Source organism: Somniosus microcephalus, chromosome 19 (genome assembly GCF_052327205.1).
Source record: "Somniosus microcephalus isolate GS21.2 chromosome 19, FLI_Smic_1.0, whole genome shotgun sequence".
In the NCBI taxonomy this organism is placed as follows: Eukaryota; Metazoa; Chordata; class Chondrichthyes; order Squaliformes; family Somniosidae; genus Somniosus; species Somniosus microcephalus.
The window spans coordinates 26,741,123-27,317,838 of record NC_141005.1 but is presented as its reverse complement, the minus strand read 5'-3'; the positions used below and the strand labels follow the sequence as shown (position 1 = coordinate 27,317,838).

The 576,716-nt window shown below is 46.7% G+C and overlaps 3 protein-coding genes and 1 long non-coding RNA gene across 4 annotated transcripts; 1 reads left to right on the top strand and 3 right to left on the bottom strand.

The window, feature by feature from the left end:
• Positions 1 to 13,198: 13,198 nt before the first annotated feature.
• On the bottom strand, positions 13,199 to 40,855 carry LOC147104263 (uncharacterized). Its single transcript, XR_015072388.1, has 3 exons — positions 40,827 to 40,855; positions 39,850 to 39,918; positions 13,199 to 13,258 (listed from the first exon to the last, which is right to left on the bottom strand). It is a non-coding gene; the product is annotated as an uncharacterized LOC147104263 (long non-coding RNA).
• Positions 40,856 to 95,802: 54,947 nt separating this feature from the next.
• LOC147104262 (uncharacterized) lies at positions 95,803 to 366,262 on the bottom strand. The gene is made up of 22 exons (XM_085962175.1): positions 365,757 to 366,262; positions 340,165 to 340,197; positions 316,242 to 316,274; positions 315,430 to 315,480; positions 312,057 to 312,127; positions 311,913 to 311,971; positions 311,612 to 311,832; positions 271,728 to 271,981; positions 271,518 to 271,637; positions 255,932 to 256,073; positions 240,851 to 240,892; positions 225,444 to 225,509; positions 223,816 to 224,052; positions 201,118 to 201,183; positions 200,182 to 200,247; positions 198,168 to 198,215; positions 174,925 to 174,990; positions 159,000 to 159,065; positions 117,591 to 117,650; positions 109,312 to 109,377; positions 104,628 to 104,648; positions 95,803 to 95,876 (listed from the first exon to the last, which is right to left on the bottom strand). Exons 1-22 carry the CDS (start codon positions 366,025 to 366,027, stop codon positions 95,803 to 95,805), a joined length of 2,133 nt encoding a protein of 710 aa, XP_085818301.1. The 5' UTR covers positions 366,028 to 366,262.
• Positions 366,263 to 409,987: 43,725 nt separating this feature from the next.
• Positions 409,988 to 446,874, bottom strand: pxmp2 (peroxisomal membrane protein 2). Its single transcript, XM_085961448.1, is given in 5 exon segments — positions 409,988 to 410,872; positions 415,041 to 415,160; positions 423,590 to 423,752; positions 427,768 to 427,884; positions 446,744 to 446,874. Coding segments are annotated over 5 exon segments (576 nt in total). The 5' UTR covers positions 446,851 to 446,874; the 3' UTR covers positions 409,988 to 410,803.
• Positions 446,875 to 456,278: 9,404 nt separating this feature from the next.
• Positions 456,279 to 576,488, top strand: pole (polymerase (DNA directed), epsilon). The gene is made up of 49 exons (XM_085961447.1): positions 456,279 to 456,415; positions 461,096 to 461,231; positions 461,487 to 461,567; positions 462,925 to 462,969; positions 463,363 to 463,455; positions 463,556 to 463,710; positions 465,900 to 466,038; positions 466,629 to 466,709; positions 467,145 to 467,252; positions 468,393 to 468,503; positions 468,771 to 468,856; positions 472,349 to 472,468; positions 474,508 to 474,640; positions 475,722 to 475,835; positions 478,943 to 479,155; positions 480,388 to 480,495; positions 481,289 to 481,417; positions 484,889 to 484,991; positions 488,701 to 488,847; positions 489,248 to 489,393; positions 489,878 to 490,026; positions 491,869 to 491,961; positions 492,753 to 492,897; positions 493,366 to 493,523; positions 500,793 to 500,988; positions 502,774 to 502,988; positions 503,699 to 503,801; positions 507,630 to 507,710; positions 509,608 to 509,730; positions 510,083 to 510,301; positions 513,239 to 513,445; positions 515,452 to 515,595; positions 515,973 to 516,113; positions 520,475 to 520,628; positions 524,313 to 524,419; positions 527,801 to 527,977; positions 529,296 to 529,519; positions 531,870 to 532,090; positions 533,168 to 533,372; positions 534,251 to 534,424; positions 542,518 to 542,643; positions 543,856 to 543,988; positions 547,626 to 547,815; positions 555,276 to 555,407; positions 564,718 to 564,911; positions 566,025 to 566,225; positions 569,882 to 570,007; positions 571,161 to 571,250; positions 571,613 to 576,488. Exons 1-49 carry the CDS (start codon positions 456,351 to 456,353, stop codon positions 571,724 to 571,726), a joined length of 6,855 nt encoding a protein of 2,284 aa, XP_085817573.1. The 5' UTR covers positions 456,279 to 456,350; the 3' UTR covers positions 571,727 to 576,488.
• The last annotated feature ends 228 nt before the right edge of the window (positions 576,489 to 576,716 follow it).

Genomic DNA, 576,716 nt, shown 5'->3' with positions numbered 1-576,716 from the left:
TCACAGGAACAAGCCAAACCCATACCATGAGCAGGTGCACCGGGTAATCAACCCGAAGTACAGATTGCGTCTACCTCAGAAGCAGTGGTATTGGAAGCTGACGAACCAACAATGACAATGAGCCAGAATCAACTCCACCGCAAGAACAGGATACTCGAGAAAGGCGCTATCCAGTCAGGATCAGGAAGCCTCCTCAAAGACTGAACTTATAAATGATTATTTCAGTTGATGTATATAGTACAGAGAAAATTGTAATTGTAATTAGTTATTATTTAGTTGTTAAATGAATGTTATGTACTGTTTATCTAAAAGGGGAGGAATTGTTGTGTATGTACCTTTAAGAGAAGAACTGATTCTATACTGCAGTACCAGCAGTGACCACCCCTGTGTGTAAAGCCATAGCAGGCTTCTGTATTTCAGTCTTAAGTTACCCTCTGTGCAGCTGCAAGCACGAGCAGAGGGAGCAGCCAGACTTTGGAGAGTGGATTAAAGTGGTGGTCCCCTGACCAGGAAGAGGAGAACGTTGGACCACCACCACCACCAACTCCACCATCATTACATCAACTGAGGTGCCTGGAGAGAGAGGACAGAGGAGGAGAAGGAGAAAGGAGGCCTACATCAACATCAACCAGGGGAGAGGCCTTTTCTATCACTGCCTCCCCAAATTGGCCTCCACTTCAGGAGAGGGAGAGAGGGGAGAGAAACCAACTGCTTGAAAGGAGGGAAGAAAACTTCATCCGGAACATCTACAGGTGGGTGTTATTTGGGGCACTCTCCCAAGACTTTGTATTTTAGGTGGGGGGAGAAAAGAAGAAGCAAGGCCGGATCATCAAGGGGTGTAGTGTGTGTCTCTTGTTAAAAGCTAGGCCACACACACCACTAATTAGCATCCCTTCTATTGCCTGCCCTGGGAGAGCTTGGAGCTGCCCAAGGTGAAGTCCTTAATTTAATTTAATTACATCGTTAAGACCTGTTGCAGGACTGAGCCTGGGCTTCTCCAGCTTTTCCAGGTGAAGACGTCTTCTCCCCCTGCCAGAAGACCACCACCACCAAAGACTTTTTCCATCGGAGAGTGCAACCCTGCCAACACCCACCCACCATCCTGAGTGGCAACACTGCCCTTTGCGGCCTCCCTCCTTCCCACCCCCCCACCTCTCTCTCTCTCTTTGTCTCTCTCTGCCTGTCTTTCTAAGGCACCTTAGTTTCATCTATTTTATTAATTGCCAATTGAGCAGAGGGGAGAGGGCCCCTCTCCCAATTTAAATCAATAAGGAGAGAGGTGTGTCCTCATTTTAATCAGCTCCCTCTGCTCAATAGAGGACAAAAAAAATATATATACACCGAGGCCATTAACACCTTCAGGCCTGTGACTTGGGGTGAGTGTAGCCCTTAAAAAAAGCACCCCAGAATGGCGACTGCGTCTTCGCCGGTGGCGGGGCCAGCCGGGACCTATGCGAGAGTGGTAGCCACAGCCACAGCTGCTCCCGCTGTTCCTGCTGCCCCGTCACCTTTTCGATGAATAACAAAAAAGCTTGGGGTGAAGAGCTACACTCACCCCACTATGACCATCGAGGCCTGCGTCAAGGCCATGGCTGGGGTTGTCGGCCCCTTAGCCATCGTCGCGGCCTCGAAAATGTATGGGAAGGCTGTGTTCTTCCTGGGGTCGGAGCGGGCGGTGTCCCTGGCTGTCGCCAAGGGGCTCACCGTGGGCGGGACCTTCCTGCCGGTGGATCCTCTCGAGGCCACCGCGCAGAGGATCATTATTTCCAACGTCCCGCCCTATGTTCCTGGTGAGCTCCTCCTTCCCCATTTGCGACAACTTGGGGAGGTGAGGTCGGGGATCACACCCATCCCGCTCGGCTTCCGGGAGGCCAGCCTTCGCCACGTCTTCTCCTTCCGGCGCCAGCTGTTTATCCAGCTGGCGCGGGAGGAGGACACTGACGGGGCGTTCGTCGTCCTCCACGAGGGGACCGCCTACCGCGCCTTTTGGACGTCGGACGGTGTGAGGTGCCATGCCTGCAGGGAGGTGGGGCACATCAGGAGGAACTGCCCTGCCTCCAAGGCCGCCGGATCATCTCGTGCGGCCGAGGCTGGCGCCGCCGCCGCCGCCCTTCCCCCCCGGATCTGCCCGCGCGTCAAGTACGTCTGATGCGCGGTTGACGTCGGGGGCCGATGCCACCAAGGCCTCCGGCGGGGGGGAGGGAGCGTGTCCGGCCGGAAAGAAGGCGCGGGGAAAAAAGAAGCACCTTAGGGCGGGTCCCCCCGTGGATGGCGAGCCCTTGCCCCTTGAGCCCCTTACACCCGCGCTCCTCGCGGAGTTGATCAGGGCAGATGTGAGCGGGAGGGGCCTCGTGCCCGAGCCTGTGGCCGCAACCGCCGCAGCGGTAATGCCAATACTTGCGGCCGGGCTCGGGCCCGAGGAACCCGACAAACCTGCTCCGCCGGAGGGAGTCGAGGAGGAGGCCTTTGCAGACATGGAGGTCTCCCTCGCTCCCTCCGTGCTAAAAAGAAGGCGCGACCCCCTGGATGAGGAGGAGGACCGGGAGGAGGAAGGTCCCTCCGAGCAGGGGGAGTCGTCGCCCGCCGCGGGTACTGCGCCCCCCCCAGCGCTGTCGTCATCACCAGCGATCGGCAGGGGTCGCCTGTCCCTCGGGAGGCTGAGGCAGATGTGTCTGTCCAGCACGTGCCTCCCGGGGATGGGGATGAGACCCTGCCCGTGGGGGGGGTTGCGGAACAACCCGCGGCAGTAATTGAAATTGACCTTTTATCGATGCCGTTACCCCTCGCCGGGTCGGGCAGCCTGGGGGCTGGGTCGGGCGAGCTCGAGGATAATGAGCTCGCCCAATGCGACCCGGACGTCTCCCAGGGGATGCTCGTCCTGGTAGAGCTTTTAATTCAAAACCCCCCGTCCGCTGGGTCGGAGGTTGGTGGAGGGGAGGAGGATGGCCCCCTGGCTGCGTCTCTGGTGCCGGACGTACTGGAGGAGCTGGAAATTGTTCTCTCCCCGGTTTCTCCGGTCATTCCGGCGTCTGAGGCGGAGGGGAGCTCTGAACCGCCGCCGTCTTCTGGCCCGGCACCCCTAGGGGAGCCCAGGGAGAAATCCTCTGCCGCCGATCCTGGGGGTGGGATCCGGGCGGAGGCGGGGCTGGCTGGCGCGGCCGAGTCGTTCGCTTCGCACTGCGCGGCGGATGGGTCGGCCGCTGGTGACGACCCCCTGGAGGAGGATGGGGACTCGGTGATGGGCACGGAGGACGATTCGGACTCCAGCGCCGACGTGGCGATGGATGACCTCGTGCCCCTTGCCGAGTCTCCCCTCATTTCCGTAAGGGAACTCCGGGATTTTATGGCCACGTGCCTGGGTCAGCGCAATAAGGTCCGGCTGGCCCTCGACAGGTGGTCGGAGCTGGCGCTGCTCATCGATTCCGTCCGCGCCGCCGTTAAGATCACGGGCGCGGACGAGGGTGTGAACCCGCTCGAGCTGCGTCGGCTCACAACGTTTCTCACTGGGCTGCTGAGGAAGTGGCGGCTGACCAACGGCTGCGCTTCCTCCCCCCGTTAGGTGTAGGTAGAGGCTGCACTATGCTTCTGACATGAAGATAACCATAGCCAGCCTCAACATCAACGGCAGCAGGGAGGCGCGCCGCAGATTCAATAACTTCTCGGTCCTTCGGGACGGGAAGTATGCGGTGTGCTTCCTGCAAGAAACCCACACCGTTCCGGGAGACGAAGCCACGTGGCTCCTGGAGTGGCAAGGAGGGGTCAGCATGAGTCACCTCTCCAACAATTCCAGCGGGGTGGCTATCTTGCTGGCCCCGCATTTTCAGCCGGAGATCTTGGGGGTCAAGGAGCACGTGCCGGGCCGCTTGCTCCAGGTCACTGTTCGCCTGGGGGGCGTGCCGCTCCATCTAGTGAACGTGTACGCCCCTCAGACCAGTGCGCAGCAAGTGCGCTTCTTCGAAGAAGTGTCCGCTCTCTTGGGCTCCATCGACGTGGGCGAGTGCGTCATCCTCGGGGGGGATTTTAACTGCACCCTCGAGGCGAGGGACCGTTCGGGTCCCCCGCGAAGCCCGGCGGCGATGGAGAAGTTGAGGGACCTGGTTGGGTCCTTCGACTTGGTGGACGTCTGGCGAAATCTCCACCCCGACTCCAGCGCCTTCACTAGCGTGAGGTCTGGGGGAGGAAGGTCCAGAATCGACCGCCTCTACATTTCCCGGGCGTACGTCTCCTGCGTTCCGGCAGCTTCCATGCGGCCGGTGCCGTGCACGGACCACCACCTGGTGTGGGCGGAGCTCGCTCCGCTGCGCGCGCGGGGGGGGTCCGTGTACTGGCATTTTAACAACCTGCTGCTGGAGGACGCACGGTTCCGGGATTCGTTTCGTCGATTCTGGGCCGACTGGAGAAGGAAGCAGGGGGGCTTCCCCTCCTTGAGGCTATGGTGGGATGTGGGCAAGGCTCACATCCGTCTCTTCTGTCAGGAGTACGCGAAGGGGTCGACCAAGAGGCGGGAGGCCCGGGTCGGGCGGTTGGAGAAGGAGGTGCTCGACCTGGAGTCCCGTCTCGGTCAGGTCGTCGAGGACCCGGCCCTGCGGAAGGTGTACGAAGAGAAGAAGGGCGCGCTGAAGGACCTGCAGCTCGTCGGGTCCCGAGGCGCGTACGTGAGGTCGCGGATCCAGCTCCTGCGGGACCTGGACCGCGGCTCCCCCTTCTTCTACTCGCTGGAAAAAAGACGGGGGGTCCGTAAGCAGCTCTTGGGGCTGCTGGCCAACGACGGATCTCTGGTCTCGGATCCGGAGGGAATCAGCGCGGAGACCCGCGCCTATTACAGGGCTCTGTTCTCTCCGGATCCGTCCAGCGAGGATGCGCGCAGAGTTTTGTGGGAGGACCTGACGAAGGTTGGCCCGGAGGGCGCCGAAAAATTGGACGCTCCGCTAAGTCTGGCGGAGCTGACCGGCGCCCTCCGCCAGCTCTCTAGGGGAAAGTCCCCGGGGCTGGACGGGCTGACCGTGGAGTTCCACAGGGCGTTCTGGGACGTCTTGGGGGGCGACTACGCGCGGGTCCTGGGGGAAAGTTTGGCGACCGGGGAGATGCCCCTATCTTGGCACAGGGCGGTCATTGTCCTGCTGCCTAAGAAGGGCGATCTCCGCCTCCTTAAGAACTGGCGCCCGGTCTCCCTCCTCAGCACGGACTATAAAATCTTTGCCAGGGCCATGTCTGCTCGCCTTGGCACCGTGCTGGCCCACATGATCCACCCCGACCAGTCCTACACGGTCCCGGGCCGGACCATCCACGATAACATCCATCTGGTCCGGGACCTGGTCCACCACTCCCAGAGGGCTGGTCTGTCGGTCGCCTTCCTTTCCCTGGATCAGGAGAAGGCGTTCGACAGGGTGGATCACGAGTATCTCTTCGGGACTCTGCGCGCATTCGGGTTCGGGACGCATTTCGTCGCCCGGATCCGACTTCTGTACGCCGCCGCGGAGTGTCTGATTAAAGTTAACGGGTCCTTGACGGCGCCCCTTCGCTTCAGGAGGGGGGTGCGTCAGGGATGCCCCATGTCCGGTCAGTTATATGCCATTTGCGTGGAGCCTTTCCTGCGCCTCTTGCGGAAGAGGTTGACGGGACTGGCTCTGCAAGGGCCGGGCGTGGAGGTGGTCCTCTCGGCTTACGCCGATGACGTGCTCCTCATGGTCACAGATCCCGCTGACTTGCGGAGGATGCGGGAATGCCAGCAGATTTACTCGGACGCATCCTCCGCCAAGATCAACTGGGAGAAATGTTCCGGACTCCTGGTGGGTCAGTGGCGGGTGGACTCCCTGCCGGAGGAGTTCAGGCCTTTCACCTGGAGCACCACGCACCTCCTCTATTTGGGAGTCTACCTTAGCCCTGCCGAGGACGCTTGGCCGGCGAACTGGCAAGAGCTGGAGGCCAAAGTCACCGCTCGCCTAGGACGCTGGACAGGACTGCTCCGAGTGTTGTCCTACAGGGGTCGAGTGCTGGTCATAAACCAGCTGGTGGCCGCCATGTTGTGGTACCGGTTGGTCACTTTGATCCCTCCCCCTGCGTTTGTCGCCAAGATTCAGAAGAAGCTCATCGACTTCTTCTGGGACAAAAGGAAGCACTGGGTCTCTGCCGCGGTTCTGTGTCTCCCGCTTAGGGAGGGCGGTCAGGCGCTGGTGTGCCTTCGCACCCAGGCTGCGACTTTCCGTCTTCAGACGCTGCAGAGATACCTGTACGTCGAGAATCCTCCGAGATGGTGTGCGCTGGCGACGTTTTTCTTCCGCCAGCTGCATGGCCTCAATTACGACACGCAGCTCCTGTTTGCGAAAGTGGGCAGCAGGCGTGCCGGCCTGCGGGAGCTGCCTGTCTTCTACCAGGAACTACTATGGGTTTGGAACTACGTCGCTTCCAGGCGGAGCTCTCCCCCGTCAGGAGCGGCGGCTCTCCTTCGGGAGCCGCTGCTCAGGAATCCGCACCTCCACGAACACGGGTTCGGGCGGCTGGCGGAGGGTAGGGCTGTGGCTGGCAAGGTGACCAGAGTCGGGGACCTGCTCGATGGCGGAGGAGCGGGCTGGATGGCGCCGGAGGAGCTGGCACGGCGCCTGTCCTGGGCCAACGTCCGGCTCGCGGTCGAAACCATCGAATCGGTAAAAGCGGCACTGGGCCCCGACTCCACTAGGTGTATCGAGGCGGCTCAAGCACGTGGGGCAATCCCGTCCGAACTTACCCCCGTTCGGACGGAATTCCTCATCGGCGCCCGGCCCCGAAACTCCCCTCGGGAACCGGCGCCTCACAACTTGAGCCGTCTCGAGGAAATACCCCTCCGTGCCTTTTCATTCCGCACGGAGGGGTTTCCTGTACGGGCTGCTCCTGCACACTCTCCACTTTGCCATCTTCGTCTACCGTCCGGACACGCCTTGGCGTGGCGTTTTGCCGACCGGCGGTAGCGGAGGTCCCCAATGGAGGGCTCTCTATGCGGGAGTCCTCCCTTGTTCCATTGGGGACTTGGCCTGGAGGGTGTTGCACGGAGCGGTCCCGTGCAATAAGGTTTTAAGTAGGTTCACGGACTCCCAGGCCGCCTGCATTTTTTGCGGCCTGGAGGAGTCCGTGTTTCACGTTTATATGGATTGTGAGAGGTTGCAGCCCCTCTTTCACTACTTGAAGGGGCTGCTCCTCGATTTTTGGTTGCACTTCAGTCCCACGCTCTTGATCTACGGTCACCCGGTGCGGAGGGGAGCGGACAGGTTGGAGGACCTCCTTGTGGGCCTGCTCCTGGGCCTGGCTAAAAGAGCCATCAATTGGTCCAGGCAGCGGGCGGTCGAGGGGGTCGTCCAGCCGGATTGCCTGCATCTCTTCCGCGGCCATGTTCGCGCCCGGGTGGCCCTGGAGATGGAGCACGCGGTGTCCGCCGGTGCGCTTGAGTATTTCCGCGACCGATGGGCGCCGCGGGGACTGGCGTGCATCATCAACACAGAAAACCAAATTTTAATTTGATTTGTTAAGCTTTAGTTGAACTTTTGTTTATTTACAGTTGAATTGGTTTTTTTTTTGGGTCCAATTAAGAGTACCCTCTGTTCAGTAAATACCTGTTATTATTGTTCTCCTGCAGTCCGTGTATTATTTATACTCGGGCACTACAATGACCATTCACTCCATGTTGGGCAGAATGGTTTCCATGCTCTGTGTGAAGCCCCAACACAGGTTGGAGCTGGACTCCTCCATGCTCTGAGCCATTGTAGCAAGCTTGCTGGCAGGCTGCCCAACATACTTAGTATTTCTTCGTGTATGCCCATCAGCCTTCTTCGGTAGACTGAACCATCAAAGTCAACATCCGAGTCCTCTACAGCGGAGCTAGTATGTGATGTTGCCCTTGGGGGAGCCGGCACCTGTGGCGTCCTATCCCCCACCCTAGCTCCTGCACACTTGTGGCAGGTGATTCACCACGTGAAAACCCCTCCTCTAACCGACCCTGTAAAGTATACATGGCGCCATTCTCTAAGCTGGTGCTTGTTAGGGTCAGCAACTCAGCACGAGTGACGGTGCATCTTTAGGAAGGCTAGCCTCCCCTTGCTGCACTGGCACAGGGCCCTCAACACTTTGAGCGCTTGAAATGAAAGGGTGAACAGAGAGCAGACAGAGATGAGTGGCAGTGAAAGCTGTTGCACTTTGTCATGCAGAGTGTATGTGATAGAAGAAAGGAAAAAGAGGATGGTATGAAGAAACCCTGTGTGACATCTGCTCCAACATTGTCATTCACCATGGCCATGATTATCCCACTAGCCATGATGGCCAGCTTATTCCAACAACAACAACAATAACTTCAGGATGGTATGTTGCCTTCCTGGTTCCAGGGTCACGGACGTCACTGAACGGCTGCAGGGCATTCTGAGGGAGGAGGGTGAACAGCCAGAGGTCGTGGTCCATATCGGTACCAACGACATAGGTAGGAAGACGGATGAGGTCCTGCAGGCAGAGGTTAGGGAGCTAGGAAAGAGGTTAAAAAGCAGGACCTCAAAGGTAGTAATCTCCGGATTACTACCAGTGCCACGTGCTGGTGAGTACAGAAATAGGAAGATAGAGCAGATGAATGTGTGGCTGGAGAGATGGTGTAGGAGGGAGGGCTTTAGATTCCTGAGGAATTGGAACTGTTTCTGGGGGAGGTGGGAGCTCTACAAGCCAGACGGGAATGGGACCAATATCCTTGTGGGAGGGTTTGCTAGTGCTGTTGGGGAGGGTTTAATCTAGCTTGGCAGGGGAATGGGAACCTAAGTATAGAGTCAATAAGAAGGGAAGAAAAACTGGAATTGGAAAACAAAAACATAGAAAGTAAATTGGAAGGACAGAGGAATCAAGGGCTAGATAGTAGTCAACAAGGAGGTTTGCCTGTACTCAATGGTATATACTTCAATGCAAGGAATATAGCGAACAAGGCAGAAGAGCTGAGGGCACAGGTAAATACTTGGGACTATGATATTATAGCTATTACAGAGACTTGGCTGAAAGAGGGGCATTCCTGGTTACAGGATTTTCAGATGGGATAGAGAGGGAGGTAAAAAGGGAGAGGGGGGTTGCGGTATTGATTAAAGAAACTATTACAGCTGTGAGGAGGGATGATATGTTGGAGAGCTCAGCAAACGAGGCCATATGGGTCGAATTTAAAAACAAAAAAGGGGCGATCACACTGCTGGGAGTGTATTACAGACCCACAAACAGTGAGAGGGAGATAGAAGAACAAATATGTAGACAAATTTCTGAGAAGTGCAGAAACTATAGGGCAGTAATAGTAGGCGATTTCAACTACCCCAATATTAACTGGGATAAAATTAGTGTGAAGGATATAGAGGGTGCGGAATTCCTAAAATGCATCCAGGAGAACTTTTTTAGCTAGTATGTAGCAAGCCCAACAAGGGAGGGGGCAGTTCTGGACAGTTTTAGTGAATGAAGCTGGGCAGGTGGAAGGCGTATCAGTGTGGGGAGCATTTTGGTGCTAGTGCCCATAATTCTGTTAGATTTAAGGTAGTTATGGAAAAAGACAAGGATAGACCAGGAATAAAAATTCTAAGTTGGGTAAAAGCAAATTTTGCTAAGCTCAGAGGGGAATTAGCCATAGTGGACTGGAAAGAGCTACTTGAAGGTAAATCAGTGTCAGAGCAGTGGGAGGCATTCAAGGAGGAGATCTGAAGGGTTCAGACCAAACATGTGCCCTTAAAGAAAAAAGGTGGGACTAACAAATCTAGAGCCCCCTGGATGTCTAGAGACATACAGGGTAGGATAAAGAAAAAAAGGGAGGCGTATGACAGATACCGAGTGCTAAATACTCCAGAATCTTTATAGGAGTACAGAAAGTGCAGGGGTGCAATTAAAAATGATATTAGGAAAGCAAAGAGAGAGCATGAAAAATTCTTGGCAAGTAAAATTAAGGAAAACCCAAAGATGTTTTATAAATATATTAAGAGTAAGAGGATAACTAAAGAAAGGGTAGGGCCTATTAGAAATCATGAGGGTAATCTGTGTGTGGAGGCGGGAGACATCGGTAGGATTCTTAATGAATACTTTGCATCTGTTTTCACAAAGAAGAGGGGCGAAGCAGACATTGCTATCAGGGTGGAGGAGTGTGAAATATTAGATGAAATAAACATAGTGAGAGAGGAAGTATTAAGGGGTTTAGCAGCTTTAAAAGTGGATAAATCCCCTGGCCCGGATGAAATGTATCCCAGGCTGTTAAGCGAAGCAAAAGAGGAAATAGCAGAGGCCCTGACCATCATTTTTCAATCCTCTCTGGCTTCAGGTGTGGTGCCGGAGGACTGGAGGACTGCTAATGTGGTACCCTTGTTTAAAAAGGGAGAAAAGGATAGACCGATGCATTACAGGCCAGTCAGCCTAACCTCGGTGGTGGGAAAATTATTGGAAAGAATTCTGAAGGACAGGATAAATGTTCATTTAGAAAGACACAGATTAATCAAGGATAGTCAGCACGGATTTGTTAAGGGAAGGTCGTGTCTGACAAACTTGATTGAATTTTTTGAGGAGGTAACAAGGAGGGTAGATGAGGTAGTGCGTTTGATGTAGTGTATATGGACTTCAGCAAGGCTTTTCATAAGGTTGCACTTGGCAGACTGGTCACAAAGTTAAAAGCCCATGGGATCCAAGGCAAAGTGTCAAGTTGGAATCAAAAATGGCTCGGAGACAGGAAGCAGAGGGTAATAGTTGATGGGAATTTTTGTGACTGGAAGGCTGTTTCCAGTGGGGTTCCGCAGGGCTCAGTACTAGGTCCCTTGCTTTTTGTGGTATATATCAATGATCTGGACTTGAATATAGCGGGTATGATTAAGAAGTTTGCAGATGATACTAAAATCGGCTGTGTGGTTGATACTGAAGAAGGAAGCTGTAGACTGCAGGAAGATATCAATAAATTGGTCAGATGGGCAGAACAGTGGCAAATGGAATTCAATCCGGAGAAGTGTGAGGTAATGCATTTGGGGAGGGCTAACAAGGAAAGGGAATACACATTAAATGGCAGGACACTGAGTAGTGTAGAGGAACAAAGGGACCTTGAAGTGCATGTCCACAGATCCCTGAAGGTAGCAGGCCAGATAGATAAGGTGGTTAAGAAGGCATACGGAATGCTTGCCTTTATTAGCTGTGGCATAGAATACAAGAGCAGGGGGGTTATGCTTCAACTGTATAAAACACTAGTTAGGCCTCAGCTAGAGTACTGCGTGCAGTTCTGGTCACCACATTACAGGAAAGATGTGATTGCATTACAGAGACTACAGAGGAGATTTACAAGGATGTTGCCGGGAGTACAGAATCTTAGCTATGAGGAAAGACTGGATAGGCTGGGTCTGTTTTCCTTGGAACAGAGGAGGCTGAGAGGAGAACTTATTGAGGTGTATAAAATTATGAGGGACATAGATAAAGTGCATAGAATGGACCTATTTCCCTTAGCAGAGGAGTCAAAAACCAGGGGGTACAGATTTAAAGTAATTGGTGGAAGGTTTAGAGGGGAAATTTCTTCACCCAGAGGGTTGTGGGGGTCTGGTACTCACTGCCTGAAAGGGTGGTAGAGGCAGGAACCCTAACCACATTTAAAAAGTACTTGAATGTGCACTTGGGATGCTGTAACCTGCAGGGCTACAGACCAAGAGCTGGGAAGTGGGATTAGGCTGGATAGCTCTTTGTTGGCCGGCGCAGATGCGATGGGCCGAAATGGTCTCCTTCCATGCTGTAACTTTCTATGATTCTATGATTCTAACTTGTATTTATATAGTGCCTATAATGTAGTAAAACATCCCAAGGCGCTCCACAGGAGTATTATAAGACAAAAAATTTGACACCGAGTCAAATAAGGAGAAATTAGGGCAGGTGACCAAAAGCTTGGTCAAAGGGGTAGGTTTTAAGGAGCGTCTTAAAGGAAGAAAGAGAGGTAGAGAGGCGGAGAGGTTTAGGCAGGGAATTCCAGAGCTTAGGGCCTAGGCAACAGAAGGCACGGCCACCAGTGGTTGAGCGATTATAATCACGGATGCTCAAGAGGGCAGAATTAGAGGAGCGCAGATATCTCGGGGGGTTGTGGGGCTGGAGGAGATTATAGAGGTAGGGAGGGGCGAGGCCATGCAGGGATTTGAAAACAAGGATGAGAATTTTGAAATCGAGGCGTTGCTTAATCGGGAGCCAATGTAGGTCAGCGAGCACAAGGTGTGCAGGCGGGCTCGGCCTCCACTGGTCATTGCCTCTTGCTGCATGTTGTGCGAGATCCTCTCTTGCAAGAAAGAAATGTGTTAGTGACAGACTTGTGAGGTATTTAGAGAATATGCTGGTCATGTTCAAATAGTTTGTATGTTGCATAGAAGATGTGATATGTGAGGCACTGAGGTTGCAATGTGAGAATAGGTGGTGCAGAGTGTGTGAGTAGGAGGAGAAGAAGGTGATTGTAGGAGAGTGAATGGAAGTGGGGGAGAGGAGTATTGTGAGTAGTGTGGCTGTAGGTGATACGGGTGTGAGGAGATATGATGTAATCGATGTGACAGGTAAGATTCTTACCTTAACAACTCTGTTGAGGACATTGAACTTTTTTCTGCATTGTAGCCATGTCCTCTGAACTAAGCTAAGCTCCTGGTATTGCCCTCCTCAGTGACCTCTTCCCACTGCCTTTGGAGGTGTTGCCTGGAGGGCTTTCAAAGATATTAATTACATAAAGAATTACATAGAATGTACAGCACAGAAACAGGCCATTCGGTCGAACTGGTCTGTGCCAGTATTTATGCTCCACAAGAGCTTCCCCCCACTCTATTTTGTTTTATTTATTCATGAGATGTGGGCAAGGGATCTTCCTCCTCCTCCTTCTCCTCTTCCTACATCCGAGAACCTGGGTGCCCTCTCTGTAACCTCTTCCAGCCACTTTATCCTTTTGAGAACATTTCCCTGCTGCCTGCAGTCAGAGTGCACCTCCCACTTCAGAGATGCTGGCTGCCTTTAAGTGGCATCAATCAAGTGCGATTTTTCATCTCCCTCCCAAACAGCCATGCAGCCAATAAGTAGTTCTAACGGCATGCTTGACTCATGATAACAAGCTGGCAGCATCATGTTCAAGAGTGATCAAATTTCTAGGCCATTAGGTTTGTTTAAAGAATATTTATGAAAATAATGCATAAAACAATGTAAGATCCACAGAAAGTGAGTTAGAAAAATATTGAAAACATACCTGAGGAGGAATCGGAAGGTTTAGCTTCCAAATTTCCAGCCTCCTGAGCAGGTTCCATTTCTGAAAGATATTATTATATATATAAATAAAATGTATGAGTCCAAAACATAGAAGTTTTATTTTATACTAAAAATGAAGGGCATGTCTTACTGAATGTATAGAAGACACTGCAACACAATAAGTAAATGGGATGATTTGATAAGTCATGAAAGAAAGCATAATCATTAGTATCAAACCACCTCAAACAATTTAATACATGTTGTTAAAGCTTCATTAAAATAGAAAAGTTAAATTAAAACTGTAATTATTGTTCCTCTAATGAGCAACTATGAAGTGATGTGGATGGTGGAGCAGTAAGAATGAAATAACTGATCATTTTACAAACTAAAACTTCCATGTTGGAATTGTGAGCTTGTGAAAAGAGAGGAAGCTTGTTAAGCAGTCAGCAATCACTACTCAATAGTTGACAGAACTCGGAGGTGGGGGTGGGGGTTGGGGGTGGGGTGCGTGGAGTATGATGTAAAAGATGTACCAGGACTCAAAATAGAAAAAGGATGAGAATCAGTAAGGGAGGCATATTGGAAATAACAATGGAAATAATAGAGAAAAAGGAGTAAAAAAACACTCTAAAATAGCATGAAAAACAATTTAAAACAATTTTAGAATCCAGCTATCTTTTGAAAGATCCAAAATGTATAAACCTGAAATTCAATTCGACACTTCAGGGATGATTTTAACTTGCGGTGGGAAGCAACAGAAGCAGACAGAATTCCTGTCCATGAGCTTCGCTCCAGGCCCCAGCAGATTTTAACTACCAAAACTCATTTGAATGCTGCCGGTCAGCTGCTTTTTTTAAGCAATTTCCTGCCTATTGTACCACTCCCATGAGGTACTTCCCCACTGGCTGCAGCATGGGTGGTGGAAGTTTGCTGATGCTCAAATGAAGGCCCTTGAGATGCTCGTGGTTGGCAACTGCCAGGGAAGACTGACTCAGCTGGTTTTCTGGAACCATGGTAAATATTGGTTGAGGGGTTGGCAGACATACTGTCATCCTCAGAGAGGCCACTCCTGTTGTGCCACTGTTAATCCCATGTGGCTGTGACTCATCACTTCCACTGAATTGCAGGAAAGCGGACTGTGAGAGCACTGTGACGCAATTGAAGCCCCTATCCAGGCGTACCCCAGCTTTTCAATGGTGAAGCCTAAAGCTTTAATGGCACCAGTTTGAGCTGCAAGAGCAGATACACAGACCTAGAAAATAGTTTGCCCCCGAACGGGCGTGTGGATCGCGATGTATGATCAACCCACGCACGTTCAAATGAATGCAGGCAGCACGCAAACTTTGTGCTGCCTGCTGATTAGTACAATTGCGGCGTTCAGCACAGTGCTGCTGAGTGGCTGAATGCTCAGCAGGAGGCCCAAAGGGGAGGTGCATTCTAAAGGGGAGGTGCATTCTAACTGCAGCAGCTCATTGAACTGGCTGGGGAAGAGAGGGAGAGGAGGAACAAAAAAGGCCTAGAAATTCACCATTGTAGCGCTGGCCATTAAGGCTGATTTTGTTGAAAAAATGGCGGCCGCCTCGCTTCGGGTACATTTTTGTGAGGGCCATAGCGTTGCTGTTGCCAGTGCTGGTCTCTCAAATTTAAATGAGCAGATCGTGCAATGCCTGATTTGACACCACGACGGCTATTTTGGTCATTGCCGCATGCCAGAACACCCTGTCCTAACTACGCACAGCAAAACATGCATGTAGGAGCCCAGCAGAGACGCTGTCAGTGCTTCTTAAAGAGACACACACATCTTTCAGATAAGTTTGAATTTCAGCTTTTGGACTTTAATTTTTTTTATTGACGTAGTCGCTTGGCGCAGTACATTAAAAAAGTTGTTAAAGTGTGCAGGGAGTGCTGCTGGATACTTGCAAGGCTTTGAATGGTAAATGGAGGTCTCTGAGAAGACACAAAATGCTGGAGATACTCAGCAGGTCAGGCAGCACCTGTGGAGAGAGAAACAGAGTTAACGTTTCAGGTTGAGATGCTGCCTGACCTGCTAAGTATTTCCAGCATTTTCTGCTCAGATTTCAGATTTCCAGCATCTGCAGTATTTTTCTTCTGAGAAGACCACTTGCTTACAGTCCTGGGGGGCACATGATGAAGTAAAGGCATAAAAGGGACAAGCTGCTTGCAGAGGAAAAAGGAAGAAGCAGAAGAGGAAGAAGGCGAAGAGGAGGAAGCAGAAGGAAGAATGCAAGCCGGACAACCTCTTTCTGGCCGGGATATCCAGGATGGAATCATCCGCCTGTGGTACCAGTGACCACAATCGCAAATCCACTTTCAACATTTGTCGCATACCTTACCTTCCCTCTGTTGCTGACCATCACAGCGTCCTCTTGGCCACAATGCTGAAATAAATGCCACCAATAAAACCAACCTTTCCAATCCAACTTTATCCATATATGCATCCAATATTACATCAAAAAATCAACTAATCACCCTTGTGCATTCCCTAAGTGTTTGTCTTGCATGTGCCTTTGCCTAACCTAGTGATGTTACACAGTGCTACCCCAGTGGCTGCAGCATGGCTGGTAGAAGGTTGCTGACTTTCAGTGGAGCACACGACCTTGCAAGACGACCTCAAGGAGCTGGTGGCTGGGAGTGTGAAATCGAGTGATGGTGTTTCTTCTTCTTCACTCTCCTCTCCCTCTTCTTGTTAACATACTGGCTGGGCAGGCTGGATTTCTTGGGTATCTGAAATGAGGAAAGCACAAGGGTAGGGTTGTGGTGAGGGGTGCGCGAGAAAGGGAGAGATGCATGCTTACACCATGCACAGCTTGTACACCAGAAGAGATTGTAGGATGAGGGGGAAGTGGGATGTGAGGAGGATAACGTATGAGGATACCGGCATCTTTTATTCATTCAGCTGCACCGCTGGCCAAGAGCTCAGCCATACCCCTGCTAAGAATGGCCAGCACTGTCTCCTCAAAGGGGGTGAGGTGAAACTACGAATGTGAGGTGTGCCTTGTGTTGGTAAGTGAGTGATGCGGGGGTGTTGTTCATGGAGCAGCGTGTGAGGCTAGTGGTGCAGTTGGTAGGAGACGGCTTTTGAAGATGCATTCACTGACCTTGACCACTGGTCTGAGGTCAAGAAACTTCTTTGGGCACTGGAGCCAGGTGGTGGGAGCGACACTGCTGGCAGTGATGGCCTCGGTGATATGGCCCCAGATCCTTCTTTCTGGAGGGCCTTCACCCCACTGTGGGTATAGGACCTCTCTTCTAGTGTTGATCCCCTGCACAAAGTTGGAGTGCTGCATGCGAGGCCCTGGGTGTCCTTTCACTGGCTTTTTGAGCCATTTATGTTAGCGCTGAAGCACTTTTACCGTTTTTTGACATGCAGAAGAGCTGAAGACTGCCATTTTGAAATTATTTTTAATGTTTTTCTTTTAGAAGGCAGTAGAACTCTAAGGGCTAAAGACTGCCTATTTTTAAATGATTTTTAAAAACTTTACAAGGCAGTTCCCCTTTAAGGGCTCGAGACATCTTTAAGAAAATGCTGCCTCGCTCCAGGAACGCTACAGCTACGCTACATTGGGCCTCCTGCTGAGCACACCACCTGAAACTGCGCGTTGCACAGTACGTTCTGCGCTCTGATCATTTAAATCAGCAGGCTCCTCCAAAATAACGGTGCTGCCTGCGCTATTTTTATGAGCATGAGTTAACCTTGCCCTACAGTGGCACCTCCTGTTTTTGTGCGTTATCAGATTTCTAGGCCAACAATTATGTCACGATAGGGGAGAACATAAGAACATAAGAAATAGGAGCAGGAGTAGGCCAATCGGCCCCTCGAGCCTGCTCCACCATTCAATAAGATCATGGCTGATCCGATCCGAACCTCAAATCTTCTATCACTCTGCATCCACCCGAACCCATGTGATCTCCCGGGAGAGGCGAAAAACCAGATAAAGAACCAATGGCCAATTTGGGAGAAAAAAATCTGGGAAATTCCTCTCCGACCCATCTAGGCGATCGAAATTCTTCCAGGAGATCACTCTGTCCCTATATTTTCTACAGTACTTAGCTTCTGTAAAGGCGATCTCCACCCCAGCCAGGAATAGGAATAAAACCATCTCCTGAAATCTAACACAGAATTAGAACACAGTAGGAGCAGAACCAGGCTACACGGCCCCTGGGCCCACTCCACTACCCACAGGGCCATAACCATTCCGAACCTAGACTCATGTCCAATTTCCTGCCCGCTCCCCGTAACCCTTAATTCCCTTTACTTCTAGGAAACTATCTATTTCTGTTTTAAATTTATTTAATGATGTAGCTTCCACAGCTTTCTGGGGCAGCAAATTCCACAAACCTACCACCCTCTGAGTGAAGAAGTTTCTCCTCATCTCAGTTTTGAAAGAGCAGCCCCTTATTTTAAGATTATGCCCCCGAGTTCTAGTTTCACCCATCATTGGGAACATCCTCACCGCATCCACCCGATCAAGCCCCTTCACAATCTTATATGTTTCAATAAGATCGCCTCTCATTCTTCTGAACTCCAATGAGTAGAGTCCCAATCTACTCAACCTCTCCTCGTATGACCACCCCCTCATCCCCGGGATTAACCGAGTGAACCTTCTTTGTACTGACTCGAGAGCAAGTATGTCTTTTCTTAAGTCTGGACACCAAAACTGTATGCAGTATTCCAGGTGCGGTCTCACCAATACCTTGTACAACTGCAGCAATACCTCCCTGTTTTTATATTCCATCCCCCTAGCAATAAAAGCCAACATTCCATTGGCCTTCTTGATCACTTGCTGCACCTGCATACTAACTTTTTGAGTTTCGTGCACCAGGACCCCCAGATCCCTTTGTACGACAGTACTTTCCAGTTTCTTGCCATTAAGATAATAACTTGCTCTACGATTTTTCCTGCCAAAGTGCATAACCTCACACTTTCCAGTATTGTATTCCATCTGCCAAATCTCTGCCCACTTACTTAGCCTGTCTATGTCCCTTTGCAGGTTTTTTATGTCCTCCTCACTCACTACTTTCCGTCCCATCTTTGTATCATCTGCAAACTTTGATATGTTACACTCGGTCCCCTCCTCCAAATCGTTAATATAGATTGTAAAGAGTTGGGGACCCAGCAGTGACCCCTGCGGAACACCACCAGTTACTGGTTGCCAATCTGAGAACGAACCATTTATCCCAACTCTCTGCTTTCTGTTAGAGAGCCAATCCTCCACCCACGCCAGAATATTACCCCCAATCCCGTGATTTTTTATCTTGAGCAATAATCTTTTGTGTGGCACCTTGTCAAATGCCTTTTGGAAGTCTAAATACACTACGTCCACTGGTTCCCCTTTATCCACCCTGTATGTTACTTCCTCAAAAAACTCAAGCAAATTTGTCAAACATGACTTCCCCTTCATGAAACCATGCTGAGTTTGTCCTATTAAATTATGTTTATCCAAATGTCCCGTTACTGTCTCCTTAATAATGGACTCTAACATTTTACCAACCACAGATGTTAGGCTAACTGGTCTATAGTTTCCAGCCTTCTGCCTAGTACCCTTTTTAAATAAGGGTGTTACATTAGCAGTTTTCCAATCTGCCGGGACCTTTGCTGAGTCCAGTGAGTTTTGGAAAATTATTACCAATGCATCCACAATCCCTACCGCTACTTCCCTCAAGACCCTAGGATGCAAGCCATCAGGTCCGGGGGATTTATCCGCCCTGAGTCCCATTATTTTACCAAGTACCACTTCCTTAGTGATTTTAATTGTATTTAGTTCCTCCCCCCCTAGAGCCCCCTGTTTGTCCAGTGTTGGGATATTCTTAGTGTCCTCTACTGTAAAGACTGATACAAAATAATTGTTCAGTGTTTTTGCCATCTCCATGTTTCCCACCATTAATTTCCCGGTCTCATCCTCTAAGGGACCAACATTTACTTTAGCCACCCTTTTTCTTTTTATATAACAATAGAAACTTTTGCTGTCTGTTTTTATATTTTTTGCTAATTTACTTTCAAAATCTATCTTCCCTTTCTTAATCAATCTTTTAGTTATTTTTTGCTGTCTTTTAAAGACTTCCCAATCTTCCATCCTCCCACTAGATTTGGCTACCTTATATGCCCTTGTTTTTAGTCAGATACTATCCTTAATTACTTTACTTAGCCACGGATGGCTATCTTTTCTTTTACACCCTTTTTTCCTCAGTGGAATATATATTTTTTGGAAGTTGTAAAATAACTCCTTAAATGTACACCACTGATCATGTACTGTCTTACCCTTTAATCTATTTTCCCAGTCCACTCTAATCAATTCCGCTCTCATACCTTCATAGTCTCCTTTATTCAAGCTCAGCACGCTTGTTTGAGATCCAACCTTCTCACCCTCTAATTGAATATGGAACTCAACCATGTTATGGTCACTCATTCCAAGGGGATCCTTTACTAGGACATTTTTAATTAATCCTGTCTCATTACACAGGACCAAATCTAAGGTTGCTTGCCCCCTGGTCGGTTCAGTTACATACTGCTCAAGAAACCCATCCCTAATACACTCAATGAACTCATCCTCAAGGCTGCTCTGCCCAATTTGATTTGTCCAGTTAATATGATAATTAAAATCCCCCATAATTATAGCTGTTCCCTTATTACAAGCCTCAACTATTTCCTGATTAATACTCCGTCCAACAGAGTTGCAACTGTTCGGAGGCCTATAGACTACACCCACTAGTGTTTTTTTTCCCCTTATTATTCCTTATCTCCACCCAAACTGTTTCACTATCCTGCTCCTTTGACCCAATATCCTTTCTCTGTATTATAGTGATTCCTTCCTTTATTAACATAGCCACCCCACCTCCTCTCCCTTCCTGCCTGTCCTTCCTGATTGTTAAATAACCTGGAATGTTTAATTCCCAGTCATGGTCACCCTGCAGCCATGTTTCTGTAATGGCCACAAGATCATACCCATATGTCGTTATTTGTGCCGTTAACTCATTCATTTTGTTACGAATGCTACGTGCATTCAGATAAAGAACTTTCAAATATGTTTTGTAACACTTATTTCCTGTTTTTTCCCTTTTTAGTACTTTACCTTTTACTCCATACCTTCTGTCCCTTCCTGACACGTTCTGTTTTTTAATTCCCCCACTGCTACCTAAGTCTATGACCTTCTCTGTTGCCATTTCTATTATTTGCTCTCTAGAAACCTCCCCCCCACTAATTAGTTTAAAGCCCTCTCTACAGCCCTAGTTATATGATTCGCCAGGACTCTAGTCCCAGCACTGGCCAAGTGGAGTCCGTCCCAACGGAATAGCTCCTTCCTGTCCCAGTACTGGTGCCAGTGTCCCAAGAAGCAAAACCCATTTCTCCCACACCAGTCTTTGAGCCACGCATTTAACTCTTTAATTTTATTTATCCTCGCCAAATTCGCTCGTGGCTCAGGTAATAACCCAGAGATTATTACCCTTGAGGTTCTGTTTTTTAATTTGACCCCTAGCTGCTCATACTCCTTTAACAGAACCGTCTTCCTTGTCCTATCTACGTCGTTTGTACCAACATGGACCACGACAACTGGATCCTCCCCCTCCCACTCCAAGTTTCTTTCCAGCCCAGAAGAGATGTCCTTAACCCTGGCACCGGGCAGGCAACACAGCCTTCGGGACTCCCGCTCTTGACTGCAGAGAACCCTATCTATCCCCCTAATGATACTATCCCCTACCACTACAACATTTCTTTTTACTCCCTCCACTTGAATGGCCCCCTGTACCACGGTGCTGTGGCCAGGTTGCTCATCCTCCCTGCAGTCCCCGCTCCCGCCCTCACAGGGAGTAAGAACCTCGATCCTGCTGGACAAGAGCAAGGGCTGCGTCTCCTTCAACACTACATCCTGGATCCCTGTACCTTCCTCACTCGTAGTCACTAAGAGAGCGTGCACCAAGTGTAATGTATATACCTTTAAGGGGGGAACTACTTTTTACAGTTCATGTATACTGTAGTACCGGCTGTGACCACACCTGTATATAGCACTGAGTAGTAATCTGTACAGTTCAGTTCCAGAGTGAGCCACGTTGAGTGAACACCTGTTGTACCGTTCTCATGCAGTCTTGTGTCTAACTCCTGACGGACACAACATTGGCGACGAGGCAAATTCGATCCTACCTGCAACTCTGCATCACCTCCCAGGGATTCGTTCCTGGAGACCAGTAGATTGGAGGTCAAGGCCAGAGACACGGGCGTTGACCACGGGCAACCGCCCAGTCATCCAGCAGAGACTCGAGAATTGCGGGGGAGGCTGTCGAGAGCCAGGCTTGGCTTTCCAGTCGTGGTGGTCCAGCGAAACGGGCTGGCAACAGGTAGTGCGCAGACCCTTCCCGGACAGCGGCGGGCTAGAGCCCGACCGAGCGGCACAGCAAAGGGCCGAGCAGCGTCGACGGGAGAGAGAGAGGGCAGAGCGCACAGGGCGCAGCCGGTGTTCAGGGGCCGAGCAGCGTCGAGGAGATGGAGAGAGACGCGCAGAAACCCACGAGGCGCCGCCATTGCCACGAGGACCGCCGAGAGCGGCGTTGGCAGCAGTGCAGGAGAAGCGCGCGAAACCTACAGGGCGCCGCCATTGCCACGAGGACCACCGAGAGCGGCGTTGGCAGCAGCGGGGGAGGAAGTAAAGCGCGGGAGACGCCATTTTAGGCCATTTTAAACCACACCCAAAATGCCGAAGAGTGGCAGTATCACCGCATTTGACAATGAAGTCGAAGATTGGACTACATATGTCGAACGAATAGAGGTATACTGCAAGGCAAATGAGGTGTCAGATGACAAGAAAGCGCCGGTATTGTTAAATTTAATGGGTGCAAAGACGTATGGCTTATTACGAAATCTAGTAACCCCAGCGAAGCCAGTGGAAAAGAGTTTTGGAGACATAGTGACGATACTACAGGAACATTTAAACCCCACACCGCTGCTGATAGCAGAAAGATTCAAGTTTCACAAACGGAACCAGCATAAGGATGAAAGCAATGCTGAATATTTAACAGAACTGCGCAAAATATCGAAACACTGCCAGTTTGGAGCGGGACTGGCAGATACCTTAAGGGACAAGTTTGTGTGTGGGCTTCAAAGTGAAGGAACCCAGAAACGGCTTTTATCTGAAAAGGGCCTTACGCTGGACAAGGCTTTCAGCATTGCGGTATCATATGAAGCAGCAGCACGGGGCGCTGCAGAGATACAACAGAGACCGCAAGAATATGGCACAAACGAAATGTCATACAGAACAGAGAAGTGCTATCGCTGCGGCAGAACAACACACGACCACAATGATTGCTGGTTCAAAGACAAAGGCCTAGAAATTCAGTCTGGACACTTTTGGGGCGCTAAAGTCGGGCGTTCGCTAAAGTTAGCGCCCGCCGGAAAGTGTAGGCCACATTGCCGAAATTCAGTAGAGTTGGCCAAGAGTTTGGCCGAGCGCTGAAACTGGCGTTGCAATGCTCTCTTCAGGCGCTAAGCCGGCGATGCGGCCTGATAACGCCGAGGCCGGGCGCAGCGCAGGTGCGGTCATGTTTTGATTGACAGCAGACACCCTGACGCCGGCCAGCTCTTAAAGGGGGAAGGGTCGACTTTGACTGCTGCCATGCCCTGCATACTGGAGCCCTGCAGCTAGGCCTCAACACTGCTGGTGGGCCAAAATAGCACCTGGAGCCATGGAGAGGGCCCGTGAACGAGCGCAGCACTTCTCAGAGCATGCTCTGAGGGTGCTGATTAATGGTGTCGAAAACAAAAGAGAGATCTTGTGCCCGGACAGTGGCAAGAAGGCTCCCAGGAGCCAGTACAGGAAAGCCTGGAGGAAAATCGCCTGCAGGGTGTTATCCACCTGCGATGTCCCCAGGAGTGCGGATCAATGCCGCAAGAAGTACAACGACCTCACTCGGATGGTGAAGGTGAGTACCCTTTCCAGTGTCCTCCTCATCCTTGCATGTGCACCTCACATTATGGGCAAAGGGACCTCAAAGGACTAATGGGCAGCCCTCCTCCCACAGCAATGGCACTGGCATGATCATCAATAGCACTTTCTGCACTTACCACACTGGCCAAGCTATTCGACCATGGGAGGCAGTGCACACAGCAACAGGGCACCACACTGGCCAAGCTATTCGACCATGGGAGGCAGTGCACACAGCAACAGGGCACCACACTGGCCAAGCTATTCGACCATGGGAGGCAGTGCACACAGCAACAGGGCACCACACTGTACTTAGAGGCCGTCCTTTCTCTTGCAGGCCAAGCTGGCGCGGAATTTGAGGAGCCAGTCTGCCACCGGGGGAGGCCGTCCCCAGTACCAGCCGCTCAGTGAGCTGGAGGAGAGCGTGGCTCGACTCATGCGTGCCCGGGTGACTGGCCCTGTTGCGATCGGAGATGCGGACCCTGTACAGGGACCCACTGGTAAGGACATGACCGGTTGGACCTCTGTCGTTGCCCTTGCGCTTCAGATCTACATCCTTTCGCACTGACCGACAAATGCGCATAATGCCACCACTCAGGCCTCCCTCGCTGACGCCCTGTCCTCACTCTAAAGCTACTCTTGTGCCTTCCTGCTTTCAGCTGGTGAGGAGGAGGTGGTCCCTGAAGCTCCGAGTGCCAGGCCCTTGGAGGAGGAGGACGACGAGGACCAGGAGGAAGGCGGCACATTGGGGGAACCCTCATCCGCGCCAGGGGATGGCAATGGAGGGGAGACGTCTGGCCTGCAGGAGAGCCAGGGGGAAGTGTTGCAGGGGAGGGCAGATCCTGGGCCCAGTGGGCTCGAGGCACGCGGGAAGGGTCCGGCAGCACGCCGGCCTTCTCCCCAGAGCGGGGAGGTGTTGCAGGGGAGGGCAGATCCTGGGTCCAGTGGGCTCGAGGCACGCGGGAAGGGTCGGCCAGCTCGGCAGCCTTCTCCCCAGAGGGAGAGTCCGCCCTCCAGTCCGGAGACGGTCCTCGCCCAGGAGGTGCGCCTCCTCGATGAGATGTCGGCGGCGTCTGAGTGGCGCCACCAGGAGTTCATGGGGGTTGTGCAACAGATGCCTCAGGCCATTGAGTCCCTGGCTCATAGTGTGGTCGCTTTCGGGGAATCACAAGCCAGGGGGGTCGAACAACTCGCGGCAGCGCACGACAGGGGTGTCTAGCAACTCGCAGCAGCCCAGGACGCGACTCACGAGATGAGTGGTGCCGTCCAGACACTGGCAGAGCTGATGCGGGCACATACCAGGGCAGTTCAGGCACTCACTTCTGCCACACTCGCTGTGGCGTGGAAGCATCGCCAGGGCACCCGCCGCCCTGCTGCAGCACAGCGGTCTGGCCTCCACCAGATTGCTGCACTGCCAGCCCGGCCGAGTGCCAGTGTCTCTGGCGAGCAGCGCGCGCCTGCCATCAGCCAGCTTGCCCCCATTGGTGCAGCCGACACTGCCACTCCCCCAGCCAAGGTGCGACGAGCTGCTGCTGAGACTGATGCTGGCCAGCCACAGCTGCAGCAGTCAGCAGCCGGCCCCTCCCGGGCCGGGCCTCGTCTAGGCCGACCCCCAAGGGCATCTGCCGACACGCATTGTGGCCCTCATGAGCCTTCCCCCAGCCTTGCCACACGCGCAGGGCCCAGGTTGAGGCGGAGCAGCAGGTCGGGCAGGGGCCAGAGAAGCCTGTCTAAGGACTCGCCCTCTCGGCACACCCATCAGAGTGTGGTGATAGCGGTTTTTTTTATATTGGGGGGCTTGTGTTCTGGGGGGGCATTATTTTGGTAAGGCCGAGGATCAAGGCATTTTTTGTTTTTAGGGGGGTGTTTGTGTTGTGGAGGAGGGGGCTTATTTTTGTAAGGCCGATGATGAAGGCCATTTGGATGGGCAAGTTTTGTTAGTCCTCCCCAGGTTTTGGGAGTGACAGATGTTTTTGACTTTTTTGGGGGTCTTGTCTGTTTTTCTGTTTCATGTGGGAAGGGCCCTGAGTTTGTGAAATAAAGCTTTTTATTTATTCAGCATGTCCACGTCTCAGGTTTCAAGTGGTTGTTGCGTTAACCGGCTGAGGGCTTGCGGTGCGGCTGCCTTCAGGTGCGTTCATTGCCACAGCCCATTCCCTGACAGGGGGCCTAGAAGTGTCGATCAATAAGCCCCCGGCGGACGGCCCTTGGACCTTGTGGCTCCCTCCTGGGCTGGTACTCCTCCTCCTCCTCCTCCTCCTCATGGTCCTCCTGCTCGTCCTCCTGAGGTGGTGGTGCAATGTCAGGTGGCAGTGCCTGAGTCCTGCGGATAGCCAGGTTGTGCAGCATGCAGCACACGACGACGAACTGGGAGACTCTATCCGGCGAATACTGTAGAGATCCGCCGGAACGATCCAGGCAGCGGAACCGTTGCTTGAGGACGCCTATCGTTTGCTCGATGATGTTCCTTGTGGCTTGATGGCTTTCGTTGTATGCCTCCTCCGCTGGGGTCCTGGGCGCGCGGAGCGGGGTAATGAGCCATGTACACAAAGGGTAGCCCTTGTCCCCGATAAGCCATCCCCTTGGTGGAGGCTGTGCCTCGAACATGTCAGCCACAGTAGTCTGGCGCAGGATAAATGCATCGTGGCTGCTTCCTGGGAAGCGGGCATTGACAGCTAGGATGCGCTGCCTGTGGTCACACACCAGCTGTACATTTAGGGAATGGTAGCCCTTCCGGTTGCGGTAATCCTCGGCATTGTGGATAGGTGCCCGCATAACCACATGCGTGCAGTCAATGGCGCCCTGCACCATGGGGAAGCGCGCGATCCTGGCAAATCCGACTGCACGCTGCTCCTGCCTCTGTCGGGTCATGGGGAAGGAGATGAATTGGTGTCTCCTCGCGAAAAGTGCATCGGTGACCTGCCGGATGCAGCGATGCGCGGCGAACTGGGAGATGTTCGCTATGTCCCCAGCAGCGGCTTGGAAGGAGCCGCTTGCATAAAAGTTCAGAGCCACCGTGACCTTCACTTCCACCGAGAGAGACGTCCTGCACATCAGCTGTGGACGCAGATCTCTGTGAAGCAGCTGGCAGATCTCTGCAACCACCTCCCTTCTGAAGCGCAGCCTCTTAACACAATGCGCCGCAGTCATGGTGAGATAGGGCACCTGCTGCCGGTATTGCCTGAGTGGGTAAGGCCTACGTTGCCGACGCCTGATGGCCCCTCTGCGTCTAGGCATGGCTGGCCCTCTCTCACAGCGTCTGCGAGCCCTTCGCACATAATGCTGCAACTGAGGGTTGGACCCCCATACAGCCCCCATAATAAAGTTGAAAACAGTGAAATCAAATGAATCAAATGTCAAAGCACTGGCCAGAAGCCAAAAATACCTCTCCTATGTTGTCCCAAATCAGTAAGCTCTGTCCCTTGGTCTCTGTCCAGAAATCCAAAGCAGTAAAGTCATTGCAGCAAAATGGCTGGGCTTTATAGGTCAGTGTAAGTGCCCTTTAATTAGCGCTCCCCGAGGCCCGCAGGGCCTCTGTTGCGTTCCACTTCACAGTTCTTAGCAGCGCCACGCCCACATTGGGCGGGCGCCACTGAATTTCCGGTTTGGGGCGCACAAACAGCGTTGCACGACGAAATGACGTCATAAGCTGCGCGCGCAGCTGAGCGGGCGCAAACACTTTGCGCCGGCGCTAAATGTCAACTGAATTTGGGCGTTGGTGCAGACCGGTCTGCGCCCGGGCGCTAAGTGCCTAGCGCTGGAAATATACCCCTCTTATGGCATTACCGGCTGGCGCAACCAACTGAATTTCTAGGCCAAAGTGTGCAGATAGTGTGGAAAAGTAGGACACATAGCACGAGTCTGCAGGTCGGGAAAGAAAACCAGCAATAAGAAATCTCCAAAAGAAAAGTACAAGAAGGTATATAAGGTGACGGAGAATAGTTCAGACGAACAAAAGAGTGATACCGGCTCCGAAAGCAGGGAGCTGAGTTGTCTGAAACGACATAATGTGATCAAAACGGAGGATCACCGAACCATTTGGGTCACTCTCAAGATAGCAGGAGTCCAGGTAAAAATGGAATTGGACACAGGATCAGCCCTAACAGTCATAAACCGACGGGACTACGAGCGGCTATTCTCACACATACCCTTGAGAGACACAAAAATTATTTTGAAGACGTACACGGGGCAAAAAGTCTACCCCAAAGGAAAAATAAGGGTGACCGTTATATATAACGGTAAGGAAACACCAAAACTAGACCTGTATGTATTGCAAGATGGAGGACCACCATTACTGGGACGTGAATGGATCCAGAAAATACAGCTGGATTGGCATTCCATACAGGCACTGACTGTGGCTGCCAAAAAGGATGACGACGTCACACCTGGGCGACTGTCAAAGATCCAAACCGACGCGCAAGAAGTGTTCCAGCAAGGACTCGGAACACTAAAAGGCATGACAGCAACAATTAAAATCGAAGAAAACACAAGCCCAAAATTTTTTAAGGCCAGACCGGTACCTTATGCGATCCGCCCAGCCGTTGAAGCAGAGCTGGAGAGTTTGGAACGTTCAGGAGTACTGTACAAGGTAGACTGGAGCGAGTGGGCTACACCCATCATCCCTGTGATGAAAAAGTCTTTGAGCAGCACGCCTGGGGAACCAAGGAAGGTTCGCATCTGTGGGGACTTTAAGGTAACAGTGAACCCAGTCCTTCACACCGTGCAATATCCACTTCTGCGGATTGAAGATATTTTCGCCTCGCTATCTGGAGGGAAACGCTTCACTAAGATTGATCTGGCCCAGGCGTATCTGCAAATGGAGGTAGAAGAAGCATCAAAAGAATACCTCACAATCAACACCCATAAAGGTCTCTACCAATACAACCGGCTGGTATTCGGGGTAGCATCAGCTCCGGCTATTTGGCAGAGGGCAATGGAACAAGTCCTGCAAGGGATCCCAGGGACCCAGTGTTATTTGGACGACATCCTGGTCACGGGCGAAAATGACACTGATCACCTCGCCAACCTGGAGCAGGTGCTCAATAGATTGAAGGAATATGGGCTCCGAGCTAACCGCCCCAACTGCGAGTTTTTTAAAAAACAGATCTCGTATTGTGGCCACGTTATCGATAAAGAGGGGTTACATAAGTCCCCAGAAAAGATTGAGGCAGTAGTCAAGGCTCCAGCACCGGAAAACGTGTCACAACTGAGGTCGTTCCTCGGGCTGGTAAACTACTACCATAAGTTCTTGCCAAATTTGTCTACAATACTACACCCACTGAACACCCTACTGCAAACTGGAGTGCCGTGGAAGTGGAGTGACGAATGTAAACGAGCTTACCAGAAGAGCAAAACACTAATCACATCGAAAGAGGTATTGGCCCATTTCAACCCAGCACTACCAGTTCGGTTGGCGTGTGATGCGTCACCCTACGGCATTGGAGCGGTGCTGTCGCACAAATTTTCGGACGGCTCAGAGAGGCCAATAGCCTTTGCGTCACGATCACTAACCTCAGCTGAGCGTAACTACGCACAGATTGACAGGGAGGCCCTCAGCCTAGTGTGGGGAGTGAAAAAGTTCAATCACTATCTGCACGGGCAGAAATTCACCTTGCTGACTGACCACCAGCCTCTTGTCTCCATTTTTAATCCGAAGAAGGGCGTTCCGGTGATGACTGCACAACGACTACAAAGATGGTCACTCTTTCTAGGGGCGCACCACTATGAGATTGAATATAAGGGCACGAAACAGCATGGAAATGCTGATGGGCTATCATGCCTGCCACTGCCTACTGCGGAAGAAGCACCAGCAGTGGATCCTGTCGAAATATTTAATTCGACTATTGTTGAATACCTACCGGTAACTAACGCTCGTATAGAAAAGGAGACCCGAAATGACCCAACACTGTCTCGGGTATATGATTTGACGGTGATGGGATGGCCAGCACATGGCGACTCACTGTTGCCAGCATTCTCGACAAGAAGAGAACAGCTGTCAGTGTGCCAGGGGACCTTGATATGTGGATCCCGAGTGGTAATTCCACCCAAGTTAAGGGATAGAGTGCTCAATGAGCTTCATGAGGGTCATCTGGGAGGGGTAAAAATGAAAAGCCTTGCCAGGGCTTATGTGTGGTGGCCGGGAATCAATAAACAAATCGAGGACCTGACCAAGAGCTGCTCAGGATGCCAGAAAGTCCAAAATGCACCACCACATGCCCCTGTACACCCATGGGAGTGGCCCTCATCTCCATGGCAATGGGTGCATATTGATTTTGCTGGTCCATTCATGGACTCAATGTTTTTAATAGCCGTGGATGCGCACTCGAAATGGCCTGAGGTCATCAAAATGTCCTCCACCACCACGGAGAAAACTACTGCAGTCCTACGGACCACTTTTGCCAGGAACGGCTTGCCAGAACAGATTTGCTCCGATAACGGACCACAGTTTGTGTCCGAAGAGTTCCGGAGGTTTATGAAGAAGAATGGGGTAAGGCATTACACATCCACCCCGTATCGTCCAGCCACAAATGGATTGGCTGAGAGGTTCGTACAAACCTCCGGTTTCCTCCCACAGTCCAAAGATGTGCAGGTTAGGTTGATTGGCTATGATAAATTGACCCTTAGTGTTAGGGGGATTAAATACGTGGGGTTACAGGATAGGGTGGGATATGTGTTGGTGTAGGGGTTACGGGGATCGGGTGGGATATGTGTCGGTGCAGGCTCGATGGGCCGAAATGGCCTCCATCTGCACTGTGGGGTTTCTGTGATTTCTGTGATTCTGTGAAGGCAATAAAGGCTATGTACAATGACAACATTCCGCTGCAGCATAAGGTGGACAATTTCCTGTTCGCCTACCGGAATGCGACACATGCAGTCACCAACCAGGCCCCGGCCATGATGTTCTTTAACCGAAGGTTAAGATCTCGCCTGGATTTGCTCAGACCAAACGTACGAAGAGATGTTGAGAGTAAGCAATTCCAGCACATCCATGAGAAGCCAACAAGGAGCTTCAATGTAGGGCAACCAGTCTTGGCCCGCGACTACCGAACAGAAAAATGGCAGCCAGGAACGATATGCACACGGCAGGGCCCACTAATGTACACAGTGGACGTTGGGGAGAACATCGTGAGACGCCATGCTGACTAGATCCTAGAGTCACAGGAACAAGTCAACCCCATGCCTCGCCCATACGTACCTGGTGAGGAACCCGACGTACAGGTCACATCTACCCCAGAAACAGTAGCATCGGAAGCTGATGACCCAACCGACGACAGGGTGCCAGAATCGCCTCCGCACCAAGAGCTAGACACTCGGGAAAAGCGCTATCCAGAAAGGATCAGGAAGCCTCCCCAAAGACTGAATATATAAATGGACTATTTTCAACTAACGCTGTATGTTAAAAGTGTTCATTGTAATTAGTTTGATATTTAATTGTTAAATGAGTGTTATGGTACTGTTAATCTAAAAGGGGAGGAATTGTAATGTATATACCTTTAAGGGGGGAACTACTTTTTACAGCTCATGTATACTGTAGTACCAGCAGTGACCACACCTGTATATAGCACTGAGTAATAATATGTACAGTTCAGTTCCAGAGTGAGCCATGTTGAGTAAACACCTGTTGTACCATTCTCCTGCAGTCTTGTGTCTTACTACTGATGGACACAACACCAAGGTTTTCTGATACAGCACTGGAGGCCTTGGTGCAGGAGGTCAACTCAAGGAGAGAGGTCCTGTTTCCACAGGGGGCCAGGAGGCCCACCGGGCAAATATGTAAAGTCCATTGGGAGCAGATAGCCACTGCGGTGAATGCCAGCAGCATAGCCCTGAGGACCTGGACACCATGCCAAGAGGACACTGTATTGGTCAGTGACAGAGGTAAGGTAAGGTGTAGGACTATTGTTGAATGGGGAATTTGGGTTGCGTGCACTGGTACTGCAGTCGGATGAGTCAATCACGGACAGCCCGGGCAGACAGTGGCTGTTTGGGTTGCCTACTCCTCTTCCGCTTTCTCCTCTTCTGCTTCCTTCTCTTCCGCTTCCTGCTCTTCTGCCTCCTCCTCAGCTGGTCGCCACATGCCTGGTGGCAAGGGCTGTGCCCTCATGATGGTGGGATTGTGGAGCATGCAGCAGGCCACGGCAAATCTTGAGACTCACTCTGGTGAGTACTGTAGGGCTGCTCCAGAGCGGTCCAGGCAGTGAAAGCGTTGTTTAAGGATTCCAATGGTCTGCTCTATCAGATTCCGTGTGGCAGCATAACTCTCATTGTACGCAAGCTGCCCACGTGTGGTTGGGTTCCACAGCGGAGTCATGAGCCAGGTGGTCAACGGATTGCCCTTGTCACCCATAGCCACCCTATGGTTTGTCTTGGAGGCTCAAAGACTGAGGGAACAGCAGACTTGTGCAGAATAAAAGCATCATGACTGCTGCCAGGATACCGGACATTCACCATCACAATGTGCTGAGCATAACCCCACTACGCCTGAGCAGCATGGGTAAAATAATAGCCATGGGACACCAGGGACACCATTGAACACACTACTGGCACCTTGAAGCTAAAGTTCTGGATTTAGAAATTAAATTCCCCAGCTGCCATGGTGGATTTGAACTCATGCTTCCAGATTATTAGTCCCGGCCTCTGGACTACTAGTCCAGTAACATAACCACTATGCTATCGTACTCTGTAATGATGCAAGAGGAAAATGATGATGAAGAAGAAACACCGTCACTCACTGACACTTGCAGTCACCAACTCAGATACTGACACTGCGTGGACTTTAAAGGGTAGCTTAGAGGCAGGATCTGCATGTGGTATGTTACCGGGCATGAGTGGGCTGCAGCCAGGGCGGGGGAAAGGGTAGCGCAGGTGCCAGCTCCCCGGAAGACGAGATCACATGCGAGTTCTGCTGCAGAGGACTCAGATGGGGGCGTCAATGGGGCAGCCTACAGAAGAAGGCTGATGGGTATGCACAATGAATTGGTTGGTGCATTGGCAGGCCTGCCAGAAAGCCTGAGTGCAATGTCAAGGAGGAGACCGGCACCAAGCTTGCACAGGGCTTTGCGCAGAGCTTGCAGCCCATGATTTTAGCATGGAAGTGACGACCAACTCCATTAGCGCACTTGTGAACCCAACCATGATGCAGACTCTGATGGCTGATATTTCAGCTTCCATTTTAGCACAATCAGAAGCCACTCAATGTCGGAGTGCTGCAGTGGAAGCTAAGACCTCTGTCATGCAAGCACAGACTGTTCTCATGCAGGCTCAGCCTGCTGCCACGCAGACTCAGACTGCTGCTATTATGGCTGCTTTACCAGTGTGGAAAGGGGCTTGTAGGGTGTCACAACAGTCCAGCAATCTGTCCTCCAACAGATGGCTAGGAATGGTGAGGCACCGCCCCGGGGGTGTGGCAGTGGCTCCGTGGAGGAAGAATCTGCTGTCCTCTCTCAGGATGACCGCATTCGTCCTCCCATCATTGTTACTCCGCCAGTGCCCTTGCTGTTGCCTGTCAGGATGGTTTGTGACTTGAAGGGGAACTTGTGAGTGGGACTTGGTACGGGTGAGCATACAGGCAGCAGATGTTTATTGAACTCAAGTTTATGGAAGGTGGAAGATGGGAGGTTGGCCAGGAAAGCATTGTGATAGTCGAGTCTGGAGTTGACAAAGGCATGGCTGAGGGTTTCAGCAGCAGATAAGTTGAGGCAGGGCGGACAGTACAATAGGTCAATCTGCAGATAACCTCAGATCTCATAGACTTCTCAAATCCAGTTGAACCAACTGCTCAATTTAATAATTTGAATGTTTGGTTGTCCATTTCCCGCTAAATGCTGAGCTGATAGAGAAACCCTGTGCTCCCTACACCAATGATGAATCAGAATCAGGCCTTGACCAAAGTGTAAGAATAAACTTCTCATGATTATTCATGAGCTCAGCCCTGTTTACTTATCATTTCCTTAAGTCTGTTTGTTCTCAGCACATGTGCAGACTTGGTTGGTTCCACGGGATTTGTTACTCTGTGTTATAGCAGGTGTTGGTGATTTGACCTGTAGTGTCCGTGTGTAGATAAAGACACTGAAGACAGGAGTTGGTTCATAGGTATTTACTAAGCAAGTCTGGGGGGGTTTTAAAGGATATACACAATACACAGGCTTATATAGCCCAAGTGGCAATTACCGGCATTACGCACACCTGGGGCTCTTAAAGGCACATACACCACAATTGCTCTTAAAGGCACATACACCACAATTCTTCCCCTTCTAGCTAACTAGTACATCATATTTTAAGTAATTATTAATTAAATGTTATATGCAAAATAATATACATTGCTGTATTAATTAATTATAAGTTAGTCTCTCAGGAGGCTTCCTGACTCGGTCCGGATAACGCCTCGGGGGTGTAGTAGTTTCTGGTGGTGTAGTAGGTTCTTCTGGCAAGGCTGATTCGGCTTGAAGGCCAGTGTCGGGTTCATCGGGTTCCAGTATCACCGGATCGGAGGTAGATATGGGTATCTCTACGTCATCGTTAGATGTATAGCGTGGTGGTGTAGGTTGTCCCTTTTCGGATGACTTGATGATTTGGTCAGCATGGCGCCTTATTATGCTTTCTCCGATGTCCACGGTATACATCAGTGGTCCTCGTCGTGTGCAGATAGTTCCAGGCTGCCATTTCTCGGTACGGTAGTCCCGGGCCAAAACCGGTTGGCCTATCTGGAAGGCCCTAGTTGGCCTTTCATTCATGCCCTGAAACTGCCGGTTCTCCACGTCCCTTCGGATGTTGGGCTTGACCAAATCCAGCCGGCATCTTAGGTTTCTATTGTAGAACATCATGGCGGGAGTTTGGTTTGTAACCATATGTGTTGCATTCCTATATGCAAATAAGAAGTTATCCACCTTGTGCTGAAGTTTTATGTCTTCATTACCCATGGCCTTTATGGCCTTCTTAAAGGTCTGGACAAACCTTTCAGCCAATCCATTGGTGGCGGGATGGTATGGGGCGGACGTGTAGTGCTTTACCCCATTGTTCTTTAAGAACTTTCTGAATTCTTCGGACACAAATTGCGGTCCATTATCAGAACATATTTGTTCCGGCAGCCCATTCCTGGCAAATATGGTCCTTAATACTGTGATGGTTTTTTCCGTGGTGGTGGAGGACATCTTTATTACCTCCGGCCACTTGGAGTGTGCATCAACTGCGATTAAGAACATTGAGTCCATAAATGGACCAGCAAAGTCGATGTGCACCCTTTGCCAGGGAGATGAGGGCCACTCCCATGGATGTAGAGGGGCCTGTGGCGGAGCATTTTGGACCTTCTGGCATCCTAGGCAGCTCTTGGTCATGTCTTCGATGTCTCCATCGATACCTGGCCACCATACAAACGCCCTAGCTAGGTTCTTCATTTTCACTCCACCCAGATGCCCCTCGTGAAGCTCCTTTAGCACTTTATCCTGGAGTTTGGGTGGAATCACCACTCTGGATCCACACATCAAGGTTCCTCGGCACACTGACAGCTGTTCTCTTCTTTGCGAGAATGCTGGCAACAGTGGTTCGCCATGTGCTGGCCATCCCTTTATTGTTAAATCGTAGACCCGTGAGAGAGTAGGGTCATTTCTTGTCTCCCTTTCAATGGCAGAATTTGTCACCGGTAGACATTCCACTATGGTAGAGTGGAATATCTCTACTGGGTCTACTGTAGGTGCCTCTTCTATCGTTGGCAACGGCAGGCGCGATAAACCGTCAGCATTCCCATGCTGTTTTGACCCTTTGTATTCAATGTTGTATTGGTGTGCCCCTAGAAAAAGGGACCACCTCTGTAGTCTTTGTGCCGTCATAATGGGGACACCTTTCTTAGGGTTGAATATGGAGATGAGGGGTTGATGGTCAGTCAGCAAGGTAAATTTTTGTCCGTGTAGGTAATGGTTGAATTTCTTCACTCCCCATACCAAGCTGAGTGCTTCCCTGTCTATCTGGGAATAGTTACGCTCAGCTGAGTTCAATGAGCGTGACGCAAAAGCTATCGGCCGTTCCGAGCCATCAGGGAATCTATGGGACAATACCGCTCCTATGCCGTAAGGGGATGCATCGCACGCCAGTCTGATTGGTAGTGATGGGTTGTAATGAGCCAAAACTTTCTCGGATGTGATTAAGTCTTTACATTTATGGAAGGCACGTTTACAGTCTTCGTTCCATTTCCAAATCACTCCTGTGTGTAGAAGATCATTAAGAGGGTGTAGAATAGTTGATAAGTTCGGTAAAAATTTATGATAGTAATTTATTAATCCCAGGAATGACCTCAATTGTGAAACATTTTCAGGTGCTGGGGCTTTTATAACTGCTTCAATTTTTTCAGGTGACTTATGCAACCCTTCCTTATTAATTATGTGGCCACAATATGATATCTGATTTTGGAAAAATTCGCACTTGGGGCGATTTGCTCGTAGGCCCCGTTCTTTCAGCCTAGTGAGCACCTGCTCCAAATTGGCAAGGTGCTCGTTGTCGTTTTCTCCTGTTATAAGGATGCCGTCTAAGTAGCACTGAGTCCCCGGAATCCCTTGCAGGACTTGCTCCATAGCTCTTTGCCAGATAGCTGGAGCTGATGCTACTCCAAAAACCAGTCGATTGTACTGGTACAGGCCTTTGTGTGTGTTTATTGTGAGATACTTTTTAGAGGTCTCCTCAACCTCCATCTGTAGATATGCCTGTGCCAAGTCAATTTTTGTGAAACGTTTTCCCTCCGGATAGTGAGGCGAAAATATCTTCTATCCTCGGAAGAGGATACTGTACCGTGTGAAGGACCGGGTTTACAGTCACCTTAAAGTCCCCACAGATGCGAATTTTTCTCTGTTCCTCAGAGTTATTTTTCAATGCTTTTTTCATGACTGGAACGATGGGTGTTGCCCATTCGCTCCAATCTATTTTGGATAATACGCCTGCCTTTTCCAAATTCTCCAGCTCTGCCTCGACTGCCGGACGTATTGCGTATGGCACCGGTCTTGCCTTAAAAAATTTTGGAATTGCTGCATCTTCCACTTTTATTGAGGCGGTGATGCCTTTCAAGGTTCCTAGTTTCTCTTGAAACACTTCTTTGGCGTTGGCCAAGGTGTCTTTTAATCGTTCAGGTATGATGTCATCATTGTTTTTTTCCTTACTGGTCACCGTCAGTGCCTGAATGGAGTGCCAGTCTAAACGTATCTTCCTTATCCATTCACGTCCCAACAACGGTGGACCACCATCTTGTAGAATGTATAAATACAACTTTTGTATTTCTTTGCTGTTGTATACCACAGGAACCTTTATTTTTCCTTTGGGGTATACTTTCTGCCCCGTATATGTTTTTAAGATAATGGATGTGTCTTTTAGAGGTATATGCGAAAATAGCCTCTCGTAATCTCGTCGATTTATTACGGTTAGAGCTGATCCTGTATCTAGCTCCATTTTAACTGGGGACCCTGCTATTATGAGGGTAACCCAAATGGTCTGGTAATCTTCATTGGCAATTACATTATGTAATTTGAGAGAGCTTAGTCTCTTGTTCCTGGAGTCGCTATCGCTCTTCTGGTCTTTGGAGCTACTGTCCATCATCATTTGTACCTTTCTGTGCTTTTCCTTATTGATTCTTTTCCCGTTAGTGGATTTTTTATTTTCAGATCGGCATACACGTGGAATGTGTCCCATCTTTCCGCATTGCCTGCATGCTTTTTCTTTGAACCAGCAATCCCTCTGGTCATGGTTGGATCTGCCGCAGCGATAACATCTCTCGAAACCCCGTGTCATTTCATGGGTGCCGAAGTCCTGTTGCCTTTGCTGTATCTTTGCCGCTCCTATTGCACTGAAAGCCTTGTCCAGTGTTAAATCTTTTCCAGAAGATATCTTTTTCTGTGTTTCTACACTTAGGGGATCGCAGATGAATTTGTCTTGCAGAGAATCTGCCAGTCCTGCCTCGAATTGGCAGTGTAGGGTATCAACAATCTCCTCAAAATTCTTGTCCATCGGTTCGGCTGGAGTGATTAAGTTGCGTAACAGCTTGTATGTTTCTGCGCCCATTAGATCCAGAAGCACTGAAGCTTTTTTTTCATCTTCTATTCCATTTGCGGTGCAAAACACCTCCACTCTTTCTACATATGTGGTCCAATCCTCTATCTTGTTATCAAAAGCATCAATATTGCCAGACTTAGGCATTTCAAAAAAAAAGATATGGCGCTTCCCGCGATTTTTTTTTCTCTGTAGCAACGATATGGCGCTTCCCGCGCTTTCCCGCCACTGCTACCGATAACAAGGCTGTTTTACTGTGGTTTCCGTTTATTCACTGTTGGAGACTCGTTCCCGACGGAGGTCTAAACGCTGACCTGGTTGCCGCGCCGGCCGTCTCCCGAGTGCACCCTCCCAGTCCGTTATTGCTTGCCTCCGATTTCGCTGCCTGTCTCAGCTGTCGAGCCCGCCGCTGGAGCCCCAGCCTGAAGCCCAGGAAGGATTAGCGCAGTACCTGCCACCAGCTTGGCCAGCTGGTGAAACCACAGTTTCTATTACTTCCTTGAGTCTTCTGGACGCTGGAGGAATCGATGTCCTTGAGGTGCTGCCGAATTGCAGGTAAGTCCGTTTCCACTTCGTCGCCACTGTAGTGTCCGTGTGTAGATAAAGACACTGAAGACAGGAGTTGGTTCATAGGTATTTACTAAGCAAGTCTGGGGGGGTTTTAAAGGATATACACAATACACAGGCTTATATAGCCCAAGTGGCAATTACCGGCATTACGCACACCTGGGGCTCTTAAAGGCACATACACCACAATTGCTCTTAAAGGCACATACACCACATGACCCACTACATATAAATTTCTATGCAGAAGGACTACAGTTAACATTATTCCGAGGAAAAAAAAGTGGAAAGAAAGTAATATTTAATCAAATAATCAATTTTAAGTCAATATTTAAAGTACAAACAATGAGGATATTATTCAATGTCTTGGGGAAGAATGTTATCAGTTGGCCAATGGCCCTTACAAGACATAATTCAGGCCCTTTACAATGCGATTAACTCCTCCCTGTGGGAAAGTACCTGATCTCTCTTGATGGTGCAGCTGAGATCAGGAACTTGGCATGCAAATGATCATAATTGCAAGTTTCCTTCCTACTGCTCTGTGTTTAATAAATTTGGAACCAAACCTGCTGCTCCACCACACCACTCAAGACAAAAAATATATAAATTTCCTGAGAAAGATATAATTATACTTTCATCTGTAAAAACAAAGTGAACATTATAAATTGCCTTTTACTGACTTAAAAAATAAAGGGCCCCTTTCATTTGATTCCTTTCAAAGTAGAAACATTTAAGATTTTCAGACCTTTCCTCAGGAAAAAAAGTAGACTGAAACATTCATATAAATGATCTATTCTGAATCAGAATTTACAGTGCTGACAATGTGAATATCATTCCACGTCCTTGCGTGGAATGTTGTCAGATGTCCATTGCATGTTCTTGAATATATTTCTGACCTTACTAAAGTGCAGTAATCTAAAATGCACATTGGATTCAACTGCTGGATAACTGCAGCACAGCACTAATAGCAGGAATAATGAACGCCGCAAGCTGAAAACTCCTCTAGTGCTGCAGAAATCATACAAGGATTGAGCACATAGGCCTAGAAATTCAGTTGCGTTTGCGCCCACTTAGGGGCGAAAGAGTGGGTTGCGCCGGAAGTTTTTTAGTGCCCGAAATTAAGTTGGGCCCTAACATCGGCGTTAGCCGGTAGCGCTGCGCCGGCACCGATGACGTCATCGGTGTGCGCAGCGCCCCGGTTCCAACGCGATTCTGTTCCGAAGGCCAAATACAGTTGCGGCCGCCTTGCCCGCAGCGGCCGCAAACAACGTTTGGAAAACGGGGCCTTGCAGCTCCGAGAGGCCGGCGCATAAAGGTGGAGGGGCGGCCGGCCGCTTTCCCGGCGGCCGCATGGCCGCACCTCCCTCCCCGGACTCCTGCACCACCCCCCCGCGGCATTGCTGTCTGACTCCCGCGAGCCCGGCACTTCTCCGTGGTGCCGGGCTAATTTGCCGGGGGAATCCAGCGGCGATCTCACGGCTGCAGGCAGCTCCTCCTTAAGAGAAGGAGGAGGCCTGCAGTACCCCAGCCTGCCGCACCGCATCGGGTGGCGCAGCGGCAGCTGGACGCCTGAAATAGACTTTCATCGCCCCAAGCGAGGCGGCCAAACCCTGCAGTAGCGCCCGCCTCCGTCTTGGCCCGTCGCAACTGAATTTCAGGCGGGTGCTGCGGGAATCCGGGTGAGCGCTAAATTTCGGGCGCTGAAGACCTGGCGGGGCCTTACTGAATTTCTAGGCCATAATCTCCTGAATGGTATTTTCTCTGAAAGACATTATACTAAGGAATAATGGAGGTAATGTTTATAATAGGATTACCCAGCATGCAATGTTAATTTTGTCTAAACTTTAAAAAAAAACTTATATTAAAATTGTTAACATTTAAAAATTAATAATAAATAAAAATATCTGGAACAAAATATGTGCCCCGTCTCAAACATGGCATGAAATATTTTAGCACAACTAGAGTTTTGTGTTAGTATAGGCTTTGAAAATAGATGACTTAAGAACATTAAGCCCTATAAAGACCCAAACGGGCAGACTATAATTGTGTAAACCAAACTTTTGAAAATATACCACCCAATATAGCGTTGTAAAGTTCACAGAAAATCATAAATATAATACTGAAAATATACCTGGAGATAAACGTACAGCATGCTGAGACTGTCTGTCATCTGCTATACCTTCGGAAATAAGCGCTGCATCTAAAATATATTTAAAACATTACATTGCAACACATTAGGGTAGATTTTAACCCTGCCTGCATTAATGTCCAGCTAATGTCCGATCACAGAAATAGAATCATGCAACTTTGTGCAAGATACCCAGGCAGCCGTCACAATGCTTTTATCCTGCGACACTCAACCATCGCCCCAATATTTGACCTTTCCACCAACATGATGGCTGCTGGGGGACAAATAATAACCCCTACACACGTGACTCATGACATTCCTCTGCAACCCCACCATGCCTGAGCTGCACAGATATAATCAAAGCCATAGGACCACCAGGATGATTACTGAGCACACCATAGGGCTATTCAAACAAAGGTTTAGGTGTGGGAGATTCCTACAATATGCTCCACAAAGACTCTCCCACATCATAGTGGTGTGCTGTATCCTGCCATTCAATCTTGCCATACAGAAGAACCAGCATTTGGAGGAAGCAGGGCAACTGCAGCAGTCCTCATTGGACGAGGAACACCAGGTTGAAGGTAAGGATGGAGCAGCAGAAGAAGGAGGACAACCTAAAAACCTTGCATCAGAGATGCAAGGGATGAGTTAATTGCTCAGCAATTCCAGTGTCCTGCTCATTCCCCTGCCCTGAAAACTTACACAAAGCCGCTCTGCATAAACAGTCCTTGCTATATCCTTCACTGCTCTTTTAATCCTGCGTTAAAGAACACTTAAACCATTCAGCCAACTTCTGTGTCAATGACATACTGATAATGTAGATTCAGACAATGCCTTAAAACCACACTGAAGGCCAAAATGTCAAATGTGATAAAGGTGGCGCATTTAATTCCCAACACAATAATTGCCTTCCATTCATTTCTCACAAAGTGTCAACCCATGCTGCCTTTCTTATAAGAAGGATTCATAACTATAATTACCTGAATAAGATTTAGGTAAACTTTCACCTGTTAAAAAAAGACAAGTATTTACAGATTATTGTTTATTTTTAATATCCCCCTCTCCCAGTCTCCTGAAAGTGCTGACTCATGGTGGAGTATGGTCCATCAAGCACCAGCAACCCTCTTGGCTAAGTGGTAGCACTCTTGCTTCTGAGTCAGGAGGCCTTGAGGTCAAGCTTAACTCCAGATACTTCAGTACATAATCTAGGCTGAGGTCTCAGTACAGGACTGAGGGAGTACTGCACTGTTGGAGGTGCTGTCTTTCAGATGAGACATTAAATTGGGGTCCTGTTTTCCATCTTGGGTGAATCTAAAAGATAACACAGTACTACCTGAAGACTAGCAGGTGAGTTTCTCTGGTGTCTTGGCCAATATTTATTCTTCAATCAACATCACTATAACAGATTATCCGGTTATTTGTCTCATTGCTGTTTCTGGTACCTTGCTGAAGAATTTTGGACTTTTGATATGGATTTTTTGGTGCCTACTCGTAAGGAGGACTAAGTAAGGCCTATGGAGCGGGAACTGTCAGGGCGACATACACCCAGGAAACATGAGATAGATAAAGGAATGGACTTGAAACCCTGGATTAGTAGTGTGAATACTTGGTAAAAGAGTATAATTTGTTAAAAGTATGAACAGCAAATGAAGGATAACTCATTTGTAATGAATACAATCGAAACAAAATTACAGGTCGACTAATTTGGGTTCTACTGGAGTACAGATCATTGTATCGAAACACCAATCGGAACAAAGGCCTCTGGGTAGTAATTTCCAGCTTGGCCATAATCAGAAAGCATGCTGGATCTTGTTATTGCTCAAAGCTGCATTGAGAGAGAATGTACAGTCTGTACTTTCCAAGGACACTTACTACAATGAGAGATAAAAAAGGGGGATAGTTGAGACAGTTATCTTGCTGGACCATGGGAAATGAGAGGAACAACAACTTTAGGGGGAAATATATAAAACATACAGGTTTGCAGAAATTTTCAGGAGACCACACCAACATTGAAGAAGTCATCGAAGAAATAACCCCCTCCACTCTCCCAGAAGGATTTGATCACTCTTGCTTCTGAGTTGTAGTTACCAGGGATAAGGGTGTATGACATCCATTACCTGGAAAATCTGTCATGTCTTAAATGCTTAAGACCATTCTAGAGTCAGTCTTGGTTGATTCTTGCTGTTCAAGCCTATAAAAGAGAGTACCCTATAGATTTGGTGCCTGAAAACACGGATGAAAGTGTTAAGATAAACCAAGAGCCTAATTGCAGTAAGAGACATTAGAATCTCATTAGTTAGTGAAAGTCTGGACCAAGTCCCAGACTGGCTAGAGACAGTAAGGGACTACCCCCTCAAAACAGCAAGCAAACTAGCAAAGGGGACAGACAAGTAGTGGGGCCAATTGCAAACTAATACAACTAGTGTAGGAGATTAAGTAAAGGTCTGGGAGCATTTAGCAGTTTTGGAAACCGAGACAAATCCCTGGGAACTTTTAGCAGAGAATAATGGAGTCCGCCATACATGGGTACATTAGTGCCAAACTCACAAGGTGGGAGGAACAATTTGAGAACCCAAAGCAGCACATTGTGGCGTGAGAAATTTAGCTTAGAAAGCTGAGACAGGAAAAGAAACTCAAGGATAGGCACACGAAAGGCAGTCTGGCTATTAGCAGGTTTGCATAAAGTATATAAGGAATTCTAGAACAGGAAACAAGATGAAGAAAAGAATGAGAGATTGATGCAGAAGCAGTCAGAGATGGAGATGAGGATAGTGGAGTTAGAGAAGGGCTTGGAATAGGAGAGGAACAAGGGAAAGAAAATGAGCAGGCAGGGAGACAGGAGAAATTATTATGGGGAATAAGGAAATGGCAGAAACGTTAAACAAATATTTTTTATCTGTCTTCACAGTAGAAGACACAAAAAAGCATACCAAAAATGGTGGGGAACCAAGGATCTAATGAGGGTGAGGAACTTAACATAATTAATATAAGTAGAGAAAAAGTATGAAAGAAACAAATGGGACTAAAAGCCGACAAATCCCCTGGACCTGACGGCCTACATCCTAGGGTTCTAAAAGAGGTGGCTGAAGAGATAGTGGATGCATTGGTTTTGATCTTCCAAAATTCCCTAGATTCAGGAATGGTCCCAGTGGATTGGAAGGGCGCAAATGTAACACCGCTATTCAAGAAAGGAAGGTGAGAAAAAATAGGGAACTACAGGCCAGTTAGCCTGATATCAGTCGTCGGGAAAATGCTGGAATCCATTGTTAAGGAAATGGTATCAAGTCACTTAGAAAATCATAACATGATTAGGCAGAGTCAACATGGTTTTATGAAAGGGAAATAGTGTTTGACAAATTTATTACAGTTTTTTGAGGATGTAACTAGCAGTGGATGTAGTATATTTGGATTTCCAAAAGGCATTCGATAAGGTGCCACATAAAAGATTATTACACAAGATTAGGGCTCATGGGGTTGGGGGTAATATAGTAGCATGGATAGAGGATTGGTTAACGGACAGAAAACAGAGAGTAGGGATAAACAAATCTTTTTCAGGTTGGCAGGCTGTAACTATTGGGGTGCCGCAAGGATCAGTTTTGGGGCCTCAGCTATTTACAATCTATGTTAATGACCTAGATGAAGGGACCGAGTGTAATGTATCCACGTTTGCTGATGATACAAAGCTAGGTGGGACAGTAAGCTGTGAGGAGAACACAAAGAGTCTGCAAAGAGATATAGATAGACTAAGTGAGTGGGCAGTAAGGTGGCAGATGGAGTATAATGTAGGGAAGTTATTCACTTTGGTAGGAAGAATAGAAAAACAGAATATTTTTTAAATGGTGAGAAACTTTCAAAGGTTGGTGTTCAGAGAGATTTGGGTGTCCTCGTGCAAGAAACACAGAAAGCTAGCATGCAGGTACAGCAAGCAATAAGGAAGGCAAATGGCATGTTGGCCTTTATTGCAAGGGGGTTGGAGTATAAGAGTAAGGAAGTCTTGCTACAATTGTACAGGGCCTTGGTGAGACCACACCTGGAGTACTGTGCACAATTTTGGTCTCCTTATCTAAGGAAGGATATACTTGCCTTGGAGGCGGTGCAACGAAGGTTCACTGATGAGAGATTGTGTAGAATGGGCCTATACTCTCTGGAGTTTAGAAGAATGAGAGGTGATCTCATTGAAACATACAAGATTCTGAAGGGGATTGACAGGGTAGATGCTGAGAGGTTGTTTCCCTAGGCTGGAGTGTCTAGAACTAGGGGGCATAGTCTCAGGATAAGGGGTAGGCCATTTAAGACTGAGATGAGGAGGAATTTCTTCACTCAGAGGATTGTGAATCTTTGGAATTCTCTGCCCCAGAGGGCTGTGAATGCTGAGTCTTTGCGTATATTCAAGGCTGAGATAGATAGATTTTTGGACTCTAGGTGAATCAAGGGATATGGAGATCGGGCAGGAAAGTGGAGTTGAGGTCGGTGATCAGCCATGATCTTATTGAATGGCAGAGCAGGCTCAAGGGGCCGGAATGGCCAACTCCTGCTCTTACTTCTTATATTCTTAACTTGCCAATGCTTCTTCGACAGCACCTCCCAAACCCGCGACCTCTACCACTTAGAAGGACAAGTTCAGCAGGCGCATAGGAACACCATCACCTCCAAGTTCCCCTCCAAGCCACACCATCCTGACTTGGAAACATATCGCCGATCCTTCATCGTCACTGGTCCAAAATGTTGGAACTCCCTCCCTAACAGCACTATGGGAGTACCTTCACCTCACGGACTGCAGTGGTTCAAGTAGGCGGCTCAGCAACACCTTCTGAAGGGTAATTTGGGATGAGCAATAAATGCTGGCCTTGCCAGTGACGCCCACATCCCAGGAACAAATTTTAAAAAAGCGAGGTCACTGAGGCTCTCTGCACAGAGAGATAGCTTCATCTCTTACCTGGTGTGCAGCCACAGGTAGTTCATCGTGCAGGTGAATGTCCGTTATACTGGCTGTAGTCACAATTCCTTCATTCTGCGGCAGTCCTCTGTGCATGGCTCATGACACGGGTCTGGAATCCACGCACATGTGCACAGCGGGGCTATAATGAGAGCCATGTTGCCGCAAGGAACATTATAGAGCACACCACCAGTGTCCTCAAGCATCCTTCCGCTTGGAGGAGCTCAAATGTGCATTCTAATCTAATTTTATAAATTCAATCATGATATAATGCATACAAAAATAAACTAATGACCCTTGTGCATTCCCTTCATGCTTATCTTCAGTGTGCCTTTGCCTCTTCTAGTGCTCCTGTGAGGTGCTTCCCAGTGGCTGCAGCAAGGGTGATGGAAGTCTGCTGGCATCCAATTGAGGAGACTGCAGAGGGCCTCGGAGGGTGACCTCAAGCAGCTCTGGGTTTAGAAGGCCGGGGTTCAGACTGCACCCTCTCAGCCTGGGCTGCAGCAGTCTAGGCTTGCTGGTTGACAGGCAACAGCAAGGGTACTGGCAGAGTGGCAAGGTTGGGAGCAGAAATGCTGTCATCTTGAGAGAGGACAGCAGGTTCGTGCTCCATGGAGCCACTGCCACTCTCCCGAGGTAGTGCTTCAGCAATCCTACTGATCTGTTAAAGATTGCTGTGACATCCTGGAAGACCCTTTGAATGGTGGTATCCAGAGCCATGATGGCTGCAGCCTGAGCTTCTACTGCAGCACTCAGACCTCAAATGGAAGCTCCTTGTGCTGCAATGGAAGCTGTGACATCCGTCATCAGATGCTGCATCATGGTGGGTTCCACAAGTGTGCTGATGCATGTTACCACCCGTAATTGGAGAGGCCATGACTGAGGCAGTGGCCTACGGCAGTGTTGAAAGCATTGAAGATGACAGTATGCTCATACCTAATCCTCCTTCCCACATCCCACTTCCCCCTCATTCCACAGTCTCTTCTGACTTACAAGCTGCACATGGCGTAAGCATGCACCTCTTGCTTCCATGTGCCCCCCTCCCCCTCACCACAACCCTACACTTGTGCCTTTCTCATTTCAGAAACCCAAGACCTGGCCAACCAGCGGTGCAACAAGAGGAAAAGGAGCGTGATGATGAAGAAGAAACACCGTCACTTGATCTGACACTTGCAGCCACCAGCTCAGAAAATGGCACTGCATGGAATTTAGAGGGTAGCTTAGAGGTGGGATCTGCGCGTGGTGAGTCACTGGGCATGGGTGGGCTGCAGCCTGGGCAGGGGGAAAGGGTAGTGCAGGTGCCAGCTACCCTGAGGGCAAGGTCACGCACACATTCTGCTACAGTACTCAGATGAGGAAATGATGGGGCGGCCAACAGAAGAATGCTGATGGATATGCACAGTGAAATGCTTGGTGCATTGGCAGGCTTGCCAGAAAGCTTGAATGCAATGTCAAAGAGCATGGACGGGTCTGACACCAACCTTGCACTGGGCTTTGCACAGAGTGTGGAGACCATCCTATCCAGTGTGGAAGGGGTGGGCAGATCGATTAGCGCACTTATGGACCCAAACATGATGCAGCATCTGATGGCCGATGTCTCAGCTTCTATTGCAGCACAAGCAGCAGCCACCAACTTCTGACTGCTGCAATGGAAGCTCAGACTGAAATCTTGCAAGCTCAGCTTGCTGCCATGCAAGCACAGACTGCTGCCACCATGGCTGGGTACACCAGTGTTGAAAGGGGCTTGCAAAGTGTCACAGCACTCCAGCAATCTGTCCTCCAGCAGATTACTAGGATTGCTGAGGCTCCGCCCCGAGGGAGTGGCAGTGGCTCCATGGAGGATGAACCTGCTGTCCTCTCACATGGTACGTTCACTGGTACTGCGGTTGGATGATTCTATCACCGACAGCCTGGGCAGAATGGTGCTGTCTGGGTTTCCTCCTCCCTTCTGCTTCCTCCTCCTCCTTTTCCTTCTCCTCCTCGTCTTCCACCTCCTCCTCAGCTGGTCATCATATGCCTGGTGGCAAGGACTGTGCCCTCATGATGGCGAGGTTGTGGAGCATACAGCAGACCATGACGAATCTTGAGACGTGCTCTGGTGAGTACTGCAGGGCTCATCCAAAGCAGCCCAGGCAGTGTGTACGAAAGACTGGTATTAGAGATTTTTAGGAGATGGGAATCATATATGTATAAATTCAAGTGTAGCCATTGACCAACTAATATTATTTAATTACTCCTGGGTAACTAAAAAGCTAAGACTTGTTCAAAACGCAGCTGCAAAGACAGTCAAAAGCAGTTTTGACTAAGTTTTGAAAACAAACAGGCAATTGCTAAAAAACATATGATGCTAAGTAGAAATTAGAATTCGCTTAACAAAACTAAATGCAAAGATATTTTAAAATAATTAGTATAAGGACATAAAATGAAAGAGATCATGGCGATAAGGTATTTATCTGGTAGATTAAAGTGAGATAGTCTGGATACCTCAAGACTAGTGAAACAGCGCTGATATTGGCCCTTGGTGTAGAAAGTCCTATTGGTGCCTTGTCCAAGAACTCAGAGATCATTAAGATCTTACAAGCGGAAGCATTGTTTAAGGATGCCAATGGTCTGGTGTATTAGATTCCATGTGCCAGCATGGCTTTTGTAATATGCATGCTGCCCACGTGTGGTTGGCTAGCGCAGCGGAGTCATGAGCTAGGTGGTCAACAGATAGACCTTGTCTCCCAGTAGCCACTCTTTGGTTTGTCTTGGTGGCTCAAATGTTGAAGGTCCAGCGGGCTGCCGCAGAATGAAGGCATCATGGCTGCTGCCAGGATACTGAGCTTTGACTTGCATGATGCGCATGGTCGCACACCAGGTGGATATTGAGGGAGTGGAATCCCTTCCTTGAGATGCGGTGCCCGCAAATTGACGTGTGTGCAGTCAATGGCACTCTGCACCATGGGAAAGCCTGTTATCCTGTTGAAGCCATATACTCACTCCGCCAGCTTCTCTCTGACGCAAAGAAGTTCAAGGCCACGGTTACCTTTACAGCCACTGGCAATGTCGTCCTCACTCTGGTCTGAGGCCTGAGGCAGATTTCTGTGAGCACCTTCTTAGTAAAACAAAGACATCACACACACTGTTGGTCGCTGAGGTTGAGGTCGGAGAATTGCTCCCTGAAGACCCTGGGTGGATATGGCCTCTGGCTGAGAGCCCTTCTTCCCCTTCCTCCTCCTGCCTCTTCTAGAAGCTTATCCTGCTCTGTGTCATCTCTGCTCATTCTCATTGTCATGCTGCTTGCCAAGGGGGATGGAAACTACTGCACTCATGTCTGGGAGCAACTGGTCTGAGCAGACCCCTTGCAAGTCAGTACCAAGTCCTTGAGCAAGTGCAACACCACTCTTTTTAGACATTAGGCAATTTTAAAGAAGTCTAAGAAGCACCAGACACTTTTACAAACTCAGCAATTGTTAGTAGAAATCAATCGCCAACTAACAATAGGTGATGATCCCTTTAAATAGCAGTGGTGTGGGGTCCTTCCTGCGCTGAAAAAAGAGGTGCTACGGAGCCAAATTCCTAGCCCTATAAGCCCACAAGGCTATTGCCCAGACCTTCACCACACCAGACTTGGGTGAAGACGTGGACAGTAAGACTGAGGTTTTAAATCCGTACAGTATCAACCATCAGAAATTGAAAAGTGTTTTGAGGGAAAAAGGATAAAAGTAAAAGGCTACAGGATTTCTTTTGTTTTCTGTCTAGTCTCTTTAAAAATGTGTGTGTGAATGTTCGGTTTTTAGTGCTGCTGGCTGCAGCTGACACCACCCTTTCAGTCTGCAGTGTTAACCTTTTGTTGTAGTCCTTAAGACTGTACAAGTATTTCAATCACTGTTTCAACTACAAAATCTAATTATTCCTCAGTTCTCTTCAGTAGTTTTACAGATTAATGTGGAAGTACAGTTTCTTACTTAGACATAAAATGGCTTCCTGGGCATAGAATAAAATTCATTTAAACTTTAAATGGCCAACAGCATGATTCACTAATCATGTTTCAAGGGAACGAGACAATTTAGGAATGCCACATACGTACTCCTTGTCTGTGATAAGCTTAACAAGGAGCCTCATTTACCAAACAAACAGCCAAGGACATGATAAGGTAAACATCGGCCCACAGGCCCAGTTGGTACAGTGAGAGAACAGAAGGAACAGAGAGATCCCATAATAAAGGATTAGTTAATCTTATCCCAAGGTATTTCCGTTCGTTATTCTAACGAAGCCCGGAATACGTTGTTTCAATAATTCGCAAGGTCTGTGCCTTTGTAATCAGTTATGATTCAATACTATGTCATGTGGCATAGAAAGCCTGTTTTGCTTCTGTACTGTATAAATATGTTACAAATTCTGTATTACTTTGAAGAGGTCTGATGTAGCCCTTGTCTACACAACTCTTCCCTTGCAAGCAAATAAAGCCTGTCTTTAACGATACTTTGTGTTTAAGAGTCTTACTCGGGAGTCGAGACTTCGACATTAACATCTGCAAAGGCATGCCAAAGAAACAAGAGGAAATTGACTTGTAATCTGCTGAGCATTTGTAAGCACGTGACGTCCTAACTTCATATATTTGTTGTATACTGTAGTATACAATTTATTAATTTAGTATACTGTATTTGCTGCTGACTTTACGGTCTCCTCTACATTGGGGAGACCAAACGCAGATTGGGTGATCGCTTTGCTGAACACCTCCATTCAATCTGCAAGTGTGATCCTGGGCTTCCGGTCGCTTGCCATTTTAATTCCCCATCTCACTTCCACTCTGACCTCTCTGTCCTTGGCCTCCTACACTGTTCCAATGAAGCTCAACGGAAGCTCATGGAACAGGACCTTATCTTTAAATTAGGCACTTTACAACCTTCCAGACTCAACATTGACTTCAATAACTTCAGGTCATAATCACTGCTCTTATTTTTTCAGATAGCAGGTGCTTATAATGGTTCTGCTGGTGCCATTTACAGCTCCTCTAGACCCATCTTTTGTTTCTTTACTTGTCCCACTTTTTCCTCGCACCATCATTCCTTTTGTCATTTAAGCACTCCATCCTTCCACCCTAACACAGACCTTCCCTTTTGTTCTTTCCTCCCCTCCTCCTTTCCTCCCCCGCTTTTCCTACCTCTGTACTTGCATAACAACTGTTACATCTCTAATTCTTCCTTCTTCCAGTTCAGATAAAAGGACATCAACCTGAAACGTTAACTCTGTTTCTTACTCCACAGATGCTGCCTGACCTGCTGAGTATTTCCAGCATTTTCTCATTTTATTTCAGATTTCCTGCATCTGCAATGTTTTGCTTTCATATATGCATTGTTTTGAGATATTGGGGGGAATTCTAACCCTCAAAAACAGATGTGTTTGAGTCGTGTGAGATGTGAAAATTATTAAAATCTCAAACCCGACCCAACCTGCCCACTTCTGGCTTTAACGGAGGTGGGATGGGGTTTGGTAATATTAATATTATAATAAGGCTGCGTTCCTCAGATTTAACTTCCAGGTTTAACCCTCCGGAAACCTGGCAGCTAAAGGGAGGCAAAGACTGCTTTGTGGAAGAGGTACGTGTCTTTACAGCACTGTTTGTGGGCCAAGAGAAGCAGCAGCGCTTCCTCCCAGCCCACTAAGCTGTCCTGCCCGCCATCAGAACCCCCTCCCAGAATCCAAAGCTCCACCTCATGATTAGACTGCCCTTGAGGATCGACGACCACCACCCTCCCCACTCAGGATAGGACCCCCCCCCACCCCACCCTGAGATCGGCGACCAATTCCCCACAAGATACGGACCCCCCCATGCTACCACTAACCCAGCTGCAAGCTCCCTACCTGCTCCTGGGAACAAAAGACGCATGCTGTGATGTTAAAACTACACAGCTTGCGGGCCTGACCAAATCTACCCCCCACCCCACCCCCTACCACTCACAAAACCTGCCCCAATGAAGATCGGGGCCATTTAAGATGGTCCTGAATTGTCTCAAAACCTTGTGTGTACATGAGACAAGACGAGGAAACACTACTTAATTCATTTTTAAATTAGATGAATGAACTAAAATTCTGTCTTCCCCAACAGGTTTGTGTTTCACAGAAATATGAAAGTTAACAATGATATTATCACAACTAATGGCTTTTGTTTGTTTTCACAGATTTTCAATTTCTAAAGCCACAAATTTTGAAATTTTTGGAAATCTTCTATTTGTACAGTTAAACAGTGTAGCTGTGGTACTGTTACTTAAGGTAGCAATGGTATAGATTGGGAAAACGTTTGTGCCTACATGGATAATGTTTGGAAATTCTCTCTTTCCATTAAAAATATCAAATCAGCGTAGACCCATTTAGGGTGAAATTTATTTGACAGAATTCATATGCATTTGATTGGGAAAATCATATCTATGACTTTAATTGTGTCATGGGCCTAGAAAATGGTCTGCCCATTGCCCGCTTTTAGGGTGCTACTCGTACTAAGGCCCGAATATGGCAGGCAGAAAGCGTGCGCACATTTCGGTCAAGGTGCACTCCCCGCCATGATTTTTTATTTGTTCCTGGGATGTGGGTGTCGCTGGGAAGGCCAGCATTTATTGCCCATCCCTAATTGCCCTTGAGAAGGTGGTGGTGATCCACCTTCTTGAACTGCTGCAGTCCTTGTGGTGAAGGTACTCCCACAGTGCTGTTAGGGAGTTCCAGGATTTTGATCCAGCGACGATGAGGGAATGGTGATATATTTCCAAGTCAGGATGGTGTGTAACTTGGAGCGGAACTTGCAGGTGATGCTGCTCCCATGCGCCTGCTGCCCTTGTCCTTCTAGGTGGTAGAGGTCGCAGGTTTGGGAGGTGCTGCCGAAAAAGCCTTGGTGAGTTGCTGCAGTGCATCTTGTAGATGGTAAACACTGCAGCCACAGTACGCTGGTGGTGGAGGGACTGAATGTTTAAGATGCTGGATGGGGTGCCAATCAAGCGGGCTGCTTTGTCCTGGATGATGTCGAGCTTCTTGAGTGTTATTGGAGCTGCACTCATCCAAGCAAGTGGAGAGTATTCCATTACACTTGTACCTTGTAGATGGTGGAAAGGCTTTGGGGAGTCAGGAGGTGAGTCACTCGCTGCAGAATACCCAGCCTCTGACCCGCTCTTGTTGCCACAATATTTATGTGGCTGGTCCAGTTAAGTTTCTGGTCAATGGTGACCCCCAGGATGTTGATGGTAGGGGATTCGGCGATGGTAATATCAAGGGGCGGTGGTTAGATTCTCGCTTGTTGGAGATAGTCATTGCCTGGCAATTGTGTGGTGCGAATGTTACTTGCCACTTATCAGCCCAAGCCTGAATGTTGTCCAGGTCTTGCTGCATGCGGGCATGGACTGCTTCATTATCTGAAGAGTTGCGAATAGAACTGAACACTGTGCAAACATCCCCACTCCTGACCTTATGATGGAGGAAAGGTCATTGATGAAGCAGCTGAAGATGGTTGGGCCTAGGACACTGCCCTGAGGAACTCCTGCAGTGATGTCCTCGGACTGAGATAATTGACCTCCAACAACCACAACCATCTTCCTTTGTGCTAGGTATGACTCCAGCCACAGTTTTCCCCCCTGTTTCCCATTGACTTCAATTTTACGAGGGCTCCTTGATGCCACACTCGGTCAAATGCTGCCTTGATGTCAAGGGCAGTCACTCACACCTCACCTCCGGAATTCAGCTCTTTTGTCCATGTTTGGACCAAGGCTGTAATGAGGTCTGGAGCTGAGTGGTCCTGGCAGAACCCAAACCGAGCATCGGTGAGCAGGTTATTGATGAGTAAATGCCACTTGATAGCACTGTCGACGACACCTTCCATTACTTTGCTGATGATTGAGAGTAGGCTGATGAGGCGGTAATTTGCCAGATTGGATTTGTCCTGCTTTTTGTGGACAGGACATACCTGGGCAGTTTTCCACATTGTCGGGTAGAGGCCAGCGTTGTAGCTGTACTGGAACAGCTTGGCTAGAGGCGCGGCTAGTTCTGGAGCACTCGTCTTCAGCACAACAGTCGGGATGTTGTCGGGGCCCATAGCCTTTGTATCCAGTGTGCTCAGCCGTTTCTTGATATCACGTGATGTGAATCGAATTGGCGAAGACTGGCTTCTGTGATGGTGGGAACCTCAGGAGGAGCCGATATGGATCATCCACTTGGAACTTCTGGCTGAAGATGGTTGCAAATGCTCCAGCCTTGTCTTTTGCACTCATAGGCTGGGCTCTGCCATCACTGAGGATGGGAAGTTTATGGAGCGTCCTCCTCCCATTAATTGTTTAATTGTTCATCACCAGTCATGACTGGATGTGGCAGGACTGCAGAGCTTTGATCTGATCCGTTGGTTGTGGGATCGTTTAGCTCTGTTTATAGCTTGTTGCTTCTGCTGTTTAGCATGCATGTAGTCCTGTGCTGCAGCTTCCCCAAGTTGGCACCTCATTTTTAGGTACGCCTGGAGCTGCTCCTGCTCTTCTGCACTCCTTATTAAACCAGAGTTGGTCCCCTGGCTTGATGGTAATGGTAGAGTGAGGGATATGCCAGGCATGAGGTTACAGATTGTGGTGGAATACAATTCTGCTGCTGCAGATGGCCCACAGCGCCTCATGGATGTCCACGATGGAGGGTGTCCTCTGTGTGAAGAGGGAACTTTGTCTCCACAGGACTGTGCGGTGGTCACTAATACCAATGCTGTCATGGACAGATGCATCTGGGGACAGGTAGATTGGTGAGGACGAGGTCAAGTAGATTTTTCCCTCGTGTTGGTTCTCTCACCACCTGCCGCAGGCCCAGCCTGGCAGCTAGGTCCTTCAGGACTCTACCAGCTCAGTCAGTAGTGGTGCTACTGAGCCACTCTTGGGAATGGACATTGAAGTCCCCCACCCAAAGTACATTCTGTAGCCTTGCTACCCTCAGTGCTTCTTCCAAGTGGTCTTCAACATGGAGTAGTACTGATTCATCAGCTGAGGGAGGGCGGTAGGTGGTAATCAGCCATGCTTGACTTGAAGCTGTAAGACTTCATGGGGTCCAGAGTCAATGTTGAGGACTCCCAGGGCCTCTCTCAGGACCACTGTGCTGCCACCCCTGGTGGGTCTGTCCTGCTGGTGGGACAGGACATACCCAGGGATGGTGATGAAGGAGTCTGAAAGCATTGGTTGAAAGGTAAGATTCTGTGAGTTAGGCTGTTGCTTGACCAGTCTGTGGGACAGCTCTCCAAATTTTAGCACAAGTCCCCAGATGTTAGTAAGGGGACTTTGCAGGCTCGACTGAGCTCGGTGTGCCATTGTCATGTCCTAAGCTGGTGCCTAGGTTGATGCCGGGTGGTTCGTCCGGTTTTATTCTTATTATTGTTTCTCGTAGCAGTTTGTTACAACAGAGTGGCTTGCTAGGCCATTTCAGAGGGCAGTTAAGAGTCAATGGGGGAGAAATTTGGTATCGCCCCGTTTGGGGCGCAATTATCGGCCGGGCACAAAGTTTAGCGCCTGGAGCTTATTATCGCCTCCGACTGCAAACTTGGCTTCTATCACCCCTGGAGGTGATTGGAGTGCTAAATCAGGCACTACACACCTCTCTTAAGGCTCTAGCGCTGAGGAGAGAGGCACTACCTCAGAGCACTGGCGAAGCTCATGTGATGTCAGTTAGCAATGGAACACAGACACACTGGCGCCGGCCAGTTCTTAAAGGGGAGGGTCGATCTTGCTCTCCATCCACAACCTGCTCATTGCAGCGTTGAATCTCAGCCTGGAGAGACCTGTACATTAATTCTGCTGGAAAGAACAATGGAGAGGCCCAAGGAAAGTGCTCAGAGTGCAGCCCCCATAGTCTCTTCTAAATCGATGCAAGGAAGGGCAAATCAAAATGAACCTGAAAAGTGCTGCTCAGTACCCAAAACTCCTTCACACAGCATTGAATCTCTCCAGAAGTCTCTCTCTCTCTCTCAGAATGCGTGGTGCAAAAATGTCGCCAACAAAAAAAGGCAGGAAGCGGCCGCCTTAAAAGTGCGCTCCCCCAGTCCCTTCTCAACTGCAAAACGTTCCCCTCAACCTGTCGTTGCTAGCGGCAGGCTGAAAGGCAGGGGGCGCCACTCAATATCCGGTCCGCACGCTCGACTGAAGTCACGATCTGCGGGCGCAGGAGATTGTGGCAGTAGTGTTTAGCGCCGCCGCAAAATGTCTGGTCAATTTCGCGAGCGGCGCAAACATCGCCGTGCCCGGGCGCTAGTTGCTTTATAAGATCATAAGAAGTAGGAGCAGGAGTAGGCCATACGGCCCCTCGGGCCTGCTCCGTCATTCAATAGGATCATTGCTGATCCGAACCTAGACTCACGTCCACTTCCCTGCCCTCTCCCCGTAACCCCTAATTTCCTTATCTGCTAGGAAACTGTCTATCTCCGTTTTAAATCTATTTAATGTTGCAGCTTCCACCATAGATTTACCACCCTCTGAGTAAAGAAGTTTCTCCTCATCTCAGTTTTGAAAGGGCAGCCCCTTATTCTAAGATTATGCCCCCTAGTTCTAGTCTCACCCATCAGTGGAAACATCCTCACCGCATCCACCCGATCAATCCCTCTCACAATCTTATATGTTTTGATAAGATCGCCTCTCATTCTTCTGAACTCCAATGAGTAGAGACCCAACCTACTCAACCTTTCCTCATACGTCAACCCCCTCATCTCCGGAATCAGGAGGCGCAAAGCAACCAAATTTTTCCCCCAATATATGTCTGGAGTTACATATAGGCCAGACGAGGTAAGAACAATAGATTTCCTTTCCTAAAGGACATTAGAGAACCAGATAGGTTTTTACAACAGTACGATAGTTTCATGGTCACCATTACTGATACAAGCTTTATATTCCAGATTTATTTATAAATTCCCCAGGTGCCAGGTTGGAATTTGAACTCATGTCTCCAGATCATTACTAGTCTTGTAATATAACCACTATGCCACCGTTGGGTAAGGACAAGCAAGAGTTGTCCTTTACCTTTGCCTGAAGAAGGCATTAGCTCTTTTGCATATGCTAATAAGGCCCAACACCTGTTTGAAGTACCCGCTGCAAGACTGGTTTGCCCTGAGGGTTAGGGTTAGGGTTAGCAGCCAGGGATATCACCATCTGCATTCAGGGAAACCAAGCGTAAGGGATCAATTGCAACAAAGAAGATAACTTACCTGAAGCAGAGCCAGGAGGAGCAGGAGTTCTCCTCCCAACACCACATTTAACCCTTATTCCGGAATGCTGCTGCTCCCAACCTCTGATCCTCCTCCCCCAGGCCTCCTCTCCTGACCTTCGATCGGTCTTACTGGCCTCCTCTGCTGAACCCCTCCAAATTGGCCCCTGCGATTCCTAGTTCCCTCAATTCCCAGACCCCCGACCCAATCCTGACACCTGGATTTGACCCGACCTTTCTATCAAAAGGGAATTGGATAAGTACCTAAAGGAAAAACAATTGCAGGGCTACGGGGATAGGGCGGGGAAGTAGAACTAACTGAAGTGCTCTTGCAGAGAGCCAGCATAGGCTCGATGGGCTGAATGGCCTCCTTCTGTGCTATAACCATTCTATGATTCTATGACCTGCGTCCTGACCCGCTGGTCTGATCCCAGATCCCAGACCGAGTTACCTGATGGACGCTGTGACACTAGCAGTGGCCCGATATTGCACAACACTTCTCTGGTGAGCTCCGATGCCACATCATGTCCATTATAACGAGGTCCGAGGCCCAATATGTGGGGAGCAATGTTCCCTTTAAGTTGCGCAGCCGCAAGGCCCACAGCGTTCCCGAGTTCCGCGCAGCTGGTGAACCGGCTTTTAAATTGAAAATACCGCGCATGCACGGAATTTTGAATGGGCCACGCAGCCCAAAAAAAATTACAGGGAACATTGCGGGGGAGCCTTGGGCCTCACAATTCTGGTACAGAGAATGTACCCTGTTCCCCTGCTGTATGACCACAAGTGGGCGCACCCGAATTTCTGGGCCATGATAAGAACGTAAGAATTAGGAGCAGGAGTAGGCCATTTGGCCCCTCGAGACTGCTCCACCATTCAAGAAGATCATGGCTGATCTGATCTTGGCCTCAACTCCACTTTCCCACCTGCTCCCCATAACCCTTGATTCCCCTGTAGCTCAAATATCTGTCTATCTCTGCCTTGAATATATTCAATGACTCCGCCTCCACAGCTCTGGGGTAGAGAATTCCAAAGATTCACAACCCTCTGATAGAAGAAATTCCTCCTCATCTCCGTTTTAAATGGGCAACCCCTTATTCTGAAACTATGCCCCTTATTTCTCGATTCCCCCACGGGGGAAACATCCTCCCTGCATCTACCCTGTCAAGCCCCCTCAGAATCTTACATGTTTCAATAAGATCACCTCTCATTCTTCTAAACTCCAATGAGTATAGGCCCAACCTGCTGAAACTTTCTTCATAAGACAACCCCTTCGTCTCAGGAATCAACCTAGTGAACCTTCTCTGAACTGCCTCCAATGCAAGTATAACCCTCCTTAAATGAGGAGACCAAAACTACACGCAGTACTCCAGATGTGGTCTCACCAGCGCCCTGTACAGTTGTAGCAAGACTTCCCTACCTTTATACTCCAACCCCCTTGCAATAAGGGCCAACATTCCATTTGCCTTCCTAATTACTTGCTGTACGGGCATGCTAACTTTTTTGTGTTTCATGTACGAGGACACCCAGATTCCTCTGTACCACAGCATTTTGTTGTCTCACTCCATTTAAATAATAATTTGTTTTTTTATTCTTCCTACCAAAGTGGATAACCTCACATTTTCCCACATTATACTCCATCTGCCAAATTTTTGCCCACTCACTTAACCTATCTATATCCCTTTGCAGACTCTTTGTGTCCTCCTCACAACATGCTTTCCCACCTATCTTTGTATCATCAGCAAATTTGGCTACAGTACACTCGGTCCCTTCATCCAAGTCATTAATATAGATTATCAGTAGTTGAGGCCCCAGCACTGATCCCTGTGGCACCCCACTAGTTACAGTTTGTCAACCTGAAAATTACCCAGCCAATCCTCTATCCATGCTAATATATTGCCCCCAACCCCGTGTGCTCTTATCCTGTGCAGTAACCTTTTATGTGGCATCTTGTCGAATGCCTTCTGGAAATCCAAATACACTACATCACTACATCTACTGGTTCCCTTTTATCCCCTAAAGTTTCATTTTGCACAAAGATGATTGCAGCAAGTTTTATAAATGCACAGGATCCGTTATACCACCATTAAATGTCATGTTTAAAAAAAGTACAATCTCAGCACAACCCCAGCCCGGTATGAGGTTGAAAAGGCCATCCGACAACTGAAGAACAACAAGGCCTCAGGAGCAGATGGAATCCCCGCCGAGGCACTAAAGCATGGCGGAGAAGCACTACTGGCGCGAATTCATGAACTCATTTCTCTTATCTGGAAGGAGGAGAGCATGCCAGGGGATCTCAGAGACACCGTAATTGTGACCATCTTCAAGAAAGGTGACGTCCGATTGCGGTAATTACAGAGGAGTTTCCCTGCTGTCTGTCACAGGGAAAGTCATTGCAAGAATCCCAGTGGCAGAAGAGCTCCTCCCTGTAGTGATCAATAGCATGTCATTCTATAGTGGACACTAGGTGGAGCCGTATATAGCTGTATGTATAAGACTACACTACCCAGCTATATATATATTAAGACTACATTACCCATGAGGCTAGGCTACCCACAAGGCAGCAGTCAAGATGGAAGCCTCTACAAGATGCTGTACAAGTCCACATGTGCTCAATAAAAGTGTCTAGCAAAAGCTAGCTGTGTTCATAATAAGAATGTCTATTTATTAATGAACATAAGATGGTACCAGGGTGGTGAAGATCTGCTGAAAATTGTGAAAAGCGACATGGAGAATTTGAAGCCACCAGAGCGTTTGAATCTCGAGGGAAATGTCGACTACAATTGGCGGATTTTTAAACAACAATTCGAACTCTACATTGCAGCCATCGAATTCGGTATGAAGCCAGACGCAAGGAAGATAGCGTTGCTGCTTACGGTTGCAGGCCCACAGGCGATAGAGGTATTTAATACATTTGTATTTAATCCAGCGGAGAACGGAGAAAAATTAGAAGATGTGCTAAAAAAAAATTGATGCACATTGCTCTCCCAAAAAGAATGAGACGTATGAAAGATACATCTTCCGTTCTCGGACACAGCAGCAAAATGAGACTTTTGATAGCTTTATAACTGATCTGAAACTGAAAGCACAGACATGTAATTTCTCTGAGCTCAAAGCATCCATGATTCGTGACCAGATTGTGTTTGGTATTCATGATAAAAAAGTCAGGGAATGTCTGTTGAGAGAAACCGAGCTAAATTTGGAAAATGCGGTGAAAATATGCCAAGCCAGCGAGCTAGCTCGAAAGCACGCGAAGACTTTCAGTGAAATCAATAATGATGCGATTGTAATGAGTGATAATGCTGCTGTCGGTGCTGTGTCCTATAAGGGGAAGAAACATGGGCAGAACAGAAATGAAAAGCAATCGGAGGATGAAATTTTTAATTGTAAACGCTGTGGTTACAAACACCAGTTAAGACAATGCCCAGCGTTTGGAAAAATGTGCACAAAGTGTAATGGAAAGAATCACTTTGCCAAACAATGCTTTTCAAAAGTACAAACTAAGAAAGGGCAACGAGTTAATGTAATTGAGGACACTGATTTAAGTGAGACATTTTTTGTAGGAATGGTGTCATGTGACAATATCAAAAAGGATACAGAAAATGTGCAGCCCTCAGAAATGGACAATGCTGAACATAAAGTTAATGCAGTAAAAGAGGACAAATGGATGATCCCACTGCAGATAAATGGAGCATTAGTTACATTGAAACCGGACACTGGGGCAAAAGCAAACTTAATCAGTATGAGTGACATAAAAAATATGAAAGAAAAGCCCAAAATACAGAAAAAGTCAGTACTACTGAAGGACTATAATGGACAGAAAATAGATAGCTTAGGTGTATGCAGACTTAAAGTGACAGTCAAAGACAAAGTGCATCATCTCATGTTTTCTGTTGTGGCTGAAAGACTTGATTCGATACTAGGTGACAAAGCTTGTGAAGACTTAAAACTGGTCAAGAGAGTCTACCGTATAAACTGTGCCATAAGCAGACCAGATGACTCAGGTGATGAAGCAGAGAGCCCATCAAGGATGAAAAGGCCAAAGGGTATCCATGTCTTCAAAAAGCCTAGTTTCTCCAAGAAGAAAGAAAAAGACTTTAAGCACAAAGAGAAAAAACACAAGGAGAAAAAGTCCAAAGATATAACCGCAGCAGATGTTGTTAAGCAGTGGAAAGAGAAAAAGAAAAAGAAGAAGCCTGTACCAGAGCAGGAAGCAGTTCCGGTGGATACTCCTTCTTCCCTCAGGCCAATCTTTGGTGTTCCATTAGCCGAGGCTGCTGAGAGGACTATGCTGTATGATGGGATCCAGCTGCCAGCAGTTTTTCGAGAGTGCATTGACTACATTGAGAGTTATGGCATGAAGAGTGAAGGAAACACTGAAACCCTCTCCAAGCAAAGATCGCAAGGAGACCTCGATCTATACAAGAGCAGATTGATGACAATGCCGCAACTGCATCTTGTCATTCACCACCAGAACAATCTCATGAAGACACATCAGACTTACCCGTGTTGAGAAGATCCACACGTGAAGTAAAAAAGCCTGATAGACTTAATCTTTGAGTACAATGTAAAGCTTTGAAAATGTGTTGACTGTTTTGAAAATGTTTATGTTTATAGAGCACTAACAAAAGTGTTACTGATATTATCTTTATTGTTTTCTTGAAAGTTGATTGATATTGATTTTGTTAAACCTCAAAGAAAGGGGGATGTAGTGATCAATAGCATGTCATTCTATAGTGTACACTAGGTGGAGCCGTAGAGCTGTATATAGCTGTATGTATAAGACTACACTACCCAGCTATATATATATTAAGACTACATTACCCATGAGGCAAGGCTACCCACAAGGCAGCAGTCAAGATGGAAGCCTCTACAAGATGCTGTACAAGTCCACATGTGCTCAATAAAAGTGTCTAGCAAAAGCTAGCTGTGTTCATAATAAGCATGTCTAGTTATTAATGAACATAAGACTCCCAGAGTCGCAATGCGGATTCCACCCACTAAGGGGCACAATGGACATGATCTTCAATGCACGTCAATTACAAGAGAAATGCAGGGAACAGCACCAACCACTGTACATGGCCTTCTTTGATCTCACAAAGGCCTTCGACACTGTCAACCGTGAGGAATTATGGAGTGTCCTCCTCAAATTTGGCTGGCCTCAAAAGTTTGTCACCATCCTCCGCCTGCTTCACGACGACATGCAAGCCGTGATCCTGACCAACGGTTCCACCACAGACCAAATTCACGTAAGAACCGGGGTCAAGCAAGGCTGTGTCATCGCACCAACGCTCTTCTCGATCTTTCTTGCTGCAGTGCTCCATCTCACCCTCAGTAAGCTCCCCACTGGAGTGGAGCTAATTTACAGAACAAACGAGAAACTGTTCAACCTCCATCGCCTCCAGTCCAGATCCAAGGTCGTCCCATCCTCTGTCGTCAAATTACAGTATGTAGATGACGCTTGCGTCTGCGCTCACTCGGAGGTCGAACTTCAAAACATCGTCAACACCTTCACCGAAGCGTACGAGAGCATGGGCCTTACACTAAACACCCGTAAGACAAAGGTCCTCTACCAACCTGCCTGCCCCCGCCACACAGTACTGCCCCCTGATTATCAAAATCCACGACAAGGCCTTGGACAACGTGGGCCACTTTCCATACCTCGGGAGCCTACTGTCAACAAGGGCAGACGTCGATGACAAAGTCCAACACCGCCTTCAGTGTGCCAGTGCAGCCTTCGGTCGCCTGAGGAAGAGAGTGTTTGAAGACCAGAACCTCAAACCCGGCACTAAGCTCATGGTCTACAGAGCAGCAGTGATACCTGACCTGCTGTATGCCTCAGAGACATGATCCATGTACAGCAGGCACCTCAAAGCACTGGAGAGCTACCATCAATGCTGCCTCTGCAAGATCCTACAAATCCATTGGCAGGATAGGCGCACCAACGTCAGTGTTCTCGCTCAGGCCAACATCCCCAGTATCGAAGGTTTGACCACGCTCGATCAGCTCCGATGGATGGGTTACATCGTCCGCATGCCCGATACGAGGCTCCCGAAACAAGCGCTCTACTCGGAGCTCCGGCACGTCAAGAGAGCCCCAGGTGGGCAGAGAAAACACTTCAAGGACACCCTCAAAGCCTCCTTGAAAAAGTGTAACATCCCCACCGACACCTGGGAATCCCTGGCCCAAGTCCGCACAAAGTGGAGGTGAAGCATCTGGGAAGGCGCCGAACACCTCGAGTCTCTTCGCCGGGAGCAAGCAGAAGCCAAGCGCAGGCAGCGCAAGAGCACACGTCAACCCAAGCACCCCACCCACCCGCCCCTTCAACCACCGTCTGCCCCACCTGTGACAGAGAATGTAGGTCCCGCATTGGACTCATCAGTCACCTGCGAACTCATTTGTACTGTGGAAGCAAGTCATCCTCAGTTCCGAGGGACTGCCTAAGAAGAGAGAAAAAAAAGTAAAAGGGAGTTTAGAGAATTACAAAGTGATCATGGGTGATAATGGTGAATTTTATGATTATCAGAACCAAAAGGTCAAGAAACGTACATGTGAGTGCACCCATGAGTAACATAAATCACCTGGTAACAACCCATCAAAGGCACGCAAAAAGGAAACAATGCACAATCTAGTGAAAGTCAGGAAAGAGTAGTTAATAGCTTTCTTTTGCAGATGGTTGTATCCTTGTCCATTATGAACAATGAGAAGAATGCATTTTAGAACTTGACCACTACCTAAAACATTACAACCATGCAGGGGGAGATTCTTATCAAAGACCTCCATGTTTGATAAGAAAGCCCGAAAGTACAGGAATGGCTTGTATTTGATGTCACGTGTGGCATTGTCTTGATATACCGTTGTGTGTACAGATGTGATATGTTGCACGTGGGACAACTAGTATGTGGAATGCATTATGAAGATGCACTGAAGAATTGGTCTCCGTCACATTGACAACATTACTACATGAAATGGTTATTGTGGCTCAGGAAAGTGTATACTGTATTACTGCTGATTTAAACTTTTTAATCAAGGCGCTGACACTTCCTCTATAGAGAAACTGATTTTTTTACATACAAATTAATGAAACAATTAGGATAGAGTTAAACACACTGATCCTATCAGAGGGAATAAAATTAAATTAAAGAGGGACATAGAATTTGGAATTCCAAAATTCAGTGTTGGGTTCCCTAGATTAACACTGAAATTGGGACAATTGAGAGCTAGGGAAAAATAGTGGGGGAGAAATTGAATGCTGTAGCACACGTTTCTTAGGCACTATGTGGCCTCCTAATGCTCGCAAATGGTGTCCAAGATGCGAGTACACACTTCCAGGAAGAAGCGCACCGGACGCCATCTAGGTAAAGGGGTGTGTGCACCTCACGACCATCGGCAGCATGCAGAGCAGGCAGATTATGATGTTAATTAGTGTGCAACACTGATTTGACGCCTACACTGCCATTTTTGAATGCCACACTCCAGCCTATGCCCTGTCTTAACCTCGCACAGCTGAACACGTTAAAAGGCATGATGGAACCCCACCAGCGCTACTTAAAGGGTTCATGAACTACTTGCAGGTTAGTTGCTGGATTTTTTCTTCTGGCGGCTGGTGCAATTGTATGCATTTTTGGAGACACTATAGTTGCCAAAAGTTTCAATAGTCTACAGGGAGTGGTCTGGCTGGTGCTGAAGTACTTTTATGTTAATTTAAAAGCTTGTGCTGAAACATGTTGCTTCCAGACATGGGTGGCCTGGTAGACCTGCCTCTTGTAATTGAGAATGACTGGGAGAATGAATACAGGCCACGCAGAGCAGGACAAGCTGCTAGAAGATGGAGGAGCAGTGGGGGAGAAGGACCCTCAACAGGAGGTCATATCCACCAAGGGTCTTTAGGGAGCAATTCTCTTACCTCAACTTCAGCAACGACCAATGCTTGAGACGTCTTCGCTTCACTAAAGTGGTCGTAACTGAAATCTGTCAACTCTTGCAGCCACAACTGCAGCCTGAAAGCAGGACAAGGACCGCATTGCCTGTGGCTGTCAAGGTGACCGTGGCTCTTAACTTTTATGCGTCTGGCTCCTTCCAGGCTACTGCTGGAGATATAAGCAACATCTTGCAGTCTGCAGTACACATACACAAAGAGACAGATTCATCACATTCCCTCTTGCCAGAGACAAGCAGGCAGAATGAGCACGAGGGTTTGTATGGATTGCACCCACATTGTCTTGCGTGTGGCTCTTGTAAGCTCTTCCAATTTCATGAACCAAAAGGGATTCCACTCCCTCAATGTGCAGCTGATGTGCAACCACAGGCAGCACATCATGCAGGTGAATGCCCATTATCCTGGCAGAGTCACTATTCCTTCATTCTGCAGCAGTCCTCTGTGCCAGCTATATTTGACCCACCATGGCAAGTCAAAGGCTGTCTACTGGGCCATAAGGGTTATCCACTCACGACATAGCTCATGACTCTGATCAGGAACCCATGCACACGTGCACAGCAGGCCTACAATGAGAGCTATGCTGCCACAAGGAACATTATAGGGCACACCATCATCATCCTCATGCAACGCTTCTGCTGCCTGGATCACTCTGGAGAAGCCCTGCAGTACTCAGCAGAGTAGGTGTCAGGATTTGTGGAAGTATGCTGCATGCTGATCAACCTGGCCATTATGAGGGAACGGCCCTTCCCACCACCTATCAGGTAAGAAACTGAGGAGCAGGAGCATGAGGAAGAGGAGGCGGATAAAGCAGAGGAAGTGGAGGAGGAGGAAGTGCAACAGGAAGTGGAGGAACACAAAGAAGAAGGGAGGATACAATGTAGACATCCCCTTTCTGCCGATTTCTACATAATCAAATAATTAATGTCAATACCAGTAACTTCAAACACATCTCCCCATTCACCAACAGTGCCACACTCCTCACCTTTCCTTTATCATTGATCATCACATCGTCCTCTTTCCGACAACAAAGAAAAACCAACAGAAAATATTCCAGCATTCCAATTCAAATTTATAAATTGAATAACATAATAGAAAAATAAACTAATCAGCCTTGTGCATTCTCTTAGTGTCTGTCTTCCGTGTGCCTTTGCCTCTCCTAGTGCTCCTACGAGGTGCTTCCCTAGTGGTTGCAGCATGGGTGGTGGAAGGCTGCTGACCTCCAATTGGGGAGACTGTAGATGGCCTTGGAGGGCGACCTCGAGCAGCCATGAGTTTAGAAGGCCCGGCTTCAGATTGCACTATCTTGGCCTGGACTGCAGCAGTCTGGGCTGGCTGGCTAACAGACAATAGCAAGGGCACTGGCGGAGTGGCAGGGTGAAAGCAGGAATGCTGTCATCACGAGAGAGGACAGCAGGTTCATGCTCCATGGAGCCACTGCCACTCTACCGGTGCGCACATCAGCAATGCTATTGATCTGTTGGAGAACAGATTGCTGGACTGCTGTGACACTCTGGATGCCCCTTTGAACAATGGTATCCAGAGCCATGATGGCAGCAGTCTGAGCTTACAATGCAGTTAGTTCTTAGTCTATTAATTAGAGGCATGGCAGGGCAGCTCAGTCCCATGGAGTGCACATCCTGTGCCATGTGGGAAGTCCTGGATGCTTCGCGTAGCCTGGACGGCCACATGTGCGGGAAGTGTCGTCAGCTACAGCAACTCGCGCTCCGGGTTTCGGAGCTTGAGCGGCGGCTGGAGTCACTGTGGTGCATCCGCGAGGCTCAGAGTTACGTGGATAGCATGTTTCTAGAGGTGGTCACCCCGCATCTTAAGAATATGCAGGCAGAGAGGGAATGGGTGACCGCCAGACAGAAGAGGAGGACCAGGCAGGTAGTGCAGGAGTCCCCAGAATGCATCGCACTCTCCAACCAGTATTCTATTCTGAGTACTGGTGACGGTGATGGTTCCTCTGGGGAGTGCAGCCAGAGTCAAGTCCACGGCACCACGGGTGGCTCAGCTGCACAGGTGGGGGAGGAAAAAGAGTGGAAGAGCAATCGTGGTCGGGGATTCGATAGTTAGGGGAGCAGACAGGTGTTTCTGCGGCCGTAGACGTGACACCAGGATGATATGTTGCCTCCCTGGTGCCAGGGTCAAGGATGTCACTGAGCGGCTGCAGGACACTCTGAGGGGGGAGGATGAACAGCCAGAGGTTGTTGTCCATATCGGTTCCAACGACATAGGCAGAAAGAGGGGTGAGGTCCTGCAGGCAGAGTTTACGGAGCTAGGAGAGAGATTAAAAAGCAGGACCACAAAGGTAGTAATCTTTGGATAACTGCCGGTGCCCACGTGCCAGTGAGTACAGGAATAGGAGGATAGAACAGATGAATGCGTGGCTGGAGAGATGGTGCAGGAGGGAAGGTTCCTGAGGCATTAGGACCATTTCTGGGACCTGTACAAGCTGGACGGGTTACACCTCAACAGAGCCAGGACCAATATTCTCACGGGGAGGTTTGGGGAGTGTTGTTGGGGAGGGTTTCAACTAACTTGGCAGGGGGATGGGCATCAGCATACAGGAGTAGAAAAGAGGAATAAGGTGCATAAAAGAGTGAGTGTGTTGGATAGTACTGGAGAAGATAGTACTAGAGGTGGTACTAGTACCATATAAGATAGGAGCAGACTAAGAAAGACTACGAAAAATTCAAAAATGGGTTTAGAATGCATATACGTAAACGTACAAAGTGTGGTGAATAAGGTTGGTGAGCTACAAGCACAATTAGCTGTGTGGCAATATGATATTGTGGCAATAACGGAAATGTGGCTTAAAAATGATGAGGACTGAGCACTTAATATTCAAGGGTACAAGGTGTTCAGAAATGATAGGGAAGGAAAAAAGGGAGGTGGGGTGGCAGTGCTGATTAAGGAAGACATTGTAGTGTTGGAAAGGGAGAATGTTCTTGAGGGAACAAGGACAGAATCTATTTGGTTAGAGTTGAGGAGCAAAAAGGGTATGATCACGCTATTGGGGGTATTCTATCGGCCTCCAAATAGTGAGAGGGAGGTAGAGGAGCAAATCTGCAGGGAAATCGCAGAGATATACAACAGTTATATAGTGGTGATATTGGGGGACTTTAATTACACAAATATCAATTGGGAAAATGCTAGGGTAAAGGGAAAGGAGGGGGAGGAATTTCTGAAATATGTTCAGGAGAAATTCCTTGACCAGTATGTTCTTGGCCCAACTAGGAAGGAGGCATTGCTGGATCTGGTGCTGGGGAATGAGCTGGGCCAGGTCAGCCAAGTGTCTGTGGGAGAACACGTGGGTACGAGTGATCATCGTATCATAAGATTTAGATTAGCAATGGAGAGGAGCAAGGAACAATCTAGAGTGGAGCTTCTAAACTGGAATAGGGCTAACTTCAATGGGATGTGAAAGGATCTAGCCAGGGTAAAATGGAACCAAAGACTGACAGGAAAAGCTGTAACAGAACAATGGGTGATCTTTAAGGAGGAGATGTTCCAAGTACAGGCTAGGAACATTCCAACAAGAGGGAAGGGTAAGGGAACCAAAGCATGGGCTCCTTGGACTACGAGGGAGATAGAGAAGATGATGAAACAAAAAAAAGGTGTATGATGCATGGCAGGTGAATTCTTCAAGGGAGAACCAGACCAAATACAATAAGTTGAGAGGGGACGTGAAGATGAAAATAAGATTGGCAAAGAGAGAATATGAGAGTAGAATGGCGGTTAACATAAAAGGGAACCCAAAAATCTTCTACCGGCATGTAAACAGTAAGCAGATAGTAAGAGGCGGGGTGGGGCCTATTAGAGACAAAGAAGATAATATATGCTTAGAGGCACAGGGCAAGGCTAGAATACTCAATGAATACTTTGTATCGGTGTTTACTAAGGAGGTGGATGCTGACAAAATATCGGTAGAAGTGGAAAAGGTAGAAGCAATGGAGGGGGTGAAAATTGATAGACAGGATGTACTAGAAAGGCTGGGTATGCTTAGCGTGGACAAGTCGCCTGGTCCAGATGGCTTGCATCCCAGGTTGCTAAGGGAATTGGGGGAGGAGATAGCGGAAGGGCTTGCTATAATTTTCCAATCTTCCGTAGGTGCGGAGGAGGTGCCTGAGGATTGGAAAGTGGCAAATGTGACACCATTGTTCAAAAAAGGGTGTAAGGACAACCCTAGTAACTACAGGCCAGTCAGTTTAACATCAGTGGTGGTTAAAGTTTTAGAAACAATAATCAAGGAAAAAATTAACAGGCATTTGGAGAGGTTTAAGCTAATTAAGGAGAGCCAACACGGGTTTGTAAAAGGAAGATCGTGTTTGACTAATCTAATTGAATTTTTTGATGAAGTAACAGAGAGGATTGATGGAGAGAATGCAATGGATGTTGTCTACATGGATTTTCGGAAGGCATTTGACAAAGTATCACATAGAAGGCTGCTTAACAAAATTGAGTCCAACACCGGCATCTCCACATCAAGGTAATTCAAGGCTTTGGTGCCAATACACATCCTCTACCATTAATACACTTTCTCTCACCTTCCTACCTATTATACTTTTTCACTCAGCACCTGAGTGTCAGGGAAACTCACTTCTGCAAGAGCCATCCCTCCAAACACTCAAGCACCTTCTTTACTCAAAACCACTTTCTCAACTCACTTTACCTACCACAAAGGCTTTTGCTAGTCTTCAAGTGGATAAGGCACATTCACCTTTCACCATTATGGCATGCATGACCTCACATGGGGCAAGTCTCCCTGACACTCACAGTCCTGTAACGTTTCTCTCCAAATGAAAAAATGGCATATAACCAGCACCACAGAAGGACAATCGAAGAGGATCACTATCACTGAAAACCCTATGGCCTAGAAATTCACTTGCTTGCGCCACCAGTTTGCGCCCAAAGAGGCCACTCAGAGGCTTTAGCGCCTCTGGCCACAACCACCGCGATATTTAGTGGGGCGCTAATGGCGGCGTTAGCCTGTAGCGCTGCGCCGCCACCGATGACGTCATCGGTGTGCGCAGCGCCCCGCTATCGCCCCGCTGGCCATATTTGGTCGCGCCCGCCTCCTCCGCGCCGGCCGCAAACAGCGACCGGTACACAGGGGCCTACCTGTGGCGGTAGTGGGGCGAGTTAAGGTGGAGGTGCGGCCGGCCGCTTTTTCGGCGGCCGCCTGCCCGCACCTCCGTCCCCGGCCTCCTACACCCCCCCCCCCCGCGGCATTGCTGGCTGTTTCCCGAGAGCCCGGCACTTCTCCTTGGTGCCGGGCTCATTTGCTGGCACTCGCGAGCGGGGATCGCGCTGTTGCAGGCACCTCCCCCTTAATAGTGGGAGGAAGGCCTGCAGTACCGCAGCCTGCCGTGCCGCAGCGGGTGGCGCTGCGGCACTTTGTGCGCTGATATTCAGTTTCAGCGCCCCAAGCGGGGCGCCAAAACCCTTGTTTAGCGGCCGGCTTCCACTTGGGGCGCTGAAACTGAATATCCCGATGGCGCAAGTGGCTCCGCGCGCAGCGGTAATTCCGGCGCCCTGAATTTTTAGCCCTATGTCTGTAGGAAGAGGTTTAATAAGCAAATGGACAGGACAGCTTGTAGAAGAGGGTGAGTTTGGAGTCGAGCTAGCAAGAGAAGGTTGGTAAACTCTGGGCAAAGCTCATCATATGTACTTTCAGCTTCATATGCTTTCTCAAATTATTGCAATGCCCTTACACTCATCTGCAATTTTCTCAAAGACAAATGTTACCACGTGTACAACTATACAACCATTTCTGTCTTTGACATCATGGGGGCATGGGGGAATGTCAGGGGAGTCTTGTAGAAAGTTACCAGCCACTCTAATGACCACCCAGGCACTTTCAGATCCACAGCTGTTGCCATTTTCTCACCAACTCCATCCTGGTATCTCACAACCTGCAGAACACCCCAGAGATGGTGACAGCCTAGATTGCTGCAGGACCAAGATGCCAGGAAGAGATTCTAAAAGCTCCAGTGTTCACTTGGTAACTTCCAGATTTGCAGCTAAAAGTGCTGCAACAACTTTTTTAAACATGATGGCCGTGATTTCGCCGACCGAGGTGGGTCCGGGGTGGCCGGGGTCGATGTCGCAGTCCCAGCCCGCTTCCTACTGCAGTCCGCACTGTCCAAGCGACTTAATGTTGATTGGGCTTGTTAAGCCCGCCCGGCGAGGTTCCCGGCCAATTAGTAGGAAGCAGGTATAGGATTACCTTGCACTCCCTCCATATAGGGAGTCACAGCACGCAGGGAGGTTCTCTTCCCTTCCCATGGACGGGAGAGACCTCCCCAGGAGGTCAACGCAGCCTGCTTGCACATTGCACAGGAGGGCACAAGCAGGGATGTCGTCAGGAAGACCAAGCTGAAGTGGCGCAAGCCTTTCAGTGATCTGAGCAGATCACGAAACGTTACTGCCAAGTCACAATCAACCTCATCCTGCTGTGCCACTCATCACATCCACATCACTCTGCCTTCCCTACCCTACTCCTGCACATCTTTACTCACACCAACTTACCTTGCACCTCCACCCATCCCTCTCTATCTACATTAACACTTCCCTATCTCACTAGCTACCCCTCACACTTACCCTCAACCTACTGCAAGCATACAAACTAACAACACATAAGGGTAGGCACTTGGATGGTTTAGCCAATGTTCATGTGAAGTTTCTGTTAATATGTTGTCAAACATTGAAATCTATATTTTCAACATTTTACCTTATTGGACAGATCTGTGCTCACCTTTGGAAGTGTTTTAGTGAGTTCCAGTGATTGTTGAGACATAACTCGCCCCCACCCTCACCCCACCAATTGTGATGAGTGTGAAAGGAATGGCTTGGACATTATAGGGATGCTTTATGGTGCTGGTGTGGGGTGGTGTCAACCTGGCGCATCATGTGGCAGCCAGGGTGTACAGCGTCAAGTGAAGCAAATCTGGCCATGGTGATGCCATCGCTGGCCTCCCGGGCAGCAATGTTATTGGGTGCTGATGCCCTGTGTCCTGTGCAGCATCAGGTGATTGCGGAGAAGGTTGGTATTGTTGTTGGTGATGTTGGTGTTGGGGCTGATCGTGGAGGGATTCAGAGGACCAAGGTGAGATTTTTTCAAGGGCACCGATGTTGCTGGAATAGATGGCAGCTGAAGTTGAGATGACAGAAGCGATCTGTCAATGGTGAGAGAGCTTGCTCCAAGGAGGTGACAGTGGAAAGAGAGTTTACTCCAAACACTTCCAAACTGCATACAGCTCAAAAGTGTCTTCCAAGTCCTGAAGGCTCAAGCTTCTGACATTGGAAAGTGAACAGCTGCAAAATGGTAGCTTTCATACCACTTTTGCAGCTGTCACCTATTCACAGCAATGGGGGGACATGGAGGGCCCAACCTACTTACCTGACGTGATCTCCGAACGACGTGAACCTTGTAAAAAAAGTGGTAAAATAGAAATAGGCTAGCAAAATAGTGTTTAACAAGCATTTAACTATCTTAAATGCCTCCCCCGCCACTTTTTTAAAAATTCATTGATGGGATGTGGGCGTTGCTGGCTAGGCCTGCATTTAGTGCCCATCCCTAATTGCCCTTGAGAAGATGGTGGTGAGCCGCCTTCTTGAACCGCTGCAGTCCATATGGTGTAGGTACACCCACAATGCTGTTAGGAAGGGAGTTCCAGGATTTTGACACTCGCCGCAGAATTCCCAGCCTCTGGCCTGCTCTTGTAGCCACAGTATTTATATGGCTGGTCCAGTTCAGTTTCTGATCAATGGTAACCCCCAGGATGTTGATAGTGGGGGATTCAGCGATGGTAATGCCATTGAATGTCAAGGGGAGATGGTTAGAGTCTCGCTTGTTGGAGATGGTCATTGCCTGGCACTTGTGTGGTGCGAGTGTTACTTGCCACTTGTCAGCCCAAGTCTGAATGTTGTCCAGGTCTTGCTGCATATGGACACAAACTGCATCAGTATCTGACGAGTCTCGAATGGTGCTGAACAGTGTGCAATCATCAGCGAACATCCCCACTTCTGACCTTATGATGGAGGGAAGGTCATTGATGAAACAGCTGAAGATGGTTGGGCCTAGGACACTGCCCTGAGGAACTCCTGCAGTGATGTCATGTGATTGAGATGAATGACCTCCAACAACCACAGCCAACTTCCTTTGTGCTAGGTATGATTCCAACCAATGGAGAGTTTTCCCCTTGATTCCCATTGACTTCAGTTTTGCTAGGGCTCCTTGATGCCACACTCGATCAAATGCTGCCTTGAAGTCAAGGGCAGTCACTCTCACCTCACCTCTTGAGTTCAGCTCTTTTGTCCATGTTTGGACCAAGGCTGTAATGAGGTCAGGAGCTGAGTGGCCCTGGCGGAACCCAAACTGGCCGTCAGTTAGCAGGTTATTGCTGAGTAAGTGCCGCTTGATAGCACTGTCGACGACACCTTCCATCACTTTGCTGATGATTGAGAGTAGACTGATGGGACGGTAATTGGCCGGGTCGGATTTGTCCTGCTTTTTGTAGACAGGACATACTTGGGCAATTTTCCACATTGCCGGGTAGATGCCAGTGTTGTAGCTGTACTGGAACAGCTTGGCTAGGGGCGCAGCTAGTTCTGGAGCACAAGTCTTCAGTACTATTGCCGGAATGTTGTCAGGGCCCATAGCCTTTGCAGTATCCAGTGTCTTCAGCCGTTTCTTGACATCACGTGGAGTGAATTGAATGGGCTGAAGACTGGCATCTGTGATGCTGGGGACCTCAGGAGGAGGCCGAGATGGATCATCCACTCGGCACTTCTGGCTGAAGATAGTTGCAAATGCTTCAGCCTTGTCTTTTGCACTCACGTGCTGGGCTCCACCATCATTGAGGATGGGGATATTTTTGGAGCCTCCTCCTCCTGTTAACTGTTTAATTGTCCACCACCACTCACGACTGGTTGTGGCAGGACTGCAGAGCTTTGATTTGATCCGATGGTTGTGAGATCGCTTAGCTCTGTCTATCGCATGTTGCTTCCGTTGTTTGGCATACAAGTAGTCCTGTGTTGTAGCCTCACCAGGTTGACACCTCATTTTTCGGTATGCCTGGTGCTGTTCCCGGCATGCTCTCCTGCACTCTTCGTTAAACCAGGGTTGATCTCCCGGCTTGATGGTAATGGTAGAGTGAGGGATATGCCAGGCCATGAGGTTACAGATTGTGGTTGAATACAATTCTGCTGCTGCTGATGGCCCACAGCGCCTCATGGATGCCCAGTTTTGAGTTGCCAGATCTGTTCGAAATCTGTCCCATTTAGCACGGTGGTAGTGCCACACAACACGGTGGAGGGTATCCTCAACATGAAGACGGGACTTCGTCTCCACAAGGACTGTGCGGTGGTCACTTCCACCAATGCTGTCATGGACAGATGTATCTGCAACAGGTAAGATTGGTGAGGACGAGATCAAGTAGGTTTTTCCCTCTTGTTGGTTCCCTCACCACCTGTCGCAGACCCAGTCTGGCAGCTATGTCCTTTAGGACTCGGCCAACTCGGTCAGTTGTGGTGCTACCGAGCCACTCTTGGTGATGGACATTGAAGTCCCCCACCCAGAGGACATTTGTGCCCTTGCTACTCTCAGTGCTTCTTCCAATTGGTGTTCAACATGAAGGAGTACTGATTCATCAGCTGGGGGAGGGCGGTAGGTGGTAATTAGCAGGAGGTTTCCTTGCCCATGTTTGACTTGATGCCATGAGACCTCATGGGGTCCTGAGTCAATGTTGAGGACTCCCAGGGCTACTCCCTCCCGACTATATACCACGGTGCCACCACCTCTGTTGGGTCTGTCCTGCCGGTGGGACAGGACATACCCAGGGATGGTGATGGTGGTGTCTGGGACATTGGTTGTAAGGTATGATTCGGTAATTATGACTATGTCAGGCTGTTCTGAAATCGCAGGCCTGACACTTTGGAAACTTACATGGAGGCGGGTTTGGAGCAGGCTCTCAACCCGCTGTCAATCATTTCAATTTTGATAGCGGACCCACCTCCAAATTCGCCCTCTGAGTGCTGGCAAAATCACGGCTGATAGTTTCACAGGGCTTTTAAAACCAAATGGGACTATTTGGTCTGTGATGGCACCAACTAGTAGCACCACAGAAACTGTGCCCACACCAGTGGGCTGTGAGCAGATGTTACTGTCTCTCCATAGAGAACCAGGTTCCTTAATGCCCTCTCCAATGTCTTCATATGAGAGGGCTTTGGACATGGGCCCGTTACCCCTTGTTACTGCAAATGCTAGGCTGCAAGAACATAAGAAATAAGAGCAGGAGTAGGCCATACGGCCCCTCAAGCCTGCTCCGCCATTCAATAAGATCATGGTTGATCATCGGCCTCAACTCCACTTTCCCGCCCGATCTCCATATCCCTTGATTCCCCTAGAGTCCAAAAATCTATCTATCTCAGCCTTGAATATACTCAAAGACTCAGCATTCACAGCCCTCTGGGGCAGAGAATTCCAAAGATTCACAACCGTCTGAGTGAAGAAATTCTTCCTCATCTCAGACTTAAATGGCCTACCCCTTATCCTGAGACTATGCCCCCTAGTTCTAGACACTCCAGCCAGGGGAAACAACCTCTCAGCATCTGCCATGTCAATCCCCTTCAGAATCTTGTATGTTTCAATGAGATCACCTCTCATTCTTCTAAACTCCAGAGAATATAGGCCCATTCTACACAATCTCTCCTCATAGGACAGCCCTCTCATCCCAGGAATCAATCTAGTGAACCTTCGTTGCACCACCTCCAAGGCAAGTAAATCCTTCCTTAGATAAGGAGACCAAAACTGTGCACAGTACTCCAGGTGTGATCTCAACAAGGCCCTGTACAATTGTAGCAAGACTTCCTTACTCTTATACTCCAACCCCCTTGCAGTAAAGGCCAACGTGCCATTTGCCTTCCTTATTGCTTACTGTACCTGCATGCTAGCTTTCTGTGTTTTTTGCACGAGGACACCCAAATCTCTCTGAACACCAACCTTTGAAAGTTTTTCACCATTTAAAAAATATTCTGTTTTTCTATTCCTCCTACCAAAGTGAATAACCTCTGACCTAGGACAGTGGTTTAAACTAGGTGCAGGAAACTATAACGTACTGTATTTTTCTATTCTTCCTACCAAAGTAAAGGTGGTCCCTCTGGGACAGCAGTTAACCTAAGACAAGGATCAACTGAGGTCTCTAAGGCTCCAGAGCCATACGAGCCACCCTCCACACAACCTCATCTCAGTCAGGGAGCACTTCATAGGAGTAGTAAATTAGGAACTAAAGTAAGCAAGCTGTCAGAAAAAGGTAGTCATAGTGTTAAGTAGTTGTAGAAACAGATTTGGTTTTGTTGGCACTTCCTAGTGAATGTTGTTGTTAAGTAAAGACTACTTGATCACATAGAGTTCAGAGTTCGTTTCTGTGCATGTTTTCAACCTTTGAGATTTGCATGATGGCAGGGGAAATGCAGACTTCTGTCTTATGAATAAAAGATCTTGGCAGAAGTTTTGGAAAGTGAGGGGCTTTGTGAAGGTGTAAGGGCAAATGGAGAACAGGCAGTTGTAAAGTGACTTTATTTGTTGAGTCAACCTTTATTGAAAGTTCTGGGCTATCAGTTGTGCCTTCTGCTCTAGCAGCTGTCTGCTGGCTCTCCTGTTCCACTGCCTCTCCTGCTTTTGCACCCTCCTCGTGCTGTGGGAATGCCTAAGACCTTCTTGGTATGTAGACCCTGGTGAGTGAATGTCTATGGGTTGGAGACACCAGCAGCGGCAGAGCATAAAACAGCAGGGGGAACAGCACCGACCTGATTGGAGACACCAGCGGCAGCCGAACTGTCGATGACTTGCAAAAAAAAAGAGTGACGTCACAGGACAGCAGATAGGTGATTGGTTGGTGAATATTAAGGTTTCTTTTCTCTCTAACCTAGGACAGTGGTTTAAACTAGGTGTGGGAAACTATAACGTACTGTATTAAATTTATAGCTTAACTAGCTAAACTATTTAATATAACTATAAATAATCACTGAATAAAGACGTTAACTAACTAAATAAATAAAATAAGGCTAGGCGAGTTGGAGACACTCCGACACATAAGGGAGGGGGAGGAATTTCTGGACAGTTTTATCCAGAATACAGTCACACCCCAGAGAAAAGCACAGGTTCAGGAATGGCGGGGGGGGGTGGGCGGTGGTGGTGTGACTGTTAGGGAGCCAAGTAGTGGGGATTTACGAGAGGTTGAGAAGGAGGTCCCGCAGACACTGGTCCTGTCCAACAGGTATGATGTACTCGCTACCTGTGAGGGCAAGGAGAAAGACTGCAGGGAGGATAGCCACAGTGCAGACCATGGCACCGTGGCTCATAAGGCTGTCCAAGGGGGTTGGGGGAAGAGCAGAATAGAAATGTGGTAGTAATAAGGAACTCTATAATTAGTGGGATAGATAGCATCCTCTACAGCCATGAACGAGAATCCCGAAGGGTGTGTTGCCTACCTGGTGCCAGGGTTAGGGATATCTCACGACGGCTGGAGAGGAACTTGGAAAGTTGGAAAGGGAGGGGGTAAATTGAGTTGTCATGGTCCATGTTGGAACAAATGACATAGGTAGGAACAGGGAACGTGTTGGACATGCTGCTGGGGGGACTTTGAGAAGATGAGAATGTCATCCAAATAAACAAACACGAACTGGTTCAGCAGGTCCCGGAGCACGTCATTGACCAGGGCTTGAAAGACAGCAGGAGCGTTAGTGAGACCAAAGGGCATGACGAGGTATTCCCAGTGACCGCTAGGGGTGATAAAGGCAGTCTTCCATTCATCCTCCTCCCTAATGCGGACCAGGTTGTACGCGTTGCGGAGGTCAAGTTTGGAGAAGATGGTAGCTCCCTGCAACTGCTCAAACGCTGAAGACATCAAAGGGAGAGGATAGCGGTTTTAATGGTAATTTTGTTAAGCCCTCGATAGTCTATGCAAGGCCTGAGACCACCATCCTTCTTCTTTACAAAAAAGAAGCCAGCACCCGCTGGGGAGGTGGAAGGGCGAATGAAACCTGTAGCGAGGGCTTCCTTGATGTATTCTTCCATGGAAACATTCTCAGGGCCAGAGAGAGAGTAGAGCCGACCCCGAGGGGGGCTAGTGCCAGGCAGGAGATCAATGGCACAGTCGTAGGACCGGTGTGGGGGGAATGCAGTGGACCGCCTCTTACTAAACACAGCATGGAGGTCCGAATATTCAGGGGGCACATGAGCAAGGTCCAGCTGATCAGCTGGCTCGGGAGAGGAAGGACGGGGGCAGACTAGGGAAGACCTTAAGACAGTTGGCTAGACATGAAGGACCCCACTCCAGCACAGTCCCGGTAGTCCAGTCAATGTGAGGGTTGTGAAGAGAGAGCCACGGATGTCCAAGAACGAGAGGGAGCTCAGGTGAATCGATAAGGTGAAACTGCAGCAACTCTTGATGTCTCTCCCCTACTTGGACATGTAATACTCCGGTGATATGATGAATACGCCCAGAACCAAGGGGCCTGCCATCGAGGGCGGTGACTTGTAAAGGCTTGTCAAGGCGGGAGAAAGGAATTTTCAGGCTGCGCACAAGGGTGGCATCGATAAAACAGCCAGCGGCCCTGGAGTCAACAAACGCCTGGAGGTTGTACTGTTGTCCCTCCCAAGAGAGACGAGCAGGAAGCAGGGTTTGGAAGACAGAAGGGGTAGGAGAAGGGATTTGATCTGTCAGTATGTTCCCAATCCTCCTGGCTTTTTCCTGAAGCTCAGGGCATGTGGCTCTGAGATGGCCAGACAGGCCACAGCAAAGACAACGCCCTTCTCTCAATCTCCTCTGTCTCTCAAACTGGGAGAGCCGAGTTCTGCCGAGTTGCATAGGTTCCTCTTCGGTGCTAACAGGTGGACTCGGGGGTACTTGGAAACTCTTGGTCAGATTCGAAACACCGGAAGATCTCACCTCTGTGGAAGTAATGAATATCCTCTCTCTACCATGCTCCCGGAGGCAGTTATCCACTCTGATGGCAAGGGAGATGAGCGTGTCAAGGTCCTCCGGAACCTCTCTGGACGCCAGTTCATCTTTGATAGATTCGGAAAGACCATGAAGAAACGTGGAGAGAAGGGCCTCGGTGTTCCAGCGGCTTTCCGCAGCGAGTGTGCGGAACTCAATGGCGAAGTCGGCTATGCTGCAGTTGCCCTGGCGGAGATTCAAAAGTCTCTTAGCTGCCTCCCGTCCACTCACAGGATGGTCAAAGACTTTGCTCATCTCTTCGGCGAAAAGGAGAATGTCCGAGCAGACGAAAGATTGCTGCTCCCAGATAGCGGTAGCCCAGCCGAGAGCTTTTCCCGAGAGTAGTGATATGATGAACGCTACCTTAGAGCGGGGTGATAGGAACATGGAGGGTTGGAGTTCAAAAACTAGGAAGCACTGGGTCAAGAAGCCGCGACACTTGCCCGGATGACCGTCATAGCTCTCTGGCGTGGGTAGGCGAGGCTCTCGGTGAGTCTGGAGGTCGGCGACCGGTGGGGTAGTACCCAAAGGAACTGACTGAGGAGGAACATCCTGAGCAGAAGCCACAGCGGCTGGGTGTTGAATGGTCTGAGTCCACATATTTACCTTGTCCGAAATGCTTTGGAGAAGTTGCTTAAGGCGGCTGAGGAAAGCACCTTGATGGGAGAGAATAGAACGAAATTCCTCCATCACTGCTGGGTCAATACTGGCTCAGTCTTGCTGTCAGGGCGAGGCTGGTTCTGGACCCAAGTGCAGACAGATGAGGCGAGAAGCAGGTATGCAGTCTTAAATAAAAGTACTTTACTAGAATCACACAGGTAAACAGTTACAAACATAGGAGCTCAAGGCAAGCTACCACTAAGCAAACGGCTTGTCAAGACTGAGCACAGAGGGAAGAAACCACAGAACTTAAATACAAGCAAAAACAGGTGAAACCAAGATAAAAGGCAGTTAAGTAATAAACACAGGAGAAACTAGTAACAATTAGCAAAGGGAAAAAAACAAGTGAAGGTGCCATCTAGGGGTTACTGAGGGAACTAAACGGCACCCTCACAGAGATAAAAGATAATAAAGGATCAATCACACTAATAGGTGTAGTCTACAGACCACCTAATAGTGGAAGGGAGGTGGAGGAAGAAATATACAGAAAAATTAGAGAAATGAGTAAAAAACATAGAATAATAACCATGAGGGATTTTAACCACCCCGATATTAATTGGACAGAAGAGGTAGGTAAAAGGGATAAGGGAATTGAGTTCCTACAATGTCTACAAGACTCCTTTCTAACCCAATATGTAAAAAGCCCAACAGGGGAGGATTCACTATTGGATCTAGTAATGGGGAATGAGCCAGAGCAGAGAAAAAAAAAGTAAAAGTCTGGGAACATATAGGCAATAGCAACCATAATATAATATGCTTTAAGATGATAATCGAGAAGGACACAAGTATGACAAAAAAGAGGTTAATAGATTGCAGAAAAGCTAACTTTGAGGAGCTGAGAATAGAACTTGGGAAGATAAAATGGGCAACAATATTGGCAAACAACGATGTAAAATGACAATGGGAAACATTTATAATGGTGTTCAACAGAGTGCAGGAAAAATATATTCCGCTAAAAGGAAAGAACAAACAAAACACTAATGAGACTCCATGGGTAAATAAAGACATAAGGAAAAATTGAGGGTAAGGAAAGAGGCATACATTAAGTACATAGACAGCAGAGGAGTGCATGATAAGAGAGAATACGAAGGGATTAGGAGAGAAGTAAAAAAAAAACAATTAGGAAGGCAAAGATGAACTATGACATTAAATTATCAAGGAACATAAAACAAAATAGTAAAATATTTTACAGGCACATCAATAAAAAAAGGAAAGTTGGGATGGGAATAGGGCCATTAAGGGATAGACAGGACAATACTACAGGTAACGTTAGGGAGATGGCAGAAATATTAAATTATTTCGCTTCAGTATTTACCAGGGAGATAGAACAGGTGGACATGGCATTGGATGATGAGATGAGTAATGAGATAAGTGCATTTAAAATAAAAAAGGGGCTATATTAAATAAACTAATCAAACTCAAAGAGGATAAAACACCTGGTCCGGATGGATTGCATCCACGCATTTTAAAATAATCTAGGGAAGAGATAGCAGAGGCATTACTGTACATATTTGATAATTAGATAGAAAAAGGTGTAGTGCCAGAGGACTGGTGGATAGCTAACGTAATACCGATATTTAAGAAGGGTGATAGAACATGTCCAGGGAATTATAGACCAGTCAGCTTAACATCGGTGGTAAGAAAAATAATGGAATCCCTACTAAAGGAGAAAATAGAAGAACATCTAGAAATGAAAAGTATAATAATGAATAGTCAACATGGATTTCAAAAGGGAAAATCTTGCTTGACCAACTTTATTAAATTTTTGGAGAGGTAACAGAGAAAGTAGTCAAGGGTACTGCAATAGATGTAATTTATCTAGATTTTCAAAAGGCCTGCGATAAGGTATCCATAATAGGCTGATGAACAAGATCAGAGAATGCAGATTCAGGCGATAAGTAGCAGATTGGATTGCTAGCTTGCTTCAAGACAGAAAAGCAGAGAGTAGGGGTAAAAGGTAGCTATTCACAGTGGCAAAAGGTGGGTAGTGGTGTTCCACAAGGATCAGTGATGGGCCCACTGCTGTTTACAATTTACATTAACAATTTAGACTTTGGAATCAAAAATACAATTTCTAAATTTGTGATACCAAATTGGGGGGGGGGGATAATCAATACTGAGGAGGACTGCAACACATTACAGGAGGACATTAATAAACTTGCAGAATGGGCAAATAATTGGCAAATGAAGTTCAACACAGATAAATGTGAGGTATTACATTTTGGTAGGAAGAATAGGGAGGTCACTTATTACTTGGAGGGTGCGAGTCTAGGTGGGGTAGAGGAACAAAGGGATCTTGGAGTACAAATACACAAATCACTAAAGGTTGCGACACAGGTTAGCAAGGCCATAAAAAAAACAAGCACTTGGGTTTATTTCTAGAGGGATAGAATTGAAAAGTAGGGAAGTTATGCTAAACCTGTATCGAACCTTGGTTAGACCACACTTAGTGTACTGCGTGCAGTTCTGGTCGCCATATTATAAAAAGGATATAGAGGCACTGGAGAGGGTGCAGAGAAGATTTACAAGGATGATACCAGAAATGCAAGGGTATACAAAGGATGAACAGGCTGGGTCTCTTTTCTCTTGAAAAAAGGCTGAGGGGTGACCTAATAGAGGTCTTTAAAATTATGAAAGGTTTTGATAGAGTGGATACAGGGCGAATGTTTCCATTTGTGTGAAGAGCATAACTAGAGGCCATCAATATAAAATAGTCACCAAGAAATCCAATAGGGAATTCAGAAGAAACTTCTTTACCCAGAGAATGGTAAGAATGTGGAACTCACTACCACAGGGAGTGGTTGCAGCAAATAGTATAGATGCATTTAAGGGGAGGTTGGACAAGCATGAGGGAGAAGGGAATAGAGGGTTACGCTGATAGATTTAGATGAGGGAAGACTGGAGGAGGCTCGAGTGGAGCATAAACGCCGGCATGGACTGGTTGGCCCGAATGGCCTGTTTCAGTGCCGTATATCCTATGTAATCCTATGTAAAGAGATCTGTCAATGATGCATGACTCTAAAGACTCCAACCTAGCCTCTTCCATGCCTTCATCCTCCATAACGTCAAAGTAAAGATATTCCCATTGAGAAATCCATGTGCAAAGCAGTCCTTTGTGCAGAGCTGAGTAAATGTAACAGGGGTCATCGTTTCATCATGCGCCAGTCCTCCATGCTGCATTTATTCCGACCAAGCCAACAAGTAAAAACTGGCTATTGGATGACAAGGGCTATCTCCTCCGGATATAGCTCATGGTACCTATCAGGAACCTATGCACAGCTGTAGAGCAGGCATAGAATGAGAGCTATGCTGTCACAAGGAACAATTGAGTGAACAATTGGCATGCTCAAGCAATGCTTCCACTGCCTGAACCATTCCAGAATAGCTTTGAGCACTCCTGAGCAGGTATCCAGTTTTGTGGTCGTCTATTGCATGCTGCACAACTTCCCCATCATCAGAGATGAGCCTTTAGCACCACCTGGGCAATAACAACTGTAAGAGAAGGAGCAGGAAGGGAAAGAGGAGGAGGAGAGGCAGTGACCACCTGTACCCCTAATTACCAGAGCTCTTAGAGACCATCTGCTTCCAAAATCTTGTGAATAACTCATCTACAAGAGATAACCAAGGGGTGGTGTAAAATATTTTTTCCTTCTAAGGAATAACACTGTTCAAGGTCAGTGCCTTAGGGATCATAAACCTGCAGCACAACATTAGAATTACGGTTGTCTTGGAAAATGAGGACATTTGTGAAAGAAGGCCTTTTATTTAAAGTTGAATCATGTAACTGCACCTGAACGACTATCAAGGATTTTGCTGATGAGTAGCTGAAATGGAACCAATCGGAAGGCTGAAATTTAGTACAGCTTACATAGGAGGGAGATTTTCATGTGTTGCTGCCCAGTTTCCCATACAGTTTTAGTTGTGACTGTGGGGATAGTCCATTCTCAATCACTATCTGTGAAGTGGCTTGGGCCATTTTCAACATTAAAGGTGATTTAGAAATTTAAGTTGTTGTTGACAGCAGAACAAAATCAGCAAATGTCCATGAGATCTAGAAAGGAGCCATACTGGAAATCAGTGTGGCTGAAGTAATTATTAAAACAAATGTGTTGTTTCTGAGATATGCCCTGGAACTTTGGCAAAGGCTTGGATACATTTGGGAAAGGTGAACTCCCTCAGCTCTGCACTGGCAGTCACAATAGTGAATACTACATGACGCAACTCTCTGCTTATAGTGCTCAGCAAACTGGAAAGGAGCACGAAGACAATCTCCTGAATGACCGTTGCCCAAAAATGGTGTGGTGAGTGGAGCACTAAAGTGACTGATGTCTGAGAAGCAGTATTTTCCACAGGGAATGCTATTTCAGAGGTTAATTAATTGTTTGTGGAATATTATTAAAATGCATTTATTTAAATAAAGTAAATTGTGAATCCATATGTATGCTACCTCAAATATGGCTTAAAATGTTTTGCCACAAATTAGAATTTTGTTGGTGAAACGTTTTAAAAATAGCTTATTGTAAATCTTTGTGCTTCAAGGCCCATTTTTGTCACTGCCTAAACTGTCAGCAACGCATAAAATGATTGTGTAGGAACAGGCAGTTACATTTAAAAGGAGTGATACTTAAGATTATTGGTTTTTAAATTTGTATACAACGGTTCAAACTCTTCAAAATAGCTTAATGGGATACATTTTTCCCTCAGGTTCCATTTTTATGTTGGAAATGCACTATGCTAGAATGGATCACATTCAAAATGATACACAATACATAAATTATTGGCCCGGATTTTCCAGGGCCTATGACCGTGTATGACTGCCGTAAGTGCCCCGCAATTTCCGGGTTTCTGCATGCGCTGCGGTTCGGAGGCATTCGCCCACGGGAAGCCTTCGGCCACAGATTCAGGCCCAATATAAAAGTCAGAGAATAAAATGTGCAATTGTGAAAATATACCTTCTGCGGCATGGTAAGTTTCATGGTGTATAGGCTGTATATTAGCTGCCATATTTCTAACTTCCTGAAGTGCTTCAACATCTGAAATATATTTAATACATGCTGCTGTTAGCAAAAATCGGGTATTATAACCTGTAAATTATTCTGAGCAATGTTATTGTACAAAGCTTTAGTCTATTCATATCTTAAATGGGTTAATGCCTCTGTTAAAGCAGGGGAGAATGAAATTTGATATGAATGTTAAGAATTTGTAAGATAACATTGACCATTGTCATTTTCAAGATTATATCAGGTAAAAATGAATAATTTGATTTACTGAAAGTGTAGAAAAGTCAATATTATAATTTGCATCAGACCAACAGTGGAATTATTTACACACTGAATATGAATATCTGTGTAAATATAACATCATAGTTTTAAATAAAGGGTTGTTCTTCTAAAAAAGAACCAAGGAATTATATGGCGACCACAGCAGTTAAACTCTGCCACACTAGATCAGAATGTAACAGGATATATGATATTGTAAATGCAGTAAATGAGGAAATGTGTTCATGATTTAGTTGGAAAAGAGTCAACAAATCATTGGGGCTGGATTAAGTAAAGACAGCAGAAAAAAAAGACTAAGGAACGGAACAAAAAAGTCAGCACAAAAAATAAGATCATGTAAAAATAAGTTAACCATCATACAAAAGATTTGGCCTTGTAAAATCTAAAGTGTGGCTGTGATAAATTAGGAAGGAGTGAGGCCTTAATGAATGTAGCAGGCTGAGGATATTTAACAAAACATTTTTGAGAACAGGGATGAGTAAATGGATATGATAGATGATGAGAGAATCTACACTGGGATCACACACAGAACATTAAAAGGGATAGGATAGAAAAGAAGAGAGTTTAGAAATTCTGCAAAACTTTTAGTGGAAATATGGCATATTTTCAGCAAGCAGGGGTGGGTGTCGGGATTTGGGGAGGGACTGAGAAATTGCCAGAATTCCACCCCTTCTAAGATGTCCACTAAATTCTGGCAAATGTGAGGACGGACAGAAGAAAAGTTAGCATCCAAAGTCAGAAATGTATGAAAATGACAGGATGACATCATCCATCTTGTCATTACCGCCAGTGCTGCACCTGACTTGACTCTCTCGCCTGTATTAAGCAGGTGTGAGTTGCCTGCATGATTTCTCAAATCAGGAAGTGTCAGGGACTGTCAGGAACTTTGTCTGATATCTCAACTTTGACTGAAGCAATCTAATTTTTCTTTTGTGCTGCACTGCTCAAAAAGCATTCTGCAAGCTAACTTTCAGAATCTTTTTTCTACCCTTACCATTGGGTTCCCTATGGGAATTCCCATATATGCCCTTATTTTGGAGGCAGACCAAGAGCAGAATGAAGAGTAAATGAGAAAGATACAGGATAATACTACACCAAAAGGGAAGATAATCAACTAAGAAAAACCTTTCAATCATAGTCTACAAATGCTTAAGACATTGTGTAGAGATGATGACGGGTGCCAGGGCCCCCAGGTTTGTGGATAGTGCCATGGAGGTGCTCGTAGAGCAGGTCAACATTAGGAAGGAGGTTCTCCCCCAGTGATGGATGCTGGGTGCCCTGGCAAATAGTGCAGCAGCAGTGAAGAGGAGATGGCAAACCATCTAAATGCCACAAGCATTTCTTCCCAGACCTGGCTGCAATAGCCTCACCATAGCTGATAAAGTAAGACTCCCATTCACATCTCTCTTAGTTTCTGCATAACCCTGCACCATCTACTTTAGCCCCAGCACAAAAATCCTTCCCTCATTTGCTACCCATGTGTCTCCTGCAATCACAACAGGACACTTCACTGTTTCCTGCTTCAGGACCTGCTGCTGCCCTCACAATTACTTTTCCCTCTTCACCATGCCTGCTGCTTCTTCCTTTCAGCATGCACACCCTGCTAAGCTGACTCACACATCTTCACAACCTTTCAACAGGGCATACACTAATCCACCCCTACTCTTCTTGCAGGACCAGCTAGTACATAAAAGGAGGGAGACCTCAAGATCAAGAGGAGGGCCGGCATCAATGGGGGAGGCTGCCATTGACATAATTGGCAGAGGGGGGGCACGCAGTGTTGCAGATGGCGAGGCTGGGGGACATTCGCAGCAAGGTATTTGGGTATCTTCCCTTCTTTCTCTCCTTATACTTAACTTACTCCCTTACACACTCTGCATGACGAGAGAGATTATTAGAAAAAATTGAAGTGCATGGAATTGGAGGCAACCTTGCGACATGGGTTGGAAGTTGGTTGGGAGGTAGCAGTCAGAGTAGGGAGCAGAGGCATTACTACACATATTTAATATTTCGTTAGAAAAAGGGGTAGTGCCAGAGGACTGCGAATAGCTGACGTGATACCTATATTTAAGAAGGGGGATAGAACATGTCCAGGGAATTATGGACCAGTCAGCCTAACATCGGTGGTAGGAAAAATAATAGAATCCCATCTAAAGGAGAAAATAGGAGAACATCTAGAAACCAAAAACATAGTAATGAATAGTCAGCATGGATTTCAAAAGGGAATGTCTTGCTTGACAAACCTCATTGAATTTTTTGAAGAGGTAACAGAGAGAGTAGACAATGCTAATGCAGTAGATGTAATTTATCTAGATTTTCAAAAGGCCTTCGATAATGTACTACATAGTAGACTAATGAATAAGGTCAGAGAATGTGGAGTCAGAGGATAAGTAGCCAAATGGATAGCTAGTTGGCTTCAAGACAGAAAGCAGAGAGTGGGAGTAAAGGGTAGCTATTCACAGTGGCAGATGGTGGGTAGTGGTGTTCCACAAGGATCAGTGCTGGGACCACTGCTGTTCACAATTTATATTAACAATTTAGACATTGGAATCAAAAGCACAATTTCTAAATTTGCGGATGATACCAAATTGGGGGGGATGGTCAATACTGAGGAGGACTGCAACAAATTACAGGAGGATATTTACAAACTTGCAGAATGGGCAAATAATTGGCAAATGAAGTTCAACACAGATAAATGTGAGGTATTACATTTTGGTAGGAAGAATAGGGAGGTCACTTATTACTTGGAGGGTGCGAGTCTAGGTGGGGTAGAGGAACAAAGGGATCTTGGAATATAAATACACAAATCACTAAACGTTGTGACACAGGTTAGCAAGGCCATAAAAAAACACAAGCACTTGGCTTTATTTCTAGAGGGATAGAATTAAAAAGTAGGGGAGTTATGCTAAACCTGTGTCGAACCTTGGTTGAGCACACTTAGCGTACTGCGTGCAGTTCTGGTCACCATATTGGGAACGGTAGCGTCGTGGTTAGTAATCCAGAGGCCTGAACTAATGATCCAGAGACTTGAGTTCAAATCCCACCATGGCAGCTGGGGAATTTAAATTCAGTTAATTAAATAAATCTGGAATAAAAAGCTAGTATCAGTAATGGTGACCATGAAACTATCGGATTGTCATTAAAAACCCATCTGGTTCACCAATGTCCTTTAGGGAATGAAAAACCTGGTCCAGACCCACAGCAATGTGGTTGACTCTTAACTGCCCTCTGAAATGGCCTAGCAAGCCACTCAGTTGTAACTAACCGCGACGAAACATAATAAGAATGAAACCGGACGGATCACCTGGCAGCGACCTTGGCACTGGCTACGGACGCGGCAACGGCACACCCAGCCCAGTGAACCTCACCAACATCTGGGGACTTGTGCCAAAATTGGGAGAGCTGTTGCACAGAGTAGTCAAGCAACAGCCTGACATAGGCATACTCACAGAATCATACCTTTCAGCCAATGTCCCAAACTCCTCCATCACCATCCCTGGGTATGTCCTGTCCCACCGGCAGGACAGACCCACTGAGGAGGCGGCACAGTGGTATACAGCCGGGAAGGAGTGGCCCTGGGAGTCTTCAACATTGACTCCGGACCCCATGAAGTCTCATGGCTTCAGGTCAAGCATGGGCAAGGAAACCTCCTGCTGATTACCACCTACCGCCCTCCCTCAGCTGATGAATCAGTACTCCTCCATGTTGAACACCACTTGGAAGAAACACTGAGAGTAGCAAGGGCACAGAATGTACTCTGGGTGGGGCACTTCAATGTCCATCACCAAGAGTGGCTCGGTAGCACCACTACTGACCGAGCTGGCTGCGTCCAGAAGGACATACCTTACAGTCTGGGCCTGCGACAGGTGGTGAGAGAACCAACACGAGGGAAAAACCTACTTGACCTCGTCCTCACCAATCTACCTGTCGCAGATGCATCTGTCCATGACAGTATTGGTAGCAGTCATTGTGGAGACGAAGTCCCATCTTCACACTGAGGACACCCTCCATCGTGTTGTATGGCACTACCACCGTGCTAAATGGGATAGATTCAGAACAGATCTAGCAGCTCCAAACTGGGCATCCATGAGGCGCTGTGGGCCATCAGCAGCAGCAGAATTATACCTCACCACAATCTGTAACCTCATGGCCCGGCATATCCCTCACTCTACCATTACCACCAAGCCAGGGGACCAACCCTGGTTCAATAAGGAGTGTAGAAGAGCATGCCAGGAGCAGCACCAGGTGTACCTAAAAATGAGGTGCCAACCTGGGGAAGCTGCAACACAGGACTACATGCATGCTAAAAAGCGGAAGCAGCATGCTATAGACAGGGCTAAGCGATCCCACAATCAACGGATCAGATCAAAGCTCTGCAGTCCTGCCACATCCAGTCGTGAATGGTGGTGGACCATTAAACTACTAACTGGAGGAGGAGGCTCCATGAATATCCCCATCCTCAATGATGGTGGAGCCCAGCTCGTGAGTGCAAAAGACAAAGCTGAAGCGTTTGCAACCATCTTCAGCCAGAAGTGCTGAGTGGATGATCCATATCGGCCTACTCCCGAGGTCCCCACCATCACAGAAGCCAGTCTTCGCCAATTCGATTCACATCACATGATATCAAGAAACGGCTGAGCGCACTGGATACAGCAAAGGCTTTGGGCCCCAACAACATCCCAGCTATCGTGCTGAAGACTTGCGCTCTAGAGCTAGCCGCGCCTCTAGCCAAGCTGTTCCAGTACACTGGCATCTATCCGACAATGTGGAAAACTGCCCAGATATGTCCTGTCCACAAAAAGCAGGACAAATCCAACCCGGCCAACTACTGCCCCATCAGTCTACTCTCAATCATCAGCAAAGTGATGAAAGGTGTCATCGACAGTGCTATCAAGCGGCACTTACGCACCAATAACCTGCTCACTGATGCCCAGTTTGGGTTCCACCAAGACCACTCGGCTCCCGATCTCATTACAGCCTTGGTCCAAACATGGACAAAGGAGCTAAATTCCAGAGGTGATGTGAGAGTGACTGCCCTTGACATCAAGGCAGCATTTGACCAACTGTGGCATCAAGGAGCCCTAGTAAAACTGAAGTCAATGGGAATCAGGGGGAAAACGCTCCACTGGCTGGAGTCATACCTAGCACAAAGGAAGATGGTGTTGGTGATTGAAGGTCAATCATGACAGCCCCAGGACATCGCTGCAGGAGTTCCTCAGGGCAGTGTCCTAGGCCCAACCAACTTCAGCTGCTTCATCAATGACCTTTCCTCCAACATAAGATCAGAAATGGGAATGTTCGCTAATGACTGCAGTGTTCAGCGCCATTCACAACTCCTCAGATAATGAAGCAGTCCATGCCCGCATTCAACATGACCTGGACGATGTTCAGCCTTGGGCTGATAAGTGGCAGGTAACATTCGCGCCACACAAGTGCCAGGCAATGACTATCTCCAACAAGCGAGAGTCTAAACACCTCCCCTTGACATTCAACGGTATTACCACCGCCGAATCCCCCACCATCAACATCCTGGGGGTCACCATAGACCATAAACTTAACTGGACCAGCCACATAAATACTGTGGCAACAAGAGCAGGTCAGAGGCTAGGTATTCTGTGATGAGTGTCTCACCTCCTGACTCCCCAAAGCCTTTCCACCATCTACAAGGCACAAGTAAGAATTGGAATGGAATACTCTCCACTTGCCTGGATGAGTGCAGCTGCAACAACATTCAAGAAGCTCGACACCATCCAGGACAAAGCAGCCCGTTTGATTGGCACCCCATCCACCACCATAAACATTCACTCCCTCCACCACCGGCGTACTGTGGCTGCAGTGTGTACCATCTACAAGATGCACTGCAGCAACTCGCCAAGACTTCTTCAGCAGCACCTCCCAAACCCGCGACCTCTTCCACCTAGAAGGACAAGGGCAGCAGGTGCATGGGAACACCACCACCTTCAAGTTCCCCTCCAAGTCACACACCATCCTGACTTAGAAGTATATCGCCGTTCCTTCATTGTCGCTGGGTCAAAATCCTGGAACTCCCTACCTAACAGCATTGTGGGAGTACCTTCACCACACAGACTGCAGCAGTTCAAGAAGGCGGCTCACCACCACCTTCTCAAGGGCAATTAGGGATGGGCAATAAATGCTGGCCTTGCCAGCGACGCCTGTAAAGTCTGTAGGTATTATGGCGAATTAATACACAGACTACAAGAGTAACTTTAACAGGACTTTACTATTCGAAGGTCAGGGCGAATCTGCCCAATAAATCCTGACACAGCACTTATATACCGGTGTGGTCACCGTCGGTATTACAGTATACAGCAGCCAAGATAAAGTAGTGCCACACCTAAAATAGTTCTCTTAAAGGTGGATGGTTACATACAATAGTTCTCTTAAAGGTAGAACAGTTACATACACTACAATCCTCCCTTTTTAGCTTACAACATACTTATTCCCCATTAACATAACATCATAATATATATACAACTTATGCAAAACAGTTCACAGATTCAGTCTCTCTGGAGGCTTCCTGACTCTGTCCGGATAACGCCTCGGTGGTGTAGTAGTTTTCGGCGGGGTAGTAGGTTCTTCTGGCAAGGTCGATTCGGCTTGACGGACAGTGTCAGGTTCATCTGATTCTAGTATTACCAGATCGGAGGTAGGTGCTCTGGGTATCTCTGCTTCAACATTAGCCGTGTAAGGTTGTGGAGTAGGTTGGTCCTTTGTGGATGACCCTATGATCTGGTCAACATGTCGCCTTATGATGCTGTCACCAATGTCCACGGTATACATCAGCGGCCCTAGCCTTTTCCCAATAGTTCCAGGCTGCCATTTCTCGGTACGGTAGTCCCGGGCCAAAACTTGTTGACCTATCTGAAAGGATCTAGTTGGCCTTTCATTCATGCCCTGAAATTGCCGGTTCTCTACGTCCCTTCTGACGTTTGGCTTAATCAAATCCAGCCGGCATCTTAGTCTTCTATTGAAAAACATCATGGCGGGAGTTTGGTTTGTGACCGCATATGTTGCATTCCTGTACGCCAACAAGAAGTTATCTACCTTATGTTGTAGGTTGATGTCTTCATTACCCATGGCCTTTATGGCCTTCTTGAAGGTCTGGACAAACCTTTCAGCTAATCCATTGGTGGCGGGATGGTATGGGGCTGACGTGTAGTGCTTGACCCCATTCCTTTTTAAGAACTTCCTGAATTCTTCGGACACAAATTGCGGTCCATTATCAGAACAGATCTGTTCCAGCAGGCCATTCCTAGCAAATATGGTCCGTAATACTGTGATGGTTTTTTCCGTGGTGGTGGAGGACATCTTTATTACCTCCGGCCACTTGGAGTGTGCATCCACCGCGATTAGAAACATTGAGTCCATAAATGGACCAGCAAAGTCGACGTGTACCCTTTGCCAAGAAGATGAGGGCCACTCCCATGGATGCAGAGGAGCTTGTGGTGGCGCGTTTTGGACCTTCTGGCATCCTAGACAGCTCTTGGTTATTTCTTCGATGTCTCCATCAATACCTGGCCACCACACAAACGCTCTTGCTAGGTTCTTCATTTTCACTCCACCCAGATGCCCCTCGTGAAGCTCCTTTAGCACCTTATGCTGAAGTTTGGGTGGAATCACCACTCTAGATCCACACATCAAGGTTCCTCGGCACACTGACAGCTGTTCTTTTCTTTGCGAAAATGCGGGCAGCGTTGGTTCGCCATGTGCTGGCCATCCCTCCACCGTTAAATCGTAGACTCGTGAGAGAGTCGGATCATTTCTTGTTTCATTTTCGATCATCGAATTTGTTACTGGTAGACATTCCACTATGGATGAGTGGAACATCTCTACCGGGTCCACTGTAGCCGCCTCTTCTACTACTGGCAACGGTAGGCGCGATAACCCATCAGCATTTCCATGCTGTTTGGACCTTTTGTATTCGATGTCATATTGGTGTGCCCCAAGTAACATGGACCACCTCTGTAGCCTTTGCGTTGTCATAGTGGAAACGGCCTTGTTAGGGTTGAATATGGACACCAACGGCTGGTGGTCTGTCAGTAATGTGAACTTCTTGCCCTGCAGGTAATGATTGAATTTCTTTACTCCCCACACAAGGCTGAGGGCCTCCCTATCTATCTGAGCATAATTTCGCTCAGCGGAGGTCAATGATCGGGATGCAAATGCGACTGGCCTTTCCGAGCCATTTGGTAACTTGTGTGAAAGTACTGCTCCAATTCCATAAGGGGAAGCATCACAAGCTAGACGAAGAGGTAACGTTGGGTTGAAATGAGCCAACACTTCCTCAGAGGTAATCAACGCCTTGCTTCTGCGAAAGGCCTTTTTACAGTCCTCGCTCCACTTCCATGGCACTTCTTTCCGCAACAGAGTATTCAGCGGATGCAGCACCGTGGATAGATTTGGCAGAAACTTGTGGTAATAATTAATCAACCCCAGAAACGATCTCAACTGTGATACATTTTCCGGAGCGGGGGCCTTCACGACAGCTTCTATCTTGTCAGGTGACTTGTGCAGCCCCTCTTGGTCAATGACATGACCGCAGTACGAGATCCGTTTCTGGAAGAACTCACATTTCTGGCGATTAACTCGAAGGCCATATTCCTTCAACCTGGTGAGCACCAGTTTCAAATTTGCGAGGTGTTCCTCCTCGTCCTCTCCTGTAATCAGGATATCGTCCAAGTAACACTGAGTGCTTGGGATCCCCTGTAAGACCTGCTCCATGGCCCTCTGCCAAATTGCTGGAGCCGAAGCTACTCCAAAAACCAGTCTATTATAACGATACAAGCCTCTGTGTGTGTTGATTATGAGATACTGGCGCGACTCTTCCTCGACTTCCATTTGTAAGTATGCTTGTGCCAGGTCTATCTTGGTGAAGTGTTTCCCGCCAGACAATGAAGCAAAGATATCCTCAATCCGCGGAAGCGGGTATTGTACCGTGTGAAGCACCGGATTAACTGTGATCTTGAAGTCTCCGCAGATGCGGACCTTTCCCGGTCCCCCTGGCTTGTTACTTGATGAAGACTTCATGACGGGAACAATGGGCGTGGCCCACTCACTCCAGTCCACCTTAGACAGTACCCCTGAACGTTCAAGCTCTTCCAGTGCTGCCTCCACAGCAGGTCGTATCGCGTAAGGTACCGATCTGGCTTTGAAAAATTTTGGGCTTGCATGTTCTGCAATCTTGATTTTTGCCTTAATTCCTCTCAGTGTTCCCAGTCCTTGCTGAAATACCTCTTTAGCTTCGTCCAATATTCTGGACAACCGTTCAGGTTTGACATCTTCCTTTCCGGAATCTACCGTCATTGTGTTTAGTGAGTGCCAGTCTATCTTTATTTTCCTGATCCACTCCCGTCCCAGAAGTGGTGGACCTCCCTCGGGTAGCACATACATGTCCATTCCTCGGTGATCTTTGCCCTTGTGTCTCACCTTGACTTTTATCTTTCCGATGGGGTATACTTTATGCCCCGTGTATGTCTGCAATACTATCTCCGTATCCCGTAGGGGAATATGTTTGAACAACTTTTTGTAATCTTGCTTATTCATGACCGTCAACGCCGATCCGGTGTCCACTTCCATTTTCACTTGGACTTTTGCAATCTGTAGTGTGACCCAGATAGTTTGTCGGTCAGCTTCTTTACTCACATTGTGAATCCTCAGACTACCCAGTTCCTTGCTGTTGGAGTCTGAATCCGAATTCTGTTCATCTGTACTCTTCCCAGTCACCTTATGTACCTTTCTGTACTTCTTCTGCGGTGACTTATTATTGCTGGTCTTCTTTCCTGACCGGCATACTTTAGCTATGTGACCAGGCTTGCCACGTTTCCTACATTCCTGGTTTTTAAACCAGCATTGGTTCTGATCGTGTGTTGTCTTCCCACAACGATAACATTTCGTTGTACCCGAAGTCATTTGATCCATACTGAGTACCGCTGTCTTCCGCTGCATTTCCGCCGTGCCTCTCGCTGCGGCTTCGTGCGATGCTGCAATAAGGACAGCCTTCTCAAGTGTAAGATCGTTCTCTTCGAGCAGTCGTTTTTGTATTCCTTCCTTCGACATTCCGCACACGAACTTGTCTCTCAGTGCCTCCGACAGATTTACCCCAAACTGGCAGTATTTTGCTAGTCTACGCAGTTCAACCAGGTACTCTGCGTTGCTTTCCTCTTTTAGTTGCGTTCTCACGTAAAATTTAGATCATTCCGCTAACATCAGCGGTGCGGGGTTCAAATGATCCTTCAGGACAGCAACAATATAAGCGAAAGACTGATCCGCCGGTTTAGCTGGTGATAGAAGATGCTTCAATAACCCGTATGTCTTCGCACCCATTGAGTTTAGTAAGGTTAGAGCTTTGTCATAATTTGCTATCTTATTGACCTTACAATATATCTCGATGCGTTCTACATACGTGGCCCAATCTTCCACATCGGAATCGAAACCGTTGATGTTACCACGCTTAGGCATCTTCACCCTCTTCCTGAGAAACAACAACGAAATATTTCTTTAACTTTTTTTTTCCAAAATGGCGGTTTCCCGCGCTTGTCTTCTTTCCCCGCCCACTTTCAAAATGGCGGTTTCCCACTTCTGTCTTCTTCCCCGCCTACTGGCGGCTTCCCGCGTTTCTTCCCCTGGCGGGAGGGGTAAGCTTTTCCCTCGGGCGACGACCGCTGGCTTTCGGGGTTCGCAGCCTGCGCGTCGGCTTCAGTGCGTTCCTTGTTCCCTTTTCTCGGCAGGGCAACCGGCGCTGGGTACAACCCGTTGACGGCGAACAGTTTCAGCTGCTGGGCTGGATCTCGCTCAGTCTCCCTCGCTCGGGCTCTGTCTCTCCCGCTCGCTCGGGCTCTGTCTCTCCCTCAGCGGCTTCCAATCGCGCCTCCCAGCCCGCTCGCAGTCCGGTGCTTTCCTCCCCGGCTGCGGCTGAGTTCTCCGCGATTTATTTATTTTTATATCTTCCCGCGCCTTACGATCCCGGTCGCAGCGCTTCGTGGCCTCGGTCGCTGCCCGGCCTTTTTCACTCCAATCGCGCCTCCCAGCCCTCTCGCAGTCCGGTGCTTTCCTCCCAGGCTGCGGCTGAGTTCACCGCGGTTTATTTATTTTTATATCTTCCCGCGCCTTACGATCCCGGTCGCAGCGCTTTGTGGCCTCGGTCGCTGCCCGGCCTTTTTCGCCGGTCGCGGTCTAGCTGTCTCACGACGCCGTTGCGTCTCCCAGCCCGCTTGTACCGCGGCTTCCGTGCTCCACGCTGCCCCAGTCTCAGCGCCTCTGGGCCCGACTTCTGTCCGGCTCCTTTCCCCCGACCGTGGTCGAGTTCACCGCCCTTATCCTCCGTTTATTTTTTTATTTTCCCTTTACTCACAGTCACCGTGGCCGACTTGCTTCTCGTGCTGATCGGCTCACTCACCACCGTGGCAGAAGGGACAATCAGTGCCTGTTGCTGATGGAAGGCTTCGTGTCTGAATTCTTCCTTCTTCCTTGCTCTGCAGACTCGAGTTTTCTCTCAGCAGAACGACGAGGGCGGGTGCCTCTTCTCGACGCTCGTTAACTGCTTCGGAAGTATTGTTGCCGCAGGGTAAGATCGAACTCGTCGCCACTGTAAAGTCTGTAGGTATTATGGCGAATTAATACACAGACTACAAGAGTAACTTTAACAGGACTTTACTATTCGAAGGTCAGGGCGAATCTGCCCAATAAATCCTGACACAGCACTTATATACCGGTGTGGTCACCGTCGGTATTACAGTATACAGCAGCCAAGATAAAGTAGTGCCACACCTAAAATAGTTCTCTTAAAGGTGGACGGTTACATACAATAGTTCTCTTAAAGGTAGAACAGTTACATACACTACAACGCCCACATCCCATGAACGAATAAGAAAAAAAATGTCTTAAATATAAGCAATAAACTTACTGGATGAAAATCTAGGCTAGCTTGTGTCATTATAAATTGTAAAAGGTAAAGAATTTAGACATTCCAAATATATTACCAGAAGAGGATTTATGCGCATTGCCATCTGAAAAATAAAATGAGAAATACCAATATGTTACAAATATTATCAGTATCAATTAAAAATGTGTAGAATGACAAATGAGGTATCATCCTTTTATTGATACAAGAAAATACAACTATTATACCTCTAAAAATTATAAATTTGGTCGAGCAGAGGAAAAATAATTGATAGTGAAGTAACTTGGAACAAAAATGCTCAAAAAAGATCACAGTAGAGTGAGCTGGAACAGAGTGAGGACTTTAAAACAGCAATTCGGTGAGAGTGAAAATTAGATGCAGAGGGGGGATGGACATGCTAAGAAAATTAATTGAGGTACAATAGCAGAAGAGAAAAAAGAGAGCGGGAATTCAAGGAATTTAATTGAAGAGGTTTTGCCTCTGGGTATATTTTTAAAAATCAAACAACATTCAAACTTTAAAGGTGCACATTCCTGGAATACTTTGTGCATTGTAGAGGTTGTGAAATATTTGTCTTCCAAGCCTATTTCCTGAAGGGTTTCATCTGCAACAACTGAAAGCTGGTCTATGCACTCAAGACTGAAATGGTCATGCATCAAAATATATGGGAGAGAGAAGTTTTTATAGATGGAGGTAGAGGTATTATAGAAGACCACACTGGGGGTCGGAGTAGGACAGGAGACACTGGTACCTAGAGGAGGAGGGTGGGACTCTGTTAGAAACAAGGCCAGAAGTCATTATCCAGTTGTGGGGCAGAAGCAGTCAGTCTGGTGCTCTCCAACAGTTTCTTTCCTCTGGAAAGAGATGATTTGAAGACTGAAGAGATGGTGGTGACAGGCAAGGAAGTGCTATGCACTGAGGCAATCCAGCAGCCTGTTAGGGAAGGAGGAGTAAAAAGAAAGAGTTGCAGACAAGCTGTGGTATTAGGGGATTCGATTATACAGTTTACAGATACAGTTGTGTGCAAATGAAGAAGATAATTAGGAAGGCAAAGAGGAACAACAAAAATAAATTATCAAGGAACATAAAACAAAATAGTAAAATATTCTACAGGCACAGAAATAAATAAAGGAAAGTTGGGATGGGAATAGGGCCACTAAGGGACGGACAGGACAAAATCACAGGCAGCGATAGCGAAATGACAGCAATATTAAATAATTATTTTGTTGCAGTATTTACCAGGGAGAGAGATCAGGTGGACATGACATTGGAAGATGAGATTAGAAATTATATAACCAGATTTAAAATAAAAAGAGGAGAAATATTAAATAAACTAATCAAACTCAAAGAGGATAAAACCCCCTGATCCAAACAGACAGCATCGCGCATTTTGAAAGAATCTAGGAAAGAGATAGCAGAGGCACTATTACACATATTTAATAATTCATTAGAAAAAAGTGTAGTGCCAGAGGACAGGCGGATAGCTAACATTATGTTTATATTTAAAAAGAGAGATAGAGCGTGTCCAAGGAACTATATGCCAGTCAGCTTAACATCGGTGGTAGGAAAGATAATAGAATTCCTACTAGAATCATAGAATAAGAATAATAGAATGGTTACAGCAAAAAGAAGGCAATTCGGCCCGTCGAGTCCGTGTCAGCTCTCTGCAAGAGCACTTCAGCTAGTCCCACTCCCTCGCCCTTTCCCTGTAGCCCAGCAAAAAATTTTCCTTCAGGTACTTATCCAACTCCCTTTTGAAAGTTTTGATTGAATCTGCCTCCACCACCCTTTCAGGCATTGTATTCCAGATCCTAACCACTCACTGAGTAAAAAAGTTTTTCTTCATGTCACCTTTGGTTCTTCTGCCAATGGGAACAGTTTCCCTCAATCTACTCTGTCCAGACCCCTCATGATTTTGAACACCTCTAGCAAGTGTCCTCTCAATCTTCTCTACTCTAAGGAGAACAACCCCAGCTTCTCCAAATAATCCACATAACTGAGGTCCCTCATTCCCGGAATCATTCTCGTAAATCTTTTCTGCACCCTCTATAGGCCTCCAAATAGTGAGAGGGAGGTAGAGGAGCAAATCTGCAGGGAAATCGCAGAGATATGCAAGAGCTATATAGTGGTGATATTGGGGAACTTTAATTACCCAAATATCAATTGGGAAAATGCTAGGGTAAAGGGAAAGGAGGGGGAGGAATTTCTGAAATATGTCCAGGAGAATTTCCTTGACCAGTATGTTCTTGGCCCAACTAGGAAGGAGGCATTGCTGGATCTGGTGCTGGGGAATGAGGTGGGTCAGGTCGACCAAGTGTCTGTGGGAGAACAGTTGGCTACGAGTGATCATCGTATCATAAGATTTAGATTAGCAATGGAGAGGAGCAAGGAACAATCTAGATTGGAACTTCTAAACTGGAATAGGGCTAACTTCAATGGGATGTAAAAGAATCTAGCCAGGGTAAAATGGAACCAAAGACTGACAGGAAAAAGTGTAATGGAACAATGGGTGATCTTTAAGGAGGAGATGTTCCAAGTACAGGCTAGGTACATTCCAACAAGAGGGAAGGGTAAGGGAACCAAAGCAATGTTCGGAAGGGAATTCAGCTTTAAGGGCTGAAGACGCCCATTTGAGAATTCTTTGCGTTGTTAATTTTTTTTTCTGAAGGCAGTTAAGCTGTAAGAGCTAAAAACTACATCTTTTTACATAATTTAAATTTTTTTAATTACAGAAGGCGACAATGCATTGCCCTTTTAAGAAAACGACAATTCTTTCTGAAATCACAGCCTTGCTTTCAGAAGGCTGTTCTAGCAGCAACGACGCTTGGGACACAGCACATTGGAGCCTCCTGCTGGGACCAACGCCACCAGGACGCGTTCCATGGTGAGTTAAGCGCTGGGCTAATGATAATTAGTCTCCAGTGCCAATTTTTTCGGTCGAGCCAGCGCCACCATTTTCAGTGGCCATTAACCTCCGGTCTCAGTTGCATCGGCAGCTTTTGTGGCGGCCACAAATTTCTAGGTCGATATAGAGGCACTGGGGAGGGTGCAAAAAAGATTTACAAGAGTGATACCAGAATGGTGAGGTTCTACCTATCAGGAAAGGATGAACAAGCTGGGTCTCTTTTCTCTTGAAAAGAGAAGGCTGAGGGGGGACCTAATAGAGGTCTTTAAAATTATGAAAGGTTTTGGTAGAGTAGACACAGAGGCCGCAAAATTTGGCACCCTAGCGCCGGCAGTTAAGGCCGGTCTGGAGAAAAAAATTGCAGCCGCCTCGCTTCCGCCCACTTCCAGTGCGGCTCGTGCTGGTTGCCATCTTGGTGAGGGTGATAGCACGGGCAGGATGTGGGTGTGCCGGCAGTATGCACAGTAGGCAGATCATGACGTCAGTCTATATGTAACGTTGATTTAACGCAAGACCTGCTATTTTTGACGTTGACATTCCAAACAACACCCTCTCCTAAACACGCACAGCTGAACTTGTGTTCAGCTGCATGAGGGATCCCCCATCAGTGCTACTTAAAGGGCTACAACCAAAATGCAGGTAAGTTGATTATTTCTCTTTTACTGGCTCTTGCAGAGTTTATATGAATATTGGCCTGCTGGAAAACATTTATAAAGTTAATAAAGTGAGCAGGGAGTGCTGCTGGACTGAACAGTAAGGAGAACAACAGAGAGCAGGAGCAGCTGGCACAATAGGGATAACGAGGAGGGCATACCTACAGCAGGTATTCAGGGAGTACTTCTCCTACATTAACTTTACTCAGCAGAAATGTCTCAAGCGCCTTCGTTTCTACAAGGAGGCTGTCACCGAGATATGTCACCTGTTGCAGCCCTTGAGTCAAAGCCACAGTGACCCTCAACTTTTGTGCCACGGGCTCTTTCCAGGCTGCATCAGCTGACATCAGCAACATATCCCAATTCACAATCTACCGATGTATCAAGGAGGTTACTGAGGCTCTCTACGCCTATGGACAGAGGGAAGCAAGACAAGAAAGCACTAGATTTTGCCCGCATGGCAGGCTTCCCCATCGTGCAAGTTGCCAAGCCATAGACTGCACACACATTGCCTTCTGTGCTCTCCACCACCAGCCTGGCAGCTTTATAAATCAGACGGATTCCACTAACTCAACGTACAGCTGGTTTGCAAGCACAAGAAGTGCATGATGCAGGTCTGTGCCCAGTATCCTGGCAGAAGTCATAATCCTTTGATCCTGTGCCAGTATTCTGTGCCGTCTCTAGTCCAACCATGCCATCAAATTAGAGGCTGGCTACTGGCTCAAGACATCTATCAGGAACCCGGGCACAGCTGTAGGTTCGCCTACATCGAGAGCCAAGCCACCATGAGAAACGGCATGCTGAAGCAACGATTTCCACTGCCTGTACCGTTTCAGAGCAGCATCGCAGTACACTCCTGAGCAGGTATCATGCTCTGAAACTTTGCCATAATGAGGAACCAGCCTTTACCACCACCTGGGAAGCAATGTGCAGGAGGATGAGCAAGAGCAACAGGAGGAGGATTAGAGAAGGAGGAGGAGCATGAAGAGGAGGAGGAGGAGGAGAGGGTCAGCCACCAGTGCCACAGCCTGCCAAAGATCTCACAGAGCGGCTCATCAAGGAGCACTTTACCTACATCAGTCCTCCCATTCCTAATAAACCAACAGTCCCACTATCCTTACCACCGCCCTTACTATCACTAGCCAATGCCATCCTTCAGTCCAGCCTTATTGCCCTTGAGAAGGTTGGTAGTGAGCTGTCTTCTTGAACCACTGCAGTCCGTGCGGTGAAGGTACTCCCATAGTGCTGTTAGGGAGGGAGTTCCAGGATTTTGACCCAACGACAATGAAGGAACGGCGTTATATTTCCAAGTCAGGATGGTGTGTGACTTGGAGGGGAACTTGGAGGTGATGGTGTTCCCATGCGCCTGCTGCTCTTGTCCTTCTAGATGGTAGAGGTCGCAGGTTTGGTTGCTGTGGAAGAAGCCTTGGCGAGTTGCTATAGTGCATCTTGTAGATGGTACACATTGCAGCCACTTTGCGCCGGTGGTGGAGGGAGTGGATGTTTAAGGTGGTTGATGGGGTGCCAATCAAGCAGGCTGCTTTGTCCTGGAGAGTGTCGAGCATCTTGAGTGTTGTTGGATCATCCAGACAAGTGGAGAGTATTCCATCACACTCCTGACTTGTGCCTTGGTAATGCCATTGAATGTCAAGGGGCAGTGGTTAGTCTATCACTTGTTGGAGATAGTCATTGCTTGACATTTGTGTGACGCAAATGTTACTTGCCACTTATCAGCCGAAGCCTGAATGTCGTTCAAGTCTTGTTGCATGCGGCCATGGACTGCTTCATTATCTGAGGAGTTGTGAATGGAAATGAACACTGTGCAAGCATCAGTGAACAACCCCTCTTCTGATCTTATAATGGAGGGAAACTCATTGATGAAGCAGCTGAAGATATTGGGCCTAGGGCACTGCCCTGAGGAACTCCTGCAATGATGTCCAGGGGCTGAGATGATTGACCTCCAACAACCACAACCATCTTCCTTTATGCTAGGTATGACTCCAGCCAGTGGAGAGTTTTCCCCCTGATTCCCATTGACTTCAATTTTACTGGGGCTCCTTGATGTCACACCCGTTCAAATGCTGCCTTGATGTCAAGGGCAGTCACTCTCACCTCACCTCTGGAATTCATCTCTTTTGTCCATGTTTGGACCAAGGTTGTAATGAGGTCTAGAGCTGAGAAGTCCTAGCGGAATCCAAATTGGGCACCGGTAAGCAGGTTATTGGTGAGTAAGTGCCGCTTGATTACACTCTCAACAACATCTTCCATCAATTTGCTGATGATTGAGAGTAAACTGATGGAGCGGTAATTGGCCGGATTGGATTTGTCCTGCTTTTTCAGGACAGGAGATACCTGGGCAGTTTTCCACATTGTCGGGTAGATGCCAGTGTTGTAGCTGTACTGGAACAGCTTGGCTAGAGGCACGGCTAGTTCTGGAGCACAAGTCTTAAGCACGACAGCTGGGATGTTGTCAGGGCCCATAGCCTTTGCTGTATCCAGTGCGCTCAGCTGTTTCTTGATATCACGTGGAGTGAATTGAATTGGCTGAAGACTGGCTTCTGTGATGGTGGGGACCTCAGGAGGAGGCCGAGATGGATCATCCACTTGACACTTCTGGCTGAAGATGGTTGCAAATACTTCCGCCTTGTCTTTTGCACTCGCGTGCTGGGCTCTGCCATCATTGCGGATGGGTATATTCATGGAGCCTGCTCCTCCCCATTAGTTGTTTAATTGTCCACCGCCATTCATGGCTGGATGTGGCAGGACTGCAGAGCTTTGATCTGATCCGCTGGTTGTGGGATCACTTAGCTCTGTCTATAGCATGCTGCTTCCGCTGTTTAGCATGTATGTAGTGCGGTGTTGCAGCTTCCCTAAGTTGGCACTTCACGATAAAGATAAACACTAACGCCAAATCCAGAACAAAAACAAATCTATCAAACAAATATTATCAAAGTATGTCATCATCAACAAAAAAGATTACGTGCACCCTTCTCTATCCTAGTACTCCTACAAGGTGTTTCTACAGTAGCTACAGTCTGGGTGGTGGAAGGCTGCTGAACTTCCATTGAGGACACTTCGGACGGCCGTGGTGGGTGACCTTGAGCTGCTTTGGACCTAGAGTGCCCAGCTGGAGACTGTAGCATCTCAGCGTGGGTCAAGGCAGTTTGACCAAGCTGGCTGTGTGGCACTATCAAGGGCACTGGCGGATTGGGTCGCAGGAGATCAGGCATACTGTCATCCTGAGAGGACAGCAGGTGCTTCTCCCATGCAACCAAGGTCTGTCTCCTGGGACTACGGCTTAGCACTTCTATGGCTCCCCTTGAGAACAGAGTGTAGGAGTCAGGTGACATAGTCAACACAGCCAAAATGGCAGCCTTCTGAGCTTCCATGGCAACTGTGAGAACTGTTAAGAGAGGCTCCTTGACAGGGGACACCACTGTGGTGTTGATAGAGCTTACTGCTCGGTCCATGTTGGACAGACTGTTCTGTGTGAATCCTTGACATAAGTTGGAGCTGGACTCCTCCGTTCTCTGCGATTTTGTGTGCAAGCTCGCTGGAAGGCTGCCCAGTTCACATAGCATTTCCTGGTGTAAGCCCATCAGCCTTCTTTGATCGAAGTCAACATGTAAGTCCTTTGCAGCAAAGCTAGTATGCTATTTCTCCTTCTGGCAAGCTGGCACCTATGGTGTCCTATTCTGCTGCTCTAGCTCCTGAGTACTTGTGCTTAGTGATTCAGCATGTGGAAACAGCTCCTTTACCTAGCCTCTTAGTGCATGTGGATCCCGTATCTGAGCTGGTGCTTGTGAGGGTGAGATCAAGTGACGGTGCATCTTATGGAAGGCTGGCCTCCGTTTCCTGCACTGGCACAGAGGCTGCCACATCTTCAGCACCTGAAATTAAAGAGAGGGACAGAAGTTAGTTTGTGGTGTTAAGGGAGAGCAATGAGAGAGAGAAGTGTGTGGTTATGCAGATTGTGTAGGGCGAGATAGAAGTAATAAGGGAAAAAGAGGATAAGGTGTAATACACCAGGCGGGAAATGGGCTGGTTCGAGTTCACCACCCATTTTATATAGATTCAATGGAGAATAAAAATGGGCAGGTGTAAAACAGGCGGCCGACCTGAACCCGCCCAGTGGGATAGGTTAAAATAACTTCCACTGTTACACAAAGGGACACTGTTTGATATTCAAACAGTGTGCAACTAGCACAGTCTCGTATATTTGAAATGGATGTTTTTCTCACAATCTCATACATGTACACACAAACATGCATAGTCTCTCTGTTTTAACAGAAATATGCGCATAAACATGGAAACATAGAAGACAGGAGCAGGAGTAGGCCATTCGGTTGCACACCAACTGCACATTAAGTGAGTGGTAGCCTTTGCGGTTGTAGTACATCTCAGGATATGCGGCACCCGCAAAGTCATGTGTGTGCAGTCGATGGCGCCCTGCACCATGGGGAAGCCCGATATCCTGGCAATGCCACATGTGCACTCCTCCTGCTTCTCTCTGTTCAGAGAGAAGACAATGAAGTCCCTTCTCCTGGAATACAGAGCCTTTGTGGCCTCCCGGATGCAGCGATGGACGGCGAACTGGGAGATGTTAGCTATGTCTCCTGCTCCAGACTGGAAGAATCCGGTGGCGAGAAAATTGGTCTGAGCAGAACCCTTGAATTCAGAAGCAAGGCCTTCTCTACTTGCAGTACCACTCCCTCTCACCTCACCAACGTTAAAAAACTCTAGAAAGCGCCAAACGGTTGTACAGAGCTAGTAGAAATCAAAAAGTAAGCCACCTGCAAATTGTTGATGATCCCTTTAAATACCACTGGTGGGCGGGCCCTCGTGCAGCTGTGCGTGATTTGGAGAGGGCGTACAGTTGAGCGGCGACGTCCAAAATAGCAGGTTGTGCATCAAATCAAATGTCACGATCTGACTCATTAGCATTCTTCTGGTGAACGCAGGCAATGGCCGTGCTACCGACCTGCCCAATATGGTGGCCGTTGCGACCGGAAGAGCGACCGGAAGTGGGCAGAATCGAGGTAGCCGCCATTTATTTGCCGAAACTGGACTTAATAGCCGGTGCTAAGGTGTTGAATTTCGTGGCCCTAATTCCTTATTTTTGTGTCATTGTGATGGAATGACCAGTGAAACTGTTTGTATGGTGCTGGATGATTTGCCAGATAGAACCTTTTCTGAAAACTCATAAAAGCCATCAAAATTCCTTACCTGCCACCAGGAATATTCTATTACTCTTTCCACCCCACCCAAACAACTGTAACTTGTAACAGGCATTAATTACCTGAGGCAGATAAACGAACTCCTGCAAAATATAGAAAAACATGAAATATCATCATTCTTGATCAATAATATTTAAGCGGCACATGTGGACTCATGGTAATCATTTAATTCTGTGTGGTTTATTTTTGAAACCAATACTTTCTTTGCCTCTCATAATCACATGCCTAATACACATTCATACCATTTGATAATTGCTTGTGACTTTTCTACTATTTGCAATCATTTAATATATTTATTACAACATCTATTTCTCAAAGATTATCACAATGAAAAAAATTGGTGGAGCAAAAACATGTGAATGAAATGGATGCAGATTCAATCCTTAAGCAGCCCAATTCCTGATCTCAGTCACTGAGTGATCAGGTTCTGCTCCATCGACCAAATAAGACAGAGGAGACTTATTGTTAAGGCTACCTTCATTTTTATAATGGAAATGTCCTGCATGTAACAACTTACATGTACTTAGTGTCCTGAATGTAGAAAATGGCCCAATGTGCTTCACAAAGGAGAAGTCACAAAATAGGCCCACAAACAATGCCATCCCTTTGGTGCATTTCTGATGTTGATGACACAAATTATGTTAAGATGTTGACTGCATGACCTTCCCTTCCGACATCACATAAGACCACCTGTTTGGGCTGACTCTCAAGATATGCCATATTTTGTAACCAGTGGATGCAGGATAGATTTACAACACAAAACACTCAAGTTGATATTTACAGCATAGGGCCAATTTTACAATTGCATGCTTCCAATAAGAAGCCTTGCCCAAATCGGAAAATCGCGGGTGCCACCCATAATTTTCTCTGTTATATAAACTAAAACTCATGGGGGATGTATCCATGATTTCTCAATTGGTAATCCCAAAGGGTGCGATTTCGCACCAAGAGCTCGCAATTTCAAATTCTGCTCTATACTGTAAATATGTGTTAGCATTTTATGCATGTCTAAGAGAGGGAATATGGGGCTGAAAGAGTGGGAATGTTTCCACTTAAATGCTTAATTGGAGGAAGGCCAATTTCAGTGGGTTGAGAATGGATCTGGCCCAGGTAAATTGGAATCAAAGATTGGCAGGCAAAACTGTAATCGAACAATGGGCTGCCTTTAAAGAGGAGATGGTTCGGGTACAGTTGAGGTACACTCCCGCGAGGGGGAAAGGTAGGGCAACTAAAGCCAGAGCTCCCTGGATGACGAAAGAGACAGAGAGTAAGATGAAGCAGTAAAATGACAGATGTCAGGTTGAGAATACAAGTGAGAATCAGGCTGAATATAGAAAGTTCAGAGGGGAAGTGGAAAAAGGAAATAAGAGGGGCAAAGAGAGAGTATGAGAATAGATTGGCAGCTAACATAAAAGGGAATCTAAAAGTCTTCTATAGGCATATAAATAGTAAACAGGTAGTAAGAGGAGGGGTGGGGCCGATTAGGAATCAAAATGGAGACCTATGCATGGAGGCAGAGGGCATGGCTGAGGTACTAAATGAGTACTTTGCATCTGTCTTTACCAAGGAAGAAGGTGCTGCCAAAGTCATAGTGAAAGAGGAGGTAGTTGAGATACTGGATGGGATAAAAATTGATAAAGAGGAGGTACTAGAAAGGCTGGCTGTACTTAAAGTAGATAAGTCACCAGGACCAGATGGGATGCATCCTAGGATGCTGAGGGAAGTAAAAGTGGAAATTGCAGAGGTACTGGCCATAATCTTCCAATCCTCCTTGGATACAGGGGTGGTGCCAGAGGGCTGGAGAACTGCAAGTATTACACCCTTGTTCAAAAAAGGGTGAAATGATAAACCCAGCAACTATAGGCCAGTCAGTTTAACCTCGGTAATGGGAAAGCTTTTAGAAATGATAATCTGGGACAAAATTAAAAACATATGAAATAGGAGAACATAAGAAATAGGAGCAGGAGTCGGCTATTTGGCCTTTCGAGCCTGCTCCACCATTAAATAACATCATGGCTGATCTCCTACCTCATCTCCACTTTCCTGCACTATCCCCATATCCCTTGATTCCCTTAATATTCAAAAATCTATCGATCTCTGTCTTGAATATACTCAACGACTGAGCCGCCACAGTCCTCTGGGGTAGAGAATTCCAAAGATTCACCACCCTCTGAGTGAAGAAATTTCTCCTCATCTCAGTCCTAAATGGCCGACCCATTATTCTGAGACTGTGACCCCTGGTTCTAGACTCCCTGGCCAGGGGAAACATCCTCCCTGCATCTACCCTGTCAAGCCCTGTAAGAATTTTGTATGTATCAATGAAATCATCTCTCATTCTTCTAAACTCTGGAGAATATAGGCCTAGTCTACTCAATCTATTCTCATAGGACAATCCCCCCATCCCAGGAACCAGTCTGGTGAACCTTCGCTGTACTCCCTCTATGGCATGTATATCTTTCCTTAGGTAAGGAGACCAACACTGTACACAATACTCCAGGTGTGGTCTCACCAGGGCCCTATATAATTGCAGTAAGACGTCTTTACCCTTATACTCAAATCCTCTTGTAATAAAGGCCAACATAACATTTGCTTTCCTAATTGCTTGCTGTACCTGCATGTTAACTTTCAGTGATTCGTGTACAAAAGCACCCAGGTCCCTCTGAACACCAACATTTCCCAATCTCTCACCATTTAAAAACTACCCTGCTTCGAAAAGGCATTTGATAAAGTGTCACATAATAGGCTTGCCAGCAAAGTTGAAGCCGATAGAATAAAAGGGACAGTGGCAGCAGGGATACAAAATTGGCTAAGTGACAGGAAACAGAGAGTAGTGGTGAACAGTTGTTTATTGGACTGGAGGAAGGTACACAGAGGGGTTCCCCAGGGGTCGGTACTAGGCCCACTGCTTTTCTTGATATATATTAATGACCTAGACTTGGGTGTACAGGGCACAATTTCAAAATTTGCAGATGACACAAAACTTGGAAGTATAGTGAACTGTGAGGAGGACAGTGATAGACTTCAATAGGACATAGACAGGCTGGTGGAATGGACGGACATGAGGCAGATGAAATTTAACACAGAAAAGTACGAAGTGATACATTTTAGTAGGAAGAACGAGGAGAGGAAATATAAACGAAAGGGTATAATTCTAAAGGGGGTGCATGAACAGAGAGACCTGGGGGTATATGTGCACAAATCGTTGAAGGTGGCGGAGCAGATTGAGAAAGTGGTTAAAAAAGCATACGGGATCCTGGGCTTCATAAATAGACGCATAGAGTACAAAAACAAGTAAGTTATGATGAACCTTTATAAAACACTGGTTCGGCCTCAACTGGAGTTTTGTGTCCAGTTCTGGGCACCGCACTTTAGGAAGGATGTGAAGGCCTTAGAGAGAGTGCAGAAAAGATTTACAAGAATAGTTCCAGGGATGAGGGACTTCAGTTACGTGGATAGACTGGAGAAGCTGGGGTTGTTCTCCTTAGAGCAGAGAAGGTTGAGAGGAGATATGATAGAATTGTTCAAAATCATGAGGGGTCTAGATAGAGTAGATAGAGAGAAACTGTTCCCATTGGCAGAAGGGTCGAGAACCAGAGGACACAGATTTAAGCTGATTGGTAGAAGAACCAAAGGCGACATGAGGAAAAACTTTTTTACGCAGCGAGTGGTTAGGATCTGGAATGCTCTGCCTGAAAGGGTGCTGGAGGCAGATTCAATCGTGGCTTTCAAAAGGGAATTGGATAAGTACCTGAAGGAAAATATTGTTACCAAGAAAGGGCAGAGGAGTGGGATTAGCTGAAGTGCTCTTGCAGAGAGCCAGCACGGGCTCAACAGGCCGAATGGCCTCCTTCTGTGCTGTAACCATTCTACGATTCTAAGAATAAAGTCAATCATACACCCCCACTTTTATATGTTAGACAGAAATGCTGGCACAATCCACAGGCCCATAGCACAGTGGATGGACCACACCAAATTTAGCAGCAGAGTGTCACTATGGTTCAGTGTTAACATTCTTGCCTCTGAGTCAATAGTCATGGGTTCAAGTTCCACTCAAAACTTTTTAGTCTTTTTCACGATTGTGGAACATCACTGTGGACAATTTGGCTGCTGCATTTTTCTACATAACAATGACCACACTTAACCGGATATGAGATGCTTTTGGATGTTTTTCACTATGTAATTCAAGTTCTTTCTCACTGTAAGGGCTACCCCCTATTATGAATAGACTACAGACTCAAGAGGGTAAATTTTCTGATGCCACCCCTGCTCTGGGCAGCAACAATGCACCGGAAGTGTATTGCTTTGTCCAGGCCTAGGATGCCTGGATGTCCCAGGTCACTAATATTGCCCAGTGGCATCACAGGACAGGCTCACCCTGTCAAGATCTAGCACCAGAAGAAGCGATGAGAAATTAAATCTCAACTACAGGCCTCTCCTGCGTGCAGCTCTATGTTGGGCCTCCAAGAACCTGACCTCAATGCCCCAATGTCCCCCTGGAAACCACCATACAGCTACCTCAGAAACTTTTGTCACTGAGGGAGCAAAAGAAGAGATGAAAGAACTTGCATGTATATAATGCCTTTCATGACCTCAGGATGTCGCAAAGCGCTTCACAGCCACTAAATTACTTTTTTGAAGTGTAGTCTTTGTTGCAATGCGGCAGCCAAATTACACACAAGCAGCAACAGATATATTACAAGATAATGACATTTTAATGAAATGAAATTAACAGTATTGATAACATACCTGATGCTAAAGGTGAAGTTTCTTGCTTTATAGGTACAGCTTCCTCTTCCAGAACAGCTTCCTCATCTGAAATATATTTAAATCATATTTAGAGGTCTACATTTTGTTTCTTTATTTTTGAAAAATTTTCCAATGTTTATCTTGAACTTTTTAAAAGTGTGTAAAAATTGGAACAAAAAATATAAAAGGCAACGGTTCATCTAAAATCAGAGAAAAAATATTAACTAATGCAGCGTCCATGTCATCAGTATTCATTCCCAGCGTATTCTTTTCCACCTTTTTCCATGGTGCTCTAGGTTTAGCAAAACTGACTGCGCTTCAAACTGACTGCGCTTCAGAATCAGAAGGAATTGAAATTCAGAGCTGGAAAACGAAGTACGGATTTTTGGGAAGTCAGTATTTTCAGTTCTAAAAAATCAATAGAAAACTGGGATGGGGAAGAATTTCAGGAGGGTTCTCCCAATCTTCGGCTGTAACTTCAGCGGAAACCCTAGATAAACGGTGCTAACGGCCATTTTTAGTTGTTCGTGCCATTTCTCCAGGGTTCCACTGATCTTCAGCTGAAGTTACTGCAGAAGATCGGGAACACCATCTCGGAAATTCCAGGCAATGGTCTTTAACCAGATGCTAATGAACACTAGCATCTAAAAAAAGTGACAACGAAATTAGATGGAAATTTGAAAAAAAAAGACCTGAGATGAAAAAAATGGGAGTTACGAATTTACGTACAATGAGACAGGAACAGACTGACCGGTCCATGCAGCCTGTCCCACACAATTGTGACACCTTCTGTATCACAAGATATACACTTTTCACCCCACCCAAAACCAGGTGATCTCCTGGGTGAGGTGGAAAACCAGATATTAACCCAGGCCAATTGGGGAAAGAAAATCTGGGAAATTCCTCTCCGACGCCCACCCCCCCGATCTATGTCGATCGAAACAAGTCCAGGAGATCACTCTGACCCTGATAACTCTTTGCAGTACCTACCTTTTGTAAGAGGTGATCTCTGCCCCAGCCAGAAAAAGGTCTGTTGTATCCGTGTGTTAATGGAGACACGGAATGCAGGAGTTAGTTTAACAGGTGTTTACTGAACAAAGTCTGGAGGTGAACTAAAAGATACAAGATACTATACAGGCTTATATACCCAAGTGGTCACTACCGGTATTACAGTACACAGGGGCTCTTAAAGGTACATACACTACAATTCCTCCCCTTTTAGATAATTGGTACATAACATTTTAAGTAATCATTAATTAACATGTTTACAAGAACAATAATCTACACATTTGCTGCAGTTAATCAATTATAAGTCAGTCTCTCTGGAGGCTTCCTGACTCGGTCCGGATAACACCTCGGTGGTGTAGTAGTTTTCGGTGGTGTAGTAGGTTCTTTTGGCAAGGTCGATTTGGCTTGAATGCCAGTGTCGGGTTCATCTGGTTCTAGTATCACCGGATCGGAGGTAAATACTATGGGTATCTCTGCTTCATCATTAGGCGTATAGAGTTGTGGTGTAGGTTGTCCTTTTTCGGATGACTCTATGATCTGGTCAGCATGGCACCTTATTATACTTTCTCCAATGTCCACGGTATACATCAGCGGTCCTAGTCGTGTGCAAATAGTTCCAGGCTGCCATTTCTCGGTACGGTAGTCCCGGGCCAAAACTTGTTGACCTATCTGGAAGGTTCTAGTTGGCCTTTCATTCATGCCTTGAAATTGTCGGTTCTCTACATCCCTTCTGATGTTTGGCTTGATCAAATCCAGCCGGCATCTTAGTCTTCTATTGAAAAACATCATGGCGGGAGTTTGGTTTGTAACCACATGTGTTGCATTCCTGTACGCAAACAAGAAGTTATCTACCTTATGTTGTAGATTTATGTCTTCATTACCCATGGCCTTTATGGCCTTCTTGAAGGTCTGGACAAACCTTTCAGCTAATCCATTGGTGGCGGGATGGTATGGGGCGGACGTGTAGTGCTTAACCCCATTGTTTTTTAAGAACTTCCTGAATTCTTCGGACACAAATTGCGGTCCATTATCAGAACAGATCTGTTCAGGCAGCCCATTCCTGGCAAATATGGTCCTTAATACTGTGATGGTTTTTTCCGTGGTGGTGGAGGACATCTTTATTACCTCCGGCCACTTGGAGTGTGCATCAACCGCGATTAAGAACATTGAGTCCATAAATGGACCAGCAAAGTCGATATGTACCCTTTGCCATGGAGATGAGGGCCACTCCCATGGATGTAGTCCTGTGGCTTTTGCTGTATCTCTGCAGCTCCTCTTGCTGCTGCTTCGTATGATACAGCCACACTGAAAGCCTTGTCCAGTGTCAAATCTTTCTCAGAAAGTAGCCTTTTCTGTGTTCCTTCACTTAGGAGACCGCAGACAAATTTGTCTCATAGAGAATCTGCCAGTCCTGCCCCGAATTGGCAGTGCTTTGACAGTTTTCTTAATTCGGTGAGGTAATCAGCTTTACTTTCATTCTTGTGCTGATTCCTCCTGAAGAATTTGAATCATTCCGCTATCAGCAGCAGTGTTGGGTTTAAGTGCTCCTGTAGGGTATCAACAATCTCCTTAAAATTCTTGTCCATCGGTTTGGCTGGAGTGATTAAGTTTCGTAACAGCCCGTATGTCCTTGCGCCCATCAGATTTAGAAGTACCGATGCCTTTTTATCATCCTCTACTTCATTCGCTGTGCAATATACCTCCACTCTTTCCACATATGTGGTCCAATCCTCTATATCACTATCGAAAGCAGTAATATTGCCAGTTTTAGGCATCCTGAAAATCAAAAATGGCACCTCCCGCGCTTTCCTTTCTTCCCTGCCGAGAAAAAAATGGCGCCTCCCGCGCTTTCCCGCCGCTGCCGCTGCTGACAACGCTGTTCTCCGTGGTTTTTATTTACACAGATATTTTTAATAGTTGGAGACTTGTTCCCGCCGGACTCTCTGGGACTTTTCCCTCCCTCTGCTTGGTCCGAACGCCGACCTGCTTTGCAGCGCCGGCCGTCTCCCGAGTGCTCCACCCTCCGTCTCTGTTTGCCTCCGCCTTCCGACTCGCTGCTCGGCCCCACTGCAGAGCCACCTGATCGAGCCCCAGCCCGCCGACCAGGAAGGATTAGTGCAGTACCTGCCACCAGCCCGGCTAGCTGGTGAAACCAGTTTTTCTTTTTTTTTTCTTTTTTTTTTCTTTGACCTTCGTCTGAGGAATCGATCTCCTTGAGGTGCTGCCGAATTGCAGGTAAGTCCGTTTCCAATTCGTCGCCACTGTTGTATCCGTGTGTTAATGGAGACACGGAATGCAGGAGTTGGTTTAACAGGTGTTTACTGAACAAAGTCTGGAGGTGAACTAAAAGATACAAGACACTATACAGGCTTATATACCCAAGTGGTCACTACCGGTATTACAGTACACAGGGGCTCTTAAAGGTACATACACTACAAGGTCCAGCTCTCGCTTGAAGGAATTCAGCAAATCGCCGTCCACCGCACGAGCCAGCACCCTGTTCCAGAGGTCCACTATTCTCTGAGAAAAGAACCACCTCCTGACATCTAACTTGGATCTGGCCTCATACAACTTAAAATTGTGACCACTGGTCCTCCCTATTCTATTTAATTGGAACAAACTGTCAATTCGAAAACAATCTACTCCCTTCATTATCTTCTAAACCTCGATCAGATCACCCCTATGTCTACGTTTCTCTAAAGTGTACAGTCCAAGTATTTTTAGCCTATCTTGATAACTAAGATGCTTTAAAGTGGAAATTAATCTTGTGGCCCTCCTCTGCACCCTTTCCAAAGTCTCAATATCACCCACCAAGTGATGAGACCAAAACTGGACACAGTATTACAACTGAGGCCTGACCAAGGTCTTGTACAAGAACAAAATACTATGCTTTATCTTATAATCAATTGCCCTATAATTACACCCCAACACCTTATTAACTCTATTCACAGCATTTCTCATGAACCTTTAGAGATCTGCACTAGAACACTCGGATCTCTTTCTTTCTCCACCTTCTTTAAAGCTTTTCCCTAAAGGGTGTATGTATGTTGAGCAGGTACCTTACCAACATGCATAACACCACGCTTTTCCAATTTAAATCATTTGCCAGTCACAAGCCTAATCCCCCAACACATCAAGATCCACCTGAAGCAGTCGAGTATCTAGTCTTAACATTTGCACAGATCTTGGTATCATCTGCAAATTTGCAAATCGTACCCACAACACCTACATCTAAAACATTAATAAAAATAGTAAAGAGCAATGGTCCCAAGACCAATCCCTTCAAAACACCACTGATAACCTGACTCTAAACAGATCTAAATCCATCTAAAAACTACTTTCTGCCTATGGCCTTCCAGCCAGTTCTCAATCCAGCTCAGTATATTACCACTAATATCAGATGCTTTGATCTTGTAGGGAAGCCTCTTTTTCGATACCTTGTCAAAAGCTTTTGGAAGTCTTCATAGACAATGTCTACTGGGCTTCCCTCAGCCACCATCTTGGTGACTTCAAGTACATAGATGCAGTGCAGCAAGAAGTTTAATTATCTCACATGAGTTGTCATGGTGTGTTCATCTTCAAATGACATATCCTACCAACTGCACCACTGCTCAATTCACTACACCTCCATCACCCACCTACCAACAATCTCCATCAATTAGTACTCAACCCTTCAATTCATATACTTTACCTTTATACAATGCATAGCATTGTTGTAAGTCTCGCACCCACAAATCTGAGCTCGCACATGCTGGTGACTATTCAACCATTACAGCCACATCACCCAAACATATTGCAGGACACTCACTGATATACTTCCCTCTTTCTTGCAGGAGGAAGTGGCGCATAACAGCAGGCAGCAGCAAAGAACTGGAGGAGGACAAGCACGTCTACATGTTTTAACCCCCATGGAGGGACAGTGCTGGCCATCATGGGAATGGGCATCACTGAGGCCGTGGCTACTGGCGGGGCTGAAGCGATCAATGCTGAGGGTATCTGCATACCTAATCTTCCTTCTCTCACCCCACTTCTCCCTCATCCCTCAATCTCTTCTGACTTAGAAGCTGCAGATGGTGTAAGCACACACTTCTTACTTTCTCCTCTTCCCTCGCCACAACCCAACCCGTGTCCCTTTTTAATTTCAGATACCCAAGAAATGGAACCTTCCCAGTCAGTGGAGGAAGAGTAAGAAGACAGTGAAGATGAAGAGACACCATCACTCGATCTTAATGTCACAGCCACCAGATACTGACACTGCACGTATTTTAGAGACTCGGATAGAGGAGGGATCTGCACATGGTGAGACACCGGGCACAAGTGCGCAGGAGCCAGGGCAGGAGGAAAGGATAGCGCAGGTGCCAGGCACCAGAGGGTGAGGTTGCACAGTAGTTTTGTTGCAGAGGATTCAGATGAGGACTTCAATGGGCCAAGCTACAGAAGAAGGCTGGCACGGGTGTACATAACCAAATGTTTGGTGCTGTGGAAAGACTGCCAGAAAGCCTGCGCTCAATGTCAAGGAGCATGGCGGAGTCCAGCACCAATTTGGCACTGGGCTTTGCGCAGACCTTGGAGCCCATCCTTTCCAAAATGGAACGGATGGTCACCTCCATCAACACACCTGCGGATGCAGTGTCTGATGGCCGATGTCACAGCTTCCATTTGTAGCACAGTGTCAGCCGTGGCTCAATGGGTAGTACTCTCGACTCTGAGGCAGAAGGTTGTGGATTCAAGTCCCACTCCAGAGACTTGAGCACAAAAATCTAGGCTGACACTCCAGTGCAGTGCTGAGGGAACACTGCACTGTCGGAGGTGCTGTCTTTCAGATGGGATGTTAAACCAAGTTTGCTCTCTCAAGTGGACATAAAAGATCCCATGGCACTATTTCGAAAAAGAGCAGGGGAGTTATTCTTGGTGTCTTGGCCAAATTTATCCCTCAATCAACATAACAAAAACAGATTATCTGGTCATTACAATGCTGTTTGTGGGAGCTTGTTGTGCGCAATTGGCTGCCACGTTTCCTACATTACAACAGTGACTACACTTCAAAAAGTACTTCATTGGCTTCAAAGTGCTTTGGGACATCCTGAGGTTGTGAAAGACGATATATAAATGCAAATCTTTTCTTCTTTCAAACAGCTTCCATCAATGGTTCGAGTGCTGCAGTGGAAACATAGAAGATAGGAGCAGGAGTAGGCCATTCGGCCTCTCGAGCCTGCTCCGCCATTCAATGCGATCATGGCTGATCATCCAAATTCAGTACCCGGTCCCTCCTTTCTCCCCATACCCCTTGATCCCTTTAGCCTTAAGAAATATATCCAACTCCTTCTTGAATATATTTAATGTATTGGCCTCTACTGCCTTCTGTGGTAGAGAATTCCACAGGTTCACCACTCTCTCTGGGTGAAGAAATTCCTCCTCATTTCTGTCCTAAATGGCCTACCCCTTATCCTTAGACTGTGACCCCTGGTTCTGGACTCCCCGACCATCGGGAACATCCTTCCTGCATCTAGTCTGTCCAGTCCTGTCAGAATTTTATAAGTTTCAATGAGATCCCCTCTCATTCTTCTAAAGCTCAGACTTCTGCCTTGCAAGCTTAGACTGTTGCCATCATGGCTCTGTATACCACTGTTCAAAGGGGCTTCCAGGGCCTCAAAGCAGTCTATCAATTTGTCCTCCAACAGATCAGTAGGATTGCTGAGGCGTTACCCCGGAGAGTGGCAGTGATTTCATGCAGCACAGGACTGCTTTCCTCTCTCAGGATGACAGCATTTCTGCTTCCAGCCCTGCCCCTCCGCTAGTGCCCTTGCTGTTGCCTGTCAGCCAGCCAGCCAGACTGCTGCAGCCCACGCTGAAATGGTGCAGTCTGAAACTGGGCCTTTTAGGCCCAGAGCTGCTCGAGGTCGTCCTCCAAGGCCATTTACAGTCTCCTCAATTGGAGGTCAGCAGCCTTCCACCACCCATGCTGCAACCAATGATTTCAGTTACGACCACTTTAGTGAAGCAAAAACGTCTCAAGCATTGGTTGTCGCTGAAGTTGAGGTAACAGAATTGTTCCCTAAAGACCCTCGGAGGATATGGCCTCCTGCTGAGAGCCCTCCTCCTCCATCTTCTGCGTGGCCTCTCTTCATTCTCCCAGACATGCTCAATTCCAAAGAGGAAGATCTACCAGGCGACCCATGGCTGAAAGAAACTTGTTTCAGCACAAGCTTTTAAATGAACAAAAAGTACTTCAGCACTAGCCAGACCACTCCCTATATACTAATGAAAATTTAGGCAGGTATAGGAAAGCTCCAAAAAGGCACACAATTGCACTAGCAGCCAGAATAAATAATCCAACAACTAACCTGTAAGTAGTTTATGATCCCTTAAAGTAGCACTGGTGGGGGGTCCTTCATGCTGTTTAATGTCATGTTCAGCTGTGAGACGTTAAGACAGGGCGTAGGCCGGAGTGTGGTGTTCGAAAATGGCAGTGCTCCAAATGCTGCCAGCAGTCGTTAGATGCGCGCGCGCAAACCCCTTTACCAAGTTTGCGTCTGGCGCACTTCTCATCGGAAGTGTGCGCGCGCATCTCAGACGCAATTTTCCACTGTTAGCAGGCCAAGTAGCGCCTAACAAATGAACAGAGCTCCATTTCTCCCTCACTATTTTCAGTTTAAAGCCAGATAAATAGAGTAGAAAACTGGGATGGGGTGAAGAATTTCTCCAAACCTTCTGCCAGAACTTCAGCGGAAACCCTGGAGAAACGGGGTCAATGGCAATTTTTAGCTATGAAGGAATTTCTGCTGAAGAGAGAGGTTGAGAGCATGCATGTGGCAGTGCATGGCGTTGAGCTTTTTTTGGCTGTTTATGCCAGTTCCCAAGGGGTTCCACTGATCTTCAGCTAAAGTTACTGCAGGAGATCGGGAGCACCGCCGCAGAAATTCCAGGCAATGGTCTTTAACCAGATGCTAATGAACACTAAAAAATGTGACAAAAAAATTAGTTGGAAATTGGAAAAAAAACATATGACCTGAGGTGAAAAAATGGGAGTGAAATGTGAAACTGAAGAACTCTACACATACTATACCGACGAACAGATACAAACAAGTATATGATTATATAGCGCCTTTCATGACCTGAGGAGGTCACAAAGCGCTTCACAGCCAATTCCTTACTTTTTTGAAGTGTAATCACTGTTGTAATGTGGCAGCCAAATTGCATAGAAACAACAAAAGATAGAAACCAGATAATGATATTTTAATGAAATGAAATTAACAATATTGTTAATATACCTGTTGTTGAAGCCAAAGATTTTTTCTGCAAAGAACCCTTTCTCTGACCTGCTTCCTTATCTGAAACATAAAGTACAACAACTTGCATTAATTGATATTTATAGGTTTACCTTTTGTTGTTTTATTTTTGAAAATTGTTCCCATTTTTATTTTGGACTTTTCAAAAGTGTGTAAAAATTGGAACAAAAAATATAAAAGGCAACGGTTGATTGAAAAGCAAAGAAAATTATGAAATAACAGCGTCCATGTCATCAGTATACATTCCTAGCGTATTCTCTTCCAATTTCTTTCCATGTGCTCTGGATTTAGTAAAATTGACAGCACTTTAGAATAAGAAGGAAATTAAATTCAGAGCTGGAAAACAAAGTACGAGTTTCTGGGAAGCCAGTATTTTCCGTTCTAATCCAGTGTAAATCCGTAGAAAACTGGGATGGGGAAGAATTTCAGTCGGGTTCTCTCAGTCTTCTGCTGTAACATCAGTGGAAACTCTGGAGAAACGGTGTCAACGTCTATTTTTAGCTGTTTATCCAATTCTCCAGGGGTTCCACTGATCTTCAACTGAAGCTACTACAGGAGATCGGGAACACCGCTGCAGAAATTCCAGACAATGATCTTTAACCAGATGTTAATGCACACTAAAAGAAGTGACAAAAAATTATTTGAAAATTGATAAAAAAAAGAATGACCTGAGGTGAAAAAAATGGGAGTTTTCTTGTGAAACTCAAGAACTCTACACATACTATACTGACCAACACATAAGAACAAGTACGATTATATAGCACCTTTCACAATCTCAGGATGTTGGAAAGAGCTTCACAGCCAAAGACTTACTTTTTTGAAGTACAATTACTGTTGCAATGTGGCAACCAAATTGCACACGAACATCAACAGATATATCATAGAATCAGAGAAACTTACAGCACAAAAGGAGGCCATTTAGCTCGTCGTGCCTATGCTGATTCTTTGAAAGAACAGTCATGCTTAGTCCCATATCCCTGCTTTTTTTCCGTAACCCTGTAAGTTCCTTATCCTCAAGTACATGTCCAAGTCCTTTTTAAAATTATTTATGGAAACAGCTTCCACCACTTTTCAGGTAGAGTGTTCCAGATCCCGACAACTCTCTATGAGTGAAAATAATTCTCCGCATCTCCCCTCTAGATTTTTTGCCAATGATTTTGAATCTATGACCTCTAGTTACTGACTCACTTGCCAGAGGGAATAATTTTTCTCCATCTACTCTATCAAAACCTCTCATCATCTTGATAACCTCTATTAGGTCACCTCTTAACCTTCTCTCTTCCAAGGAGAACACTTTTCTAACTTTTCCAACCTCCCCTCACAACTGAAGTCCCTGGTGAACCTTCTCTGTACGCTTTCCTGATATGTGGTGCTCAGAGTTGTTCACAATACTCCAGCTGAGACCTAACCAGTGAGTTATAAAGGGGGAAAATTGAGTGGCGCCCTCTTTGGGGCGCTAACTTCGCCGGGGCACTTCTTTCAGTGCCCCAAAAAAGTTAGCGCCTCCGCAACCAAAATTCATCGATCGCGCCCCAAGAGGGAAGCGGGGCACTGCTGGAAGCGCCCCGCCTCACTCTTGGGGCGCTGTGTAGGGGATTTTGGTTTGGGGTTTGTGTCTGGCCAGTCAGGCGTATCTGAGCTGCTCCAGCCCCGTGCGGTTCAAATCGCTTCCCCTCTGGTTCTGAACACCGGACTTATTACGAGTAGCGATATAGACAAAACGAGACCAGTGGTTTGGTGCAAAGAAAACCAATGTTTATTAAAAATAGAGAAAAATAAACACTATACAGAGAAAATCACTATGTATGTAACACAATTACACTTAGCGGGGGAGGAGAAAACAGACACATCGAGGGAAAATGACTGAAATGACAATTTTAGCAATCCCCTTAACTCCCACCCTTTACACCTATCTAAGTTGTCGTGCGATGGGCCAGAAACTTTATGCTCACCAGTCTCGGATGTTAGAACGCCTGCTCCGTGCCCCGTTGCCTGCCAATGTCTTTAGGGTTTTCACCGCCCAGAGCAGAGATACCCCAGTGATTTAAAGTGTAACTGCGGGTATCCTGCTTCCCTTGGACGGGCTCTTCATCATCGATCTTCTTGATGGTAAGGCAGGGCACCGGAGTCCAGGCGAGAGAGAGAGAGAAATAACAACAGAAAATGCTGGAAAAACTCAGCAGGCCAGGCAACATTCATGAAGAGAAATTAAAAGTCGACGTTTCGGGTGAACCATTTTTCAAAACTGGAAAGGAAATAAAATAGATCGAAGGCAGGGCTTCTATTTTATTTCCTTTCCAGTTTTGAAAAAGGGTTCACCTGAAACGTCGACTTTTAATTTCTCTCCACGGATGTTGGCTGGCCTGCTGAGTTTTTCCAGCATTTTCTGTTGTTATTTTGGATTTCCAGCATCTGCAGTATTTTGCTATCGAGAGAGAGAGAGATGGCTTCCCGAGGGACTACTTATACCCCTTTCTGGGAGCCCTTATCACTTGCCAGATCAGCTTGTTTCTTTGTCTGACCTGGACATGTTGAAGTCTATACAAAGGAAACTGTTCTGGGCCCATCCACCTGGATGGCCGGTTAATCGGTTTTTAAACGTCCCATAAGTGTTTTCCTTTGTGTAACTGGTCTTGTGATGGGGCCATTCCAGTTTTAATGCTCCGTTGATCGTTTCCAAAGTGTTGAAGTCAGCTAACGAAGGTCTGAATGCAGCTATTACCCGTTGATTATCTGTGCAAACGGCCTTGATGGGTTTTAATCAGAGGCCCGAATGCCACTGTTTGCTTCTCATACATAAATGCAGAAGGCCTGTCTGCCTTCTAATTTCTGGAACATTCCTTCTTTGTCAGTCCAAACCTGAACTTTGCAGGCCTTGGCCATGAAGTTGACCGTAGCCATCTTGTTGGGCCCTGAAGCCCTGGATTTTAAACTCAGTCCAGCCAGGGTTTCTCCAATAAGCCAGAAGTAAATCTTCAGGGGAGACATGAAATTTGCGAATCCTTTCAGTTGCGAGGGAATATCGCGGCGCTATGTGCCGCGGTACTGCAGACCCAACTCCCCTTCTTAAAGGGGAGGAGCCTTGCACAGCGCGACCTGGGGCCCAGCTGGGCCACCAGGGATCGGAGTGTCAGCAAAAAAGCTCGGCACTCAAGAGGAGTGCCAGGCTCACGGAGCACAGCTGGCAATCTGCGGGGGGGCTGCTCAGGAGGCTGGAGACGACAACAGGGGCAAGTTCTGGCAAGCGGCCAGCAACAAAAATGGCCACCCAGCACCTCGCCTTTAATTAGCACCGCCCTAACCGCAGGTACGCTCCCCTGGCCCCGTCGGACATAGCGTCTGGTGGTAAGTCAGGGGGCGCTACCGAAGATCGCGGCTGGGGAGTGAGCAGGGCACTGTGCACGGCACTGATGTAATCGCCAGCGGTGCAGCACCGCGGGGCGCTAATGGTTACTGCCACCGCTAACCTCCCGCTGAAATTCACAGGAGGCGTTGGCAGCACCACGCCCGGGCGCTAGTTGCTTTGCACCACGTTAGCGTCCTCTTAGGGCACTAATGGGAGGCGCAAAGCAACCAAATTTCCCCCCCAAAGTTCCAGTATGGTCTCTTTGCTTTTATATTCCATTCCTCTATTTTTAACCCCAAGTAACCCACATGCTTTTTTAATCACCTTATCAACTTGCCCTGCCACCTTTAAGGATTTGTGTATGTGGACACCAAGGTCTTTCTGCTCCTTTACACTTTTCAAAATCGTGGCATTTTAGTCTCCATATTAGCCCTCCCAAAGTGCATCACTTCACACTTTTCCACATTGCACTCCATCTGGCATTTTTCTGCCCATTTCACCACCTTGTCTGGCTGGAATCTTTACCTTGGAGTCAGGTTGCGTGTGTGCGTAGCGCGTCGGGAACCCAGTGCTGTGAGTAGCACGTTCTTCAGTGCGACTTTAACTTAATGGCCCCAATTAAACCAGTCATGCACGTTTCTCGGTCCAATTCAATGGAGCAGGTCTCATGACATTATCGATGACTCGTTTCCAACGCCGATAGTTAAAGCAGCCTTGCACACATCTCATTTGAAGGTTGATGAAGGAGTGTTCAAGGTCTGAGTAGCGTTACAAAGCAGATAAAAGTGTGGGTCATGGATGCACAAAGGCAAAGGGCCGCACCAAGATTTAACAATGCCTCCCTTGATGTTCTGGTGCAGGTAGTAAGAGCACGCAGGGAGGTCCTCTTCCCTGGTGATAGGCACAAAAGACCACCCAAAGACACAAAAAGGTCATGGTTGGAGATCGCAGAGGTCAGCAGCAGGGATGTCATCAGGAGGACGTGGATCCAGTGCAGCAAAAGATTCAGTGATCTCATGAGGTGAGGAAAGGTGAGTGCATTGCCTCACTCACCTACATCCTGATGTGCCTGTCATCACAACCCCATCATTCTGCCTTCCCAAGCCTACTCCTGCACATCATTACTCACACTAACCTACCTTGCAGGTCCACCCATTCCTGTCTATGTACATATACTTACATCCCCATCTGACTAACCAACCCTGACACTCACCCTCATCCTAATGCAATCATAGCAAGTAAGACAACTAAAGGAGGCCATTTGGCAATGTCACACCGCTCTCTCATAATCACCCTCCACAGATGTAGATCATCCATTCCTTACACTCATTCAATCACTCTCACTCAAAGTTCTCTTCTTTCCCTCCTTGCAGGAGAAGAGAGCCCACAATAATAGGGTGAGGCAGAGAACCGGAGTTGGCCCTCCAATATTCATTCAATTGACTTCAGCAGAGGAGGCGGCCCTGGAGATCTCTGGAGTCGCACAACTGCTGGCAGTGGGAGACGGAGAGAGGGGGGCATCCCAGCAACCTGGTGACAGAATTACATCTCATACAGCCACATGGCATACAGCATAATGGTAACATTACCCATTGTTAATATAACACTTTCAATTCACCTCTTTACTCTCCCACAGGTCCATCAAGTGCCCCCCCTACTGTCCAGCCAGAGGAGGAAGACAACTCCTCAGAGGAAGCTCCAGCCTCTGAGGGTGCACCGTCAGCAGACCCAAGCACACCCAGCACCAGCGCAGATACGCACACCTTGGTGGGTCCTGTGAGAAATAGAGTAGTGCTGTCACCTGGTGTCTTACACATCACAAGTGAGCAACAGCAGATGGTGTTGACAGGGACAGCAGTAGAGACTCGCCGGTGGAAGCAGGACACTCCAAGCTCCGCTCAACTGCATGCAGATGCTGTGCCTCGGACGCCATCGAGAAAGAGGGTGATCTTGGAGGAGCAGCAACAATTGCATGAGGCTGTGGCAGCTTTTGCAGCCGTGATGTATGCAAATGTGCAGAGAATGGCGGAGTCCATCTCGAACATGAGCAACACCATTTCGCAGGTGTTAAGTATGTGTATTGTATTGAACAATTAACACAAAGACTTAAACGTATAACTCAAACAGGTCTTTACTGGTTGGAGGTAGGGACTACACGTAGGTCTTTACTTCATGCCCACAGGCGGGAACTGAGGGGGATCAGTACCCACAGTACTATTTATACCCCTATGGCCAGGAGTGGTACTGCGTATCACTACGCCCAACAAGTAGTGCAGTCCTGTCCATAGGTTCAAAGTAGCACACATATTACATACACAACATTCCTCCCTTCCTAGCTTTACAGTCATCTCCCCATTTAACATAACGTAATAACATATATACATATATAACTTCAGGTTTACATAACAGAATAACATAGATACATAGATAACTTCATGTCAAAACAGATCACAGATTCAGTCTCTGCGGAAAACAGTTCACAGATTCAATCTCTGTGGTGTAGTCGGTTCACGTTGCTGGAGTGACTCATTCAATAGTCCTTCCATGGATTTAACAGTTTGAACTTCCGAACTGAATTGGCTCCGTTCGGAGGGACCACGTGTGTGATCTGGTAGAGGTGATAATGGTTCAGATGGGTCATCTTCTGTTTTTACTTTTCCTTTTCTGCTTCTTGGAGACTCTCTGGGCTCCATTGTCAGCTGCCACAGCTGCCAGCTGCATGCGCAGTTCCTCCTTCTCTTCCTCCTGTTTCCGTCGTAGAGCCAGCTTCTCCCGATGTTCCGTAGACTTTTGGTGCTCCTCCATGATTTCTGCACTTTGGGAGTCGAAGTTACAAGCTGGGCAGGACAGGACATCGTAATATGCGGTGTCGTCCTGAGCTAGACCAGTGAGAGGGTCGTCTATTTCCTCCATATCCAGCTGGACGTTAGCCAGCTCTTGTTCCAAATCCAGACATCTTTCCTGAAGAGACTTCTTCATGTGTACCTCTGCATCCAGCTTTTTCTGGGCTTTCAGCAAGTCGTTTACTAGTGACCTCATTTGTGATTTTAATACTTCAACTTCCTTTGGAGATTGATTGATCGGACTATGCAATCCCTCTACCGGAGCAGCTGTTTCAGCGGTCTGTTGTTCTACGTTGACGTGAGTCAGCGTACTTTTGGCATCCAAGGGCTGCTCTGTTGCAGTCATCTCAGTCTGTGTTGCCACCTCAGCTCTTCCAATAACCTTTGAGAGCTCCGAACCCCTTTCGTTTGAATATTGAAGTTCATGTTCAAGTTTTTCCCATTTCAGAGTCCTGTCCTTCAGCATATGCAGGAGTTGGCTGACCGTTAACTCCTCTGACATCAGACGTTTTGTGTGCTCCTGCTCCATTTTCTCCATCAGCTGCTTCTGTTGTCTTTCCAGATTCTCCAACTCTATATCAAAGAACTCTTTCGTTGCATTCAACTCTTGCTCAAAACGGCGAAGCATTTGTTCTAATTGCTGTTGTAGTTTGAAATGGAGTTGAGTTCGAGCCCGGTGTCCCTCAGAAATGGGCACATCAGTAGACTTGCCAGACTCAGAATCCACAGTTAAACTATGTTGTTGTTGCTCAGTGGAATTCTGTGCTGAAACTTTGTCTTTTGCACCTGAGTTGGGCTTACCATCATCCGTTCCAGAGTCTGGGCCGACTATCTTCACCGAGTTCTCACTCGTTATTGTTTGTAGGAAATGCCAGTCCATATTCATTTTCCTAATCCACTCCCGTCCTAGTAGTGGAGGACCTCCTTCAGATATCACATATAAGTCCATTATTTGACTGTCTTCGCCCTTGTGGACCACTGCAACCTCTATTTTCCCGATGGGGTACACTCTTTGCCCCGTGTATGTTTTCAATATAATCCCCGTATCCTGTAGGGGAATATGTTGGAATAACTTTCCGTAATCTTTCTTATTTATGACCGTCAATGCCGATCCAGTGTCCAATTCCAGTTTTACTTGGACTCCTTCTATCTGAAGAGTGACCCAAATTGTCTGGAGGTCTGCACCCTTACCAGCGTTGAGTACTCTTAAGCTAGCCAGTTCATTACAGCTTAAGCTAGCCAGTTCATTACTGCTAGCGTCTGAATCGGACTCCTGTTCGGTCACCTTGTGTACCTTTGCGTATTTTCCTTGCGGTGACTTCTTGTTGCTGGTCTTCTTCCCTGACCTGCATACTCTAGCTATATGTCCAAGCCTACCACAAGTTCTACATTCTTGGTTTTTAAACCAACACTGGTTCTGATCATGCGTTGTCTTTCCACAACGATAACATTTGCCAGAACTCACACCCAATTTGTGTGCACTGAGCTCCGGTGACCGTAGCTGCATTACTGCCGTGCCTCTCGCTGCGGCTTCGTGTGCTGCTGCCATAGTGACTGCCTTCTCAAGTGTCAGCTCATTCTCCTCGAGCAGTCGCTTTTGTGTATCCTGTTTAAATAAACCACACACAAATTTGTCTCGAAGTGCCTCTGTCAGTCCCGTTCCAAACTGGCAATATTTCGCTAATTTACGCAATTCCAGCAAATAATCAGCATTGCTTTCATGCTGTAGCTGCCTTCTGTCGTAAAATTTAAATCGTTCCGCTAGCATCAGCGGCGTGGGGTTTAGATGATCTTTCAGGACAGTAACAATCTCATCGAACGTCTTATCCGCCGGTTCATCTGGTGATAACAGGTGTTTCAATTGCCCGTATGTCTTCGCACCCATTAAATTTAATAATGTTAGTGCTTTATCAGCCTCACGAATTTTATTGGCCTTACAATAATTTTTAACTCGTTCAACATATATGGCCCAATCTTCGATGTCACTATCAAAGTTGCTAATATTCCCGTGTTTAGGCATTGTAGTACTTTATCAGATTTGCAATTTCTCAGATTTTTTTTTTACTGTTATCCAAGATGGCGGCTTCCCGCTCTTGCCGTCGTCCTCCGCCCACAAAATGGCGGTTTTCCCGCTTCTGCCTTCTTCCCCAGCGGTTTTCCCGCGAAAAATGGCGGCTTTCCCGCGCTTCTCGCTCTCCCCGCCCACTTCAATGGCGGTTTTCCCGCGCTTCTCATCGCTGACTTTCAGCCCGACTGCGGCTCTTATCTCCTGTGCGATCGCTGGTGCGCCGCCCGCCCGAAACGGTTCTCAGCCCTTATCACCGGTGCGATCGCTGGCCCGCTAAGCGCCTCCCGCTTGAAGCGGCTCCCGGCCTCTGGCTCACCCGCTCGGCGGCTCTTGCTCGCTCCCTCCCGGGCTCTGGCTTACCCGCTCGCGCCCTCAGTGTCTGCCGACGCTGCGCCTTCCAGCCCGAGTGCGGCCCTTATCAGGGATTTCGATCGATCGCCCTTCTACCTCCGACTTCCCCCAGCCCTGTCTTTGCAGCCAACGCTGCTTGGCTTACCCACCACCGAGGTTGAAAAAGCTGCAGGATGTCTTCTGTCCTCCCGTTTTCAGTCGTTGATGGAGGCTTCAGGGTCCTAATGCCTGTCGCTTCCAGTCGCTGGAAGCTGTCAGGATTTCTGCTGCCCTTCAGTTTTCAGTGGGGTGTTGAGGATTGGAACCTCTCTTCAACGTCCTGTCTTTGGATGAAGCCGCTGTGGAATAACTGCCGCAGGGTTCGAACCGACTCGTCGCCAGTGTTAAGTATGTGTATTGTATTGAACAATTAACACAAAGACTTAAACGTATAACTCAAACAGGTCTTTACTGGTTGGAGGTAGGGACTACACGTAGGTCTTTACTTCATGCCCACAGGCGGGAACTGAGGGGGATCAGTACCCACAGTACTATTTATACCCCTATGGCCAGGAGTGGTACTGCGTATCACTACGCCCAACAAGTAGTGCAGTCCTGTCCATAGGTTCAAAGTAGCACACATATTACATACACAACAGCAGGCAATGGCGACGATGTGCTGTTCCATGGAAAGGATGGTCACCTGCATGGAGCAGCAAATGCGCCAGTCACGAGCATATGCTTGGTGTGGACAACAGATGGCAGCCGCTCATAGACCTCATCTCTAGGAGGGATATAAATGTAGACTTGGGCGCTCATTGTCCCACTGCTGTGCAGCAAGGTGCTCTCCAGCTCCTTGCTACAGGAAACTTTCATTTAACCGGAGGTTAAAAGTCCGGAAAGCTCTATCTACTGGCAAAATTCAGGAGCCATTTTCTATAAGTTTTTTTACTTCTAGTTGCTTTTTTTTTCCCAGTCAGGCTCTGCAAGGTCTGTAGCTAAGCAACAGCTTCAGCTAGAGACGCTTGCAGCTGCAGCCGACTGTTTTGAAGCTGTTGCTAAGCAACAGGGTTTGTTGATTCACACGGGGCTGAAAAGCTCTGTATGTTTTAACATTAGGGCTGGATTATACGGCAGTTTTGATCTAACGGCACCAGCTCAGTCCCGTCAGTGCCGGATACAAGAAAGTTTCCTGTAGCAGGGAACTGCGGGTGGCCCATGAGAGGGGTGATGCTGAGATTGGACATGGAAATGGGGGCACCTCTCAAAGTGCTCCCACTTCTCCCTCGTTGCCTCCCCCTCAGTCAGAGCCTGACATGCTTCCTCGGATCCCGATGGCTGAGTCTGCCCCTGCACAATTGCAGGAGGAGCAGACTTTGGCGGGGTCCTCACAGGCTCCAAAATCCAGAGGACGTCCGCCAAAAGTGTTTAAACAGTCACAGCCTGCCTCTACTTCTGCTGAAGCCACAGGGGTTGCACCTCGTAGAAGCACTCGGGAAAGAAAAAAGACATAGGGGGAGAAATTCGGTTGATAGCACCACCGATTAACGCCTAAAGAGGCCGAGAAGTGAGTGGCTAGCCAATTTCCGGGCGGGCGCAAGGCGCCTAGCCCCATATTGAGCATACATTTAGCGCCAGTGCTAAATCTTAGCACCCGCTCATGGGTGCAGGCTCATTATGACGTCATTTGAGTGTGCAACGCCTTTTCGGTGCCCCGGACCGGAAATTCAGTGACCTCCCCCCTCCGTAGCGCCTGACGCTAATAGTGACAGCTTACCTGGGCCTTACCAAGTCACTCTCGGGCTGGAGGAGCGTTATTTAAAGGGGACTGGTGTGGTTTAAAAGCGGCAGCCATTTTTGGATCACAACTTCCTCGAGAGCTACAAAGAGTTGCTGAGCTGCACACTGAGAGCCATTTGACCACTGAGACAGCGCAGGCAGACGATCTTCAGCCTTCTGACCATCACCTTGCTGTTGGTGAGCCTTGACAACGGGGAACCTTCCTGTGGGCACTTATTATGGGGGCTGCATTGGAGGGGAATGTCCTGCTGCTGAATCATCTGGAAAGGGCACTGAGACGCAGGGAGAGGGGGGCGGGCATGGCCAGATGGAGGAGGGCCAACAGATGTCGCCACAACAGACCTTACGCTGGCAGGGTTATCCGACAGCAGTTTTCCTACATGACCATGCCGGAGGAGCAGTGTGTCAGAAGGCTGCGTTTTAGGAAGGAGGTGGTGACTGAGCTGTGCCAGTTGCTTCAGCCAGATCTGCAGCCTCAGATAAGGTGCAGGACATCTCTGTCGGCGGCTGAGAAGATGGCTGCTGGCCTGAACTTCTACGCGAGCGGCTCTTCTCAGGCTGCGCATCAGAGGCTGATCAGAAGTAGCTTCTAGGCCCCTCTCACGGAATGCTTGCTGCCATTCCAAGAATAGGAATGGAACCGGTCTGATACCCCAAAGCCTGTGAAGGGCAAGATGCATGTAAATAGCAGGCATGGCCATTGTAAATGAAGAAAGTGTTCCATTACACAAAATGTGGTTCCTTCAAACATGAGAAAGCTATGGCAACAGAAAGCAAAACTAATACACTGACACATAACTGCCGCTCACACCCGGGAGACTGTCCAAAACATAAATCACATTCCGACCATCTTCCTTGGTCTTGATTCCACTGCGCCAACCAAAGCATCCAATGCCCCATCAGTGAGGCGTTCCGCCCTCTGCCTCACCCTTTCCATGTCTTGCTAGGCTGGTGCGCCACAGGTAGACTCCCACCGCTTTGAAGGCCTACAAGGCAGTGAGTGTGTCTGGTGATGCCAATTGACCTGCCCCTTTAAGAGCTGGCCGGCGCCACTGTGTCTCAGGGAAAGTGATTATTGACAGCACCCTCGCTGTGCCCCGCCGCCGTGAAATTGGGTTGCGCCGCCGGGTTAGCGCCTTAAGAGTAGCGTGCAGTGCCTGATTTAGCGCCGCAATCACCTTTAGGGGCGCTGCAACCCAATATCGCGCTAGGTGGCGCTAAATTGCGCCTGGCGCCAAACTTTGCGCATCGCCAGGACTAGCGCCCCAAACGCGGCTATACCGAATTTCTAGGCCATAATCTTAGATGCACAAGGGTATGCATACGGGTGTATGAACAAATGTTAGTGATAAGTTTCAGTTATTTTTATGACACAGATAAATGTATTTCTTTGCACCACTTTCCGGACTTGTCCATTTTTGCCTGCTACCTGAGAAGTGACTTTGTCACTTGGAGTGAATGGTGAGACATTACTTAACCTCGAGCAATGGGGGTTTGGGTGACAGGAATGACTTGGTCATTGTTGGGAAGCTTTATGGTGTTGTTGTTGGGGGTGGGGGGTGGAACTAAGTACAGCATGTGGCAGCCATATGGTTGCATTGGAGCAAGTTAAGTAAATCTGGCCATGATGAGGCCATCTCCGGTCTCTCAGGCAGCAATGTGCGCCACTGCTGGTGCCATTTCCACGTCAGGTTCGTCCTCCTCCTCCTCGTCTTCCACCTGTTCCTTCTCCTCCTCCTCTGAAAAGGTTGTGCGCTCTGCGCCTTGCTTCTCCGGTAGCTCCAATCCTCGCTGCTACGCTATGTTGTGCAGCATGCAGCAAACAATGATGATTCTGGAAACCCTGGCTGGTGTGTACTCAAGGGCTCCTCCAGATCTGTCAAGACATCTGAAGCGCATCTTCAGCATGCCGACTGCTTGCTCTATGGTACATCTGGTGGACATGTGGCTCTCTTTATAACGCTCCTCGGCCTCAGTACTCGGCCTCCTCAAGGGTGTCATGAGCCAAGTCTTCAGTGGATAGCCATTGTCTCCAAGCAGCCAGCTGGTAAGTCTATTTGGAGGTGCAAAGAGCAGAGGAAGGATGGACTGGCACAGCATGAAAGAGTCATGACAGCTGCCAGGGAGTCTGGCGCACACATACATGATGATCTTTTTATGGTGGCAGACGAGCTGCACATTGAGAGAACGGAAACCCTTATGGTTCACAAACACTTCAATGTTGTGATAGTGACTAGCGATGTGGTGAGAGTGGCTTTCGAGGTTGCAGAAATGACCTGCAAACTGCTGACAGCTAAATCTCTGCAGAAAATGGAGTCAGCAAGAGCCTTTCCATTAGCCAAGTACTGAGGTGTAACGTGGGAGCATTTATGTGTTTTTCCCAGCTCCCGAATTAATGGACTCGCACAATGTCCACTGAGTTTCTGCCTCCCCTTCACAGGCAAGGTGCTCAAGGTGCGTGAATCCCGTGCTCCTGAAGTTAAAGCCAAAACCTGCTGTTATAAACCCTCTTAAGAGTCTCTCAACAAGCATTTAAGTACTTGAATGAGGTCACCTGCCCCTCCCGAACGGGACCATGGCGCGTCTCGAAACGCACCCGAGTAAAATTCGGAAGTCGGCGGGATGATGGAGGGTTCCTGACACGCTGTCAATTTCTGCGAATTTCACTGCCGACCAGCCCCAAACCCACCGCATGCTCAGCACTGGGAAAATTCCAGCCTCTCTATGTCATCCTGAAGCCTATTAACTATCCTCAACACTATCTATTATCTTGAAACTTTATAACGCTGCTCCCTACACCTGATTCTAGGTCATTTATAAAAATTGAAAAGAATAATAAACCCAAAACTGACCCTTGAGGAACACCACTGCAAACCTCCCAGTCTGAAAAGCATAAATTCATCACCACCCTTTGCTTCCTGTCACTGAGCCAATTTTGTATCCATACTGCCACTTTCCCTTTATTGCATGGGCTTCCAGCTTCTTAATAAGCCTCCTATGTGGCACTGTCAAATGTTTTCCAAAAGTCCATGTGCACAACATCTACTGCACTACCTTGATCAACCTTCTCTGTTACCTCATCAAAGAATTCAAGCAAGTTCTTCAAACACGATATGCCTTTAACAAATCCATGCTGGCTCTCCTTGATTAACCCATACTTTTCCAAATGGGCGTGGACTCTAGCGTAAACCAGTTGGGTCGAATGGCCGGTTTCTGTGCTGTAAATTCTATGTAACACTGGAGAAGAAATCTGGTAAATTCGATAGACTCTGGAACAGTACCCATGGATTGGCGGGTAGCTAATGTTACCCCATTGTTCAAAAAGGGTGGTAGAGAGAAAACGGGGAATTACAGACCGGTAAGCCTGACATCGGTAGTGGGGAAAATGCTAGAGTCCATTGTAAAGGATGTAATAGCAGAGCACATGGAAAAAAAGTGACCGGATTGGACAAAGTCAACATGGATTTACAAAAGGTAAATCGTGCTTGACTAATCCACTGGAATTTTTTGAGGATGTAACTGGTAAAATAGATAAGGGAGAACCAGTGGATGTGATGTATTTGGATTTTCAAAAGGCTTTCGATAAGGTCCCGCATAAGAGATTAGCATGTAAAATTAAGGCACATGGGATTGGGAGCAAGGTATTGAGTTGGATAGGGAACTGGTTGGCAGACAGGAAGCAAAGAGTTAGAATAAACGGCTCTTTTTCCGAGTGGCAGGGAGTGACTAGTGGGGTACCGCAGGGATCGGTCCTTGGACCCCAGCTATTCACAATATATATTAATGATCTGGATGAGGGAACTAGATGTAATATCTGCAAGCTTGCAGACGACACAAAGCTGGGTGGGCGTGTGTGCTGTGAGGAGGATGCCGAGAAACTCCAGTATGATTTGGGCAGGTTGGGTGATTGGGCAGAAGCATGGCAGATGCAATATAACGTGGATAAATGCGAGGTTATCCACTTTGGTGTCAAAAACAGGAAGGCAGATTATTATCTGAATGGCAATAGATTGGGAGAAGGGGAAGTGCAACGAGACCTGGGCATCTTTGTGCACCAGTCGCTGAAAGTAAGCATGCAGATGCAGCAGGCGGTTAAGAAGGCAAATGGTATGTTGGCCTTCATAGCGAGAGGGTTTGAGTACAGGAACAAGGATGTCTTGCTGCAGTTGTACAGGGCCTTGGTGAGACCACATCTTGAGTATTGTGTGCAGTTTTGGTCGCCTTATCTGAGGAAGGATGTTCTTGCCATGGAAGGGGTGCAGCGAAGATTCACCAGGCTGATACCTGGGATGGCAGGAATGACATATGAGGAGAGATTGGGTCGACTGGGCTTGTACTCGCTGGAGTTTAGAAGAATGAGAGGGGATCTCATCGATCAGCCATGATCTCATCGAATGGCGGAGCAGGCTCGAGGGGCCGAATGGCCTACTCCTGCTCCTATCTTCTATGTTTCTTATAAAATTCTAACAGGACTAGACAGACTAGATGCTGGAAGGATGTTCCCGATGGTCGGGGAGTCCAGAACCAGGGGTCACAGTCTAAGGATAAGGGGTAAGCCATTTAGGACAGAGATGAGGAGGAATTTCTTCACCCAGAGAGTGGTGAACCTGTGGAATTCTCTACCAAAGAAGGCAGTAGAGGCCAATTCATTAAATATATTCAAGAAGGAGTTGGATATATTTCTTAAGGCTAAAGGGATCAAGGGATATGGGGAGAAGGCAGGGACAGGATACTGAAATTGGATGATCAGCCATGATCTCATTGAATGGCGGAGCAGGCTCAAGGGGCTGAATGGCCAATCCTGCTCCTATCTTCTATGTTTCTATGGTAAAACTAGCAAAGAGAAATTCTGTAGCATGTGCTGAATTTGGCAATGATTTTTTTTTAATGGTGTCCTGGGAATGCTGGAGTACTGGGGGCCCAGACTGTGTGATGTGCAAACACTCAGTGTACAGGCTGTGTTTAACCAATCTCCCCAAGTCACGAGATAACAGTGCAGAGCGAGCCTGAGTGTGCCTTCTCGGGAATGAGAACATTCTGTGAGCACACAGGCTATAACAGCATGTCGTCCAACTCAAAAGAGGCACAAGGCAGTAAGTAGTATTGCCCTTCTCTTTCTCTTTGCCACCCTGTATGAACCAGTGAGGGGATGATGAACTGTTCCAAGGGAAGCAGAAGCGACTCCCGAGAACAACTGACTGTTCTCGATAGTCTGTGGGGTGGTAGATAACCTCCGAGGTGAGGGGGGCATTGCCCAGTCCGATATGGGGTGGACAGGTGTTTTCCGATTGCAGTGCGGGAGCCCCAAGTACCTGAAAGGAAAAAAATCTGCAGGGCTATGGGGCTAGAACAGGGGAGTGGGATTACTTCAATAGCTCGACCAAAGAGCCAGCACAGGCATGATGGGCCAAATGGCCTCCTTCTGTGCTATATCATTCTACTCTTTGAAAGTTTATTTTGTCCGATAATGATTTCCAATAACTTCCCCCCCTCAGATATTAGGCTGACTGGCCTGTAGTTTCCTGATTTATCCTTCTCGCTTTCTTGAATAGTGGTATAGCATTTACAAGCCTCGAGTCTTCCGGCACTACTCCTGTATCCAATGAGGACTGAAAGATTGTGACCAATGCTTCTGCTATTTCTACCTTTGTTCCTTTCAGCAACCTAAAATACATTCCATCTGGACCAGGTGACTTACCAACTTTCAGTAATGCTAATCTTTTTAGCACGTCTTCTCTATCTATTACTATCCTGTCCATAGCTTCCCTTTCTTCTTTTAATGTAACTTTCACATCATCCGCTTCCTTTGTGAAGACAGATGCAGAGAACTCATTTAATACTTTATCCATGTTCTCTGATTTTACATGAAGATTTTCCATTGGGTCCTTAATAAGGCCAACTTTTCCCCTAGCTAACTGCTTACACTTTATGGGCTAGAAGTTTGGCTCTGTAGCACCCGATTTTTCGGCACTACGTGTGCTCTTTTGTGACAGAAACGGCCTCCGTGCCACCTTGGTGAAGGTGGTAGGGCGGTTGTTAGGAGCGTGCGACAGATGTATGTTGAGTGGACGGATCATGACATCAGTGTGAAACACTGATTTGACGCCAGCGCTGCTATTTTTGCCTCAACACTGGAACTAATGCCCTGTCTTAACCTCGCACAGCTGAACATGCATTCAGCAGCCGCAAGGACCCCCTCACCATAATATTCAAAGGTTAGTTGCTGATTAATTTCTACTGGATCTGTGTAAGTTTGTGGAAGCGTTTGGAGCTTTCTAGAGTTAATATTGGTGAGCTGCTCACAGAGGGAGGAGGGGGAGTATGGCTCTCAGCAGGAGGCTTTCCCCACCTAGGGTCTTCCTAGAGCAATTCTCCTACCTCAACCTGAGCCAAGAGCAGTGTGTGAGGCGTCTGCGCTTTATGAAGGATGTGCACACACAACTCTGCCACCGATTGTAACCAGACCTGCAGCCTCACACCAGGGCAAGGACAGTGCTGCCAGTGGCTGTGGCCTTGAATTTCTTTGTGAGGGATCCTTCCAGGCTGGAGCAGGCGGCAGCTGTATCATCACCCAGTTTGCCGTCCATTGCTGTATAAGAGAGGTGGCAGAGGCTCTTTATGCCAGGAGAGGGGAGTTCATTGTCTTCTCTTCGACCAGAGAGAAGCAGTGGAGTGTGCCCAGGATAGTGGGCTTCCCCATGGTGCAGGGCGTCATCGACTGCATGCACGTGGCTTTGCGGGTGCCGCATCTAAATGCTGCGATGTACCGCAACCACAAAGGTTACTGCTCGCTGAATGTGCAGTTGGCGTGTGACAATGCTCAGCACATTATGATGGTCAATGCCTGGTATTCTGACAGCAGTCATGATGCTTTTATTCTGCGCCAGTCCACTGTTCCTTTAGTCTTTGAGCCACCACGACAAACCAGAGGGTGGCTACTGGGCAACAAGGGCTACTACCACTGACTACCTGGTTCATGACTTGTGGGCAGCATGCATATAATGAAAGCAGGTTGCAAATACATCTGAGGATCAGGCTATATATAGAAAGGTCAGAGGAGAAGTGAAAAAGAAAATAAGGGGCAAAGAGAGGGTATGACAATAGAATGGCAGCCAACATAAAAGGTAATTCAAATGTCTTCTATAGGCATATAAACGGTAAAAGTGTAGTAACAGATGGGGTGGGGCCGATTAGGGACCAAAAAGGAGACCTATGCATGGAGGCAGAGGGTATGGCTGAGGTACTACATAGAAACATAGAAGATAGGAGCAGGAGTAGGTCATTCGGCCCCTCGAGCCTGCTCCGCCATTCAATGAGATCATGGCTGATCATCCAAGTTCAGTACCCTGTCCCTGCCTTCTCCCCATATCCCTTCATCCCTTTAGCCTTAAGAAATATATCTAACTCCTTCTTGAATAATTTAATGAATTGGCCTCAACTGCCTTCTGTGGTAGAGAATTCCACAGGTTCACCACTCTTTGGGTGAAGAAATTCCTCCTCATCTCTGTCCTAAATGGCTTACCCCTTATCCTTAGACTGTGACCCCTGGTTCTGGACTCCCTCGCCATCGGGAACATCCTTCCTGCATCTAGTCTGTCTAGTCCTGATAGAATTTTATAAGTTTCAATGAGATCCCCTCTCATTCTTCTAAACTCTAGCGAATATAAGCCTAATCGACCCAATCTCTCTTCATACGTCATTCCTGCCATCCCAGGTATCAGTCTGGTGAATCTTCGCTGCACTCCCTCCATGGCAAGAACATCCTTCCTCAGATAAGGCGACCAAACCTGCACACAATACTCAAGGTGTGGTCTCTCCAAGGCCCTGTACAACTGCAGCAAGACATCCTTGTTCCTGTACTCGAATCCTCTCGCTATGAAGGCCAACATACCATTTGCCTTCTTAACCGCCTGCTGCACCTGCATGCTTACCTTCAGCGACTGGTGCACAAGGACACCCAGGTCTCGTTGCACTTCCCCTTTTCCCAATCTATTGCCGTTCAGATAATAGTCTATCTTCCTGTTTTTGCCACCAAAGTGGATAACCTCGCATTTATCCACATTATACTGCATCTGCCATGCATCTGCCCAATCACCCAACCTGTCCAAATCATACTGGAGTTTCTCGGCATTCTCCTCACAGCACACACGCCCACCCAGCTTTGTGTCGTCTGCAAACTTGGAGATATTACATCTAGTTCCCTCGTCTGGATCATTTATATATATGTTGTGAATAGCTGGGGTCCTAGCACCGATCCCTGCGGTACCCCACTTGTCACTGCCTGCCACTCAGAAAAAGACCCGTTTATTCTAACTCTTTGCTTCCTGTCTGCCAAACAGTTCTCTGTCCAAGTTAGTACCTTACCCTCAATCCCATGTGCTTTAACTTTGCACACCAATCTCTTATGCGGAACCTTATCGAAAGCCTTCTGAAAGTCCAAATACACCACATCCACTGGTTCTCCCTTATCTATTCTACCAGTTACATCCTCAAAAAATTCCAGTAGATTAGTCAAGCATGATTTACCTTTTGTAAATCCATGTTGACTTTGTCCGATCCTGTCACTGTTTTCCAAGTGCTCTGCTATTACATCTTTTATAATGGACTCTAGCATTTTCCCCACTACCGATGTCAGGCTTACCAATCTATAATTCCCCATTTTCTCTCTACCACTTTTTTTAAATAGTGGGGTTACATTAGCTACCCTCCAATCCATGGGAACTGTGCCAGAGTCTATAGAATTCTGGAAGATGACAAGCACTGCATCTACTATTTCTAGGGCCACTTCCTTAAGTACCCTAGCATGTAGATTATCAGGCCCTGAGGATTTATCGGCCTTCAATGCCGTCAATTTCCATTGAAAAGACTTACGGGATCCTGGGCTTCATGAATACAGGTATAGGCTGCGATTTTGCCATAGGTGGCGGGTTGGATCATCGGTGGGTTCCGGTCCTGCTGCCAGTTTCAGCCGCACTGCAATAACTAATTTGTCTTAACTGGGCTTATTAAGTCCGTCATGCGCGTTACCCGGCCCAATCAGTGGCTTCGGGTCTGCTGCTCGCCTCTGCTGACTTCTTTGAATCAGCTGCATTTAAGGATTCCATGCAGACTTGTGGTATTCCATTCAAATTCTGCTGCTTCTAACTGTTACTGATAGCTTCTCCAAGAGTCGATGATGACTCCCTCCATGCTCTTGTGGAGGGAGCGAGAGGGTGCAAGGAGGTTCTGTTCCCCTCCAATGGACGTAGGAAGCCTCCTCAGCAAACCAAGGCAGCCTGGCTGCAGGTTGCTGAGGAGGTTAGCGCCAGGTGTTTGTGCTCACGCACTTGGGTTCAGTGCAGGAAAAGGTTCAATTATCTGCTACGCTCAGCAAAATCTGCTCCCCATCTCTTCTCATCAGCAGCACTCTGCATTGTCAACCTACTCCTGCACATCCCAACTTACCCTTACATCCCTTGCACCATTAACCATCCCTCTCTCTCTATGTACAGACTCACTCCACCATTCTACTATGCACCCCTCACACTCACTATCACTGTAATGCAATGGCAACAACTAACAATGCACAGAGCGGGCCCTTGGTATTGGTACCTCACTCCATCTTTGTCTCCCTCTAAGCATCTATGCTATGTATTCTCTACACTCACACCAACATTCTCGCTCAACCTCCACTTGTGTCCCTCATTGCAGGAAAAGAGAGCCCACAATAAGAGGGAGAGAGGGAGGACAGGAGGGCCACCTTCCATGGTGCACTTAACCACCGCTGAGGAGGCTGTTATTGACATCATCAGAGGTGCTGAGGAGCTGGAAGTAGGGGACGGAGAGACGGGCACAGTAGAGCAAGCTGGTGACAAAATAGATTTGCAACTCTCTCATTTAGATTTCATGAGTGACTGATATGGCATTTGATGTTCATACAGATTGAGTTCTGATCATCTGCACAATGGGATGTGTCTACTACGTTAATATCACATGTCAAACTCATGCCTTTACACCCCCACAGGACCATTGAGAGCACCCCTCCCCACTGTCCAGGAGGAAGAGCCGGAACACTCCTTAGAGGAAGCTGCCGCCTCTGAGGGTGCAGTGTAAACAGAATTGAACGAACCCATCACCAGTACAGAGATGCACACCTCGGTGGGTCATTCGCGAGATAGATTAGTGTTGTCACCTGGCGTATCACAGCTCACAAGTGAGCATCAACAGATGGTGGAGATAGGGAAAGCAGTGGAGAGTCCTCATCGGAGGGCGCTGGACGCTCCTAGCTCTGCTCAGTTGCATGTGGACGCTGTGCCCCTGGGGCCATCCAGAAAGAGAGCGGTGCTGGAACTTCAGGAACAAGTGCAGGAGTCTCTGACAGGGTTTGCAACCACTGTAACTGCGAGTGTGCAGAGAATGGAGGAGTCCACCTCAAACATGAACAATGCCGTGGTGCACGCAATGGTGAATGTAGGTGCCGCCATGGAAAGGATGGCAACCTCCATGGAGGACATAAATCGCCAGACTCAAATGAACATGGTGACTCTTCTAAATATGGAGGATAGATGGGCATCTATTGAGGAGAAGAACCAGAGGTGCATGGACGTCCCCATTATGAGGACTGTCAGTACAGAGATTAATCCTCATGACCCCACTAATGTGCAGCAAGGTGCTCTCCAGCTACTTGCTAGCAGTGATGTGCGGGTGACCCATGAGAGGGATGTTGGTGGTCGACAACAAGGAAGTGTGGGCTCCTCTCCAAGCGCTCACACTCTCGTGCCACCGTGGAGCCCTCGGTCAGAGCTCCAGATTCCTCATCCAACTGAGATGGCCGTCTTAGCCCCTGCACAGCTGCAGGAGGAGCAGACTGTTGCCGAGCCCTCCTAGGCTCCCAAACCCAGAGGACTCCCACCAAAGGCGTCGAAGCAGGCGCAACATGAAAGTGAGCAAGGTGCCTCAACATCTGCTGAAGCCACAGGGGAAGCACCACGTGGAAGCACACGTAAGAGAAAGTTAACACACAAATAGTCACAAGGGTAGTCACTTGGGTGTTTTGATCTAATAAAAAGTGATGTTTCTCATCGTTATTTCAATTGTCATAAAGAAATGCAATTGCAAAGATTCAAAGAGTTGGCCTTTGTGTGCTCAGAAATGCAAGTTGCACAGTGAGGGGTCAGGGCGCCTTTCATTTGTAATGATGATGGTGAGAGTGATAGGAACCCACAGTTTATTGTACAGATGCTGTATGGTGTGTTAAGAAGGTCGGCCAGACACTAATTTCCATGTGCCAGCCACATGTGTTTGCTGCATAAACGTATGCGAATCTGGCATGGATTAGTGCATCCTTTGCTCGCGTGCTGGTGGAACTGGCACATTCGCTTCCGCAAGATCTTCCTCATCTGCCACCTTCTCTGAGGAGGAGGAGGAGGCTGTGCACTGAGTCACTTGTTCCTCAGGCAGCGGTAAGCCACACTGCTGTGCAATGTTGTGCAGGGCACAGCAGACCACGATGTTTCTGGACACCCTGGCTGGTGAGTACTGTAGGGCTCCACCAGATCTGCCGAGGCATCTGAATCGCATTTTGAGCAAGCCGATGGTTTGCTCTATGATTATTCTGGTGGAAATGTGGCTCACATTGTAGCGCACCTCAGCTTCGTTTGATGGCCTCCTCATTGGTGTCATTAGTCACATCTTCAGGGGATAGCCCTTGTCTCCAAGTAGCCTTCCGGAAAGTTGGGTTGGCGGATTGAACAGCTGAGCAGATTGCTGCAGGATGAATGAATCATGGCAACTGTCAGGGAACTTACCGCACATATGCATAATGTTCTTCCTGTGGCTACACACCAGCTGGGCGTTAAGGGAGTGGAAGCCCTTGCGGTTCACAAATAGAGCTGGGTTGTGATGGGGTACCCTAATGGTCACATGTGCAGTCTACAATGCCCTGTACCCTTGGGAAGCCTGCCATATTTGCAAAGCCAACCGCACGCGCGGTTACACTTGCTTCATCTGTGGAGAAGTGGATGTAATTGTGCGACTTTGCAAAGAGGGCATCAATAACCTGTGTGATGCAAGTGTGTGCGGCCGACTGGGAGATGCCGCTGATGTCTGCTGCTGATCCCTGGAAGGACCCTGAAGCAAAGAAGTTGAGTGCGGTGGTGACTTTGACAGCCACTGGTAAGGAGTGTCCACCCGCTCCTCTGGGCTCCAGGTGTTGGTGCAGCATTGTGCAGGTGTCAGCGACTACCTCTTGCGTAAGTCTCAGCCTCCTTTGGCACTGCTACTCACTCATGTTGAGGAAGCTCATCCTCGGCCTGTAAACCCTGTGTTGGGGGTATCTACTGTGGCACGGTGCAGCCCTGCGCTGATGTCCTCTGCCCTGTGCAGCATCAGGTGGCTGAGGAGAAGGTTGGTGCTCCTTTTGTTGCTGCTGCTGTTGTGCCTGGTTCTGCTGCAGCCGCGGCTGCTCTTCCTCCGATTCTGAGGACAGGATGAGAGGGTATAAATGGTTCCCATTCCGCTGGTGTATATCTCAGTTGAGGAACAGATGTTATAAGCGCTCAGTCAATGTGGGGAGAGGGTTTTCCAAGGAGGTCACAGTGCATATGTATCTCAGCTTAAACACTTACCAGCTCAATAGACCTGCAAAATGTGTTCCGAAACCTCTGGCATCTGAAAGTGAACCATGTTACAGGTCAGCTTTTCTGTTGCCAGTGCAGCTGTCAAGTATTCAGCTAGTTGCTGAACCCGGCACAATCAGCTGGTGTGTTTGTCACATGCTGAAAATGTAGTAAAATTGGAAGAGCCTCTTAAATTCGGATTATCTAGGCAGTTAACAAGCTGTTAACCAACCGCCTTAAGGTGTTGGGTCTGATTGGGACTCGCAGACACGAGACTTTGTAAAGTTATGTGGACGCAGGATGGCGGTGGTTTCGCAACCCGCCGTCAATCATTTTGATTTTAACTCCTGACCTGCCTCCAAACCCGCCCTCTGAGCGCCGGCAAAATTGTGGCCATAGAGTACAAAAGTGTGGAAATTATGATGAACCTGTATAAAACACTGGTTCGGCCCCAACTGGAGTACTGTGTCCAATTCTGGGCACCACACTTTAGGAAGGATGTGAAGGCCTTAGAGAGGGCGCAGAAAAGATTTACGAGACTGATTCCAGGAATGAGGGACTTCAGTTACGTTGATAGACTGGAGAAGCTGGCGTTGTTCTCCTTGGAGTAGAGAAGATTGAGAGGAGATTTGTTAGAGGTGTTCAAAATCAAGAGGGGTCTGGACAGAGTAGATAGAGGGAAACTGTTCCCATTGACAGAAGAGTCGAGAACCAGAGGACACAGATTTAAGGTGATTGGTAAAAGAAGCAAAGGTGACGTAAGAATTTTTTTTTTTAAGCAGTGAGAGTTTAAAATCTGGAATGAACTGCCTGAAAGGGTGGTGGAGGCAGATTCAATCATGGCTTTCAAAAGGGAGTTGGATAAGTATCTGAAGGAAAGAAATTTGCAGGGCTACGGGGAAAGGGCAGGGGAGTGGGACTAGCTGAAGTGCTCTTGCAGCGAGCCGGCATGGGCTCAACGGGCCGAATGGCCTTCTTCCGTGCTGTAACCATTCTATGATTCCAAAGCAGCCCCGTCTGCCCGGACTGTCCGTAGTCGACTCATCCGACTGTGGTACCAGTGAACACAACCCCAATTCGCCATTCAGCAATAGTCCCACACCTTAATTTCCCTCTGTTACTGACCATCCTCTTGGCCACAATGCTGAAATAAAATCCACCACAAAACAAACCATTCCAACCCAACTTTATACATCAATCCATCCAGTATTACGTAACAAAGTCAACTAATCACCCTTGTGCATTCCCTTAGTGCCTGTCTTCATTGTGCCTTTGCGTGTCCGAGTGCTCCTACGAAGTGCCACCCCAGTGGCTGCAGCATTGCTGGTGAGCGGCTGCTGACTTTCAGTGGGGGAATCTGCAGATGGCCTTGCAGGATGACCTCGAGCAGCTCTGGGCCTAGAAGGCCCGGCTGCGGACTGCACCACCTCAACATGGGCTGGCTGGCTGGCTAACAGGAACAGCAACGGCACTGGTGGAGTGGCAGTGGTGGGAGGACAAATACTGTCATCCTGAGAGAGGACAGCAAGTTTGTGCTCCATGGAACCTCTGCCACTCCCCTGGGGCGGCGTCCCAGCATTCCTCGTAATATGTTGGAGGACAGATTGCTTTATTGCCGTGACACCCTGTAAGCTCCTTTCCACAATGGTAGACGCAGCCACAATGGCAGCAGTCTGAGCTTGTGTGGCAGAAGACTGAACTTCAATTGCAGCACTCAGGTGGCTTCTGCATGTGCCGCAATGAAAGCTGAGATATCGGCCATCAGACACTGCATCATGGTTGGTCCACAAGTGTGCTAATGGCGTTGCCCATCACTTCCATGCTGGAAATCATGGGCTCCAAGCTCTGTGCAAAGTTGGTGCCGGACTCTTCCATGTTCCTTGACATTGCACACAGGCTTTCTGGCAGGCCTGCCAATGTACCAAGCATTTCATCGTGCATACGCAGAAGCATTCTTTTGTAAGCCACCTTATCGAAGTCCTCATCTGAGTTCTCTGCAGCAGAACTTGTGTGCGGCCTCGCCCTCTGGGGAGCTGGCACCTGTGCTACCCTTTCCCACTGCCCTGGCTGCAGGCCACTCATGCCTGGAGTCTCACCACCTGCAGATCCCATCTCTAAAACATCCTTCAAGCTACGCGGAGTGTCAGTATCTGAGCTGGTGGCTGAGAGTGTGAAATCGAATGATGGTACTGTGTCTTCATCATCAGTGCCTGGGTGTTCTTGTATTTCCTGCCTCCCTATCCTTGTCTGGCCAGGCGTCAGTTCTTGGCTAACAGAAATGAGAAAGGTACAAGAGTAAGGTTGTGGTGAGGGGAGGCGGGTGGGGGTGGGAAGCAAGAGGTGCATGCTTACACCATGTGCAGCTTATAAATCAGAAGAGATTGTGGGATGTGGGGGAAGTGGGATGTGAGAAGGAGGATTACGTATGAGAATACATGCATCTTGTATTCTTTCAGCCCCGCTGGTGGCCATGGGCTCAGCAATACCCCTCCTAATAAATGGCCAGCACCATCTCCTTCATGGGCGTCAGATTATGCAGGTGTGCCTGTCCCCCACCAGTTAAGTCCTGCTGGCGCGGTTGTGAGTGTGATGCAATGTATTTGACTGATATGCCTGTCATGGTTGACAGTGTGTGCAAGCTGTGAGATGTGGATGTGAGGCTTGCAGCAGTGGTAAGTGTGTGAGGGTGAGGTGAAGCTATGAATGTAAGACATGAGTCGTGTTTGGTAGAAATTGTTGGTAGGTGAGTGATGGGGGTGTGGTGCATTGAGCAGTGTGTGAGGCTAGTGGTGCAGATGGTGGGATTTAGCGTTTGAAGATGAATTCACAAAGGTCATTAAACTTCTTCCTGCACTGCGTCCAGGTCCAATACTAGACCTATACTGCTGGCATTCACCACAGTGGCTATCTGTCCCATTGGATTTTACGCATTTGCCTGGAGGGTCTCCTGGCCCCATGTGGAAACAGGACCTCTTTCCTCTTGTTGACCTACTGCACCAAGGCCTCCAGTGTTGCATTGGAGAACCTTGGCGCATACTCTCTCCCCTGTTGTGACATCATTGGTGTTTTTGCCTCCTTTCACTCTCTTCCCCAGCCAGTTGAATGAGCTGCTGCAGGCAGCATGCAGCTCCTCTTTAAGAGGTGCAGACTGCCTTTAAGAAGTGCAAGCTAGCTTTAAGTAGTCCTAGCCGCGCTTGAACTTGGGCTCCCTGCTGAGTGTTCAGTCACTCAGCAGCGTGTTCAGCGCAGGGCCGAATGCCACAATCATGCTCATCAGCAGGTAGCACGAAGTTCGCGCATCGCATCGGTGATCGCGCATCGCAATCCCCGCACCCATTTTCGGGGGCAAACGAATATTTAGCCCAAGATGTTTATAAAATGTTTTAGAGTTCAATTTAATGTGGCTTGCTAATCTTTTCTCGTAATCTCTCTTTGCCTCCCATATTAACTTTTTCAATTCCCTCCTGTACTTTGCATAATCTTCCTGGTTACTAACTGAATCATGTCAGAAGCATCTGTTTTATTTTAACTTTTATTTCCTTTGTTATCCAGGGCAAATTAGCTTTAGATGCTCTACTGTTTCCCTTCAAAGGAATATGCCTAGTTTGTACCTGAACTATCTCTACCCTGAATGCCCTCCATTGCTCTGTTATTGCTTTACCCTGCAATCGCATTTTCCAATCCACCCTCTTGAAATCACTGAAATTAGCTCTTCCCCACAGAGAATTTTAACTTCGATATTTTCTGTTTTTTTTTATTCGTTTGTGGGATGTAGGCGTCACTGGCAAAGCCAGCATTTATTGCCCATCCCTAATTGCCCTTGAGAAGGTGGTGGTGAGCCGCTTTCTTGAACCACAGCAGTCCATGTACTGAAGGTACACCCAGAGTGCTGTTAGGTACAGAGTTCCAGAATTTTGACCCAGCGATGATGAAGGATCGGCAATATACTTCTGCTGCCCTTGTCCTTCTAGGTGGAAGAGGTTGCGGGTTTGGGAGGTGCTGCCAAAGAAGCCTTGGCGAGTTGCTGCAGGGCATCTTGTAGATGGTACACACTGCAGCCACGGTATGCCGGTGATGGAGGGGGTGAATGTTTAAGATGGTGAATGGGGTGCCAATTAAGCGGGCTGCTTTGTTCTGGATGATGTCGAGCTTCTTGAGTGTTGTTGGAGCTGCACTCATCCAGGCAAGTGGAGAGTATTCCATCACACTCCTTACTTGTGCCTTGTAGATGGTGGAAGGGCTTTGGGGAGTTAGGAGGTGAGACACTCATCACAGAATACCTAGCCTCTAACCTGCTCTTGTTGCCACAGTAATTATGTGGCTGGTCCAGTTAAGTTTCTGGTCAATGGTGACCCCCAGGATGTTGATGGTGGGGGATTCGGCGATGGTAATACCGTTGACTGTCAAGGGGAGGTGGTTAGACTCTCGCTTGTTGTAGATAGTCATTGCCTGGCACTTCTGTGGCGCGAGTGTTACCTGCCACTTATTAGCCCCAGCCTGAACGTTGTCCAGCTCTTCTTGCATGCGGGCATGGACTGCTTCATTATCTGAGGAGTTGTGAATGATGCTGAACACTATGCAGTTATCAGTGAACATCTTCATTTCTGACATTATGTTGGGGGGAAGGTCATTGAGGAAGCAGCTGAAGATGGTTGGGGCTAGGACACTGCCCTGAGGAACTCCTGCAGCGATGTCCTGGGGCTGTGATGATTGACCTTCAACCACCACAACCTGCTCTTGTGCTAGGTATGACTCCAGCCAGTGGAGCATTTACCCACGCACCCCCCTCGATTCCCATTGACTTCAGTTTTACTAGGGCGCCTTCATGCCACACTCGGTCAAATGTTGCCTTGGGTCAAGGGCAGTCACTCTCACTTCACCTCTGGAATTCAGCTCCTTTGTGCATGTTTGGACCAAGGCTGTAATGAGGTCGGGAGCTGAGTGGTCTTAGCGGAACCCAAACTGGGCATCAGTGAGCAGGTTTTTGGTGAGTAAATGCTGCTTGATAGCACTGTCGATGACACTTTCCATCACTTTGCTGATGATTGAGAGTAGACTGATGGGGCAGTAATTGGCCGGGTTGGATTTGTCCTGCTTTTTGTGGACAGGACATACTTGGGTAGTTTTCCACATTGTCGGATTGATGCCAGTGTTGTAGCTGTACTGGAACAGCTTGGCTAGAGGCGTGGCTAGTTCTGGAGCACAAATCTTCAGCACATTAGCCGGGATGTTGTCGGGGCCCATAGCCTTTGCTGTATCCAGTGCGCTCAGCCGTTTCTTGACATCACGTGAAGTGAATCAAATTGGCTGAAGACTGGCTTTTGTGATGGTGAGGACCTCAGGAGTGGGCCGATATGGATCATCCACTCGGCACTTCTGGGTGAAGATGGTTGCAAATGCTTCAGCCTTGTCTTTTGCACTCACAGGCTGGGCTCCACCATCATTGAGGATGGGGATAGGCATGGAGCCTCCTCCTCCCGTTAGTTGTTTATTGGCCCACCACCATTCACGATTGGACTGCAGAGCTTTGATCTGATCCATTGATTATGGGGTCACTTAGCCCTGTCTAAAGCATGCTGCTTCCACTTTTTAGCATGCATGTAGTCCTATGTTGCAGCTTCCCCAGGTTGGCATCTCATTTTTAGGTACGCCTGGTGCTGCTCTTAGCATGCTCTTCTACACTCCTTATCGAACCAGGTTTGGTCCCCTGGCTTGATGGTAATGGTAGAGTGAGGGATATGCTGGGCCATGAGGTTACAGATTGTGGTGAAATACAATTCTGCTGCTGCTGATGGCCCACAGCACCTCATGGATGCCCAGTTTTGAGCTGCTAGCTCTGTTCTGAATCTATTCCATTTAGCATGGTGGTAGTGCCACACAACACGATGGAGGGTGTCCTCAGTGTGAAGACGGGACTTCGTCTCCATAATGACTGTGTGGTGGTCATTGCTACCAATGCTGTCATGGACAGATGCATTTGCGACAGGTAGATTGGTGAGGATGAGGTCAAGTATGTTTTTCCCTCGTGTTGGTTCTCTCACCACCTGATGCAGGCCCAGACTGGCAGTTATATCCATCATGACTTGACCAGCTCGGTCAGTAGTGGTGCTACCAAGCTACTCTTGGTGATGGACACCGAAGTCCCCCACCCAGAATACATTCTGTGCCCTTGCTACTCTCAGTGCTTCTTTCAAGTAGTGTTCAACATGGAGGAGTACTGATTCATCAGCTGAGGGAGGTGGTAATCAGCAGGAGGTTTCCTTGCCCATGCTTGACCTGAAGCCATTTGACTTCATGGGGTCCGGAGTCAATGTTGAGGACTCCCAGGGCCATTCCTTCCCAACTGTATACCACTGTGCCACCACCCTTGGTGGGTCTGGCCTACCGGTGGGACAGGACATACCCAGGAGGAGTTTGGGACATTGGCTGTAAGGTATGATTCTGTGAGTATGACTATGTCAGGCTGTTGCTTGACTAGTCTGTGAGACAGCTCTCCCAATTTTGGCATGTCCCCAGATGTTGGTGAGGAGGACTTTGCAGGGTCGATCGGGCTGGGTGTGCCGTTGTCGTGTCCGTAGCCGGTGCCAATGCCAGGTAGTCCGTCCGGTTTCATTCTTATTATTGTGTTTCGTAGCGGTTAGTTACAACTGGGTGACTTGCTAGGCCATTTCAGAGGGCAGTTAAGAGTCAACCACATTGCTGTTGGTCTGGAGTCACATATAGAAACATAGAAGATAGGAGCAGGAGTAGGCCATTCGGCCCCTCGAGCCTGCTCCGTGATTCAAAGAGATTATGGCTGATCAAACAGGGCCAGGTAAGGACGGCAGATTTCTTTCCCGAAAGGACATTAGTGAACCAGATGGGTTTTTATGATAATCCGATAGTTTCATGGTTACCATTTTTAACTATTTTAATTCCAGATTTATTTAACTGAATTCCCCAGCTGCCATGGTGGGATTTGAACTCACATCTCTGGATCATTCGTCCAGTGACATTACCACTACGCTGCCGTTCTCTTTCCATAATTACTTTAAACTGAATTATGTGTGGTCACTGTTAGCTAGATGATCTCCTACTGTAAAACATACTCCACTTCATAGAATCATAGAAAGTTACAGCACTTAGAATCATAGAAAGGAGGCCATTTTGGCCCATCGTGTCCGCGCCGGCCGACAAAGAGCTATCCAGCCTAATCCCACTTCCCAGCTCTTGGTCTGCAGCCCTGCAGGTTAGAGCATCCCAAGTGCACATCCAAGTACTTTTAAAATGTGGTTAGGGTTCCTGCCTCTACCACCCTTTCAGGCAGTGAGTTCCAGACACCCACAACCCTCTGGGTGAAGAAATTCCCCCTCAAATCCCCTCTAAATCTTCCACCAATTACTTTAAATCTGTGCCCCCTGGTTTTTGACCCATCTGCTAAGGGAAATAGGTCCATTCTATCCACTTTATCTAAGCCCCTCATAATTTTATACACCTCAATAAGGTCTCCCCTCAGCCCCCTCTGTTCCAAGGAAAACAGACCCAGCCTATCCAGTCTTTCCTCATAGCTAAGATTCTGTACTCCCGGCAACATCCTTGTAAATCTCCTCTGTACCCTCTCTAGTGCAATCACATCTTTCCTGTATTGTGGTGACCAGAACTGCACGCAGTACTCTAGCTGAGGCCTAACTAGTGTTTTATACAGTTGAGGCATAACCCCCTGCTCTTGTATTCTATGCCACGGCTAATAAAGGCAAGCATTCCGTATGCCTTCTTAACCACCTTATCTACCTGGCCTACTACCTTCAGGGATTTGTGGACATGCATTCCAAGGTCCCTTTGTTCCTCTACACTACTCAGTGTCCTACTATTTAATGTGTATTCCCTTTCCTTGTTAGCCTTCCCCAAATGCATTACCTCACACTTCTCCGGATTGAATTCCATTTGCCGCTGTTCTGCCCACCTGACCAATTTATTGATATCTTCCTGCAGTCTACAGCTTCCTTCTTCAGTATCAACCACACAGCTGATTTTAGTATCATCTGCAAACTTCTTAATCATTGATACGCTTATCAATTACTTCATAAAAGGTGATGAGTCGAAGAAGAGATGATGAGTCGAAAGAAGAGATGAATAAGGCTTTTATTAGCTAAGAAGAGACCATGCTTCTTCGTGAGTGACTGAACAAGTCTGAACGAAACCCACACAGTGGTGGGTGGAGTCAGCTGAAGCATGCCTCCATACACAGCGCCACCCAGAGGTGGCAATATACAATACAGTGGTTTACCACATTCACCCCTTGTTTAATGTGAAGTCCGGCGGGGTGAAGGGTACTACAAGTTAAGTCTATCAGGAGGCCTTGTCTGACGTCCTGATCGTCGTGGTGGCGGCGGTGGTGTTGCAGCATCCGACGTCGGGTCTGGTGTCTGGGTGGTTGGCGAAGATTCCTGGGGCTTTGGCATGCCGTCTGCAGGGGTTGGGTTGGGAGGGGTGGTGGGGGATAACAGTGGTAAGGGGGATAACGGTGGTAAGGGGGATAACGGTGGTAATTCAGGGGTACCCGAGGGTGCGAGATCTCGTATGGAGACCGTGTCCTCCCGCCCGTCTGGGTATGTCACCCAGGCATACTGGGGGTTGGCGTGTAGGAGGTGCACCCGCTCGACCAGGGGGTCCATTTTATGCGTCCTCACGTGCCTCCGCAGTAGGACGGGCCCAGGAGAAGTCAACCATGCCGGTAGCGAGGTACCCGATGTAGACTTCCGGGGGAAAACGAACATTTTCTCATGAGGGGTCGCATTAGTGGCAGTACAAAGCAGTGACCGAATGGAGTGAAGCGCTGCAGGGAGGACCTCCTGCCAGCGGGAGGTCGGAAGGCCCTTAGATTTTAGTGCTAAGAGGACTGCCTTCCAAACCGTCGCGTTCTCCCTTTCCACCTGGCCGTTCCCCCGGGGGTTGTAACTGGTGGTCCTGCTCGTGGCGATACCTCTTGTTAGCAGGTACTGCCGAAGTTCGTCGCTCATGAACGATGAGCCCCTGTCGCTATGTATATAGCTGGGGAACCCGAACAGAGCGAAGATGTCATTCAGACACTTGATGACCGTGGTACTGGTCATGTCTGGGCAAGGGATGGCAAAGGGGAAACGGGAGTACTCATCAACTATGTTGAGGAAGTACACATTGCGGTCAGCGGAGGGGAGGGGCCCTTTAAAATCGACGCTCAGGCGTTCGAAGGGGCGGGTGGCCTTGATCAGGCTTGCTCTGTCCGGCCTATAGAAGTGCGGTTTGCACTCGGCGCAGATTTGGCAGCTCTTGGTCATGGTCCTGACCTCCTCGATGGAGTAGGGCAGGTTACGGGATTTGATAAAATGGAAAAACCTGGTGACCCCCGGGTGGCAGAGGTCATTGTGGAGGGACTGCAGCCTATCACTCTGCGCGTTGGCGCATGTACCACGTGATAGGGCATCTGGGGGCTCATTGAGTTTCCCTGGCCGATACAAGATATCATAATTGTAGGTGGAGAGTTCGATTCTCCACCTCAAGATCTTGTCGTTCTTGATTTTACCCCTCTGCTTATTATTAAACATAAAAGCTACTGAACGCTGGTCAGTGAGCAGGGTAAATCGTTTCCCGGCCAGGTAATGCCTCCAGTGACGCACCGCTTCTACAATAGCCTGGGCCTCCTTTTCGACGGAGGAGTGTCTCGTCTCGGGGCCCTGGAGGGTCCTTGAGAAAAAGGCCACGGGTCTGCCCGCCTGGTTAAGGGTCGCGGCTAGGGCGAAGTCGGAGGCATCGCTCTCCACTTGGAAGGGGATGGACTCATCCACCGCGTGCATTGCGGCCTTCGCGATATCGTTCTTGATAAGAGTGAAGGCTGCACACGCCTCTGGTGTCAGGGGGAAGGAGGTGGCTTTGATGAGGGGCCTGGCTTTGTCTGCATAGAGGGGCACCCACTGGGCGTAATAGGAGAAAAACCCCAGGCATCTCTTCAGTGCTTTTTGGCAGTGGGGAAGGGGTAGCTCCATTAGGGGGCGCATTCTGTCGGGGTCGGGCCCGATGACTCCGTTCTCCACCACGCAGCCGAGGATGGCCAGGCGCTTGGTGTGAAACATACATTTTTCCTTATTGTACGTTAGGTTCAGCCGTTGGGCCGTACGGAGGAAATTTGCTAGATTAACGTCGTGGTCCTGCTGGTCGTGGCCGCAGATGGTGACGTTATCCAAATAGGGGAAGGTTGCCCGCAGCGCGTTCTGGTCAACCATTCGGTCCATCTCCCTTTGGAAGACCGAAACCCCGTTGGTGACGCCGAAGGGGACCCTAAGGAAGTGGTAGAGGCGGCCGTTTGCCTCGAAGGCAGTATACTGGCGGTCCTCATGGCGGATGGGCAGCTGGTGGTACGCTGACTTAAGGTCGATGGTGGAGAATACTTTGTATTGCGCAATCTGATTGACCATATCAGATATGCGAGGGAGGGGGTACGCGTCCAGCTGGGTGTACCGGTTTATGGTTTGGCTGTAGTCGATTACCATGCGGCGTTTTGCAGTGGTTTTAACGACTACAACCTGGGCTCGCCAGGGGCTAGTGCTACCTTCGATAATGCCCTCCTTCAAGAGCCGCTCCACCTCAGAGCTGATAAAAGCTCTGTCCCCGGCACTGTACCGCCTGCTTTTGGTAGCGATGGGTTTACAGTCGCGGGTGAGGTTAGCGAACAGGGGAGGGGGGGGGACTTTTAATGTGGAAAGGCTGCAGGTGGTTTGCAGCGGGCGATTTAAAAGTTGTTGGTTGCAGACTGTGAGTGGGGGGAGGGGTCCACCGTATGCTAGTGTGACACTCTTAAGGTGGCACTGAAAATCCAACCCTAGCAGGACGGCAGCGCAAAGACGGGGCAGGACTAGCAGTTTAAATTTTTGATATTCAGTGCCCCCTACTGACAGGGTCACCACACAGTAGCCGCTGATGTCCATTGACTGGGACTTGGACGCCATAGAAATGCGATGGTGCGTTGGCAGAATCGTGAGGGAGTGGCTACGTACCGTGTCGGGGTGGACGAAACTCTCTGTGCTCCCGCTGTCGATCAGGCAACTGGTGGCGCGGCCGTTTACCGCGATATCCATCATGGAGCTGGATAGATGGTGAGGGTGGCCTTGATCCAGCGTCACGGAGGCCAGTATGTGGCTTAGTGAGTCACTATAGTCATCCGCCGAGACGGTGGTCGGTTCCGGTGACGAAATGGCGGTTGAGTGCGTTGGATACGATGGCGGCGGATGCCATGCGGCCGGGGGTACACAAAATGGCGGATAAGATGGCTGCTCCCACGGCCCGCACGCTGCGCTGCTGGCTGGCTTCCCCTTGCAGGCGTTAGCGTAATGGCCTTTCTTCCCGCAGCCCGAGCAGGTAGCTGTCTTAGCTGGGCAGTGCGCTCTGGGATGTTTTAACTGGCCACAGAAATAGCATTTTTGGGCCTGGTTACTGGGCATCGAAGCAGTTCTTACCGGAGGCTGCTGTCTCGGTTGGGTCGCTGCAGCGGTTGGTGCCGGGGGCGGCGGTCCCGTGTCCCACGGTTTCGATTGCCATGTCTCGGCGCCGTTACGGGGGTATGCCTCGAGGTTTCGGTGGGCCTCCTCTAACGAGAGCGCAAGGGCAATTTAAGTCAAGATCATTGATATATACCACAAAAAGCAAGGGACCTAGTACTGAGCCCTGCGGAACCCTACTGGAAACAGCCTTCCAGTCACAAAAACACCCATCAAACATTACCCTCTGCTTCCTGTCTCCGAGCCAGTTTTGAATCCAACACTTTGCCCTGTATCCCATGGGCTTTTAACTTCGTGACCAGTCTGCCATGTGGAACCTTATCAAAAGCCTTGCTAAAGTCCATATACACTACATCAAATGCATTACCCTCATCTACCCTCCTTGTTACCTCCTCAAAAAATTCAGTCAAGTTTGTCAGACATGACCTTCCCTTAACAAATCCATGCTGACTATCCTTGATTAATCCGTGTCTTTCGAAATGAAGATTTATCCTGTCCTTCAGAATTCTTTCCAATAATTTTCCCACCACCGAGGTTAGGCTGACTGGCCTGTAATTACTCGGTCTATCCTTTTCTCCCTTTTTAAACAAGGGCACCACATTAGCAGTCCTCCAGTCCTCCGGCACCATGCCTGAAGCCAGAGAGGATTGAAAAATGATGGTCAGGGCCTCTGGTATTTCCTCTTTTGCTTCGCTTAACAGCCTGGGATTCATTTCATCCGGACCTGGGGATTTATCCACTTTTAAAGCTGCTAAACCCCTTAATACTTCCTCTCTCACTATGTTTATTTCATCTAATATTTCACACTCCTCCCCCGATAGCAATGTCTGCTTCGCCTCTCTCCTTTGTGAAAACAGACGCAAAGTATTCATTAAGAATCCTACCGACGTCTCCTGCCTCCACACACAGATAACCCCATGATCTCTAATAGGCCCTACCCTTTCTGTAGTTATCCTCTTACACTTAATATATTAATATATAACATCTTTGGATTTTCCTTGATTTTACTTGCCAAGAATTTTTCATGCTCTCTCTTTGCTTTCCTAATATCCATTTTAATTGCACCTCTGCACTTTCTGTACTCCTCTAAAGATTCTGGAGTATTTAGCCCTCGGTATCTGTCACAGGCCTCCTTTTTTTTCTTTATCTTACCCTGTATGTCTCTAGGGCATATATTTGGTCTGAACCCTCCGAATCTCCTCCTTGAATGCCTCCCACTGCTCTGACACTGATTTACCTTCAATATAGAAATATAGAACCAGAGAAGATAGCAGCAGGAGTGGGCCATTCGGCCCCTCGAGCCTGCTCCACCATTCAATGAGATCATGGCTGATCACCCAAATTCAGTACCCTGTCCCTGCCTTCTCCCCATATCCCTTGATCCCTTTAGCCTTAAGAAATATATCCAACTCCTTCTTGAATATATTTAATGAATTGGCCTCCACTGCCTTCTGTGGTAGAGAATTCCACAGGTTCACCACTCTCTGGGTGAAGAAATTCCTCCTCATCTCTGTCCTAAATGGCTTACCCCTTATCCTTAGACTGTGACCCCTGGTTCTGGACTCCCCGGCCATCGGGAACATCCTTCCTGCATCCAGTCTGTCCAGTCCTGTTAGAATTTTATAAGTTTCAATGAGATCCCCTCTCATTCTTCTAAACTCCAGCGAGTATAAGCCCAATCGACCCAATCTCTCCTCATACGTCATTCCTGCCATCCCAGGTATTAGTCTGGTGAATCTTCGCTGCACTCCCTCCATGGCAAGAACATCCTTCCTCAGATAAGGCGACCAAAACTGTACACAATACTCAAGATGTGGTCTCACCAAGGCCCTGTACAACTGCAGCAAGACATTTTTGTTCTTGTACTCGAACCCTCTAGCTACGAAGGCCAACATACCATTTGCCTTCTTAACCGCCTGTTACACCTGCATGATTACCTTCAGCGACTGGTGCACAAGGACACCCAGGTCTCGTTGCACTTCCCCTTCTCCCAATCTATTGCCGTTCAGATAATAATCTGCCTTCCTGTTTTTGCCACCAAAGTGGATAACCTCGCATTTATCCACATTATACTGCATCTGCCATGCTTCTGCCCAATCACCCAACCTGCCCAAATCATACTGGAGTTTCTCGGCATCCTCCTCACAGCACACACGCCCACCCAGCTTTGTGTCGTCTGCAAACTTGGAGATATTACATCTAGTTCCCTCGTCTAGATCATTTATATATATTGTGAATAGCTGGGGTCCTAGCACCGATCCCTGTGGTACCCCACTTGTCACTGCCTGCCACTCGGAAAAAGAGCCGTTTATTCCAACTCTTTGCTTCCCGTCTGCCAACCAGTTCTTTATCAAAGTCAGTACCTTGCCCCCAATCCCATGTGCCTTAACTTTACACGCTAATCTCTTATGCGGGACCTTATCGAAAGCCTTCTGAAAGTCCAAATACACCACATCCACTGGTTCTCCCTTATCTATTCTATCAGTTACATCCTCAAAAAATTCCAGTAAATTAGTCAAGCACGATTTACCTTTTGTAAATCCATGTTGACTTTGTCCGATCCTGTCACTGTTTTCCAAGTGCTCTGCTATTACATCTTTTATAATGGACTCTAGCATTTTCCCCACTACCGATGTCAGGCTTACCGTTCTATAATTCCCCGTTTTCTCTCTACCACCTTTTTTGAATAGTGGGTAACATTAGCTACTCTCCAATCCATGGGAACTGTTCCAGAGTCTATCGAATTTTGGAAGATGACCAGCAATGCATCTACTATTTCTAGGGCCACTTCCTTAAGTACCCTAGGATGTAGATTATCAGGCCCTGGAGATTTATCGGCCTTCAATCCCGTCAATTTCCCTAGCACCATTTCCCTACTAATACTGATTTCTTTCAGTTCCTCCCTCTTATTAGACCTTATGTTCCCCGACATCTCTGGGAGGTTATTTGTGTGCTCCTATGTGAAGACAGAACCAAAGTATGTATGTATTACTACCTTTGAAGTCCTGCTTTTTAACCTCTTTTCTAGCTCCCTAAAGTCTGCCTGCAGGACTGCATACCTCTTCCTACCTATGTCGTTGGTACCGATATGGACCACAACCTCTGGCTGCTCACCCTTCCCCCTCAGAATGCCCTACAGCCGTTCAGTGACATCCTTGACCCTGGAACCAGGGAGGCAACATACCATCCTGGAGTCACGTTTGCAGCCGCAGAAATCTCTGTCTGCTCCCCTAACTATTGAATCCCCTATCGCTATTGCTCCCCCTCTCCTCTTCCCTCCTTACCCTGCTTAATTTCCGGGAACCAGATCTAACACTGCTTCTTTCCATTTTGGACTGGAGACTTATCGATCGACACAGTTCTCCTGTACACGTATCAAGAATTCCTCTCCTTCCCTACCCTTAGCTCTACGTTTTTCCCAGTCTATATTAAAGTAATTAAAGTCTTCTAATATTACTAGGTTAGAAAAGTGGTTAAAAAGCATATGGGATCCTGGGCTTCATAAATAGAGGCATAGGGCTGGATTTTAATTCAGGGGCGGGTTGGGGTCGTGTAATCCGCATTTCGTATTATCCACACGAATCAAAATCGATGTGGGAGATTGATGCGAATTTAACTTAATTGGCCAATTGAGTTCCAGCATGTGGGAACCCAAGGCAAATTAGTTTTTCCAGTCTGAATGTCGCCTCCGATGACGTCATCATTGCTGCTGCATTTAAGGTCTGCAACAAGCCTTGCTTCTTCTGCAGACTGTCAACCTTTTGGCCTTTGCTGCTACAGGGACCTGGAGGCAGAATGGCCAGTGGAAGACCTAGGTCTGCTCCAGGATTTGACGACTTTGCCCTGCAGGCTTTAGTGGAGGGAGCAAGAGCTCATAAGGAGGTGCTCGTCCCTTCATCAGGGAGGAAGAAGCCTCCCCAGCAGACCAAGGATGTGTGGCTGCAAGAGGCAGAGGAGGTCAACTCCTTATCGGTAACCCGCAGAACCTAGATACAGTGCAGGAAGAGATTTCATGACCTTCTGCGCACTGGAAAAGTGAGTATGAATTTCCCATCACCCTCAATCTGATCCCCATTGCCTTTCCTCACCAGCACTCAGCTTTAGCAATCTCTTCATCCACATCCCACTTGACACTGACATAAATGCACCCTTACCCATTCCCTTTCTCTCTATGGTCACATTCACCTAACTATTCGACTATGCAGCCCTCACACTCCCTATCACTGTGATGCTATGAAAACAACTGACAACACACAGGAAGGGCCCTTGGTCTTGGCACCTCACTCCATCTTTGTCTCCTTCTAAGTATCTATGCTATGGAATCTCTACACTCACTCCTTCATTCTCACTCAACCTCCACTTGTCTCCCTCATTGCAGGAAAAGAGAGCTCACAATAAGCGAGAAAGAATGAGGACAGGAGGAGGGCCACCCTCAGTAGCCCACCTCACCCCCTGGGAGGAGGCGGTCCTGGAGATTGTAGGAGTGGAGGACGATGCGCAAGTGGGGGACGGACAGAGGGGTACAGCACAGCAAGCTGGTGACAGAATAGTTTTCCATTTCTCTCACTAACATTGCATGAGTCGCTGATAATGATTCTGAAGCTCTAACAGATGGACTAATGATCATCTGCAATATGCAATGTGCATGTAACCTTGGCATCACATCTCTAACTCTTCCCTTTACTCCCCCACAGGACCATCGCAACTACCCATCCCCACTAGCCAGGAGGAAGAGCCTGAACATCCAGACTCCTCAGAAGAAGCTGCAACCTCTGAGGGCACAGCGTCAGCAGAATTAAGCGCACCCAGCACCAGCGCAGACACTCACACCTCGGTGGGACCTTCGGGACATAGAGTAGTGTTGTCACCTGGTGTATCACAGCTCACAAGTGAGCATCAGCAGATCGTGGAGACAGGGACAGCAGTGGAGGGCGCAGGACTCTGCCAGCTCGGCTCAGCTGCATGTCAACCCTCTGCCTCTGGGTCCATCTATAAGATCAGCGGTGCTGGAACTCCAGGAACAGATGCAGGAGTCTCTGGCAGGTTTTGTCTCCAGGGTCGCTGTGAGTGTGGAGCGAATATAGGAGTCCATAGCGAACATGAGCAGAGCCTTTGTGGAGTCATTGGCGCATGAACGCATCACCATGGAAAGGATGGCAACCTCCATGGAGGTGATAAGTCGCCAGAGTGCAGAAAACATGGTGAGTGTTCAGAATAGAATGACATCTCTGGAGGAGCGATGGTCATCTATTGAACAGAGAAACCAGACCTTCATGGAAGTCAGTGCAGATACGGGTCCCCATGACCCCCCTAATGTGCAGCAAGGTGCTCTCAAGCCACTTGCAAGCGCTGAGGGGGACCTGACCCATGAGAGGGAAGTTGGTGGCAGACATCAAGGAAGTAGGGGCTCTTCTCCAAGCGCTCACACTTCCATGCCACTGCAGAGCCCTCGGTCAGAGCCCCACCAGAGTCCACACCCAGCTGAGATTGGCGTCTCAACCCCTGCACAGCCGCAGGAGCAGCAGACTGTTGACGAGCCCTCACAGGTTCGCCACCCCAGAGGACACCCGCCAAAGGTGTTGAGACAGGAGCAGCAGGAAAGTGAGCAAGGGGCCTTCCCTTGACCATCTTCCACAGCTGAAATATATTTAAATCATATTTAGAGGTCTACTTTTTGTTTTTTTTATTGATGAAAAATGTTTCCAGGCGCTAACGATTTCAAACTTATGAAAAATTTCCACTTTCTTCATGGAGCGCAATCGGCAGCAGGCGGGGTGGAGACTTCAGCAGCGCTGCACACTGGGCCGTGCAGCACTGCCACGTTCAAAGGCTCCTTCCCTCCCTTAAAGGGAAGGGCCATCGCCGCAGACTCTGCAATATAAAAAGTACCTACCTGGACCACCATGGCAGCTGCGATCAGCCTGGCACTCAAGCTTGGTGCCGGGCTGATCGATTGTGGGTAGGAACCCGCGAAAAAAACTGGAACAAGAAAAGTACGTTTTTTTTTTACTTAACTCAGCCACCTCGCCTTTAATCATCGCTCCCGAAGCGGCCAGCCTCCCGATGCATGCCTCCTGCAGTTGTCGGTGTTTTCGACCAGCACTGCTACGGGGACGGAAGTCAATTTCAGGTCCGGGGCACTACTGAGGCGATGCGCATGGCGATGACGTCACGATCTCCGGGCGAAGGAGGTCAGGGAGCAACGCCGTAGCATCGCTGCAAAACTCTCGCCGAATATGGCGGTAGTCAATGTCAGTGCCGTGCTTGGTCACAAAGCCATTTGCACCCCGTTAGCGCCCCTGGGGACGCTAATGGGAGGTGCAAATGCATACAATTTTGCCCCCTAATTTTAAGTTCCAGAGTAAATCAGTAGAAAACTCAGGTGGGGAAGAATTTTCGTAGGGTTCTCCCAATCTTCTGCCGTAATTTCAGCAGAAACTCTGGAGAAAAGGTGTCAACGGCTATTTTTAGGTGTTTATGTCAGTTCACCAGAGATTCCACTGATCTTCAGCTGAAGTTACTGCAGAGAACGGGAGCATCACCGCAGAAATTCCAGGCAATGGTCTTTAACCAGATGCTAATGAACACTAAAATATGTGACAAAAAATTACTTGGAAATTGGAAAACAGAATGACCTGAGGTGAAAAAAATGGGAGTTTTCCTGTGAATGTGAAGAAGTCGACACATACCATACTGACCAACTGATAAGAACAAGTACGATTATATAGTGCCTTTAATGGCCTCAGGATGTTGCAAGGCACTTCAGAGCCAATGAATTATTTTTGTGAAGTACAACCACTGTTGTAATGTGTCAGCCAAATTGCATGCAAACAGCAATAGATATATGACCAGCTAATGACATTTTAATTAAATTAAATTAACAATGTTGATAATATACCTGATGTTGAAGCCAAAGATTCATTCTTTATAGGCAGAGCTCCCTGTCCCTGATCATCTTCCTCATCTGAAATATATTTAAATCATATTTAGAGGTCTACTCTTTGTTTTTTTATTCATGAAAAATGTCCCAATGTTTATTTTGGACTTTCCAAAAGTGTGTAAAAATTGCAACATCGAGTATAAAAGGTAACGGTTCATTGAAAATCAGAAAAAAAAATTAAATAACGCAGCGCCCATGTCATCAGTATTCATTCCTATCATATTCTCTTCCACTTTATTTTACCGTGCTCTGGGTTTAGAAAAACTAACTACACTTCAGAAACAGAGAAATTGAAATTCAGAGCTGGAAAACAAAGTAAGGGTTTTTGGGATGCCAGTATTTTCAGTTCCAATCTCGAGAAACTCAGTAGAAAACTGGGATGGGGGAAAAAGTTCAATAGGGTTCTCCCAATCTTCTGCCATAACTTCAGCAGAAACTCTGGAAAAACGGTGTTAACGGCTATGGTGAGCTGTTTATGACAGTTCTCCAGGGGCTCCACTGAACTTCAATGAATTTAAAGTAACAATATTATTAATATACTTGTTGTTGAAGCTAAAGGTTTTTGCTTCGTACATACAGCCCTCTTTCCCTGACGATCTTCTTCATCTGAAATATATTTAAATCATATTTATAGGTCTTCGTTTTGATTTTTTATTCATTAAAAAATGTTCCAATGTTTATCTTGAACGTTTCTAAAGTGTGTAAAAATTGGAACAAAAAATATAAAAGGCAACAGTTCTTGAAAATCAGAGAAAAAATATATAACGCAGCGGTCTGCACAGAGCGGGATTAAACGGAGTGGACTTGAACAGAGTGCTTTATTTGGGAATTTGGAAAGAGTGGGAATTTCTGGTAAGTATTGGGTAAGTAGAAGCTGTAAAAAGTGAAATCTAGTTTAAGATTTTGATTTTAACATAGAACTTTAAAACTTTAAAAACTGTAGTTAACAGAAGCTGACTGCCAGTGGCAGTTAACTGTCAGTCAGGTGTATTCTTCTGGTTAAAACAATAAAAATATAGGTTAACAAAAAACATTAAAAGACCTTAACAACGTAAATTAAAATTGTATTCCCGGGCATGATGATGCACTCCAGTCCCTGCGGTGCCCACCGGTTGCGGAAGGCCTTGAGCGTGCCGGCAGACACCGCGTGCTCCATCTCCAGGGCTACCCGGGCACAAACGTGGCCGCGGAAGAGAGGCAGGCAGTCAGGCCGAATGATCGACTCGACCTCCCACTGCCTGGACCAGTTAATGGCCATTTTGGCCACGCTCAGAAGCAGTCACACGAGGAGGTCCCCCGACCTGCCCGCTCCCCTCTGCACCGGGTGACCGAAGATCAGGAGCGTGGGACTGAAGTGCAGCCAAAAATCAAGGAGCAGCCCCTTCAAATAATAGAAGAGGGGCTGCAACTTCTCATACTGTATATAAACATGGAACACGGACTCCTCCAGGCCGCAGAAAAGGCAGGCGGCCTGGGAGTCCGTGACCCGACTTAAAACCTTATTGCACGGACTGCTCCGTGCAACACTCTCCAGGCCAAGTCCCCAATAGATAAAGGGAGGACTCCCACATAGATAGCCCTCCATTGGGGGCCTCCGCCTCCGCCGAACGGCAAGATGGCATGCCAAGGTGTGTCCGGACAGCAGACGAAGATGGCAAAGTGGAGAGAGTGCAGGAGCAGCCCGTACAGGAAACCCCTCCGTGCGGAATGAAAAGGCACGGAGGGCATTTCCTCGAGACGGCTCAAGTTGTGAGGCGCCGGTTCCCGAGGGGAGTTTCGGGACTGCGCGCTGATGAGTAATTACGTCCGAACGGGGGGTCAGTTCGGACGGGATCGCCCCACGTGCTTGAGCCTCCTCGATACACCTAGTGGAGTCGGGGCCCAGTGCCACTTTCAGCGACTCGATGGCTTTGACCGCGAGCCAGACGTTGGCCCAAGACAGGCGCTGCGCCAGCTCTGCCGGCGCCATCCAGCCCGCTCCTCCGCCATCGAGCAGGTCCCCGACTCTGGTCACCTTGCCAGGGTCAGTCAGGTGTAAATGCTTGTCTTGAATAGGCGCTAATCACCAGGAGCAGGGGAGCTGAATCATCACTTGTAAATTGGGTGAGGCTCCAAGTATATAAAAGTAAACATTTCTGAAGAGCACAAAACGGGATGAAATGGAGTGGACTTGAACAGAGTGCTTTATTTGGGAATTTGGTAAGAGTGGGAATTTGGAGAAGAGAGGGAAGGAGTTGTTGCTTTTTGCCTACACTACTTGTAGTGCTTTGTGTTACAGGTAGATATTAAATTGCAGTACCCTTAACTTAATCTAGATCAAGTAAGTAGTCAGGAAACTACACTGTAAACTAAGTTATCTAAATACAAATTTAATTCAATTTAATTAAATAAATCAAGTTCATATAGGGGTGGCAGTGCAGGCGGTGTGCCGCAACTGCAGCATGTGGGAGTTTGTGGAGAGCATTGTGATCCCGGACAACCACATTTGCAGTAAGTGCCTGCATCTTGAGGAACTTCAGCTCAGAGTTTTTGAGCTGGAGTCTGAGGTGCAGACATTGCGGGGCATCAGGGATGGGGAGAGTTACCAGGACACTTTGATCCAGGAGGCAGTCACACCCCTTAGGATAGGTAGTGGTACAGGTCTGGGTAGTGGTCAGGGACAGGAGGGTGTGACTGCAAGTCAGGCAGGTAAGGGGACCCCAGGTGCAGTGCTGGAGGAGCATCGGCCTTTGCCCTTGTCCAACAGGTATGAGGTTCTTGCTGCCTGTGTGGATGAGGGAAAAGCCTGCAGAATGTATGAGCAGGCTGACCATGGCACCAGGGTGCAGGAGGCCATTCAAGTGGGGGGAGTGAAAGAGAATGTAGCTGTGATAGGGGACAGTATAGTCAGGGGGATAGATACTATACTCTGCAGCCGCGACCGAGAGTTCTGAAGGTTGTGTTGCCTGTCCGGTGCCAGGGTTAAAGACATCTCCTCGCGGCTGGAGAAGAACTTGGAGTGGGAGGGGGAGGATCCAGTTGTCGTGGTCCACGTAGGAAGCAACGACATAGGTGGAACTAGGAATGCGGTTCTGCTGAGGGAGTTTGAGGAGCTAGGATCCAAATTGAAAAGCAGAACCTCAAAGGTAATAATCTCTGGATCCCAGTGAAAGAGGGAGCTGTTCTATTGGGACGGGCTCCACTTTAACTGGGCTGGGACCAGTGTCCTGCTGAACAGAATAACTGGGGCAGTAGACAGGGCTTTAAACTAATGAAGGCGGGGTGGGAGAATTCAGGAAAGAGTAAATTTAAAAGCAGCAAGAGAAATATCAAGGCTCTAGAGCAGAGTAGAGTTTTGGGTAAAAATTAGCAGAGTGGGTCAGGAAGGGACAGAGAAAGTAACAAAGGTAATAAGGCATCAGGGACTAAGGTGACATCAGGGTAAAAGAGAAATAAGTCAAAGCAAAAGGCACCGTATCTGAATGCATGAAGCATTCGCAACAAAATAGATGAATTTATCGCGCAAATAGAAATGAATAGGTTTGATCTAATAACCAAAACAGAGACGTGGTTGCAAAATGGCCATGGTTGGGAACTAAATATTCCAGGACACATAACTTTTAGAAGGGATAGGCAAAATGGAAAAGGAGGAGGGGTAGCCCTGATAATAAAGGATGGGATAAAGACAGTAGAGAGAAAGGATCTTGGCTCTGAAAATCAAGAAGTAAAATCAGTTTGGGTGGAGCTAAAAAACAGCAAGGGGTAGGAAACATTGGTGGGAGTTGCTTATAGGCCCTCAAACAGTAGTTGTAATGTAGGGCAGAGTATAAATCAGGAAATTAGAAGCGCATGTAACAAGGGTAATGCAGTAATCATGGGGGACATTAATTTACATATAGACTGAGCAAACCAAACTTGCAGTAATAGTGTGGAGGATGAATTCATGGCATGTATGCAAGATAGTTTTCTAGATCAGTATGGTGAGAAACCAACTAGGGAGCAGGCTATTTTAGATCTAGTATTGTGCAATGAGAAAGGGTTAATTAATAACCTTGTAGTAAAGGGGCTTTGAGGGAAGAGTGACCATAATATGATAGAATTTTATATTGAGTTTGAAAGTGATTTTGTTAAATCCGAAACTAGGGTCTTAAACCTAAACAAAGCAAACTACATAGGTGTGAGGGGCGAGTTGGCTAATGTAGATTGGGAAATTACATTAAAAGGTATGACAGTGGACGAGCAATGGCAAGCATTTAAAGAATTAATACATAATTTACAACAAATATACATTCCTTTTAAGGCACAAAAACCCCGCAGGAAAAGTGGTCCAACCGTGGCTAACAAGAGAAGTTAAAGATAGTACTAGATCAAAGGGAAAGGCTTATAATGCTGCCAAAAAGAGTAGTAACCCTGAGGATTTGGGAGGATTTTAGAATTCAGCAAAGGAGGGCCAAGAAATTGATAAAGAAAGGGAAAATAGAATATGAGAGTAAACTAGCGAGAGACATAAAAACTGACTGTAAAAGCTTCTATAGAAACATAGAAGATAGGAGCAGGAGTAGGCCATTCGGCCCCTCAAGCCTGCTCCGCCATTCAATGCGATCATGGCTGATCATCCAAATTCAGTACCCTGTTCCTGCATTCTCTCCATATCCCTTGATCCCTTTAGCCTTAAGAAATATATCCAACTCCTTCTTGAATATATTTAATGAATTGGCCTCTACTGCCTTCTTTGGCAGAGAATTCCACAGGTTCACCACTCTCTGGGTGAAGAAATTCCTCCTCATCTCTGTCCTAAAAGGCTTACCCCTTATCCTTAGACTGTGACCCCTGGTTCTGGACTCCCCGACCATCGGGAACATCCTTCCAGCATTTAGTCTGTCTAGTCCTGTTAGAATTTTAAAAGTTTCGATGAGATCCCCTCTAATTCTTCAAAACTCCAGCGAGTACAAGCCCAATCGACCCAATCTCTCCTCATACGTCATTCCTGCCATCCCAGGTATCAGCCTGGTGAATCTTCGCTGCACTCCTTCCATGGCAAGAACATCCTTCCTCAGATAAGGCAACCAAAACTGCACACAATACTCAAGATGTGGCCTCACCAAGGCCCAGTATAACTGCAGCAAGACATCCTTGTTCCTGTACTCAAAACCTCTCGCTATGAAGGCCAACATACCATTTGCCTTCTTAACAGCCTGCTGCACCTGCATGCTTACTTTCAGCGACTGGTGCACAAGGACGCCCAGGACTCATTGCACTTCCCCTTCTCCCAATCTATTGCCATTCAGATAATAATCTGCCTTCCTGTTTTTGACACCAAAGTGGATAACCTCGCATTTATCCACGTTATATTGCATCTGCCATGCTTCTGCCCAATCACCCAAGCTGTCCAAATCATACTGGAGTTTCTCGGCATCCTCCTCACAGCACACACGCCCACCCAGCTTTGTGCCATCTGCAAACTTGGAGATATTACATCTAGTTCCCTCATCCAGATCATTAATATACATTATGAATAGCTGGGGTCCAAGGGCCAATCCCTGCGGTACCCCACTAGTCACTGCCTGCCACTCGGAAAAAGAGCCGTTTATTCCAACTCTTTGCTTTCTGTCTGCCAACCAGTTCTCTATCCAAGTCAATACCTTGCCCCCAATCCCATGTGCTTTAATTTTACATGCTAATCTCTTCTGCGGGACCTTATCGAAAGCCTTTTGAAAATCCAAATACGCCACATCCACTGGTTTTCCCTTATCTATTTTACCAGTTACATCCTCAAAAAATTCCAGTAGATTAGTCAAGCACGATTTACTTTTTGTAAAGCCATGTTGACTTTGTCCAATCCGGTCACTTTTTTCCAAGTGCTCTGCTATTACATCCTTTATAATGGATCTAGCATTTTCCCCACTACCGATGTCAGGCTTACCGGTCTGTAATTCCCTGTTTTCTCTCTACCACCCTTTTTGAACAGTGGGGTAACATTAGCTACCCGCCAATCCATGGGTACTGTTCCAGAGTCTATCGAATGTTGGAAGATGACCAGCAATGCATCTACTATTTCTAGGGCCACTTCCTTAAGTACCCTAGGATGTAGATTATCAGGCCCTGGGGATTTATCGGCCCTCAATCCCATCAATTTCCCGAACACCATTTGCCTACAAATACTGATTTCTCTCAGTTCCTCCCTTTCATTAGACCCTATGTTCCCCGACATCTTTGGGAGGTTATTTGTGTCCTCCTTTGTGAAGACAGAACCAAAGTATGTATTTAATTGGTCTGCCATTTCTTTGTTCCCCATTATAAATTCCCCTGATTCTGACTGCAAGGAACCTATGCTTGACTTCACCAATCTTTTTCTCTTCACATATCTATAAAAGCTTTTACAGTCAGTTTTTAGGTTCCCTGCAAGCTTACTCTCATACTCTAGTTTCCCCCTCTTAATTAATCCCTTTGTCCTCCTTTGTTGGATCCTAAACTGCTCCCAATCCTCAGGTTTACTGCTTTTTCTGGCCAATTTATATGTCCTCTCCTTGGATCTTATGCTATCCCTAATTTCCCTTGTTAGCCACGGTTGAGTCACCTTTTTTGTTTTATTTTTATGCCAAACAGGGATGAACAAATTCTGTAGTTCATCCATGCAATCTTTGAATGTTTGCCATTGCCCATCCACCGTCAACCCTTTGAGTGACATTCCCCAATCAATCCTACCCAACTCGCACCTCATACCATCATAGTCTCCTTTATTTAAATTCAGGACCCTAGTCTCTGAGTCAACTATTTCACTCTCCATCTTAATGAAGAATTCTATCATATTATGATCGCTCCAACCCAAGGGGCCTCGCACAACAAGATTGCTAAATAATCCTTTCTCATTACATAATACCCAGTCTAAGATGGCCTGATCTCTAGTTGGTTCCTCGACATATTGGTCCAGGAAACCATCCCGTATACACTCCAGGAATTCCTCCTCCACAGTATTGTTACTAATTTGGTTCGCCCAATCTATATGTAGATTAAAGTCACTCATGATAACTGCTGTGCCCTTATTGCACGCTTCTCTAATTTCCCATTTAATGCCATCCCCTACCTCCGCATTACTGTTTGGAGGTCTATATACCACTCCCACTAACGTTTTCTGCCCCTTGGTATTTCTCAGTTCTACCCATACAGATTCCACATCATCAGAGCTAATATCCTTCCTTTTAATTGTGTTAATCCCCTCTTTAACCAGCAATGCTACCCCACCTCCTTTTCCTTTCTGCCTATCTTTCCTAAATATTGAATACCCCTGGATGTTGAGTTCCCAGCCTTGGCCACCCTGGAGCCATGTTTCCGTAATCCCAATCATATCATATTCGTTTACGTCTATTTGCGCAGCTAATTCATCCACCTTATTATGAATGTTCCTCGCATTAAGACACAAAGGCCTAGAAATTCAGTTGGGCGCGCCAGCCGTTAGCGCCTTAGGAGGAGTAGATCTCGAGCGCTAGGCGCTTATCGCCCGGGCGCAGCACGATCTGCGCCTCTCCCCAACTTCAGGACACATTTAACGCCGGCGCAAAGTCTTAGCGCGCGCCCTGCTGCGCGCACAGGTCATGACGTCATTTAATAGTGCAACGCCCTTTGTGCGCCCCAAACCGGAACTTCACTCGCGCCGGCCCATTGTGTGCCGGGCGGCCCGAGCGACTGTGAAGTGGAACGGTACACAGGCCAGCCGGGCCGCGGGGAGCGCAAATTAAAGGGCACTTACCCAGCAGTATAAAGGCCAGCCATTTTGCAGCATTCACTCCTGTGCAACGGTTTTTTGGACAGAGACCAAGGAGGAGAGTTTACTGGTTTGGACCAACACTTGGACAGGTATTTTTGGCTCAGGCCAGAGCTTACCAATTATCTTTGCCTTCATTCAGAGCTCAGTGTTTGCCAGCATATAATGGGGGCTGCATTGGGTGGCAACGCTGAATTTCAGCCTTATGCCAGAAGGGCTTACAGACGCCGTGAGAGAGTGGCAGCCCTGGCTAGACGCAGAGGGGGCAACAGGCGTCGCCAACTGAGGCCTTACCCACGCAGGGTATACCGCCAGCAGACCTCCTATCTGACCATGTCTGTCGCGATGTGTGTTAGGAGGCTGCGATTCCGAAGGGAGGTGGTTGCAGACATCTGCCGGCTGCTTCAGAGAGATCTGCAGCCACAGCTGATGCGCAGGACGTCTCTGTCGGTGGCAGTGAAGGTGACGGTGGCTCTCAACTTCTATGCCTCCGGCTCCTTCCAATCCGCTACTGGGGACATCGCTAACATCTCCCAGTTCGCCGTGCATTGCTGCATCCGCCAGGTGACCGAAGCCCTTTTCAGAAGGAGACATCAATTCATCTCCTTCCCCATGACCCTGGACAAGCAGCAGCAGCGTGCAGTGGGGTTTGCAAGAATAGCGGGCTTCCCCATGGTGCAGGGCGCCATTGACTGCACGCATGTGGCTTTGCGGGCACCTCTTGAGCATGCCGAGGAGTACCGCAACCGGAAGGGCTACCATTCCCTCAATGTACAGCTGGTGTGTGACCACAGGCAGCGCATCCTAGCTGTCAATGCCCGCTTTCCAGGCAGCAGCCACGATGCCCTTATCCTGCGACAGACAACTGTGGCTGACATGTTCCAGGCACAGCCTCCCCCAAGAGGATGGCTTATCGGGGACAAAGGCAATCCTTTGTGTACCTGGCTCATGACCCCGCTCCGCGCGCCCACGACCCCTGCTGAAGAGGCATACAACGAGAGCCATCAAGCGACGAGGAATCTCATAGAACAAACAATCGGCGTGCTCAAGCAACGGTTCCGCTGTCTCGATCGCTCCAGGGGAGCCCTCCAGTATTCGCAGGATCGAGTCTCCCAATTCGTCGTCGTTTGCTGCATGCTGCACAACCTGGCTATCCGCAGGACTCAGGCACTGCCACCTCACGTTGGACCACCACCTCAGGAGGAGGAGCAGGAGGAGCATGAGGACGACGAGGACGAGGAGTACCAGCCCAGGAGGGACGCACAAGGTCCAAGGGCCGCCCGTCGGCGGCTTATTGAACGTCACTTCTAGGCCCCCTGTCAGGGAATGGCTTGTGCCAATGATAGAACATGATTGCAGCCGCTCCGCAAGCCCTCAGCCGGTTAAGGCAACAAACACTTCAAAGATCAAACATGGACAATGTGAATAAATAAAATGCTTTATTGTACAAACTCTGGGCCCTTCCCACATGAAAACCAAAAACAGACGAAACCCCCAAAAAACACTCAAACACATTACTCGCTCCCACAACCTGGAGAGGATTAACAAAATAGGGCAACTAAAATGGCCGTCATTCTCGGCCTTCGTCAAAAACAAACATCACATCATCGGCCTTCAAAAAACAAACATCCCATTCTCGGCCTCAAGAAACAAACACAAATGGCCACACATTCGACTATTTGGCCCGCTAGGGCGATGCCTTGGCCATCTTTGGGTGGCCCCTGCCCGCCCTGCTGCTCCGCCTCAAAGTAAGGCCATTGGCTGCTGCAAGGCTGGAGGCAGGCTCCTGAGGGGCACATGTCGTGACTGCAGATGCCCTTGGGGGTCGGCCTAGTCGAGGTCTGGCCGTCGAGCGGGCGGCTGTTGATTGCTGCAGCTGTGGCTGGCCAGCATCAGTCGCTGCAGCAGCTCCTGGCAGCTCCACTGGGGGAGTGGCAGTGGCGGCTGGAGGAATGGCGGCAAGCTGGCGGATGGCAGGCGCTCGCTGGTCGCCTGAGACACTGGCACTCGCCCGGGCCAGCACTGCAGCATGCGCACCAATCTGCCGAGGGACAGACCGCTGTGCTGCTGCAGCGCGCCGGGTGCCCTGGCGATGCCTGGCTGACACAGCGAGTGTGGCAGCAGTGAGTGCCCGTGTTGACCTGTTCACTGACCACAGCAGAGCAGCCAGTGACTGGACGGCACCACTGATCACCTGGCCAGTCGCTGACAGATCTGCCCGTTATTCCGCCCGACTGGTGGCCTCTAAGGGCCCGAACTCGGCCACACTCCGAGAGAGGGAATCGATGGACTCAGGCAACCGTGCCACTGCCGCCATGAGCTCCGTGTGCTGGCGCTCCGAGTCCGCGGACAAGTCTTCGAGGCGTTCCATCTCCTCGGCGAAGTGCATCTCCTGACTGGAGGCCGGACTCTCCCTCTGGGGAGAAGTCCGCCGAGCTGGCCGACCCTTCCTGCGTTGCTGGAGGCCGCTGGGCCCAGCAATTGGACTCCCCTCCGACGCATCCCCCCTCTGGGGAGAAGGCCGCCGAGCTTCCACCCCCCTCCCGCCTTTCTGCAGCACGCAGGTCCCAGGAGCTCCCCTCCCCTTCGACACTTCCGCCACGCTGCCCTCCAGGGAAGACGTGTCCCCTACATTGGCCTGGGTGGCCGCGGCTGAGGGTTCCCCTGATGGGCCGCCTTCCTCTTGCTCCTCCTCCTGCTCCTCCTTGGAGGGTCTGTCACTGGCAAGTTGAGGGACCTCCTCTTGACCATCTGAAAGCAGGAAGGCACAAGAGTAGCTTTAGAGTGAGGAGAGGGCGTCAGTGCGGGATGCATGAGTGGTGGCATTCAGCGCATTGGTCGGACAGTGGCAAAGGATGTAGATCTGATGCGCAAGTGGGACGAGAGAGGTGCAAAAGGTGATGTCCTTACCATTGCTGCCCAGAACAGGGTCGGCATCTCCACATGCAACGGGCCCAATCACCCGGCCACCCATGAGGCGCTCCACGCGATGTTGCAGGTCGGTGAGTGGCTGGATATGGGGTTGGCCTCCCCCGGTCGCAGTCCGGCTCTTGCGATTATTCGCCAGCTTGGCCTGCAAGAGAAAGGACGGCCTCTAAGTACAGTGTGTCGCCGTGATCTTGTGTGCACTGCCTCCCATGGTGGAATAGCCTGGCCAGTGTGTCGCCATGATCTGGTGTGCACTGCCTCCCATGGTGGAATAGCCTGGCCAGTGTGTCGCCATGATCTGGTGTGCACTGCCTCCCATGGTGGAATAGCCTGGCCAGTGTGTCGCCATGATCTGGTGTGCAATGCCTCCCATGGTGGAATAGCTTGGCCAGTGTGTTAAGTGCAGAATGTGCAATTGATGCTCATGCCTGTCCCATAGCTGCTGGATGAAGGCTGGCCATTAGAGCTTTCAGGTCCCTTTGCCCATAATGTGAGGTGCACATGCAAGGATGAGGAGGTCATTGGAAAGGGTACTCACCCTGACAATGCGTGTGAGGTCATTTAACTTTTTGCGGCATTGGGCACCGGTCCTGGGGACGTCGCTGTTGGCTGACAGCTTGCTGGCGACATGCCTCCAGGCTCTCCTGTAGACGCGGACCGTCGCCTTCTTGCCATTGTCCGGGTACAAAACATGGCGCCTCTTCTCCACAGCAGCAAGCAGCACACTCAGATCACGCTCTGAGAAGCGCTGCGCACGTTCACGGCCTTCTCCATGTCTTCAGGCGCTATTTGGGTCCAGCAGCAGTGTTCAGGCCTAGCTGGAGGGCTCCACTATCCAGGGCGTGGCAGCAGACACAGTCGACCCTTCCCCCTTAAGAGCTGGCCGGCGCCAGGGTGTCTGCTGTCAATCACGAGATGGCCGCACCTGCGCTGCGCCCGGTCTCGGCACTATCGATCACCACCTCCGGCTTAGCGCCCAAAGAGAGGCGTCCAGCAGCAGTTTTAGCGCTCGCCCGAACTAGTAGGGCAAAGCTAATGAATATCGGAGAAGTGGCACAGATTTGGCGGCGGCCGCAAACTTTAGCGGACGCCCCACTTTAGCGCCCCAAAAGAGGCGTCAATGAATTTCTAGGCCAAAGCCTTCAGGCTTTTTTCTTAACGCTCTTAGATCTTTAAGGATTATTATTTACTGTGGCCATGCTTGATTTAAACCCTTGATTTCTCTGCCTGTCACTTTTGTTTTTCTCTTTCCTGTCTTTTGCTTTTATCCTTGTTTCCCTTTCCTCTGTTTCCCCGCTCAGGTTCCCAACCCCCTGCCATTTTAGTTTAAACTCTCCCCCAGAGCACTAGCAAACACTCCCCCTAGGACATCGGTCCTGGCCCTGCCCAGGTGCAAACCGTCCGGTTTGAACTGGTCCCACCTCCCCCAGAACCGGTTCCAATATCCCAGGAATTTGAATCCCTCCCCCTGGCACCATTCCTCGAGCCACGTATTCATCTGAAATATCTTTCTATTTCTACTCTGACTAGCACGTGGCACTGGTAGCAATCCTGAGATTACTACCTTTGAGGTCCTGTTTTTTAATTTACCTCATAACTCCCTATATTCAGCTTTAGACCTCATCCCGTTTTTTACCTATATCGTTGGTACTTATATGCACCACGACAACTGGCTGTTCACCCTCCCCCTCCAGAATTCCCTGCAGCCGCACCGAGACATCCTTGACCCTTGCACCAGGGAGGCAACACACCATCCTGGAGTCTCGTTTGCGGCCGCAGAAACGCCTATCTATTCCCCTTACAATAGAATCCCCTATTACTATAGCTCTCCCCCTCTTTTTCCTCCCATCCTGTACAGCAGAGCCACCCCTGGTAAGCCATCCCCCCCATCAGTATCCAAAGCCGTATATCTGTTTGAAAGGGGGGTGGCCACAGGGGAACCCTGCACTACCTGCCTGTGCCTAGTACTCTGCCTGTTGGTCACCCGTTCCCTTTCTGCCTGTGCCACCTTTATCTGCGGTGTGACCAACTGATTAAACGTGCTATTCACGACGTCCTCAGCATCGCAAATGGTCCAGTATGTATCCAATCGCTGCTCCAGCACCGCAATGCGGTCTGCCAGCAGCTGCAGCTGGACACACTTCCTGCACACGTAGTTGTCAGGGACACAGGAAGTGTCCCTGAGTTCCCACATAGCGCAGGAGGAGCATACCACGGCACCGGGCTGTCCTGCCATGACTTACCCTTTAATTAATTGAAATTAAATTAAATCAAATCAATCCCACCAATTACACAACAGATAAATGATATATTTTAGAGCCCTGGTTTACCAACAGTCCCCGCTACACCACAGAGACCCTAGAAACTATAAACCACAGAGTTAGAGTTTAAAAAAGAAAGAAATACTCACCAACCTATCACTTACCTGCTTTCTGGTGACGTCACACTTCGATTACTTTTTACTTCTCTCCCTCTCTGAGATTGGAGATTAGTACGCCTACCTGGTCTCTGGGGGCCTTTCAAAGCCTTGCCGCTCGCATTTCCCGCCGTCGCTGCTGCCGCTGACGCTGTGAGGCCTACCTGGTCTCTGGGGGCCTTTTAAAGCCTCGCCGCTCGCGTTTCCCGCCGCCGCCGCTGTGAGGCCTACCTGGTCTCTGGGGGCCTTTTAAAGCCTCGCCGCTCGCGTTTCCCGCCACCGGTATGTAAAAAGGAAAAGAATAGCGAAAGTAAATGTGGGTCCCTTACAGGCTGAGACAGGAGAAATTGTAATGGAGATAAGGAAATGGCAGAGAAATTAAACAAATACTTGTGTCTGTCTTCACGGAAGAAGACGCAAAAAACTTCCTGGAAATAGTGAGAACCAAGGGTCTAGCGAGAATGAGGAACTGAAAAAAATTAGTATTATTAAAAAAGTAGTACTGGAGAAATTAATGGAATGAAAGCAGAAAAATCCCCATGACCTGGTGGCCTACATCCTAGGGTATTGAAAGAGTTAGCTATAGAGATCGTGGATGCATTGGTTGTCATGTTCCAAAATTCCATAGATTCTAGAACAGTTCCCGCGGATTGGAAGCTGGCAAATGTAACCCCACTATTTAAGAAAGGAGGGAGAGAGAAAACGGGGAACTACAGACCAGTTAGCCTGACACAGTAGTAGGGAAAATGCTAGAATCTATTATTAAGGACATGGTAACAGGGCACTTAGAAAATAATAATAGGATTGCGCAGAGTCAACACAGATTTATGAAAGCGAAATCTGGTTTGATGAATCTGATAGAGATTCTTGAGGTTGTAACTAGCAGAATAGATAAGGGGGCAACCAGTGGATGTGGTGTATCTGGATTTTCAGAAGGCATTCGATAAGGTGCCACACAAAAGGTTATTAAACAAAATTAGGGATCATGGGATTGGGGGTAATATACTAGCATGGATTGAGGATTGGTTAACGGACAGAAAACAGAGTGAAGGAATAAACGGGTCATTTTCGGGTTGGCCGGCTGTAACTCGTGGGGTACCGCAAGGATCAGTGCTTGGGCCTCAGTTATTCACAAACTACATCAATGATTTGGATGAGGGGACCAAATGTAATATATCCAAGTTTGCTGATGATACAAAGCTGGGTGGGAATGTAAGTTGTGAGGAGGATGCAAGGAGGCTTCAAGGGGATATAGACAGGCTAAATGAGTGGGCAAGAACATGGCAAATGGAATATAATGTGGAGAAATGTGAAGTTATCCACTTTGGTAGGAAAAATAGAAAAGCAGAGTACTTTTTAAATTGTGAGAGATTGGTAAATGTTGGTGCTCAAAGGGTCCAGGGTGTCCTTGTGCACGAATCACTGAAAGTTAACATGCAGGTACAGCAAGCAATTAGGAAAGCAAATGGTATGTTGGCCTTTATTACAAGAGGATTTGAGTATAAGAGTAAAGCCGTCTTACTGCAATTATATAGGGCCATGGTGAGACCACATCTGGAGTATTGTGTACAGTTTTGGTCTTCTTACTTAAGGAAGGATATACTTGCCATAGAGGGAGTGTAATGAAGGTTCACCAGACTGGTTCCTGGGATGGGGGGATTGTCCTATAAGGACTGATTGAGTAGACTAGGCCTATATTCTCAAGTTTAGAAGAATGAGAGGTGATCTCATTGAAACATACAAAATTCTGACAGGGCTTGACAGGGTAGATGCAGGGAGGATGTTTCCCCTGGCTGGGGAGTCTAGAACCAGGGGTCACAGTCTCAGAATAAGGGGTCGGCCATTTAGGACTGAGATGAGGAGAAATTTCTTCACTCAGAGGGTGGTGAATCTTTGGAATTCTCTACCCCAGAGGGCTGTGGTGGCTCAATTGTTGAGTATATTCAAGACAGTGTTTGATAGATTTTTGAATATTAAGGGAATCAAGGGATATGTGGATAGTTCAGGGAAGTGGAGATGAGGTAGAAGATCAGCCATGATCTTATTGAATGGTGGAGCATGCTCGAAGGGCCATATGGCCTACTCCAGCTCCTATTTGTTATGTTCTTATGTCCATGCCATCAGTATACATTCTGAGCATATTTCCTTCCACTTTCCTTCCAAGGTGCCCTAGGTTTAGCAAAACTGACTGCGCTTCAGAATTAGAAGTAATTAAAATTCAGAGCTGGAAAACAATGTATGGTTTCTCGGAAGCCAGTATTTTCAGTTCAAATTTAGAGAAACTCAGTAGAAAACTGGGATGGGGGCAAATTTCAGTCGGGTTTCCCAATAGTCGCCATAACTTCAAAGGAAACTCTGGAGAAACGATGTCAATGGCTACGTTTAGCTGTTTATGCCAGTTCTCCAGGGGATCCACTGAAGCTCAGCTGAAGTTTCTGCAGGAGACCGGGAACACTGCCGAGGAAATTCCAGGCAATGTTCTTTAACCAGATGCTAATGAACACTAAAAAACCTGTTGGAAAAAAATAGAATGACCTGAGGTGAAATAAATGGTAGATTTCCTGTGAAACTGAAGAACTCCACACATACCATACTGACTAACAGATAAGATCAAGTATGTTTATGTACCGCCTTTTATGATCTCAGGATAATGCAAAGCACTAAACAGCCAATGAATTACGTATTAGAAGTGCAACTATTGTTGTAATGTAGCAGCCAAATTGCACACACACAGCAATAGATATATGACCAGATCATTAAATTTTAATTAAATGAAATTAACAATATTGTTAATATACCTGTTGTTGAAGCCAAAGATTTTTGCTTTGGACGTACAGCCCTCTTTGCCTGAACATCTTTCTCATCTGAAATATATTTAAATCATATTTAGAGGTCTTCATTTTGCTTTTTTATTCATGAAAACATTTCCAATGTTTATCTTGGAATTTTCTAAAGTGTGTAAAAATTGAAACAAAAAATATAAAAGACAACAGCTATTAAAAATCAAAGAAAAAATATTAAATAACGCAGCGTCCATGTCAGCAGTATACATTCCGAGCATATTCTCTTCCACTTTCTTTCCACCATAGAATATAGGAGCAGGAGTAGGCCATTCGGCCCCTCGAGCCTGTTTTGCCATTTAATGAGATCATGGCTGATCATCCAAATTCAGTATGCTGTCCCTTCTTTCTCCCCATATCCCTTGATCCCTTTAGCCTTAAGAACTATTCTTGAATATATTTAATGATTTGGCCTCAGCTGCCTTCTGTGGTAGCGAATTCCATAGGTTCACCACTCTCTGGGTGAAGAAATTCCTCCTCATCTCAGTCCTAAATGGCTTACCCCTTATCCTTAGATTGTGACCCCTGGTTCTGGACTCCCCCGCCATCTGGAACATCCTTCCTGCATCTGGTCTGTCTAGTCCTGTTAGAATTTTATAAGTTTCAATGAGATCCCCTCTCACTCTTCTAAACTCTAGCGAATATAAGCTTAATCGACCAAATCTCTCCTCATACGTCGTTCCTGCCATCCCAGGTATCAGTCTGGTGAATCTTTGCTGCACTCTCTCCATGGCAAGAACATCCTTCCTCAGATAAGGTGACTGAAGCACACAATACTCAAGGTGTGGTCTCACCAAGGCCCTGCACAACTGCAGCAAGACATCCTTGCTCCTCTACTCAAATCCTCTTGCTATGAAGGCCAACATACTGTTAGGGAATATATATATATATTAATAAATTAGATTTTAATATGATTAAACAAATGACTGAAAGTGCTGATTATGCTTAAACTGAGAACAGTCAACCACGTGCTGCTGAACTGTAGAACAAAGGGATGATGGTGTGATGTACCAGAGATCCAATCACAGTGTGGTAACGTCAGATCGGCTGATTTAGCTTAACTTTAGAACAAAGGAATGAGTGATGCACCAAAGATCCAATCACAGTGTGATAATGTCAGGTTGGCCGATGTAGTTGAACCAACCATAGCTCTGCATGCATGCTGCTGAGTCAATGGTAATAAAGGGGACGGGTACATTTGCTGTGATCTGATGCTGTATAAGAACCAGCCATTTTGAACATGCTTTTTAGTTGAACAAAGGAAGTCAAACACTGTAAGTCAGTGCTGCAATAAATCGACTATTTAAAAACTACCACTGGACTCAAAATCTTTTATTTTAGAGCGTTGACCTCAGATTAGTGTGGTCCACTGAAATTAAGAGATCTAACAATTTGGCGTAGTCGGCAGGATCGCTGAAGGAAGAGATTGGATCTGAGGCACCGGATTTTCGGAGGTAAGGACTCCTCTTTATAAAAGTCCTCGGGCGGTTGTCTAGTCATCTCCCTCCACGCGATTCCGCAAACCTCCGGGTAGCAAACCCTCCGGTGGTAGTCGGATCAAGGTCCCATATAGAGCTCTAACTACGGCGGTGTTATTTAATTAATTACCGACCCGGCTGAAAAGCCTACGACTCGAGACCCCCAAGTAAAGAAATCGATATTATGGCATCACCCGATAAGCCTACGACTATTAAGGGTGGGCGGGCCCCACGTGAAATTTCGGAAAATGAAATTCTCCAGCAGTTGAAAGACTATATAGAATTACAGTTTGACTTACCTAAAACCTATTCTGAAATCAAACCAAAAGTACAGTACCTCCTCCGGACAGTGGTCTTTGGATGACATAAAGAGGGTCTGGGGAAAAATGACCCATATGAAAGATAAAAGACGGATCAGATGGTCCTTGGCAGTTATGGGCCAGATCCGACACCGAAATGAAATTAAGACACACTCCCAACATAACCACGATTTGACCAATGCAAAAGAGCAGAAAGATGCGATTTATGAACAATTGAAAAAGAAAACAACTGAGCTTGAAAAGTTAGAAGTGGAAGTTAAAAAACTTAAAGGTGAAGTTAAGGAATGTAAAAAACAATTGGATAAACAACCGGTAGTCCAAGAAAAGGGAAAATGTGTTGGGTCCTGGAAGGGATACCCAGATCTAAATGAAATAAAGAAGGAAGGTCGTGGAAGACAGAAACAAGAAGCAGGTCAAGAGACCGACTCGGAATCCTCTAGTAATGTTAGTGAAAGTGAAGACGAGAAAACAGGACCCCATTTGGCCCCGTTGAGAAAGAAATGGAAAAGAGTAGAAAAGGAGTATGAGAAGAAAGAAAATGGGGAAGAAAGGGCGAAGTACCAACTCCACCCGTGGGACGGAGTCCAAATTCTGACTGTAATGATACCCAGGAGAGAGGGAAATAAGTTACACAGCAAAGTAAAGACTGGCCTGGGAAATGATGAGCAAGATATAGATGCCGGATGGGATGCGATCCAACAGTGGTTACAAGTGTTTAGCCCTGCAAAAATGGATTGGGGAAAGATCATAGCCTGTCAACAGAAAGGGACGGAGGAAGTGTTAGGGTACGACGAGCGATTTAAAACTAACTGGTTGGAACACTCGGGGCTGAACACAGGAGAGATAACGAAGGAAAAAGATCTAATTTGCAGGCTAACCAATCTGAAAACTCAGCAAAGGAAGGAAAAAAACAGGCATTTAGAAAGCCAGGAAAAGCTACTGAGACACCGATGGAAAAAGAGGGGAAAAAAAGAGAAACTTAAAGTTTTACTGACATGGAAGTTATTAACATCTGTGCTGAGACAAATAAAACACAAGGGCCTAGAAATTCAGTCTGGACACTTTTGGGGCGCTAAAGTCGGGCGCTCGCTAAAGTTAGCGGCCGCCGGAAAGTGTAGGCCACATCGCCGAAATTCAGTAGAGATGGCCCTAAGTTTGGCCGAGCGCTGACACTGGCGTTGAAATGCTGTGTTCCGGCGCTAAGCCGGCGATGCGGCCTAATAACGCCGAAGCCGGGCGCAGCGCAGGTGCGCTCATGTTTTGATTGACAGCAGACACCCTGACGCCGGCCAGCTCTTAAAGGGGGAAGGGTCAACTTTGACTGCTGCCACGCCCTGCATACTGGAGCCCTGCAGCTAGGCCTCAGCACTACTGGTGTGCCAAAATAGCGCCTGGAGCAATGGAGAGGGCCCGTGAGCGAGCGCAGCGCTTCTCAGAGCATGCTCTGAGTGTGCTCATTCATGGTGTGGAGAAGAGAAGAGAGATCCTGTGCCCGGACAGTGGCAGGAAGGCTCCCAGGAGCCAGTACAGGAGAGCCTGGGGCAAAATCGCCCGCAGGGTGTCATCCACCTGTGATGTCCCCAGGAGTGCGGACCAATGCCGCAAGAAGTTCAACGACCTCACTCGGATGGTGAAGGTGAGTACCCTTTCCAGTGTCCCCCTCATCCTTGCATGTGCACCTCACATTATGGGCAAAGGGACCTCAAAGGCCTAATGGGCAGCCCTCCTCCCACAGCAATGGCACTTGCATGTTCATCAATAGCACTTTCTGCACTTAACACACTGGCCAAGCTATTCGACCATGGGAGGCAGTGCACCCAGCAACAGGGCACCACACTGGCCAAGCTATTCCACCATGGGAGGCAGTGCACCCAGCGACAGGGCACCACACTGGCCAAGCTATTCCACCATGGGAGGCAGTGCACACAGCGACAGAGCACCACACTGTACTTAGAGGCCGTCCTTTCTCTTGCAGGCCAAGCTGGCGAGCAATGTAAGGAGCCAGGCTGTCACTGGTGGAGGCCATCCCGAGTACCAGGCGCTCACTGATCTGGAGGAGAGCGTGGCACGACTCATGCGTGGCCGGGTGACTGGCCCTGTTGCGATCGGCGAGGCGGACCCTGTACTGGTACCCACTGGTAAGGACATGACCGGTTGCACCTCTCTCGTTGCCCTCGCGCTTCAGATCTACATCCTTTCCCACTGACCGACAAATGCGCATAATGCACCACTCAGGCCTCCCTCGCTGACGGCCTGTCCTCACTCTAAAGCTACTCTTGTGCCTTCCTGCTTTCAGCTGGGGAGGAGGAGGTGGTCCCTGAAGCGCAGAGAGCCAGGCCCTTGGAGGAGGAGGACGTCGAGGACCAGGAGGAAGGCGGCACATCGGGGGAACCCTCCTCCGCGCCAGGGGATGGCAATGGAGGGGAGACGTCTGGCCTGCAGGAGAGCCAGGGGGAGGTGTTGGAGGGGAGGGCCGAAGCTGGTCCCAGTAGGGTGGACGCACGCGGGAAGGGTCCGGCAGCACGCCAGCCTTCTCCCCAGAGCGGGGAGGTATTGGAGGGGAGGGCCGAAGCTGGTCCCAGTAGGGTGGACGCACGCGGGAAGGCTCCGGCAGCAAGCCGGCCTTCTGCCCAGAGGGGGGAGGTGTTGGAGGGGAGGGCAGAACCTGGCCCAAGTGGGGTCGACGCACGCGGGAAGGGTCGGCCAGCTCGGCGGCCTTCTCCCCAGAGGGAGAGTCCGCCCTCCAGTCCGGACACGGTCCTCGCCCAGGAGGTGCGCGTCCTCGATGAGATGTCGGCGGCGTCTGAGCGGCGCCACCAAGAGTTCATGGGGGTGGTCGAACAGATGCCTCACGCCATTGAGTCCCTGGCTCAGAGTGTGGTGGCTTTCGGGGAATCACAGGCCAGGGGGTTCGAACAACTCACGGCAGCGCATGACAGGGGTGTCCAGCAACTGGCCGCAGCGCACGACAGGGGTGTGCAGCAACTCGCGGCAGCGCAGGACGCGGGTGTGCAGCAACTGGCGGCAGCGCAGGACGCGACTCGCGAGATGAGTGGTGCCGTCCACACACTGGCAGAGCTGATGCGGGCACATACCAGGGCAGTTCAGGCACTCACTTCTGCCACACTCACTGTGGCACGGAGGCATCGCCATGGCACCCGCCGCCCTGCTGCAGCATAGCGGTCTGGCCTCCCCCAGATTGCTGCGCTTGCTACACTGCCAGCCCGGCCGAGTGCCAGTGTCTCTGGCGAGCAGCGCGCACCTGCCATCAGCCAGCTTGCCCCCAATGGTGCTACCGACACTGCCACTCCCCCAGCCAAGGTGCGACGAGCTGCTGCTAAGACTGATGCTGCCCAGCCACAGCTGCAGCAGTCAGCAGCCGGCCCCTCCCGGGCCAGGCCTCATCTAGGCCGACCCCCAAGGGCATCTGCCGACACGCTTTGTGGCCCTCATGAGCCTTCCCCCAGCCTCGCCACACCCGCAGGGCCCAGGTTGAGGCGGAGCAGCAGGTCGGCCAGGGGCTGGAGAAGCCTGTCTAAGGACTCGCCCTCTCGGCACACCCATTAGAGTGTGGTGAGAGCGGTTTCTTTTATATTGGGGGGCTTGTGTTGTGGGGGGCATTATTTTGTTAAGGCCGAGGATCAAGGCATTTTTTGTTTACATGGGGGTGTCTCTGTTGTGGGGGGGGGGCTTATTTTTGTAAGGCCGCTGTTGAAGGCCTTTTGGATGGGCAACTTTTGTTAGTCCTCCCCAGGTTTTGGGAGTGACAGATGTTTTTGACTGTTTTTTGGGGGTCTTGTCTGTTTTTCTGTTTCATGTGGGAAGGGCCCTGAGTTTGTGAAATAAAGCTTTTGATTTATTCAGCATGTCCAGGTGTCATGTTTGAAGTGGTTGTTGCGTTAACCGGCTGAGGGCTTGCGGAGCGGCTGCCTCAGGTGCGTTCATTGCCACAGGCCATTCCCTGACAGGGGGCCTAGAAGTGTCGATCAATAAGCCCCCGGCGGACGGCCCTTGGCCCTTGTCGCTCCCTCCTGGGCTGGTCCTCCTCCTCCTCCTCCTCCTCCTGCTCGTCCTCCTGAGGTGGTGGTGCAATGCCAGGTGGCAGTGCCTGAGTCCTGCGGATAGCCAGGTTGTGCAGCATGCAGCACACGACGACGAACTGGGAGACTCTATCCGGCGAATACTGAAGAGATCCTCCGGAACGATCCAGGCAGCGGAACCGTTGCTTGAGGACGCCTATCGTTTGCTCGATGATGTTCCTTGTGGCTTGATGGCTTTCGTTGTATGCCTCCTCCGCTGGGGTCCTGGGCGCGCGGAGCGGGGTCATGAGCCATGTACACAAAGGGTAGCCCTTGTCCCCGATAAGCCATCCCCTTAGTGGCGTCTGTGCCTCGAACATGTCAGCCACAGTAGTCTGGCGCAGGATAAATGCATCGTGGCTGCTTCCTGGGAAGCAGGCATTGACAGCTAGGATGCGCTGCCTGTGGTCACACACCAGCTGTACATTTAGGGAATGGTAGCCCTTCCGGTTGCGGTAATCCTCGGCATTGTGGGTAGGTGCCCGCATAGCCACATGCGTGCAGTCAATGGCGCCCTGCACCATGGGGAAGCCCGCGATCCTGCCAAATCCGACTGCACGCTGCTCCTGCCTCTGTCGGGTCATGGGGAAGGAGATGAATTGGTGTCTCCTCGCGTAAAGTGCATCGGTGACCTGCCGGATGCAGCGATGCGCGGCGAACTGGGAGATGTTCGCTATGTCCGCAGCAGCGGCTTGGAAGGAGCCGCTTGCATAAAAGTTCAGAGCCACCGTGACCTTCACTTCCACCGAGAGAGACGTCCTGCACATCAGCTGTGGACGCAGATCTGTGTGAAGCAGCTGGCAGATCTCTGCAACCACCTCCCTTCTGAAGCGCAGCCTCTTCACACAATGCGCCGCAGTCATGGTGAGATAGGACACCTGCTGCCGGTATTGCCTGAGTGGGTAAGGCCTACGTTGCCGACGCCTGATGGCCCCTCTGCGTCTAGGCATGGCTGGCCCTCTCTCACAGCGTCTGCAAGCCCTTCGCACATAATGCTGCAACTGAGGGTTGGCCCCCCATACAGCCCCCATAATAAAGTTGAGAACAGATAAATCACAATGAATCAAATGTCAAAGCACTGGCCAGAAGCCAAAAATACCTCTCCTATGTTGTCCCAAATCTGTAACCTCTGTCCCTTGGTCTCTGTCCAGAAATCCAAAGCAGTAAAGTCATTGCAGCAAAATGGCTGGGCTTTATAGGTCAGTGTAAGTGCCCTTTAATTTGCGCTCCCCGAGGCCCACAGGGCCTCTTTTGCGTTCCACCTCACAGTTCTTAGCAGCGCCACGCCCACATTGGGTGGGCGCCACTGAATTTCCGGTTTGGGGCGCACAAACAGCGTTGCGCAACGATATGACGTCATAAGCTGCGCGCGCACCTGAGCGGGCGCAAACACTTTGCGCCGGCGCTAAATGTCAACTGAATTTGGGCGTCGGCGCAGATCGGACTGCGTTCAGGCGCTAAGTGTCTAGCGCCGGAAATATAGCCCTTTTATGGCGTTAGCGGCTGGCGCAACCCACTGAATTTCTAGGCCAAGATTTGCTGAGTGAAAGGAACCTTAAAAAAATGCTGGAATTTCAGTTTGTGTGAAAGTTTTCCTGACTATGAATGTTTAAGAAGTTACAGTATTTCTTTTGTCTGATTAGATGTTCTTTAAAAGAAAGATTCTGTTATGTGTGTTTTAGCTCCACCCACTTCTCTGTGTTAAAAGCATTTAAATCTTTTGTTTTGTCTTGGATTTTGGAAGTTTTAAGAATATGTGAATAAGATTGTGCCCCAAGAATTGAAAAAAAAAACTTTGAAATAATTTAAGTTAAGCTGGTGTGTAAAAAAACTGAGAAGAGCAACAAAAAGTTTGTTTAACAAAAGATTAGGTTTCAGTCTAAGATTTAACCTTGGAGTCCCGGTTGCTATGGTGAAATCTTCTAAAGCAGTTTGATTTGATTTGTTTAAATGTGAAAAACTAATTTTTCTGCAGTTCTATTCAATGTTTTTACAGTATTTTGGAAAGACATCTGAAGAAAGGACAATAAGAAATATGACGTAATTTACTGTTTTCTGCAATAATGTGCTATTTTGTTTTGTTTTATCTGTTCTGTTCGTGTTTAGTTAAAGTGTGAAAACACAACTGTCTTTTTCGATCGGGGAAGTTTTTTTTTAATTTACGTGAAGTGACGCAATTGCGCCTGATAATGTTTCACTCCACCTTCTTAAAAACCTGCAAAGGAGTTAACCCTTCCCACTGACAGCTGTTTAAGTCCACCAAGCAACAACTTTAGTATGAAATTTAAAGATATTGGACATTATTAAATTTAAGTTTCTTAATTTTAAGTTAATATTTCCCAGTAGGAAAATTATGATTTGATAACTTAACCCCTTGGGCTCTAAGTAGAGTCACAATGGAGTCTCTTCTTTCTTTTGTTATATGGAAGTTACCTTGTAAACTAATTGCAGCACTTCTGTCTCTAATGTTAAAACACTGTGTAAGCCACCTAGCCTGAGAATCACTTGTTTCTGAAATTGTGAATGGAGATACGCCTCTCCCAGAAGGTTTATTATAACCTACAACAGAACAATAAAAACATTAAGCATGACATTGATCAAATTAAAGTCATCACTTGGTGGGATGACCTTTGGAGTTGGGGACTGAATATACAGATCCATCCTTGGATTAGATTAATTTCACATGTATTCGTAGTAGTACAGTTTGTTGTGATGTGCTTTTTGATTTTCATGGCCTGTAATAAATGTCGTAAGCAGAGGATGAAAAGGTTGGCCAAGGCAGTAAAGCAGGGATTGGGTGAGAATGTCCCCAGTGCCTCTTTGACCTCAACAAAGGACACGTCTGAGTGGTACCGGGAGTAGTATATACCGGGGTAAGGTGAAAAGGGGCGGTATAAAGGGGTCCTCAATATTTGACCAGTATAAAACTATCTGAAAGGTACCATTTAGTCTTGTTAGCTGGAAAACAAACGCAAAGCACCATGGGATACTTGGCTATATTAACCCTTTTAGACTGACATAAGTAGAAATTAGCTGACATTCTGAAATGTTGCTTGTAATTACAACCTGGTAACTATTTAGAAAGAGCCTGTTCTTGGAAGAGATAAGGATACAAAGGCACAATTAAGAAATAGCAGCAAGTAAGACCTTGAAGAAGTATTCAGCCAGCTGCACAATTCAATGTGGCTTTGTCCAGCTAGCCATGTCTCTGCTGGAAAATACTTTCCCACACCGATAACAAAAGTAAGAGATAGCTCATAATACTGCTGTTTGGATTTTGGGATAATTTTGAAATGACAAAATGGACTCAGGCACTATATATTTGGTTACTTTTGGGAAAATAAAAGATCCTCTAAAAATAATGATAATAAAATGTGTTAATAACTTGGATCAAGTGAGAACATTTGATCTATGTTTTCTATCTTAAATATTGTACTGGACAGTAAAGTTTCTCCAGGACTCATGAATGAGATATGAATAGTAATTAAAGGAAAGTGATTGAGAGTGTAAGATTTAACCGGAGAATTACACTACTGAATGGGAATTTTCAAAATTTTCTAGTGAAAGTCAGGAAAGTGTAGTTAAGAATAGTAAATTGATAGCCTGGCCATTACCCAAGACATCGGGACCATGCAGAGGAAGATGAGCAAAGATCTCCAGGTGACTACAATCTTTTGATAAGACACCTGAAAGCCCGAGAAAGGCTTGTATCGGATGGCATGATATGGAGATACCGGTAGCAGTGTGCAAATGTGATTCGGTACATATGAGGTAATTATCATCCAGGAATGTATGGTGAATTTGCACTGAAGAACGGGTCTCAGACATGATCAGTTACTTGACAACAGCAAAACATGGTTAATGTGGCTCAGGAGAGCGAGACAACTTTTAAAGCATTGGCACATACTCCATCGAGAAACTATCTAATTTATGAAACAATCAGAATAGAGTTAAACACACTGGTACCTGTTAGAGGGATTGAAATTGAAGTTGAAGTGGAGAGTTACATGGAATCTGAATTGGGACAATTGAGGGCCAAGGAGAAATCATGTTTAGTAAGAATTATCCACAAGATGGATATGAGTAAAAGAGATCTGGAGGATCTTTTAAATCCATGATTTGTTGATTAGATGTTAAACTGTAATGTATTTGATATGATTGTAAGACTGAATTTAACTGTGACTGTAATAATTGTGTTTTGTAGGTAACAGAGCGTGGGAAAAACCAATACGAATCCAGTATGAGGTGATTTTGGTGGTGCCTCCTGTGTCACTACTGTTGCAATTACCATGCTTTACGGGTCTAACAGGACCTGGCACAATTCGGATACTCGGATATGACATTCCCCTGTTGTTTGTGGGTTTCAGTGAGCTCATGATGTGACTGAACTCCTCCCTAAAGCATTTTTATGTTTTGGAGGAAGACAACTCGAGCATAGATATTGAAATTGACAGCATAGGGGACAACTCACATTGGTGGGATATTGGGCTTAATACATCAGCACACCCTTAGGTTTGTATTATTTCACATGCTCTGGTAGTTATCCAACTTGTAATGATAGCGTATTTGATATATGTAATGTGTGTAGTAAGACTTTGATGCATAAGCCAATTGGGTACTCATGCCCATGACTGACAAGCACTTACAAATTAATTGAACACACCGAAAGAGAAGATCCGAAGCAATGTAGAGGAGACCCCAGGTGGGGTAACATCAGGAAAGATAGAAGAAACAGAGGATTCCCCAGGCGGGGCAGAATTGGAACACCGGAACAGTAAATTGAATTTGAGTAAGAGGTCAGAGGTTGCTCCTCCCCCTCAAAGGAATGGACTGTAAGGAAGGAAGAAATCTTCAAGACTCCCTACTAACTAACGCCCAAGTTGAGAGAGCAATAAGAGCTAGCTAGATTAGTCAAGAGCCGAAATAACAACAGAAAATGCTGGAAATACTCAGCAGGTCAGGCAGCATCCGTGGAGAGAGAAACAGAGTTAACGTTTCAGGTCTGGGACCCTTCATCAGGACTGGAAAAAGCTGGAGATGTAACAGATATTAATTCAGATGGGGGCGTAAGGGGATGAGGCTCAGACCTTTGCTGAGGACTGATCGTTCGGGGTCAGAGAGGGGAAGGTCAGAGGGGATAGTGAAAACACGGCAGAGGGTGAGATTGGAAGAAGGGATCGGATCAGAGGAAAGTAACGGGGATCCGATCCCTTCTTCCAATCTCACCCTCTGCCGTGTTTTCACTATCCCCTCTGATCTTCCCCTCTCTGACCCCGAACGATCAGTCCTCAGCAAAGGTCTGAGCTTCATCCCCTTACGCCCCCATCTGAAAATCTCTTTCCTTTAGTCAAGAGCCGATTGTGAGAAGTCAATAAGGATATTTCCTTCTCAAAAAAGGGAATTGTAAGAAATAGCTGTTAGATTCAAAGATGGGTTTTAATTCTTAGACCAGGGACTGACAACAGGCAAGCGGAAAAAGATAGCATAAATGCCAGCAAGGTCGAATATCAAGCATCAAAAGACAAATAGAAATGATAAGGGAATGGTAAAATGCAAGGAAACAGGGAGGATAGCACCTGCGAGATAACAAGGAGCCACGAAGCCATAAACTGCCCTTGAAGAATCTTGACAAAACATTCCTCAGAAAGATAAGAGGGAGGCCTTGTACAATAGGATGGGGATCAAATTGTGTGTTTCTGTTGATTAAATGTGCTTGCCACCAGGCGGCTGCTGCCCCGCGGGCAAGGCGCCTTGCAGGTCGCCGCAGACCATTTTTACATCTTAAAGGGGCATGTTATATTTAGCTGCTAGATCGTTTTGTACCTTTTCTACTTTTTATAATTTTTCTACCTTTTTTACTTTTTAATTTTTCCTTTTAAGATGCACTAATTAATTTAAGATCATGAAATCAACTAACCTGTTAAAACTAGGCTTTTACTATGGCCACGGTAAAATCCTGGTTGGTGTAAATTTGTGCAGAGCCATTGATCCGGACAGTGGTGAAACACAGCAATGATTGATTATATTTTTACCTGACTTTTTATTTTTATGATTCAGTTTTTGAAAGAATCAAAGGAGGGATTGTTAGGGAATATATATATATATTTTAATAACATAGATTTTAATATGATTAAACGAATGACTGAAAGTGCTGATTATGCTTAAACTGAGAACAGTCAACCACGTGCTGCTGAACTGTAGAACAAAGGGATGATGGTATGATGTACCAGAGATCCAATCACAGTGTGGTAACGTCAGATCAGCTGATTTAGCTTAACTTTAGAACAAAGGAATGAGTGATGCACCAAAGATCCAATCACAGTGTGATAACGTCAGGTTGGCCGATGTAGTTGAACCAACCATAGCTCTGCATGCATGCTGCTGAGTCAATGGTAATAAAGGGGATGGGTACATTTGCTGTGATCTGATGCTGTATAAGAACCAGCCATTTTGAACATGCTTTTTAGTTGAACAAAGGGAGTCAAACACTGTAAGTCAGTGCTGCAATAAATCGATTATTTAAAAACTACCACCGGACTCAAAATCTTTTTCTTTTGAGCGCTGACCTCAGATTAGTGTGGTCCACTGAAATTAAGAGATCTAACACATACCATTTACCTTCTTAATCGCCTGCTGCACCTGCATGCTTACCTTCAGCGAATGGTGCACAAGGACACCCAGGTCTTGTTGCACTTCCCCTTTTCCCAATCTATTGCCATTCAGATAATAATCTGTCTTCCTGTTTTTGCCATCGAAGTGGATAACCTCGCATTTATCCACATTATACTGCATTTGCCATGCATCTGCCCAATCACCCAACCTGTCCATATCATTCTGGAGTTTCTCTGCATCCTCCTCACAGCACACACGCCCACCCAGCTTTGTGTCGTCTGCAAACTTGGAGTTATTATATCTAGTTCCCTCATCTAGATCATTTATATATATTGTGAATAGCTGGGGTCCTAGCACCGATTCCTGCGGTACCCCACTAGTCATTGCCTGCCACTTGGAAAAAGAGCCGTTTATTCCAACTCTTTGCTTCCTAAGTGCCAACCAGTTCTCTATCCAAGACAGTATCTTACCCCCAATCCCATGTGCTTTAACTTTGCACGCTAATCTCTTATGCGGGACCTTATCGAAAGCCTTCTGAAAGTCCAAATACACCACATCCACTAGTTCTCCCATATCTATTCTACCAGTTACATCCTCAAAAAATTCCAGTAGATTAGTCAAGCATGCTCTAGATTTAGCACAACTGATTGCACTTCAGAATCAGAAGGAATTGAAATTATGGCTATGAATTTAATAGCGTTGAGGAGGCAGGTCCGCTGTCAAAATAGCAAAGATTGACAGCGGGTAGTCAACCTGCTGTCAACCTGCCTCCACGCGGGTCTCCCAGGTGTCGGGTCTGTCAGCGGGGGATACAATTCAGCTAGTTAAATGGCTTGTTAAGAGCCAATTTAAGACTATTTTGAGGCTTACTTCTAGTTTTACGTTCTCCCCCACAGGCTACCCGCTGTCCGGGGAACACGCCAGCTCAACCTGGCGTGTTTTGAGTCTGCTCTGATGTTCGTGAAAAGCTGACAGCTGCAGAAGTGGTATAAAGGATGCCATGTTGCAGATGGTGAGTTTCAGAGCGCAGAAAATGTTGGTTACTGCATTTTTAATACATATAGAGATTACTTTAACTTACAACTTTTTAGATTTAACTGTGTGTCCAGTGCCACCTCATTGGGAGAACCTCTCTCACCATTGACAGATCGCTTCTGTCATCTCACTTGCAGCTGCCATCTATTGCAGCAACATCGGAGCCATTGAAACAATCAGACCTTGGTCCTCCGAATCCTTCCACAATCACACCCAACATTAACATCACCAGGCACACCAACAACATCACCAACCTTCTCTGCCATCACCTGATGTTACACTGGACACAGGGTGTGATAAAAATAATAACTTCCGGGAAGTTATGTCATCACTTCCTGTGAACTGTGAACTGTGTACATACCTCACTTCCTGTCATATGTCACTTCCTGTTGGACTGGTATAAATACTGGTCTGTTCAGTATTGTAAGAGGCTTCTACCAGAGGCATGGTAAAGACCTCTCTTGTATATAGTGTGTTTATAAGTTACTTAAAGCTTACTTTAAAGTTACTTGATGGTAAGTCTCCTTTTTCTTACATCAATTTAAGTAACTTAGTATTTACACTGACAAATACTAGACCTTCAGACAAACTCGGAAGTTAAGGATCCAGGGAACCACCCATCATGGAGAAAATCCTTAGACCTATTCGTCTGGACTTGGACCCGAATACACCAGCAACTGGCAGGGTATGGAAGCATTGGTATCGTACTTTTGAGAATTTTCTGGATGAATGTAAAGCGGATGCTCCTGCTAAATTGAAGATACTTGTCAATTATGTGACCCCAAAAGTGTTCGAATATGTTGATGAATGGGATAATTACGAAGAGGTGATTCGGGCACTTAAGAAACTGTATGCGAAGACCCCAAATGAGGTCTATGCTAGACATCTACTGGCCACAGCCCGACAAGGGCCAGGGGAATCAATTGACGAATTCCTGCAAGAACTTCGCAGGCTCAGCGTAGATTGTAACTTTCAGGCAGCCTCAGCTGAGCTGTACCGCCAAGAAATGATTCGTGATGCTTTCATCTGCGGGATTGCCTCTCCATTTATACGCCAGCGTCTACTAGAAAGTAAAACACTTGAGCTACAAAAAGCTTTTGACCTAGCTTGTTCACTGGATTTGGCAAAGAGAAATGCAGACCTCTATCAGCTGCCCAGATCTCGATCTGCTGCTGTAGCTGCAACCAGACAATTCAAGCGGTCTCAGGTGAACCCTATCATGGGGGAATCTAATTCTGATAATTCTGATGAAGAAGAGGAGGACGACCCCACTTTAGCAGCCTCTTGGCAATCTAGGAAGGAATGCTTCTTTTGTGGAGATGCTTTTCACCCTAGGAAAACCTGCCCTGCTCGCAATGCAATCTGCAGTTATTGCGGGAAAAAAGGACACTTTGCTAAAGTTTGCCTATCAAGGGCCTCTACGAGGGCCAATCCAGCTAAGGCCTACCGAACTGCCCCAATTAGGGCCTATCAAGATGCTCCAGCTAGGACCTATCAAGCTTCCTCTCGAGCTCTCTCCCGAAGAAGCACACCGAGAGTTTTAGCCACTCTCTGTGCAACGACACCAATTACAGCTGCTTGCCCACAGAACCTGTCTCATGCAGCCACAAAAATTTCAATTAAAGGGCATACCTTAGATGCCTTAATTGACTCAGGAAGTACTGATAGTTTCATTAAGGAACAGATTGTTGCGAAATTGAAACTACATGTCTTCCCATCGGACCAGGCAATTGCGATGGCCCAGTCATCACTTAATACCAGAATCTCCGGCTTTTGTGTTGTTGATATGACACTTCATGGTCGTATGTATCCCTCCACCCGACTTTCGGTGCTCAAGGACTTATGTAGTGATCTCCTCTTAGGGCTGGACTTCCAAAAACAGCATAAGAAACTCACCATTGAGTTTGGTGGATCCAAACCCGGACTTACTATTTCTAATATACCGTCTAAATTACCATTTTGTGCATTATCAGCAGCTTCACTTGATGAACCCTCATTATTTGTCAGTATTCCGCCTCAATGCGAACCGATAATAACGAAATCGCGGCGCTTTAATCAGGAAGACCAATCTTTTATTGCGGCTGAAATCTCTCGACTTCTAGCAGAGGATATCATTGAACCGTGTTCGCCGCCCTGGCGGGCTCAAGTCGTCATTGTCAAGAACCCTCTAAAACCTCACAAACAGCGACTATGCATCGATTATTCGCAAACCATCAATCAATATACCGACTTGGACGCCTACCCATTGCCACGCATTGATGATATGGTTAATAAACTGGCCGAATACAAAGTGTTCTCAACTTACGATTTTAAAAGTGCCTATCATCAGTTACCCTTGAAGGTCTCAGATAAGCAGTACACAGCCTTTGAGGCTAATGGACGGCTGTACCAATTTCGTCGCCTTCCATTCGGGGTTACTAATGGAGTGGCTGTCTTTCAACGGGCAATGGATGGCCTGGTTAAGCAGGAAAACCTAAGGGACACTTTTCCCTATCTTGATAACATTACCATTGCAGGTCACGATCAACAGGAACACGACTCCAACCTCCAAAAATTTCGGGATGCCATCCATCGCCGTAATTTGACCCTGAATGAATCCAAATCTGTTGAGTCGCAACCGACCATCAACATCCTTGGCTACTGCGTAGGCAATGGTATCATTAAGCCAGACCCAGAAAGACTTCGCCCGCTCCAAGAGCTCCCGTCACCTAAGAATCCGGCTTCTTTACGTCGGGCTCTCGGTCTGTTTGCATACTACGCTAAATGGATTCCTCATTTTTCGGACAAAATCCAACCCTTGCTGCATGCTAGATCATTTCCACTGGGAACAGCAGCTGTTGCAGCCTTTAACCTTCTCAAAAAACAGTTGGAGAAAGCGGCTCTTCACTCCATTGATGAGAATCTCCCTTTCGTGGTTGAATGTGATGCCTCGGAGGTGGCGATCTCGGCCTCTGAATCAGGAAGGTCGTCCTGTAGCATTTATGTCCAGGACCTTACAAGGTGCCGAGCTACATTATCCTCCGGTTGAGAAAGAAGCCACAGCCAACATAGAGGCAGTACGGAAGTGGAACCATTTTCTAGCTCACCAGCACTTTACATTGATCACGGACCAACGATCAGTCGCCTTCATGCTCGATAATCGAAAACGAACCAAAATTAAGAATAATAAAATACAACTTTGGAGGATGGAACTGGCCTCTTTTGGTTATACCATTCTCTATCGGCCTGGCAAGGAGAATGTGGCCCCGGACACCCTCACACGGGCATTCTGCTCCACTATGTCATCCTCCACTCTTATGGATGTCCACAATGGTTTGTGTCATCCTGGCGTTACGCGCATGCTACATTTCGTACGATCACGGAATCTCCCTTTTTCCACTGGAGATGTAAAGAAAATATGCTCAGAATGCCGGCTTTGTGCGGAATTAAAACCTCAGTTCTTCCGCCCCTCAGATGGTATACTCATACATGCAACCCAACCGATGCAACGACTTAGCATCGATTTTAAGGGCCCAGTGCCCTCTTCAACTCGGAACACATATTTGCTCACCATGATCGACGAATATTCACGTTTTCCGTTTGCCTTCCCCTGCTCCAATATGCTGGCGTCCACAGTAATCTGCTGCCTTGAGCAGGTATTTTCTCTCTGTGGCATGCCGGCTTATATTCACTCAGATCGGGGTCCATCCTTTATGTCAAGGGAACTCAAGGACTACCCCTCAGAACGGGGAATTGCTACAAGCAAAACAACACCATACCATCCCATCGGAAATGGGCAGGTAGAGAGGTATAACGGTATCATCTGGAATTCCGTACGTCTCGCTTTAAGATCTCGGGGCCTACCAGACCAGCAATGGGAAACAGTGCTTCCGGATGCATTGCACTCTATACGGTCCCTGCTTTCTACAGCCACAAATACTACACCTCATGAGCGGTTCTTTGGATTCCAGCGTCGCTCATCTCATGGGACATCACTCCCGTCATGGCTAACTACTCCTGGACCTGTATTACTCCGAAGATACGTTCGGACGTCTAAAAATGACCCTCTTGTAGACGAGGTCGAACTAACCGATGCCAACCCCACCTATGCAAACATACGATATTCCGACGGCCGAGAATCTACCGTATCATTACGGGATCTGGCTCCCTGCCCACCAGGACCTAGTGGGACATCGGGTGATGGCATTTCACCAGGAAACTCTTGGGACCTATCGGGTACCCCTCTCCAGGATCCTGATCGGACACCAACTAGCTTGGTGCCGGTAGAACCCCGTGCTCAAGGTTGCGACCCTCCCAGTACCGCGCATGAAAGTACTGATCCACCACAGACCAGCTCTGCACCTCCCTCTGAACAGAGGCAGTCCGACTTTGAACCTATTGGGGCTCGTACTCGAAGCCATGATCTCCCCGACCCTTCACAGGGCAATCCAGGCCACACAGACTCTGACCAATGGCCAACCGCATGTAAGCGGACCAGCGACCCTCTACGACGGGAATCCAAACGGGTGCGACTCTTCCTTGTTCGGCGGCTGCGGACCAAAAGGTAGACCACAGCCTCCTAATCCTGCAGGAGGGAAGAATGTGATAAAAATAATAACTTCCGGGAAGTTATGTCATCACTTCCTGTGAACTGTGAACTATGAACTGTGTACATACCTCACTTCCTGTCATATGTCACTTCCTGTTGGACTGGTATAAATACTGGTCTGTTCAGTATTGTAAGAGGCTTCTACCAGAGGCATGGTAAAGACCTCTCTTGTATATAGTGTGTTTATAAGTTACTTAAAGCTTACTTTAAAGTTACTTGATGGTAAGTCTCCTTTTTCTTACATCACAGGGCATCAGCCCCTGACAACATTGCTGCCGGGAGGCCAACGATGGCATCACCATGGCCAGATTTTCTTCACTTGACGCTGTAAATCCTGGCTGCCACTTGATGCGCCAGGTTGACACCATCCCACACCAGCACTGTGAAGCATCCATTTAATGTCCAAGCCATTCCATGCACACTCATCACTATAGCGGGGTGCGGGGGGAGGTGGGGTGAGTTATGACTGAACAATTACTGGAACTCAGTCAGACACTTCTCAAGGTGCGCTCATCTCTGTCCAATAAGGGGTACTTTTGGAAAAAGAGATTTCACTGTATGACAACACATTACCAGAAACTTCACATGGACATTGGCTAAACCTCTCAAGTGCCTACCCTTGTGTGTTGTTAGTTGGTATGCTTGCAGTAGGATGAGGGTGAGTGTGAGGGGTGGCTAGTGAGATGGGGAAGTGATAAAGTAGATAGAGAGGGTTGGGTGGAGGTGCAAGGTAAGTTGGTGTCCTGGGGAGGTCTCTTCTGTCCTTGGAAGGGAAGAGAACCTCCCTGTGTGCTGTGACTCCCTCCATAAGCATATGGAAGGAGTCATTGGAGAGCCTGGGTGCAAGCGTTCCCCTTTGTGCAGTGATTGTCAGTGTTTGCAGCACCTCAATGCTGTCAAACACTGACAGAACAACTGTCAAACTCCATAAGAACATAAGAAATAGGAGCAGGAGTAGGCCAATTGGCCCCTCGAGCCTGCTCCGCCATTCAATAAGATCATGGCTGATCTGATCCTAACCGACAATCCACTATCACAGAACCATCTCCTGAATCTAACAGAATTAGACACACGAAATAGGAGCAGTATCAGGCAACACGGCCCCTGGGCCCGCTCCGCTACCCACAGGGCCATGACCGATCCGGACCTAGACTCATGTCCAAATTCCTGCCCGCTCCCCGTAACCCTTAATTCCCTTTACTTCTAGGAAACTGTCTATTTCTGTTTTAAATTTATGTAATGATGTAGCTTCTACAGCTTTTTGAGGCAGCATATTCCATGGACCTACCGCCCTCTGAGTGAAGTAGTTCCTCCTCATCTCAGTTTTGAAAGAGCAGCCCCTTATTCTAAGACTATGCCCCCTAGTTCTAGTTTCACCCATCATCGGGAACATCCTTCCCGCATCCACCCGATCCAACCCCTTCACAATCTTATATGTTTCAATAAGATCGCCTCTCATTCTTCTGAACTCCAATGAGTAGAGTCCCAATCTACTCAACCTCTCCTCATATGTCCATCCCCTCATCCCCGGGATTAACCGAGTGAACCTTCTTTGTACTGACTCGAGAGCAAGTATGTCCTTTCTTAAGTATGGACACCAAAACTGTACGCAGTATTCCAGGTGCAGTCTCACCAATACCTTGTACAACTGAAGCAATACCTCCCTATTTTTATATTCTATCCCCCTAGCAATGAAAGCCAACATTCCACTGGCCTTCTTAATCACTTGCTGCACCTGCATACTAACCTTTTGAGTTTTGTGCACCAGGACCCCCAGATCCCTTTGTACTTCAGTACTTTCCAGTTTCTTGCCATTAAGATAATAGCTTGCTCTACGATTTTTCCTGCCAAAGTGCATAACCTCACACTTTCCAGTATTGTATTCCATCTGCCAAATCTCTGCCCACTTACTTAGCCTGTCTATGTCCCCTTGCAGGTTTTTTATGTCCTCCTCACTCACTACTTTCCCTCCCATCTTAGTATCATCTGCAAACTTTGATATGTTACACTCGGTCCCCTCCTCCAAATCGTTAATATAGATTGTAAAGAGTTGGGGACCCAGCACTGACCCCTGCGGAACACCACTAGTTACTGACTGCCAGTCTGAGAATGAACCATTTATCTGTTAGATAGCCAATCCTCTATCCATGCCAGAATATTACCCCCAATCCCGTGATTTTTTATCTTAAGCAATAATCTTTTGTGTGGCACCTTGTCAAATGCCTTTTGGAAGTCTAAATACACTACGTCCACTGGTTCCCCTTTATCCACCCTATATGTTACTTCCTCAAAGAACTCCAGCAAATTTGTCAAACATGACTTCCCCTTCATAAAACCATGCTGACTTTGTCCTATTAAATTATGATTATCCAAATGTCCTGTTACTGTCTCCTTAATAATGGACTCCAAAATTTTACCTACCACAGATGTTAGGCTAACCGGTCTATAGTTTCCAGCCTTCTGTCTACTGCCCTTTTTAAATAAGGGTGTTACATTAGCAGTTTTCCAGTCTGCCGGGACCATTGCCGAGTCCAGGGAGTTTTGGAAAATTATTACCAATGCATCCACAATCCCTACCGCCACTTCCCTCAAGACCCTAGGATGTAAGCCATCGGGTCCAGGTGATTTATCCGCCTTGAGTCCCATTATTTTACCGAGTACCACTTTCTTAGTGATTTTGATCGTGTTTAGCTCCTCCCCCCCTATAGCCCCCTGTTTGTCCAGTGTTGGGATATTCTTAGTGTCTTCTACTGTTAAGACTGATATAAAATATTCATTCAGTGTTTTTGCCATCTCCATATTTCCCACCATTAATTTCCCGGTCTCATCCTCTAAGGGACCAACATTTACTTTAGCCACCCTTTTTCTTTTTATATAACTATAAAAACTCTTACTATCTGTTTTTATATTTTTTGCTAATTTACTTTCATAATCTATCTTCCCTTTCTTAATCAATCTTTTTGTTATTTTTTGCTGTCTTTTAAAGTTTTCCCAATCCTCTATCCTCCCACTAGATTTGGCTACCTTATATGCCCTTGTTTTTAGTCGAATACTATCCTTAATTTCTTTACTTAGCCACGGATGGCTGTCTTTTCTTTTACAAAGAACAGGCATGGTCGGGGGATGGGCAGTGGGCTCAGGTAACTTTAACCTTGCAGCTTGAACTTGCAGTTAGGGATAAAATGCACTCAGTATTAACAGCCAGGGGAACTTAAGCAGCAAAAGAGAGGAGTCTGGGGGAGAAAGAGCAAAGGATGGCAACGGATGGCAAAGGGAGCTGCCAGCCCAGGAGCCATCTTGTCAGGACTGATAAGGGCAATGCGGTTGACGTGGTGTACATCGACTTCCAAAAGGCGTTTGATAAACAGCCACATAATCGGCTTGCCAGCAAAGTTGAAGCCCATGGAATAAAAAGGACAGCGGCAGCATGGGTACGAAATTGGCAAAGTGACAGGAAACAGAGTAGTGAACGGTTGTTTTTCGGACTGGAGGAAGGTATACAGTGCTGTTCCCCAGGGGTCAGTACTAGGACCACTGCTTTTCTTGATATATATTAATGACTTAGACTTGGGTGTACAGGGTACAATTTCAAAATTTGCAGATGACACAAAACTTGGACGTATAGTGAACAGTGAGGAGGCTAGTGATAGACTTCAATAAGACATAGATAGGCTGGTGAAATGACGGACACGTGGTAGATGAAATTTATCGCAGAAAACTGCGAAGTGATACATTTTGGTCGGAAGAACGAGGAGAGGACACACAAACTAAAGAGTACAATCCGAAAGGGGGTGCATGAACAGAGAGACCTGGGGGTGTTTGTGCACAAATCGTTGAAGGTGGCAGGGCAGGTTGAGAAAGTGCTTAAAAAAGCATACGGGATCCTGGGCTTCATAAAAAGAGGCATACAGTACAAAAGCAAGGAAGTTATGATGAACCTTTATAAAACACTGATCCAGCCTCAACTGGAGTATTCTGTCCAATTCTGGGCACCGTACTTTAGGAAGGATGTGAAAGCCTTAGAGAGAGTGCAGAAAAGATTTACCAGAATGATTCCAGGGATGAGGGACTTCAGTTACGTGGATAGACTAGAGAAGCTGGGGTTGTTCTCCTTAGAGCAGAGAAGGTTGAGAGGAGATTTGATAGAGGTGTTCAAAATCATGAGGGGTCTGGACAGCGTAGATAGAGAGAAACTGTTCCCATTGGCAGAAGGGTCGAGAACCAGAGGACACAGATTTAAGCTGATTGGCAGAAGAACCAAAGGTGACATGAGGGAAAACTTTTTTACGCAGTGAGTGGTTAGGATCTGGAATGCACTGCCTGAAAGGATGCTGGAGGAACACTCAATCGTGGCTTTCAAAAGGGAATTGGATAAGTATCTGAAGGAAAAAAATTTGCAGCGCTATGGGGAAAGGGCGGGGGAGTGGGACTAGCTGAAGTGCTCTTGCAGAGAGCCGGCACGGGCTTAACAGGCCGAATGGCCTCCTTCTGTGCTGTAACCATTCTAATGATTGTATAAGAGCTGGAAAACAAAGTACAGTTTTTGGGAAGCCAGTATTTTCAATTGAAATTTCGAGAAAATCAGTAGAAAACTGGAATGGCAGCACAATAGCAGTAAGGTTCTCCCAATCTTCAGCCGTAACTTCAATGGCTATTTTTAGCTGTTTATCCCAGTTCTTCAGTGGTTCCACTGAACCTCAGCTGAAGTTACAGCAGGAGATCGGGAACACCGCTGTGGAATTTCCAGGCAATGGTCTTTAACAAGATGCTAATGAACACTAAAAAACGTGACAAAAAAAATTGGAAATTGGAAAAGGAAAGAATGACCTGGGGTGAAAAAAATTAGAGTTTTCCAGTGAAACTGAAGAACTCTACACATACCTTACTGACCAACAGATGCGAACAAGTACGATTATATAGCATCTTTAATGACCTCAGGATGTTGCAAGGTGCTTCACAGCCAATGAATTACTTTTTGAAGTGCAACCACTTTTGTAACATGGCAGCAAAATTGCACACAAACAGCAATAGACATATGATCAGATAATGAAATTTTAATTAAATAAAATTAACAATATTGTTAATATACCTGGTGTTGAAGCGAGAGATGTTTGCTTTGTATGCTCACCTTCCTCATCTGAAATATATTTAAATCATATTTAGAGGTCTACTTTTTGGTTTTTTTAACCATTAAAAATTGTTCCCATGTTTATTTTGGACTTTTCAAAAGCGTGCAAAAATTGGAACAAAAAATATAAAAGGCAACGGTTCATGAAATACCGAGAAAAAATATTAAATAACAAAGTACGATAGCAAAATACTACGGATGCTGGAAATCCGAAATAACAACAGAAAATGCTGGAATAACTCAGCAGGCCAGGCAACATCTGTGGAGAGAGAAACAGAGTCAACGTTTCGGGTCAAACTCTTTGTCAAGACTGGACAAAGTCTTGACAAAGAGTTTGACTCGAAACGTTGCCTCTGTTTTCTCTCCACGGATGTTGCCTGGCCTGCTGAGTTATTCCAGCATTTTCTGTTGTTATTTTAAATAACACAGTGTCCATGTCATGAGTATATATTCCTATAATATTCTCTTCCACTTTCTTTCCACCGAAGCTCTTGGTTTAATGTCGTTAAATGCGAGGTTATCCACTTTGGTGGCAAAAACAGGAAGACAGATTATTATCTGAATGGCAATAGATTGGGAGAAGGGGAAGTGCAACGAGACCTGGGAGTCCTTGTGCACCAGTCACTGAAGGTAAGCATGCAGGTGCAGCAGGCGGTTAAGAAGGCAAATGGTATGTTGGCCTTCGTAGCGAGAGGGTTTGAGTACAGGAGCAAGGATGTCTTGCTGCAGTTGTACAGGGCCTTGGTGAGACCACACCTTGAGTACTGTGTGCAGTTTTCGTCGCCTTATCTGAGGAAGGATGTTCTTGCCATGGAGGGAGTGCAGCGAAGATTCACCAAACTGATACCTGGGATGGCAGGAATGACGTATGAAGAGAGATTGGGTCGATTAGGCTTTTATTCGCTAGAGTTTAGAAGAATGAGAGGGGATCTCATTGAAACTTATAAAATTCTAACAGGAATAGACAGACTAGATGCAGGAAGGATGTTCCCGATGGCAGGGGAGTCCAGAAGCAGGGGTCACAGTCTAAGGATAAGGGTAAGCCATTTAGGGAAAGCCATTTAGGACTGAGATGAGGAGGAATTTCTTCACCCAGAGAGTGGTGAACCTGTGGAATTCTCTACCATAGGAGGCAGTTGAGGCCAACTTATTAAATATATTCAAAAAGGAGTTAGATATATTTCTTAAGGCTAATGGGATCAAGGGATATGGAGAGAAAGCAGGGACAGGGTACTGAATTTGGATGATCAGCCATGATCTCATTAAATGGCGGAACAGGCTCGAGGGGCCGAATGGCCTACTCCTGTTCCTATCTTCTATGTTTCTATGTTTAGCAAAACTGACTGCGCTTCAGAATCAGAAGGAATTGAAATTCAGAGCTGGAAAACAAAGTACAGTACGATTTTTGGGAAGCCAGTATTTTAGTTCAACTCTAGATAAAATCAGTAGAAAACTGGGATGGGGAAGAATTTCAGTCGGGTTCTCCCAATCTTCTGCCGTAACTTTAGCGGAAACTCTGGAGAAATGGTGTCAATGGCTATTTTTAGTTGTTTATGTCAGTTCTCCAGGGGTTCCACGGAATTTCAGAGGTAGTTACAGCAGAAGATCGGGAACACTGCCGTGGAAATTCCAAGCAATGCCCTTTAACCAGATGCTAATGAACACTAAAAAACGTGACTAAAAAAATTTGGAAATTGGAAAAGAAAAGAATGACCTGAGGTGAAAAAAATGGGAGTTCTCCAGTGAAACTGAAGAACTCTACACATACCATACTGACCAACAGATGCGAACAAGTACGATTATATAGCGCCTTTAATGACCTCAGGATGTTGCAAGGTGCTTCACAGCCAATGAATCACTTTTTGAAGTACAACCACTTTTGTAATGTGGCAGCCAAAATACACACAAACACAATAGACATATGACCAGATAATGAAATTTTAATTAAATACAATTAACAATATTGTTGATATACCTGATGTTGAAGCGAGAGACTTTTGCTTCGTATGCTCAGCTCTCTTTCCCTGAACATCTTCCTCATCTGAAATATATTTATATCATATTTAGAGGTCTACTTTTTGGGTTTTTTAACCGTTAAAAATTGTTTCCATGTTTATTTTAGACTTTTCAAAAGTGTGCAAAAATTGGAACAAAAAATATAAAAGGCAACAGTTCATGAAAAACAAAGAAAAAATATTAAATAACACAGTGTCCATGTCATGAGTATATATTCCTATAATATTCTCTTCTACTTTCTTTCCACCGAAGCTCTTGGTTTAGCAAAACTGACTGCGCTTCAGAATCAGAAGTAATTGAAATTCAGAGCTGGAAAACAAACTACGATTTTTGGGAAGCCTGTATTTTAGTTCAACTCTAGATAAAATCAGTAGAAAACTGGGATGGGGGAAGAATTTCAGTCGGGTTCTCCCAATCTCCTGCCATAACTTCAGCGGAAACTCTGGAGAAATGGTGTCAACGGCTATTTTTAGTTGTTTATGTCAGTTCACCAGGGGTTCCACGGAACTTCAGCTGAAGTTACAGCAGGAGATCGGGGGCACCGCTGTAGAAATTCCAGGCAATGGTCTTTAACCAGATGCTAATGAACACTAAAAAACTTGACAAAAAAATTACTTGGAAATTGGAAATAAATAGAATGACCTGAAGTGAAAAAAATGGGAGTTTTCCTGTGAAACTGAAGATCTCTACACGTACTGTACTGACCAACTGATAAGTACGATTATATAGCGCCTTTCATGACCTCAGGATATTGCAAAGCACTTCACAGCCAATTAATTACATTTTAGAAGTGCAACCATTGTTGTACTGTGGCAGCCAAATTGTACACACACAGCGATATATGACCAGATAATGAAATTTTAATGAAAGGAAATCAACAATATTGTTTATATACCTGTTGTTGAAGCCAAAGAATATTGCATCCAATGCCTATCTCTCATTCCCTGAACATCTTCCTCATCTGAAATATATTTAAATTATAGTTAGCGGTCTACTTGATGTTTTTTTACCTTTCAAAACTGTTCCCATGTTTATTTTGAACTTTTCAAAAGTGTGCAAAAATTGGAACAAAAAATATAAAAGGCAACGGTTCATGAAAATCAGAGTGTTAGCACCCCAAAGGGGGCGCGACTCAATTTTTCCCCCAAGAACTCTACACATACCATACCACCTGGAGTACTGGAGAGATTGTGTCAATTGGGCTTATACTCACTGGAGTTTAGAAGATTGAGAGGGGATCTCATCGAAACCTATAAAATTCTGTCAGGCCTGGACAGACTAGATGCAGGAAGGATGTTTATGATGGCCGGGGAGTCCAGAACCAGGGGTCATAGTCTAAGGATAAGGGGTAAGCCATTTAGGACTGAAATGAGGAGGAATTTCTTCACCCAGAGAGTGGTGAACCTGTGGAATTCTCTGCCACAGAGGGCGGTGGAGACCAGTTCATTAAATATATTCAAGAAGGAGTTGGGTATATTTCTTCAGGCTAAAGGGATCAAGGGATATGGGGAGAAGGCAGGGACAGGGTACTGAATTTGGATAATCAGCCATGATCTCATTGAATGGCGGAGCAGGCTCGAAGGGCCGAATGGCCTACTCCTGTCCTATCTCTATGTATCTATGTAACGCACAGGGAGGGACCTTGACATTGGCACCTCGCTCAATCATTGTCTCCCTCTAAACATCTATGTTATTGTGGAAGTACAGTTTCTCACTTAGACACAAAATGGCTTCCTGGGCATAGAATAAAAACTTAAATGGCCGACAGCATGATTCACTAACCAGTCTCTAGGGAATTAGACAATTTAGGAATGCTACATACGTACTCCTTATCTGTAATAAGCTTACAAAGAGCCTCATTCACCAAACAAATAGCCAAGGACATGATAAGGTAAACACCGGCCCACAGGCCCAGTTGGTACAGTGAGAGAACAGAAGGAACAGAAGGATCCCATAATAAAGGATTAATTAATCTTATCTCAAGGTATTTCTGTTCGTTATTCTAACGAAGCCTGGAATACGTTGTTCCAATAATTCGCAAGGTCTGTGCCTTTGTAATCAGGTATGATTCAATACTATGTCATGTGGCATAGAAAGCCTGTTTTGTTTCTGTACTGTATAAATATGTTACAACTTCTGTATTACTTTGAAGAGGTCTGATGTAGCCTTTGACTACACAACCCTTCCCTTGCAAGCAAATAAAGCCTGTCTTTGACGATACTTTGTGTTTAAGAGTCTTACTCGGGAGTCGAGACTTCGACAGTATTACTTGGAGGTTCCACCGAGATCGCTTGCTGCCTTTCAGTAAGTCACGGACAAGGGCATCGTGAATCTCTAATGACAGATCCTGAATGGCCACAGTGATGTTTTATCACATAAAAGGATTTCTCATTAGATATTGAATTGGTGTGGTCTGTTTCTTCCGACGGGAGTACTGCGATCAAGTTAAGACTCGTGTTTCAGATTTGAGTTGAATCCTGTAACTTTGCTTCTTTTATTGTTGACCACTGAAAGGAGGGGAAGACTGACAACTCAGGTCTTTGAAAACGGAAAGTGTCGGGCAAAGAAGGCAAGAGGAAAGTCGACAGGGCTGAGTCCCAGACAGATAAGGTACCAAGTTAAAACTGCAGTATCAAGGGTGGGTCCCTTGAGCCGGGGCGGAGTCCCGCGGCAGAAAGTATCGTTTGAGAATTGTCACTGTAATTTTTTTAAGATCTGTATTATCAGGTCCAGGATTATTCTCCGTTGAGATACCTTCTACGAGGGTTCAAACCCCTCGCATTAAAGCATAAGGGTTTTATATGAACATAGAGGTTAAGAATTATCACAACCATTGTTTTACGTTTTGTTCGTTGATTATTGACAACATTAAGACAGAAGACTCTCACAAAGTATAAGTTAAAAGTTAAGGGCCTAGAAATTCAGTATAGCCACTTTTGGGGCGGTAAAGTCGGGCGGGCGCTAAAGTTTGCGCCCGCCAGAAAGTGGAGGCCACTTCGCCGATATTCAGTAGCTTTGGCCAAGGAGTTTGCTCGAGCGCTAAAACTGGCGTTGCACCCCTATCTTTAGGCGCTAAGCCGGCGGTGCAGACTGATACCGCCGAGGCCGGGCGCAGCGCAGGTGCGGCCTTTTTTTGATTGACAGCAGACACCCTGGCGCCGGCCAGCTCTTAAAGGGGGAAGGGTCGACTTGGTCTGCTGCCACGCCCTGGATACTGCAGCCCTCCAGCTAGGCCTTAACACTGCTGCTGGAGAGAAATAGCGCCAGCAACGATGCAGAGGGCCCGTGAGCGAGCGCAGCGCTTCTCTGCCCATGATTTAAAGGTGCTGGTTAGGGCTTTGGAGAGGAGAAGAGATATCTTGTTCCCGGACAGTGGCAAGAAGGCTCCCAAGAGGCTGTACAGGAGAGCCTGGAGGGAAATCAGCCAGAGGGTCACAGCCAACAGCGATGTCCCCAGGACTGGTGACCAATGCCGGAAAAAGTTTAACGACCTCACTCGGTTGGTCAGGGTGAGTACCCTTTCCAGTGTCCTCCTCATCCTTGCATGTGCACCTCACATTATGGGCAAAGGGACCTCAAAGGCCTAATGGCCAGACCTCCTCCAGCAGCTATGGCACTGGCATGAACATCAATAGCACTTTCTGCACTTTACACACTGGCCAAGCTATTCGACCATGGGAGGCAGTGCACACAACAACAGGGCACCACACTGGCCAAGCTATTCCACCATGGGAGGCAGTGCACACAACAACAGGGCACCACACTGGCCAAGCTATTCCACCATGGGAGGCAGTGCACACAACAACAGGGCACCACACTGTACTCAGAAGCCGTCCTTTCTCTTGCAGGCCAAGCTGGCCGAGAATCTGAAGAGCCGGACTGTCACCGGGGGAGGCCGTGCCCAGTTCCAGGAGCTCAGTGACCTGGAGGAGTGCGTGGGTCGACTCATGGGTGCCCGGGTGATTGGCCCCATTGCAATTGGAGATGCCGACCCTGTGCTGGGCCCCAATGGTAAGGACATGACCGTTTGGACCTCTCTCGTTCCCCTTGCGCTTCAGATCTACATCCTTTGCCACTGTCCGACCAATGCGCATAATGCCACCACTCATGCCTCCCTCGCTGACGCCCTGTCCTCACTCGAAAGCTACTCTTGTGCCTTCCTGCTTTCAGCTGGTGAGGAGGAGGTCCCTGAAGCTGCGAGTGTCAGTCCCTCGGAAGAGGAGGACGACGAGGAGCAAGAGGAAGGTGGCACATCGGGGGAACCCTCATCCGTGCCAGGGGATGGCAATGGAGGGGACACGTCTTGCCTGGAGGAGAGCCAGGGGGAAGTGTTGCAGGCGGGTGTAGCTCCTGTGCCCAGTGGCGTCCAGCCACGCGGGAAGGGTCGGGCAGCACGGCTGCCTTCTCCCCAGAGGGGGGAAGTGTTGCAGGGGAGTGCAGTTGCTGGGCCCAGTGGCGTCCAGCCACGCGGGAACGGTCGGACAGCTCGGCGGCCTTCTCCCCAGAGGGGGTAAGTGTTGCAGGGGAGTGCAGTTGCTGGGCCCAGTGGCGTCCAGCCACGCGGGAAGGGTCGGCCAGCTCGGCGGCCTTCTCCCCAGAGGGAGAGTCCGGCCTCCAGTCCGGAGACGGTCCTCGCCCAGGAGGTGCGCCTCCTTGATCAAATGTCCGCGGACTCGGATCGTCGCCACACCGAGTTCATGGGGGTTGTGGCACGGTTGCCTGAGGCCATTGAGTCCCTGGCTCATAGTGTGGCCGATTTCGGGGCCTCACAGGCCATGGGTTTCCAGCAACTCGCGGCAGCACAGGCCAGGGGTCTCGAACAATTCGGGGCATCACAGGACGCGAGTCGGGCAGAATTCAGGGCAGCACAGGCAGCGAGTGGAGAGTTGACGAGTGGTGCCGTGCAGTCACTGGCTGGTCTGATGCGGGCACAGACCAGGGCAGTACGGGCACTCACTGCTGCCACACTCGCTGTGTCACGCACGCATCGCCAGGGCACCCGCCGCGCTGCTGCAGCACAGCGGTCTGGCCTTCACCAGATTGCTGCGCTTGCTGCAGTGCCAGCCCGGCCGACTGCCAGTGTCTCTGGCGACCAGCGAGCGCCTGGCATCAGCCAGCTTGCCCCCATTGCTGCAGCCGCCACTGCCACTCCCCCAGCAAAGCTGCGACGAGCTGCTGGAGAGACTGATGCTGCCCAGCCACAGCAGTCAGCAGCCAGCCCCTCCAGGGCCGGAGCTCGTCTAGGCCGACCCCCAAGGGCATCTGCCGTCACGCATTGTGCCCCTCAGGAGCCTTCCCCCAGCCTTGCAACACCCACAGGGCCCAGGTTGAGGCGGAGCAGCAGGTCGGCCAGGGGCCGGAAAAGCCTGGACAAGGACTCGCCCTCTCGGCACACAAAGTAGAGTGTGTTGCCAAATGTTTTTTTATATGGGGGTGTTTGTGTTCTGTATGGGGGGGGTTTATTTTGGTAAGGCCGAAGATGAAGGCAAATGTTTTTTTATATGGGGGTGTTTGTGTTCTGTATGGGGGGGTTTGTCTTGGTAAGGCCGAGGATGAAGGCCATTTGGATGGACAAGTTTTGTTATTCCTCCCCAGGTTGTGGGAGTGAGATATGTTTTTGACTGTTTTTTGGGGGTCTTGTCTGTTTTTGGGTTTCATGTGGGAAGGGCCCTGAGTTTGTTCAATAAAGCTTTTTATTTATTCAGCTTGTCCATGTGTGATGTTTCAAGTGGTTGTTGCGTTAACTGGCTGAGGGCTTGCGGAGCGGCTGCATTCATGTGCCTTCATTGCCACGAGCCATTCCCTGACAGGGGGCCTAGAAGTGTCGTTCAATAAGCCGCCGACGGACGGCCCTTGGACCTTGTGGCTCCCTCCTGGGCTGGTACTCCTCCTCCTCCTCCTCATGGTCCTCCTGCTCGTCCTCCTGAGGTGGTGGTCCAACGTGAGGTGGCAGTGCCTGAGTCCTGCGGATAGCCAGGTTGTGCAGCATGCAGCAAACGACGACGAACTGGGAGACTCTATCCGGCGAATACTGCAGAGATCCGCCGGCGCGATCCAGGCAGCGGAACCATTGCTTGAGGATGCCAATCGTTTGCTCTATGATGTTCCTTGTGGCTTGATGGCTTTCGTTGTATGCCTCCTCAGCAGGGGTCCTGGACGCGCGGAGCGGGGTCATGAGCCATGTACACAAAGGATAGCCTTTGTCCCCGATAAGCCATCCTCTTGGGGGAGGCTGTGCCTGGAACATGTCAGCCACAGTAGTCTGGCGCAGGATAAATGCATCGTGGCTGCTGCCTGGAAAGCGGGCATTGACAGCTAGGATGCGCTGCCTGTGGTCACACACCAGCTGTACATTGAGGGAATGGTAGCCCTTCCGGTTGCGGTAATCCTCGGCATTGTCGATGGGTGCCCGCATAGCCACATGCGTGCAGTCAATGGCGCCCTGCACCATGGGGAAGTCGGCGATCCTCGCAAATCCGACTGCACGCTGCTCCTGCCTCTCTAGGGTCATGGGGAAGGAGATGAATTGGTGTCTCCTTGCGAAAAGGGCATCGGTGACCTGCCGGATGCAGCGATGCACGGCGAACTGGGAGATGTTCGCTATGTCCCCAGCAGCGGCTTGGAAGGAGCCGCTTGCATAAAAGTTCAGAGCCACCGTGACCTTCACTTCCACCGACAGAGACGTCCTGCACATCAGCTGTGGACGCAGATCTCTGTGAAGCAGCTGGCAGATCTCTGCAACCACCTCCCTTCTGAAGCGCAGCCTCTTAACACAATGCGCGGCAGTCATGGTGAGATAGGACACCTGCTGGCGGTATTCCCTGAGTGGGTAAGGCCTACGTTGCCGACGCCTGATGGCCCCTCTGCGTCTAGGCATGGCTGCCCCTCTCACACAGCGTCTGTGAGCCCTTCGCACATAATGCTGGAACTGAGGGTTGGAACCCCATGCAGCCCCCATAATATACTTGCAAACAGTGAAATCACAATGAGTCAAATTTCCAAGCTCTGACCAGAAGCCAAAAATACCTCTCCTATGTTGGCCCAAATCAGTAAGGTCTCTTCCTTGGTCTCTGTCCAGAAATCCGTAGCACTAAAGTCATTGCAGCAAAATGGCTGGCCTTTATAGTTCAGTCTAAGTGCCCTTTAATTAGCGTTCCCCGAGGCCCACAGGGCCTCTGCTGCGTTCCACTTCACAGTTCTTAACAGAGCCACGCCCACACTGGGCGGGTGCCACTGAAGTTCCGGTTTGGGGCGCACAAACGGCGTTGCACGACGAAATGACGTCATAAGCTGCACGCGCAGCTGAGCGCGCGCAAACACTTTGCGCTGGCGCTAAATGTCAACTGAAGTTGGGCGTAGGCGCAGATCGGTCTGCGCCCGGGCGCTAAGTGCCTAGCGCTCGAAATCTACTCCTCTTATGGCGCTAACGGCTGGCGAACGCAACTGAATTTCTAGGCCAAGGACTCAGCTTGTAGTGGCGTACAACGCAAACTGAGAATTGACTATTTGTTTAGTTTAGAGTATAAGATAAATGTCTGAATATTTGGTCTGTTTGCCTGTTTGGGCGGCTGCATTACTTGTCATTTCTTTGACTGTTGTTATTACTTGTTATTTTTCATCACTTATGGTCCTTTGGACAGTCAGTAATAGTCGTAAGGGGGTAAGGGGCGAAACTTGCGATCTAGAAGAAGAGAGCCTAGTTTAAAAAAAAACAAACAAAGATGGGAGCTGCACAGAGCAAGATCCCAGAAAAAGGAACTCCCGCTTCTTCTGTCTTTACCTACTATGGTCAGATATCCATAAATAATTTACCTAAGTGGGCTAGATGGACCAAGAAAGACAGACACCCTTTCCCCGTGGATGGTACATTTAATCTAGATAGAATCACGTGTCTAGAAAAATGCCTAGCAGGCAGAGACCCAAGGAGAAGGGGTGCAAAGTCAGTAAATTGGTCTGCCTTCTCAGATTGGAAAAGGGAAGCAGAAAAACGTAAGGAACGCAGCATATTAGCTGGTAAAATTGAGAACAAAAATAAGAAAAGAGATCTAATGAATAAATTGATTAAACAAGAAAAGGTTACGCTAATGCCTTTAAGACAAAACCCGAAGCCTACTGCTCCTCCCTGTGAATATCCTCCCATGCCCATGACTCATTCCAGTGATGACGAGGATCAGGGATGGTTCAGAAGACCAGCCCCGCCTCCTGAATACGAAGTGCAACAACAAGGCGCAGCGGGTGGTGAATCACCCAACCCCAGTGCTGTAAGTCAGGAGAATATAATCAACACTAGATAAGATAATTGAGACAACTCAGAAAAGGGATGAAGACGTTGAGGATTATATAGAAAGAATGGAAGCAGTTATGGGACAGCATTCGGGTATGACAAAAGAAAATTACCAAATCCCTTTAATTAACGCCCTTGTAAACAGCCTCAGAACAGAACTTAAGGAACCGTTGACTTTAGTTTGCCTTGACTGGAGACATAAAACCATTCCTGAATTGACACAAATCTTGAAAGGAATACAGGAAAGGAATAAAGATCAAAAGAATAAAGTTTCCTTGTTAATGGAGCAAGCAGCTTCTCCAGCCCCGACCGCCCAGACTACTATTTACTACCAGGGTCAAAACAGGGGACGAGGTAGAGGGTATAACAGAGGCGGATTTAGAGGAAATAGAAGAGGAGGGACTGGCAGAGGCCAGTGGAATGGAAGAGGCACAAACTCTCCGTGTTTTAACTGTGGTCAGATCGGACACTGGAAGTCCAATTGTCCGTTCCCCAAACAGCAAAATCAAGGCTGGGGAGGTGCCCCAGTAAATACAAATACCCAAGCCCAGGTTCACACTCGTCCACAAGCAGGCTTTACAACAGGGAACCCCTGGGAAACTCAAAATACAGGAGGACAATCCGGAATCCCAGTGCAAAATTATTCAACATGACACAGAGACGCAGCCCCAGACGTTACCCACCTCCTGCAGTTACCCTTAGCATCAGTAAATTCTATAGATGAGCCATACCTATTGTTGAGTCTGTGTGTTCCAGATATACTTATTTTAAATAACTGGACACAGACAACAGGAAAAACTTAAACAGGTCTTTACTACTTGAAGGTCAGGGCTGAACTGCTTTACAAATTACTACACAGAGCTTATATACCGGTGTGGTCACCACCGGTACTACAATATACAGTAGCAAGAGAAAGTAGTCCATCTTCTTAAGGTAGTTCTCTTAAGGTGGTACAGGTTACATACACCACAATTCCTCCCTTTTTAGCTTAACAGTGTACACCCCAATTTAAACATAACATGGATAACACATATACAACTTTCATGCAACTGTTCAAAGATTCAGTCTCTGAGGAGGCCTCCTGATCCGAGTTGGATAACGCCTTTCAGGGGTCTCTGATTCTGGTTGCTGGGGTGACTCCTCTAATTGATCTCTTATGGATTGAACATCCTCATGTACGTTCGCGTTTGAGGTAGATGCTACAGGTTCAATAATTTCTTCCACTGGTGTCTCTGCCGTAGCCATGGGTTCGACCCTTGTTCTCGATTCTACAAGTTGGTCAGCATGACGTCGTATTACGTTTTCACCAATCTCTACCGTGTACATCAGGGGTCCTTGTCTGGCACGAATTGTTCCAGATTGCCATTTCTCATTCTTATAGTCCCGGGCTAACACTGGTTGTCCTATTTCGAAACTCCGAGTGGTCTTGTTATTTACTTGCTGGAACTGTTTGTTTTCGACTTCCCTACGCACATTTGGTTTTAACAAATCCAACCTGGACCGCAACCTCCTGTTATAAAACATCATGGCAGGACTTTGATTTGTCACTGCATGTGTGGCGTTTCGATATGCCATTAGGAAATTGTCCACCTTGTGTTGTCGTGGAATATGGTCTTCGCTCATGGCCTTTATCGCCTTTTTGAACGTTTGTACAAATCTCTCGGCCAACCCATTTGTAGCCGGATGATATGGGGCAGATGTATAGTGTTTCACCCCATTCTTCTTCATGAATTTCTGGAATTCTTCTGACACGAACTGCGGTCCGTTGTCTGAACATATCTGTTCTGGCAATCCATTTCTTGCAAATATGGTTCTTCGAACTGTGATCGTCTTTTCCGAGGTAGTGGTCGCCATCTTAATCACTTCTGGCCATTTAGAATGTGCGTCTACCGCTATCAAAAACATGGAATCCATGAATGGACCTGCAAAGTCGATATGTACACGCTGCCATGGGGTTGAAGGCCATTCCCATGGACGCAGCAGTGCAATTGGAGGTGCATTTTGAACTTTTTGGCACCCTGAGCAGCTTTTAGTCAGATCCTCTATTTGTTTGTCGATACCTGGCCACCACACATAAGCCCTAGCAAGGCTTTTCATCTTGACTCCCCCCAGATGACCTTCATGCAGTTCCTTTAGAACTCTCTCCCTTAATTTAGGAGGAATAATCACCCTTGTTCCATACATCAATGTTCCTTGACAAACGGACAGCTGTTCTCGTCTGGCTGAGAATGCCGGTAACAGTGGTTCGCCATGTGCTGGCCATCCCTTCACTGTCAATTCGTAGACCCGAGACAGTGTCGGGTCGTTCCTGGTCTCTCTCTCAATACTCGCATTGGTGACTGGCAAACATTCGATGATGGTCGAGTGAAATAACTCAACAGGGTCAACTGTCGGTGCCTCTTCCGCTGTAGGTAGTGGCAGGCGCGACAGCCCATCAGCATTACCATGTTGCTTTGTACCTTTGAATTCGATCTGATATTGATGTGCCCCTAGGAAAAGGGACCATCTCTGGAGCCTCTGCGCTGTCATCACCGAAACACCCTTCTTAGGGTTAAAAATGGAAACCAACGGCTGGTGGTCTGTCAGCAGCGTAAACTTTTGGCCTTGCAGGTAATGATTAAATTTTTTTACTCCCCACACGAGGCTGAGAGCCTCCCTATCTATCTGAGCATAGTTGCGCTCAGCGGAGGTCAATGATCTGGATGCGAACGCGACTGGTCTTTCCAAGCCATTTGGCAACTTATGTGATAGCACTGCCCCAATACCATATGGAGAAGCATCACAAGCTAAACGAATAGGCAGCGTTGGGTTAAAGTGAGCCAACACTTCCTTAGAGGTGATCAATGCCTTGCTTTTGTGAAAAGCCCGCTTACAGTCCTCGCTCCACTTCTATGGCACTCCCTTTTGTAAAAGAGCGTTCAGCGGGTGTAGCACCGTGGATAAATTTGGCAGAAACTTATGGTAATAGTTAATCAACCCTAGGAACGACCTCAACTGGGATACATTTTCCGGAGCGGGAGCCTTCACAACAGCTTCGATCTTGTCAGGTGACTTGTGAAGCCCCTCCTGGTCAATGACGTGACCACAGTACGAGATTCGCTTCTGAAAGAACTCGCATTTCTGGCGATTAACTCGAAGTCCATACTCTTTCAATCTGGTGAGCACCTGTTCCAAATTAGCAAGGTGTTCCTCATCATCATCTCCTGTAATAAGAATGTCGTCCAGATAGCATTGTGTGCCAGGAATTCCCTGTAATACCTGCTTCATGGCCCTTTGCCAAATCGCTGGAGCTGATGCCACTCCAAAAACCAGTCTATTATACCGATATAAGCCCTTATGCGTGTTGATCGTGAGATACTGGCGTGACGCTTCATCAACTTCCATCTGTAAGTACGCCTGCGCCAGGTCTATCTTGGTGAAGTGTTTCCCGCCAGACAACGAAGCGAAGATATCCTCAATCCGCGGAAGCGGATATTGCACCGTGTGAAGAACCGGATTAACAGTGATCTTGAAATCGCCACAGATGCGAACCTTCCCCGGTTCCCCCGGCTTGTTGCTCAATGAACGCTTCATGACGGGAACAATGGGCGTGGCCCATTCGCTCCAGTCCACCTTTGACAGTACTCCTGAACGTTCTAGCCCTTCCAGCTCAGCTTCCACAGCAGGTCGTATCGCATAAGGTACCGGTCTGGCTTTGAAAAATTTCGGGTTTGCATGTTCTTCAACCTTGATGTTTGCCGTAATTCCTTTCAGTGTTCCCAGTCCCTGTTGGAACACCTCCTTAGCATCGTCCAATATTCTGGACAGTCGTTTAGGTTTGACATCGTCCTTTTTACCGGAATCTACAGTTAGTGCTTTTAAGGAATGCCAGTCCATATTTATTCTCCTGATCCATTCCCATCCCAGTAGTGGTGGACCTCCCTCAGGTAACACATACAAGTCCATTCCTTTGCTTTCTTTACCCTTGTGGACCACCTTTACTTTTATCTTTCCGATGGGGTACACTCTTTGCCCCGTGTATGTTTTTAATACAATCTCCGTATCCCTTAGGGGAATGTGTGAGAATAACCTTTTGTAATCTTGCTTATTCATGACCGTCAATGCCGATCCCGTGTCCAATTCCATCTTCACTTGGACTCCTGCTATCTGGAGTGTAACCCAAATAGTTTGGTGGTCTGCTGTGTTACCCACATTATGTATTCTTAGACAACCCAGTTCCTTACTGCTGGAGTCTGAATCCGTCTTCTGTTCATCCGAACTGTTCTCTGTCACCTTGTGTACTTTTTTGTACTTCTTCTGTGGTGACTTTTTGTTGCTGGTCTTCTTTCCTGACCGGCATACTTTCGCTATGTGACCGAGTCTGCCACATTTTCTGCATTCTTGATCTTTGAACCAGCACTGGTTCTGATCGTGCGTTGTCCTTCCGCAACGATAGCACTTTACTGCACCCAATGCCATTTGATTGGTGCTGAGTTCCAATGGCCTTAGCTGCATTTCCGCGGTGCCTCGTGCTGCCGCCTCGTGCGATGCTGCAATGGTGACAGCTTTATCTAGCGTAAGGTCCTTTTCCTCTAGCAGTCGCTTCTGAGTTCCTTCTTTTAATAGTCCACACACGAACTTATCTCTCAAGAGCATCTGCTAGTCCTGTACCAAACTGACAGTACTTTGATAGCTTGCGCAGTTCAATTAAGAATTCAGCGTTGCTTTCCTCTTTCAGCTGCGTTCTTCTGTAAAATTTAAATCGTTCCGCTATCGGCAGCGGCGTGGGGTTTAAATGCTCTTGCAGGATAGTAACAATATTCGCGAAAGTCTTATCCGCCGGTTTATCTGGTGTTACAAGGTGCCTTAATAACCCGTACGTCTTCGCACCCATCGAGTTTAATAGGGTTAGTGCTTTCTTTTCAGCCAGTATCTCATTTGCTGTACAATAAACTTCAATACGCTCCACATAAGTGGCCCAATCTTCGACATCGCTATCAAAAGCAGTGATGTTACCATTTTTAGGTATCCTTGTAAGTTTCTTTAAGTATTTTTTTTTTTTTTTCCAAAATGGCGGCTTCCCGCGCTTGGCGGCTTTTCCCGCGCTTGTCTTCTTCCTGCACCGACTAAAATGGCGGCTTCCCACGCTTGGCTTCTTCCCCCGCTGGCTACAATGGCGATTACCGCGCTGTTGCCGTTCTCGCCTCCCAGCGGTCCTTAATTTCCCCCGACGCTGCTGCTTTTACTCCCCGCTGTCCTCGTGGGTATTAGCGCTTCCTTTCTTGCTGCGCGTCTATTCCGATTGCAGCCCGGCCCTTTACACCGGCTGCAGTCGAGTTCTCCGCCCTTTTTCCTCCGGTCTCGCCCCCCTTCTCCACTGACAACGCGGCCGACTTTCTGCCCGTGTCGCTAGATCGGCTTACCCACCGCCGTGGAAGAAGGATGATCACTGCCTGTCGCTGATGGTGGACTTCGTGGTCAGCAATTCCAACCCGGGTTCTCGATGCCTCCCGTGCGAATGCGGTGCTCAGCAGGATGATGAGGGCGGATGCCTCTTCTCGACGCCCGTTCTGGGGACGAAGCTGCCTTGGATGCAATTGCTGCTGGGTAAGATCGACTCGTCGCCACTGTTGAGTCTGTGTGTTCCAGATATACTTATTTTAAATAACTGGACACAGACAACAGGAAAAACTTAAACAGGTCTTTACTACTTGAAGGTCAGGGCTGAACTGCTTTACAAATTACTACACAGAGCTTATATACCGGTGTGGTCACCACCGGTACTACAATATACAGTAGCAAGAGAAAGTAGTCCATCTTCTTAAGGTAGTTCTCTTAAGGTGGTACAGGTTACATACACCACACCTATCCATACAAATGCAGGGCAAGAGCGTCCCTTTTCTCGTCGACACAGGAGCCACAACCTCACTATTGACAAAACAATACGCTACAGGAATTCCATGCACTGACAAGGATGTTACCTGCATAGGACTTTCCGGCGTCTCACAGACTATGACGTGGTCACAACCATTAGAAATACAAGCAGACAATTTCTCTGGCCAGCATGCCTTTCTTCTATCAGATGAAGCCCCCATGAACCTTTTAGGGAGAGACTTGTTGTGCAAAATGCAGGCAACAATAATTTGTTCAGAAAAGGGACTGCAGATACACGTTCCGACCGATAGATGTACTATGTGCCTTTTACAAGAATGCTCCCCTCCCATTGTCTACCAGTGGGCAAATGAAAACCAAGAAATAAGCCATAAACTAATGATAATTGTAGGAGCACTACACCGTGCCTCAAGAACAGTCTCAGAGTACCAGAAGGATTTGAAATTAGACAGCTGGCACATGAATCTGCATTGCACTGCCTTTTATGAAGGCACGGGAAAAGACACAACTATAAAAGACAGTTACTCAATTGGATCCCGTTGCATGTGGCCTGCTTGGATGCCTGCCAATTCTAGCTGCTGCCTATTATGCTGTACAACAAGCTCAAGGTATCACGCTCAATCACCGGACTATTTTATTTGTGCCACATTCAGTTGAGGTGCTATTGACAAAATGCGCCACTCAACATCTGACGTCAACCCGCAGCAGTAAATATGAGGTTGAGTTATTATCCAACTCTAATCTCCTAATTCAAAGATGTTCGGCCTTGAATCCAGCCACGCTGCTACCCACAGAAGAAGACGGAACTCCACATTGCTGCGAAATGATCACCCAATTGGTGACTAAGCCCCGAACAGATTTATCAGAAACTCCTATCTCCAATAGTGACTTAGCGTACTACGTAGACGGGTCAGCCCTTAGGGATGACAAGGGATCACCTAGGGCTGGATATGCCATATCAGATGATCACTCGATTGTGGAGGCACTCTCACTACCTCAATCCTTTTCAGCGCAACAAGCAGAACTCTTCGCTCTTACCAGAGCTTGTATATTGGCTACTGATCAAACTGTTAACATTTATACCGACTCCAGGTATGCTTTTGGAGTTGCTCACGATTATGGACAGATCTGGAAATTAAGGGGATTTCTAACTTCCTCAGGATCAACTATTAAGAATGCTGAGCAAATCAATAATCTTTTAAAGGCTCTAGTGTGCCCCACTAAGATTTCAGTTATTAAATGTCAGGCTCATACAGACAGTCAGGATCACATATCCTTGGGTAACGAGCGATCAGATAGAGCTGCTAAATCAGCCGCTCTGTCAGATACAGGGCCACAGGTCTCAGCCTTTGTTTTGCGTCAACAAAAATCAGATAATGACCCACCTTCTATTAATGATGTTTTAGCCTTTCAGTCACAGGCTAACCCGGACGAAGTGTTAAGTTGGGCAAGGGATTTTTGCTTTGAAACGCCTGAGGGGGTATGGGTTCACCATGACGGCCGCATGGTGGCTCCAAAGTCTTTACTTCCATGGATTGCCCGATGCGTTCATGTTTTCACGCATGCGGGCAAAGGGGGGATGGCAGACTATATTAATCAAACATGGTATGCACCAGGTATTTTGGCAATTGCAAAACAAATTAGTGAAAGGTGCACCATTTGCCAGGAAATGAATCCAGGCAAGACAGAGAAAGTATAGGCTGCCTCCCACCCAAATCCATCAGGCCCTTTCGTACATTTAGAAATGGATTTTATTGAATTACCTCCATGTTTAGGATTTAAGTATGTGTTAGTAATTATAGATATGTTTTCAAGATGGGTCGAAGCTTTCCCATGTAAAAAGAATGATGCTGTAACAGTAGCAAAATGCTTGTTAAAAGAAATCATACCAAGGTTTGGAATACCTATGCAGCTTTCAAGCGACAGAGGATCGCACTTCACTGGAGCAATTATAAAAGAACTATGTAAAGCTTTGCAGATTAACCAGCATTTTCACTGCAGTTATCATCCACAATCCGCAGGACTGGTGGAAAGACATAACGGAGTACTGAAGAATAACATTTCTAAACTTTGCAGTGAAACTGGACTTAAATGGGTCGAACTATTACCCTTAGCATTGATGATAATGCGAGCAGCAACTAACAGGACAAATGGACTGTCTCCACATGAGGTTGTTATGGGACGACCCCTAAGACTGCCATTTTCGGCACCATTTACGGTGAAACAAATGGACATTCATAAAATGGACGCGGCTATGCTAAACTATTGCATCGCATTAACTAAATGTATTTCCAGCTTTCACCAACAGGTAAAGGAAGCTCAAACGAGTCCAGCAGAGGGAAAGTGCCATGACTTGGAACCTGGAGATGACGTCTACGTGAAGGTTTTTAAAAGGAAGAACGGTCTGCAACCACGCTTCGAAGGACCATATCAAGTGCTCCTAACAACAAGCACAGCCGTAAAAGTCAAGGAAAGATCTTCCTGGATTCACGCATCCCACTGCAAGAAGGCACCGAATAGAGACAACTGAATTTTGAAAGACTCTAACAATGAAGACGTTACTTATATTTTGTATACTAATCGGACTACTGAGTCTAATATGCCAAGGAGATGGGGAAAGATCCCGAAAGAAACGAGAATTACACGTGAATACTTTTTTGTACATGTCTTACGAATATGCTAGACGCAGTAAGTCAGTATGAAAACCCAAAGAACCAAGGCTGGGCTGACTGGATATTGTGAGGATGGCTGGGATCAGTAGGACAAATATTATTGCATGGACTGGTAGTAGTAATAGCCCTGATTGTATGCATTGCTCTGTTTGTCACAACGATTAAGTGTTGTTGCAATAGGTTAGGCAAGGCAGTCTTGCCTGCAATGAATATGATGATACAGAGAGAAGTAAAGTCAGTAGAGGAAAAGAATGGTCCCCTAGATGAGGAACTGAGACGATTGAATAAAATACAATTATAAGGATTAGAAGACTTAGACAAAATATATACATATATATTCCACATGCTCTCCTCTTTCTGTAAAACATATTTTTCCACTCAAATGAGAACTGCAGGCTAATATAAGCTGCAGGAAAATTAGAACTGCAGGCTAATATAAGCTACAGGGAAATTAGAACTGCAGGCTAATATAAGCTGCAGGGAAATTAGAACACTGCAGGCTAACATAAGCTGCAGAACTATACAAAGACATAAACCTGAAATCAAATCAAACATAATTAAACCCTACAAGAACACACGCCCAAACACTAAGAATAGACAGAGAAGAAAGACGATCTTAGACAAGGTCAACCATCAATACAGGTAAATCCCGGGGATGGTTCAAAACGGCAAAGAAGTCGGTATCCTTGGCTAAAATCTAAATTTGGTATGAGGACCGATAGGAAGAGGTTAATTTCAGTTATGTTGTCCTTGTAAGGACAAAAGGGAAGAATGTGGAAGTACAGTTTCTCACTTGGACACAAAATGGCTTCCTGGGCATAGAATAAAAACTTAAATGGCCGACAGCATGATTCACTAACCAGTCTCTAGGGAATTAGACAATTTAGGAATGCTACATACGTACTCCTTATCTGTAATAAGCTTACAAGGAGCCTCATTCACCAAACAAATAGCCAAGGACATGATAAGGTAAACATCGGCCCACAGGCCCAGTTGGTACAGTGAGAGAACAGAAGGAACAGAAGGATCCCATAATAAAGGATTAATTAATCTTATCTCAAGGTATTTCTGTTCGTTATTCTAACGAAGCCTGGAATACGTTGTTCCAATAATTCGCAAGGTCTGTGCCTTTGTAATCAGGTATGATTCAATACTATGTCATGTGGCATAGAAAGCCTGTTTTGTTTCTGTACTGTATAAATATGTTACAACTTCTGTATTACTTTGAAGAGGTCTGATGTAGCCTTTGACTACACAACCCTTCCCTTGCAAGCAAATAAAGCCTGTCTTTGACGATACTTTGTGTTTAAGAGTCTTACTCGGGAGTCGAGACTTCGACATTATCCATTCTTTACACTCACTCCATCAATCTCTCTGAAACGCCACTTGTGTCCCTCATTTGTCCCTCATTGCAGGAAAAGAGAGCCCACAGTAAGAGGGAGGGGGGGAGGAGAGGAGGAGGCCCACCATCCATGGCGCATCTGATGAGGAGGCAGCTCTGGAGATCATTGGAGATGCAGAGGAGCTGAAGTGGGGGATGGAGAGACGGGTGACAGAATTGATTTCCAACCCTCTGATTCTACATTCATGAGAGACTCATATGAGATCTGATGCTCATAGAAATTGAGTTCTGAGCATCTGCACAATGGAATGTGTCTGCAGCCTACATATCACATGTCTAACTCATGCTTTACTCCCCCACAGGACCATTGAGAGAGACCCCTCCCCACTGTCCAGGAGGAAGAGCAGGAGGACTCCTCAGAGGAACCTCCAGCCACTGAGGCAGCAGCGTCAACAGACTTGAGCGCAGCCAGCACCAGTGCAGAGACGCACACCTTGGTGGGTCATTTGCGAGATAGAGTGGTGCTGTCACCTGGTGTATCACAGCTCACAAGTGAGCAGGAGTAGATGGTGGAGACAGGGAAAGCAGTGGAAAGTCCTCATCAGAGGCCACAGGGCGCTCCTAGCTTTGCTCAGCTGCATGTAGACGCTGTATCTCTGGGGCCATCCAGAAAGAGAGTCCTGGAGCTTCAGAAACAAGTGCAGGTGGCTCTGACTGGGTTTTCAACTACGGTAACTGCGTGTGTGCAGAGAATGCAGGAGTCCATGTCAAACATGAGCAATGCCATGGTGCACGTAAAGGCGAATGCAGGTGCCGCCATGGAAAGGATGACAACCTCCATGGAGGAAATAAATCGCCGGACACAAACCAACATGGTGACTCTTCTAGATAGATGGTCAGCTATGGAGGATCGTGGAGAGGCACCAGAGGTACATTGAAATCCCCGTTATGAGGACTGTCAGTACAGAGACGGGTCCACATGGCCCCACTGATGTGCAGCAAGGTGCTCCCCAGCTACTTGCTAACAGTGAAGTGCAGCTGACCCATGAGAGGGATGGTGGTGGTCGAGAACAAGGAAGTGGGGGCTCCTCTCCAAGCGCTCATACTCCCATGCCACTGCTGAGCCCTCGGTCAGAGCCCCAGATGCCTCACCCAACAGAGATCGCCGTTTCTGCCCCTGCACAGCCGCAGGAGGAGCAGACTTTGGCAGAGCCCTCCAAGGCTCCCAAACCCAGAGGACGACCACCAAAGGTGTCTAAGCAGGCGCAGCAGAAAAGTGAGCACGCTGCCACTACATCTGCTGAAGCCACAGGGGAAGCACCACGCAGAAGCACGCGTAAGAGAAAGCTAAAACACAAATAGTCACAAGGGTAGTCACTTGGGTATTTTCATATAATCCAAAGTTATGTTTGTTATCTTTATTTCTATTGTATTAAAGTAATGCGATGTGAATGATTCAATGCGTTGCCCTGTGTATGTGCTGATTTGGAAATGGCACAGTGAGGGGTGAGGGCGCCTTTCATCTGCAGTGATGGTGGGGAGAGTGATAGGAATGCACACTTCATTGTACCGATGCTGTATGGTGTGGAATGGAGGATTTCTGACCTTCATGTGCATGTGTCAGCCACATGTCTGTGCTGCGTAATGTTGCGCGAATCTGGTATGGATTAGTCCATCACTTGCCTCACAGCCAGCAATGAGCTCGCGTGCTGGTAGCACTGGAACAGCCGCCTCCGTCAGGTGTTCTTCATCTGCAGCCTCATTCCGCTCTTCCACCTCCTCCTCCTCTGAGGAGGAGGAGGAGGCTGTGCGCTCTGCCACTTCTTCCTCAGGCAGCGGTAAGCCATGTTGCAGTGTGATGTTGTGCAGGGCACAGCAGACCACGATGATTCTGGGCACCCTGGCTGGTGCGTAGTGTAGGGCTCCACCAGATTTGTCCAGACATCTGAAGCACATTTTGAGCAAGCCTATGGTTTGCTCTATGATGCTTCTGGTGGAAATGTGGCTCTCATTGTAGCGCTCCTCAGCTTCATTTGATGGCCTCCTCATTGGTGTCATTAGCCAAGTCTTCAGGGGCTAGCCCTGGTCTCCAAGTAGCCATCTGGAAAGTTGGGTTGGCGGATTGAAGAGCTGAGGCACAGTGGACTGCCGCAGGATGTACGAGTCATGGCAGCTGCCAGGGAACTTTGCGCACACATGCATAATGTTCTTCCTGTGGTTACAGACCAGCTGCATATTAAGGGAGTGGAAGCACTTGCGGTTCACAAATACAGCTGGGTTGCCCTAATGGCCACATGTGTGCAGTCGATGAAGCCCTGCATCCTTGGGAAGCCTGCCATAATGGCAAACCCAACTGCCCGCACGGTAACACTTGCTTCATCCGTCGAGAAGTGGATGTAATTGGTCAACTTGGCAAACAGGGCATCGGTAACCTGTGTTATGCATCTGTGGGCGGCCGACTGGGAGATGCCGCTGATGTCTGCAGCTGATCCCTGGAAGAACCCTGATGCAAAGAAGTTGTGGGCGGTGGTGACTTTGACAGCCACTGGTAAGGAGTGTCCACCCGCTCCTCTGGGCTGCAGGTCTTGGTGCAGCATTATGCAGATAGATGTCTGCGACTACCTCTTGCAAAAGTCTCAGCCTCCTTTAGCATTGCTGCTCTGCCTGTAAACCCTGTGTTGGGGGTATTTCCTGCGGCACGGTGCAGCCCTGCACTGATGGCCTCTGCCCTGTGCAGCATCAGGTGGCTGAGGAGTAGGTTGGTACTCTTGTTCTTGGTGCTGCAGGTGTACCTGGTTCTGCTGCTGCCGCGGCTGCTCATCCTCCGAATCTGAGGACCAGGATGAGGGAGTATAAATGGTTCCCATTCTGCTGGATGAGATGTTATAAGTGCTCAGTCAATGTGGAGAGAGGTTATTCCAAGGAGGTCACAGTGCATATAGATCTCACAACACACACTTACAACCTCAATAAACCTGAAATATGTCTTCTAAATCCTGACATCAGAAAGTTCTGGCATTTGAAATTGTACTGAAGTGGCAGGTTAACCTTTATGCTGCAGTTGCAGCTGTGAACTATTCAGCTTGTTGGAACACCCAACACAATCAGCTGGCATGTTTGTCGAATGCCGTGGAACACGGTGAAAATGTGGCAAAATTGAAAAACCCTGTCAAAAATAGCATTTAACACCTTAAGTGCCTCTCCCACCACTTGGTGTCGGGTCTGATTTGGAGTCCCAGACCCGACACTTTCATAGAATCATAGAAATTTACAGCACAGGAGGCCATTCAGCCCATCTTGTCCGTGCCGGCCGACAGAGAGCTATCCAGCCTAATCCCACTTTCCAGCACTTGGTCCGTATCCTTGTAGGTTATGGCACTTCAAGTGCATTTCCAAATACTTCTTACATTTCCCATCATAATGTGCTGGGCGTGGTCGCACATCAGGTTGGCAGGCTATAACTAGCAGGGTACTGCAAGGATCAGTGCGTGGGCCTCAGCTATTCACAAACTACATCAATGATTTGGATGAGGGGACCAAATGTAATATATCCAAGTTTGCTGACGATACAAAGCTGGGTGGGAATGTAAGTTGTGAGGAGGATGCAAGGAGGCTTCAAGGGGATATAGACAGACTAAGTGAGTGGGCAAGAACATGGCAAATGGGATATTACGTGGAGAAATGTGGAAATGTGAAGTTATCCACTTTGGTAGGAAAAATTGAAAAGCAAAGTATTTTTTAACTTGTGAGAGAATGGGAAATGTTGGTGCTCAGAGGGACCAGGGTGTCCTTGTACATGAATCACTAAAAGTTAACATGCAGGTACAGCAAGCAATTAGGAAAGCAAATGGTATGTTGGCCTTTATTACAAGAAGATTTGCGTATAAGAGTAAAGCTGTCTTACTGCAATTATATAGGGGCATGGTGAGGCCATAACTGGAGTATTGTGTACAGTTTTGGTTTCCTTACCCAAGGAAGTATATACTTGCCATAGAGGGAGTGCAACGAAGGTTCACCAGACTGATTCCTGAGATGGGGGGATTGTCCTATGAGGACAGATTGACTAGACTGGTCCTATATTCTCTAGAGTTTGGAAGAGTGAGATGACCTCATTGAAACATACAAAATTCTTACAGGGCTTGACAGGGTAGATGCAGGGAGGATGTTTCCCCTGGCTGGGGAGCCTAAAACCAGGGGTCACAGTCTCAGAATAAGGGGTCAGCCATTTATGACTGAGATGAGAAGAAATGTCTTCACTCAGAGGGTGGTGAATCTTTGGAATTCTCTACCCTAGAGGGGGGCTGTGGAGGCTCAGTCGTTGAGTATATTCAAGACAGAAATCGATAAGTTTTGAATGTTAAGGGAATCAAAGGATATGGGGATAGTGCAGGAAAGCGGAGATGAGGTAGATCAGCCATGATCTTAATGAATGGCGGAGCAGGCTCGAAGGGCCAAATGGCCTACTCCTTCTCCGATTTCTTATGTTCTTATGTTCAACTGCACACTGAGGAAGTGGTAGCTTTTGCGGTTACAGTACATCTCAGCATTGAATTGCGGCACCCGCAAAGCCACATGTATGCAGTTGGTGGCGTCCTGCACCATGGTGAAACCTGATATCCTGGCAAAGCCTCATGCATGTTCCTCCTGCTTTTCTCTGTTTAGAGAGAAGACAATGAAGTCCCTTCTCCTGGAGTACAGAGCCTCTGTGACTTCCCGGATGCAGCAATGGATGGCGAACTGCGATATGTTAACTATGCTCCAGCCGGGAGGATCCTCTGACAAAAACATTCGGGGCCACAGTCACCTTAAGGGCCACTGGCAGCGCTGTCGTCGCCCTGCTCTGAGGCTGCAGGTCCGGTTCCAAAAGGTGGCAGAGTTATGTGACCACCTCTTTGTTGAAGCGGAGCCGGCGAATACTGTGCTCCTGGCTTAGGTGCAGGTAGGAGAAGTGCTCCCTGAAGACCCTAGGTGGTACGGCCTCCTGCTGAGAGCTCTCCTCCTCCCTCTGCTAGCAGTTTGTCTTTGCTGCATCTGCTCAATCTCCCTGTCATGCTGCAGTGCAGCGCGAGGGGGACAGTAAGTGGAGGTCCCATGACTGAGAGCAAGTGATGTAGTCAAAGGCCTTCCTTTAAGAGCCAATGCCTTCCCAACATCCAGCAGCACTCCCTGCACACTTGAATAACTTTTTTAATGTCTTACAGCAAGCCACTACTCACGCAAACTGTACAGGAACCAGTACAAAAGCAAAAAGCAACTTACCTTAAAGTTGCAAGTATCCCTTTAAGTAGCGCTGGTTGGGGGGTCCGTCGTGGCGCTGCACACCTGTTCAGCTGTGTGTGTTTAGGAAAGAGTGTAGAGTGGACCGACGACGTCTAAAATGGCACGTTGTGCGTAAAATCAGCATTACACGTGAATTGATGTCACCTTCTGCCTCATTTGATTTCTTCCGGCACAGGCAGTCAACGGCCGTGCTATCACCCTTCCCAAGATGGCAACCAGCGCGGGTCGCGCCGGAAGTCAGTGGAAGGATGGCGAGCGCCAGCTTTTGCTTCAAACCAGCTATAACAGCCGGTGCTAAGCTGCCGACTTTCACGGCCCTGAAGGTGAAGCCCAAGATTTTTGCTTCACGTAGCTCTCCCTTTCCCTGAACATCTTCCTCATCTGAAATATATTTAAATCATATTTAGAGGTCTACTTTTTGATTTTTTATTCATGAAAAATGTACCAATGTTTATTGTGGACTTTTCAAAAGTGTGTAAAAATTGCAACAACAAATATAAAAGATAACAGTTCATTAAAAATCAGAAAAAAAATAACGCAGTATCCTTGTCATCAGTATATATTCCTATCATATTCTCTTCCACTTTCTTTCCACCATGCTGTGGGCTTGGAAAAACTGACTGCACTTCAGAAACAGAGGAATTGGAATTCAGAGCTGGAAAACAAAGTACCGATTTTTGGGAAGCCAGTATTTTCAGTTCAAATCTAGAGAAACTCAGTAGAATACTGGTATGGGGGAAAAATTTCAGGAGGGTTCTCCCAATCTTCAAGGATTTGGAAGTTGGAAAAAAATAGAATGACATGAGATAAAAAAAATGGCAGTTTTCCTGGGAAACTGAAGAACTCTACACATACTATATGGACTAACTGATAAGAACAAATACGTTTATAAAGCGCCTTTAATGACAGGCTGTTGCAAGGTGTTTCATAGTCAATGAATTACTTTTTTGAAGTGCAAACATTGTTGTAATGTGGCAGCCAAATTGCACACAAACAGCAATAGATATATGCCCAGATAATTAAATTTAATTTAATTAAAGTAACAATATTGATAATATACCTGTTGTTGAAGCCAGAGATTCGTTCTTTATAGACAGAGCTCCCTTTCCCTGACAATCTTTCTCAGCTGAAATATATTTAAATCATATTTAGTGGTCTACTTTTTGCTTTTTTATTTATGAAAAATGTTCCAATGTTTATTTTGGACTTTTCAAAAGTAAACATTGGAACAACAAATATAAAAGGCAGCGGTTCATTGAAAATCAGATTTTAAAAAATTAAATAGTGCAGCATCCAAGTCATCTGTATTCATTCCTATCATATTCTCTTCCACTTTCTTTCCACCGTGTCAACGGCCATTTTTAGCTGTTCATGCCATTTCTCCAAGGTTTCCACTGCTCTTCAGCTGAAGTTACTGCAAGAGATCGGGAGCACTGCTGCGGATATTCCAGGCAATGGTCTTTAACTAGATGCTAATGAACGCTAAAAAAGTGACAAAAAAATTCATTGGAAATTGAGAAAAAACGAATGACCTTGTGTGAAAAAAAATAGGAATTTCTCAGTGAAACTGAAGAACTCTACATATATTATACTGACCAACAGAAAAGAACAAGTTTGATTATATAGCGTCTTTCATGACCTCAGAATGGTGGAAAGCACTTCACAGCCAATCAATTACTTTTTTGAAGTATAATCACGATTGTAATGTGGCAGCCAAATTACACACAAACAGATGACATTTTAATGAAATTAAATTAATATTGATAATATACCTGAAGTTGAAGCCAAAGTTTTCTGCTTTAAAGGCAGAGCTCCCATTTCCTGAACATCTTCCTCATCTGAAATATATTAAAATATTTAGAGGTCTACTTTTTATTTTTGAAGTGTTCCTATGTTTATTTTGCACTTTTCAAAAGTTTGTAAAAATTGGAACCAAATACCTAGGGCTAGATTTTCAGTATAGACAGTTTTGGGGCGCTAACCTTAGCGCCCGCCCGAAGTTAGCGCCCGCCCCAAAGTAGCGCCCCGTTGCCGGAAATTCAGTGGCTTCGCCCTAAGAGGTTGGTGGAGCGCTAAAAGAGGCGTTCCACTACTATCTTTAGGCGCTAAGCCGGCGGAGCAGAGCGCAACACCCGAGCTCGGGCGCAGCGCACGGCAGACACTCTGGTGCCAGTGAGCTCTTAAAGGGGAAGGGTGCATGTGTTTCTCTCAAAGGCAGAGTCTGGGGGGGAAAGGAGGATGTGGTGGTGGTGGTGGTGGTGGTGGCGGCGGCGGCCGGAAACATAAATACACCGTTCACAACAACACACTGGATCCTTCCACTCAACACATGCAGACTGCCGTTTATAGTGCAGGAGGAGTGCCCTTTAATTTGCGCTCCCCAGGGTGTGTTGCGTTCCATTTTACAAACGCTCTGGACGCCAGCCGCACAATGGGGCGGTCCGACTGAAGTTTGGATTCGGGGCGGCCAAAGGGCGTTGCACGAGGATGTGACGTCATTTTCTGCGCGCGCATCCGGGCGGCCGCTAAACTTTGCGCCGGCGCTAACGGGCAACTTAATTTGGGGCGGGGCGCAAACTGCGCTGCGCCCGGGCGCTACACGCATAGCGCCCGAAAATCACTTCTCTTAAGGCGCTAACTGCTGGCGCAAGCAACTGAAAATCTAGCCCCTAAAATATAACAGTTCAATGAAAATCAGAGAAAAAATATTAAATAACACATTGGCTATGTCATCAGTATTCATTGCCAGTGTATTTTTATTTTATTTATTCATTCTCAGGATGTGGGTGTCACTGTCAAGGCCAGTATTTATTGCCTATCCCTAACTGCCCTTGAGAAGTTGGTGATGAGTCACCTTCTTGAACCACTGCAGTGCGTGTGTTATTCCCAATGCTGTTCTGTAGGGAGTTGCAGGATTTTGACCCAGCGACGATGATGTAACAGTGATATAATTCCAAGTCAGGATGGAGTGTGACTTGGAGGTGAACTTTGAGGTGGTGGTGTTCCCATGCACATGCTGCCCTTGTCCTTCTAAGTGGTACAGATTGCAGGTTTGGGAGGTGCTGCAGTGCATCTTGTAGATGGCAAACTGCAGCCACGTTGCGCCGACAGTGGAGGGAGTGAATGTTTAAGGTAGTGGAGGGAGTGAATGTTTAAGGTGGTGGATGGCATGCCGATCACATGAGCTGCTTTGTCCTGGATGGTGTTGAGCCTCTTGAGTGTTGTTGGAGCTGCACTCATCCAGGCAAGTGTAGAGTATTCCAGCACACTCCTGACTTGTGCCTTGTAGGGTGGTGGAAAGGCTTTGGGGAATCAGGAGGTAAGTCACTCGCCGCAGAATACCCAGCCTCTGACCTGCTCTTGAGGCCACACTATTTATGATTCACTGTTGTGTATGTTATATCTAAATATAGGGCTGGAATTTGCTGCGTTCCTGGTTAGTTAGACTTTCTTTTGCTCCCAAAGAGTCTGCAAAGGGATATAGATAGTCTAAGTGAGTGGGCAGTAAGGTGGCAGATGGAGTATAATGTAGGAAGAATAGAAAAACAATATTTTTTAAATGGTGAAAAACTTTTAAATGTTGATGTTCAGAGAGATTTGGGTGTCCTCGTGCAAGAAACACAGAAAGCTAGCATGCAGGTACAGCAAGCAATAAGGAAGGCAAATGGCATGTTTCCCTTTATTGCAAGGGGTTTGCAGTATAAGAGTAAGGAAGTCTTGCTACAATTGTACAGGGCCTTGGTGAGACCACACCTGGAATACTGTGCACAGTTTTGGTCTCCTTATCTAAGGAAGGATATACTTGCCTTAGAGGCAGTGCAACGAAGGTTCACTAGATTGATTCCTGAGATGAGAGGGCCGTTCTATGAATCATAGAATCATAGAAAGTTACAGCACGGAAGGAGGCCATTTCGGCCCATCGTGTCGATGCCAGCCAACAAAGAGCTATCCAGCCTAATCGCACTTTCCAGCTCTTGGTCCGTAGCCCTGCAGGTTAGAGCATCCCAAGTGCACATCCAAGTACTTTTTAAATGTGGTTAGGGTTCCTGCCTCTACTACCCTTTCAGGCAGTGAGTTCCAGACACCCACAACCCTCTGGGTGAAGAAATTCCCCCTCAAATCCCCTCTAAACCTTCCCCCAATTACTTTTAATCTGTACCCCCTGGTTTTTGACCCTTCTGCTGAGGGAAATAGGTCCTCCCTATCCACTTTATTTAAGCCGCTCATAATTTTATACACCTCAATAAGGTCTCCCCTCAGCCTCCTCTGTTCCATGAAAAACAGACCCAGCCCATCCAGTCCTTCCTCATAGTTAAAATTCTCTACTCCTGGCAATATCCTTGTAAATCTCCTCCGTACCCTCTCTAGTGCAATCACATCTTTCCTGTAATGTGGTGACCAGAACTGCACACAGTACTCTAGCTGAGGCCTAACTAGTGTTTTATACAGTTGAAGCATAACCCCCCTGCTCTTGTATTCTATGCCACGGCTAATAAAGGCAAGCATTCCATATGCCTTCTTAACCACCTTATCTACCTGGCCTGCTACCTTCAGGGATCTGTGGACATGCACTCCAAGGTCCCTTTGTTCCTCTACACTACTCAGTGTCCTACCATTTAATGTGTATTCCCTTTCCTTGTTAGCCCTCCCCAAATGCATTATCTCACACTTCTCCGGATTGAATTCCATTTGCCACTGTTCTGCCCATCTGACCAATTTATTGATATCTTCCTGCAGTCTACAGCTTCCTTCTTCAGTATCAACCACACAGCCGATTTTAGTATCATCTGCAAACTTCTTAATCATACCCCTTATATTCAAGTCAAGATCGTTGATATATACCACAAAAAGCAAGGGACCTAGTACTGAGCCCTGCGGAACCCCACTAGAAACAGCCTTCCAATCACAAAAACGCCCATCAACCATTACCCTCTGCTTCCTGTCTCCGAGACAGTTTTGAATCCAACTTGACACTTTGCCCTGGATCCCACAGGCTTTTAACTTTGTGACCAGTCTGCCATGTGGAACCTTATGAAAAGTCTTGCTAAAGTCGATATACACTAAATCAAGCACACTACCCTCATCTACCCTCCTTGTTACCTCCTCAAAAAATTCAATCAAGTTTGTCAGACACGACCTTCCCTTAACAAATCCGTGCTGACTATCCTTGATTAATCCATGTCTTTCTAAATGAAGATTTATCCTGTCCTTCAGAATTCTTTCCAATAATTTTCCTACCACCGGGGTTAGGCTGACTGGCCTGTAATTATTCGGTCTATCCTTTTCTCCCTTTTTAAATAAGGGTACCACATTAGCAGTCCTCCAGTTCTCCGGCACCACACCTGAAGCCAGAGAGGATTGAAAAATGATGGTCAGGGCCTCTGCTATTTCCTCTTTTGCTTCGCTTAACAGCCTGGGATATATTTCATCTGGGCCTGGGGTTTTATCCACTTTTAAAGCTGCTAAACCCCTTAATACTTCCTCTCTCACTATGTTTATTTCATCTAATATTTCACACTCCTCCCCCCCGATAGCAATGTCTGCTTCGCCTGTCTCCTTTGTGAAAACAGACACAAAGTATTCATTAAGAACCCTACTGACGTTTCCCGCCTCCACACACAGATTACCCGCATGATCTCTAATCGGCCCTACCCTTTCTTTAGTTATACGAACATACATACAAACATACGAAATAGGAGCGGGAGTAGGCCTCTCAGCGCTTCGAGCCTGCTCCGCCATTCAGTAAGATCATGGCTGATCCGATTACTCCACATTCCTGCCTACCCCCAATAACTTTTCACCCCCTTGCTTACCAAGAATCTATCTACCTCTGCCTTAAAAATATTCAAAGACTCTGCTTCCACCGCCCTCTGAGGAAGAGTGTCAAAGACTCACGACCCTCTGTGAGAAAAAATTTCTCCTCAACTCTGTCTTAAATGGGTGACGCCTTATTTTTAAAGTGACCCCCTAGTTCTAGATTCTCCCACAAGAGGAAACATCCTCTCCACATCCACCCTGTCCAGACCCCTCAGGATCTTATATGTTTCAATCAAGTCACCTCTTACTCTTCTAAACTCCAGCAGATACAAGCCTAGCCTGTCCAACCTTTTCTTATAAGACAACCCACCCATTCCAGGTATTAGTCTAGTAAACCTTTTCTGAACTGCTTCCAACGCATTTACATCCTTCCTTAAATAAGGAGACCAATACTGTACACAGTACTCCAGATTTGGTCTCACCAATGCCCTGTATAACTGAAGCATAACCTCCTTACTTTTGTATTCAATTCCCCTCGCAATAAACGATAACATTCTATTAGCTTTCCTAATTACTTGCTGTACCTGCATAGTAACCTTTTGCGATTCATGCACTAGGACACCCAGATCCCTCTGCATCTCAGAGCTCTGCAATCTCTCACCATTTAGATAATATGCTTCTTTTTTATTCTTCCTGCCAAAATGGACAACTTCACATTTTCCCACATTATACTCCATTTGCCAGATCTTTGCTCCCTTAACTTATCTATATCCCTTTGTAGCCTCCTTATATCCTCTTTACAATTTACTTTCCTACCTATCTTTGTGTCATCAGCAAATTTAGCAACCATATCTTTGGTCCCTTCATCAAAGTCATTTATATAAATTGTAAAAAGTTGAGGCCCCAGCACTTATCCCTGTGGCACACCACTCGTTACATCTTGACAATCAGAAAATGACCCATTTATGCCTACTCTCTGTTTCCTGTTAGCTAGCCAATCTTCTATCCATGCCAATATGTTACCCCCTACACCATGAGCTTTTATTTTCCGCAATAACCTTTGATGTAGCACCTTATCAAATGCCTTCTGGAAATCTAAGTACAGTACATCCACTGGTTCCCCTTTATCCACAGCACATGTTACTTCCTCAAAGAACTCTTACTCTTAATATATTTATAAAACATCTTTGGGTTTTCCTTGATTTTACTTGCCAAGAATTTTTCATGCTCTCTCTTTGCTTTCCCAATATCATTTTTAATTGCACCCCTGCACTTTCTGTACTCCTCTAAAGATTCTGCCGTATTTAGCACTCGTTATCTGTCATACGCCTCCCTTTTTTTCTTTATCCTACCCTGTATGTCTCTAGACATCCAGGGGGCTCTAGATTTGTTAGTCCCACCTTTTTTCTTTTAGGGCACATGTTTGGTCTGAACCCTCCGGGTCTCCTCCTTGAATGCCTCCCACTGCTCTGACACTGATTTACCTTCAAGTAGCTGTTTCCAGTCCACTATGGCTAAATCCCCTCTGAGCTTAGCAAAATCTGCTTTTCGCCAATTTAGAATTTTTATTCCTGGTCTATCCCTGTCCTTTTCCATAACTACCTTAAATCTACGCCTTCTACCTGCCCAGCTTCATTCCCTAAAACTAAGATTCGCAACCCTCTGAGTGAAGAAATTGATGAGAGATTGTGCAGAATGGGCCTATACTCTCTGGAGTTTAGAAGAATGAGAGGTGATCTGATTGAAACATACAAGATTCTGAAGGGGAATGACAGGGTAGATGCTGAGAGGTTGTTTCCCCTGGCTGGAGTGTCAAGAACTAGGGGGCATAGTCTCAGGATAAGGGGTAGGCCATTTAAGACTGAGATGACGAAGAATTTCTTCACTCAGAGGGTTGCGAATCTTTGGAATTCGCTGTCCTAGAGGGCTGTGGATGTGGAGTCTTTGAGTGTATTCAAGGTTGAGATGGATAGATTTTTGGACTCTAGGGGAAGCAAGGGATATGGAAATCGGGTGGGAAAGTGGAGAGGAGATGGATGATCAACCATGATATTGAATGGCGGAGCAGGCTCGAGGGGCCATATGGCCTACTCCTGCTCCTATTTCTTTTCTTCTTAGGACCCACACACAGTGCAGGAAGAAGTTTAACGACCTCACACGGGTGGTCATTGTGAGTGAACACTTCAACAAATGCACTCACCCACCAATAATCTCTACCTAGCAACACTCACACCCACATATCACACCTTGCACACAATGACAGCTATTCAACTATGGCACGCACATCACCCAAACACATTGCAGCACACTCACTCACACACTTTTCTTTCTCTTGCAGGCCAAGGTGGCTCACAACTGGAGGGAGCAGGAGCGGACAGGCAGGGGCCAAGTCTACACTGAACATCTGAGTGACCTGGAAAATCGAGTGCTGCAGATCATTGGGCATGAGCTCGTGGGCACCGTGGCCGCTGGCAACGTTGATCCCCTTGGGGGCAACAAAGGTATGTTCATGCCTACTCCTTCTTCTCACATCCCACTTCCCCCTCAGCCCACAATCGTTTCGTACTTTCAAGCAACTCATGTTGTATGCAAGCATTTCTACCTTCCTGCCCACCTCCCCTCACTATAACCCGACTCTTGTGCCTTTCTGCTTTCAGATAATCAGCAAGCACCTGAGCAGCCTGTCCCTGAGGGCACCGCAGAGAGCGAGGTATAAGAGGAGCAGGAAGAAGACACCACGTCACTGGATCTCTCATCTGCAGACACCAGCTCAGATACGGGCACTACGCATTCTTTAGAGGCTAGTGTAGTAGCGGGATCTGCAGCGAACACAAGTGGACTGCAGCAAGGCCAGAAGAAATGCGTAGCTCGGGGGCCAGCTCTCCGGAGGGCGAGTTTGCACGCAAGATCCACTGCACAGGACTCAGATGTGGAGGCTGATGTAAGAAAACTACTAGGCACTTGGTCTAAGCGTTAAACAAAGTTTTAATCAATTGTTTTACAACATGGAGGTCTAGTTGTGTCCTTCACTAGTTCCTGTTAAGAATGTCCTGCGCAAGCTGGGCCCGTGCCCGAGTATTTATACTCTCCCTGGACAGTACCACCCGCAGGCCGCTCAGTATTATTTCATAAGTCTTTCTTTCATGAATGACTGATTCATGTCATTCTTCCCGCCTGAAGGATTGGTAGTCCGGTGACTTCCTTCCATCGGATTAATCAGATTACGAATAGCCGCAGTCGTTTGGATCTCTGTTTGTGGCTGGAAGGCACGTCTCCTCGGACCGTGTCTGGGTCCCTGGGTCGCTTGGTTCATACCGGCGGGCTGGCAGAGCCCGTGTTGCCTTGATCAACCTGTGGGGGACTGGGGAGATCATGACTCCGGGCGCGGGCCCCCACAGGCACAGAGCTGGCTTCATCCTGCTCAGTAGTTGGTGATTGACCGGTGTCCTGGCTTTGGGTGGTCATCCCGCAGGGAGCGCTCTGTTCCCCGGGTTGATCCGGTGGAGTAGCTGGCAGATCCCTTGACATCTCGGGTAGGGTGTCATCCTCGAAGGAGCGCAGAGTTATCGACGTCGTTAATACGGATCCCTCTATCGATTGGGTCCGCGGGACCGGCTGGGCAGGGAGCCAGATCCCGAAGTGAAACTGTAGACTCCCGGCCATCAGGGTACCGCACGTACGTGTATGTGATAGTAGATTGGCAGTTAGGATCAGATCAGCCATGATCTTATTGAATGGCGGAGCAGGCTCGAGGGGCCGATTGGCCTACTCCTGCTCCTATTTCTTATGTTCTTATGATTGACATCCGTTAGTTCCACTTCGTCGACAAGGGGATCACTCTTGGAGGATCGGACAAATCTTCAGAGCAGCAAGGGGCCAGGAGCTGCCAACCATGATGGTAGGGACGTCCCATGAGTGGAGCGACGCTGGAACCCGAAGAATCATTCGTGAGAAGTAACATTGGTGGATGTAGAAAGGAGAGACCTGATGGAATACAACGCGTCAGGGAGCATAGTTTCCCACTGCTGGTCTGGTAGGTTGTCTGATCTTAGTGCAAGGCGAACAGCGTTCCAAATGATAGCGTTGTATCTCTCAACCTGTCCATTTCCAATAGGATGATATGGTGTCGTTTTACTTGTGGCGATTCCCCGTTGGGAAAGATAACTTTTGAGTTTGCTTGACATGAAGGAGGGACCCCGATCAGAGTGGATGAAATTGGCCATACCGCAAAGGGAAAAGACCTGATTGAGGCATTTGATCACTGTGGAAGTAAGCATAGTGGGACAGGGGAAAGTAAAGGGAAAACGTGAATATTCGTCCACCATAGTAAGCAAGTAGGTGTTTCGCATTGAAGAAGGCAGTGGCCCTTTAAAGTCAATGCTGAGTCGCTGCATAGGCTGTGTAGCGTGTATGAGCGAGCCATCTGACGGACGGAAGAATTGCGATTTTAAATCCGCTCAAATTCTACAAGTGGAGCATGTTCTTTTCACGTCTTCCGTAGAAAATGGGAGATTTTTAGATCGCACAAAGTGTAACATACGGGTAACGCCAGGATGGCATAAATCAGTATGAAGATCCGCAAGAGTCGAAGTTGACATAGAAGAGCAGAATGCACGCGTGAGGGCATCTGGGGCCACATTATCTTTGCCGGGTCGATAGTGTGTGGTGTAGCCAAAGGCAGCCAATTCCATTCTCCAGAGCTGTATCTTGTTATTCTTGACCTTAGTGCGTTTCCAGTTATCCAGCATAAAGGCCACGGAGCGCTGATCAGTTATAAGTGTGAAATGGCGACGAGCGAGAAAATGACTCCATTTACGTACTGCTTCGATGATAGCCGTAGCCTCCTTTTCGACAGGAGGATAATGGAGCTCGCTACCCTGCAAAGTTCTGGACAGAAATGCAACGGGTCGACAGCCTTGATTCAAGGTAGCCGAGATCGCCACCTCCGATGCATCGCACTCGACCATGAAAGGGAGATTTTCATCGATGGAACGAAGTGTGGCTTTTTCCAGTTGTTGCTTGAGGAGGTCGAAAGCTGAATTAGCCATTGCCTCCAACGGAAATGACTTCGCGTGAAGCAGAGGCTGGATCTTGTCAGAAAAGTGGGGTATCCACTTCACGTAATAGGCGAACATGCCGAGGGCCCGACGAAGAGAGCCGAGATTCGTAGGAGAAGGGAGCTCCTGAAGAGGACGAAGTCGCTCCGGATTCAGTTTGATGACACCATTGCCCACCCAGTAGCCAAGGATGTTGACTGCTGGTACTGATTTCACAGATTTGGACTCATTTAAGGTTAGGTTGCGACAACGGAGAACGTCAAGAAATTTCTGGAGATTGGCATCATGCTCCTTCTGGTCATGACCAGCAATGGTGATATTATCCAGATATGGAAAAGTGTCCGTTAATTTCTCCTGTTTGACTAGGCTGTCCATTGCCCGTTGAAAGATGGCCACCCCATTGGTGACCCCAAACGGAAGGTGACAAAACTGGTAAAGCCAACTGTTGGCCTCAAAGGCCATATACTTCTTGTCAGAGTCCTTTAACGGTACTTGATGATATGCGCTCTTTAATTCAAAAGTTGAAAATACCCTGTAGTTGGCAAGGTTATTGACCTTGTCATCGATGTGTGGTAGTGGGTAGGCATCCAGGTCAGTATACTGGTTAATAGTTTGCGAGTAATCGATGCAAAGCTGTTGCTTGTGTTGCTTCAGAGGATTTTTAACGACGACGACTTGAGCCCGCCAGGAAGATGAACATGGCTCAATGATACCGTCTGCGAGAAGGCGAGAGATTTCTGCCTCGATAAAGGATAGATCATCTTGACTGAAACGTCATGATTTACTGACTATGGGCTTACATCGGGGGGAAAGATTGGCTAACAAGGAGGGCTTGTCAAGCGAAGCCACCGAAAGTGCACAAAACGGTACTTTGGAAATAGTAAGCTCCGGCTTTGACCCTCCAAACTCGAAAGTGAGTCTTTTGTGTTGCTTCTGGAAATCCTGTCCCAGGAGCACATCACTGCATAGGTTTTTGAACACCCCAAGCCGGGTGGAAAAATAAGTGCGGCCATTGAGAATAAGGTCGACAAGACAAAAGCCGGGAGAGTTGGTGGTCAGTGTCGTCAGAGCCATTGCAATTTCCCTGCCCGAGGGGTAAATACACAGTTTTAACTTACTGACAGCCTGCTCACTGATGAAGCTATCAGAGCTACATGAGTCGACTAGTGCACTCAAAATGTGTCCATTTACCGAAACCTTCGTGGCTACATGGGACAGGCTTTGGGGAAAAACAGCTGTGATGGGAGGAGGTGCAGTTTTATACTTGACAGCTGTAACATTAGTAGTGGCTCTTGGGGGAGGAGCAGTTTTATAGATGACAGCTGTAACATTAGTAGTGGCTCTTGGTGAAGGAGCAGTTTTATAGATAGCAGCTGTAACCCTAGGAGAGGCTCTTGACTGACATACTTTAGAAAAGTGACCTTTCTTACTGCAATGATTGCAGGTTGCATTACGAGCAGGACAAAATTTCCTATAGTGAAGTGCACCTCCACAGAAGAAACACTTCTTTTTAGATTGCCAAGGTGCCGCTAAAGTAGGGTCATCATCAGCTAGGATAGAGTCGTCATCAGTCAGGGCTTCTGCCTGAGGCTTATCGGAGTAGTCACTAAAAGTGATAGCAGCAGTCCGTGCATGTGGTAAAAGATAGGCATCTGCATTTTTTTTTGCTATATGCCTGGTCATAGGCAGCTTGTAACTCGAGGGCTTTATTCTCCAACAGACGCTGGCGTATGAAGGGAGACGCAATTCCATTAATAAAAGAATCACAAATTAATTCCTCCTGGTACTGCTCAGCTGAGACAGCTTTGAGATTAGTCTTTGCTGAGCCTGTGAAGCTTTTGAAGGAATTCGTCAAGTGATGCCCCGGGTTGTTGTCGAGTTGTGGCCAGTAAGTGCCGAGCAAAAATTTTGTTTGGGGCCTTAACATATAGTTGCTGCAGTATTTGGATAGCGGAGTCACAGTCTACACAGTCTTCGATATAGTCAAACACATGAGGAGATACATAATTGGCAAGCATTTGTAACTTACCAGGAACATTCTCACCACAAGCCCTGAGGAAGTTGCTGAAGGTACGATACCAGTGTTTCCATACCATAGCAGTTGTAGGTGAATTCGGGTCCAGGTCAAGACGGGCGGGTCTATGTAGTTTCTCCATGATGGATTGATTACTACGTCTGGTTCCCTTCTACCGTTTGAGTTGTAGCCGTCTGTTCCCAAAATCACTCAGAGCGTGGAGCAAGTTTCAGTTGATTAAATTGATGTAAGAAAACTACTAGGCACTTGGTCTAAGCGTTAAACAAAGCTTTAATCAACATGGAGGTCTAGTTGTGTCCTTCACTAGTTCCTGTTAAGAATGTCCTGCGCAAGCTGGGCCCGTGCCCGAGCATTTATACTCTCCCTGGACAGCGCCACCCGCAGGCCGCTCAGTATTATTTCATAAGCCTTTCTTTCATGAATGACGGATTCATGTCAGAGGCCTTCAGAAGAAGGGTGACAGACATGCACATGGAAATGACAGGTGCAATGACAAGGCTGCCAGAGAGCCTTTCAGCAATGGCAAGGAGCGTGGAGGAGTCTGCCTCCAACATTGTACAAGGCTCTGCGCAGAGCATGGAGCCCATCATTTCCAGTTTGCAAATGATAGTAGACTCCCAGAGAGACTGTAGCAACCCAGACGTGATGGCGCGCATGATGGGCGATGTCGCAGCTTCCATTGCAGCACAGGCGGAAGCCACCCAACGTCTTAGTGCTGCAGCGGAAGCCCATGCAGTCTCTGCTTGGTGGTATCCAATCTCTGGCTGCTCTCATGCAGTCTCTGCATGATGCCACCTAAGCTCTGACTGCTGCCATCATGCCAGGATCTACCTCCATCCACCGGGGCTTTCACGGTGTCGCAGCAGGCCAGCAATCTGTGCTCCAACAGATTGCTAGGGATGCTGAGGTGCTGCCCCGGGGGAGTGGCAGTGGGTCAGTGGAGCAGGAACCTGCTGTCCTCTCTCAAGATGACAGCATTCCTGCTCCCACCACTGCCACTCTGCCATTGCCCTTATCACTGCTCGTCATCCAGCTAGCCCAGACTGCTGCCGCTCATGCCGAGGTGGTGCAGTCTACAGCCAGACCTTTTAGGTCCAAAGCTGGTCGAGGTCGTCCTGCAAGGCCATCTGAAGTGTCCCGCACAGAAACTCATTAGCATTCCACCAGCCATGCTGCAGCCACTGGGGAAGCACTGCATAGGAACACTACACTAGGAAAAGGCACATGAACGACAGGCACTAAGGGATTGCACAAGGGTGATTAGTTAATAGTATTGATGTTATATGTGTATAGATAAATGTATTAATTCTGTTTGGATTCTTTTATGGTGTCTCCCATTTCAGCTTTGCGCTGTAAAATGGCCTGCGGCAGGAATGGTATGATGGGGATGTGGTGTGCACAGGGATCTGGGGTTTCAATCATTCGAAGTGGAGTCTGATGAGCTGGTCACGGACCACCTTTCTGGAAGGCTGATTGAATGGCTACCTCCTCCCTCGCTCCTGTTCCTCCTCCTCCTCATCTTCCTCCTCCTTCTCTTCCTCCTCCTGAGGAGGTCACGCAATCCCTGGTGGCAAGGGTTGCACCCTCATGATGGCCAAGTTGTGGAGCATGCAGCAGACCTCCATGAAATGGGACACCCACTCAGCCGAGTACTGGAGGGCTCCTCCCGAGCGGTCAAGGCAGCAGAATCTTTGCTGCAGTGGGCCGATGGTCTGCTCAATGATAATCCTGGTGGCAGCATGGCTCTCATTATATGAGTGCTGGGCAGGAGTGTTCGGGTTGCGGGGGGAAGTCATGAGCCAGGTGGAGAGCCGATAGCCTTTGTCATGGTAGCTGGAAGAGTGCTGGCACACTGGTCTGGCGCAGGATGAAGGCATTGTGGCTGCTGCCAGGATAGCAGGCATTGACATTAAGAATTCACTGTGTGTGGTCGCACACCAACTGCACATTAAGTGAGTGGTAGCCTTTGCGGTTACAGAAGATCTCAGGATTGTTATGCGGTGTCCGCAAAGCCACGTGGGTGTAGTCAATGGCGCCCTGCACCATTGGGAATCCCACTATCCTGGCAAAGCCACATGCACGCTCGTCCTGCTTCTCTCTGGTGATTGGGAAGCCAATGTAGTGCCTTCTCCTACTGTAGAGAGCCTCAATGACCTCCCGAATGCAGCGCGATGGATGGCGAACTGCGAGGTGTTAGCTACATCTCCTGCTGCAGACTGGAAGGATCCGCTGGCAAAGAAACGGAGGGCCACGGTGACCATGAATGCCACTGGGAGAGCCGTGATCACCCTGGTCTGAGGCTGGAGGTCTGGTTGCAGGAGGTGGCAGAGGTCTGTGACCACCTCCTTGGGGAAGCAGAGCCTTCTAATACACTGCTCCTCACTTAATTGAAGGTAGAAGTGCTCTCAGAATAGCCTCGGAGGGTAAGGCCTCCTGTTGAGAGTCCTGATGGCCCTCCTCCTCCTTCTGCGCACATGTTCCCGTCTTTCTTGCTGCCTCCGCTCCCACCGCCATAGATCCTGGAGGGCGAGGTAGACTGCCAGTACAGTCCCCATTAATCTTAACAAGTGCTGTAGTTTGAATCTTTCCAGAAATAATTATGCAGTTTTGTACTTGCCAGAACACTCCTGATACCAAAGAACCTTGAAATTACTAAAGAAAACAGTTGCAGTAGCAAGAACTAACACAGAGCCACTCAAACTTCACAAACCTGTCAGATGTGAGTGATTGGTGATGATCCCTTTAAACAGCATCACTGGAGCTGGCTTCCTGCTGCAGCACGCCACCTCACTCTGTCGTTAAATCCAGCCGGTTAGTCCATTGGCTATAAGGAAGTTGGGAGATTGGGCATCCAGTGAGTGTTGCACACTCACTGACGTCACAATCTCCATGATGACGAGGTCCCTGGTGAGCATGTTTACCGGCAGCGCTACCGGTGAGACCGATGTAGTGTGCAGCGCTAGAACCAGCATCAGCTGTCATTACAGCTGTCAATGCTGTTTTAGCGCCATCTTGTGGTGCTAACCACACAAATTTTTTCCCCCATTCTTCCTCTGGGTGGCTAAACATGCCTTTCTTTCTACTGTTCTAGTGCTTTCCTAGGTGCAACCTGTGGGTCAATATTGCAAGATTTAGTCAGCTGCTCATATTCAACAAGAGTCATGGGGTTCAGGTGGCCTGCTTCCTAAGAGAAAGCTGCTACTGGCTGCATTGCTGGAGCTTGTCTTAGAGCAGACTGGCGTTGCCTCTTACATGCTACTGGCATGGTGCTGTGAGAGAAAAATTCAGCGGTCTGGCATACGTTGTTGTCACCTGCAGCTGTCCCCATCCCTCTGGACCCTGGATCTCTGTACCTACAGACCAGGAGGCTGGCTGGATAAATGGCAGCTATCAGATCTAGTAAGCTGAGAGACAACAGCATGCATCATAGCTGCCAGGGTCTAGAAGGCAGTACCCAGGGTACTGTCTATTCTATACCCCACTGCCTTCAGGACAGCAGTTTTTGCTTTCATGGAGGTGGAGGCACCAACTGGCCCCTGACCATTTCTTAGGTGAGGATCAGCTTCAGATTTAAATACAGCTTCCATGCATTCCATTGAAATCTGCAACAGAGAAAATACTTCCCTGATGTTGCTGCAAATAAGAGCTACAGACTCAAAAGTCACACCTGTCAGTTGCCGCACATCCTTGGAAACTGACCTCAGAGCCTGCACATCCTTCTCTTCAGGCAAGTAACTATAAGTTCTAGGTCGCATGATTCCAAAGCCATGGGCAGCCTTCTCCTCAGCCTCTGCTGGGAAGGTGGGACATACCCACCCACTCCCCATTCCTCCAGCTCACTTGTACTCTATGAAATACTCTGCTACATCCTAAGTAACGCTATCTGATTCCATGCACCTTGCGACTTATCTGTTGTTCTCCGAGCCTGCTGCTGAAATTTTCAGCCAAAAATGTTTTTTTTAAGGCTGCACTCTAATTTCCAAGCACTTGAACACATTACTTCCTTTTCATGGGATTTATGGCAATAACACCTCCAGTGGATATGCAAATGAGATGACCCATGAAACTTTGCTGCAAAGAGCTCTGTGGGTGCAACTCATCTCACATTGGCACAAATGTAGCACAACTGACTGCATGCAGGTTCAGGGCCCAAATGTCTGTGGCCAGTAAAGGTTTTTCAACATCAATTATGGCTAAACAGTTAAAAGACAATTATCTCTGATAACTCATTACATCCTTTCAAACAAATAGTACAGGATTTCTTGCTCTTGCTTAGGTTATTAAAACAACTCCAATTAAACTGATGCTTTGGAAGCATTTCTACACGTACCTTTGATAGGTGAAGCTGTCTGGAATGAAACGTCACCATTTTCTGCAAAAACAGAAATAATATTCCATTCAGCTATAAGAGCTATTACTGATTGTGACAGATGCATTTTAATCTTTATTGATCTTGTGCTCAGTACATTGTTTCATTTTTTTGACCTTCGAGTAGCATTACTCTGCAGTTCTGAGGGTGTCTGATCATATGCTGACTGTATCAGCAGCTGTTACAGTAACCATCTAGAAATTTCCTTCAATTTTAGGGAGGCTGAGAACACAAGCATCTTAAAACTTAATGCTGATCAAAATTTGGGACAACACTTCTGTCATTACAAAACAGCAAAACCTGTGATTTATTGTGAGCAACATCACAGAAGATCTGCCAGTATAAATAAAAGTGTTGCATCTAACATGCAACACTTTGGCACGTGTACAAAATAAATTTAAAAAGGATGAAGATTGTCTCTTAATGCTGGGCACTTCTGATCTGCAGGCTGAACCTTACAAGCATTTTCCAATATGTACAATTTATCATCAACAACTTTGGTTGAGCTGAAGCTGTATTTACATCACAAAAATTAGCTTTGTAGCCTTAAAGAGACACAGTACCACCTTAGCAGTAGAATAATACAAAATGCATTTCAAAATGTAACATTGTTTTTATAAAAGTTTTACCATTTGACTTATCACAACATAGGTAGTCCACTAATATATTCATATTTATATACTTAACTGTAAAACCATTGATTGATACAAGTACAGGTGACCTCAGATGGGAAGGACAGGTGGATTACTGCCATTATCTGACACAGGAGATTTCCTTAATTGAAATAGGTGCAATTGAGCATACCAATGGTGGCTCATGCTCTGCTGGTATAGGCCTTTATACCCCACAGGCCACAGGGCTATTTCTCAATGATTTGAGGTGGATGCCTCTCTGGGTGGTGAGGTGCAGAATGTGTTATCCTTTAGATTTACATAACCTTTTTGTACATGGAACAATTTCCCCCTCCCCGTGCACCAAAATTGTAATTTGAGAATACTGAACATTTGCTCTGTAATGAAACAAATTACTTTCAATACCTGACTATACCCATGTCTTGCTGGCATCTGTGGATTAAGAAGAGAGCCAGGAGCTGATCTCCAAAAACCAGCCTTGCAGTCTGTTATCTCATTGAAGGGAGGAGGTGAAAGGGCAGGTGTTGCATCTCCTGCACTTGCACACTTGGAGTACTGCGTGCAGTTCTGGTCGCCATATTATAAAAAGGATATAGAGGCACTGGAGAAGGTGCAGAGAAGATTTACAAGGATGATACCAGAAATGCAAGTGTATACATATCAGGAAAGGATGAACAGGCAGGGTCTCTTTTCTCTTGAAAAAAGGCTGAGGGGTGACCTAATAGAGGTCTATAAAATTATGAAATTTTATAGCTAGAGGTCATCAATATAAGATAGTCACCAAGAAAGCCAATAGGGAATTCAGAAGAAACTTCTTTACCCAAAGAGTGGTGAGAATGTGGAACTCGCTACCACAGGGAGTGGTTGAAGCGAATAGTATAGATGCATTTAAAGGGAGGCTGGACAAACATATGAGGGAGAAGGGAATAGAGGGTTATGCTGATAGATTTAGATGAGGAAAGATGGGAGGAGGCTCGAGTGGAGCATAAACACCGGCATGAACTGGTTGGGCCAAATGGCCTGTTTCTGTGCCGTATATTCTATGTAATCCTATGTAAAAACTCAGGTAACCATGACTGTTTAAGGATTGAGGAGGCTCATCTTGGAGATTAGTGCTGAAAACTGCTGACTTGCCTTGGAGCAAACTTTGTATCCAAAACATCCGGATGATACTTCTTCAGGTGCTCCACAAGAGGCATTGGGGGAGAAATTTGTTTTAGCCAGTAAAGCTGCCGGTGTCACCAGCAACTGGAGTTAATGGCCGCTGAAAATGGCCGCAACACTAATGGAGCAAAATTCATCTGGGGGGATGGAGATTGTTGGCACAGTTCTAACCTGCCGTGCAGCTGCAGCGTTGCAGCTTCCCACAGCCTCTGGAGGCAAGGCTGTGGCGCTCGCAAGAAATTGTGGGCAATGAAGATGTCTGAGAATTAAAGGGGCCATGCACATTGAAGCAATACAAATTAAAATGAAGTGAAACAATGCAGTTTTCAGCCCTTTCTGCCTTTTAAAAAAATATTTAACATTAAAAAGTCCCAAATGTGAATATTCAGCTCTTCAAGTTGAATTCCCTTCCTAACCTCAAAAAATGGGAAAAATGCCTCAGCACTAACACAAATGGCTCAACAAGCCAGGGAAGGGGCACCCAAGGCCGCGCACGCAGCACTCCAGCTTTGTACAGGAGGTCAACACTGGAAGACAGGCCCTCTGCCCACAGGGGCTAGCAGGCCCTACAGAAAGAACCATGTGGGAATACATCACCGAGGCCATCACTGTCAGCAGTGTTGCCCCCACCACCTGGCTCCAGTGCCCAAAAATGCTTCATGACCTCAGACCACTGGTCAAAGTCAGTGACTGCATCTTCAAAAGCCAGCTCCTACCAACTGCACCACGAGTCTCACACTGCTCAATGCACAATCCCCACCCCCAATCACTCACCTACCAACAATCTGCACCAATCATGAGGCACATCTCCCATTTCTAGCCTCACCTCACCCCCTTGGAGGAGACGGTGCAGGCCATTCTTGACAGGGGCATGGCTGAGCCCTTGGCGAGCGGTGGGGCTGAAAGGAGACAAAATGCTGGTATACTCATATGTTATCCACCTTCTGGCATGCACCTCATGCTTTCCCTCCTTCCCATCACCACAACTCCACCCTTGTGCCTTCCTCATTTCACATATCCAAGAAATGCAGCCCACCCAGGCAGCGGGTGACCAAGAGGGAGAGGGGAGTGAAGAAGAACAAGAAGAAGATTGATTTGACACGCCCAGCCACCAGCTCCTCAAGGACAACCAGTAAGAACATTTCCAGTGTCCACCACTGAAAGTCAGCAGCCTTCCACCAGCCCTGCTGCAGCCACTGGGGTAGCACTATGTGACATCAGTAGGATAGGCAAAGGCACACACAAGACACTCACAAAGAGAATGCATACAGGTGATGAGTTGATTTCTTGTCACATTAGATGGATAGACATATATAGGTGAATTGGAAAGTTTGCTTTGTGGTGGCTTTTAATTCAGCATCATGGCCAAGAGGACATTGTAATGTCAGTAACAGATGGAAGGTAAGGTGTGGGACAAATGTTGAAAGGGGAATTGGGGTTGTGGTCACTGGGACTCCAGCCCGGATATCCAAGCCAAAAAGGGGCTGCCTGGGAAGCATCCTTCCGTCTGATTCCTCCTCGTTTCCTCCTCTGCAGCTTCCTCCTCTTCTGTGTCTTCCTCTTCCCTCTGCAAGCGGATGCTGTAAATGTGAAATGACAACATAAAATGCAGGAAATACTCAGCTTGTCAGGCAGCATCTCCACCTGAGACATGAACTCTGTTTTTCTCTCCAGGGATGTTGTGTGACCTGCTGAGTATTTGCAGCATGTTCTGTCTTCTCAAAGGCCATCATTTATCATCTGAGCCCTTCCAAGCATCCAGCAGCACTCCCTAAACACTTAAAAAACGTTTCACATCTATTGCAGCAAGCCACCACTTCAATAACATTTTTAAAAAGTCCAAAACCTTAAATCCAAACTTACCTGAATGATGTGTGTGTCCCTTTAAGAGATGTAGACATCGCCATTGTCAGCCTGCTTGCATGCCAGGTTAACCTGTTCTTGGGAATATGGGCATTCTTGGCATGTTCACATTTAATAGCTATCTTTAAATGCCCTGAGAAGGTCAAGATGGACCTTCTTCTTACATAAGAACATACGAAATAGGAGCAGGAGTAGGCCATTTGGCCCTTTGAGCCTGCTCTGTCATTCAATAAGATCATGGCTGATCTTCTATCTCATCTCCACTTTCCTGCACTATCCCCCATATCCCTTGATCCCTTAATATTGAAGCTGTCAAACACTGACAATCTGTCCTCCAAGTTAATTCCTTCCTCTCAGGATGATTTAGAGATCTCTCCGGAACAGAAAGCTGAATGCTGCAATTTGACAGATCGCAGCCATTCTGCTTTCTGTGCCGGTGAGATGAGGGACTCCCGAGACCTGAAGGAAGGAAGGCTGTAAAGGTAAGTAAAAACTATTTAAACACTTTAAACACACCAAACACACTTACCTTTGCACTCATGCACCCATCACTCACCTGAACACCGGACATCACGACCCCTCCAAGCCCTTCAGCCCGACGTTCCGCCTCGCTAACTTGGCGTGGTATGGAGCCGTCGGGAATCCCACACTTCAAGAATGAAAATAGGGATTAGGCTAAAAACTGCCTGTTAACTACCTGTTAACATGCAGTTAATTGGAACTAATCCCCTTCCCGCCTCGGGGAGGCGGGTCCCAGTGCGGGTCGGGTAGCCGCCTCCTTTGAAACTGGCATGGAGGCGGGTTGGGGGCGGGATTGGTTCGTGCCCCCCGATTTAGGGATTTTAACCCCCCACATGCCTCCAATCCCGCCTCCACAGCACAATGAAAATCCTGCCCGAGGTGTTCGGCGCCTTCCCGGATGCTTCTCCTCCACTTTGTGCGGTCTTGGGCCAGGGATTCCCAGGTGTCGGTGGGGATGTTACACTTTTTCAAGGAGGCTTTGAGGGTGTCCTTGAAGTATTTCCTCTGCCCACCTGGGGCTCTCTTGCAATGCCGGAGCTCCGAGTTGAGCGCTTGTTTTGGGAGTCTCGTATTGGGCATGCGGACAATGTGACCCGTCCATCGGAGCTGATTGAGCGCGGTCAAAGCTTCAATGCTGGGGATGATGGTCTGAGCAAGAACACTGACGTTGGTGCGCCTATCCTGCCAATGGATTTGCAGGATCTTGCGGAGGCAGCGTTGGTGGTACCTCTCCAGTGCTTTGAGGTGCCTGCTGTACATGGCCCATGTCTCTGAGGCATACAGCAGGGCGGGTATCACTGCTGCTCTGTAGACCATGAGCTTAGTGCCGGGTTTGAGGTCCTAGTCTTCAAACACTCTCTTCCTCAGGTGACTGAAGGCTGCATTGGCACACTGAAGGCGGTGTTGGACTTCGTCGTCGATGTCTGCCCTTGTTGACAGTAGGCTCTCGAGGTATGGAAATTGGTCCACGTTATCCAAGGCCTTGTTGTGGATTTTGATAATCAGGGGGCAGTACTGTGTGGCGGGGGCAGGTTGGTAGAGGACCTTTGTCTTACGGGTGTTTAGTGTAAGGCCCATGCTCTCGTACGCTTCGGTGAAGGTGTTGACGATGGTTTGGAGTTCGACCTCCGAGTGAGCGCAGACGCAAGCGTCGTCTGCATACTGTAATTTGACGACAGAGGAAGGGACGACCTTGGATCTGGACTGGAGGTGATGGAGGTTGAACAGTTTCCCGTTTGTTCTGTAAATTAGCTCCACTCCAGTGGGGAGCTTACTGAGGGTGAGATGGAGCATTGCAGCAAGGAAGATCAGGAAGAGCGTTGGTGCGATGACACAGCCTTGCTTGACCCCAGTTCGTACGTGAATTGGGTCTGTGGTGGAACCATTGGTCAGGATCACGGCTTGCATGTCGTCATGAAGCAGGCGGAAGATGGTGACAAACTTTTGAGGGCAGCCGAATTTGAGGAGGACACTCCATAATCCCTCACGGTTGACAGTGTCGAAGGCCTTTGTGAGATCAAAGAAGGCCATATACAGCGGTTGGTGCTGTTCCCTGCATTTCTCTTGTAATTGATGTGCGGTGAAGATCATGTCCATTGTGCCCCTTAGTGGGCGGAATCCGCATTGCGACTCTGGGAGGAGCTCTTCGGCCACTGGGAGAAGGCGATTGAGGAGGATTCTTGCAATGACTTTCCCTGTGGTGGACAGCAGGGAAACTCCTCTGTAATTACCGCAATCGGACTTGTCACTTTTCTTGAAGATGGTCACAATTACGGCGTCTCCGAGATCCCCTGGCATGCTCTCCTCCTTCCAGATAAGAGAAATTAGTTCATGAATTCGCTCCAGTAGTGCTTCTCCGCCATGCTTTAGTGCCTCGGCGGGGATTCCATCTGCTCCTGAGGTCTTGTTGTTCTTCAGTTGTCAGATGACCTTTTCAACCTCATGCCGGGCTGGGGTTGTGCTGAGATGGTGGCGGGTAGCATGCTGTGGGATGGAGCTGAGGACACTCGCGTTGAAGACAGAGTTGTGGTTAAGGAGATCTTCGAAGTGCTCCTTCCAGCGGGCACGGACTGCCTCTCTGTCCTTGATGAGTGCCTCTCCGTTCTTGGCCCGCAGTGGGGTAGGGCCTTGGGCCGTAGTTGGTCTTGAGTGCGCTAAAGAATCTACGCACGTCGTGGTTGTTGGCTAGCTGCTGGATCTCCTGCGCTTTCTCCACCCACCATCTGTTCTTTAGGTCGCGAGTTTGTTGTTGGACCTCAGCTTTCAGGCTTCTGTAGAGCTGCTTTGTTGCTCTCGAGTTGTGTCGCTGTTTCCAGATCAGGAATGCCTTGCGCTTGTGGCTTATTAGCTCCTGGATCTCCTGGTCGTTCTCGTCGAACCAGACTTGGTGTTTCCTGGTCGAGTGACCGAGCGTCTCTTCACAGGTGCTGATTATGGAGGCCTTGAGTGCAGACCAGGCGCTGTGGGCAATCTGTGTCTCTGCATCACTGGGAGTCGTCAGGTTGTTTGTGAGGCGCAGGCTGTCTTGAATATACTCAACGACTGAGCCTCCACAGCCCTCTGGGGCAGAGAATGCCAAAGATTCACCACCCTCTGAGTGAAGAAATTACTCCTCATCTCAGTCCTAAATGGCCGACCCCTTATTCTGAGACTGTGACCCCTGGGTCTAGACTTCCCAGCCAGGGGAAACATCCTCCCTGCATCTACCCTGTCAAGCCCTGTAAGAACTTTGTATGTTTCAATGAGATCACCTCTCATTCTTCTAAACTCGAGAGAATATAGGCCTAGTCTACTCAATCTCTCCTCATAGGACAATCCCCGCATCCCAGGAACCACACTGGTGCACCTTCATTGTACTCCCTCTCTGGCAAGTATATCCTTCCTTGGGTAAGGAGACTAAAACTGTACACAATACTCCAGGTGTGGCCTCACCAGGGCCCTATATAATTGCAGTAAGACGGCTTTACTCTTATACTCAAATTCTCTTGTAATAAAGGCCAACTTACCATTTGCTTTCCTAATTGATTGCTGTACCTGCATGTTAACTTTCAGTGATTCTGGTACAAGGACACCCAGGTCCCTCTGAACACCAACATTTACCAATCTCTCACCATTTAAAAAATACTCTGCTTTTCTATTTTTCCTACCAAAGTGGATAACTTCACATTTCTCCACATTATATTCCATTTGCCATGTTCTTGCCCACTCACTTAGCCTGTCTGTATCCCCTTGAAGCCTCCTTGCATCCTCCTCACAACTTACATTCCCGCCCAGCTTTGTATCATCAGCAAACTTGGATATATTACATTTGGTCCCCTCATCCAATACATTGATGTAGTTTGTGAATAACTGAGGCCCAAGCACTGATGCTTGCAGTATCCTACTAGTTACAGCCTGCCAACCCGAAAATGACCCGTTTATTCCTACTCTCTGTTTTCTGTCCGATAACCAATCCTCAATCCATGCTAGTATATTACCCCCAACCCCATGAGCCCTAATTTTGTTTAATAACGTCTTGTGTGGCACCTTATCGAATGCCTTCTGAAAATCCAAATACACCACATGGTTCCCCCTTATCTATTCTGCTAGTTACCATCTCAAAAAACTCTAACAGATTTGTCAAACATGATTTCTCTTTCATAAATCCATGTTGACTCTGCCCAATCCTATTATTATTTTTAAGTGCCCTGTTACCACGTCCTTAATAATAGATTCTAGCATTTTCCCCACTACTGATGTCAGGCTAACTGGTCTGTAGTTCCCCGTTTTCTCTCTCCCTCCTTTCTTAAATAGTGGGGTTACATTTGCTAGCTTCCAATCCGCGGGAACTGTTCTAGAATCTATAGAATTTTGGAAAATAACAACCAATGCATCCACTATCTCTATAGCCACCTCTTTCAGGGTTCAGGTCATCAGGTCCAGCAGATTTATCTGCTTTCAGTCCCATTAATTTCTCCAGTACTATTTTTTTTACTAAGACTAATTTCTTTCAGTTCCTCATTCTCGCTAGAGCTTTGGTTCTCCAGTATTTTCGGGAAGTTTTTTGCGCCTTCTTCAGTGAAGACAGACACAAAGTATTTGTTTAATTTCTCTGCCATTTCCTTATTCCCCATTATAATTTCTCCTGTCTCAGCCTGTAAGGGACCCACATTTACTTTAGCTAATCTTTTCCTTTTTACATACCTATAGAATGTTTTACAGTCAGTTTTTATGTCTCTCACTAGTTTACTCTCATATTTTCCCTTTCTTTATCAATTTCTTGGTCCTCCTTTGCTGAATTCTAAAATCCTCCCAATCCTCAGGCTTACTACTCTTTTTGGCAACATTATAAGCCTCTTCCTTTGATCGAATACTATCTTTAACTTCTCTAGTTAGCCACGGTTGGACCACTTTTCCTCTGGGGTTTTTGTGCCTTAAAGGAATGTATATATGTAGCCAAGACCACTCGGCACCCAACCTCATTACAACCTTGGACCAAACATGGACAAAGGAGCTGAATTCCAGAGGTGAGGTGAGAATGACTGCCCTTGACATCAAGGCAGCATTTGACTGAGTCTGGCATCAAGGAGCCCTAGTAAAACTGAAGTCAATGGTAATCAGGGGGATAACGCTCCACAGGCTGGAGTTATACCTAGCACAAAGGAAGATGATTGTGCTGGTTGAAGGTCAATCATCACAGCCCCAGGACATCGCTGCAGGAGTTCCTCAGGGCAGTGTCCTCAGCCCAACCATCTTCAGCTGCTTCATCAATGACCTTCCCTCCAACATAACGTCAGAAATGAGGATGTTCGCTGATGACTACACAGTGTTCAGCGTCATTCACAACTCCTCAGATAATGAAGCAGTACATGCCCGCATGCAACAAGACCTGGACAACGTTCAGGCTGGGGCTGATAAGTGGCAGGTAACACTCACACCACATAAGTGCCAGGCAATGACTATCTCCAACAAGCGAGAGTCTAACCACCTCCCCTTGACATTCAATGGTATTACCATCGCCGAATCCCCCACCATCAACATCCTGGGGGTCACCATTGACCAGAAACTTAACTGGACCAGCCACATAAATACTGTGGCAACAAGAGCAGGTCAGAGACTAGGGTATTCTGCGATGAGTGACTCACCTCCTAACTCCCCAAAGCCCTTCCACCATCTACAAGGCACAAGTAAGGAGTGTGATGGAATACTCTCCACTTGCCTGGATGAGTGCAACTCCCAACAACACTCAAGGAGCTCGACATCATCCAGGATAAAGCAGCCCGTCTGATTGGCACCCCATCCACCACCTTAAACATTCACTCCCTCCACCACTGGCGTACCGTGGCGGCAGTGTGTACCATCTGCAAGATGCACTGCAGCAATTCGCCAAGACTTCTTCGGCGGCACCTGCCAAACCCGTGACCTCTTCCACCTAGAAGGACAAGGGCAGCAGGCGCATGGGAACACCGCCATCTCTAAGTTCCCCTCCAAGTCACATACCATCCTGACTTAGACGTATATCGCCGACCTTCATCGTTGCTGGGTCAAAATCCTGGAACTCCCTACCTAACAGTACTGTGGGAGTACCTTCACCACACAGGCTACAGCGGTTCAAGGTGGCGGCTCACCAGCACCTTCTCAAGGGCAACTAGGGATGGGCAATAAATGCTGGCCTTCCCAGCGACACCCAGATCCCATAAGCAAATAAAATTTAAAATATTTGTTGTAAATTATGTATTAATTCTTGAAATGGTAGCCATTGCTTGTCTATCATCATAACTTTGAACGTAATTTCACAATCTACCTTAGCCAACTCGCCCCTCATACTTACGTAGTTTGCTTTGTTTATATTTACGACCCTAGTTTCGGATTTAACTAAATCACTTTCAAACTCAATATAAAATTCTATCATAGTATGGTCACTCTTCCCTCAAGGCCTCTTTACTACAAGGTTATTAATTAACTCTTTCTCGTTGCACAATACTAAATCTAAAATAGCCTGTTTCCTAGTTGGTTCTTCAACATACTTATCTCGAAAACTATCTTGCATACATTCCATGAATTCGTCCTCCACACTATTACTGCAAATTTGGTTTGCCCAGCCTATATGTAGATTAAAGTCACCCTTGATTACTGCATTACATGCGCCTTTAATTTCCTGATTTATACTCTGTCCTACATTACAACTACTGTTTGGGGGCCTATAAACAACTCCCACCAATGTTTTCTGCTCCTTGCTGTTTCTTAGCTCCACCCAAACTCATTCTACTTCTTGATTTTCGGAGCTAAGATCCTTTCTCTCTGCTGTCTTTATCCCATCCTTTATTATCAGGGCTACCCCGCCTCCTTTTCCATTTTACCTATCTCCTCTAAAAGTTAAGTATCCTGGAATATTTAGTTTCCAACCTTGGTCACTTTGCAACCACGTCTCCGTTATTGCTATTAGATCAAGCCTGTTAATTTCTATCAGCTCTATTAATTCATCTATTTTGTTGCGAATGCTTCGCGCATTCAGGTATAGGGCCTTTAGCTTTAACTTATTTCTTTTTTTCCCTGATGTCAACTTAGTCACTGATGCCTTATTACCTTTGTTACTCTCTCTGTCCCTTCCTGACCCACTCTGCTTATAGAAACATAGAAGATAGGAGCAGGAGTAGGCCATTCAGCCCCTCGAGCCTGCTCCGCCATTCAATGAGATCATGGCTGATCATCCAAATTCAGTACCCTGTCCCTGCCTTCTCCCCATATCCCTTGATCCCTTTAGCCTTAAGAAATATATCCAACTCCTTCTTGAATATATTTAATGAACCGACCTCCACCGCCCTCTGTGGCAGAGAATTCCACAGGTTCACCACTCTCTGAGTGAAGAAATTTCTCCTCATTTCAGTCCTAAATGGCTTACCCCTTATCCTTAGACTATGACCCCTGGTTCTGGACTCCCCAGCCATCGGAAACATCCGTCCTGCATCTAGTCTGTCCAGGCCTGACAGCATTTTATAGGTTTCGATGAGATCCCCTCTCAATCTTCTAAACTCCAGTGAGTATAAGCCCAATCGACACAATCTCTCCTCATACGTCATTCCTGCCATCCCAGGTATCAGCCTGGTGAATCTTCGCTGAACTCCTTCCATGGCAAGAACGTCCTTCCTCAGATAAGGCGACCAAAACTGCACACAATACTCAAGGTGCGGTCTCACCAAGGCCCTGTACAACTGCAGCAAGACATCCTTGCTCCTGTACTCGAACCCTCTTGCTACAAAGGCCAACATACCATTTGCCTTCCTAACCGCCTGCTGCACCTGCATGCTTACCTTCAGCGACTGGTGCACAAGGACACCCAGGTCTCTTTGCACTTCCCCTTCTCCCAATCTATTGCCATTCAGATAATAATCTGCCTTCCTGTTTTTGCCGCCAAAGTGGATAACCTCACATATATCCACATTATACTGCATCTGCCATGCATCTGCCCAATCACCCAACCTGTCCAAATCATACTGGAGTTTCTCGGCATCCTCCTCACAGCACACACGCCCACCCAGCTTTGTGTCGTCTGCAAACTTGGAGATATTACATCTAGTTCCCTCGTCTAGATCATTTATATATATTGTGAATAGCTGGGGTCCTAGCACCGATCCCTGCGGTACCCCACTAGTCACTGCCTGCCACTCGGAAAAAGAGCCGTTTATTCCAACTCTTTGCTTCCTGTCTGCGAACCAGTTCTCTATCCAAGTCAGTGCATTACCCCCAATCCCATGTGCTTTAACTTTACACGCTAATCTCTTATGCAGGACCTTATCGAAAGCCTTCTGAATGTCCAGATACACCACATCCACTGGTTCTCCCTTATCTACCCTCCAATCCTCGGGAACTGTTCCAGAGTCTATAGAATTTTGGAAGATGACCAGCAATGCATCGACTATTTCTAGGGCCACTTCCTTAAGTACCCTAGGATGTAGATTATCAGGCCCTGGGGATTTATCAGCCTTCAGTCCCATCAATTTTCCTAACACCATTTCCCTACAAATACTGATTTCATTCAGTTCCTCCCTCATTAGACCCTATGTTCCCCGACATCTCTGGGAGGTTATTTGTGTCCTCCTTTGTGAAGACAGAACCAAAGTATGTATTTAATTGGTCTGCCATTTCTTTGTTACCCATTATAAATTCCCCTGATTCTGATTGCAAGGGACCTACGCTTGACTTCACCAATCTTTTTCTCTTCGCATATCTATAAAAGCTTTTACAGTCAGTTTTTATGATCCCTGAAAGCTTACTCTCATAATCTATTTTCCCCCTCTTAATTAATCCCTTTGTCCTCCTTTGCTGAATCCTGAACTGCTCCCAATCCTCAGATTTGTTGCTTTTTCTGGCCAATTTATATGTCCTCTCCTTGGATCTTATGCCAACCCTAATTTCCCTTGTTAGCCACGGTTGAGTCACCTTTTTTGTTTTATTTTTATACCAAACAGGGATGAACAAATTCTGTAGTTCATCCATAGGATCTTTAAATGTTTGCAATTGCCTATCACCATCAACCCTTTAAGTAACGTTCCTCAATCCATCCTAGCCAACTCGTGCCTCATACCATCGTAGTTTCCTTTATTTAAATTCAGGACCCTAGTCTCTGAGTCAAATACTTCACTCTCCATCTTAATGAAGAATTCGATCATATTATGATTGCTCCACCCCAAGGGGCCTCGCACAACAAGATTGCTAATTAATCCTTTCTCATTACATAATACCCAGTCTAAGATGGCCTGATCTCTAGTTGGTTCCTCGACATATTGGTCCAGGAAACCATCCCGTATACACTCCAGGAATTCTTCCTCCACAGTATTGTTACTAATTTGGTTAGCCCAATCTATATGTAGATTAAAGTCACCCATGATAACTGCAGTGCCCTTATTGCACGCGTCTCTAATTTCCCGTTTAATGCCATCCCCAACCTCAGCATTACTGTTTGGGGGTCTGTATACAACTCCCACTAACGTTTTCTGCCCCTTGGTATTTCTCAGCTCTACCCATACAGATTCCACATCATCAGAGCTAATATCCTTCCTTACTATTGTGTTAATCTCCTCTTTAACCAGCAATGCTACCCCACCTCCTTTTCCTTTTAGCCTGTCTTTCCTGAATATTGAATACCCCTGGATGTTGAATTCCCAGCCTTGATCACCCTGGAGCCATGTCTCCGTAATCCCAATTATATCATATCCGTTTACATCTATTTGCGCAGCTAATTCATCCACCTTATTACGAATGCTCCTCGCATTAAGACACAAAGCCTTCAGGCTTGTTTTTTTTTAACACTCTTCGACCTTTTAGAATTATTATTTACTGTGGCCATGTTTGATTTATACCCTTGAATTCTCTGACTTCCACTTTTGCTTTTCTCCTTCCTGTCTTTTGCTTCTATCCTTGCTTCCCTTTCCTCTGTCTCCCTGCACAAGTTCCCAACCCCCTGCCATTTTAGTTTAAACCCTCCCCAACAGCACGAGCAAACACTCCCCATAGGACATCAGTCCCGGTCCTGCCCAGATAAGGATGGCAGGTTTCCTTTCCTAAAGAGTATTAGTGAACCAGTTGGGTTTTTAACGACAATTCAGTAGTTTCATGGTCACCATTACTGATACTAGCTTTTTGATTCCCAGATTTATTTAATTAACTGAATTTAAATTTCCAAGCTGCTGCAGTGGGATTTGAACTCGTGTCTACCAGATCATTAGTCCAGGCCTCTTGGATTACTAGTCTAGTAACATAACCACTATACTAACATATCCCTAAGTGCTATGTTACAACCATTTCAGCCCAGCCATCTCCTCCTGACGGAGTCACCCACCATCAACTTCTTGGGGGTCATCAATGAGTAGAAACTTAAATGGACCAACCATATCAATGCAATGACTACAACAACAGGGCAGAGGGTGGATAGGCTGCAACAAATGGCTCACCTTCTGACTCCTCAAAGCCTCTCCACCATCCACAAGACTCAAGTCAGGTGTGTGATGGAATACTCACCAGTTGCCTGGAAGGCTGCAGCGGCAACAACACTCAAGAAGTTTGACACCATCCAGAACAAGGCATTCTGCTTGGTGGTGCCCCTGAGCAACTGGGGATGAGTAACATCCACCTGGCCTCCTTGCTCCCGACCCCAACTTCTGATCCCCTTCCCTGCCCTCTGATCACCTGACTTTCGATCACCCTCCCCAGCCTCCATTTTCCAATCCCTCTCCCTGGACACCTATCACCTGACCCCTCCCCGGCTTCCTATCTCCCGTTTGACCTCCTACCTCCTGACTCCGGACCTCCGAATTAATTCCTTGGTCTCCTATTTGCCCCCCAGCCTTTTATCCCCCAATCCCGGCTTCAGATACCCCTTCCGGCCTCTGATCTCCCAACCCCCAGCCTCCGATCTCCCTCCTCGGCCTCCTATTTCCCAACCGCAACTTACAATCACTCTCCCCAGCCTCCTATCACCTGACACCCCCCGACGTCCTATGTCCTGCCCGTCCGCCTATCTCCTGCCCTCCTATTTCCCCCCCAGCCTCCTATTCCCCAACCCCTGGCCTCCAATTCCCCATCCCTGGCTTCCGATCCCTCTCCCTGGCCTTCTATTTCCCTACCCGCAACTTCCGATCCCCCTCTCCAACCTCCCATCCCCCAACCCAAAGACTTAGATTCAACAACTAGAGAATGTGTGTGACTTGCACAGAAAGAATAATAGAAAACAAAAAAGAAAAAACAGAAGAATTAGAGCGGGAAAGAAACAAAGACATAGATATAGAAAACTTTTAAACTTTTGATTGTGTGCAATACCACGCGAGATTAGCTAACTGCTATGAAGCTTGGTATGAATAAATTTACTAACTTTTTTAATACTTACGTAATTTCAGCAGAATTTGCCATAAAGCATCACTCTTTTTTCTCTTTGTGAGTTTTAATTCAAATAAACTCAGTTCCTTTTTAACAAATACTTCATAGAATGGCTGCACTGAATCCATATCAGTGTAGTGGAATTTTATTTCCTGCAACAGATATAATTGTTACTTGTTTCTGCCAAATTTTATTATTCTAAAACTGGTTTAAAAGAAAGCATGCAATAAACACAAAAATAATTGCAAAAATATGAGCAGAAGTTAAATCCCAGGAGGCAAATCCTCACTTGTTTAGAGAATATGGAATACATCGGGCTAAAAATTGGATATAACCAAGAAAGTGTCAGTGTTAAGACTAAATGAGGTTAAGCTGCGCCACCTGAAAATGGTCTAGTTAAGATGCAAAATTTGTCCTCACTCTTCAACAACATGATTTTAGTCATGATTTCAGTGCTAAAACTGCTGCCCATTGGTGTTACACTGAACAGGTGGACCAATATCGGAGACAGTCTAATTCACAGTCATGATAGCCACAGGCTTTTTCCACTACTTAAAGGGAAGATGCATTCATGCTGCAGCACCTCATTGTCAGGCTGCTTGGCTGTTCAGCTGCCCCAGCAGCACAGTAAAGAGGCATACAGTGAAGCAATACCTACAAGTAGTGATGGCAGAACATAGACGGAGGGGGACAGCCCGTAAGTTCTCTGACGAAGCTCTCCAGGCATTGGTCTCTGCGGTAGAGGAGGTGGGCGGTGCTATACCTGCAAACAGGCAGGATGCCCTTGTCACACACATCCAGGACCATGTGGCGTGAGATCGCAGAGCCACCCAAACTCTGGCTGCTGCCATCGTGGCTGGGTTGCCCACCATCGACGAGGGTTTGCAGGGTGTCGCAGCAGGCCAGCAATCTGTGCTGCAATAGATTGCTAGGAGTGCTCAGACTCCGCCCAGTGGGAGTGGCAGTGGGTCAGTGGAGCAAGACCCTGCTGTCCCCTCTCAGGATGACAGCATTCCTCTTCCCACCACTACCACTCCGTCATTGCCCTTGCTGCTGCCTGTTAGGCAGCCAGCCCAGGCTGCTACCGCCCATGCCGAGGTGGTGCACTCTACAGCCGAGCCTTCAAGGTCCGGAGCTGCTCAAGGTCGTCCTGCAAGGCCATCTGCAGTCTCCCTTACTGAACGCCAGCAACTGAGGTAGCAGCACTACAATAGGAAAAACCACACGAAAGACAGACCCCAAGGGATTGCACCAGGGAGATTAGTTAATAGTATAATTGTAAATATGTGTCTTGTGATTATTGATAAATTTATTAATTGTGTTTTGAATATTTTGTGGGGTGTCTCACTTCAGCTTTGTGCCCAGGAGAGCGATGTGATATTCCGTGACACAGGGATGGTATGATGGGGTTGGGGATGTGGTGTGCAATGGGGATCTGGGGTTTCATTCATTTGAATCGGAGTCTGATTAGCCACTCACGGGCAGCCCGTCCAGATGGACGAATGTGTGCCTCCCTCCTCGTCCTCTTGCCCCTTGTCCTTGTCCTCTTCCTCCTCTCCCTCGTCCTCCTCCTGAGGTGGTGGCGCAATCCCTGCTGGCAAGGGCTGCACCCTCATGATGGCCAAGTTCTAAACCATGCAACAGATCACCACAAAATGGGACACCCTCTCCGGCGTGTACGGGAGGGCTCCTCCCGAGCGGTCAAGGCAGCGGAACCATTGCTTCAGTGGCCCAATGGTCTGCTTGATGATGTTCCTGGTGGAAGCATGGCTCTCATTATATGAGTGCTGGCCACGAGTGTTGGGGTTGCGGAGGGATGTCTGAGCCAAGTGGAGAGTGGATAGCCCCTGTCACAGAGCAACCACCCTCGAGTTTGCTGTGGTGGCTGGAAGATTGCTGGCACACCGGACTGATGCAGGATGAAGGCATCATGGCTGCTGTCAGGATAGAGGGCATTGACATTGAGTATTTGCTGTGCATGGTCGCACACCAACTGCACATTAAGTGAGTGGTAGCCTTTGCAGTTCCAGAAGATCTCATGATTGTTATACGTTGCCCGCAAAGCCACGAGTGTGCAGTCGATGGCGCCCTGCACCATGGGGAAGCCCACTATCCTGGCAAAGCCACACGCGCACCTGTCCTGCTTCTCTCTGCTGAGAGAGATGTCAACATAGTCCCGTCTCCTGGTGTAGAGAGCCTCAGTGACCTCCCAGATGCAGCGATGGATGGCGAACTGTGATATATTAGCTACGTCTCCTACTGCAGACTGGAAGAATCTGCCAGCGAAGAAATTGAGTGCCACGGTCACCTTGACTGCCACTGGGAGAGCCTTAGTCACCCTGCTCTCAGGCTGCAGGTCTGGTTGCAGGAAGTGGCAGAGTTCTGTGACCACCTCCTTGCTGAAGCGTAGCCTAAGATACTGCTCCTCGCTTAAGTGGAGGTAGAACTACTGTCTGAAGACCCTAGGTGGATAAGGCCTCCTGTTGAGAACCCTCATGGCCCTCCTCCTCATGCCTCTGCACGCAGGTTCCTCCTCGCTGCCTCCGTTCCCTCTGCCGTAGATCCTGGAGGGCGAGGTCAACTACCAGTAGGTCCCCATGACTGAGCAAGTGTTGTGAACAGAAGCTTTTAAAAAATGAGGGACCTCTGCACTTGAGCAACACTCCCTGTTACCAAAAAACTTGAAATAAAGAAAGCTGTTTCAGTTGCAGGAAGTAACAAACAGCAACTGAAACTGCTGAACCATATCAGGTGCAACAGATTGGGGATGATGCCTTAAAATATCGTTGCTGCAGCCTGCTTCCTGCTAGTAGATGACAGCTCTCCCTGTCATTGTTCTGCGCTGATGGTAAGGTAAGTGGCTAAATCCAATGTTGGAGATCGGGCCTCAAGTGAGCGTTACATTCTCACTGACGTCACGATCTCTGTCATTTAAATGTCCCTGGCGCTAGTGTTTACTGGCAGCGTTACCGGCAGCTCGAAAATGGCCCACGCCGATGGATCCGCCACCAGCTGGCGGAAGAGTGCCGGCTGCCGGTTTTTCGCCATTTTATGGCGATAGCGGCCGGAGCTAAAGCTTCCAATTTCTCCCCCATCCGCTCTGAGTATTCTGCAATATTAGATTAGCTTTTCCAATTTAGACACCCAACAGATACAGTTAATCTGGGAGGAAAGATCTATTTTCATGTCATGAGTCATGCACATGTCATTGGTGCAGATCCACCACCAAGCAGGGCCTTGCTCTGGGAGTGGGAATCACACACAGGAGCAGAACTGCAGGAATGAGAGGGGGCTTCTGCCTGCTGCTGGAGAGTTTACCTGACTGTCATTCTTGAACTTTGGCCTACCCCCACAGTCTGCAGGAATCCTTGCACAGACCCCAAGATCTGGGCTGCGAAATTCGGTACCTTAGCACCGGCAGTTAAGGCTGGTTTCGGGAAATAAATGGTGGCTGCATCAGTTCCGGCACGGCCCGCACTGGTCACCATCTTGGTGAGGGCAATAGTGCGGGTGGGACGTGCGTGCGCCGGCAGTATTCAGCATAGGCAGTTCGTGACGTCAGTTAGCGTGTAATGCTGATTTGACACACAACCTGCCATTTTGGATATTGCCATTCCAAACAACAGCCTCTCCTAAACACACAGCTAACCATGCATTCAGCTGCACAAGGGACCCCCACCCCACCCCACCAGCACGATTTAATGGGATACATCCAACTTGCAGATAAGTTGATTATCTCTCTTGTACTGGCTCTTGCAGAGTTTATATCAATACTGGCTTGCTGGGAGATATTTACAAAGTTGTTAAAGTGTGCAGGGAGTGCTGCTAGACGTTGGGAAGGTGTTGGCTGCAACTGGAAGGCCTCTGACTACATCACTTGCTCCCAATCATGGGGGCTCTACTCACAGTCATAGAAACATAGAAAAATAGGAGCAGGAGTAGGCCATTCGTCCCTTCGAGCCTGCTCCACCATTCAATAAGATCATGGCTGATCCTCTATCTCTCTACCATATTTCCGCTCTCTCCCCATACCCCTCAATGCCTTTTGTGTCGAGAAATTTATCTCCTTCTTAAATATATTCAGTGACTTGGCCTCCACAGCCCGCTGGGGTAGAGAATTCCACAGGTTCACCACCCTCAGTGAAGAAATTTCTCCTCATCTCAGTCCTAAATGTCCTACCCTGTATCCTGAGACTGTGAGCCCTCGTTCTAGACCCCCCAGCCAGGGGAAACATCCTCCCTGCATCCAGTCTGTCTAGCCCTGTCAGAATTTTATACGTTTCAATGAGATCCCCTCTCAGTCTTCTAAACTCTAGTGAATACAGGCCTAGTCGACTCAATCTCTCCTCATATGACAGTCCTGCCATCCGAGGAATCAGTCTGGTGAACCTTCGCTGCACTCCCTCTATGGCAAGTGTATCCTTTCTTAGGTAAGGAGACCAAAACTGCACACAGTACTCCAGGTGTGGTCCCCCTCGCTCTGCACCATGACAGGGAGATGGAGCAGGGGCAGCAAAGACAAGCTTCTCGCAGAGGGAGGAGGAGGAGGGCTCTCAGCAGGAGGCCTTACCCACCTAGGATCTTCAGGGAGCACATCTCCTACCTACACCTAAGCCAGGAGCAGCATATTCAGCAGCTCTGCTTCACCAAGGAAGTGGCTGCAGAACTCTGCCACCTCTTGGAACCAGACCTGCAGCTTCAGAGCAGGGTGACGGCGGCTCTGCCAGTGGCCCTTAAGGTGACCATGGCACTCAATTTTTTCACCTGCAGATCCTTCCAGGCTGGAAAAGGCAACATCGCTAACATCTACCCATTCACTATCCATTGCTGTATCCGGGAGATCAGAGGCTCTGTACTCCAGGGAAAGGGACGTTATTGTCTTCTCTCTCAACAGAGAGAAGCAGGAGGAGCGTACATGTGGCTTTGCCAGGATATAGGGCTTCCCCATGGTGCAGGCGCCAGCAACTGCACACACGTGGCTTTACGTGCGCTGCATATCAATGCTGAGAAATACCGTAACTGCAAAGGATACCACTCACTTAATGTGCAGTTGGTGCGTGACCGCGCCCAGTGCATCATGATGGTGAATGCCCTCAATCCTGGCAGCAGTCATGATGCCTTCATCCAGCAATCTTCCAGCCACCATGTTGAAACCGAGGATGGTTGCTCTGAGACAAGAACTATCACTTCTACACCTAGCTGATGAATCTCCTCCACAACCCCACCACTTGTGGCCAGAGATCATATGATGACAGCCATGCTGCCTCGAGGAACCTCATCGAGCAGACCATCGGGGTGCTCAAGCAAAGGTTCCACTGCCTTCACTGCTCGGGAGGAGCGGGTGACCCAATTCCTGGTGGTCTGCTGCATCCTCCACAACTTAGTCATCATGAGGGCAAAGCCCTTGCCACCTTGGGTTCTGCGACCACTTCAGGGGGAGGAGGAGAAAAAAGAGGAAGAGGAAGGGAGGTGGCAGCCTGCGAATCCCCGTTCCAGATGGGCTGTCTGTTAGCGCATCATCAGATTCTGTTTTCCCTGAATGAAACCACAGAACCCCATTGCTCAATTCTTCTCCACCTTAACATCTCTCTGTCACGGAACATCACAGCGTCCTCTTGGGCACAATGCTAAAATGAAAGCTAACACAAAACAAACATTCCAAACATAATTTATAAATGATTAATTCCAATATTACATTACAAAGTCAACTAATCACCCTTATGCATTCCATTAGTGTCTGCCTTTCGTGTTCCTTTGCCTACTCTAGTGCTTCTACAAAGTGCTACCCCAGTGGCTGCTGACTTTCCGTGGGGGACACTGCAGATGGCCTTGCAGGATGACCTCGAGCAACTCGGGGCCTAGAAGGCCCAGCTGCAGACTGCACCACCTCGGCATGGGTGGCAGCAGTCTGGGCTGGCTGGCTGACAAGCAACTGCAATAGCACTTGCGGGGTGGCAGTGGTGTAAGTACGAATGCTGTCATCCTGAGAGAGGACAACAGGTCCTTGCTCCACCAAGCCACTGCTACTCCCCCGGGGCGGTGCCTCAGCATTCTTAGCCATCTGTTAGAGAGATTGCTGGACTGCTACGAGACCCTGCAAGCCCCTTTCCATACTCGTAAACCCAGCCACAATGGCAGCAGTCTGACCTTGCATGGCAGCAAGCAGAGCCTGCATGATAGCAGTCTGAGCTTGCATGACTGAAGTCTGAGTTTCCGTTGCATCACGCAGATGATAAGTCTCTTCTGCTTGTGCTGCAATGGAAGCTGCAACATTGTCCATCACATCCAGCATCATATGTCCACAAGTGCTCTAATGGAGTTGCCCATAAGTTCCAGCCTGGAAATCATGGGCTCCAAGCTCCGTGCAAAGCCCCGTGCAATGTTGGAGCCGGACTCCCCTATGCTCCTTGACAGTGACAAGAGGCTCTCTGGCAGGCCTGCCATTGCACCAAACATTTCCGTGTGCATGTCATCACGCTTCTTCTGAAGGCCGTCCCATCGAAGTACTCCTCTGAGTGCTCTGCAGCTGTACTTATGAGCGACCTCGCCCTCCAGGGAGCTGGCACCTGCGCTACCCTTTCCCCCGGCCTGGCTGCAGCCCACAAGGTCGCACAGTGCCATTTTCTGTGCTGGTGCCTGGGAGTGTCAGATCGAGTGACGGTGTCTCATCTCCATCACTCTCCTCCTCTAATTCTTCCTGAACAAGCTGGGCTGGTGGCAGTTCTTGGGACTCTGAAAGGGGAAAGGCATAGGGGTCGGGTTGTGGTGAGGGAAGGAGGGGAAAGCAAGATGTGCATGCTTACACCATCAGCAGTTTGTAAGTGAGAAGAGATTGTGTGATGAGGGGGAAGTGGGATGTGAGAAGAAGGATTAGATATGAGCATACCATCATTATCAATGCTTTCAGCCTCGCCAATAGTGATGGCCCCTCCAATTATCTCTAGAACTGTCTATTCCAGCTGGGTCAGGTTCTGCAGCCGTGCTTGCCTGTTTACTCCTGCTCGTGCCAGTTGTGAGCCATGTTGGCCTGAAAGAGAAAGGGAAGTGCGTCAGTGAGTGTGGTGCAATGTGTTCGGGTGATGTGCCTGTCATGATTGAATAGCTGGCATTGTGTGCAAGGTGTGAGATGTGGGGTGAAGCTATGATTGTGAGGTATGAGTCATGATGCTCGAGATTGTTGGTAGGTGAGTGATGGGGGGTGTGGCGCATTGAGCAGTGTGTGAGGCTAATGGAGCAGATGGTCGGATATGGCATTTGAAGATGCATTCACTCACCTTGACCACACGTGTGAGGTCATTACATTTCTTCTGGCACTGGATCCAGGTCCTGGGGGAAAGACTGGTGGCACTAGGTGGGTGGGCACTAGCATATAGAAGTAGAAAAGAGGAATAATGTGCATAAAGGAGGGAGAGTGTTGGATAATACTAGAGAAGGAAGTAGTACCATATTAGATAGGAGCACACTAAGAAGGATTACGAGGAATACAAAGACATGTATGTAAACGCACAAAGTGTGGTGAATAAGGCTGGTGAGCTACAAGCACAATTGGGTGTGTAGGAATATGATGTAGTGGCAATAACGGAAAAGTAGCTTAAAAATGGTGAGGACTGCGTGCTTAATATTCACGCATACAAGGTGTTCAGAAAAGATAGGGAAGGCAAAAAGGGAGGTGGGGTGGCAGTACTGATTGGGGAAGACATTGTAGTGTTGGAAAGAGAAGATGTCCTTGAGGGGCCAAGGATAGAATCCAGTTGGTTAGAGTTGAGAAGCAAAAAGGGTATAATCACGCTACTGAAGGTATTCTATAGGCTTCCAAATAGTGAGAGAGAAATAGAGGAGCAAATCTGCAGGGAAATCAGAGATGTGCACGAACTATAGAGTGGTGATATTGGGGGGCTTTAATTACCCAAATATCGATTGGGATAATGTTAGCGTAAAGGGAAAGGAGGGGAGGAATTTCTGAAATGTATTCAGGAGATCAGGCCATCTTAGACTGGGTATTATGTAACGAGAAAGGATTAATTTAGCAATCTTGTTGTACGAGGCCCCTTGGGTCGGAGCGATCATAATATGATCGAATTCTTCATTAAGATGGAGAATGAAGTAGTTGACTCAGAAACTAGGGTCCTCAATTTAAATAAAGGAAACTACGATGGTCTGAGGAGCGAGTTGGGTAGGATTGATTGGGGAATGGCACTCAAAGGGTTGACGGTGGATAGGCAATGGCAAACATTCAAAGACCGAATGGATGAACTACAGAAGTTGTTCATCCCAGTTTGGCATAAAAATAAAACAAAAAAGGTGACTCAACCGTGGCTAACAAGAGAAATTAGGGATAGCATAAGATCCAAGGAGAGGACATACAAATTGGCCAGAAAAAGCAATAATCCTGAGGATTGGGAGCAGTTTAGGATTCAACAAAGGAGGACAAAGGGATTAATTAAGAAAGGGAAAATGGAATATGAGAGTAAGCTTGCAGGGAACATAAAAACTGACTGTAAAAGCTTTTATAGATATGTAAAGAGGAAAAGATTGGTGAAGTCAAGCGTAGGTCCCTTGCAGTCAGAATCAGGGGAATTTATAATGGGGAGCAAAGAAATGGCACACCAACTAAATACATATTTTGGTTCTGTCTTCACAAAGGAGGACATAAATAGCCTCCCAGAAATACCGCAGAACATAGGGTCTGATGAAAGGGTGGAACTGAAAGATATCAGTATTTGTAGGGAAATGGTGTTAGGAAAATTGATGGGACTGAAGGCCGATAAATCCCCAGGGCCTGATAATCTACATCCCAGGGTACTTAAGGAAGTGGCCCTAGAAATAGTAGATGCATTGCTGGTCATCTTCCAGAACTCAATAGACTCTGGAACAGTACCCATGGATTGGAGGGTAGCTAATGTTACCCCACTATTCAAAAAAGGTGGCAGAGAAAAATCGGGGAATTATAGACCGGTAAGCCTGACATCGGTAGTGGGGAAAATGCTAGAGTCCATTATAAAAGATGTAATAGCAGAGCACTTGGAAAGCAGTGACAGGATCGGACAAAGTCAACATGGATTTACAAAAGGTAAATCATGCTTGACTAATCCACTGGAATTTTTTGAGGATGTAACTGGTAAAATAGATAAGGGAGAACCAGTGGATGTGGTGTATTTGGACTTTCAGAAGGCTTTCAATAAGGTCCCGCATAAGAGGTTAGCGTGCAAAATTAAGGCACATGGGATTGGGGGCAAGGTATTGACTTGGATAGAGAACTGGTTGGAGGACAGAAAGCAAAGAGTTGGAATAAACGGGTCGTTTTCCGAGTGGCAGGCAGTGACTAGTGGGGTACCGCAAGGATCGGTCCTAGGACCCCAGCTGTTCACGATATATATTCATGATCTGGATGAGGGAATTGGATGTAATATATCCAAATTTGCAGACAACACAAAGCTGGGTGGGAGGGTATGCTGTGAGGAGGATGTCATGAAACTCCAGTACAATTTGGACAGGTTGGGTGATTGGGCAGAAACATGGCAAATGCACTATAATGTGGATAAATGTGAGGTTATCCACTTTGGTGGCAAAAACAGGAAGGCAGATTATTATTTGAATGGCAATAGATTGGGAGAAGGGGAAGTGCAAAGAGACCTAGGTGTTCTTGTGCACCAGTCGCTGAAGGTAAGCATGCAGGTGCAGCAGGCGGTTAAGAAGGCAAATGGTATGTTGGCCTTCGTAGCAAGAGGGTTCGAGTACAAGAACAAGGATGTCTTGCTGCAGTTGTACAGGGCCTTGGTGAGACCGCACCTTGAGTATTGTGTGCAGTTTTGGTCACCTTACCTGAGGAAGGATGTTCTTGCCATGGAGGGAGTGCAGCGAAGGTTCACCAGGCTGATACCTGGGATGGCAGGAATGACGTACGAGGAGAGATTGTGTCAATTGGGCTTATACTCACTGGAGTTTAGAAGATTGAGAGGGGATCTCATCGAAACCTATAAAATTCTGTCAGGTCTGGACAGACTAGATGCAGAAAGGATGTTTCTGATGGCCGGGGAGTCCAGAACCAGGGGTCATAGTCTAAGGATAAGGGTTAAGCCATTTAGGACTGAAATGAGGAATTTCTTCACCCAGAGAGTGGTGAACCTGTGGAATTCTCTGCCACAGAGGGCAGTGGAGGCCAGTTCATTAAATATATTCAAGAAAGAGTTGGGTATATTTCTTCAGGCTAAAGGGATCAAGGGATATGGGGAGAAGGCAGGGACAGGGTACTGAATTTGGATAATCAGCCATGATCTCATTGAATGGCGGAGCAGGCTCGAAGGGCCGAATGGCCTACTCCTGCTCCTATCTTCTATGTTTCTATGTTTCTATGAATTTCCTTGACCAGTATGTTCTCAGCCCAACTAGGAAGGAGACTTTGCTGGATCTGGTGCTGGGGAATGAGGTGGGCCAAGTGGATCAAGTGTCTGTGGGAGAACACTTGGGTAAGAGTGATCAGCATATCATAAGTTTTAGATCAGAGGAACAATCTAAAGTAGAACTTCTAAATTGGAAGAGGGCTAACTTCAATGGGATGAAAGGGGAACTAGCCAGGGTAAAATGGAACCAAAGATTAACAGAAAAAACTGGAACGGAACAATGGGTGATCTTTAAGGAGGAGATGTTTCAGGTGCAGGCTAGGTACATTCCAACAAGAGGGAAAAGTAGGGGAACCAAAGCCAGGACTCCTTGGATGACGAGGGAAATAGAGAAGATGATGAAACAAAAACAGAGGATGTTTGATGCAGGTCAGGTGAATTCTTCAAGTGAGAACCAGGCCAAATACAATAAATTGAGAGGGGGAGTGAAGAGGAAAATAAGAGAGAATATGAGAATAGAATGGCAGTTAACATAAAAAGGAACCCAAAAATCTTCTACTGGCATGTAAATAGTAAGTGGGTAGTAAGAGGCAGGGTGGGGCCTATTAGGGACAAAGAAGGTGATATATGCTTAGAGGCGCAGGGCAAGGCTAGAATACTTAATGAGTACTTTGTACTATGTAAGGAAGTGGATGCTGACAAAATATCAGTAGAAGCGGAGATGGTAGAGGTAATGGATGGGGTGAAAATTGATGGGCAGGATGTACTGGAAAGGCTGGATATGCTAAGAGCGGATAAGTCGCCTGGTCTGGATGGCTTGCATCCCAGGTTGCTAAGGGAAGTGGGGGTGGAGATAGCGGAAGGGCTTGCCATAATCTTCCAATCTACCAAAGATACGGGGGAGGTACCAGAGGATTGGAAAGTGGCAAATGTGACACCCTTGTTCAAGAAAGGATGTAAGGACAATCCTAATAACTACAGGCCGGTCAGTTTAACATCAGTGGTGGGTAAGGTTTTAGAAACAATAATCAGCGAAAAAATTAACAGGCACTTGGAGAGGTTTAAGTTCATTAAGGAGAGCCAGCACAGATTTGTAAAAGGCAGATTGTGTTTGACTAATCTCATTGAATTTTTTGATGAAGTAACAGAGAAGGTTGATGAAGGGAATGCAGTGGATATTGTCTATATGGATTTTAAGAAGGCGTTTGATAAAGTACCACAAAAAAGGCTGGTTAACAAAGTTGAGGCTCATGGAATAGGAGGGTCAGTTTCAGCTTGAATAAGGAATTGACTTAAGGACAGAAAACAGCAAGTCGTGGTAAATGGTTGTTTTTCAGACTGGAGGATGGTAGACAATGGTGTTCCCCAAAGGGTCAGTGCTAGAACAACTTTTTTTGATATATATAAATGACTTGGATATTGAAATAGAGTAAAATTTCAAAATTTGCAGATGATACCAAACTTGGAGCTGTGGCAAACAGTGAGGAGGATACCAATCGACTGCAACAGGACATAGATAGAATGGGCAGACAAGTGGTAGGTGGAATTTAGTACAGAAAAGTGTGAGGTGATGCATTTTGGCAGAAGGGATAGGGAGAGGCAATATAGACTTAATGGCACAGTTCTAAAGAGTGTGCAGGGACAGAGGGACCTGGGGGTTCATGTGCATAGATCATTGAAGGTGGCAGGACATATTGAGAGTAGTTTTTTTTTTTAATTCGCTTATGGGATCTGGGCGTTGCTGGCAAGGCCAGCATTTATTGCCCGTCCCTAGTTGCCCTTGAGAAGGTGGTGGTGAGCTGCCGCCTTGAACCACTGCAGTCCGTGTGGTGAAGGTACTCCCACAGCGCTGTTAGGTGGGGAGTTCCAGGATTTTGACCCAGCGATGATGAAGGATCAGCGATATACTTCTAAGTCAGGATAGTGTGTGACTTGGAGGGGAACTTGGAGGTGGTGGTGTTCCCATGCGCCTGCTGCCCTTGTCCTTCTCGGTGGAAGAGGTCACGGGTTTGGGAGGTGCTGCCGAAGAAGCCTTGGCGAGTTGCTGCAGTGCATCTTGTAGATGGTACACACTGCAGCCATGGTACGCCGGTGGTGGAGGGAGTGAATGTTTAAGGTGGTGGATGGGGTGCCAATCAAATGGGCTGCTTTGTCCTGGATGGTGTCAATCTTCTTGAGTGTTGTTGCAGCTGCACTCATCCAGGCAAGTGGAGAGTATTCCATCACACTCCTTACTGTTCCTTGTAGATGGTAAAAAGGCTTTGGGGAGTCAGGAGGTGAGACACTCGCCGCAGAATACCTAGCCTCTGACCTGCTCTTGTTGCCACAGTATTTATGTGGCTGGTCCAGTTAAGTTTCTGGTCAATGGTGACCCCCAGGATGTTGATGGTGGGGGATTCGGCAATGGTAATGCCGTTGAATGTCATGTAGTTAGCAAAGCATGTGGGATCTTGGGCTTCATAAATAGAAGTATTGAGTACAAAAGCAGGAAAGTTATGCTGAACCTTTATAAAGCTCTGGTTAGGCCACAACTAGAGTATTGCGTCCAGTTCTGGTCACCACACTTTCGGAAGGACGTGAAGGCCCTTGAGAGGGTGCAGAGGAGATTTACAAGAATGGTTCTGGGGATGGGGGATTTTAGCTACAGGGGGTTATGTTGGAGAAACTGGGGTTGTTCTCCTTGGAGCAAAGGAGGTTGGGGGGAGATTTGATAGAGGTGTACAAGATTATGACGTTTTGGATAAGGTAGACAGAGAAAAGCTGTTCCCATTAGCTGATGGAACAAGGACTAGAGGACAAAGATTTAAGGTTTTAGGCAAGAGATAAAGGGGGATGTGAGGAAGAACTTTTTTACGCGAATGGTAATGACCTGGAACTCACTGCCGACGAGGGTGGTGGAAGCTAAGACAATCAATGATTTCAAAAGGAAATTGGATAGGCACTTGAGGGAAATAAAATTGCAGTGCTACGGGGATAGAGCAGGGGAATGGGACTGACTAGATTGCTCTACAGAAAGCCGCATGGACTCGATGGGCCGAATGGCCTCCTTCTGTGCCGTATTGACTCTATGACACTGACCGCTTCAGCGATCTCCTCCCACTGCCTTCAAACAGTGTGTCTGGAAGGCCTCCTGGCCCCCTGTGTCCTCCTATAGACCCCCTGCACCAAGGCCTCCAGTGCTGCATTGGAGAACTGAGGTGCCCTTCCTCTGCTCTGTTGAGACCTTGCTAACTTCCAGCTCCAGTCAGAAAGAGGTATTTCTCTCTCAAAGCACATCCCCTTTAAGAAGTGCAGGCAACCTTTAAATACAGAGCAGACTTCCCACCATATTGGTCCCCCTGTTGAGCGCTGAGCCAACCAGCAGTGCGTTTAGCACTGGGCTCAGCGCTGCAATCATGTTAATGAGCAGGCTGCATGAATTTTGCATGCTGCCTGCACTACTTTCAACGGGTGCAGGCAGGTTGCAGGTCGCAATCACCGCGCCTGTTTTCGGGCCTTTTCCAATTTAGCCCCCCTGGTTTCTCTGGGCACCCCACAGGATACCAAGCAGTTGGACAATGAGAAAAGTGAGGCATCTCCTGCCTCATTTTGATGCTTATGCTGGGCCTGCACCTACTCCAGGTGCAGGATCAATACTACCATCAGGGGGATGACGAAGAAATCCCAGCATTACATAGTTGGTGTGGAGACTTGACATAATGGTTGGAGTTTTCTCAAGGGGGGCGGGAGGCCTCTGAGGCGGGTGGGAAACCCGGCAGGCCGGGTTTCCCGCAGGGCCTGCCGACTTTAACAGCAGGGCCTGATTTGAATGTGAGGCCTCGGATTCCCGCCCGCGGCCAGCTAGCTTGAGAGGCTGGCTGGCTTCGGGCGGGTAGGCCTCAGAAGCGAGGGGCCGGTCTGGGGGAGGGTTCGCGGGAGTGAGAGGGATTGATTGTGGGGGGTGGCGGGGGGGGGGGAAGAGGATCGGCCGGGGTCGGGGAGGGTGGGCAGGCGGTGAGTGGATCAGCCAGGGTCGGGGATCAAGAAGAGGGGGATCGGCCGAGGATCGCGGTGACAGTGGGGGGTGGTCGGGGGGTGGGAAGAGAAGATCAGGGCTGGCCACCGATGGATCATGGCCGGCCTCATCATTGTTGGGGAGGCGAGGCCTGGGAAAGTGATCGGAGGCCTCGTGATGGGGTCTCTGATCGTGGGGGCTGGATATGGTCGGGACCCTGGATCCAGGAGGTAGGTATAAAGACACGTGCCTCCTGGATGCAGTAGTCCCCGCCTCGGTTTAACTGCTGGGTTTCATGAATTGTGTGAAACCCGTCCACAGGCAGTTAAACACAAAATGGTCGGGAAAAAGAGGCATCCAGCCTCTTTACAATATTTAAGTTGAGCTTCCGCCCTCTGGGAGCGGGCTAGTCGCCCGCCCCCCGTCCCGCCTCTGGCAAAGCCAGAAGTGGGCGGGTTGTTGGTGGGATCAGGTCGGGAATCCCATTTTTAACACTTTAACTGCCCCCACGCTCCAAACCCACCCATTTTTTAGGGGAAAATTCTGGCCAATGTGTCCCTGCTCCTTTTACTCTTCCTTGCACCTGGGAAATGAGTGTTCCATTTGCTCCACAAAGAGGAATATCTTCCCTATTATTTTTTCCCCAGAAGTCTAAAAATCGTAAAAATGTTCAAAGTCTAAAATTTAGTACATTTCAAAAGCAAGTAGTCTAATTTCCTTTCAAACACTTAGGATACATTGCAAGTCACAAAAAGCCTAAAAAAGGACGAATCTAGTTTTGAAATCCAATGCACAGAACAAAACATTTCCTCCAAGGCACACAAAATTGAGTTTCCAGGAACTGAATATGTATCACACTTCCCATGAATTTAACATTGTACATCCAAAAAGCTCTACACAGAACATTCTCACAAAAACATAATAGGGTTTCTTTCACATCCCCAAGATTTTAGTATTTCTGTTTTTCAGCTCAGTAATCAACTATCTCAGGCCAACAACACAGTAACATTTGTAACATTTTCTGAAATAAAACTATTTCAATAGTATAATAATAGCAAAATACTGTGGATGCTGGAAATCTGAAATAACAACAGAAAATACTGGAAATACTCAGCAGGCCAGGCAGCATCCGTGGAAAGAGAAACAAAGTTAACGTTTCAGGTCTGATGAAGGGTCCCAGACCTGTAACATTAACTCTGTTTCTCTCTCCACGGATGCTGCCTAGCCGGCTGAGTATTTCAATAGTACATATCACTACTTACGTCTGGTACTATCCGAACTTCTGAAGAACTAATCAGAGAATACTTTCTGCCAAAGTAAAGTGATTTTATCTGTGAAGGATGCTCAATCATCAGGGATTCAGATTCCTGCATATGAACTGCCTGTAAAAGAGGAAATAACTTGTTCTGTAATTCAAAATCCAATTAAGAAAATTCCCACAATACTATCAACTGGTATATTTAGATAAGTACCTGTATTATTGAGGAGTCATCTGGGATAACATAGACGTGGAGAATTATAGCACCAACATAGTGTGTTTGATAAATCAATGCCAGACTATGGAATGGAAACCATGAATTTCTATCAACAATAACTCCCAAAAGAGAAAATGTTGGCATCTGTAATTCAACATGAGTTTGATGGACTTCTGATGGTCTCTGTACTCTGTAAGAACGTTCTTTCACATGGAAAATTGCAAATGTATAATCTATGTTTTTATCTGTACCTGTAAAAGAAAATTGTATAGTTTTACACAACCTTAGTTTGCTACCATCAAACACAATCTGCTCTTCCAAGTTTATAATAGTTAAGTTCGTACAGACTTTAGTTTCTCTGGCAAAAATAATTTTTTAATTTAGAAATGCATACATTAATTTTGATAAGTCATTGTACAGTTAGTTACATGCTACTATTTAAGAAAGGAGAGAGAAAACAGGGAACTACAGACCAGTTAGCCTGACATCAATAATAGGGAAAATGCTAGAATTTATTATTAAGGAGGCGGTAACAGGGCACTTAAAAAATAATAATAGGATTGGGCAGAGTCAACAAGGATTTATGAAAGTGAAATTGTGTTTGACAAATATGATAGTTTTTTGAGGTTGTAACTAGCAGAATAGATAAGGGGGAACCAGTGGATGTGGTGCATTTAGATTTTCAGAAGGCATTCGATAAGGTGCCACACAAGGGGTTATTAAACAAAATTAGGGCTCATGGGGTTGGGGGTAATATACTAGCATGGATTGAGGATTGGTTAACGGACAGAAAACAGAGAGTAGGAATAAACGGGTCATTTTCGGGTTGGCAGGCTGTAACTAGTGGGGTACCGCAAGGATCAGTGCTTGGGCCTGAGCTATTCACAATCTATATCAATGATTTGGCTGATGGGACCAAATGTAATATATCCAAGTTTGCTGATGATACAAAGCTGGGTGGGAATGTGAGTTGTGAGGAGGATGCAAGAAGGCTTCAAGAGAATGTAGACAGGCTAAGTGAGTGGATAAGAACAGGGCAAATTGAATATAATGTGGAGAAATGTGAAGTTATCCACTTTGGTAGGAAAAATAGAAAAGCAGAGTATTTTTTAAATGGTAAGAGATTGGGAAATGCTGGTATTCAGAGGGACCTAGGTGTCCTTGTACATGAATCACTGAAAGTAAACATGCAGGTACAGCAAGCAATTAGGAAAGCAAATGGTATGTTGGCCTTTATTACAAGAGGATTTGAGTATAAGAGTAAAGACGTCTTACTGTAATTATATAGGGCCCTGGGGAGACCACACCTGGAGTATTGTGTACAGTTTTGGTCTCCTTACCTAAGGAAGGATATACTTGCCAGAGAGGGAGTACAACGAAGGTTCACCAGACTGATTCCTGGGATGCGGGGATTGTCCTATGAGGAGAGATTGAGTAGACTAGGCCTATATTCTCCAGAGTTTAGAAGAATGAGAAGTGATCTCATTGAAACGTACAAAATTCTTACAGGGCTTGACAGCGTAGATGCAGGGAAGATGTTTCCCCTGGCTGGGGAGTCTGGAACCAGGGGGTCACAGTCTCAGAATAAGGGGTCAGCCATTTAGGACTGAGATGAGGAGAAATTTCTTCACCCAGAGGGTGGTGAATCTTTGGAATTCTCTGCCCCAGAGGGCTGTGGAGGCTCAGTCGTTGAGTATATTCAAGACAGAGATCGATAGATTTTTGAATATTAAGGGAATCAAGGGATATGGGGATAGTGCAGGAATGTGGAGATGAGGTAGAAGATCAGCCATGATCTTAATGAATGGCAGAGCAGGCTCGAAGGGCCAAATGGCCTACTCCTGCTCCTATTTCTTATGTTATGTTCTTATGTCATGTTCTTATGATGCCTACAGGAGAATGCATTGGTACATTGGGGTTGCTGGTACAGTACAGCACTTCCTGTAAATGAGACTTTTAGGGGGGTGCGGGTCCAGGTAAAGGTTTCCTGTGGCTTTGCTGGATTAGGAATCCATTGACAAGCCTACCTGTACACAGAGGTCTTGCAGAATTGTACTGTTGACTTATGTGGGGCTGTGACTATGTTAAAAATTGACTTAATCTAACCTTTATGGGGGACACTAAGTATGTGGAAAGAATTTCTGCATTGCATCAGCTTCCAGGAAAGAGCTCCAGATTGGTACTTATGTGTTGTGACTGTCATGTGTCCCACAGGTGATTTACCCACATTTGCTGTGGGGAGGATTGCAGTTTACATTAGGGAGAATACATTTTGAAGCTAGCAGTGGCAGATGCACTAGCTTACATGTTTGCCAGTGGCCTCATTTTGCAGTGAGTAGGCACAATAGCCGCAGGTCCAGATCTGCTATCATGTTCTCTGCAGTCCAGAACAGCTGAATGCAGACCAAAACAAGGACACGTGGGCCTTTCTAACTGTGTCCTCCAACACGCCACAAGTCCCTTTCAGGTTTCCTGTGCTGTCCTTGGTCTGGAGGAAATCATGCACCAAAGTGTGAAACTGTGTTTGTGGGGCTTGTTGGGGTGTGGAGTTAGTTTCAGGGTGGTCGGTTCACGTCAGAGTTTTTGACAGGTCTTGCAGGAAGTATTTAATTTTTATTAAATTGATTAATGAAGCAGTCCGTGCCCACATGCAAAAAGACCTGGACAACATTCAGGCTTGGGCTGATAAGTGGCAAGTAACATTCTCGCCACACAAGTGTCAGGCAATGACTATCTCAAACAACAGAGAGTCTACCCACTGCCCCTTGACATACAACGGCACTACCATCGCCGAATCCCCCACCATCAACAGCCTGGGGATCACCATTGACCAGAAACTTAACTAGACCAGCCACATAAATATTGTGGCTACAAGAGCGGGTCAGAGGCTGAGTATTCTGTGGCGAATGTCTCGCCTCCTGGCCAATGTTCTCCCGAATTTATTTTTGGGTGTGCGGTCCCTTTAACGTGTTGCATGGCCCATTCGAACCCATTGAAAAGCCGGTGATCGGCCTCTGTGGGACCTCCAGTACGCTACGTGGCCGCGCAGCTTAGCGGGAACATTGCCTCTGTCTACCCAAAGCCCTTCCACCATCTACAAGGCACAAGCCAGGAGTGTGATGGAATACTCACCACTTGCCTGGATGAATGCAGCTCGAACAACACTCAAGAGGCTTGACACCATCCAGGACAAAGCAGCCCGCTTGATTGACACCCCATCCATCACCTTAAACATTCACTCCCTCCACCACTGACGCACCGTGGCTGCAGTGTGTACCATCTACAAGATGCACTGCAGCAACTCGCTAAGGCTTCTTCGACAGCACCTCCCAAACTCGCAACCTCTACCACCTAAATGGACTAGGGCAGCAGGCGCATGGAAACACCTTCACCTCCAAGTTCCCCTCCAAGTCACACAACATCCTGACTTGGAAATGTATCGCTATTACTTCATTGTCGCTAGGTCAAAATCCTGGAACTCCCTCCCTAACAGCACTGTGGGAGTACCATCACCACACGGACTGCAACAATGTCACGACAGGGAACTTGTTTTTAATGTTGATGTGCCTCAATAATTCCGGGACTCGAAGGTAGCAGAACAAAACAAGGCTTTTATTAACTTAGAACGAAACACGTAAGCGAGAGAGATGTCGTCCTTCTGGAGATTGGGGCTAGACTGAAGCTAGCTTACAAACGGGGCCAGGTATGGGCGGAGCCCTACACACAGCACATTCCAGTACACAATACAATGAGGTCTGGGGGAAGGGAAATGACACTGAAACCGATCTCAGTCACAGGCAGTGATGAATGGAAATATTTCATCACATTCACCCCTTCTATAGATTTAGTCTGTTCGGGGGTTTGATAGTCCTCTGCGACCGACGTGGCTGTTGCGGTGCCGCGGGTGTCGGCTGGGTGTCCCCGGTAGCCTCCTGGGTCTCTGCCGGGGGTGCCGCCAGGGTTGTTGAAGGGGTAGTTGGTGGGGGTGCCGTTGGTCGGTGTTCTTCCGGGGGTGATGAAAGAGTAGTGGGTGGGTAAGAGTTGCTGTGATCGTCGTTGCCGCTATTGCCGTGGTTGTTGTCGATGCCAGCTGGGGCGACGTCTTTTATGGACACGGTGTCCTCCCTTCCGTCGGCGTGCCGGACATATGCGTATTGGGAGTTGGCGTGGAGTAGGTGTACTGGCTCCACGAGAGGGTCCGTCTTGTGGCCCCTCACATGCCTTCGCACGAGTACCGGACCTGGAGTGGAGAGCCATGACGGCATGGATACGCCTGAGGTGGATTTCCGGGGAAAGACAAACATTCATTCATGAGGCGTGGTATTAGTGGCCGTACACAATAGCGACCGTATCGAATGGAGCACATCCGAGAGGACTTCATGCCAGCGGGAGATAGGGAGGCCCTTGGTCCTTAGAGCTAGAGTGACTGCTTTCCATACTGTCCCGTTCTCCCGCTCCACTTGGCCGTTACCCCGGGGGTTGTAGCTGGTGGTACGGCTCGTGGCGATCCCCCTGGACAGCATGTACTGGCGTAGCTCTTCACTCATGAAGGACGCCCCCCTATCCGTATGGATGTAGCTCGGCATACCGAACAGGCAGAACAGGCTGTTGAGGCATTTAATGACCGTGGCGCTGGTCATGTCTGGGCAGGGGAAGGCGAATGGGAACCGGGAGTATTCGTCCACAATGTTCAGGAAGTAAACATTGCGGTCGACGGACGGGAGGGGGCCCTTGAAATCTAAGCTGAGCCGCTCAAAGGGCCGTGTAGCTTTGATTAAGTGGGCTCTATCTGGGCGGTAGAACCGAGGCTTGCACTCAGCGCAAGTGCGGCAGTTCCTGGTCAGGGACCGAGCTTCCTCAATCGAGTAGGGTAAGTTACGGGACTTTATGAAGTGGAACAGCCGCGTGACCCCTGGGTGGCAGAGGTCGTTGTGGAGGGTCTGTAGCCGATCCCCGGTGGCGCTGGCACACATCCCTCGTGAGAGGGCGTCAGGGGATTCGTTAAGGGCCCCTGGCCGGTAAATGATGTCGTACTCGAAGGTGGAGAGCTCGATCCGCCACCTAAGAATCTTATCATTTTTAATCTTCCCCCTCTGTTTATTATTGAACATAAACGCTACCGACCGCTGGTCGGTAAGTAGGGTGAAGCGTTTGCCGGCTAGGTAGTGGCGCCAGTGGCGCACTGCCTCCACGATGGCTTGGGCCTCCTTTTCCACGGAGGAGTGTCTGATCTCGGGCCCTTGGAGGGTCCTCAAGAAGAAAGCTACGGGCCGCCCCGCCTGGTTGAGGGTGGCCGCCAAGGCGAAGTCAGACGCATCACTTTCCACTTGAAATGGAGTGTTCTCGTCCACTGCCTGTAGCGTGGCCCGCTCAATATCCTGCTTAATGCTTTTGAAGGCGGCGTGGGCCTCAGCAGAGAGCGGGAAAGAGGATGCTTTCAAGAGGGGGCGGGCTTTGTCGGAGTAGTTGGGGACCCATTGGGAATAATAAGAAAATAACCCCAGGCATCTTTTCAGGGCTTTGGGAGTGTTGGGCAGGGGCAGCTCCCGTAGGGGGCGCAATTGGTCGGGGTCTGGTCCGATTTCCCCATTCTCCACCACGCTGCCTAGTATGCAGAGGCGCATGGTGTTGTAAACGCACTTGTCCTCGTTGTAGGTGAGGTTGAGTTTTTGTGCGGTTTTCAGGAACCTCTCGAGGTTCGAGTCGTGATCCTGCTGGTTGTGACCGCAGATGGTGACGTTGTCGAGGTAGGGGAAGGTTGCCTGCAAGTGGTGGTCATCGACCATGCGGTCCATCTCCCTCTGGAAGACCGAGACTCCATTCGTCACCCCAAAGGGGACTCTGAGGAATTGGTAGAGGCGTCCGTTCGCCTCGAAGGCGGTGTACGGGCGGTCCTCTGGTCTGATAGGGAGCTGGTGGTACGCTGACTTGAGGTCGATGGTGGAGAACACCCGGTATTGGGCGATTTGGTTCACCATTTCTGATATGCGGGGTAGCGGGTAGGCGTCTAGTAGGGTGTACCTGTTGATCATTTGACTATAGTCGATCACCATCCGTTTCTTCTCGCTACCCCTTACCACTACCACTTGGGTGCGCCACGGGCTGTTGCTGCGTTCAATAATGCGCTCTTTCAGGAGCCTGTCTACCTCGGTCGCGATAAACTGCCTGTCCTCCCAGCTGTACCTCCTGCTTTTGGTCGCTATTGGCCGGCAGTTAGGGGTAAGGTTCGCGAATAGCGAAGGCGGCTTTACCTTCAGGGTAGCCAGACCGCACACTGTGAGGGGCGGCTGGGACCCACCGTACTTGAGCGTGATGCTTTGGTGGTTGCACTGGAAATCCAGGCCCAAGATCACGCTCGCACATAGGTTCTTCATGATTAATACTTTAAAATTATCATATACAGTTCCGTTAACGCACAATTGTACCGTGCAGTAACCCAGAATGGTCAATGTCTGGGTTTTGTCAGCCATAGAGATGGTACCCTGAGTAGGGACCACCTTTAGGGAGAGTTGTTGTGCCAGTTCTGGGTGGATAAAGCTCTCCGTGCTTCCACTGTCAATTAAGCATTTAACCCGGCACCCGTTTACCTCGATGTCCACCATTGATCTGGATAGCGGGTGCGGCCTGGTCTGGTCCACTGTGACCGATGCCACTGTAGGGCCCTGATCGATACAAGATGGCATCCACGCTGTTTGCTCACAAGATGGCGGACCCCACGAGGTCGGGCAAGATGGCGTCCAAGATGGCCGCTCCCACGGCGCACACGCGGCGGTGGCAGGTTTTCCGGCGGTTGGTTTTCCGGCGGGGTTCCCTCTGCACACCTTCCCGAAGTGCCCCTTCTTACCGCACTTAAAGCAGGTGGTGCCTTTCGCCGGGCACAGGTTTCTGGTGTGCTTTGGCTGCCCGCAGAAGTAGCAGTTGGGTCCCTGACGCGTCGCGGCTGTCGTAGGGCTTCTGGGGGGAGAGCGGGGCCCAGCCGGTGTCGGGCTGTCGGGCGGGGAAGATGCCTTCCAAGATGGCGGCGCCCTCGGTGCACACGTGGCGGCGTGGATGGCGCGGGCTGAAGAGTAGGTGTCCGAGTTTCTCTGGGCCACATCCAGGGATCGCGCGGTGTCCGCAGCCTGTTTCAGGTCCAACCCCGTTTTTTCCAGCAGTCTTTGCCGGATGTAAGTGGAGCTGAGGCCTGTGATGAAGGCATCGCGAACAAGCTCGTCAGTGTACACCGCGGCTTTTACATCTCGGCACTTGCAGTCTTTGCCAAGCATTTTCAGGGTGCTTAGGAACTCCTCCACCGATTCCCCAGGTCGCTGTGCGCGGGTGGCAAGCAGGTGCCTAGCATACACCTCATTCGTAGGCTGCTGGTAATGCGCCTTTAAGATGTCGCAGGCGGCCAGGTACGTCTCGGCGTCTTGGATGAGGGGGTAAACCCGGTGGCTTACCCAATTCCACAGAATTCCGAGTCTCATCCTTGCAGCATCCGTAGCGTCTTTGACGGCTGCGGAATTGTCCAGGAAGAATTCCATACACTCAAACCAGTGTCCGAAGCGTGCTGATGCGTCCGGAGCATGTTGATCCAAATCCAAACATTCGGGTTTCAGGAGTTGATCCATAGTGTTGAAAAAATAAGTTAATAAAATTGATGTGCCTCAATAATTCCGAGACTCAAAGGTAGCAGAACAAAACAAGGCTTTTATTAACTTAGAACGAAACACGTAAGCGAGAGAGATGTCGTCCTTCTGGAGATTGGGGCTAGACTGAAGCTAGCTTACAAACGGGGCCAGGTATGGGCGGAGCCCGACACACAGCACATTCCAGTATACAATACAGCACATTCCAGTACACAATACAATGAGGTCTGGGGGAAGGGAAATGACACTGAAACCGATCTCAGTCACAGGCAGTGATGAATGGAAATATTTCATCACAAATGTTAATTTTTTTTTTAGAAGGCAGTTGAGCTGTAAACACTAAACTGCCTATTTTTACATGATTTTTATGTTTTAATTTCAGAAGGCAGTGCCCCTTTAAGAGAGCGAATTGCTTTCTGAAATGACAGCCTCGCTTTCAGGGCAGGCTGTTCTAGCTGCAATGACGCTATGGCCACGCTACAGTGTGACCTCCTGCCAGGACGAACGCCACCAGGATGACATTGAACAGTGAGTTTAGCGCGGGGCTAACGTTAATTAGTCCCCAATGCCAATTTTTCAGTCCAGCCAGTGCCACCATTTTCGGTGGCCGTTAACACCCGCCCGCAGTGGCACCGGCAGCTTTTGTGTCGTTCACAAATTTCTAGGCCAAGTAATTTGAACAGTACAACTTATCTTTGCAAGTAATACAAAATAAAGAACAAGTTGCACTACCTAACGTCAGTAGATTATCTTACTTGACATAAAGAAGATGTGGGGGAAATTGGATTAGGCATTAAAACAGGTGTGGGGAAAATGCTCATTATAATGTAAGAAGTCACACAACACCAGGTTATAGTCCAACAGCTTTATTTGAAATCACAAGCTTTCGGAGCGCTGCTCCTTCGTCAGGTGAAGTGGAGAAATGCATAAAGACACAGCTTATACAGTCAGAGAATAATGTCAGATGTTTACAGGTAACCTTTCCAACTGCCATTTATCACACCTCGGCAGAGAGATAATCACAGCAATCAAAGACAGTTGGAAAGGTTACCTGTAAACATCTGACATTATTCTCTGACTATATAAGCTGTGTCTTTATGCATTTCTCCACTTCACCTGACGAAGGAGCAGCGCTCCGAAAGCTTGTGATTTCAAATAAAGCTGTTGGACTATAACCTGGTGTTGTGTGACTTCTTACATTTGCCCACCCCAGTCCATCTCCGGCATCTCCACACCATGCTCATTATAATGATTACAACACTGAGCTCAGCGCTAAATGTGCTGCTGGTTGACTCAGCGCTCAACAGGGGGGCCGTCTGCTGTCCAATAAAATTTTACCTATGCTCTTGAGAAAGTGGTGGTGAGCCGTGTAGTGTCCATGTGTTGATAAAGACACTGAAGACAGGAGTTGGTTCATAGGTGTTTATTAAGCAAAGTCTGGGGGGGGTTCTAACGGATATACACAATATACAGGCTTATATAGCCCGAGTGGCAATTACCGGCATTACAGCACACCTGGGGCTCTTAAAGGCACATACACTACAATTCCTCCCCTTTTAGCTAACCAGTACATCATATTTTAAGTAATTATTAACTACATGTTATAAGCAAAATAATATACACATTGCTGTAGTTAATTAATTATAAGTCAGTCTCTCAGGACGCTTCCTGACTCGGTCCGGATAATGCCTCGGGGGTGTAGTAGTTTCTGGTGGTGTAGTAGGTTCTTCTGGCAAGGCTGATTCAGCTTGAATGCCAGTGTCGGGTTCATCAGGTTCCAGTATCACCAGATCGGAGGTAGATATGGGTATCTCTACTTCATCGTTAGGCGTATAGAGTTGTGGTGTAGGTTGTCCCTTTTCGGATGACTTTATGATTTGGTCAGCATGGCGCCTTATTATGCTTTCTCCGATGTCCACAGTATACATCAGTGGTCCCAGTCGTGTGCAGATAGTTCCAGGCTGCCATTTCTCGGTACGGTAGTCCCGGGCCAAAACTTGTTGACCTATCTGGAAGGCTCTAGTTGGCCTTTCATTCATGCCTTGAAACTGTCGGTTCTCCACGTCCCTTCTGATGTTGGGCTTGACCAAATCCAGCCGGCATCTTAGGTTTCTATTGAAGAACATCATGGCGGGAGTTTGGTTGGTAACCATATGTGTTGCATTCCTGTATGCGAATAAGAAGTTATCCACCTTGTGCTGAAGTTTTATGTCTTCATTACCCATGGCCTTTATGGCCTTCTTGAAGGTCTGGACAAACCTTTCAGCCAATCCATTGGTGGCGGGATGGTATGGGGTGGACGTGTAGTGCTTAACCCCATTGTTTTTTAAGAACTTTCTGAATTCTTCGGACACAAATTGCGGTCCATTATCAGAACATATCTGTTCCGGCAGCCCATTCCTGGCAAATATGGTCCTTAATACAGTGATGGTTTTTTCTGTGGTGGTGGAGGACATCTTTATTACCTCCGGCCACTTGGAGTGTGCATCAACCGCGATTAAGAACATTGAGTCCATAAATGGACCAGCAAAGTCGATGTGCACCCTTTGCCAGGGAGATGAGGGCCACTCCCATGGATGTAGAGGGGCTTGTGGTGGAGCGTTTTGGACCTTCTGGCATCCTAGGCAGCTCTTGGTCATTTCTTCGATGTCTCCACCGATACCTGGCCACCATACAAATGCCCTAGCTAGGTTCTTCATTTTCACTCCACCCAGATGCCCCTCGTGAAACTCCTTTAGCACTTTATCCTGGAGTTTGGGTGGAATTACCACTCTGGATCCACACATCAAGGTTCCTCGGCACACTGACAGCTGTTCTCTTCTTTGCGAGAATGCTGGCAACAGTGGTTCGCCATGTGCTGGCCATCCCTTCACTGTTAAATCGTAGACCCGTGAGAGAGTCGGGTCATTTCTCGTCTCCCTTTCAATGGCAGAATTTGTAACTGGTGGACATTCCACTATGGTAGAGTGGAACATCTCTACTGGGTCTACTGTAGGTGCCTCTTCTACCGTTGGCAACGGTAGGCGCGATAAACCGTCAGCATTCCCATGCTGTTTTGATCCTTTGTATTCTATGTTGTATTGGTGTGCCCCTAGAAAAAGGGACCACCTCTGTAGCCTTTGCGCTGTCATAATGGGAACACCCTTTTTAGGGTTGAATATGGAGATGAGGGGTTGATGGTCACTCAACAAGGTAAATTTTTGTCCGTATAGGTAATGGTTGAATTTCTTCACTCCCCATACCAGGCTGAGTGCTTCCCTGTCGATTTGGGCATAGTTACGCTCAGCTGAGTTTAATGAGCATGACGCAAAAGCTATCGGCCGTTCTGAGCCATCAGGGAATTTATGGGATAATACTGCTCCTATGCCATAAGGGGATGCATCGCACGCCAGTCTGATTGGCAGTGATGGGTTGTGATGAGCCAAAACTTCTTCGGATGTGATTAAGTCTTTACATTTATGGAAGGCACGTTTACAGTCTTCGTTCCATTTCCAAATCACTCCTGTTTGTAGAAGTTCATTAAGAGGGTGTAGAAGAGTTGATAAGTTCGGTAAAAATTTATGATAGTAATTTATTAATCCCAGGAACGACCTTAACTGTGAAACATTTTCAGGTGCTGGGGCTTTTATGACCGCTTCAATTTTTTCAGGTGACTTATGCAACCCTTCATTATTAATTATGTGGCCACAATATGATATCTGATTTTGGAAAAATTCGCACTTGGGGCGATTTGCTCGTAGGCCCCGTTCTTTCAGCCTAGTGAGCACCTGCTCCAAATTGGCAAGGTGCTCGTTGTCATTTTCTCCTGTTACAAGGATGTCGTCTAGGTAGCATTGAGTCCCCGGAATCCCTTGCAGGACTTGCTCCATAGCTCTTTGCCAGATAGCTGGAGCTGATGCTACTCCAAAAACCAGTCGATTGTACTGGTACAGGCCTTTGTGTGTATTTATCGTGAGATACTTTTTAGAGGCCTCCTCAACCTCCATCTGTAGATATGCCTGTGCCAAGTCAATTTTGGTGAAACGTTTCCCTCCGGATAGTGAGGCGAAAATATCTTCTATCCTCGGAAGAGGATACTGTATCATGTGAAGGACTGGGTTTACAGTTACCTTGAAGTCTCCACAGATGCGAATTTTTCTCTGTTCTTCAGATTTATCATTATTCAATGCTTTCTTCATGACTGGGACGATGGGTGTTGCCCACTCGCTCCAATCTAGTTTGGATAATACGCCTGCCTTTTCCAAATTCTCCAGCTCTGCCTCGACTGCTGGACGAATTGTGTATGGCACCGGTCTTGCCTTAAAAAACTTGGGAATTGCTGCATCTTCCACTTTTATTGAGGCGGTGATGCCTTTCAAGGTTCCTAGTTTCTCTTGAAACACTTCTTTGGCGTTGGCCAAGATGTCTTTTAATCGTTCAGGTATGACGTCATCATCGGTTTTTTTCTTACTGGTCACCGTCAGTGCCTGAATGGAGTGCCAGTCTAAACGTATCTTTCTGATCCATTCACGTCCCAACAACGGTGGACCACCATCTTGTAGAATGTATAAATACAACTTTTGTATTTCTTTGCCATTGTATACAACAGGCACCCTTATTTTTCCTTTGGGGTATACTTTCTGCCCCGTATATGTTTTTAAGATAATGGATGTGTCTTTTAGAGGTATATGCGAAAATAGCCTCTCATAATCCCATCGATTTATTACGGTTAGAGCTGATCCTGTATCTAGGTCCATTTTAACTGGGGACCCTGCTATCATGAGGGTAACCCAAATGGTTTGGTAATCATCTTTGGCAAGTACATTATGTAATTTGAGACAGCTTAGTCTCTTGTTTTCGAAGTCGCTATCGCTCTTCTGGTCTTCGGAGTTACTGTCCGTCATCACTTGTACCTTCCTGTACTTTTCTTTATTGATTTTTTGTTCCTGCCTGTGGATTTATTTTGTCAAGATCGGCATACCTGTGCAATGTGTCCAATCTTTCCGCATTGCCTGCATGCTTTGTCCTTGAACCAGCAGTCCCTCTGGTCATGGGTGGATCTGCCGCAGCGATAACATCTCTCGAAACCCTGTGTCATTTCATGGGTGCCGAAGTCCTGTGTCTTTTGTTGTATCTCTGCAGCTCCTCTTGCTGCTGCTTTGTATGATACAGCCATACTGAAAGCTTTGTCCAATGTTAAATCTTTTTCAGAAAGCAGCCTTTTTTGTGTTCCTTCACTTAAGAGACCACAAACGATTTGTCTCGAAGATAATCTGATAGTCCTGCCCCGAATTGGCAGTACTTTGATAGCTTTCTTAATTCGGTTAGGTAATCAGCGTTACTTTCATTCTTGTGTTGATTTCTCTTAAAGAACTTGAATTGTTCCGCTATCAGCAGCGGTGTTGGGTTTAAGTGCTCCTGCAGGGTATCAACAATTTCTTTAAAATTCTTGTCCTTTGGTTTGGCTGGAGTGATTAAATTTCGTAACAGCCCGTATGCCTTTGCGCCCATTAGGTTCAGCAGTACTGAAGCTTTTTTTTCATCTTCTATTCCATTTGCAGTGCAATATACCTCTACTCTTTCCACGTATGTGGTCCAATCCTCTATTTTCGCTATCAAAAGCATCAATATTGCCAGACTTAGGCATTTCAGAAAAGATATGGCGCTTCCCGCGCTTTCCCGCCGCTGCTGCCGATGACAACGCTGTTTACCGCGGTTTCCGTTCTTTTTTTTTACTGTTGGAGACTCGTTCCCGCCGGAGTTTCTCTCCAGGTCTGAACGCTGGCCTGCTTGCCGCGCCGGCCGTCTCCCGAGTGCTCCCTCCCAGTCCGTTATTGCTTGCCTCCGATTTCGCTGCCTGTCTCAGCTGTAGAGCCAGCCGCTGGAGCCCCAGCCTGACGCCCAGGAAGGATTAACGCAGTACCTGCCACCAGCTTGGCCAGCTGGTGAAACCACAGCTTCTCTCACTTTCTTGAGTCTTCTGGACGCCCGAGGAATCGATGTCCTTGAGGTGCTGCCGAATTGCAGGTAAGTCCGTTTCCACTTCGTCGCCACTGTAGTGTCCGTGTGTTGATAAAGACACTGAAGACAGGAGTTGGTTCATAGGTGTTTACTAAGCAAAGTCTGGGGGGGGGTTCTAACGGATATACACAATATACAGGCTTATATAGCCCGAGTGGCAATTACCGGCATTACAGCACACCTGGGGCTCTTAAAGGCACATACACTACAAGCCGCATTCTTGAACTGCTGCAGTTTGTGTCGTGAAGGTACTTCCACAATGCTGTTAGGTATGGAGTTCCAGAATTTTGACCCAGCAATGATCAAGGAACTGCGATATATTTCCAAGTCAGGGTGGTGTGGAACTTGGAGGGGAACTTGGAGATGGTGGTGTTCCCATGCACCTGCTGCCATTGTCCTTCTAAGTGGTAGAGTTCGCAGGTTTGAGAGGTGCTGTTGATGAAGCCTTGGCGAGTTGCTGTAGTGCATCTTGTAGACGATACACACTGCAGCCACATTGTACTGGTGGTGGAAGGAGTGAATATTTGTGGTGGTGGATAGGGTGCCGATCAAGCGGGCTGCTTTGTCCTGGATGGTATTGAGCATCTTGAGTGTTGCTGGAGCTGCACTCATCCAGGCAAGTGGAGAGTATCTGACTTGTGCCCTATAAGTGGTGAAAAGGCTCTGGGGAGTCAGAAGACGAGTCACTCGCTGTAGTATACCCGGACTCTGACCTGCTCTTGTAGCCACAGTATTTACCTGGCTGGTCCAGTTCAGTTTCTGGTCAAGGGTGACCCCCCAGGATGTTGATGGTGCTGGGATTCGACAACGGTAAAGCAACTGAATGTCATGGGGAGGTGGTTAAACTCTCTCTTGTTGGAGATAGTCACTGCCTGGCAGTTTTGTGGTGCAAATGTTACTTGCCACTTATCAACCAAAGCCTGGATGTTGTCCAGGTCTTTCTGCATGCGGGCATGGACTGCTTCATTAACTAAGGGATTGCGAACACTGCAATCATCAGTGAACATCCCCACTTCTGACTTTATGATGGAGGGAAGGTCACTGATGAAGCAGCTGAAGATGGTTGGTCCGAGGACACTGCCCTGAGGAACCCCTGCAGCAAAGTCCTGGGACTGAGATGCTTGGCCTCCAACAACCACAAACATCTTCCTTTGTGCTAGGTATGACTCCAGCCAGTGGAGCGTTTTCCCCCAGATTCCCATTGACTTCAATTTTACTAGGGCTTATAGTGCCACACTCGGTCAAATGCTGCCTTGACATGAAGGGCAGTAGCTCTCACATAAAAACAGAAAATGCTGGAAAAACTCAGCAGGTCAGGCAGCATCTGTGGAGAGAGAAACAGAGTTAATATCGACCTGAAACATTAACTCTGTTTCTCTCTCCACAGATGCTGCCTGAACTGCTGAGTATTTCCAGCATTTTGTTTTTATTTCAGATTTCCATCATCGGCAGTATTTTACTTTTGTAGTAGTCACTCTCACCTCACCTCTGCAATTCAGCTCTTTCATCCATGTTTGGACTAAGGCTGTAGAAACATAGAAGATAGGAGCAGGAGTAGGCCATTCGGCCCCTCAAGCCTGCTCCGCCATTCAATGAGATCATGGCTGATCATCCAAATTCAGTACGCTGTCCCTGCCTTCTCCCCATATCCCTTGATCCCTTTAGCCTTAAGAAATATATCCAACTCCTTCTTGAATATATTTAATGAACTGGTCTCCACCGCCCTCTGTGGCAGAGAATTCCACAGGTTCACCACTCTCTGGGTGAAGAAATTCCTCCTCATCTCAGTCCTAAATGGCTTACCCCTTATCCTTAGACTATGACCCCTGGTTCTGGACTCCCTGGCCATCGGGAACATCCTTCCTGCATCTAGTCTGTCCAGGCCTGACAAAATTTTATAGGTTTCGATGAGATCCCCCCTCAATCTTCTAAACTCCAGTGAGTATAAGCCCAACCGACACAATCTCTCCTCATACGTCATTCCTGCCATCCCAGGTATCAGCCTGGTGAATCTTCGCTGCACTCCTTCCATGGCAAGAACATCCTTCCTCAGATAAGGCGACCAAAACTGCACACAATACTCAAGGTGCGGACTCACCAAGGCCCTGTACAACTGCAGCAAGACATCCTTGTTCCTGTACTCGAACCCTCTTGCTACAAAGGCCAACATACCATTTGCCTTCTTAACCACCTGTAATGAAGTCTGGAGCCGAGTGGTCCTGGCAGAACCCAAACTGAGCATCGGTAAGCAGGTTACTGGTAAATTAAGTGCCACTTGATAGCACTGTCGCCAACACCTTCCATCACACTTTACTGCTGATTGATAGTAGGTTGATGGGGTAGTAATTGGCTGGGTTGGATTTGTCCTGCTTTTGGTGGACAGGGCATATGTGGGCAATTTTCCACATTGTCGGGCAGATACCAGTGTTGCTGCTGAACCGGAACAGCTAGGCTGGAGGTGCGGCTAATTCCGGAGCACAAGTCTTCAGCACCACAGCTGGATGTTGTCGGGGCCCATAGCCTTTGCTGTATTCAGTGCGGTCAGCCGTTTCTTGATATCACGTGGAATGAATCGAATTGGCTGAAGATTGGCCTCTGTGCTGGTGGGGAACTCAGGAGGAGGCCAAGATGGATCATTAACTCGGCACTTCTGGCTGAAGATGGTTGCGAATGCTTCCACCTTGTCTTTTGCACTCACGTGCTGGGCTCCGCCATTATTGAGGATAGGGATGTTTATGGGGCCTCTTTAACCCGTTAGTTGTTTACTTATCCACCACCATTCAGGACTGCCAGAGTTTCAATCTGATCTGTTGGTTGTGAGATTGCTTGGTTCTGTTTATAGCATGCATGTAGTCCTGCGTTGTAGCTTCACCAGCTTGGCACCTCATTTTCAGGTACACCTGGTGCTGCTCCTGGCATGCTCTTTTACATTCCTCATTGAACCAGTGTTGGTCGCCTGGCTTGATGGTAATAATAGTGAGGGATATGCTGGGCCATGATGTTACAAACTAGTGAATTTCTGCTGCTGCTGATGGCCTACAGCCCCTCATGGATGCCCAGTTTTGAGCTGCTAGATCTGTTCTGAATCTATTCCATTCAGCACGGTGTTCGTGCCACAAAACACAATGGAGGGTGTCCTCAGTGTGAAGACGGGACTTCGTCTCCACAAGGACTGTGCGGTGGCCACTCCTACCAATACTGTCATGGACAGATGCATTTGCGACAGGTAGATTGGTGAGCAGGTTTTTCCCTCGCGTTGGTTCTCTCACCACCTGCCGCAAGCCCAGCTATGTCCTTCAGGATTCAGCCAGCTCGGTCAGTAGTGAGCCAGTCTTGGTGATGGGCACTGAAGTCCCCCACACTGTAGGATTCGCAAAAATCCAGGAAAATACAGTCTACATTGTAAAACCCCTGAAATGGCCACATTTTATGAACACAAGATGGAGTTGGCAGATCACGACTCATTTCAGAAGGACATACCACTGCAGTATCTTAAAGAAACCTGAGTCGCCACCAATTAGAAGATTCCAGAACTGACTGCAATTGATATGATAAAATGGTTACAGTAGTAACGAAGTCAAAACAAAAGTATTTACACCTCAAGGTGTGTTAATTGCTAGCAAAACACAAACCCATCTCTGAAATCGCAGAGCAGACAAAACCTATTATCTGTACCAAACTCAGAGGGACACAGGACAGATCCCATTAGTTTCATTTACAAGGCATTAAAATAAAGTACCCGCTTTTGTCAAAGCAGCCTGCCCATTACTTTAACAAAAGAAAACCCCTGATTTGGCGCCAAGATAAGGGCAAGAAAACAGTATAACTGTTGGGGGAAGAGAGACAAAAAGACAGTTTCACACAGACACGAGGTCAAAAGGCAGAGCGAGTGGAGAGGTTCGATTACGGTTCGAGGAGCACGGAGGGCCTACAAGTTCGAGCAGGAGAGCAGGTTCAGGAGCCGGTCCCATAAGGAAGATTGGAGATCCCGGACGATACAGGAGCACCAAGGTCAAGGACAGTTTTTTAAAACCCTGGTGAGCATAAAGGCCCAACTCCACCTAGCTGATCTAGTTGAGGTATACTTAGAGACGGGAGGGTTTTTAATATTAAGGGCTTTGTAATTCGGGAGTGTTATTCATCCTTCGTTGTGCCGTGCGCTTTCTCCACCCCCGTTTTATTATATCGCTGATCTAGAATTGATGTATTATGATAGTCAAAGTAACTCTTGTGTGTTAAATTTTAGTTCCCATTGAGAGGCGTGTTCATGATTTTTGTCTGCATTGTTTCTTCATTCTCTATGTTTTATTCTCCTTAAAAATAAAGATACCTTTGATTTAAAACTTACCTTGTCTCACCTGATCCATTTGTCTTCCGAGTCACAAGTTGGGCCAACACATCAAGGTGGTCTGGCAATAAGCCCAGTGTCTAGAACCGGTGAGGGGGGAGCGCTTCGGAACCGCTCACGAGCAGTGTGAAATCAAAAACCGATCTCGCACACCACAAGCTCGTTAAAACGACCCCTTACACCCAGAGTACATTCTGTACCCTTGCCAAACTCAGTGCTTCTTCCAAATGGTGTTCAACATGGAAGAATACTGATTCATCAGCTAAGGGAGGGCTTAGGTGTTAATCAGCAGGAGGTTTCCTTGCCCACATTTGACCTCATGCCATTAGACTTCATGGGGTCCGGAGTCAACGCTGAGGACTCCCAGGCAATGTTCCTGCTGAGCTGCGCAGTCAACTGCAAGTTCCAGCGCAGGCCGCTTACCAGCTTTTACATCGTAGATATCACATACATGCAAAAATTTGAATGGGCCGCGCATTGGAGGAGGCAGGCCGCGCAGGAGGCAGTGCACCTTACAGGGGATGTTGCTCCCAGGGCCACTCCCTCCCGACTGTATAGCACTGTGCTGCCACCTCTAGCGGGTCTGTCCTGCCGGTGGAACAGAACATATATTTACATCAAAGCAAGCTGATTAGCATCTTGACTAACTACCATCTTAATCATTGTCCCCCTTTTAAACTTGCATAAATACATTAATTTTAAAACACAACATTTAAGGTAACTCTTTTCTGTTGAAAAATAGTTAAAAGATCCCAAAACATTTTTTTAAAAATCACAACCTCAGGGTATCGCAAAGCACTTCACAAGAAATGAATTACTTTTGATGTGCAAATGCTGCAGCCACACATCAAAATCCCAGAAACAATAAATGAGATGAATGATCAGCTAATCTGGGTTTTTCTTTTAAATTGAGGGTGGAACATTGGCCCAGACACCAAGAGAATACCTGCTCTTGAAGTAATACATTGGGATCTTTTATATCTACCTGAACACGCAAACAGGGTCTCAGTTTATCATCTCAAACAGTATCTTTAGCAGTACTGCACTGAAGTGTTGGCCTAGATTATGTGCTCAAATCCTGGAGTGGACAGGTGAGAGCGCTATTAACGGAAACGGTGACATGATCATAAACTCAAATGGGTCTGACCATAATCATGTTTAGGAAAGATTGTAATCATAGGCAGCCATTGGCTGCCAGATAAATGGTCTGACTTTCCAGTTGCCTTTCATAAACATGAATAATAGTTGCTCAGTATTTGTCCTATTTAAAAAATGTAATAAATTGTGAAATTTGTGATGTTTACTTTTTACGCAAGACCAATACCAACAGCATCCTTCCAAACAGAAGTTAATAGTAACTCAAGTCTCAAAATTACTGTTTGTAATTTTAGTGGACAAATATTTAACACCTTTGTATCCTGTGTGTTTGATTTAAATGGAGGCATATCAACATATATAAAATAAACAAGCCTTTATTCAAGAGGACGAATGAATGACATACAAATGTGTTAAATTCACACACTTATATTGCAAACGGTAATTTCTACATTTTTGCTTTAGTTTCTGTACTTCAAAAGTAGCAATTGTCGTCTTTTGTGAACTTGCTGTAGTCGGTTGTTCATAGAACAGTTTCTGTACAATCAATTTACAATTGTTCTAAGAGTTATTAAAGAAAATGGGACCTGTAAAGTGTTTCCCACAATACCAACTGTCAGTCCATTTCACTGTATGCCACTGCACCTAACTGAAAACTACAGTGCAGCGGCCCTTTGGCAAGTCACTGTTATGTTAATGCAAGGGTTGCTTTGAAAGCACCCCAAACTTAGTATTTAATGCTTTAAGCAGCCAGTTAGCCAATGCCTGTCATTATGACATCAACCCTCTCTTCTAGTTCTGACTCACCTACTTAGCAATCTCAGTGGGGAACGGATCCTGCAGACTCCAGCTAAATATGGAGCCACTTGCAGTTCCATCTGCCGTAAAAATATCAGTTGTCAACCTGCACCATAGTGATATATATCTTCTTGAGCGGAGGCTGTTAAAGGCATTAAATGTCAATATTTTCTGATCTATCTATTCTTAAAAGCTTTAAAACCACAAAAGAGGTGACTGTTCGCATTTATCTATTTAAAAATAAATCGGAGGAGGAGGAAAGCGTCTTTTTTGTTTTGGTTACATTTTTTAAAAAAGGAAAAAATACTAAGGGAACCAAGGGATATGGGGATAGTGCAGAAAGGTGGAGATGAGATAGAAGATCAGCCATGGTCTTACTGAATTTCTTATGTTCTTATAGTGGCATTACTGTCAGTGGCAGGCAAAGGTAGCGAATTGAACATTTTTGGTCTTCTCCTTCCAGAATACCATAGGGATCTTCTGCACTAACTGCATTCTTGCACACATCTCATGCACCTCGTCAACCATCAAAAAACGAGTGCAGTGCTCTGTCACTTTCCCACAGACTCCATTGCCTGTCTTCACATATATTTGGGCTTACACAGGTATTTGGCAGTCAATGTTTTACCCCACTTGTGTCCCATTTAAGTTACTTCTCAAATTTTACTATAATTGAGATCGGGAAGAAGTGCCCACCATATGATCACCTATGCAAATGATAGATTTAGAAAGGAATTATGTCTCCTATCCTAAATTCCATCATTGCTGCCTTCAATTCCACTCTTCTAAGAAGTGCCTGTCTAAAACAGGTGTTTTAGCCAGGACCAGCTGATAGAGTTGGAAGTGTTGTGCAAAGGAAAAGTACTAATGCTTTTTTGAAGAAATAATATTTTGGCAGTAACTTTGCTTTGGCTGTATCTTTTTGAATTTTTTTCTTGTTTATCTTATTTAACTTCAAATTCAAGCTCTTCTGAGGAGTATTATGGCCCTGGGAAATTTTGGATACTAAAAGCTGCAATATAGGATTCCCAATGGGGATACCATTACTCATGATCTACCTCTTGGAGGAAGAGAAGAAGCAAGAAGCTGCATGCAACACCCATCCAAGCAGACAGCATCAAAGATGATCCTGCCAGCGATATCCAGCCAACAGGATATATAGACCTTGACATTCCTTCTTTAATATTTCTCGAGAGGTGTCGCTAGAGGCTATGATTAGGCCAGAAATCCTAGAAGGCCTCTGTTCTCTGCTGCAGCTGGAAGTTCAGAACAGCTCAAGAGTAAGGACAGCACTGAAAGTTATGAATAAGTTTACAACAGCACTAAACTTTTTTGTGACATGTTCATTCCAAGGAACCACTGGAGAGTTCAAACATAGAAGCCAATTTGTTGTGCTTATTTACATCAGACTAGTAAATAATACATGTTTGCCAGGGCTGCCCAATTTATCAAGTTTGACAGTGGTCCCATACACATGAATAAGCATGCTATAAAATTCTAGTTTTGCAGGATTTCCAAGGGTTATAAGGGGGCAATCAACTGCATTCATGTGGTTATATGCACCCCAACCGTCATCATTACATCAACAAAAAGGGATTTCCCTTCCTTAATGTTGGAATGATGTGCAATTAAAAGTACCAATTCCTTCATGTTAGTGTGTGCCAGGAGTTGCCAAAATGCTTTTATCCTCCATCAGTTGAGTGTCCCTGCTCTTTTTCAAAATCAAAGTCCAATGTCAGACAAAGATAACCACTCCTCCCATAGCTCATAACACTACTGCATTGAACCATCACAGCTGCAGGAGAAGGCTACAATGGTGCTCACATCAGAACCAGAATTTGAATCGAGCAAGCTAGAAAAAACCTGAAAGGATGATTCAGATGCTTAGATAGATTAGCGGGGCTCTACAATATGCTCCTAACACTGAATTATGGTAGCCTGTTGTGTCCTCCACAATTTTGCACTCCAGAAATACTTAAGAGGTAAACAAGTTAATGGAGGAGGGAGAGCCAGATGCTGGCATTGAGCCAGAAGCTGAAGCACATGGAGAAAGCAACATGAGCACAAGCAACAGCAGCAAGAGAACTGTGAAGGATATTTGTCACATCTCCACTGAAGCATAATCCAGTTCTTGTCATATCTCCCGTCACAGAGCAGCAACATATGGGCCCACAAGTCTGTTTCTAAAATCAGAAGATTCCACTTTGCATCTAGTTATGGCAGGAAAAATCTATGCTAGCATATTAGAGTCCCAGCAAAGTATTACATACTTCTTTAATGTCTCCAGAGAATCAAACTATCACAGTATTACTCATTTCAATAAATGAAATACACATAACTCTCTGGCCTAGAAATTCAGTATAGCCACTTTTGGGGCGGTAAAGTCGGGCGGGCGCTAAAGTTTGCGCCCGCCGGAAAGTGGAGGCCACTTCGCCGATATTCAGTAGCTTTGGCCAAGGAGTTTGCTCGAGCGCTAAAACTGGCGTTGCACCCCTATCTTTAGGCGCTAAGCTGGCGGTGCAGACTGATACCGCCGAGGCCGGGCGCAGCGCAGGTGCGGTCATGTTTTGATTGACAGCAGACACCCTGGCGCCGGCCAGCTCTTAAAGGGGGAAGGGTCGACTTGGTCTGCTGCCACGCCCTGGATACTGCAGCCCTCCAGCTAGGCCTAAACACTGCTGCTGGAGAGAAATAGCGCCAGCAACGATGCAGAGGGCCCGTGAGCGAGCGCAACGCTTCTCTGCCCATGATTTGAAGGTGCTGCTTAGGGGTTTGGAGAAGAGAAGAGATATCTTGTGCCCGGACAGTGGCAAGAAGGCTCCCAAGAGGCTGTACAGGAGAGCCTGGAGGGAAATCGCCCAGAGGGTCACAGCCAACAGCGATGTCCCCAGGACTGGTGACCAATGCCGGAAAAAGTTTAACGACCTCACTCGGTTGGTCAGGGTGAGTACCCTTTCCAGTGTCCTCCTCATCCTTGCATGTGCACCTCACATTATGGGCAAAGGGACCTCAAAGGCCTAATGGCCAGACCTCCTCCAGCAGCTATGGCACTGGCATGAACATCAATAGCACTTTCTGCACTTTACACACTGGCCAAGCTATTCGACCATGGGAGGCAGTGCACACAACAACAGGGCACCACACTGGCCAAGCTATTCCACCATGGGAGGCAGTGCACACAACAACAGGGCACCACACTGGCCAAGCTATTCCACCATGGGAGGCAGTGCACACAACAACAGGGCACCACACTGTACTCAGAAGCCGTCCTTTCTCTTGCAGGCCAAGCTGGCCGAGAATCTGAAGAGCCGGACTGTCACCGGGGGAGGCTGTGCCCAGTTCCAGGAGCTCAGTGACCTGGAGGAGCGCGTGGGTCGACTCATGGGTGCCCGGGTGATTGGCCCCGTTGCAATTGGAGATGCCGACCCTGTGCTGGGCCCCAATGGTAAGGACATGACCGTTTGGACCTCTCTCGTTCCCCTTGCGCTTCAGATCTACATCCTTTGCCACTGTCCGACCAATGCACATAATGCCACCACTCATGCCTCCCTCGCTGACGCCCTGTCCTCACTCGAAAGCTACTCTTGTGCCTTCCTGCTTTCAGCTGGTGAGGAGGAGGTCCCTGAAGCTGCGCGTGTCAGTCCCTCGGAAGAGGAGGACGACGAGGAGCAAGAGGAAGGCGGCACATCGGGGGAACCCTCATCCGCGCCAGGGGATGGCAATGGAGGGGACACGTCTTGCCTGGAGGAGAGCCAGGGGGAAGTGTTGCAGAGGGGTGTAGCTCCTGTGCCCAGTGGCGTCCAGCCACGCGGGAAGGGTCGGGCAGCACGGCTGCCTTCTCCCCAGAGGGGGGAAGTGTTGCAGGGGAGTGTAGCTCCTGTGCCCAGTGGCATCCTGCCACGCGGGAAGGGTCGGCCAGCTCGGCGGCCTTCTCCCCAGACGGGGGAAGTGTTGCAGGGGAGTGCAGTTGCTGGGCCCAGTGGCGTCCAGCCACGCGGGAAGGGTTGGGCAGCTCGGCGGCCTTCTCCCCAGAGGGAGAGTCCGGCCTCCAGTCCGGAGACGGTCCTTGCCCAGGAGGTGCGCCTCCTTGATCAAATGTCCGCGGACTCGGATCGTCGGCACACCGAGTTCATGGGGGTTGTGGGACGGTTGCTTGAGGCCATTGAGTCCCTGGCTCATAGTGTGGCCGATTTCGGGGGCTCACAGGCCAGGGGTTTAGAAGAACTCGCGGCAGCACAGGCCAGGGGTCACGAACAATTCGGGGCAGCACAGGCCAGGGGTCACGAAGAATTCAGGGCATCACAGGACGCGAGTCGGGCCGATTTCAGGGCAGCACAGGCAGTGAGTGCAGAGTTGATGAGTGGTGCCGTGCAGTCACTGGCTGGTCTGATGCGGGCACAGACCAGGGCAGTACGGGCACTCACTGCTGCCACACTCGCTGTGTCACGCACGAATCGCCAGGGCACCCGCCGCGCTGCTGCAGCACAGCAGTCTGGGCTTCACCAGATTGCTGCGCTTGCTGCAGTGCCAGCCCGGCCGACTGCCAGTGTCTCTGGCGACCAGCGAGCGCCTGGCATCAGCCAGCTTGCCCCCATTGCTGCAGCCGCCACTGCCACTCCCCCAGCAAAGCTGCGACGAGCTGCTGGAGAGACTGATGCTGCCCAGCCACAGCTGCAGCAGTCAGCAGCCGGCCCCTCCAGGGCCGGAGCTCGTCTAGGCCGACCCCCAAGGGCATCTGCCGTCACGCATTGTGCCCCTCAGGAGCCTTCCCCCAGCCTTGCAACACCCACAGGGCCCAGGTTGAGGCGGAGCAGCAGGTCAGCCAGGGGCCGGAAAAGCCTGGACAAGGACTCGCCCTCTCGGCACACAAAGTAGAGTGTGTTGCCAAATGTTTTTTTATATGGGGGTGTTTGTGTTCTCTATGGGGGGGTTTATTTTGGTAAGGCCGAAGATGAAGGCAAATGTTTTTTTATATGGGGGTGTTTGTGTTCTCTATGGGGGGGTTTGTCTTGGTAAGGCCGAGGATGAAGGCCATTTGGATGGACAAGTTTTGTTATTCCTCCCCAGGTTGTGGGAGTGAGATATGTTTTTGACTGTTTTTTGGGGGTCTTGTCTGTTTTTGGGTTTCATGTGGGAAGGGCCCTGAGTTTGTTCAATAAAGCTTTTTATTTATTCAGCTTGTCCATGTGTGATGTTTCAAGTGGTTGTTGCGTTAACCGGCTGAGGGCTTGCGGAGCGGCTGCATTCATGTGCCTTCATTGCCACGAGCCATTCCCTGACAGGGGGCCTAGAAGTGTCGTTCAATAAGCCGCCGACGGACGGCCCTTGGGGCTCCCTCCTGGGCTGGTACTCCTCCTCCTCCTCCTCATGGTCCTCCTGCTCGTCCTCCTGAGGTGGTGGTCCAACGTGAGGTGGCAGTGCCTGAGTCCTGCGGATAGCCAGGTTGTGCAGCATGCAGCAAACGACGACGAACTGGGAGACTCTATCCGGCGAATACTGCAGAGATCCGCCGGCGCGATCCAGGCAGCGGAACCGTTGCTTGAGGATGCCAATCGTTTGCTCTATGATGTTCCTTGTGGCTTGATGGCTTTTGTTGTATGCCTCCTCAGCAGGGGTCCTGGACGCGCGGAGCGGGGTCATGAGCCATGTACACAAAGGATAGCCTTTGTCCCCGATAAGCCATCCTCTTGGGGGAGGCTGTGCCTGGAACATGTCAGCCACAGTAGTCTGGCGCAGGATAAATGCATCGTGGCTGCTGCCTGGAAAGCGGGCATTGACAGCTAGGATGCGCTGCCTGTGGTCACACACCAGCTGTACATTGAGGGAATGGTAGCCCTTCCGGTTGCGGTAATCCTCGGCATTGTCGATGGGTGCCCGCATAGCCACATGCGTGCAGTCAATGGCGCCCTGCACCATGGGGAAGTCGGCGATCCTCGCAAATCCGACTGCACGCTGCTCCTGCCTCTCTAGGGTCATGGGGAAGGAGATGAATTGGTGTCTCCTTGCGAAAAGGGCATCGGTGACCTGCCGGATGCAGCGATGCACGGCGAACTGGGAGATGTTCGCTATGTCCCCAGCAGCGGCTTGGAAGGAGCCGCTTGCATAAAAGTTCAGAGCCACCGTGACCTTCACTTCCACCGACAGAGACGTCCTGCACATCAGCTGTGGACGCAGATCTCTGTGAAGCAGCTGGCAGATCTCTGCAACCACCTCCCTTCTGAAGCGCAGCCTCTTAACACAATGCGCGGCAGTCATGGTGAGATAGGACACCTGCTGGCGGTATTCCCTGAGTGGGTAAGGCCTACGTTGCCGACGCCTGATGGCCCCTCTGCGTCTAGGCATGGCTGCCCCTCTCACACAGCGTCTGCGAGCCCTTCGCACATAATGCTGGAACTGAGGGTTGGAACCCCATGCAGCCCCCATAATATACTTGCAAACAGTGAAATCACAATGAGACAAATTTGCAAGCTCTGGCCAGAAGCCAAAAATACCTCTCCTATGTTGGCCCAATTCAGTAAGGTCTCTTCCTTGGTCTCTGTCCAGAAATCCGTAGCACTAAAGTCATTGCAGCAAAATGGCTGGCCTTTATAGTTCAGTCTAAGTGCCCTTTAATTAGCGCTCCCCGAGGCCCGCAGGGCCTCTGCTGCGTTCCACTTCACAGTTCTTAACAAAGCCACGCCCACATTGAGCGGGCACCACTGAAGTTCCGGTTTGGGGCGCACAAACGGCGTTGCACGACGAAATGACGTCATAAGCTGCGCGCGCAGCTGAGCACGCGCAAACACTTTGCGCCGGCGCTAAATGTCAACTGAAGTTGGGCGTAGGCACAGATCGGTCTGCGCCCGGGTGCTAAGTGCCTAGCGCTCGAAATCTACCCCTCTTATGGCGCTAACGGCTGGCGAACGCAACTGAATTTCTGGGCCTCTGAATTTACTCTTGACGTTTCAGCGTGCATACCCCTAGCAGCAGTGCAACTTTTCCTAAGGCCTAGTGTAGTGTTTCTTCTATGTGCCATCTAAGGGCCAGCGGTCATGAGATGTGGACAGCTGCTCTACACTGCAATGAGCTTTTTGCAGCATAAGTAGCCCTTCCCTTAGGGCTACTGAGTCCTGAGATGGACCGGTAGCTAGCTGTGTATCTAGTATTGGCTCATCCTGGATGTACCTTCCATATGTGAAGGCATTGGGGGCACAGGCTGATGAGCTGTCCTAAGGGAACGCTGCCTCATTGCTGCATAATCCAACTATTCCACTAGAAATGGGAACAAGATACTGTTGAGAACAGCCCGGATTAAATCACGAATATCCCTCAAACTCCAAGAGAAAGTGAGTACCAGATATCTTCCAACCCCTTCCAGATACTGCTCTGGAGACATCAGAATCCAGTAGCCATCAGTGTCTCTACATAGTGACCCACGGTCTGAAGGCCGGTAACCAATGCTTTGACATTGGAGGCACTGGTTGACCTGGAAGCTTCATCATGGGTGCCAGGTGGTAAATTAAGATGTTCCTGCTGCTGCCATTTTCTCTAGCATGCACTGCACTGATAAGAATCCCTCTTGGATTGTGTAAGAGGGTGACTTTGCATTCACCACTATCCCGGCTACATGCTGCACATCTGCTGAGAGGCTGCATAATGCCTCCACCTGTGTCTGATGCTCTGTAGGCAATCTTTTTTTCATGGAATCATCCTGATATAATCGTCTCCGTGCTCTGCAGCTGGGGGCTAACATCTCCTTAGCTTCCACTCAGCAATATCAGAGTTCATTTCCACACCAGCATCCGCTGATTTCCTTTTGCTCTGTGCCTCAGCCAGTGGCATTCCTTATCTGTACTATCTTGCTCATCCTAAGTAACTCTATCTGGACTGGTTCGTGTAAGAGAGAAAGTGAGTGGGTGAGGTGAGTTTCCACATTTGGTCCAGCTGAAGAGTCGTGATACTTCCAGCATTTTCTGTTTCTGTTTTTATTTCAGATTTCCAGCATCCACAGTACAGTATTTTGCTTTTGTAGTTGTGATATATCATTGTTATCAACCTTCTGTGCTGCTTGTCTGTGAATTCAGAAAAGGAAAAAAAGAGGAAGGTGGTCACTGAATGGTACCTTCATCAGCTCATTTCAAAGTTTCAATAAAATAGTTACCAGTGTGCTGGGCAGTCTCCATAAAGAAATCTTCTAAAGTATGCAGATGGTCACCACAAACCGATTGTGGGTACAGGACTTCCCACCTGTCAACTATGGCTTGTGATGCATTGCTGTCTAGGATTTCCATGGCCTCTTCCTTCTGGTGTGCGAGTACCCGAAAGTATGGTGATCCTCCACCGGGTAAATGTATACTGTGATACCCCATAGTGCAGTGAGTGACCACAATCTCTGAGGGTCTCATCAAGCAGTCACAGTACTTAATTGGCATCTTACCTTGCAGCCCTTGTCAGGTCATTAAACTTCTTCCTACATTGTAAAGGAGGGGATCCTTGGGGTAGAGCTGCCACTGACTACAACTGCCACCTCCTTACACAACACATGGGCAGCTGAATTGCCACATTTATTGACACCCGCCTCATGAATGGCATCCCTTCTTAGCCTAATCTCTGCTAACAGTACATCCGTATCACTCTCTGTGAAGTTTGTAGCTTTTCTTTTGCTCCTTTCACTGGTACCATCAACACTTCCTCTCCATTCACCAGACCTTTTAATTCTATGCCTACCATTAAATCCTGTTTTGGGCATTAGACTCTGCCTTCCTCCATCCACCCCACAAAGTTTTCCATGCCTTCAAGCATGTAAAGGATCAATTATGGGTGGGACTCATTCTTCTCTTGCCCAGCAATTTCTAATTAGCTGTTCCTGGGATTTCTGATGGGGTCAGCACCAAGCACTACAGGTGAACAGAAGTTGCATCCCATCACAATTATGGTAGTGGAGCAGGGACCATGGAAGTTCAAGGCCCTAGACTGTAGGGAAATGGTGTTAGGAAAATTGATGGGACTGAAGGCCGATAAATCCCCAGGGCCTGATAATCTACATCCCAGGGTACTTAAGGAAGTGGCCCTAGAAATAATAGATGCATTGCTGGTCATCTTCCAGAACTCGATAGACTCTGGAACAGTACCCAAGGATTGGAGGGTAGCTAATGTTACCCCACTATTCAAAAAAGGTGGTAGAGAAAAATCGGGGAATTATAATTCTGACATCGGTAGTGGGGAAAATGCTAGAATCGATTATAAAAGATGTAATAGCAGAGCACTTGGTAAGCAGTGACAGGATCGGACAAAGTCAACATGGATTTACAAAAGGTAAATCATGCTTGACTAATCTACTGGAATTTTTTGAGGATGTAACTGGTAAAATAGATAAGGGAGAACCAGTGGATGTGGTGTATTTGGACTTTCAGAAGGCTTTCAATAAGGTCCCACATAAGAGATTAGCGTGCAAAATTAAGGCACATGGGATTGGGGGCAAGGTATTGACTTGGATAGAGAACTGGTTGGCGGACAGAAGGCAGAGAGTTGGAATAAACGGGTCATTTTCCGAGTGGCAGGCAGTGACTAGTGGGGTACCGCAAGGATCGGTCCTAGGACCCCAGCTGTTCACAATATATATTAATGATCTGGATGAGGGAATTGGATGTAATATCTCCAAATTTGCAGACGACACAAAGCTGGGTGGGAGGGTATGCTGTGAGGAGGATGTCGAGAAACTCCAGTACGATTTGGACAGATTGGGCAGAAACATGGCAAATGCACTATAATGTGGATAAATGTGAGGTTATCCACTTTGCTGGCAAAAACAGGAAGGCAGATTATTATTTGAATGCCAATAGATTGGGAGAAGGGGAAGTGCAAAGAGACCTGGGTGTTCTTGTGCACCAGTCGCTGAAGGTAAGCATGCAGGTGCAGCAGGCGGTTAAGAAGGCAAATGGTATGTTGGCCTTCGTAGCAAGAGGGTTCGAGTACAGGAACAAGGATGTCTTGCTACGGCTGTACAGGGCCTTGGTGAGACCGCACCTTGAGTATTGTGTGCAGTTTTGGTCGCCTTACCTGAGGAAGGACGTTCTTGCCATGGAAGGAGTACAGCGAAGATTCACCAGGCTGATACCTGGGATGGCAGGAATGATGTATGAGGAGAGATTGTGTCGATTGGGCTTATACTCACTGGAGTTTAGAAGATTGAGAGGGGATCTCATCGAAACCTATAAAATTCTGTCAGGCCTGGACAGACTAGATGCAGGAAGGATGTTTATGATGGCCGGGGAGTCCAGAACCAGGGGTCATAGTCTAAGGATAAGGGGTAAGCCATTTAGGACTGAAATGAGGAGGAATTTCTTCACCCAGAGAGTGGTGAACCTGTGGAATTCTCTGCCACAGAGGGCAGTGGAGGCCAGTTCATTAAATATATTCAAAAAGGAGTTGGATATATTTCTTAAGGCTAAAGGGATCAAGGGATATGGGGAGAAGGCAGGGACAGGGTACTGAATTTGGATGATCAGCCATGATCTGATTGAATGGCGGAGCAGGCTCGAAGGGCCGAATGGCCTACTCCTGCTCCTATCTTCTATGTTTCTATGTTAGACTGGAGTTATACGCTATACAAACTCAAAACAGAATGAGGTGGCCTCCTGGAGGGGATTTCACACCTCACAGTTTTAATCTGTTTAGTAGTCACCTGGGTTATACTGACAGGGTTATGTTTAACCACATGTCTATTTCCAGAATAGATCAAAATCTTCATGTTTTCTTTGGTAGTACAAAATAGCGGGGCTAAAACCTAAAGTTTTTTTTCTCTTAAGGGTAACCTGAAAAAAAGAGGGAAACTTTATTTTATGTGGTATATCAGCCAGTTAATGTAATTCCGATTTAACAAAATGGCTTCAGCCATCTGTGTCTCTGGGAGAATCTCATTCTTCTGTGTCAATGGAGACTGATAACAGGCTCCAAAGACCATGGCAACATATTCAAATTCCCTCAGTGCAATTCAACTCTGCACAAAGGGATTTCCTGCACTTGCTGCTGCTGCACACTCCCAATTCCTTGCTTGGTCTTTCTCTGGGTGCAGTCTCGTCACAAAGCGTAGGAACTATTAAACTCTCAGTCTGTTCAACTAGGTGTGGTAAACCACTTTTATAGTTCACTATCGTTACACTATAGTTATCACTGTTATATCGTTACTCTATGGTTATCACTGTTCACGCTGTTGTATCACTATACGAGGTCGCCTCTTGTCACGCTGTTATACCTGGGCTGACCACTGCTGACTCCGCCCATGGCCCCACCTACCTGCCCAGGTATAAAGGTGGTCGACTGGCTGGTATTCCTCCTTGTTGGATCCGATCACCCACGAGGGTGGGCTCTGTTATTTAGCCAATAAAAACCTATAGTTACTTTCTTAACTCGTCGCTTTTCATTGGATGAATTGATAGGTATATCAATTTTATTGGCTAAATTTTAAAATGCCGTTACTTGAGCAGCCAAATGACCAGCCAGGCGCCCAGCTTCAACAGCCACAGCAGCCGGCCTGGCTGCGAGCCCTCCGACCACCGTACCTGGATCTAAACCCACAGGCAGCAAACTCAGCCCTCGACTTCGAACACTGGCTGAGCTGTTTCGAATCCTACCTGGGAGAATCCGGCGTGCCTCAGAAATCCAAGCTAAGAGTTCTGACCGCCCAAGTGAGCCCTAAAGTATTCGCACTCATCCGGGACCTTAAAACATACGAGGCCGCCATCAACCTGCTGAAACAACAGTACCGGAGCCCGGTAAATTCTATGTATGCCAGACATCTCCTAAGATCCCGCCCGCAACAGCCAGGAGAGTCTGTAGATGAATTTTTACGGGCGCTACAAGCACTCGGCAGGGACTGTGACTTTAAAGCGGTAACGGCGGCAGAAAATACTGAAGATAATATCCGCGATGCCTTCGTGAAAGGCCTGCGCTCCGACTACTCATGGCAAAGACTGCTTGAAGCTAAGGACCTCGACCTGAACACAGCTGCAGCCCTCGCTCGCTCCCTAGAAGTGGCCCATCAGGACCTCGAGGCATACTCCAGGTACTGTAATTTGCGACCCTGGGACTTGGGACCGACCCTGACCGCAATACCCCTCGCAGCGCCGCCCCTGGGACCTACCTCAGCGTCGGCGTCCCGGACCCGATCGGGACCGCCACCCCCGGTACCGGCTGCGACATCGGACCCCCACGATCGGGCCGCCGGCTGCTTCTTCTGCGGCCAGGCGAAACACCCGAGGGCGCGCTGCCCAGCGAGAAACGCGACGTGCTCAAGCTGCCTGAAGAAAGGCCACTTTGCTAAGGCCTGCAGAGGGAGATCAACAGAGGCCAGCAGTGCCTCATGCGAGTTGTGGGGGCGGCCATCTTCCATCAAGGCCACAGATGCCAGCATCCCCACGTGTGAGTCATGGGGGCGGCCATCTTTGATCCAGGCAACCGACACCAGCAGTGCCTCATGTGAGTTGTGGGGGCAGCCATCTTCTCCGCCATTTGGTCCAACCTCGTGGGCGCCGCCATTTTACCCACCACGCTCGACCGCCACCTTGCCTCCAGACCCGACCACCGCCTCACCCGCAGACTACGGCAGCTCGCTGAGCCATACACTAGCCTCCGTCACACTGGACCAAGCCCGCCCGCATCACCTGTCCAAGTCCATGATGGACATCAAAGTAAACGGCCGCGCCACGACCTGCCTGTTCGACAGCGGAAGCACGGAGAGTTTCATCCACCCAGACACGGTGAGCCACTACTCCCTCACTGTCCAGCCAACGTGCAACCGGATCTCGATGGCATCGAGGTCCCACGCCACAGACATCAGCGGCTACTGTGTTGTGACCCTGTCGGTTAAGGGCACGGAGTATAAAATTTTTAAACTCCTCGTCCTGCCCCAGCTCTGCGCTGCCGTCCTACTAGGGCTGGACTTCCAATCCCACCTCCAAAGCGTCACTCTAGCATACGGCGGACCCCTCCCCCCACTCACAGTCGATAACCAGCAGCTTTGAACCACCCACCGCGTAACACCTGCGGCCTATCCACCCTCAAGGTCCCGCCACCTTCCCTGTTCGCTAACCTCACCCCCGACTGCAAACCCGTCGCTACCAAGAGCAGGCGATACAGCGCCGGGGACAGAGCTTTCATTAGCTCTGAGGTGCAGCGTCTCCTGAAGGAGGGCATCATCGAGGGGAGCGCCAGCCCCTGGCGTGCCCAGGTCGTAGTCGTTAAGACCGGCAATAAAAACCGCCTGGTCATCGACTACAGCCAAACCATAAACCGGTACACCCAGCTGGACGCATACCCCCTTCCCCGCATATCTGATATGGTCAATCAGATTGCACAATACCGAGTATTCTCTACCATCGACCTTAAGTCGGCCTACCACCAACTCCCTATCAGCCCTGAGGACCGCCGGTATACCGCCTTCGAGGCGAATGGCTGCCTCTACCACTTCCTTAGGGTTCCCTTCGGCGTCACTAACGGGGTTTCGGTCTTCCAAAGGGAGATGGACCGGATGGTTGACCAGAACGGGCTGGACGCCACGTTCCCCTATCTAGATAACGTCACCATCTGCGGCCGCGACCAGCAGGACCATGATGTTAATCTGGAGAAATTCCTCCATACGGCCCAACGGCTGAACCTCACTTACAATAAGGAGAAATGTGTGTTTAACACCTCGCGCCTTGCCATCCTCGGCTGCGTAGCAGAGAACGGAGTCATCAGCCCCGATCCCGAGAGAATGTGCCCCCTCATGGAGTTACCCCTCCCCCACTGTCCAAAGGCACTGAAGAGAACCCTGGAGCTCTTCGCCTAATATGCCCAATGGGTGCCCAACTATGCGGACAAAGCCAGACCCCTCATGAAGTCCACCTCCTTCCCCCTTACGGAGGAAGCGTGCGCAGCCTTCTCCCTCATTAAGGGAGACATTGCTAAGGCCACAATGCACGCGGTGGATGAGTCCATCCCCTTCCAAGTGGAGAGCGATGCATCCGACTTCGCCCTAGCCGCTACCCTTAACCAGGAGGGGAGACCGGTGGCCTTCTTCTCAAGGACCCTACAGGGCCCTGAGATCCGACACTCTTCGGTCGAGAAGGAGGCCCAGGCAATTGTGGAGGCTGTACGACGCTGGAGGCATTACCTTGCAGGCAAACGATTTACCCTCCTCACCGACCAGCGTTCGGTCGCTTTTATGTTTAATAACAAGCTGAGGGGCAAAATCAAGAACGACAAGATCTTGAGGTGGAGAATCGAGCTCTCCACCTGTGATTATGATATCTTGTACCGGCCTGGTAAGCTGAACGAACCCCCTGATGCTCTATCACGAATTGCATGCGCCAACGCGCAAATTGATAGACTTCAGACCCTCCACAACGACCTCTGCCACCCCGGGGTCACCAGACTTCACCACTTCATTAAGGCCCGCAACCTGCCCTACTCCATCGAGGAGGTCAGGACCGTGACCAGGAACTGCCAGACCTGTGCCGAGTGCAAACCGCATTTCTTTAGGCCGGACAGAACAAGCCTGATCAAGGCCACCCGCCCCTTCGAGCGCTTGAGCATCGATTTTAAGGGGCCCCTCCCGTCCTCTGACCGTAATGTGTACTTCCTCAACATTGTTGATGAGTACTCCCGTTTCCCCTTTGCCTTCCCCTGCCCAGACATGACCAGTACCACGGTCATTAAATGCCTGAACGACCTCTTCGCCTTGTTCGGGTTCCCAAGCTACATACATAGCGACCGGGGCTCCTCCTTCATGAGCAAGGAACTCCGTCAGTTCCTACTAGCGAGAGGTATCGCTACAAGCAGGACCACCAGCTACAACCCCCGAGGGAACGGCCAGGTGGAAAGAGAGAACGCGACTGTATGGAAGGCCGTCCTCTTAGCCTTAAAGTCTAAGGGCCTCCCAACCTCTCGCTGGCAGGAAGTCCTCCCGGCAGCGCTGCATTCCATCCGGTCACTACTTTGCACTGCCATTAACACCACCCCCCATGAACGAATGTTTGTTTTCCCTAGGAAGTCGACTACGGGAACCACGCTACCCACCTGGCTGACCTCTCCGGGGCCCGTCTTGCTGCGAAAGCACGTGAGGGCCCATAAAACGGACCCCCTGGTCGAGAGGGTGGACCTCCTGCACGCCAACCCCCAGTACGCCTATGTGGCATACCCAGACGGGCGGGAGGACACAGTCTCCTTACGAGACCTCGGGCCTTCCGGAGACACCACCCTTACCGCCCCCCCCACCACCCCCCCAACTCCAGCCCAGGTAGACGGCATGCCGGAACCCCACGAGCCTTCGCCGACCACGCAGACACCAGCATTAACACCGGAGAATGCAACACCGCCGCTGCGACGATCAGAAAGGCTTACGAGGCCTCCGGACAGACTGACATACCAGAACTGGTAGTACACTTCACCCCGCCGGACTCGAATCTAAACAAGGGGTGAATGTGGTAAACCACTTCTTTAGTTCACTATCGTTACACTATAGTTATCACTGTTATATCGTTACTCTATGGTTATCACTGTTCACACTGTTGTATCACTATACGAGGTCGCCTCTTGTCACGCTGTTATACCTGGGCTGACCACTGCTGACTCCGCCCATGGCCCCACCTACCTGCCCAGGTATAAAGGTGGTCGACTGGCTGGTATTCCTCCTTGTTGGATCCGATCACCCACGAGGGTGGGCTCTGTTATTTAGCCAATAAAAACCTATAGTTACTTTCTTAACTCGTCGCTTTTCATTGGATGAATTGATAGGTATATCACTAGGTTAAGGAAATGGCCATCGATTCCTCCCCTACGGCCACCGCTACCTCTCCCCGCCACCGCTACCCAACTCGATTGCCCTCCTCCCAACCCGATCGCGCCCCTTTCCAGTTCCCTTTACTCACTTAACTGAGAGCTGCTCCTAACATTGCAGTGGCCCGATCTTCCATCCTGCTTCATCAGCGTGCTGCCTGTTACTGTCTGCAGCGCGTCAGCTCAACGGTAGCAAGGCCTAATCTCAGGAGCGCCTCGGGCATCACTATTCAGGCACAGGGCTCAATCCTTGTGCCACCGCATGCCCAATAATGTGCGTGTCTGAATTTCGAGGCCAATGTCTCTTGGAGGTTTGAAGATCAGCCTCATCTTTTTTCAAGATGTCTGGGATCTCCTTCACACAAAACTCTTTAAAAAGCCAGGAGTGTCGCTCAAAGTTGATGACACACTATTACTGTCTGCCAATGAGGGCTGCCTTACATCCTAAATAAATCCTGTTTGTACTCAGTTCCCTTTCTGACCCTGGAAAAGGAAGTTTGTTTTATGCGGAAGGAACTGGAGCTTGATATTTCTTCATATGGTGTACCAGGGAAGCCATTCTTGTATGAAGGATTAACATTCCAGTGAATTAAACAGTCAACATTTTTATTGTATGTCAGCTAGCATCACCCTTCTAAAAACTGTGCGATGTTGATAGTCAATGTAAATAAGAGTTGTAATTGTTCAGGATTGGGAGGAACCTGAGAATCCGTTCAGATCTAGGAGCTGAAGGCAATTCAACCACAGCCAATGCAGTAGGTCTTGGTTGGCTGCTACTAAAAATACAAATGGAAAATACTATGACCAGTGGCAATGATTACTTTTAAGGCCACAAGATTCAGAAAATTTTCTGTAAAATTTTGGTAAAAGAAGAAACTAATAAAATACATGGTGAAGTGTAAGTTCACTGACAAAATGGACCAGAACATTTTTAAATGGGTATATCAACAATAAGGACTGCTGCAAAAAAAAATGGTATGGCTTACAGCAAAGTCCATGAGACTGATATTCCTGTGGTTAGAGCACAGAGAAATCCTATTCCCCAGACACAAAGGTCAGGATAAAGGGGACAGAGACCCATAAACCCTTACATAGTCCCAGGATTTCCAGGGCTTCCTCCAAGAGGCAGTGCAGGGTCTGTGCCTACAAAATGTGTAGGCCAAAATTTTTCAATTAAATGAAGTAGACAAGGGCATTTTCAGCCCTCCTATCTTATTTTCCTATAGTTTCACAAGATCACAACAGATGAGGAGATCACAACAGATGAGGAAGGCCATTCAGCCTAATTGAATTTATCCATCCAGAAAGATCCTAAAGTCCTCAACCCTGCCGCCCCATTGTGGCATCCAATCGATTCTTAAATGATTGAGATTTTTACCTTCACTACTCTACCTATGAATGTAATGTTCTACTCTACCTATAAATAATGTTGATCACTTTTTTATGAAGAATAACTTTCTGGAATCAGTCCTAAAATTACCTTTTATCAGGATGAGCCTGTGTCTCATTACTCAATTTCCACAATTTAATTTGAATTAATATTCTCAAAGTTACATTTCCATTCTCTTAACAATCTTACAAACCTCTAGAAGATCACTTCTCGGACACCTCCTTTAATTGGGCACTACCTTACAGAGCATCTCTGAAGAAAATTATGTTGGGTTTTCCTTCTGGATACCCCTCAGATCAGACAATTTGGGCTGGATTTTGCCAATGGGGTGCTTTTGGAGGCGGGACTCCCACTTGTCGGGTTTCAGTCCCACCTCCATCAACTTCTGGCCAACCCAAGCTATTTTCCCTTGATTGACCGCCCAGCAGGCTTAGCAGGCCAAGTAAGGGAAAGCCGGTTACAGAGAACGTCAGCGTATGACGTTTCATCTGTCAAACATTTTTGACAGATGAATTGTCATCATTTGACAGCTCTGTGAAGCTGTGAAACACCGACATTCGCTGTACTTTGATGAGTTCTTGAATTCAAGACCTCATCAAACCTCTTTCTTTTGCAGAAATTAGACGGTTGCTGCATTGGAGAATGCAACAGCCATCTGTCATCTCTGCCACGGAGGTGCGAGACTCTCCGCATACCCAACTCTTGAAGCCTGCAGGAAGAAACAAAGGTAAGTAAACTTTTTCTAACACTTACCTCACATACTCACCTCTCCACACTTGCACCCATCACTTACCTTCACAGCGCACTTTTGCACCACGCAGACCCCCTACTTGTCTCGGTGACCCTGGCAGGTTTTGGAGCACTTGGGAAGCCCGCCATTGTGTGGGCAAAATGGGGATAATCCTCTTATCTGCCGGTTAACAGGCAGATAAGTGGCACTAATCCCCTTCCCGCCTCCAAGGAGACGGGACCCGGCGTGGGTCGGCTACCCGCCTCCTGGCAAAATGGCATGGAGGCGGGCTGGGGGCGGGTTGGGCACCCGACCCCAAATTCTGCCATTTTCCCAGCAGCCCTGCCTCCAAACCCGCCTCCCCTGGGCTGGCAAAATCCATCCCTTTGAGTGGGGCAGGTAGCAATGCAATCTTTGGGCCTGGAGGCCTATAGAACAGCAGCCAGAAAGCCTACCTGATTTTCAAGCGTAAAGCCCTGCAAGGGTCTGTGTTGGAGGTGCGACCAGGTTACGATAATGAAATGGCCCACCAAATTTGGACATAATGAGGCATGGACTAACGCAGCACACTTTGGGTGTGCTGGGCCTATTATGTACCAAGACCCAGGGCAACAGTGGCCTACACACACAGACCTGGATGAAATAGAGCACCTGACCAAGGTACCCTCGCCATGATGAGAATTTTCAAAGGCGACACTGCTGTTTTTCCCTCTTGAATGGTTGCGTATTCACTTGCATATGACGACTGAATAAATTAGGAAAAAAAACTGATGTTAAGACGGTATGAAACGCACATGAGCTTCACTTTTATGCCTTTTAACACCTGAACCAGTTCCCAACCAGGAGTAATTCTTCATAGGACAAGAACTGAATGTACATGAGCTATTTTTATATTGTATAACCACATTACATAACTTGAACACATATTCTAAGCTGACAGTTCAATGCAGGACAGAAAGAGTGCTGCAGTGTTGGAGATGCCGTCCTACACATGAGACACAGGCCTAGAAATTGGATCATGCCCGAAACGCGGAGTGATCCACGGCAAATGAGTCCGCCAGCTTCATTAGGATAGTAACAGTGAGCTACGGGCGCCAGTTGCAGCCACATAGGCAGCTTAATCAGTCATGGGGGCTGGGGGGAGTGAATTCGGCTGGCTAGGATGCTGACTGAGGGCCTCAACTGAGTCCGGGAGAGAGGCAATCTGGAGAGGGAGCGTGCGGTGTCCAGAAGCAGCCCGTAGTTTTAATGTGGAGCGGGGAGGAACACTCCTGGCTCCTCCCAGTTCCACATTCGGCTAATTTTTTTTTTTAAACTTACCTTTTTGGTGGTGACCTCCTGTAGTCTTTTTCAGGACCGATGGCGAGGCTGCATACAGACTAGGTAATCCCGAACATAGCAGGCCGGATGCCTGCTGTGTTCAAGGTAAACCAATTTTTGATTTGAGTCCTAAAACAGGTGTTAGGTCCCTTATTAGAATATTAAAGGGCCTAATGCATGTTTTAGGAGGTTGCTAAGGATGTCTCTACAGTGCCCAATCCAAAATGGCGTCAGACGTGTTTCCAAATGCTGTTCGGGTGCGGGAGGTTGTCTGCCAAAACTGACCCTCGTTATTCCCCGAGACCCAATATCCTGGTCAACATTTATTCTTCAACTAACACCACCAAAAGAGATTAACTGGTTATTTATTTTGTTTGCTCTTTGTGGGACCTTGCTACGTACAAATTGGCTACTGCATATGCCCACATAATAACGGAGACTACAGTGGTGAAATTGGTCTTTCGCGGTAGCGCAAAACAGAAAATAACAAATCGGCAGCCTGCTTTACACCCCGCCCAATTTTCTTAAATGAAAAAGAAATCGGATGGGGAGTAAAGCGGCTTGCCGGTTCGTTCGCGCCAGTTTTGCACAACTGCCAAATACCAATTTCGTCCCCTACATTTCAAAAGTAATTAATTGTCTGTGAAGCACTTTGGAACATGCCGAGAACCGGAAAGTTCTTTTTTTCCTCTAAAAGAGAAGCTATGTACTATTCAGAACATGTTTACATATAGCATCTACCATTGTACAAACAGTAAATCACAGAAATGAATGTACCTTTCAAACAAATAAAATGAGGAAGATGAATAGCTGTAACAATGTTGCTTTCTGCCACGATATTAAACAATGGACCAGAAAACTCTGATTCCTTTATAACGATAATAGGAGCATAGTCATTCCATGAGCAGTATCTGTAATCAATAGTTATTGCTCTCTTGATTTCCCATCTTAGTCCAGTTATAGAGCATTCATAATAACCTTCATCTGGAAGGAAAATCCTACACAGAAACATAAGTATTCAAAATTTGTAATACAGAATTTAAAATCTGGATAATAATGGCCTTTCGTCATACTTTACCTAAAAAACATGTCTTGCTCAGAGACATCAGGTTTTATCACTGTCCATTTTCTTTTCTCCTTAAGGTGATGGAAATAAAAAGCAAAATGATAGCAACAGATAGTATTGCAAAAAAAGGTAAGGTCTAAAAATAAATTAACTTACATCTTCGTGTCCACATATGGCACAAGAATGTAACCTGTGATGACCAAACTCATGAAATCTGATGATGTTTCCTGTGTGAAAAGGTAAACAAGCTGAAGATTCCAATTGGATTATTTTTCCTATATTAACAATTAGAATGCCTGTTGCATTTCTCTGTTGATTATGTTTTTGAGAGCCAATTAACAGCAAAAAGGAATAGCATGCAAATAAGAAACAGAACATTCTAGTTCTGCAGGACACAAGAGTTGGGAAGACTTCATTATTTATTTTTTCTTCCTATTTTTCAAAAAAGACCTTTCCTAGTAAATCACTACGATGATAAAGAAAATGTAGTTTTAACATTAAATAAATTTACCTTCCTGCGGTTTTAACTAGGGAGCATAATACTTGCTATCCAATTGCTGTAGTATACTCAGTATGTCAGAGAATTTTAAAGTCAGTGTGGCAGAGGCACTTGATAAGGTAAGGGGACTTGAGGCTAAAAGATGCACTAAGCCAGAGAGTATGGGGTCAATTTTAACTCAGGTGCGGGGAATTGTCGGGTTCCCCGAATTTGGTGTTTCCCACACGAATCTAAATGGGTGTGTGAGATTGATGGAATTTTAACTCAATTGGCCAATTGATTTCCAACATGTGGGAACCCTTGGCAAATGAGTATTTCCAGTCTGAAAGTCGCATAATATGACGTCATTATTGCTGCTGCATTTAGGATCTGCAACAAGCCTTGCTTCTTCTGCAGGCTGCCAATCTTTTGGCATTTGCTGATACACTGAGCTGGAAGCAGAATGGCAAGAGAAAGACCGAGGTCTGCACCCCGTTTTGACGACGTTGCCCTGCAGGCTTTAGTGGAGGGAGCAAGAGTTCAGAAGGAGGTGCTCTTCCCTTCATCAGGGAGGAAGGTGCCTCCCCAGCAGACAAAGGCTGCGTGGCTGCAAGTGGCAGAGGAGGTCAACTCCTTATCGGCTACCCGCAGAACCTGGATACAGTGCAGGAAGAGATTTCGTGACCTTCAGCACACTGGAAAAGTGAGTATGAAGTTCCCATCACTCTCAATCTGATCTCCATTGCCTCTCCTCCCCAGCACTCAGCTTTAGCAATCTCTTCCTCCACCACATCCCACTTGACAATGACATCCATGCACCCTTACCCATTCCCTCTCTCTCTATGCTCACATTCACCTAACTATTCGACTATGCAGCCCTCACACTCCCTATCACTCTGATGCTATGAAAACAACTGACAACACACAGGGAGGGCCCTTGGTCTTGCCACCTCACTCCATCTCTGTCTCCTTCTAAGCATCTATGCTATGGATTCTCTACACTCACTCCTTCATTCTCACTCAAACTCCACTTGCCTCCCTCATTGCAGGAAAAGAGAGCTCACAATAAAAGAGAACGAGCGAGGACAGGAGGAGGGCCACCATCAGTAGCCCGCCTCACCCCCAGGGAGGAGGCGGTCCTGGAGATCGTAGGACTGGAGGATGAGGCGCAAGTGGGGGACGGACAGACGGGTGCATCACAGCAAGCTGGTGACAGAATAGTTTTCCATCTCTCTCATTGACATTGCATGAGTCGCTGATAATGATTCTGAAGCTATAACAGATGGACCTATGATCATCTGCAATATGCAATGTGCATGTAACCTTGACCTCACATCTCTAACACTTTCCTTTACTCCCCCACAGGACCATCGAGAGCCCCCGTCCCCACTGTCCAGGGGGAAGAGCCTGAGCTTCCAGACTCCTCAGAGGAATCTGCAACTTCTGAGGGTGCAGCGTCAGCAGAATTCAGCGCACCCAGCACCAGCGCAGACACTCACACATCGGTGGGACCTTCGGGACATAGAGTAGTGTTGTCACCTGGTGTATCACAGCTCACAAGTGAGCATCAGCAGATTGTGGAGACAGGGATAGCAGTGGAGAGTGCTAGTCGGAGGGCGCAGGGCTCTGCCAGCTCGGCTCAACTGCATGTCAACCCTCTGCCTCTGGGTCCATCCATAAGATCAGCAGGGCTGGAACTCCAGGAACAAATGCAGGAGTCTCTGGCAGGTTTTGTCTCCAGGGTCGATGTGAGTGTGGAGCGAATGGAGGAGTCCATAGCGAACATGAGCAGAGCCTTTGTGGAGTCACTGGCGCATGAACGCATCACCATGGAAAGGATGGCAACCTCCATGGAGGAGATAAGTCGCCAGTGTGTGGAAAACATGGTGAGTGTTCATAATAGAATGACATCTCTTGAGGAGCGATGGGCATCAATTAAACAGAGAAACCAGGCCTTCATGGAAGTCCTTCTGAGTAGGACTGCCAGTGCAGATACGGGTCCCCATGGCCCCCTGATGTGCAGCAAGGTGCTCTCAAGCCACTTCCAAGGGCTGGCCCCTTCTGGCCTGTGCAGCTTCAGGTGGGTGAGCAGCAGCCTGGCGCTCCTGCTGTTGTTCCTGGTTCTGCTGGTGCCACAGCTGGTGTTCGAGCTCATCTAATGCCCAGAAGGGAAGGAAATAAATGGCTCCCATGCTTCTGGTATATGCCTCCATTGAGGAAGCGCTGAGTGAAGGTGGCGAGCGGGGTTTCCCAGGAGATCACATTGGAGATGTGTGTGAGGCTCCAACCTTCCACAGGTGTGGTTAAGCCTGGTAAAAGTTGCCCCAGGCCTGAAACAACAAAGTCCTGCCACCTGCAAATGATGACTGATCAAATCTCCTCTTTAATGGTTGACCTGCAGCTGATAGTCAGCAAGCCAATAGTGCTCACGCCAGGTTTCACAGGCGTGATCCCCACCAGGCGTGTTTTACGTGGGAAAAGGGTTAAAAATGCAAGGGCTTGTTAAAATGGCATTATAAAGGCCAATTATTGGTGATTAAGGGCCTTAAAGACCAGTCCCGCCTGTTGGAGGCGGGACTGATTCGGGACCATCAGACACGCCTGGGTTAAAATGGCTCGGGGTCGGGAACCAGGCGGGGGGTCCCGACCCCCAGTTTTTACAATTTTAACCCCCCACACGCCTCAAAGCCCACCTCACGGCTGAGTTAAAATCGACCCCTATGTATCCTAAGATCCCAAAAGAGGTCAAGGAGGAAATTTGTGGGTTAAATGAGTACCTGCATGAAGGAACCACTGGGAACTGATAAGATTCCACAGGGTTGGAACATGCAAACATCATACGTATATACTTAAAAAGAGCAACAAATCTTAACACAAACAACTGCTGGCCAAATAACTCGGCAAACTAAATCCATCAATTTCTGCAAAATTATTCAAAACTGGTTACCACTTAGGCCCATAGTGCAGTATTTCTGTATTTTTGCTCCTCGCAGTTCACATCTCCTTTAAAAATATCACTAAGAATATTTGATAAGTCCAGAAATAACCTACCTGATTCTCTCCACGAAATGCTGCCTTCAAATTCTACAGGAGGGTTCCAATCTAAGATGCATTTTAAAAAGTACTTTTAGGTGGCCACAAGACAGAAAACAAGAAGATTACGTTTGCTTTCATCTTAAATGTAGCACATAACTTTATTCCTCAATGTCCCTTGTGGTAAACCACTGTTAACCCTGTACATGTCTGTGTGGTAAACCACTGTTAACTCTGTACAAGTCCGGGCATGTCTCCACCCCTGGCTCCACCCCTAAGCCCGGGTATAAAGGTGACTCACCACCCTTCCCCCGGGAGCTCTTAGGATGGATTCACTAGCAGAGGCATGCTCCAGTTCTTAGTCAATAAAAGCCTACTTCATATAAGTCCATCTCGTAGTCTTTGGTGTTGTTGATAGCGCATCATCCCTTAAAATAGTTCATGCTTAAAATGAAATAATACAGTAAGTTGGGCCAAAGGTCTGTGCCCTTTCCGACAGGAGTTATCCTAAATTGGCTTTTAACTAGGACTTAACAAGCTAAACTCAACTTGCTATTAAAACCTGTTAATGTTAATTAATTAATAGAAAGCAATGCCAAATTTTGGGAAAGACTGAAAGCGCACAAATTCTCCATTAACTTGAACAGTAATAAAGACTTGTCGTTAACACTCAACTTTTGTGAGCAGTCACTCGAGTGCAGCAATGAATTTGAGCCCTTTCTTCTGTGTGCTACTTGTCAATATGGGGAAATTGTCTGGACCGTAATCTCTACCTGCTCACTGTATATAACTTATAAACAAAATACAGTCGTTGAAATTTTGATGATTACCTGCTGATGTACCTTTGGGAAATTTGCCTGCAACTATAACAAAGAAATAGAATAGATTGTGAGGTACTGGTCACAATTCAACACTAACTGACCAGTAATTAAATAAATATTTCTTTTATTGGCATAAATCCTAATTGACAGTGATAAAAATCACTCATGCTTATTTTACTGCCTCACTATCGTTTAACTAGAATCCTAATCTTTCGATCTCCTTCATTGCTAAAGCTTTTGTGGAATTTATTACTTCTTGGATAAAAGGCTACCATATACATTTTTTAGATATTGATCTGTTAAAATATTCGACAGCAAACATCAATGCTGAACATAACAGCACAAACAATAAAATATTTCACCACGAACACCACAGTTGCTTCAGAACACAAATTATAGATAATTGGAATTATCTGCTTTTAAATATGCAGTTAAAACAATTACCTACCTTATACAGTTTTCTTCATTCTTCAGTAGGATGCATCCTTTAAACACAATGAGGTTGAACTATGTTGATCAATGTTATGGGAAAACCACATGGCGGGCAATATTAAAAAAGAGTATATTGGAACAAATTCTACTTTATGGACTTTCAGCAAGACCTGCTGGAATGGCTGAAAAAAGTGAAAATAAAAAGAGGAAAGTCAACCTTTCCTGGGTTGTTGAGGGAAGTAAGGGTAGAAATTGCAGAGGTGCTGGCCACATTCTCCCAATCCTCCTTAGATACAGGGTGGTGCCACAGGACTGGAGCATTGCAAATGTTAAATCCATGTTCAAAAAAGGGGAGGATAAACCTGGTAATTACAGGCCAGTCAGTTTAACGTCGGTGGTGAGTAAGTTTTTAGAAGCAATAATCCAGGAGAAAATTAACAGCCACTTGGACAAGCATGGACTAATAAAGGAAAGCCAGCACAGATCTGGTAAGGGCAAATCATGTTTGACTAACTTGATTGAGTTTTTTGATGAGGTAACAGAGAGGGTGGATGAGGGCAGTGCAGTTGATGTTGTGTATATGGACTTTCAAAAGGATTGTGATAAAGTACCACAATACTAGGCTTGTTAGCAAAATTGAAGCCCATGGGATAAAAGGAACAGTAGCAGCATGGATACAAAATTGGCTAAGGGATAGAAAACAGATAGTTGTAGTGAATGGCTGTTTTTCGGACTGGAGGGAGGTATACAGTGGCATTCCCCAAGGTTCAGTAATAGGACCACTGCTGTTTTTGAGATACATTAATGACTTGGACTTGGGGATACAGGGCACAGTTTTGAAATTTGCAGATGACAGGAAAGTTGGAAGTGTAGTAAACAGTGAGGAAGATAGTAATAGACTTCAAAAAGACATAGACAGGCTGGTGGAATGGGTGGACACATAGCAGATGAAATTCAACGCAGAGAAGTGTGAGGTGATACATTTCGGTAGGAAGAATGAGAAGAGACCATACACACTAAGGGCTGAATTTTGCCGGCGCTCAGAGTGCGGGTTTGGAGGCGGGTCCGCTGTCAAAATCAAAATGATTGACAGCGGGCTGGGAGCCTGCTGCGAACCCGCCTTCATGTAAGTTTCCAAAGTGTTGGGTCTGAACAGAACAGGCCCGACACAAAGCGGCGGGGGAGGCATTTAAGATACTTAAATGCTTGTTAAGTGCTTGTTAACAACTATTTTGCTAGCCTTTTTCTATTTTACCACATTTTTAACAGGGTTCACGTCGTTCGGAGATCACGTCAGGTAAGTAGGTCGGGTTCTCTGTCTCCCCATTGCTGTCAATAGGTAACAGCTGCAAAAGTGCAATGAAAGCTACCATTTCACAGCTGGTCACTTTCCAATGTCAGAAGCTTGAGCCTTCAGGACTTGGAAGACACTTTTGAACTGTATGCAGTTTGGAAGTGTTTGAAGTAAACTCTCTATCCATTGTCACCTCCTGGGAGCTAGCTTTCTCACCATTGACAGATCGCTTCTGTCATCTCAACTTCAGCTGCCATCTATTCCAGCAACATCGGTGCCCTTGAAAAAATCTCACCTTGGTCCTTTGAATCCCTCCACGATCAGCCCCAATACCAACATCACCAGGCACATCAATATCACCAACAACAATGCCAACCTTCTCCGCAATCACATGATGCTGCACAGGACACAGGGCATCAGCACCTGACAACATTGCTGCTCGGGAGGCCAGCGATGGCATCACCATAGCCAGGTTTAATTCACTTGATGCTGTACACCCTGGCTGCCACATGACGTGCCAGGTTAACACCACCCCACACTAGCACGATAAAACATTTCTACAAAGACCAAGCCATTCCTTTCACACTCCTCACCATTGCGGGGGATACCGTTATGTCTCACCATTCACTGCAACTCACTAAGACACTTCCAAAGGTGAGCACAGATCTGTACAATAAGGCAAAATATTGAAAATAAAGATTTCAATGTCTGACAACACATTAACAGAAAATTTACCTAAACATTGCATAAAACACCTAAGTGCCTACCCTTGTGTGGTTAATTGGTATGATTGCACTAGGATGAGGGTGAGTGTGTGGGGTGGTGAGTGAGATGGGGAAGTGATAATGTAGATAAAGAGGGGTGGGTGGATCCCTGACCCCAGGGTAGGTTCAATCCTCGAGGGGGGAGTTTGTATGGGGGGGTGATGGTGGGGGAGCTTGGAGGGCTGGGACGAAGCATTCTTGCTCCTCCCGGCCCATAAGAAGTGCTTCCCGAGGCTATCCTCGCCTTGCTGTAGCTGCCGGGATTCCCTAGGCCCAGGAACCCCAGCTGGCCACAGTTAAACCGGCAAAACAGGTTAAATCCGAGGCTTCTAGCCTCATTATCATATTTAAATTGCCAACCTGTCTCCTGGGAGAGATTTGGTTGCCCGCCCCCCGTTCCACCTCCATTGAAACCAGAAGTGGGCGGGTTGGGGGGCAGGATTTACACTTTAACCTCCCACCCGATCCAAACCTTGCCCATAATTTTAGGTGCCTCAAAATTTAAACATAACCTTCACAGTGCAACATTGTCCAACACACCCAACTAGAATTCATTCATCTTCCTCTTTCTATCACTTCCACGTTGTGCAACCACTGTGGCTTCAGCAATAGATAGAGGCAGGCTGCTCACTTCACTGCTCTGACTGCTGAGATGCATCTGGGTTTTGGAGCCCGTGAGGGCACATAAAATTATTTCTTTGCACCACTTTCCCGTCTTGCCCATTTTTACCTGCTGCCTGGCAAGTGGCCTTGTCACTTGTAATAAATGGTAAGACATGACTTAACTGCGAGCAATGGCTGTCTGTGAAAGGAATGACTTGGTCATTGTTGGACTGTTTTGTTGTGGGGGGGTGGGGGAATGGGTTCAGCATCTGGGCGCCAGATGGGTACACTGGTCCAAAAGACCGCTCCACCCGCACCTGTGTAGGGGCAGACTCGGCTATCGGGATGGTAGGCAGCGTGTGGGGCAGTGACTGGGGGGTGGGGGGGCGCAACCGGGAGAAGTGGGAGCGCTTTGAGCAGAGTCTACACTTCTATGTCCCCTTTCGCCATCATCGCTCTCACGGCCCACCCACACTTCCCTGCTAGCAATGAGCTGGAGAGAACTTTGCTGCACATCAGTGGGGCGATGAATGGCCAAGTTTAGGTTTTTATCCATCCTTGTTAAGGTGGCATTCAGAGTGTACAAGCTGTACACTCGCCGATAGTCCAGTTAGCTCCAGTGCCTCCTCCTCTGTAGCAGTCAGCGTGGCGATGACTGGCGAGCCACCTCTGGTTCCATGCCTCCCCTTGGTGTTCTGTTCTCCTGCAAGAAGGGAAACAAGAGACTTTGAGCGAGGGTCATAGAATGAATGGAACAGATGGATGGGCAACATCTGTAGACGGTGACTATGACAGAGAGGCAATACATTGCATTAAGGTAAGGGTGAGTGTCAGTTGTGGATGGTCAGCAGAAGCAGCATGCCATAGACAGGGCTAAAGGATCCCACAATCAACGGATCAGATCAAAGCTCTGCAGTTCTGCCACATCCAGTCGTGAAGGTGGTGGACCATTAAACTACTAACTGGAGGAGGAGGCTCCATGACTATCCCCATCCTCAATGATGGTGGAGCCCAGCATGTGAGTGCAAAAGACAAGGCTGAAGCATTTGCAAAAATCTTCAGCCAGAAGTGCCGAGTGGAGGATCTATATCGGCCTACTCCTGGGATCCCCACCATCACAGAAGCCAGTCTTAAGCCAATTCGATTCACTCCACGTGATATCAAGAAATGGCTCAGCGCACTGGATACAGCAAAGGCTATGGGCCCTGACAACTTCCCGGCTATTGTGCTGAAGACTTGTGCTCCAGAACTAGCCGCACCTCTAGCCAAGCTGTTCCAGTACAGCTACAACACTGGCATCTATCTGATAATGTGGAAAACTGACAAGTATGTCTTGTCCACAAAAAGCAGGACAAATCCAATCCGGCCAATTACCACCCCATCAGTCTACTCTCAATCATCAGCAAAGTGATGGAAGGTGTCATCAACAGTGCTATCAAGCGGCACTTACTCACCAATAACCTGCTCACCGATGCCCAGTTTGGGTACCGCCAAGACCACTCGGCTCCCGACCTCATTACAGCCTTGATCCAAATATGAATTCCAGAGGTGAGGTGAGAGTGACTGCCCTTGACAACAAGGCAGCATTTGACCAAGTGTGGCATCAAGGAGCCCTAGTAAAACTGAAGTCAATGGGAATCGGAGGGCAATCTCTCCACTGGATGTAGTCATAGCTAGCACAAAGGAAGATGGTTGTGGTGGTTGAAGGTCAATCATCACAGCCCCAGGACATCGCTGCAGGTCCTCAGGGGAGTGTCCTAGGCCCAACCATCTTCAGCTGCTTCATCAATGACCTTCCCTCCAACATAAGGTCAGAAATGGGGATGTTCGCTGATGACTGCACAGTGTTCAGTGCCATTCACAACTCCTAAGATAATGAAGCAGTTCATGCCCACGTGCAACAAGACCTGGACAATGTTTAGGCTTGGGCTGCTAAGTGGCAGGTAACATTCGCGCCACAGAAGTGCCAGGCAATGACTATCTCCAACAAGCAAGAGTCTAACCACCACCCCTTGACATTCAACAGCATTACCATCGCCGAATCCCCCACCAACAGCCTGGGGGACACCATTGACTAGAAACGTAACTGGACCAGCCACATACTGTGGCAACAAGAGCAGGTTAGAGGCTAGGTATTCTGTGGAGAGTGTCTCACCTCCTGACTTCCCCAAAGCCTTTCTACCATCTATAAAGGCACAAGTAAGGAGTGTGATGGAATACTCTCCACTTGCCTGGATGAATGCAGCTCCAACAACACTCAAGAAGCTCGACACCATCCAGGACAAAGCAGCCCGCTTGATTGGCACCCCATCCACCACCTTAAACATTCACTCCTTCCACCACCGGCGTACTTTGGCTGCAGTTTGTACCATCTACAAGATGCACTGCAGCAACTCGCCAAGGCTTCTTCGGCAGCACCTCCCAAGCCCGCGACCTCTTCCACCTAAAAGGACAAGAGCAGCAGGCGCATGGGAACACCACCACCTCCAAGTTCCCCTCCAAGTCACACACCATCCTGACTTAGAAGTATATCGCCGATCCTTCCACCGTCGCTGGGTCAAAATCCTGGAACTCCCTACCTAACAGCATGGTGGGAGTACCCTCACCACACGGACTGCAGCGGTTCAAGAAGGTGACTCACCACCACCTTCTCGAGGGCAATTAGGGATGGGCAATAAATGCTGGCCTTGCCAGCGACACCCACAGCCCATAAACAAATTTTTTTAAAGGTGGGGATATGAGAGGGATGGGGGCACCTGAAAGGTACGTTGGTGTGAAGAGTGATGTGCAGGAGTAAGCTTGGGAAGGTAGAGTAAGGGGGTTGGGGTTACACGCACATCACAATGTAGTTGAACGTGTCATTGTTCTCACCTTTCCTGAGCTCATTAAATCTCTTCCTGCATTGAATCCAGGAACATGCCACCACACTTCTGCTACTCACCCCCACTGCAATCTCTAGCCATGCCTTCTTGGTCTCTGAGGCTGGCGTCTTCCTCCCCTCCACCTCCCTGAGAGCCTGAACTCCTTGCAACAGAGGGTCCAGAGAGGCATCACTGAAGTGAGGGGCAGCTTTTGTACGTTGGGACTGCATTTTTTTCTCTCAGCAAGGTTTCTCCAACCTCCACAAACGTTCAACTGTCATCTTTGCAGTGTTCCTTTAAATACCCGCGTTAAATTGGACCCATGCGTGGCGTCATCACGTCCGCTCGCGTTAATTGGTCGGGAACCCGGAAGTCAGATGCAAATACAGTGGCTTCGTTAAAAAGCCACTGCCAAATGCGCCGCTAAAACTTCTGGTTCCCCACGCAATCCAGGGCTCCCCCGCTGCCAGCGCGTCTTCAGGTAAAAATTTTGGCCAAGGTGATTAGCAAAAGAACCAGAGGTGACATGAGGAAAAAAATTTTTACGCAAGCAGTGGTTAGGATTTGGAATGCACTGCCTGATAAGGTGGTGGATACATATTCAATAGTAGCCTCAGAAGGGGATTGGACAAATATTTGGAGGAGAAAAAATTACAGGGATATGGGGAAAGAGCAGGTGAGTGGGACTAACTGAATTGCTCTTCGAAAGAGCTGACAAACTCGATGGGCCGAATAGGCTCCTCCTGTGCTGTACTATTCTATGATTGTATGGAGTTTGAGTTATGAGAAAAGATTGGAGTAACTTAGGATTTTCAGTTTTGAAACAAGATGACTAAGGGGTGATATACAGTTATGTAGAATAGTAAAAAATATGGAAAAGATAAAACTGGAATATTGACAAACTAAATTGCAAGACAATGGGGCATTAGTTCAAACAAGTAAATGACAAATTTAAGACTGAGTGATCAATAGATGAAATTAACTTCTCGGTACGGAACTGGAGGTGAAAACCTGATTTTTGTTTAAATTGATGCTTCTATAGTGGTTGTGCAAGGACTTTCTGGATGAATGAATCATGTGTCCCTGACAACCATGTGTGCAGGAAGTGTGTCCAGTTGCAGCTACTGGCAGACCGCATTATGGTGCTGGAGCAGCGATTGGATACATACTGGACCATTCACGATGCTGAGGACGTCGTGAATAGCACATTTAATCAGTTGGTCACACCGCAGGTAAAGGTGGCACAGGCAAAAAGGGAATGGGTGACCAACAGGCAGAGTAGTAGGCGCAGGCAGGTAGTGCAGGGGTCCCCTGTGGCCATCCCCCTCTCAAACAGATATACCGCTTTGGATACTGATGGGGGGGATGGCTTACCAGGGGAAGGCAGCAGCAGCCAACTTCCTGGCACCAGGGGTGGCTCTGCTGCACAGGACGGGAGGAAAAAGAGGGGTAGAGCTATAGTAATAGGGGATTCTATTGTAAGGGGAATAGATAGGCGTTTCTCCGGCCGCAAACGAGACTCCAGGATGGTGTGTTGCCTCCCTGGTGCAAGGGTCAAGGATGTCTCAGAGCGGCTGCAGAACATCTTGGAAGGGGAGGGTGAACAGCCAGTTGTCGTGGTGCATATAGGTACCAACGATATAGGTAAAAAACGGGATGAGGTCCTAAAAGCTGAATATAGGGAGTTAGGAGGTAAATTAAAAAATAGGACCTCAAAGGTAGTAATCTCAGGATTGCTACCAGTGCCACGTGCTAGTCAGAGTAGAAATAGAAGAATATTTCAGATGAATACGTGACTAGAGGAATGGTGCCAGGGGGAGGGATTCAAATTCCTGGGACATTGGAACCGGTTCTGGGGGAGGTGGGACCAGTTCAAACCGGACGGTTTGCACCTGGGCAGGGCCGTGACCAATGTCCTAGGGGGAGTGTTTTATAGTGCTCTGGGGAGAGTTTAAACTAAAATGGCAGGGGGTTGGGAACCTGAGCAGGGGGACAGAGGAAAGGGAAACAAGGATAAAAGCAAAAGATAGGAAGGAGAAAAACAAAAGTGGCAGTCAGACAAATCAACAGTTTAAATCAAACATGGCCACAGTAAATAATAATTCTAATAGGTCTAAGAGCGTTAAAAAAACAAGCCTGAAGGCTTTGTGTCTTAATGCGAGGAGCATTCGTAAAAAGGTGGATGAATTAGCTGCGCAAATAGAGGTAAATGAATATGATTTGATTGGGATTACGGAAACATGGCTCCAAGGTGGCGAAGGCTGGGAACTCAACATCCAGGGGTATTCAATATTCAGGAAAGATAGGCAAAAAGGAAAGGGAGGTGGGGTAGCATTACTGGTTAAAGAAGGGATTAACACAATTGTAAGGAAGGATATTAACTCTGATGATGTGGAATCTGTATGGGTAGTACTGAGAAATACCAAGGGGCAGAAAACGTTAGTGGGAGTGGTATATAGACCTCCAAACAGTAATGCGGAGGTTGGGGATGGCATTAAAAGGGAAATTAGAGAAGCGTGCAAAAAGGGCACAGCAGTCATCATGGGTGACTTTAATCTACATATAGATTGGGCTAACCAAATTAGTAACAATACTGTGGAGGAGGAATTCCTGGAGTGTTTACGGGATGGTTTCCTGGACCAATATGTCGAGGAACCAACCAGGGATCAGGCCATTTTAGACTGGGTATTATGTAACGAGAAAGGATTAATTAGCAATCTTGATGTACGAGGCCCCTTGAGTCGGAGCGATCATAATATGATCGAATTTTTCATTAAGATGGAGAATGAAGTAGTTGACTCAGAGACTAGGGTCCTGAATTTAAATAAAGGAAACTACGATGGTCTGAGGCGCGAATTGGGTAGGATTGATTAGGGAATGTCACTCAAAGGGTTAACGGTGGATAGGCAATGGCAAACATTCACAGAATCACAGAAATCCCACAGTGCAGATAGAGGCCATTTCGGCCCATCGAGCCTGCACCGACACATATCCCACCCGATCCCCGTAACCCCTACACCAACACATATCCCACCCTATCCCCGTAACCCCACGTATTTAATCCCCCTAACACTAAGGGTCAATTTATCATAGCCAATCAACCTAACCCGCACATCTTTGGACTGTGGGAGGAAACCGGAGCACCCGGAGGAAACCCACGCAAACACGGGGAGAATGTGCAAACTCCACACAGACAGTCACCCGAGGCCGGATTCGAACCCGGCTCCCTGGCGCTGTGAGGCAACAGTGCTAACCACTATGCCACCGTGCTGCCCAAAGACCGCATGGATGAACTGCAGAATTTGTTCATCCCAGTTTGGCATAAAAATAAAACAAAAAAGGTGACTGAACCGTGGCTAACAAGGGAAATTAGGGATAGCATAAGATCCAAGGAGAGGACATATAAATTGTCCAAAAAAAGCAGTAATCCAGAGGATTGGGAGCAGTTTAGGATTCAACAAAGGAGGGCAAAGGGATTAATTAAGAAAGGGAAAATAGAATATGAGAGTAAGCTTTCAGGGAACATAAAAACTGACTAAAAGCTTCTATAGATATGTGAAGAGAAAAAGATTGGTGAGATCAAGCGTAGGTCCCTTGCAGTCAGAATCGGGGGAATTTATAATGGGGAACAAAGAAATGGCAGACCAATTAAATACATATTTTGGTTCTGTCTTCACAAAGGAGGTCACAAATAACCTCCCGGAAATGTCAGGGAACATAGGGTCTGATGAAAGGGAGGAACTGAAAGAAATCAGTATTTGTAGGGAAATGGTGTTAGGGAAATTGATGGGATTGAAGGCCGATAAATCCCCAGGGCCTGATAATCTACATCCTAGAGTACTTAAGGAAGTGGCCCTAGAAATAGTAGATGCATTGCTGATCATCTTCCAACATTCGATGGAATCTGGAACAGTACCCATGGATTGGAGGGTAGCTAATGTTACCCCACTATTCAAAAAAGGTGGTCGAGAGAAAACGGGGAATTACAGACCGGTAAGCCTGACATTGGTAGTGGGGAAAATGTTAGAGTCCATTATTATAAAAGATGTAATAGCAGAGCACTTGGAAAACAGTGACAGGATCGGACAAAGTCAACATGGATTTACAAAAAGGTAAATCGTGCTTGACTAATCTACTGGAATTTTTTGAGGATGTAACTAGTAAAATAGATAAGGGAGAACCAGTGGATGTGGTGTATTTGGACTTTCAGAAGGCTTTCGATAAGGTCCCACATAAGAGATTAGCATGTAAAGTTAAGGCACATGGGATTGGGGGCAAGGTATTGACTTGGATAGAGAACTGGTTGGCAGATAGAAAGCAAAGAGTTGGAATAAACGGGTCTTTTTCCGAGTGGCAGGCAGTGACTAGTGGGGTACCACAGGGATCGGTCCTTGGACCCCAGCTATTCACAATATATGTTAATGATCTAGACAAGGGAACTAGATGTAATATCTCCAAATTTGCAGATGACACAAAGTGTGCTGTGAGGAGGATGCTGAGAAACTACAGGATGATTTGGACAGGTTGGGTGATTGGGCAGAAGCATGGCAGATGCAATATAACGTGGATAAATGTGAGGTTATCCACTTTGGTGTCAAAAACAGGAAAGCAGATTATTATCTGAATGGCAATAGATTGGGAGAAGGGGAAGTGCAACGAGACTTGGGTGTCCTTGTGCCTCAGTCACTGAAGGTAAGCATGCAGGTGCAGCAGGTGGTTAAGAAGGCAAATGGTATGTTGGCCTTCATAGCGAGAGGGTTTGAGTACAGGAACAAGGATGTCTTGCTGCTGTTGTACAGGGCCTTGGTGAGACCACATCTTGAGTATTTTGTGCAGTTTTGGTCGCTTTATCTGAGGAAGGATATTCTTGCCATGGAAGGAGTTCAGCGAAGATTCACCAGGCTGATACCTGGGATGGCAGGAATGACGTATGAGGAGAGATTGGGTCGATTGGGCTTGTACTCGCTGGAGTTTAGAAGAATGAGAGGGGGTCTCATTGAAACTTATAAAATTCTGGCAGAACTGGACAGACTAGATGCAGGGAGGATGTTCCTGATGGTCGGGGAATCCAGAACCAGGGGTCACAGTCTAAGGATAAGGGGTAGGCCTTTTAGGACAGAAATTAGGAGGAATTTCTTCACCCAGAGAGTGGTGAACCTGTGGAATTCTCTACCACAAAAGGCAGTAGAGGCCAGTTCATTAAATATATTCAAGAAGGATTTGTATATATTTCTTAAGGCTAAAGGGATCAATGGGTATGGGGAGAAAGCAGGGACCGGGTACTGAACTTGGATGATCAGCCATGATCGCATTGAATGGCGGAGCAGGCTAGAGGGGCCGAATGGCCTACTCCTGCTCCTATCTTCTATGTTTCTATGGATGAATGAACCATGATGAGTCAAATGGCCTTTCTCATCCATTTGATCTTGTGGTATTGTTAACTAACAGCATTTGCCGTTATTACCCCATTGAAACTGACCGCAACTTCAAGATGTATTCACATTTGAACACGGAAATCCTGAAGTTGCAGTCAGTCATTCACTGCTCCGACTCTGGCTGCGCTGTGGCTCCCTGCACCTCACCCCCAACCCCCATAGCCAGCAATCAGTGTAATCAGTAAAATCAGTGAAACTGGTGAAAACTTGGGCTTTTCCGCAGTAATATTGCTGTTAAATATCCTATTAAAATGTTAAGTTAAGGTTTTAACTGGTAAAAAAACATTATGGCCCTGAAAAACGAATTTTAATTTTGTGGAGTGTCAAATTTATCCATTTTAATAAAAATTACAGTTTTAAAGAAACTTTTTTTTTTAAGTTTGATCCTGATATTTCAGGTTCATGTGAGAGCCCCAATCTTTGTTTTGCTCTCTTAACATTTTTTAAAAAGGCTGGATAAAAGCAGCTTCTCATTTCCTGGTTCTCTGTCTGTGAGAATTCTGCAAGGTGATTGGCTGCTTAGACAGCATGTTGACATCACAGCAGATCGCACTATAAAGCGCTGAAATCACTTGCGCATCAAAAAAAGGCAAACTTCTCGCCATGAGATCTCTATAGGCAGCTTTCTTCAGGGTCAGCGGTGAACGCCATTGCTTCGACGGTGACTGCAAATTCCAGGCCAATGATTATTATAGAAAATTCTTTTTCCTTGTGAAAAAGTTGAATGCATCTTTGATCATTATTTCAATTTGATTTTCCAAATAATTTTAAAACCTGGAAACTTGTGAGGCCTTTAAAATTGTACCATTTAGCTTGTATTGTCTCTCCTCATTCTTCCTACCAAAATGTATCACCTCACATTTTTCTGCACTGAATTTCATCTGCCATGTCTTTGCCCATTCCACCAGCCTGACTGTGTTCTATTGAAGTCTATTCTATCTTCCTCGCATTTTCTACACTTCCAAGTTTTGTGTCATCTGCAAATTTTGAAATTGTGCCCTGTACCCCTAAGTCCAAGTCATCCAGGGATCTCTGGCTTTAGTTGCCCTCCCTTTCCCCCTTGTGGGAATGTACCGAGACTGTACCCGAACGATCTCCTCTTTAAAGGCCGCCCATTACTCCATTACATTTCTGCCTGCCAGTCTTTGACTCCAATTTACCTGGGCCAGATCCCCCCTTAATTTACTGAAATTAGCCCTCCTCTCATTAAGTATTTTGATTCTAGATTGCTCCATGTCCTTCTCCATAACGAATCTAAACCTTATGATACTATGATCACTATTCCCGAGATACTACACCACTGTGACATTCTCCACTTGATCCATTTCATTCCCCAGGCCTAGATCCAGCAATGCTTCCTACCTCATTGGATAGAAAACTGATCAAAAAGGTTCTCCTGAACACACTTCAGAAATTCCTCGGCCTCTCTGCCCTTAACACAATCACTGCCCCATTCAGTATTTGGGTAGTTAAAGTCTCCCATTATCACTACTCTAAAATTCATGCACCTTAGTAACTTCCTTGCAAAGCTGCTCCTCTGTCTCCTTCCCACTATTTGGTAGCCTATAAAATACACCAATTAGCATAATAGCCCCTCTATTGTATCTTAACGCCAACCAAATAGATTCCATCTTTGGCCCCTCAAGGACATTCTCTCTTTCCAGCACTACAATATTTTCCCTAATCAAACCTGCTACACCTCCTTTTCTTCCTTCCCTATCTTTCCTGAATACCTTGTACCCAGGAATATTAAGCATTCAATCCTCCCTTTTTTGAGCCAGATCTCTGTTATCGCCACTACATAATATTCCCACATGGCTATTTGCGCCTACAGCTCACCAACCTTATTAATAACACTTTGTGCATTTACACACATGCACTCCAAACCTAAGTGAGACCTCTTTATATTTTCTATGATCACACCTAATTCTGTATTATTTCTGATTCTAACAGTCTCTTCCAGTCCTCGGAGTAGTTTGTTTCTACATTTTAATACTACACCTTGGTGCCTAACCCCCTGCCGAATTAGTTTAAACCCTCTCCCACAGCGTTAGTTAACCTGCCCACAGGGATAGTGGTCCCAAATCTGTTCAGGTGCAACCTGTCCATCTTGAACAGGTCCCTCCTGCCACAGAACTGGTCCCACTGCCCTAGGAATCTGAAGCCATCCCTCCTGCACCATACGTCTAGCCATGCATTAACCTGCCATATCCTCCTATTTCTGCTCTCACTAGCGCACAGCACTGGGAGTAATCCAGAGATTACTACCTCCAAGGTCCTGCATTTTTAACTTCCTCCCTAGCTCCTTAGACTCTGACTGCAGGATCTCAACCCTCTTCCTCCTTATGTCGTTGGTTCCGACATGAACCATGACTTCTGGCTCTTTCCTTTCCCCCCGCAGAATGTTCTGCGCTCTCTCCGTGACGTCCCTTACCCTGGCACCAGGGAGGCAACATACCATACGGGACTCACGTCAGCGGTAGCAGAACTGCCTGTCTGTCCCCCTGACTATCAAATCCCCACTGGGTTCCTACACTTTGCTGTATGCCCTTGTGCAATCTTTGGGGGAGAAATTCGGTATCGCCCTGTTTGGGGCGCAATTATCGGCCGGGCGCAAAGTTTAGCGTCTGCCGCTAATTATCACCTCCAACTGCAAACTTGGCTTCTATCGCCCCTGGAGGTGATTGGAGCACTAAATCAGGCGCTACACACCTCTCCTAAGGCTCTAACGCTGAGGAGCGCTGGCGAAGCTCATGCGATGTCAGTTAGCAACACAGACACACTGGCATCGGACAGTTCTTAAAGGGGAGGGTCAATCTTGCTCTCCATCCACACCCTGCTCATTGCAGCCTTGAATCTCAGCCTGGAGAGACCTGTACATCAATTCTGCTAGAAAGAACAATGGAGAAGCCAAGGGAAAGAGCTCAGAGCGCAGCTAGGGTTGCGATGGGGTGGAAAGTTTCCAGTAAATTTCCAGAAATTTTCCACGGGAAGTTTAGCTTGGGAATTTTGCCCAAAAAAGCACATGCTAGCATAATATTGTTTTTTTTTGTATTTCTTTCATTTTTTTTCCACAGGTCCTCTCTTAAAATTACTAACTGAGATGGAATCTTAATTATTAAGGAATTTCTTAATCAATATATGTTTATCTTCTTACTTACCTTGTTTTAATAATTACAAGTTTTGTGTGTGACTGTGAACAAATGTGTCCTGATTGGTTGGATGAGTGGATGTGCGATTAGCTCCCTCTATTGGTGATGTAGCGTCGTGCGTGCACAGGTCATGCTTCCATCACATGGAGCATCAGGAAAAATTTACTCACCCTGTTGCAATCGTGCTGATCGACCACAGTTCGACACAGAGACGAATGCCCTTTATTTCTCTGCATAGAAGAATGCCACGTTTACCGTCGGATGTGTGGAAGCATTTTACCCCAGGCATTAAAGATGGAAAGACTGTGTACATGTGCAAACACTGTACAAAGCCATATGTAAAGAATGCCACAAAAGATGCAGCAGCATTTATCCAAATGCAACAACTTCACTCAAAGCTCACAGCAGTCAGCCCAGAGTTCCTCTGCTTCCATTCAAGAAGATGATGGTTCACATTCAGCATCAGGCTCCTTATCATCAGCAACTCCTGGCCCACTTGGAAGGTTCTTTGATACAATGGATAACCATAGCCAGAAGAATGCAGATGAGTGCCTTGCTCGAGCTGTATATGCGACAGGCTCACCCCTCATGCTCACAGCCAATGCATACTGGAAGAGATTTTTCAATGTTATTCGCCCTGCATACTGTCCTCCCACCAGACATGCTTTGTCTACTTATTTGCTGGAGGCTGAGTATAACAGAGTCCAAGGAAAGCTCAAAGAAACGATAGAGATGGCAGACTGTGTTGCAGTTATTTCAGATGGGTGGTCAAATGTACGAGGGGAGGGCATCATAAACTACATCGTCTCCACTCCTCTCCGTGTTCTTCAAGAGCGCAGACACGAAGGACAACAGACACACAGGCACATACATTGCTGATGAGCTGAAAGTGGTCATCAACGATCCTGGATCACATAAGGTCTTTGCAGTAGTTACTGACAATGCTGCGAATATGAAGGCTGCTTGGGCTCAAATGGAGGAGGCCTACCCTCATATTACGTCTATTGGGTGCGCACCTCATGGGCTCAACCTGCTCTTCAAGGACATCATGGGTTTGAGAACCATGGAAACACTGTACAAGAAAGCCAAGCAAGTTGTTAAGTATGTCAGGGGAAAACAGGTAGTTGCAGCAACCTACAACTCCAAGCAAACGACAAAGAACAAGAACACCACACTGAAGCTGCCCAGCAACACTAGATGGGGTGGCGTTGACATAATGTACAACAGCCTTCTGGAGGGTAAGGAGTCGCTGCAAGAAATGGCAATATCCCAGTCTGGGGATATGGAAACCACCATCAAGAAAATACTGCTGGATGATGTGTTTTGGGAGAGAGTGGTTAGCAGCCTTAAACTACTCTCACCAGTAGCATCTGCAATTGCTCAGATTGAAGGAGATGACACTGTCTTGTCAGATGTTCTCAGGCTTTTTGCTGATTTAAAAGAACAAATCAGCATTGCCCTACCCACATCCCTGCTGCTCAAAGCAGAGGAGAGGGCAATTGTTCAATTCATACAGACGGGTCAAGAATTTTGTGTCAAGCCGATTCATGCTGCAGGATACATGCTGGACCCAAAGCATGTTGGGAGACCAATACTTTCTGGAGAACAGATCAACAGCGCTTACGGTGTGATTTCTACCCTCTCACGCCACCTCAATCTGGATCTGGGCAAAGTTCTGGGAAGTCTGGCAAAGTTCTCTACCAAGCAAGGTCTTTGGAATGGGGACGTGATATGGGAATCATGCAAGCATATCAGTGCACATACCTGGTGGAAGGGACTTTGTGCATCTGAGGCCCGGTCACCCATTGCATCGGTGATACTCGAAATCCCACCTTCATCAGCGGCCTCTGAACGAAACTGGTCACTTTTTGGGAATACGCATACAAAGGTGCGCAACAGGCTGACTAACAAGAGAGTGGAGAAACTGGTGGCTATCCGAGCAAACCTACAACTTATTGAGCCAGATACAGAAGTGTCCACCACTCAGCTAGACAGAGACACAGAGGAGGAAATGGACACGTCAGAGCCAGAGTCAGAGAATCAGGAGGAGCAATGATGAGAAGACTCAAGACTCATGAGTAGAAGACTCAAAGGGACAAAATAAGGCTAAATAAGCTGACACTCTTTTTATTTTATTTTAGATGGCTCTTTTTTGTGGGGGTTCAATAAAGTTCAAAATTATAACCTAAATAAAGTTTTGAAAGCCTGTTTTTATTTGTATGGAACAGTATGTCTATTTTGATGACAAAGATAATATAAGGGTCAGAGACAAAAACCATTAGTGCGTAAAAAAACTCAAAATTCCCTTAAATTCCCATAAATTCCCGAAATTCCCGAAAATTCCCATGGAAAGTTTCCTTTTTTAAAAATTCCCGGAATTTTGCAACCCTAAGTGCAGCCCCTGACTCCCAGTGATGCAGAGACACAGAGTGCCCAAAGCGCCTGGTCTGCACTCAAGGCCTCCATAATCAGCACCTGTGAAGAGACGCTCGGTCACTCGACCAGGAAACACCAAGACTGGTTCGACGAGAACGACCAGGAGATCCAGGAGCTAATAAGCCACATGCGCAAGGCATTCCTGATCTGGAAACAGCAACAGAACTCGAGAGCAAGAAAGCAGCTCTACAGAAGCCTGAAGGCCGAGGTCCAACAAAAAACTCGCGACCTAAAGAACAGATGGTGGGTGGAGAAAACGCAGGAGATCCAGCAGCTAGCCGACAACCACGACGTGCGTGGATTCTTTAGCGCAGTCAAGACCATCTATGGCCCAAGCACTCAAGGCCCTACCCCACTGCGGGCCAAGAACGGAGAGGTACTCATCAAGGACAGAGAGGCAGTCAATGCCCGCTGGAAGGAGCACTTCGAAGATCTCCTTAACCACAACTCTGTCTTCGACGCGAGTGTCCTCAGCTCCATCCCGCAGCATGCTACCTGCCACCATCTCAGCACAACCCCAGCTCGGCATGAGGTTGAAAAGGCCATCCGACAACTGAAGAACAACAAGGCCTCAGGAGCAGATGGAATCCCCGCCGAGGCAGTAAAGCATGGCGGAGAAGCACTACTGGCACGAATTCATGAACTAATTTCTCTTATCTAGAAGGAGGAGAGCATGCCAGGGGATCTCAGAGATGCCGTAATTGTGACCATCTTCAAGAAATGTGACAAGTCCAATTGCGGTAATTACAGAGGAGTTTCCCTGCTGTCTCCCACGGGGAAAGTCATTGCAAGAATCCTCCTCAATCGCCTTCTCCCAGTGGCCAAAGAGCTCCTCCCAGGGTCGCAATGCGGATTCCACCCACTAAGGGGCACAATGGACATGATCTTCACCGCACGTCAATTACAAGAGAAATGCAGGGAACAGCACCAACTGCTGTACATGGCCTTCTCTGATCTCACAAAGGCCTTCGACACTGTCAACCGTGAGGGATTATGGAGTGTCCTCCTCAAATTCGGCTGCCCTCAAAGGTTTGTCACCATCTTCCGCCTGCTTCACGACGACATACAAGCCGTGATCTTGACCAATGGTTCCACCACAGACCTAATTCACATACAAACGGGTCAAGCAAGGCTGTTTCATTGCACCAACGCTCTTCCCAATCTTCCTTGCTGCAATGCTCCATCTCATCCTCAGTAAGCTCCCCACTGCAGGGGAGCTAATTTACAGAACAAACGGGAAACTGTTCAACCTCCGTCACCTCCAGTCCAGATCCAAGGTCGTCCCTTCCTCTGTCGTCGAATTACAGTATGCAGACGTATGCAGATGACGCTTGTGTCTGCGCTCACTTGGAGGTCGAACTCCAAAGCATTGTCAACACCTTCACCGAAGCGTACGAGAGCATAGGCCTTACACTGAACAGCCGTAAGACAAAGGTCCTCTACCAACCTGCCCCCACCACACAGTACTGCCCCCCGATTATCAAAATCCACGACAAGGCCTTGGACAACGTGGACCACTTTCCATACCTCGGGAGCCTACTGTCAACAAGGGCAGACGTCGACGACGAAGTCCAACACCACCTTCAGTGTGCCAATGCAGCCTTCGGTCGCCTGAGGAAGAGAGTGTTTGAAGACCAGGACCTCAAACCCGGCACTAAGCTCATGGTCTACAGAGCAGCAGTGATACCCGCCCTGCTGTATGCCTCAGAGACATGGACCATGTACAGCAGGCACCTTAAAGCACTGGAGAGGTACCACCAACGCTGCCTCCGCAAGATCCTGCAAATCCATTGGCAGGATAGGCGCACCAACGTCAGTGTTCTTGCTCAGGCCAACATCGAAGCTTTGACTGCGCTCAATCAGCTCCGATGGACGGGTCACATTGTCCGCATGCTCAATACGAGACTCCCAAAACAAGTGTTCTACTCGGAGCTCCGGCACGGCAAGAGAGCCCCAGGTGGGCAGAGGACACGCTTCAAGGACACCCTCAAAGCCTCCTTGAATAAGTGTAACATCCCCACCAACACCTGGGAATCCCTGGCCCAAGACCGCACAAAGTGGAGGAGAAGCATCCGGGAAGGCGCTGAACACCTCGAGTCTCTTCGCCGGGAGCAAGCGGAAGCCAAGCGCAGGCAGTGCAAGAAGCGCACGTCAATCCAAGCACCCCACCCACCCGCCCCTTCAACCACCGTCTGCCCCACCTGTGACAGAGACTGCAGGTCCCGCATTGGACTAATCAGTCACCTGCGAACTCATTTTTAATGTGGAAGCAAGTCATCCTCGGTTCCGAGGAACTGCCTAAGAAGAAGATATACCTCAGGGAATAACAACAGAAAATGCTGGAAAAACTCAGCAGGCCAGCATGGACATGTACCTCAGGGAACCTACTATCAAAATTAAAAATACTTTCTTAACATTGCAGATTGATGCATGCATTGGGCAATTTTCCTAGAAGAAATTCATCCTGGAAAAAACCTTGTGCTGCTTTCACCACAACTTGAAGCTATAACGAGCAAACTAGGCCCAGTGATTCCGATGAAAATAATTCAGATCTGCACTGAACTCTACTGGGGAACTCAATTATTCCGTAAATCCAGCCATTTGAGGAAAATTGAGCATTATTTTCCATATCACAACAGCACCTGAAAAGTTACCATTAAATTAGTAACTGGGTCTTTTCTAGTTGGTGGTCCCCCGGCTTGTCGGCCATCTTGTCGTGGTCCAAAAAGAGGCATATATATCATAAATACTGCAAAGGTCACAGAATGGGATCTGCATATGCAAATAGAAAGTCTAACCACTGTTTAAGGCCCCTTTGTAAAATTGGGCTGGCCTAAACGTAGCCGGCTCATTCAGGAAAACATCGTCTACATACATTAAAGGGACTACTAGAGGCTGTCACCAAAAAGGCAAATAATGTGAAACTTTGAGGTGCAAAACTGCTCCTCCCAGGTCCACTGCAGTGCCAAAGACCGTTGCCGGCTCCTGCTCAGTCCCCTATAGATCGCACCCCACCCACCCTGTCCCGATCACAGCCCCATCCCTCTCCCGATCTAGGACCTATCCCCTTTTCTGATCACTGCCTCTCCCCTCTACTGGTCAGCCCCCTCCCTCCCAATTGCTTTTCCATCTCTCACAGGACCTATTTGAGGCCCGCTGCTGGTAACGTATTGGCCCATAATCTTCACCAGTGAGCTGCCTGCGGACACCCAGGAGGTGTCTTCAGCTCGCCGGTCTCATGTAAAAATAGGCTCAAGACCCAACATCGGGTGAGCCTTGGGTATACCCATTCAGGCACAGGGATCATTTCTAGACCTATAAGAGACTCCCGCTAGTTCTGGCTTCAGAATCCTGAACTAGATCTGGCAGGTTGAGGTGTCATACTTAAAGGACAAAAACCTCAGGTGTTAACTCCATTTTATACATCATTTTAAGCCCTTGATTTGGCTGGTGGTCAACATGGTGCCAGTGGATGTTTAGTACCAAACAGTGTGCATCAATAAAAAAGTACGTTCAGAATTTCTTTTTAGGTAATGCGAACCAAGATGAGGTTCCAATTGAAAACAAAAAGGTGGTGACCACAATAGCCATTAAGCAGTGTTAACTTCAAAACTTTATCAAAAATTTAACAACTGAACTAATAACAATACTAACTATGGAATATAAGGGAAAATAGAAGAAGTGGGAAACCACAGTGGTAACTCACGATAATGGGCAATACTTAGAGAATGGTGTTCCTGGTTGGGGGAAAAACAAGTCTCTGCTCCAACATGCACATAACTCTTTTATTAATGTTGAGAGCTGGAGTATCACATTGAGCAGAATTGCTCATCAGCACATACTCATGTTGAAAGCATCACTAGGAGCACTGCCCAGCATGGAGTTTCCCCAAAACATTGATCATCTGGCTCAATTCTTGCAGTGTGTAGAGGAATGTAAAAGAATAAATTTTTTCCCGAAAAATGTTTATTGTGAAACAAATGTGAATGACCGAGGCCTATAGTGCCAGACACTACCAAGGTTTAAAACAGTAGATGTTTGGATTTTAAAAGCCTAAAGACTGTAGGAGAAAAAAAAATCTGAAAAAGATTTTCCCCTACAGTTGCTGAACTTGAGATGCACTGTTCCTATCATAACAGAGAGGCATGCAATTATCCTGCTCCAGGCCACTCGCATGGCACAAGCACACTTACAGTGCAGGCCTGTTTTCTGGTTGAGCCTTGCACCAAAAACGTGGGCAGGAAACAAAAGTGCAGTGGTAGGCGTTAGAACCCTGCTACTGCATTCCTGGCAACTGCCATCGGAACCTTCAGATCATCCTCGGTGGCAGGGGGGCGGTGGAACAGGTCCCACAGTAAAACGCTAATCTGCCTCCTTCAACTTTGGACTGCCACCAGCACCCCGCAAGATCTTCCAGTTCATGAGGGTGTGCGAACAGGCCCTTACACAGGTTTTGTAAGGTGTCCCTCTGCTAAGGGGGCCAAATGGTTGTTATGACAGGAAAGTGAGGCAGGAGGCTAGGAACGCCCCCTAGCATTCCATTAAAATACTAATACTGGGGTTTCATTTGCAACAGGCGCAATGAGAGGAATATCTATTGCAAGATGTTGTAAGGTGTTCCGTAGTTTTGAGGTTCTCGGAAAGAATGAATTAGAGCAGGAAATTGTGCAATGAGTGTTAATTTCAATAAAGTGTGGATGTAGGGCAGAATAGTTGGAGCTTACAAAGAAGAGAGAAAAAAATTAGAGGACTATTGACAATAGTAAACTGATAAAATAGTGGAAGATAAGAAATATTAGAGAGAGAAACTAGAGATGCGAGGGGGCTCATATACAGGGAAACCAGCTTTTTCTTATCTCCAGTCCAGGAATGTGAAAGAATTGCTAGAAGAATCTCCCTATTTATGGGAGAGGTATTAAAGACTTGGACAGACCTGTGCTTTATAAGAATTGAGACGTGCGGAAAAAGAACCATTTGGCATAAAATGGGAAACCAAGCTTTTTGGAACCAGCTTTGCCAATAGAAGAAGGGGGTGCCAATTGGAATCAAAGGAGATAGTGAAGCTAAGGTTGTTGACAGATGAGCAAGGACTAAGAGTGACACCATCAAATGGGTGCTAGTTGCTGGTCATACTGGTGAGGGTGAGAAATATGGAGAAATTGTCTTTGAAGAATTAAAAAAAACAAGGTTTTCATTAAACAGCATAGATGATATGATCAAAACTTAGCAATTCACTGAGGCCTAGAACAGTTACATAGGAACATAAGAAAGTACGAATGGAAAAGGCTCTGCAGTCTATCTGACCATTCCCAAATAACATTACGTGCATATAAATCAATGGGCCATTTAGTTATATTAATCCATAGAGGATACATAGAAAGTGATGGTGCATAGTCTTTGGCATAATAATTGCAAGTGACACTGGCAGAAGTGAGTTGAAGCCCAACATCACAAGTAATGTAACTTCCAGACAATGGTGTCAACTAACATGTTCTGTAAGCACTAATTTATTCTTTACTGTATTATGGCCTAGAAATTAGGTATGGCCCCGCCAGCTCAGTTGCGCCCAAAAGTTTGCGCAGCGCCTGGAGCCCGTTGCGCCCGCCAGAAATTCACTTTTAGCGCCCCAAGTCGGAACCGGGCACTGTTCCAGGGTGTGCCCGCCTCCGCTTGGGGCGCTGAAAGTGAATTTCAGCGCTCCAGCTGCCGCTGCGCCACCCGATGCGGTGCGGCAGGCTGGGGTACTGCAGGCCTCCTCCTTCTCTTAAGGAGGAGCTGCCTGCAGCCGTGAGATCGCCGCTGGATTCTGCCGGCAAATGAGCCCGGCACCACGGAGAAGTGCCGGGCTCGCGGGAATCAGCCACCAATGCTGCGGGGGGGGTGGTGTAGGAGGCCGGGGAGGGAGGTGCGGGCAGGCGGCCGCCGAAAAAGCGGCCGGCCGCACCTCCACCTTTATGCGCCCCACTAATGCTGCATGAAGGCCGTGTTTCACGAACGTTGTTTGCGGCCGCTGCGGAAGAGGCGGCGGCAACTGAATATGGGCGTCGGGCCGGCATCGGGGCGGAACCGGGGCGCTGCGCACACCGATGACGTCATTGATGCCGGCGCAGCGCTACCGGCTACCGCCGCCATTAACGCTGCACTCAATTTCCGCGCTACCAACCCCGCCGGCGCAGAAGACCTCTTTAGGTGCTAAGTGGGCGCAAGGCCCACTGAATTTCTGGGCCTATGTATATACTAGTTGATTTCCCGTGGAATTGCACACAGGAAGTCAAGACCAAGTGTAATATTCAGGTCAAGCAGTGTTAGAAGACAGAAGGGCATAACTGGAATCAAGCGAGGGAGGGGAAAAGGATGAGATGGAGGAGTGGAGAGAAGCAAGGAGGAAGATGGGGGAAAGTAAATAGAGAGGGGATGTAGAAATGAAGAGGGGCACAGGGGAGGAGGGCATGAAAATCGGGAAGCAACTGGGAATAGGGAACTTGACCAGAATTGAGCAGCCCATCACATAATGTTAGAGGAAAGGAGAGTTGAGTAGTGTGCCATCTAACATTAGTAGAAATACCACTTTACCTAATGAGTCACATAACGTGACCCTCACAACGCTACCTACGGGCACAGTCCAATAGAATGCTGCGGCCATTTACTGGTTTTAATATATTATAGATAGCATATTTGACTTTTTTTAAACTAACATATCTACTCCATCTGGAGGTTACTGTGTGCATAATTGTTTCACTTTTCCACATAATATTCCAGTTTTGATGTTAGAAGTTCAAATTCAGCTAATATCACTGGTGTCTACTTCTTATGTATAGTATATTTAGCAATATGTTTAAAAACTGTCACATAAATATCAACATGCTATGAATCAACATATTATTCATGTAGAATTATATTATATTATATACATTTTCTATGAGTAAGAACATAAAGTATAACAAAGACATATTACTGGTGTAATCAATGGTTCCAGATCCACCTGGAGCTGCAAAACAAAACACATAGGAAGGTTTTTAGAAACAGTTTTAAACAACATTGCGATTAATAGTACTGTACAACAAATCAAATCAAATCAACTTTTATTGTCATTGTTAGTGCACAAGTGCAGTACAACGAAATGTAGGCTTGCGGCCTACATAACAGCTGAGGACTGTTTTTCTGACTTCAAATCTAGCACTTTTCACAAAATTTCTTATATATCGTTCAGAATAGATACTACAAAGTATTTTTTAAAATAGTTTGCCCAGGTTACTGTAGGGAAGACACTATACAAAAACAGAGTGACAGCTGCCAACGTCTGGAAGCTGCGCAGAAGCGTGCTGCGCACTCCAACAACCAGAAGCATGATGTTTCCGGGTTTTTTTTAAACGAACATGCTAACGAGCCTGCTCCCTTCCCGGCTCTTTTTTTAAAAAATGAGCCCACTCCGTTCCTGGCATTTTTTAGCCAGCCCGCTTTATTTTTTAACCAGCCCGTTCCCATCCGGCTTCTTTTTTTCAAACCAGCCCATTCCCTTCCCGGCTTTTTCTAACCAGCATGCTCCCTTCCCAGCTTTTTCTACGAGCACGCTCCCTTCCCGGCTTTTAAAAAAAAAATTTAACCAGCCCGCTCCCGCGACGAACCGGAAGCATGCATGCGCAGAACGCTTCCGGTTCATTGGCAGCAGTCACGTCCTTTCAGAAATTGTTCCACCTGCTAGCTGCAGCCCCTTATTATGGAGTCAGGAGTAGCAGGTATGCTCCTCCTGCATTCACATTAATACTGTAGGCCACTGGCAGCGCAAGCTCGCCAGTTTTATTTGAATGAGGCCCAAGGACGAATTTAGGGTATTCTTCTCTGTTCTGGTGTGCAACTCCAGTGCACTGACAGTGCTACTCAGAGCTCCGGCACGGCAAGAGAGCCCCAGGTGGGCAGAGGAAACGCTTCAAGGACACCCTCAAAGCCTCCTTGAAAAGTGTAACATCCCCACCGACACCTGGGAATCCCTGGCCCAAGACCGCACAAAGTGGAGGAGAAGCATCTGGGAAGGCGCCGAACACCTCGAGTCTCCTCGCCGGGAGCAAGCGGAAGCCAAGCACAGGCAGCGCACGTCAAACCAAGCACCCCACCCACCCGCCCCCTCAACCACCGTTTGCCCCACCTGTGACAGAGACTGTAGGTCACCTGCGTACTCATTTTTAATGTGGAAGCAAGTCATCCTTGGTTCCGAGAGACTGCCTAAGAAGAAGAAGATTGGGTGCTACTGAATATAGGCCCCTCTGCTTCTAGCTTAAAGTTCTTGGATCACTTTGCTGGATGCATGTCAGTAAGGCACGGATGCTTAGGGCTGAGAGGCGCAACTAGCAAGGGGTGGCAGGAACGAGCAGGGAGGAGGGAAAGATAAGGGCCTAGAAATTCAGTAAGGCACCGCCAGCTTTGCGGCCAGTTACCGCCTAAAGAGGGCTTCTGCGCCAATACAGGAGTTTGCGCTGATATTCAGCGCAGTGGTAATGGCGGCGGTAGCCGTTAGCGCTGCGCCGGCACCGATGACGTCATCGGTGTGCGCAGTGCCCCGGTTCCGCCCCGATACCGGCCCGATCCCCATATTTAGTTGCGGCCGCCTCTTCCGCAGCGGCCGCAAACAGCGACCAGAAAACGGGGCCGTACTGTAGCCTTAGTGGGGCGCTTTAAGGTGGAGGTGCGGCCGGCCGCTTTTTTGGCGGCCGCCTGCCCGCACCTCCTTCCCCGGCCTCCTCCACTGCCCCCCCCCGCGGCATTGCCGGCTGCTTTCCGCGAACCCGGCACTTCTCCGTGGTGCCGGGCTCATTTGCCGGCACTATCCAGTGGCGATCTCCCCATTGCAGGCACCTCCCCCTTAAGAGAAGGAGGAGGCCTGCAGTACCGCAGCCTGCCGCTCCACAGCGGGTGGCGCAGCGGCGCCTAGAGCGCTGAAATTCAGTTTCAGCGCTCCAAGCGGGGGCGGGCACACCCTGGAATAGCGCCCGGTTCCAACTTGGGGTGCAAAAAGTGAATATCTGACGGTCCCAAATGGCTCCACGCCCAGCGCTAACTTTTGGGCGCTAGCCAGCTGGCGGGGCCATAGTGAATTTCTAGGCCAAGGAACCTAGAGGCACGGTCAGCAAGAAACAGTAAGAAGGAACGGGGAGTGGCAAGTGGGACAAGATGTCGGCACTTGGGGATGGAGCAATGGCAGGTGTGGGGAAGGAGAAAAGTCAAGGGTGTTTGATTCAAGTAGGAGTGGGGATACCAAGGGGCAAAAGGATGGAATTGGGAGGGTAATTGCATGGGTGTGCAGAGTGGTTGGAACTGTAAGTAGATCCTCCACCGTCCTCTCCCAAAAGGTTCAAAAAAAGCAATGGACTTCCTTAGGATTTAAACACAGGACATGTAAACAAAAGAGGCTTCCTAACTTAGTTTGGGGAAGCCCATTGGGTAATCTCAACCCCGCGCTATGAAACGGGTTCCGTGTCATAAGAACATAAGAAATAGGAGCAGGAGTAGGCCAATCGGCCCCTCGAGCCTGCTCCGCCATTCAATAAGATCATGGCTGATCTGATCCTAACTGCCAATCCACTATCACAGAACCATCTCCTGCATCTAACAGAATTAGACACACGAAATAGGAGCAGGGTCAGGCTACACAGCCCCTGGGCCCGCTCCGCTACCCACAGGGCCATGGCCGATCCGAACCTAGACTCGTGTCCAAATTCCTGCCCGCTCCCCGTAACCCTTAATTCCCTTTACTTCTAGGAAACTGTCTATTTCTGTTTTAAATTTATGTAATGATGTAGCTTCTACAGTTTTTTGGGGCAGCATATTCCATGGACCTACCACCCTCTGAGTGAATTAGTTCCTCCTCATCTCAGTTTTGAAAGAGCAGCCCCTTATTCTAAGACTATGCCCCCTAGTTCTAGTTTCACCCATCATCAGGAACATCTTCCCTGCATCCACCCGATCCAACCCCTTCACAATCTTATATGTTTCAATAAGATCGCCTCTCATTCTTCTGAACTCCAATGAGTAGAGTCCCAATCTACTCAACCTCTCCTCATATGTCCATCCCCTCATCCCCGGGATTAACCGAGTGAACTTTCTTTGTACTGACTCGAGAGCAAGTATGTCCTTTCTTAAGTATGGACACCAAAACTGTATGCAGTATTCCAGGTGCGGTCTCACCAATACCTTGTACAACTGAAGCAATACCTCCCTATTTTTATATTCTATCCCCCTAGCAATGAAAGCCAACATTCCATTGGCCTTCTTAATCACTTGCTGCACCTGCATACTAACCTTTTGCGTTTCGTGCACCAGGACCCCCAGATCCCTTTGTACTTCAACTTTCCAGTTTCTTGCCATTAAGATAATAACTTGCTCTACGATTTTTCCTGCCAAAGTGCATAACCTCACACTTTCCAGTATTGTATTCCATCTGCCAAATCTCTGCCCACTTACTTAGCCTGTCTATGTCCCCTTGAAGGTTTTTTATGTCCTCCTCACTCACTACTTTCCCCCCCATCTTAGTATCATCTGCAAACTTTGATATGTTACACTCGGTCCCCTCCTCCAAATCGTTAATATAGATTGTAAAGAGTTGGGGACCCAGCACTGACCCCTGCGGAACACCACTAGTTACTGATTGCCAGTCTGAGAATGAACCATTTATCCCAACTCTCTGCCTTCTGTTAGATAGCCAATCCTCTATCCATGCCAGAATATTACCCCCAATCCCGTGATTTTTTATCTTAAGCAATAATCTTTTGTGTGGCACCTTGTCAAATGCCTTTTGGAAGTCTAAATACACTACGTCCACTGGTTCCCCTTTATCCACCCTATATGTTACTTCCTCAAAGAACTCCAGCAAATTTGTCAAACATGACTTCCCCTTCATAAAACCATGCTGACTTTGTCCTATTAAATTATGATTATCCAAATGTCCTGTTACTGTCTCCTTAATAATGGACTCCAAAATTTTACCTACCACAGATGTTAGGCTAACCGGTCTATAGTTTCCAGCCTTCTGTCTACTGATGGGAGTAGAAAGGCAGCAGCAATAAAGTTGAAAAGGCGGCTGGAGGTGGAGAGCATAGCGCGAGACAAGAGGCCAAATTTCAGCAGGCCTATGGTGGGGGAGGGGGGGTGGGTGGCAGTCGCGGGGGAAGATGCTTTTGAAGAATAAAATACCAGCTACCATACCTTGAAGATGCAAATCAACAGCTGGAAGGGTTTAAAGGTAAGATGAGTGTAGGTAAAAGTTAGGCAAGACAGAAACAGACATGACAAGAAAGCATTACAAAAGGTCTGGCATTTCCAGAAAGTGTACATACATGCAGGACTTTTAATATACTGTACTAGTCGAGCTCCTGTGACATTGCACAAAGGGACCCCAATTTTAACTACCCGCCTGGTGGAAGAGGTGGGGAGGGAGAGGCAGTTAGAATGGAGTGGGGCACTTCCCCACTCCTTTCCTTCCAATTAATTGATAAAGAAAGGGAAAATAGAATGAGAGTAAACTAGCGAGAGACATAAAAACAGACTGTAAAAGCTTCTGTAGGTATGTAAAAAGGAAAGGATTAGCTAAAGTAAATGTGGGTTTCTTACAGGCTGAGACAGGAGAAATTATAATGGGAAATAAGGAAATGGGAGAGAAATTAAACAAATACTTTGGCTGGATTTTCCGCCCGGAGGCGGGGTGGTGGCGGGTTCACAGTTCAGCACATTCCGGTCCCGCTCCCGGTTGCAGCCACCCTCCATTAACGATTTTCCCTAGATTGGCCTCATTAAGGCCAATGTGCACACTAGCCAGCCCAATCAGTGGGCACGGGTTGGCTGCTCACGCTTGATGACGTGCTCGGAGCCTGGATATTTAAGGGGGTCATGTCCCCTTTGATTTTCACTTGCTTTCTTCTGCTTCCAAATGCTGGTTGCTGCAGGCATGGCAGCTCAACGGTCCAAGGCTGCTCCCCGTTTTGATGATGACTCCCTTCATGCTCTTGTGGAGGGAGTAAGAGGACGCAAAGAGGTTCTCTTCCCTTCCGATGAACGGAGGAAGCCTCCTTAGCACACAAATGCAGCCTGGCTGCAAATTGCTGAGGAGGTAAGTGTAAAGTCAGTGTCTACATGCACCTGGGTGCAGTGTAGAAAAAGGTTCAATGATCTGATGCGCTCAGCAAAAGTGAGTATAACATCACACTTACCTTCAATCTGCTTCCCATCTCTTCTCATCCCCATCACTCTACATTGGCAACCTACTCCTGCACATCCCAACTGACCATAACATCCCTTGCATCCTCGCCCATCCCTCTCTCTCTATGTACAGAATCACTTTACCATCCTACTATGCACCCCTCACACTTGATCTCACTGTTATGCAATGACAGCAACTAAATGCACAGGGAGGGACCTTGGTACTGGCACCTCACTCCATCTTTGTCTCCCTCTAAACATCTATGTTATCCATTCTTTATACTCACTCCATCAATCTCGCTGAAACTCCACTTGTGTCCCTCATTGCAGGAAAAGAGAGCCCACAATAAGGAGATGGAGGACAGGAGGCCCACCATCCCTGGCGCATCTAACGAACGCTGAGGCAGCAGCTCTGGAAACTGTCGGAGGTCCAGACGAGCTGGAACTGGGGGTTGGAGAGATGGGCACAGTAAAGCAAACTGGTGACAGAATTGATTTGCAACCCTATCATTTTACTTTCATGAGTGACAGATATGGTATCTGATGCTCATACAAATTGAGTTCTGATCATCTGCACAATGGGATGTATCTGGTACCTAAATATCACATGTCTAACTCATGCCTTTACTCCCCCACAGGACCATCGAGGGCCACCCGCCCCCCCCCCACCCCGTCCCACTGTCCATGAGGAAGAGCCGGAGGACTCCTCTGAGGAACCTGCAGCCTCTGAGGGAGCAGCGTCAGCAGAAATTAGCGTAGACAGCACCAGTGCAGAGACGCACACCGAGATAGAGTAGTGTTGTCACCTGGTGTATCACAGCTCACAAGTGAACAGGAGCAGATGGTGGAGACAGGGACAGGGTCCTCGTCGGAGGCCGCATAGTGCTCCTCGCCATGTACAGCTGCATGTAGATGCTGTGCCTCTAGGGCCATCCAGAAAGAGAGTGGTGCTGGAGCTTCAGGAACAAGTGCAGGAGGCTCTGACTGGGTTTGCAACCACGGTAACTGCAAGTGTGCAGAGAATGGAGGAGTCCATTTCAAACATGAGCAATGCCGTGGTGTACGCATTGGCGAATGTAGGTGCCACCATAGAAAGGATGGCAATCTCCATGGAGGACATAAGTCGCAGACTCAGGAGAACATGGTAGCACTTCTAAATAGATAGTCATCTATGGAGGATAGATGGGCATTTATTGAGGAGAGAAACCAGAGGTCCATGGGCGTCCTTGTTATGAGGAATGTCAGCACAGAAATGGGTCCTCATGCCCCACTGATGTGCAGCAAGGTGCTCTCCAGCTACTTGCTAGCAGTGAAGTGCGGGTGACCCATGAGAGGGATGGTGATGGTCAACAACAAGGAAATGGGGGCTCCTCTCCAAGCGCTCACACTCCCATGCCACTGCGGAGCCCTCGGTCAGAGCCCCAGATTTCTCACCCAACTGAGATGGCCATCTCTGCCCCTGCACAGCCGCAGGAGGAGCAGGCTGTTGCGGAGCCCTCCAAGGCTTCCAAACCCAGAGGACGACCGCCAAAGGCATCTAAGCAGGTGCTGCAGAGAAGTGAGCACACTGCCTCTACATCTGCTGAAGCCACAGGGGAAGCACCACATAGAAGCATGCATAAGAGAAAGCTAAAACACAAATAATATACCAATTTATGTTTGCGATCTTTATTTCTAGTGTATTAAAGTAATGCGGCATCAATGATTGAATGCGTTGCCCTATCTGTGCTCAGATTTGGAAGTGGCACAGTGAGGGGTGAGGGCACCTTTCATCTGCAGTGATGGTGGGGAGAGTGATAGGAATGCACAGTTCATTGTTCAGATGCTTTATTGTGTGGAATGGAGGTCTTGTCAACCCTCATGTGCATGTGCCAGCCACATGTATGTACAGCGTAATGTGAATCTGGCATGGATTAGTTCATGCCTTGCCTCACGGCCAGCAATGAGGTCACGTGCTAGTAGCACTGGGACAGCCACCTCTGCCAAGTGTTCCTCATCTGCAGCCTCATTCAGCTCTTCCTCCTCTGAGGAGGAGGCTGTATGCTGTGCCATTTGTTCCTCAGGCAGCGGTAAGCCAGACTGCAGTGTGATGTTGTGCACAGCAGGCCATGATGATTCTGGACACACTGGCTGGTGGGTACTTTAGGGCTCCACCAGATCTGTCTAGGCATCTGAAGCACATTTTGAGCAAGCCTATGTTTGCTCTATGATGCTTCTGATGGAAATGTGGCTCTCATTGTAACACTCCTCAGCTTCATTTGATGGCCTCCTCAGAGTTGTCATTAGCCACGTCTTCAGGGGATAGCCCTTGTCTCCAAGTAGCCATCCGGAAAGTTGGGTTGGCGGATTGAAGAGCTGAAGCACAGTGGACTGCCGCACGATGTACAAGTCATGGCAGCTGCCAGGGAACTTTGCACACACATGCATAATGTTCTTCCTGTGATTACACACCAGCTGCACGTTAAGGGAGTGGAAGCCCTTGCAGTTCACAAATACAGCTGGGTTGTGATGGGGTGCCCTGATTGCCACATGTGTGCAGCCGATGATGCCCTGCACCCTTGGGAAGCCTGCCATATTGGCAAACCCAACTGCCCATGCGGTAACACTTGCTTCATCCATTGAGAAATGGATGTAATTGGCCGACTTGCCAAACAGGGCATCTGTAACCTACATTATGCATCTGTGTGCGGCCGACTGGGAGATGCCGCTGATGGCTGCAGATGATCCCTGGAATTATGCCGAAGCAAAGAAGTTGAGGGCGGTGGTGACTTTTACAGCCACTGGTAAGGAGCGTCCACCCGCTCCTCTGGCCTTGGTGCAGCATTGTGCAGATGTTTGCGACTACCTCTCGCGAAAATCTCAGCCTCCTTTGGCACTGCTACTCAGTCATGTTGAGGAAGCTCATCCTCTGCCTGCAACCATGTGTTGGGGGTATCTCCTGTGGCGCGGTGCAGCCCTGTGCTGACGGCCTCTGCCCTGTGCAGCATCAGGTGGCTCAGGAGAAGGTTGGCGCTCTTGTTGTCGGTGCTGCTGGCATGCCTGGTTCTGCTGCTACCGCAGCTACTCGTCCTCCGAATCTGAGGACCAGGATGAGAGAGTATAAATGGTTCCCATTCTGCTGGTGAAAATGTCACTTCAGGATGAAATGTTATAAGCGCTCAGTCAAAGTGGAGAGAGGTTATTCCTAGGAGGTCACATTGTATAGATCTCACAACACACACTTACAACCTCAATGCACATGAAAAATGTCTTCCAAATCCTGCAATCAGAAAGTTCCGACTTTTGAAATTGAACTGATGTGGCAGGTTAGCTTTAATGTTGCACTTGCAGCTGTGAACTTCAGCTGGCGTGTTTCTGGAACGCTGTGGAACACGCTGAAAATTTTGCAAAATTGTAAAGCCCTCAAAATAATTTTAAACAGGTAGTTAACAAACTGCCTCTCCCGCTACTTGATGTCGGGTCTGATCAGGAGTCACAGACCTGACACTTTGGAAAGTCGCGTGGAGGCGGGTTCGCAACCCGCCGTCAATCATTTTGGATTTAACTCCTGACCTGCCTCTAAACCCACCCTCTGAGTGCCGAAGTGTCTGTCTTCACGGAAGAAGACGCAAAAAACTTCCTGGAAATAGTGGAGAACCAAGGGGCTAGCGAGAATGAGGAACTGCAAGAAATTAGTATTAGTAAAAAAGTAGTACTGGAGAAATTAATGGGACTGAAAGCCAATAAATCCCCTGGACCTGATACCCTTCATCCTAGGGTTTTGAAGGAGGTGGCTATAGAGATAGAGGATGCACTGGTTATTATTTTCCAAAATTCCATAGATTCTGGAATGGTTCCAATGGATTGGAAGGTAGCAAATGTAACCCCACTATTTAAGGAAGGAGGAGAGAGAAAACGGGGAATTACAGAGCAGTTAGTCTGACATCAGTCGTAGGGAAAATGCTAGAATCTATTATTAAGGACGTGGTAACAGGGCACTTAAAAATAATAATAGGATTGGGCAGAGTCAACACGGATTTATGAAAGAGAAATCATGTTTGACGAATCAGTTTTTTGAGGTTGTAACTAGCAGAATAGATAAAGGGGAACCCAGTGGGTGTGGTGTATTTAGATTTTCAGAAGACATTCGATGTGCCACACAAGAGGTTATTAAACAAAATTAGGGCTCATGGGATTGGGGGTAATATACTAGCATGTATTGAGGATTGGTTAACGGACAGAAAACAGTGAATGGGAATAAACGGGTCATTTTCGGGTTGGCAGGCTGTAACTAGTGAGGTACCGCAAGGATCAGTGCTTGTGCCTCAGCTATTCACAATCTATATCAATGATTTGAATGAGGGGACCAAACGTAATATATCCAAGTTTGATGATACAAAGCTGGATGGGAAAGTAAGTTGTGAGGAGGATGAAAAGAGGCTTCAAGCTAGACCAGCTAAGTGAGTGGGCAAGAACATTGCAAATGGAAATATAATGTGGTAGGAAAAATAGAAAAGCAGAGTATTTTTTAAATGGTGAGAGATTGGGAAATGTTGGTGCTCAGAGGGACCTGGGTGTCCTTCTACACGAATCACTGAAAGTTAACATGCAGGTACAGCAAGCAATTAGGAAAGCAAATGGTATGTTGGCCTTTATTACAAGAGGATTTGAGTGTAAGAGTAAAGACGTCTTACTGCAATTATATAGGGCCCTGGTGAGACCACACCTGGAGTATTGTGTACAGTTTTGGTCTCCTTACCAAAGGAAGGATATACTTGCCATAGAGGGAGTGCACGAAGGTTCACCAGACTGATTCCTGGGATGGAGGAATTGTCCTATGAGGAGAGATTGAGTAGACTTGGCCTATATTCTCTAGAGTTTAGAAGAATGAGAGATGATCTCATTGAAACAAACAAAATTCTTACAAGGCTTGACCGGTTTAGATGCAGGGAGGATGTTTCCCCTGGCTGGGGAGTCTAGGACCAGGGGTCACAGTCTCGGAATAAGGAGTCGGCCATTTAGGACTGAGATGAAGAGAAATTTCTTCACTCAGAGGGTGGTGAATCTTTTGAATTCTCTACTCCAGAGGACAGTGGAGGCTCAGTCATTGAGTATATTCAAGACAGAGATCAATAGATTTTTGAATATTAAGGGAATCAAGGGATATAGGGATAGTGCAGGAAAGTGGAGTTGAGGTGGAAGATCAGCCATGATCTTACTGAATGGCGGAGCAGGCTCGAGGGGTCAAATGGCCTGCTCCTGCTCCTATTTCTTATGTTCTTTTCTGACTGCCTGTCATTTAAAATTGCAGGTGGCAAGGACAACCACCCCAAGCCGGCAGGGTCCACTTTAAATAGGCAAATGCTGACTGCTGGGGAGCATTCCCTCTGGCGAAGACCTCCTGCTGCCTGCATCTTTACTTATACCTGCTGGTTGGCAGTCATTTCTACAAGGTTCAGGTGGAAGTCGAGGTCTCAATCTTAAAATGTGACCCAGGAGTTAAAAGCTGTCCAGGCCTCAACGTGGAAGCTTATTGTTCGCCCAGGTCCATCGTACGGACCAATCCCACCCAGACTTGAAATTATGGGCCAGGGAGTTAAAAGCAAGTACAGTATTCAGGTCAAACTGGGTTAGAGGAGAGGGGGATAACTGAATCAAGGCAGGGAAGGGGGCATAATAGGCCCAAGATGGTAACATTGCACGACTCCGCCCTGCCTCAGCTCATCTGCTACTGAAACCCTCATCCATGCCTTTGTTACCTCTAGACCTGACTATTCCAACGCACTCCTGGCAGCTCTCCCATGTTCCACCCTCCGTAAACTTGAGGTCATCCAAAACTCTGCTGCCTGTGTCCTAACTTGCACCAAGCCTTGTTCACCCATTACCCCTGTGTTCGCTGACCTACATTTGCTCCTGCTTAAACAATGCTTTGATTTTAAAATTCTCATCCTCATTTTCAAATCCTTCCATTGCCTCGCCCGTCTCTGTAACCTCCTCCAGCCCGACAACTCTCCGTGATATCTGCACTCCTCCAATTCTGCCCTCTTGTGCATCTCCACTTTTAATCGCGCCATCTATTTGATTTCTTGGTGACTATCTTACACTGATGGCCTCTAGTTATGCTCTTCCCCACAAGTGGATACACTCTGCATCTACTCTATCAACCATTTCATAATTTTAAAGACCTCTATTAGGTCACCCCTCAACCTTCTTTTTTCAAGAGAAAAAGAGACCCAGCCTATTCATCCTTTCCTGGTAGGTATGCTCTCGCATTTCTGGTATCCAGCCGTGCCTTCAGATGCCAAGGCCCTAAGCTTTGGAATACCCTCCTCATACCTCTCTGACCCTCTTTCCTCCTTTAAGACAATCCTTAAAACCCAACTTTTTGACGAAGCTTTTGGTCATCTGCCCTAAGTATCTTCTTATGTGACTCGGTGTCAAATGTTCCTGTGAAGTGCCTTGGACATTTTACTACATTAAAGGTACTATTACATAGAATTACATAGGATATATGGATGGGCAATAAATGCTGGCCTTGCCAGCGACGCCCACATCCCATAAACTAATTTTAAAAAGGTACAGAAACAGGCCATTCAGCCCAACCAGTCCCTGCCAGCGTTTATGCTCCACTTGAGCTTCCTCCCGTCTTTCAACGAAATCTATCAGCATAACCCTCTATTCCCTTCTGCCTCATATGCTTATCTAGCCTCCCCTTAAATGCATCTATACTTTTTGCTTCAACCACTCCTTGTGGTAGCACGTTCCACATTCTCACCACTCTCTGGGTAAATAAGTTTCTTCTGAATTCCCTATTTTATCTCTTGGTGACCATTGATGGCCTCTAGTTATGCTCTTCCCCGCAAGTGGAAACACTCTGTATCTACTCTTATCAAAACTTTTCATAATTTTAAAGACCTCTATTAGGTCACCGCTCAGCCTTCTTTTTTCAAGAGAAAAGAGACCCAGCCTGTTCATCCTTTCCTGATAGGTATGCTCTCACATTTCTGGTATCATCCTTGTAAATCTTCTCTGCACCCTCTCCAGTGCCTCTATATCCTTTTTATAATATGGCAACCAGAACTGTACACAGTACTTGAAGTGTGGTCTAACCAAGCTTCGATACAAGTTTAGCATAACTTCACTTTTCAATTCTACCACTCTAGAAATAAACCCTAGTGCTTGGTTTATGGCCTTGTTAACCTGTATCGCTACTTATAGTGATTTGTGTATTGGTACTCCGAGATCCCTTTGCTCCTCTACCCCACCCAGCCTCATACCCTCCAAGTAATAAGTAACCTCCGTATTCTTCCAACCAAAATGTAATACCGCACATTTATCTGTTGAAATTCATTTGCCAATTATATACCCATTCTGCAAGTTTATTAATGTCCTCCAGGAATTTGTTGCACTCCTACTCAGTATTGACTATCCCCCCCAATTCTGTTGAATAGCGTTTTAAATGTTTCCCATTGCTGTTCTACGTCACTGTTTGCCAACACTGTTGTCTTGTTTATTTTCCCAAGTTCTATTCTCAGCCCCTCAAAAATCAGCTTTTCTCCAGTCTATTACGAAAAAATACAAGCTGTTGTTGTTCACATCTGGTGTTTTGTAGGAACTACCTCATTTCTGGGGGTCTTGTTTACAGCAAACTCTTGTCCTGAATACTTCTCTTACTAACTGGTTCAAGATGTGTTGATATTTCTCTGACAGAATGATGCACCCAAAACTTACATTTTTTCATATTTCTGGCAATGACAAGAAGGCAAATAAACGTTTATATATTGCGGTAATTGTTTGAACTGAGGACTCATGTTAAGAACATAAAGATCCCAAAGATAACAAAACTAAATTGGACCAGGATGAATCAATGAGACAAGGAGAAGGATCAAATAATGGTCTAATAGTAATTTGAGACTCGGGAATTTTCCTACTCTGTTAAATTTTCCTCTTTGTATGTTTGCCTTCCAATTTATACAATTACTAGCTGAAGTGCCCAGCGGTGCCGAGGGTTTTTTGAGGGCATGTTGTTGTTGTTGGAAGAGAGAGAGCGACTGGGGGGGAAGGGAGAGAGCGACTGGGGGGGAAGGGAGAGAGCGACTGGGGGGGAAGGGAGAGAGCGACTGGGGGGGAAGGGAGAGAGCGACTGGGGGGGAAGAGAGAGAGCGACTGGGGGGGAAGAGAGAGAGCGACTGAGGGGGAAGAGAGAGAGCGACTGGGGGGGAAGAGAGAGAGCGACTGGGGGGGGAAGAGAGAGAGCGACTGGGGGGGAAGAGAGAGAGCGACTGGGGGGGAAGAGAGAGAGCGACTGGGGGGGGAAGAGAGAGAGCGACTGGGGGGGAAGAGAGAGAGCGACTGGGGGGGAAGAGAGAGAGCGACTGGGGGGGAAGAGAGAGAGCGACTGGGGGGGAAGAGAGAGAGCGACTGTGGGGGAAGAGAGAGAGCGACTGGGGGGGAAGAGAGAGAGCGACTGGGGGGGGAAGAGAGAGAGCGCGACTGGGGGGGGAAGAGAGAGAGCGACTGGGGGGGAAGAGAGAGCGCGACTGGGGGGGAAGAGAGAGCGCGACTGGGGGGGGAAGAGAGAGCGCGACTGGGGGGGGAAGAGAGAGCGCGACTGGGGGGGAAGAGAGAGCGCGACTGGGGGGGAAGAGAGAGCGCGACTGGGGGGAAGAGAGAGAGCGACTGGGGGGAAGAGAGAGAGCGACTGGGGGGGAAGAGAGAGAGCGACTGGGGGAAAGAGAGAGCGACTGGGGGGAAGAGAGAGAGCGACTGGGGGGAAGAGAGAGAGCGACTGGGGGGAAGAGAGAGAGCGACTGGGGGGAAGAGAGAGAGCGACTGGGGGGAAGAGAGAGAGCGACTGGGGGGGAAGAGAGAGAGCGACTGGGGGGAAGAGAGAGAGCGACTGGGGGGAAGAGAGAGAGCGACTGGGGGGAAGAGAGAGAGCGACTGGGGGGAAGAGAGAGAGCGACTGGGGGGAAGAGAGAGAGCGACTGGGGGGGAAGAGAGAGAGCGACTGGGGGGAAGAGAGAGAGCGACTGGGGGGGAAGAGAGAGAGCGACTGGGGGGAAGAGAGAGAGCGACTGGGGGGAAGAGAGAGAGCGACTGGGGGGAAGAGAGAGAGCGACTGGGGGGAAGAGAGAGAGCGACTGGGGGGAAGAGAGAGAGCGACTGGGGGGAAGAGAGAGAGCGACTGGGGGGAAGAGAGAGAGCGACGGGGGGGAAGAGAGAGAGCGACTGGGGGGAAGAGAGAGAGCGACTGGGGGGAAGAGAGAGAGCGACTGGGGGGAAGAGAGAGAGCGACTGGGGGGAAGAGAGAGAGCGACTGGGGGGAAGAGAGAGAGCGACTGGGGGGAAGAGAGAGAGCGACTGGGGGGAAGAGAGAGAGCGACTGGGGGGAAGAGAGAGAGCGACTGGGGGGAAGAGAGAGAGCGACTGGGGGGAAGAGAGAGAGCGACTGGGGGGAAGAGAGAGAGCGACTGGGGGGAAGAGAGAGAGCGACTGGGGGGAAGAGAGAGAGCGACTGGGGGGAAGAGAGAGAGCGACTGGGGGGAAGAGAGAGAGCGACTGGGGGGAAGAGAGAGAGCGACTGGGGGGAAGAGAGAGAGCGACTGGGGGGAAGAGAGAGAGCGACTGGGGGGAAGAGAGAGAGCGACTGGGGGGAAGAGAGAGAGCGACTGGGGGGAAGAGAGAGAGCGACTGGGGGGAAGAGAGAGAGCGACTGGGGGGAAGAGAGAGAGCGACTGGGGGGAAGAGAGAGAGCGACTGGGGGGAAGAGAGAGAGCGACTGGGGGGAAGAGAGAGAGCGACTGGGGGGAAGAGAGAGAGCGACTGGGGGGAAGAGAGAGAGCGACTGGGGGGAAGAGAGAGAGCGACTGGGGGGAAGAGAGAGAGCGACTGGGGGGAAGAGAGAGAGCGACTGGGGGGAAGAGAGAGAGCGACTGGGGGGAAGAGAGAGAGCGACTGGGGGGAAGAGAGAGAGCGACTGGGGGGAAGAGAGAGAGCGACTGGGGGGAAGAGAGAGAGCGACTGGGGGGAAGAGAGAGAGCGACTGGGGGGAAGAGAGAGAGCGACGGGGGGAAGAGAGAGAGCGACTGGGGGGAAGAGAGAGAGCGACGGGGGGAAGAGAGAGAGCGACTGGGGGGAAGGGACAGAGCGACTGGGGGGAAGGGAGAGAGCGACTGGGGGGAAGGGAGAGAGCGACTGGGGGGAAGGGAGAGAGCGACTGGGGGGAAGGGAGAGAGCGACTGGGGGGAAGGGAGAGAGCGACTGGGGGAAAGGGAGAGAGCGACTGGGGGAAAGGGAGAGAGCGACTGGGGGAAAGGGAGAGAGCGACTGGGGGAAAGGGAGAGAGCGACTGGGGGAAAGGGAGAGAGCGACTGGGGGAAAGGAGAGAGCGACTGGGGGGAAGAGAGAGCGCGACTGGGGGGAAGAGAGAGAGCGACTGGGGGGAAGAGAGAGAGCGACTGGGGGGAAGAGAGAGAGCGACTGGGGGGAAGAGAGAGAGCGACTGGGGGGAAGAGAGAGAGCGACTGGGGGGAAGAGAGAGAGCGACTGGGGGGAAGAGAGAGAGCGACTGGGGGGAAGAGAGAGAGCGACTGGGGGGAAGAGAGAGCGCGACTGGGGGGAAGAGAGAGAGCGACTGGGGGGAAGAGAGAGAGCGACTGGGGGGAAGAGAGAGAGCGACTGGGGGGAAGAGAGAGAGCGACTGGGGGGGAAGAGAGAGAGCGACTGGGGGGAAGAGAGAGAGCGACTGGGGGGAAGAGAGAGAGCGACTGGGGGGAAGAGAGAGAGCGACTGGGGGGTGGGGGGGAAGGGGAGTGGGGGTGTGTGGGAGGGGGGGAAAGGGTGTGGGGGGAAGGAGGGGGGAGGAGGGGAGAAAGGGAGGGGGGAGAAAGGGAGGGGGGAGAAAGGGAGGGGGGGAGAAAGGGAGGGGGGGAGCAAGCAGACCCTCTCCCCTCTGCCGGCGATGGCTTCGCGGAGCTCAGTGCCGCCCCACGCACTGACATGGCCCAGCCGAGCGCAGCGCCCCGGTCAGCCCGAGCCCCGCCTCGAGCCCCGCCCCCGCCCTCCCGAGCCCCGCGCCCTCTCGAGCCCCGCCCCACGCCCTCCCGAGCCGCGGCTTCAAGACCGCCAATTGTGGCTGGGCCTGCGCGCCGCGCGGGGAAGGAGAGAGCCGCCGCTCCTCCGGTAGGAGTCAGCCGATATCCGGCTTTCCAGAGAAGCAGGAAGGGGAATGAGACACGGAACAGTTGCAAGAGGTAGCCTGAACTTATAAAATTTATATTAAATACAAATTTCCCAGTCTTATAATAATACCTTCTGAAATCCGAAAAATTCCGAAAACCGAAACTCAGCTGGTCCCAAGGCTTTCGGATAAGGGATAGTGTACCTGTATACATGGACGTAACATTGGCGACGAGGCAGGTTCGAACCTACCTGCAACTCTGCATCACCTCCCGGGGATTCGTTCCTGGAGATCAGTGGATTGGAGGTCAAGGCCAGAGACTCGGGCGTCGACCACGGGCAACCGCCCAGTCATCCAGCACAGACTCGAGAATTGCGGGGGAGGCTGTCGAGAGCCAGGCTTGGCTTTCCAGTCGAGGTGGTCCAGCGAAAAGGGCTGGCAACAGGTAGTGCGCAGACCCTTCCCGGACAGCGGCGGGCTAGAGCCCGACCGAGCGGCACAGCAAAGGGCCGAGCAGCGTCGACGGGGGAGAGAGAGAGGGCAGCGCGCACAGGGCACAGCCGGTGTTCAGGGGCAGAGCAGCATCGGAGAGAGGGAGAGAGAGACATGCAGAAACCCGCGAGGTGCCGCCATTGCCACGAGGACCGCCGAGAGCGGCGTTGGCAGCAGCGCAGGAGAAGCGCGCGAAACCTACAGGGCGCCGCCATTGCCACGAGAACCGCCGGGAGCGGGGGAGGAAGGAAAGCGCGGGAGACGCCATTTTAAGCCATTGGGAGACGCCATTTTAAACCACACCCAAAATGCCGAAGAGTGGCAGTATCACCGCATTTGACAATGAAGTCGAAGATTGGACTACATATGTCGAACGAATAGAGGTCTACTGCAAGGCAAATGAGGTGTCAGATGACAAGAAAGCGTCGGTATTGTTAAATTTAACGGGTGCAAAGACGTATGGTTTATTACGAAATCTAGTAACCCCAACGAAGCCAATGGAAAAGAGTTTTGAAGACATAGTAACGATACTAAAGGAACATTTAAACCCCACACCGCTGCTGATAGCAGAAAGATTCAAGTTTCACAAACGGAACCAGCATAAGGATGAAAGCAATGCTGATTATTTAACAGAACTGCGCAAACTATCGAAACACTGCCAGTTTGGAGCGGGACTGGCAGATAGCTTAAGGGACAAGTTTGTGTGTGGGCTTCAAAGTGAAGGAACCCAGAAACGGCTTTTATCTGAAAAGGACCTTACGCTGGAAAAGGCTTTCAGCATTGCGGTATCATATGAAGCAGCAGCACGGGGCGCTGCAGAGATACAACAGAGACCGCAAGAATATGGCACAAACGAAATGTCATATGGAACAGAGAGGTGCTATCGCTGCGGCAGAACAACACACGACCAGAATGATTGCTGGTTCAAAGACAAAGTGTGCAGAGAGTGTGGAAAAGTAGGACACATAGCACGAGTCTGCAGGTCGGGAAAGAAAACCAGCAATAAGAAACCTACCAAAGGAAAGTACAAGAAGGTACATAAGATGACGGAGAATAGTTCAGACGAACAAAAGAGTGATAACGACTCCGAAAGCAGGGAACTGAGTTGTCTGAAACTACATAATGTGATCGCAACGGAGGATCACCGAACCATTTGGGTCACTCTCAAGATAGCAGGAGTCCAAGTAAAGATGGAATTGGACACAGGATCAGCCCTAACAGTCATAAACCGACGGGACTATGAGCAGCTATTCTCACACGTACCTTTGAGAGACACAAAAATTATTTTGAAGACGTACACGGGGCAAAAAGTCTACCCCAAAGGAAAAAGGGTGACCGTTACATATAACGGTAAGGAAACACCAAAACTAGACCTGTAAGTATTGCAAGATGGAGGACCACCATTACTGGGACGTGAATGGATCCGGAAAATACAACTGGATTGGCATTCCATACAAGCACTGACTGTGGCTGACAAAAAGGATGATGACGTCACACCTGGGCGACTGTCAAAGATCCTAACTGACGCGAAAGAAGTGTTCCAGCAAGGACTCGGAACACTAAAAAGCATGACAGCGACAATTAAAATTGAAGAAAACGCAGGCCCAAATTTTTTAAGGCCAGACCGGTACCTTATGCGATCCGCCCAGCCATCGAAGCAGAGCTGGAGAGTCTGGAATGTTCAGGTGTACTGTCCAAGGTAGACTGGAGCGAGTGGGCTACACCCATCGTCCCTGTGATGAAAAAGTCATTGAGCAGCACGCCTGGGGAACCAAGGAAGGTTCGCATCTGCGGGGACTTTAAGGTAACAGTGAACCCGGTCCTTCACACCATACAATATCCACTTCCGTGGATTGAAGATATTTTCGCCTCGCTATCTGGAGGGAAACGCTTCACTAAGATTGATCTGGCCCAGGCGTATCTGCAAATGGAGGTAGAAGAAGCATCAAAAAAATACCTCACAATCAACACCCATAAAGGTCTCTACCAATACAACCGGCTGGTATTCAGGGTAGCATCAGCTCCGGCTATTTGGCAGAGGGCAATGGAACAAGTCCTGCAAGGGATCCCAGGGACCCAGTGTTATTTGGACGACATCCTGGTCACGGGCGAAAATGACAGTGATCACCTTGCCAACCTGGAGCAGGTGCTCACTAGATTGCAGGAATATGGGCTCCGAGCTAACCGCCCCAAATGCGAGTTTTTTAAAAAACAGATCTCGTATTGTGGCCACGTTACCGATAAAGAGGGGTTACATAAGTCCCCAGAGAAGATTGAGGCAGTAGTCAAGGCTCCAGCACCGGAAAATGTGTCACAACTGAGGTCGTTCCTCGGGCTGGTAAACTACTACCATAAGTTCTTGCCAAATTTGTCTACAATACTACACCCACTGAACACCCTACTGCAAACTGGGGTGCCATGGAAGTGGAGTGACGAATGTAGACGAGCTTTCCAGAAGAGCAAAACACTAATCACATCGACCAATTCGGTTGGCATGTGATGCGTCACCCTACGGCATTGGAGCGGTGCTGTCGCACAAATTCTCGGACGGCTCAGAGAGGCCAATAGCCTTTGCGTCGGATCACTAACCTCAGCCGAACGTAACTACGCCCAGATTGACAGGGAGGCCCTCAGCCTAGTGTGGGGAGTGAAAAAGTTCAATCACTATCTGCACGGGCAGAAATTCACCCTGCTGACTGATCACCAGCCTCTTGGCGTTCCGGTGATGACTGCGCAACGACTACAAAGATGGTCACTTTTTCTAGGGGCGCACCACTATGAGATTGAATATAAGGGCACGAATCAGCATGGAAATGCTGATGGGCTATCACGCCTGCCACTGCCTACTGCGGAGGAAGCACCAGCAGTGGATCCTGTCGAAATATTCCATTCGACTATAGTTGAATACCTACCGGTAACTAACGCTTGTATCGAAAAGGAAACCCGAAATGACCCGACACTGTCTCGGGTATATGATTTGACGGTGAAGGGATGGCCAGCACATGGTGACTCACTGTTGCCAGCATTCTCGACAAGGAGAGAACAGCTGTCAGTGTGTCGGGGGACCTTGATGTGTGGATCCCGAGTGGTAATTCCACCCAAGTTAAGGGATAGAGTGCTCAATGAGCTTCATGAGGGTCATCTGGGAGGGGTAAAAATGAAAAGCCTAGCCAGGGCTTATGTGTGGTGGCCGGGAATCGATAAACAAATCGAGGATCTGACCAAGAGCTGCTCAGGATGCCAGAAAGTCCAAAATGCACCACCACAGGCCCCTCTACACCCATGGGAGTGGCCCTCATCTCCATGGCAACGGGTGCATATTGATTTTGCTGGTCCATTCATGGACTCAATGTTTTTAATAGCCGTGGATGCGCACTCGAAATGGCCTGAGGTCATCAAAATGTCCTCCACCACCACAGAGAAAACTATTGCAGTCCTACGGACCATTTTTGCCAGGAATGGCTTGCCAGAACAGATTTGCTCCGACAACGGACCACAGTTTGTGTCCGAAGAGTTCCGGAGGTTCTTGAAAAATGGGGTAAGGCATTACACATCCGCCCCGTATCATCCAGCCACAAATGGATTGGCTGAGAGGTTCGTACAAACCTTTAAGAAGGCAATAAAGGCTATGTACAATGACAACATTCTGCTGCAGCACAAGGTGGACAATTTCCTGTTCGCCTACCGGAATGCGACACATGCAGTCACCAACCAGGCCCCGGCCATGATGTTCTTTAACCGAAGGTTAAGATCTCGCCTGGATTTGCTCAGACCAAACGTACGAAGAGATGTTGAGAGTAAGCAATTCCAGCACATCCATGAGAAGCCAACAAGGAGCTTCAATGTAGGGCAACCAGTCTTGGCCCGCGACTACCGAACAGAAAAATGGCAGCCAGGAACGATATGCACACGGCAGGGCCCACTAATGTACACAGTGGACATTGGGGAGAGCATCGTGAGACGCCATGCTGACCAGATCCTAGAGTCACAGGAACAAGTCAACCCCATGCCTCGCCCATACGTACCTGGTGATGAAGCCGATGTACAGGTCGCATCTACCCCAGAAACAGTAGCATCGGAAGCTGATGAACCAACCGACGACAGGGGGCCAAAATCGCCTCCGCACCAAGGGCAAGACACTCGGGAAAGGCGCTATCCAGAAAGGATCAGGAGGCCTCCCCAAAGACTGAATATATAAATAGACTATTTTCAGCTAATGTTGCATGTTAAAAGTGTTCATTGTAATTAGTTTGATATTTAATTGTTAAATGAGTGTTATGGTACTGTTAATCTAAAAGGGGAGGAATTGTAATGTATCTTATTATACACGGACGTAACAAGCCTGACATAGTCACACTCAGAGAATCATACCTGTCAGCCAATGTCCCAGACTCCTCCATCACCATCCCTGGGTATGTCCTGTCCCACCGGCAGGACAGACTGATCAGAGGTGGCGCCACAGTGGTATACAGTCGGGAGGGAGTGGCCCTCGGAGTCCTCAACATTGATTCTGGGCCCTATGAAGTCTCATGGCTTTAGTTCAAGCACGGGCAAGGAAACCTCCTACTGATTACCACCTACCACCCTCCCTCAGCTGATGAATCAGTACTCCTCCATGTTGAACACAACTTGGAAGAGGTATTGAGGGTAGCAAGGGCACAGAATGTACCCTGGGTGGGGGCCTTCAATGTCCATCACCAAGAGTGGCTCGGTAGCACCACTATGACTGAGCTGGCCGAGTCCTGAAGGACATAGCTGCCAGACCAGGACTGAAAACAGCAAAGGCGATGGGCCCCGACAACATCCCGGCTGTAGTGCTGAAGACCTGTGCTCCAGAACTAGCTGCGCCTCTCGCCAAGCTGTTCCAGTACAGCTACAACATTGGCATCTAACCGACAATGTGGAAAACTGCCTAGGTATGTCCTGTCCACAAAAAGCAGGACAAATCCAATCCAGCCGATTACCACCACATCAGTCTACCCTCAATCAGCAGCAAATGGTCGACAGGGCTATAAAGCACCACTTACTCACGAATAACCTGCTCACCGATGCTCAGTTTGGGTTCCACCAGGACCACTCGGCTCCAAACCTCATTACAGCCTTGGTCCAATCATGGACAAAAAAGTTAAATTCCAGAGGTGAGATGAGAGTGACTGCTCTTAAAATCAAGTCACCATTTGACCGAATGTGGCATCAAGGAGCCCGAGTAAAATTGAAGTTAATGGGAATCGGGGAGGGAAACTCTTCACTGGCTGGAGTCATACCTAACACAAAGGAAGATGGTAGTGATTGTTGGAGGTCAATCATCTCAGCCCCAGGACATCGCTGCAGGAGTTCCTCAGGGCAGTGTCCTAGGCCAAACCATCTTCAGTTGCTCCATCATTGACCTTCCCTTCAGCATAAGGTCAGAAATGGGGATGTTCACTGAGAATTGCACAGTGTACTGTTCCATTCACAACCTCTCATAATGAAGCAGTCCATGCCCGAATTCAGCAAGGCCTGGATGACATTCAGGCTTGGGCTGAGAAGTGGCAAGTAACATTCGCGCCACAGAAGTGCCAGGCAATGACTATCTGCAACAAGCGAGAGTCTAACCACCTCCCCTTGACATTCAATGGTACAACCATCGCCGAATCTCCCACCATCAACATCCTGGGGGTCACCATTGACCAGAAACTTAACTGGACCAACCACATAAATACTGTGGCTACAAGAGCAGGCTGAGTATTCTGCGGCGAGTGTCTCACCTCCTGACTCCCCAAAGCCTTTCCACCATCTACAAGGCACAAGTCAGGAGTGTAATAGAATACTCTCCACTTGCCTGGATGAGTGCAGCTCCAACAACACTCAAGATGCTCAACACCATCCAGGACAAAGCAGCCCACTTGATTGGCACCCCATCTACCACATTAAACATTCACTCCCTGCAGCACCAGCACACCGTGGCTGCAGTGTGTACCATCACCAAAGCTTCTTCGGCAGCACCTCCTAAACCCGTGACCTCTACCACCTAGAAGGAGAAGGGCAGCATGCACATAGGAACACCATCACCTGCAAGTTTCCCTCCAAGTTACACACCATCCTGACTTGGAAATATATCGCCGGTCCTTCATTGTCGCCGGGTCAAAGTCCTGGAACTTCCTCCCTAACAGCGCTGTGGGAGTACCTTTACCACAAGGACTGCAGTGGTTCAAGAAGGTCGCTCACCACCACCTTCTCAAGTGCAATTAGGGATGGGCCTTGCCAGCGACGCCCACATCCCAGGAACAAAGAAAACAAGAGAGAAGGGAAGGGGAGAGGAAGGGAAGAGAGCATGGCTGGAGTGGGCTGAGGGGAGAGCATAGGAGGTAAGGACCAAGCGAGAGGAAAGGGAGTGAAGATGGGGAGGGAAATGGAAAAAGGGGAGAGGGAGATGTGTGAGAGGAGGAAATATTTCCATAGACAGTTTTGATTACAAATATTGACAGAGGAATTAATAATAGAAAATATATAAAATGTGACAAAAACAAATAAAGTTTTGTGGACAGAAAGTCAACACAGAAGTGAGATTTTTAGTACATTATATGGAAGATATATTTATATTTAAATAGTAACGCTTATGGCAATATGGGAAGCAGGGAAATATAGAGTACAATCTAGGCTTGTATTTGCTTGAGTATAGAAGATTAAGGGGTGATCAAAATGAGGTGTTTATGATGATTAAAGGATTTGGCAGAGTGGATAGAGAGAAGCTATTTCCTCTGGTGGGAGAGACCAGAACAAGGGGGCATAACATTAAAATTAGCGCCAGACCATTCAGGGAATGATGTCAGGAAGCACTTCACACCAAGTGCAAAGGACATCTGGAACTATCTCCCCAAAAAAGCTACTGAGGCTAGGTCAATTGAAAATTTCAAAACTGAGATTGATATATTTTTGTTAGGGAAGGGTATTAAGGGATATGAAACACAAGCAGGTGAACAGAGTTGCCTACAGATCAGCCATGGTCTAATTGAAAGGTGGAACAGGCAAGAGGTGTTGAATGGCTTACTCCTGTTCCTATGTCGAGAAATAGAGTCAGTTGGACCATAGGAGTTTCTCTGTTGTGCAGGCTGAGGAGCTGGGAGGTGCAACATTGACGCACTGCAGTGCCGCCACAGACAGGTATTGCACATAGTAAGTTGGAGAATATAGTCTCTCTCTTACCAATCTCTGCTGTCGTCCTAATGCTGTTATGTCTCTGGTTCTGTCTCTTTCTTTATCTCTTCTGCATCTCTCCTCTTAGTCATTTAGCTTCTCAGAGAATGGGGAAGAGAAGAGGGGGAATGGGGAGAATGGATGGTGATGAGGGAGAGAAGGAGGAGTGGGAAGAAGTAGGGTGAGGGAGGTTGTGAGAGGGAGGAAGAAAGAAGAGGCAGGAGAGTAGGGGAGGGTGAGTAGAGGAGGAGGAGTTGAAATCGAGGGAAGGAGAAACTAAAGAGGTGGGGGAGTGACGGTAAGGGGAACAGGGAGGAGCAGCGAAAAGTGGAAGAGGAAGAGAAATGGGGAACAGTGGAGGAGAGGGGATAAAAGGGGAGCGAGAGAGGAGCAGGAGGGAGGGGAGGAGAGAATGGGGAGGTTAAGAGGAGTAGCGAGGAAAAGAGGGATGAGGGGTAGATGGAGGGAGGGAGGAGGGAAGAGAACAGGAGTGGGGAGGAGTAGGGTAGGGAGGAGGGGTACAAGTAGTAGTAAGAGAGGGGGAATAGTGGAGGGAGAAATATACAATAGGAAGGCAGGAGGGGGAGTGGCGAATATTAAAATCACCCTGCTCCTATTTCTTCCACTCTGAACTACCCACTCAACCATTTGTTCTTACCTCCCCTCCTCTCTAATCATCCTACCTAATCATTCTCCTCCATCCTGCCTAACCATCTTCCTCCATCCTCCCTAACTAGCCTCCTCTCCCCTCCTCCTCCTCCTTTCCCATTCCGCCACCTCCCCACCCTCCTCGACTCCCCATCTTCCCCGTCCCTTTCACGCCTCCTCCTCTCCCTCCTTAACTCTCCCATGCTGCCCCTTTCTGGTCTCCTCCCCTCTCACACCTACCCATCTCGTCCCCTCCCCATTTGTTCACTTCCCTCCTTCCCTATCTCTGCTTCTAGTCCTTCTCCTCTCCCTCCTTCCTCCCTCCACTTCCTGTGCCCCATCTCCTCCTCTCATCTCCTTCTCCACCATTCCCTTTTCATCTCACACCTCCACTACTGCCCCTCCCTCTCCCTGCCACCTCCACACCTTCTTTCACTTCCTCTCCTCCTCTCCCACCCTTGCCTATCACTGCCTCCTCCCCTCGCCGAATAGATTGTGCGTTAGAAGATATAAAGCTCGGTCATTGTAAAAACAATTTATCAGATTAACCATGGAAACCAAGAATTAATTAGCTACAAAATGTTATGACCATGAAAAAATATTATGCCCAAACAACCCTATCCTTTTCTCATAGATTAACTTCACCTACTCTTCTGTTATTCTCACTATTTTCTCCAGAAACATGTCTTTTGAACCTATTTATACTTTGGGCTTCAATGGCCTTCACTTGTCATTTATTCAAACATTATTGTCTTCAAGTGAAAAAAAAATCGTTGGACGCCCCTTTTTACTCTTGACTTATTGTGCATCTTGGTTTTTGATGTTAACGATCTTCATATCCCACGCCTCCCAAAAACAAGTGTACTCTTCTGATGGGTACATACGTTTAGTATAATGAACAACTACAGATTCTAATCCGAGCCCACACTCTGCAACCGTGCGGTCGTCCTCCAGCTGCACATGGCCATACAGCAGCTTGATGCGCTCGGGGCCTAAAAAGCCCGGGCTAAAAGAGATCCTTTCAATCTCGGTGATCAGGCTAACTTTCACATCCTCGATCGTGTCGATCGGCTTCACGACGACAACGGTCTGGGTCCCGTCCTCCAGCAAAATGGTTAATTCAAAGGCGTTTGATTCACGGCCATCGTCAGTCATTCTTAGTTAAAGCGACAACGGGCACTTGCTCTTGAAACAAAGCAAAAAGTAAGTTGGGCGGCGGCGGATTTTTTTTTATTTATGGCGTGGCGCGAGCGTTTTTTTGCCCCATTCCCGAAGTTTGCTCGTTGTGTTCGCAGCACCCACCCTCGAACTGCCGCTGCGCGATCCTCTTCAGCGCGGCGCCGCGGCAACAACTCTTGGAAAGGCGGAACCCGCTCAGTGACGGAGCACGTGGCCCCAACGGCCAAAGCCCGGCGCGCGGTGAATCTGTTATTATTTAAATGATGAAGGGGTGCGCGTTCAGGCCCCAGGGCAGGCAGAGGAGGGAGGGCATGGTGTATTGAAAGAGGAATGCAACCTACTTCAAATATTTTATACTGAAATATATATATATAGTAAATAAAAAAGTAATATAAAACAGAGAAGCATCCGGGAAGGCGCCAAACACCTCGAGTCTCTTCGCCAGGAGCAAGCGGAAGCCAAGCGCAGGCAGCGCACGTCAACCCAAGCACCCCACCCACCGTCTGCCCCACCTGTGACAGAGACTGTAGGTCCCGCATTGGACTTATCAGTCACCTGCGTACTCATTTTTAATGTGGAAGCAAGTCATCCTCGATTCTGAGGGACTGCCTAAGAAGAGAAGAACATAAAATATTTACCTTGCATGGAGACGCACCGCCTTTTACTCACTTGCTCCCTCCTCCAACACCGTGACGCCAATAATGCAGAGCCTCCCAGAGCCATTCAATTGAAAGCATTTGGGGGTTGCGACCTTGGGACCAGCCTGAGAGGCTATTGGGAGCCACACAACTCCAGGAAAGCACATTACCAGGTGGAGCTCTGGGTCCATTGATTAATTCAAATATGGCAATTAAGGATATCCTCTCCAATTTGGTGCACTCTGTTAGATCCGTGGTTCAGTGGATAAATAATTACACGGATGCTGTACATAAACAAATAACAGGTCTTTACTGGAGGAGGGTGATCTCTAGACTGGGGTACAGAGGCATGCGCACAGCTTATATACCGGTGTGGTCACTGCCGGTACTACAGTATACAGGAGCTGTAAAAAGTAGTTCTGACTTAAAGCACACTACACACTCCTTATAACGTGTAGATTTGCCGGAATAGCAATGTTACAACCCAAGGATAAATACGAAGGGGCCATTGTCCCTTTTGACATTCATAACGTACCTTACAAGGCTCCTGGGAGGATCCCGGATCAGTGAGTGCTGGTTGTGCTGACTCCAGATAGTGCAGGTAAACCTTCTATCTTCACTGCTGAAGACAATCGTCCAGTCAGTAGGTTTGTAAAACTGAGAGCTGGTAGGTAGCACAGATGATTTAGGTACCTATCTATCCTCCCAGATAGATCCAGATGCTTGTAAAGCCTTTAAATTATAAGGTTCTCGATGTAATGGCTTAAGTGCAGTGGGGCAGGACTTATGTCCACCAAAATCCGAGGAGCTGACCCTGCCAAAAGTCCTGGGGTCATCTAATTGTAATCATGTTGGTGGCATAAACGTGCGAGTCCCACTGGGAACAGGTCAGAACAAGGGTACAATTTAAAGAACTGCATGTAGATATAGTCTCTTGCCAACCTCTTACAAGAGACAATGAAATGGCTGCTGCAACAGAAGGAAAATGATGAACATCTAACTTCTTAAAGGCTGATGTCGAAGAGAATGGAGCAATGCCATTGTTTGGAGTATCAGGGAATTAACCATCAAATGCAGCAGCAAAGGCCATGTGGACGGAGATGACTGGCTGTGAGTGGGACCTCTATAATTGCAATGACCCCCTTACAGAATCGGTAAAAGTTTAATGACCTCAGTAGGTCAGCAAAGGTAATTGTGCTGTCAGATGAATAACAGGACACCTAACTGAATCACAGAGAAGCGATGGGTATCCATATGGCGAGTTCATGGTGCCCGCCATTATTAGTGCATAATAAACCCCAGCAATTTCTGGTGAGGCAGAGATTCGCCAAACATCGAGGGCTGGTGTGCAGACTCCAGTGACCCTCCCTTTTAATGGCTGGAAGGCGCCTTCGCCAATGCTCACTCCCGATTACACAACACCTCATATTCTTTAATGTAATAGCAAAATACTGCGGATGCTGGAAATCTGAAATAACAACAGAAAATGGTGGAAATACTCAGCAGGCCAGGCAGCATCCGTGGAGAGAGAAACAGAGTTAACGTTTCAGGTCTGGGACCCTTCATCAGAACTGGAAAAAGCTGGAGATGTAACATGTTAAGCAGGTGCAGAGACGAGGGGGGTGGTTAGGAGGGGAGGAAGGAATAGAAAGATCATCCTGTACTTTTGTAAGAGGCAGGAAAGATAAAATATTGCAAATGGGAATGGCAAAAATCATACTGCATGAAAAATGGGGCAGGGATAATTATCTGAAATTGTTGAAGTCAATGTTGAGTCCGGCAGACTGCAAAGTGCCAGGGTGTCGCGGAGGGAGCGGTCCCTTCGGAATGCTGAAAGTTTCTCCGTCTCCGCCGCGTCTGTTCTGACGATGCCACCTTCCATACTAGTGCTTCTGACATGTCTTCCTTTTTCCTCAACCGAGGATTCCCCTCTACCGTGGTTGACACGGCCCTTGACCGTGTCTGTTCTATTTCCCGCACTTCTGCTCTCACCCCTGCCCCTCCCTCCCAGAACCACGATAGGGTTCCCCTTGTCCTCACCTTTCACCCCACCAGCCTCCACATTCAACAGATCATCCTCCGCCATTTCCGCCACCTCCAACGTGATCCCACCACCAAACACATCTTCCCCTCACCTCCCCTTTCAGCATTCCAAAGGGACCACTCCCTCCGTGACACCCTGGTCCACTCCTCAATCACCCCCAACAGCCCTGCTCCTTCACCTGGCACCTTCCCGTGCAAGCGCAGGAGATGCAACACATGCCCTTTTACCTCCTCCCTTCCCACTGTCCAGGGCCCCAAACACCCCTTCCAGGTGAAACAGCAATTTACTTGTACTTCTTGCAATTTAATATACTGTATTCGCTGCTCACGATGCGGTCTCCTCTACATTGGGGAGACCAAACGCAGATTGGGCGACTACTTTGCGGAACACCTCCGTTCAGTCCGTACGGGTGACCCTGAGCTTCCGGTCGCCTGTCACTTTAATTCACCGCTTCACTCCCACTCTGATCTCTCTGTCCTCGGGCTATTGCATTGTTCCAATGAAGCTCAACGTAAGCTCGAGGAACAGCACCTCATCTTTCGATTGGGCACTTTGCAGTCTGCCGGACTCAACATTGACTTCAACAATTTCAGATAATTATCCCTGCCCCCATTTTTCATGCAGTATGATTTTTGCCATTCCCATTTGCAACATTTTATCTTTCCTGCCTCTTACAAAAGTACAGGATGATCTTTCTATTCCTTCCTCCCCTCCTAACCCACCCCCCACCACCTCGTCTCTGCACCTGCTTAATATCTGTTACATCTCCAGCTTTTTCCAGTTCTGATGAAGGGTCCCAGACCTGAAACGTTAACTCTGTTTCTCTCTCCACGGATGCTGCCTGGCCTGCTGAGTATTTCCAGCATTTTCCGTTGTTACCTCATATTCCTTATCGCTTGGAGCCTGACACCACTCACCTACGCCATTAGCGCCTGATTTAGCGCTCCCCTGCATTCTTTCAGTGCTGAGACTGAATTTAGCGGGCAGCGAGAATGATTAGCACCTGGCGCTAAACTTCCAACTTCTCAAAAGTTAGCGCCCCTACCTGGGCACTACTGTATTTCTAGCCCTAAGAGAGTGCAGCCCCCTCTACCTCTGGCCACACTGGCGAACATTCACTACCTTTGTTGCACTCAACAGTCCAGAGACATCCGCTCAAAGGAGTACAAATAGTTTAAATGAGAAATTGGCACATGGTGAGACACAGAGCACAAGAAAGCCAGAGCATGCAGGTGTGGAAATAGAGTCTGATGTAGCTAAGCGAAAGGAGAAGGCATGTCAGCCCTTAGCTGCAGAGCACATAGATGATGATGATCTTAGAGGTCATGTCATGAAGACTAGCGTGTAGTATCAGATGCAGATGGAGGTTTGTGTGGCCTCTACCAAGATGTGCGGTAGATGGCTGGGATAGTGATGGAGTCCACCACCCTGCTGTGCACCAATATCCAAGTTTTAACTAATTGGATGGCAGTGTAGCGAATGTAGCAGCTGCAAAAACATATGCAAACCTTCATCCAATTCATGAGAGATCCAGGCAACACAGTCAACTCACTGTGGAGGCACTGAATGAAAGAGTGCAGGTCTTGGGGAACTGCTTGAGGAGATCAATGTCAACTAAATTGCAAAGTACACAAGGCAGGATCTCAGAGGGATGAGAGGATATTCGGTTGATTCTCTCAGGGATTCAAGAATCTTTCTGATGCTGTGAGGTCTTTTCTTCTGCTGATCGTTGGTAATCAGAATCCTGTTCCTCATAACAATGGAGTAGCTGGTGTATGTGCTTCAAACGCTGTTATCCCTTGCGCCAGCAGCACAGAGGAGCACTCCCATCAGCTCCCTGCAGAAGCCTTCATCTTTTCAGGACTAGGTTGCCAAGAAGCCCATGACAAAGAGTCAGCCTGTCCATGTTATTCCAGGACTTGAGGATCCTGAGATAATGGGCAACTCCATCCCAGGAGGCTCATAATACATTGAAGCAGCTGTCTACATCTCAGACCCAAGGCCCTCAGGCAGCACATAGAAGGTGTTAGAATGGGGCAGACAAAATGTTGCCTGGTCACAAGGGTGTACATAAAGAAAAGCTAATGTTGCAATAAATGACTGGAATATTTACTATAAGGATTGCTTGATGTTTGGTTCTCTTGTCTGACAATGTGGAACAGGTAATGTGCTGATGTTGAAGCTCAGGATTAGGATGTGATGGATAGCTGTGAGGAGCAAGATTTTAATTGGACCATAGAGAAGTTTGTGAGAGGAGGCAGATTGTTGATGGGCTGAGACTTCCAAATAATAGCACTCTATTCACTGTGAAGTAATCCTGAATGAATGTGGCTCAGCTGTTTAGTAGCAGTTGCTGCTGCACTTGCTTCCTGTTCTTCATGGGCAAGTCTTCAGCATCAACAGTATCATCTTCAGCCTCTCTGGCATAATCTGGGACATCTACAATCAATCCTTTCTTGATTGCAACTTAAGGAAACACGCAACATGCTACCAAAATTTGTGATATGAGACGTTGCCCCTCAGCTGAAGAACTACAGGACTCAGATATCCCATGTCCAGCTCTTAAGTGAGCAGATACGAGATGGTCTCCAAGAATTTGCAGTAGAAGTGGTTTACTCCCCGCATCTGCTGCACCATGATGATTGGCTTTGCAGCGCTACAGCCCATCTGGAGCTTGTGATATAGATCTGCATTACAGCCCCCTAAGAGATATGCACTAAGGACCGTCTTAGTTTCTGCCATGGATCCTCAGACTGCTGCCACAGAGACCTTGGGTACCAGATTGAAAAGGGTGGTCTTGTCCAGCCTCCAAGTGATTAGTGCTGGGATACAAATAAGTTGGGATGCATAAATCGCTAAATTACTAACTCGATTTGATAATGCCATAAAGAGTGCAAGTACTCATGTTCATTTCTAGAGGAATAGAATAAAAAAGCAGGGAGGTAATGTTAAATTTATGTATTTTTTTAATTCATTCTCAGGATGCGGGCATCACTGGCAAGGCTACCATTTATTATCCATCATTGAGTGGCTTGCTTGAGCTTCAGAGCTAGGTAAAAGTCAACAATGTTAATGTGGGACTGGAGTCACATATAGATCAGGTAAGGCCGAATTAAATCAATCTGGAATCGTTAAATAAATCTGGAATAAAAAGGTAGTATCAGTAATGGTTACCACGAAACTATCGGATTGTCGTAAAAACCCATCTGGTTCACTAATGTCCTTTAGGGAAGGAAATCTGCTGTCCTTACCTGGTCTGGCCTATATGTGACTCCAGACTTTCAGCAATGTGGTTGACTCTTAACTGCCCTGTGAAATGGCCTAGCAAACCACTCAGTTCTACACAACCGCTACGAAAAACAATAATAAGTATAAAACCAGATGGAACACCTTCGGCATCAGCTTCGGTCACAACAGCGGCACACCCAGCCCAGTCGACCCTGCAAAGTCCTCCTCACCAACATCTGGGGAATTGTGCCAAAATTGGGAGAGCTGTCCCACAGACTAGTCAAGCAACAGCCTGACATAGTCATACTCACATTATCATACCTTTCAGCCAATGTCCCAAACTCCTCCATCACCATCCCTGGGTATGTCCTGTCCCACCGGCAGGGCAGACCCAACAGAGGTAGCGGAGCAGTGGTATACAGTCGGGAGTGAGTGGCCCTGGGAGTCCTCAACATTGACTTCGGACCCCATGAAGTCTCATGGCTTCAGGGCAAGCATGGGCAAGGAAACCTCCTGCTGATTACCACCTACTGCCCTCCTTCAGCTGATGAATCAGTACTCCTCCATGTTGAGCACCACTTAGAAGAAGCACTGAGAGTCGCAAGGGCACAGAATGTACTCTGGGTGGGGGACTTCAATGCCCAGCACCAAGAGTGACTCAGTAGCACCACTACTGGCCGCATCCTGAAGGGCATAGCTGCCGGTCTGGGCCTGCGACAGGTGGTGAGAACCAACACGAGGGGAAAAACCTACTTGACCACATCCCCACCAATCTACCTGTCGCAGATTCATCTGTCCATGATACCATTGGTAGCAGTGACCACCGCACAGTCCTTGTGGAGATGAAATCTCGTCTTCACACTGAGGACACCCACCATCGTGTTGTGTGGCACTACCACCGTGCTAAATGGGATGGATTCAGAACAGATCTAGCAGCTCAGTACTGGGCATCCATGAGGTGCTGTGTGTGGTGTATGTGCCTTTAAGAGCCCCAGGTGTGCGTAATGCCGGTAATTGCCACTTGGGCTATGTAAGCCTGTGTATTGTGTATATCCTTTAGAACCCCCCCCCCCAGACTTTGCTTAGTAAATACCTATGAACCAACTCCTGTCTTCAGTGTCTTTATCAACACACGGACACTACAGTGGCGACGAAGTGGAAACGGACTTACCTGCAATTCGGCAGCACCTCAAGGACATCAATTCCTCGGGCGTCCAGAAGACTCAAGGAAGTGAGAGAAACTGTGGTTTCACCAGCTGGCCAAGCTGGTGGCAGGTAATGCGCTAATCCTTCCTGGGCATCAGGCTGGGGCTCCAGCAGCTGGCTCTACAGCTGAGACAGGCAGCGAAATCGGAGGCAAGCAATAACGGACTGGGAGGGAGCACTCGGGAGACGGCCGGCGCAGCAAGCAGGTCAGCGTTCAGACCTCCGGCGGGAACGAGTCTCCAACAGTGAATAAACGGAAACCGCAGTAAAAACAGCGTTGTTATCGGCAGCAGCGGTGGGAAAGCACGGGAAGCGCCATATCTTTGCTACAGAAAAAAAAAGCGCGGGAAGCACCATATCTTTTCTGAAATGCCTAAATCTGGTAATATTGATGCTTTTGATAGCGAAATAGAGGATTGGACCACATACGTGGAAAGAGTAGAGGTATATTGCACTGCAAATGGAATAGAAGATGAAAAAAAAGCTTCAGTACTTCTGAACTTAATGGGCGCAAAGACATACGGGCTGTTACGAAACTTAATCACTCCAGCCAAACCAAAGGACAAGAATTTTAAAGAAATTGTTGATACCCTGCAGGAGCACTTAAACCCAACACCGCTGCTGATAGCGGAACGATTCAAGTTCTTCAAGAGAAATCAACACAAGAATGAAAGTAACGCTGATTACCTAACCGAATTAAGAAAGCTATCAAAGTACTGCCAATTCGGGGCAGGACTATCAGATTATCTTCGAGACAAATTCGTTTGCGGTCTCTTAAGTGAAGGAACACAAAAAAGACTGCTTTCTGAAAAAGATTTAACATTGGACAAAGCTTTCAGTATGGCTGTATCATACGAAGCAGCAGCAAAAGGAGCTGCAGAGATACAACAAAAGACACAGGACTCCGGCACCCATGAAATGACACAGGGGTTCGGAAGATGTTATCGCTGCGGCAGATCCACCCATGACCAGAGGGACTGCTGGTTCAAGGACAAAGCATGCAGGCAATGCGGGAAGATTGGACACATTGCACGGGTATGCCAATCTGGACAAAATAAATCCACTGACAGAAAACAAAAAATCAATAAAGAAAAGTACAGGAAGGTACAAATGATGACGGACAGTAGCTCCGAAGACCAGAAGAGCGATAGCGACTTCAAAAACAAGAGACTAAGCTGTCTCAAATTACATAATGTACTTGCCAAAGAGGATTACCAAACCATTTGGGTTACCCTCACAATAGCAGGGTCCCCAGTTAAAATGGAGCTAGATACAGGATCCGCTCTAACCGTAATAAATCGATGGGATTACGAGAGGCTATTTTCGCATATACCTCTAAAAGACACATCCATTATCTTAAAAACATATACGGGGCAGAAAGTATACCCCAAAGGAAAAATAAGGGTGCCTGTTGTATACAACGGCAAAGAAATACAAAAGTTGTATTTATACATTCTACAAGATGGTGGTCCACCGTTGTTGGGACGTGAATGGATCAGGAAGATACGTTTAGACTGGCACTCCATTCAGGCACTGACGGTGACCAGTAAGGAAAAAAACAATGATGACATCATACCTGAACGATTAAAAGACATCTTGGCCAACGCCAAAGAAGTGTTTCAAGAGAAACTAGGAACCTTGAAAGGCATCACCGCCTCAATAAAAGTGGAAGATGCAGCAATTCCCAAATTTTTTAAGGCAAGACCGGTGCCATATGCAATACGTCCGGCAGTCGAGGCAGAGCTGGAGAATTTGGAAAAAGCAGGCGTATTATCCAAAATAGATTGGAGCGAATGGGCAACACCCATCGTTCCAGTCATGAAAAAAGCATTGAAAAATAACTCTGAAGAACAGAGAAAAATTTGCATCTGTGGTGACTTCAAGGTGACTGTAAACCCGGTCCTTCACACAGTACAGTATCCTCTTCCGAGGATAGAAGATATTTTCGCCTCACTATCCGGAGGGAAACGTTTCACCAAAATTGACTTGGCACAGGCATATCTACAGATGGAGGTTGAGGACGCCTCTAAAAAGTATCTCACAATAAACACACACAAAGGCCTGTACCAGTACAATCGACTGGTTTTTGGAGTAGCATCAGCTCCAGCTATCTGGCAAAGAGCTATGGAGCAAGTCCTGCAAGGGATTCCGGGGACTCAATGCTACCTAGACGACATCCTTATAACAGGAGAAAACGACAACGAGCACCTTGCCAATTTGGAGCAGGTGCTCACTAGGCTGAAAGAACGGGGCCTACGAGCAAATCGCCCCAAGTGCGAATTTTTCCAAAATCAGATATCATATTGTGGCCACATAATTAATAATGAAGGGTTGCATAAGTCACCTGAAAAAATTGAAGCAGTTATAAAAGCCCCAGCACCTGAAAATGTTTCACAATTAAGGTCATTCCTGGGATTAATAAATTACTATCATAAATTTTTACCGAACTTATCAACTCTTCTACACCCTCTTAATGAACTTCTACAGACAGGAGTGATTTGGAAATGGAACGAAGACTGTAAACGTGCCTTCCATAAATGCAAAGACTTAATCACATCCGAAGAAGTTTTGGCTCATTACAACCCATCACTACCAATCAGACTGGCGTGCGATGCATCCCCTTACGGCATAGGAGCAGTATTATCCCATAAATTCCCTGATGGCTCAGAACAGCCGATAGCTTTTGCGTCACGCTCATTAAACTCAGCTGAGCGTAACTATGCCCAAATAGACAGCGAAGCACTCAGCCTGGTATGGGGAGTGAAGAAATTCAACCATTACCTACACGGACAAAAATTTACCTTGTTGACTGACCATCAACCCCTCATCTCCATATTCAACCCTAAAAAGGTGTTCCCATTATGACAGCACAAAGGCTACAGAGGTGGTCCCTTTTTCTAGGGGCACACCAATACAACATAGAATACAAAGGATCAAAACAGCATGGGAATGCTGACGGTTTATCGCGCCTACCGTTGCCAATGATAGAAGAGGCACCTACAGTAGACCCAGTAGAGATATTCCACTCTACCATAGTGGAATGTCTACCAGTGACAAATTCTGCCATTGAAAGGGAGACAAGAAATGACCCGACTCTCTCACGGGTCTACGATTTAACAGTGAAGGGATGGCCAGCACATAGCGAACCACTGTTGCCAGCATTCTCGCAAAGAAGAGAACAGCTGTCAGTGTGCCGAGGAACCTTGATGTGTGGATCCAGAGTGGTGATTCCACCCAAACTCCAGGATAAAGTGCTAAAGGAGCTTCACGAGGGGCATCTGGGTGGAGTGAAAATGAAGAACCTAGCTAGGGCGTTTGTATGGTGGCCAGGTATCGATGGAGACATCGAAGACATGACCAAGAGCTGCCTAGGATGCCAGAAGGTCCAAAACGCTCCACCACAGGCCCCTCTACATCCATGGGAGTGGCCCTCATCTCCCTGGCAAAGGGTGCACATCGACTTTGCTGGTCCATTTTTGGACTCAATGTTCTTAATCGTGGTTGATGCACACTCCAAGTGGCCGGAGGTAATAAAGATGTCCTCCACCACCACGGAAAAAACCCATCACAGTATTAAGGACCATATTTGCCAGGAATGGGCTGCCGGAACAGATCTGTTCTGATAATGGACCGCAATTTGTGTCCGAAGAATTCAGAAAGTTCTTAAAAAACAATGGGGTAAAGCACTACACGTCCGCCCCATACCATCCCGCCACCAATGGATTGGCTGAAAGGTTTGTCCAGACCTTCAAGAAGGCCATAAAGGCCATGGGTAATGAAGACATAAAACTTCAGCACAAGGTGGATAACTTCTTATTCGCATACAGGAATGCAACACATATGGTTACCAACCAAACTCCCGCCATGATGTTCTTCAATGGAAACCTAAGATGCCGGCTGGATTTGGTCAAGCCCAACATCAGAAGGGACGTGGAGAACCGGCAGTTTCAAGGCATGAATGAAAGGCCAACTAGGGCCTTCCAGATAGGCCAACAGGTTTTGGCCCGGGACTACCGTACCGAGAAATGGCAGCCTGGAACTATCTGCACACGACTAGGACCACTGATGTATACCGTGGACATCGGAGAAAGCATAATAAGGCGCCATGCTGACCAAATCATAAAGTCATCCGAAAAGGGACAACCTACACCACCACTCTATACATCTAACGATGAAGTAGAGATACCCATATCTACCTCCGATCCGGTGATACTGTAACCCGATGAACCCGACACTGGCATTCAAGCCAAATCAGCCTTGCCAGAAGAACCTACTACACCACCAGAAACTACTGCACCCCCGAGGCGTTATCCGGACCGAGTCAGGAAGCCTCCCGAGAGACTAACTTATAATTAATTAATTACAGCAATGTATATTATTTTGCATATAACATGTAATTAATAATTACTTAAAACATGATGTACTGGTTAGGTAAAAGGGGAGGAATTGTGGTGTATGTGCCTTTAAGAGCCCCAGGTGTGCGTAATGCCGGTAATTGCCACTTGGGCTATATAAGCCTGTGTATTGTGTATATCCTTTAGAACCCCCCCCCCCCGCAGACTTTGCTTAGTAAATACCTATGAACCAACTCCTGTCTTCGGTGTCTTTATCAACACATGGACACTACACTGTGGGCCATCAGCGGCAGCAGAATTGTATTCCACCACAGTCTGTAACCTCATGGCCCGGCATATCCCTCACTCTACCATGACCATCAAGCCAGGGGACCAACCCTAGCAGAAGAGCATGCACCAAGCATACCTAAAGTTGAGGTGCCAACCTGGGGAAGCTGCAACACAGGAGTACATGCATGTTAAACAGCGGAAGCAGCATGCTATAGACAGAGCTAAGTGATCCCACAATCAATGCATCAGATCAAAGCTCTGCAGTCCTGCCACATCCAGTCGTGAATGGTGGTGAACAATTAAATAACTAGCGGGATGAGGAGGCTCCATGAATATCCCCATCCGCAATAATGGTGGAGCCCAGCACTCTAGTGCAAAAGACAAGGCTGAAGCGTTTGCAACTATCTTCAGCCAGAAGTGCCGAGTGGATGATCCACATCAGCCTCTTCCTGAGATTCCCCACCATCATAGAAGCCAGACTTCAGCCAATGTGATTCACTCCACGTGATATCAAGAAGCGCTCAGCGACAACATCTCAGCTGTCCTGCTGAAGACTTGTGCTCCAGAACTAGCCGGGCCTCTAGCCAATCTGTTCCAGTACAGCTACAACACTGGCACCTATCCGACAATGTGGAAAACTGCCCAAGTATCTCCTGTCCACAAAAAGCAGGACAAATCCAATCGGGTCAATTACCGCCCCATCAGTCTGCTCTCAATCATCAGCAAAGTGTCATCAACAGTGCTATCAAGCGCCATTTACTCACCATCATCATCATCGGCGACCACTCAAATTCGAGTATGGTATGTCCTTCATCAGTCATCTACTTGTGGGTCTTCAGGTGGCTGTGGAGGCCAATCCGAGATCCACAGACTCTACTACAGTGTGGGCATGTAAGACTATTGGTAGTTATTATGTCCGTGTATAATTGAGACACGGACTGCAGGAGTTGATTATAACAAGTCTTTACTGAATGGAGACAACCTGGAAACTGAAACTACAGAAGCCTGCTAGGGCCTTTTATACAGGGGTGGTCACTGCCGGTACTGCAGTCTGAGACCAGTTATTCCCTTAAAGGTACATACACAACAATTCCTCCCCTTTTAGATAAACAGTACATAACATTCATTTAACAACTAAATAATAACTCATTACAATTACGGTTGCTAGATGCATTGGTTGAAGTTAAGCAATTATAAGTTCAGTCTTTGAGGAGGCTTCCTGATTCTGCCTGGATAACGCCTCTTTGGGATATCAGGTTCTTCTGGCAAGGTTGAGTCGGGATCAATGTCGTTGTTTGGTTCGTCTGCTTCCAATATCACCGATTCTGCGGTAGATGCAATTGGTACTTCGGTTTCATCGCCAGGTGTATCAGATCGTGGTGTGGAGTTGACGTTTTCCAGTGACTCTAGAATCTGATCAGCATGGCGTCTTACAATGCTCTCTCCAACGTCCACGGTATACATTAGAGGTCCTTGCCGTGTACAGATCGTTCCTGGCTGCCATTTCTCTGTGCGGTAGTCCCGGGCCAAAACTGGTTGACCTATCTTAAAACTCCTGGTCGGCCTTTCATTCATATTCTGAAACTGCCTGTTCTCCACATCTCTTATGACGTTTGGCTTAACCAAATCCAAGCGGCATCGTAGTCTTCGATTGAAGAACATCATGGCTGGAGTTTGGTTGGTAACCACATGTGTTGCATTCCGGTAGGCAAACAAGAAGTTATCCACTTTGTGTTGTAGGGGTATATCTTCATTACACATTGCCTTGATAGCCTTCTTGAATGTTTGAACAAACCTCTCGGCCAATCCATTAGTGGCTGGATGATATGTGGCAGATGTGTAATGCTTAACACCATTGTTCTTTAAGAACCTCCGGAACTCTTCAGACACAAACTGTGGTCCATTGTCAGAGCAAATCTGTTCAGGCAGCCCATTCCTGGCGAATATGGTTCGTAAGACTGTGATAGTTTTTTCTGTGGTGGTTGAGGACATTTTTATTACCTCTGGCCACTTTGAATGTGCATCCACCGCAATTAAAAACATCGAGTCCATAAAGGGACCAGCAAAATCAATGTGCACCCTTTGCCATGGAGATGAGGGCCACTCCCATGGATGTAGAGGGGCTTGTGGTGGGGCGTTTTGGACCTTCTGGCATCCTGTACAGCTCTTGGTCATCTCTTCGATTTCTCTATCGATTCCCGGCCACCACACAAACGCTCTGGCTAAGTTCTTCATTTTTACCCCTCCCAGATGACCCTCATGAAGCTCATTGAGCACTCTATCCTTCAATTTGGGCGGAATTACTACTCTGGATCCACACATCAAGGTTCCGCTGCACACTGACAGCTGTTCTCTTCTCGGCGAGAATGCTGGCAGCAGTGGTTCGCCATGTGCTGGCCATCCCTTCACCATTAAATCATAGACCCAGGAGAGTGTCGGGTCATTTCGTGTTTCCTTTTCTATGTTTGCATTCATCACAGGGAGACATTCGACTATAGTCGAGTGGAATAACTCCACTGCCAGTTCTTCTTCCACCGTCGGCAACGGTAGGCGCGACAATCCATCAGCATTCCCATGCTGTTTAGTTCCTTTGTACTCGATGTCATATTGGTGTGCCCCTAGGAAAAGGGACCACCTCTGTAGCCGTTGTGCCGTCATTATCGGTACGCCCTTCTGAGGGTTGAAAATGGAGACGAGAGGTTGATGATCAGTTAGTAGAGTAAATTTCTGACCGTGCAGGTAGTGATTGAACTTCTTCACCCCCCACACCAGGCTGAGGGCCTCTCTGTCAATCTGGGCGTAGTTACACTCGGCTGAAGTTAACGAGCGTGACGCAAAAGCTATCGGCCTCTCTGAACCATCAAGGAATTTACGTGACAGTACCGCCCCAACACCGTAGGGAGACGCATCACATGCCAGACTTATCGGTAGTGATGGGTTGTAGTGAGCCAATACTTCTCTTGAAGTGATTAGGTCCTTACTCTTCTGAAAGGCCCGCTTACATTCATCGCTCCATTTCCATGCTACTCCCGTTCGTAGTAGGGCGTTCAGTGGATGCAGAATTGTGGACAAATTCAGCAAAAATTTATGGTAGTAATTCACCAATCCGAGGAATGACCTCAGTTGCGACACATTTTCAGGCGCTGGAGCCTTAACTACCGCTTCAATTTTGTCAGGGGACTTATGCAACCCCTCTTCATCAATCACGTGGCCACAATACGATATCTGTTTCTTAAAAAACTCGCACTTAGGGCGATTGGCTCGTAGCCCATGTTCACGTAGTCTAGTGAGCACCTGCTCTAGGTTGGCAAGGTGTTCACTGTCATCTTCACCTGTCACTAGGATGTCGTCCAAATAACACTGAGTCCCCGGAATCCCTTGCAGGACTTGTCCCATCGCTCTTTGCCATATCGCCGGAGCTGATGCTACTCCGAATACCAGTTGATTATACTGGTAAAGACCTTTGTGAGTGTTTATCGTGAGATACTTCCGAGAGGATTCTTCAACCTCCATCTGCAAATATGCTTGTGCTAGGTCAATTTTTGTAAAACGCTTCCCTCCAGATAGTGAGGCGAAGATATCTTCTATCCTTGGAAGAGGATATTGTACTGTGTGAAGGACTGGGTTCATCGTCACCTTGAAGTCCCCACAGATGCGAACCTTCCTTGGCTCCTCAGACTTATTGTTTAACGTTTTCTTCATGACAGGAATGATGGGTGTCGCCCACTCGCTCCAGTCTACCTTAGATAACACGCCTGCCTTCTCCAGATTCTCCAGCTCTGCCTCGACGGCTGGGCGAATTGCATATGGTACCGGTCTTGCTTTGAAAAACTTGGGAATTGCATTCTCCTCTATTTTTATCGAGGCGGTTACGCCTTTAAGAGTGCCCAGCTCTTGCTGAAATACCTCTTTGGCGTCAGCTAAGATTGTTGACAATCGTCCAGGAGTGACGTCGTCATCCTTTTTACCAGCCACTGTCAGTGCCTGAATGGAGTGCCAGTCTAAACTTATCTTTCTGATCCATTCACGTCCCAATAACGGTGGTCCACCATCTTGCAGAATGTAGAGATACAATTTCAGTATTTTCTTGCCGTTGTATTCGACAGGCACCCTTATTTTTCCTCTGGAGTATACTTTTTGCCCCGTATACGTCCTCAAGACAATGGATGTCTCTCTCAAGGGTATGTGTGAGAATAGCCGCTCGTAGTCTCGTCGATTCATGACGGTTAGAGCTGATCCTGTATCCAATTCCATTTTGACTTGGGACCCTGCTATCGTGAGGGTGACCCAAATGGTTCGGTGATCCTCTTTTGCGATTACGTTGTGAAGTTTGAGACAGCTTAGTCTCTTGTTCCCGGATTCACTATCACTCATCTGGTCTTCGGAACTACTGTCCGTCTTCTTCCCAGACCTGCAAACTCGTGCAATGTGTCCCATCTTTCCGCATTGCCTGCATATTTTGTCCTTGGACCAGCAGTCCTTCTGGTCATGGTTTGTTCTGCCGCAGCGATAATATTTTGCAAATCCCCGTGTCATTTCGTGGGTGCCGTATTCCTGTGGCTTTTGTTGTATTTCCACAGCTCCCCTTGCTGCTGCTTCGTACGATACTGCCACGCTGAAAGCCTTATCTAGCATCAGCTCTTTCTCTGAGAGTAACCTCTTCTGGGTTCCTTCACTCAGGAGTCCACAGACAAATTTGTCCCGTAAGGTATCTGCCAGTCCTGCTCCGAACTGGCAGTGCTTTGATAGCTTGTGTAGTTCCGTAAGGTAATCAGCATTGCTCTCATTTTCATGCTGATTTCTCCTGTGGAATTTAAATCTTTCTGCTATCAGTAGGATTTAGGTGTTCCTTTTGGATAGCAACAATTTCGTTAAAACTCTTCGCCTTCGGTTTGGCTGGAGTAATCAGGTCCCACAATAGGCCGTACATTCTTGCGCCCATTAAATTTAGCAATACCGATGCCTTTTTCTCATCGGCTATTTCATTTGCCTCGCAATATACCTCGACTCTTTCCACATACGTGGTCCAGTCTTCTATTGCATTATCGAAGGCAGTGATATCGCCAGTCTTTGGCATCTTGAAAATCTAAGATGGCGCCTCCCGCGCTTTGCCTTCGTCCCCGATGGATCAAAATGGCGCCTCCTGCGCTTTTCCTTCTTCCCCGCCGAGTTAAGATGGCGCCTCCCGCGCTTTCCCGCCGCTGCCGCTGCTGCCAACGCCGCTCTCCACGGTATTTTTATTTTTCTATCGTGCTTCAATATTTGCTCCGTTAATTGAAGAACCATTCCCGTCGTGGAGCGGACCCTCTGGGACACTTCCCTCCCTCTTCTTAGGTCCGAACGCTGCCCGGCTGCGAAGCACCGGCCGCGCCCTGTGTGCTCCACCCTCTCTCTCTCTCTTTGCTTCCCGACTCGCTGCCCGGCCCCGTTGCAGAGCCACCCGATCGAGCTCTAGCCCACCGCAGCCCAGGAAGGATCAGTGCACTACCTGCCACCAGCCCGATTAGCTGGGAAACCACAGACTGGAGACCAAGCCTGGCTCTCGACAGTCTCTCCTGCACTTTTCAATTCGATGATTTGGAGGGCGGTTGCCCACGGTCGACGCCCGTTTCTCGAGTTTCTTTGGATTTTTTTTCTTCTTCTGGCTTCGACCTTCAATAACGTCGTCTGAGGTGCTGCCAAGTTGCAGGTAAATTCGTCTCTTACTCGTCGCCAGTATTATGTCCGTGTATAATTGAGACACGGACTGCAGGAGTTGATTATAACAAGTCTTTACTGAATGGAGACAACCTGGAAACTGAAACTACAGAAGCCTGCTAGGGCCTTTTATACAGGGGTGGTCACTGCCGGTACTGCAGTCTGAGACCAGTTATTCCCTTAAAGGTACATACACAACAGTAGTGACTGGAGTATGGGTCTTCTTAAGTTGTTGTCTCTCCTTACGGCGCTGGCGTTTATCCTCAGCGGCACGCTGGACATTCTTTTCATGTAGTGCGGCACCGTTGTGGATGCATTTTCTCCAATTGTCTCTGTCCAGTGCGATTTCCTCCCTGTTATTAATATCGATATGGAACTTTTTAAGGATTACTTTGATGTTATCTTTGTAACGCTTCTTTTGACCACCAGGAGACCTCTGCCCTTCCTTCAACTGGGAGTACAGAACCTGTTTTGGGAGACGTGAGTCTGACATGCGAATGACATGTCCAATCCATCGGAGTTGATGCTGCATGATGAGCGTAGTGATGCTGTAGATATTGGCCTCTTCAAGTATACTCCAGTTGGTACGCTTGTCCTCCCAGCTGACCCTCAAGATTTTGCATAGAGAACTGCTGCAGACATGTTGTCATGTAGCAGCCTCAGAACTAAGATGAATTTATCGGGGCAACCAAGCTTAGACAAGATATGCCATAAAGTCTGGCGGTGGACGGTGTCAAAAGCTTTAGTTAAGTCTATGAAAGCTAGGAACAGTGGTTGCTTTTGTTCACGGCATTTCTCTTGTAATTGACGTGCTGTGAAGATCATATCAGCTGTTCCTCTGGATGGTCGGAAACCACACTGCGACTCCGGAAGCACCTCCTCAGTTAACGGCAAAAGTCTGTTAGCAAGGACACGGGCAAGCACTTTTCCTGTGGAAGAAAGAAGGGAGATACCTCGGTAGTTACCACACACCGACTTTTCCCCCTTTTTAAAGATAGTAACAATCAAAGCGTCTCTGAGATCTTGTGGAATTTCTTCCTGCTGCCACATTTTTTAGGAGGAAGGCATGTATGTGTGTCAGGAGCTCAGGGCCACCTTTTTAAAGGATTTCTGCTGGAATCCCATCTGAGCCGGCAGCTTTGTTGTTTTTCATGGACCTGATGGCATTCTGCACTTCTACAATGCTTGGGGGTGCCCCCATTTCCTCCCTTTCTGGTCTCTGCGGTAATTGATTGATGGACTCCAGATCTGCGCTACTGTGTCGGTTGAGCAGTTCTTGAAAATGCTCCCTCCATCTTGTGTCAATTGCCTCCTTGTCCTTGAGCAGAGTTAAACCGTCCTTAGAGCGTAAGGGGTTTAAGCCACGGTAGCTTGGTCCGAAAACTGCCTTGGTGGCACTGAAGAAGCCTCTAGAGTCCCCAGTATCAGCCATACGTTGTATTTCTAGGGACTTTTGAGACCACCAGTTGTTCTTCATCTCCCTTATTCTCTGCTGGACATCTGCCTTAACTCTAGCATGAGCCTCTCTTTTGGCCTTGTTGCTGGTGTTGTTTTGCCAGGCGCAGAAAGCTTTCCTTTTCCATTCTATGAGCTGCTCAATTTCTGAGTCGTTCTCATCAAACCAGTCCTGATGTTTTCTGGACTTGAAACCGAGTATGTTCTGGGAGGTGTTGAGGATAGTGGCTTTCAGCAGTTCCCAATGTTCTCCAGTATCATGTGGGTATTCCTTTGGAAGACTTTGCCTGATGGAATCCTGAAAGCACTGCTGTATGGCAGTGTCCTCAAGACATTCAGGCCTAGAAATTCAGTTGCTTGCGCCAGCCGGTAGCACCTTAGGAGGAGATGTTGGGCGCTATGCGGCTAGCGGCCGGGCGCAGCGCGATCTGCGCCTCTCCCCAACTTCACTAGAGATTTAGCGGCGGCGCAAAGTCTTTGCGCGCGCTCAGCTGCGCGCGCAGATCCTGACGTCATTTCATCGTGCAACGCCCTTTGTGCGCCCCAAACCGGAAATTCAGTGGCGATGCCCTATTGTGCACCTGGCGCCCCTAGCGACTGGTAGAGGGGAACGGTTCTCAGTCGATGCGGGGCGCGGGGGGCGCAAATTAAAGGGCACTCCTCCTGCAGTAGAAAAGGCAGCCATTTTGCAGCACTCCTTTTTGAGAGACGGATCTTTGCAGAGAGACAAAGGTAGAGAGCTTTCTGCTTTGGCTCAACACTCGCACAGGTACTTGTGGCTTCAGGCCACAGCTTTCCACTTGTCTTTACCTTCAGTGTCATATCATTGTTTGCAAACATATAATGGGGGCTGCAATGGGTGCAAACGCTGGCCTTCTCCATTGCATTCAAAGGGCTCACAGACGCCGTGAGAGAGTGGCAGTCATGGCCAGACGGAGAGGGGGCAACAGGCATCGGCAAAGGAGGCCTTACCCACCCAGGGTATACCGCCAGCAGTTCTCCTATCTGAACATGTCTGACGAGCAGTGTGTTCGGAGGCTGCGATTCCGAAGGGCGGTGGTCACTGAGATCTGCCACCTGCTTGGCGGTGATCTGCAGCCACATCTGAGGAGCAGGACGTCTCTGTCGGTGGCAGTGAAGGTGACGGTGGCTCTCAACTTCTATGCCACCGGCTCCTTCCAATCCGCTACTGGGGACATTTCCAACATCTCCCAGTTCGCCATGCATTGCTGCATCCGCCAGGTGACCAATGCCCTTTTCAGAAGGAGACGTCAGTTCATCTCCTTCTCCATGGCCCTTGTCAAGCAGCAACAGCGTGCAATGGGCTTCCCCATGGTGCAGGGCGCCATTGACTGCATGCATGTGGCTTTGCGGGCACCTCTGGAGAATGCTGAGGATTACCGCAACCGGAAGGGCTACCATTCGCTCAACGTTCAGCTGGCGTGTGACCACAGGCAGCTCATCCTAGCTGTCAATGCCCGCTTTCCAGGCAGCAGCCACGATGCCTTCATCCTGCGCCAGACTTCTGTGGCAGACATGTTCCAGGCCCAGCCTCACCCACGAGGATGGCTTCTCGGGGACAAAGGCTATCCTTTGTGTACCTGGCTGATGACCCCGCTCCGTGCGCCCAGCACCCCTGCTGAAGAGGGATACAATGACAGCCATCAAGCAACCAGGAACATCATTGAGCAAACAATCGGCGTCCTGAAGCAACGGTTCCGCTGTCTGGATCGTTCCGGTGGAGCCCTACAATATTCGCCGGAGCGAGTCTCCCATTTCGTGGTCGTGTGCTGCATGCTGCACAACCTGGCTATCCGCAGGACTCAGCCACTGCCACCAGAGATTGGAGGACCACCTGAGGAGGAGGAGGAGGACCAGCACAGGAGGGAGGCAGAAAGTGCAAGGGCCGCCCATCGGCGGCTTATTGAACGTTGGTTCTAGGCCCCCTCTCAGGGAATGGCTTGTGCCAATGTCACCAGATGAATGTAGCCGCTCCACAAGCCCTCAGCCAAGCAGGGCAACCAGGACTTGCAAAATAAAGCATGGGCAGTGCGATTTAAGAACATTTATTACTTGGAAACCTCTGCCCTTCCCACATTACAAACTAATGGAGAGAAGCCCCCTCCAAAAACACAAAACGAACAGTCTCGGCCTTACAAAAAAAAGAAAGACACCAGTCTCGGCCTTACAAAACAAAGAAAGACACCAGTCTCGGCCTTACAAAACAAAGAAAGACACCAGTCTCGGCCTTACAAAACAAAGAAAGACACCAGTCTCGGCCTTACCAAAAAAAGAAAGACACCAGTCTCGGCCTTACAAAAACACAACTACACCAGTCTCGGCCTTTCAACAAACAAAAAGCATTTGGCCAGACCTTCTACTTTTTGCCCTGCGAGGGTGATGCCTTTCGCATCTGTGACTGGCCCCTGCCCGCCCTGCAGCTCCTCCTCAATGGGACCCCAGTGGCTACAGCAAGGCTGGGGGAAGGCTGCTGAGGGTCAGATGGCGAGACGGCAGATGCCCTTGGGGGTCGGCCTGCACCAGCTCTGGCCCTGGAGGGGCCGGCTGCTGACTGCTCCAACTCTGCTTGGGCGGCAGCAGTCTGTCCAGCGGCTGGTGGCAGCTGCAATGGCGGAGTGGCAGTGTCGGCTGCAGGAATGGTGCCAACCTGACAGATCGCAGGTACTCCCTGGTCGCCTGAGACATTGGCACTCGCACGGGCCAGCACTGCAGCATGCGCAGCAAACAGCTGAAGAACAGACTGCTGGGCTGCTGCTGTGCGGCGAGTGCCCTGGTGATGCCTGGCCGATCCAGCGAGGGTGGCAGCAGTTAGTGCCCGTGTGGCCCTGGTCTGTGTCCGCATGACACCAGCCAGTGAATGAACGGCACGACTGAGCACTTGGCTAGAAGCCGCCTGTGCTGCCGCGAAGTCCTGCAGACTCCTGGCCTGTGCTGCACTGAATTGTTCCAGACTCCTGGCCTGTGCTGCACTGAATTGTTGCAGACTCCTGGCCTGTGCTGCTCCGAATTCCTGCACACTCCTTGACAGAGACTCAATGGAGTCAGGCATCCTTGCCACTGCAGCCATGAGCTCAGTGTGCCTGCGCTCAGCCTGGACAGCTATTTCCTCTAGGAGCCGCACCTCCTCTGCGCTCACCATCGCAGGACTGGAGGCCGCACTCACCCTCTGGGGAGAAGTCCGCCGAGCTTCCCCGCCCCTCCCGCGTTGCTACAGGCCGCTGGGCCCCGGAGCTTCACTCTCCTCCGACCCTTCTCCCCGGCTCCCCTCCAGGGAAGACGTGTCCCCATCATCGCCATGGGCTGCCTCAGCTGAGGGTGGCACTGATGGGCCGTCTTCCTCTTCCTCCTCCTCGAATTCTGAATCACTGACAGTGGCAGCTTGAGGGCCCGCCTCCTCACCTGGCGATTCACCATCTGAAAGCAGGGAGGCACAAGAGTTGCTTTAGAGTGAGGACAGGGCGGCAGCGCGGGAGGCATGAGTGCTGCCATGCACTGCATTGGTCGGACAGTGGCAAAGGATGCTGATCTGAGGCGCAAGTGGAAAGAGAGAGGTCAAAAAGGTGATGCCCTTACCATTGGGGCCCAGAACAGGGTCGGCATCTCCACTGGCGACGGGGCCAATCAGCCAGCCTGCCATAATGCGCTCCACACGCTGGTCGAGGTCGGAGAGCTCTTTGAGGTCAGGACGGCCTCCCCCGGTCTCACGCTGCTTCCTATGGTTGTGCGCCACCTTGGCCTGCAAGAGAAAGGACGGCCTCTAAGTACAGTGTGAAGCCCTGATCTTGTCTGCACTGCCTCCCACGGTGGACTGGCCCTGACAGTGTGAAGCCCTGATCTTGTCTGCACTGCCTCCCATGGTGGACTGGCCCTGACAATGTGAAGCCCTGATCTTGGCTGCACTGCCTCCCATGGTGGACTGGCCCTGACAGTGTGAAGCCCTGATCTTGGCTGCACTGCCTCCCATGGTGGACTGGCCCTGACAGTGTGAAGCCCTGATCTTGGCTGCACTGCCTCCCATGGTGGACTGGCCCTGACAGTGTGAAGCCCTGATCTTGGCTGCACTGCCTCCCATGGTGGACTGGCCCTGACAGTGTGAAGCCCTGATCTTGGCTGTACTGCCTCCCATGGTCGAATAGCTTGTACAGTGTGTAAAGTGCTGAATGTGCAAGTGATTTTCATGACAGTCCCATAGCTGCTGGATGAGGGCTGGCCATTAGGGCTTTCAGGTCCCTTTGCCCATAAACTGAGGTGCACATGCAGGGATGAGGAGGACACTGGAAAGGGTACTCACCCTGACAACCCGAGTGAGGTCGTTGAACTTTTTCCGGCATTGCACAGGAGTCCTGGCAACCACGCTGTTGGAGGTCACCCTGTTTGAGACCTCCCTCCAGGCTTTCCGGTAGGCGCTGGGCAGCGGCCTCCTGCCACCTTCAGGGAACAGAACATGGCGCCTGCGCTCCACTCCGCCAACCAGCACCCTCAGGTCGCCCTCGCTGAAGCGCTGCGCTCTCTCCCTGGCCTTCTCCATAGCCCTGGGCATTGCACAGATGAAGCAGAAGTGGTCAGGCCTAGCTTCAGGGCTGCAGTGTGCAGGGCGTGGCAGGCAAACAAATCCACCCTCCCCCTTTAAGAGCTGACCGGCGCCAGAGTGTCTGCCGTCAATCAGCAACTCGCCGCACCTGCGCTGCGCCCGCCCTCGGGGGTATCGCCCCGGGCCGCCGGCTTAGCGCCTAATGATAGTCGTGCATCGCCTGTTTTAGCGCAGCAGCAACCTCTTGGGGCGATGCGACTGAATATCGGCGAAGGTGGCGCGAACTTGCGCCGGGCGCAAACTTTAGCGGCCGCCCGACTGTAGTGCCCCAAACGTGGCTATACTGAATTTCTAGGCCTCAATGTTTAATTTTGGCCGGAACTGCTTCTTCTGAGCACGTATCTTGGGCTTTAGTTTGAGGGACATAGTTGCTCGGATAAGGCGATGATCTGTCCAGCAGTCATCAGTGCTGAACATGGCCCTAGTGACCAGAACATCATGACAATCCCTTGCCCGTACAATGACATAGTCAATGAGATGCCACAATTTTGAGCGGGGGTGCCTTCAGGAGGTTTTGTACTTGTTCTTTTGTTGGAAGAAAGTGTTTGTGATTGAGGTTGTGCTCAGCACATTTCGTGAGAAGTAGTAGTCCATTTGAGTTGGACTTTCCGATGCCCTCTTTTCCTATGATGCCTTTCCATAGTTGGTAATCCCGACCGACCCTGGCATTGAAGTCCCCAAGAAGAATGATTTTATCGTCTTTTGGGATACCAGACAAGGTTTTATCCAGGTCAGCATAGAAGATCTCCTTTACTTCATCTAGCGAATCCAGGGTGGGAGCATAAGCACTCACAACTGTTGCCATCTGATTGTTGGATAGGGTTAGATGCATTTTCATGAGGCGTTCATTGATTCCCACAGGAAATTCAGAGAGTTGGCTAACAAGTTCATTTTTGATGGCAAATCCAACTCCATGGATCCGGGGGTTTTCCGTTGGCTTCCCTTTTCAGTAGAATGTGTAACCCCCCTTCTCCTCCTTCAATTGACCTTCTTCTGCTAGTCGAGTTTCAGATAGGGCTGCTATATCAATGTTGCATCGTTTCAGCTCTCTGCATACGATGGCCGTCCTTCTCTCCAGTCGATCACTTGTTGCACTGTCTACTAGTATCCACACATTCCATGCTCCGAAGTTCAATTTTCTGTCTTTAGGACTGCATTTTGGTGACCCCTCTGGATGCGGTATTCCAGACAGGGTGTTATTGTGGCAGGCTATTTTTGGGGCACCTTTTCTAGCCCCCTCCCTGTTCAGGGTGAGCAGAGCGGATCCTAAATAGGGCTGCTCAGTCATGGATGTAGCTGCTGGGGGGCTCCCCTGCCTCGATCCAGAAGCCCGACGACTGAATCAGACACCCACCGCCTAGTGTGCCAGCTTGTGATTAGGAGCTTCCAGACCTCACAATCCTGCCCCCATCACCACTTACTGATCGCCACAGGACTTTACGCTGGTGTGTTGTAGAGGTAAATGTAGATCCCTCTGAAGGACGCCTGTGCGTGGTATCTTTTAGCGTTGGGTGGTTGGTGCACAGCCAGCCACCACACGATCCTTGACAGAAAAGGGGCCAGGGTCCAGTGGCAAGGAAAAAACTGAGATGACTGGAGACTCCTCTCTGCTGCAGCCTTCTTCCGCCTTCACAGCCGTTGTGGTGCTTCTCGCAGCCCCTGAACCAAAGTGACTCAGAGTTACCACCGTCATCCGCCTGTTCCACCGTTGAGGACTTGGTATGGATCGCACTTCGTCTGGAACCTCCCCCTTGACCTTACCGCCTTGGGTGACCCTGCCAAGAGCTGTGCTCCCAACTGCATCGCTCACAGGTTCATAGGTTCACGCAAGCCCCTCCACCACGACAAGGTGGCGATCCAAGGAAAGGATTTACTCACCAATAACCTGTTCACTGATGTTGGGTTCTGCCAAGACCACTCGACTCCCGACCTCATTACTGCCTTGGTCCAAACATGGACAAAGGAACTGAATTCCAGAGGGGAGGAGAGAGTGACTGCCCTTGACATCAAGGCAGCATTTGACCAAGTGTGGCATCAAGGAGCCCTAGTAAAACTAAAGTCAATGGGAATCAGGGGGAAAAACTCTCCACTTGTTGGAGTCATAACTAGCACAAAGGAAGATGGTTGTGGTGGTTGACGGTCAATCATCACAGCCCCAGGACATCGCTGCAGGAATTCTCAGGGCAGTGTCCTAGGCTCAACCATCTTCAGCTGCTTCATCGATGACCTTCCCTCCAACATAAGGTCAGAAATGGGGATGTTTGCTGATGACTGCACAGTGTTCAGTGCCATTCACAACTCCTCAGATAATGAAGCAGTCCATGCCCGAATGCAACAAGACCTGGTTGACGTTCAGGCTTGGGCTGCTAAGTGGCAGGTAACATTCGCGCCACACAAGTGCCAGGCAATGATTATCTCCAACAAGCAAGAGTCTAACCACCGCCCCATGACATTCAATGGCATTACCATCACCAAATCCCCCACCATCAACATCCTGGGGGTCACCATTGACCAGAAACTTAACTGGACCAGCCACATAAATACTGTGGCAACAAGAGCAGGTCAGAGGACTAGGTGTTCTGCGATGAGTGTCTCACCTCCTGACTCCCCAAAGCCTTTCCACTATCTACAAGGCACAAGTCAGGAGTGTGATGAAATACTCTCCACTGGCCTGGATAAATTCAACTCCAACACTCAAGAAGCTCGACACCATCCAAGGCAAAGCAGCCCGCTTGATTGTCATCTCATCCACCACCTTAAACATTCACTCCCTCCACCACCGGCGCATCGTGTCTGCAGTGTGTACCATTTACAAGATGCACTGCAGCAACTCAGCAAGGCTTCTTCGGCTGCCAAACCTGCGACCTCTACCACCAAGAAGGCCAAGGGCAGCAGGCGCCTGGGGACACCACCACCTCCAAGTTCCCCTCCAAGTCACACACCATCCTGACTTAGAAGTATATCGCCGATCCTTCGTCACTGGGTCAAAATCCTGGAACTCCCTCCCAAACAGCACTGTGGGAGTACCTTCACCACAAGGACTGCAGAGGTTCAAGAAGGCGGCTCACCACCACCTTCCCCAGGGCAATTAGGGATGGGCAATAAATGCTGGCCTTGCCAGCGACGCCCACATCCCAGGAACAAATTTTAAAAACAGGCTTCCAACTCTAAATGATATTTTTATGACAATTTAACAGCTTCATGGTCACTTTTATTGACACCAGCTTTATACTTTCTGATTTAAAAAAAAACTAAGTTCACATTCTTAAACTGCCATGATGGGATTTGAACTCACTCTCTGTATTATTATTGTATGCCTCTGGATTACTAGTTCAGTAACATATTACATTACTGTACCTGTATATATAACCTTGATTAGACCACACTTGAAGTACTGTGTGCAGTTCTGGTCTCCATACTACAAAAAGGATATTGAAGCACTGGAGAGAAAGTGCAGAAAATATTTACAAGGATGTTACCAGAATTAAGAGGATACAACTACCAGAAAGACTGAGCAGGCTTGGGCTTTTTTTTTTCTCTGGAAAAGAGAAGACGAAGAAGACGTGACCTGATAGAGGTCTTTAAAATGATAAAGGAGTTCGCTAGGGTGGATGTGGCGAAACTATTTCCACTTGTTGATGAGTCCAGAATAAGGGGGCATAGATATAAGATGGCCACTAACAGATCAAATAGAGAAACTAGGAAGAATTTCTTTATACAGAATGGTGTGAATGCTGCCACGTGGAATGGTTGAAGCAAATAGCATTGACACATTTGAGGGGTGGCTTGATGCAAACACGAGGAAGAATGGAATGGAGGGATATAGAGGCAGGATGGGAAGAAGTAATCAGAGTGGGAGGAGGCTTGAGTGGCACAGGCCAGTTGGGCTGAATGGCTTGTTTCTGTGCTATAGATTCTGTGTAGTTATCTCTCAGGACTTCACTGTTCAATTGGCATTATTAAGCTGCTTTCCTGCAGATCAGTGGCCAGGTGGAGTTGCTCCCAGTACTAGTGACATGGCAGGAATGTGCTCACGTGATGCTGCTGTTACTCAGATGATGCCCTTGTGCCAGCTACTTTAGATGCTTATACGTGCAGAAAGAAGGCCAAGCCAGGTTGCTTATGTAGCAGTGCAGGAGTTGCAGCCTAAAGCAGGCCTAAGTCAAGACTTAGCTGCCATGGGATGACAGCCACTTCAGTTTCAAGAGGCTCCTATCAGAATGCAGCAGCTAACCACCTCACCTTTATTTGAGGAAAGTTTTAGAATTTTCCGACATTGTAAATTGAGTAGAGACACATAAGAACATAAGAAATAGGACCAGGAGTAGGCCATTTGGCCCTTCGAGCCCGCTCCACCATTCAATAAGATCATGGCTGATCTTCTACCTCAACTCAACTTTCCTGCACTATCCCCATATCCCTTGATTCCCTTAATATTCAAAAATCTATTGATCTCTGTCTTGAATATACTCAATGACTGAGCCTCCACAGCCCTCTGGGGCAGAGAATTCCAAAGATTCACCACCCTCTGAGTGAAGAAATTTCTCCTCATCTCAGTCCTAAATGGCCGACCCCTTATTCTGAGACTGTGACCCCTGGTTCTAGATTCCACAGCCAGGGGAAACATCCTCCCTGCATCTGCCCTGTCAAGCCCTGTAAGAATTTTGTATGTTTCAATGAGATCACCTCTCATTCTTCTAAACTCTGGAGAATATAGGCCTAGTCTACTCAATCTCTCCTCATAGGACAATCCCCCCATCCCAGGATAGAGAAGAGAAAAAGAGGTATGAAGGGCAGATGGATGCAACGAGAGGGAGAGTATGAAAGAAAAAGAGTGAAAGACAGAGCAAGACATTCTTGCTCCACCTGGCCCCAGAAAAATACTCTGGCCTACTCCTAGCCTGTGTGCAGCCCCCCCTCCCCCCACCCCCTCGATTCACGTCATCTCCTCCCGCCCTCCCCAAGGCTACAATTGTCAGCCAACTTTGCAAAGAATCCAGACGATTTTCCACCCACCACAACTGGCGAGCTGCATCAGAGAACCAGTTTTCCGCATGCAGCTTGCTGGCTGCATGCAAATGAGGTTTGGGCCTCAATATTGCTCAGGCCTGCAAGCGGTTATAATTGGCAGCCATTGGACACACTACATCCGCCAACTGCCCATTGTGCATCTAAACTGAAAATTGGTCCCACAAAGTTGAGGAACAGTGTTCCTAATTAGGGAGACACAGACCATTGCCTATTTTATAGTGTGTAGGGGTGGCATGGGTATCATATGGGTGGGCATCCCCTGACATTAAAAATATCACTCGAGAGCATCAGCCACTATGTGGGTTTCCGCAGAATGTGATCCATGCCTGGATCAGCTCCACCTGTGTATAGAATGTAGCTTGTAAAGGAAGAGAGATTATCTGCTTTATAGGTGCTTCTTCATTCTTTGAATGATAGCATCCTGCTGTTTTATTTATTATTCACACTTTAGAAATGACGTCAAAGCCTTGGAAAGGGTGCGGAGGAGATTTACCAGAATGGTACCAGGGATAAGGGTCTTCAGTTATGTGACTAGAGAAGCTGGGATTGTTCGCCTTAGAGCAGAAAAGGTTAAAGGGAGGTTTAATTGAGGTGTTCAAAATTATATGGGGTTTTGATAGAGTAAATTTGGTAGATATGGAAAAACTGTTCTCAGTGGCAGGAGGGTCAGTAACCGGAGAACATAGATTTAAGGTGATTGGCAAAAAAGCCATTTTTTACACACCGAGTTGTTATGTTCTGGAATGCCCTGCCTGAAAGGGTGGTGGAAGCAGATTCAATAGTAACTTTTTCAAAAGGAAATTGGATCTCTACTTTAAAAAGAAAAATCTGCAGGGTTATGAGGAAAGAGCAGGGGAGTGGGACTAATTGGATAGCTCTACCAAAGAGCCGGCACGATGGGCCGATGACCTCCTTCTGTGTTGTATGATTCCATGGTTCTATTGGTGATTTCTCCCATTTTCTGTTAGCCCACTTTTAATTCTTGATTGACTCATTAATTCACAATTTCCATACCTCACTTTATTTATTTAATTTCACTGATTCTCTGGCACAGTCATTTTAAAATTATGATTCCCACCTTTTTATTTATTCAATTCATTTCTAACTTCCATGCTTCATTTTATTTACCTCAGTTCACTTGATTCTCTGGTCATTTTTATTTTGTGAATTCCTCCTAATTATTTCATTAATTTATTAATTCCTAAGTTCTGTCCCTCATTTTAATTTAGAAGATCACGAGATGGTGAGAGATGAGGAATGCCATTTTGCCCATCTTAATTCAACCATTCAGCAAAATCCTATTGTCAGTCCACTGTAGGATACAATTAATTTGTTAAATGATTCCAGGGTTTTTGCCTCCATTACTCTGTCAGGAAGCTTATTCCACACATTAATCGGTCTTTGTATGAAGAGTTTCTTGATATCTGTCCTAAAAGTACCCGTCTCTAGTTTGAACCTGTGTCCACACCTGCAGTTTAATTTAAATAATATTCTATGGTAACATTTTCTATACTCTTAGCAATCTTGTATACCTTGGTAAGATCACGACTCTGACATCTCCTTTTCGAGCTGTATAGCATAAATCTATTCAGCCTTTCCTCATAACTCAGACCTCCGACACTGAGGATCTGTTTTATGGCTCTTCTCTGCACTGCCTCCAGTGCTTCAATATCTCTTGTTTCTTGGCAACCAGAACTGGACGCAAAAAACGTTAGTGGGAGTTGTATACAGACCCCCAAACAGTAATGCGGAGGTTGGGGATGGCATTAAATGGGAAATTAGAGGTGCGTGCAATAAGGACACAGCATATATCATGGGTGACTTTAATCTACATATAGATTGGGCTAACCAAATTAGTAACAATACTGTGGAGGAGGAATTCCTAGAGTGTATACGGGATGATTTCCTGGACCAGTATGTCAAGGAACCAACTAGAGATCAGGCCATCTTAGACTGGGTATAATGTAATGAGAAAGGATTAATTAGCAATCTTGGGGAGGAGCGATCATAATATGATGGAATACTTCATTAAAATGGAGAGTGAAGCAGTTGACTCAGAGACTAGGGTCCTGAATTTAAATAAAGGAAACTACGATGGTATGAGGCATGAGTTGGCTAGGATGGATTGGGGAACGTTACTTAAAGGGTTGACAGTGGATAGGCAATGGCAAACATTTAAAGATTGCATGGATGAACTACAGAATTTGTTCATCCCTGTTTGGCATAAAAATAAAAACAAAAAAGATGACTCAACAGTAGCTAACAAGGGAAATTAGGGATAGCATAAGATCCAAGGAGAGGACATATAATTTGGCCAGAAAAAGCAGCAAACCTGAGGATTGGGGGCAGTTTATGATTGAGCAAAGGAGGACAAAGGGATTAATTAAGAAGGGGAAACAGATTATGAGAGTAAGTTTGCAGGGAACATAAAAACTGACTGTAAAAGCTTCTACAGATATGTGAAGAGAAAAAGATTGGTGAAGTCAAGCGTAGGTCCCTTGCAGTCAGAATCAGGGGAATTTATAATGGGGAACAAAGAAATGGCAGACCAATTAAATACATACTTTGGTTCTGTCTTCACAAAGGAGGACACAAATAACCACCCAGAGATGTCGGGGAACATAGGGTCAAATGAGAGGGAGGAATTGAATGAAATCAGTATTTGTAGGGAAATGGTGTTAGGGAAATTGACGGGATTGAAGGCCGATAAATCCCCAGGGCCTGATAATCTACATCCTAGGGTACTTAAGGAAGTGGCCCTAGAAATAGTAGATGCATTGCTGGTCATCTTCCAAAATTCTATAGACTCTGGAACAGTTCCCATGGATTGGAGGATAGCTAATGTAACCCCACTATTAAAAAAAGGTGGTAGAGAGAAAACGGGGAATTATAGACCGGTAAGTCTGACATTGGTAGTGGGGAAAATGCTAGAGTTCATTATAAAAGATGTAATAGCAGACTGATACCTGGGATGGCAGGAATGACGTATGAGGAGAGATTGGATCGATTAGGCTTATATTCGCTAGAGTTTAGAAGAATGAGAGGGGATCTCATTGAAACTTATAAAATTCTAACAGGACTAGACAGACTAGATGCAGGAAGGATGTTCCCGATGGCGGGGAGTCCAGAACCAGGGGTCACAGTCTAAGGATAAGGGGTAAGCCATTTAGGACTGAGATGGAGGAGGAATTTCTTCACCCAGAGAGTGGTGAACCTGTAGAATTCTCTACCACACAAGGCAGTTGAGGCCAATTCATTAAATATATTCAAGAAGGAGTTAGATATATTTCTTAAGGCTAAAGGGATCAAGGGATATGGGGAGAAAGCAGGGACAGGGTACTGAATTTGGATGATCAGCCATGATCTCATTAAATGGCGGAACAGGCTCAAGGGGCCGAATGGCCTACTCCTGCTCCTATCTTCTATGTATTCAAGGTATGAACACAGCACTTTTTATGACATATTCTACTGTTTTGGCTATGTAGTTCAACATCTCATTAGCTTCCTTAGTTACTGCTCTACATTGGTGGAACATGTTTAGGATCAAGTCTACTAGGATCTTGATGTCTCTTTCATCCTTTATTCTTCGCTACTTCAACATTATTCATGTAGTATACATGTTTGACTGCATTTAAATTTAATTTGTCATTTTTCTGCCCACTCATATCTTGTCCAACTCATTCTGTAAACTGCCCCTCCTAGTTTTATATCTGCAAATCTTTTCACCGAGCTTCTGAATCCAGGTTATGTATTTAAATTAGAAACAATAGTGTTCCCAGCACTGGGCCTTGACAGACTCCATCCAGTCTGAGCTAACTCTGAACCCTGAAAACCCAGAGGTAAAAAGGCAACATACTAACCAGCTGCTCCAGCCAAACTTCCAAATATTAGACTGTCTCCACAAATATACAATACAATACATTTCTAGGTATTGAAGCTGTCAGAACCCAGCAAGTTTCATTCTTTGTCACCACTAAGGGGCTTCTCTAGATGGTGAATAATCACTTTGGGAGCAAAGAGACACTGCTGATGTGACTTGCTGAGGACCAATAAAGCATCTGGTGGTTGTTGTTTTTGTTTATTTACACTCTTTCCTTGGAGAATAGTGTGAAGTAGTGGAAGGATTCGCAGGCTGATTAATAGACCGGGGGACGTGAACACTCCTTCCATGGCTGTAACTATCTTTATACTAGCCAGTAGGGTGGTTAATCCTATACGGCAGGAGGGTTTAATGGGCTCGCACAACCAATACGGTGAGGGCCACCCACGCCCATTGGCTCCATGCTTCCTTTGACTACCCTTTTGCTATTTATATGTTTATGAAAGATTTTTGGGTTCCCTTTTATGTTAGCCGCTAATCTATTCTCATATTCTTTCTTTGCCCTACTTATTCCCTATTTTTGCTCTCCTCTGAACTTTCTGTATTCAGCTTGGTTCTCTATTATGAACCTTACATTTGTCATAAGCCTCCTTTTCCCGTTTCATTATAATCTTAATGGGCCAGTAATTCCGGTCCCAATGCGTGAGTACGGACGGTGTACCCACGCATGGGCCCGTTGGAAGTGCCGGATTTCAGCATGCACAGCGCATGCGCAGGAAACCAGCATTTCCTCTCCATCGAACTAAGGGGTTGTAATGTATATACCTTTAAGGGGGGGACTATGTTTTACAGCTCATGTATACTGCAGTACCGGCAGTGACCACACCTGTATATAACACTGAGTAGTAATCTGTACAGATCAGTTGCAGTTTGAGCCACGTTGAGTAAACACCTGTTGTACCGTTCTACGCAGTCCGTTTCTTATTATACACGGACGTAACATTGGCGACGAGGCAGGTTCGAACCTACCTGCAACTCTGCATCACCTCCCGGGGATTCGTTCCTGGAGATCAGTGGATGGAGGTCAAGGCCAGAGACTCGGGCGTCGACCACGGGCAACCGCCCAGTCATCCAGCAGAGACTCAAGAATTGCGGGGGAGGCTGTTGAGAGCCAGGCTTGGCTTTGCAGTCGAGGTGGTCCAGCGAAACGGGCTGGCAACAGGTAGTGCACAGACCCTTCCCAGACGGCGGCGGGTTAGAGCCCGACCGAGCGGCACAGCAAAGGGCCGAGCAGCGTCGACGGGGAGAGAGAGAGGGCAGAGCGCACAGGGCGCAACCGGTGTTCAGGGGCCGAGCAGCGTCGGAGAGAGGGAGAGACGCACACAAACCCGCGAGGCCTATTTGGGTCACTCTCAAGATAGCAGGAGTCCAGGTAAAGATGGAATTGGACACAGGATCAGCTCTAACAGTCATAAACCGACGGGACTACGAGCGGCTATTCTCACACATACCCTTGAGAGATACAAAAATTATTTTGAAGACGTACACGGGGCAAAAAGTCTACCCCAAAGGAAAAATAAGGGTGACCGTTATATATAACAGTAAGGAAACACCAAAACTAGACCTGTATGTATTGCAAGATGGAGGACCACCATTACTGGGATGTGAATGGATCCGGAAAATACAACTGGATTGGCATTCCATACAGGCACTGACTGTGGCTGACAAAAAGGATGACGACGTCACACCTGGGCGACTGTCAAAGATCCTAACTGACGCGAAAGAAGTGTTCCAGCAAGGACTCGGAACACTAAAAGGCATGACAGCGATGATTAAAATTGAAGAAAACGCAGGCCCAAAATTTTTTAAGGCCAGACCAGTACCTTATGCGATCTGCCCAGCCATCAAAGCAGAGTTGGAGAGTCTGGAACGTTCAGGTGTACTGTCCAAGGTAGACTGGAGCGAGTGGGCTACACCCATTGTCCCCGTGATGAAAAAGTCATTGAGCAGCACGCCTGGGGAACCAAGGAATGTTCGCATCTGCGGGGACTTTAAGGTAACAGTGAACCCGGTCCTTCACACCGTACAATATCCACTTCCGCGGATTGAAGATATTTTCGCCTCGCTATCTGGAGGGAAACGCTTCACTAAGATTGATCTGGCCCAGGCATATCTGCAAATGGAGGTCGAAGAAGCATCAAAAAAATACCTCACAATCAACACCCATAAAGGTCTCTACCAATACAACCGGCTGGTATTCGGGGTAGCATCAGCTCCGGCTATTTGGCAGAGGGCAATGGAACAAGTCCTGCAAGGGATCCCAGGGACCCAGTGTTATTTGGACGACATCCTGGTCACGGGCGAAAATGACAGTGATCACCTTGCCAACCTGGAACAGGTGCTCACTAGATTGCAGGAATATGGGCTCCGAGCTAACCGCCCCAAATGCGAGTTTTTTAGAAAACAGATCTCGTATTGTGGCCACATTATCGATAAAGAGGGGTTACATAAGTCCCCAGAGAAGATTGAGGCAGTAGTCAAGGCTCCAGCACCGGAAAATGTGTCACAACTGAGGTCATTCCTCGGGCTGGTAAACTACTACCATAAGTTCTTGCCAAATTTGTCTACAATACTACACCCACTGAACACCCTACTGCAAACTGGGGTGCCATGGAAGTGGAATGACGAATGTAGATGAGCTTTCCAGAAGAGCAAAACACTAATCACATCGAAAGAGGTATTGGCCCATTACAACCCAGCATTACCAATTCGGTTGGCATGTGATGCGTCACCCTACGGCATTGGAGCGGTGCTGTCACACAAATTCTCAGACAGCTCAGAGAGGCTAATAGCCTTTGCGTCACGATCACTAACCTCAGCCGAGCGTAACTACGCCCAGATTGACAGGGAGGCACTCAGCCTAGTGTGGGGAGTGAAAAAGTTCAATCACTATCTGCACAGGCAGAAATTCACCTTGCTGACTGATCACCAGCCTCTTGTCTCCATTTTTAATCCGAAGAAGGGTGTTCCGGTGATGACTGCGCAACGACTACAAAGATGGTCACTTTTTCTAGGGGCGCACCACTATGAGATTGAATACAAGGGCATGAAACAGCATGGAAATGCTGATGGGCTATCACGCCTGCCGCTGCCTACTGCGGAGGAAGCACCAGCAGTGGATCTTGTCGAAATATTCCATTCGACTGCAGTTGAATACCTACCGGTAACTAACGCTTGTATCGAAAAGGAAACCTGAAATGACCCGACACTGTCTCGGGTATATGATTTGACGGTGCAGGAATGGCTTGCCAGAACAGATTTGCTCCAACAACGGACCACAGTTTGTGTCCGAAGAGTTCCGGAGGTTCTTGAAAAAGAATGGGGTAAGGCATTACACATCCGCCCTGTATCATCCAGCCACAAATGGATTGGCTGAGAGGTTCGTACAAACCTTTAAGAAGGCAATAAAGGCTATGTACAATGACAACATTCCGCTGCAGCACAAGGTGGACAATTTCCTGTTCGCCTACCGGAATGCGACACATGCAGTCACCAACCAGGCCCCAGCCATGATGTTCTTTAACCGAAGGTTAAGATCTCGCCTGGATTTGCTCAGACTGTGGTGTATGTGCCTTTAAGAGCAATTGTGGTGTATGTGCCTTTAAGAGCCCCAGGTGTGCGTAATGCCGGTAATTGCCACTTGGGCTATATAAGCCTGTGTATTGTGTATATCCTTTAGAACCCCCCCCCAGACTTGCTTAGTAAATACCTATGAACCAACTCCTGTCTTCAGTGTCTTTATCTACACACGGACACTACAGTGGCGACGAAGTGGAAACGGACTTACCTGCAATTCGGCAGCACCTCAAGGACATCGATTCCTCCAGCGTCCAGAAGACTCAAGGAAGTAATAGAAACTGTGGTTTCACCAGCTGGCCAAGCTGGTGGCAGGTACTGCGCTAATCCTTCCTGGGCATCAGGCTGGGGCTCCAGCGGCGGGCTCTACAGCTGAGACAGGCAGCGAAATCGGAGGCAAGCAATAACGGACTGGGAGGGTGCACTCGGGAGACGGCCGGCGCGGCAAGCAGGTCAGCGTTTAGACCTCCGTCGGGAACGAGTCTCCAACAGTGAATAAACGGAAACCACAGTAAAACAGCGTTGTTATCGGTAGCAGCGGCGGGAAAGCGCAGGAAGCGCCATATCGTTGCTACAGAGAAAAAACAAAAGCGCGGGAAGCGCCATATCTTTTTTGAAATGCCTAAGTCTGGCAATATTGATGCTTTTGATAACGAAACAGAGCCTAACTTTGGCAATATTGATGTTTTTGATAACAAGATAGAGGATTGGACCACATATGTAGAAAGAGTGGAGGTGTTTTGCACCGCAAATGGAATAGAAGATGAAAAAAAAGCTTCAGTGCTTCTGGATCTAATGGGCGCAGAAACATACAAGCTGTTACGCAACTTAATCACTCCAGCCAAACCGATGGACAAGAATTTTGAGGAGATTGTTGATACCCTACACTGCCAATTCGAGGCAGGACTGGCAGATTCTCTGCAAGACAAATTCATCTGCGATCCCCTAAGTGTAGAAACACAAAAAAAAAGGTATCCTCTGGAAAAGATTTAACACTGGACAAGGCTTTCAGTGCAATAGGAGCGGCAAAGATACAGCAAAAGCCACAGGACTTCGGCACCCATGAAATGACACGGGGTTTCGAGAGATGTTATCGCTGCGGCAGATCCAACCATGACCAGAGGGATTGCTGGTTCAAAGAAAAAGCATGCAGGCGATGCGGAAAGATGGGACACATTCCACGTGTATGCCGATCTGAAAATAAAAAATCCACTAACGGGAAAAGAATCAATAAGGAAAAGCACAGAAAGGTACAAATGATGACGGACAGTAGCTCCGAAGACCAGAAGAGCGATAGCGACTCCGGGAACAAGAGACTAAGCTCTCTCAAATTACATAATGTAATTGCCAATGAAGATTACCAGACCATTTGGGTTACCCTCATAATAGCAGGGTCCCCAGTTAAAATGGAGCTAGATACAGGATCAGCTCTAACCGTAATAAATCGACGAGATTACGAGAGGCTATTGTCGCATATACCTCTAAAAGACACATCCATTATCTTAAAAACATATACGGGGCAGAAAGTATACCCCAAAGGAAAAATAAAGGTGCCTGTGGTATACAACGGCAAAGAAATACAAAAGTTGTATTTATACATTCTACAAGATGGTGGTCCACCGTTGTTGGGACGTGAATGGATAAGGAAGATACGTTTAGACTGGCACTCCATTCAGGCACTGACGGTGACCAGTAAGGAAAAAAACAATGATGACATCATACCTGAACGATTAAAAGACATCTTGGCCAACGCCAAAGAAGTGTTTCAAGAGAAACTAGGAACCTTGAAAGGCATCACCGCCTCAATAAAAGTGGAAGATGCAGCAATTCCAACATTTTTTAAGGCAAGACCGGTGCCATACGCAATACGTCCGGCAGTCGAGGCAGAGCTGGAGAATTTGGAAAAGGCAGGCGTATTATCCAAAATAGATTGGAGCGAATGGGCAACACCCATCGTTCCAGTCATGAAAAAAGCATTGAAAAATAACTCTGAGGAACAGAGAAAAATTCGCATCTGTGGTGACTTTAAGGTGACTGTAAACCCGGTCCTTCACACGGTACAGTATCCTCTTCCGAGGATAGAAGATATTTTCGCCTCACTATCCGGAGGAAAACGTTTCACAAAAATTGACTTGGCACAGGCATATCTACAGATGGAGGTTGAGGAGACCTCTAAAAAGTATCTCACAATAAACACACACAAAGGCCTGTACCAGTACAATCGACTGGTTTTTGGAGTAGCATCAGCTCCAGCTATCTGGCAAAGAGCTATGGAGCAAGTCCTGCAAGGGATTCCGGGGACTCAGTGTTACCTAGACGACATCCTTATAACAGGAGAAAACGACAACGAGCACCTTGCCAATTTGGAGCAGGTGCTCACTAGGCTGAAAGAACGGGGCCTACGAGCAAATCGCCCCAAGTGCGAATTTTTCCAAAATCAGATATCATATTGTGGCCACATAATTAATAATGAAGGGTTGCATAAGTCACCTGAAAAAATTGAAGCAGTTATAAAAGCCCCAGCACCTGAAAATGTTTCACAATTGAGGTCATTCCTGGGATTAATAAATTACTATCATAAATTTTTACCGAACTTATCAACTATTCTACACCCTCTTAATGATCTTCTACACACAGGAGTGATTTGGAAATGGAACGAAGACTGTAAACGTGCCTTCCATAAATGTAAAGACTTAATCACATCCGAGAAAGTTTTGGCTCATTACAACCCATCACTACCAATCAGACTGGCGTGCGATGCATCCCCTTACGGCATAGGAGCGGTATTATCCCATAGATTCCCTGATGGCTCGGAACGGCCGATAGCTTTTGCGTCACGCTCATTGAACTCGGCTGAGCGTAACTATTCCCAGATAGACAGGGAAGCACTCAGCCTGGTATGGGGAGTGAAGAAATTCAACCATTACCTACATGGACAAAAATTTACCTTGCTGACTGACCATCAACCCCTCATCTCCATATTCAACCCTAAGAAAGGTGTCCCCATTATGACGGCACAAAGACTACAGAGGTGGTCCCTCTTTCTAGGGGCACACCAATACAACATTGAATACAAAGGGTCAAAACAGCATGGGAATGCTGACGGTTTATCGCGCCTGCCGTTGCCAACGATAGAAGAGGCACCTACAGTAGACCCAGTAGAGATATTCCACTCTACCATAGTGGAATGTCTACCGGTGACAAATTCTGCCATTGAAAGGGAGACCAGAAATGACCCTGCTCTCTCACGGGTCTACGATTTAACAATAAAGGGATGGCCAGCACATGGCGAACCACTGTTGCCAGCATTCTCGCAAAGAAGAGAACAGCTGTCAGTGTGCCGAGGAACCTTGATGTGTGGATCCAGAGTGGTGATTCCACCCAAACTCCAGGATAAAGTGCTAAAGGAGCTTCACGAGGGGCATCTGGGTGGAGTGAAAATGAAGAACCTAGCTAGGGCGTTTGTATGGTGGTCAGGTATCAATGGAGACATCGAAGACATGACCAAGAGCTGCCTAGGATGCCAGAAGGTCCAAAATGCTCCGCCACAGGCCCCTCTACATCCATGGGAGTGGCCCTCATCTCCCTGGCAAAGGGTGCACATCGACTTTGCTGGTCCATTTATGGACTCAATGTTCTTAATCGCAGTTGATGCACACTCCAAGTGGCCGGAGGTAATAAAGATGTCCTCCACCACCACGGAAAAAACCATCACAGTATTAAGGACCATATTTGCCAGGAATGGGCTGCCGGAACAGATATGTTCTGATAATGGACCGCAATTTGTGTCCGAAGAATTCAGAAAGTTCTTAAAAAACAATGGGGTAAAGCACTACACGTCCGCCCCATACCATCCCGCCACCAATGGATTGGCTGAAAGGTTTGTCCAGACCTTTAAGAAGGCCATAAAGGCCATGGGTAATGAAGACATAAAACTTCAGCACAAGGTGGATAACTTCTTATTTGCATATAGGAATGCAACACATATGGTTACAAACCAAACTCCCGCTATGATGTTCTACAATAGAAACCTAAGATGCCGGCTGGATTTGGTCAAGCCCAACATCCGAAGGGACGTGGAGAACCGGCAGTTTCAGGGCATGAATGAAAGGCCAACTAGGGCCTTCCAGATAGGCCAACCGGTTTTGGCCCGGGACTACCGTACCGAGAAATGGCAGCCTGGAACTATCTGCACACGACTAGGACCACTGATGTATACCATGGACATCGGAGAAAGCATAATAAGGCGCCATGCTGACCAAATCATCAAGTCATCCGAAAAGGGACAACCTACACCACCACGCTATACATCCAACGATGACATAGAGATACCCATATCTACCTCCGATCCGGTGATACTGGAACCCGATGAACCCGACACTGGCCTTCAAGCCGAATCAGCCTTGCCAGAAGAACCTACTACACCACCAGAAACTACTACACCCCCGAGGCGTTATCCGGACCGAGTCAGGAAGCCTCCTGAGAGACTAACTTATAATTAATTAATACAGCAATGTATATTATTTTGCATATAACATGTAATTAATAATTACTTAAAATATGATGTACTAGTTAGCTGGAAGGGGAGGAATTGTGGTGTATGTGCCTTTAAGAGCAATTGTGGTGTATGTGCCTTTAAGAGCCCCAGGTGTGCGTAATGCCGGTAATTGCCACTTGGGCTATATAAGCCTGTGTATTGTGTATATCCTTTAGAACCCCCCCCCAGACTTGCTTAGTAAATACCTATGAACCAACTCCTGTCTTCAGTGTCTTTATCTACACACGGACACTACACAGACCAAACATACAAAGAGATGTTGAGAGTAAGCAATTCCAGCACATCCATGAGAAGCCAACAAGGAGCTTCAATGTAGGGCAACCAGTCTTGGCCCGCGACTACCGAACAGAAAAATGGCAGCCAGGAACGATATGCACACGGCAGGGCCCACTAATGTACACAGTGGACGTTGGGGAGAGCATCGCGAGACGCCATGCTGACCAGATCCTAGAGTCACAGGAACAAGTCAACCCCATGCCTCGCCCATACGTACCTGGTGATGAACCCGACGTACAGGTCGCATCTACCCCAGAAACAGTAGCATCGGAAGCTGATGAACCAACCGACGACAGGGGGCCAGAATCGCCTCCGCACCAAGAGCAAGACACTCGGGAAAGGCGCTATCCAGAAAGGATCAGGAAGCCTCCCCAAAGACTGAATATATAAATAGACTATTTTCAGCTAATGTTGCATGTTAAAAGTGTTAATTGTAATTAGTTTGATATTTAATTGTTAAATGAGTGTTATGGTACTGTTAATCTAAAAGGGGAGGAATTGTAATGTATATACCTTTTAAGGGGGGGGACTATGTTTTACAGCTCATGTATACTGCAGTACCGGCAGTGACCACACCTGTATATAACACTGAGTAGTAATCTGTACAGATCAGTTGCAGTTTGAGCCACGTTGAGTAAACACCTGTTGTACCGTTCTCCGCAGTCCGTTTTTATTATACACGGACGTAACAGGGGTTAAGAGGTCCAACGCGTGCGCGCAGGACTCTGCGCGCACGCGTTGAACTTTCTTCGTTTTGACAGGTTTGCGCGTGTGCAAGGGCCTGGACTTTTTAGAAATAAGAGGCGTAAGGAGTGGATTCTTGAAGGTAAGTGGTCTATTATTTAAAATTATTACATTTTTTCCACAGCTTCTTTGTTTTTAAGGACTTTACAGTAAGGTAAGTTTATTTTTAGACCCGATTTCGCAAAAAATTATTTTTTTCAAAAATTTTATTAATTGTTTTAAATAGTTTTTTTAAAGTTATTTATAGTTTATTTAATTATTGGAATGTTTTTTAAAAATTTTCATTAAAGTTAAAGTTGTCTTTTGGGCGCCCGTACTTTTCTTGAGTTTGACAGTCTTTACTATCAAACTCATGAATGAGTTTCCCCTCCCCTGATTGGCTGCAGAGTGCTCACCTGATCCCAGCCGGCACATCGCACTAACTACGCCGCTGGGTCAGGTAAGCACATCACGCCGACATCTGAACCGGGCCAGTGACAGGAAATGCAAGCAGGCCCGGGCTTCAGATGTCAGCGCACAGGGCGAGTGCAGATCGGGGGCTTGCACGCGCGGCAAGCACCCGATCCTAATTTCTGGCCCTATATCTTTAATCATCTAGGGAGCTCTAGCTTTGGATGCCCTTCCTTTCCCCCTCGTGGGAATGTGTCTACTCTGTACCCGAACATTTCCTTTTTGAAGACTTACCCTTGTTCAAGTACTGTTTTGCCTACCAATTTTTGATTCCAATCCACCTGGACCAGATCTGTTTTCAACTCACTTTTATTTTTGAATCTTTAATATGAACACTGTAAGGATAGGCACATATAGATTATTAAATAGAATAAGCTAATTGGCATCATATAGAATTATATAATAGAGTTTAAAACACACTAGAGAGAGACACAAAAGCAGTTCCAGACAAGCTTTTTATCGCCGCAGGGGGAGTGTGAAAAAGCCAGTGTAGATAAGAGACTATAGGGTAGAAATTTGTCTTGGGCGGTAGCGCTAAACAGGCAGTATGATATCGGACCCCAGTTATGCGCCCCGCTTGATATTCAGTTCTATTGAAGTCAATGAAACTGAATATCGGGCGGGGAACATAACGGGCAGCCGAATTGATACCGCCCAAGACGAATTTCTACCCCCATGTTTCCTTTGCAATTAAGATTGATAGAGATAAGATATCAAAGGCGGACACAACAAAAGGTAACAGCAGCTGTGTCAACAGGTTACACACAAGTGGGTAGTGATGACGCTGTTCCACACATTTGTCCGATGTAATGAAACGTATAAGAATTTAACTCCCAAAGCTCAAAAGAGGAACTCTTAAATTTCTCTCTGAGGCTAGCCTAAGCAGCAGAAAAGAGATCTCCTGAAGTATGAGTATTATTGTACATCTATTTCATAAATACTGCATGTAAGGGGTTATGTTTTATTATCTCATTGACTTGATTTAATAAAGTATTAATCAGACATTTTTCAGGGTTTCACTACTCTATGAACTTAAGGATGTATGACAATATCCTATAATAACTCCACATAAGGGCAATAGGGATATATGACAATATCCAATATAAACCGAAGAGACACCACTCTGGGCAAGCACAGAAATTGAATATGATTGAAGATAGATTTGGATAAACCTGAAAATTACAATAGTTGTTAATATATTCAGTTCTTGTATTAAATTTGGATTGGCTTGGCGTATAATAAAGCATGTCTAATTATATATTGAACCATCTACTGTGATCATATTTCAGTTTGTTGAAGCAGGTTGCTTTTTCTAAATGTATTTTCAATAGATATTCACATTACAGAAACTCTGAACGCACCTCCAGACAATTCGCCATTGATTTGGTGCTGAAAATCAGGTTCCAGGATGGGCATGCAGGGCATTTTGTCACATAAATTGTATGCTATATGTACTGTGCCTCCCTAGTGCTATGCAAGTGCATCAATGGATCCAGTTTTCAGCACAAGGAATAAGAAAATTAAGGGAAAAATCCAGTTCCTCCACCCCCCCGACCCACCAACCACCAAGAAAAAAATAACAGGAAAATTGGTTTTTAACTGATCCACCAACCAAAAACATCCAAGAAATGTATGCCTAAGATCAGTAAAAACTGACTTTAATGATCCTTAATTTTAATCCACTCAACCTTGCTAAGTCACTTGAGTCTTTATCAAATGTTCTTCACTCAACAAACAAATTTAGTGTTTCATAGTTTCTCCACTGAATATTTTTAACTGTATTTAGCGCTACTCAGTGCGACAGAAAAACTGTGAAATGGAAGAGATTCCCAACAATGAACTGCATGGCTGTAGAACATTCATTAATTCCTGTTAATTTGTTATTTTTGTTTCTTTAAAAAAAAAGTTCTTCAACATTAAGCTTCAAATATATTTGTGATAATGTACATTATTGTTCCGGGGCAAATTTAGTTCATCCACAATAATACATAATGATGCAAGGTACTTCATACAGTATTATATATATGATATATATATATGTATATGGTAGGCTACCTCCTTATAACATACCATAAAATAAATTACAACATCACTGCATTATCAATCATATTGTACCACAGCACTTCAGTTTTAGCCATATAATTTGATTATGGAGTCTGCCATCTGTTTGAAACAAAACTAAGTACCTCAATCAATTAATTTATCAATATATTTGGAAACTGTATCAAAATTCCTGAGTACATTAAATAAGATTCCTGAATGCAGTATCCATTATATAGACAGTAAACACAGATAGGATGGAACAGCAACATTTTGGCTTCTTATGGCATTCTTGCTTTGTTCCTACAGTTTACAATCTCAGCAGAACCCCTCGATTGGTTACTGCTTTGTAATACACTACAGCTCAATTATCCTGTATAAGATCAACTGTACTTTTAACATCTAATGTAGAAAATAATTAACAGAATTAACGAATGTTCAGCAAAGTAGTTAAAAAATAAGCTTTTTGTAAATGCCACAGGCTGGCTTATACTACATCTTGTTGTTACGACACATTTCACAGTTCCTCCTCTAAGTAAAACAGCTATCCATTAGATGTTTTGTGAAAACATAGAAAATTACATTAGATTTAGGATTTGGCCATAGTTCATTCATTGCAATATTCTTTCAAAGTTATTCTGAGTGGAAGAAATCATTCTCAGCAGATGGTGGCCAATGTTAATGATGCAGCATCATCTCCTGATTGAAGCTAGGTACGCATACCAGAACAGAGCTACCAGATTAGCAAACAGCACACGGAACTGAAAAAACAAACAGCAAAAGAAAACAATAATTAACAGACAGTGTACATCATCCTAATAGTCATGATGTTCATACTCTAGTCATCAGTAGTCAATTTAAAAGCAGCTCAATATCATAGGAGGCCTAGCATTCCCTTGACATTGTGGGTTCAAATGTTTGCACTGAAGGGCTTTGTAAACCATTCGCCTAAGGCAAAAATTATTTCATCTGTTCACTGCCAACCTACCACAAGGGACAACTGGTGAAAGCAGAACCTCTCACCTGAGAAGGGGCGTCCAAAATTTAACTTAGTTTATCTTGGAATAGAGAACATATAAAAGTATGGAAAAAAGCCTTTTAGCCAAAAAGGCATGTCCCTTCTACAGACCATGTAAAATATCTTGTTTAATCTCCATGGGGAAAGTTATGTCTAAATATTCCTTGATTTCCAAAGACAATCAAGACAAATTCCAGAACATTTATCCATCTTTGGGAATTTAGACCAAATCAATAGGTTGTAGAATGCTATATACAAGTTAGGGACTGGGCCTGTGTGGTAGAGGTCCTTAAATGCAGACAAGTGCAGTCTTATGCATTAGAGTTTGGGAAACACCAAGCATGTTTGTACCATGTAGGATGCCTACTAAAGATTACAGATAAAGATGGGGATGCAAGGGTCATAATTGATCAATCATTAAGGTGCACAAGCAGTGTGATAAGGCCACTGGCAAGGAAAATAAGGTTTTAGGCTGTATCCCATAGGGTAAGAACACTATATGCAGGCTATACAAAGCTTTGGTATAGCTATTTTTAGAGCATTGTGTCCAATTTTGATCCCACACATAGCAGTGGATATGGAATCTCTGGAGAACATACAGAGCTGGGCAAGAACATAAAAAATAGGAGCCTGCTCCGCCATTCAATAAGATCATGGCTGATCTTCGACCTCAACTCCACTTTCCCACCCGATCACCATATCCCTTGATTCTCCTAAAGTCCAAAAATGTATCTATCTCAGCCTTGAATATACTCAACAACTCAGCATCCACAACCCTTTCGAGTAGAGATTCACAACCCTCTGAGTGAAGAAATTCCTCCTTATCTCAGGACGATCCCTTTATCCTGAGACTATGCCCCCTAATTCTAGACTCTCCAGCCAGGGAAAACAACCTCTCAGCATCTACCCTCAGAATCTTATGTTTTAATGAGATCGCCTCTCATTTTTTCTAAATTCCAGAGAGTATAGGCCCAATCTACTCAATCTCTCCTCATAAGACAACCCTCTCATCCCAGGGATCAATCTAGTGAACCTTCATTGCTCCGCCTCTAAGGTATGTATGTCCTTTCTCAGATAAGGAGACCAAAACTGTGCACAGCACGCCAGGTGTGGTCTCATCAAAGCCCTGTACAATTGCAGTAAGACTTCCTTACTCTTGTACTCCAAGCCCCTTGCAATAAAGGCCAACATGCTATTTGCCTTCCTAATTGCTTGATGTACCCGCATGCTAACTTTCTGCGTTTCCTGTACGCGGACACCTACATTTCTCTGAACACCAACATTTAATCGTTTTAATAGTTTCTCACCATTTAAAAAATATTCTGTTTTTCTATTCTTCCTACCAAAGTGAATAACCTCACATTTCCCCACATTATACTCCATCTGCCACCTTATTGCCCACTCACTTAACCTGTCTATATCCCTTTGCAGGCTCTTTGTGTCCTCCTCACAGCTTACTTTCCCACCTAGCTTTGTATCGTCAGCAAACTTGGATACATTGCATTCGGTCCTTTCATCTAAGTCGTTAATCTAGATTGTAAATAGCTGAGGCCCAAGCTCCGATCCTTGCGGCACCCCACTAGTTACAGCCTGCTAACCGGAAAATAATCCGTTTATCCCTATTCTCTGTTTTCTGTCTGTTAATTAATCCTCTATCCATGCTAATATATTACCCCCAACCCCATGAGCCCTTATCTTGCGTAGCAACCTTTTATATGGCACCTTATCGAATGCCGTTTGGAAATCCAAATATACTACATCTACTGGTTCCCCTTTATCTACCCTGCTAGTAACATCCTCAAAAAACTCACGATTTCCCTTTTATAAAACCATGTTGACTCTGCCTAATCATAAAGTTAAAGTCAACCAAAATGATATTCAAACTTAGGGTTTTTAAGTTATCAGGATAGGCACCAGGAGTTGGGCTATTTTCTATAGGGAAACACAGGATTATGAATGAATATTTTAAAATGATAAAGGGATTAGATTTTATCCAGTTAGATAGCTTATTTGAACTGGATAGGGATGGTAGGACAAGGAGGCATGCATATCAAATTATTGGACAAAGAATTAGGTTAAATATTAGGAAGCATTTCTTTCAACAGAGTCATCGGCCACTAGAACAGATTATCGAAGCATGCAACGAATATGAATTCCCTATAATCCTTTAAAAGGGAGCTAGACAAGTTCCTGAGAGGAAGGCACTTCCAAATTTAAAAGGCAAATTGTGGGTCAGTTGGAATTAAAAGTATTTGAGGTACCACAGGTTCCTGGAGCTTTACTTAATTGTCTTAGGGAGGTGGTGTGGAATTTTCCAGAATTTTTACTGTCCCAGGAGATTGTGTAATGGGGGGATGGGCCACTGCTCTGTGGCTGCACCATGTCTGGATGGGGCAGACTTGATAGACCAGATGGTCTTTTGCTGTCCTTTTTGTATGTTTGTAGGTATGTATCAGTGAGGCCTGCTGTTTTTACAGGACATAAGAACATGTGTGAAGGAGAGACTTGCACACCAAATAGATGTTTAACTTACATTTTATAAAATATTTGTAATAATTCTACAACTGACAACATTAAATCTGAATGTTGAATATAAAATTAGGATTTTAAATGTCTTTACTTTCTCCTTTAATATTATAGAACTGGTTTTCTCAATATAAACATCATAGAATTAAATTGCTTTCTTTCCCCTATTCATGGATTTTATTTTTTCATTTTTACAACATCTTTCATTTTTGTAGGATCTTTAACATAAGAAACATCCCTCCCCATGTCCTAGAACATCCTCCGATTGAGAGGACTGATAGCGTGTTCTCCCTCTAAGTTTGAAATGATCTCTCGACTAATTTTTTCCTGTATCTGCTGCCAGGAGGTACCCGAGTGGCCTAGAGTCACTCCATTGACCACGTTTTCTGCATGTAGTCAAGCACTAAATATTTGCTCAGCACTTCCAACTGAAGCAGCAACTGGAATTGTGAATCTGCCACATCGGGAATTATGGGATCACAAATCTGCAGCCTATAACTCTGTGGCAGAGCTTGCATGGAGCACCATCACATGACAAAATCCCTGAATAGCACTTTTAGGGCACACAAACAACTTTATTGATTCATCCGGATAGCTCTCTTAAAAAAAAGACATAGGTCCCAAAATTCTGCCCTCAACCTGGACGAACGTCCAACATAACTGCCAAGCAGGTGCCAGACAATGGGGCAAAATCTGGTTCTGTCAGCATCCTACCAGGAATTTCTGGGGGGGGTGGGGGCAGAGGGCAAATCTTCGCTTGACCCACTACGTCAAGGGGATGTGGATGGGAAAATTCCTGAACTTCTCCGGGACTTATGCCCAATACATTACCTGATAGGCCCAATAAAACCCATGCCTGCTCAGGCATACATTCTATTATCTTCCAAATGCCCCAAAATGCTTCAATAAAAAGATGATTTATTACCTATGGAGATCTATGCTGGTGCAACTTCCAATGCCCCATGAACTGCTCAGTCCTATTGGGGCCTTTGACTTCTTATTAGGAATGGCAGGAGGCTGCTCCAATTTTCTGTGACTCCATCAGGGGAGGTGCCAATGGTGCTCCCTTACAGGCAAGGGCCACTCATCCAGAATATGCAGATAAAGCTGGGTTTTCAACAGGGTCTGCACCTTTGCAATCGTAACTTTGGGCCAATGTTCTTTACCTAGGTGAGTATGGAGTTCATGCTTATGCATTACCTTTCCTTCGAGCTACAATGTTGATTCATGCTGGACATTTTACAATATTACACAGGTGAACCTTGAAAATGGCTGTTGCTGCTTAAATGTATTGGCAGAGTTCAAGAGTCCAGGCAAAACACATGGACATAGTACCAATCATTAAACAATCATGTTCGCCTCTCCAACCAGCAAACATACTTTACCTGAGCAGGAACATAATTAATGTTAATGTACTGGAAGAGTGTCCAAACTTTCCAGTTCATTTTCAATGCTGTCCAGTATCCAGTCTGCATCTTATCCTTTAGTGCCTTCAGGTTCTTCCCCTATTACAGACAAATTATTTCTGGTCATTTTAGTAGATCATTCCTCTCAGTATAGCCAATTGATATACAGAAAAATAAAACATCTCAAAGCACTTCACAAATTAATTACTTTGAGTGATATTTGTTATGTAGGCAGACAAGGAAGCTTTCCGCATCAGCAATGTCCCACAAACAGGTAGGATTAGTTAGAAAGGAATATTGCTCAAATCACCTGAAGAACTCCTTGTTTTTCTTCAAGTAGTTCCATGCAATCTTTAATGTCCACCCAAATCACTGAAACAGGCAGACAGAACCTCAGTTTAATGTCTCATCTGGACAGCACCTCCAGCAATGTTTTTTTTAAATTCGCTTATGGGATCTGGGTGTCGCTGGCAAGGCCAGCATTTATTGCCCATCCCTAGTTGCCCTTGAGAAGATGGTGGTGAGCCGCCACCTTGAACCGCTGCAGTCCGTGTGGTGAAGGTACTCCCACAGTGCTGTTAGGGAGGCAGTTCCAGGATTTTGATCCAGCGATGATGAAGGATCGGCGATATACTTCTAAGTCAGGACGGTGTGTGACTTGGAGGGGAACTTAGAGGCGGGTTTGAGAGGTGCTGCCGAAGAAGTCTTGACAAGTTGCTGCAGTGCATCTTGTAGATGGTACACACTGCAGCCACGGTACGCCGGTGGTGGAGGGAGTGAATGTTTAAGGTGGTGGATGGGGTGCCAATCAAACAGGCTGCTTTGTCCTGGATGGTGTCGAGCTTCTTGAGTGTTGTTGCAGCTGCACTCATCCAGGCAAGTAGCACTCCTACAATGCTGCACTGACGTGTCAGCCTCGATTATGCACTCAAGTCCAAGTGTGGGACTTGAACCCACAACCTTCTGACCTAGAGACAGTTGTGCTACCAACTGAGCCAAGCAAACACTAAAACCCTCCTATTAACCCTAGTTTACACCCTTTCAGAAGATCATGAAATAAATACAAACAAGGAAGGTCATTGGCCCATCATTCATCTATTGAAAACAAATCTACAATTGTCCCCTACCACAGAATTCTACTGGCTCTTGGATGACTAAGATTTCTGCCTCCACTAGCCAGAAGCTTATTTCAAATGTGTATTACTCCTTGGGTTAAGTTCTTTCTGACAGCAGTCCTAAATTTGCCCATCACCAAATTGATCCTATACCCATTTTTCCTACTCTCATGATTGACCTTGAAGCGGCGCTCCAGATTTACATTTTCACATAGGAGCCAAAGAAAGTCTCTACCATTTGAATATCTAATTTGTGTAATAGGTGTCAGCAGTGGCTCAGTTGGTTGCACCCTTGCCTCTGAGTCAGAAGGTTGTGGGATTCAAGTCCCACTCCAGAGACTTGAGCACAAAAATCTAGGCTGACACGCCAGTGCAGTGCTAAGAGAGTGCTGCACTGTCGTCTTTCGGATAAGACATTAAACCGAGGCCCCGTCTCAGGCGGCGTAAGAGCGCTCAGGGCGCTATTTTGAAGAGAAGGGGAGTTATCCCCAGTGTCCTGGCCAATATTTAACCTCAATCAACATCATTAAAACAGATTATCTGGTCATTATTACATTGCTGTTTGTGGGAGCTTGCTGTGCGCAAATTGGCTGCTGCGTTTCCTACATTACAACAGTGACTACACTTCAAAAAAGTACTTGATTGGCTGTAAAGCGCTTTGGGACATCCGGTGGTCATGAAGGGCGCTACTGTATATAAATGCAAGTCTTTCTTTAATTTCTGAGATGTGGCTGGTCAGTAAATTTTTGTTTACTGTAACAGGTAGTTGCGTTGAAATATATATGTAATCACCAAACAATATACATAGTAGTCTTTCATATTCACTCTGGAGACAAGGCAATATTCATATGTAAATACCCCTTGATTGCAAAACAAGTATAAACCAATAAACTGCTTGCTTTGTCCTGAAAATAATTTAATGCAATGGGTTTGGTAACACGGAGTGTCTAGTATATCAAGTTGAAGTTCATGGAACTATTACTTTAAGCTGATAAACTTTAAGGGAAGAGCAAAACTAGAGGCCATCAATATAAGATAGTCACCAAGAAATCAAATAGGGAATTCAGAAGAAACTTCTTCACCCAGAGAGTGGTGAGAATGTGGAACTCGCTACCACAGGGAGTGGTTGAAGCAAATAGTATAGATGCATTTAAGAGGCGGTTAGATAAGCATATGAGGGAGAAGGGAATAGAGGGTTATGCTGATAGTTAGATGGGGAAAGATGGGAGGAGGTTCAAGTGGAGCATGAAGGACTGGTTGGGCCGAAAGGCCTGTTTCTGTGCTGTATATCCTATGTAATAAACTTTCTTCAGTTGTGGAAGACACCTTTTGATTCTTGGATTCAAGGGTTTAACTTCAAAGCATGCGAGTGATATATCTCAGTTCTTTTCAGATAGAGATTACACCTGGAGATTCTGTGGGATATGTAAATGTGTGTTACGGACACTGATCCAGGTTTGGTTAGCATTAAAAAAAAGTTAGCAAAGGGTCACATTTTTTCATATCCAAGGAGGAAGTGTAAATGAAACATTCTGTAATGCAATGAAATCTACTGATAAATTTGTACTGTTAATAAACCTGATTTGTAGTTTACAGCCCAAGTCATAAGGTCTGAAAGACTTGGGAACCTTCCAACACATACTCTACTGATTCAGCAATATAATTCAATATGCTGTTTGCTTTGTTTATCACCACGCCACAATAATTTGATATATTAAGTGATGAATCTGTTTACACCCTTTGATCATAATAACAAGCAAGAATTATTCCACATCAGTATGACAAAAAGAAATAAAACCTACATGGGTGGGGTGCACTACTTTCCTTGAGCAAGTTATAAATGGAGTGATTCACTAAATGTTCACTTTTTAGATGAGAAAGTTTTAGGGGGAAAAATGATGTGAACATTTATCTTAAAAAGAGTGTTGTAATAGGGAAGCAGATTCATTAATTAAAGCCCATGAGCTACTCTTCTCTGTTTCTTCAAGGTTTGATGGATCAAAGGGTTAATTGAAAGGATGTTGAAACAGGAGTTTTGTTCTTAACAGAATCACTGGCCAGAATTTTTACCTGTGAGGCGAGTTGGGTGCAGGAGGGCCACGTAGTGGGTCAGCCTCACGAACCTCTCGGCAACATGCTGTTCACTTTGTCTTTAACTGAATTAGATTAATTGAGTTAGGCCTGCAAGTTCGCCGGCCAGTTAAACGGAGCGGGTCTGATGACGTCATCGTTGACTCGCCTTGAGCTCAGATATTTAAAGGGGCCTTCCACACATCACACTTGAAGGCTGTTGGAGGAGCATCACAGGTCTTTCGGAGAGGTGCGGTTGGTGAGACACTGAAAATTTTCGCTCTGAGGCTTGAGGGAAGCATGGAGTCCCAACAACAGAAGGCAGTGCCCAGATTCTCTGACTACTCCCTGGAAGTAGTGCTACAGGGAGTTCGAGCATGCAGGGACATCCTGTTCCCTGGTAACGGGCGCAAGAGACCATCCACTGAGACCAAGAGGGCATGGGTGGAGATCACCCAGGAGGTCAACAGCAGGGGTGTTGTCAGCTGCTCCTGGATTCAAGGCCACAAATGATTTAATGATCTCATGAGGTCAGGAAAAGTGAGTGCAATGCCACATTCAACTACATCCTGATGTGCATGTCACCCCAACCCCTTCACTCTGCCTTCCCAAGCCGGCTTCTGCACGTTAATCCTCACACCAACCTACCTTGCAAGGTGCACTCATCCCTCACTCTCTCTGCACTTGCTCACAACGCCATCTGACTAACCACCACTGACATTTACCCTCATCCTAATGCAATCATAGGAAGTAACGCCACAGGAGGCCGCCATTTGGCACTGTCATGCCACTCCCTCATAGTCACCCTCTACAAATGTAGCCCATCCATCCCTTACACTCATTCTATAACTCTCCCTCAAAGTTCTCTCCTTTCCCTCCTTGCAGGAGAAGACAGTGCAGAACATCCGGGAGAGGCAAAGAACCAGAGGTGGCCCTCCAATTTACAGCACATTGACTCCAGCAGAGGATGAGGTGCTACAAATAAGTCGAGTTGCAGAGCTGCTGGCGGTGGGAGATGGAGAGAGGGGCACCTCCCAGCAACCTGGTGACAGAATTAAATCTCATACAGCCACATGGCATACAACAGTCACTCATGGCGACTTGATGTTAGAAGCCAGTGAAATGTCATCATGTATATAATGACAACGTTAAACATTCTTATTATAAGACTTCTAATTCATCTCCTTACACTCCCACAGGTCCATCATGTGCCCCACACACAGCTGGCAGAAGAAGATGACTCCTCAGAGGAAGCTCCACTTTCTGAGGACGCACCGTCACCAGACCCATGCGCACCCAGCACCAGCGCAGATATGCGCACGTCAGTGGGTCCATCTAGACATATAGTGTTGTCACCTTCTGTCTCATTCTATGCCTGTATACCCTGTGTTGTGGGTATCAGCTCCGGTGCACCGCTGTGCTGATTCCCCTCTCTCCTGTGGAACATCGGTGAGAAGGCTGCTGCTGTTGTTGCTGCTACTGGTGTGGTTGGTGTTGTGGCTCATCTTGGTCCGAATCTGAGGTCCAAGGTGAGACAACATAAGTGGCACCCATGCAAGTAAAGTGGAGATCAGAGGCACAATCCTCCAATGTAGTGAGAGACTTGAAATATGGTGAGAGTGGCTTCCGAGGTTGCAGAAATTACCTACAAACTCCTGGAAGCAAAATCTCTGCACAAAATGGTGTCAGCAAGAGCCTTTCCCTTAGGCAAGGAAGTAGGTGTAAGGTGTCTGTATTTATGTGCGTTTTCCAGTTGTCACTTAATGAACTCGCACAATGGCCAGAGCTGCCGCCTCCTCTTCACAGGCAAGCTTTTCGAGGTCCGTGAATCCCGTGCGCAACCAGTTAAAGTTCAAACCTCACGTTAAAAAAGCTGTTAAAGGTCTCTAGTTAACTACTTCAATGAGATCGCCCACCTGTCCCGAGCGGGTCCTTGGTGCGCTTCTAAATGTGCCCAAGTTAAAGGCAGAAGTTGGCGGGATCCCGACGCGCTGTCAATTTCAGCGCTTTTAACCGCTGATCCGCTCTCAAACCCGCACGCTCTGCAATGTGAAAATTCCGGCCACTGAGACTAGATTTACATTGAACTGTCAAGTCAAAGCTTCTGTCTGGGACAACAAATGTTAAATATTGATGCTATTGTGTTAAAGTGCTTTTAGATGTTTAAAAGTCTTGAAATATTGTTCTGTTGTATACATTAATGTCGTGAAAGCTAGAAATATAGATTAAAAATAGTTTATGCAGCTTCTACTAGAGATCTGGCTAGAGGAACAAAGCTGAGTTGTGGGGCTATGAGTGAGTTTGTATGTCTGCATTATTGATTATTCTAATGTTGTTAGGTTTAGGATTTATTAGTTAGGAACATAGGAACACAAGTAGGCCATTTAGTCTCTTGAGCATGTTCCGCCACTCAATGAGATCATGGCTGATCTGCAACCTAACTCCATATACCCGCCTTTAGCCCACATCTCTTAATACCTTTGGTAACAAAAATTTATCAATCTCAGATTTAAAATTAACAATTGATCTAGCATCAATTGCCATTTGTGAAAGAGAGTTCCAAACTTCTACCACCCTTTGTGTGTAGAAGTGTTTCCTAATTTCACTCCTGAACAGTCTGGCTCTAATTTTTAGACTATGCCCCCCAGTCCCAGAATCCCCAACCAGCGGAAATAGTTTCTATCTACCCTCAATATCTTGAAAACTTCGATCAGATCACCCTTTAACCTTCTAAATTCTAGGGAATGCAACCCTAATTTGTGTAACCTCTCCATATAATTTAACCCTTGGAGTCCGGGTATCATTCTGGTAAACCTACGCTGCACTCCCTCCAAGGCCAATATATCCTTCCTAAGGTGTGGTGCCCAGAACTGCTCACAGTGCTCCAGCTGTGGTCTAGCCAGGGCTTTGTATAGCTGCAGCATAACTTCTACCCCCTTGTATTCTAGTCCACTAGATATAAAGGCCAGCATTCCATTAGCCTTTTTGATTATTTTTGTATTCATGACATGTTAATGATCTATGTACCTGGACCCCCAAGTCTCTTTGGACCTCCACTGTTTTTAGCTTTTCACAATTTAGAAAGTATAGGATGACTGAACACCTCAAATTTTCAGTTGATCAGAGAGAGCCACCCTAGTTCTATCCTTTTTAGCTCCAAAGTGGATGACCTCACATTTGTTAACATTGAAATCTATTTGCCACAGTTTTGCCCATTCATTTAATCTATCGCTATCCCTTTGTAATTTTATGCTTTCATCTACACTGTCTTCAATGCCGCCTACCTTTGTGTCATCGGCAAATTTGGATATATGGCTTTCTATGCTATCATCTAAGTCATTAATAAATACTGTGAATAGTTGAGGCCCCAAAACAGATCCCTGCGGGACACCACTAGTCACATCTTACCAAATAGAGTGCCTACCCATTAACCCTACTCTCTGCCTCCTGCCGCTCAGCCAATTTCCTAACCAGGTCAATAATTTGCCTTCAATTCCATGGGCTTCATCCTTAGTTTACAGTCTCTTATGTGGGACTTTATCAAATGCCTTCTGAAAGTCCATATAAATAACATCCATAGACATTCCCCTGTCCACTACTTTAGTCACTTCCTCAAAAAATTCAATCCGGTTTGTCAGGCATGGCCTACCTTTCACAAATCCATGCTGGCTCTCTCTGATCAACTGAAAGTTTTCGAGGTGTTCAGTCACCCTATCCTTAATTATAGACTCTAGTAATTTCCCGACAACAGATGCTAGGCTAACTGGTCTATAATTCCCTGGTTTCCCTCTCTTACCATTCTTAAATAGTGAAGTGACATGCACAATTTTCCAATCTAAAGGGCCGGTTCCTGAATCGAGAGAACTTTGGAAGATTATAGTTAAGGCATCTGCAATGTGCTCACCTATTTCCTTTAAAACCCTGGGATCGAAACCATCTGGTCCTGGGGATTTGTCACTCTTTAGTGCCATTATTTTCTTCATTACTGTTATTTTACTTAATTTTATTGAGTCCCTGTCCCTGATTCAATATTACTTTCCTTGGGATTTCCTGCATGCTATCCTCTTCCTCTACTGTAAATACTGATGCAAAGTAATTATTCAACATGTCCGCCATTTCCTTATTAACATTGATAATATCACCGATATCAGTTTATAAGGGGTCAACATTGCTCCTGACTACCCTCTTTTTCCTAATATAATTGTAAAAATTCTGCGTTGATTTTGATATCCCTTGCAAGTTTCTTTTCATATTCCCTTTTTGTAGCTCTTATTATCTGTTTTCTGACCCTTTGCTGTTCTTTGCATCTTTCCCATTCGCCAGGATCTGTGCTATTTTTTTCATTTTTGTATGCTTTTTCTTTTAGTTTTATGCTGTCCCTTACCTCTTTAGTCGTCCACGGCTGGTTTTATTGGCAAGTAGAGCTCTTGCCCCTCAGGCATATAAATTGGTTCCGTATCACATTAAATTCTTTTTTGAACATCTCTCACTGCTCTTCTGTCGTTTTACCCATTAATAGATTTGCCCAGTTTACTGTGGACAGTCTCTGTCTCATCCCGTTGAAGTCGGTCTTACCTAAATCTAGAATCTTAGTAGCTGTTTCACGTTTCTCCCTTTCAAACACTACGAAAGAAAGAAAGAAAGACTTACATTTATATAGCATCTTTCATGACCACCGGACATCTCAAAGAGCTTTACAGCCAACGAAGTACTATTTGAAGTGGAGTCACTGTTGTAATGTTGAACTCGATCATGTTATATCGCTATTGGCTAAATGTTCGCGCACCGTTAGGCTGTTAACTAAATCTGGCTCATTACTCATTACTAAATCTAATATGGCATGTCCCCTTGTTGCTTCTAGGACATATTGTTGTCGAAAACTATCCTGGACACACAAGAAATTCACTACCTTTCTGACAGGTGCTAGTCTGCTTAACCCAATCTATATGAAAATTAAAACCCCCCATTAAAACCACTCTGCCTTTACTACATGCTTGTCTAATCACTGCATTTATACAATCTAGCACTTCACAGCTGCTACCAGGGGACCTGTACACTACTTTTATTTTACAATTAAAAAAATAAATAAACTTTGTGCTCATGCTCTCAAAGGCCCCGAAAACTCTGCAATCATTCTCTCTTACCACAGCAGCATTGTATTCTCTTTCAGAGCCCACAACTACACTATCTAAAATCCCACAACTCTACACTATCTGTCGCAGATTCCACAAACCTACAATCTCTTTCTTAGGCCTCTTAGCCCCATATTTGCTTTTGTTCAGTCACTCATGACAACCATTCCAAGATGTCTGTTTTGGCCTGGTGATGAACACTAGGACCCACCTCGAGTAGACTGATAACCACAAAAAAAAGAGTAAGGAATGCTGGAGCAAATATCAGACGGTCCAGCAGAAGTCTCTTTATTTGGGAGTAGGGAACATTGGATGGAATCAGTTTATCCAGATACTGGTAGAAATAATGACTTAGAGGGCCTGTGAAAACCAACCTGAAACAGAAAATAAAAGCACAAACTTTGTTTAGTGAAGCTAAGTAACCAGAAATATTTATATTCTCTCTCATTAGGCTTTAACAAATGTTAGCAAAAGTTTTAATTACAGGAATCAGTCCATCTGTGGCAAGGAGAGGCAGAGCAAAGTTACTGTTAATAGTCCAAATATCTTTGGTCCATACAACTGAACTAAGGACCGAGTCAGAGAGAATGCAGCACAGTGACTGAAACAGAGTTGGTTAAATAAGCACCTGAGAAGCTACAATCTATCATGTTGTGAAACCGTCCTGTACTTAGCAGAGGCAACAACAACAGAAAAATGTATCAGGGTTTCAGCAGCAAAGGGGCTGAGATCAGATTGGGCAATGCTGCAGAGGTGGAAGAAACTGTCTTTGTGATGGAGAGGATGTGGGGTCTGAAACTCAGCTCAAGAGCAAACAAGATACCAAAGATGCGAACAATCTAGTCTGGTTCAGCCTGAAGCAGTGGCCGGGGAGGAAAATGGCATTAGTGGCAAGGGAACAGAGCTTGTCGGATAAGCGGGCCCCCTCTTTTTCATCATATACATGCTGACCCTTGGCAACATCATCCACCTTTTTATGTAAAATGTATTCTCACAAGTCTTTGATGAAAGGTGGTTAATATGCTAAATGGAAGTTCTTTTCTCCAAAGATTGAACAATAAGCAATTTGTTACCTTGTCGGTGTAATAGAAAAAACACCTCAACATCATTGGAAAACCCTATGACCCCTTCCCATGAAGAAAGAGGCCCCAGAGAAGAGGCAGACTTATAAAAAGAAAGGAGGCAGCAGGGAGAGGTGGTTCTGTTCTAGATTGAAGGCCAGAATGCAGAGGAGTCACTGGCCCCTATATTTACTGGGGTGGGATTTCCAAGCAGTGGGGAGGAGTTCTGGTCCCGACGCTGTGAAGTTTTGACTCCACAGCATGCATGCTTTTTTTAAAAAACAGGATCCCTGCCCGGAAGCCAGCCTGATCAGGCGGGGAACACTGCAGGAGAGGCCGCAGCTGAGGAGCAGGTGAATGTGTGCTGCTAGGGGAGAGATCGCGATGGGGGGTGGCGGGGGGCATGGATTGAGTAGCTTGTAGGGGGAAAAAAATCAAAAGGCTCAGAGACAGATCAGATGCAGAGATGTCGGGGGTGAACGGTGATCGCAGGTGTGGGGGCTTGGTGATCGCAGTGGGGGGGCGGGGTGCAGGTTAGTTTGGGAAGGCGGGAGGGAGCACTCCTGCTCCTTCTGGCCCACAAGCAGTGCTGGAAAAGCACTTACCTCTTCTACGCAGCAGTCCTCACATTGCTTTAGCTTTTCCGAGGCCCTGGAAACCCAGCCAGCCAGGGTTAAATCTAAAATGGAGATAATAGCTGAGGCACGCAGCCTCATTAAAATATTTTAATGAGCAACCCGCCTCCTGGGAGCGAGTTGGTCGCCCACTCCTCCATCCTGCCTCCGTTCAAACCGGAAGTGGGCGGGTTGGGTTTGAGTTTGAGATTTTTAAAACTTTGACATACCACCCGACCAAAACCCACCTCATTTTGGTGGTTATAATTCCCCTCATGTTTAACTTAAATAAGATAATCCACTGATGTGGGCAAGCATAGCATCTTTAATATTTTTAATTTTTACGCATGGTAAATTGTATTGATTTAAATAAATGAAACCAATCCTAACTGTTGTTCTGATGTGAAATAAAGCAGCCTAACCAATTGGATTAAGCCATGTCTCACCAAGTATTTGCTTGGTCGACCTTCAATGTGATTAAAGGAATACACGTGCCTCTCCTATGAGACTGCATGGTTGATTTGTGTTGGGGGTGGCATATTTTACACCATTTGAGTATGGGACTGACTTGGTGGACCAGCTGGACCTTTCCTGTCTTTTCAAAAGTTCATATGGCACACATAGACCACAGGGGGATATTGTTATATCCCAAGGGTTACACAATCGTATAGGGGAACATTAGGCAACTCCCAAAGAAGCAAGACATTCTGACCACTTATAGGAGCAAGTGACACAACTGAGTCTGAGAAGGTATCTATGGTAGACCCTATTCCACAACAGTGCCCAAACAGAACCACATTCCAGCACTGACGAAGGGTCATCGACCTGAAACGTTAACTCTGTTTCTCTCTCCACAGATGCTACCTGACCTGCTGAATATTTCTAGCATTTTCTGTTTTTATTCCAGTACTAGTTGCCTAGCAGGTAATATGCACAATGATGCGGACTCTCAGAACAGTAACACAGGTGTGACCTCCTGTCAGCCCCTTCAGATGCCTGCACATGTGGTAAAATGTAGCCTAGGCCAGGCTGTCCTTGCAGCAGCAGCAAGATACAGCCGACAGCTTGTTGCTCTGAGACCTCATTTGCTCTGAGATGAGGGCCACCTTGGTCCTCAAATGGCTCCTGCTGTTAAGCACCAGCCAATCACTTCAGAACCTTCTGCTACTAAAGGAACACTGAAGAAGTAGGAGACTATGTTCGATTTGTCACCTTTCTGCTTCCGCCTCTGTGCCATTAATCAGTAGTCCTTTGTGAATTGCAAAATTGTGTAGTATGCAGCAAACCACGACAATGCATGACTACTGTACTGCAGTGCTCCCAACTTCTATCAAGACACCTAAAATTCACCTTCAAAATACCAGTGGTTTGCTTAGTTATAATGCTGTTGGTACCATGAGCCTCGTTGTATTGGTGTTCACCAGGGGTCCTTGTGATCTGAACTGCAGTGAACAGCAGATTGGCTGATGTTACAAATAATCCCAAATTCTGCTTAAAAAGGAGCCAGTGGCATAACATTTGAGTGCCATTGTGATTGTGACTGACACTAGCAATGGGGTGCCTCTGATAGAGGGGCCTCCAGGTCTGAGGTAAGCAGGTGGCACTGCTCTATTATTGGTACATGAAGAAAGCATAGCCTACTCAAGTATAGCTGATTAGTGAGATCAAGAAATTACCTGTCTACATTAAGGCACAGGTACCTGTGGGCAGTATATGCCTCCTATGGTGCCCGATGAGCCTGGCCTCCCTGTTTAGCTCCTCCTGATTTTCCTCTTCTTTCTATTAATAGCAAAGGTAAAGGGAAATTCTGAAAGGAAACACCATTGTCTCTGGTGGTGAACTCATTAACATGAAAAAAAAAACAAAGGACCACAGCACTAGGAGCAAGAATAGAACAGGGTAGATAATAGTAGACTGTTTCCATTAATTAAGGGGTCTATAATGAAGGGCCATAGATACAAGACTAAATGCAAGAGATTTAGAATAGCATAAGAGAAACTGCTTTACACAGAGAGTTGTAGAATTCACTTCCAGGGTTAGTGGCATAACTAAAACCTTCACTTATTCAAACAAAATAACTATCAAAACACTGATGGCATAACAGGCACAGTGGGCAAATACAAAGGTATGTATTAGTGTACTGCCACTACCTGGAATCAGTCCCCAGGATCATCTACAACCCCAGCCACTCAGTGTTTTAAACTACTGTGTATACTATACTTGGTATTCTGTATACAGGAAACTTTGGTTTATCCGGAGGTTGTATGTCCGGAATACTCGATCTAACGGCAAAAATCAGGAGCCGTTTTCTGTAAGTTTTTTAGATCTCGTTTTTTTTTTCCCCAGTCAGCCACTGCAAGGTCTGTAGCTATAGCAACAGCTTCAGCTAGAGACGCTTGCAGCTGCAGCCGACTCTTTAGAAGCTGTTGCTAAGCAACAGTGTTTGTTGTCAGATATGGAGATGAAAACCTCCGTATGCTTCAACATTAACTTTGTATGTCCAGCAGTTTTGATAGATCGGCAACACGCCGGTCCCGTATATCACAAAGTTTCCTGTACTATGAATGTAATATATATGACTGTGTTGCATCCAAAGAACAATTGCAATACAATTTTACAAAAGAAAAAACAGTAAGCGTAAACTCAAACACTATATTTAAACGCAGAGTTGAAGAGTCGGGCAAAACACCATTGGTGGTCCAAAGTCTTCTTACCCAAATACTCCAAATCTGACCGGGCCTCCAAAGCTGAGACTCCTGTTTGTATTTGGGCCCTTGCCTCACCGCTCCATAATTTGAGACAAAACATTTCCAAGTCCTGAGAGAATGCCACTGTGAGGAAAAAGAAATAAAGACAAATGAGCATATTACTGTAATTCAGAAGCCAATTCCCCCTTCTCACATTAGGAAACCATGAGGAGCTAAATTGGAAGGCAGTGGGAGAATACAAGAGTGGAGCCAAGCATTTATTTTTCATTCTCTATTCCCTTCCTTTTTTCTACTTATTGAAGTGGGGGTGCAGCAATTATGTTGGAATATTCATATCAGGCATTATGTCACTTGTGTTTTTACTATCAGAGTGACTGCTGCCAATGAACCGAAGCTACACAGAAGAATTCTGCGCATAAATGTTAACTTTCATAAAGCCGATAGAAACACCAATTCAACATAAGAAACAGCAATTCAACATAAGCTGATAGAAACACCAAGTCAAATCTTAATTTTTATTTTATTTTCGGCTCAGTTCGACAGCGCATAAATGTTAACTTTCTCTCTCAGCTCAGTTCAGCAGCAGCAATTTTGTTTCCCACCCCCTCCCTTGTTGGTAATGTTTAACATTAAACCATCATCAGCCATGCCTATTATTACTTAAATTTAAAGCTCGGTGGATGCTGACTGTTGACGGACTCCAGGAGCTTTCGCTTCTCAAGCACACCAGCTACTTGTGAGGAACCCGAAGCCGAGCCAGAACCCACCATCAAATCACCACATCACTGACCAGAAACACATTAGAAATTACTGGAAACCGTGAGTATCTTTACCTCTAATAATTACAAAGATGATTTATTTCATGAACAAACCACATTAATATATCAGAGTGACTGCTGCCAATGAAGTCCGGTGAGAACAACCAAGAAACCACTGGAACTGCGCATGCATAACTACTTTATTTTGTTGGCAGCAGTCGCATCCTTTAACTATTGCATAGGAACAGGAGTAGGCCATTCAGCCCCTCGAGCCTGTTCCAACATTCAATTAGATCATGGCTGTTCTGTATCTTAACTCCATCCACCCGCCTTGGTTCCTTAACACTTAATATCCTTGACTCACAAAAATCTATCAATTTCAGTTTTGAAATTTTCAATTAACCTGGCTTTTGGGGAGAGAATTCCAGATTTACATACGCTTTGTGTGAAGAAGTGCTTTCTGACATCACCCCTTAACAGCCTAGCTCTAATTTTAAGGTTATGCCCCCTTGTTCTGGACTCCCCCATCAAAGGAAATAGTTTCTCTCTATCTACCCTATCAGATCCTTTAATCATAACACCTCAATTAGATCACCCCTTAATCTTCTATATTCAAGGGACTACAAGCCTAGGCAATGCAACCTGTCCACATAAGTTAACCCTTTTAGCCCTGGTATCATTCTGGTGAATCTGTGCTGCACCCCCTCCAAGGCCAATATATCCTTCCTGAGGTGCGGTGCCCAGAACTGAATGCAGTACTTCAGGTGTGGTCGAACCAGAGACTTGTACAGCTATAACATAACTTCCCCTTTGTATTCCAGCCCTCTTGAGATAAAGGCCAACATTCCATTAGCCTTTTTAATTATATTTTGTACCTGTCCACTAGCTTTTAGCGATTTCTGTACTTGAACCCCTAAATCTCTCATCACCCACAGTTCCTAGCTTCTCGCCATTTAAAAAATATTCTGATCGATCTTTCTTGGGTCCAAAGTTGATGACCTCACATTTTCTCGCAATAATCCATCTGCCACAGTTTTGCCTTAATCACTTAATCTATCAATGTCTCTTTGCAACTTTCTGCTCCCAGCAACATTATTTACTAATTCTCTTAGTTTAAGGTGTGAGCATTGGCTCAGTGGTAGCACCATCACCTCTGAATCAGGAAGTTGTGGGTTCAAGTTCCACTCCAGAGACTTGAGCACATAATCTAGGCGGACACTTCAGTGCAGTGCTGAGGGAGTGCTGCACTGTTGGAGGTGCCATCTTTCATAGAATGAAACGTCACATAAAATATCTGCCCTTTCAGGTGGACATAAAAGATCCTATAGCACTATTCGAAGAAGAGCAGGGGGGTTCTCCCCGGTGTCCTGAGAATTATATCTACTTCAACCAACATCACTAAAAAACTTTATCTCATTACTGTTTGTGGGATCTTGCTGTGTGCAAATTGGCTGCCATGATTCCTACATTATAGCTGTGCCTAAACTTCAAAAGCACTTCATTGGCTGTAAAATACTTTGGGATGTCCTGAGGGAGTGAAAGGCGCTATATAAACACAAGGTAAATAAAGATTTTAAATGTGACGTATGTTTAATTATTAATAAAATCAGAGAGTGGACGGTCTGGTATTGCAACAGGATAGATGTTCCAGTGTATCAGAGATCAATCACCCACTCTCACATATCCTTCCCCCAGCCAGTGTACCGAATGCTCTACCTGATCTGAGAGAGCTTGATGGGGCAATATAGAGGGAGCTTCACTCTTCATCTAACCTGTGCTGTACCTGATCTGGGGAGTGCCTGATGTTGACACTCAGAACCAAAACTGGAAAGTGCTCTATTCCCTGTAATGATACCCTCAAAGGGCACATAAATATAAAAGAAACAGGGTCCCAGCATTGACCCTTGCTCATTATGATATTCATAGAGGTGATGTTAGTAACTAGAGCGACTCTGACAGTAAGCAAGGCTACAATCCCTACTTTCTGCAGTCAGCAGTTACTGATAACTTCAGCTTTTATTTCTGCAGACTTCGACCATATCAGTACTTTGTCAGTGACTCTGTGTAATGAAATCTGTTTGTCTTGATCCTGTATTCGTTTTGCACTCATGTATATTACCCTCCCCCACTGTGTATAGTTTCACTTCCTCTTTCCCGACTAACCTGGGAGGTTCCAGGTCTTGGCTCTTGGCTCCACCCCTGACTTCTCTTACATAAAGATCCCAGGATCTGTATGACTCATTCCTGTGAACCAGTCGGCGTGTTGAGATGTTAGCTCTGATCTTAGTGATTAAAAGCCAACTTGTTTAAGTCTATAACCTCTAGTTTTGTGGTTATTGAAGGCCCATCAATTTTAATCACTAAAGAATACTAGGATGGATCGACTCCTAAAACCAGAGCGTCTGGACTTGGATCCACATTCTGCTGAAGCATCAAATCAATTTGGACACTGGCTCAAATGCTTCGAACTCTTCGCGGGGGCCTCATCCGCTAGCGAGGTAGATAAACTGAGTCTACTGACTACTCGCGTAAGTCATCGGATTTATTCGTTCATCCGGGACGCCACCTCTTACACGGAGGCCATCACTATCCTGAAGGCCCAATACCAGAGGCCGGTAAACGAAGTGTATGCCAGACATCTGCTGGCTACACGCAGGCAGCGACCAGAGGAATCAATGGACGATTTCTTACAGGGTCTAAAGGACCTGGTCCGGGACTGTAACTGCAAGGCCGTGACGGACAACGCGTACTCTGACGAATTGGTCCGTGATTCCTTCATCACGGGCCTCAAATCGAATTATATCCGGCAGAGACTGCTGGAGAAGGAGGTCCTGGACTTAAAAAAGGCAGTGGCCACTGCGCGATCGCTGGACGTGGCCCAGAGAAACTCTGACTCTTATTCTTCCGGCCATGTGGCCCTCACCGCCTCATGCGCGGCCACCTTGGAATCAGCCATCTTCCCCATCCAGGTCTCAGACCAGCTCTACGCCGCCAGAGTCCCCACACAGAAGTTCACCCAGGAGTCCTACTACAGCGGCAATGTCTCGAGGCCCGAAATGCTACTTCTGCGGCCAGGCCAAGCACCCCAGACAACGATGCCCAGCGAAGGATGCTACATGCTTCAAATGTAAGAAAAAGGGGCATTTTAGCAAAGTCTGCAGGGGGAATCCGATTTCCAACTCCGTCACCGCCTCGTGCGTGCTGTGCGGGCTGCCATCTTGGGATCCGCCATCTTTTCCCGACTCAACGGCCGCCCAGGGCCCAACAGTGGCTTCGATCATGGTGGATCAATCCAGGCCACACCCGTTGACAAAATCCATGATGGACATACAGGTAAACGGGAATTTAACGAAATGTTTAATTGACTGTGGGAGTACCGAGAGTTTTATCCACCCTAGCCTGGTACAGCGGCACTCATTAACGGTAACCCCTACACGGAGCAGAATTGCTATGGCTGCTAAGCCCCACACTTCGGACATTTTGGGCTACTGTGTGGTAACACTGACTGTAAAAGGCACGGACTACAAGGATTTTAAACTCCTCGTGATGCCAGAACTCTGTGTTAATGTAATCTTGGGCCTGGACTTCCAGTGCCACCATGAAAGTGTCATGCTAGCATATGGCGGGTCCCAGCCGCCACTCACAGTCTGTGGCCTATCAACCTTAAAAATCAGCCCGCCCTCTTTATTCGCTAATCTCGCTCCGAACTGTAAGCCCATAGCGACCAAAAGTAGACGGTACAGTCTGGAAGACAGACACTTTATCAAGGCGGAAGTAGACAGACTCCTGCGGGAAGGCATTATTGAATGCAGTACCAGCCCGTGGCGTGCCCAAGTAGTCATAGTTAAAAATAGCGAAAAGGAACGGATGGTAATTGACTACAGCCAGACTGTTAATATTTATACCCAGCTGGACGCCTACCCTTTACCCCGCATATCAGAAATGGTCAACCAGATTGCGCAATACCGAATCTTCTCGACTATCGACCTCAAATCCACGTATCACCAGCTCCCCATTAGAACGGAGGACCGCCCATACACCGCCTTCGAGGCGAACGGGCGCCTCTACCATTTTCTCAGAGTGCCCTTCGGGGTAACAAATGGGGTCTCGGTCTTCCAACGTGAGATGGACCGCATGGTTGACGAGAATAAACTACAAGCTACCTACCCCTATCTGGACAATGTCACTATCTGCGGGCACAACCAGCAAGACCACGATCTAAATCTTGCGAGATTTTTAAAAACTGCCCTAAAGCTGAATCTAACCTACAATGAAGACAAATGTGTCTTCAACACAACCCGTCTCTGTATCCTCGGCTGTGTGGTGGAAGATGGGGTAATTGGACCGGACCCTGACCGATTACGCCCCCTAAAGGAACTGCCCCTGCCACACAATCCCAAAGCTTTAAAAAGGTGCCTGGGATTTTTTTCGTATTATGCCCAATGGGTGCCCAATTACTCTGATAAGGCCCGACCCCTCATTAAATCGACGTCCTTCCCACTATCAGCTGAAGCTCGGGAGGCTTTCACCAGTATTAAACAGGACACTGAAAGGGCTGCAGTGTGTGCAGTGGACGAATGCATTCCCTTTCAAGTCGAAAGCGATGCGTCAGACTTTGCCTTAGCTGCGACTCTCACAGGCTGGGAGACCTGTGGCCTTCTTCTCCCGAACCCTTCAGGGACCTGAAATCAGGCACTCTTCTGTCGAGAAGGAGGCACAGGCTATAGTGGAGGCAGTGCGGCACTGGAGACACTACCTAGCCGGCAAACGTTTCACCCTGCTCACCGACCAGCGGTCGGTGGCTTTCATGTTTAATAACAAAGGGGGAAAATCAAGAATGACAAAATACTCAGGTGGAGGATCGAACTATCCACGTTCGACTATGATATTATGTACAGGCCGGGAGCCCTTAATGAACCCCCAGACGCCCTATCGCGGGGAATGTGTGCCAGCATTCATACGGACAAATTACAGGGTCTCCACAACGACCTCTGTCACCCAGGGGTCACCCGACTATACCATTTTATAAAGTCCTGCAATCTGCCCCACGCCATCGAGGAGGTCAGGGCAATGACCAGAGCCTGCCGCATCTGTGCGGAATGCAAGCCTCGTTTCTACAGGCCTGACCGTGCACACCTTATCAAAGCCACACGGCCATTCGAGCGCCTAAGTCTGGACTTCAAGGGACCCCTTCCCTCTGCCGACCGTAACGTATACTTCCTCAATATCATTGATGAATATTCCCGCTTCCCCTTCGCCATTCCCTGCCCAGACATGACCAGTGCCACGGTCATCAAGTGTCTCTGTAGTCTATTCTGCATGTTTGGCATGCCGAACTACATACACAGCGATAGGGGGACGTCATTCATGAGTGACGAGCTGCGCCAGTTCTTGCTCTCGAAGGGGATAGCCACTAGCAGAACCACTAGCTACAACCCCCGGGGTAATGGGCAAGTGGAAAGGGAGAATGCTACTGTTTGGAAGGCTGTCACGTTAGCCTTAAAGTCAAAAGGCCTTCCGACCTCCCGCTGGCAGGAAGTCCTCCCAGACGTGCTCCACTCCATAAGGTCTCTGTTATGTACTGCCACTAACGCTACCCCCCGGAAATCCACCTCGGGCATATCTCTACCCACGTGGCTGACGTCTCCGGGGACAGTACTATTGCGGAAGCACGTGAGAGGCCATAAAACGGACCCCCTTGTGGAAAAGGTACAGCTCCTCCATGCAAACCCTCAGTACGCCTATATCGAATACTCTGACGGGCGAGAGGACACTGTTTCCATAAAAGACCTCGCTCCCTCGGGGAGCGGAGAGAACGATGGGAGACTGCCCGATGAAGACCTACACTACAAAGAGACAGGACGCCCAGAGGTATCAATACCCAACTTTAACCTGGAGGACACGGCAGATAACCTGGAAGACACTGCGGAGGCCCGGACAGCGGAGGAACCAGAATCCACTCCCCTAGAGGCACCCCAACCGGCTTTGCGCCGATCACTGAGAACTGCAAAACCTCCTGACAGACTCACTTATACCAACTTTTAAGAAACATCACCCCGATGGACTAAATCTATAAAAGGGGTGAATGTAATGAAATCTGTTTGTCTTGATCCTGTATTCGTTTTGCACTCATGTATATTACCCTCCCCCACTGTGTATAGTTTCACTTCCTCTTTCCCGACTAACCTGGGAGGTTCCAGGTCTTGGCTCCGCCCCTGACTTCTCTTACATAAAGATCCCAGGATCTGTATGACTCATTCCTGTGAACCAGTCGGCATGTTGAGATGTTAGCTCTGATCTTAGTGATTAAAAGCCAACTTGTTTAAGTCTATAAATTCTAGTTTTGTGGTTATTGAAGGCCCATCAATCTGTAAGTAAATGATTAATTATAGTAACCATGACCCCTGCACTCTGGAGTTTAAGTAAATAATAAAACATGTGGCTTCAGTGGAACTCAAGTACTTTCTCTCTCAAGGATTCCATTGCTATTGAACGTAGCTTGTACAGAATCTTTGTACCATCTCAAAGAACACATATGCTTCAAATAGAAATTATCCCAACCTAGTCGCAGGAAAATCTTTCTGGTAAATTGGTAAGTTCTTGCTGATCAGCTACCAATTGATGGAGACTATGGTATAATAGCAGCAAGTTATTCAAGAACAAGAACTTCAATCTAATAATTTAAATTGGCTAATAATTTCTTCCCTGATGTTCACCGCTTCTCTTCTGAAGCCACTGACTCTTGCTGAGTAAAGTTCCATAGATGGTAGCACCAGACCCAAGCGACTTGTCTGCATATGTGAGTCTAGGCAGGGAACCATGGGGAGCATCAAAACCAAGCCCAATCCTGTTCTCACCCAATGTCCACACATGCACGCTTTCTAACAGGAGACACTAGATCGAAATTGGGGCAGAAACCCTGGCTGCTTTTTCCTCTGCCTTTCTGAACTCACTTGTAGTGATGCTACTGCTACACTGGCAGAGATCAGATAATTCAGCACAGACCAGATATCAAGACTGCAATATTAGGCAATGCCTTTACTTATTAGACCATCTAGCAAGCTGAGTAATGATTTTAAGTATGACAGTCAAATCAGTTTATGAAGTCTATAGCTCTTTGAAAGGCATTGAGGTAGATTTTCACTGCGATAGTGTAAAATGGATGAGAGTGAATCAGCAGCCCGTTCTACATATCTCCCGATTTTTATTTCAATTAAGTCAATACCCCCATCTGAACAGGCATCTATTTTTGAAAGCACAAGCTGTTGGAAAGATATTCATGCTCTTAACAGCAGCAGTCAATGTCAGATATCTTCTTGGCTTTGTGATAGTCAGTAACTCAAAGGCTAACTTTCTAAATCATGCATCATCAAAATTGATCTCTGCTCCAAGATAATTCTTCACAGTGGGCAATGCCAAAATATTAAAAAAAGGTATTTTCCTAACAGATTGGATTCTACAGAAAAATAAGGTGATGAGTTGAGGGTCTCAGGAAAGGACGTCTGTAAGTCACTATTACAGAGAAACAATTGGTGATTCTTCAGGCCTATTTCATATACCCCAGAGAAATCAGTTAAATTTGCTTTCAATTTGTGCCTTTTTCATGATCACATATCCTTCCCACAGTTGTACAAGACTCTGGACGACATTTCAATCAGGGAAGTTCAATTTGACTACCGATTTGCTTTCTATTTGAAGGCCCTGTGAGAAATGGAATTAGAAGGGGTTTTCTTCCCCGTAGCACACTATTGACAAGGAAACCACAGCTCTACAATGTAAAAGATGCTGCTAATCACCCTGAAACAACTCCATTATGTCACGCGCACAGCATCTACTTAAAGCACTCCATGGAACTGCACTATAACTGCCTTAACATCTTGGAAATACAATCAATCAGACTTAAAATTCCTTTCTCAGTTGGCCTAGAACACAAATTAAAATAAAACATAGGGCGATATGATGGTGCAGTGTGTCATAGCTACGGAGTGGTAGAATGCTGATTCACCTCATGATTCCCCTCTTGGTGTTGATTGTGCTGCAATAGGAATTTCTGTTCAGCAGCCAGGTGTTTCCCATAGGGAAGGAGGCAAGAAACGAGAGGCCCAAATTGCAGATAACTGTAGTTTCTGTGTTCCCAATTTCAGTAATTTTAACACTATACAGCAGAATCTGAGCATATGCATGCTAAGCATGGGCTGGCTAGTCCCAGGTCTTCACATAAAGCTGAAGCTGACCACTTAGATGTGCATTAGCAGTCTGTTGCTGACATTTGCCTGATGTTCTCTATCTACTTAGAGGGAAATTAGGTGGCCTTTACTTCCAGAGACCTATATAAGATTGGAACACTGTTGCCCCAACAGCCCACGAATGGTCTGTTTGAAAACAGCTGATGGCAGGGGACTGGATAATGCATTTAAAGTACATACATTGGCAATGGACAGATTGCACCTCCAGCACTTCTTTTTATCTATATGCTTAGACAACTCCAAAAAGGTCGGAGGCGCAGACAAGGAATGCGCTACATTAAATTCCCAGTCGGTGCTGTAGTTACTGTGTTTCAGACAGATTGGTGGTTGGGATGCTAATTTGGTGTCCCTGGCTCAGGGAGGAAGCCAAAAAAATCAACAACTTCTGACCACTGTCCAGATTCCTGTTGGAAAGTGCATGCGCGTAGATATTGATTGAAGACATAGTCAAATAGCCTGCTGACATTAAATGTCTAGACTCACACAAGGTACCACATTGGAACCAGTGTTGGTGTCAATGCAACTATACCTTACGTGCTAATACCTTTAGGAGAAAAGGAGAAAAAAATTGAAAATAAAGGACACAGAAAAGATGAACATGAAGCACCAACTAAAGTGTTTACTGCAGCAAAGATGCAAAGGGCATTTCACTGTATGTCAAAATGTGAAGAATATTTTTAACCTGCTCTCCCATTGACCTAGCTTTACTGTGATGCTAGATTCACCCAAGACATGTGTAGACAATCAATTATTTTCTACAATGACATGTCTCAAAGACAGACACCAATAATTTCAAACAGGAGTTCAATGTGGCCATAAGGTGCAACAAGTTTACGTGAGATAGGTACAATAGATGTATGTGAACCAAAGAGGTTACTGAACCAGTGAGATTAGTTACACAACTTGCACAGCTCTGGAATTCTCTCCATAAACCTCTCCACCAAGACTCTCCTTAAAACCTACCTCTTTGACCAAGTTTTTCTGAGTGCTCTCTTGGGAAGTACCTTGGGCTGTTTTCCTATGTTATACGCACTATGTAAATGCAAGTTGTTGTTGCTAAAATGGTGTGTAACATGAGTGAAAATGCTGGACCTCAGCACCATAGAAACACCAACAACATTGTATGGAGAGGGGAGCAGTCATCGTGATCAATCGGAATAACTGTTCCAGGCCAGCAGAAGAAAGCAGGCCCAACCAATGACGAGGCGCAAGACGTTTTCTCCTAAAATTAGTGTATGTAACTAAAACAGTGTTGCCGTAGTCAATGAATTCTATTGGACAACACTGATCTACAGTATGGACATTCTGACTTTGGCGAGGGTATACAGAGGGGAGATTAGGCATCTAAACTACAAAGAGAGACAAAGGAAGCTCGGAATGTTTACACTGGAGAAAAGATAGTTCAGGGAGACTTTTATGATTCTAAGGGGTATATATAAACCAAACCAGATTAAATATTTGACTTAACTACAAACTGCATTCACGGGCCCCAGACTCAAGCTCAAAAAAGGAAGGCAAAAAGTTTAGATTTAACTATTTCACACAAAGGGTGGTGAATGTGTGGAACAGATTAACCAGGGAGACAATAGGGATAGAGTCAGCAAATTCAGGAGCGAGCTAGATAGTTTTTTTTTTACAAAGTAAGCAATTAAGAGATATATAGCATGATATTTTTCGAACTTTGGGATTGGCCAGATCTATCAATGATCTAGATCTATTATTTAGAATCGTATAGCACAGAAAGAGGCCATTCGGCCCATCATACCTCTTTGAAAGAGCTATCCAGTAAGTCCCACTTCCCCACTCTTTCTCCATAACCCTGTAAATTTTTCCTTTTCAAGTATATATTTCCAATTCCCTTTTGAAAGTTATGATTGAATCTATTTCCACCATCCTTTCAGGCAGCGCATTCCAGATCATAATAAATTGCTGCATTAAAAAAATTCTTCTCATCTTCCCTCTCATTCTTTTGCCAAAGATCCTAATTCTGGTTACCGACCCATCCCCATTCGGAAAGGGAAGATCGTGTAGAGTTACTCGTCCTATCTTCTTTCCAGAAACCACTGCTAGAAGTGCACATCTCCAGATGTTGATTGAGGACAGGATCAGGCCTAGCAGTAATGCTCCCTGTCACTGAATAGCTTACTGACACTTGTATTCTAGGCTTACATACCAATTCTGGCATTTTAAGCAAGGAAGCTTGGAGTGGGACTGTACCTCAGGGTACAATTGTCAGGAATAAAACAAATATGAAAGAAATTATTTTACTCTTGTTTTGGTCCCACTTGCTACATTTGTTTGAGTTGGATAAAAATGTTACTTGTTGAAAGAAACTATTCAATATATCAAGTTATACTCTGTACTTCTGGATTAAAGCAGAATGATAACAAATACAACCCAAGCCTTTAACAAAAATGGATAACTAAATCTTAAAGGAACACATTTAACACAAAAATGCCCCAAGTCAATAGCTAAAGAATTCCTGTGTACAAGATAGGTGAACCTATGGTTAAGTGAGCATTACAAGGCAGTAATATGCTGAAAGGCCCACATATCATAAACTTGGAGGTTTAAGCTCTGGTGGGTTATCTACATACTCCAAACACAAGAGATGAGTTAGTATCTGATTTTTTTTATATATAACTGAACTATGTGAACTGAACTGATAGACTTATTAGAGAAAGGGCACACAAAGTACACTGGATCTGAAACAATGTATTTGAATTCAACAAGGCAGTAAAGTTTATTTAAACACTTGTGAATTTGTACCACAGGAATACAGTATCTGAATGAGCAAGGACGCTTATTGTGGTTTTCACAGAAAAATTGATAGGAACGTAGGAACAGGAGTAAACCATTGAGCCACTCCAGCCTGTTCCACCATTCAAGGAGATCATGGCTGATCTGCGACCTAACTCCATATACCCGCCTTTGGCCCTTATCCCTTAATACCTTTGGTTAACAAAAAGCTACCAATCTCAGATTTAAAATTAACAATTGATCTAGCATCAATTGCTGTTTGTGAAAGAGAGTTCCAAACTTCTACCACCCTTTGCGTGTAGAAGTGTTTCCTAATTTCACTCCTGAACGGTCTGGCTCTAATTTTTAGACTATGCCCCCCAGTCCTAGAATCCCCAACCAGCGGAAATAGTTTCTCTCTATCTACCCTATCTGTTCCCCTTAATGTCTTGAAAACTTCGATCAGATCACCCCTTAACCTTCTAAATTCTTGGGAATACAACCCTAATTTGTGTAATCTCTCCATATAATTTAACCCTTGGAGCCCGGGTATCATTCTGGCAAACCTACGCTGCACTCCCTCCATGGCCAATATATTCTTCCTAAGGTGTGGCTCCCAGAACTGCTCATAGTACTCCATGTGTGGTCTAACCAGGGCTTTGTACAGCTGCAGCATAACTTCTACCTCCTTGTATTCTAGTCCCCTAGATATAAATGCCAGCATTCCATTGGGAAAAATTGTGTCACGTCCCCTTTGGGGCGCTAACTTCGCCGGGGCACTACTTTTAGCACCCCGGAAAAATTAGTGACCTGCTGCCGAAATTGAGTGGTAGCGCCCGAAGAGGGAAGCAGGGCGCTACTGGAAGCGCCCCGCCTCCATCTTGGGGTGCTGCAAGGGCACATCGCGCCGCAGTATTGCAGGCCTTCCTCCCCTTCTTAAAAGGGGAGGGGCCTTGCGCAGCGCGACCTGGGGCCCAGCTAGGCCACCGGGGATTGGAGTGCCGGCAAAACAGCCCAGCACTCAAGAGAAGTGCCGGGCTCATGGAGCGCAGCCGGCTCTCCGCGGAGGGGGCGGGTCAGGAGGCTGGGGACAGCAGCGGAAGTAGGTGCTGGCAGGCAGCCAACAACAAAAAGGGCCACCCGGCACCTCGCCTTTAAATAGCGCCGCCCCGGCCGCAGGTAGGCCCCCCTGACCCCATCGGACATAGCGTCTGGAAGTTAGTCAGGGGGCGCAACCGAGGATCGCGGCCAGGGCGCTGCACACGGTGATGACATCATCGCCAGCGGCGCAGCGCTTTTAGCTTTTCACAATTTAGAAAGTACTCTGTTCTATCCTTTTTAGGTCCAAAGTGGATGACCTGACAATTGCCTACATTGAAATCCATTTGCCACAGTTTTGCCCATTCACTTAATCTATCGATATCCCTTTGTAATTTTATGTTTTCATCTACACTGCCTACCTTTGTGTCATCAGCAAATTTGGATATATGGCTTTCTATGCTATCATTTAAGTCGTTAAAAATACTGGTGAATAGTTGAGACCCCAACACAGATCCCTGCGGGCACCACTAGTCACATCCTGCCAATTTGAGTACCTGCCCACTATCCCTACTCTCTCCTGCCGCTCAGCCAATTTCCTAACCAGGTCAATAATTTGTCCTCAGTTCCGTGTGCTTAGTTAACAGTCTCTTATGTGGGACTTTATCAAATGCCTTCTGGAAGTCCATATAAATAACATCCATAGACATTCCCCTGTCCACTACTTTAGTCACCACCTCAAAAAATTCAATCAGGTTTGTCAGGCATGACCTACCTTTCACAAATCCATGCTGGCTCTCTCTGATCAACTGAAAATTTGAGGTGTTCAGTCACCCTGTCCTTATTTATAGACTCTAGCAATTTCCTGACAACAGATGTTAGGCTATCTGGTCTATAATTCCCTGGTTTCCACTTTCTCGCCATTCTTAAATCTAAAGGAATGGTTCCTGAATCGAAAGAACTTTGGAAGATTATAGTTAGGGCATCTGCAATGTGCTCACCTACTTCCTTTAAAACCCTGGTCCTGGGGATCTGTCACTCTTTAGTGCCATTATTTTCTTCATTATTGTTATTTTACTTACGTTAATGCTATCCTCTTCCTCTGCTGTAAATACTGATGCAAAGTAATTCAACATGTCCGTAATTTCCTTATCACTGACAATATTACCACTTTCAGTTTTTAAGGGGCCAACATTGTTCCTGACCACTCTCTTTTTCCTAATATAATTCTATAGGGCTAGAAATTCGGTATCACCCTGTTTGGGGCGAGTTCTGCTGCACAGGACAATTTTAAAAAGTTAGAGGATTAGCAGGCGCTAATCCTTCTGACCTCCCGCTAAATTGATTGTTAGCACTTCAAGAAAAAACTGGAACACTAAATCAAGTGCTAATCACCTAACTCAGGGCGCTACACACAGAGAGCAGTGCGCTACATGCAGAGCGATAACCAATTTCAGGTGCACGCCAATTGGGACTCATCATTCACACTGGCTCCTTCCAGTTCTTAAAGGGGAGGTTCAATCATTCTGCACAACCTCATTCTCAACATTGCTGGCTCTGAAGGGGACCTCCAAGAAACTCAACAGCTACAAATCTTATCCAGATGGCTGATCCTACTCCCAGGGAAAGAGCTCACCATTTCAGCAGCCAGGCATTGGTCGCAGCAGTCAAAAGAAGGAGGCCATTACCCCAGGTCTTCAGGGCAATGTAGAGGGAAGTGGCCCAGGACATCTCGGCCAGCAGTGTGGTCCTCAGGATCCTCACACAGTGTCGTAAAAAACTCAACGACCTCATTCAGGTGGTCAGGGTGAGTATATGCTTCAACAAGTCCTACATACCAGCATCTGAACCTCAGTCTGTACACACTGCACAAACCACCACACCCCCACCACTCACCCAGCAAGCATCTCCACCTACTAAAACTCACATCCACATCTCACGCCTTGCCTACAATCATAGCTTTTCAACTATGGCAGGCACATCTCCCAAACACATAGCTGCACACTCACTCACACACTTTTCTTTCTCTTGCAGGCCAAGCTGGACCACAAAAGGATGGAGCAGGAATGAACAGGCAGGGGTGAAGCAGACACCCAACAGCTTACAGACCTGGAGGAGCGAGTGCTGAGAGTCATTGGGTGGCAGGCGTCATGGCCATCGGCGATGTCGACCCCCTTGGGGGCAACAATGGTATGTTCATCCCCTCTCCTTCTCTCATCCCACTTCCTCCTCACACCATAAGCCTTTCCCACTTTCCAGCTCATTAGACTGTCTGCATTCCTTGCTCCCTTCCTGCCCTCACCTTGATGAGAGTATTATGCCTTTATGCTTTCAGGTAATCAGCAACCAGCTGACCAGCTTGTCCCTGAGCCTCCCAGTGAGAGTGAGACGGGAGAAGAGGAGGAGGAGGAGGAAGAAAGCACTGCGTCACTGCATGTCTCACCCGCAGGCACCACCTCAGATACTGTGACTACGCGATCCTCAGAGGCAAGTTTCGTAGAGGGGTCTGCACTGGGTGACGCACCAGGGATGAGCGGGCTGCAGCAAGACCGGGGCGAAAGGGTAGCTCGGGAACTAGCTCCCCAGAGGGCGAGTTCGGGCATGAGTTCTGCTGCACAGGACTCAGATGAGGACCTTGTTGGGGAGGCGTTCACAAGAAGGGTGATGGGCATGCACACGGAGATGATAGATGCAATGATAAGGGTGCCCGAGATCCTGTCGGCAGTGGTAAGGAGCGTGGAGGACTCTGCCTCCAACATTGCACAGAGCTCTGCGCACACCATGGAGCCCATCCTTGGCAGTCTGCAAAGGACGGTGGACTCCGAGAGACTGTGGGGACCCAGACCTCGTGTTATGGGCGATGTGGCAGCATCCATTGCAGCACAGGCGGAAGCCACACAACGTCTTACTGCTCTCATGCAGTCAATGGTTGCTGCCATCAAGTCTCAGACTGCTCTCCTGCAGTCTCAGCTTGATGCCACACAAGCTCTGACTGCTGCCATCATCGCTGGGTCCACCACAGTCCACCGGGGATCTCACGGTGTCGCAGCAGGCCAGCAATCTGTGCTCCAGCAGATTGGTAGGGATGCTGAGGTGCTGCCCTGGGGGAGTGGCAGTGTGTCAGTGGAACAGCAACCTGCTATCCTCTCTCCGGATGACAGCATTCCTGCTCCCACCACTGCCACTCCACCATTGCCCTTGTCGCTGCTTGTCATCCAGCTATGCCAGACTGCTGCCATCCAGCCTGAGGTGGTGCAGTGTACCGCCTGGCCTTCCAGGTTCAGAGCTGGACGAGGGCACCCTGCAAGGCCATCTGTAGTCTCTGGCACCAGCCACTAGGGACAGACTACGTAGGAGCAGTAGATTAGGAAAAGGCACTGTTAAGAGGGTAAGTTAGGGTTTTGCACAAAGGTGATTAGTTAATATTGTTGTAGTATATATGTGTTTACTGAATGTTGATAAATTTATTAATTGAAATTTGCAGAATTTGTGCTGTTTCTCATTTCAGCTATGTGCTGTGACATGGCATGCGAAATAGATGGAATGATGGGGATGTGGTGAGCAACCGGTATGTGGGGTAGAATTTATTGGAACTACAGTCTGATGAGGCGGTCATGGACTGCCCTTCCAGAAGGCCTATTGAGTGGCTGCCTCCTCTCTCGCTGCTGTTCCTCCCCCTGAAGTGGTCCCGTTATGCCTAGTGGCAATGGCTGGGCCCCCAAGATGGCCAAGTTGTGCAGCACACCATGATGAAAAAGGACACCCGCTCAGTCAAGTACTGGAGGGCTCCTCCCAAGCGGTCAAAGCAGCGGAACCGTTGCTTGAGCACTCCGATGGTCTGCTCGATGATGTTCCTGGTGGCGGCATAGTTCTCATTATACGAGTGCTGGGCAGGAGTGTTGAGGTTGCGGAGGGGAGTCATGAGCCAGGTGGAGATCGGATAGCCCTCGTCTCTGACCAGCCAGCCGCGAGCTTGATGTGGTGGCTGGAAGAGTGCTGGCACAGCGGTCTGGCGCAGGATGAAGGCATTGTGGCTGCTGCCAGGATAGCTGGCATTGATGGTGAGGATTAGTTGTCTGTGGTCACACACCAACTGGACATTAAGTGAGTGGTAGCCTTTGCGGTTACGGAAGACCTCCGGATTGCAATGGGGTGCCCGCAAAGTGATGTGGGTGCAGTCATAAGAACATAAGAAATAGGAGCAGGGGTAGGCCATTTAGCCCTTCAAGCCTGCTCTGCCATTCAATAAGATCATGGCTGATTTTCTACCTCATCTCCACTTTCCTGCACTATCCTCCCCATATCCCTTGATTCCCTTAATATTCAAAAATCTATCGATCTCTGTCTTGAATATACTCAATGACTGAGCCTCCACAGCATACTGGAGTACAGAATTCCAAAGTCAATGGCTTCCTGCACCATGGGGAAGCCCGCTATCCTGGCAAAGCCACATACACGCTCGTCCTGGTTCTCTCTGGTGATGGGGGAAGGAAATGTAGTCCCTTCTCCTTCTGTAGAGAGCCTCTGTGACCTCCCGGATGCAGCAATGGATGGCGAACTGCGAGATGCTAGCTATGTCTCCTGCTGCAGACTGGAAGGATCTGCTGGCGTAGAAATTGAGGGCAACGGTGACCTTGACTGCCACTGAGAGAGCTGTGGTGGTCCTGATCTGAGGCTCGAGGTCTGGCTGCAGGAGGTGGCAGGGCTCTGTGATCACATTCTTGCTGAAGTGGGGCCTTCTAAGACAACGCTCCTCAATTAAATTTATGTAGAAGTGCTCCCGAAATAGCCTGGGAGGGTAAGGCCTCCTGTTGAGAGCCCTGTTGGCCCTCTTGCCACATTTTGCAACCTTTGTCTCTGCCTCTGGCGTTGATGCTGGACGGCGAGGTCGAGTGCCAGTACAGCCCCCATTAATGTAACCAAGTGTAAGACTTTGAAATCTTAGCAGAAGTGACAAATTTTTAGCACGCAGATCACTCCTGAAAGTAAGAAACTTTTAACTCACTGAAAACAGCTGTTTCACAATGTGAAACTGAGAAGGCAGCATTGATTGACCACTAAAATGAAAGCGGATGTTGATCCCTTTAAATACCGCTCGGACAGCGGCCATCCAACTGCATCACGCCTCCTCTTCCTGCCGTTGTTCAGGCCAGCAGTCAATTTTGCATCTGGGCCGTAACAAACTCATTGACCTCACGATCTGCCTAGGCACAAACTGTTAGCGTCTAAATCCCAGGTGAATTTCTCGTGCGGCATTGGATTCGCCGCGCTCTGCTACAAACCCATTAGCGCCCCCCTGGGCACTAACATGCCGAATTTCTCCCCTATAAAATTTTCCATTCGCCAGGATCTGTGCTTTTTTTTTGCATTTTTGTATGCTTTTTCTTTTAGTTTTATGCTGTTCCTTACCTCTTTAGTTGTTTTTTTGGCAAGTTGAGATCTTGCCCCTCAGGGGTATACACTGGGTATGATGGCATCACGAAATACAATCCCAAAACATAAGTAAAAATCCCGAATCCCTTGCAATAAAAATGGAATTGGAACTATCCCGAATATGAGCCGTTTCCGAGATGATGTGGGATAGGATGGAGTAGGAGCCACATTCGAGGACAAAATTAAGGAAATTGCAGTTGAGTGTGGTCCACTTTTTGTTTCTGTTCCTCCCACCATCTCTTTGGATCTCAAAAAATGCTAATTATTTTCAAATATCTGCTAATTATTTTAACTGTTTTTCAGAAGAACTGGAACGCATCGTCAGAAGTTTTTCCACACACGTATGTCTTTTCAAGTCCTATGCATTTCTGTGCAATTCACGGATAGCCATGGTATTTATATGCATGGTACGTTACGTATAAAACAAGCTGATTCACACTATCAGTTCCCATTGTTTTGTATGAAGTTTCTGACCTTTTCGTCACTGTTGTTTGTAATACTGTTGTACAGCTCGGCTTACCTTCTCGCTCTCTACTTTGATGGAAAGTCCACAAATAATTATAATTCCGCATCTTGAGCTAATAAAACATACACCATTGGGGAGCATGTGCCAGACAGATCTTTGGTGGCGAATATTTTGCTGATTCGGGATCTAATAAAATTACCACGCAAAAAAACATAAACCTCAGTTCAAAATCTCGCAGTTGCTGGCATCTCGCAGCATTTTCTAGGGCGGTGCATATAAATCTCGGGTTGAAATATGTTTACCTGGTGATTGACTTGGTCAGTATTGGGTACTTCTTTAGCAGGAGCAAGTACTGATGCAACAGGAGTCGGCTGAAAGGCCGGTCGGGTGTGGAATATCCCGACATCATTCAATCAAAGCTTAGCTTCAGTCCGCTTACTGGGACTGATCCAATTCGTTGGGCGACTACCGTAAATAACCGCATTGGAGTGCCAGCAGGTCCAGGTCCTATTACTGGCAGTGACATGGAAATCACTGGAAAGCAGCGCCGTGTTACAGAACAGTGTGTTGTAGTAAGATCGATGTAAATGCCGAGTGCTTTGTTAAAAACCCTAGTATCTATACCGACTATAAACTTTTTTTTAAAGTCCCCATCCATCTCTGAGCAGTTTGCCTATAGGTAATATTCGGTATATACTGAAGGATCATTAATAACTCAGATTTATAATCGAATATTTTAAAAACTCACTCTCCTATTCCTTCCACACACATTATAGGGACTCTGCTCATTAACTATTACCCAATAAGAGGCGAGATGAGGTTTTTGTTTACGCAGCGAGTTATGATGATCTGGAATGCCCTGCTTCAACGGGTGCTGGAAGCAGATTCAATAATAATTTTCAAAAAGGAATTGGATAAGTAATTGAAGGGGAAACATTTCCTGGGCTATGGGGAAAGAACAGGGGAGTGGGACTTATTGGATAGCTCTGTCAAAGAACTACAGGCACGATGGACCGAATGGCCTCCTTCTGTGTTGTATCATGCTATGATTCTAATAAGTACATACAGCCAATGCAATGTGGATTCCTTCTTTAAAAACGTTTATTGTATTTGAAGAAAATGCAGAATAACCATAATTAATAAAAGGGAAATTAAATTACATCACATCACCTAGTGATACTTCAGCCATAAATACAGCTATATAGGAGGAATCTCTCTATGACAGATGGGGAATCAGACTACTCCAGGACTAAATTATCTGTGCATTATTTTCCATAAAAGATTGGGAACAAGTGTTCTAGCAACCAAAGGAGATATATCCACCGACAACAAGAACATCCAGTATTTATGAATTGATTTCTTAGGTTTTGTGCCTAATCTGATGAATGGATCAACCTTTTAACCAAGCAAAGTGAAAGTGCTGGAAATTCGAAATAAAGACAGAAAATTTGCAGAGAATCTATCTATCTATATATATATATATATATATATTGCTCTTCTGTCTGTCTGTACTCTATACACTCAAAAGTTATAGAGCGTACCTACACGCGTGTTACATCAAAAGAAAGCTTACGATTCCGGAACGGTCATAAGCGTATTTACTTTTCGGTGAGACAAAAATTGTGCCGACGGTATCCAAAAAACGTTCAAACTTCTGCTCATTATCCCCTCATTAGCATTGAGTGACGTGAAGGTTGACCAATCGTACAGTCGAGCGAACTGACGGTCGACCAATCGCTGCGTCACGGGGGCGGGTTCATTGCATGTGCGGGCGGGCCATCCTACAGTTGAGTGACGTGATGATTGACCAATCCTACAGTTCAGTGACCTGATGGTTGACCAATCGGTGCGTCACATTGCGTGTGTGGGCGGGCCTAATCCTTCTGACCGGAGGTGAGTGGCCGCCATCTTGATTCCTAACTTTATTTATTTTTGCCACTTTCTGTGTGTTAGGGAACTAAGGAAAAGAACAATTTATGTCAGTTTCAAATTGTATTTAGGAACAGTTAGAAATGAAGTGATCCCCTGCCCTTCGCCCGGAGGCTCGCCTACTTTGACGGCCATTTCGAGCGGCTGTGCTGGCACCGGGCGCGGCCTAGCAGCCCGGGAAGCCTGGGCCTTGAGTTGAGCGGATTCCCGGAGCGATGCCGCTGCCCCCTGGGCCCGAGGCGGATGCCGATCGATTTGTTTTAGTCGCCAGTTTAGACAATGCCCGGAACCTGCTGAAGGCTGTTCATTTCTGCGACCAGGTCACCGTCTTCGCCTCGGCCAACGGCATCAGGGCTCGGCTCCATTTGCGGCTGCGGCCCGCGGACTCACTCGGGCTTTCACCCCTTTGACCCGGTCCCGGGGCTCCCCGCGGCGTCAACCGCGCCGCCCGAGAGCCGGACCCAAAGCCACCAGGTGACCAGCCGCGGCGGTCCGTGCTGGGAGCCGCCGCGCACAAAACTTCCCCGCGGCGTCAACAGCCCCGCCCCAGAGCCCGACCCAAAGCCACCAGGTGAGCGGCCGCGGCAGCCCAGTGTCTCTCTCTCTCTCACCCTCCCAATCTCTCTCTCTCTCACACTCCCAGTCTCTCTCTCTCTCTCTCTCTCTCTCACACACTTCCAGTCTCTCTCTCTCTCTCTCACTCCCACTCTCTCTCTCTCTCTCTCACACTCCCACTTTCTCTCTCTCTCACACTCCCTCTCTCTCTCTCACACTCCCAGTCTCCCTCTCTCTCACTCCGTCTCTCTCTCTCTCTCACACTCCCAGTCTCTCTCTCTCTCTCACCCTCCCAGTCTCTCTCTCACCCTCCCAGTCTCTCTCTCTCACTCCCAGTCTCTCTCTCTCACTCCCAGTCTCTCTCTCTCACTCCCAGTCTCTCTCTCTCACTCTCAGTCTCTCTCTCTCTCTCCCAGTCTCTCTCTCTCACTCCCAGTCTCTCTCTCTCACACACACTCCCAGTCTCTCTCTCTCTCACACACACTCCCAATCTCTCTCTCTCTCTCACACACTCCCAGTCTCTCTCTCTCTCTCACACTCCCAGTCTCTCTCTCTCTCTCTCTCTCTCACATTCCCAGTCTCTCTCTCTCTCTCTCTCTCTCACACTCTCTCTCTCTCTCTCACACTCCCAGTCTCTCTCTCTTCCCCCCCATCTCTCTCTCTCTTTCTCTTCTCCCCCAGTCTCCCTCTCTCCCCCGTCTCTCTCTCTCTCTCCCCCCGTCTCTCTCTCTCTCTCTCCCGTCTCTCTCTCTCTCCCCCAGTCTCTCTCTCTCTCTCTCCCCCAGTCTCTTTCTCTCTCTCCCCAGTCTCTCTCACTCCCCCAGTCTCTCTCTCTCTCTCTCCCCCAGTCTCTCTCTCTCTCCTTCCCCCTCTCTCTCACTCTCCTTCCCCCTCTCTCTCTCTCTCCTTCCCCCTCTCTCTCTCTCCTTCCCCTCTCTCTCTCTCTCCTTCCCCCTCTCTCTCTCTCCTTCCCCCCCTCTCTCTCTCTCCTTCCCCCTCTCTCTCTCTCTCCTTCCCCCTCTCTCTCTCTCCTTTCCCCTCTCTCTCTCTCCTTCCCCTCTCTCTCTCTCTCCTTCCCCCTCTCTCTCTCTCCTTCCCCCCCTCTCTCTCTCTCCTTCCCCCTCTCTCTCACTCTCCTTCCCCCTCTCTCTCTCTCTCCTTCCCCCTCTCTCTCTCTCCTTCCCCTCTCTCTCTCTCTCCTTCCCCCTCTCTCTCTCTCCTTCCCCCCCTCTCTCTCTCTCCTTCCCCCTCTCTCTCTCTCTCCTTCCCCCTCTCTCTCTCTCCTTTCCCCTCTCTCTCTCTCCTTCCCCCTCTCTCTCCTTCCCCCTCTCTCTCTCTCTCCTTCCCCCCCTCTCTCTCTCTCCTTCCCACCCAATTCCAATTCAATTCCAATTCAAATGCTTTATTGGCATGAAAGTTTACAGAGAACCATATTGCCAAAGCTTACATAGCAAAAAGGTACAGTTTTCCAACATTCTGTAGGTGTCAATCGATTTGACATTTGTTGGTTACATACAATATTACTTTTAAACAATATTAATTTTAAACAGTCTTTGTACTTCATTTGGTACGTTCAATATTAATTTTAAACAGTCTTAATTTTTAAACACCCTCTCTCTCTCTCCCCCAGTCTCTCTCTCTCTCCCCCAGTCTCTCTCTCTCTCTCTCTCCCCAGTCTCTCTCTCTCCCCCAGTCTCTCTCTCTCTCTCTCCTTCCCCCTCTCTCTCACTCTCCTTCCCCCTCTCTCTCTCTCCTTCCCCCTCTCTCTCTCTCCTTCCCCTCTCTCTCTCTCCTTCCCCTCGCTCTCTCTCCTTCCCCCTCTCTCTCTCTCCTTCCCCCTCTCTCTCCTTCCCCCTCTCTCTCTCTCTCCTTCCCCTCTCTCTCTCCTTCCCCCTCTCTCTCTCTCTCCTTCCCCCCTCTCTCTCTCTGCTTCCCCCTCTCTCTCTCTCCTTCCCACCCTCTCTCTCTCTCCTTCCCACCCACTCTCTCTCTCCTTCCCACCCACTCTCTCTCTCCTTCCCACCCTCTCTCTCTCTCCTTCCCACCCTCTCTCTCTCTCCTTCCCCCTCTCTCTCCTTCCCCCTCTCTCTCTCTCCTTCCCCCTCTCTCTCTCCTTCCCCCTCTCTCTCTCTCCTTCCCCCTCTCTCTCTCTCCTTCCCCCTCTCTCTCTCTCCTTCCCCCTCTCTCTCTCCCCTTCCCCCTCTCTCTCTCTCCTTCCCCCTCTCTCTCTCTCGCCTTCTCTCCTTCCCCCTCTCTCTCTCTCCTTCTCTCCTTCCCCCTCTCTCTCTCTCTCTCCTTCCCCCTCTCTCTCTCCTTCCCCTCTCTCTCCTCCCCCCTCTCACTCTCTCCTTCCCCCTCTCTCTCTCTCACTCCTTCCCTCTCTCTCTCTCCTTCCCCCTCTCTCTCTCCTTCCCCCCTCTCTCTCTCTCTCTCTCCTTCCCTCTCTCTCTCTCTCCTTCCCTCTCTCTCTCTCCTTCCCTCTCTCTCTCTCTCCTTCCCTCTCTCTCTCTCTCTCCTTCCCTCTCTCTCTCTCCTTCCCTCTCTCTCTCTCCTTCCCTCTCTCTCTCTCCTTCCCTCTCTCTCTCTCCTTCCCTCTCATCTCTCTCTCCTTCCCTCTCATCTCTCCCTCTCCTTCCCCCTCTCTCTCCTTCTCTCTCCTTCCCTCTCTCTCTCTGTCTCTCTCTCACCTTCCCTCTCTCTCTCTCCCCCAGTCTCTCTCTCTCTCTCTTCCCCCCCCAGTCTCTCTCCTCTCCTTCTCTCTCTCTCCTCCTCTCTCCTTCCCTCTCTCTCTCCTTCTCTCTCCTTCCCTCTCTCTCTCTCTCACTCCCAGTCTCTCTCTCTCTCTCTCTCTCACACTCCCAGTCACTCTCTTCCCCCAGTCTCTCGCTCTCTCTCTTCCCCCCAGTCTCTCGCTCTCTCTCTTCCCCCCAGTCTCTCGCTCTCTCTCTTCCCCCGTCTCTCGCTCTCTCTCTCTTCCCCCCAGTCTCTCGCTCTCTCTCTTCCCCCAGTCTCTCGCTCTCTCTCTTCCCCCAGTCTCTCGCTCTCTCTTCCCCCCAGTCTCTCGCTCTCTCTCTTCCCCCCCAGTCTCTCGCTCTCTCTCTTCCCCCCAGTCTCTCGCTCTCTCTCTTCCCCCCAGTCTCTCGCTCTCTCTCTTCCCTCCAGTCTCTCGCTCTCTCTCTTCCCCCCAGTCTCTCGCTCTCTCTTCCCCCCAGTCTCTCGCTCTCTCTCTTCCCCCCAGTCTCTCGCTCTCTCTCTTCCCCCCAGTCTCTCGCTCTCTCTCTTCCCCCCAGTCTCTCGCTCTCTCTCTTCCCCCCAGTCTCTCGCTCTCTCTTTCCCCCCAGTCTCTCGCTCTCTCTCTTCCCCCCCAGTCTCTCGCTCTCTCTCTTCCCCCCAGTCTCTCGCTCTCTCTCTTCCCCCCCAGTCTCTCGCTCTCTCTCTTCCCCCCAGTCTCGCGCTCTCTCTCTTCCCCCCAGTCTCGCGCTCTCTCTCTTCCCCCCAGTCTCGCGCTCTCTCTCTTCCCCCCAGTCTCGCGCTCTCTCTCTTCCCCCCAGTCTCGCGCTCTCTCTCTTCCCCCCAGTCTCGCGCTCTCTCTCTTCCCCCGTCTCTCGCGCTCTCTCTCTTCCCCCCCAGTCTCTCGCGCTCTCTCTCTTCCCCCCAGTCTCTCGCGCTCTCTCTCTTCCCCCCAGTCTCTCGCGCTCTCTCTCTTCCCCCAGTCTCTCGCGCTCTCTCTCTTCCCCCCAGTCTCTCGCGCTCTCTCTCTTCCCCCCAGTCTCTCGCGCTCTCTCTCTTCCCCCCAGTCTCTCGTGCTCTCTCTCTTCCCCCCAGTCTCTCGCGCTCTCTCTCTTCCCCCCAGTCTCTTGCGCTCTCTCTTCCCCCCAGTCTCTCGCGCTCTCTCTCTTCCCCCCAGTCTCTCGCGCTCTCTCTCTTCCCCCCAGTCTCTCGCGCTCTCTCTTCCCCCCCAGTCTCTCGCGCTCTCTCTCTTCCCCCCAGTCTCTCGCGCTCTCTCTCTTCCCCCCAGTCTCTCGCGCTCTCTCTCTTCCCCCAGTCCCTCGCGCTCTCTCTCTTCCCCCCCAGTCCCTCGCGCTCTCTCTCTTCCCCCCAGTCTCTCGCGCTCTCTCTCTTCCCCCCAGTCTCTCGCGCTTTCTCTCTTCCCCCCAGTCTCTCGCGCTCTCTCTCTTCCCCCCAGTCTCTCGCGCTCTCTCTCTTCCCCCCAGTCTCTCGCGCTTTCTCTCTTCCCCCCAGTCTCTCGCGCTCTCTCTCTTCCCCCCAGTCTCTCGCGCTCTCTCTCTTCCCCCCAGTCTCTCGCGCTCTCTCTCTTCCCCCCAGTCTCTCGCGCTCTCTCTCTTCCCCCCAGTCTCTCGCGCTCTCTCTCTTCCCCCCAGTCTCTCGCGCGCTCTCTCTTCCCCCCAGTCTCTCGCGCTCTCTCTCTTCCCCCCAGTCTCTCGCGCTCTCTCTCTTCCCCCCAGTCTCTCGCGCTCTCTCTCTTCCCCCCCAGTCTCTCGCGCTCTCTCTCTTCCCCCCCCAGTCTCTTGCGCTCTCTCTTCCAACAACAACATGCCCTCAAAAAAGCCTCGGCACCGCCGGGCCCCCCCAGCTAGTCTATATATATAAAAGGATGGATCTGTCCATCTGTCTGACTGTCTGTCTGTCTGTCTGTCTGTCTATCTGTCTGTCTGTCCTTCGGTGTGTCTGTCCGGCTATACACTCTCCAGTTATAGAGCGTACCTACAGGTGCGTTACATCAAAAGAAAGCTTACGATTCCAGAACAGTCGTAAGCATATTTACGTTTCGGTGAGACAAAAATTGCGCCCGCGGTATCCAAAAAACGTTCAAAATTCCGCTCATTATCTGCTCATTAGCATTGAGTGACGTCGAGGTCGACCAATCGTACGGCCGAGCGACCCGACGGTCGACCAATCGCTGCGTGGCGGGGGCGGGTTCCTGGCGCGTGCGGGCGGGCCCTCCTAGGGTCGAGTGACGGGACAATTGACCAATCCTATGCTTCGGTGACCTAACGGTCGACCAATCGGTGCGTGTGTGGGCGGGCCTTATCGTTCTGAACCGAGGTGAGTCGCCGCCATCTTGATTCCAAACTTTTCATTTCTTTTTCCCGCTTTCTGCGTGTTTCTTTTCAAATCAACATTTCCACCAAAAAAAAAGTTGCTTTTAAAACACACATTGTTTTTAAAAAAGTTAATTCATTTGTAAATCTTTTTTCTAACCTCTATAATTTTCCTACTTTTCACCGTTTTTCCAGGCAGGCCTCGAAGCCTGGGCGTCTGTTGCCCAGCCACGCCCGAGCTACGCACCGGCCATCCCGCTGGGCCTGATTCCGAACCAGCGGCCAGCCATCTTGGTAAAGGCTAGCTGGGCTCACTGCAAGCTCCTCGCGCTTAATTTCGCGCTCACGGTGCACGCGCACCTCCACACAGAGCGCGGCCAGAGGGAAGCGAGCAGGTTGGGGGGGGGCGGGGCTCGGGAGGGGAGGGGGAGCGGAGAGGGTTACCCCGGCAACCGGGCTCGCCAGCCGCAATCGGCCGTCTCAAGCCGCTCAGGCCCAGTCCCGGAGATCGGGAGCCGGAGAGGGGAGGAGGGTTACCAAGGCAACCGGGCCCGGCCAGCCACAATCGGCCGTCTCAGGCCCGGCCTCGGGAGGGCGGGGCTCGGGCTCACCGGGGCGCTGCGCTCGGCATGTCAGTGCGTGGGGCGGCACGGAGCTCAGCGGAGCCATCGCCGGCAGAGGGGAGAGGGTCTGCTGGCTCCCCCCCTCCCCCTCCCCCCAGTCGTGCTCTCTCCCCTTCCCCCCTCCCCCCAGTCGTGCTCTCTCCCCTTCCCCCCCCTTCCCCCCAGTCGCGCTCTCTCTCTTCCCCCCCAGTCGCTCTCTCTCTTCCCCCCCAGTCGTGCGCTCTCTCTCTCTCTCTCTCTCTCTCTCTCTTCCAACAACAATATGCCCTCAAAAATCCCTCAGCACCGCCGGGCACTTCAGCTAGTAATTCCATAAATTCATTACTGAAGCTATCTGACCCTGGCTGGGGAGGGGCTACATTTGGCCTCAGCTCCTATGCGCTAAGGAGCAAAAAATTACAACGCTTTCTTGTTCCTGACTGGTGTCCCACGATCCTTGCTCGACGTGCATATGTGAATGGATGTCCCACGTGTGCAGAATTGGGTCCAGCAGTCAATTATATAAAAAAGGAACACTTGTATTTATATAGTGCCTTTCACGACCAGCAGATGCCCCAAAGCGTTTACAACCAATTAAGTACTTTTGAAGTGTAGTCACTATTGTAATGTGGGAAACATGGCAATGTTTGCACATAGATAACCTGTTTTAGTGATGTTGGTTTTGGGATAAATATTGGCTAGGACACCTGCTCTTCTTCCAAATAGTGCAATGGGATCTTTTACGTCCACCTGAGAAGACAGGCAGGGCCTCAGTTGAACATCTCACCAGAAAGACAGCACCTCCCACCTCCCATTACATAGAATATAGAGCACAGAAACAGGCCATTCGGCCCAACCAGTCCATGCTGCACTCTCTCAGTACTGCACTGGAGTGTGAGCCTAGATTTTGGTGCTCAAGTCTCTGGAGTAGGACTATGAACCCACAACCTTCTGACTCATACACAAGGGTGCTACCAACTGAGCCACAGCTGACACATGAGGAAGCAGGAAATAAAAGGATACTAGTGGCAAGACGTAATTAGAGTGAGAGAAGGCGCGTGTGGAGTTTAAACAGTAGCATAGATCAATTGGGTCGATTGGCTTGTTTCTGTGCTGCAAATTCACTGCTCATTGTCAAGATTCATATATGAATATTGACCATGTTGGTGGGATACCAAGGTCTTCTTGTGGTTGGGAAAACGTACACCAGCAATAAGTCAACGTCAGGAGAGGAGGGTGGGGGTAAACATCAAGAAAAAATACTAACAGGTTATGTGTCCTCATCCTATCACAGCGGCCATTCACGAATTCAAATTAGCACTGACCCAGTTCAGACGAAAGGTCGCCGACCTGAAACGTTAACTGTTTCTCTCTCCGCAGCTGCTGCCTGACCTGCTCAGCATTTCCTGTTTTTATTTCAAATTTACAACAATTTTGCAGCTGAACATGAATCATTGCCTGCAGTCAATATAAAAATCTTAGAATAGAAAACAGACGGCTCTCACTGAAATCTATATGGACGGAGAGCGTTAGCTTCCTCCAGCAATATAGTATGAGCCAGTTTACTCGGATAATAACGGTACTGAACAGGGCAGTTAAACGACTTCCGCATTTTTATCCAATCAGAAAGCTCCCCGATATCGTCCAATCGGCGAGTGGCTGGGTGATCTCGCGGTGATGCAAGCGTGCGGTCCCGCGAGAGCTCCAAGAGCGCGCGAATCGAGTGTGAGTGAGTGGTGCCGAGCTGGAAGCGGGTGGTGATGGTGCTGCAGAACAGCGGCAGGTTCAGGCCGGAGCGCGGCCAGGGCGCTGACAACAGCTACCCGTAAGTTTGGCAGTTACTGGCAGTTGTGTGAGAGTGGGGTTGACGGGGGTGCGGTAAGGTGACCAGGACCAGTCAGCAACAAGTGTGCGCGCCAGCTCCCCTGTTAAAAACAAACCCGAGACACCAATCAGATTGACAGAACCCGATAGCCCGCCAGCCACCCTGCACTGCCTCCACAGTCTGACTACTCGCCGCTTCTGGGCCCTGGCCGGCGCTGTGTTCTCATTCAAGCTGATCACTACCGCTGCACTATAGAGAGCATCCTGACAAACTGTATCACGGTATGGTACGGCAGCTGTAGCTCCCATGACCGGAAAGCCCTGCAGCGGGTAGTCAAAACTGCCCAACGCATTACCGGCACCCGGCTACCGACCATAGAACATATATATCAGAAACGCTGCCTACGGAGGGCACGGTCCATCATCAAAGACCCTACCCACCCCAGCCACAGTCTGTTCGCCCTCCTACCATCTGGAAGACGCTACAGATGCATTCGCACCCGTACGACCAGATTTAGGAACAGCTTCTTTCCCAGGGCTGTCATCCTACTGAACGCCACAAATAAACACTAAAGCCTGCACATCTGCCGATGCACTTTATTATGGTCATATTTATGCTAATATATATGTACAAATGTATGTTGAAATGTTTAAGTGTCCTAATCCAAATTGTACACTCTCGGGAGCCGCAAGCCTACATTTCGTTGTACTGCACTTGTGCACTAACAATGACAATAAAAGTTGATTTGATTTGATTATTACAATAGCAAAATACCGTGGATGCTGGAAATCTGAAATAACAGAAAGTGCTGGAAACCCTTATTGGTTCGACCCGAAACGTTGACTCTGTTTCTCTCTCCTCGGTATTGCCTGACCTGCTGAGTGTTTCCAACACTTTCTGTTGTTATTTCTGATCACTATGTTGTCATAGAGTTAGTTATACAGCACAGAAAGAGGCCCTTTGGCCCATCGTGTCCGCGCCGGCCATCAAGCTCTGTCTAATCTAATCCCATTTTCCAGCATTTGGTCCGTAGCCTTGTATGCTATGGTGTGTCAAGTGCTCATCCAAATGCTTCTTGAATGTTGTGAGGGTTCCTGCCTCTACCACCCTTTCAGGCAGTGAGTTCCAGACTCCAACCACCCTCTGGGTGAAAAAGTTTTTCCTCAAATCCCCTCTAAACCTCCTGCCCCTTACCTTGAATCTATGCCCCCTTGTTATTGACCCCTCTACTAAGGGGAAAAGTTCCTTACTATCTACCCTATCTATGCCCCTCATAATTTTGTACACCTCAATCAGGTCCCCCCTCAGCCTTCTCTGCTCCAAGGAAAACAACCCCAGTCTTTCTTCATAGCTGAAGCGCTCCAGCCCAGGTAACATCCTGGTAAATCTCCTCTGCACCCGCTCCAAAACAATCACATCCTTCCTATAGTGTGGCGACCAGAACTGCACACAGTACTCCAGCTGTTGCCTTACCAGCGTTTTGTACAGCTCCATCATAACCTCCCTGCTCTTATATTCTATGCCTCGGCTAATGATTGTTTAGTATATTTGTTATAATTGGGAAGCGATTGGCGAATCTACGTCCTTCCACTGGCATCTTACCCCCCCCCCACCCCCGCTTGTTTTGTGCTATCCTTACCTGAAATTGATGGTTGAAATTAAAAATCATCCAGTGTTTGAGAGTCTACAATATCCACGGGAAGTAGTGAAGCTATATAATTCACACATCCGTTTCAGTGCTGAGTCTACTGGTTCATTTTCTTCTGATCTCCTGCGTGTATGAGTTTGTAAGAATATTGGTAGATAATTTGAGTGCAGTTGGATTATAGTCTGATTTAATTGAAGCACTGACTATTGTATCTAAGGGAACATACGAGACCATCCGTACTTCTGTGAATGGGTTCTGTTATAAACTTCTGGTGCAGTCTGTTTATAATCATGGATGTTTAACACTTGTAGTTCAGGTCTGTTTATAATCATGGATGTTTAACACTTGTAGTTCAGGCTTGTTAATGGAATTTTAAATGAAAAATTTGTAAAGTGATCAGCTTAAGTTTTTCAAATTTATTGAACTGAGGAAACACTAAATGTTAAAAGATGTCTTTTATAATGTGTTAAATCATTTTTACATGTAGTTAAAATGTTATGGAAAATGTGTGCAAGGACAGGGGCGATGGGTGAACGGGACTTGCTGCGGGATAGGATATGGGCAGAGCTTTGGATGAGTTGAAATGTACAGAGGGTAGAGGATGGAATATCTCAAAAGTGCTTAACAGAAAATTAATTAAAGTCACTGTTTTGTACCCAATTTCTGCACAGCAAAGTCCTATGCAATAATGAGATAAATGACCAGTAAAGTTATTTTTATGGTGTTGATTGAGGGTTGATATCATGGCCAAGACACCAGGAGAACTCTCTGCTTTTGAAGTAATGCCATGGGAATGTTTATCAGACATCGGCCTAGAAATTGGGTTGGGGCGCCAAAGTGGCGCAAAAGTCGGCGGAGCGCAGGATTTAGCGCGGCGATCAGAGTGATACCGATCGCCAGAAATTCAGTTTCAGTGCCCCTCGAGGGAGACGGGGCGAGGCTCGAGGCGCCCCGCGTCCCTCTTAGGGCGCTGAAACTGATTATCGCAGCGGCAATGTGCCGCAGCGCCACATGCTGCGGCACAGCACGGCACGCTGCGGTACTGCAAGCCTTCCTCCCACTGTTAAGGGGGAGGTGCCTGCAACAGCGCGATCCCCGATCGTGAGTGCAGGCAAATGAGCCCGGCACCAAGGAGAAGTGCTGGGCTCTTGGGAAACAGCCGGCAATGCTGCGGGGGTTAGGAGGCCGGGGACGGAGGTGCTGGCAGGCAGCCGCCGAAAAAGTGGCCGCCCCGCACCTCCACCTTAACTTGCGCCGCTGCCGGCACAGTAAGGCCCCGTGAACCGGGCGCGGGTAGCGAGCGGCGTAACTGCGGCGTTCGCTACCAAATATCGCGAACGGGGCACGAATGGGGCGCTGCGCACACCGATGACGTCATCGGTGGCGGCGCAGCGCTAATGCCTAACGCCACCATTAGCGCCCCTACTGAATATCGCCGCAGACGCAGCCAGTGGCGCTACAGCCACTGACTGCCTCTTTAGGCGCTAACAGCTGGCGCTACTCACCCAATTTCTCCCCCATCATATCCAAAAGACAGCACCTCTGACAATGCAATGCTCCCTCAGCATGATAATTTCTGTTCCTGACTGCTGTTTTAGTCAGTATTGTAAATGGTTCCCTCGGTCTGTCTCCCTACTTCCTAAAATGAACATCAGAGAATCCTACAGCACAGAAGGTGGCCATTTGGCCCATCATGCCTGTGTCGGCTCTTTGAAAGAGCTATCCAATTAGTCCCACTCTCCTGCTCTTTCCCCATAGCCCTTCAAATTTTTCCTTTTTAAGTATTTATCCAATTCCCTTTTAAAAGTTACAATTGAATCTGCTTCCACCACCGTTTCAGGCAATGCTTTCCAGATAATAACAACTTGCTGTGTTTAAAAAAAAAAGTCTCCTCATCTCCCACCTGTTTTTTTTGCCAATTCTCTTAAATCTGTCCCCTTTGGCTACTGGCCCTCCTGCCAGTGTAAACAGTTTCTTCCTATCTACTCCATCAAAACCCCAAATAATTTTGAACATCTCTACTAAATCTCCCCTTAACCTTCTCTGCTATAAGAAGAACAATCCCAGATTCTCTACTTTTTACACATAACTGAAGTCCCTCATCCCTGGTACCATTTCAAGTAAGTCTCTGCACCGTCTCTCAGGCCTTGGCATCCTTCATAAAGTGTGGTACCCAGAATTGGACACACTACTCCAGCTGAGGCCGAACCAGTGATAAACAAAAGTTTACCATAACTTCCTTGCTTTTGTACTCCATGCCTCTATTTATAAAGCCCAGGATTCTGTTTGCTTTTTTAACAGCCTTATCAATATGTCCTGCCAGCTTCAAAGATTTGTGCATGTGAACCCCCCCAGGTCTCTCCTTGTACCCCCTTTAAAATTGTACCAGTTAGTCATCACCCCCTACCTCAAATAAAAAGCTTACCCTCGACCACTCTGTCCTCACTAACCACAATTCCATCTTCAACCCCCTTTTCCTTTCCAAGGTCCTTTTTTTTTTTTTAAAAAGAGTCACTTCTCACATCTGTGCCCACCCCGGCTGATAACTCGGTTCCTGATACTGAAATGAAAACAAAAAATTCTGGAATACACTCAGCTGGTCAGGAGACATCTGTGGAGAGTGTTTCAGGTTGATGACATTTCATCAGTTCCCAATACTACTTAGTATAACATCCCTGATAAAACTTCTGGCTCACTAAGCAACACCACAGGACATTGGCTAGTCATACTGGGTATAACACCCACATTTAATACACATCAATGACATTTTATTAGGAGTGAAATAAAAAGAAAGACTTCATTTATATTGCGCCTTTAACGATCTCAGGGCACCCCAAAGCGCTTTACAGCCAATGAAGTACTTTTGAAGTGTAGTCACTGTTGTAATGTAGGATCAGAATTCGATCTTTCAATGACACCTTGGATCCAAAGTGGCAGGAACAAGTATAGATCCAGCTCCATTCTTGTGTTAAGTGATGAAATAGCTGTTAACAGATGAAATAAATGTACATCTTGTGTTTTTGTTCTCACAGTGACGATGGCTCCTCCCTTCCTGCACTCAAGCGCCTGGAGCGCAGTCAGTGGACAGATGAGATGGATGCACGGTTTGGATTTGACCGCCTCAAAGATCCAGGAGAGAAGACCGGCTGGCTTATCAACATGCACCCAGTCAGTTGCTCTTCTGAGTTTACTTTGGTTCTACTTGAAATAATTGCTACACTATCACCCTGGGCATTGTGATGGTAGAGGAGCAAATGGCACAAGCAATGTTGTTTATGTAGTTTACGGTAATTTTTCAGGGAATACGGGGAATAAAATAATTTGTATGCATCAGTATAAAGTTAGTATATCAAAAACAAATCCTGTCTATTTGCTAAGTGCTACTCTTTTCCTGCACTGATGTGTATTAATTTCGATTTACAGGCAGAAATCTTGGATGAAGACAAGAGAATGATCAGTGTTGTGGATTATTATTTTATTGAGGAGGACGGGAGCAGGTTTAAGGTCTGTACAATAAATGCAAGCACACTTGCATGTCCTACCCCTCCGCCTTGTACCCCTAGGCTATGAACCACCTCTAACTCCATCTAATTAAAATGTCAAATATTTACACTGTAGAAGGGTTTCATGTACAGCCATTAATGTATGTGTTTTTTTTTTATATAGCCAAATTATTGCAGTTGGGTCATTTTATATTTGGTAATAAAATAGGTCCTCTGTTTTATCATTTATACCGTGTAGTTCAACATTTTTGTGTAGGTATATTGACGTATACTCTGGGGTATACAGGAAACTTTGGTTTATCCGGAGGTTGTATGTCCGGAAACCTCGATTTAACGGCAGAAATCAGCAGCCGTTTTGGTTAGGTTTTTTTTCTTCTCCTAGCATTTTTTTAACAGTCAGGCTCTGGAAAGCGTCTCTGTAGCTTAGCAACAGCTTCAGAGATGCTTCCAAGGTACGGGCCGAGTGTTTACAAGCTGTTGCTAAGCAACAGTGTTTGTTGTCAGATACGGAGATGAAAACCTCCGTATCCTTCAACATTAGGAAGTTTTGATAGATCGGCAGCAGCTCGGTCCCGTCGGTGCCAGATATCGCGAAGTTTCCTGTAGAACGATTTGCTACATAGGAAGAGGAGCAGGCCATTCATCCCCTCGAGTATGTTCTGCCATTCAGTTAGATTGTGGTTGATCTGTATCTCAACTTCATTAGTAACTAGACACGAACAGCTTCAATTGCTGTTTGTGTCTAGTTACTAATTTGCAGTATTATGGATGTATTCATCATCCTGGAATGGGCTGACAACATACATAGGAGTAACTGGGCTTTTATATGTTGTGAATTGAGGTTTCTGTGCACAGTTGACACTGCAATATTATGAAAGTGTAAGTTTTGATGCGGTGGGATACCGAAGTAGATAATTCAGCTTCAAATTTTAATTTCAGTTTACGTCAGGCTTTTCTTGTCCCATGTTTGAAACCCCCAATGTAATTTCAGGTCCTGTGATCTCTAACTAAATTATTTTAATTTTCACAGCCATGCTCCAAATCTTCCACCGTTCCCTGTTTATGATCTTGTGTCCCCAAGTGCCATATTAAATAGACTGTCAAAAACACAGGATAAACACTAGCTTTCTTGAGTAAGCTAACACAATTAGCCTTTCTTGTGAATTTTATGCACCAGGGAATAGCTGTTGTTGTATTTTAGACCAATTTTGACATTAAAATAACAAATGCAGAACCGGTTAAATATGGTGAGGAACAAAGAATTTTTTTTACTTCCTTTTCACCTCTCGCCATTTGTTTTATATTTATTTAAATTTTTGTCACTATTCATTATTATTCATTCAGTTTTCTTTTTTCAGGTTGCTCTGCCTTTCCAGCCTTATTTCTATGTTGCCACAAAGAAGGTTTGTAGAAAATCACCCATGAACCTGGCCAAAAAGTGAAAATAAGCCAAATATATGTAGCAACAAGTTTTTTGCATGCATATGCGCTGTACATAAGCGTACCCACAAATTTTATGTTAACTTTTTTGTATAAATAAAAATGTAAATGCTTGGGTATGATTTATGAATGCAACTTAAACACTTTGCGATTGCAGAGTACAAATGGCACTGTTTTGAATAAGCTGCTACCGTGATTAGACAAAATACTTTGAGGAGCAGGGCTTTAAGAACAATGATTACCTTCATTGTGAGGAATATACCTGTGTTAAAAGGAGCTTTAAATTGAAAATAAAATTGTAATAAATTGTGGAATAGATTGCAGTGATGACTACTTCAGAACTTTTTTTTTAACAGGGCTGTGAGCGAGAGGTTTCATCATTCTTGTCCAAGAAATTTCAAGGCAAATTAAGTAAAATATCAACCATTCCGAAAGAGGACTTGGACCTGGTGAGTTTTTACTCTACCACTCTTTTTGTTTCCTTTCTCTGCCCCCACAAAAAAAATGTTTGGGTGGTATATTATAACCTTTAACTATGCTTTTCTACAGCCTAACCACCTGGTTGGCTTGAAGAGACTCTACATTAAGCTCGCCTTTAACACAGTTGATGACCTGATAAAAGTTCGGAAGGAGATTTCCCCGGCTGTTAGGAAAAACAAAGAGAGGGAGAAATCAAATGATGCCTATACTGTTATGTTGTCCAGGTAATTCCGCCACTGATGGTGTTTGTGTCGTGTTTTCATCGTTAGAATGCTGCTGTTCTTGGCTTCCCACCTTCTGCAATTTCTCTGTTCTTTAGGACTAGTCTTGTAATAAGTAACACTCTTGGGTTCTGAGAAAGGTTATAATGGAGTGTACTGAGATTGCCATGATAAATATCAACACATCATAATGCACCAGTGATTGATCCTTCAGATGTAGGTCAGTTTGAAGCCTGTAGCACAACAAGTTGGTTTTCTTCTTACCCTAAATGCATCTTTTAACAAATTGTATTGGCTTTTTAGTTCTTTTGGATGCTGCGACAATAACAAGCACTTTTGAAGAATTCGGTTTCTTATAATATCCTAATTTAATTTCAAACAAAAAAGTACAAAAATGAGCCACTCCAGAGCAGGTTAATGGAGATTTACAGTGTGCTGATGGTGGAGCACAGTGTGCAAGTGACTCCGAGCCGTGTGTTGCTACTGCAGCATGCTGCACCATGGCTTTGTGTCTTGTGATTTCCTTGTGTAAAGAGTTTCAACTGTGGCTGCAAAAGGAGCTACAGACTTGAAGACTTTCGCTATAAGGAAGAAGGGTCATTGGCCGGCTCTTCAACGACTGCCAACGTCACAGTAACCAAAGGGCTATAGTTATTTACAAATTATTTGACTGACAAGGAACAGAGTTAGGGTAAATAGCTGTTGCTCTGATTGGAGAAGGGTTGGAAGTGGTGTATCTTGGGACAATGATGGTTGCACTTTTGTTCTTGGCGTACTATACATAAATGACTTGGGCATAAGGTGCGCAATCCTGAAATTTACTGGTGACACAAAAATAGGGGGGTTGGAAAACAGGACTGAAAACCTTCAGGAAGACATAGATGGGTTTATAGAATGGGCAGACGGGTGGAAGATGCAATTTAATGTGGATAAGCATAAGGTGGGAGGAAAAGCAAGGAATGGGGTGCACCCTTAGACATTGAAGGGTGTGGATAAGAATTATAGAGAAAAAGAGTTTGTACAAAACATTGATTAGGCCACTGTGAAGGTACTTTGTGCAGTTTTGGAAGCCCTATTATAGAAAGGACATTTAAGCCAGTAATGAGGGATCATCAGTTTAAAATTGTCAGGGTGAGGAGAAATGTTAGGTGAAATTTATTTGCACACCAGGTTGTGGAGCATGGAATGTTTTGCTATGGAGATTGGTTGAGGCAGAAATTGTATCTTTTAAGAAAAAATTGGCTTAATGTTTGAAGCAGGTGCAGGGCTATGAGGAGAGAGTGGAGCAGTAGGATTAGTCTTGGATTTTAACAAGGTAGGTAAATATGATTAGGAATGCTTGCTTGTGTGGAGGGTAAATGCCAACATAGCCTAGTAGGGCCTGGTTCCGTGTTGTAACTTGTAGGTATTTATTTGTTTTACGAAGAGCCGGCACAAATACAATGGGCTGAAAGGCCTGTGCCTGTGCTGTAAACTTCTGTGCTTATGTGGGCTTCAGGACAGGCCACCTGACAACTTTCTTGGCTGCAGGATGACACATATGAGACTGACTGAGTGTTAGGACAGTGGAAAAGCAGTTTTAAAATGTAATGACTTGCAGAGTTTCTCTTTGAATTGTCCACTCTACATTTTGTTGCGCACACTTTATATTGACACTAAAAATTAGATAAACTATTTTGTGATCTGCTTCAGTTAGTTCAACTTTGTAATAAGTGCTGGTAGGTGTTCCTGTCTGACGATGTAAGGAAACTAAACTAATTTAGCAGCTCTGAAAGAATCAACAATTTTGTCACTTGATAGAGTAAGAGAGGAAAAAATCTAGTGTGGGTGTGGTCCACATTGTTGTACCCAAACAGTGTGGAAGGTGTAGTGTGATGGTGCTACACGCTTATGAGTTTTCCTCTTCACTCCTGTTTCCCCCTGAAAGAGACCTGGAAAAACGTTGGCTGTCCTATCCCAACTACTGAGAAACTATGCATCCTAAAGAGGATAGGAAAGGACTGTGCACACTGAAATCACAAATGAACTAACATTTAGTTAGCTATTTTTAGGGATGATTTTTGTGGATTGTTCATTAATAAATTGCTGAATCCTTGTTGGTGTACAGGTAAGTTTCTGTAAAGTTATTCCTGCACTGAATAGGACCTTGTGACAATTCTTGCTACATTTAGTGATATTTGTTTGTAATGTAGTGCCTTGGCTGGGGGCAATGTGACTGAAGAGGAAGGAACATCCAAGAAAATTTCTGATCAGATGGAAAACATAATTGACATCCGAGAATATGATGTGCCTTATCATGTCCGAGTATCCATTGATCTGAAGATCCAAGTGGTGAGTACACCAATATTTTGTTGGTATTTATGGGCTGAAGTGTAAATAAACCAATGCTATCTCCACGATGATGGAAAGCTATTAACTGAATCTGAAACCAAGCTTGGCTTATAATTTCTGTGAAGTTGTGAATACCTTTCCACCCTCCCCAGCCGACACACGTTCTTCCGCTACTTGTGGCCAAGAGTTTAGCTGGTGACCTGTTCCCAGAGTTTGACTGAGCAACCAGGAGTTGCGTGAGAGCATTCCTTTGGCTAAGCCTCCCTTTCAATTTTAATTAAACTTGGGCACACATGGGGTGGAATTTTTCTAAACATATCAGGCTGTAGTGGGGCTTCATCCTGAAGTAGAGATTATTGGGAATAGAAGTCTAATGTTACAATTCTCCTGCCAGTGACTCCTGTTGGATGACTGCCACTGGTATTAAAGGTAGCTGCGCTTATTTAGATGAAATCTGAGCGAGGCAAGGTTATGAAAGCTTTATTCAAGTAGAAAGATAGTTCTGTAGTTTAGTCTATTTTCTGCAGTGTCAACCTGATTATGTATTGATTAGGATTCTTTATATGTTTTACCCTCGTCTTACTTTCTAGGCACATTGGTACAATATTCGAATCCGTGGTGGTATCTATCCTCCGGAAATCATACGTAGGGATGACTTGGTTGAACGACCAGTAAGTAGTAGATGACTGTACAGTTTCATCCAAATCTAATAGAAGCAAGATCTACCTACAGTTAACCAAGCCCCTTTTTTGTGTAAAACCCCAATTAGGAGCAAGTTTTCCTTTTCTTTCCCAATTGATCCGTGTATAATACAGTTCCATTGTAAATGTATGGTTGTGTCTACACTTTTTAAGTAACATTGCCAGTAGAATTTAGTTGCATTTATGCCTTGAAGGAACAAAATCCCAGAATTATTTTTAATGAGCTCACTAAAAACTTTTTAAAAAATTGAACTTGTATGTAATTTCCATTTTAGAAACATGTATTAATAGCAATCTAATAGCAAACATGGGAATCCAGAGTTATGCTAGTTTTTATACAAGTTCTTTATTTTTGGATGATTTGAATGGAATTTTACATTTTTTTTACACTATTGACTTTTCCAGGATCCTGTTGTTTTAGCTTTTGACATTGAAACTACGAAACTGCCATTGAAATTTCCAGATGCTGAGAATGACCAAATCATGATGATTTCCTACATGATTGATGGACAGGTTTGTTTAGTTATCTTAATAAAAATGAAAACTGCAAATGTTAAAGTTCAGAACAGGTTGATCAGCATGTGGAATAGCAAGAAACCCGCTATGCAGTTCTTGTATTTTTAAAAATTTAATGTCCACTCTATAGAGTGGGTCATGGAAAATACACCGAGCAACAGTGGGTTGAGTAGGGAAAAGAGACAGATTAAGTACTCCACTAGTCAACACTACAGCTTGAATCTACAACTGCATTTGAAGTCCAGTTAAACATTGGTAAGACTGAAACCATCGTCTTTGGCCCCCACCACAAACTCCGCAACCTTGCCACCTATTTCATCCCTCTCCTTGGCCACTGTTTCAGGCTGAATCAGACTGTTTGCAACCTCTGCATCCTATTCAACATCAGGCTGAGCTACTGATCCCATATCCTCTCCATCACAAAGACCGCTGACTTCCACCTCTATAACATCGCCTCATAGCAGCCCATCTTCTGCTAAAAGCCTCACCCATGCATTTGCCGCCTCCTCCAGTCTTGATTATTTCAATGCTTTCCTGGCTGACCTCCCATCCTCCACTCTTCATAAACTTCAGCTCATGCAAACTCTGGTCCCTGTATCGTAACCCACACCAAGTCCCACTCACCCATCACTCCTGTCCTTGCTGCCTCCATTGGCTCCTCAAACTTAAAATGTTCATCCTTGTGTTTAAATCCCTTCATGGCCTCACCCCTCCATCATTGTAACTCCTCTTCCCACGTTTCCCCCCCCCTCCCCACAAACACAATTCGTGGTTCCTCCAACTCTGGCATTTTGTGCAACCCCTCTATCATTGGCAGCTGTGCCTTCAGGTCCTGCGCTCTGTAATTTCCTCACTATACCCCTCACCACCTCTCTATCCTTTAAGATCCTTGTTAAAACCCACCTCTTTAACCAAGCTTTAGGTCAACCCTCCTAATATCTCCATCTTTGGCATGGCATCCAGTTTATTCTAATTATGCCTCTGATATGTCTTGGGATGTTTTTTCACGTTAAAGGTGCTATACAAATGCAAGTTGTTGTTGGAGTCTTATCAGCAGTTGCTCAGTGTTGAACAGGACAGTAACTGATGTATGACTTGAAGTGATGTGTATATATAATATTTTATCTCTCTTTTCAGGGCTATTTGATCACAAACAGGGAAATTGTTTCTGAAGATATTGAGGATTTTGAGTTTACACCAAAGCCAGAATATGAAGGCCCTTTTTGTGTGTTTAATGAGCCAGATGAGGTGGGTGAAATCTGTTTGATTAACTGGTCACTGATTTGATATACGATACATTTTAAACGTGTTTGTTGGGTGATTTAGCTTTTTACACTAAAGTCGAGTGTGTAGTGTTAGCCATTTGAGACTGGGGATCCCATTTCACAGGTATCTACTTCTGTCCAGTTTCCATCTTCCTCGTTTTACAGAAGTCACATTATGAAAAGACTTGACTTTTGCTAATGGCTGGTGAGCTGTAGTTACTCTGAGCTTTTACTTTTTATTGTGGTTTAGGCAAGCTTAATTCGGAAATGGTTTGAACACGTCCAGGAAACTAAACCCAACATACTTGTGACATATAACGGCGACTCTTTCGACTGGTGAGTCTTGTGTTTTCACTTTAGTTTTTTGTTTATTATTCATAGTGCAGTGACTGATGCTCCAGAATCTTTAAAGCTAGGGCAAGTGATTTGTTCAGATCTGCTCAAAGTGACATTTTCACCTTCTCTGGGACTTCTCAATTATCGGTTTAGCTGAGAGTAGCCATTCAGCCGATCTAGCTCACCCTTTCCTAGGAACTTGCAGTCCCTCTGTTATAGATGCCAACTTTTTAATGCATATGAATAATATTTGAGCAGCAAATTGCACTGCATAAGGTAAGTGTGGAGATTTAATGTGCGATGTTGGGGCCATGATAAATCAGTTGCCCTGTATGGCCAAGTCAGTAGTGTTGCAGTATTGTGATAGAGGACTCGGAATCATCCTGAATATCCCATTTCATTGAACTTGTCCTCTCTGTTCCTAAAAATTTAAAATTGAATGCAATTATAAATCTCAATGAACATGTTGGATTAGCAAATAGGGTGCTAAGAAGACTTTAAAAGACACACTTACTATGTACTTAAATAAAAGCAGAAAATGCGGTAAAGACGCAGCAGGTCAGACAGCATCTGTGGAGCGAGAAATGGAGTTTGTATTTCAGGTCCATGACCTTTCATCAGAACTGGAAGATGTTAGCGATGAACAGCTTTTAAGCAAGTACAGATTCAAGTACTGAGATAAAGCAGCTTTATCTGTAACATCTTCCAGGTTCTGATGAAAGGTCATTGACCCAAAACATTAACTCTTTCTCCCTCTCCACAGATGCTGTCTGACCTGCTGAGTGTTTATTGCATTTTCTTTTCTACTTCAGATTTCCAGCATCTGCAGTATTTTGCTTTTGTCTTGCTTTATAGTTCAATTTGTTGTAGGTAGATAAAAGGGACAAGGGAATTGTAGTGTACGTACCTTTAAGAGAGAACTACTTTTACAGCTCCTGTATACTGTAGTACCGGCAGTGACCACACCTGTATATAAGCCTTGAGCATGCCTCTGTACTGTCAGTCTTTAGACTACCCTCCTCCAGTAAACACCTGTTGATTGTTAAGTTACAGCCTCCGTGTAGTTATTGGAAAACATCCTACTCTAAGAATCACGGATTCAACAGGAATGGAGTTCCTACAATGTCTACAGGACTCCTTTCTAACCCAGTATGCAAGACACCCAATAAGGGAGGATTCGCTACTGGATCTGGTAATGGGGAATGAACCAGAGTAGATAAGAGAAGTAAACGTAGGGGAACATCTAGGCAATAATGACCATAATGTAATATTTAGGATCATATTTGAGAAGGACATAAGAATGACAAAGACCAGGGTAATAGATTGGAGAAAAGCTAATTTTATGGGGCTGAGAATAGAACTTGGGAAAAATAAAATGGACAACAATATTGGTAAACAGTGATGTAGAACAGCAATGGGAAACATTTAAAATGGTGTTCAACAGAGCCGAGGAAAAATATTCTGCTTAAAAAAAAGAACAAACTAAACACTAATGCGACACTGTGGATGAATAAAGACAGAAGGGAAAAATTGAGTGTAAGGAAAGAGACGTACACTAAGTACATGGACAGCAGAAGAGAGCAAGACAAGGGAGAGAAGTCAAAAAAACAATTAGGAAGGCAAAGAGGAATTATGAAATTATCAAGGAACATAAAATATTCTGCAGGCACATAAATAAATAAAAAAGGCAAGTCGGGATGGGAATAGGGCCATTAAGGGGCGATCAGGATAAAAATCACAGGCAGCAATAGCGAAATGGCAAAAATATTAAATAATTATTTTGCTTCAGTATTTACTGGGGAGCTGGATCAAGTGGACGTGACATCGGAAGATGAGATTAGAAATGATATAACCACATTTAAAGTTTAAAAAAAAGAAGAAATATTAAATAAACTAACCAAACACCGAGGATAAAACCCCTGCTCTGGACGGATTTCATCTGCACATTCTAAAATGATCTAGGGTGAAAGATAGCAGAGACACTATTGCACATATTTAATAATTCATTTGAAAAAGATGTAGTGCCAGAGGACTAGCAGATAGCTAATGTTTTTTATACCTATATTTAAGAAGGGAGATAGAACATGTCCAGGGAACTATATGCCAGTCAGCTTAACAATGGAATCCTTACTAAAGGAGAAAATAGAAAAACATCTAGAAACCAAAAATATAATCATGAAGTCAACATGGATTTCAAAAGGGAAAATCTTGTTTGACCAACCTCATTGAATTCTTTGATGAGGTAACAGAGTGAATAGACAAGGGTAATGCAATAGATGTAATTTATCTAGATTTCCAAAGGGCCTTTGATCAGGAACAACATAATCGACTAATGAATAAGGTCAGAGTAAGCGGAGTCAGGGGACAAGTAGCATAATGGATAGCTGGCTGGCTGAGAGACAGAAAGCAGAGTAGGTGTAAAGGGTAGCTATTCAGAGTGACAGAAGGTGGGAAGTGGGGTTCCACAAGGATCAGTGCTGGGACTACTGTTGTTCACGATTTATGTCAATGATTCAGACTTTGAAATCAAAAACACAATTTCTAATTTCTTTCTTCAGCACTTGGGTGGAAACTGAATTAACCAGAAAAGTTTATTTTCTACATTTGCAGCTGCAATACTGATTTCAAGTCACTAGATGTCACAAGCATTCTTTGTAGGTAGAATACAAAATGCATTGGTAACATTTATAACAGTGATACTGACCTGGAATTTGCGGTGGGTAATAACAGCGAACATTACGTCTTTGAAACGCCGCAACTTCAGAATGTAGCGCATGCGCATCCTAACACGGAAATCCTGAAGTTGCGGTCAGTCATTCACTGCTCCGACACTGGCTGCGCTGTGCCTGCCCCCCCCACCACAGCCAGCAATCAGTGTAATCTCTCAAATTATGGAAACTGACAACAACTTCGGCTCTTCCGTGGTAATATCGGCATTAAATACCCCATTAAAAGTTAGACCCTTTTGGATTAGTTGTAACTGGGGTTTTTACAACATATTGACTGCTAAACAAACATTACGGTTGTGAAAATTAATTTTAATTTTGTGGAGTGTCAAATTTATCAATTTTAATAAAAATAAAGAAATTCAGAAACTTAATTTAAAAAAAAAAAAAAAGTTTGTTCATCTTTATTTCAGGTTTACCTTTTCCCCATGTGAGAGCCCCAATCTTTGTTTTACTCTCAACATTTAAAAAAAGTTAGAATCAAGGGAGCTTACTCACTTCCTGGTTCTCGGTCTGTGTGAATTCTGCATTGTGATTGGCTGCTTAGACAGCTTGTTGACGTCACAGCAGCTAGCGTTCGGGATTTCCCATTAATTCATGCTGATTTTAACTGCATATCCGAAAAGCCGAACTTCTCTCCATAGACGTCGCAAGATCTTTGTGGGATGTTTACTTCGGGGCCGTTATTTTGCACTGGGGTCTGGAAGAGTCTTAAGTACAAGGCTTTCTTCAGAACTGTAATTTGCATTTGGTCTATGCTTTCCAGGCCTTTTGTGGAGACACGAGCAGCGGTGCATGGTTTGAACATGTACAAAGAGATTGGCTTTCAGAAGGACAGTCAAGGCGAGTTCAAAGCCAGTCACAGCATTCACATGGACTGCTACAGGTACAAGATTCGGGCTGATGAAGTTGTCAACTTTATTTGTACAAGGGAACTTAATAATAACATGGTTAATGTAGATGCCTTAAGATTGGATACATTTGCCTTTATTCCCCAGTTGGGAGTGCTTAATGTCAACAGTTGATGTCCCCAAAGTGGAAACTATCCCATTCCCCAACAATGACATCTTTCATCGTGAACAATTTTAAAACTTTTTAATGTACCCCATGCTTTCAGCAACGACTATTCTAGATATAACCTTCATTAAAGTGCCAGCCGGAGAATGAGAATGCTAGTCTTTACTGCCTTTGTGAGCAGTGACCCAGTGTCCTTCCATAATTGCCAGAACTTTGATTGTCAGTAAACTGCTCTGCACCTTCACTGACCTTCGCATTAGTGTCCCCCAAAAGGAAATGGATTCTGTTATTGCGCAAGGGGTCCACTTCACGTGTGGCCACTAAACAACTGCTGAAATAGAGAGTTGATTGCTGAAATAAAACAGAAAATGCTGGAAACACTCAGCAGGTCAGGCAGCATCTGTGGGGAGAGAAACTTGAATTAACATTTTGGGTCGATTACTGCATTTGATGGCTGATGTGATTTGATAAACTGCAAAATGTCCTTTTAGCAAGGGAGACTCCATCCCTTTCCTTGGCAACTGTCTGCGGCTTGGCCAGATTGTTCGCAACCTTGGTGTCATATTTGACCCCGCGATGAGTTTCTGACCATATATCTGTGCCATCACTAAGACCACCTATTTCCACCTCCGTAACATCGCCCGACTCCACCCCTGCCTCAGCTCAGCTGCTGAAACCCTGATCCATGCTTTTGTTACCTCTAGACTTGACTATTCCAACGCACTCCTGGCTGGCCTCCCATCTTCCACCCTCCATAAACTTAAGCTTCTCCAAAAGTTCTGCTGCCCATGTCCTAACTCGCACCAAGTCCTGTTCACCCATCACCCTTGTGCTTGCTGACCTACACTGGCTCCCAGTTAAGCAACGCCTCGTTTTTTAAAAAATTTTCATCCTTGTTTTCAAATCCCGACATGGCCTCTCCCCTCCCTACCTCTCTAACCTCCTCCAGCCCTACAAACCTCCGAAATGTTTGCGCTCCTCCAATTCTGGCCTCTTGAGCATTGCCGGTTTTAATACTCCACCATTGGCGGCTGTGCCTTCAGCTGCCGAGGCCCTAAGCTTTGGAATTCCCTCCCTAAACCTCTCTACCTCTCTCCTCCTTTAAGACACTCCTTAAAACCTATCACATCTGCCCTAATAGCTCCTTATGTGCCTTGGTATCTGCTTTTGTTTGATAATGCTCCTGTGATGTACCTTGGGACGTTTTACTACATTATAGGTGTCATGAATCTTACCATTCATGTAGAAATGACTCATGAGATAACACTGGATGGCCAGCTGGTGGCGCCGTCCAAGGAAAGTATAAATACTCGGGCGTGGGCCCAGCTTGCTCAGGACGTTTTTGTAACCAGGAACTAGTGATGTAACTAGAATCTCATGGTTGTGAAACAGTTGATTAAAGCCTTGTTTTATACTCTGACGAAGTGCTCAGTAGTTTTCTTATGTCAATTTAATCAACTGTTTCACAACCATGAGTTCTAGTTACATCACTAGTTCCTGGTTACAAAAACGTCCTGGGCAAGCTGGGCCCACGCCCGAATATTTATACTTTCCTTGGACGGCGCCACCAGCTGGCTGCCCAGTGTTATCTCATGTCATTTCTATATGAATGGTAAGATGCATGACAAAAGGCGCTATGTAAATGCATGTTGTTATAAACAAATTGCCTCCCATGAGCAGTGTAGTGGGCAATGATTTTTGTACCCCCTGCACTTTGGGAGTAAATTGCCACGGAAAGCTCAGATTTGTCTTGAGCATATTTGCTGAAAAGTAGTGGGGGTGGGTGCACCTCATTTTGTGAGGACTCTAGTATTCTTTGTTCCATATGTTCAGAATGGCACATAGAGCAGTTTGGGCTGATGTTGGACTGGAGTGTACTTTTTAAATTAAATGCCTTTTTCATGCCAGGTGGGTGAAGCGAGATAGTTACCTCCCTGTGGGCAGTCAGAACTTGAAGGCTGCAGCTAAGGCCAAACTGGGATATGACCCTGTGGAGTTGGACCCTGAAGATATGTGTCGAATGGCCACCGAGGAACCACAGGTAACAACAGCAGATAGGTAGTAGATGTTCAGAAGAGATGAATGAATAGGGGTTGCTTCTGCAGCAATTGCATGGGAAAGTGCCAGAAGGTGACGGGCAGAACTTGGGATGTTGGAAGAATGAACAAGGGTACCTTGAAGGAAACTGTATCGCTGGGAAGCAGAGATGGGATGGAAAGATGTGCTTGGTGGTGGGAAATATGGTACAAAACAATCTGGTTAATGCAGAGACCAGTGGTATTGAATCTGAAGGCAATGGCTCTGGCATCATCGAGAGTGGAGGCATAGGAAATGAAAAAGATGCATCTCGCCTGAGGTAAAATGACCGTCCTGAAGCTCTGGTATGGAAAGTGGAGTTATCAGAGCAGATATGACCGAGTCTGAGGAACTAGAAGAAATAGAATGAATCTTTACAGAAAGTGGGGTGGGAAAGAACATAATCCAGGTATTTGAGAGCCTGGACTGGTATAGATGTCTGTGGAAAGCCTTCAGGCAGAGATGGGAAGAGAGAAGTTAGGGAAGGTAAAAGCTGGAAATTGGAAATATAATTAATTAAATTCTCTAGGTGGGATCTGAATCAAGAAGCAGCATCAACACAATTGTCAGTGTAACTGGGCAAGGGGGATGAGTAGTGTTGGAGCATAGTGTACAATAGACAGGCACAGTGGACATATAGCACCGTTTTTTTGTTGAGGTTGTTTAGGATGAGAACAAATTCAGCAGACGGAGGATGGCAGTGGATGGCAACTATTTGTTCCACTATTTGAAGAAGTAGAGGCCTGGAAGCCATTCTTGCAAGGACTGGAGATGTAGTTTACTACTTTACAAATCTGTTTACAACTGAACCAATGCAAATAATGTTTTCTTAATTATTATTACTATCAATTTTTATGAATTTTTCCATTGTAAATCTTTTAATTTGCATTTTAACCAAAACAGCAGAAATGACTAGTTAAGATCATTTGTACTGTTTCATTTGCAATTGACAATTTTAAGGTGACTAAGATTTATGGCCAAACAACAGTGGGAACATACATTCCTCGAATATCAGTTTATCAATGGATTTTAAATTTTTGTTACAGACGTTAGCCACGTACTCGGTGTCCGATGCTGTGGCTACCTATTACATGTACATGAAATATGTACACCCCTTCATTTTTGCCTTGTGCACGATCATCCCTATGGAGCCCGATGAGGTAGGTGTACAAAGTGTTTTCTTGGAATTAATTCTCAGATTTGGGGGATGCTGGCAGTTGCGCATTTATTGCCCATCACGCCTTGTCTTGAGAGGTGCTGGTGTGCCTTCTCCTTGAGCTGCGCCAGTCCTTGTGATAGAGTTCCTGCAGTGGTTTTTGGTAGGGATTTCCAGCGATGATGAAAAGGCAGCAGTATATATGCCTGCCAGGATGGCACTTGGAGGTGATGATGTTCCTGTGACATTGCTGCTCTTATCCTTCCTGGTGGTAGAGGTGGGTGGGGGGAGGTATTGTTGAAGTAATCTCGGTGAGTCGCTGTAGTGTATCCCATAGATGATGCGTACTGAAGCTACAGTACATTAGCACCCCGTCACCAGATTTAATGTCCACCTTTACACCACCAATCTAGTGAACTACTCTGTTCTGGATCGTGTCAAAGCTTCCTGTGTTATTGTGGTTGCACACATCCAAGCAGTTGAAAATGGTTGGGCCGAGGAGCTGCCGCAGTGATGGGGCTTTCAACAAGAATAACCATCTTCCGTTTTGTCTGGAATGATGCCAGCGACGGCGTGTTTTCTCATTGACCTCAGTTTTTTCTAGGGTTTTTTGTGGCATACCTGGTCGAATACCGTCTTGATATCTAGAATGGCTTCTCTTGTCTGGATCAAGGCTGTGATGAACATTGGAGCCGAGTGGTTCTGCAAAAATCCAAACTGAGCATTAGCGAGCGGGTTACAGATACATTTTTCTTGAAGTATTTCTCTTGAAATATTGGCCCGTATTTTCCGGTGTGTGCGAGCTGCGTACACACCCGTAGGGACCTCGCAAGTGCCGGTTTCAGGCATGCGAAGCGCATGCGCTGAAAACCATCATTTCCGATCCGTCAAGAATGCTCTTGACAGATCGCACGCCTACCCTGGAGGAGGGCCTCTGCGGATGGAGAGTTCCACTTTCTGCAGAACCTCCGCCCGATGAAATCCTTTAAAAATCTTGCGTCTGGTAAAAGCAGGCGTAATGCCTGCTTTTACCAGCATATGAGTTTAAAAAAAGTTTAAACATTTTTTTTTTACTCATTTATAATTTTAAAATACTTTTAAGAAAGGTAAATTACATTTTTGTTTAAAATATTTAATTTAATGTAATTTTAACTAATTTTAAAAATGTCATTTAAAAAAATATTTATTTAATGTTTTGATGTGTTTTTGGAGTAATCTCCATTCATACTTTTGACAGGTATACCTGTCAAAAGTATGAAGGGAGATTCCCTTCTCCCATTGGTTCCCCATGGCCCATGTGATCTCCGGGACGCTTGCGAACCGCCTGCGCCCCTGGGATACGTGGGCCCTCCGCATTTCATCATGGAGAGGCCCAGGAGCAGAAATGGCCAGACCTCTGGAGCCCTCGGGTAAGGGTGTAGATTTTTTCCAGATTGGAGGCCTCTGCACGCAGGAAGCCTCCGATCGGAAAATACGGGCCATTGTATCTTAAAAACAGGTTGAATATTATGTAATTGTAGGGATAGGTTAAAATAATACAGCTGATGAGCAGTACCTTAGTTCAGTATGTTGTTCCACGAAGCGATGCCATGTCGGTTTGTGCCTGTGCCTTCCCATAGGAGGCCAGTCATTGCAGCTATAGAGCATCACTCCTGGAGTTCCTCAGGCAAGTGTCCTCAGCCCAACCATCTTCAGCCATTTCATCAATGACCTTCCCTCTGTCATGAGGTCAGGAGTGGGGCTCCTTGCTGATTCCACAGTGTTGTTTGCCACTGTAAATGGAAGCTATACATATGCCCAAAGGGGAAGGGCAAGTTGTGCTATTTAGGACTGCTGTTGTTTAGCTAGCAGTCTTGTAGGTTGCCTGCATGTTTACTGAGCTGGGGGTGGTGTAGGGCCCAGGGAGATTTAAGATTGAGAGGAAATATTTCAAATTAAAAGCAAGGGAGGTAGACTTTTTACTGTTAAGACAAAAACAAGACTGGTGTTGCATATACATATTTCAAATTCAGCTGCCAGTAATTTGCAAGTCTTGTTAATTTGCTGGTGCAAATTTGCAAAACTAGTGACAGATGGCGTTCAATGTGGAGAAGTGTGAGGTCATCCACTTAGGAAAGACAAATCGGAGTACTTTCTTAAAGGTGAGAGGTTAGGAGTTGTGGAGGAGCAAACAGATTTAGGTGTCCATATACACAAATCACTAAAAGCTAATGTTCAGGTACAAAAAGTAATCAAAAAGGCAAACAAAATGGAATGTTTGCTTTTATCTCCGGGATTGGGATTCAGAAGTGATGCTTCAGTTCTACAGAGCCTTGGTCAGACACCATCTGGAGTATTGCGTTCAATTTTGGGCACCGAACCTCAGGAAAGATGCATTGGCCTTGGAAGGGGTACCGTGCAGATTTACCAGAATACCAGAGCTTAAAGGGTTAAATTACAAGGACAGGTTGCATAAACCTGGCTTGTATCCCTTTGCGTTTAGAAGATTCAGGGGTGATCTAATTGAGGTACTTAAAATGATTAAGGGATTTGATGGGTTAGATACAGAGAATCTGTTTCCTCTGGTGAGGGAATCCAGAAAAGGGGGGCATAATTTTAATTAGCGCTCAGCCGTTCAGAAGTAAAATCAGGAAGCACCTTTTCACACAAAGGTTAGTGGAAATCTGGAACTCTACCCAAAAGGCTTTGGATGCTGGGTCAATTGAAATTTTCAACTCTGAGATCGATAGATTTTTTTTTAGGTAAGGGTATCAAGGGGTATGGATCAAAGGCAAGTAAATGGAGTTGAGTTACAGATCAGCCATGATGGAATGGTGGAACAGGCTCGAGGGGCTGAATGGCCTACATCTATGTTCCTATGTTTGACGGAGTTGCTATCTTCTTTCTGCTGCTGTCTTGCAGTGCACAATCCCTGCCACAAGATGGCACTAAGCTTTTTTGCAATGTCAATAATACGGCAGCATTTGCATTTTATATATAGCATAGTATTCAGTAGGTTTGTTCATTTACCTGATGTGTTCAATTTCCACCTTTCTATAGTAGGATTTCACACTATTGAGTAATTAAATACATTTTCATTCTTGGTTGTAAATTCTGTTTTGTCTCCGTCAGGTGTTACGAAAAGGCTCTGGAACTCTTTGTGAGGCACTCCTGATGGTGCAGGCCTTTCATGCCAACATAATCTTCCCAAACAAGCAAGAACAGGTCTTCAATAAGCTAACAAATGATGGTCATGTGCTTGACTCGGAGACATATGTAGGAGGACATGTGGAGGCTTTGGAATCGGGTGTTTTTCGCAGTGACATACCATGCCGATTTAAAATGGTGTGTATCGAGAACTAGCACTTCTGCTGTCAGACTTTAAATGCACAACATAAATTATGGAGTTTATTTGAAATCTATGCGCAACTATACCTGTGGCATAGAAGAGGGTGAACTGTTTCTCACATCAAAATTGCTGCTTGCAATTAAAATCAGTGTATATGTTGTACGCCTGTCTGCAGATGTTAGTAAAACCTGTATGAAGCTGCCATCTAACAATGCTCTTCCATAAACAGAGAGGGGTGGATATAGGTTGTGGGGTTCTTCACTGTCCTCATTCATGCTGCATTGTGCTGAGCGAGACTTGTAAACACAGAATGTTATAGCACAAATGGGTCAGTCAGCCCATCGTGTCTGCTAGTTTTTTGTCTCCTTGAGCCATCAAGTTTAATCCCATTCTCCTCACTCCCTATACTCTAATAATCCTTTTTATGTAACTATCTAATTCCCTTTTTAAAGAACTTACAGACTCTGCTGCAGCATAGATTTGCAGCAAATAATTTCACATTCTCTGTAGAGAATCGTTTTTCTAAACTTCCCCTTTAATTCTTTGTGATTTTTCTTAAATATGTACCATCTCATTAGAGCCTCATCTACCTGTAGAAACAATCAATATGATGACCATTAATCTTGAAGACTTCTGTTGGGATATTCTTTTTCTTGAGAATGGAGCCTCTGGTTATGTTTACTTACTTAGGAGAGTTTGAACATTGGGTTGTGGCTGTCAGTCAAATTTGTGACTTGTTTGGAGCTCTAAAGTTCAAATAATTTCTAAACCAGTTACCTTAATACCTCATTTTTCAGCATCAGTCGACTCACATTCCAATGGACAGCAATAAAGTGGGAGCACAGTGTTTGGGACCCAATTGCTGAGCAGAGGTCCGAAGCTTTTGCATGGCAGCAAGGGAAAATTTGAGGGAGGGCCCACATCCTTTCCTCCCCAGCCGCCACTTCCAACAATCTTGCTTATGTATTAGCAGTAAGGAGTTCCATTGCTTCAAGATTTCGGAATAGGTCTGCTGACTGGTATCTCAGCCAGGGACAGGAATTAGTTAGTCTTCTCTTTGTAATGTGTTCTTGGTCAGTTTTATTTCATACGTAAGTTATGAATAAAGTGGCGCTGGTTAGGAATTTAGTATAGAGATTTAATAGGAATTGTAAACCTATATTGGAATTTTGTTTATCAGACATGCATTGTTGATTCCATTGTAATTTCTCATTGTCTTCCCTTTCAGAACCCAGCAGCGTTTGACTTCTTGCTGCAGAGAGTGGAGCACACCATACAACATGCTATTGAGGAGGAGGAGAAACTCCCCATGGAGCAGGTTACCAATTTCCAAGAGGTAAGCAATGTTAGTCGTTTGAGGTTGTGTGTGCTGTAATTGCGATGGAGGACAATGGAGGAATTGTTCCATTTCAAGCTACCGTTAAGTAAAAATCTTAGGGATGTGAGTATGTACTTCCCTTTTAAACACTTCAGTTGACTCTTGTATGCTATTTTGGGGCTGCCTGTTCCAAATTTCTTTTGGATTTGCTTTCAACTGGTTTAGTTCGAATTCTGAGATTATGTCCCCAACTAGACGGAAAGCCATTCCCTATTTACCTTGTTGATTCTTTTCATTGTTTTAAATGCCTTAACTATCCCATCTCCAGAGGGAAATAACCCAAGTTATCCAGTCTCCCATTACAGCTCAGTTCCTTCATCCCAGCTATACTGGTGAATCATTCCTGGAATTTTTCCATGGCCAGTTTATCCTCAAAATGGCTGCCTAAAACTGTGCATAACATTGCAAATTTTTCATAGTATTTATATTTTTTGAATAGCAAACTTAATCGCTTTTTAAAAATGTTTTATAGTAAATGCTGTTTAAGACATTTTTGATTAACTTTTTTTCCCTCTGATTTTGTTTTGTGATTCTCTTGTATGTGAAAAGTGACTGAACACACAATCCTTCACCGGGTTGGTTGGACAGTTCGTTTATGTTCAATGTACATACAAGTCAATGCTGAAGGAGGAAAGAAGTGGAACCACAGGATTGGATATCTTGGGTCGTGAAAGTTGTTACTGAGTGGCTTGTGCTCAACAATAATTTCACTTCTGAGGAATTTCAGATGGATTTATTCTCTCCCCTGTAGGTGTGTGATGAGATTAAAAAGAAATTGAACTGTTTGAAGGAAGTCCCCAACAGGATTGAATGCCCCCTCATTTACCACTTGGACGTTGGGGCGATGTACCCTAACATCATTCTGACCAACCGCTTACAGGTAATAGATTATTAATGTAACATTAGCTTGTGGTTTCAGTCGAGGGGTGAGTGGGGAAGTCTGCCTTTCTCTGCACTAAATTATCTTGGCATGATCCAGATTTTAGAGCTCCTCATCTGGTTAGCATTAGTTGTTGCCTATCCAGTAGCTCTACCATGCTGCTGATGACTCATACCCTGCTGAATAAGTCAGAATGGCACATAATTGAGGTGCCTAGTGCTTTAAATATTGTTTCAAATGTTGGATTACAGGTGGCTGAAAATATGCGCTCCTATACAGTTTACACTTACTGAAAATTAAAGTTGATCGTGCCTCAAGTGCCTAGTCTTGCTCAGACTGGAAGTATCCGCATACTGCTGAAGCAGGGGAAATTCTTGAGCTTGTTAAAGCTAGGGCTGGCAAGCGATCAATTTTGAGATTAAAAAATTTTAAATATCTGTTCATCTTGGTTTTAATCTCGCATTTAATTGGCTGTACTGTTGGAGGTGCCGTCTTTCGGATGAGACGTTAAACCGAGGCCCTGTCTGCGCTCTCAGATGGACGTAAAAGATCCCATGGCACTATTTCGAAGAAGAGTAGGGGAGTTATCCCTGGTATCCTGGCCAATATTTATTCCTCAACCAACATAACAAAAACAGAGTATCTGATCATTTTCACATTGCTGTTTGTGGGACCTTGCTGTGCGCAAATTGGCTGCCATGTTTCCCACATTACAACAGTGGCTCCACTTCAAAAGTACTTCATTGACTGTAAAGCACTTTGGGACGTCCAGTGGTCGTGAAAGGTGCTATATAAAAGCAAGTCTTTCTTTTCAATTACTGCATCGACCTCATGGAAGTTTGTTTTACTTTGAGTGTACAGCACAGAAACAAGCCATTCGGCCCAGTTGGTCTATGCTGGCGTTTATGCTGCACACGAGCCTCCTCCCACCCTACTTCATCTCACCCTATCAGCATATCCTTCTATTCCTTTCTCCCTCGTGCCTATCTAGCTTTCCCTTAAATGCTTCTATGATAATTGCCCCAACTACTCCTTGTGGTAGCGTGTTCCACATTCTTGCCACTCCAGTGCCTCTATATCCTTTTTATAATACGGAGACCAGAGCTGTGCACAGTGCTCCCAAGTGTGGACTAACCAAAGTTCGATACAAGTTTAACATAACTTCTCTGCTTTTCAGTTCTATCCCTCTAGAAATAAACCCAAGTGCTTGGTTTGCTTTTTTTATGGTCTTATTATCTTGTGTCGCTGCTGTTAGTGATTTGTGTATCTGTACCCCTGGATCCCTTTGCTCCTCTACCCCATTCAGATTCTTGTTCAGACTCTTATTCTTCCTATCAAAATGTACCACTTCACACTTGTCTGTATTGAAATTAATTTGCCTATTACATGCCCATTCTGCAAGCTTACTAATGTCTTCCTGTATTTTGTCACAATCTTCCTTTGTATTAACCACCTCCCAATTTGGTGTCATCTGTAAATTTTGAAATTGTACTTCTGATTCCCGAGTCTAAATCATTAATGTAAATTGTGAACAATAGTGGTCCCAGCACCGATCTCCGTGGAACACCACTTCCCACCTTTTTGCCAGTCTGCGTAGCTGCCCTTAACCCCTGCTCTGTTTTCTGTTTTGTAGCCAGCTTTTTAATAATAATAATTCAACTTTATTGTCATTGTACAATGCACAACGAAATGTGATCTTGCAAGCTCCCATGAGTCCAGTACAATAACATTAACATTAAACGTAAATAGCACCGTCCTGGGAGAAGCAAAGCCGCTGCGTCTGTGCGCGCCGCCATTCCATTTCCACCATTCCTCCTGTCCGACAATCTTCAGCCCAACGCCCGGGCCTGCTCACCAGCCGCCCCTCCCGGGGCTCCTTCCGTGACCTTCTCACCAACCGCCCCTCCTCGGGGCTCCTTCCGTGACCTTCTGCACCTGGTCTTCCCTGATGGTCACCCCTCCAGGTACTAACCAGGCCTGGCTCTGCTTAGCTTCCAAGCCTTGCCAGTGACCCTGTCCCTAGTCCCTATCCATTCTGCTACCTGTCCCCTGACTCCACATGCTCTGATCTCAGTCATGAGTCTACTATACGGTACTTTATCGAAGGCCTTTTGGAAATCCAAAATACTACATCTACTGCATTACCCTTGTCTACTGATATTAAAATTCAGAAAACAACCCCGAATAAAAACCCTGTTTTCCTATTTTTGGATCAATATTGTTGGTTGCTCTTTTCTGTTACTACTTTTAATTCAGTGCAACTTTTAGTAGGAAGAAAATGCTATATGACCGTAGATTTAAATAAATTGTTCAGTATGTATTATTGAAACTTTGAATCAAATGTTTTGTAATGAGATATGATTCACTTTTTTTCTATTTAAAAGCTTCACCTGAAGTATCTGGATGTTCATTCTGGCCATGCATGAATAGCTTATTTAAAGGTGTGTTTTTGAAAGTTCTGAGGCTGTTGGGGGTCTAGTTGAAAGAGTTCATGGAATCTGAATCACAGCTATAATTTTGAGTCTGATCTGAGGAGACCATAGCGGTTAGGGAAGTTGGGACCAGAAAATTTTTCAGGACTTCGTGATGCAGTCATTGAGTAGAAAGTGGAAAAAATTAACTTCCTAGCATGGCCTAGATTTTCCAGTTGTTGCACTGACAGTAATGTTATGATTGGATAACCTAGGCCCATGTCTTTTGATGAATGTAACTCCCATCAAGAATCCATGTATCAGCTGACGTCCAGGAAGGAGACTTTAAAGTGACTGATAACTAGTTGAGGAGTCGTCGGTGTCTTTATAGCTTCTCTTCCTCTCCTGGGCATCTCTAAGTCATGCCATACCAGACCAAAGTTTGCTGCCATTATTAGGCGTTGGGAGATTTTTTTAATGCAAAGGGTTGGAAAAACATGCAATGCCCGACCAAAAAACACAGTGAAAGCAGAATGTCATTATAGCTTTTTAAAGGGAAGTATTTAAATATTGAAGAAAAATTCTGCAGGGTATGGGGGAAGGACAGGGGAGCGGTACTAGTGCTTAGCTCTTTTCGGAGGATCAGTGCTCGTGTGATGAGTCGAATGGCCTCCTCCAGTGCTCCAGTAAAAGGAGCTTTGCTTTGCTTATGTTACTGGGAGCGCTTGATGTTGCAAAATAGGGTCAAAATGATTCCTGCTCAGCAGTGGCATCCCTCACCTTGAGCACAAAAAAATCAATGTTTCTACACGCTGTTAGCCTGACACAGTTTTTGTTCCTCGTGGACCAGAGATCAACCAACTTCATTTAGGATGTTCGAGATGTTCAAGTTTGCAGGCCCAGACAGATTTGTTTGAGTTGTCCAGTGCTAGCTCTAGACCAGACGTAGTTTGCTTGTTCTTTTATTATTGAGTAATCAATTACAGAGAGCTTCTAGGTAAAGTTTCCATTTGTGTAAATTGTTAATTGTCTCACCATTTAGTATCCCTTCTTCCTGCAGCCTTCTGCCATAGTGGACGAAGCCATCTGTGCAGCCTGTGATTTCAACAAACCAGGTGCAAACTGTCAACGCAAGATGACCTGGACATGGAGAGGAGAGTTTAGTGAGTGCAATTATTTGTATGGCGTCGTGTCTGGCTTGTCGTCCATCTGCCTCATACATTGTGTCCTATAATAATTTGCATTTTTACCTGTTCCCTCTAGGCTTGACCATTCCAACACACTCCTGGCTGGACTCTCATGTTCTACCCTACATAAACCAATTCCCATTCACCCATCAGCCCTGTGCTCGCTGACCTACATTGGCTCCTGGTTAAGCAATGCCTCCATTTTAAAATTCTCATCCTTTTTTCAAATCCCTCCATGGCCTTGCCCCTCCCTATCTCTGTAATCTCCTCCAGCCCCAACACCCCTCGAGATATCTGCGCTCCTCTAATTCTGCCCTCTTGAGCATCCCAGATTTTCATCGCTCAACCATTGGTGGCTGTGCTTCAGCTGCCTAGGCCCTAAGCTCTGGAATTCCCTCCCTAAACCTCTCCTAAGACGCTCCTTAAAACCTACCTCTTTGATTGAGCTTTTGGTCATCTGCCCGAATTTCTCCTTGTGTGGGTCATGTCAAATTCTTTGTCGAACGCTCCAATGAAGTGCCTTGGGACGTTTAACTATGTTAAAGGCGCTATATTAAATCTGTCTGTCTGTGTTTTTACACTTTTATAATTTCCTTTTATACACAGCTTGCTGTTTTTCTGATTTTTGGTAGCACAGTAACTGATATGAGAGCAATTTGTCAATATCTTGGAGGGTGTTGAGCATCTTGCTTATAAAAATATGTGAGAAAAAACCGGGTCTTTTTGAGGTGATGGCATTGCTTCTTGGAGCTCAGTTAGAAAGTTTTTAGTTATTGAACAGGAACTTTTATAAAACAAGTGATCTATTTTTTCACCCTATTGTATGTTTCAATATTTCATTAGTAAATGCATTCGCAAATTCAACCCAATTTTACAGAATGCACATCCTGTATGCTTACAGAAATCCAAAAATTGGAGAAATCAGTGTCCTTATTGTGTTTTGGTCCTGTAATCTGTTGTAGCTGGCGTTGGTCAGGTAATCTGATATTGCTGTCGACCATGTAATTATCTAGGGCTGTAGGCAGGCCTCCAATTTATGAAAATTGTTACTTTTAATGTTTTTAAAATAAAATGTATTCTTGCAAATATTTTAAAAGAGGCACCTAGATGAAAGATGGTTAGTATGCCAAATGAAACTTGTTTTCCCCAGAGACTAAACAATTTGTTAGCTTGTCTAGATAATCGACGAACCCTTCACACCCATTTTGTTGGAACGTTCTTTGATCCCTGCCTGCCTGTGGAGAGAGCTAAATAGAAAGAGGCTGTTTGAAAAAGGAAGGCTGTGAGAGCAGTGAGGCTTTTAAACATATAAGTGCAAAAACTTTACGCAGGCTCAAGGTCAGAAATGCTGGATGGGCAGTTAGAAGACATCTTGTTCAGGTCAAATAAGACGACCCACTGATGTTTGTGAAACGTGGCATGCTCTTTATTTTGTATCATTGTGAAGATAAGATTGAACTAAGTGAATGCTTTGTATGTTCACTTACTGTGAAACAATGCAGCTTAACGATTAGCAGAAAGCCTTGTCTCAAAAGTGTTTTCTTGGTCTGCCTTCAAAGAAGCATTCATATGAAAGATGAATATTCAGTCCAGATCAGAAAGGGGTGCTTTTGTTAGGACCCTGGGTTATGCTATTGTGTGAGTAGATATAGGGCATTGTGAGTCAATGCTGATGAAAGTAAGATACTCGGACCACTTACGAGATGACTGACGCCACTGAACCTGGGGAGGTATCTATAGCAGACCTGAGTTTCTAAAGGTCCCATTTAGTGGAATGGGTTTTCAGTGTTTAGTAAAAAGATTTCCTCTTAACCAAAGGTCATTTAAAATGGATGTTCTACAAACGTAAACCTCATCCTCCGTGATTTGTGTTGCTGTTGATGGATTGCAGACCCTCACGTCTTGTTTGTTTTCAGTGAAACTCACTGCTGTAAAACTTGAGTATCTTTTTGTAAAGAAAAATGACATCCCCAGTCCCCGATTGGGGATGGTCATCCTTTTGTCTGGGTAAGATTTGAACCCACTGTGCCCTCCAGTTTCACCATCACTTGCACGCCTCAAATGCATTCTGCCAGCGTGATGTTTTAACCCTCTCCACCACCTATCCCATGAGCAAATAACGTTTTTCTTTGCAGAAACTAACTCTGTAAAAAGCTTTTGTGCATTAGCATCTGTGAAATGCAGAGTATTAGCAAGTTACTTGTAGAGCACTTAAAACCAGTTAACATCTCATTATTGCGAAGTACTTAGCAAGACATACAGGAAATTGACTCTTAATGTTTCAAAAAGCGTATTTACACGGGAAAGTCGCTATTGTGTGACTGGAGATCTCCAACTCTCTGATCTTTCCCTGTTGCCATCCCCCTACCAAGCACAGACGTGCAGAACCTTTGTGTGCTGCTTTACCCCAAGCTTGGCTTTCTTCCCCTCCCGTCACCTAGATTGCCTTCTTTTACCTCCCTGACATTAACTGCCTCAGTACTACTTCTCCCTTTACTGCTGAAATTTATCTGCACATTTATTATCGAGTTTTGCCTTGTCTCTACCCTGCATAATACCCTGCCCGATACGAGACTCCCAAAACAAGCGCTCTACTCGGAGTTCCGACACGGCAAGAGAGCCCCAGGTGGGCAGAGGAAACGCTTCAAGGACACCCTCAAAGCCTCCTTGGAAAAAGTGCAACATCCCCACCGACACCTGGGAATCCCTGGCCCAAGACTGCACAAAGTGGAGGAGAAGCATCTGGGAAGGCGTCGAGTCTCTTCGCCGGGAGCAAGCGGAAGCCAAGCGCAGGCAGCGCAAGGAGCACATGTCAACCCAAGCAGCCCACCCACCTGCCCCTTCAACCACCGTCTGCCCCGCCTGTGACAGAGACTGTAGGTCCCGCATTGGACTCATCAGCCACCTGAGAACTCATTTTTAATGTGGAAGCAAGTCATCCTCGGTTCCGAGCGACTGCCTAAGAAGAAGACCCTGCATAAGCTACAACTCATTCCAAATGCTATGCTCCCATGTGACCTCTGTCCTTGCTAAGCTTCACTGGCTCCTTGTATCCAGCATTTTGGCTTTAGGATCCTCATCTTCTCCTTCGAATCTCTCCATGGCTTTGTCCTGCTCTACTTCAGCAAACTTCTCTAGTTGTTTGTTCCTGCACGCACCCAGATTTCCTTTTGACCATGACCTACTCTTTCTTGCCTGCTCATTCAGTCCCACTGTTGGTGGCAGCTCCTTCAACCTGCTGTCTCCTGCCTACGCCTTTCCATTTTTTTTTTTCTCAGCCTTCCATTTTTATCTCTCTTTCCTTTCATGTCTACACGTCCAAGAGTTGGTTACGGAAAAGATACAGCTTCTGGATTATGAGAGTTACGGTCTGTTTACAGGAATAGCTGTTGAAGCATTTAGAAAGAAAGCATACAAAACTTAATAGGGATTATAGGTCCACTTTAACTGCTGTTTGAAAAGTGGGATCCTTACCTCCTGTTCCTGTTTTATCTGGCTACCCTGTTGGTAGATTCACTAAGAATACTCTATAGAGTATTATGTTTAATATTGGATTTTAAGATTTTAAATTTGCTCTGAACAAGACTGTCCCCACATATAATCATTGAAAAAAAAAACTGCAGCTTAACTACAGTAAATTATGCTTCTTAAAATGGAATGCTAATTTTGCAGTTTGTCTTTGTAGTGCCTGCCTCACGCAGTGAGTACCATCGTATTCAACAGCAGCTTGAATCTGAGAAGTTTCCTCCTGCTTTCCCAAATGGACAGCCACAAGCTTTCCATGAGCTATCCCGTGAAGAGCAGGCCAAGTATGAAAAGAAACGACTGGCAGGTAAAACAAAATTAATCTTTCATTAACAGTGATGCTGGTTTGTGTTTGGGTATCTTCAATTTTGTATGTTTTAGTTTCTTGTATTCGTGCGTTTCCTTGGGCTACAGTTATCCTGTGTTTAGGAGGCTGCGCAGCCACCTTCTTCCAAGACTACTCCGTGGTCACTGAGGAGTGTATAGTCGTAAGGTAAATTGTAGCACTACAAAAACTACACTGGCTGAAATCAACCAAGTCAGTACATTGCTCTGCAGCAATAAAATGTAGTTGATGAATCCTCCAGACTTTTGATGGAAATAAACTCAATAACTCAAATATTTTCATCTTGCTCAAAAAGCTTGCTCAGTTTCTGCGACTTACACTGCTGTCGACTGTGTGTGATGCACCTCTCTGTTTGTTTCAGACTATTGCCGCAAAGCTTATAAGAAAATCCACATCACTAGGATAGAGGAGCGAGTGACTACAATTTGCCAGCGTGAAAATTCTTTCTATGTAGACACAGTGCGAGCTTTCCGTGACAGGCGGTATGAATTTAAGGGTTCACACAAGGCAAGATTTTGCACTTCCTTGACTTTTTTTCTACGTGGTCAAACTCTTAAAATTCAATATCATTCTTTAATCAACACGGCAATAGAGAATTCTGTATTTATAAATATTTGGTATTTTTTAGAAAATACATAATCCAGTTTATCTCTGTTTTGTTTCTTCCCAGCCACCACAATCACTTAACTACATTTGACTAGTTCATAGATTTACTTTGGGTCATCTTATCTATTTTAAGTCTTTAATTTTTGCCCTCATGAGAAACTAGAGCACATAGTACTGAGAGAGTGGTGCATTCTCGGAGGTATCGTCCTTCAGATCAGATGTTAATTTGAGGCCCATCTGGTTGCCACATTTGCCTTCGTAGATCACAAAGTAATTATATGCGATGCACCTTGAGATACGTGTTACGGTGATACGTAAGTGCAAGACTTTATTTTTGGTTTTTGCCGATTCCTATCTTCACAGTGGCTTTTATTTATTTTTCTAGGTATGGAAGAAGAAACTGTCTGCTGCCATTCAGTGTGGAGATGCTACAGAAATCAAACGTTGTAAGAACATGGAGATCTTGTATGAGTCCCTGCAGCTGGCACACAAGTGTATTCTAAACTCCTTCTATGGCTATGTCATGCGCAAAGGGTTAGTAACCAACTAAATACAAATGGACAATTGCTGGTAGATGCAGCTTGTTTTAACAGTAATAATTATGGGACCGTGCACTAGAATATAAGCTTGTGGTACCTCAGGACTAGGGTGCAGTTTGGATTCGCGTACTGGATTGCAAATTTTAGTGATTTGTCAATGTTAAAAAGTGAACCGGGCCCTCAATGTCTTCCCATGATGTAGAAGGAAGGGATAGTAATGCCTCTTAAAATTTGCGAGATCCCAATTGGATTGGTGTATTGTCATGGAGTAGCATATAGGTTCATAGCCATAATTTCACACATGGCAAATTCAATATAATGTAATTCTGAGTTTAAAAGATTTTTGTAGGTTCAGATGTTGTCATCATTCATAGGCCTGACGTTCCTATATATGGAGCTGTGCCTTTTTCCTCCATGTCTGAAATATACAGTGATCACACTGCAGCTGAAAATGCGACTTATTGTAAGGGCTAGAACGAGATTGTTTTCTATTAGTAAATCCAATTGCAGTTCTTTCCTGGAAACTCAATGGAATGATTACATCTATCTGTAAGTGATCTTGTGTCTGGTGCATATCTGCTGCATCAAGACTTTGAATGGTGTTTCATTCTAGATCTTCTCAAGTCCAAGCAAGAACTAGTGATCGACTGACTGAAGTAAGGGCTTCTCTTTTAAATGACCAAATATGCAATTAACGGAACATGAAAAAATCAAAAACCGCGTGATTCACTCAGTCAGTACTAGTGAAGGATGATATCATTAAGCTGAACAATCAATTTGCTGTCAATATTGACAAGTGGCACAAATCAAATGACCACAAATTTGAAGTTGGTTTGAACTGCCATCTTGAATATGTCCCCCAGACATTATCCTACCAGTAATAGTAACATTTAGAACATAAGATGATACAACATTAAATAATGCTGAATAAAATGCTGCGTGTTGCTTAAAGTTGCTCAAAAGGTGTTGTAAATTCCTGGAAAACATTTTCTTGGAGAGTCCTACTCCATCTCTCAAACCTGACGCTCAATTGACTGGAGCTTGAATTATTAGGTCAGGCTTTCTTTTCTCTTGCAAATGCCTGGGATCCTTGTCAGTGCACAGCAAGTGCCTTTCCCATTCCTTTTGGCTTCACCTACCCTCTCTGCTTGATTCCAACAGCTGACCGGCTCCTCTGCAGCGGCCAGACCAGCCCATCTTGTGTCATTCCTGGCCTGCTGTATCTCAATCCACCTGATTCCTTTTTTTAAATCCAGTTCACCCTTCCAAGAGTTGTTTCTGTCACCGATCGCAGCGGGGTTAAAAATTTGTTATGGCCCATATTTCTTTTAAACCATATGTAATTGGTTGGTTGTGGGTGGAAAATGATTGATGAAAAATCTGTAAGGAAATGCTTTCAGTAACTTGGTTTGCCTTATCTTTTCTAAGAAATTTGCAATGGACCAAATTAGATTTTGTAAATTTGAGTCCTAATTGATTATTTTTCATATTAGCCAATCGGGTGGAAGAAATACATGTGGGATGATTTTCTTTTCACAATATAGATTTGTGTTTTATCTACCACGCAATTCATATTTGAAAGTTTTTGGCACACTTGCACCTGATTGGCACTTCTTTCCCCCACCCCATACTAAATGGTGAAATGCATTTTGCAGTCACAAGGGTTGGAACGCATGGAACAGACTGAAGAAACTGTCTTTTGTAGTATCTACTGAGGCTTGAAAACTGGACCTTTTTTATCCTTTCAACTGAGGGTTACTGCTGCTGAAACAACACCAAAGTCAAAATGTGAATGAAATCCAGGGAAATAATTTTGTGTGTGTGTGCTCTCTGACAGGGCTCGTTGGTATTCAATGGAAATGGCTGGGATTGTCTGTCACACTGGAGCGAATATCATCATGCAGGCCAGAGAGCTGATAGAACAGATTGGGTAAGGGAGTTACGGAATATGGATTTCATCACTGTTAATTGTTTCTTCTTTAAAATGTTCCTCCTCACTTGTCCCTGTTACTCTGCAACTGTCCTGATGCTGCCCACGGTGCTGCAAACAGGGATGTATTGAGTGAGGTATCCCACCTTAAGATTTTTGGTCCCTTGAGTAAATTGGTACGAAGGAGTATTGTAATACTCACTTCTTGAAGGTGCGCATGTAAGCACCAGAATGGTCTCATGTAGATTCTACTTTAGACATGTACTGCTTATTTGGATTCCCATTTCCCACTTCTTGGTACTCTATTTTTGCATTTATGTTGGAAAGGAGGGAACATTTCTGGCATATTGCAATGTGCATGTTCACCAATAACATCTGAACTGTTCAGTTTTGAATGCTGGAATTGATGATGGCTGGCATGAAGCTCGTATAGGAGTTGGTCACTTTTTTGATATTCAATATGGGTGAAATCTGTTGAAGTCAAGAGTCAACTAGCAGAAAGAAAATGCCTGGAAATTCAGGAGAAACTATGATATGAAGGGAGGGGAATTAAACGAAGTCTGAGCCTGAATCTGAGTGCAGTGACACTTAACCAGTGCCCGAGGGATTGAGCTTTGCTGGCCTCGGTCTGTTAGTTTTTGGGAAAGGCAATGACCGTTTTTGTGCCATAAGGGAAAGAGTGCACAGCTTTGTTTTCTGGCAAAATGTGGTATTTATGACCTCTGGGAATGAGAAGGAGCTTTTCTCCAGTTTAAACAAAAGGCACTCAACAGATTTGTTTCTGTTAACAGGCGACCCTTGGAGCTGGACACTGATGGTATTTGGTGTGTCCTTCCTAATTCTTTCCCAGAGAACTTCGTTGTCAAGTCAAACAATCCTAAAAAGCCAACGGTTACAATCTCCTACCCTGGTGCTATGCTCAATATCCTGGTGAAGGTAAGGATGAAGCCAGCTCAAGAACCATCTTAAATATAACTGAAATAATGCGGTTGGAGTATGTAGATTGGACCAGGATTTGGGGGGTGGGGGAGAGAATATTGAATAATAGGACATCCACTGTATTACAGGCATCTTTTTTTATTTCTGTTTTTTTAAATAATGGTTTTTGTGAATGGAGTTAGAAAGATGTGTACCCCACCCTCCGAGTTAAATATTAAAATGTATTTTATTGGAGTTTGTTCTGAAATGCTTCAGGGCCATTTTGTAATTTTAGAGGTTCAGACTTGCTATTTGTGTTTGGGGAGAGAGAAACGCAAATGCCGACTGGTGGTCTCTGCCATGCTATCTATTGGCATAGCTTATTCTATGCCTGGTAGGAAATTGTTCACTGCAGTGGATGTGTAACGTTGCTGAATGGGTTGGCGTGTTTTGCTGCAGCTAAACTTTGATGCTTTTCTGTTACAGGAAAGATTCACTAATGAACAGTACCAGGAGTTGATGGACCCTGCAACGTTGACCTACGTCACTCGCTCAGAAAACAGCATCTTTTTTGAGGTTGATGGTCCTTATCTGGCTATGATTCTGCCAGCTTCCAAAGAGGAAGGAAAAAAACTCAAGAAAAGGTAGAAGAAGCAGAATTTCAGATTTTCCCAGGTTGCTGTGCTTTGTAAAACTAGCTGATCTCCCATGGTGTTGCTCATTGGTACCCTGGGGTCTGACGCATGGACATGATGTTTAGCTGCTAAGATGGCACTGTACTTCATAGAATCATAGACTGGTTACAGCACGGAAGAAGGCCATTCGGCCTGTCGAGCCCGTGCCGGCTCTCTGCAAGAGCGCTTCAGCTAGTCCTATTCCCCAGCCCTTTCCCGGTAGCCCTGCAAATTTTTTTCCTTCAGGTATTTATCCAACTCTCTTTTGAAAGCCATGATTGAATCTGCCTCCACCACCCTTTCAGGCAGTGCATTCCAGATCTTAACCACTCGCTGCGTAAAAAGGTTTTTCTTATGTCGCCTTTGGTTCTTTTGCCAGTCACCTTAAATCTGTTTAAGAACCTCTGGTTCTCGACCCTTCTGCCAATGGGAACAGTTTCTCTCTATCTGCTCTGTCCAAACCCCTCATGATTTTGAATGCCTCTATCAAATCTCCTCTCGGTCTTCTCTGCTCTAAAGGAGAACAACCCCAGCTTCTCCAGTCTATCAACGTAACTGAAGTCCCTCATTCCTGTAATCATTCTCATAAATCTTACCTTGGCCTCCTTTGAAGGTCACTGCTCATTTACTCCCTATGGGAAAGTTGCTTAAATAGATACATTGAGCTCAATTAGAAGTTGCTGAATGAAAAGACCAGGTTATCAAAGTTAAAAGAAGTGAGTAAGAAATGACCGGCTTTTTCTTTTTATTAACTTTTGTTTTCCAATTGTGATTTGATGCTGTCTTATGACTGGCTTGAATGACATCCAAAAGTATAAAGAAAAGGTGGGGGGGGTGGGTGAAGGCAGTCGCATCATTCTGGTTTCTTTGACCATAAATAAGCCTCAAATTTGCAAACACTTGTGAACTTCGGTAACTTCAGTTTAACTGAACTGGATCAGGAATTTGAGGCCCTGGGCACCAAGAACATTCGGTGCCCCCCCGCCCCACCCCAACAAACCACTTTCCTCAAGTGTAGTAAAGTGCACAAAGAATAGGCCCATAGAATGTTTACACACTGCATTAATAATGCAAATGATATCACACTATGCTACGCTTAAATTAAACTGATCCTGCAGCTTTCTATGTTTTGATGCATTTTACCGGTGGCCCCATATTTGGTTGGGATCCTTGGACCTTAACGTGTACCTATTTAGAGTAATCAGATTGCGATCATAATGGGTAGGTCAACTTAAACCCAGCCACCTTAACTGAATGCATTGTGTGTTAAATGGTTTAATACTCCTAGAATCATGGAACTTTACAAGACAGAAGGAGGCCTTTTGGCTGATTTCTCCTGTGAGAGCTCTCTGAAAGAGCTACCCACTATTCCCCTGCCCTTTCCTCATACCCTTTAAGCAATTTTAATGAAACGGCGCACCAAAACACTAGAAGAGAGTTATATTATGTAGTGCACAGTTTATTACAGTATTCTGTTGCTAAGGTGAGGATGTGTCCCTTTGAGTGTAACTGTTGACACAAAATGTGATTGCTCTTTGGGTGAGGGAAGTTTGTAGTTTAGGTTGCAAATTGTAAGCTGTAGGTCAGAACACAGGATGAAATGCCTGTCATTCTTTTAAATGTGATTGACCTTAGCAATCAGGGATTGTATATTTTTGATTTCTGTGTCACTGGCAATATTAAGTCCAATCTTCTTAATTTGAAGTTGTTTTTGTTCAAAAAAATTAGCATTATGTAGTAATACAAAATAGCACACAAGAACTACAGGAACACTAATAAAACAGCGAAGTAACTTAAAATATGTGATCGAAACATAAACACTCTACAAGCTGTGCAATCCAAAGTTTGTTTTTAAATACTCATTGTGGTTTGCTTCCTGCCGAGAGCATGGGTATCCACAAAACTCAATTCTATTCAGTGCAGAGAAAAATGGGACAGCTGGCTTAGTTGTCAGCCTTCCTCAGTAGTCCCGTATAATTAGACGCTGCAGCTTTAGTGGAAGCTGATTCGTCTACCTCACTTCCTCGCTAGATCCTCCTGCTTGAACCTCATCCTCAATCTCTCGCACTAGTAGCAGTATCATCAGTTTATGTATCAGTCAGCGATCCAGATGCTAAGGCTTTCTTATCGGCAACAAAAATGGATTCAAAATTCACCTCTGCAGCCGCTCACAACAGGAAACTCGGCGCTCAGAGGGTCGCTGCTTCAGAGTCGGCCTTTGGTGCCTGTGTGGGATTCTTAATGGTGTCAGATGCAGCTGATGAGATGAATTTAGAGTGCTGAAAGCAGTCGGCAATGCACCCTGCTTTCAGCTCCTCTTGTGATTGCGGATTGCCTGCAAGAATATTCAATGAAAGCTTTACTGCCCTGTAAAGCCATACTTCCATGCAACCACTTTTCAAAAAGTATCAGTCATCGAGGCCTTTTTGATGTTTCTGTAGGTTACAGACAATGTAACAACACCACAAGAACATTGGGGGAGCTTGAAATTCCCAGTTAGTGGCACCATTTTTCCTTGGTCATGTTAGTGTAAACTATGTATTTATGCTTAGTTTTTTAATTCCCCACCTGAGCAGTCATCATTTAAAGCCAACATTCTGCTTGGGTGCAGCTTACTTTAAAAATAACCCAGTTTAAATAACATTGAAGATATTTTGGACTTGTAACAAGATAACATTTTAAGCATTTTATCACTCATCCATTTGCTGATACCTTCTGCTTGAATATTGCTTGCTTCCACATGTGTGGACCTGGACTTACTTGTGTGGTGGTTTTGATGTCGCTGATCTACGATGCAGAAATGGGATTGGTTCCAGATTCTTTGGGCTTTTCTGGGAAGATGAAACAGGATAGTCCAGGCAAGTTCGCCACTTTGATCACAGGATTGAATTTGAATTGAGCAGCAGATTTCACTGGTAGACCCATTTACAATTTTGATTGGAGTTAACAATTTAAATTAAGCAACTTTGAATTAAGAGGCGTATTTGGAAAAACAAACAAACACTGAAACCTAGGGGGTGATTTTTCTGACGTCCGAGGAGGCGGGAAAATCGGAAACAGTGAGTGCGGGTTCGGAACCCGCCTCCGCAGGATTTTGTCGGTGCCGGTATTGCAGGGCGGGAAACGGTCCTGCCTCCAGCTGGCCAGAGAGCTTCTTAAGAGGCTTAAATGCTCGTTAAGGGCCTCTCCAAGCCTATTTTGAGAGGCCCTTGTGATTTTTCGACCATTCTGGCGTGTTCCACGACCCTCCTAAACCACGCCAGCTAAACCTGGCGAGTTGACAAGTGGGTTCCCTCCTCACAGCTGCAGGTCCATCATTAAATCGTTTATTTCATCAGGGATTAGTTGCAGGTGGCAGAACTTTGCTTTAAAAGGTTTTTGAGCACTTTTAGAAGGCCTTCCGAAGTCGAAGGTCAACTGTGGGACCTCCTTGGAAGACCCTCTCCCCGCTTGCAATGAGCACTTCCCCAACGGAGGCATCTGCAAGCAGCATGAGAACCATTCGTTTTCTTTCACCATGGACCTCGGATTCGGATGAGGAGCATCCACGGCAGCAGCAGAACCAGGCAGCTCGGCAGCAGCAGGAGCGCCAACCTCCTGTTCAGCCACCTGATGCTGCACAGGGCAGAAGGCGCCAGCATATCGAGGCACCTCGCCACAGGAGATACCCCCGACAGAGGGTTTACAGACAGAGGATGAGCTACCTCAACATGAGTGAGCAATAGTGCCAAAGGAGGATGAGACCTTCGCAAGAGGTTGGCCAAGAGATCTGCGGACTGCTGCAGCAAGACCTGGTGCCCAGAGGAACGGGTGGACACCCCTTACCGGTGGCTGTCAAAGTCATCACCGCATTCAACAACTTTGCCTCAGGCTCCTTCCAGAGAACATCAGAGGCATCTCCCAGTCGGCTGCCCACAGTTGCATCACGCAGGTTACCAATGCCCTTTTTGCTAAGGTCCACAATTACATTCAGTTCTCAAGGGATCAAGCAAGTATAACTGCCCGTTCGGTTGGCTTTGCAAATATGGCAGGTATGCCAATGGTGCAGGGCCTCATAGACTGCACCCCATCACAACCCAGCTATCTTTGTCAACTGAAAGGGTTTCCACTCCCTCAACGTACAGCTGGTGTGTAACCACAAGAAGGAGTTTTTGCATGTTTGTGCCAAGTTCTGTGCTAGTTGCCATGACTTTCATCCTGCGGCATTCTAGTGTTCCTCCGCTTTTCAATCCGCCAAACCAACTTAACGGATGGCTCCTTGGCGACAAAGGCTACCCACTGAAGAGGTGGCTAATGACACCGATCAGGAGGCCAGCTAATGAGGCTGAAGAGCGCTACAGTGCCAGCCACACTTCGACCAGGTTCATCATCGAGCAAACCATTGGGTTGTTGAAGATGCGCTTCCGTTGCCTTGACCGATCAAATGGAGCCCTGCAGTATACACCATACAGGGTCTCCAGAGTGGTCGTGGTCTGCTGTGCGCTGCACAACATCGCACAGCGCCATGGCTTGCAGCTTCCTGATGAGCAAGTGGCTCAGTACCAGCCCTCTTCGGAGGAGGAGGAGGAGCAGGAGGAGGTCAGAGCACCGGTGTATTGACCAGCAGCAGCGGCAGCACGCGAGCACATGGCTGCTCAGGATGCAAGGGATGAACTTAACCTGGACAGATTTGCATAGGTTGCCCAAGTTGGCACATGTCCTTAGCTCCATCCTAAGACATCATTGACAATGGACATGACTCTCTGGCCTCCTTTCACTCAGGCCACTAACCTGACGACGCAAGTGTGGTGGAGCCCGCAATGTGGAGCTGCCTAAGGCGAAAGAACCGATGCCATAATGCCAACATTTTGGCATCAAATCATTTTAATGCTTTCCAACAGAGATGGCATTTCATCAATACACAGAAACATTCACCCAATCTGCACACCGTTCTGGAGGTTATATCCCTTGCCAGCTGGACCCACAGAGCCTTGGTTTCTTTAGGAGGCCTCTTCCTCCCAGATGAGTGGAAGAGCACCTCCCTGCTAGCTGTCACCCCCTCAACCAACATTTGCAGCGCCTCATCCGAGAGCCTCGGGGAGGCCCTTGCCTTGGAATTGGACATAGTGGTTTCTCAGAATATGTTGGAGGTGGTGCAGCATAGGCAGAAATCCTGTGGAATTATCCAAGGCAGCAAGAAGCCATAAAATCAGGCAGGAAAAGTGATGTCAGCAAAGGCGAGTTTCAGTCCCAAAACACTCATTGACCAAGGGCATCCCACACCTCTGAAATCAAGTGGCCAATCAGGGGAAAATCACATTTAAAAAATAAATAAATAAATAATCAGTGGAGACGGGTTTCAAACCCACCCAAACCGAAACTCGCCTCCAGTGGGAAAATCGACCCCCTAGTTTTTGTACTGGGAAAATTTCCCTTGGTTTTGGATTTCTAAGTTATAAACAAAGGAACGTACAGGTGCTTTTATTCATTGACTTGTTCGTCTATGTCTCTCTAGCCATCGTTGAAATAAAATCAAGCGGATAAAACAGTTTAAAATTTCACCTGGAAAAAAAATGTAGACTGGTTCTATATCTTGTTTACAATAAGAAAGGAATTCAGAAGTCCTTTTTAAGAGGATGAGGAAATGCAGCCTTCCCTTTGCTCTAAGAGAACCCTACTGATGTATGCTAGAAATTGCCCATTGCACATATTCGAACTGTGGCATCTCCCTGTGGCTTACGAGGCGATACCTCGGCGGGTAAGAATATTAAGTCCAAACCCAGGCTTCTGAGAGAGGCCAAGGCCTTCAAGTAAAAACGTTAATGAAGGTAGTCAGGCGTAAAACAATTTAATTGTTGGGTTTACTCATGTGAAATATTTCATTTTTGTATCATTGTTTTAAACCTTATTATGGTCATAGAAATTTCAGGTGCTGAAAATATTTTGAAAACCATTTTAAGTGATTTGTTTGGTTGAGTTTCTGATCAAGTAAATTTTTGAGTGTTCATAGTTGCAAGTGACTCAGGCTGTTAAAAGTTGACTTTTAAAAAAAAATATGTATTTCAACCAGTCAATCCAAAAGATTGGCACCAGAGCATTATGGACCTGAACGACTCGCTGTAGTGTATGTAATATCTAAATATCGGACTGGAATTTACTGCGTGCCCGGTTAGTTAGACTTTTGCTTGCACCCTTCAGCTCAAATTTTTTTTGCCTTGTAAGTTGCTGGTAGTGCAAGCTAATAGCGGCACGGCGAGGGCAACAGCATCTGGGACCTTGGTGAACAACAGGACCAAGAGTGTATCTCCTTAAGCAATAAGATTTAAGGATTGATAAATAAACAGGAAGGACTGAGAAGGAGGGTGAATTCAATGTCAAATCAGGCACAGATAGTAAGGGAAATAAAGATTGGATTAAGAGAGAAAGAAGACTAAGGAACAGTAAGATTTTTTTTAATTTTGGCATTTTAAAAATCTCCAACAATAATTCACTACCTGAAGGAATGAGACTCCACACTTTTAATTGTTCACTTTTTGGGCCCGAGGTTGATTGGCAGCCATTAACAATTATCACATTGTTAAAAGGTACTTGCGCTATTAATTACTAAGCTTAACTTTCTGTAGCGAGTTTAATGGATAATTAATGTGCAAATGCAGCAACTTCATGAAACTCATGGGGAAGTTTAGGGCGCGATGTCATTTTCATGAAGCTAACGATGGCCCAAATCTTCCAGTAACTTATGGCAATTTGCAAGTCACGGTGTATCTCTTCCTTGCCACCAATTGCTGGTCGATTTGCACATTAATAATGGCGGGCATTGTTCAAATCCTGCTACTTTTTCAGCAAATTCTGATCCATCGTTTTTTCCCCCCCCCCTTACTGATCAGTAACAATCTGCTGGGAGGTGAGTAACAGCAATTTGCCTGCTCTCCCTCGCAAGGACCCTGTTAAGATTGACAAATCATCATTAACATCTGCAAGTCTGAGCCTGCAAGTAGTTTTCTCCTCCACTTGACTTTTGCTGGAGTATGTTTCACAGGTACTGGTAGTCCTCTCATGAGTGAATGAATATTTTATATGTATCCAAACAGTGAGTGTTGATGGGCTATTTGACCATGTAGGGCCCTGGTTGACTTATCCCATTACTTGAGGGAGATCCATTTCGTCAGAGAACTTATTTGGAAAGCAACCTTAGGTGGGCAGTAGCCACTGTCCTCAACATGTTTTTGTGAGTGATATTGGTCACTTTGTTTCTGGCAGATATGCAGTGTTTAATGAGGATGGCTCACTGGCTGAACTGAAAGGCTTTGAAGTGAAACGCCGTGGGGAATTGCAGCTCATCAAGATTTTTCAGTCTTCTGTGTTCGAGGCCTTTCTGAAAGGCACCACACTGGAGGAAGTGTATGCATCTGTTGCCAAGGTAGCAGATTACTGGTTGGACGTACTCTACAGCAAGGTACGGGTGGCAATATTTAGTTGGTACTGAAGCAGTGCTGTCAACACCACATTTCAACAATAACCCCATTCAGACTGGAGTCTGTTTAAAAACTAAAGTGTTTGCTGTGGATTGCTTTCACTATTCCTTAAAGCCCATTTACTGCAGTTACTTTGTTATATGGTTCAACTAACTCACCAGCAAACAGTAAGACAATACTATCATTGGCAGAAATAACTAATCTGGAGTGATGGAATTCCATATGAACAGATGATTGAAAAAACCCATATATGAGAACTTAAATTAAAAAGTTTTAACAATTGATTTGATTGTAAAATCTGGCTGTTCAGAAGCAGTCCATTTAGAATTTATTGAAACACTGAACTAGCATTGCAGGTAAATATGCTGGATGCGGAGCCAAAGAAGGATCTGTTGGGAGGGGTGACCAAAAGCTTGGTCAGAGGAGATTTTTAAAAGGGTCTTAAAGGAGGCGAGGGAGGTACAGAGGCAGAGGGGCTTAGGGAGGGAATTCCAGAGTTTGTTGCTCAAATGTCTGAAGGCAAGAGGCCAGATTTGGATGAATGGACAGTTCTGGAGAAGTTTGTAAGGCTGGAGGCATTGAGGGACCAGGAGCTAATGTAGGTGAGTAGATGGGTGAGTGGAACATTTGTGCAGGATAGGATGGGGCAGCAGAGATTTGGATGAGCTGAAGTTTATGGTGGATGGGAGCCCTGCCAGGAGAGCATTAGAATAGTCAAGCATGGAGGTGACAAAGGCATAGATGAGAGTTTTGGCAGCAGATGTGCTGAGGCTGGTGCGGAGGCGATGGAAGTAGCTTTGTGGTAGAGAGGATATGAGGCTGAAAGCGTAGCACAGGGCTGAAATAGGATGCTGAGGTTGAGAACAGTCTGGTTTAACCTAAAGCAATAGCCAGGGAGTGGGATTAAATCAGTGGCAAGGGTATGGAGTTTGTGGGCAAAGCATATGGCTTCTGTTTTCCCAATGTTTGGCCAGACAAAATTGTGGCAAGACTGGCTGCTTGATGAGCTGTCTGACAGCACAGAGGAAGTGGAGGGTGGAAAGATAGAGCTGGGTGTTGTGGGCATACATGTGTACGTTGACCCCATGTCTTTGGATGATGTCACCAAAGGATAGCATGACGAGGAGGTGGCCAAGTTCAGATCCTTGGGAGACACTAGAAGTAATCGTGCAGGAACAGGATGAGAAGCCGTTGCTGGCGATGCTCTGGTTGTGTTTGGATAGACAAGAGTGTAACCAAGCAAGGGCAGTCCCACTGAGCTGGACAGCAGAGGAGGGGTGCTGGAGGAGGATGGTGCGGTTGACCATGTCTAAGGCTGCAGAGAGGTCGAGAAGGACAAGGAAGGAAAATGCACCATGTCCACAGTCACAGTGGATGTAATTTCTGACTTTGATTACGGTCGTTTTGATGCTGTGGCCGGGGCGGAGACTTGATTGGAGAGATTCAAAATGGAGTTGCAGGAAAGTTGGGCACAGGTTTGGGAGACAACAACATGTTCAGGAACTTTGGAGAGGAAAGGGAGGTTGGAGATGGGGCAGTAATTTGCAAGGATAACAGGGTCATGGGTGAGGTTTTCTTTTAGACTTGTGAGTTATGACTGCTGTTTTGAAATGGAGGGTGACAGTACCTGAGGAGAGGTAACCATTTACAAGAGAGACCATTCTTTTCCAAATGGAAGTGTGAATGCTGAAAAACATGCTTACTCGGGAGAAAGAAGCTTCTCGTGGGTGGTTTGAGCAGACTTATCTCCTTGTTTCAATTTATAGGCGTCTAACATGCCTGACTCAGAGCTGTTTGAATTGATCTCGGAGAATCGATCGATGTCCCGTAAATTAGAGGATTATGGAGAGCAGAAGTCCACCTCAATCAGCACTGCTAAACGGCTCGCTGAATTTCTTGGGGATCAAATGGTGAAGGACGCAGGGCTGAGTTGCCGTTTTGTCATCTCCAAGAAACCGGAGGGGTCCCCAGTCACTGGAAGGTAAGAAAAGGAAAAATCCTAGCCAGCATACTAAAATTCCTCCCAAACTGATGTAAACTTTTTATTTGTGCTTCCTTGCAGCAATTATTTCTATATTAGAAGTATAAACCGCAAAACCATCTAAGTCAAAAGTATTATATGCTAAATGGAGAGTAAATATCCATCATAATGAATGGAGAGAAAGTTGGAGTGTTACAGAACTGCTATTAAAATGAGTCATACATCAGGTGTGTGGGAGTGTAATTTGTCCCTAATTATCCATGACCTCTAGTTGCTGCCAGAGAAAACGGAGTATCTAAGTTCTTCAAGATATGTCTTGTTTTGCTCATGTCTTCAAGCTTCAGCTTGACTCAGTTGGTAGCACCCCCCCCCCCCGAGTCAGAAGGTGATGGCTTCAAACTCCGCTATAGATTTGAGCACATAATCTAGGCTGACACCTCAGTGCAGTGCTGAGTGCTACATTTTCAGGTGTCATCTTTCGGATAACGTTAAACAGAGGGCTTGTCTAGGCATAAAATAACACATGCCACTATAAATAAGAACCGAGTGTCTTGGCCAGCATTCTTTCCTCAACTAAAATCACAAAAAACAATTCATTCACTTTCTGTTTGTGGGATCAGTGGGCAGTAATCCATTAGTTGTAAAACACTTTGGGACATTTTGAGGATGTGAAAGGCACAAATTAAGTGTAAGTTCTTACCCTCTTGCAGAGCAATTCCACTGGCCATTTTCCAGGCAGAGCCAAGCGTTAAAAAGCACTATCTGAGGAAGTGGTTGAAGAGCCCCTCCTTACAGGACCTGGACATTCGACTAGTAAGTTTCACTGAGGAGAATTTTCTTCCTTTTCACGTCCATTTTAGGCATTTGCTTGGAGCTTTTAATTTTTGAGTTTTTTTTAAGTTGACTTTTATTCCAAGTATTAAGTAACTGCCAAATAGTTCTTAAAGGCTAAGTTTAAACATGCTGAATTCAACATCTAGGCCTAGAAATTCGGTTGGTTGCGCCAGGGATTAGCACCTAAAGATGGCAATAACTGGGGCGATAGCCAAATTCCGGTGGGGCGCAAGGCGTTTAGCGCTTCGCCCCATATTGAGTATGCATTTAGCGCCGGCGCTAACGCTTAGCGCCCGCTCATGGGCACAGGCTAATTATGATGTCATCTGAGTGTGCAACGCCTTTTCGGCGCCCCAGACGGGAAATTCAGTGGTGCCCCCCTCCGTAGCGCCTGGCGCTATTAGTGACAGTTTTCCTGGGCCTTACCAAGTCGCTTTCGGGCTGGAGGAGCGTTATTTAAAGGGGACTGGTGTGGTTTAAAAACGGCACACATTTCTGGTGCACAACTTCCTCGAGAGCTACAAAGAGTTGCTGACCTGCACACTGAGAGCCATTTGACCACTGGGCCCACGCTGGCAGAGGAACAGCAGCCTTCTGACCATCGCCTTGCTGTTGGTGAGCCTTGACAACGGGGAACCTTCCTGTGGGCACTTATTATGGGGCCTGCATTGGAGGGGAACGTCCTGCTGCTGAATCATCTGGAAAGGGCACTGAGACGCTGGGAGAGGGGGGCGGGCATGGCCAGACGGAGGAGGGCCAAAAGACGTCGCCACAGCAGACATTACGCTGGCAGGGTTTTCCGACAGCAGTTTTCCTACATGAACATGCCGGAGGAGCAGTGTGTCAGAAGGCTGCGATTTAGAAAGGAGGTGGTGACTGAGCTGTACCAGCTGCTTCAGCCAGATCTGCAGCCGGTCTGATACCCCCAAGCCTGTGAAGGGCAAGATGCATGTAAATAGCAGGCATGGCCATTGTAAATGAAGAAAGTGTTTCATTACACAAAATGTGGTTCCTTCAAACATGAGAAAGCTATGGCAACAGAAAGCAAAACTAATACATTGGCACATAACTGCCTCTCACACCCGGGAGACTGTCCAAAACATAAATCATCATTCCGACCATCTTCCTTGGCCTTGATTCCACTGCGCCAACCAAAGCATCCAATGCCCCATCAGTGAGGCGTTCCGCCCTCTGCCTCACCCTTTCCGTTTCTTGCTAGGCTGGTGCGCCACAGGTAGGCTCCCACCGCTTTGAAGGCCTACAAGGCAGTGAGTGTGTCTGGTGATGCCAATTGACCTGCCCCTTTAAGAGCTGGCCGGCGCCAGTGTGTCTCAGGGAAAGTGATTATTGAAAGCACCTGTGCTGCGCCCCGCCGCAGCGATATTGGGTAGTGCCTCCGCGTTAGCGCCTTAAGAGTCGCGTGCAGCGCCTGATTTACCGCCGCAAACACCATCAGGGGCGCAACGACCCAATATCGCGCCAGGTGGCGCTAAGTCGCAGCTGGCGGTACTCTTAGCACTTCGCCAGATCTAACGCCCCAAACGGGGCTATACCGAATTTCTAGGCCCTAAAGTTTAAACATGCTGAATTCAACATCTAAAGTTTAAACATGCTGAATTCAATATCTAAAGTTTAAACATGCTGAATTCAATATCTAAAGTTTAGGCATGTCCAAGTTTGCACGTGATGCCAAGGTAGGAAATACGGTGAATTGTCACGAAGAGAGCAGAAATTGCAAAAAGACATAGATTAAATATGTCGGAGAAATGATGGCAAATGCAGTTCAATCTACCAACGTGTGAGGTAATTCACCATGATTAGGGTTGGCTGCTGGGGATGCAGTCTAAATGAGGAAGTGCCAATGAGGTCCAGATGCGCATATGCCATTAAAAGCTAACTTGCAGGCACCAAAAGCAATCAAAAGGACAAATGTGTTGCTGAGTTTTAGCACAAAATATGGAATATAAAAGCACTTCCTCATTTAGACTGCACCCCCAGCAGCCAATCTTAATCATGGTGAATTATCTCACACGTTGGATATACTGGCCTTGGTGGAAATCCAGTTACAGGAAACTTTGTGCTATCCGGCACCCACGGGACCGAGCTACTGCCATTGCCTCAAAACTTCTGGATAGACCAGCGTCAATGTTATCAGATAGGAGCTTTTCATCTCCGTATCTGACAACAAAGACTGTTGCTTAGCAACAGCTTGTCAGCACTCGGCCCGTGGCTTGGAAGCGTCTCTGAAGCTGTTGCTAAGATACAGAGACGCTTTCCAGAGCCTGCCTGTGAAAAGAATGCTCGGAGAAGAAAAAAAACCTAACCAAAACGGCTGCTGATTTCTGCCGTTAGATCGAAGTTACCGGACATTCAACCTCTGGTTAGCACAAAGTTTCCTGTACTAGTCCCTAGGATGGTACCTGGGATGAAGGGTTTTGGCTGTGCTGCGAAAGTGAATAAACTTGGGTTGAATTTGCTGAAGATGAGAAGGTTAAGGGATGATCTGAATTTTAAAATCATGAAAGGAATTGACAAGGGAGCAACTGCTTCTCTATTAGTAGAATCCAGAACAATGAGATATAATAAAATATTAGTATGTAGGAAGTTTCTCCACACAAGGGATGAGAATTTGGAAGGGCTGTGTAAGATCTTAATGATCTCTGAGTTCTTGGACAAGACACCAATAGGCAGCAGGCAGTATGTTTGCGCAATAGATCAAGATTTATTGAGCATACAGCATAATATACTTAATATTAGGCGATAGTTTTAACGAGTAGCTCCCAGTCCTTGGTCTCTGGAACCTCTCGGACACAGATGACGTTGTCTTAAGTCTGTTCCTTTGTCCTTGCAGTAAGTCTGTGTAAAGTTGTTCTTTGAGTATCGAGGTTTTAACCCTTTTCTTATCAACAGTTCATTTGGCCAGTGTCCATATGTGGTCTTTAACAAAATCACCTTTTTTAATTGGTTCTAATGGTCAAAATACCATTGCCACTCAGGTTAAAACTAGTAACCTGGCCACTCCTTTTCCAGTACATTTCCACTAATTCTGCTCCACTGTCATGTTATCTTGTTTATAGCTTTTCACCCCATTGGAATTTACCATATCTTTCATTTCATAGCCTCCCTGGTACAAGGCCTTTATACCAAGGGCCCATATCATCCTGCTGTCCCACTTGTCTTGAGGTATCCAGACTATCTCACTTTAATCTACCAGATAAATAACTTAACTTCCATGATTTCTCTCATTTTATGCCCTTATACTAATTATTTTTTAAATATCATTGCAATTAGTTTTGGTAAGTTCTACTTGGCATTCTTTTTTAGCAATTGAACCTTCACTCGCAGTCTGTGGCTGTTTGTTATCAAAACTTAGTCAAAACTGCTTTGGACTGTCTTTTGCAGCTGCATTTTGAACAAGTCTTAGCTTTCTAGTTACCCAGGAGTAATTATGGGTAATATTATTTGGTCAATGGCTACACTTGAAATTATACATATATGATTCTCGACTGCTAAATATCTCTAAATATCAGCCTTTCGTACAGCTGTCTCAGAAAGCCATAGATACTGAGCTGATTGAAATATTCAAAAGGGTGATAGGTACTTGGGAAGTAAAGGTATTAAATGGATATGGAGAAAGGGTGGGAATTGGTATAATTTATGTTAGTGCTGCCATAGCAAACAAAATGGAACAGGACACTTTTGCTAAGAGAATTATGCACAGAGGATGGGAAAGAATTTAAATGACTAGAAGTACACTCTCTGTCAGTGGAGCCCACCCACAATACAACGTCAGTCTGTTCTTTCTAGATTCTTGACTGGGATTATTACATTGAGCGTCTTGGCAGCGCCATCCAGAAGATTATCACCATCCCTGCAGCCCTTCAGCAGGTAAGTACCTGCACTTCATTCTAATGCTTTATTTTCAAATTACTTGAAATTCTGGATTTCTATAAATTAAAATTAATATGTTTAAAGCCTGTGGTGGTTGGAGCTGCTGGCAGAGGGAGGGATACAAGTTCTTTAGCAGCTAAGTGCTTGTGTAACATTGCCGTTAATGTTAAAGTACTCAGCCCAGATCGTGACTAGCTTTTATTGGGAATGTACAAAATTGAAGCCAGCTGCTTTAATGTTTTGAGACTTGAGCACATAAATCTCGGCTGACACTCCAGTGCAGTGCTGAGGGAGTGCTGCACTGTCGGAGGTGCCGTCTTTCAGATTAGTAAACTGGGGTCCCGTCTGCGCTCTCAGGTGAACGTAAAAGATCCCATGGCACTGTTTTGAAGAAGAGCAGGGGAGTTATCCCTGGTGTCCTGGCCAATATTTATCCCTCAATCAACATAACAAAAACAGATTTTCTGGTCATTATCCCATTGCTGTTTGTGGGAGCTTGCTGTACGCAAATTGGCTGCCGCCTTTCCCACATTACAGCAGTGACTATACTCCAAAAGTACTTCATTGGCTGCAAAGGTCTTTGAGATGTCCGGTGGTCGTGAAAGGCGCTATATAAATGTAAGCCTTTTCTTTTGTCCTTGTGAACTACAGTGAATCAGTAGAATTCACAGCAGGCTGTGTTGTAACAGCGTATTGACTGCTAAACAAATGTTAAGGGCCTGGAAAACTAATTTTAATTTTGTGCAGTGTGAAATTTGTCCATTTTAATGACATTTTCAAGAAACTTAAAAAAAAAATTAAAACTTTTTTTGAAAAGTTTGTCCATCTTTATTTCAGGTTTGCCTTTTCCCCATGTGAGAGCCCCAATCTTTCTTTTGCTCTCTCTAACTATTTTTAAAAGTTTGAATTCTAAGGGCTTATTCACTTCCTTGTTCGCTGTCGATGAGAATTCTGCCTTTTGATTGGCTGCTTAGACAGCCTGTTGACGTCACAGCAGTTCAAACAAGGGGATCCCCATTAAGCTCCATTGACTTGAAGGTCGGAAAACCCGAAGTTCTTGACACAGGGATCGCGAGATCCTTGTGCGGAGCGTACTTCGGAGCCAGCAGTGAACACCTTTGCTTCGCCGCTGACCGCAAATTCCGGGCCATTAACATTCTCACTCCGACCACAAGATGGCTGCTGCGCAAAATGTAAAAATGTCAAATTTGAGCAATAAATGATGCAAGTCCGAGCTAGGGGCTGAGGCATGTTGATGGAGCTAAGTGGACACTGCATATACCCGAGTGGGCAGTACTTGATGCTAGCAACAGGTGCCCAAAATAGAAATTGTTCCATTCCCCAACATTCATGTCTAATATTGATTACAGAAACAGCAGTGAAGTATTTCACACAGTCTCCATCCATATTGTTTCACTGACCATCTAAAATATTGCACTCTATTGGAGAAAACGTGTGCGTTGACTACTACAGGAGCTTTAGCTCCCATCTCTTCCAGTTTGCGGGAGCAATGGTAACTGGTAAAACTGACTTAAAAAATGCAACTGCATTATGATGTCTGTTTTTCCTATTGGCTAAAACATTCAATAAATGCCTGCTAAAATTGAACAATTAGTAAGAAATTGATGCTATTTTAATCATCACAAATCCAATTACTTAAGAGCGTGTCTGCTGAGTGCCGGTCACTCTGGAGTAGTCTGTTTAATTGTGATTTCCAATAGATTACCACTAATTTGGCTGTGTTCGGCTGCTGGATTTGCAAATAGTAGCACAAGTCTAATGGCTGAGCAGTGCAGCCCACAGTATAACCTCCTGTAACCTACAGACAGTATCGTGGAACATGCTGATGCTATCTTTATTCAGTCTGTGCTAAATAGGAATCATTCCCTTGCAGGTGAAGAATCCAGTTCCACGAGTACGGCATCCTGACTGGCTTCATAAGAAACTGTTGGAAAAGAATGATATTTACAAGCAAAAGAAAATTAATGAGCTCTTCACGAACACTGGAGTCAGGCAGGTATGTGTTCTGCAGTTAGTGTTGTGAGTTAATAGTGAAGAGAATTTGGCTGAATTCTGCAATTGGGGTCTCCTCCCAAAGCACTGCCCTCTTTGTCTCTCTCTGGTGATGGTCCTTTTATGTATCTTCAGCATTTTCTCTGTTTATTTCAGATTTCTTGCGTTTCTTTTCATCACTAAAGAATTATTTTGGAAAATAGCTGCCTTTTTTTTTTTTAAGAGTACTACTTTAGGAAGAAGTTAATGTCTTGAACCTGGAATTGTTTATTTCAGATTCAAGAGGACTGATGTGTGTCTCTCTGGGGGGGATCTGTTTCTAAAATGTTGTTCTAAATATAGTCTGTATGTTTCAGGTGACATCCAATCAGCATATGCCGAGTGGTCAACAATCAGAAACTGGTGATCTAGAAGACTTTGGTGTTTCCAAGCGTAGAGTACAGCCAGTTATCCCCATCAGCACAAAGAGAAGGCGTGGTATGAATGAAGAGAGCGAGGAGGTATCTCAAGACCTGGAATTAACCCAATCTTGGAGAGAGATATTGGGACCTCCACCACCACTGGGAGCTACAAGGGTAACTTATAACTGGAATGCTGGAATTAAATCAACTCGCTTTAATTCAGTTATTTTTGAATTTACTTTTTGTTTTAATTTCACAAGGCAAACCACTAAACAGTAACGTTAGTGGGCAGTAAAATAAAGACTACCAATTGGTGAGGTCTATGGGCCTCAAGTTCAGCTTCAGATCACAGGTGACGGAGGCCATTAAACCCATCTAGCTTACCCTTCCATAGAAACTTCCAATCCTCTTCTATGTGCACACTCGCGGTGTTTAACTGTATCTTGAATTACCTTAAGAGTTTTTGGGTCAACTCCCCTATTTGGAAGACCAATTCAGGTATTAATCATTTTGTGTGAAGAAGTGCTTCCTGTCATCAGTCCTAGACTTGCCTTTCACCAGTTTTTGCCAACATCCCCTTTTGTCCTGCAGTTCTAGTTTAACTTCAAATATTCCAGATTGACCTTTTCTGTTCACATTAGTCTCCTACCTCTAAGGTCCATCCTCATTCACCTCCTTTCAAGCCCAAAAAGTCCGAGTTTTTCCCAGAGGCTTGTAGCCTCCTATCTTCGCCAGCTGTAAGGGTCCTATGTGAATGGGTTTTGTTGGTCTTAATGCAGTTCCTGGTGGCTGTGTCCACTACTGAATTCTCTTCAGTACAGATTTGCACTAAATTATTCAGAGAAGCTGGAATGCTCATAATGCTGCATTAGAGCAGGGTTGTCCAAGCTTCTGACTTTGTGGGCTGCATAGGTGCAAACAATTGCACGTGGGTGGGGGTGGGTTGCATATCAAGTTTAAATCCATGTTCCTTTTAGCATTAACAATTTGATAATTATGAAAATTAACAGATCTTGGTATTCAGATTTAGGATTCATCCACCAATGAGGCCTTTCCAGCAGGGCAACCAGCAAATACAAACAGGACTAGAGTTACTTGGGCTTTGAAGGCTGAATTGCCTGGGCTGTGGGTTGCCATATGTCTGTGTTAGTGGGTGCTCTTGTAACTTAGGGTTGGGATGGAGAAAACTTTTTATTCTGCATCAGCCTGTCCTATACATTAATTGGATGCGCTGGATACTGACACTGGCTGCCCTAAGTAGGAGAGTTCGTGTCTCCAGAATTGATATCCCTCACTTTGAATGAACAAGTGTGGAGATGCCAGAGTTGGACTGGGGTGGACAAATGTAAGAAGTCACACAACACCAGGTTATAGTCCAACAGGTTTATTTGAAATCACAAGCTTTCGGAGCGCTGCTCCTTCGTCAGGTGAAGTGGAGAAATGCATAAAGACACAGCTTATATAGTCAGAGAATAATGTCACATGTTTACAGGTAATCTTTCCAACTGCCATTTATCACACCTCGGCAGAGAGATAATCACAGCAATCAATCGCCTGAGGAAGAGAGTGTTTGAAGACCAGGCCCTCAAACCCGGCACTAAGCTCATGGTCTACAGGGCAGCAGTGATACCTGCCTTGCTGTATGCCTCAGAGACATGGACCATGTACAGCAGGCACCTCAAAGCACTGGAGAGGTACCACTAACGCTGCCTTCGCAAGATCCTGCAAATCCATTGGCAGGATAGGCGCACCAACGTCTGTGTTCTTGCTCAGGCCAACATCCCCAGCATCGAAGCTTTGACCACGCTCAATCAGCTCCGACGGACGGGTCACATTGTCCGCATGCCCGATACGAGACTCCCAAAACAAGCGCTCTACTCGGAGCTCCGGCACGGCAAGAGAGCCCCAGGTGGGCAGAGGAAACGCTTCAAGGACACCCTCAAAGCCTCCTTGAAAAAGTGCAACATCCCCACCGACACCTGGGAATCCCTGGCCCAAGACCGCACAAAGCGGAGGAGAAGCATCCGGGAAGGCGCCGAACACCTCGAGTCTCTTCGCCAGGAGCGCACGTCAACCCAAGCACCCCACCCACCTGCCCCTTCAACCACCGTCTGCCTCACCTGTGACGGAGACTGTAGGTCCCGCATTGGACTAATCAGTCACCTGCGAGCTCATTTTTAATGTGGAAGCAAGTCATCCTCAGTTCCGAGGGACTGCCTAAGAGAGAAGAGATGAGAAAGGTCATTGACCTGAAACGTTAACTCTGTTTCTTTCTCCATAGATGCTGCTGGCCCTGATGATTATTGACAGCATCTGTTTTTATTTCCAGTGTTACTGAAGCGGTTTCCCTTTTTCAGGGCCATGAGTTTAGATCCAGCATTTGAACTCGAGCCTTATTCACGTGCGGGTTTCCTCTGCTTTCAACCAGGCCACTAAACCAAGCACTCTGCAGAAGTCTGTCACTGAAATACACTAAACATTACCTCACTGGAAATTAATGATGGAGTAATTCTTGGGTTTACCCAAGTTGGAGATTGGTTTATGTATTGTGTTGTAAAGCAGCACGGTGGCATAGTGGTTAGCACTGTTGCCTCACAGCGCCAGAGATCCGGGTTCGAATCGGGCCTCGGTGCGACTGTCTGTGTGGAGTTTGCACATTCTCCCCGTGTTTGCGTGGGTTTTCTCCGGGTGCTCCGGTTTCCTCCCACAGTCCAAAGATATGCAGGTTAGGTTGATTGGCTATGATAAATTAACCCTTAGTGTTAGGGGGATTAAATACGTGGGGTTACAGAGATAGGGTGGGATATGTGTTGGTGTAGGGGTTACGGGGATCGGGTGGGATATGTGTCGGTGCAGGCTCGATGGGCCGAAATGGCCTCTATCTGCACTGTGGGGTTTCTGTGATTCTGTGATGTTTACTGTTGGGAAAACCGAGTTAAAGTTTGAATTCAATTCAGATTGACATGTCTGCACAGGGCTCCGAATAAGCGTTTGAGCCCATTACGTATGTGATGTGAACAGGGGGGTGGGGGAAAGCTGCCTGTACATCTAGTGCTAATTGACTTACTAATTTAAAAATAACTTCCTAATTTACATTATATTTTGAAACAGAATGAACGGTTAGTGTGGCTGAGGTACCAGAAGAAGAAATGGGAGTTACAGGCGAAACAGAGAAAGGTGCGCAGGAAGAGAAGAAAGCTGGATGACGGTGCAGCTGCACCAGGTAGACCTATTCGAGATGGTCCCGCAACCAGCCTCAGCAGCTTTTTGCGTCGAACTGCCCGTACCATTCTAGATATGCCATGGCAGATTGCACAGGTAATGTTTGTTAAATTGGTACGGTTGGATCTCGGGAATATATTGGGTAATTTAAGATTGGACCTGATTATGGACTGAGGATCATCTTCCTGAATTAAAACCATACAGAGGGAAGTTGTTCAGCCCATCGTGACTGGGGTAGCTCGTTCCTAGAGCAACCAAAATTAATCCCACTGTCCTGTGTTCTACCCGTAGCCTTGTATCTTCCTCTGCTTCAAATATTTATCCAGTTGGCCCTTAACAGATCAAATGGTCTCTGTTTGAATCACTCCTATCCTTCAACAAGTCTCTGTGTGTAGAAATGTCTCCTAACCACTCTCCTTAATAGCTATGATAATCACTGGAAGACAAGAAATAGTCTTTCCATATTCATCTATCACAACTGTTCATAGGATATATAATAGGGATTTTTAATATTATCAGCCTTCTCTGCTTCAGTGGAAATGGTTGCAGTATCTCAAGTCTCTTCTAATAACTATAGTTTCCCATTCTTGCCATCACCAAGATGAATTTATGCTGTACTCTCCTCTCTCTTTCTCTCTTTTTTTTTTCTCTCTCTCTCTCTGTCTTTAATGTCCATTCTATAATGAGGTGGCCAAAAGTTCACACTTATACACATTAAATTGCATCTGCCACCTGTCTGCCCATTCCACTAACCTATGTATGTCTTCCTGAAGTCACTTACAGGACTCCTTGTTTACAAGCCTTTTACTTTTATGTTGTCCAGATTGAGTTCTCTATATACAATCTAGATTATCTATATATACACCAAGAACATAAAATGGGCCCAATGCTCACCCCTGGGGTACACCACTTCCAAAACTTTGCCCGTCTGAACACACTCATTCATCACAACTTTTTGTTCGGCAACTTTCTATCCAAGCTGCTACATTTCCTCTTGTACCATATGCCTGAATTTTTCTAACAAACCTCTTGAGACACCTTATTGAGCCTTTTGATTATTTCTTAAATTTGTCAAAAAAACAACTTGCCTTGAACAAATCTCTGGCCATTTTTGATTAATATTATCATATGCCTCACTTATAAGTTTCAGTATAGTTATAATCACTCTATTTATCCACGTCTCCTTTCTGTTTTATAGGAATATACGTTTGTTTTGTATTCTTGTGTATCAAGGCCATCTATTTCCACCTCCGTAACATCGCCCGTCTCCGCCCCTGGCTCGGCTCAGCTCATCTGCTACTGAAACCCACATCCATGCCTTTACTGCCTCTCGACTTGACTATCCAACGTACTCCTGGCTGGCCTCCCATCTTCCACCCTCCATAAATTGAAGCTCATCCAAAACTCTGCAGTCCGTGTCCTAACTCGCACCAAGTCCCGTTCACCCGTTCCCCCCTGTGCTCGTCTTTATATAACGCTCCTGTGAAGCACCATGGGACGTTTTAACTATGTCAGAGGCACTATATAAATGCAAGTTGTTGTTGATTTCCCACTGCTGATCGGTCAACCTGTTTGTTATCTTTTGTGCCAGTTAATTTAGGCCATATCTCCTTATTATTTTTGTTGACCCCTAAATTGTCATTCTTTGTTGAATCATGTGATTTTTTTTTTTTATTCGCTTATGGGATGTGGGCGTCGCTGGCAAGGCCAGCATTTATTGCCCATCCCTAGTTGCCCTTGAGAAGGTGGTGGTGAACTGCCTTCTTGAACCGCTGCAGTCCGTGTGGTGAAGGTACTCCCACAGTGCTGTTAGGGAGGGAGTTCCAGGATTTTGACCCAGCGAAGATGAAGGATCACCGATCTAATTCCAAGTCAGGATAGTGTGTGACTTGGAGGGGAACTTGGAGTTGGTGGTGTTCCCATGCACCTGTTGCCCTTGTCCTTCTAGGTGGAAGAGGTCGCGGGTTTAGGAGGTGCTGCCGAAGAAGCCTTGGCGAGTTGCTGCAGTGTATCTTGGCACAGAAGCTCTTGTAATTAGGTTCTGCTGTACTACTGTATAATGTGAAGTGCTTTATAAGTAAATTATTCTCTCAATGGTTCAGATTGCAGAAACAAGTCAGCCTGGTCTCTTCAAACTGTGGGCTGTCGTTGGTAACGACTTGCATTGCATCAAACTCAACATCCCTCGCGTGTTCTACGTCAATCAGCGCATCCCTAAAGCAGAGGATGGCGCTGTTTACAAGAAAGTAAGTATATCATATTCCTCCTTCATTTTTCTTGGTTTTTTTCCAAACTAATCTTATTTTTTTCCAAACTAATCTTATTTTTCCACATATCAGATCTATGCTAATATGGTAGACTGCAAGAATTTGAATGTCTGTAGTGGGCTTCAGTTACACTGTGAAATACTTTAAAAGCAGAAAATGCTGAAAGGGTACATCAGGTTGATCAGCATCTGAAAGAGTAAAGATAGAATCTGCAAGTCTTCGTTATTACGGGTTTAACCACTATTTAATGGAACAGTTTGAGAAATGGCCATTTGCCTACCTGGAAATTTGCCATTTTGTATGTTGGCACAATTTTTTGTCTGTTTGTTGAAATCTCTTTCCATGTGTGTTCACAGGTCAACCGTATCCTGCCTCGCTCCAATATTGTTTACAACCTGTATGAATATTCTGTGCCAGAAGACATGTACCAGGAGCACATCAATGAGATCAATGCTGACCTCTCTGCTCCGGATATTGAGGGAGTTTACGAAACACAGGTCTGAATAGCTGTTGGTGATGGATGGAATTTGTTTAGAATAGGCTAGGTCTTGTCTGTTGCAGTTGGAGCTTTTTCCCCAAAACCTAAATTTCAACGAAGTAGCTCTGTTTTTGAAAGGGGCTGAAATTGGTCTTGGCTGGTAGTGCAAAACAGGTGATAGCAAATCAGCAACCTGTTTTACATCTGATTTTCTATTCATTTGAAGTCAATGGAGAAGAAAAGCGGGCGGGGCGTAAAACAGGCTGCTGATTCATTATCGCCCGAGACCAATTTCATCCCCCGTGTCTCTCCAAACCAAAACCTGTTTGTCAGCTGTGGAGAGTTAGGCCGCAATTTTCTCATCGGTGTTGGGATGGGGCGGGTCAGCTGGTTTCCGGGTTCCAGTCCCGCCCCCAGCTGCCTCTGCTCTGCAGACGTGATTTTCCCTTGATTGGTCTTGTTGAGCCTGCCCTGCGGGCTTACCGGCCAATTAACTGGATGCGGGTCTGATGACGTCATTTGATGACGCGTCATCTGCCGGTCTCCTTAAAGGGACCGTGCACAATTTTATTTTGACAGTTGATTTTTAAGTGTTAGACAGCATTGAGGTGCTGAAAACACTGACAATCATTGCACAAAGGTGAACTCTTGCACCCATGCTCTCCAATGACTCCCTCCATATGCTTATGGAGGGAGTCACAGCATGCAGGGCGGTTCTCTTCCCTTCCAAGGGCAGAAGAGACCTCCCCAGGACACCAACTTACCTTGCACCTCCACCCAACCCCCTCTATCTACTTTATCACTTCCCCATCTCACTAGCCACCCCTCGCACTCGCCCTCATTCTACTGCAAGCATACCAACTAACAACACACAAGGGTGGGCACTTGAGAGGTTTAGCCAATGTCCATGTGAAGTTTCTGGTAATGTGTTGTCATACAGTGGAATCTCTTTTTCAAAAAGTGCCCCTTATTGGACAGATCTGAGCGCACATTGAGAAGTGCCACACTGAGTTCCAGTGATTGTTCAGTCATAATTCCCCCCCCCCCCCCCGCCCCGCTATAGTGATGAGTGTGCACGGAAAGGCTTGGACATTAAAGGGATGCTTCACGGTGCTGGTGTGGGATGGTGTCAGCCTGGCGCATCATGTGGCAGCCAGGGTTTACAGCATTAAGTGAAGAAAGTCTGGCCATGGTGATGCCATCGCTGGCCTCATGGCCAGCAATTTTGTCAGGGGCTGATGCCCTATGTCCAGTGCAGCATCAGGTGATGGCGGCAAAGTTGGTGATGTTGGTGTTGGGAATGAGTGTGGAAGAATTCAGAGGACCAAGGTCTGATTGTTTCATTGGCTTCGATGTTGCTCCGATGGCAGCTGCAGATGAGATAACAGAAGCGATCTGTCACTGGGAGAACCTCTCTCACCAATGAGGTGGCACTGGACATACAGTTGAATTTAAAAACTTGTAAGCTAAGGAAATCTGTATATGTATTAAAAATGCAGTAACCAACATTTTCTTTGCTCTGAAACTCACCATGTGCAACATGGCATCCTTGACACCACTTCTGCAGCTGTCATCTTTTCACAAACATCAGACCAGACTCTCAACACGCCACACTTACCTGGTGTGTTGTCTGGACGCCGTAAAACCCGACCCAGAAGCTGGAAAATCGAAAAAGACCCTGAAAACTGCTCACAAGTACCTGTTAATTGCCTTTAATCTGTTTCCCGCCGCTCGGTGTTGGGTCCATTCGCAAATCAGGGACCCAACACTTGGGAAGGTTGTGTGGAGGCAGGATGACGGCGGGTGCGGAACCCGCCATCAAGCAAAACTACTTTAACCTCTGACCTGCCTCCAACCCCGCCCTCTGAGCGCCGGCAAAATTGCGGCCTTAGTGTAGCCCAGGTCTCTCAATTAACCTCAATCATGGAAAATTGCTTACTAGAGAAATACATAGGGTGCTCGTTATGTCTTCATTCAACTCCGAGCAGGAAATTATCTGTTGTGTCAATTTATACCGGCTAAATTACTGTGCTGATTTATTTACTATTTAAAAAATTCATAGAAGCAAAAAAAAATAATTGTTGAGAGAATTCGAACCAGTGTACAATGGGTTAAACACCATTTCCAGAATGTTAGCTCTATAATTCCTACAGTTGCTTCTTTAAATGTATTTAGATGAGCCTTCTCTTGCTCTTTGGTAGAAGTACACAGCCTCAGAATGTTTCTTTTGAGGTGATCTGTTACACATGGAATAAATGAGCCTCAAACATCCATAAACCCTGGTGTGTCCTCATCAGAAACAAAAAGTCGCAGCCAGAACTAGGATATTTATCCAATAGAAATTTCTAATGTAAAGCTATTTCTTTTGAACAAGTTGGCAGGTATGGGTATTTTGGCCATTAACTTTTATTTCCTCATTTCCATTTCAATTTCAACCTGACTGCACAGGACCGCAACTGGAAATTGCACAATGGTCTGACAAATGCTGCATTAATATTTTAATTCTACTGCTTCCTTCCCCCCTCCCCTCCCCCAAAACCACCTAATCGGAGGGAAGCTTTACCGCTGTAGACAATATCTCTGCTAGGTTGACATAGACTAAGAGTGCCTGGTCCATAAATTTACACTTGGTGAAAAGAACAGCTTGCATTTTAAATCCTAGCCTTTTGATCTACACAAATCAAAGAGAGAAATTCTTATTTTTGTCACACTGTCCAAGGCTTTGGGCAGTGAAGAGGAGAGTAAATCACTCCAATGGCACCTCTATTAGCCGCCATTGGGGATCTGTTTAGCAGATAATTGAGAGCCCCCAAATTTTGTTCTTGCATAGATGGTGTAGCAATACCCGAGGTGTGGGAATTAAGACAAGTGAAATATGAAGAATGTGTTTTATCAAGAGTAGATGAAATTGCAAAAAATGCTGTGCACTGAAACAATGGGCTTGAATTTCCCAAGGCCATGGAGGTGTGTGGGGTGTTAAAATTGTAGAATCGGGAGGCACGAACCCTTCCCACCCCCAACCCGCCTCCATGCCCGTTTCCCAGGAGGCGGGTACCCGACCTGTGTTGGGAGCCGCCTCCCCGAGGCGAGAAGGGGATTAGTGCCAATTAACTGCCTGTTAACAGGTAGTTTACAGGCAGTTTTTGGCCTAATCCCTATTTTTAGCTCTGAAGTGTGGGCTTCCCGACGGCTCCAAACCACGTCAAGTTAGCGTGTTGGGCTGAAGGGCTTGGAGGGTTCAAGATGTCTGGTGTTCAGGTGAGTGATGGGTGCATGAGTGCAGAGGTAAGTGTGTTTGGTGTGTGTAAAGTGTATAAATAAGTGTTACTTACCTTTACTTACTAATGCAGGCTTCCTTCCTTCAGGTATCTCATCTCATCGGCACAGAAAGCAGAATGGCCGCGAGCTGTCAAAAGTTGCAGCCTCTGTTTTCTGTTCTGGAGAGATTTCTAACTGAGTCTGTGGAGAAGGACTCAAGTTAGAAGTCAGATTGTCAGTGTTTGACAGCTTCACAGAGCTGTGAAACGCTGATATTTCATCTGTCAAAAGCTCTTGACAGATGAAATGTCAATCTCTGACATCACCTGTAACCGGGTGTCCCTTAATTAGCCTGCTGGGCGGGCTCAACAAGGTCAATCAAGGAAAAATCGCGTGGGTTGGCCACAAATCGATGGAGGCGGGACTGCAACCCAAAAAGTGGGAGTCCCGTCTCCATCACGTCCCCATTGACAAAATCTAGCCCAATGTCTCATGCAATACTTTGTCCTGAGAGAATTCTGGTGGATAATGGGGAAGACAGCTAATGGGAATGTGGGTAATGAAGATTCAACTGTATCTGCAGAGATTAGCCTTTCTTAAATTTTGCAAATAAGTTTAACCTTTGTATTTAGTCACTTGTTTTGTCTTTCATTTGATATCATTCTGCTATCAGATTGTACACAAGTATTTAGTCTTTTATGGTCTTGGGCAGTGTAGTCTGGAATAATGCCATCCTTTTATGAAAAGCTTCTTGAAGTCGGCAAATGTAGTAACATTGTGTAATTCAGCAATGAACTCATTCAAATTTATATCATGTGTGTGGAATATTGTCATGCAACAAAGAAATCATCTGCTGATGCAGTATAGATGAGATAGCCTACCATTATCCTAGAAAGTTCAGCACCAAAGGAAGCCAGGTGGCCCAGATATCCCAGTGCTATCTCCATCTCTGCACTATTTATTCGAATCCCATTTCCCCATAGTCTTCAAAAAAATGTGTGTTTATCTAATTCCCTGTTAATTATTGCAATTAATTTAATTTCAATAGTCACTTGCTGTATTGAAAAGAAAAGTTAGTACTGCGATTGTTAACCAGGCTTTTCTCCCTATGCTTTTTCCTAGGTTCCCCTGCTCTTTCGTGCCCTTGTCCAGCTTGGCTGTGTCTGTATGGTCAATAGACAGTTAGCACGCCATCTTGCAGGACGGGAAGCAGACACCTTTGAGTTGGAACAGCTGGAAATGCGTTCGTTAGCGCAATTTAATTACCTGGAACCAGGTAATACTAGTCTTTATCTGGTGCTTTGACCAATCTCAGGATATCCTACAAAAACACCAGATAATTTAGTACAAAAGCAAAATACTGCGGATGCTGGAAATCTGAAATAAAAACAGAAAATGCTGGAAATACTCAGCAGGTCAGGCAGCATCTGTGGAGAGAGAAACCGAGTTAGCATTTCAGGTCGATGGAACTGGAAAAAGTTGGAAATGTAACAGGTTTTTAAGCAGGGGGAGGGGAGGAAAGAACAAAAGGGAAGGTCTGTGATAGGGTGGAAGGCAGGAGAGATTAAGAGACAATAGGGATGATGGATGACGGTGCAAGGCAAAAGGAGATGGTAATGGGACATGTTAAGAAACAAACAATGACTCTAGATGAAGTGTAAAAGGCAATGGCAGGGTGATCAACAGCTGCCATGTGAGAGAGAGAGAGAGAAAAAAAATGATAGGGGCAGAGGTTATGGTCTGAAATTGTTGAACTCGATGTTGAGTCCAGAAGGCTGTAAAGTGCCTAATTGATAATTTTGTAAGTTTGTGATGTTTCCTCACTGGGAGAGAAATGGAACAGTGAGTGAGTTTGTGTCTCATTTGTAACTCCTGCATGTCTGCTGTAAAGCAGTGCATGTTGTATATCTATTGCAGCACGAGCTGCTGTAGAGAGTAGCTGACGTTGTGCTGGTGTTCAAGAATAACTTACTGTAACATCTTCAACCGGTATGCGGAAATGGTGTCTGGCTTCTTCATGGATACTAAGCGGCTCTTGTACCATGTGCAGACCAATGTTTTTTTTACTCTGTGGACTGTAAATTATGCTTTTTACGTGAGGTAAAGTTGAAAGTAGTGCCCACCTTCCAACTGTAATAAATGGAATAGGCACTGCTTTTAATCTGTGTAATTATTTCTTCTCCGTGCTTCCAATTTTACCGACGGCATTTTATGTAAATATTATAGTGTGCTTTAATCTATTTGGCATGTCTTGGCATTTAAAAAAAAGTGATTGATTATTCATTTCAATTTTGAAGATGGGCAAGAGTGAGTAAACCACAAACCTTCAAATATGTTAGGTATGTGGGGAACATTGTGATATGTTGAATCATCGGTTTGGCTCCCAGACTTGCCCAGTGAATAGGTTCATTAGTGATCATTGGGAAAAGTTGCAATGGAACTGTACTGTTCTATTTCAGGGAGAAGGAAGTATAAAAGGAGATAAAGACCTCTTGGGCTCAATAAGTAGACTTCCTAATGGGTACCTATATAGCAACATTGATGGCAATTGGAATGACTCAGTGTCCTAGATATTTCCCCTTTCACGTCCTGCCCAGTTTCTTTCCCCCCCCCCCCCCCCCCCTGCCCACCCCTCGTACTGTGCCATCATCAGAAACTGTCTCTGACTTCCCTCAGGCTCTTGACAAGAGTCTCTACATAGAATCAATGTGTTGGCCCACAATCCCTGCTACAGGAGGCTTTATGGGGGTAACTAACGCATGGAAATTTGAGGAACGCAATGAATTTAATAAAACTTGACATATTGAAATGGATATTTCACAGCCAGAGGAAAAACTCTTACATAAATGGTCACTTTCAGCACTGTGCTGACTGTAATTTTATTTTATAAAAATTACTGAGTCTTTTGATGCAAGTTTAACATAATGCATTGCTAAAATGCAGCATTGAAGACATTTACTCTTCAGTTATATGCTTAAGTGGCATTAGTGTTCTGACAAACAGCAGTATGTCTGTTAAAGATCGACCAAGAGGGAGTAGAAAAAAACAAAATTAAATTTCTTTGCTCTAAAAGGTGCTTAAATTTCTAGAAACAGACTCTCCATTTTCAAGTTAAGTAGCACTAATCTGTTTTGTAACTGAAGGCAGTTGTCAAAAGGAGCCAAGTGAATTTGTAGAACTTTACTGATTAGTTGGTGAGCTGTTTGATTCAGGAGCAACATCTTCACTTGTACTGGTTGGAAACCAGTTAGCCCTCGGCATTGCCGCCAGATTTTCAGGATATCTGTAATCCAATGATTATTTAAAAACTAAACTAAAAGTAGTATGTTTGCAAGTCTCCTCAGACTTGTGTCCACAAACTCAATACTACTTGATGGAAATGTCAGTATTTTCTAAAGTTTATTTCTCTATTCTCAAGCTTTATGGCTAATGCCTCCTAGAATGAAACCATACTAGCTCTGGATTGAGCACTGCATCCAAAGCTTTGAGAGACATTTCCCAGTAGACATTAAAAGTTTGCAATTGTAAGGCATTAGATCAAGAAAAGTTACTTAAATAATTTAGGTTTATTTCCCAAGTAGACTAGAAATAATTGCCGGTTTACACTCAACACCAGAAGACAAAGCCTAACAAAATGTCCCATTCTTTTAAACTCCCAAACACAAACTGTCTCTGAACGTTATCAAATGTTGGGTGATTCTCTGGAGGTGGAAGCAGTATAGTTACAATTAGATTTAGTATTAACATGTACTTTCACACATACATTATCATTTTGGTTATACAGATGATCATCTATAAAATATATTAATATGCTACAACGTTAATGAAAGTGAAAATATGTTGTAGCTTTTACTATCTCAACCTGAATATTGAGAAACAAACAGCCAATTAATTCAAAGACGAGACAATGCACCTAGAGATAGTTTTAAAAAGCTATTGCTAACATTTATCATTTTGTTGAGGCAAGTCACTACCTATTTTTGTATGTATATATTTTTAATTAAAGACTGATATAATATAGCCAAATTAATTGTTAGTTAAAAGCAGATATATTCCTTTGCTAGCTATAGCCTAATCGGTTTAAGATATCAGCCATGGCTTAGTGGTAACACTCTCACCTCTGAGTCAGAAGGTTAAGGATTCAAGCCTCGCTCAAGACTTAAGCTCATAATATAGGTTGACATTTCAATGCAGTACTAAGAGAGTGCTGCACTGTCAGAGTTGCTGTCTTTTGGATGAGACATTAAACTTGGGTCCCATCTCTTCTCAGACGGACGTAAAATATCCCGTGGCACTATCCAAAAAAGAGCCTGCGAGTTCCCCTGGTGTCCAGGCTAACATTTGTCCCTCAATCAGCACCACTAAAAATGATTACCTGATCATTTATCTCATGCTGTTTGTGAGACCTGGCTGTGTGTAAATTGGCTACTGTGTTTGCCTACATTACAACAGTTCCTACACTTCATAACTGATGAAGTGCTTTTGAAATGCTGTGGAACATCCTTGGGTTGTGAAAGACGTCATATAAAATAACTTCTTTATTAGCCTTGTGTGGATTGGCTATGGTTCTTTGTCTTTTATTCAAACTATAAATATGGTATCTGTACAGCACAACTGAGTTATCAACACAGTTCTGCACCTAGTCCCATTTCAAGTTTGGTTGACTTGTACTTGCAGAGGCTCTTCCTGAGTCTGTGGCTCCATCTTAAACTTCGAAGACCTCCTGCAAATTTGGTGGCCTAAAGCAGCCCAAAGCACCAATGACTTGTGGCTCCGGAAAAAAAATGCCCAAAATGTAATTTTCAAACCAACTCTATTCTGTAGGAAAATCCAGCCACATTTGTCTTCCTGCCCATTGACAGAGCGAAGTAGCTGGGGTATTGGACATTTACAAGGTAGAAGAGGAGCTAAATTCCACAATGGTTGCATGTGAAATAACTCGTCCCTCTTGTTTTTGCAGGTAGTGTCCGACATATTTACTTCTATCACAATGCTCAAGGGAATAAAGCCCTATTTGGGCTGTTCATTCCCTCTCAAAGGAAGGCCTCTGTATTTGTTCTTGACACTGTAAGTATTTCTAAGGAGATCAGCCTTGTAGAAAGGGTAACTACATATGATTACTGCAAGGGGGAAAATTTGCCCCATAAAATAATTAAGGTGTTTTGCTTTAAGCACAGGAAACTCTCGTTTAAACGGCGCCTAAATATCCGGAATTCTCTATTAACTGGCAAAATTCATACTCCGAAAACAACACCTCAATAACCAGAAATGTTGCCGAGTCCGAGTCTCCCGCGGTGGCCAAGTTAGTCAGTGGGGGTACTCTCCCGCGCTTCCGGTTGTCTCTTCCGATCCGCCAATTACTGTATACTGCACATTTTTTAATTTTGGTTTGTTAAAAATAGCCTCGGTAGATAACCCCCTCTGTCATCCGGAATTTTTAATCAACCGACACCATCCCGGTCCCGTCGGTGCCGGATACCAAAGAGTTTCCTGTATATGATAAAGACCAAATGGGCCAGGTTCGATTCTTCTATGCTGCACCAGCTGATCTCAGCTAGGTAACAGTAAGGGCACTACAGTTGGCCTTGGCACACCTGGGCTAGGAAAAGCAAAATCGACCATAGTTTCACCTAAATACTTGTAGTGACTCCCACTGGAAAGTACACGTATGTGGTTGAGGCGGATATGATAAGACTCCACTTTGATGTGCGCCAGGATTCACAGTTTTTGCTCAAGATGGTAGAGGACTACTAATATGACTCTGGCACCGTAACCCATGAAGAGTCTGCACTTTCAGAAGAAAGGAAGGGAATTCATAAAAAATGGTATTTAAAAAAATACAGGAGTAAAGCTACTCTGCTGTCAGGAGAAAACACAATATGCCCTGGATATTGTCAGTTGTGGGCTGCTTTACTGAGTGTAAAAGATATTTGTGTCTTTGCCAATGCAATGAAGTTAATGAGTTTTGGAGGTGCAAGTAAATGGTATCCCCATGTAATGTGTCTTTCGCTGCATTTGAAGACTAAAACTCTGCTGCCTCTGAGTTTACAGCAATTGTCGCTGTCTCAGTAAAATAGATGTTTTCAAATATGTCACCTCAGGATATGCAAGGCTCCCCCTTGCAGTCTGTGCTGAGTGCTGTCTTGACTGGAGCTGCTGGATGTAATGATCCTGAGCAGATTGTGTGCAACTCCTGGAAGCTGGCTACAGGGTAATATTGATCGAGCTGAAAGACAGGTTTCTTCCTCTTGGTCGGAGACTTGTACATGGCATGGGAAACCTAAGGAAAGGGACAATATATGTGGAACAAGGTGGTATGCCTTACGACTCTGGGTGCGTTTAAACTAAATGCGAGGTGGGAATAATAAAAGCAAACACCGATTCATGTTTATGTTGTAAGCCACTTAGCTTCAAGATTCGTTTTGGTGGGCTGGTTAGTCAGAGTGGTGGACTGGTGGTATCCTTCGTTTCCTTTTAGGGATGCATTTTGTGAAAGATGGGATGTTTGTGGTGGGAACCAACTTCATGTGGAACATAAATTTGTGCCTTCATTTTATTTTCCAATCTGATTGAGTTGACTTTAAATGAATTTGGACTAACCTTCAGACTAAAGAAGACTGACCATGTGGGTGGACTGCACCAGAAGTTTCAATAGCCAACACCATGCTAGAAGTTGTACGCAAGCTCTGCAACCTAGGGCCAACTCTGAGAACTTACCTTTAGGTGACTAGCTAAATTCTTGCATCGGAAAGGCAGCAACCACATTTGGTTAATTGACTAAAGCATATGTGGAATAATAGGAAATTAGCGTTGAGCACCAAGATATGGCTCTACCAAATGTGCATCCTGAGCACGCTGCTGTGTGACAGCAAGACCTGGACCACCTACACCAGGCATGAAAGAAGACTAAACTCTTTCTATACCTGCTGTCTTTGCAGTATTTTAAATATCAAGTTTGAAGCTTAAGTTCCTGACACCAAAGTACTTGAGGAAGCAAAGTTGCCAAGTGTAATAGAGTCTTCTCAAACATAGATGCCTCCAGAGGCATGGTCATCCATATTGGATGGAAGAAAAGTGTCTAAAGAACTTTCATGTGTTTCAAGGCTGCTGGGGACGGCCTTGGCTCGGATACAAAGATGTTTGCAAAAGGAACTTGAAAACCTTTAACATCAGTACTTGCAAGCTGGAAAGAAGTAGCTAACAGGCCACACTGGAGTGCTGAGGAAAGAAATGAGAGCCAGGAGGAAAGCGCGACAGGTTTCAAGAGTTGATATTGCATGGGCTTCATCATCTGACCCTGCACCACCTTGGCAATCAGGGTTGCTTGAGAATTGGACTCCGCAGCCACTCACGTTGCAGCATGGCAAAGTAACTTTAGTGCTTATGCCGTCTTTCGATACATACGGCTGCTACTTGGGCCCCAGCACAAAATTGGTGCTAAATTGGTACTAATTACCACAAAATTGGCAGTTTACTCTGAGGGGTCACAGAATTGCTGGTGTGGAAAATGTCACATTGGTACAGAAGATGCATTTTGAGGCAATATGTTAGGACAGAGTAGAGGTGGTTTGTGCTGCATTTGACCAGGGAGTGCTTGTTGCTGTCACCTGCTTTCTGAAAAAGAAATAGTTCCTTTTCGTTGTGCTAGTGTTCAAAATTGAGGGTTTTGATAGAGTAGATAGGGAGAAACTGTTTCCACTGGCAGGTGGATCAGCAACTCGAGGACAGAGATTTAAGAGAATTTTTTTTTTACTGTGAGCTTTGATCTGGAATGTACTGCCTGAAAGGGTGGAGGAAGATGATTCAATAATAAACTTTCAAAAGGGAATTGGCAACATACTCAAGAAAAAATTGCAGGGCTTTGGGGAAAGAGCAGGAGAGTGGGACTGATTGGTAGCTCTTTCAGAGTCGGCACAGGCTGAATGATTCTAGTGCATTTTTCACCTCTTGAGCATAATTTCCAACGAACTATATGTCCTACAGTACCTGAAGGTGGCGACTACCCAAACATTTATTGATTAAAGGTGGGAATTAAAATTTTTGACCACATCAAGTCTATACCATTCTCAAATGGAGCGTGGGGAGCATGTTGATGTTTTGAAAGTGAGTCTTGATTCATATATTAAGGTAACACCATATAGGATTCTATCTATTATTCCCCAATTAACAGCTTTTGGGTTTTGCAGGAGTTAAAGGGGACATCAGATAGTGACTGACTACTGATTTTAAATCATACCGCAATCCTCCGATGCAAATTCTCTGACATTTTTTAATGTACCTCGGTAGTAATCTAGCTCATGTTGTTTCTCACTGATTTAACAGAACATTTATTTCTGAATAACCGCTGTTGATGGTTTGAAATGGCATGAGCGATTGGGAAGCAAAAGGATTTCTTGCAGTTTTGTTTGGTGGTTGCTGTTCCAGATGTCTGGTTTTATTTCACTGTAGGTGCGCAGTAATCAGATGCCAAATTTAAGTAACCTGTACGCAGCTGAGCGCACTGCCATGCTGGAGAAATTGGATGAGGAACTGCTGCCACCTGATAAGCACACATTTGAAGTTCGGGCAGAAAAGGACCCAAAACTAGTCTACAGAGCAATTCAGCGGCTCCTGCTGAGCTACAAGGTAATGACTTCCTGCCTCTATTGGGAAGATGTGGTGTTGGGAGAATAAGGCATGACTTGCAGATAAAAGTAGGTTTCTTCCAACTGTTGGGGCTTCCTATTTTAAATAGGCCACAGATGCAAATAGAAAAGTGTACTGTGTGTATGTATTTGTGTGTGTGTGTGTATTTTGAAGACATTTGTTTTGTGTGATTTTTAACTGAGCATAAATTATTAAGACTGAGTAGAAGTTGCAGGATGATTTTTCAACTGGAGTAACTTCATATTGAATAAAAGTGTAACATTCGAATTTGGCAGGTGAGTGGCAGCCCACTGACTAGCTGTGGATTCTGTTTAGTAGGAACTATTTTACATTGTCTTTTTGTTACAATTATAAAACTGTAATGATAGGTAAACTAGTAGACTTGCACTGTACATACAGGAGCGCCCATTGATCTAGTAAGTCTGCTGACAGCTGTACATACTGGTGTTATAACCTTCAGGTTTTGGATGGGGAAAGTAAAAATGTCTTGTGTTTAATACTGTATATTTAAACTGGTCGTAGAATTTTATGGTAATCCACAGCTAGCAACTGAATTTATGCAAATGAATATCACTTCTGTTTTACAAATTAACAAGATATGTGGGAGAAGCGCTGTTTTGGAGGATGGGATCCAATTTGGATCAGTTTGATTTTTGCCTTGTAATAGGTCCAAGCTGCATGTTATTATCGATATATATTTGTGCATTCTACATATAAATGCAACCTTGTGGCTTCCTTTGCTTGGTGTGATAACATTACTCACTGGGTGCTGCTGTGATGAGATCAGGACTGCCCTATTTCCACCCTCCTGCTCTGGGGGTTCACCCCACCCCCCAAAGACTGTTGGGTTTGCTCTTGCAGAATAGCTCCTGACTAAATTGAGTATGTGTCCTGTGCTAATTGCTCAGTGACATCAGTCTGTCTGCACGTTCATCTCTTTACTGCAGGTAGATTGCAAAAGTTGGCAGGATGCAGCATTAGTCATTTGGCTATTAACCACTTTGCCTATCAATTGTGATTTATTAGTGACTTGCTGTAGCATCACAGGGTTTGCAATGCCCCTAGGTTGTGTGACTTGCAAAATGTGTTGCAGAACTATGTCGGGCATCTGCAACATGCTGTTGTATAACCATACGATGTCAATGACTAAAAATAGGGATGGGAGGCAATTAAAGATTAACCTTTCATAATTTTTGTAAACAGTATTTCATTTGATCCTAGACTGATTTCCAATTAAAATGCAGCAGTCTGTACAGGAGTGGAAGGTATCTGATTGTTTTTAATTTGTTTTTTTAAGGATGAAAGAAGAGGTCCAACTCTCATAGCTGTACAGTCAAAGTGGGACTTGAAGAGGCTGACCAACGGAATGCCAGTTCTGGATGAGTTTCCATTGGTGCCTGTTCATGTAATTGATGACATTAGCTATGGTGTATTGGATTGGCAGCGTCATGGAGTTCGTAGAATGATCAGACACTACCTCAGCCTGGATAGCATTCTGTCCAAGGCATTTGAGATGGCCAGGTAGGAGTATTTTTAGCTTCTGAAAGTCAATAGGCGATACAACATGTCGATGAAATTGAACTGGTTCCTGCCAAGCTCTTCCAATGGCTTAGCAGGGTGCTTAGGTGAGTTTGCGTACCATGCCAGCAAAGGAGATCTCTGGTCTGTGCTGACTTAGGCAGTAGGAAGGACTACAATTGGCCACAGTATCCTGGGATTAGGGAGGGGAAAGAAATCAACCAGGGTTTCTACTCCTGTTTCCCCATCCAGTGACCTCTGCTGGAATGCGCAGGTGTGTAGATGTTGGATAAGGCTGTGATTGCTCTAGGCTATTGCACCCCCACCATGTAATTGCTTACTGACTCTATGTGTCAAGGCTAGCACATAACGAATGGCCACATGGGTAAGTTACCATAATCCAGTTTGTGCCTTCAGGAGAAAAGCAGAGAAGATCAAAGGAGAAAACAATCAGGAACCTGCCATGCATTGGTGGAATTTCCGTTCTTGACATTCTACACATAGAAACATAGAAGACAGGAGCAGGAGTAGGCCATTCGGCCGCTTGAGCCTGCTCCGCCATTTAATGAAATCATGGCTGATCATCCAAATTCAGTACCCTATCCCTGCTTTCTCCCCATATCCCTTGATCCCTTTAGCCTTAAGAAATATATCTAACTCCTTCTTGAATATATTTAATGAATTGGCCTCAACTGTCTTTTGTGGTAGAGAATTCCACAGGTTCACCACTCTCTGGGTGAAGAAATTCCTCCTCATCTCTGTCCTAAAAGGCTTACTCCTTATCTTTAGACTGTGACCCCTGGTTCTGGACTCCCCCGCCATTGGGAACATCCTTCCTACATCTAGTCTGTCTAGTCCTGTTAGAATTTTATAAGTTTCAAAGAGATCCCCTCTCATTCTTCTAAACTCCAGCGAATATAAGCCCAGTCGACCCAATCTCTCCTCATACGTCATTCCTGCCATCCCAGGTATCAGCCTGGTGAATCTTCGCTGAACTCCCTCCATGGCAAGAACATCCTTCCTCAGATAAGGCGACCAAAACTGCACACAATACTCAAGATGTGGTCTCACCAAGGCCCTGTACAACTGCAGCAAGACATCCTTGCTCCTGTACTCATCCTCTCGCTATGAAGGCCAACATACCATTTGCCGCCTTAACCGCCTGCTGCACCTGCATGCTTACCATCAGCGACTGGTGCACAAGGACACCCAGGTCTCATTGCACTTCCCCTTCTCCCAATCTATTGCCGTTCAGATAATCTGCCTTCCTGTTTTTGCCACCAAAGTGGATAACCTCGCATTTATCCACATTATACTGCATCTGCCCAATCACCCAACCTGTCCAAATCATACTGGAGTTTCTCGGCATCCTCCTCACAGCACACCCGCCCACCCAGCTTTGTCTCATCTGCAAACTTGGAGATATTACATCTAGTTCCCTCATCTAGATCATTAATATATATTGTGAATAGCTGGGGTCCTAGCACCGATCCCTACAGTACCCCACTAGTCACTGCCTGCCATTCAGTAAAAGACCCGTTTATTCCAACTCTTTGCTTCCTGTCTGCCAACCAGTTCTCTATCCAAGTCAGTACCTTGCCACCAATCCCATGTGCTTTAACTTTACACGCTAATCTCGTATGCGGGACCTTATCGAAAGCCTTCCGAAAGTCCAGATACACCACATCCACTGGTTCTCGCTTATCTATTCTACCAGTTATATCCTCAAAAAATACCAGTAGATTAGTCAAGCACGATTTACCTTTTGTAAATCCATGTTGACTTTGTCTGATCCAGTCACTCTTTTCCAAATGCTCTGCTATTACATCTTTTATAATGGACTCTAGCATTTTCCCCACTACCGATACACAAAGATATCTCATCCGTGTGCTTGAGAAAATTATAAAGTATAATCTTAGACTGCTCTTGTGCACTTCCAGTTATGTAGTAACATTGGCAGAAGTCTTGGAGTAAGTTCCTTCGTGAGTCTCTTGGCTGGAGGAGTTTCATGGTGCAGGGACATCCAGCAGGTGGCAAAATATTTTTCAAACTTGAGAGGCTAAACTTCAAAAAATTTAAACCGGAGCAACTGGAGGAATGAACGTTAGAAAGGGAAAAATCCACTCATTTCTTGTACATGCCCCAAGGTGGCTGCCTGACACTAGCAGAATCTAAGAATAGATCATATTCTATCCATCTGGCTGAAAATGCTTGCGTGACACATGTTCACTACATCAGGAAAATCTCTGAGGTGAATAAAGCTAAATAAAATAAGAGCATTGAAGACTGTTTTAGTAAACTGCCAGGCAGTAAACAAATGTTCTTTAATATTAACTACATAATTCCATTCCAGATATTACCACATTCCCATTGGAAATCTTCCAGATGACATCTCTACCTTTGGATCAGACCTCTTCTTTTCCAGACATCTTCGACGACACAACCATCTGTTGTGGCTTTCCCCAACATCTCGGCCTGATCTGGGAGGGAAAGAGGCAGATGATAATCGTCTGGTGATGGAATTTGACGAGCGGTCAACAGTTGAGATTAATAATCCAGGGTGTTACTCTACAGGTACGTGGGCTGCTGTATAGCAGCAAATACTGCTTCATAAGGATAACTGCTACCTTTTCTTCTTAGGTTGTTCAAAGCTGCAGATTGTTTCTTCTCTTTCCCTCCCTCCTTCACTGAAGCAAGAACCAATAAAAGAATTTGAATGGTGGGGGGGGGAAATTAAAACTAAATACAGCATGGAGAACAGCAGAAAAAAATCAAACGGGGGGGTGGGGGAGAAACTGCATCTACATAGGCACAGCCACATGGCTTGCAGACATAGAATACATTTTGCACCTTGTTTTGTCTGGTGGTTATTCTTGCACAGCAGCCACAGCAGGCAGAAGTAAAATCACTGCCCAAAGGAGAGGAGTAGTAGCAATCTGGGGCAATACCTTTTGGGCATGAGATTCAGTGTAGGTTCATTCACCTACTTTTCTCAGGATTTCAAGTTGGCCTGGGTCAGAGACCAGTGAGCGATCCCACACTACCTACATACAAGGACAGTTTAATCTTTGTGACCGAGGAAGGAATTCTGTTTTAGTTCTGATTCGATATTGGTGCACATGTAGCAGCAGCATTCTAGAGACTGCATATGCAGCTCAAGTGGCTGTGTAACACAAGTTACTCACCGCAATTGGAGACCTCATTGCCATTTCCTTCATGGAATTATCAAATTCATGTCGGGCCTTGGTTTGCTACCCAAAAATTGCGCCATGGATGCTTCCACTGATTTCATTATTGTCCCCAGTTTGAGGTGTTGCAATTTGTTTATCTACAAATATTAGCTGCTGCTTTGTGGCTTTTTCTTAAAGGAATCTGAGATATTCTCCTTCTCCGCCCGTTCATTTTTTCTCCCTGTATAGACATCAGCGGGCTATGCATTTCCTGGCACTGAGGGTGGGCAGCCTCTACATTTGCCACTCTCCAGCTGGCTAATAAGGTGCAACAAGTCTTCTCCCAAGAGTCTATCTTCTCAAAGCTTTGTTTAGTGAGTTTTAATTCAGATAATAGGATCCAGTCACTATTATGAATTTTGTGAAATTTTAAATATTGAAATATTCTGGAACTTCATCAGTAAAACATTGTCTCCTCTAGTTTCTGTGGAGCTGGATATTCAGAGCCTGGCTGTGAATACCATCCTTCAGTCCCATCACATTAACGATATGGAGGGAGCATCCAGTGTTGGTGTCAGCTTCGATGTTATCCAGCAAGCTTCACTCGAAGACATGATGGCTGGTAACCAGGCAGCTAACGCACTGGCCAGTTATGATGAGACAGCGTTGTGCTCCAACACTTTCAGGTATTTGTGTGGGGAGAGGGGTGGTTGCCAACAGGTTCACTTGGGATCCTTCATCAGGGTTCAGGTGCTGATCAATCTGATATTTTGGGGCTAAGAACTAATTTGTATAAATCTTCATAATTCATCAGGCAGCTTTTTAAGTAAATTAGTGCTTTTGGTATTACAGTTCATTGAAAGGTAAATGACTAAAGCTGTTCAATAACATACTAATTTATGTGCTGATGTGACATAGGCCTGCTATTCCCTATCCACACTGGCCTACAAGTTGATGGAAGATAACGCAATAAGAATTTAAGACAAGTATGTCACCTTCAAGTTTTTTTTCTTTCCCAGTGGGTCACTACATAAACACTAAATATTTGAATAGTTTGTTTCAAGGTACTGGGCCCTATCTCAACTTGGTACACTTCTTTCTTGTACTGGGTTGTGAAGCATTCACTCGAACTATGTAGCTCTTTAATCTAAGCAGCTGCCAAGGAGTGTTGCTGAAATTTGGCCGTAGCTGATGCCTGTTGGGAACTTTCTTTGGGCAATGCAGCTTTTGTTTTCCCTCCCTGAGCAACACACACATTCTGCAGTTGACTGGGGGGTGGGTGTGTGCCTTCTCCGAGCCTCTGCCAGTGATGCTCAGAGCAAGTTGTCAGGATGCTCGTACCAGCACCATCATAACTTTTTCTTTTCCCTTTCATTCCTTCCCAGCCAGCTACCAGTTGGTCATTTCTTACAGTAGCACAGCTGATTGGGACTTAAACATGGGGGATTAGACCTGTGATGCTATGTATTGCTGCTCAATGGGCAAATGTCAGCATTTTTTTTTCACTGCCCCTGCTTAAAGCATTGTTTCATTGCTCATGAGTGTATTCCTGTTGTTGTTCCAGAATTTTGAAAAGCATGGTTGTTGGCTGGGTGAAGGAGATCACCCACTATCAGAATATGTATGCTGATAACCAAGTGATGCACTTTTACCGTTGGCTGCGATCTCCCTCATCACTGCTGTATGACCCCGCACTACACCGTACTCTCCACAACATGATGAAGAAGCTGTTTCTGCAGTAAGTTTTTAAAAAAATGTGTATGACAACGGGTGCTTAAGAGTAAAGTATAAGCACCTTGTGAAACCAGTCTGCAGTTTCCTGAAGGAGGTAGATGGCTATGTGGTATTTTTAATATATCAACACTTTCCTTAAAAGTTAGCAAGTTTGCTTTTAAGCTCTTTCTGAGCGCATATTCCGTTCTCTGTCCAGATATCTATTGACAGAACCGGATAAATATTTCAGAAAGTACCTGTACCCTAATGTGCGAACAAAGGTGTGGTTGAAACCATCTGCCAGAAGTGCCGAGTGGAGAATTAATTCATGCAGTGCCCTGGTACTTGAAGCATATGTGGTTACAATAGAAATAGCAAATATCCTCTAGAGCGCCATCTTTTGTTTCTTAACTTGTCCCAATACCAGCTTCTTTTGCCTTGCACCATCCCTTAATGTCTCTTAATCTCTCCTGCCTTCCACCCTATCACAGACCTTCCCTTTTGTTTTTTCCTCCCTGATGTGCCTCAATAATTCCGAGACTCGAAGGTAGCAGAACAAAACAAGGCTTTTATTAACTTAGAACGAAACACGTAAGCGAGAGAGATGTCGTCCTTCTGGAGACTGGGGCTAGGCTGAAGCTAGCTTACAAACGGGGCCAGGTATGGGCGGAGCCCTACACACAGCACATTCCAGTATACAATACAGCACATTCCAGTACACAATACAATGAGGTCTGGGGGAAGGGAAATGACACTGAAACCGATCTCAGTCACAGGCAGTGATGAATGGAAATATTTCATCACATTCACCCCTTCTATAGATTTAGTCTGTTCGGGGGTTTGATAGTCCTCTGCGACCGACGTGGCTGTTGCGGTGCCGCGGGTGTCGGCTGGGTGTCCCCGGTAGCCTCCTGGGTCTCTGCCGGGGGTGCCGCCAGGGTTGTTGAAGGGGTAGTTGGTGGGGGTGCCGTTGGTCGGTGTTCTTCCGGGGGTGATGAAAGAGTAGTGGGTGGGTAAGAGTTGCTGTAATCGTCGTTGCCGCTATTGCCGTGGTTGTTGTCGATGCCGGCTAGGGCGACGTCTTTTATGGACACGGTGTCCTCCCTTCCGTCGGCGTGCCGGACATATGCGTATTGGGGGTTGGCGTGGAGTAGGTGTACTGGCTCCACGAGAGGGTCCATCTTGTGGCCCCTCACATGCCTTCGCACGAGTACCGGACCTGGGGTGGAGAGCCATGACGGCATGGATACGCCTGAGGTGGATTTCCGGGGAAAGACAAACATTCGTTCATGAGGCGTGGTATTAGTGGCCGTACACAATAGCGACCGTATCGAATGGAGCACATCCGAGAGGACTTCCTGCCAGCGGGAGATAGGGAGGCCCTTGGTCCTTAGAGCTAGAGTGACTGCTTTCCATACTGTCCCGTTCTCTCGCTCCACTTGGCCGTTACCCCGGGGGTTGTAGCTGGTGGTACGGCTCGTGGCGATCCCCCTGGACAGCATGTACTGGCGTAGCTCTTCACTCATGAAGGACGCCCCCCTATCCGTATGGATGTAGCTCGGCATACCGAACAGGCAGAACAGGCTGTTGAGGCATTTAATGACCGTGGCGCTGGTCATGTCTGGGCAGGGGAAGGCGAATGGGAACCGGGAGTATTCGTCCACAATGTTCAGGAAGTAAACATTGCGGTCGACGGACGGGAGGGGGCCCTTGAAATCTAAGCTGAGCCGCTCAAAGGGCCGTATAGCTTTGATTAAGTGGGCTCTATCTGGGCGGTAGAACCGAGGCTTGCACTCAGCGCAAGTGCGGCAGTTCCTGGTCAGGGACCGAACTTCCTCAATCGAGTAGGGTAAGTTACGGGACTTTATGAAGTGGAACAGCCGCGTGACCCCTGGGTGGCAGAGGTCGTTGTGGAGGGTCTGTAGCCGATCCCCGGTGGCGCAGGCACACATCCCTCGTGAGAGGGCGTCAGGGGATTCGTTAAGGGCCCCTGGCCGGTAAATGATGTCGTACTCGAAGGTGGAGAGCTCGATCCGCCACCTAAGAATCTTATCATTTTTAATCTTCCCCCTCTGTTTATTATTGAACATAAACGCTACCGACCGCTGGTCGGTAAGTAGGGTGAAGCGTTTGCCGGCTAGGTAGTGGCGCCAGTGGCGCACTGCCTCCACGATGGCTTGGGCCTCCTTTTCCACGGAGGAGTGTCTGATCTCGGGCCCTTGGAGGGTCCTCGAGAAGAAAGCTACGGGCCGCCCCGCCTGGTTGAGGGTGGCCGCCAAGGCGAAGTCAGACGCATCACTTTCCACTTGAAATGGAGTGTTCTCGTCCACTGCCTGTAGCGTGGCCCGCTCAATATCCTGCTTAATGCTTTTGAAGGCGGCGTGGGCCTCAGCAGAGAGCGGGAAAGAGGATGCTTTCAAGAGGGGGCAGGCTTTGTCGGAGTAGTTGGGGACCCATTGGGAATAATAAGAAAATAACCCCAGGCATCTTTTCAGGGCTTTGGGAGTGTTGGGCAGGGGCAGCTCCCGTAGGGGGCGCAATCGGTCGGGGTCTGGTCCGATTTCCCCATTCTCCACCACGCTGCCTAGTATGCAGAGGCGCGTGGTGTTGTAAACGCACTTGTCCTCGTTGTAGGTGAGGTTGAGTTTTTGTGCGGTTTTCAGGAACCTCTCGAGGTTCGAGTCGTGATCCTGCTGGTTGTGACCGCAGATGGTGACGTTGTCGAGGTAGGGGAAGGTTGCCTGCAAGTGGTGGTCATCGACCATGCGGTCCATCTCCCTCTGGAAGACCGAGACCCCATTCGTCACCCCAAAGGGGACTCTGAGGAATTGGTAGAGGCGTCCGTTCGCCTCGAAGGCGGTGTACGGGCGGTCCTCTGGTCTGATAGGGAGCTGGTGGTACGCTGACTTGAGGTCGATGGTGGAGAACACCCGGTATTGGGCGATTTGGTTCACCATTTCTGATATGCGGGGTAGCGGGTAGGCGTCTAGTAGGGTGTACCTGTTGATCGTTTGACTATAGTCGATCACCATCCGTTTCTTCTCGCTACCCCTTACCACTACCACTTGGGCGCGCCACGGGCTGTTGCTGCGTTCAATAATGCGCTCTTTCAGGAGCCTGTCTACCTCGGTCGCGATAAACCGCCTGTCCTCCCAGCTGTACCTCCTGCTTTTGGTCGCTATTGGCCGGCAGTTAGGGGTAAGGTTCGCGAATAGCGAAGGCGGCTTTACCTTCAGGGTAGCCAGACCGCACACTGTGAGGGGCGGCTGGGACCCACCGTACTTGAGCGTGATGCTTTGGTGGTTGCACTGGAAATCCAGGCCCAAGATTACGCTCGCACATAGGTTCTTCATGATTAATACTTTAAAATTATCATATACAGTTCCGTTAACGCACAATTGTACCGTGCAGTAACCCAGAATGGTCGATGTCTGGGTTTTGTCAGCCATAGAGATGGTACCCTGAGTAGGGACCACCTTTAGGGAGAGTTGTTGTGCCAGTTCTGGGTGGATAAAGCTCTCCGTGCTTCCACTGTCAATTAAGCATTTAACCCGGCACCCGTTTACCTCGATGTCCACCATTGATCTGGATAGCGGGTGCGGCCTGGTCTGGTCCACTGTGACCGATGCCACTGTAGGGCCCTGATCGATACAAGATGGCGTCCACGCTGTCTGCTCACAAGATGGCGGACCCCACGAGGTCGGGCAAGATGGCGTCCAAGATGGCCGCTCCCACGGCGCACACGCGGCGGTGGCGGGTTTTCCGGCGGTTGGTTTTCCGGCGGGGTTCCCTCTGCACACCTTCCCGAAGTGCCCCTTCTTACCGCACTTAAAGCAGGTGGTGCCTTTCGCCGGGCACAGGTTTCTGGTGTGCTTTGGCTGCCCGCAGAAGTAGCAGTTGGGTCCCTGACGCGTCGCGGCTGTCGTAGGGCTTCTGGGGGGAGAGCGGGGCCCAGCCGGTGTCGGGCTGTCGGGCGGGGAAGATGCCTTCCAAGATGGCGGCGTGGACGGCGCGGGCTGAAGAGTAGGCGTCCGAGTTTCTCTGGGCCACATCCAGGGATCGCGCGGTGTCCGCAGCCTGTTTCAGGTCCAACCCCGTTTTTTCCAGCAGTCTTTGCCGGATGTAAGTGGAGCTGAGGCCTGTGATGAAGGCATCGCGAACAAGCTCGTCAGTGTACACCGCGGCTTTTACATCTCGGCACTTGCAGTCTTTGCCAAGCATTTTCAGGGTGCTTAGGAACTCCTCCACCGATTCCCCAGGTCGCTGTGCGCGGGTGGCGAGCAGGTGCCTAGCATACACCTCATTCGTAGGCTGCTGGTAATGCGCCTTTAAGATGTCGCAGGCGGCCAGGTACGTCTCGGCGTCTTGGATGAGGGGGTAAACCCGGTGGCTTACCCAATTCCGCAGAATTCCGAGTCTCATCCTTGCAGCGTCCGTAGCGTCTTTGACGGCTGCGGAATTGTCCAGGAAGAATTCCATACACTCAAACCAGTGTCCGAAGCGTGCTGATGCGTCCGGAGCATGTTGATCCAAATCCAAACGTTCGGGTTTCAGGAGTTGATCCATAGTGTTGAAAAAATAAGTTAATAAAATTGATGTGCCTCAATAATTCCGAGACTCGAAGGTAGCAGAACAAAACAAGGCTTTTATTAACTTAGAACGAAACACGTAAGCGAGAGAGATGTCGTCCTTCTGGAGACTGGGGCTAGGCTGAAGCTAGCTTACAAACGGGGCCAGGTATGGGCGGAGCCCTACACACAGCACATTCCAGTATACAATACAGCACATTCCAGTACACAATACAATGAGGTCTGGGGGAAGGGAAATGACACTGAAACCGATCTCAGTCACAGGCAGTGATGAATGGAAATATTTCATCACACTCCCCTCCCCCCATTCCCTGCCCAGACACTTGCTTAAAAACCTGTTCGATCTCCAGCTTTTTCCAGTTCTGACGAAGGGTCACCGACCTGAAACGTTAACTCTGTTTCTCTCTCCACAGATGCTGCCTGACCTGCTGAGTATTTCCAGCATTTTCTGTTTTTATTTCAGCTTTCCAGCATCTGCAGTATTTTGTTTTTGTCCTCTAGATATTTGCCTGACTGGGCATCTAACAGCATTTACCAATGTTGTACAAATAGGAGCAGTATATAAAGAAATATCATCTGTGTCCTAACAGTTTGCAGTAAATGCTATTCTCTAAAGGGGATATTCTCCTCCTGTAGTTATGTAGGGGTGCAAGATGATTGGTTCACATAGAAACATGTAAGAAGTCACACAACACCAGGTTATAGTCCAACAGCTTTATTTGAAATCACAAGCTTTCGGAGCGCTGCTCCTTCTTCAGGTGAAGAAGGAGCAGCGCTCCGAAAGCTTGTGATTTCAAATAAAGCTGTTGGACTATAACCTGGTGTTGTGTGACTTCTTACATTTGTCCACCCCAGTCCAACTCCGGCATCTCCACACCATGGCCACATAGAAACAGTAAGTTAAAATGATATCATCAGATGCTCAAAGGTAAAGAAATTGGAGGATGGGGTCAGCGTTCTAAGAAAGCTCATTATTCTTTTGACTATCAACAAGTATTTTGATTTTTTAAATGTAATAAGTAGAGTGGATATTTCATACACAGCAAGCAAATATTTAAGTGTGTAATTGAAATCTGATTTCTTATGTACTGTTGAGTTTTATTTTTTGGTGTGGTTGTGATTGCTGTTTATATTCTGGCACATTTTTAATGTAAGCAATCCTGTGACGAGATGCAGCTTTTCTATTGGGAACCATGTTGATCTTTTTAGGGGTTTACTCTGCTGTTTTTTTCATGCTTAGTGTTAAATGCCACCCATAAGCAAACTCTCTCCCTGTGATCCAGAGTGACTTTATGCGCTGCAGTATCTGGTATGTAGTATTGGCCAGGGGTCAAACAGAAACCCTCATTACTAGAATAGCTTTCTGGAATTGACATTTTCTTTTGGGTAGTTAAACAATTAATACTTTATCACACCACTACAACCTTAACTGGAAAATCAGATTTATTAACAGAAAAAGCAGATAGTAGTGGCAGGGATACTGAATAGATACTTTCCTCAGTTTTCACTGAAGAGGCTGCCAAACAGGAAACGACAACAGTAGAAGTCAAGAGAGATGTTAAAATAAATAAGATATTGGGAAAGGAGAAACTAGATAAGCTAGCTAAACTTCAGGTGGATAAAACTTCAGGTCCAAATGGATTGCACCTGCAGATACTCAAATAAACTAGGGAGAGATGGCAAAGGCACTGTATGTATATAAAAATTCAATAGAAAAAGGAATCGTGCCGAAGGACTGGTGAGCAGCAAATCTAATTCCTACTTTCAAAAAGGGAGTTAGAACTAACCCAGGGAGCTATAGACCAGTTAGTTTAATGGCAGTGGTAGGAAAGATACTCTAATTTTTACTAAAAATTAGATAACAAAACATCTGGGGAAGGACAATATGTATTTTTTAAATAGTCAGCATGTATTTCTAAAAGGAAGGAACCTCATTACCTACAGAGCTAAGTAGGTAGTTGATGTTAAATGTATAAGAATAATGCTTTGAATAGGCTTTCTGTGTACCAGATAGCGGTACGCGTCATGTCCAACATGTGAAAAACAAGTTGGTAGAGAGACAAAAGCAATTGGGAGATTCTGTCCCAGCTAGCAGTAACCAAATTTAAAGTGTTCAACCAAGTCTCATAAAAAGATATTAAAGATGTATAGACTTTCTTGTTTAAATTTTGATGGAACTGTGAACTGTCAGACCTGACTTTCACTGGTGTTCCTGTTTTACCCGGTGGCTCATTCACATGCAAACTAAGCATTACAAAATAACTTCTGGAAATTGGTGACTTAAGCCAGTAAAAGTCTTGCATTGATGTAAAGCAGATCGAAACCTTGTAAAGAAATCCAACTTCTGAAACTTTTATATATTTGGATCTGGCTCAAATGGTTTCTGTGATGCTATTTGTGTGTTGGGGTGTTGGGCCATCTTTTGAGGCCATCTCCAGCCAGACTTAAGTGGGCTCACTCAAATTTGAAAAAGACAGTGCAGAATGCTGTATTTACAAAATGTGTTTGATTTTTTAAGAATCTTCATTATAAGTTTCACCTCTTAACAGTGGCTGTTTCAGTAAAACCTTTTAAGTCAATCTATGAATGAAGATGTGACTTGCATACCAAATTTCATTATATCAATCTGCTGGAGATTTTCATCTTGCACTTGTATGTGCAGTTTGCTCGCATTATCTGATGTTAAGTCACTAAGTTTCTGCAGCAGTGCTGAACTGGCCCATAAATTTCATCTCTTGGCCAGAAAGTCATGGGGGGGGGGTGAAATTGAGTCGCGCTACTTTTAGCGCCCTAAAAAATTAGTGCCCCCGTGGCCGAAATTCATCGGTAGCGCCCCAAGAGGGAAGCGGGGTACTACTGGAAGCACCCTGCCTCCCTCTTGGGGCGCTGCGAGTGAATATCGCGGTGCTCACGCCTTGGAACTGCAGGCCTTCCTCCCCTTCTTAAAGGGGAGGAGGGGCCTTGCGCAGCGTGACCCAGGGCCCAGCTGGGCCACCAGGGATCGGAGTGCCGGCAAAAGAGCCCGGCACTCGAGAAGTGCCGGGCTCACAGAGCGTAGCCGGCACTCCGCAGGGGGGCTTCAGAGGAGGCTGGGGACGGCAGAGGGGGCAGGTGCTGGCAGCAAAAATGGCCGCCTGGCACCTTCCCTTTAATTAGTGCCGCCCTGGCCGCTGGTAGCCCCCCCCCCCCTGACCCCATCGGACATAGCGTCTGGCGGTAAGTCAAGGGGTGCTACCGAAGATCGCGGCTGGGGCGCTGCGCATGGCGATGACTTCATCGCCGGCGGCGCAGCGCCACGGGGCGCTAACGGTTACCGCCGTTGCTAACCTCCCACTGAATTTCGCGGGAGGCGTTGGCGGCGCCGTGCCCGGGCATAGTTGCTTTGTGCCCACAGGAGGCACAAAGCAACTGAATTTCTAGGCCATAATGTCCAATGGTTAAGAAAAAAAGTCACCCAGCAGAGTGTCCATCAAAATGGACTAGATGTGATCTTGATACAGAAGTGCGATATTTATATTTTTTTTCATAGGCTGGTAGCAGAGTTTAAAAGGTTGGGTTCATCTGTGATTTATGCCAACTTCAACCGTATAATGCTGTGCACCAAGAAGCGGCGGATTGAGGATTCAATAGGATATGTGGAATACATCACAAAGAGGTAATGTCTGCATTCCTGTACAAATGGACCATTTAAAATTATCGTAAGAGCCATAAAGTCAAATATGGGGGGAAAGCATCAATTAGCAAGTCTGTTATCAAAATTGGAAAATATTTTTCCTTTTTAAAGAACCTGTATTTTTTAATTGAAAATAAGATCATTAATTTTGTAGTTCTTGACACTCTAGTGGCATTATTGTTGTTCTTGTGGTCTAATTACACTGCAACCTGCATATCCCTAGCCCCAATTCCCCAGCTCCCAGTTTTTGTGGTTGAGGTGTTAGACTTGCTATTGGCTAGTCTGTCTGGATTCAGCTTGGCTCAGTTGGTACTACTTGTACTTCTGAGTCAGGTTTTTAGTGCAACCTCACTGGATTTGAATACAGAATCTAGGCTTATGGTTCAGTGCAGGTGAAGGAGTGCTGCATTGTCAGAGGTGCCTGATCATTTCAGGTGACATGTTAAACCAAGGCCTTGTATGCTTGCTCAGATAAAAGTAACAGATTGCATGGCACTATTCAAACAGGCTTTGGGCAGTTTTCCAATATTTATCCCTCAACCACCACCACCTCAAATAGATTATCTAATCATTAATTTATTTGTTGTTTGTGGACCCTTACTGCGTGCAAATTCCTTGCCACATTTGCCTATATAACAACAGTGACTGCATTTCAAATGTAATACATTAATTGTAAAAGGCTTTGGAATATCCTGGGGATGTGATATGGTGTGATATAATCGCAAGCCTATTCTCTTTGCCTTAGACAGACCCGGATAATGGGTCAATCCTTATGCTTATTTGAATGTTACATTCTGACCTTAACTATGGGAGTAAATGACGATAACGGGGTATGAACAATAATGTTCTATGGACCCATTGTACTGCTCCCGCAAAAACAATAGGTTTCAGCAGTAAATTATTCACATTTTTATTTACAAACACAGCAGTTGTATATTAGTATCTATCTGATTCGGCTGCAGATTGATGTGATTCAGTAAAGCAAAGCAGCTCTGAAACCTGACCTTAAATGAACAGCTTACCTGAGATAGGTGTCTGGGAAATTTGAATAACCATTAAGATTGAGATTTCCAGCCTTTTGGGATTGGAGTCCTAATTCTCCCATGAGTGATGCTAGGATCATTGTACTGTACATGAAAGAAATGGGCTGCTTGAGTAATTTATCCTCTTTTTTATTTTTTACTAAAAAAACAGTATTCATTCCCGTGAGATTTTCCACTCCCTCTCCATCTCGTTTTCTCGCTGCTGGGAGTTCCTACTTTGGATGGACCCAGCCAATTGTGGTGGCATTAAGGGGAAACTTCCCTCCAGCGTTTTCAGCGGAGAGGTATGGGGCTCTTTCTTTGCTCTAAAGGTGCTGGATCGTATTTGTAGATCTTGACCAAAAATCTATGTTTTTATTTGCGTTAAAGTTTCTACTAGCTATATTGCTATAAACATAAATGATGGCGAAGTGTGTGATTTTTAGTAACTCAGTTTTCCAGGGACCTGCACTTGGTGTTGTCACAAGAATTATTTAGAATATTGGCACTGATACACTATCGGATAAGTCACATTTAAACCAATGCACTTTAAGGCTGAGTGCTACTTTTAATTGATCATCTCAAATTGCTCCCACCATCATTGACAGACCTGTAATCACTATGCTTCACCCTAACGTTATACATGTCAGGCTGTTCACCAAAAACCCAAGACAAAAATCTACAATCGGCTGCTGGATGTCTTGCAGAGTTCAGGACCTGAGAATTTTATGTGCTCACCAGTACTGTAGGAATGCACATCTTGAATCTGAACCCCAATTGGATATTCAATCTTAGAGACTCAACAGATATTAAGATAGGGGGTGATTAGCTGGAAAATCCTAATGTTGCAATATCCACAGCTGATGTAGGGAACCTATCAAAATGTCGAGAGTTTGATTATATGATGCTGTATTTAGCTCCTGTCAATTGATCCCAAATGCACCAACCTGAATAATGAGAAGATAACATTCTGCCAGTTGTCTGAATAAAGTGCAGTATTTATTGAAAACCATTTAACGTTTGGCTTACCAAGATCAAGAAGTGAATAGAGATACAAAGTTGTACTTTCAAGAGGTCATTTTGGGTCATAAAACCATTATAAACACAGGAAAAGCAAGTCCCTTTGGCTCTCTTCATTTCTCTGTGCCCTCTGGCTTGTAGTTTAAGTTTTAGAAACTCTCATCTTTAAGAATTGTCTTGCATTGATCAAACTGGAGTTCTAATCCTATCCTATCTTGTTGTATTTACTTCTGTTTTTCCTTGTATTGCACTTTGCTGAATTCTTGGTGGACACACTGGTGCTTATTGAATCTCGTTGCTGCAAATCCTCTAAACAAACTTAAATTACTGTTTTGATTTTTTTGGATGGGTGTAGGCTCGAGCACTATTGGAACTATTAAAAGCTTGAATGAATTAAATGGTTACATTTTTGTAATCTATACTGCGCATAGAATTTTATGGTAGCCATTATAATTTTGCCCTCTGAAACACTTCTACATTTGTAATGATCATTCACTTTCATTGCATGTCCCTGTGGAAGCACACTAACTGCTGAAACCACTATTATGGCTAAAACTAAAGAAACTCCCCACCCACCCACCTAAACTTAAAATCATGCATATGTTATTGCTTTACTGCTAATGGGAAGTGTTTCAGATAGTATATTGGGGATGGAAGTAATGGTATTCCTCAGCAATCATAACATCAAATTTGACAAATGTCTGGATATACAACTTTAAAAGGACAAGTTCATGAGAATGACGAAAGAGCTTGGTAGGGGTTAAGGAGTCCAGGGCTAGGGAATATAGCCTAAAAATTAGAACCAGGCCAATTCAGCGATGAAGTTAGGAAACACTTCTACATGCAGAGGGTGGTAGATGTTTGGAACTCTTCGCAAACGGCAGTTAATGCTGGTCAATTGTTAACTTTAAATCTGAAATTGATAGATTTTTGTTAACCAAAGTTATTCAGGAATTTGGGGCAAAGGCGGGTATATTGAGTTAGGTCACAGATCACCCATGATCTCATTGAATGGCGGAACAGGCTTGAGGGGCTAAGTGACCTACTCCTGCTCCTATGAAGATTACCTATATGAAAATAACCTAGTGGATAACCGTCAATACAGGTTTAAAGGGAGGGTTTTCTTTCACTTTTGGAAGAAGTGATATCCCAGAGTTGGAAAGCCCATGATTTTGTATTCCTGCACTTCGCATAAGCCTTGATAAAAGTCTTGCATTAACGGCTGCTGCACAAACATACGGCATTGGGTATGCTTGGTAAACTTGGCAATGGATAAAGAATTGGTTGAAAGAGAGGAAGTAGTAAGTATTGGGCAAGTGATACTGGATGCAAAGATGTACTGAGTGGAGTGCCCCCGGAATCAGTGCTGGCACGCTACTATTTCTAATTTACTTAACTGACCTGGATTCAGAAACTCATTGGAAGATTTTCAGATTCATAAATTATGCTAAATTAGGAGGGTGGAGCAATCAAATTAGACGAAGCAGCCAAAGAACTACAGAAGGACTTGGCTAAAATTTGCAAGTTGGAAGAACTGTGACAAATGTAATTCAGTACTGAGATGTGCAAGTTGTTGAACATCAGAAGAAAATATGGAGGACATACTCCGTAATTGGTTTAGAAAGGACCAAATGAATAACTGAAAGAGTTCTGAGAGTGATAGGCTCAACACTGACCATGCCTGGTCATTGCAGAGTAGCAATCAATAAAGCAAACAGAATGCTGAGATTATATTACCAATTTAGAAATGAGGCCGTCATACTCGAGCTGTGTTGGGTCCCACATTGATTATGGCCACTAAGGCAGGAGGGAAGCATCCAAGCTCAGAAAACATTGTAGGGAAGGGTCACTAGGCCAATTATATAAAAAAAAAATCTGATTCTGCGACATTAAAGAAGGGATCCTTACAAAGGTATGTAAGATATTAAATGGAATAGAAAAGGCAAATCTGGAGCATTATTTCATGATAAAATGACTGCAGGGCAAGCAGGTGTAACTGCAAATTCGAGAAAGCAAATTCAGGGTTGATGTCAGGACGTATTTCTCTGCACATAGTGATTAATACCTGGAATGGTCTTTCGGTATAGTTATGGAGGCAAAAACTCCAATGATTCAAGAGGCAGTTGGATGCTTCTTGGCGTGTAGGTTTCAATAGAAGCTAGATGGGACGAATGGTCTCCTTCATCTGTACTTAACTTTTGAGATGTTGAAGGAAATTGCTGAGCTGCTATAGGTAGGTAAAGATCAGAGCCAGATGCATCCTTACAAAAGAGAGAGAGCCATCCCAGGTTGCTATCGTGCCTCAGGATGCCATTAGCAAAGCTTTAGGAGTAGGCCAGCTGCTGTGTTGACCGTAGGTGGCGCGTAGCTCAAGGAGATCAAAGCACCGAAGGAGAAATTAGAGGGAGCTGAAGCAATCACTAAAGTGACAACGAAAGGACGGAGGTGGGGTGGAATTCCAAGAGTTTCAAGGTTGCAATCTAATCTTGACTGTTCTAAATAGCTGTTGTCAGCCTAGCTCGTTCTCTTCTCTTTTCCTACCCTTGACCCTCAATACCATTTGCTATTTCTTGAGCAGATGACCTGATTCCAGACTTCTGCTGATATTGTTTGAGCTATCTACATCTGTTCAAGGCAGCGGAACTGAGTGAATCACAAGTGAATTCCTTATTTTAAGAGTGAGATAAAGAAAAGGAAATGGTGACCTGGAAATGTATACTGCTTTTAAAATTTTGCGTACTTGCTAATCCTGTATTGCAAACGTTGCTCTGCAATTAAGGTGTATAGAAAATGTCCAATTGTGACAAAAGGAAATTTACTGGTTAGACCAGTAAATGCTTTGCTTTGCTAATTAACTTTTGAGTCTCATCGTCTAAGCAGAAACCATAAGTGAACAGTGTGTGGTAACTTTGTGTTGTCCAGATGGAGAAGGATAAAGAAATAAAGGAACACGTTGCAGATGAAGACGGCGATGATGATGTTGAAGAGGTTCATTCTGAGGATGGGGAAGGTGGCACAGATGTAGAAGACCTTTTGGACAATAACTGGAATATCATGCAGTATCTGCCACAAGCATCCTCTTGCCAGAGCTACTTCCTCATGATTGTCTCAGGTACTACACATTACAAGCCTATGGGCCAAATATATATATGTGTATACTAGGAGGCTGTCAAGTGATCTTAAAAAAATGAATTACAATTAATCTCGTGTCTAAAAAAAATTAATCATATTAATTAAATGTGATTAAAATCAAGATTAATATGATTACTGCATCCATCTGATTCAGGTTTGTGTTATTGCTGTTGCCATTATCATTCAAAAATTGCAACACAGCCTAAAAATAGCCAGATCTTTAATTTTTTTTAAAATTTAATGGGAGCAACAATTGACTTGTCGGTTATGAGCCCAACACAACTTTATGGGTTTATTTCTCTGATTCACTGCCTACTGATCTGCACCACACACACGAGCACTGAGCGTATTTGCTGTTGAAGAATGTTGTTGCCAATTCTTTTGGAGATCATAAAACACAATAATTATTCTGACAAGTGCTTGCATGTTTTTGAAAAAAAGTTTTAGTTCTTTCACTCCAGTTTGCCATCATCTGGCTCTGGAATGCAGTAGATTACACCTGCCAAAAATCTGGTTGGCAAGATGTGGTAAACCACTGTTTGTATTCCTGTTTGTCCTGTTTGTATTCCACTGTGTACATGCCTGGACATGCCTCGGCTGACTCCTCCCACAGGTCCTAGTATAAAGGTGACTGCTCCCCAGCCCTTAGTATCATGGACCGGTCGACCACGCGAGGCAGACCTCCATTCTGTTGTTAATAAAAGCCTTTAGTTACTCTTCTAACTCTCAGTCTTTTATGAGTAATTGATAGCGCATCAATTTTATTAACAACATTTTTATAATGGAGAAGATCCTCACACCAGCATGCCTGGACTTAGATCATCGGGAGGCGGACTCATCCACCAAGTTTACTCACTGGCTTAAGTGTTTCGAAAAATTCCTGACCGCCTCCGAAGCAATCAAATCGGACGAGGACAAACTGGATGTCCTGACCTCCAAAGTGAACCACCGAGTGTACTCGGTCATCCAAGACGCGACCTCGTACGCGGACGCTATCAAGCTCCTCAAGGACCAGTACACGCGCCCAGTGAACGAAGTGTACGCCAGGCACCTCCTGGGGAGTCGTAAACAACAACCTGGGGAATCGACCGTGGAATACCTTCAGGCACTGCCTGTGCTTGGCCGGGCCTGTGGTTGTAAGGATGTAAAGGCCGCCGTGTACACAGAGGAACTTATCCGGGACGCTTTTGTAGCGGGCCACAGATCCAATTACACCCGACAGCGACTGTTGGAGCAGAGTAACCTCGACCTCAACAAGGCCTCTGAACTCGCACTATCGTTGGATGCAGCCTACCAGGGCATGGATGCCTACTCCTCTGCACCGTGGACGCCGCGGGGAATGACAGCCTGGGACACGGTAGGACCGCCTCATAGCGCCGTGCCACCCCAGCCACACCCCAACAACGGCCCAACTACCGCAGCAGTGTCCCAAGGCCAGACAGCAGTGCCCCAAGGCCAGAAATGCTACTTCTGTGGCCAGGCAAAACACCCCAGAGCGCGCTGCCCGGCGAAAAACGCGATCTGCTCGGGCTGCGGGAAGAAGGGACACTACGCTAGCGTCTGCAGGGCCAAAGCCACCCCGAACCCCAGCAGCGCCGCGTGTGGGCCATGCGGGCCGCCATCTTGGACCTCCCCGGCCATGTGCGAATCACCGGTACAGCAGCCATTTTGGACGCCTCCAGCCACATGGGGATCATGGACGCCGCCATCTTGGACGACAGCCGGGACGCAGCAGGCCCCCGACACCGCCTCATCTGATACCCGCAGCGACACACCGACCCCTACGCTGGCATCCGTTACACTGGACCAAGCGAGACCGCACCAACTGGCCAGTTCCACAATGGACATTAAGGTAAATGGTCACGATACAATCTGCCTTTTTGACTCTGGGAGCACGGAGAGCTTCATCCACCCCGACACGGTGCGGCGTTGCTCTCTCCCAGTCCTGCCTGCGCACCAGCGGATTTCTATGGCCTCCGAGTCCCAGTCGGCGGACATCGGCGGCTACTGCGTGGTGACACTCGTAGTAGACGGGACCGTGTACGATCATTTTAAACTTCTGGTCCTGCCTGACCTCTGCGCTGCCGTCCTGCTGGGGTTAGATTTTCAGTGCCACCTTAAAAGTGTTACGATGGCGTACGGTGGACCCCTACCCCCACTCACAGTCCACAGCCAGCAGCTTCCAAACTGCCCGCCGCGCACCAGGTGCAACCTCTCCACACTCCGAGTCACCCCCCCCCCCAACTGTTTGCTAACCTCACCCCCGACTGTAAGCCCATCGCCACAAAGAGCAGGCGATACAGTGCCGGGGACAGGGTTTTCATTAAAACCGAAGTGGAGCGGCTCCTGAAAGAAGGGATTATTGAGGGCAGCACCAGCCCCTGGCGAGCCCAGGTTGTGGTCGTTAAGACCGGCGAGAAGCAGCGCCTGGTCATCGACTACAGCCAGACAATAAATCGCTACACCCTGCTGGACGCCTACCCACTCCCCCGTATAGCTGATATGGTCAACCAGATCGCGCAGTACCGCGTCTTCTCGACCATTGACCTGAAATCAGCGTACCACCAGCTCCCCATCCGCCCTGAGGACCGCCAGTACACTGCCTTTGAGGCAAACGGCCGCCTCTATCACTTCCTTAGGGTTCCCTTTGGCGTCACCAACGGGGTCTCCGTCTTCCAAAGGGAGATGGACCGGATGGTAGATCAAAATGCGTTGCAGGCCACTTTCCCATATCTGGACAATGTGACCATCTGCGGCCGTGACTTGCAGGACCATGACGCAAACCTCGAAAAATTCCTCCGCACCGCCCAACTCCTAAACCTGACATATAACAAGGAGAAGTGCATATTCCGCACAAACCGCCTCGCCATCCTTGGCTGTGTTGTGGAACACGGAGTCATCGGCCCCGACCCCGACCGGATGCGTCCCCTTATGGAACTTCCACTGCCCCACTGCCTCAAGGCCCTGAAGAGGTGCCTAGGGTTTTTCTCCTATTACGCCCAGTGGGTCCCCTACTATGCGGACAAGGCCCGTCCGCTGATCAAGTCCACCTCTTTTCCCTTGACGGCAGAGGCCCGCTTAGCCTTCCACCGTATCAAGGAGGACATTGCCAAAGCCACCATGCACGCAGTGGACGAATCCATCCCCTTCCAGGTGGAAAGCGACGCGTCTGACTTTGCCCTGGCCGCTACCCTCAATCAGGCGGGGAGACCCGTGGCTTTCTTTTCACGAACCCTCCAAGGCCCGGAGACCAGACACTCCGCTGTTGAGAAGGAGGCCCAGGCGATTGTGGAGGCTGTGCGTCATTGGAGGCACTACCTGGCCGGAAAACGATTTACCCTGCTCACTGACCAGCGTTCAGTTGCTTTTATGTTTAACAACAAGCAGAGGGGCAAAATCAAAAATGACAAGATCTTGAGGTGGAGAATCGAACTTTCCACCTACAACTACGAGATCTTGTACCGGCCCGGGAAGCTAAATGAACCCCCGGATGCGCTATCGCGTGGCACCTGCGCCAGCGCGCAGATCGATAGACTGCGGGCCCTCCACAATGACCTCTGCCACCCGGGGGTCACCAGGTTCTTCCACCTCATCAAGGCCCGCAACCTGCCTTACTCTATTGAGGAGGTCAGGACCATGACCAGGAACTGCCAAGTCTGCGCTGAGTGCAAACCGCACTTTTATAGACCAGACAGGGCCCACCTGATAAAAGCCACTCGCCCCTTCGAGCGCCTGAGCGTCGATTTTAAAGGGCCTCTCCCCTCCTCCGACCGCAATGTGTACTTCCTCAATATTATTGATGAGTACTCCCGTTTCCCGTTCGCCTTCCCCTGCCCGGACATGACCAGTGCCACGGTCATTAAATGTCTGAACAACCTCTTCACCCTGTTCGGCTTCCCCAGCTATATCCATAGCGACCGGGGCTCATCGTTTATGAGCGACGAACTCCGTCAGTACCTGCTAACTAGGGGTATTGCCACAAGCAGGACCACCAGTTACAACCCCCGGGGGAACGGACAGGTGGAAAGAGAAAATGCGACAGTTTGGAAGGCCGCCCTGCTAGCCTTAAAGTCTAGGGGCCTTCCAACCTCCCGCTGGCAGGATGTGCTCCCCGATGCGCTCCACTCTATTCGGTCACTGCTCTGCACTGCCACTAACGCCACCCCTCATGAGAAAATGTTTGTCTTCCCAAGGAAGTCCACATCGGGGACATCGCTACCGCCATGGCTGACGTCCCCAGGGCCGGTCCTACTGAGAAGACACGTGAGGACCCATAAAACGGACCCCCTGGTCGAGAGGGTCGACCTCCTCCACGCCAACCCCCAGTATGCTTACATCGCATACCCGGACGGGCGGGAGGACACAGTCTCCATAAGAGACCTTGCACCCTCGGGGGCCGCAGTAACCCACTACCCACTACCACCCCCCCCCACGATCCGATATCCAGCCCCAGCAGACGGCAGGCCTGGGCCCCGCGACCCGCTCGACATCTACGAGGACGACACGCCTGTGCCACAGCCTACGCTGGACTCGACGCCGGAAACTTCACTACCCCTGCCGTCGCCACGCAGATCACAGCGGCAGACAAGACCTCCGGAGAGACTCCAATACACTAACTTTTAATACACTTCACCCCGCCGGACTCAATTTTAAACAAGGGGTGAATGTGGTAAACCACTGTTTGTATTCCTGTTTGTCCTGTTTGTATTCCACTGTGTACATGCCTGGACATGCCTCGGCTGACTCCTCCCACAGGTCCTAGTATAAAGGTGACTGCTCCCCAGCCCTTAGCATCATGGACCGGTCGACCACGCGAGGCAGACCTCCATTCTGTTGTTAATAAAAGCCTTTAGTTACTCTTCTAACTCTCAGTCTTTTATGAGTAATTGATAGCGCATCACAAGAATCCTCTTTTTTTTATCTGGTGTTTGCAACAACATGAATAGAGGTGAATATCATTCCTGCTTGCCACAGCAACCAGCCAAGTTGTGCAACTAATGAGAGTTAACGAGCCTTGCAGATCCAGGCAAGTCCTGTTGTTTACAGGCAGACTCACAGGAACAACAGGTTAAACATCAAGGTGTGTATTTTTAAAAAGCATACCCAGACATCACACAACAGTATAAACATTCAGTACAATAAATTATTCATGAATATTACATTTTAATCGAATTGCCTTTGCTAACAGTGACGCCTGAATTTAGAGCAAAGATTTTATAACAGTACAGTCACACCAAATTAATTTTAAAATGTTACTTATCAAGAAACATTGGCAACATTTTTTAATTTTTACCGATTTGTCAGCTTGTAGCTTGCAGTAGTCTATCTCCCTTGCTGAGCCTAAACCCAGTCTGAATTCAGTGTTAAAACACAAGTTTGTTAAAGAAACAAAAGATCCGAAGACAAACCTGCGCTGGGTCATCGGCAGCCAGATGCCTCAGTTACGTTGGTGTTTACTGCACCAATGCCACCAGTGATTGATAATCTGAGGTTATGGGGCTCTAGTTAATCTGCAATGTGGAGCTCTAATCAGGAAAGTGAGTGCAGTCTGTGAATAACCTCTTTGCTCATCATGCACTTGCTTTAGTGATGAGCGTTCAGGCTTTCGATACGAAACCCAAGTTCTTTTGGGCGGAGGGTTTCTTGAACTGGTTTGGCTATCAAAGTTCAAAATTTGCATCATCAGACTCGTCAGTTTTAACCACAAAATGCAAAAAGGCTAAACTGAAAGTAGGACAAGGGCACAAGTTCAAACTGGTGGAAAGAAAAAAATCTCATCACAGACACAACTGGGATGGGGCAAATAACCTTCTGATGCAAAGTCAAAGACTTCTCCCTAGTCATTCCTCAGGAACACTCTCATTAGAACTTCAGAGTAACATGGCTTTTCTTGCATATATTAATAAAGTTCACTTTTTACCACTTCTTGCCTGAAGGTGCTGATTCTTTTTTTTCATTCAGCGGCTGTGGGTGTCGCTGGCAAAGGCAGCCTTTATTGCCCATCCCTAATTGCCCTTGAGCAGGTGGTGGTGAGCCATCACCTTGACAACTGAGTGACTTGCTAGGCCAAGTGGTTTATCTTTGTGTAGGCCTAGACAGTGCGTATCAGTAGGCACCGGGGACATTATAGTTCAGCCCAAACCTGCCCTCAGTCTTCCACATGCACATTTCCAGCAGGGGTCATGGATAGTAATCGGCATCAAGAATCCTGTTTCTATTTTTTTCCTTCCACTTCTGTGAGCATCATTGAACATTTTTCACGATTAAAGGTGCTACATAACTGCAAGTTGCTGCTGTTTACTCCATGTGTGCGAATGGTTTGAATAGATCCTGTGGTCAGTTAGAATAGTGTTATTTTGTAAAGGAGTTTGCAGATCGCCAGGTGTTTGTGCATTGTTTACTGCTTGACTAGTTTTTAAACCAGATTTACAGTTATCTATGACAAGGCAACTGTTACTTAACCGTCTGTTAAATTATGGCAAGTTAAAAGTAATGAGAGCATGAAATATTTTACGTTTCAGACAGTTTTCCATTGCAATTGGAAGTGAGCTGAAAATTGTGGAACAGAACATTCTAATTGATTTTCACTGAGCGTCACATTATGCATGTTAGAAAAGAACATTGCGAATGGTGCAGCGTTTGAGCAATTTACACCTCCTTTGTTTTAGCTTTCCAGGTCTGAAAAAAAGCAGCATACCTTTTTTGTTCATAGCACTTGCAGTGTGGTGGATGCTCTTAAAAGTTTTAAGATATCTTTCCACCTTTCTCTTACCTCCCCGCCATCCCTCAGCCATTTATTTACAAATGCGATTCTTTGTATGATGCATTTTGGATCCCATCCAAGCATTGAATGAGGAAAGCACAGTATATTCCTTCCTCCCCTCCTGTCTCTGCACCTGCTTAATATCTGTTACATATCCAGCTTTTTCCAGTTCTGATGAAGGGTCCCAGACCTGAAACGTTAACTGTTTCTCTCTCCATGAATGCTGCCTGGCCTGCTGAGTTTTTCCAGCGTTTTCTGTTATTTTAGATTTCCAGCATCCGCAGTATTTTGCTATTATATTGAATGAGGAAAGTTGGCAGTCACTATTGTCGCACTTCTTAAAATGAGTTGCAGAGTGATATCGGTAGAAAATTAGACATGGATCTCTTCCTTGCCTTTTTCTAGTGATTTAGTGTGTGGGACAGGTGAACCTGTGGAGAAGGAGGGAAGTTATTTCATTTCTCAGAAAATACAGCAAATTACCAGTTAGCAGAATAGAGACAGAGAAAATTAATTTTGGGCAGTTAATGTTAATATTGTTGTAACTGACTTTTCTGCACGACCCCCCCCGCCTCGCTAAAATAAAATTCATAATCCCCAAGTATCCACGCAAGTCATCTACTGTCAGTGAATTTATTTATGCTGTTTCATGTACTCAGCACATTGAAATCTTTCAGCTTATATTGTAGCTGTATACCACAGCATGAAGGAGGAACTGAGACGTAATGCCCCAGGGTGTACTCCTATCAAACGACGAGAAGCCAGCCAGATCTCGCAGGAGCCGGCAGGAGAAACTGGCACTTTAGCAGGTGAGAAATTAAAAGTGCGGAAAGTAGTGTTCAGAGCCAACCGCTAGTTTTCATACCATTCATTATATTTCTTCTGTTTTTGAAATCATTTTGAAGGATTGGCCTATGGAAAATGCAAAAAGAATTTCTTTGTGTCACATATCAGAAATGTAAAATAAATTGAACCAGTTGCAACTTATTCAATAGATTAATTCTTAAACGAGAACAATTTTTAACAATCAATACTGTTGCTTTTTTTCTACACACTTTAGAATGAGTTTTTAAATAGCTGAAAAATTATGGGTTGTGTCACTTGAAAAGCTGAGAAGGACATTTTCTACAAGCTGTAGCTATTGCAGTAATAAGCTATTTTTGACTGTGTTTCCGTGCAGATAAACACTATTTTCAGACAGTAACCATAGTGCTTTTCATATTCTCATGGTTTCCACCCCACCAGCCCTCAATTGTCAGTATCGGGCATGGCTAAGTGGTAGCACTCTCGCTTCTGAGTCAGAAGATTGTGGCTTCAAGACATTCAAGATGGCTCCTGGGCTGGAAGCTCCTTTCTGAGCTGCTCTTCTCTTCAACTGTATCCGTGTTCCTCCATTGCCATCCTTTGCCCTTTCTTCCACCAATCTCCTTTCTTCCATTGCTTAAGACACCCTGCCTCTGATAGTGAAGGCACTTCAGCCCAAACTACAAGTTTAAAGCTCCCCCTGCAGAGTCCACTGCCCATCCCCCAGTGTGTCTTTGTTCTCACTGAGCTCTTTCAACTGCCAGAACTCTGCTGAAACTTGCCCTCCACCACTGGATTCCTCACAAATAGGACTTTGTTGACTACACAGTTTGACTCGGCAGCTGTGGCACTGCTCTGCTTTTCAGTCGCTTCAAGTCTTATGCTGCAGAATTCTTTTGTCAAATTGGTTTCCAATCTCCTGGACTTCTCTGGACATCTAGACTATGTTTCTGCTTTGGACTACACTGGATTACACTGTTTCTGCATTGGATTACACTGTAAGATTTACCTGCTGTGTCTCTATCTCTGCTGCTAAAAGATTTTTACCTTTTAAACTGCAGCTGTGTCTCTGCTGAACTGGTTCTACTGGTTTTTCAGCTCTGCTGGCTTGTAAGTAGCAGCTGCTGGTCACTGGCTTGTGGTTTTACTTTTTCTACGGTGACCTCCAACTTGTGTCAATTTAGCCATCATCTTCCTGCACCGCTACCGACTCTCATTCCTATGGCAACAACCTCCATCCTTGAAAACTCTACCCTTCACTCACCTGCTTTGGACAGTGGTTCATCGATGCTCTGTACCGGCTCCATCCTGCTTGCGTCGGCTTTGTCCTTCCATGGGACCTCTGACTTTGACCCTGGTCTCCCGACGATTGTCTCCAATCTATTCCCTGCTACCAGGAAATATGTATTCCATTAATTATTACATTTAAACAGGCCTCTGTAACCTGAGCTTTTCCCGTGTCCATTCGCGCACTTTGGTTGCTGATCCGGACCCGAGCCATTCAATACTTTTCCACCTTTTCCCCCTCTTCCTTTTCTCTCTCTCCCTCTCTGACTGCTCTCTCCTGTCATCATGGCTCCTTTCATCTCTCCTCTCTTGGAGACTCTACCCTTCCAAATCCCTACTCCAATCCTTCATTACTCTTCAACCTTCCTACTCCCCTGCCACCATTTCAGGCTTGACTCCCTCTGAGATAAGCCTACAGCTTCCCTCTCATCGAGGCACTCATCGCTGCCGCCTTACCAGCAGCAACCCCAACTCTGTCCCATCCTACTCTCTCGCTAACCTTCCTGCCCAGCGTGCCCACTGGGGCCAAATCTTGCCAATCTCATCATCTTCCAACTGACACTTCCTCGTATCGCTCTCCACCCACATCGCACTTCCACCCTGCCCCCAACTCTACTTCCTACTGTGTCCGCCCCTGGAAAAAAAACTCCCAACTCTCTTACTGCTGCACTTATGAAATCCCAACTGTCCAGCCTTTGGCCCTCCATTCACCATGACATTTCTGCAGCTACCGATCTGCTCAACCACACCCTCACCACCACCTTTCATACCCTAGTCCCTATTAAAACAATTGCGCTCTCTCTCTCTCTCTCTCTCTCTCTCTCTCTCTCTCACACCCTGGCCGTTCCCTCTGGTACGGCCCTCATCTTCGCTCCCTTAAGTCCAAGGGACGCAGACGTGAATGGATATGACGGACAACTGGTTTAGCCATTCACCACCAGATCTGGCTGGACCACATAAAGTATTATTGGGTCCTGCTATAGTATGCCAAAATTACTCCCTATTCCAGAATCATTCTGCAATGTAAAGAAAAACCCCGGCTCCTATTCTCTACTGCTAAGCATCTTCTTAAACCCCTCTCCCCTGTCTCCTCCACCCTCACCCCCGACAACAAGTGTAAGGAGCTCATGGACTTCTTTCTCTCTAAGATTGAGACCATCCGTTCTGCTGCCTCTGTCACCTCCCCTTCCTTCCCACTGGGCCAAACTTCCTCTAAGGTTCCCCCCTGCCCTAGCCCTGAACTTGCATCGTTCCCCAGTTTCCCTCCGATCTCCCCTCATGACCTCTCCGCGCTCATCTTGTCCATGAGGCCCACTTCCTGCTCCCTCGACCCTATTCCCACTAGCTGCTGACCACCCAACTTACTTTTCTGGCTCCCATGTTAGCTGACATTGTTAGCAGTTCTTTCTCCTCGGGTACTGTCACCCTCTCCCTCAAATCTGCCATCATCATCCCTCTCAAAAAGAAAAAACAACTCTTGACCCCTCCATCCTTGAAAACTACCGCCCCATCTCCAACCTCCCTTTCATAAGAACATAAGAAGTAGGAGCAGGAGTAGGCCATACGGCCCCTCGGGCCTGCTCCGCCATTCAATAGGATCATGGCTGATCTGAACTTAGACTCACGTCCACTTCCCTGCCCTCTCCCTTTAACCCATTATTCCCTTATCAGCTAGGAAACTGTCTATCTCCATTTTAAATTTATTTAATGTCGCAGCTTCCACAACTCTCTGAGGTAGCAAATTCCATAGATTTACTACCCTCTGAGTGAAGAAGTTTCTCCTCATCTCAGTTTTGAAAGGGCAGCCCTTTATTCTAAGATTATGCCCCCTAGTTCTAGTCTCACCCATCAGTGGAAACATCCTCACCGCATCCACCCGATCAAGCCCCCTCACAATCTTATATGTTTTGATAAGATCGCCTCTCATTCTTCTGAATTCCAATGAGCAGAGGCCCAACCTACTCGACCTTTCCTCATAAGTCAACCCCCTCATCTCCGGAATCAACCGAGTGAACCTTCTCTGAACTGCCTCGAGAGCAAGTATATCTTTTCTTAAATATGGAAACCAAAACTGTACACAGTATTCCAGGTGTGGCCTCACCAGTACCCTGTATAACTTCAGCAAGACTTCCCTGCTTTTATACTCCATCCCCCTTGCAATAAAAGCCAAGATTCCATTGGCCTTCCTGATCACCTGCTGTACCTGCATACTAACCTTCTGTGTTTCATGCACCAGGACCCCCAGATCCCTTTGTACTGTAACACTTTGCAGTTTCTCTCCATTTAGATAATAACTTGCTCTTTGATTTTTTCTGCCAAAGTGCATAACCTCACACTTTCCAACATTATATTCCATCTGCCAAATTTTTGCCCACTCACTTAGCCTTTTGCAGGTTTTTTATGTCCTCCTCGCTCACTGCTTTCCCTCCTATCTTTGTATCGTCGACAAACTTGGATACATTGCACTCGGTCCCTTCCTCCAAATCATTAATATAGATTGTAAAGAGTTGGGGTCACAGCACTGACCCCTGCGGAACACCACTAGTTACTGATTGCCAACCAGAGAATGAGCCATTTATCCCAACTCTCTGTTTTCTGTTAGATAGCCAATCTTCCATCCATGCCAGTATATTACCCCCAATCCTGTGATTTTTTTATCTTGTGCAGTAATCTTTTGTGTGGCACCTTGTCAAATGCCTTTTGGAAGTCCAAATACACCACATCCACTGGTTCCCCTTTATCCACCCTGTTTGTTACGTCCTCAAAGAATTCGAACAAATTTGTCAAACATGACTTCCCCTTCGTAAAACCATGCTGACTCTGTCCGATTAAATTATGCTTATCCAAATGTCCTGTTACTGCTTCCTTAATAATGGACTCCAACATTTTACCAACCACAGATGTTAGGCTAACTGGTCTATAGTTTCCAGCCTTTTGTCTGCCTCCCTTTTTTAGTAAGGGCATTACATTAGCAGTTTTCCAATCTGCTGGGACCTTTCCTGAATCCAGGGAGTTTTGGAAAATTACCACCAATGCATCCACAATCCCTACCGCTACTTCTCTCAAGACCCTAGGATGTAAGCCATCAGGTCCAGGGGATTTATCTGCCTTTAGTCCCATTATCTTACCGAGTACCACCTCCTTAATGATTTTAATCGTGTTTAGCTCCTCCCCCCCCCCCCCCCCCATAGCCCCCTGTTTGTCCAGTGTTGGGATATTTTTAGTGTCCTCTACTGTAAAGACTGATACAAAATATTTGTGCAGCGTTTCTGCCATCTCCATGTTCCCCACCACTAATTTCCCGGTCTCGTCCTCTAAGGGACCAACATTCACTTTAGCCACCCTTTTTCTTTTTATATAACTGTAGAAACTCTTGCTATCTGTTTTTATATTTTTTGCTAGTTTACTTTCATAATCTATCTTCCCTTTCTTAATCTTTTAGTTATTCTTTGCTGGCTTTTAAATGCTTCCCAATCTTCTATCCTCCCACTAGATTTGGCTACTTTATATGCCCTTGTTTTCAGTCGGATACTATCCTTTATTACTTTACTTAGCCACGGATGGCTGTCTTTTCTTTTACGCCCCTTTTTCCTCACTGGAATATATTTTTCTTGAAAGTTGTGAAATATCTCCTTGAATGTACACTACTGTTCATGTACCGTCTTACACCTTAATCTATTTTCCCAGTCCACTTTAGTCAACTCTGCTCTCATACCTTCATAGTCTCCTTTATTTAAGCTTAGTACGCTGGTTTGAGATCCAACTCTCTCACCCTCCAACTGAATTTGGAATTCAACCATGTTATGGTCACTCATTCCAAGGGGATCCTTTACTAGGACATTTTTTATTCATCCTGTCTCATTACACAGGACCAGATCTAAGATTGCCTGCCCCCTGGTTGGTTCAGTTACATACTGCTCAAGGAACCCGTCCCTAATGCACTCTATGAACTCTTCCTCGAGGCTGCCCTGTCCAATTTGATTTGTCCAGTCAATAAGAAAGTTAAAATCCCCCATGATTATAGCTGTTCCCTTATTACAAGCCCCAACTCTTTCCTGATTTATACTTCGACCAACAGAGTTGCATCTGTTAGGAGGCCTATAGACTACGCCCACTAGTGACTTTTTCCCCTTATTATTCCTTATCTCCACCCAAACTGTTTCATTATCCTGATCCTTTGACCCAATATCATTTCTCACTATTGCAGTGATTCCATCCTTTATTAACATAGCCACCCCACCTCCCTTTCCTTCCTGTCTGTCCTTCCTAATTGTCAAATACCCCTGGATGTTTAGTTCCCAGTCATGGTCACCTTGCAGCCATGTTTCTGTAATGGCCACCAGATTATACTCGTGTAGTTATTTGTACCGTCAACTCGTCTATTTTGTTACGAATGCTGCGTGCATTCAGATAAAGAACTTTTAAATATGTTTTGTGACAATTTATTCCTGCTTTTACCCCCTTTACTACTCTATATTTATCTTTATACATTCTGTCCCTTCCTGACACACTCTGGTTTTTAATTCCCCCACTGCTACCTTGCTCTATTGCCTTCTCTGCTGACATTTTTATTTTTCGCTCTCTTGAAACCTCCCCCCCACTAATTAGTTTAAAGCCCTCTCTACAGCCCTAGTTATTCGATTCGCCAGGATTCTAGTCCCAGCACTGGTCAAGTGAAGTCCGTCCCAACGGAACAGCTCTCTCCCGTCCCAGTACTGGTGCCAGTGTCCCAAGAAGCAAAACCCATTTCTCCCACACCAGTCTTTGAGCCACGCATTTAACTCTCTGATTTTATTTACCCTAGCCAAATTTACTCATGGCTCAGGTAGTAATCCAGAGATTATTACCCTTGTGGTTCTGCTTTTTAATTTGGCCCCTAGCTGCTCATACTCCCTCAGCAGAACCTCCTTCCTTGTCCTATCTATGTCGTTGGTACCAACATGGACCACGACAACTGGATCCTCCCCCTCCCACTGCAAGTTTCTCTCCAGCCCAGAGGAGATGTCCTTAACCCTGGCACCGGGCAGGCAACACAGCCTTCGGGACTCTCGCTCTCGGCTGCAAAGAACCCTATTTATCCCCTAATGATACTATCCCCTACCACTACAACATTTCTTTTTACTCCCCCCACTTGAATGGCCCCTCGTTCCACGGTGCTGTGGCCAGGTTGCTCATCCTCCCTGCAGTCCTTGTTCCCATCCTCACAGGGAGTAAGAGCCTCGAACCTGTTGGACAAGAGCAAGGGCTGCGGCTCCTCCAACACTACCTCCTGGATCCCCGCACCTGCCTCACTCATAGTCGCACCCTCCTGTCCCTGACCACGGAATACATCTGAATTAGTTAATCTAATTGGTGTGACTACTTCCTGGAACACAGAGTCCAGGTAACTCTCCCTCTCCCTGATGTGTCGCAGTGTTTGAAGCTCGGACTCCAGCTCATCAACACGGAACCGGAGTTCCTCGAGTAGCCAACACTTACTGCAAATGTGATCACTGTGAACATCAATGGTGTCCACCAGCTCCCACATATTGCAGCAGTAACACATCACCTGCTCTCCCATTCTATGTAATTAATTAAATTTATTATTATTATTTTTAAATACCCTCTGCCCCGATTCTAGATGATGAATATCACACCTATATTTAATTGAACTTACCAACTTATAAAGGTTTAAAAGGGAAGGAAAAGTACTCACCAACCAGCCAATCACCTACCAGCTTGGCTGTGATGTCACTTTTGAATTCTGACCTCCCCTTGGAATGTTGCCTGTGGAGCCTGTTTAGGCTGCCTTGCCTCGCTGCTCCGACTCGACTCGACTCCCGGCTGCCTCGACTGGGCCTCGCCTCGCTGCTCCGCCTCCACGATGTCTGCTAATCCTGAGACCAAACTCTCCAAAGTTCTTGAAAGTCTTGTCGCCTCCCAAATCTGTGCCCATCTTTCCCTCAATTCCATCTTTGAATCCCTCCAGGTTTCCACCACTGCCACAGTACCGAAACGGCTCTCGTCACAGTGTCAAGTGACATCCTTTGTGACCGTGACAAAGGTAAACTATCCCTCATCCTTCTTGACTTGTCTGCCGCCTTTGACACAGTTGACCACTCCATCCTTCTCCAACGCCTCTCCACCGTCGTCCAGTTGGGTTGCGACTGCACTCGCCTGGATCCATTCTTATCTATCTATAATTATAGCCAGAGAATCATCTGCAACGGCTTCTCTCTCCGCTCCCACGTCGTTACCTCTGGTGTCCCCCAAGGATCTATCCTTGGCCCCCTCCTATTTCTCATTTACATGTTACCCCTTGGCGACATCATCCAAAAACACATCATCAGTTTCCACATGTACGCTGACGACACCCAGCTCTATCTCACTACCTCTTCTCTCGACCCCTCCATGGTCTCTAAATTGTCAGACTGCTCGTCCGACATACAGTTCTGGATGAGCAGAAACTTTCTGCAATTAAATATTGGGAAGACCGAAGCCATTGTTTTCTGTCCCCGCCAGAAACACCGTTCCCTAGCCACTGACTCCATCCCTCTCCCTAACATCTGTCTGAGGCTGAACCACCCTGTTCGCAACCTTGGTGTCATATTTGACCCTGAAATGAGCTTCCAACCACACATCCGCAGCATAACTAAGACCGCCTATTTCCACCTCCGTAACATCGCCTGTCTCCGCCTTTGCCTCAGCTCATCCGCTGCTGAAACCCTCATCCAAGCCTTTGTTACCTCTAGACTTTACTATTCCAACGCACTCCTGGCTGGGCTCCCACATTCTACCTTACGTAAACTTGAGGTCATCCAAATCTCTCTGCCCGTGTCCTAACTCGCACCAAGTCCCGTTCACCCATCACCCCTGTGCTCGCTGACCTACATTGGCTCCCGGTTAAGCAATGCCTCGATTTCAAAATTCTCATCCTTGTTTTCAAATCCCTCCATGGCCTCGCCCCTTCCTATCTCTGTAATCTCCTTCAGCCCCACAACTCCCCCGAGATATCTGCGCTCCTCTAATTCTGCCCTCTTGAGGATCCCTGATTATAATCGCTCAACCATTGGTGGCCGTGCCTTCTGTTGCCTAGGCCCTAAGCTCTCGAATTCCCTGCCTAAACCTCTTTCCTCCTTTAAGACGCTCCTTAAAACCTACCTCTTTGACCAAGCTTTTGATCACCTGCCATAATTTCTCCTTATGTGGCTTGGTGTCAAATTCTTTGTCTTAAAATACTCCTGTGCAGCGCCTTGGGACGTTTTACTGCGTTAAAAACGATATATAAATACAAGTTGTCGTCCCACTCCAGAGAATTGAGCGCAAAATCCAGGCTGACACTCCAGTGCAATACTGAAGGTGTGCTGCATTGTCCGAGGTCTTTCAGATGAGACGTTAAACTGAGGCCCCATCTGCCCTCTCCGCTGGACGTAAAAGATTTCATGGCACTATTTTGAAGAAGAGTAGGGGAGTTCTCTCTGGTGTCTTATCCAATGTCTATCCCTCAACCAACATCACTTTAAAATATATTATCTGGTCATTATCACAGTGCTGTTTGTGGGACCTTGTGAGCAATTTGGCTGCCGTGTTTCCTACATTTGACTACACTTCAAAAAATACTACATTGGTTGTAAAGCGCTTTGGAACGACCCGAGGTCGTGAAAGGTGGGTAAACTGGGTTGCGGTGCAGATCAGCCATGATCTAATATAATAAAACTAGGGGTCGTAAGTATAAGATAGTCACCAATAAATCCAATAGGGAATTCGCGAGAAACCTCTTTGCCCAAGAGTGATGAGAATGTGGAACTTTCTACCAGAGGAATAGTTGAGGTGAATTGCATAGATGCATTTAAGGGGAAGCTAAATATGCACATGAGTGAGAAAGGAACAGAAGGATATGTTGATAGGGTGAGATAAGGCGTGGTGGGAGGAGGCTCACGTGGAGCATAAACACTGGCATAGACCAGTTGGGCCGAATGGCCTGTTTCTGTGCTGTCGACTCCATGTAACTATATATAAGTTTCACTTTTCTCTCTTTTAATTCTGCAGGAATGATCACCTTCTCTCAGGAGTACGTGTCTAATGAGCTCACACAAAACTTCTTCACCATCACTCAGAAGATTCAGAAGAAGGTGAGCGGCAATAGACACTCCACTGAACCCTCTGAAATGTTCCCAGTTCTGCCAGGCTCCTATCTTCCATTCAACAACCCAGCACTGGAATTCATCAAATCGGTCTGTAAGGTGAGGCAAACGGAGCTGTAAATTTACCAGCATAATAGTATTTAGGATTTACTGTTTTGGAATGGGGCTGTTGGGAGGGGAAGTCTAATGTTAGAAAACTGCACTTTCACTTCTGAAATCCAGGTTCAAATTCAGTCACCTGCAAAGGAAGAAGGGTATTTATGCTCTGGGTGGAGGGGTGGATGTCTGGTGCAATGTTACAACTGTCCTTTCAGATGTATTACTTAAATCAATTTAAAAGAATGCCAGCTATCTTGATCAGTCCTATATTTGATGGATTTGATCAATCTCGGTTCCTAGGAGATACCACTGAGAAACACATTTTTCCACAGAGCAAAACTTGGCACACATTTGTGCTTTAATAAGGTTGTCTTAGTTTGTTTTTTAGAATTTGTATTATTTTTGTTTTGGAATAACTTAGTAATGTGAAATCCTACTTGAAGCCAATGAAGTATATTTGAAATATAGTCACTGTTGTAATGTAGGTAAAAGCAGCAGCCAATTTGCATGCAGCAAGGTCCTACAAACAGCCACGTGATAAATGACCAGATAATATGCTTTTATTCGTGTTGGTTGAGAATAAATGTTGACCATGACACCTGGAGAACTCCCCAACTCCTCTTCGAATAGTGCCCTAGGATCTTACACATTCACCGGAGAGGGCAGATGGGGCCTCAGTTTAACGTTGCGTCTGAAAAACAGCACCTCTGACAGTGCTGCACTCCCTCAGTATTGCATTGAGGTGTCAACCTCCATTATGTGCTCAAATCTCAGGGTGTCTTGAACCCACAATCTTCTGAGTCAGTAGCAAGAATGCTACCACTGAGCCATGGCTGACACTTAGATTTCAGTACAAACTTTATCTTTAACATTTTATTGATAATGTAATATTGTTTAGGCTTGTGGTAGGCGTGTCTAGTCCTGCTATTCTTGACTGAGGGATGCATGATGTCACTGGGCACATGAAATAGAAAATATCCCATTCGCAGCCTTCACTTTTATAGCATAAAGTTTGCGCAAATATTATTGCTCATATTAAAAAAGTAAATCCTATTTGCTGTTTATGTACATTAGACAAACACCCTGTTGCAGTGCACTCTTGTCTTCAAATAGATCTTGTCTTTGGATTCGAACATAACCAATCAGGTTAACAAGTTGAAGCGGGATCTTCTACGTTTAATTGACGTAGGTGAATTCTCTGAAGAAGCCCAGTTTAAAGATCCCTGCCAGTCCTACATACTACCTGAGATTATCTGCAGGAATTGCAACTTCTGCCGAGACCTGGACCTTTGCAAAGACCCTTCTATCTTGCAGGTAGGTATGGAGTGATTCATAATTTCTGGCGCTGTTGTGTTTCAGCAAGCAGGCAGCTGTGAGTCTGATCTTGACATATCCAGTTGTGAACATTTGAGGAAATGGATTATTCGCTTTTCAGACATTTCTGAACTATCAGTGTGTGTAATGTAGTGCAAAGTGTGCACTGAGCAATGTTGTATTGCCAGAAGTAAAGAATCAACTTTATTAGGCCCTATTTTATTGAAAAGTTGCTTTTTACATGGAATATTCTGTGCTCATTACTTGTATAAAAAAATTAAATCAAAATAAAAAGATATGGAAAAGTCATCCAGTGGCCATCAGTGTTGATGAAATTCATAGAATCATACAGAAGGAGTCCATTCAGCCCATTGTGTATGTGTCGGCTCTTTGAAAGAGCTATCCAATTCATCCTAATCCCTTGCTCTTTCCCCATAGCCCTGCAACTGTTTCTATTCCAAGTGTATATCCAATTCTCTTTGAAAGTTACTATTGAATTTGCTTCCACCACTCTTTCAGGCAGTTTATTCCGGATCATAACTACTCGCTGAGTAAAAAAAATTCTCATCTCCCCTCTGTTTCCTTTGCCAATTATCTTAAATTTGAGTCCTCTGATTATTGACCCTCCTGTCTGAGAGTAAATAAGGAGAAACTGCTTCTATCAAATTCCTTCATAATTTTGAACACCTCTATTAAATCGCTCCTTAACCTTGTCTGCTCTGAGGAGAACAATCTCAACTTCTCCAGTCTCTCCATACAACTTAAGACATTCATCCCTGGTATAATCTCCTCTGCACCCTCTCCAAGGCCTTGACATCTTTCCTAAAGTATTCCAGCTGAGACCTAACCAGAGATTTATAAAGGTTTTGCATAACTCTCTTGCTTTTGCCTCTTTATAAAGCCAAAAATCCTGTGCATTTTTAACAGCTTTATCAACTTGCCCTGCCACCTTCAAAGGTGTTTTTAATATGGCCTACTCACAATCTGCAGCAAGGTGATGAAATGAGCTGTCAACAGTGCTATCAAGTGGCACTTACTCACCAATAACCAGCTCACTGATGCTCAGTTTGGGTTCCACCAGAACCACTTGGCTCCAGATCTCATTACAGCCTTGGTCCAAATATGGACAAAAGAGCTGCATTCCAGAGGTGAAGCGAGAGTGACTGCCCTTAACATCAAGGCCGCATTCGACCTAACTGAAGTAAATGGTGATCAGGGAGTAAACACTACAGTGGCTGGAGTTATACCTAGCACAAAGAAAGATGGTTGTCGTTGTTGGAGGCCAGTCATCACAGCCCCACGACATCGTTGCAGGAGTTCCTCAGGGCAGCATCCTTAGCCCAACAATCTTCATCTGCTTCATTAGTGACCTTCCCTTCATAATAAGGTCAGATTTGGGGTTGTTCACTGATAATTGCACAGTATTCAGCTCCATTTGAAATTCATCAGATAATAAAGCAGTCCTTGCCCACATGTGGCAAGACTTGGACAACATCCAGGTTAGGGCTGATAAGTGGCAAGTAACATTCGTGCTACATAAGTGCCAGGTAATGACCATCCCTAACAAGAGAAAGTCTAACCACCTCCCATTACCATCACCAAATCCCCCACCATCAACATCCTGGGGGGTCACCATTGAACAGAAACTTTGCAGAACCAGCCACATAAATGCCAATGCCACTAGAACAGGTCAGAGGCTGGGAATTCTGCAGTAAGTGGCTCACCTTCTGACTCCCCCAAAGCTTCTCCACCACTTACAAGGCACAAGTCAGGAGTGTGATAAGAACATAAGAAATGGGAGCAGGAGTAGGCCATTTGGCCCCTTTGAGCATGTTCCACCATTCAATAAGATCATCTACCTCATCTCCACTTTCCTGCACTATCCCCATATCCCTGGATTCCCTTAATATCCAAAAATCTATTGATATCTGTCTTGAATATACTCAATGACTGAGCCTCCAGCCCTCTGGGGTAGAGAATTCCAAAGATTCACCACCCCCTGAGTGAAGAAATTCCTCCTCATCTCAGTCCTAAATGGCCGACCACTTATTCTGAGACTGTGACCCCTGGTTCTAGACTCCTCAGCCAGGGGAAACCTCCTCCCTGCATCTACCCTGTCAAGCCCTGTAAGAATTTTGTATGTTTCAATGAGATCACACCTCATTCTTCTAAACTCCAGAGAATATAAGCCTAGTCTACTCAATCTCTCCTCATAGGACAATCCCCCATCTCCGGAATCAGTCTGGTGAACCTTTGTTGCACTCCCTCTATGGCAAGTCTATCCTTCCTTGGGTAAGACGACCAAAACTGTACACAATACTCCAGGTGTGGTCTCACCAGGGCCCTATATAATTGCAGTAAGACATCTTTACTCTTATACTCAAATCCTCTTGTAATAAAGGCCCACATACCATTTGCTTTCCTAATTGCTGTTAACTTTCAGTGATTCATGTACAAGGACACCCAGGTCCCCCTGAACACCAACATTTCCCAATCGCTCACCATTTAAAAAATACTCTGCTTTTCTATTTTTCCTACCAGAGTGAATAACTTCACATTTCTCCACATGATGTTCCATTTGCCATGTTCTTGCCCACTCACTTAGCCTGTCTATATCCCCCTGAAGCCTCTTTCCTCCTCACAACTTGCATTCCCACCCAGCTTTGTATCATCAACAAACTTGGATATATTACATTTGGTTCCCTCATCCAAATCATTGATGTAGATTGTGAATAGTGATGGAATACTCTCCACTTGCCTGGATCGGTGCAGCTGCAACACTCAAGAAGCTCAACACCATCCAGGACAAAGCAGTCCATTTGATCAGCGGGCCAGCCACCACCTGAAACATCCACCACTGGCGCACCATGTCTGCAGTGTGTACTATCTACAGGATGCAGTACAACCACTTGTCAAGGCTTCATCAGCAGCATCTCCCAAATCCATGACCTCTGCCACCTAGAAGGACAAGGGCAGCAAGCGCATGGGAACACCATCACCTCCAAATTCCCCTCCGTCAGACACCATCCTGACTTGGACATATATCGCCATACCTTCGGCGTCGCGGAGTCAAAATTCTGGAACTCCCTACCTAACAGCACTGTGGGAGTACCTTCACCGCATGGACTGTAGCAGTTCAAGAAGGCGGCTCACCACCACCTTCCCAAGGGCAATTAGGGATGGGCAATAAATGCTGGCCATTGCTGGTGACTCCCATAACCCAAGAATGAATTCTAATGAATTTTTTAAAAAAGGAACTGCTTCTGTAGTAAAGTAACCGTCACAGTTACTACACGAGGACAGGAGTACAGCTCTTTTCTAAACATGCTGCTTTGTACAAAACATGGGTAGGGCTTAAGTATAAATACATTTTAATGATTGAAACCTTTCTTTGAGTTTATTGTGCACAGACCAATATGCTGGCACTTTGGCACGTCTTTTCTCCATTTTAATATTCTAATTTTAAATGCTTTAAAGATTCCGTCTCGCTTCCATGCTTTTTTAAAATTAAAATTTCAATTTTCTTTGGGCACTGCTTTGTGCAATATAATCACGTGCTTTATGTATATAGTTGCTTTAGCTCTTGTTGCTTGTGTTTTAGGGTTTAACGCCGGAAAGTTGCAGACAGTGATTCTAACTCTTTGTATTTTTGGCAGGACGGCACGGTGTTACCAAAGTGGTGTTGCACTAATTGCCAGACTGAATATGACTCTGATTCCATAGAAATGGCACTAGTAGAAGCACTGAAGAAGAAAATGATGGCCTATACACTCCAAGATTTGGTACGTTGACACATTCTAATACTTTAAGCAGCACGTGGCTGAGCCATTGCTATATCCCCTTTATTCTAGCTATACCACATACGGGATCCACACCCACCTTATTAAGGAAGACGGGCAGTGTTGCGGATTTATGACCAGATGTCACTAACATATTTTATAAATAATTATTCTTTCATTTTGACATTGTACAGTATTCTTGAATAATAGACCTGGGAATCTGAATGAAAACCTAGTGCCAGAATCTTGGGTCTAACAATGATTTTAGCCCTAAAGAACCAGTTTAGAATGCAGGTTTGGGGAATATTTTTAAGCAATTCGGCACAGAAGAGAGATGGAATCTTAAAAGCATTCAGACTTAGAAATTGCATCTTACTTTTTGCTCCAAGTTAAAAAAATATGTGCCAAAGTGCCAGGATATAGATCTGTGCCCTGATGCCCAAATAGGAAGAAGGGCACCAAATTGGGCAAGTCAAATTTCTGTTAGAAGCAAATGAACTCCTTTGAATATTGAAGAACATCGCACTACTTCCAATACTTGAATGTCTCACTTGTGTCTTGGTGACCAGAAGTGGGCACAGTACAGTGTGATCTGACCAGAGCAATATACAGTTGATCAGAACTTCCTCTGATCTTCCATTCCACTATTTTGGCTATGTAGTACAACATTATCAGTTGCTGTGCATCGGTTGGACATGTTGACCGTCAAATCTACTGAGACTTCTAAGTCTTTTTTAACTCGTCCTTAACTTTTTCAACACCATTCCTCGATTATATGTGTGGCCTTTTTTCTTACTTTATGTTCAGTACCCTACATTTGTCTGTATTAAATTTCATTTGCCATTATTCTGCCCACTTGGATACTTTTCCCAACTCGTTCAGTAATTTCTGAGCTGCGACCCCACCTCCCCACCCTGGTACAGTTTCTTAGTGGTGGTGATGCGGGGGAAAGCTGTGTTTATTGTGGGTTTCACTAGGAAACCTGTGTGTTTCAATTGATTGCACTGCTTAACACTTTTGTGTTGAATTCCCTTGTGTGTTATTTTAATGCCGTTGTTAATCTGTGTAAACTAAATAATTAACTACCACATCTTCCCTATTAGTGTGCTAAGAAAGAACTGTTGGACAAGATTGAATTTCCTTTTTGTTTCTATAGATTTGTTCAAAATGTAAAGGCATCAAAGAAGCCAACATGCCTATCTACTGTAGTTGTGCCCGGGACTTCAATTTGACCATTTCTGTGAAGGTATATTTCATTCCATACCAACATATTTTGGCATATTTGGATAAAAGTTGTACATCACTGTCAGAAGTTTTATCTGATTTTGGTAGAAAATAATTACTTTTTTTCCCCCTATTGTTACTTATCTGCTTCGTTTTTTTTCTCAATTTTCAGAAAAATCTTAGAATAGCTAGAAATTGTATTGAGAATCTCCAGACTTTTAATTTAGCATCTATGGCCCCTTCTTCCCCATCACTGCATTCTCCCATCCCCCCCAAAAAAGCTGAATTTTCAACTGCATCACAGTCCCTCTTGTGTTTATATGCTAAGTAAAATAAAAGACTGATCTAATGCATGCATTTTGTTTTTTTTGTGTGTGTATATAGGGATTTATGGAGCAAATCCAGGTATTCAGGAATATTGCCAGACACTACAACATGCCCTTCCTGTTGGAGACTGTTGATTGGATGTTTAGGATGAATACACACTTGAGGCCATGAAGACGAAAGAATTAACAAGATGTATAACATGTGTACTACTTGAATGAAATTATGGACATCGCTGTTTGTAGGTGCATACAGAGTTAACCCTTTCTACATGGAAGGGCTGTTTAAATCGGTTTCTCTGAACCCAGCAGATGCTGCACATCCCAGCATTCCTCCATTCTGGTGGATGACATGGGTCTTGGTAGCAATCAGCTGATTGGGATGGGACAATTCAAGCATAGCAAGTTCTTCAATAGTGGCAAAATTACCCTCTCTGTGGCACTGTTGGATGGTGAGACGGGTTTCTTGAAAGAATGAACATCATCCATCTCGAAATGCTCCCTGATTTATTCAAGCTTGGATGCTAGTAAATTAACTTAGTAACTTTGTTCAATAACTTCCAATTCAGATCCGTACTTATTCTTATCTATGTGTAGTACTACACTACTGAGAGGGGATTACAATGTAGTATTGTAATGTATGCAAAAGGGTTGAAGTGTCATAAACTGTTCCGATTAAGCTCAAGCAATTTAGAAGCTCCACTTGTACCTTTAGAATTAAGTTCTAGTCTTGAATTCTGTCCCTGGTATATGTTGTGTCTAATTTATGCAGTACGTAGAATTTTATGGAGGCCTTCTGTGGAAATACTGGGTCTGTAGCCATTTGGGGGAATTTCGGAGAGTTTTGACCAATGTTCACAGAAGTTATTCCTCCTTTCCCAAATGCTTAATGCAGGTTTATAAAATGATCATGGAGCAGTCCTGCATCGCATGGAGGAGCTGATGGGGGGAACTTCCAAACGGTGTAGATTATAACTACTCCATGTGTGCCCTTGTGCTAGTTGTAAGTATTGTATGTACTGAATATCATCAGCTGATTTTTATCTCTGAACCATGCATTGTATGTGAGATATCAAAAGAAAACTCTTACGGTAGACCCCTGACAAATGACAGCATCAGTGGAATTATCCAGTATTCTAATTGGTGATATTGTAGATTTAAATTGTACTTTAAAATGATTCTGTCATTCAACCTGTGAAAGCATATTCACAAATGTATTTTTCACCACAAAGCCATGAAAGTATACAAATTTTTTTTAACTTTAAAAAAAAAACTTGTAAATAAAATTGAATAATTTAGTATACAAGAGGTTAGGATGTTCTAATTGATCCACGTAACCAGACTAAATTAGGCCATGAGTGTCTACACCAGCATAGGCTAACAAGCAAATGGTGCTTGGTCGATTTGTTTGTGCAGCACAATTATTTAATTAATCAGATTGGAAGCTGTTGGCTCTGTCTGTATAGGTAGTTGTAACCTGTGTAGTGGTCTTTCTTAACTATTTTTTAACCTTCAGTTTCTTAAAGGTCAAACATTTTAATGAGTTGAGGAAGCAGTTAATGGCCCACCCCTCCAATCTTGCAGGACATGAGCTGGAAAAACCACCTTAAATGTGAGGCTAAAGTAAGGAAAAATGATGCAACTGCAATTTTTTTTTAAGTTGGCTGATTGTGTTTAACAATAATGTAGGCTAGTGTTAATAGGCCTATGCATCTGGGCCTCCGCCACTGTCATATTCAACTGAAGATGATGGGAAGAAAGACGAGTTGGTGGAATTGGGTTACATTTGAACTGAAAAAAAATATTTTATGGCACATGTCCTAATGTTTGGGCAGAATTGTTATTTTTTTTGTCTGATCTTTTTAATGTATGATTGCTGGAAGCTTTGTGCAGTCACTACAGGAGGAGGATAATTAATCCCTGTTACTGGCATGATTTGCTGTTTTGACTGTGTTGGCATTCCAACCTGACTGAGCAGAGTTTGTCTTCATTCATTCATAAATCAACCAAATCTATCACTACCTTTTCAATTCATGTTCTGGTTTCAAATCCACCAATTTGCAGTTTAACTAGGTATATTATACTTGGCTACGAGTGTTTGGGGCAGGATAATCCCTACATAAGGGTTTGAAGGAAAAGGGTTACTGTTCTTCACAGGGTCTTATTGAGGGTGTTGTTTGTTCTTGATGTGTTTCCAAACTGTTCCTATTTTTGTTTGAATACTTGGTGCAGAAATCTGCAGAGAGCTAGTTGGTTATGATTATAAATTCAATTTGTTTTGTTTTGGCAGTTTTGTTTAGGGTTGTTTACTGCAAAAAGTGCTGCAGTTAAACAATCTGAAGAGCAAACCTTTTTTTCCCCACTGTAACTGAACTTTGTGCTGAAATTGTGTGAATATTTTTCAGTGTAATACAAATAAAAATATTGACACTTCTGTGGTACTTTGGGACACCCTCACTCTTTCAGGTTGGTTTGTGTTTAACTTGTGTACTAATGAACAGTGGTACACAGCGGCAGCGTAGTATTACATAATATTTACAGCACAGAAACAGGCTAATCGGACCGCATGAGCCTCCTCCCACCTTTCTTTTAACCCCATCAACATATCCTTCTATTCCTTTCTCCTTCATGTGTTTTATCTCGCTTCCCATTAAATGCATCTATGCTATTCCTGAACTAGTCCTTGTGGTAGTGAGTTCCACTCTCTGGATAAAGAAGTTTCTCCTGAATTCAGCATTGGATTTATTAGTGACTATTTGTAACATTCGGGGCCCGAAAGTCCATTGTCAAATGTATATTTCGAGTATTAACATGGCTCGTCCACAGGGAAAAGTCCATCCAAACTACACCACAACCCGTGATATACAGGTCATGACCTGTTGCAGTTGACTCTTGCTGACATTAATATTTAAAAACAAAGTTAAAACTGTAATCGGATCCATTGAACACGCCAGGGAAACCTTCTCCTTCTACTGGATCCATCCTGTTTCATCACATAGCCACCACATACACATTTTGCCAATCGAAGTCCTGTGAATTTTCTGGAATGCAGATCCTACACCAAATCACATGTCATTGAATATCTGTAGAATTTCAAGGGTTAACAGTACCGTAAGCCTAGAGATATCCTTAGCAAATGTTATATGTTTCTCTCTGTAGAAATTCCATCAATGAGTTATTCTTGTTAAACCATTTGCCTCTAGCACCTATGACCAAACCGAAGAAGCTAACGGATGTTCCTTTTGTTAAACAGAGAACTTCTTGTTGTAGATGACTGTATTTATCGCACTTTTCACTCCAGGCTTTTTCTAACGACATGCTGTTGTCCTCCCATCTAACGGTAACATCTACCACACCAACTACCGATCCTTTCTTGAAGTTTAGATCAGGCTTCCATATTTTCCCCTCATTGTCAATTAACCTGGGCTCCACGAATGTTATCCAGCCATATTTCGACACATGATCTTTCAACCTCTCCACTATCTTATTGTGTCTTTTTATTCTTGTATTCTTCACTGCATAACATCGGCCTGAAATATGCGCCAAAGTCTCATTAACATTATTACATCTCCTGCATGTTTTTATTGCATTGGGTCTACCATATGACAGAGTATATCTTGTTGGGTACAGATTACACCTGAGCAGAATTCCTTTAATGAAGCATGACTGTTTCATATTATGAAATGGGTTAATCCAACTATTGGATATTCTATCGTTTCTAAAGTATGTAATTCCATTTCCCTGGACTGGGAGATCCGCCCACCTCTCAAATTCCCGCAACCGCCATTTTTCATATCTCTTCCTAGATTTTGTTCTTTTAGTTTGGAGTTGCACAGGTGCCCACCTCAGCTCAATCGCTGACTCTGGTACTGTGGGAGAGTCACTGCCTATAGTGGCTGAATTTGCTCCCTTTTTTACGAATTCCTCTATTTCCTTGAGCACTTTGATCTCCCTTAACCTCAATATGGAATCGGTGCTGCTCTCGCCACAGAACTCTAAGGAGTCCCTGATTACTACATCATTAGAATTCTCCATCGATTCGAGTTTCCTAATGATGGCGGATGGTATAAGGACTTCTAACTTAGGCAGGCATAAACCACCGTCCCTCCTGGCTGAGTATAAGACACCGTCCGTTATGTCTGCAGGTAAATGTAGGATATTTTTAACTCCCCTTTTGATTGTTCTATCAAGCTGAGTCAGGGTGTTCTGGGACGCCTCTGAAAGGGTGAGATGATAATATAATCTCGGAATAACAAAAGTCTTATGTATCTCAAACTTTTGGGTGGGCTTAAGTTTGGCCTGCCCAAGACTCGTTATCCACCCCTCCAGTTTGTCAGCCCATCCATCCTGTGCAATACCGGACCACGGATCTATTTGTGCACCCAGGTAGCTTTCCGTTTCTCCAGGTGGGATATATCTTATTGGGAACCCATTCAACCACCAGTTATCAGTGTGGTTGTAAATAAAGGTCTTCGCTTTATTTATAAAATGGAATCCTGCTGTCTTCCTCACATTAATAGTTAATCCAGTGTTTTCACAGAAGGCCTGAATAATTTTGATGTTCTTTGCCATTCCGTTATATGAATCACTGAGGACAGCTATATCGTCCGCAAATGCCAATGATGAGCATGATATTATCTTCCTATTGTATTTCATATTCACCCCCATCTTCGCTTGTTCGAGCGTGCGAAGGAGAGGGTCCATTGTTATATTAAATAGCATTGGTGAGAGTGGATCTCCCTGTTTGACTCCTGTGAATTTGTATTGAATCGGTACTGAATCTGTCCCCCTCGACTACAGTAGAAGTATTAGTGTATAAATCTGAATGAGTTGAATAAATGTTTTGGGCATACCCATCCTTCCAAGAGATTTGGAGATCATTTTATGTCTGACTGTATCAAAGGCTTTAGCCAAATCAATAAAGACAACTGCAAACACTCTCCTATTTCTTTTCGATCCCTTGATGATATTTTTCAGGATCGCAATGTTCTCGTTGCAACCTGGCGTAGCTGCAATGAATCCTTTTTGGCGAGGATCCAACTCTACTACCTCTCCCAATCTTCTCTCCATTATTTTATTAAATAATCTGAGCAATATTGGCCCGATGGTAATTGGCCGCCAATTGTCTATATTGGTTAATAACTCAGCCTTGTCCGTTTTAGGTA

What these genes read in the sequence shown, in the direction of transcription:
- LOC147104262 (XM_085962175.1), bottom strand. Translation starts at nt 366,027, where the DNA reads ATGACTGACGATGGCCGTGAATCAAACGCCTTTGAATTAACCATTTTG. An exon ending in GAGCAAGACATGTTTTTTAG is followed by an intron (nt 311,833 to 311,912) that starts GTAAAGTATGAC and finishes GTTTCTGTGTAG; the next exon opens with GATTTTCCTTCCAGATGAAG. An exon ending in GACAGCTTCACCTATCAAAG is followed by an intron (nt 225,510 to 240,850) that starts GTACGTGTAGAA and finishes AATATATTTCAG; the next exon opens with ATGAGGAAGATGTTCAGGAA.
- pole (XM_085961447.1), top strand. Translation starts at nt 456,351, where the DNA reads ATGGTGCTGCAGAACAGCGGCAGGTTCAGGCCGGAGCGCGGCCAGGGC. An exon ending in TGTTTAATGAGCCAGATGAG is followed by an intron (nt 468,504 to 468,770) that starts GTGGGTGAAATC and finishes ATTGTGGTTTAG; the next exon opens with GCAAGCTTAATTCGGAAATG. An exon ending in ATTCACATGGACTGCTACAG is followed by an intron (nt 472,469 to 474,507) that starts GTACAAGATTCG and finishes TTTTCATGCCAG; the next exon opens with GTGGGTGAAGCGAGATAGTT.